Source organism: Bos javanicus, chromosome 14, assembly GCF_032452875.1.
Source record: "Bos javanicus breed banteng chromosome 14, ARS-OSU_banteng_1.0, whole genome shotgun sequence".
In the NCBI taxonomy this organism is placed as follows: domain Eukaryota; kingdom Metazoa; phylum Chordata; class Mammalia; order Artiodactyla; family Bovidae; genus Bos; species Bos javanicus.
This window is the reverse complement of record NC_083881.1, coordinates 748,674-1,293,113: the sequence shown is the minus strand read 5'-3', so window position 1 is coordinate 1,293,113 and position 544,440 is coordinate 748,674. Positions and strand designations below refer to the sequence as shown.

At 59.0% G+C, this 544,440-nt stretch overlaps 28 protein-coding genes and 3 long non-coding RNA genes across 92 annotated transcripts; 11 read left to right on the top strand and 20 right to left on the bottom strand.

Moving 5' to 3' along the window:
* Nucleotides 1-22,068: 22,068 nt before the first annotated feature.
* Nucleotides 22,069-25,757, bottom strand: LY6H (lymphocyte antigen 6 family member H). 3 transcript variants are annotated; one of them, XM_061438392.1, is made up of 4 exons: nucleotides 25,604-25,757; nucleotides 24,946-25,073; nucleotides 24,100-24,219; nucleotides 22,069-23,803 (listed from the first exon to the last, which is right to left on the bottom strand). In XM_061438392.1, coding segments are annotated over exons 1-4 (486 nt in total). In that variant the 5' UTR covers nucleotides 25,606-25,757; the 3' UTR covers nucleotides 22,069-23,567. The 3 variants fall into 3 exon arrangements, with proteins under 3 accessions (XP_061294376.1, XP_061294377.1, XP_061294378.1); XM_061438393.1 differs by having other exon boundaries at nucleotides 25,556-25,756; XM_061438394.1 differs by lacking the exon at nucleotides 25,604-25,757 and adding an exon at nucleotides 25,323-25,522.
* Nucleotides 25,758-36,121: 10,364 nt separating this feature from the next.
* Nucleotides 36,122-38,591, top strand: GPIHBP1 (glycosylphosphatidylinositol anchored high density lipoprotein binding protein 1). Of its 2 annotated transcripts, none has more exons than XM_061438302.1 (5): nucleotides 36,122-36,225; nucleotides 36,637-36,747; nucleotides 37,289-37,405; nucleotides 38,023-38,133; nucleotides 38,237-38,591. In XM_061438302.1, exons 2-5 carry the CDS (start codon nucleotides 36,696-36,698, stop codon nucleotides 38,470-38,472), a joined length of 516 nt encoding a protein of 171 aa, XP_061294286.1. In that variant the 5' UTR covers nucleotides 36,122-36,225; nucleotides 36,637-36,695; the 3' UTR covers nucleotides 38,473-38,591. The 2 variants fall into 2 exon arrangements, with proteins under 2 accessions (XP_061294286.1, XP_061294287.1); XM_061438303.1 differs by lacking the exon at nucleotides 36,122-36,225 and adding an exon at nucleotides 36,238-36,321.
* Nucleotides 38,592-48,536: 9,945 nt separating this feature from the next.
* ZFP41 (ZFP41 zinc finger protein) lies at nucleotides 48,537-52,518 on the top strand (the record flags this gene model as incomplete). The annotated part of the gene is given in 3 exon segments (XM_061439544.1): nucleotides 48,537-48,892; nucleotides 48,894-51,010; nucleotides 51,310-52,518. Coding segments are annotated over 2 exon segments (636 nt in total), but the record flags the coding sequence as incomplete, so codon positions are not given.
* Nucleotides 52,519-56,556: 4,038 nt separating this feature from the next.
* On the top strand, nucleotides 56,557-62,887 carry GLI4 (GLI family zinc finger 4). The gene is made up of 4 exons (XM_061438264.1): nucleotides 56,557-56,655; nucleotides 57,986-58,154; nucleotides 60,898-61,008; nucleotides 61,737-62,887. The coding sequence occupies exons 2-4, from the start codon at nucleotides 58,025-58,027 to the stop codon at nucleotides 62,657-62,659; spliced, it is 1,164 nt and encodes a 387-aa protein (XP_061294248.1). The 5' UTR covers nucleotides 56,557-56,655; nucleotides 57,986-58,024; the 3' UTR covers nucleotides 62,660-62,887.
* A 1,511-nt stretch (nucleotides 62,888-64,398) lies between these two features.
* LOC133260813 (zinc finger and BTB domain-containing protein 4-like) lies at nucleotides 64,399-77,426 on the top strand. Its single transcript, XM_061439543.1, has 9 exons — nucleotides 64,399-64,416; nucleotides 64,623-64,720; nucleotides 64,798-65,106; nucleotides 65,323-65,450; nucleotides 66,576-67,131; nucleotides 68,654-68,727; nucleotides 71,138-71,667; nucleotides 73,022-73,121; nucleotides 75,602-77,426. The coding sequence occupies exons 1-9, from the start codon at nucleotides 64,399-64,401 to the stop codon at nucleotides 76,672-76,674; spliced, it is 2,886 nt and encodes a 961-aa protein (XP_061295527.1). The 3' UTR covers nucleotides 76,675-77,426.
* A 5,504-nt stretch (nucleotides 77,427-82,930) lies between these two features.
* On the bottom strand, nucleotides 82,931-84,475 carry TOP1MT (DNA topoisomerase I mitochondrial). The gene is made up of 2 exons (XM_061438278.1): nucleotides 83,492-84,475; nucleotides 82,931-83,110 (listed from the first exon to the last, which is right to left on the bottom strand). Exons 1-2 carry the CDS (start codon nucleotides 83,941-83,943, stop codon nucleotides 83,011-83,013), a joined length of 552 nt encoding a protein of 183 aa, XP_061294262.1. The 5' UTR covers nucleotides 83,944-84,475; the 3' UTR covers nucleotides 82,931-83,010.
* A 680-nt stretch (nucleotides 84,476-85,155) lies between these two features.
* On the bottom strand, nucleotides 85,156-95,662 carry LOC133260148 (uncharacterized). Its single transcript, XR_009740670.1, has 4 exons — nucleotides 94,807-95,662; nucleotides 90,015-90,199; nucleotides 89,052-89,162; nucleotides 85,156-88,706 (listed from the first exon to the last, which is right to left on the bottom strand). It is a non-coding gene; the product is annotated as an uncharacterized LOC133260148 (long non-coding RNA).
* Nucleotides 95,663-117,422: 21,760 nt separating this feature from the next.
* RHPN1 (rhophilin Rho GTPase binding protein 1) lies at nucleotides 117,423-126,595 on the top strand. Of its 2 annotated transcripts, none has more exons than XM_061438133.1 (15): nucleotides 117,423-117,639; nucleotides 120,462-120,577; nucleotides 121,595-121,723; nucleotides 122,070-122,145; nucleotides 122,691-122,768; nucleotides 123,052-123,176; nucleotides 123,268-123,434; nucleotides 123,620-123,813; nucleotides 124,150-124,309; nucleotides 124,390-124,494; nucleotides 124,722-124,916; nucleotides 125,213-125,289; nucleotides 125,495-125,641; nucleotides 125,725-125,886; nucleotides 126,221-126,595. In XM_061438133.1, exons 1-15 carry the CDS (start codon nucleotides 117,559-117,561, stop codon nucleotides 126,389-126,391), a joined length of 1,983 nt encoding a protein of 660 aa, XP_061294117.1. In that variant the 5' UTR covers nucleotides 117,423-117,558; the 3' UTR covers nucleotides 126,392-126,595. The 2 variants fall into 2 exon arrangements, with proteins under 2 accessions (XP_061294117.1, XP_061294118.1); XM_061438134.1 differs by having other exon boundaries at nucleotides 117,424-117,639; nucleotides 124,153-124,309.
* A 32,886-nt stretch (nucleotides 126,596-159,481) lies between these two features.
* Nucleotides 159,482-168,547, bottom strand: MAFA (MAF bZIP transcription factor A). 4 transcript variants are annotated; one of them, XM_061438270.1, is made up of 4 exons: nucleotides 168,159-168,547; nucleotides 168,011-168,058; nucleotides 167,331-167,490; nucleotides 159,482-166,666 (listed from the first exon to the last, which is right to left on the bottom strand). In XM_061438270.1, exon 4 carries the CDS (start codon nucleotides 161,799-161,801, stop codon nucleotides 160,746-160,748), a length of 1,056 nt encoding a protein of 351 aa, XP_061294254.1. In that variant the 5' UTR covers nucleotides 161,802-166,666; nucleotides 167,331-167,490; nucleotides 168,011-168,058; nucleotides 168,159-168,547; the 3' UTR covers nucleotides 159,482-160,745. The 4 variants fall into 4 exon arrangements, with proteins under 4 accessions (XP_061294254.1, XP_061294256.1, XP_061294255.1 ...); XM_061438272.1 differs by having other exon boundaries at nucleotides 168,011-168,053; XM_061438271.1 differs by having other exon boundaries at nucleotides 168,011-168,547.
* Nucleotides 168,548-170,038: 1,491 nt separating this feature from the next.
* On the bottom strand, nucleotides 170,039-233,684 carry ZC3H3 (zinc finger CCCH-type containing 3). The gene is given in 14 exon segments (XM_061438090.1): nucleotides 170,039-170,160; nucleotides 171,515-171,689; nucleotides 171,692-171,775; nucleotides 171,778-171,868; nucleotides 172,391-172,575; nucleotides 179,987-180,118; nucleotides 181,845-181,914; nucleotides 182,015-182,176; nucleotides 182,251-182,293; nucleotides 186,426-186,610; nucleotides 207,732-207,885; nucleotides 229,138-229,334; nucleotides 230,368-231,703; nucleotides 233,475-233,684. Coding segments are annotated over 14 exon segments (2,934 nt in total). The 5' UTR covers nucleotides 233,563-233,684; the 3' UTR covers nucleotides 170,039-170,128.
* A 4,744-nt stretch (nucleotides 233,685-238,428) lies between these two features.
* On the top strand, nucleotides 238,429-246,675 carry GSDMD (gasdermin D). Of its 5 annotated transcripts, none has more exons than XM_061438237.1 (12): nucleotides 238,429-240,278; nucleotides 240,761-240,882; nucleotides 242,644-242,861; nucleotides 243,035-243,227; nucleotides 243,802-243,970; nucleotides 244,111-244,213; nucleotides 244,472-244,525; nucleotides 244,984-245,079; nucleotides 245,203-245,378; nucleotides 245,879-246,020; nucleotides 246,113-246,186; nucleotides 246,307-246,675. In XM_061438237.1, exons 3-12 carry the CDS (start codon nucleotides 242,648-242,650, stop codon nucleotides 246,544-246,546), a joined length of 1,461 nt encoding a protein of 486 aa, XP_061294221.1. In that variant the 5' UTR covers nucleotides 238,429-240,278; nucleotides 240,761-240,882; nucleotides 242,644-242,647; the 3' UTR covers nucleotides 246,547-246,675. The 5 variants fall into 5 exon arrangements, with proteins under 5 accessions (XP_061294221.1, XP_061294222.1, XP_061294220.1 ...); XM_061438238.1 differs by having other exon boundaries at nucleotides 240,732-240,882; XM_061438236.1 differs by lacking the exons at nucleotides 238,429-240,278; nucleotides 240,761-240,882 and adding an exon at nucleotides 240,889-241,648.
* A 3,026-nt stretch (nucleotides 246,676-249,701) lies between these two features.
* MROH6 (maestro heat like repeat family member 6) lies at nucleotides 249,702-256,628 on the bottom strand. Its single transcript, XM_061438107.1, has 14 exons — nucleotides 254,744-256,628; nucleotides 254,456-254,608; nucleotides 254,198-254,352; nucleotides 253,565-253,682; nucleotides 253,186-253,370; nucleotides 252,963-253,100; nucleotides 252,744-252,858; nucleotides 252,492-252,635; nucleotides 252,244-252,417; nucleotides 251,903-252,070; nucleotides 251,575-251,694; nucleotides 251,271-251,373; nucleotides 251,093-251,158; nucleotides 249,702-250,917 (listed from the first exon to the last, which is right to left on the bottom strand). Exons 1-14 carry the CDS (start codon nucleotides 254,990-254,992, stop codon nucleotides 250,670-250,672), a joined length of 2,136 nt encoding a protein of 711 aa, XP_061294091.1. The 5' UTR covers nucleotides 254,993-256,628; the 3' UTR covers nucleotides 249,702-250,669.
* Nucleotides 256,629-256,726: 98 nt separating this feature from the next.
* Nucleotides 256,727-259,960, bottom strand: NAPRT (nicotinate phosphoribosyltransferase). 2 transcript variants are annotated; one of them, XM_061438210.1, is made up of 13 exons: nucleotides 259,649-259,960; nucleotides 259,447-259,574; nucleotides 259,286-259,368; nucleotides 258,933-259,063; nucleotides 258,726-258,841; nucleotides 258,283-258,479; nucleotides 258,060-258,200; nucleotides 257,720-257,804; nucleotides 257,547-257,627; nucleotides 257,362-257,464; nucleotides 257,118-257,257; nucleotides 256,919-257,026; nucleotides 256,727-256,837 (listed from the first exon to the last, which is right to left on the bottom strand). In XM_061438210.1, the coding sequence occupies exons 1-13, from the start codon at nucleotides 259,872-259,874 to the stop codon at nucleotides 256,775-256,777; spliced, it is 1,602 nt and encodes a 533-aa protein (XP_061294194.1). In that variant the 5' UTR covers nucleotides 259,875-259,960; the 3' UTR covers nucleotides 256,727-256,774. The 2 variants fall into 2 exon arrangements, with proteins under 2 accessions (XP_061294194.1, XP_061294193.1); XM_061438209.1 differs by having other exon boundaries at nucleotides 257,118-257,272; nucleotides 259,649-259,955.
* Nucleotides 259,961-261,023: 1,063 nt separating this feature from the next.
* EEF1D (eukaryotic translation elongation factor 1 delta) lies at nucleotides 261,024-273,865 on the bottom strand. Of its 2 annotated transcripts, none has more exons than XM_061438132.1 (8): nucleotides 273,556-273,865; nucleotides 265,243-265,363; nucleotides 265,066-265,137; nucleotides 262,088-262,187; nucleotides 261,911-262,011; nucleotides 261,538-261,756; nucleotides 261,228-261,422; nucleotides 261,024-261,113 (listed from the first exon to the last, which is right to left on the bottom strand). In XM_061438132.1, the coding sequence occupies exons 2-8, from the start codon at nucleotides 265,357-265,359 to the stop codon at nucleotides 261,075-261,077; spliced, it is 843 nt and encodes a 280-aa protein (XP_061294116.1). In that variant the 5' UTR covers nucleotides 265,360-265,363; nucleotides 273,556-273,865; the 3' UTR covers nucleotides 261,024-261,074. The 2 variants fall into 2 exon arrangements, with proteins under 2 accessions (XP_061294116.1, XP_061294115.1); XM_061438131.1 differs by lacking the exon at nucleotides 273,556-273,865 and adding an exon at nucleotides 267,110-268,234.
* Nucleotides 269,841-270,463, top strand: LOC133260145 (uncharacterized). Its single transcript, XR_009740666.1, has 2 exons — nucleotides 269,841-270,104; nucleotides 270,294-270,463. It is a non-coding gene; the product is annotated as an uncharacterized LOC133260145 (long non-coding RNA).
* Nucleotides 273,866-273,971: 106 nt separating the features above from the next.
* Nucleotides 273,972-278,379, top strand: TIGD5 (tigger transposable element derived 5). The gene has a single exon (XM_061438150.1). The coding sequence runs from the start codon at nucleotides 274,074-274,076 to the stop codon at nucleotides 276,003-276,005; it is 1,932 nt and encodes a 643-aa protein (XP_061294134.1). The 5' UTR covers nucleotides 273,972-274,073; the 3' UTR covers nucleotides 276,006-278,379.
* Nucleotides 278,380-278,689: 310 nt separating this feature from the next.
* On the bottom strand, nucleotides 278,690-285,924 carry PYCR3 (pyrroline-5-carboxylate reductase 3). The gene is made up of 6 exons (XM_061438279.1): nucleotides 285,718-285,924; nucleotides 280,883-280,947; nucleotides 280,317-280,496; nucleotides 279,899-280,111; nucleotides 279,513-279,605; nucleotides 278,690-279,353 (listed from the first exon to the last, which is right to left on the bottom strand). Exons 1-6 carry the CDS (start codon nucleotides 285,812-285,814, stop codon nucleotides 279,075-279,077), a joined length of 927 nt encoding a protein of 308 aa, XP_061294263.1. The 5' UTR covers nucleotides 285,815-285,924; the 3' UTR covers nucleotides 278,690-279,074.
* A 2,373-nt stretch (nucleotides 285,925-288,297) lies between these two features.
* GFUS (GDP-L-fucose synthase) lies at nucleotides 288,298-295,360 on the bottom strand. Of its 3 annotated transcripts, none has more exons than XM_061438252.1 (11): nucleotides 293,076-295,360; nucleotides 292,009-292,165; nucleotides 291,557-291,671; nucleotides 290,382-290,510; nucleotides 290,230-290,303; nucleotides 289,908-290,041; nucleotides 289,741-289,805; nucleotides 289,375-289,441; nucleotides 289,148-289,227; nucleotides 288,841-288,940; nucleotides 288,298-288,626 (listed from the first exon to the last, which is right to left on the bottom strand). In XM_061438252.1, the coding sequence occupies exons 1-11, from the start codon at nucleotides 293,527-293,529 to the stop codon at nucleotides 288,571-288,573; spliced, it is 1,431 nt and encodes a 476-aa protein (XP_061294236.1). In that variant the 5' UTR covers nucleotides 293,530-295,360; the 3' UTR covers nucleotides 288,298-288,570. The 3 variants fall into 3 exon arrangements, with proteins under 3 accessions (XP_061294236.1, XP_061294237.1, XP_061294235.1); XM_061438253.1 differs by lacking the exon at nucleotides 293,076-295,360 and adding an exon at nucleotides 292,904-293,067; XM_061438251.1 differs by lacking the exon at nucleotides 290,382-290,510 and having other exon boundaries at nucleotides 293,076-293,182.
* On the bottom strand, nucleotides 295,215-300,757 carry LOC133260124 (zinc finger protein 485-like). 2 transcript variants are annotated; one of them, XM_061438268.1, is made up of 4 exons: nucleotides 300,330-300,757; nucleotides 299,836-299,962; nucleotides 299,341-299,454; nucleotides 295,215-297,906 (listed from the first exon to the last, which is right to left on the bottom strand). In XM_061438268.1, the coding sequence occupies exons 1-4, from the start codon at nucleotides 300,360-300,362 to the stop codon at nucleotides 297,167-297,169; spliced, it is 1,014 nt and encodes a 337-aa protein (XP_061294252.1). In that variant the 5' UTR covers nucleotides 300,363-300,757; the 3' UTR covers nucleotides 295,215-297,166. The 2 variants fall into 2 exon arrangements, with proteins under 2 accessions (XP_061294252.1, XP_061294251.1); XM_061438267.1 differs by lacking the exon at nucleotides 300,330-300,757 and having other exon boundaries at nucleotides 299,836-300,323.
* A 5,519-nt stretch (nucleotides 300,758-306,276) lies between these two features.
* Nucleotides 306,277-317,669, top strand: ZNF623 (zinc finger protein 623). The gene is made up of 2 exons (XM_061438230.1): nucleotides 306,277-307,261; nucleotides 313,821-317,669. The coding sequence occupies exon 2, from the start codon at nucleotides 313,909-313,911 to the stop codon at nucleotides 315,391-315,393; it is 1,485 nt and encodes a 494-aa protein (XP_061294214.1). The 5' UTR covers nucleotides 306,277-307,261; nucleotides 313,821-313,908; the 3' UTR covers nucleotides 315,394-317,669.
* CCDC166 (coiled-coil domain containing 166) lies at nucleotides 316,235-328,208 on the bottom strand. The gene is made up of 2 exons (XM_061438312.1): nucleotides 327,703-328,208; nucleotides 316,235-327,609 (listed from the first exon to the last, which is right to left on the bottom strand). The coding sequence occupies exons 1-2, from the start codon at nucleotides 328,141-328,143 to the stop codon at nucleotides 326,701-326,703; spliced, it is 1,350 nt and encodes a 449-aa protein (XP_061294296.1). The 5' UTR covers nucleotides 328,144-328,208; the 3' UTR covers nucleotides 316,235-326,700.
* Nucleotides 317,762-346,508, top strand: MAPK15 (mitogen-activated protein kinase 15). Of its 11 annotated transcripts, XM_061438142.1 has the most exons (14): nucleotides 335,521-340,875; nucleotides 342,083-342,181; nucleotides 342,437-342,466; nucleotides 342,571-342,661; nucleotides 343,116-343,246; nucleotides 343,358-343,521; nucleotides 343,719-343,858; nucleotides 344,549-344,606; nucleotides 344,951-345,088; nucleotides 345,189-345,294; nucleotides 345,398-345,557; nucleotides 345,648-345,766; nucleotides 345,857-345,985; nucleotides 346,080-346,508. In XM_061438142.1, the coding sequence occupies exons 1-14, from the start codon at nucleotides 340,696-340,698 to the stop codon at nucleotides 346,254-346,256; spliced, it is 1,722 nt and encodes a 573-aa protein (XP_061294126.1). In that variant the 5' UTR covers nucleotides 335,521-340,695; the 3' UTR covers nucleotides 346,257-346,508. The 11 variants fall into 11 exon arrangements, with proteins under 11 accessions (XP_061294124.1, XP_061294126.1, XP_061294125.1 ...); XM_061438141.1 differs by having other exon boundaries at nucleotides 345,398-345,766; XM_061438146.1 differs by lacking the exon at nucleotides 343,358-343,521 and having other exon boundaries at nucleotides 344,998-345,088; nucleotides 345,164-345,294; nucleotides 345,398-345,766.
* Nucleotides 333,034-335,536, bottom strand: LOC133260140 (uncharacterized). 5 transcript variants are annotated; one of them, XM_061438299.1, is made up of 6 exons: nucleotides 335,365-335,536; nucleotides 334,667-335,235; nucleotides 334,370-334,495; nucleotides 334,044-334,200; nucleotides 333,868-333,898; nucleotides 333,034-333,236 (listed from the first exon to the last, which is right to left on the bottom strand). In XM_061438299.1, the coding sequence occupies exons 2-5, from the start codon at nucleotides 334,911-334,913 to the stop codon at nucleotides 333,871-333,873; spliced, it is 558 nt and encodes a 185-aa protein (XP_061294283.1). In that variant the 5' UTR covers nucleotides 334,914-335,235; nucleotides 335,365-335,536; the 3' UTR covers nucleotides 333,034-333,236; nucleotides 333,868-333,870. The 5 variants fall into 5 exon arrangements, with proteins under 5 accessions (XP_061294283.1, XP_061294285.1, XP_061294281.1 ...); XM_061438301.1 differs by lacking the exon at nucleotides 334,044-334,200 and having other exon boundaries at nucleotides 334,667-334,712; nucleotides 335,122-335,235; XM_061438297.1 differs by having other exon boundaries at nucleotides 333,034-333,898.
* A 1,420-nt stretch (nucleotides 346,509-347,928) lies between the features above and the next one.
* On the bottom strand, nucleotides 347,929-357,506 carry FAM83H (family with sequence similarity 83 member H). Of its 4 annotated transcripts, XM_061438083.1 has the most exons (6): nucleotides 357,419-357,506; nucleotides 355,644-356,830; nucleotides 353,753-354,214; nucleotides 352,743-352,907; nucleotides 352,533-352,657; nucleotides 347,929-352,330 (listed from the first exon to the last, which is right to left on the bottom strand). In XM_061438083.1, exons 2-6 carry the CDS (start codon nucleotides 355,653-355,655, stop codon nucleotides 349,522-349,524), a joined length of 3,573 nt encoding a protein of 1,190 aa, XP_061294067.1. In that variant the 5' UTR covers nucleotides 355,656-356,830; nucleotides 357,419-357,506; the 3' UTR covers nucleotides 347,929-349,521. The 4 variants fall into 4 exon arrangements, with proteins under 4 accessions (XP_061294067.1, XP_061294068.1, XP_061294066.1 ...); XM_061438084.1 differs by lacking the exon at nucleotides 355,644-356,830 and having other exon boundaries at nucleotides 357,419-357,500; XM_061438082.1 differs by lacking the exon at nucleotides 357,419-357,506 and having other exon boundaries at nucleotides 355,644-357,132.
* Nucleotides 357,507-357,858: 352 nt separating this feature from the next.
* Nucleotides 357,859-380,316, top strand: IQANK1 (IQ motif and ankyrin repeat containing 1). Of its 6 annotated transcripts, XM_061438167.1 has the most exons (14): nucleotides 357,859-357,940; nucleotides 359,409-359,556; nucleotides 362,814-362,903; nucleotides 372,393-372,529; nucleotides 372,743-372,907; nucleotides 372,975-373,166; nucleotides 373,243-373,368; nucleotides 378,762-378,901; nucleotides 378,965-379,019; nucleotides 379,131-379,220; nucleotides 379,390-379,498; nucleotides 379,592-379,685; nucleotides 379,759-379,893; nucleotides 379,978-380,316. In XM_061438167.1, the coding sequence occupies exons 2-14, from the start codon at nucleotides 359,481-359,483 to the stop codon at nucleotides 380,279-380,281; spliced, it is 1,713 nt and encodes a 570-aa protein (XP_061294151.1). In that variant the 5' UTR covers nucleotides 357,859-357,940; nucleotides 359,409-359,480; the 3' UTR covers nucleotides 380,282-380,316. The 6 variants fall into 6 exon arrangements, with proteins under 6 accessions (XP_061294151.1, XP_061294150.1, XP_061294149.1 ...); XM_061438166.1 differs by having other exon boundaries at nucleotides 372,396-372,529; nucleotides 378,762-379,019; XM_061438165.1 differs by having other exon boundaries at nucleotides 378,762-379,019.
* Nucleotides 363,593-370,951, bottom strand: LOC133260149 (uncharacterized). The gene is made up of 2 exons (XR_009740671.1): nucleotides 370,009-370,951; nucleotides 363,593-366,302 (listed from the first exon to the last, which is right to left on the bottom strand). It is a non-coding gene; the product is annotated as an uncharacterized LOC133260149 (long non-coding RNA).
* A 225-nt stretch (nucleotides 380,317-380,541) lies between the features above and the next one.
* SCRIB (scribble planar cell polarity protein) lies at nucleotides 380,542-400,213 on the bottom strand. 8 transcript variants are annotated; one of them, XM_061438068.1, is made up of 37 exons: nucleotides 400,047-400,213; nucleotides 398,749-398,866; nucleotides 398,563-398,641; nucleotides 398,384-398,473; nucleotides 398,226-398,282; nucleotides 398,076-398,139; nucleotides 397,910-397,984; nucleotides 397,693-397,837; nucleotides 397,195-397,313; nucleotides 396,829-397,028; nucleotides 396,593-396,759; nucleotides 396,378-396,508; nucleotides 396,164-396,286; nucleotides 395,172-395,339; nucleotides 394,259-394,639; nucleotides 393,550-393,612; nucleotides 393,050-393,139; nucleotides 392,566-392,643; nucleotides 391,600-391,923; nucleotides 391,436-391,516; nucleotides 391,119-391,358; nucleotides 390,711-390,821; nucleotides 390,338-390,631; nucleotides 390,058-390,243; nucleotides 384,666-384,776; nucleotides 384,537-384,584; nucleotides 383,425-383,484; nucleotides 382,806-382,889; nucleotides 382,580-382,687; nucleotides 382,328-382,487; nucleotides 382,117-382,255; nucleotides 381,831-382,016; nucleotides 381,602-381,744; nucleotides 381,487-381,524; nucleotides 381,292-381,366; nucleotides 381,025-381,076; nucleotides 380,542-380,925 (listed from the first exon to the last, which is right to left on the bottom strand). In XM_061438068.1, the coding sequence occupies exons 1-37, from the start codon at nucleotides 400,203-400,205 to the stop codon at nucleotides 380,780-380,782; spliced, it is 4,893 nt and encodes a 1,630-aa protein (XP_061294052.1). In that variant the 5' UTR covers nucleotides 400,206-400,213; the 3' UTR covers nucleotides 380,542-380,779. The 8 variants fall into 8 exon arrangements, with proteins under 8 accessions (XP_061294052.1, XP_061294045.1, XP_061294046.1 ...); XM_061438061.1 differs by lacking the exon at nucleotides 382,806-382,889; XM_061438062.1 differs by lacking the exon at nucleotides 382,806-382,889 and having other exon boundaries at nucleotides 393,550-393,594.
* A 985-nt stretch (nucleotides 400,214-401,198) lies between these two features.
* PUF60 (poly(U) binding splicing factor 60) lies at nucleotides 401,199-413,618 on the bottom strand. Of its 7 annotated transcripts, none has more exons than XM_061438189.1 (12): nucleotides 413,395-413,618; nucleotides 408,685-408,780; nucleotides 406,390-406,485; nucleotides 406,189-406,278; nucleotides 405,285-405,335; nucleotides 403,168-403,329; nucleotides 403,005-403,097; nucleotides 402,686-402,899; nucleotides 402,406-402,596; nucleotides 402,137-402,272; nucleotides 401,713-401,948; nucleotides 401,199-401,634 (listed from the first exon to the last, which is right to left on the bottom strand). In XM_061438189.1, exons 1-12 carry the CDS (start codon nucleotides 413,416-413,418, stop codon nucleotides 401,335-401,337), a joined length of 1,689 nt encoding a protein of 562 aa, XP_061294173.1. In that variant the 5' UTR covers nucleotides 413,419-413,618; the 3' UTR covers nucleotides 401,199-401,334. The 7 variants fall into 7 exon arrangements, with proteins under 7 accessions (XP_061294173.1, XP_061294168.1, XP_061294171.1 ...); XM_061438184.1 differs by having other exon boundaries at nucleotides 408,685-408,777; nucleotides 413,395-413,519; XM_061438187.1 differs by lacking the exon at nucleotides 413,395-413,618 and adding an exon at nucleotides 410,059-413,078.
* Nucleotides 413,619-418,764: 5,146 nt separating this feature from the next.
* On the bottom strand, nucleotides 418,765-426,121 carry NRBP2 (nuclear receptor binding protein 2). 6 transcript variants are annotated; one of them, XM_061438154.1, is made up of 18 exons: nucleotides 425,683-426,121; nucleotides 425,089-425,211; nucleotides 424,921-425,022; nucleotides 424,732-424,821; nucleotides 424,539-424,579; nucleotides 424,342-424,436; nucleotides 424,172-424,195; nucleotides 424,018-424,101; nucleotides 423,891-423,946; nucleotides 423,701-423,796; nucleotides 422,608-422,740; nucleotides 422,390-422,492; nucleotides 422,239-422,289; nucleotides 422,021-422,177; nucleotides 421,061-421,110; nucleotides 420,883-420,946; nucleotides 420,724-420,779; nucleotides 418,765-420,632 (listed from the first exon to the last, which is right to left on the bottom strand). In XM_061438154.1, the coding sequence occupies exons 1-18, from the start codon at nucleotides 425,803-425,805 to the stop codon at nucleotides 420,314-420,316; spliced, it is 1,767 nt and encodes a 588-aa protein (XP_061294138.1). In that variant the 5' UTR covers nucleotides 425,806-426,121; the 3' UTR covers nucleotides 418,765-420,313. The 6 variants fall into 6 exon arrangements, with proteins under 6 accessions (XP_061294138.1, XP_061294139.1, XP_061294140.1 ...); XM_061438155.1 differs by having other exon boundaries at nucleotides 421,057-421,110; nucleotides 425,683-426,119; XM_061438156.1 differs by having other exon boundaries at nucleotides 421,057-421,110; nucleotides 422,021-422,156; nucleotides 425,683-426,119.
* Nucleotides 426,122-431,367: 5,246 nt separating this feature from the next.
* Nucleotides 431,368-449,422, bottom strand: EPPK1 (epiplakin 1). The gene is given in 6 exon segments (XM_061438029.1): nucleotides 431,368-432,857; nucleotides 432,860-433,035; nucleotides 433,038-435,896; nucleotides 435,899-435,962; nucleotides 435,965-445,061; nucleotides 449,336-449,422. Coding segments are annotated over 5 exon segments (13,458 nt in total). The 5' UTR covers nucleotides 445,028-445,061; nucleotides 449,336-449,422; the 3' UTR covers nucleotides 431,368-431,561.
* A 39,694-nt stretch (nucleotides 449,423-489,116) lies between these two features.
* On the bottom strand, nucleotides 489,117-542,642 carry PLEC (plectin). 6 transcript variants are annotated; one of them, XM_061438309.1, is made up of 32 exons: nucleotides 542,510-542,642; nucleotides 512,100-512,161; nucleotides 511,613-511,702; nucleotides 510,654-510,731; nucleotides 510,481-510,573; nucleotides 509,494-509,660; nucleotides 508,727-508,842; nucleotides 508,549-508,655; nucleotides 508,347-508,466; nucleotides 508,173-508,268; nucleotides 507,858-507,985; nucleotides 507,514-507,607; nucleotides 506,904-507,058; nucleotides 506,556-506,826; nucleotides 506,390-506,467; nucleotides 506,140-506,301; nucleotides 505,880-505,984; nucleotides 505,605-505,700; nucleotides 505,292-505,417; nucleotides 504,020-504,172; nucleotides 503,788-503,942; nucleotides 503,582-503,708; nucleotides 503,231-503,414; nucleotides 502,986-503,143; nucleotides 502,697-502,875; nucleotides 501,788-501,926; nucleotides 501,331-501,687; nucleotides 501,172-501,255; nucleotides 500,914-501,018; nucleotides 500,705-500,803; nucleotides 496,524-499,904; nucleotides 489,117-496,426 (listed from the first exon to the last, which is right to left on the bottom strand). In XM_061438309.1, the coding sequence occupies exons 1-32, from the start codon at nucleotides 542,580-542,582 to the stop codon at nucleotides 490,214-490,216; spliced, it is 13,551 nt and encodes a 4,516-aa protein (XP_061294293.1). In that variant the 5' UTR covers nucleotides 542,583-542,642; the 3' UTR covers nucleotides 489,117-490,213. The 6 variants fall into 6 exon arrangements, with proteins under 6 accessions (XP_061294293.1, XP_061294288.1, XP_061294294.1 ...); XM_061438304.1 differs by lacking the exon at nucleotides 542,510-542,642 and adding an exon at nucleotides 522,312-523,035; XM_061438310.1 differs by lacking the exon at nucleotides 542,510-542,642 and adding an exon at nucleotides 517,646-517,936.
* Nucleotides 542,643-544,440: the final 1,798 nt, after the last annotated feature.

Sequence of the window (544,440 nt, the reverse complement as noted above, 5' to 3'; positions counted from 1 at the left end):
GACACAGCTATAAAACCAAAATGAAATACATGGGGAAGCCACATGAGGACTCTGAACAGAAAGTAGTAGAAAGATTGGGAAATAAGACTTTGAAGTCCCCCTTTTCATCTCCTCTGGTTTTCTCTAGACTTGACCTATGACAAGACAGCCCATAGCCTTTTTTTTTTTATGCTTTTGAACTGTGGTGTTGGAGAAGACTCTTGAGAGTTCCTTGGACTGCAAAGAGATCCAACCAGTCCATTTTAAAGGAGATCAGCCCTGGATGTTCTTTGGAAGGAATGACGCTAAAGCTGAAACTCCAGTACTTTGGCCACCTCATGTGAAGAGTTGACTCATTGGAAAAGACTCTGATGCTGGGAGGGATTGGGGGCAGGAGGAGAAGGGGACGACAGAGGATGAGATGGCTGGATGGCATCACCGACTTGATGGACACGAGTTTGAGTGGACTCCGGGAGATGGTGATGGACAGGGAGGCCTGGCGTGCTGCGATTCATGGGGTCACGAGGAGTAGGACACGACTGAGCGACTGAACTGAACTGAATGAACACAGCTTGCAGGATCTAGTTCCCTGACCAGGGACTGAACCAGGCGCCAGCAGTGAAAGCACTGAGCCCTAACCACGAGACCGCCAGGGAATTCCCAAGACAGCCCACATCCCGAAAGTGAACACGGACAGAAGACGTGGCTCCCTCTTGGTCTAACTCATTGAGTGGGGAAAATTGCGACTTCAGCAGCCCACAACTCACCCGAAGCTCTTAGAGAAGGGAGCTGGCCTCTCCAGTCAGAGGATCTGTGACCCCAAGTCTCTGGGGTAAAACCCACTGACGTTTTTCTCTCGATCTTCCCCCCTCATGACCCCAAGTGTGGCTGCAGTGGTGGGAAGTAAGCAGCACTGTGGAATAATTAAGCTCCAGCTTTCTGACTAGATGACGGAAAAGCGGAACCACACAGAACTAGAAAATGCCAGAGGGACTGCAGGGGGTGAGCAGCCTGGGAGAGAATCCCGTAAAGATGTTTACGAAAAGATGGGCTTCCCAGGTGGCACTAGTGGTAAAGAACCCACCTGCCAATGCAGGAGATGCAGGTTCCATCCCTGGGCTGGGAAGATCCCCTAGAGGAGGAAAGGGCAACCCACTCCAATATTCTTGCTGGGGAAATTCCATGGACAGAGGAGCCTAGCAGGTACAGTCCGTAGGGTGGCAAAGAGTCAGACACAACCAAAATGTCTTTGCACTTAGCAGGCTCACTCCTGAGCAGAGCAGTCGGTGACAGAGGCTGCAGCTGCCGACACCCCTCCCAAGCTCTGAGCTCCCGTCAGGAGCCCACAGTGTGGACACGACCCTGAGGGAAGGTCTTGAGTGGTCCTTCCTTCCCACAGCCTGGGCATGGCTGTGGGGGTCCTGGGGTGTGTTTTAGGCACCAGACGGGGCTCTGTGTGTAAAAGAGTGAACACGTGTGTCAGAGAGCATGTGCGTGACTGTGACGGTGTGAGTGTGTATAACTACAGTGCAAGCGTCTGGCAGGTACCACCTTGGTTACAAGGGACCGAAGCCAACACCACCATGAACACAACCACACGTCCTCCACATAAACAAGCCCAAATGAATACACTTTCCACGAGACAGTTGGCCGTCACTCTTCGAAAGTGTCGAGGCCCTGAAAGAAATCAAGACTGAGGCCTGTTGCAAATCAAAGGGACCTCAGGAGGCCAGACAAGCGGGTGGGACCTGAGGCTGGGTGTGTGGTGGGTGGGAGAAGGGCAAGGGGGGCTCGGGCAGACTCAGGAAGGGTCTGTAAACCGGATCATTGCTGCGTGTCAGTATTAACTTTGCCATTTTGATCACTGTACTATGGTTATATGCAATGTTAAAATTTGGAATATCTGTGTAAAGGGTTGTATAGAATACTTCTATACTTGTTTGCACCTTTTATAAGCTTGAAATTATATTCAAATGAAAAGTTTAAGCTATGAGCCTCTCTTAACAGAATCCTAGTCTTGTACTGCTCTTTCATATAACTAGAGAAGGATATAGATTTTGCCCAAACTACCACCCTTCACTTTATCCAAAACATTTGATAAGTAGTATTTTCCTCATCTATTCTGGGTCTTTCAAAAAATATTTAAGGACTTCTCTGGTGATCCAGTGGTTAAGAATCTGCCTGCCAACGCAGCAGACACCGGTCTGATCCCTGCTCTGGGAAGATTCCACATGCCCTAGGGCGACTAAGCCCGTGCACTCTAGAGTCTGTGCTCCACAAGACAAGCCACCGCCATGAAAAAAACCCTTGCACCACAACAGGAGAGCAGGCCCCGCCCACCTCGATAGAAAGCCTGAGCGCAACGACAAAGAGCAAAGAAATACATTTTAAAACCCAGTCAATGTTAAAAATGTTAAAAAATATTTCAGATGTACTCTTCTAAAAAAAAAAAAAAAACTATGCTACTTTGAAATGCTTCTTTTTCATTTCTACATGTGAAAAAAATATTGTACTTATCTTTTTTGTTGTCGATTTCTCACTTAATTGCATCTAAGTCAGAGACTATAGCCCCGAGGTATGACGTAAAGAGGTTTGAGAAATGATAAAATCTGAACACTTTGAACAGATTCAAAGCACTGGAAGGTCTTGTTCAAGTCTTGGTTGCAGCACCTGAGTGCCAGGGGCGAGGGTGTTTAATTACTGCCACAGAAGGAGGGCCTGACGGAGCCGTGGGGCCATCTGTTCTATGGAGCGTGAATTTGATACAATGATCTGTTCTTTCTCACCCTGTCCCTTGGCCCGCACTCTCTTGGGCACCTGGGGTTCTCTGTGGACCTCCCCCACCTCTCTAGGGTGTGGAGCTCCCTCCCCACTCCAAGGGGTCAGTCACATCAGAGCTGACAGCTGAGTCTGCTGCTGGCCTGGGTGGGTGGACCCGAAGGCGGGAGACCCTGCCCCTCCCCCCACCCAGCTATGAGTCAGTGCCCCCACCGGGCCTCAGAGGCTGCATGTTTCAGGCCCCCAGGAAGCCTTCAGAGAACAGCTGGGGTGCTGAGAACAGGGCTGCTTCTCACTTGCATCAGGGTGAGGCTCAGGTGGGGTTCAGGTGAGAGCGCCTGGGGCGAGAACCCATGTCATCAGGACAGAGGATTAGAGAAGCCAGGAGGAGAGATGTATCTGGGCATCAAGGGTGTGCCCGGATCGGGGCTGAGGGAGACGGGGGCGGGGAGAGCAGGAACAGGAGGGGCCTGAGGCCAGGGGTCTGGGGGCAGCTCCTCTGCCTCCCCCCCTCACAGGCCTGGCTGACCGCGGGGTCCTCCTGAGCCTGTGGTGGGTCCCGGTATATGCACAGAGAGCTGACCAGCAGAAGTGGAAGGGGGCCTTCTGGGCCTCTTCAGGGTGGGTTCAGGGCTGTGTGCAAGAACCATGGAGAGGGGGGTAGTGACGCCAGCCTGCAGGTGTTGAGTGCTGAGTGTCTGACTCGGGTCCCAGGAGGCACTTGTGCTCAGGGTTGGGGGTCAGCTGGGGTGCTGGGAGCCTGTGGGCACCAAGGGTCTTCAGCGGGCAGTGGTGGGGTGGTCGGTCCCTGGGTGCACCTGAGTGGACAATGCCCCACTCCCACTCCTGTGGGCTCCCGTCAGGCCCTCTCCCCACCTCTGCTCTGAAAGGAGTGGCCCCAGGGAGCCCATGCGCTTGGAGAAGCTGGTCCTTGCTTCTGTCCTTCCCCTCATGTCTCACCTGTCCTTCCACTTCTACTCTCCTGGGGGGTGGGTGGGGGGTGACAGACCCCTGGGGTGAGCCCCGGAGCAGTCCCAGGCTGCCAGGAGCTGTGAGCCTTCAGGCTCCCGGAAGCCTGCCCTCACCTGCCCCATTTCTGGAGGAGGGGCCTGTGGGCCTCCTGTGGGTGTTCCAGGTTGTGCTCTAGCTGGAAAGCCTCTTTCTGAGGTTAAGTCTCTCCTACCCCACCCAGTAGGAACAGGGGCAGGGGGCGGCGGTGGGGGGTGCTGTTTGGTGATTTTGTCTCCATCTGTGGATTGTCAGAGGTACCCCTGCAAGCAGGCCCGGGCAAAGATGTCTAAATATCCCTGTCTGGTACTGGTGAAAACTGGGCTGAGCCCGCCCGGCCCCCTGCGGGTGCTGGGCAATCCCCTGCTCCCCTAAATTCTGCACCCCACCCCATGGCATGCTGGAGAACGGGGCTGTGGGGCCGCAAGGCTCACTCTCCGGGACCTGCTGAACCGGCGCGTCATCAGGAATGCCCTGTCTTCCGCGGCCCAGAGGCCTGGCTGGGGGCAGCCCTGTTCTTCGTCTCAGGTTCCGAAGAAGAGACGGTGATCCCCAGAGGCTCGTGGGCTCCTGGGCCAAGAGCGACCCTCAGAGCAGGAGCAGACCCCCAGAGAAACTTCAGCACGCCGGGGCCACCCGCTGCCCCGTGAGCCTGGGCAACTGCGGGCCTCTGCCCTGCAGGTGGGCTCCTGCTCAGCTGGGGGCCCGGCCTCCTCCAGGCCTGGCTTTGAGCGCCCTTTTTGCCTGCGCCCCGCTCCCAGCTCTGAGCGCCCTGCCCGCCCCCCGGCTTCACAGTTACGCAGGCTGAGCTGCCGCCCATGGAAGGTGCGGGGTGGGAGGCGGGAGGGGAGGCGGCTGGCGCCGGTTGGACCACAGGAAACGGGACCGCTGCACTTCCTTGTGCAGGAGCCAACACAGAGCTAGCGCCCTAGACGCCAAATCACAGCCTGCGTCCCTCACAGCAGAGGGGCGGGCTCCCTGTAACTCCACGTGGGCCGGTGAGGAGCCGGGGCTGGGTGTGGGCCGGGCCTCTAGACAGCATACTGGAGTCAGTTCGGTGAAGCCACGCCCCCTGCTGGCTATACTGCTGCTGCTGCTGCTGCTGCTGCTAAGTCACTTCAGTCGTGTCCGACTCTGCAACCCCATAGACGGCAGCCCACCAGGCTCCCCTGTCCCTGGGATTCTCTACGCAAGAACACTGGAGTGGGTTGCCATTTCCTTCTCCAATGCGTGAAAGTGAGAAGTGAAAGTGAAGTCGCTCAGTCAGGTCCGACTCTTAGCGACCCCATGGACTGCAGCCTACCAGGCTCTTCCGTCCATGGGATTTTCCAGGCAAGAGTACTGGGGTGGGGTGCCATTGCCTTCTCTGCTGGCTGGCTATGCTGGGGGCTGGCTATGTGCCTGGCTATGCTGGGGGCTGGCTCTGGGCAACAGTGGGGTCCTGGGACGCCCCCTCCTGTGATCTGGACTAAACTAGAAGTAACTCAGGAAGTACCTGGAGTTCAGTCCTTTGAGCCAGTGACCATGGACCTTTTCTGACCATGACATCTCCAGAAACATGGCATGTGAACACACACACATGTGCACACACATAGACTCACAGTCACATGAATACACACATATACACACACCTATACACATCCACACATATCCACGTTCACATGAACACACACACATACATAAATATACACTCACACGTATGTGCACATACACACATAAGCAAGATCATAGCACACACACACATACATGGAAAGGAAGTGTTAACAACCGATCCACCTTCCTCCCTCCCCTGGGGATGCCTTGGAGAAGGAGAAAAATTAGAAGAGAGGAAAAGGAAAACGCCAGGCAAACATCCTCATGAACTTGCTACTCAGAGCCTCAGAGCAAACAGACCACGGGGTGTCCTTACCTTGGCCTGGTCGACTTATAATAAATACATCTGGGTCTGAAGGGTCTGGCCCTGGGAAGCGTCAGATTCTCCCCTGAGATGACTGGCATCTGAGGGCAACGTTTGTTTCAGAGGAAACACCCAGTGTCGGTGGTGGCCTCGCACACCGCCGAGCGCTCCTCAACCTGGACCCCAGTGAGGGAGGCGTCGGGGGAGGCGCTCAGTCCCCCCGCTGCCCTGCCTCCTGAACTGCCTCCAGTCAGGGCTGTGATAGGATCGCTTTTGTCATGATGACTAGAAAGTGAAGAGCGAAAGGGTTAGTCGCTCAGTCGTGTCCAACTCTTTGCAATGCCATGGAATGTAGCCCACCAGGCTCCTCTGTCCATGGCATTCTCCAAGCAAGAATCCTCGAGTGGGTTGCCATGCCCTCCTCCAGGGGATCTTCGTGACCCAAGGATGGAACCCGCATCTTCTGTGTCTCCTGCATTGCAAGTGGATTCTTTACCACTGAGCCACCAGGAAAGCCCCTTGTTGACAAGAGAAGGGAGTGGGAAACCGAGGCCCTGGGAGCCAAGATGCCTGAACACACATCCTTGATAGAGAACAGCGGAGTCCTGAGGTAGCCATGGGGACCAGGTCCTACCAGAGTGGGAGACAGACCTGGACCCACGGAGCTGCCAGAGGACAGACAGAGGGACGTTAGGAAGCAGAGTTTATTCTCTGGCTGCTGTTAGTAGGTAAAATTAGCCCTTTAGACGAGCTGGGATAATGAGAAAGAGGTCCAACCAGTTTTCTACTCAACGGAAAGTCTTTTCTCTTGTGACCCATTAAACAGATGCCACTCTCTGGTAACTCAGTTAAGAACTGATTACTCAAAAACCCATGCTGTGGTGGACGGCCTTGCCAGGTAACCATGGAGTCCCACAGCTGTGTCATGTAAGAGCAGGCTGCTTTGGGGAGAAGTGGCGGCAGAAGAAGACCCCTTACCGCTTTAACAGCGGGAGGGTGGAGGGGCTATGTCAGTCCTCAGCCCCCTGCCATCCACTCGCCGCGGCCCAAAGCAGCAGCTGCCTTTTTGTGCCGCTTCTGGAGCCTGCTGGGTCCACTTCTGCCCTCTGAGTGGTCAAATACCTCGATTTGTTAGAGTTCCCTGACATTAAACTCCCCCTGTTGAGATAACCTGGGTGATTTCTGTCTCCCCACTGGCACCGGCCCAGCCACTAAACAGACGACTCATTGGGGTGTTTGAATTTAGGGGGAAAATCACTTTCCTCATCCAGGAATCATGTGATTTCTGGTTACAAAGCAGCCGGGGGAAAAATCTGAATGTGAAACCGGCCCTGAGCAGAACCAAACCTCAGGACTCTCAGGGGACACAGCCCGGCAGTGTTCTCAACAGACCACACCGCGTTCAGGTGATATTAGAGCGGCTGCGTCTAAGGCGGAAGAGGCCTTTGCTGAAACCATAACTGGGACTGGGACTCCACGGTTGCCTGAAGCGCTGGTTTGGAGCCCCTGGGAGACCCCTCCAGCTAGATTCCTACCCCCGGCAGAACCCTCGAGCTGGACCCCCCAGAGAGAGCCCTCTAGCTGAACCCTGGGGACCCTGACGTCATCCCTCACTACTTTGCCAGCAGCCACAGCTCAGTTGCTCAGTCACCCCACAGTCCGTGCGCCAGGGGTCTCCTGCATCAGAGACTGGGTAGATTGGACTGGGTGCTCTGCTTAATCCTCAGGGACTGAAATCAAGGTGTGGGCCAAGCTGGTCTATTCTCTGATGCCCAAGGGCCTCATCAGGTTGGTGACAGAACTCTTTATCTTGTGGGGCTTAGGCCCGCCTTCCCTTGTTGGGGCCACTTGAGACCCATTCCTTTTGGGTGCATCTGTCTCCCTGACTCCCCTTCTGCAGGGCTCATGAGGTTCAATGGACTCCCGCACACCTGTGCACCTTGGGGTGGGCACCATGTCTGCAAATCCCTTCAGGGCATGGAGCCCAGTGCTTGCTTGGGTCACTGGGACAGGAATCTAACTCAGACTCCTGCTGACTTATGCACTCTGCCTCACAGCATCACGTGGACCATCTGAGTGTGAAGGAAGCAGCGTGCCTTTGTCCCTTGATTCCTAGACCAGCTGGAGCTGTTCAGCGCACCATCCACGACTGCAGCTGCCATCTGCTTTCCCCCCGATGACCTGCGGAGATAGCACCAGCAGTGCTGGGGGCCGGGAACACTGAGCAGCCTGGCCCAGTTCTTGGTGGCTGGGCCTGCTGAGCCCCTGCTTGTTGTGGGGGGGCAGTGGCTGCCCCCCTGCAGTGTCAGAGCTTGGTTTCTCCCCTGGACATGCCCAGTGTGGATGGGAGGGCACTCGAAGCCTGGACAAGCCCCCCATCCCCACTCTCCCCACCACCTCAGGTGCACTGGGAGATCCACTGCAGCCTCCCACATGGCCAGGCTGCATGGGAGTCTGCAAAAAGTGCCCTTGGAGTCCACCCTCAGGGACACGCCACATGGACTCCCACACTCAGTGACAGAAACATGTGCACCAGCCTGGATGGGACCGGCCCCTCCCTGCCGCAAGTTCGGGGCTGTTAGGATTCGGTCTTGGGTTACTGAGTCAGGCAGAAGTAATGTTCCTGGAAGCTCAGCATCATGAAGAAAAGGACCTGCTGTCCATAGTAGGGACACCAGAGGGAGAGCCCTTCCAGGAGACTGGCCCCTGCTGGAAACTGGCTTGGGAGGCCAGTAAGGGCCAGGGAACGAGCTAGTCAAGAGGTCACGCTGCCAACAAACAAGAGGTCATGCTGCCAACAGCCGGGGGGTGGGGGGCACCTCCCCCTACCCAGGAGGGCTCTATGCATTCCCATCGCTGTATCACTGTGGCACCTGGTGCCTTTAGATGGCAATGGCGAGCAGCAATGGAGATGCAGACATGGAGAACAGGCTTATGGACAAGGGTCGGGGGGAGGAAGGAGAGGAGGGGATGAATGGAGAGAGTAGCATGGAAGCATAGACACTACCATCTGCAAGACAGACAGCCAGTGCGGATTTGCTGTGTGACTCAGGGAACTCGAACTGGGGGTCCTTAACAACTTAGAGGGGTGGGAAAGGGTGGGAGGTGGGAAGGAGGGTCAAGACAAAGGGGACATGGACACCTATGGCTAATTCATGTTGATGTATGGCAAAAATCAAACTAATATTTTAAAGCAATTATCTTTCAATTAACAATAAATAAAAAATTTTGTAAAGGTCAGTGGCCAGGCAGGGTTGGGTAGGGGTATTTGCTGGACATCACTGGTCAGTGTGGGCTCTGTTATTCTCTGATGACCTGAGAAGAATATATAAAGGAAAGCCTACTCTACCATTGCTGAACCAGCTGGGCTGAACATTCCTGCCTGCCGTGGGGAATCAAGCGAAGGGCCCAGGCTAGAAGGACCCTGTGCACACACAGCATCAGTGTGGAGGTTGGACCCTGTGCACAAACTGAGCATGAGTGCAGAGCTGGGACACTGTGCACACACACACCAATAGTGTGGAGCTGGGACCCTGTGCACACAGCATAGGTTGTGGACCTGGGACCCTGTGCACACACACAGCATCAGGCAGAGCTGGAACCCTGTCCACACACACACCATTAGTGCAGAGCTGGGACCCTATGCACACACACAGTATCAGTGCAGAGCTGGGACCCTGTGCGCACACACAGCATTAGTGTGGAGCTGAGACTCTATACACACACACAGCATCAGTGCTGAGCTGGGACCCTGTGCACACTCACAGCATCAATGTGGAACTGGGACCCTATACACACACACAGCGTCAGTGTAGAGCTGGGACCCTGTGCACACAATGAGCATAATTGCAGAGCTGGGACCCTGTGCACACACAGCATCAGTGTGAAGCATGGACTCTGTGCACACACAGCATCAGTGTGGAGCTGGGACCCTGTGCACACATACAGCATCAATGCAGAGCTGGAATCCTGTGCACACACATCATCAGAGCATAGCTGAGACCCCGTGCACACACAGTATCAGTGCAGAGCTGTGACTGTGCACACAGAGCATCAGTGCTGAGCTGGGGCTCTTCTCCACTAAACACGCTGTTTCTGTCTGGACATTTTGATCATCTTTGGGCTACTTTTAGGGCTTCCCGGATTGCTCTGTATTAAAGAATCCTCCTGCAATGCAGGAGACACAGGAGACAGGTTCGGACCCTGGGTCAAGAAGATCCCCGGTGGAGGAAATGGCAACCCACCCCAGTATTCTTGCCTGGAAAAAATCCCATGGACAGAGGAGCCTGGCGGCTATAGTCCATGGAGTCTCAGAGTTGGCAACTAATAAGAAAACCAAGCAGTCGGAAAGAAACTATCATTCAGCTGCTCAAAGTCCCAACCCAGGGGAGGCTCCAAGGACTAACAGAACCCTCCGCCCCAGTTCTTAAACCCAACATTTGAAGCAAATATTTCAAGGGACCCTCCTAGGTTCCAAGCATGGTGATGCCCATTAATCACAGAGGTCCTGTTCTATGGAGTCAGTGAGAACACAGAGTTGGCAAGTACACAACCGCTGTTTCCAGGGAAACACAGGGCCACCTTTCCACCAGCCCATCAACACATGAATATCTACAACATACATACCTGATTAGCGGTTAATTTTCAACATAGATACAGAACTCATACAGCTCAAAGACAAAAAACAAGTAATCCAGTTTTAAAATGGACAGAGGACAGATGGCTAACAGATCTGTGAAAAGACGCTCAGCATCACTAACCGTCAGGGAAATGCAAATCAAAACCACAATGAGATATCGCCTCTCACCTGTCAGAATCAGTTCAGTTCAGTTCAGTCACTCAGTCATGTCTGACTCTTTGCGACCCCATGGACTGCAGCACGCCAGGCCTCCCTGTCCATCACCAACTCCTGGAGTTTACTCAAACTCATCTCCATTGAGTTGGTGATGCCATCCAACCATCTCATCCTCTGTTGTCCCCTTCTCCTCCTGCCTTCAATCTTTCCCAGCATTAGGGTCTTTTCAAATGGGTCAGTTCTTCGCATCAGGTGGCCAAAGTATTGGAGTTTCAGCTTCAACATCAGTCCTTCCAATGAACACTCAGGACTGATCTCCTTTAGAATGGACTGGTTGGATCTCCTTGCAGTCCAAGGGACTCTCAAGAGTCTTCTCCAACACCACAGTTCAAGAGCATCAGTTCTTCGGCACTCAGCTTTCTTTATAGTCCAACTGTCACATCCATACGTAACTACTGGAAAAACCCTAGCCTTAACTCTTCGGACCTTTGTTGGCAAAGTAATGTCTCTGCTTTTTAACATGCTCTCTAGGTTGGCCATGATGTTCCTTCCAAGGAGTAAGTGTCTTTTAATTTCATGACTGCAGTCACCATCTGCAGTGATTTTGGAGCCCAAGAAAATAAGGTCTGTCACTGTTTCCCCATCTATGTGCCTTGAAGTGATGGGACAAGATGCCATGATCTTAGTTTCCTGAATGTTGAGCTTTAAGTCAACTTTTTCACTCTCCTCTTTCACTTTCATCAAGAGGCTCTTTAGTTCTTCTTCACTTTCTGCCATAAGGGTGGTGTCATCTGTATATCTGAGGTTATTGATATTTTTCCCTGCAATCTTGATTCCAGCTTGTGCTTCATCCAGCCCAGTGTTTCTCATGATGTACTTTGCATATAAGTTAAATAAGCAAAATAGCTATTGTCAAAAAGAGCAAATAACAAGTGTTGACTGAGATGCAGAGAAAATGGAACCCCTGTGCATTCTTGGTGGGAAATAACTTGGTGCAGCCACTGGGGAAAACAGTATGGAGTTTCCTCAAAAAATTAAAAATAGAACTACCATATGATACAGAAATTTCAAAGGAAACAAATATCTCTATATCAAAGAGATATCTGCACCCCACGTCCATAGCAGCGAGATTTACAATAGCCAAGTCATGGAAGCAACCTAGCATCTGTCAACAGACAAATAAATAGAAAAGATATGACAACATGGATGGACACTGAGGGCTTCGTGCAAAGGGAAATGTCAGGCAGAGAAAGACAAATACTGTATGATCCCACTTACATGTGGAGCCGAAAGCACCGAACTCATAGATACAGGGAACAGACTGGTGGCTGCCAGAGGCAGGTCATGGAAGGTGGAGGAATGGATGAAGGTAGCCCAAAGGTAGAAGCTTCTGGTTATAAGGTAAGGAATTCCTGGGTTACGACACGCAGCACAATGTCTGGAGTTAACATTGCATCATGTATTTGAAAGTTGCCAAGAAAGTACAGCTTAACATTTCTCAACATTAGGAAAAAATAATTTGTAACTATGTGAGGTGATGGATATTAACTAAACTTACCATGGTCACCAGTTCACAATGTATAGACATATCAAATCATTGTGTTATACACCATAAATTCAATGCTATCTGTCTGTCATATCTCAGTGAAACTGGGAAAAAAACATAGCCTTGATTTATGTGTGTTCCTGTTTAAAGACACCATATTTAACATGTAATGTTGATTCATGAGCCCTGAACTCATGGTCATCAGCACTGGGGCTCACACCTGAACAGCACACGTGTTCTCTGTGCGGCACACCCTTGCTTCTTATGCTCAGGACACTAGACGGCGCTTCAGTTCCATGCCTGGGGGCCGCTTTAAACGGCATGATCACCAACAAAAAGCACAAAAATCCCAAAGCAACCTGCCACCAGACAGACAGGAAACAAGGAAGCAGAGCCTCCTCTTTTCAGACTCAGTCAGAGACAGGCATGTTGATGACTCAAGTCTTCTACTGCTCTCCGTACATCTTCAAACATCTGAGGAAGCATGGCGGCTGTTGATTTGAGCTACAAACAGATGTTAGCTAGTAGGCAAATTCACAAATACAGGATCTGAGTAAGAGGATCAACTGTAAGTAAATCTCAATGGGCACGAACGGTGGTCTCTTGGTACCCAAAGAGCTTTTCATGAACACCAAGCACCAGGCACCAAAGGAGCTAAGAGGATTGCTGTTTGGAATAACCAAAATCTAACAAAAGGTTAGATTCATTGGAAGGACTGATGCTGAAGCTCAAACTCCAATTCTTTGGCCACCTGATGCGAAGAACTGACTCACTGGAAAAGACCCTGATGCTGGGAAAGATTGAAGGCAGGAGAAGAAGGGGATGACAGAGGATGAGACGGTTGGATGGCATCACCAGTTTGAACTCGATGGGCACGAGTTTGAGCAAGCTCCAGGAATTGGTGATGGACAGGGAGGCCTGGTATGCTGCAGTCCATGGGGTCACAAAGAGTCGGACATGACTGAACAACTGAACAGAACAAAAGGTTAGGAAGAAGTACCAAAATTAAAATCCTAATTTCTGATCATTTAATTTGCGGCCCTTCTTTCTGGTCTAGTCATAAGCCCGCGGTCTCATCAGCTGTCCCCAGCTGAGACTTATCCTGAATCAAGACATCCACCCATCGTTTTCATGTCCAGCTCCAAAGCACTTCTCCCTTCCTCCCCCAAGTCACCCCTGCCACCCCCGACCCCTGGTCAGCACCTGCTCTCATGGGCTCCCTGGGGCTCCCTCCACCGTGTTTGCCCCTCCACTGCACCCTTCCCTCCAGAGTCTGAGTGGGTTGGTCCAGGAGGGAGGCAGTGGGCTCTGTGTGAAGGCTGCTCTGTTGCATCACAGAAACATAAGGCAGCATAAAGCTCACTTAGCAGTTTCAACACCAGGGTGTCTCAAGGACACATTCCCTTCAGCCACCAAGTGCTTCAAGCCACAGAAACCTGAACTGTCTGCAGACCCCCGGAGCCCACGGCTGCTCCCAACAGCCACCTGCCACCCTGATGCCGGTCCTCCCGGTCCCCACAGGCAGGTGCACAGCCCCCAGGTTAGCAGGAGCAGCCTGATCCTAGGTGAGAAGCTGAGGGCTGCCTGGGAGTGCAAGGGACACAGCACAGAACGGGTGCACTGGGTCCCCAAAGGAACCTCAGAGTGCGACCTCATTTGGAAACAAGGTCTTTGCAGGGGCAATTAGGATAAGAATGGAGGTGAGACCATGCTGGCTGATAGAGAGAAGATGTGCATGCTAAGTCACTTCATTCATGTCCGACTCTTTTCAACCCCATGGACTATATAGCCCGACAGGCTCCTCTGTCTGTGGGATTCTCCAGGCAAGAAAACTGGAGTGGATTGCCGTGCCCTCCTCCAGGGGATCTTCCAACCCAAAGATCGAACCCATGTCTCCTGTGCCTCCTGCACTGCAGGCAGATTCTTTACCCACTGAGCCACCTGGGAAGCCCAGATAGATGATAGGTGATTGATAGATAATAGACAGATAAGTGACAGATAGATGATGATGATGGTAAATAGATAGAAAATAATGATGATAAAGATGGCTAGATATTTGATAGATGATATAAAGTGTTATTGTCTATAAAACAATGTTTTCTATCACATCTGAATAAAATAATGGTACAAAGGAATGTATGTGCGAGCATCAGCTTTCTGTGATATAGTGCCAACATGCATCCATGTTGGTTTGTGACACTCACTCATTCATAGCAGCTGCTGTATCATATCCCTTCCTGTGACCTGTGACCCCATCACACCTCGTCCACCCACTCTCCTGTGGGTGGGCATTTGGGCTGCTCCAGGATTTCTGCTCCTGTGAATGGTATGACCATACACATCCTCCTGGTACACACACTGACACTTCACTGCGTGATGTGCCAGAAGGAAATGGCTTGGCTATGGTAGGCAGAATATTCAGCTCCAAGAATACAACAGGCTGCGTTCCGCAGTGGCCATTCCAGAGTGTCTCCAACCTGCGAGGTATGAGAGGCCCAGGTGGTGTACGTGGGCTTCCTTGGGGCATTGTCAGACTGAGAGTCTGTTAATCTGAGGCTAGAACTCTGCATCTGAGACTCAAATCTGCCTGGCAACGGTGGAAGCAGGACCTCTGCCTGTATGCAGGTGCCTTGACACCCATGCATGTCTTTGAAGGTCTCAGGACTCTCCTTGGCCTAGTAAACCTCCACAAAGTAGAAACGGAACACTCGACTTGAGCAGGAGGGCTCTGCCAAAAGACTCCAGGGATTTGAGGCATGGTAACCATGGCGACTACTGCAGGGAACACTGGGGGACATTCACCAAACAACCACTTGATTTCTGATTAGCTAATCTCAGTCTCCTTCCCAGCTGTGCTCCCTCAGATGGACCAGCCCTCCCCCTGGGGCCTCCCCTGGATCAAGACCCCATGTCACCTCAGGAAGGCAATGTCTTTCTGTCCATCTTGAAGTCTGTCTGTCTTGTTGCCTACCTGGGCCACATGCTGCCCAGGGCCCTGTGCTCTGTGGGGAGGGAGCAGCGAGCCCTGGGCTTTCCTCTCAGCCCAGGGAGATCCAGGCAGTGGGTTGGTGGGCATGCTGACCCTGGGCTGCAGCCCAAGGAGGACTCGCTCCACCAGGTACAGCTGCTCCCCAGCGTGTTCAAGAAGCCCTCTTCTCATCATGTGTGATTCTTAACATATCTGACTACTACTCTTCATCCCTCACTCACTCATTTTTATTTTACTCATTCATTCAGCAAAATCGTGCGCGCTTGCCTGCTAAGTTGCTTCAGTCGTGCCCAACTCTTTGCAACCCTATGGACTGTAGCCCACCATGCTCCTCTGTCCATGGCTGGCTTTCAAAGTCAGTCCCAGCTGGTGGTGAGGAAGATCCAGACCCGCTCTAGGGCCCTCACCGCCCCCCTCCTCCCTTGGTCAGTTCATTGTGGCAGATCCTCTGCATGTCTTAGGGACAAATGCATAAACCAACAGAGAGAATGGATGAGTGAAGGGCTCTCGGAATGTATGAACTCTGCCATTGACTGCAGAGTTCGGCTGGTGGGAGTTGGGCTGGCTCCATCCTTCAGGCAGGAGAGACGACCACACTTGTCAGTGACAAAGGTCCAGGAAGGCCAGCCCTGGTGCTGGTTCCCCAGAGACGCTTGCTGGTGACATATCAAGGCATTGAGACAGGAGCGCACGGAGGGACAGCCTCCGCCTGCGTGAGCTGAGGCCCAGGGCAAGCTAGGGGCTAGGCTCAGTGTACCACAGGGGGTTAGGCGCAGTGCTCCATGGGAAGGAGCAGAGACCCCTCCCCACTGGAAAGACCGGCGGGCTACTCCTCAGGGCAACACGAGAGGTGTGAAAAGGCAGGGAGAAAAGGGCCCTGGTTTTGCATAAAGACACCCTGGGGACTTCCCTGGTGGCCCAATGGTCGAGGATCTGCACTTTCAATGCAGGGGACATGGAATCAATCCCTGGTGGAGGAACTAAGATCCCACATATCTCGAGGCAGCTGAGCCCTCACAGGCCAAGTACGGAGCCTGCGCTCTAGCGCCCACGTGCCCATGCACCACAGCAAGCCCACGCGCCTGAACGAAGACCCAACACAGCCCAAAAAAGGCACCTTGGGTGGACCCAGAGGAGCACAGGGCAGACAATTCTCGCCTGTGTCACTGACTGAATATATTAGCTATGGAGGAGCCCCTCACCTAATTCTCAGGACTTTGGGCCCAGTGCCCCATGCTGCCCCTCCGGGAAGGGTAAGAAAGCCCCTTGCACCCTCCGCAGGGGCAGGGCCCAGACTGTCTCACCTGTCTTACTCCCAGCTCTATCCCCGAGGCCTACAGCGTAGCACCTGGGTCCAAAAAAGTAGTGTAATGAATAAAAAAGCACATGAAACCTCAACTCGCCCTCCAAGCTCCTCTGGTGGGCACCCACAGCTTATCATGGGGTGAAGGTGGGGCAGATTCCTGGGGCACTTGACATCAGGATTTCTGGGCACAGGGCCTGAGCTTCTGTGTTGGAACCCTCACCTGAAGGAATCCTGCTGGAGTTTGAAAACTGGTGCACGGAGCACCAGGGGAGGCTTCTCGCATCCACCTTGCTTCCTTACCTGCCTGGGTGGTGGGGCTGGAGGCGAGGGGGCGGGCACTACTGTCCTCCCACCAGGAGAAGCAGGAAGAGCTGGGGGCTCTGCCCAGCTCAGCTCTATTCACCGATGCTTGCCAACACCTGATGCATGCAGAGCTGCACCGCCAGCTGTCCCGTGGGGCCCCAGGAGGGAGGAGGAGACAGGGGCACCCAGGTGGAGGTGTTGGAGGGCTTGGGGAGAAACAAGATCCCGACGGGATCAGAGGCTCCTCAGGGGGCTGGGAGCATAGGCGGGAAGGTGTACCAGGAAGTACACTGCCTAAGAGCCTGAAGTCTGGAAGGGGCTTGGACGGAAGAGAGGAGGGATCAGGCAAGCCTTGAGCCCTGAGGGAACTGAGGGGGCCGTTCACTGTCCCACACCCCCACACTTCCACCACCAGCATTCTGCCAGCAGGGACAGGAGGGCCGGAAGCCTGACTTCTAGGCTCAGCCCCTCCTCCACTTACAACTCTCCAGCGAGCTGAGTGTGTCCGCACCTCACAGACACAGAAGCCGGCTCAGAAGGGAAACAGAACTTGGCCAAAATCACACAGCAAGAAGGTGTCAGAAGAGACACCTGGGTCCAGGCATTTCCTGCAGATTCAGTGACATCAGCATCTTACCTCTTCCAGGTCTGCTTCCTAGGTGTCAAGTGGGCATAGGAAGACCTATACTTGGGCCGCTATCAAGTGCACGTGGGGAGGAGATGGACAGATGCTCTGAGGGACAGACCCAGCGGGCAGGGAGTGGGAGGGTGGCTCAGAGCACCGGCCACCCTGCAGCTCCCCTGGGCCAGCGCCAAAGACACCCCCCAGCCCCATCGAGAGGGCACTGGGAAAATGGACCCCCAGGAGCAGACTGCTCCGGAGCACGGGTGGTGGGAAATTGCCCGTCTGTTCCACGAGGCTGCCAAAATCCTGAGCTCACCTCCAACAAAGGTATCCCAAGGCAAAGTAGTCACCAGTCTCAATCATGACTCTGGTTCAACCATCACACAACACAACTGCTGGTGATTTGAAGCCAGCAGAGGTTTAAAAGGACACTATGCCGTGACCACTGGGGTTTGTTTGTGCCACAAGGACCATCAGGACATGGAACGAGAGAACCCACTGTATTAACTACCAATTAAATGAGGGAACACAAGGTGATAACAACAGATGGTGAAGGGTATTTCTTTTCAACTCATCAGACATTCCTAATAAAGAAATCTATTGAAATATGAGTAAATAAAGGTCTAAGCTGAATAAAGACAGATTATCAAATCCAAAAGCAAACATCAACTCAGGGTGCAACAGGGAAGATCTTCCATTAACACAGAGGCCCTGGATCACTGCCACTATTCAACTATGCTTTGCAGACCCCAGCTAATGCAATAGAAACCAAAATTAAATAAGCAAGGAAAATATTGGGAAAACACAGCCAAATAGTCTTCATTTGTAGATTATCTGATTGCATGTATGTATCATGCCTTGGAAGTTTAAGAGATTCTGATAATAGAATTTAGGGAGATATGCATTGGAAAGTAAGTCTCTTTCCCTTCCCCTGGTTGCCTGACACCCTCTGCACCAACTTGATAGTCCCTGTGTTGTGAACCCCACTTGTCTGTGGTCCAGAAGCCTCATTCTGCAGCCCCCAGCCCCTCAGGAGTCACTGCATGACCTCGGTTCTGTTGGGGGATGCCTCCAGACAACACCCACAGACAGCTCCACCAGGGCGAGGGGCAATTCCCAGCCCGCCCACTCTGCCGCCGAGAGAGGTTCCCCGCATCCCCCCAGCAGAGTCCCTGCTGAGGCCCCTCCAACCCAGGGGGACTCTGGCCGATACACTAGAGGGTGTGAGCACAGGCCAGCCTCAGGAGAATGAGGGGCAAACTTGAATCTGTAACAATTACTCTCTCAAGACCCATCTTACCAGGTGGTGGAAACCTACCTGTCTTGGCCCACCTTTCCCTGGGCTGTGCCCAGCGGGCATGGCGGACATGTTGGCTGCAGTGCCCCTCAGCTCGACCCGGCCTCACACAGCCACCAAGGCTCTCGGGCTGAATGAGTCTCGCATCTCTAGTCTGTGGGCCTCGCCTCCAGCACTCGCCCAGTTGGCAGGCGGGAGCTTGGTGTGGCCACCTGCTGCCCCCTCACCCGCCCATCTTGCTCCAAGGCCCCGCTCTCAGGAGCTTTTCTCTGTGACCCAGACCACCCTCCACTCCTTCCAAGCCCTTCCACTCAGGGGCACCACTGCCTCACCTTCGAGAGTTTCCCCCAGCGCCGAGCCTGGAAGTGTTTTGAGGGGCTTCTCCCTAAACTCGCTCGGTTTTGATATCTCTCTCTGAGAGGCCCGTGGCGCGGTGGGTGGAGGATTTGGGAAACATGGAGGCCAGCCTTCTGAGGGCTCCTGCGGATCCCTCAACCCCTTCCCTCATCATCCTGCTGGAGTGGGGGACTGGTGGGGGCTGAGTACTTCTGGAATAAACACCACGAAGAAAATGGAAAACATCACCTCACTACATGAAAAATGACCTTAAAGGAAAATGGAGGGAATCAAATCCCACTTCCAACACCCCAAAAACTACAGATTACTCAGCAGTAAATATATCAAGGAAAATACAAGAGCCACATGAAGAAAACGATGCACTTGTATGAAGGGACTGAATACACGGTGAGATACATGGAGTTTCTCAGCGGCAGGACTTCCAACAGTGAAGAATGCTCCCTTCCCCAGCTTCGAACCAAAATGAGCGAAAGTCCAGTCAAAACCCCCAGGAGGGTGTGGGACTAGACTCATCTGTAAGAACAAACTGTAAGAAGTGGCAAGAGTCGTTTAAAAGAAGAGAAGGCAGGCTCTTGCCTCACCAATTGTTGAAACTGGGCTGCAGTCAAGCAGCTTGATGGGACCCAAAGCGGGAGGAGGCCCCCAGGTGGGGAGGGGGTCCCCTGCCATTTGGGTGCAGCCCCGAAACACACACACGCATGTAGAAATGCACTCTGTTATCCACGCGGTGCTTAAGTCACCAGGGAAAGACGGCTTCTTCAAAAAATGGCATTGAGCAAAACGACATGTGTTTGGGGGGAGTCCCTGCCTCCTGCCACACTCTAAACTCCAGAACTAGATATCCGAATGTGGACGCCACATCTGTAACAATAGTACAAGAAAACACGGAGATTATTTTCCTCAGGAAAGGGTAGAAGATGTGTTCATAAAACCCGAAACCCAGAAACCATAAAACAGCAATTAGATCCGGCCACACGAAACTCGAGATACATACGTACAATGAAGACATCAAAAACAAAGATGCAAGGAAATATTTGCAAAACACACACCATGGCAAAGACTGTTTCCTTGACACACACACGAGTCTGACAAGTCACAGGAAAAGACAAAGTCTCAATAGTAGGAGGGGCTATTGCACAATCACAGAAGAAACACAGGGGCTGACAAACGCTTAGGACATCCAGCCTCACTGGTAACTTCTTTTCAGTATTTACTTACTTGGCTGAACCCAGTCTTAGCTGTGGCAGGTGGAATCTTTTTCGTTGTGGCATGCCAGCTCTTAATGTTGGATCTAACTCCCTGACCAAGGGTCAAAACCAGGCAGTGGCAGCGTGGAGTCTTAGCCACTGGGCCACCAGGGAAGTCCCACTAATGCCTTCTTAAGTGGTGCTCAGAGTAAGGTTCATAAAAGTCCTAAAGTTGAATAACACCTCTGTGAGGGACGCGGATGGAGTTGGTGTGACTGACTTAACGTGGCCCTTTCTGAGGCACGTATTTCATTGTTAGGTCGATGTCCTCTCCAGCTCAGCTGTCCTCGTCTCGGAATCAATGTGACAGAAATAATCGCCTGACCCCGTAAGGATACGGGGACTAGCCCAGTCATGGCAGTGCGTGCATGCTCAGTCACTTCAGTCGTGTCTAACTCTTTGCAACCCTATGGACTGTAGCCACCAGGCTCCTCTGTCCTTGGGATTCTCCAGGCAAGAATCCTGGAGTGGGTTGCCACGCCCTCCTCCAGGGGATCTTCCCAACCCAGGGATCAAACCAGCATCTCCTGCACTGAAAGTGGATTCTTTACCCACTGAGCCACCAGAGAACCCTGGTCACTGCAGTACTACTGGTGAAAACCACTGAGGGGACGGACCCCTGTGCCCTCCACAAGGGGAGGCCGAATGGGTCCTGGCTCGTTGGTCTAGGGGATACTCAGCCGCTGACACTGAAAGAGAAAGGTCCATCTAGACCTCCTGACCCAGGAAGGTGTCCTTGATGAACTGTCCAGAAGAGGAGTCCGTGGCACCCTGGCGAGAGACTCAATTCCTAGATAGGTTGATAAGAAGGCCAGGGTCCCCGAGAAGGAGAAGGGGATCTGGAGCCCTCGAGGAGAAAGGGGTCTGGGGCTCTCAAGGAGGAAGGGAGAACTTTTTTTTTTGCTTTGTTTAGTCATATAACAAAGTATCTTGCTCAAGGACATGTTTCTCCTTAACAAGAACCTTCTGACTAACCTTGCAATCTTAAGACTTATATTGTGGGAGTGGGTCTGGTAAGACCTTTCTATTGTTAGTTCTAATCTTGTTAATTTAAGATGTTTGTTGTGGGAGTGGATCTGGTGAAAGTATATAGTGTGTTAGTCACTCAGTTGTGTGACCCCATGGACTGTAGCCTGCGAGGCTCCTTGGTCCATGGAATTCTCCAGGCAAGAGTACTGGAGTGGGTTGCTATTTCCTTCTCCAAAAGTATATGAGGCCTTGATAAGACTAGTGAGTTTGGGCACTCTCCGTCCCCCTTCTGATGTCTATGTCAGAAGCTTTGTCTGTCCCTTTTTAAACTTTAATAAAACTCTGCTACACAAAAGCTCTTGAGTGATCAAGCCTGGTCTCTGGTCCTGAAGCTAAATCTTCTACTTCGGAAATCACAAATCCGACATCATTCACCATAAGCTATCACTGGCTGATCAACACGTGTGTGCGCGTGCCCCAGGGCCAAGCTGGCATACAGGCTGCAGGCTTCGATCCTTCCGAGAGCTCACAAAGGTGGGGGCTACTGAGAAGCCCTCAGAGGTCGGGGCACAAGCTCAGGTTCGGTTGCGTGGAAACAGGAGCTGAGATGTCGAGGCCAGGTTGTCTGGGCCGCAGTGCCCTCCTTCTAAGCCCCCTGTCTACTCGGAATTGCGCATCTTCAATAAAAGACTTGGGAGAACTTTACGCCCTTTTGTGTTTTAAACACTTGCCTCAAATAACAAATCCAGCAAAGACTAGGTAGAGGTTGGTTTGAACCCATGCCCCTGGGGTGGTCAGTCCACATCCTCCCAACAACTCCAGGCGTCCCATTGCTCCAGATCGCCTGGCTCCAGCTCCCAGCCTCCCCCAAATCCCCAAGGTTCTCTGCCTGCTTCCCCTGAGCCAGCCACGTCTGCCAGGTCACCGGCCAGCAGCACCCAGTCCCGAGGGTCCCAAAAGCAGCAGACGCACTCAGTGGGTAGCACACTTTACTAAGGTTTGGGGGAGGGGTACATCGCAGAGCAGCAGAGCAAACTTAAAACGGAGTGGGAGACATCCTCCGACAAGCCCCTCGGCCCTCTCCACCAGCGGGAAGTTGACACCGACCAGTATCCACCGACCCTACTCGCCCCCCGTTCACTCCCCCGGGACCTCCAGACCCCTCTCCGTCATGCTTGCAGAGAAGCCCAGGGAGGAAGGCCAGGGCCAGCCCTGGGGAGAGACCATTCATTCATCACTATCATTTATTCCAGGTGGTGCAGGACCCAGGAGTGGTCACGGGCTGGGTCAGCCACAGAGGGATGAGGAGGAACTGGCCAAGGACCAAACCCCAGAGAGCCTGGAGGGGCTGCGGAGCCTCACGTGGTGAGCCTGGGCCACGAGATAACTCACGTGGCCAAGGGGTGCAGAGGCCGGCTGGACTCAGGGGTGCAGGGACGAACAGAGGGCCCACTGCTGGAGCAGAAAAGGCCGGGGAAGCCGCACTCTCGGGTCACCCTCCAGGGGCCCTCCCTGCCTCCTCCCACCCGAAGCACCCTGTCCCTCTGTGCCATCCCGCAGACCCCGGTTCGGGGACTGGCCTTCCATACCCTACCTGCGGTGGCACCCGACTCAGCGTGGGGATGTGAGTGTGCCTAGTTCTGTGGCAGACTCCTGGCACGTGAGCCTGAAACGGCCCGACGGCTCTTGGGGAGTGGACCACCCGCAGCGGGAAAGGGCACGTGGAGACCTGCACACAGGGCCGTGTCTGCAAGTTCTCGTCTGCACACACACCTGGACCTGTGCGGCTTGCCTGAGCTGGGGCACACCGATTCAGGAGCTGCTGTGCCACCGATGTGTCAGCGTGGGCGCACGTGGGGAGCATGAGCGTGGTGTGGTGGGTAGTGTGCCCTCAGTGGGTATGGGTGTGGGTCTGGTGTGTCCATCTCCCTAGTGTGTGCATACACGGTTGCAAGGCCTCACACTCAGGCCCACTCTGTGACCTTGCTCAGCCCAGCACTCACCGCCCCTCAGGCTGTTCCCAAACCTTTCCAGGCCTACAGTCCCCTGGCAACCCCCAGAGGACCTGCGCCACCCTCCCTGCGCCTACTCACCTGCACTTTCTCTGCCAGGAACCCCTCCCTCCCCAAAATCTCCACCCAGGCTCAGACCCGGGTCTCCAGGCTCAGAAGTAATTTTATTTCTCTGCAGATATCCTCACAGCCAGGCTGTTGGGCTGAGCCCGGCTTCCCCTCAGGGACCCAGGGGCCCAGCCTCCTGCCGGACGCCTGGTCCCTGGAGATGTCCTGTGGCTGCAACTTGGAGCTGATGGGGAGACAGGGAGGTCTCACAGCTGGGGCGGGTGGGAGCCACAGGCTGCGGATCGGAGCCAAGGCTGCCCCCAGTGCCAGCCAGGCCAGGCTGGGGAGGGGGCAGCCATGGGCTCAGGTGTGGGGGGACAAGCTCGGAAGCCCTGCGGTGGGGAGGGGGCCTCAGGGTCCAGCCCAGAGGAGGGCGGGCCCCAGGCTGAGCAGGAGCCCCCCAGCCAGGGCCCAGGGGCTGCGCCCTGCCTGTGCCACCCCATTGCACAAATCCTTCTCACAGCAGTCCACGTCCACTTTCAAGATCCCAGAGTTAATGAAGCCCATCAGATAGTCTGAGAAAAAGTGCCGCTTCACAAAATCACAGGACGAGGCACACATCTTGTTCACGGAGTGATCCTTCCTGCCTGGGGATGAAGACAGGGAGCCTGGGATTGGAGCCCCACAAGCCTCTCGGCCTCGTGTCCAGGACCCAGCCCAGGGACCCTCCAGGTCAGCTCAGGACCCCAGAGCAACACAACTGAGGCTTCAACCCACCCATGCTGTCCCCCAGCTCCGCGGAAAGAGTCAGAGAGAGTCAGGTACCTGCTGACTGTCACACAGCAGGGCAGGGTCATGCCCCCAGACACACGCCATTGTCCGAGGCCAGAGGGATTCCGATGACACCACCGACCCCCACCCCCCAGCCTGGAGCCTGACTTACTGCTGCTGGGATCTGTGATCCAGACAGTGGCACACACCGTGTCTGATGGATGGCACTGCTTCGGGGTGCAGTGGCTGGAGTTGGTGGTCAGCGTGCAGTCCTGGCACCACAGGCCGTGAGCTGGGCAGGGCACGGGGACGAGAATGACTAGAGGAACTGGGGTTCGAGCCAGCCAGCCCCCTGCATCCTCCCCACCTGCCTCGTTGCAGGTCTTAGGAGAGCCGCGTGGCTGTAGGAGGCCAGGCACCCCCTGACCAGGAGTGACCAGGCCTAACTGGCACCTGGAGGACAGGCTGGGAAAAACCTGTTTGCCTTTGGGCAGGTTGGGGTGAGGGTGCTGCCGCTGGGACTCCGGAAGCCCCTCTGCACCCCCAGGCCCCACACATACGCACAGTGCACATGCACAGAGTCACACGCATCACACCTGTGGTGCCCTCCTGCACACCCCTCCCCGTGGCTCACATCCCCCAGAATCCAGTTGGTTCCATCGAGGAAGATCAGACAGGACTTGACGGGGAGCCAGAGGGGCTCTAAGAAGAGCGCATAGGGGAACTCCGGCACCAAGCCAAGGCATCCGCGGGGGGCCAGCCGCAGGACCAAGGCCCAGGAGGTAGAGCACCCCTGCCCTGGGAGCCAGGAGAGACCCACGTGGCTGTAGCCGGGGCAGCCCGAGCAGGGGGCTCACACTGCGAGGGCTGGGCTGGGGTCGCAGAGGTGTGGGAGGGGGTGTGGGCTTGATGGGCATCATAGGAGAATGGCCGCCCCACACCTGGTTCTCTCCGGAGCTGTCTCGCACAGACTCTCAGATGACCTGGACTCCCCCCCGCCAGCGGCCCCCAGACTTACCGGGGGACGAGCACAGCAGAGCGGCCAGCAGCACCAGGCCGAGGCCCTTCATGGCTGCAGGCAACATGCTCCAGGCGGGCCTCGGGAAGGCGCGGGGGCTGCGGGCGGGGGTCGTCTGGGACACCGGCCTGGCAGGGGGAAGCCTTGATCAGGAAGGAGACCAAGCCCCCGGCCCAGCTCGAAGGGCCCTCCCCTTTTCTGGCATCCTAAGGCAATCTCCCCCCTGGAATCCAGAGCCTGGGGTCGCCGGGGAGCTCCAAAGCCCCGCCCCCAGCCCATCAGCGAGAGCATCCACCATCGCTGCACCCACTCCAGGGAGAAGAGGCCTGCCCTCTCGCTGGGGGACAGCCCGAAATGCCCCCTTCTGGCGCTCGCACCTGTGGGATGAGGGGTGGGGAGGTGGGGGTGGTCGGGAGGCGCGTCTTGTCCCTGGGGAGCCGTAGGTGTGTCCGGAGAGGAAAGGGCATGACGAGGTGCGAGTGGACAGTACCTGCCGGCGGGGGAGGGGCGCGCGCTACCCCCATCCCCACCTCTGGGCCGGGGCCCGGGGGCCCGGGAACCCGGCGCTGAGCCTCCTCCCCTGTCTCCTCACGCGAGCCTTGGCTCTCACCGCGGGTCTAGGCGTGGAGCGCGGGCCTCGGGTCGGGGGCGCACTCACATCCCCGGGGTGCCGCGACTCCGGGCCTCCGGGCGGCGGGGGCGGCGCGGGGAGCAGTGCCCTTCGGTCTCCCTGCGGACGGGAACCCGGGTGCAGCCGTGTCTTTCGGGGAACGCAGCCGCAGACACGGACCCCGCGCGAGGGGCGGGGCAGAGCCGGGGCGGGGGCCGCGCGGGGGGCGGGGGCGGCTGGAGTCTCGCGGATGGGGGCGCCTGGGACTCAGGGCCCCGCAGGGTCACCGTCCCGGGCCGTCCTGGGCCCCCTGGCCAGCAGGCACCCCGCTGCCCCGCCCGCGCGAGCGCGCGCGCGCGCCCTCCCCGCTCCCGATCTCTTCACCCGTGCGCTCCCCCCACCTCCCCCTCCCCCAACCCAGGCGCTGGCAGGTCCCTTCCCCCTCAGCCTGAGATCCCCTTGGAATTTCTCGGAAGAACGTTTACTGCGAAAAGAAGCGAAAGGCACAAAGACGCAGAGAGGGAGGGAGGGAGCGAGCGCCGCAGGTACTAGCCCAGGCCCCTGTTCGCGGCCCTTGGGCCCTCCCTTCTCCGACCCCATCACGATCCCGATCCCGATGGTTCAAGGTTATTCTCCGCGCCGTCCCCCTCCCCCACCGCCTCCACGACGACCTCACGAGCAGCCGCAGACCCAGGGACTGCTGCCTCCAACCACACCCACACTCAGAGGGCAAGTCCCAAACCCTGGTCTTGGCATTCAAGGCCCTCTGCCGCCTGCTCTGGTCAGTTTCTCAGCTTTGTCTCTTGCCTTCTGCTCCCATCACGCCTGTCGCGCTGTGCTTTGCACCTGCTGTCCCTCGTGCTTGAGACCAGTCTCCGCCGGGCACTGCCGTCCGCTGGGCGAGGAGCAAGTGCTAAAGTCGTTCCTTCAGTCCCGCCCTCATCTGTCAGACAAATGTTTATGCAGACAGCCTGGGACCACACTCAGATGTGTGACTGCAGGCACGCCGCCTGCCCCCTGAGCCTCAGGTCCTTGTCTATAAAATGTAACCACGAAAGCGTGTGAGGGCTGCACCAAACCCACAGGGAGAGATATCACTGGGCACCCAGCCCAGGGCAAGTGCTAGCGAGAGGGCAGGCAAGCAGGGGACACCTGGGCAGACTGACAGGGGCTACTGAGTACACTGGATGAGAAGTAAAGAGAGAGGCCTGGGGTGTGGACAAAGCCTCTCTGGCGGAGCCCGTGATCCCGCAGGAGGAGGGTTTGCAAGCTCCAAGATAGAGAGAGCAGGAGTGTTTGGGGGAGGGCTGGGGGGATGGCTCAGGCCACAATATGGAAAAGGGTTAGATTTTGTCCCAAAACCTATGCAGCTGGGCAAAGGCTTGAGTCCAGGACATCCTTGTGAGAATTAACCCATGCATTTCAGATTTAACACAAGGCCTTCCCCAAGGGGTTGGGTGCAGGGCAGATATCCTGGGTGCCCTCCCACAAGACCGGCCTCTACACCTTTGGGTCAGTTGGATACTGACTCTGTCCGGGTATGCAGTGACTGTGGGATGGCACTTGGTGGCAGTCCCTGCTGATCACAGCCAACCTGCTCCTGGCTTGGGAATCTCTGCCAAAGTTCTGTCAGAGACTTGGTAGATCCCTGCCAGACCTAAGGCAAGGCCACCCACCCCCAGCACCTGGGACTGGTAGTGTGGGGGGAAGGCTCTAAGAGCCCCCAGGGACCCTGGGGGATGCTTGCCCTGGTGTATCTCCTTCCTTTTTCTTTTTTCCTTGCCATCCTATTTAGCTTGTGGGATCTTAGCTTCCCAACCAGGAATCAAACCCAGGCCCTTGGCAGTCAGAGTGAGAGTCTTAACCACTGTACGTCCAGGGAGTCATTCCCTCCCCACTGAGCATGGCTGGACTCACTTCTAGCTAAGAGGGGGTGAGACCAGCGGGATGTCACTTCTGAAATCAGATTATTGAGACCGTAGCTTCTGATGTGGGCTCTGCCTCCCGTCCTCTCTCAGATTACTCATCCTGCTGGCAGCCCTGTGCAGAGGCACCGAAGCCTGCCAACAATCACGCAAAGGACCACGGAAGTGGAACCCCCACAACCACTGGAGCACTGAGATGAGACCACAGCCCCAGCCAACAGCAGCTTCATGAGAGAATGTGAGCCCGAGGTCCAGCACTTGAGTTCCTGCCCCTTGGACACTTCAAGAGCATGAATGGTGTTGTTTTAAGCGCCTACGTTTGGGGGTAGTTTGTTATGCAACAAAAGATAGCAGGTGAGTAGGTTCTGGATTGAGTATGATGGGGGCAGATGCCAGATACCCAAAGAGTAATGCCCAAGGAGTCTGGGCCCCCACCTCCACCCACCCAGGGAATGCAGATCCAGGCCTGTTTGTTCCTCCGAGAGCAAAGACCCTGCTCTCCCCATGCTGGGCTTGGTTGCCAGGGAGACAGATATTCCTAAGCCGGTTTCCAAGCTACTCTGCCTTCCTCCCAATACACATGGGATGGGGTCACCCTATCAGGATTTTTGCAAACAAGAATAAAAATCAGTCATGATGGGCAGAAGAAAGGGCAGAGTGTCCATGTGTGGCCCTGGCCCTTGCAGTCTGGACAGCCCCTGCATGGAGCTGTCCTTAACCTTCCTCCTCTGCACCTGACCTGGCCCAGATGCCTAGATGCTGGTGCTGGGACCTGGCCCTGGCTGGAGACACTCTGACAAGTACCCACAGCCTGTGGGGTGACCATGTGGCAGTTGCCCAAGTCTCATGCTCTACTGAGGGTCGGGATGATTGGTGGCCAGCTGCCCCCACAGCACAGCCGCCTCAGGTAGTCAGAACCATGGACAGCGTCAGAGGTGGGGGATGGGGGAGTTCGCAGCTGGCTGCCTTGCCTCTAGAGTCTTGAAGCCAACAGAAGCAGAGCACTGGCCTCTGGGTCAGGCCCTGGCAGGAGAGGGGCAAGGCTGGAGTCATGCCTGAGCTGTGCTGCAGGGCTTCCTGCCTTGTATTTTGGGCTGACACCATCAGAATCTCTCCCAGCTGTCCAAGGTTGTGGGTCTGACTGTGGCCCCACCACCCTGCCTCATGGAGAGGGCCTGCCGAGGGTGGACAGGGACATTTATTCACACAGTGAAGACTTTAAGAAAGGCTGCTGAGCTCAAGGAGAAAGTCCTTGATCCTCAGGATCCCCAGAATAGTGGGGAACGGCCAACAAGGTAAGTGCTGGGCTGAATGGTGGCCCCCCAAATGATTCCCAGAATCTGTGAAGTTGACCCTGATTGGCAAATGGGACTTTAAGGATGAGATCAAGTTAAGGCTCTCGAGATGAGGCCATCCTAGATTTGACAGGCAGGGGCCAGATCCAGTGTCTGGTGTCCTTATAAGGTAGAGACACAGAGAGAGGCCACGTAATGGAGGCTGAGACCTCAGGGACACAGCCACATCCAGGGATGCTCGGAGCCCCCAGAGACTGGAAGGGGCAGGAAGGGTCCTCCCCTGGAGCCTGTTGGTTGTTTTAAGCCACAAGTTAGAGATTTGTTGAAGCAGCAGCAGGAAAGAGTACAGAGTGCAAGAGGTGCTGGAGAGAGGAAGGTGCCCCTCACCCAGCCCCAGCTGGCCACCCACCTGGAGAAGCTGGAAGGGCCTCCTGTGTTCTGAGGCCCCGGGGACACCACAGCCCCCCACCCCGCACCCAAGCTCCTCAGGCAGTGCGCAGGGCCCTGAACCACGGCTGCACAGCCTGCCTCAACGCCACCCCCTCCCCCAAGCTCAGGACCTGGGCAGTCCTGCCACCCCAGAGTCTCGACTTCCTCATCCACACGTGGGGAGAGGCACACCCCTCCCCAGAGAAGTGAGAGAGCTGGCCCCTCCCTCTCACATCCTAGACTCTGGGTCCCATGAGGACAACAGGGAGACGCCATCCAAGGTGGTCATTCCTTACCTGGGGTGATCACACTCACGTAGACTCTGGGCAGGCTTGGAGAAGAAGCAGAGCTGGGGCTTGGCCTAGGACCACCTGCCACACTCCACCCTGACACCATGGGCTCCCCCAGGCCCTCCTCCCCACTTCCCCAGAGGTCTAACCTCGCCCCTCTCCCACCACCTCCTTCCCCATCAAACTGCTGGCAAAAACCTTGTACCTAAAGTTCTGCCACACAGCTGCCGGGCGTGCAGGTGGGACGCCCCCGACGGGACACGGGCCGACTGCTCCTGCTGTGTGCCTGCTGTGTGCCGGAAGCAACCCCCGAAGACCCTCCCCCATGGCCCCGGGAGGGGCTCCTGCTCGGCCTGGGCCACTTCCAGGTTTCTCGCGGAGGCACGCCCCTGCCACCAAGTTTGACCCCTCATCCCAAGCTCATCAGCGTCTTCCCTTTCTTCCTGGAGCCTTAGGCCCAAGATTGCGCGGCAGGCGGGGCGGCGCGGTCCTGTGCAGACGTGAGGTTTTGCACAGTGTCAAGCCCCCTCCCAGCGCCCCCACCCAATCCCCCCTCTAGCACACAGCCCCTGCCTCGCCCACGTAACCTCTCCCCAGTTCAGGACACAAAGAGCTTCTTCATTCCTTTCTGCAGCTACAGAGAATCCCTGCATAATTACTTTCAGAGTTAACAAGTCTGCGAGGAAGACGGCTCCCTGCTGCGATGGAATTAAATGTCCTGCAGAAGGTGCCCCTCATGGGTGCATTATCCCAAGGGGGCGCTAGCAGCAAGGCTTGCAGCCTCAGGCGGGGTGGGCGTGGCCTGGCGGGGCGGGGCAGTGGGCGGAATTGGAGGTGGGCGGGACCAGCTCAGCCTCCGCCCAGGTCCGGGTGCGCCCTGGGAGTGCCGGCGTGCAGAAAACCAGGGATCAGCAGAGGTGTTAGAGGTCTCAGCTTCTAGCACGTGGAGCTGTCCCCACGGCGCCCTCCGAGAGCTGCACAAGGAAGGAGATGAGAGAAAATTTGGGTGGAAAATTAAGGCAAAGGGGTGTTTTCAGGGGCTTTTTATTTTCTTAATGAGAGACGCCTGAGTGTGTTTACCTGCAGGAAGAGAGGAACCAGTCCAAAAATTAAACGTGGTATCACCGTACAATCCAGCAATCACGCTTCTGGGCACAGACCCCAAGGAATTGGGAGCAGGGACTGAGAAAGATGTCAGCACACCCGTGGCCACTGCAGCATTATTCACAGTGCCTAAAACACGTTGGCACCCTAGGTGCCCTCGGAAGATAAAGGCTAATCATGATGCGGTGTATACATACACCAGAATATTATTCAGCCCTACAAGGCAGGGAAATTCTGACACATGCTACCACGTGGGTGAAACGTGAGGACATTAGGCAGGGGAGAGGGAAGGGGAGTGAGTGTTTAATGGAAGCAGAGTTTCGCTTTTGCAGAGGGAGGGTGGTGACAGCTATACAACGTGAATGTCCTTCATGGCACTGAGTTGTGCATTTAAAAATGGTTACATGGCAATTTGTTTCAGTGTTTATTTTTATTTATTTATTCACTCATTCGATGGCATCAGGTCTTAGTTGTGGCAGGCTGGATCTCTGATCTTCATTGCGGCGTGCAGGATTGCCGGTTATGGGCATGCAGGATCTTTTTTTTTTTTTTTTTCCGCTTGGCACACAGGGTCTTAGTTGCAGCATGCAAACTCTCAGCTGCAGCATGTGACATCTAGTTTCCTGAACAAGCACCAAACCCAAGCCCCCTGCATGGGGAGCATGGAGTCAGTGGAAGTGGCTACCAGTGGATGTCCCAACATGGCAAATTTTACATTATGTGTATTTTACCAATTAAAAATATGAGGGATGATCCACCTCCCAGAGTAATGGAAATAAAAGCAAAAATAAACAAATGGGACCTAATTAAACTTAAAAGCTTTTGCACAACGAAGGAAACTATAAGCAAGGTGAAAAGACAGCCTTCAGAATGGGAGAAAATAATAGCAAACGAAGCAACCGACAAAGAATTAATCTCAAAAATATATAAGCAGCTCATGCAGCTCAATCCCAGAAAAATAAACGACTCAATCAAAAAATGGGCCATAGAACTAAACAGACATTTCTCCAAAGAAGACATACAGATGGCTAACAAACCTATGAAAAGATGCTCAACATCACTCATTATCAGAGAAATGCAAATCAAAACCACAATGAGGTACCATCTCATGCCAGTCAGAATGGCTGCTATCAAAAAGTCTACAAATGCTGGAGAGGGTGAGGAGAAAAGGGAACCCTCTTACACTGTTGGTGGGAATGCAAACTAGTACAGCCACTATGGAGAACAGTGTGGAACTTCCTTAAAAAACTGGAAATAGAACTGCCATATGACCCAGCAATCCCACTGCTGGGCATAGACACCAAAGAAACAAGAATTGAAAGAGACATGTGTACCCCAGTGTTCATTGCAGCACTGTTTACAATAGCCAGGACATGGAAGCAACCTAGATGTCCATTGGCAGACGAATGGATAAGAAAGCTGTGGTACATACACACAATGGAATATTACTCAGCTATTAAAAAGAACTCTTTTGAATCAGTTCTAATGAGGTGGATGAAACTGGAGCCTATTATACAGAGTGAAGTAAGTCAGAAAGAAAAACACCAATACAGTATACTAACGCATATATATGGGATTTAGAAAGATGGTAACGATGACCCTATATGTGAGACAGCAAAAGAGACACAGATGTAAAGAACAGTCTTTTGGACTCTGTGGGAGAAGGCGAAGGTGGGATGATCTGAGAGAATAGCATTGAAACATGTATATTACTATCTGTGAAATAGATCACCAGTCCAGGTTCGATGCATGAGACAGGGTGCTCAGGGCCAGTGAACTGGGATGACCCTGAGAGATGGGATGGGGAGGGAGGTGGGAGGAGGGCTCAGGATGGGGAACACATATACACCCATGGCTGATTGACATCAACGTATGGCAGAAACCAGTACAATATTGTAAAGTAATTAGCCTCCAGTTAAAATAAATAAATTAACTTACAAAAAAACATGAGGGAAAATAAAGGAAGAAACAAGAGACAGAAGAGAGGGGAGCTGGAAGCACAGGAGAGCAGAAGAATGCCTGGGGCGGGGAAGCTGGAGTGCCGGGGAGGCCACAGCAGAGGAAGGGGCATCCAGAGGGTGGGTGACACTGGGCAGAGGGTGGGCAGGGCTCCAGTCTGGATGTTGCAACCTCGTGGCCCTTGCCCTGAGAGGCCTGGCTTCTCATAGAAACGTGGGGCAGGGAATCTGAAGGTGCAGGGGCAAGGGGCTCCACCACAGGCAGCCCTGAAGCAGGTACCGCACACTAGGGATCCCTGGTGGGGCTGGGGGGGGGCAATGGGAGGTGAGACTCTCCGGGCTCAGTGTGGATGGGCTGAATGTCCAAGGGTTAGAGAAAACTGACCTGGGGTGTGGACGTGTGGAGGCGGGAGGGGGCAGGATGAACAAATGGAGGGTGGGCGCCTGCAGTCAACAGGGGGCTCCTCCACCCCAGTGCGTCTCCTCACAGGGTCCTGAGGTATAGCAAGTGGGTCCCCTAAGACCGCCCGGAGCCTGCTCCCTCTGACCGGCCCACCCCTGCTCGCCTGTTTCTTGATAATGGATTTCAGGAGAGAGAGAGGCTTGGCCCCCATCAGAAACCCTGGGAGCTGCCTCTTTGGCCAGTCACTGTGGGGCCATCGGAAGCAGAGAGAGAATCCATAAGAGACATCTCGTGGCCCCTGCCTACCCAGGAAGAGGGTCTGGACTCTGATCTAGAAGGAAGGCAGTCTCTCTGCTCCCAGAGAGCGCAGGAAGGAGCCCAGAGCAGGGAGTGGGGCATGAGGGCCAGCGCATCTGCAGCCACATTTGCCCTAAAGGCCCCCCTCCCCCATGGCTGTGTGCTGCCAGCAGGGCAGATGCCTTTCCTGCCCCCAGGACCCCAGACCTCAGCCCCTCAGTTAGAAACACTGAACATCTTTTCCCTGGTCTGGGTCCGATTCACAGTGCTGACCCCAGAGGCCTGGGGAAGGGGCTCATAGCCCAGGACAGGTCCACACAGCTCCCCAGAGAGAGCAGGGCCCATGCCCACCCCCTCTACCAGGGCAGGAGTGGTGTGGATGGCCAGTGTGCCCTGTCCACAACTGGCACCAAGGTCTGATTCACTCAGCCAGAGGGAGGCCAGGACTGGCTGGGAGGGGACCCAGACCAGCAGTGCCCACAGGGCCATTCTCGGGAGCCTGCCCGACTGAGCAGGGCAGAGCAGGCAAGGCCAGGCCCACGTCAGGAATGGGTCTTTGGACTGGAAGCTGGGCCCCAGGCTGCCTGGGAAAAGCGCCTGTGCGCGTGGGCAAGGCTGAGGCAGAAAGCACTGACATCCAAGGGCAGAGGCTCTAAAGTGGGCCTCAGGCACCCACGGGGCCTCCAGCCCTCAGCCTTGGCCCTGGGAGTTTGAGGGAGGCATGACTCCACCCCAGGGGTCTTCAGGGAGGCCCTTGTCCCTGAAGCCTGGGGTCAGAGAGTGCCAGGAGGGGTCGATTTTGTGGCCAGAATGCTTGAAGACAGCTGGGTGGGGACGGAGCCAGCATATACTCACTCTGACCTGAGGACTAGGGGCCTCGACCACTCCTGTGGGGCCCCAGCCCTGGCCAGGCCTGGCCGTGACTGCGTCTGCGTAGGCAGGGTGAGCCCCCGTTGCCTCTCCTGGGATGGAAAGAGGGAGCGGGGCAGGGCTTGGGGGGAGGAGGGGGGAGGGGCACCCTAGGATGGGGGGTGGTGAGGAGAAGGCAGAGTTCAACCCTGGCAGTAATTCCTAGTCAGCAAAGTAGTGATGGTAACACTACACACCCCTAGAGTTGTTGAGAACCAACAAAATGGTATTTAATTGTAACTGGTGAATTAAATGATGCTATTTATTATTTGCATCTGGGCCAAGGAGGAGCTGGGCCTGTCTGGGGGGTCAGGCGGCAGGTGGAGACCCCTGCTCCCTAACACTTCTGGGAACCCCCATGGGGCCCTGCCTGGGAGCAGCTCTTGGGAGCCCAGGTCAGAGCACCTGCAGGAGGAAGGCAGTGTGCAGGGCCAGCACGCGGGGCGACCACGGACACAGGCCTGAGGAATGCAGAGGGCAGGTCCTGGGCCATGAGCACAGAGGATGACCCTAGCTGGAGAGAAATTTTGGTCTCCAGATGGGGCGGGCTGGGGACAGCCGACAATCAGAGACCAGAGGCCAGGCAGCTCCCCGCAGAAGCCGAGGCTGTTCAAGCAGCCCAGTGCCCACGGGGAGAGGACGTGCACTGGTTCAGAGGAGCGGGTGGGAGGATGATGCTTGGTGGCTGAGACTGCAGAGGAATGCCATCCCAGCCGGCCCTGGGGGCACTCTGCCGGGCACTGTCCTACATGCCAGCAGGCACTGGCTCTTGATGGCCATGACCGCTTTGAGAGCGCGGAAGCCCACAGAGTCAGAGGAAAGAGGCCTGGGCTCAAGCTCAGGTGGTTTCGCCCAAGAGCCAGCTCTCAATCTCTGCTCCAAGTGCTCCTGAGGATGTCCCACCCACAGGGAGATTCAGGCTGGGCAAGTTCAGGGAGAAGCCCCGGTGAACAACGGGGGCGGGCTCGCAGCCCTGACTCTAGGCCTCAGTCTAGCCTCCTGCCCTGCCCCACCTTTCGTTGGCCTCCAGGAAGGGTATCCTCAGTGCCCACCCTGCAGCCCACAGAGGAGGAAGTGGGCAGCCCCCTCCCACAGTGCAGCACTGGCAGGAAAAGGCAGGCTCCCAGCGGTCCCAGAGGCCGGCTCCGGAGGGCAGGGGGCTAACACGAGGGATGGAGAGAGAAGGAGGTATTGGTGGCGCAAGACCTCTCTGAGAGTGTGACACGTGCAGATGGGACTGTGGGGTAGTTAGACATTAGCTGCAGGGAGGTGACAGGCGAAAAGACAAGAGGGAGTGGATCAAGCTAAGCCCCAACCATCTGAGGACCACCCCCCGACCTCACCCAGAATGGGCAAAACTATGGTCTGGCAGTGGGCAGTTTACCCTGATAGAGAGACAGCACAGAGACACAAGAGAATGACCACGGCTGCCATGGCTGCCTGCGCCCAGACTAGACAGGCATACAACCCTAGTAAACCCAGCTCATTATACCAACATTAATAAAGTCTACAGGTGGTTTCGTGCTCCACTGGGTGGACTGTTCTTAGCAAATCTAGGGTAAGGGCGTGTGCAATAATGAACTTGTTAGAGAACTCGCGACAGGCAAGCCAAGAGCCATCACTCACCCACGATTGCACCACCTCCTCCCCCATCACTCCCTAACCCTAAGACCTGCCTCCTCAGCCAACAACTCCGTATCAACACCCTGAAGCCAGTGCGGAAGGGGCTGGTTTCTCCTCACAGAAACAGTCAGCTCTTCCTCTGAGAGTGTTTATCAATCCTTTATCTTCCTGTACTTAAGCAGGAAGCAGTAGTTTGCAAATATGTGCTTGCTATCACAAGGACTCAGACGTCTGGTCCAGTCTCCCGTTGACCTCCTGGGTTGAAGCTCTCTGTCTGACACATGGCACGCCACCCCGGGGCAGGACGGCCTCAGGACATCAGCGGGGACTGCGTTCCAGGGAGAAGGGGGGTGGGGGGAAGGCCCTGAGGCGCCCCGGAGGGCAGCGGCAGCCCACGCAGTGCTGCTGGGAGAGGGAGGCCTAGCAGGAGGACCACAGTTGGGTTTTACTCTGAAATGCTCTTAATAAGGCCCCTGGAGATGACGCAGCTGACTCGTGGTTGACGGTGCCGCTCAGCGGTCTGCAGCTGGAGGGTCCACGAGGCCAGGCTCCCATGGCTGCAGCCCGAACCTGGTCTCAGGGTCGAGACAAGGGGTGGGCGCTGGCCAGCCTGCACTGCAGGGCTGAGGCCGCAAGGCCAGGGCGGAACCGCTCAGGTGGACAGGACGGCCCACCGGCCGCCACAGTGACTTCCCCTCCCCCGCCACTGGAGCCAGGGAGGGAAATGACTGTCCCTGGCCCGGTGCCTGGCCTGGGGGCCAGCGTGAGGCCCATTGTTTGAGGCTGGAGCTGGGGGGCCCGGGGCCTTGGGAAGCCCCCGGCAAGGCCCTTTGTTCCACTTCCTACAGATTCAGAGCCCCGGTGAGGCCCTGGTGAGCAGACGCGGCAGAGGTGGCAGCCCCGTAGGATGAAGGCACTGGCGGCTGTCCTGCTGGCTCTGCTGTGGTGCCGGCAGCAAGGTGCGTGGGACGAGGGGTGGCCCTGCAGCAAGAGGGACCCCCAGTCCAGGCTGCAGACCCTCAGGGTCACCCAGCCCAGGGGCAAGACGTGGCTTGGGGAGGAGGACGGGTAGCACCTGCAGGCTGAGGCCAGAGGGAGGTGGGTTGGCTGTGCTGGGTCCCCACGGGTCCCCAAACCTCCAGCCCCGGCCCCAGCCAGACGCCAGGGCACGGGCGACCCTCCCCACTCAACGCCACCCGGTCTCAGCCTCTCAGGCTTCGGGGTGCCCGCCATCTGGGGGCCGGAGTAGGGGGCTGTGAAGGGCCAGCGCCCAACCCCTAGTGTTGTTGGCAAGGATGCCACCAGGCCGCACGCCAGTCAGGAGGTGGGGCTGGGGCTCGGAGACCCAGGCAGCGACCTCACCACCTTGGGAGGGCCAGGGAGGTCAGAGGGACTGGGAAGGGGGTGCTGGACCGAGGGGAGGGGGCGCGGCACTGGGCCCCAAGCCTGTGTCCTCTGTGCCTGGGTAGTGGAGGTTTACAGGTGTCCCTGCGCGGCCAGGGAGAGGGCGGGCGCAGGAGGACGAGGATGACGACCCGGACGCTGGGCGCGAAGGCTACGACGATGAGGACGAGGAGGAAGAGGAGGCCGGCGTGCCTGCGGGCAGCAGGGGCTCAGGTACCTGCCCACCCCGCCCCAGCATGGGGGCGCTCGGCTCTGTTTCTCAGCACTCGCATGGGTGCCTCGAGGCTGACAGTGAGGAACCCACAGGCAGAGGCCTCCGCTGCGAGGTCCATGCCCTCAAGGTGGGGGAAGGGGGAGGAGGGGCCCCTGGCACTCAGCACACCCTCATTTCTCACCCTGGCAGTGACCCCCAACTGCTGTCCGGAGGAGGGGGCTAGAGAAGGAGCCAGTCCTGGGAGGGGCAGTGGTGCTGGGGCAGAGAGGTTAAATAGGAGTTCACCAAGCAGACAGGGGCACAGCAGAGCCCCAGGGTGGAGAGACCGGCGACTCAAAGGCCCTGGGTGTGGAGTCCAGTTCAGAAGTACACAACTGTCCCGGTGAGGCAGGGCAGCGGGGGGCGAGGCGGGAGATAAGGGGGCCAGTCCTGATGTGGGGGCACAGAGGGCTCCAGCAGGGCAGGGTTTGAGGGGGTCAGCTGAGAGTGGGAGAGGCGGACCGGAATTGGGAAGAGACCTCCAAGGGGAAGAGGCTGGGAAGCGGCAGGCGTGGGTGAGCTGGGGGCGCTCTGGGGGCTGTGCCCCTTGCACAGCTGAGCCCACCCGGCCCCCCAGGGCCGCAGTGCTACACGTGCCAGTCCCTGCACAAGGGGGAGAGCTGCGAGCAGGTGCAGAGCTGCGTGCTCCCCGGGACATGCAAAGCCATCGTCTCCTCCTGGAACACTGGTGAGGGGCCACCCGGGGGTGGTGGGACGGCGTCACCCACGCCTGTGAGGGGCCCCATCCCTGCCGTGTCCCATCCCACCTGACCCGCTCTCTCCCCCCACAGAGTCAGGTCCCCAGACCACCTACTCGGGATGGTGTGCAGACACATGTCAAGCCATCAGCAGGACGGTGGATGGATCTCTGACGACCATATCCTGCTGCCAGTCCAGCCTGTGCAACACCCCACCCTGGCAAGACCCCCAGGGGAGGGGGGCAGGCGGCCCCCAGGGGAGCCCTGCGACTGTGGCCGCCACCGTCCTGCTCAGCCTCCTGGCCAGCCTTCAGGAGATGGGGCTCTGAGTGGGGCGCTCCCTCCTTGCGCCCAGCATGGCCTGCACCCTGGCTGGCCAGCACTCTGTCTGCTGTCTCCTGTCCCCTCCCCCAGACCATGGAGAATAAACTGGAAGCACCTGTGATGACCCTGCGGCACTGGTTCCTCAGCCACAGCAGCCCTTCCTCGGTTTCCCCTTCCAGCATCCTGGCCTCCTCTCCCTGCCTGTGCATGGAGGATGGCCAGCACGTGGGCCTTAAGTCCAGGCCTCAAGAGGCTCACAGGGTGGTTCCACACAACTCCCCGCCCCCAGCAGAGAAAACACTCACTGCATGCCAGCAGGGAGCCCACCCCAATTTGCTCCCCAACTTCTTGCCAAAAAAAAAACCTCCATCCATCCATGAGAGGGGAGGCCCTTGTAGGGAGGAGACTTGGGGAGGAAGATTTCCTTGGCCTACAGGAGGAAAGGCCCCCACCCAGGGCGGCTTGGGGTGAATGGAATTAATGAGGGGCTGGAAGACAAAGAGAAAAGAGAGGGAGGCAGGTGGTGTATGGCTCAGATGGGACTTTGCAGCCAAGCATTCAGCTTGGAGCGGGGACGGGGCGGAGGAGGGGGCAGTCAGGGAGAAGCGAGGGGGCAGGGCAGGAGCCCCACGGCTTCCCCAGCCTTTGCTCCAGCTGGACGGGTGTCGCTGGCTACTGGGCGCTCGGCCTCCGTGACTGGTTCCGGGACGGAGCCAAGTCCCGGAGTGGGAAAGAGAGGGCTGGGCTTCAGTTTCCCCGTCACAGTGGTATGGAACAAGGCACAGAGGGCCCTGGTGCCCACCAGCTGAATTCCCCCTGGGCTGGGAAGCCCAGCCCTCCATCTCGCCTGCCCCGCGTCCCTGCAGGCAGAGCAGCCTCCCACCGTATGTTTCCCCTTTCCTCACCAAGGGAAACCTCTTAGTAAGGAAACGCCACCATCCTGGCACACGACAGTCCACCCGACGGAGACGACACATCTGCCCAGGGTCACGCAGTTGGTGGTGGCAGGTCCGGGACCCAGCCTGGGGCTTCTGGTCAACAGCGGCCGCCTTCCCGGGAGGCCATAGGCCGGTGGACAGCGGAGCCAGGGCACCTGAGCCAGAGGTTGCAAGCAGCTGGATGGCGGCCGAGACCCAGCTGGATCCCCAGGCCGAGTCCAGTCTGAGGTGCCAGTGGACAGTCACAGCCAGGGCCTTGTCACAGGGCTCGGCGCTCAAGGCCAGTCCCTGGAAGGAGAAGCCAGAGGCCCCGGGAGGCTGTGTGGTCAGCCCCTCCTTCCCATCCGGCCCAGAAGCACCTCTGCGCCTTCCCAGGAGGCTGGCGGGGAACACATCCATCCGGATCAGAGGCCCTGCTCCCCATGGCTGCCGAAGCAAATGACCACAAACCACACACATGAGTTATCTTATGGTCCAGAGGTCAGAAGGAGCGGCAGGGCTGTGTCCGCCTTGGAGGCCAGGACAGTCCATTTTGTGTGTCAGCGCGCCTGGACTAAGGGATGCCCGTGCAGCTGGCAAAACGTTATTCCTGATGTTTCCGTGAGGGTGTTTCCAGAACACTCGACATGTGAATGGTGGGCCTGAGAAAGATCACTGCCCCAGGTGAGTGGGCATCACCCAGGCCATCCAAGGCCCAGACGGAACAAAAGGCAGGAAGGACCAGCTCCCTCTTCTGGAGCTGGGATGCCCATCCTCTGCTGCCTGCCAATGTTGGAACTCCTGCCTCTCGGGCCTTTAGGGCTCAGAGGGAACGACACCACCACGCCCCCACTCTCCTCCTTCCAGATAGTGGACTGGGGGCTTCTCGGCCTCCAAGACAGTGTGAACCAATTCCTCTGTGTGTGTCTGTGTCCTGACCTGCTCTGCTAATAAGGACACCAATCAGCGTGGGTTAGGGCTACTCTCATGACCTCACGTACCTTAGTTCAGTTCAGTCACTCAGTCGTGTCTGACTCTTTGTGACCCCATGGACCACAGCACACCAGGCCTCCCTGTCCATCACCAACTCCCGGAGTTCACTCAAACTCATGTCCATTGAGTCGGTGATGCCATCCAGCCATCTCATCCTCTGTCATCCCCTTCTCCTGCTTTCAATCTTTCCCAGCATCAGGGTCTTTTCAAATGAGTCAGTTCTTCACATCAGGTGGCCAAAGTATTGGTGTTTCAGCTTCAGCATCAGTCCTTCCAATGAATATTCAGGACTGATTTCCTTTAGGATGGACTGGTTGGATCTCCTTGCAGTCCAAGGGACTCAAGAGTCTTCTCCAACACCACAGTTCAAAAGAATCAATTCTTCGGCACTCAGCTGTCTTTATAGTCCAACTCTCCCATCCATACATGACTACTGGAAAAACCATAGCTTTGACTAGACAGACCTTTGTTGGCAAAGTAATGTTTCTGCTTTTTTAATATGCTGTCTAGGTTGGTCATAACTTTTCTTCCAAGGAGCAAGTGTCTTTTAATTTCATGGCTGTAGTCACCATCTGCAGTGATTTTGGAGCCCCCCAAAATAAACTCTGTCACTGTTTCCATTGTTTACCCATCTATTTGCCATGAAGAGATGGGATTGGATGCCATGATCTTAGTTTTCTGAATGTTGAATACCTAAATCACCTTTAAAAACCCCCATCTCCAAACACAGGCCCATCCTGAGGTCCTGATGTTAGGACTTCAGCTCATGAATCTCGGGGCACAGTTAAGCCCATCATAAGGGGCTAAGACAGGGCTCTGTTGGGGGCACAGAGCGTGGTTAATATCCTGAATTGAATTTAAAGGAAGTGTTTGCCAGGGTGGTGGAGATGGCGAGGAGGGGCAGGGGCCTGGCTTGGCCCAGGGGGACCTGCAGGCAGACAGGAGCTGGGATGGCTGGAGCTTGGTTCAAAAAGCCAAGACTCGACTTCTGAGCATCAGGCCCCATGTGTGGCCTTCACGTGCATGGCTGGTGGCCAGGCAGGGTCGCCCGCTCCTGCTGGCTCCCTCAGTACTCTGCCCATCTGGTCCTAAGGTTGCCTCTGTTCCCCACAAGCCCCGTAGCAACAGCAGCCAAGCTCAAAGCACCAGGTCCTTCCCACACATCTTCTTCATAAATGCAAACAGGCCTCTGCCGGCCTGCAAACCCCATCCCCTGGGCCTTCTCCACCCCCTCTCCAGCTGCTGCACCAACCCCACTGGAAACCACCCCCTGGGTTCCCCTCAGGTCCTGTGTCCCCACCCAGCCCTGGAGTTGGCAGCAAGCTCAGGGAGAATGCTGTATTCCCTTCTTTGCTGGGCTCACCTGAGTTACCAGCTGGACAAGGGGCTCGGGGGTCCTGTCCCAGCAGGCAGATCCCCCCCTGGTCACCCCACCCCACACCGGTTCCATTCATTTGGTGTTTTTCTCCGGACTTCCTCAGCACAGGAAACAGGTGGCCATGGTCACATTTCCTGTTCTTGTTCTCGACCACGAAAACTGGGTGAGGATGAAGCAGTGACTCCAAAGCAGGACATTCCTGAGGACAGAGATTCCCGGCCATCGGCCTTGGACAGACCGAGCGGCGCCCTCCAGGGACCGCCAGGGTTTGCAGAAGCTGATGGACTCAGGCACTGGTCAGAGGTGGGAGTTGAGCGAGGCTGCTGACTCTGTGGCACCCAGTCCCACCAGGAACTCTCCGGAACAGAGGGGAGTCAGAGCCTGGAAGGCATCTGGCCTGAGAGCAGGGGGGCGGGGACATGGGGATATGGAATGGCATTTCAGTATCAAGAATGCTGACCAGAGCAGAGCAAAACTGCCCTCACCTGTGGGACCAGGGTGGCTCTGGGTTCCCACAGGTGGAGAACTGGGGTGGGGGCTATACTGGAGTAACGTGGGAAAAGAAGCCCCTCGGGGTACCCCCTTACTCAGCTTCATAATCCTCTCAGAAAGAAAGCCAGGATACTTGGTGGAGGTGGAGGCAGGCGGGATCTCAGCCCCACAGAGCGGGTGTCCTGGAGAGGAGCAGTCCTGTGAAGTCCCAACCTCAGGACATCCTGGGCGAGAAACCCTTGAAGAAAGCGGCAGCTGCTGGGACACCCCCAGGGCCAGGCTGTGATCCACCAGCTGCAGACACAGCCCTCCTCCGCCCAGGGTGCACACATACCGAAGGACATGTGGGAATGCCTGGCTTCCCTTGCCCAGCCCTCTCCCCGTCCAGGCTCAGGTAATGCCCAAGGGATTTACCTCCTAGTAGGTCTGTAAGTGCATGAATATCAGGAAAGTTACATAATTGGAAAATGGATATAGTTACCACCCACCGCTTGCCATCAGCCGTAAGCCTGAGGGGGCGGATGTTAGCTTTCCTAAGTAAATTTGTGTGAAGCGTAGTAGAGGAAACACCCACAGTTCAGTAATCTGTGTCTCTAGGAAGAACCATCATAAAAGTTGCCCAACTTCTCCGGTCCAGTGCATGCCCGCAACACTCTGGATTTACCTCCGAGCCACAATAGCTCCAATTTCCTGAACTGCAATTCCTTGGGCTATTCCCAAAGAAACTTGCTTTTGCTGGTAAAAGACCTGGCTACCACTATATTATTGAACATAATATAGTAGCAACAAAGACTGTAGCAACAAAGAGGAAGCAGAGTTGAATTTGGTCTTGAGTATGTTGAGACTGCAGTACTTGAAGCTCCTGCAAGGATAAAGTGTAAGGGACAGATGCACAACAGGAGCCAGAGCCAGAGACACGTAAGAGAAGGCAGCATCTAGGGGCATCAGGGCCAAGTGCCCATTCACTGAATTGCTATAATGAGAGCCCCACCACCTGCCAGGCTACTGGAAGAACACATCAGGAAATAGAGAAAGCAAAGCAGCCCACCCCCAGAAGACTTCATTTTCTGGTGTGGGAAGGGAAGATGAACATAATAAACACAACAGGAAATTCCATAGCCTGTTGGAAAGCTGAAAGTGCTATGGAAAAAAAAAAAAAAGTAGGGAAGGGTGGGTACCAAGAAGTGGAGGAAGAGGCAGAATGCTGTGGTATTACAAAATGTGATCACCAACGGTGCCAGTGGTGTCCGGGACGTGCTCCTAACCAGTGAACTACAGCAGAGGTGATGGGAGGTTAGGTACCACGAGACTTCACCCCAGCAGACTGGGGCCAGAGGCTTTCTGCTGGCCCTGAAGGAGCACAGAGAGGGCCACGTGGCAGGGAACTGTGGGTGATCTGCAAGACCAAAGGTCAGCCTCCCAACAGCCCAGAAGAAGCTGGCCTTCAGTCACACAGCCACCAAGAAAAGAAGGCTGCCAACAGCCACACGAGTGTGGAAGCAGATCCTCACCTCACGCTGAGAACCCTGACTGCGGCCTTCGGAGGCTGAGCAGAGGACCAGCTAAGCCTCGCCTGGACTCCCGTCCCACGGTGATATAACAAACGGTGGATAGAAAAAGTGCTATAACCGTGATAGAGGAAACCGTGGCACAACAAAGGAACCCTGATACAACAAACAGGTACTGTTTTGAGCTGCTAAGCTTGTGATAACCAGAAAACTAACACACCCAGGGTGGTCAGAGGTCAGGGGTCCCCTCTAGGAGGTGAGCTCTCCGCAGGCGGTAAGTGGGAATGAGCCAAGCAGACAGCTGGGGACAAGTGTTCCAGGCAGAGGGAGTGGCCAGTGCGGCTGAACGGAGGCCACAGCAGGCCTGCTGCTTCTGTGGAACTCAAACAGGTGGCGGGGGTGGGGGGCACGAGTGAGGGAGGGGGTGCAGAGGGGAGCGAGGAGGGCTGGGGTGAGTGATGGGGGCAGGAGCGGAAGGGAGGGAGTGCGCAGGTCAGAGGGGCGAGACTGGGTGGGCGGCCGAGGTAAGGGGGCGTGTGCTGCGACGCGAGTGAGTGGGAGGAGCTCGGGTCGGGGGCGGAGTCACCCGTGGCGCACCACCGAGAGGCTGGGGCCTCGCCGCCTAGAACGGCAGCGGAAACGCCGGCCTGGGAGCAGGTTCTTCCTGCGGGTACCGAGTGTGGGCGAGGGGAGATAAACTGAAATGAGGGGAAACCAACTGCAAGGCCCGAGCCCTGAAGGGCGCACCACCGAGAGGCCCGCGACTTCACTTCCTAGAACGGCGCAGGAAGGGGCGGGGCCAGCGGCGGGCCTTTCCGGCCGGCGCAGAGGCGCGGCTGCTCGACTGAGAAGATTCCTGGTGCTCGTTGCTGGCACCTGGGGGTGCGGCTCGCCTTGGTGAGGACGCGTCCCTTCCAGCCCAGGGACCCTGCGAGGAGCGCACCCGCCCCCATCTCCATGCGGGAACTCACTGGGTCCCTCTGGCGTCGTGTGGACTCCCCACCCAGGGCATCGGCCACCGCGCTCTCGGCTCCCTGGTTCCGCGGGGACAAGGGCGAGGTGCGCAAGGACCAACTCCGTGCGAATCGAGGTGAAGGAGACCTCGGCCCTGCACCCGCGGCTGGCGAGGCTGTCAGGGCCCCTCTTCTCGGCTTCGACACCGCTGCGGGCCTTCTGACAGGCCCAGGGCCTGCACACTGCTTGGGTGCATGTTTGCCCTTGGATCTCAAAACCCACTCGTAATCCCATCTCTCACTGAGACCTTGGCTTCTGAGGGCGAATGAGGTTACCAGGGAGTCCTGCTGCAGCTAGATACCCAAAGTTTCATGTTACAGGCGGCCTGGCCCAGAGAGTGAAGGAGCTACACTGAAGTGACAGAGCACGTACCTTTAGGTCAGGGCTGTGGTCTGCTCTGGCAAGGTAGATTGCGTTTCCTGCGTGGCTATAGCAGTTACCAGGCCTACAGATCTGTGAAATGAGAAGACCAAAACAATGACCTCAGATCGGTTCCACTTCTAACAATTATTTTATTGCTTGGTGTGCACAGGACTTAGAGAAGTGAATATGTCCAGTCTCTGCCATTAAGCACCTGTTTGAGTTAGGCCGACATAATGATGATGTAGAATGTTTTGGGAGCAGCAGAATGTGCAGTCTCCAGCCAAGTAATTAGGGATTCCAGAATGAAAAAGGAGGATCCTTGCCCTCAGCTCATCAGGAGACTGCACGTCAGTGACAAGCCACGGATGGAGTGACAAGAACAGTCCTTGGAGCCCAGCCAGCAGATGTCAGGCTCAGTGGGTCCAAGGACCACTCCTCTCCATCGAGTGGGTCAGCATAGAGCCAAGGTGAGTTTACATCTGCCCTGGAGAGCCATGGGCTAGAGGGTTGATGGCACTTTCCTACTGGTCTTGGTTTTCATCTGTTTCCTACTGAAACTAGACCTCAGCTCAAACTGCAGCCTGGCTGACTGGGGCTCTGATCCTCTGCCTTAGTTCTACCTGCCTCCCCAGCAGAGATGCCCCCATATTTGTATGCTTCCCTCAGCCTAGATGACCTTCTGCCATCCTCAGTTCTGGCTCCCACCTAATGCTAAGAACACCCTCCTCCCAGAAGCAACTCCAAGAGAGCCTTCAGAGAGTGACACTGGCCTGAATCTGAGTCAAGTGTACGTAAACATTTTCATTTAGAAGAAACCAGACTCTCAAACTCTTGTCAAGATGGGAAAACTGTCCATTCATTTTATGTGTTGCCTCTGTGCACGGGAGAGTGGATGAAGACTTAGTATCTGCTTTGATTTAAAGGAAATGCAAAGGATTTATCCCTCAAAACATACTTCACTTGAAATGTTACCATCTAGAGCACCACATTTTGGGGTGAGACAGCTTGGCAGAATGTGGACCTCCCAGGAGATCAGGTGACCGCACAGGCCATGGGAGGTCTCTCAAGGGTGACTCAAGGACTCAGAACAGGATCTGCTTTCTTGGGAAAGTGCTTTCTCCTATCTTATGAAGACTTCTTTGGCCTGTGGTTAAAGAGCCTCAAGTTTGTCAAGCTTTATCCTAGAAGTCCATTTGTTAGCACTGAGGGAAGAGACAGGTTAAGGAAGCTCAGAAATAATACAGAAAAGGAATAGGTGAAGCTTCTTAACCAATGAAACATGAGCCATGCTGGTAATGCTTCTATAGGTACCTGGGCCTGATCTGTCACTGGGACTGACTGATTTCTGTTTGAATTTTGTGGTGATATTAGAATGCTTTTAGATGGAATTAGGGACAGAGACTGTCAAATTTTTTAGATAATGCACTCAAGAGCCTAGTGGATGGTTCCCTGGGGCTTTGGCCCTCAGTGGACAGTCAGCTCCAGTTAAGGCCACAAGGAGAATGAAAGCCTGGTAAGGAGACAGGGCATGAGGTCAGGGAGGCTTCTCTGAGAAGAACCCTCAGAGCAGAGCTCTTAGTGAGTGAGGGGCCAGCACCAGTTCTCAGGACCTGTTTGTGGGCAGCCAGGTGCTGAGGCAGGAAGGACTGGGAATGTGTGGTGAACCTAAGGGTGCTTGGGAAGGGGCAGGGCAGCAGTGTGAGGGGAACCACGGGGGATTTGGCAGGGATGTGATGGGATTCACTGGCTGATGGAGGACTCAGGAGGGCCAGGGTGAGGGTGGGAGTGAGTTTTATACAGGTGATGGGCAGTTAGAGGAAGCACAAGCTGGAATCAAGATTGCCAGGAGAAATAGCAATAACCTCATATATGCGGGTGATACCACCCTTATGGCAGAAAGTGAAGAACTAAAGAGCCTCTTGATGAAAGTGAAAGAGGAGAGTGAAAAAGTGGGCTTAAAGCTCAACACTCAGAAAACTAAGTTCATGGCATCTGATCCCATCCCTTCATGGCAAATAGATGGGGAAACAATGGCTGACTTTATTTTGGGGGGCTCCAAAATCACTGCAGATGGTGATTGCAGCCATGAAATTAAAAGACGCTTACTCCTTGGAAGGAAAGTTATGACCAACCTAGAGAGCATATTAAAAAGCAGAGACGTTACTTTGTCAACAAAGGTCCATCTAGTCAAGACTATGGTTTTTCCAGTGGTCATGTATAGATGTGAGAGTTGGACTATAAAGAAAGCTGAGCGCCAAAAATTGATGCTTTTGAACTGTAGTGTTGGAGAAGACTCTTGAGAGTCCCTTGGACTGCAAGGAGATCCAACTAGTCCATCCTAAAGGAGATCAGTCCTGGGTGTTCATTGAAAGGACTGAAACTCCAATACTTCGGCCACCTGATGTGAAGAGCTGACTCATTTGAAAAGACCCTTATGCTGGGAAAGATTGAGGGCAGAAGGAGAAGGGGACAACAGAGGATGAGATGGTTGGATGGCATCACCAACTCAATGGACATGGGTTTGGGTAGACTCCAGCAGTTGGTGATGGACAGGGAGGCCTGGTGTGCTGTGGTTCATGGAGTTGCAAACAGTTAGACACGACTGAGTGACTGAACTGAACTGAACTGATGGGCGATACCTTCTGTGAGAGTCGCACGTGGCTCTCATGGCCTGTAGCTCTAGAAGCACGTAGTCTGGTCCCAAATACAAGAAGTGGAGAAGGAGCAAATAAAGGGCAGGGAAACTCCACAATTGGGGGCCACACAGCAGTTATTGGTCCATGGTGCACATGAATCCTGCTGGATGCAGGTGTGGAGATGCCACCCCTGGCAGAGGAATAAGAATTCTTTGGTTAGGGACTTCCCTGGTGGTCCAGTGGCTACGATGCCACCTTCCCAATGCAGGGGGCCCGGGTTCAGTCCCTGCTTAGGGAGCTAGATCCTGCATGCCACAACTAAGACCTGGCAGAGCCAAAGAAATACATAAAAAATTCCTTGGTGACCAACTAAGTAAATGATGACATTTACCCAGATGAGGAAAACTGGGAAGAGTGAGATTGGGGTGGGGGTGTTCTAGGAAATCAATTCTTTGGTCATGTCCAGCCTGAAACTTACGAGATGTCCGGGTGGCATACACCAGCAAGAAAGGAAGAGGGCCATGTCTGCATGCCTCTGCCACCCTTTCCCTGCCCATCTGTCACTTTGTAACTCAGTTCCTCCCAGACATTCACTTAATCTAACAGTTCATGGTCTTGTTTCTCTCCAGCCTCAGAAGAGTTGCTGGCACTCTTCTGTTCCAGAACTTCAGTTCCAAGCTTGGAAAAATAAAGTCGTTTCTGAAGAAGTGAATTTACAAGGGAATTTGTAGGCTGGAGGATTTTGCCCCTGGCCATTCTCCTTGACCCTTGCCAGCTTCCAGGGGGCCTTCCTCTACCCTGGAAACAAGGATAGAGAAGCCCACAGGCAAGAAAAATAAGACCCGGACCCCAGAGGCAGAAGTGCATGTGCAGAAGGACACTGCCAAGGAAGAGAAGGCATCTGGGAAAGAACAGCCAAACCAGAGCCCCACTTTGGCCCAAAAGCACAGGAAGGAAGCCCGCCTCAGTCCTGAGAATGAGGAGCACATGTTTGAGGCCTTTGATGCTTCATTTAAAGATGACTTTGAAGGAGTTCCCATGTTTACTCCCTTCCAGAGGAAGAAGCCCTACGAATGTAGCGAATGTGGGCGCATCTTTAAGCACAAGACGGATCATGTTCGTCACCAGAGTCCACACTGGAGAGAAGCCCTTCCAGTGTGCCCAGTGCAGGAAGATATTCAGGCACAGCTCTGACGTGACAAAGCACTGGAGGATTCACCCCAGAGAAAAGCCCTTTAAATGTAGTGAGTGTGGCAAAGCCTTTAACTGCAGTTCCAATCTCCTGAAACATCAGAAAACCCATACTGGAGAGAAGCCATACAGATGTAAGGAGTGTGGAAAGACCTTTGCCTATAGCTCATGTCTCATTCGCCATCAGAAACATCACCCACGGAAGAAGCATTGAACGTGGGGAAGCCACCCACCAGACTTGGAACTTTGTGCCTGTGAGAACATCCTAGCAGGCCTGCCTGGGGGTCCTCTTCCTCTGGAGTCTGAGCGGGCTGGGGGGGTCCTGCCCTCACCAGAAGACCCACCCAAACCAGGTCAGCAAACACCCAAGCCATACAGAGAATCTCCAGGTTGAGACATCATGATAACAAGCATGCAAACTGCTGTCCAGAGGGCAGGCTTGGACCTGAGCACAGCCCAGCACCTCCCACTGCCGCCTCGCCTGTGGCACCCTTGCTGGCCTCAGCCCTTCCACCGGCTCCTTTGAAGACTGGTCTGCAGACCCTTTGCCCCCTGTGTCCCGAGTCCATCTCCATGAAGCCTGGCAGGAGGCCCGTGTCCCTGGGCTGGACAGCAGTGCTTCCGCAGTGAGCACTGGGAACCCCACTGTGCCCCCCACCTCGGCTGGCTGTGCCAGCAGTGATGTGCTTTGTCCCGTGCCTTCCCTCCTCTGCTGGAGCACCATTCCTTGACCTTGGCCCCCATCCCCAGGAACTGGACTCCCTGTGTGTCCTCCCGGCTCAACCACCATCCCAGCTGGGCAGCCTGGCTTTCCAGGTGGACCACTCGGGACATTAAATGCTGCCACCATGGGCGCTTCCTGCCCTGGCCATGTCGGCCCCAGGATGTTGATGGCAGCTTGGATCCAGCTTTTGCCTGCATTGCAGCTTTTCAGACACAAGACAGAAGGCCAGCTCTCCATTCAGGTGAGTTCCACTTCTCCCAGCCTGGCTCCCAGTTCTGTCCCACGTCCTGCACATCCATGTGCTTGCCTGCCTTTGGCTTCCCTCCAAGAGTGGTCTGGCTGGGCCTCCGTGCTCTCCTGGCTGCGAGTGTGGCTTGCCCCAGAATTTTGGCACAGTATAAGAGGGAGGAGGGGCCAGAGGGATGAGGGGCCTGTCATCCAGGAAGTAATACGGCTTTTTATCAGTAAAACGATGACACCTACATTTTCAGCTGTTTGGACCCAGAAAACTAATAATGACCCTGGTCTTGGGGCCTCCTCCATCAGAAGACAGGAGAGAGTGCTCCCAGTGCAAACGTCTCTCCAGGTTAAGACTCTTGTTCTTTCTAAAAGCTACAGCATTACAACAGCTCTACCTGCACAAGGCACCTCCATTGCACAGCTCAGTGGGCCCTCCTCCTGTACCAGCAGCCTGGCCCCAGGTGTGACCAGGCATAACCTGGCACTGTGATCCTGCTCACACAGTCCCAGATGTGATGTGGCAGAATTGTTCAAACAGGTGCCGGGAGGCTGGCTTAGGGAAAACACACCTGGGATCCTGGTGGGAAAGACTGCTGTAAAGGATGCTACTGGGACATTTGGCAAACCTTGGGTCTAGACTGTCCACCAGTCGGGGAGGGGGGACATCACGTCCAAGCTCCCTGATTTGATGGCCTGCAGCCATCTCAGACAATGTCTTTGTCATGAAAGATGTCCGCTGTGGTCTTCAGGGCCACAGAACAAGGTCACAGTGTCTGCAGTTTGTTCTCAAAAGGTGAGCAAAGAAGCAATAACAATACCCAGACACTGAGTGAGTGACCACACAGGCTGGCAAACCTTCTCTTAAGGGATGGGTAATAACTGTTCTTGGCTTTGTAGCCATAAGATCTCTGTCACAACTCAGCTTAGCCATGACATGCAACAGCAGTCAGAGCATGGAAACAAACAAGCACGACTCTGTGCCAATAAAGCTTTGTTTTACCAAAGCAGGCGGTGGGCCGGATTTGGCTGATTCTAGATGAAAGGATATGTGACGTGTCCTGGGGGTGTCTGCATCCACTTCAGTTTGGTTTGTTTTTTATTTATTATGGTTTATAATCATGATGAGTATATTGTTTATATATATATATAAAGTATTGTTGTATAACACGTATTAATACCATAGATAGAAATACATTACATGTACTGTAGAAAAATTAGCACTCTCTGTGTTAGTATGTCTCCCATGTTATTACCAATGGGAAACATTTTTTGTGGCTACCTAATGATCTGTTAAACAAAAAGCCGACTTAACCATTTCCTAACATGTAGGCTGTTTCTAGGTTAGGTCACTATATACAATGTGGTAAATATCTTTTCCACATTTAGGGCCAACGATGGGTTGCCAGAAATGGACTGATGGATGGAGATCATGCTGGCAAATACCTTCCTCCAGGTTGTGCCCCAGAAGTGCTCCAGCAGCTCACAGACAGCAGGTGAGTTTTAATGTCTCCAGTTTGTTAGAAGAGAAGAAACACTCTAATCTGATGTCTTTGATTTCCAGAGAGGAGGCAGATGCAAAGAGCATGGTCTGTCGAGCGAGGGTTGCTGACGCACCCTCGTGCCTTGGAGACGTGGGACCTCGGCTGGTCCTCATCTCCTTGTGCCTCCAGTCCCCAGAGGTGACATCGGGGCACTGACGGTGCTCAGCCTGGTCACTGCCTGTGTGTGACCTCAGTGCCACGCTGACCCCCAGTTTAGCCACTGTCAGCTCTAGTCACATGTTAGTGTTCTTAGTGGGGGGACATTGGCCCACAGGCATGAGAGGTGGCCGTGCAAGCAGACAGCCTTCAGTGCCTCTCCCAGGAAAACGAGAGAGACACGAGAAAACAATCACGCAGCCCATCTACAATCAGCCACCGGCTCTTCTGCTGCCTGGTGTTTGGTGCAAACTGATGGTCTCATTTCTCATTTCTTCTGAGTTAACCATTACGACACTACACCGCCTCCAAGCGCTGAACCCCACACCCTTCAGATATCAATCTTTTGATGGTTTTGTTGGCTATTGCTCTTCAAATGAAACTCAAATTCCAGAAAAAGAAAACCTTCTAAGTAACCTGAGTCAAAGAAAAAACCATAATGGAAGTTATAAAATACTTAACCTGAATGATAATGAAAATACAGCTTGCCGGAACCCATGCATCTGTGGTCAGTTAATCTACGACAAAGGAGGAAGACTGTACAATGAAGAAAAGACAGTCTCTTCAGTAAGTGGTGCTGGGAAAACTGGACTGCCACATGGAAATCAATGAAATTAGAACATTCTCTAACACCATACACAAAAATAAACTCAAAATGGATAAAAGACTGAAATGTAAGACCAGATAGTATAAACTCCTTAGAGGAAAACAGGCAGAACACTTTTTCACATAAACTTGCAACAGTATCTTTTTGGATCCACCTCCTAGAGTAATAAAAATAAAAACAAAAATAAACAGATGGAACCTAATCAAACAAAAGTTCTTGCACAACGAAAGGAAACCATAAAACAAAAAGACAAGCTACAGAATAGGAGAAAATATTTGCAAATGATTAAACTGACAAGGAATTAATGTCCAAAATATACCGACAGCTCATGTCGCTCAGTATCAAAAAAGACAACCCAATCAAAAAATGGCAGATCTAAATAGACATTTCTCCAAAGAAGACATACAGATGGCCAACAAACATATGAAAAGAAGCTCAACATCACTAATTATTAGAGAAATGCAAATTAAAACTACAGTGAGGTATCACCTCACACTGGGTCAGAATGGCCATCATCAGAAAGTGCAAATAATAAATGCTGGAGAGGGTGTGAAGCAAAGAGAGCTCTCCTACATTGCTGGTGGAAATGGAAACTGGTGCAGCCACTGTGGAGGACAGTATGCTGCTAAGTCACTTCAGTCGTGTCCGACTCTGTGTGACCCCATAGACGGTAGCCCACCAGGCTCCCCCATCCCTGGGATTCTCCAGGCAAGAACACTGGAGTGGGTTGCCATTTCCTTCTCCAGTGCGTGAAAGTGAAAAGTGAAAGTGAAGTCGCTCAGTCGTGTCCGACTCTTCAAGACCCCATGGACGGCAGCCTACCAGGCTCCTCTGCCCATGGGATTTTCCAGGCAAGAGTACTGGAATGGGGTGCCATTGCCTTCTCCGGGAGGACAGTATGGAGGTTCCTTAAAAAATTCAAATTAGAGATACCATATGATCCAGCAATCCCACTCCTGGGCATATATCTGGAGAAAACCATAATTCACTGAGCAGAGGAGTGGATAAGAAGCTGTGGCCCATTCACACAACAAAATACCATCCATCCATAGAAGGAGCTGAGCACCGCCCCCCGCTACAACATGGGTGAGATCCAGAAGCATTATGTTTAGTGTAGGGGCCAGGCACGGAAGGACAAACACTGTATGATTCCACTTATATGAGTTCCACTTCACTATGTGTATTCATATAAATGAATTGCCCTGGAGCGGGCACATGCATAGGAAGTGGAGTAGCAGTCACCAGGTTGGAGGAGGACCCTGAGGGTTTGGCAGGAACAGCTTCTGTGAGGTGGTGACACGTTCACAACACTGGGAATATTTAATGCCACTGAATTACTTACAATTGGTTAAAATAATAAATATTATGTACTTTTTTACCACAACAAAAAAAGTCTGTTGAATTTGATAGGCTAATAACAAGATGCAGCTTTCTAAAGCTGTCATCCATTTTAGCAACAAAAATGGCATTTTCTGGCAAGTGGAAGATGTGCTGACCCACTGACCCGGAAACATCACTTGCTGACACGCCGTAGCGGAACTCTGGGACACGGGCTAGAGAGACACCTACGGCAGTACTTACACTGAAGCGGGTAGACGTGCATCAGCGTCTGCGGGTCTCAGACACAGCACTGCGCAAAGACAGGAGAACACGCAGTGTGATTTCAGTCACTAGCTTGTGCAAAGCCAAGAAAACAGCATGTCGTTTGGACGTGCACATGGGGAGAAACAAGAGTCGCTCCCCAGCCACAGGGCTCGGTGTTTGGTGGCCTCTGCTTCCTGGGGTGGGTGGAAGCCGGGCAGGGTGTGGTCCACCCCCATAATTTCATCATAGCACATACACCCTAAGAAACAGTCATTTGTTTCCTCGCAATCCTGTTGCCAACCAGGGTGGGGTCCCCCGCGCTCCAGAGCAGCGTGGTCCTGTGACACCTTCCAAAGCTGAAACGGCAGAAAGCAAAGAGGCAGTTACCTCGTTAGAACACATCTCACTCAGAGTGCACGAGACAAATCAAGATGACGCCCCCAGACATGGTTAGCAGCCCTGGCACCTTACTGCTGAGCCTGGGTCCAAAGGAAGGAGCTTGGCGCGCCCGCTCTTAGCTGCCTTGGGAGCAGCTGCTGTAGAACAAAGGCTGAGCAAGCTTTTTTTTCACTTTTTGCCTTTATTTTATCAAAGCTAAAATCCTCTGGGTTTGTTGCAAACCAGGTACCAAAAAGCAAAGTGATGTAAAGCAAACTTTCAAAAAGCAGCGGGGACCTCTTTGCCTGGGAACAGAGCTGGGCCATGTCATCGCTTGATGCCTGCCCCACAGACCCTGTGATCGCTCCATCAGGGACCGGTTCTGACGTGCTCATCTGTCCTCCCCTCTGGGTCCTACCCACTTTGCCTTGTTAGAGCAGAGGTCCTCACGAGGGGTGATTTTGCCCTCAGAAGGGGATGCTGGCAATACCTGGGGACACTTTGGTTGTCACAGGCAAGGGGAGGAGTTCTGGCGGTTGGTGGGTGGGAGGCAGGGAAGCTGCTCAGAGCCCAGGATGCTGAGCGTGGGGACCCTCAACTCAGGAAGGGCTGAAGAGTCTCGAGGCCAGAGACAGAAAGTAAGAGCTGTCTGCTGGAGGTGTCAGAAGCTGGAGATCTGGAAGAGAGGCAGCCTTCAGCAGAAGCTTGTGCACTTGAGTGCAGAGAAGCCGATTCAGGCTGAGAGGCTGGCAGGGCCCAGGCGCCCCAGACCGTGGGGCAGAGGTGGGCAGGAAAATGGTGACTGGCTGAGAGTAATTAGATCCCCTCAGGTCTCCCCAGCCTTGTAGGAAACAGAAGCCTGCCTCCATCCCTCTGAAACAACGAGCAGGACAGAATGAAGAAGAGGACGGGTGAAAGTCCAGCCCACGGCCACTTCTGTCCACCATCAGGGAGGACACACTCGAGGGTGGTGTGCACACTCATCACCAGCCCCCCTTCCCCAGCCATCTCCCCATCTCTGGAAGCAGCCACCAGCCACACTCTAGCCAGAACCCCAAGGTGTCCTCACGCCCACATCCCAACCAGCAGCAGGTACGGTCAGTTCTGTCCCCCACACGCCCTCCCCCAGCCTCTCTCCACCTTGCCCATCTCTTCCTTCTCTCCTGCCTCCCCACTGCCCTGAACTGATCTTAAAGGCACTCTTCACTCCCTGCTCAAGACGGTTTGCTGGCTCCTGGTACAAGGAGAATGAAATCCAGGCTCCAAATTGACTTTAAGACCACTGTCCAGCTTGTTTTGGAGGCAGGGACCTGTCCTGTTCCACACTGTACCCCTGAGCCTGTGTCTCAGGACCTGGTACCAGGTCAGGCAGAGGAGGGCAGGGGGTAACCTTCCAGAACCTACAGGGCTGGGACTCACCTCGAGTCTGGGGCAGGAATCAGCTGCTCAGGCACCTTTTCTCCAGCTCCAAGTGTGCTTCAGCCTCTTTCTCAGTTCTCATCCTAGTCTCACCACCCACCAAGAAAGGTCCCTCCCCACACACTTGGTCCTTCACATGTCCCTGGTTATCCGGTTTCCCTGCTGCCATGGCAGCTACCTGGGACCAGATGTCCCCTCCTCCCTGATGAGATCCTCAGGCCTGGGGCTGTGGCTCCTCTCTTGCTGTCTTCTGTCCTGTACCTGCCCAGACTCAGAAGTAGTCATGGGGAAGTAATTCCGCTGGACATCCATCCCTGGTGGATAGGTTCCTGGAATCCTCCTCCAGCTGTTGCTTTTCCCAACGAGAGAGAGTGAGTCCACTTCTCTTTCTGGTTGTAAGATCTGGGCTGAGAAAGAGACTTAGTGAACATCAGGAAATTCAGGAAGAATTCCATGAAAAGGTTGTGGGAAAATTTGTAACACTCCTCAGGACCTAAAGTTTGGGAACACACTTCAATGGCAGGGTAGTTTAGGGGGCATTTGAGACACCCCAAAAAGAGAGGAGGACTGTCTTCAGCAAGTTCCCTAGCAAATGATGGCCGTCCATGCTAGGGAAGGAGATTCCCCCGAGGATGCTTTGGGTGGAACTTTTCTTCTTGCGGAGGGGAGCACTCCAGTGGCTGTAAGAACTGTGCTTGTAGAATATGTGTGAGCCATCCCTGCCAGGCGCGCGCTGCTCTGGAAGCGTGTGCAACCGGGGACCGAGAGCTCAGCAGACGAACCTGGGGCGACTGACCTCGACAGGCTGCGGGATCCTGTGATCAAAGGCCACAGATACTTGTGGGGCAGGTCCACCGGCCTCCGGCCGGCGCCGCACGGGTTAAGGAACTCCCCGCCCCCCGCGGCGCCCCGCCCACCGCCCCGCGAGGTCACCGAGGCAGTGGTCCTCCCAGCACCCAGAGCGTCCCGGAAGTGCGCGCGGCCGGGCGGGGCGGGACGCGGGTGCACTTCCGGCCGGCGCCGGGGCGGCCGCCTCCCGCTCGGAAGGTGAGTGGGTACCGGGCAGAGGTGGTGCAGGCTGCCGAGGCGCCTAGCCCCACTCGCGCTCGCGCGTCGTCCCCGCGAGCTGGGCCCGGCCCCTGCAGCCGCCACGACCTTGGCCTCGACCGGGGCTGGGGGCGCGGGTGGGGGCCGCAGCGGGCACACTGTCCCCGAACTGTCGCGGGTGCCCGTTTGCGGGGCGCCTCCCCACCCTCCCGGAACCCCAGGGACAGGAGCTGTGGCAACCACATTCTGCAGACGGGAAGGAGGCTCAGAGCCGCCTCTGGCCCGAGGTCGGTGGCAGGACGCAGCCCGGGCTGCCTGCTCTCTGCTGCCAGGCGCGCGGAGTTCGGGCCCTTTCCCGCGGGGCACAGGCTCCAAGCTGGGGAAGAGGGAGTAGACAGGGTTCGTCCCCGGGCCAGTGCCGTTTGTGTCCCCTCCGCCTTCAGCCTGTCACAGCAGCGTGGAGGTGGAGGGTTTGCGTCCATGTGTGACTGCCACCTCCCCTCAGACAGCCAGGATAGGGGTGGCCGTGCATTTGCCCGGCTAAGTCCCCCGGATATTAACTAAGTGATTTGATGGGTCTTAGCGGGGGTGAGAACCTGCACCCAGGTTCAGGACTGCAGCCCCACGTGTGGCAGTTTACCTAGCTGCCGGTGACCCTTGCCATCATTAGGGGCTGAGGTCTGGTGGGGGCTGACCCCGAGGAGCCCTGTGGCGGCTTCCTCCCCCACTCCTTGAAGCAGGTACCGTCTGCACCATTCCTGGATGTACGTTAACTTTGGCTTTTCCCCTGCCCCTTTTGCACCCCCAAATAAGACCTTCTACTTCATTAAAGTGTGAAAGAAAAACTCTCCCCTTGGTCGAAGCTGTTGTTGCAAACCAGATTAAAGGAGGGTGTTTTTGCCCGAGAGGAGACTGAGAGCACCGGGGTGTGCTGGGGCCAGGTCTGCAGCCTCTGAGGGCTCTGTGGAGGGTTTTCCTCTCTGGAAGAGTCTCCTGGAGAGTTAACCTGGAATGTTCATGCTCCAGCAGGCAGGGTTCAGTTTTTGTCTTCCCCAGAGCCAGCGGCCCCTAGCCGTGACAGGTTTTTCTGGAAGAACAGCCTGCTTCTCTCGCTGGGCAAGGCTTTGCGTTGGGAAAACATTCTGTTCTTGTAGGTGTGCTGGTGCTGTGCGCCTGGTGGAACTAACAGTTCCAGCACTCTGGGCCCCACAGTTTGCCTCTTGGAATTCCTTACCCAGGGAGGGAGGCTCCGCCTGTGGCTGATGGCCACCCCCTACCCCCGGCACATCCCTCTGACCCCTTCATCCTGCCATGGTTTTCATTTTCCCAGGTCCCCGGTGTGCACTCCTTCAGCAGGCCTTGGGGGAAGATGGCGGCCCTGGGGGACGGTCAGGAGCCCCCTCATGTCCTGTCCCCGGTCAGTTTCGAGTCACCCGGGACACCTGGAGCCCACCACCATGAAGCCCAACTTCACCTCCACCTCCACGGTCATCAACATGGTACTTGCCTCCCTGCACCATCACTGCGGGCAGGCAGCTTGCTGGGCACTGGGGCTCCTGCACCCTGGTACCTGGGTTGGGACTTGGGCAGTGGTGGTTGAGCTTTGGGCTGAGCTGTGTGAGCAGTAGCTCCCTAGGGGACAGTCCCCTGGACTGTGTTTGTTTAGGGCATCAGGGCTGCAGAAAAAGCAGCCTTGATGGCCAGGCCTGTGTGACAGAAGCAAGTCACTTTGTCTCTCTCTCCCAGCCATTGCTCCCATGCCAGGGAAATAGTGTCTAGAGATCTGGGCAAGCTGGTTTGGGTGGGGACCCCTGTGCGGATGGAGCCACCAACCTTGCTGCAGCCCCCAGCAGGATCTGGGGGTGTCCAGGTGTGGAAATAGCCAACAGCTGGTTGGGGAGGACGCCCCACCCCTGTGGCGTGTGGTGCCCCGGGGCCCTGCTCACACTCAGTCATCAGAGTCCAGGGCTTCCTTCCGTGCCCCACGTTCCACAGGAGGCCTGGCCTCACACCTCTCGCAGTGGAGGACACAGATGCTGGTGGCAGCTGGATGGGAGCCCAGATGTGTCCCATCACTCTCAGGGCAAGTCTGAGCCTGTGCCACTGTCCTGCAGAGCTGGCACTGTGCCCAGGGCCCACTCTGTGCCCAGGGTTCTCACTCTTGGCAGGTCCTGGCATTATAGCAGGTGATGTTATGGCAGCTGAGAAGGGCTGAGCAGCGGCTGGGCTGGGTGCCGGCTGTGCGCTTAGGGCTCTGTGTGGGGACAGAGGAGGCCGGGGGTGGGCACTGAGCACACGGGGACAGTGAGGCCCACGGAGGTCATGGGGGCAGCCTGACGTCGCACACAGCTGAGATAGCGGGCCAGTCGAGGACAAGCAGGAACTCCCAGCGTGCCCTGTGATGGGCCAGGCTAGGGCGTGTGCAGTGGGTGTGGAGCTTGGCGCTGCCCTCAAGGAGCCCAGACCCTGCCCCCTGGGCACACAGTGGTTTCAGGGCCCCCACGCTGCCCCTGGGGGCCTGCACTTCACCTCCAGCTCCTCATGTCACCCTCACACCAGCCTGGCGAGTAGGACCTCCTGTCGACACATCTCTGATGGGGACCTGGAAGCCCAGACCTGAGCCAGTGGAGACCAGCAGAATCCAGACCCCACAGCCTGGCTGAAGCGCTTGCCCTCGACGCCCCTGTGGGCCCAGCGCGCCACGGCTCCTCCCTGGGGCGGCAGACCAGCAGGACACAGGACTCGGGAGGGGCTGCCCTGAAGATAAGAAGGCTGGTCCCCAAGCCCCTGCAGAGCAGGGCTGCCCCTGACTTGATCTCGCCCAGCCATGGGCAGCACGGGCCCAGAGGCTGGTCTTGGGTGCTCTGAGCCATGTCCAGGTGCCCTGAGGTGCCTGAGGGTTGCCCGATAGGAGGGAGTGGGGCTTCACCCCTCCCCACTGCATCCAGGCTGTTTTCCAGGGCAGAGAGAACCCCTCAGACTTGTGAGCCTTTCCTCTGCTGCTGAGGCTTCACTCTTCAGGGGTCCACAGAGGCCTCTGCAGGAAAGCCCCAGCATCTCAGGAACCTGCCCAGGGCCCTCCAGCCAGCGAGGCCAGGACTTCTGGAGCCCCAGCCTCCTGATTCCCGGGTCCAAGTTGGTGAGATGGGCCAGAAAGAGAGTTCGGGAGATCCACCCTGGCAGGCCTGGGGTCCCTCAGACACAGCCAGGCCTGAGCCCAGTGACCCACCCCCCCACCTCAAGGACCATTTCTGAACCTGCAGCTGAGCAGAGTGCTGGACACCAGGCAGGACCAGAGGGTGTCCTTAGAAGGGGAGCCCTGGTCAACTCGAGGGGGCAGGGAGCAGCATGGGCCGAGGGGACGGGGCCTGGTCCCTGGCAGGGATGCTGGGTTGGGGGTGCAGGTGTGGGGCAGGGCTCAGCCCCTCTTCACTTGCAGCTCCCAGAGACTAAAGCGGAACCGCGCTGCACTGGGCTGGGTGGCGGGCCTGGCGCAGCCCCTCAGGGACTAGTGCCCTGCAGATGGGGGGCTGGACCCCTGGGGTCCGCAGGCTGGAGGAGGAAGGGGCCCCTGGCCAGGAGGCAGTCTTCCCAGAGGTGCTCCTGGCTGGCGCCTGAGACTGAATTCTAGGTACCCAGTGGCCAACCACCTCCCCCCCCCCGCCCCCCGCCCCCGACTGCTCCTCTCCTGCAAGTGTGTCCAGGCCCAACAACACACTTCTGGGCTGTTTTACGCAGAAAACTTTGAGCCAAAAAATCACCCACTGCCTTCCCCCTGGAGCACCGGCCACATCAGCACACTGTTCACTTGAGCCTCAGGCCTGGGGCCCTGGCCAGGGTCAACCAGGCCTGTCCCTGTTGCTAGTTGAGGGTAGCCTGTCTTCAGGCCAAGCTGTAAGCCTTCCATCACAACCACCCTGGAGGTGCCCAGCATAGGGGGACACAGCACTGAGCTCTGAGAGGCCGTGTCAGGATGTGGCCGTATGAGCAGGCTGTCCACCTAGCAGGCCGGGCCTGGCCAGCCCTGGACTTCACGTGGTTGAGTGACAGCGGGTGAAGGTTGAGTGACAGCAGCCCAGAGCAGCCAGCGCTCCAGGCCCAGCCCCTGCCTCCCCACTGCAGGGCAGCCATGTGGTGTCTCGGGCCCCTCACACACCCGTCTCTTGAACACTCCAACCCTTTGTGGCTCTCAGGAGCCTCCAGAGGAGGGGGAAATGAGCCCCAGCCCCCTGTGACCCCCAGGCTTCCCCAGCAGCAGCCCTGAGGTGCCCTCCCAGCCCCCACAGGAGCCGTCAGACCTGGACTTCCAAGAGGTGGCAGAGGTCCAGATCTGCAGAGACACCTGCTGGTCAGGTGAGTGAGCAGGCCGAACCAGGGCCCTGCCCGCAACACAGCTATCTGCAGCTGCTGCCCACCAGGCTCCTGGCTATGCCCACCACACAGCCAGGCCCCCAGGCCCTTCTTGTCCCTGGCTCGGAGCGCGCTTCCGTGCCCCACAGCCCGTCCCCACTGATGCCCATCCTGTTGCCTCCGCTGTCTTGACTGTGAGTGCTGCCCAGGCCCCTGTAGCCCCAGCCTGTCCAGGTAGTGTCTGCCCCAGCACCACTGGCACCCCAGGCCGGCACTTGGGGAGTTGTCCTGGCCCCCCTTTGCCCAGTGTACTTCCCCCCACCTCCTCTAGCCCCCTAAATCAAGCTCTGGCCACATCCCCTTCTCCCCAAGGCCTGGATCTGGCTTCACCCATCCAGGCGCTTAGCACCTCATTTCTCTGCTGCCCCACCCTACCCCACCTCTCCCCCAGAGAAGCCCTTGTGGTGTCTCCCCGGGGTCCCTGAAGCAGCTCGGGCCGCAGGGGCCTGGACAGGCGCCTCCTCGGAGAGGACGTGGCAGGCGCTGGCATCCCGGACCAGCAGCTTCGGGAGCAGGGGCTTTTCTGCTTGGCTCCGAGTTTGAACCTCCTGTCCGCCCCGCCCCCGAGCAACCCACGACGTCCCGTCCGCTCCCACCCTGGCGCAGGCACCCGGCATGGGACCGGGTCCAGTGAAGGACGGCCTCTGAGAGCCCTCCGCCTCTCGTTTCAGGTTCTGAGTCGGAGCCGGAGCAGGCCCCGTCGTCTCCCAGCCCGCACGGTCCTGAAGACGAGGTGCACCAGGCCGGAGGCGTGCTGAGGACCCTGCTGAGGAGCCTTCCCCGCAGACCCGGGGGTGGGGACCGCTTTGGGCAGGAGCCCAGCCTGGAGCGGTCAGCAGGCCAGACACCGAGGGCTGGGCCCCGTTCCCAGAAGAGAGACACCTGGCTCGGGTCGCAGGGGGCCTCCGGGACGGAGGGCAGCCCGGGACGCACGGCCGAGCTGGCGGGCGGCCTGAGCCGGGGCTCGGGACTCGGGACCCAGCAGGGCGGCCCACGGGGCGGGAAGCCGCACAGGTGCGAGGCCTGCGGCAAGAGCTTCAAGTACAACTCGCTCCTGCTGAAGCACCAGCGCATCCACACGGGCGAGAAGCCCTATGCCTGCCACGAGTGCGACAAGCGCTTCCGCGGCTGGTCGGGCTTCATCCAACACCACCGCATCCACACGGGCGAGAAGCCCTACGAGTGCGGCCAGTGCGGCCGCGCCTTCAGCCACAGCTCGCACTTCACACAGCACCTGCGCGTCCACAACGGGGAGAAGCCGTACGAGTGCGGCGAGTGCGGCCAGGCCTTCAGCCAGAGCTCCAACCTGGTGCGGCACCAGCGGCTGCACACGGGCGAGAAGCCGTATGCCTGCAGCCAGTGCGGCAAGGCCTTCATCTGGAGCTCGGTACTCATCGAGCACCAGCGCATCCACACGGGTGAGAAACCCTATGAGTGCCCCGACTGTGGCAAGGCCTTCCGCGGCCGCTCGCACTTCTTCCGGCACCTGCGGACCCACACGGGCGAGAAGCCCTTCGCCTGTGGCGCCTGCGGCAAGGCCTTCGGCCAGAGTTCCCAGCTCATCCAGCACCAGAGGGTCCACTACCGGGAGTAGAGAGCGCTGGGGACAGGCGGCATTCTCGTGAAGGGCTCCTGCCTGCGCGCCCTCCTGGTTGGCACAGCCAGCATCACATGCCCTGTTCTGAATAAATTCTTTGTACTTGATGGAGATGAGAGGAGGCCCAGGAGCTGACTTTATCACCATCTTGGGCTCTGCGCAGGGTGTGGTGCAGATTGCATGTGCATGTGGGTCAGTAAATAACAAAAATGGACCTAAACCTGGGGACTTCAGTTGGATACAGGGGGTTTTTATTTTTACACGAATAGAAGCAGTGTACCATGATGGCTATGAAAATCGACTGGAATTTAAAGCCCAACTCTACACTTAACTGTAAAGTTAGACAAGTTAATCTCCAAATTTTTCTAATTAGGAAAAAAAGATATTAGTTAGGGCTCTCCAGAGAAGCAGAGGCAGTTGGAGAGACGGGTAGGTTAGGAATCCACTTGCGAGGTTACGGAGGCTGAGACACCCCAAGACCTGCAGGGGGCTGCTGGAGACCCAGGAGCATCGATGGGGTAGCTCCAGTCTGCAAGCCAGCAGGCCCGGGACCCAGGAAAATTCAGTGTTTCAGTCCAAAGGCAGAATGAGACTGACACCCCAGTTCAACAGTCAGGCAGGAGTTCACTGTTCCTTGGCCTTTTTGTCCTATGCAGTCTCAGCTGACCGGCTGTGACCCATGCACGTGACGGTGAGGAACCCAAGCACTTTACTCAGTCTACTGACTCAGATGGCCATCTTGCCCAGAATAATGTTTGACCATATATCTGGACACCCTGTGGCTCAGTCCAGTTGACACATAAAATCAAACATCATTAGCAAGGATAAGATCATACTTGATGTTGTAGAGTTGGCCTCATTTCTCCTGGGATGAGAGAATGAGGCCTCATTCTCTCTGGGATGCAGACCAGAGCTCAAAGGAGCCCCAGACCTATTTGCTTCTATTTTACCCACTAGAGGGTAAGGGAAACATCCCAGAGAAGGGTTCTGCTGGGGTCTTAGGCCACTTGCTGTCCATCCCTGGGCTAGGGGCTCTAACCAGGGAGATGGGCTCAGAGATTGCCATTCAGCCTGATTCAAAGTCATACCCATGGCTGGTGGCAGGATGCTGGGATGAGCAGACAGAACCACAAGTTCCTCTGCCCACATTTTCAATACCGTTATTGTCCACGTGCTTATCTTTGTCAGTTGCAATGCATCATTCCATATGGGGCTACCTCAATATCTTCATAAGTCTGAACTGGACGAGGGGTTAGGCCAGACCCAGACTCCTGAGAAAGGAGCATCTCCAAGGCTGGGGTCAGAGCTTGCTGAAAAACAGATTCCCAGACCCCACATCAGGGAAGACAGATTCAGTAGATCCGGGGTGGGGCCAGGGAATCTGGATTTAGCTCCAACACCCCCAGTGATGTTGATAGTGTGCCAGGCTTGGGGGCCTATGGGCTCACCCAGCCCCTCAAAGCAGGTGTTTCTGCATGGGCGACGGTCCCAGCCCTACTCAGACACCATCTGGAAGGGGGCCCGGCACTTCTGGACTGCCTGGCTGAGGCCGGGGTCTGCCCTCCAGCACCAGCCCTCCCAGTCCTGCCCTCTGGGCCTGTCATAGCCTGGCTGTACTCAGTGGAGGAAGAGCCCTCAGGATTTGAAGGTGGTGGTCACGCTAGGGGCCGTCTCCTCGCCCCTGCAGTTTTTTCCTAAGTGCTGGGTTCCTTCAACTGGTCGCAGGGATCGTGGACATGCCTCAGCAGCGGACAGTAACGTTCTCACCTCAGACCAAGCCAGCACGTGCCATTCCTCCCCTGGGCCACCCCAACAACCCAGAATTCGCCTCCGCCTCCCACCCCCTCCACCAGAGTCTTCTGAGTCATGAGTCGGGTGGTGTCCCTTGCTTGCTTTCCAGAGTCTCTCCTACCGCGCTCAGGGCCTTACGCGCCGGGCCTCCTTGCCCTTTCCCTCCCAGGCTGTCTCTGCCTCACCGCCCGCTTCTCCGAGGTCCCACGGCCAGTTGCTATCCAGCACCTCGGACAGCTCCAGGGAAGCGCGCCGGTCCGAGCGTAGGTGCACCGCCCCGAGGCTCTCAGGCTCAGCCCAGTGGCTCCTGGGGTCTCCTCTCCACGGACTCCTGCCCCGGGCAGGCCCCCTGCGGGCCCCCCACCTCGAGCTTCCGAGAGCTCCGGGAAGTGCTCGCGGCGCCGGGCGGGACTTGCTGTGGGCGCGGCGTTCGCTCGCTTCCGGCTCCCGCAGCCGCGGGGAGGAGGCGGGGTGGCTCCGCGCTGCGGGTCCCTCGGCCCTGCGGCCCGGCTGGCGGTGGACGCGGTGTCACGGCCGGCCCCCTCGGGCCTTCCTCCCACAGTCCGCACGACCCCTGACCGCAGAGTTACGTCCGTGCGCCAAGAGGGCGTCCCCCGCCCGCTGGGCCCAGGGACCCGACGGCCGCAGGCCAGGTTCACAAATCATGCTTCTTCCACCTCATTTTCGGGAGTCCGCTGGAAGAGTTGACAATCCCGGGAAAGGCCGGGTTTCGCTTTGGAAGAAGTTCGTCTGGGAGTGTGCGGGCGGAGCTCGTGAAGTCCGGACCGCTGTGCCCCTGAGGGGAGCCCCCGGCCCCGGGCACGGCCCCATCCGCGCCGCTGGGGTGTGTTTCCCTGAGACCTCTCCAGGGATCAGCACGACGTCCTCGTCTCGCCGACGCCAGCGCTGTCACCCGCTGTGACCTCACCTGCCACTCCGTCTGCCAAGGGCACCAGGCCAGGCTCTCCTCTTCCGGAGGAGGGGACCCAGGGACACGGTACTCCCCTCTCGAGCCCCGGGCTGTGTCCCTTTGGCCACGGTCCTGACCTGGGCATCTGTTATTCAGTGTGCGGCCCAATTCCCTCCCCGCTGCCCTGCTGCCTCGCCCCAAGGATCAGCCAGATTCTGGGTCTCAGGGGAAACTGAAGGCTAGTCCTCAAAGAGGACAGGTTTTAACAGATTTTTTAAATTTTTGTTTTAATTTTAAAGGTTTATTTGAGCAAAAATCATTTGGAATCAAGCAGCTCCAGACCGGAAGTGGTTAGGAGGGCTCCCAGATTTCTTTTTTTTAACGACACTGCCGGTTGGGGGCGGGGGGGTGGGGGGGAGAGGGGGTGGAGACAGGTAGTGAGTTGGAGATCGACTTGTACACACTGTTATATTTGAAATGGATAAACAGCAAAGACCTACTGAATAGCACAGGGAATTCTGCTCAATGTTATGTGGCAGCCCAGATGGGAGGGGAGTTTGGGGGAAAGCTAATACATGTATATGTATGGCTAAGTCGCTTTGCTGTCCACCTGAAACTATCACATTGTTAATAGGCTATACCCCAATACAAAATAAAATGTTGAAAAACATTTTTTAAAAAGAAAGAAGATGAAAAAATAATAACATTTTGGGAGTTTGTTCCCTTCTCACACACTTCCTTTCCCTGACCTTGATCCCTGCGTAACCTCATCCAAGACACGGGGTTTAATTCCCTTGTTCCCTGAATTAAAGAGATGAAGCGCCTTCCCCAGGTCTCTGCATGCTCCGGTTCAGAGGCTGCTGTCATCTGCTGCCTCCCCTTCTGGCTTCAGCTCAGAGTGAGGAGGAGATTCCAGGGCAGGAAATCCCGGAAGAGGCAGAACCCCAGTGTGTCCAGGGGACAAATGCCTCAAGTCTCCGGTGGTGGGGCCAAGGACCTGCCGGACTGTGCAGAAGCCATCAGGGTTCGCAGCTGGCAGGGCTGCCACAAGAGACCTGCCCGCACCAGGCGATTCCTGGGGAGGAGAGGAACCAAGACCTTGAGATGGGAAGCAAAGCCAGCCTCACCGCCAGCCTGTGACCCGCCAGGGAGACCACACAAGAGAGAGGTTGGGCGCGGTGAGCCCGGCTGTTTGAGCCACTCCAAATCTAGCAGGCGTGGGGAGCCCCAGCCTGGGAACCAGCTCTCCACCAGCCTGTGGGACTCAAGGCCTCCCCGCACTGGCCAAGGCCTGGAGCGGCAGAAGCTTCCCGTTAGGGGAGAAGCCTCACCAGTGCGTGCAGGAGAGTTTTCGGATAGACATCGGACTAGAGGATCCACACTGGCAGGAAGCCATCTCGTGTAGCCAGCGCGGGAAAGCCTTTGTGCACAGCTCCCAGGTCACGCAGCCCCCGCGGTTCCACAGCAGAGAGAAGCCGGTTACGTGTCCGCGGTGCAGCCCTTCCTTCAGCCAGAGCTCCAGCCTCACTCAGCACCAGCGGGGCCACCCCGGGGAGAAGCCGTATGCCTGCCAGGAGTGCGCGGCGCCTTCAGCATTAGCGCCTTCCTCAGCGAGCATCCTCACCGGGGAAAAGCCCTCTGAGTGCAGCCGCACCTTCAGGGCCCTGTCGGACTTCTTCCGGCACCAGAGGGTCCACACTGCGGAGAAGTTTTTCGCTGTGCTAAGTGAGCAGGGCCTTCCTCTGAGCTCGCACCTGAGCCAGGGCAGGTAGGTTCATGACGCAGAGTGAACCAAGGCAGCCAGTGGGGGGGGGGGGTGGCGACAGGGGGGGGGGGCGTTGCACTGGGGCCTCTGCTGCACCGAGCTGACCCTGCACGGGAGGGCTCTGGGGACACTGCGGACGCCTGCGGTGCTTTGGTGCAGGCGTGCAGAGAGCAGCGCTCAGGCGCTCCCTGAAGCTGGCTCCGGCACCTGCACCCGGTTAAGACGCCTGTGCTGGCTCCCTCGCCCGCAGCCCTGCCGGGCCTTCACTGCCCCCTGGGCCGCCCGGTAACATTGCGAACAGAGTTCCACTGGCTCCCCCTGGCAAGCGGGACGGGAGGTTGCGGCAAGGTGGCAGCGCCCTTTCACTCGCCGGGAGATCTGACAAATATGCTGTTGAAACGAGCTCCGTGGTCCCCCTGATGGCAGCCCTGAGAAAGGCCTAAACCAGAGGTCGGGCAATGGGGAAGAGCACTGCAGTGCACACCCTTCAAGCGCCCAGTGGGCTTTGCATATGTGCGGACGACGAACTCTTTTCTTTACCCAAAATTTGCCGGCGCCGACGGTGCGGGGGGTGCGGAGGGGTGAGCCGCGAGGGGCGGGGACGCCGAATCGAACTCTAGCTGGAGCAACTCTTCACTGTATTTTGAGGTTTGTACTGTGTTTTCAGCCTCGTGGGTCCTTTTTGGTCATGGGGCTGGTCGAATAATGCAGGGCGTAGTCCCTGGCTTGGAGAACGTAGTTGAGAAGTGGGGCCCTGTCCGGACGGTCATGTTTTCAGATAAGGCCCCTTGTCTGTCTCTTGGTGTCTGGTGGGAATGAAGGTTCTGGTGTGGGAGATAGGATTTGCGTGGTTGGAGTATTTCTTTTGGGAACAGTGGTCCTCCAAAATATTGCAGGTTTTCCCTTAGGATGTGTCTTGAATGCTATTTCTAGTTTTTAGGTCATCCTATTGAGATGTTTTCGTTTTTACGTGTGCTTTATGATTTGTAAAATGTTACACGTAAATAGTGCAGTGCAGGATTGGGCATGTATTCAGTGTTTACTGATGCAGGAAATGCCTCAGACACAGGCTCCTGAGGATGGGCTGGTGGGAGACAGATGCAGGGAGCCCCGTTTGTTGGAGATTCTGGGAGAGTGTCCAGAGGGGCCCCCGGGGACAATGGGGAGTCCAGGGCTGGAAGAGTCGCGGGCTGCAGGTACTTTGGATCCCGGCAATGGTCCAGCTTCTGCCCTTTGGGCCACGTGGCTTATGTCTGTATTCTGCCCTCTGCCCTTGCATTCTGAAGCTGTTTCTGAGCCCAAAAAGACAACGTCTAGGCAGTTGGTGGGGCTTCAAACTACCTGTTCCCTCCCCTCCTGGCCTTTTTGCTGCCCAGCTGCCCATCAGAAAGCCTGTCCACTGTACTTGGCTCCTTCATCCCTCCCCCCGCACCATGGCAGGTCTGCAGGCTCCAGCACTCTGGGCAGTAAGAGGGAGCTGGAAAAGCCAGCAGGCTTCATTCACCTCTGTGTCCTGCACCTGCAGTGACCAGCAGCAGCGTTCCAGTAGTGCCTGTTCCACTGACTGGGCCCTGGAAGGCGGAAGGCGGCAGAGCAAAGGTGCTGACCAGGTTTCTGTCTCTCTCGGTTGTTAATGTCAGAAGAGGTGATGGACCCAGGGCAGGGCTCTCCAAGGAGAGTGTGGCTGAGGGCAGGCAGGAGAGGGATTTGCACTGTTCCCCAGGGGATGTGAGTGGAGGAATAGACTCATGTGTGGTTGGGGCCACAGGCCAGGCTGAGTTCAACTCTCCCTGCCTCGGGCTGGCCCAACCCTGGCAGCACTGAAGCCCCTCCACTCCTCTGGGCACTGGCCAGCTCTCTGGGGCCCAGAGCCTAGACATGGAAACCAGGTGGACCCCCTACCCACTCACAGAGCAAGTGACACTGGCTTGGGTAGCATGTGGGGTCAGGGGGTCGCTACTGGAACCCCAGGACTCTGGGTTTTCTGGTGGTCAGGGAGGTCTCTGTCCCCTGCCCACCTCTCATCTCTGCCGGCCCTTGTGGCATCCGGCTCCGACTGCTCAGGTCTGACATCATCTCAGCCCGGGCTGCAGAGGACACAGCCCTGTATCCCCACAGCTGCTGCACAAACCCTAGAGAGTCAGGTCACAGGCCCGTCCTGGGGAAGCTAGTGGTATTGGTTCCAGAATGATCTAAGAAAGAAAGGGCAGGGGCACGCCCCAGAAAGAAGGGGTCCCAAGCAGAAGCAAACAACAGGCCCCCTAGATGCACCCCTGATCCTGCTGGAGAAGAAAAGCCAGTGCACATCCCACGAGGAAGCCATCACTAGAGCCCGAATGAGAAAGCTCACTCTGGCACCTGGTTGTGGAAGCGACAGATACATGATGGGACCCCGTGGGGACGTCTGGAGGAGGATACCCTCCACCATCTGCGTCCTGGGACGTCAGCGTTGGCCTCTTTGGCGCCATCAGAAGGCAGACTCAGCGTGCAGTTTATGGTCTCCTTTGGGGCTTGCAGGGGAGACAGGCTTAATCCATTTCTACAAGCTCATCAACAAGCTCTGTTTGTCAGGACTTCACTTTTTTGATAAAACTTGACAAAGCACATTTTCCCTATTATATAAACAGAATACATTGTAGAGAATATGGGAAATGCAGAAAAGTAGAAAGAAATCACACTAGTTCACATCACATGGCAGAACCATACCTTTTAACTTTTTGTATCTATACAAATTCTTTTTTCCCAAAATCTTTTTAGGATGGATTGCATCCATTATGCCTCTTAGCTCCATAACCCTTTAGTGTGTGTTCCCTACACTCAGGGATGTTCTCTTACAGACCCACAGTGCAGGCACCAAGTCCGGGTAACTGGACACCAACACAACGCCCAGCCAAGTGGGGCCTCTCATCCTGTCCATGGTATATTCCCTTCAACCCAGCATCCAGCAGGGTCACATCTAGTCTCTGGTTGCCATGTGTCCTTAGGAATCTTCAGTGTGGAGCAGTTCCTCAGCCTTTCTTTTCTCCCCAGAGATGGTTTATTAGTTGCAGGGGAAACATGGTGTCCACAGTCAGAAAACCAGACAGGAGGGACCATGTGATCAAAATGATCTCTAGCCAGTGATGAGCTGGTGGACACCATGTCGCTACATGTGACACCCAGAGGACACATTGTTGCAGGATTCCAGCAGGAGAGGCATGATCTGTGTCCAGTGATGAGGGAGGGGAAGGGAATGGGCCAAAGCTCAGAGCGAGGCAGCAGCAAGCCGGGCAAGGTCAAGGACTGGTGACTGGTTTCACAGCTAGGGGAGCTGGAGGAAGAAGCACAACTGGAGAGGGGGTGAAGCCTGGGGGCCAGCGTTGGGCTGAGGGAGGGAAGGCCTGCTGTCAGCCGCCCACTGGGCCTGTGTGCTGAGTGGGCTGAGAGCGTGGGTGGCTGCCAGAACAGAGCAGAGGGGCAGTGCCAGGAGCCTGGGTAATTTCAAAGGCTCTGTGTGCTGTGGGGGGTCCCAAAAGGTGTTAGGATGGGGTTGCTGAGGAGCAATACAGGAGCATCTAAAGGAAAGTGCCTGGAGCATGGAGAGACAGCCCAGTGCCGCGCTGGGCACAGGACATTCGCCACCCAGGCCCAAACCCGTGTCTGAGGCTGACGCTGGAAAGGTTTCTTGGCCGGGGTTCAACACAAGACCCTGTGTTGATGCATTCTGCACACAGGCCCACCGCATAGCCTATGGGGTTCAGAGAACAACCGCCCTCCAGACCTGAATCCTGCCCACAGGCTCTTGAGCCCGCAGGGGAGACCCCAGTCCTGGCCAGCACCTCCCCTCAGCGTAGGAGAGACGCCAGGAACGGACCGGCCAGGCTGTGACCCGGCTCGTGCAACCAGAGGAAACCGTGAGATAGCAAAGCCCTCAAGTGTGTGGTCGCTGCGGACCAGCGGGGAGGGACCAGCCTGGGACACAGGGCAGGAGGGAGGAGGGGGTCCACCTGCCAGGACCAGCCGCCCTGAGACTCCGGCGTCCTGCCCTCCGGCGTCCTGCCCTCGGCGGATCTCCGTGGGGAGGGCGGCCCAGGGGTCTCTCCGCCTCTGCCTGCCTCTTCCCCCGGGCGCTCCCCGCTTTCTCCACGAGCGCCGGTCTCCTCCGTCGGTGCCTTCGCCCACTGCGCAGTCAGCAAGGTCGCCATCCCGAGTGACGACCCCGGCCTCGGGCCTGGACCCGGTGGAGGCCACGGGGCCGACGGGGAGGGCTCGCGCGGGAAGGGGAGGGCCCGGGAGGCCTCCCGGAGGTCTGCGGAGGGAAGCCCAGCAGGGGCGGGAGCGGTGAATGTGAAAGTGTACAGACAACCGCCGAGGGTCGTGCACGCGAGGCTAGGGAGCCCGGCCCGGACTCGCGCAGGCAGGTCAACGCCCCCCACGGCTCCAGCTGCTGCCCGCGTCCCCCAGGGCAGCCGAGTGCCGGTCCTCCGGCGCCTAGAGCGTCACCGGAACTGCCTCTGCCACCTGGGAGGGCGCTTCTTCCCGCGAGCGGAGGGGCTCCGGGTGAGTGCGGGCGAGCCTGGGGCTCGGCGGGGAGAGCGCGGGGTGCGGACGCCCGGCCGCGCAGGGGCAGGAGACCGAGACAGGCCCGGGGGGCCGGGCACCGGGATCCTTGTCTGTCCCCGGCTGTGCTTGTGAGAGGGCTCACGTCCCGGAGGAGACCGGAGGCGGCGGGCGGCTGTAACCTCGTCGGGGCCAGAGAGAGCCTCCCCCTCCCAGGGTGACGCCCCGGGACAGCCTCCTGCCCCAGGGTGACGCCCCGGGACAGCCTCGTCCGTCCCCTGAAGTGGACAGTCTGCCTGTAACGCCTTTGTAAATTGTTGAATTACCAGCAGTGCAGTGCGCCTTGTCCTTTCCCAATGCTGCATGAAGGTGCTTGTTTCCCTAATTGTCTCAGTGCTCCTAAGGGGCCACTGCTTTTAAGCCTTTGCTACTTTTAGACTGAAACATATTTTAAATTTCATTTTTAATTGCCTACCACGTGGAACAATGTGGGACCTGTGTTTAAAATATATATATATATTGGCTGCTTGTTTATTTTCTTGTCTGGTTACCTGCTCGTAACTTTTACTAGTTTTTCATGCTTTCTTATGTATATATAATGAGATATCTTGAGGCTACGAATCCTTATCTGTGTTGCAGGTATCTCTCCCGTTTGTTTGTTTGTTAATCTGTTTTTTATTCCAAATGTCCAGTGTTGTTAAGTCTGTTAGACTTCATCTTTGGTGTCACGCTTAGCAAAAGCATTCCTCAATTCAAAATTACACCATGCAGATCACTTTTTATTTTTTTGGTTTCATGTTTTTATATTCAGATCTTTTATCAAGAAAAAATTTAAATACAAAGAAATGTCTCCAGACATTTATGCATGTGTGCGTGCTAGGTCTCTTTGCAACCCCATGGACCATAGCCTGCCGGGTTCCTCTGTCCATGGGATTCTCCAGGCAAGAATACTGGAGTGGGTTGCCATGCCCTCCTCCAGAGGAACTTCTCCAAGGATGGAACATGCGTCTTTTATGTCTCCTACCCTGGCAGATGGGTTCTTTACTGCTAGCACCACCTGGAAAGCCAAGGACTGCTTAAAGGCGCTGCTTCGTCCCTCATGGATCTGAGACCACAGCAGGCAGCTGACAGGTGCTGCCTCATCGGTCTGGCTCCTCATCTGCTGGGAGGCTGGGGTGAGGGGAGCTAGCGTGGCCTCGACAGAGTTCCCACTAGTTTCTGGGGTGTCTGCTTATTCAGGACCTTGGTTTATAGTGAGGTGGCTCCTCCAGGGCAGGCTCTGAACCTCCCTTCACTGAAGGAGCTCTGACTTCCCCCCTGTCATTTTCTCCCTTTTCCTCTTTCTCCCTGGCAGGGGTCCCACTGTGGGCATTTCTGCAGGAAGCAGCAAACAGAGCCCGGCCTGGATCTCCAGACCACCACGGAGAGGGCTGCCCTGATGGACACATGCACAGGTGAGGGGTGGGGCGGCCCGGCCCAGAGGGCTGTCCTGGACTAAGGGGTGTGGGGACAGCTTAGGACTTGGAGCTTCCCCACCGACCCGCCTGGCGGCTGTGGAGATGTCACTGGACTCTGGCAGCTTCTGACACTCACAGTGCCCCACGTTCATGCCTTTGGGCTCCCTGCACCCCACCTCCTTTGCCTTCCAGGCCACTTTTTTCCCCATAATATTCGCTCGTTCAGCTGCACCGGGTCTTAGTTGTAGCACGCGCGATCTTTTAGTTGCTGTGTGTGAACTCTCAGTTGCGGCACGCGGAGTCTAGTTCCCTGACCAGGAGTCGAACCAGGCCCCCTGCATTGGGTGTGTGGAGTCTTTTCTCCTAGCCACACTCTGCAGCACGCTCTCTCTGGAACCCCAACCTGGATACCTCTGAGAACAAGAATTTTGTTTTTCAAATTGTAGTTGACTTACAATGTTGTTAGTTTCAGGTGTACAGCAGAGTGATTCACTTATATGTATATTCTTTCTCATGTTTTTTTCCATTATATGGTATTGTAAGATATTGAATATAATTCCATGTGTTATACAGGAGGACCTTGTTTATCATTGGGTTGCCCAAATAATTTGGGTTTTTGGTAAGATGTTACAGAAAAACTTGAATAAACTACTTGGCCAATCCCAGGTTTTTTTGTTTATATTGACTTCCTCTATTTTTTTTTTTACCAATATTTTATATGTAATAGTTTGTATCTGCTAATTCCAAACTCCTAATTTATGCCTACCCCCTTTGCTCCTTCTCCCTTTCCCCTTTGGTAATCATAAATTTGGTTTTGGTCTGTGAGTCTGTTTTGTAAATAAGTTCATTTGTATCAGTTTTTTGGATTCCACGTATAAGTGATATCATGTATCTGTCTCTGACTCACTTCCCCAGCAAGACAGCATCTAGGTCCATCAGGTGCGGCAGATGGTGTCATCTCCTGCTTTGTGGTTGAGCACTATCGCATTGTCTGTGTGCACCACACCTGTCACCTGTCGATGGACACTTAGGTCGTTTGCATGTCTTGATTGTGAACCCAGTGCTGCTGTGAACACTGGGTTGCGTGTATCCTTTTGAGTTTTCCCCAGATATATGTCAGAAGTGGGATTTCTGGATCATATGGTAATTCTGTTTTTGGTTTTAAAGGAACCTCCATACTGTTCTCCATAATGTCTGCACCGGTTTACATTCCCACCAACAGTGTATGAGCCCCTTTCTCTACCCCGTCTCCAGCATGTTATTTGTAAACTTTTTAGTGATGGTCATTTTGACCAGTGTAAGGTCTTTCCTGTTGTTTTGGTTTGTATTTCTCTAATAATTACCAGTGTTGAGCATCTTTTCATGTGCCTGTTGGGCATCTGTGTGTCTTCTTTGGAGAAATGTCTATTTAGGTCTTTGGCCCATTTTTTGATTGAGCTGGTTTTTTGTAAATGAGTTGGATGAGCTGTTTGTATATTTTGTAAGTCCTTGTCAGTCACAACACTTGCAAATATTTTCTCCCATTTCTGTAGCTTGTTTTGATTATGGTTTCCTTTGCTGTGCAGAAGTTTGCAAGTTTGATTAGGTCCCATTTGGTTTTGCTTTCATTTCTTCTGCTTTGGGAGACTGACGTAACGAAACATTGCTATGGTTTATGTCAGAATGTTTTGCCTGTGGTCTCCTCTAGGAGTTTTACGGTATCACATCTTATATCTAAGCCTTTAGGCCATTTTGAGTTTATTTTCGTGTATGGTGTTAGAGAATGTTCTACACTGCGCTGATTTGCGTGCAGCTGTCTCAGCACCACCCTTTGGGTGCTCTGGGATGGAGGCTTCTCTGCTGGAGGTGGCCTGTGGCTCTGGGGCATTGAGCAGCCTCCCTGGCTTTCCCCACTTGGTACCAGTGTGACCAAAAGTGGGGTCGAGCTGCTCACCACCTCAAAAGCCAATAGAGGCAAGGGTGACAGAAAGGAAAATTTGCTTTATTTTGGACGCCAGCAACCTTGAGTTGGGAGGTGGGGGCAGTCAAGGCCACAGTGTTGTCTCAGGGAGTCCAGGATCTGAGAAAGAGGCTGGATCCCAGCATGTGCCATCCGCACTGCTTACCCCTGCATCCCCGGACCTCTGCTTTGTTTCCTCCTGCTCTGCTGCCAACTGCTCTCTGGGCTCCAGTCCATATGGCCAAACCAGGGAGTTACCAGAGCCTGACTGAGGGTCTGTCCCCAGGCCTGAGACCGGGCAGACTGAGATTAGAGGCTTGGGCTTTTCTGGAGTCTCAGGAAAGGACACTGACCACCCTCCCCCGGTCCCTCATCCATCCTGAGACAACAGGGGTTAGAGGTGGAGAACTGGGCAAGATGAGGACAGGCAGGATAACAGGCTTGCTGTCAGCTCTGTCAGCACACAGCTCTCCAGCACCACCTCTGTGTCCTTAGCTGAGTTCTCTTCTGAGTTGTGTATCTCTGCCCTCTTTTCCAGCTTTCCAGGCATCGAAAGGAAGCCACCAGGCTTCCTGCTGTGCAGCTTCAGCAGCTGAGCACAGGGCTCAGAGTGCAGAGCTGATGCCTCGGCAGGTGGCCCTGAAAGAAGGGGGCCATGGAGAGGCCACGCCAGGACTGTTACAGGGTCCTTCCCAGACACTGGGGCTTCCGGACCCTTGTGGGAATGAGGAAGCTGCAGAGAGACCCAGAGGTTCCCCTCGGAGACATGAGGTTCATGAGGACAGAGTGTCCAGGTCAGAGGTCACTCTGAACACAGCGTCTGCAGTTGATGGGAGAGGCCCCTGGAAAGGGCGGCCTTACCGATGCAGCACCTGTGACAGGAGCTTCAAATGCTATTCAGATGTGGTGAAGCACCAGAGCATTCACTCTGGGGAGAAGCCCTACGAGTGCAGTGACTGCGGGAAAGCCTTCATCCACAGCTCCCATGTCGTCAGGCACCAGCGCATTCACAATGGGGAGAAGCCTTACCTCTGTAAGGAGTGTGGGAAAGCCTTCAGCCAGAGCTTCAACCTCATCAGACACCAGAGGATCCACACAGGAGAGAGGCCGTATGAATGTGCTGAGTGCGGCAAGTGCTTCAGTCAGAGGTCAGATGCTACGAAGCACCAGAGGATCCACACAGGGGAGCGGCTCTACGGGTGCAGCGAGTGCGGGAAAACCTTCATCCATAGCTCAAACGTCGTCCGGCACCGAAGGATCCACCACAGAGAGAACCCCTACGAATGCAGAGAGTGTGGGAAAGCCTTCAGCCAGAGCTCCAACCTCATTCAGCACCAGCGAGTCCACACGGGGGAGAAGCCCTATGCCTGCCAGGAGTGCGGGCGCGCCTTCAGCCGCAGCTCCTTCCTCAGTGAGCACCGGCGCATCCACACTGGGGAGAAGCCCTATGAGTGCGGCGAGTGCGGCCGCTCCTTCAGGGCCCTGTCGGGCTTCTTCCGGCACCAGAGGATCCACACTGGGGAGAAGCCCTTCCGCTGTGCGCAGTGTGGCAGGGCCTTCCGCCTGAGCTTTCACCTTATCCAGCACCAGCGAGTTCATGGCACAGAGTGAACCTGCTGTGGTGTGAACGTAGAGTAAAAGTTGAGTAAACAAGGCTGGAGGGTGGGTAGCACGCCCTTCAGTCTTTGCCAGCACCCCGAGGCTCGTGCGCTGTGCTCCGCGGGCCACAGGAAGACAACACTGTTTTGTGGTCTGTGAGCTGCCCGTGGACACCCGAAGTCTACCACTGCCTCCGGGAGCAGCGGAAAGGAAAGAGGCTAGGGAAGGAGACTTGATGCTGACATGTGCCTCTGAAGCTGCTGTACTTCATTTTCACAGCACTGGGGTTTCCTGGAATATACTTTACATGTGGTGCAATGCCCAGCTCTTAAGTGTTTGGTTATATAACAAATACAACCTGTTCTAACCTTTATGACTACCACACTATCAAGATGCTGACTATTTCCATCAACCCAGAAAGACTCCTCGGGCCCCTCATCCTTAAAAGCAACCAACAGTGTTGTTTTTTCACTATAGTTTTGCTTGTTCTGAAATGTTACGTAAATAGTGATATAATTTATATTCTTTATGTATTTTTCCCTGTGCTTAAGTTTTGAGGTTTATCCGTGCATCAGAAGTTTGTTTTTGTTTTTTTTGTGTTCACAGCACTTTTGAAAAGTGGTCACTGTTGATGATCTAATACCTCAGACGTCACGATACGGCAGCTTTACAGACACCTGTAAATGTTACTCGCCAGATAGGAAGGGAGAGGTGTCTTTGTTGGGGATGCTACTCTGAGTATCATAAAACTCTGCCATAACAAACTGAGTGAGGTCATGTTACTAAAAGCTGACTGTAATGTAACCTGGCCACAAGTCCTGGGGGTCCAGCTGCAGGACCCAAATCTGTAGTGGCCAGGCTGTGGTTTGTTGCCCCTTCAATAAACCCATGAAGTTCCCTTCATGGGAACTGTCTGCTCTAGATTAACTCCTGACTGAATTATGTGGGTCCTGTAGCTGGCTGGGATTTCCAAAACAGTGGTTCAACTCGAGGGCTTCTGTTGGTACCTGTTTGTTTTATGGTGTCCGCTCAGGTGACAGGGCTGTGGAGCCTGTAGGGGCAGAGGTGCTCTCAGAGTGGATTCAGTGGCTCCACAGCACTGGGTTGCCGGCTCCTGGGCCAAAGTGAGGTGGAAAGCCGAGCCTGGGACTCCCATGCAGAGCCAAGACCCGGGTTTGTGCTACCTCCCAGTTATAACAGCGCTCTAGAGGAAAGCTTGCCCTGCTTAGACTCTGGTGGCCCTGGATCATGAGGTCAAAGCAATGAATTTAAAGAAGTCACCAAGCACACAGGACAGCATCTCACTGACTGAGGGTTAGCAAAACCAGCAAAGAACAGATACAGACCACAAAGAACTGCAGATTATTGAAACTACCAGATAATGCAGGCGAGAGAACAGTTATGTGTGAATGTTTAAAGAAAATAAGACCTCTTCCTGCTAAAACCTGGAACAAGACAAGGATGCCCACTGTCACCATTTCTATTGTACATAGTACTGGAAGTCCTAGCCACAGCAGTCAGACAAGAAAAAGAAAACATATTGCAACTGGAAGATAAGAAGGAAAATTACCATTATATGCAGATGACGTGATACTGTATATGCAAAGCCCTGACGAGTCCACACAGAAACACTAGAACTGATAAAGTGAACAGAGTGACAGGATACAATGTTAACATACAGAAACCTGTTGCATTTCTTTACACTAACAATGAAATACTGGAAAGGTGTTCATGTACTGTTGACGCCTGGCTTGGAGAATTTTCAGCTTTACTTTGCTATTGTGTGAGATGAGGGCAATTGTGCGGTAGTTTGAGCCCCAGCAAGATGCTGGCAGGCGCTAGAGCAGTGGCTGCGCAGCTGGAGCGACTGTGAGGAGATACTCCACGTCCAAGGGCACAGGAGAAGCCCCAGCAAGATGGTAGGAGGGGCGAAATCGTGTCTAGAATCAAACCCCATACCCGCCAGAGACGCTCAGAAGGCTCAAACAAACCTTGTACACACCAGGACCCAGCGACCCCACAGAGACTGAGCCAGAACTGTTCGAGTGTCTCCTGAGGAGTTCTGGGTCAGCAGTGGGCTGCCGCGGGGGCAGGGGCTCTGGGTGCAGCATACCTGGGTGTGGCATAAGCCCTCTTGAAAGAGGTCCCCATTAACCCCACCATAGAGCCGCTGGAATTTACACAGGACTGGGGAAACAGACTCTTAGAGGGCACCGTCAGAACCTTCTGCACCAGGACCCAGGAGAAAGGAGCAGTGACCCCAAAGAGACTGACTCAGACTTGCCCATGAGTGTCCAGGAGTCTCCGGCGGAGGCGGGGGTCAGTAGTGGCCTGCTTCAGGGTTGGGGGCACTGAGTATAACTGTGTGCATGGGACCTTTTGAACGAGGTCGCCATTATCTTTCTTACCCCCACCATAGTTTGGCCTCAGGTCATATAACAGGGAGGGAACACAGGGCCAACCCATCAACAGAAAATCGGATTAAAGATTTACTGAGCATGGCCCCGCCCACCAAAACAAGACCCAGTTTCCCCCCTCAGTCAGTCTCTCCCATCAGGAAGTTTCCATTAAAGGAGAGAATGTTTAAATTGTTATCTATATCCTGGAAGTTCCAGCCATTCTCAAGACCCAGAATCATCACCTTCAATGTTTAAGCCCAAGTAGACAACAGCCAGGGGCTTGCCAGGTGGCGTGATGGTGAAGAGTGCACCTGCCAGCAGGAGATGTGGGTTCAATCCCTGGGTGGGAAGATCCCCTGGAGAAGGAAATGGCAACCCACTCCAGTATTCTTGCCTGAAGAATTCCATGGACAGAGGAGCCAGGCGAGGTACTGTCTGCCATGGGGTCGCAAAGAGTCAGACACGACTGAGTAGCTGAGCACGAAGACAATGGCCAGCATGTCGTGCCAGCCTGCAGCTGACACTGGAGGGCCCAACCACTTGGATGGGCTTCCACGACTTCCGGTCGCCCCATGCAACCATCACAGTAACGCGACTCTGCACTTTAAACAAGTTCACAGACTCAGGGAATGTAACAACATGAAGCAGAGTGAACAGAGAGAGACCCACACCTGGACACAAACACAATGAAAGCACAGACCAACAAGATGAAGACCTCGAGGAGCCAGAGAAAGACTCAGTCACACCATCAGCCCACTGCTCAGGACAACAAGAAGAGGCAGGAGACAGCGGGCCATGTCCTCAGAGCACTGAGAGAACACCTGTCCTAGAACTGGCTCCCAGCAGAACTACTTCTTTTAGATAAGGTGAAAACATGTATAAGGTGAGTAAAAACTCTGAGTTCATTATTAAGCAGTTTTCACTGGAAGGACTTCTAACTAAAGTTCCTACTAGAGAAAGAAGAACAATGATTTCCAAATGATGGCCTTCAATACCAGATGAATGGCTGATGTGACTGAAGAGCCACACTGTGTGAGGATGCACGCTGGGCCCTTCACAAGAGCACGGGGGCCAAAGGGACCCTCAGGCGCTAAAAGCCTCCTCTGTTGGGAAGAGCTGTAACACACTCCTCGAACACGACTGCAGTGACTTAGCAGCAGCAGCAGCAGAGTAGTTTAATGTAATTACTAAATATAAACAGTGTATATGTTTCCAATTGAAGAAAAAATGCAACTTAAAATCAATAAAAACTTACTATATCAACTGAAAAATAGAAGAAAGATCTGAAGATAAAACTGATTGATCAGAGCAAGATGGCAGAAACCACCCAAAAAGGTTCATAATCACAGTAAACCTGACAAGACCAACGTCCAGTTGAAACAGGAAGGTTGGTGGGAGGAGCCTGTAACCCAGAACAGCAGCACCTGTGAAGACAACATAGGCAGAGGCAGGGGTCCACCGAGGGGCCTCTGGAGGCGAGATGCCCACCCATTTGCTGTGTGAAATGCCGGAGGGGCTCTGGGGCTGGAGACAGCAGGTCTGCAGGGTTCTCACTGGAGAACAGGAACCATCTCGGACAAAAGACAAAAGTCCTGCCGTCAGCACCAACCTCACGGGCAACCGCACTCAGCTGCTCCAGAGGCCGCAAGGCCCCTGTGCTCAGAACACCTGCCTCGTCTCCACGGGTGGACGACCAGCACCAGTGACCGAGGAGGTTCTCAATGTGCATACAAATTCAAAGCAAAGAGAAGGGACCTTTTGCAAACGCAAAGGAAACAGAGAGTGCAAGATGTGTAGAAAAGGTGAGCAAAGTGGGAGTCAGTACTCCTAAGGAGATAAGCAAGGCTGCCCTGGAGGCCCAGTGGTGAGGACTCCACCGCAGGGGGCACAGGTTTGATTCCTGACCAGGGAACTAAGATCTTGCATCTCATGCAGTGCAGTCCCCACCAAAAGAGAACAGAATAGTATTTTTAAAGGGACAGTTTAAAAGAAAACAAATCTTAGAAACTACATATGGTAACCAAAATTAAAAACAAAGAAGATTGAGAGGTTGAGAGATAAAGTTGAGAAAATCTTTTTAAAGGAATAAAAAGACAAGGAGCTGGACAAGATAGAAAGATTATAACTAACAGGAGTCCTGGAGGCCGGGCTTCCCAGGTGGCCAGTGGTAAAGAATCTGCCATACGCAGAAGACGTGGGTTCAATCCCTGGGTCAAGAAGATCCCATGGAGAAGGAAATGGCAGCCCATTCCAGTGTTCTTGCCTGGAAAATTCCAGGGACAGAGGAGCCTGGCAAGCTACAGTCTGCCATGGGTTGCAAACGGTCAGACACGACTGAGTGACTGAGCATGCAGGAATGGGGACAGTAGGAGAAACCAAAACAGTGGGAATGAAGTTATCAGGGAAACAATCTTAACTTTTTCCTCAGAACCGAGAGACACGAAACACCAAGGCGATAGCAGCTCCCAGTGCCCGCCACAAGCAGCAAAGGAAGACACACGGAGGTTCCGAGTGGAGAGAAGACAGATCGGTGAGCAGACTGCACGGAGCCTCTGCAGTGCCTGGAGGCCAGGGACAGCCGTGCAGCGCTCCGACAGCCGCAACCGGAGGCGCTTCCCCACCTGCAGGCTCACACACGTAGTCGGGAGTCCAGGACGCGGCCACAGTGTCTCCCAACAGGCAGACTCATGCCCTTTTTTCCACTGCTGTTGATGAAGTTATTTGCAGGAGGCTACAAAAACAAGATCCCAGACATGGGGGCAGGGAGGGGAGATGGGAAGCGGGGGGAGGAGGGGTCCGGGGTTGGGGTCCAGGAGATGGAACTTATTAGGGCTTCCCTGAGAGCTTAGTTGGTAAAGAATCTGCCTGCAATGCAGGAGGCCCTGGTTCAATTCCTGGGCCGGGAAGATCACTAGAAAAGGGATAGGCTACCCACTCCAGGATTCTTGGGCTTCCCTGGTGGCTCACCTGGTAAAGAATCCGCCTGCAAAGTGGGAGACCTGGGTTCGATCCCTAGGTTGGGAAGATCCCCTGGAGAAGGGAAAGGCTGTCCACTCCAGTATTCTAGCCTGAAGAATTCCACGGACTGTATAGTCCACAGGGTTGCAAAGTCAGACACTACAGAGCGACTTTCACTTTTCAGGAGGCGGGAAGGGGGTGGGGGTAGCCCAGGAAATGGAAACCACTGCAGACAGAGGCCAGGGCAGGGAAAGCACCAGGGACAAGGAGGAGCTCCAGACCTGGAACTGAGTTCTCCCTCCAGCCTGCAGCCAGGATCCCTGCTTTCCTCCCACACAGGATGCCCCCGACAGCACCGGAAGCCCCAGCCACAGGCTCCTCTGAGCTTCAGTGGGCCTGGGTGCAGAGGAGGGGGCCTCTTGAGACAGAGACCTATGAGCTACAAAGAAAAGCACCTGCCCCACCTGGAATTGTAAGACGACCCGCCTGCAGCTCCCGGAGCCTCAGGCAGACAGCGGACCAGCCTTGGCAGGACGCCCCACAGGTCACGCACCCCTGGGCCCCACGGACCCAGATCTCCCCCGACTCTGCCGAGACCAGGCCCTGAGGGCACAGACTCCGTGCCTCCAGCTGTGGGGACCTCGGCTGCTCACTCAGGGGCACGTGGACCCACCCACCCACCAGGAAGAGACAGGCAGGGCCGGCACTCGGCCACCCTCCTGTCCATTCAGGTGAAGAGGTGCAGGGGATGGGGGGTGTCCCTACCCAGTGCTGGGACAGAGTGTGGGAGTGGGGGGGACAGGCCACACGTGGGACAGCCAGGCCAGGGGCACCTGCCAGGACAGGGGACGCTTCAGAGCAGAGGGCTGGGCATCCGCCACCTCCTGTGTGATGACGCAGAAAACACTTCATTGTACAAAACTCCCCAGTAGGCTTTAATGGTGAAAAAAACCCACAAAGTCAGTCCCAGCAAGGCAGGGGAGGTACTCCTTTAGAACTCAAAGTCTTCACCCACCATGTCAAGTGCCCAGGTGAGCTTCTCCCTCTGGGTCTTGTAGACCTTCTCCACAGGCACCTCAGACTTCTTACCCCTGCCCAGAGGAGAGGGGTTCTCGGGGGCCGGGTACAGAGGCCAGGGCGCCAGGCTACCTGACCTGCTTCTGGCACGGCCATCGGGGGCTGAGGGACGGGGGCCAGTGTCCCTGGGGCAGCCCAGGTGGCCTCCGAGCACGGCACCTGGGAAAAGCCCATGGGGCACACGGGCGACCCCGCCACCACACCCCTGTGGGTGGGGCAGCTCAGGGTCCTTCCACAGCCCAGAGCCCTCAGGCAGAGAGGACCAATGGCCAGGTTTGGCATCAGACACACAAGCCAGCCAGGTCCAGTCACAGGAAAGACCTGTGCTGACCCCAGGGCCCTGGGGACTGAACTGGGGCCACTCAGGGGTCCAGTCCCTCCTCCAGGTCACGCACCAGGTGACGCCAATCCGGGGGTCTAGGCAGATGAGCTCGGAGGTGCCCAGGGCCACCTGCTTACTCCCCTCCTTGTCTTTGGCCTGCGTGCTCACTCTCAGCAGCTGCTCCTCCAGCTTCTCCAGCAGCCGCCCCCTCTTCTCCAGGGAGCTAGTAGAAGCAGGAGGGGCCGGCCCCCGCGCTGGCATCGCCCCGCTCTGCTCAGGGCCCGGCAAGCCCAGTGTTGGGGGAGGGCTCGCTGTCCCCCACGGCCTTCCACCGTCTCCAGGGTGAGCTCCACGGGACCGGGACTCAGGGACGCCCACCCTCGGGACGGAGTGGGGACCCTCCATCCAGGCCTGACGGCACAGGAAGTGAAGTACGAAGCACACGGAAAAGGGGGCAGAGGACAGGATCAAGTGTCTGTGAGGCTCAGCGCTTACTCCCAGCACCTTAGAGAAAGGCTGATGCATCGAAGCAGGATGCAGCTCTCCACCCCACAGGCCCGTCCTGAGTCGTCCATGCGGTGCCCCGCAGATGGTGCAGGGCAGACACCCAACACCCACACGCACTTCAGCCCCGGGCCTTGTCCCAGGGACTCAGGCCCAATCCACCCGGACCCGTGCGGAAGGACCGTGTGTGGGGAACATCCCCACCAAGGCCCGGGCAGCCCCATCAGATGCTGCCGTGGGACCCAAGACAGCGCCTGTCCCAGGCTGTGGACGGGGTGGGCTGCAGGCCCAGACACGCTATGTGGCAGCTGCCAGAGGCCAAGAGGCAGCTGCTGATGCCACCGAGAGGGCTGGCAGGCGGGGGTAGGGGCGCCGGGTACACGAGTGTCATGGAAGACACGCAGTCCGCCAGCGGCTGCCCGAAGAGCCTCACTTTCCACTGAACAGAACACCCTCGGACCCAACGGCTGGCGTTCTCACTCGCACCCTGTGACTGCAAGCGCCCGTGCGCACCTGAGGACACCTTCGTGCTATAAAGCAGCCACGGTGGCAGGGAAAAAGAGGCGCCACCAGAAACGGGCGCAGACGGGAACCACGGGCAGCAGGGCCCAGCAGAGTGGGCCGGCTCTTGGGGGATACCACCAGGCTCCAACCCAACAGGGACACGGGCAAAGCCACCACCCAGTGATTTAAAACTGCCCACAAAGAATGGCCTGAGCCCAGAGGCCTTCACTGGTGAACTCTACCGAGTAGCTAAAGAAGAATTAACTCCAGCAACTCTTCACAAACGGTCACAGACGAACGGACAGCAGAGAAGGGACAACTTCCCAAGCCCCTCCAAGACTGGTGCCTCCCCAACACTGGGCCAGGGGCTGGGGGCTGTCTGAGGTGGCTGCACCTCAGAACCCTGTGAACGAGCCTCTGAAGGACAGGACCACGTGGCCTGGCGCTTCTCCCCTGCACTTCTGGGCTGCTGTACCTCTGGGCACAAGTGTAGTGTGTGCTAGATCACCAAGTATGACCAGAAAAGACAACCAGCGAACCGGGAAGGGAAGAGAAGGTTCAGCCCGACTCAGGTGGGCTGGGCCCTCCAGACACTCGCCTCTGGGACCTGCCGGCCCCTCGGGATGTGTGGTCAGCCCGTGCCTCCTGCAGCTCTGTCTTGGCCTCAGCCGCCTGCTGCTCCTTCGCCTCTATCTGCAGGGGAACAGGGGCCCGGTCAGGGCCACTCTTGCCCCACCTGGTCCACCCCAGAGACCAGCGTCCATAGCCTGTCGGCCCCACGCCCTGAAAGGGTGCCCATCTGCCCAGTCAGGGTGCCAGAGCACTGGCCCTGATCAGTTACTCTGTGGCCAGGGGACAGGGTGAGGCCAAGGTGCCCCAGACACACAGCCTTCTCCCCCAGACCCGGCCCCTGCTCCACTGACCTCCTTCCTGGACCAGAGGCCCTTCCACACCACTAGGCCGCACAGGCAGCATCTGGCCCCCTCACCCCGAGCCAGCTCTCCCCTACTGGCAGCCCTGAGTGTCCTGAGCACCTCCGAGGGCCACACAGCCCCAGGGAAGATGGGGGAATGCACGGCCACCCTCAGAGGCCCTCCGCGGTGCCCCCCGCACACCGGGGACTGAAGCATCTGCGTTGACTTCTCAAAGGTCTTAGGCGTTGTGCACTGACGGTTGCAGAGAAAGTCAACAGCCCGGTTTGCTCAGTTGTAAGACAGAAGTTTGGCAGCTACGCTGTCTTCAGCTGGAAAACGGGGGTCAGGAAGTAGCAGCCAGGACCACCCAAGTAAGCATGTGCCCAGGAAGCCCACCCCCCGTGAGGGCCTTGCAGGTGGGACTCAGGAGAAGGACCTGGGCCCAAGGCCTCACGGCAGGGGCCTCGCCAGACCCCACCTCCACGAGAGTTGGGATGAGGGGCCCAGAGAGGCCACAGCACTTGGACGGTGGGGCAGCAGGGGCGGAGGCAGCAGGAAGAGGGTTCCCACACCCCAGGGGGCCGTGCAGAGCTGGGGGTTGCCTCAAGCCTGACTCAGCAGGGGAGCGGATGGGAGACCGGGCAGGGGCCCGTGGGGGGCTCGGTCTGGGGCCCCTGACCCATTCCCTCAGGCTAAGCGAGCTACACTCCACCCCGGTCACTGACCACATGGCTCTCCTACCAGCCCAGCAGCCAGGCACCAGCACACGAGCAGGCGCCCTGTCCCCACACAGACAGCCGCTCTCCTCGGGGCAGCGCTTGCAGCTGCCCCTGCAGCATGACGCTGGTGTTGTAGGTCCGGAACACCCTGGCCGTCAGGCCATCCGTCGGGTCCTGCAGGTGCCTATTCAGGCTGGCAGTCTGAAGGTGGCGGGGAGGGTGGGGCTCAGCACGTGGCTTCCTTGGGGACAGTCTCACAGCGCTCCTCCCAGGCCCTGCCCCTGGCTCCTGGGTGGGACAGAACCGCCAGTGAGATGGAGGGCCCTCGGCCTTTGTGTGCAAGAGAAGGTGCCAGCCAGTGCTCACGCTCGCCCCCCTCGTCAGACCAGCCATTGGGTCACCCCGTCGGCACCGCTTACGGTCAGCCTGTCAAAGAGCTAGTCCCGGGGCCTTTGTTGTCCATGAACAGCTGCAGGTTCCTGTACACTTGCAGCGAAGGAAAGACGCTGTTACCGAGGTGCCCTCGTCCCCAGGCAGGAAGGAGCCTCCTGAGGATGAGCAGAGTCAAATGAGGGCCCCAGATGGACGTCTGCACGACGGGTCCCGGCTTCTCCTGGAGCAGGCAGAGCCATGTGGGGTCACATGCCGTGTGTCACAGCTGCCCTAGCCAGGCCGGCGCCACCCCCGTCCCCGCACGTCCACAGGCGGCCCCACATCCATAGTCACACTCGTCTGACGACGCAGGGCACCCAGGGACATCCACAGCCCCTTGGCCCCATCCCCTGCACCCTTGCTTCCCTCCCCGTCCTTCTGAGCGAGCGTGAATACCCTCCTCCTGTGTCTCCAGCCAGCCCCACACTGCGTGTGTCCCACGGGGCTGGACACCCGGCAGCAAGCTCCCGAGTGACCAGGACGGCCCACGTCCCCCAACCCGGTCAGTGCCTGAGCAGAGGGCCCAGCCCTCGCCCTCTGCCCCGTGTATATGCATGAAGGCACGGCCACCGGGAAGGGCCTCAACGCTCACAGCCTGACTCCAGCCTCCAGACCCATTTACAAGGAGGTTTCACCAGAGCAGCTCCGTGGAGACACGACAGCAGCGACGGCTTCTGTCACCGAGGCCCCAGTCCCCGGACAGCACTCCCTGTCCTCCCACTGATGCACGCCCGAGCTGACTTCAGATGCCCGGCACCCACTCCTGAGGGGGCGTTCCTCTGTCGCCTCAAGAGTCTCCCCAGATTCCCTGCTCTGTGCTCAGGCAGCCCGTCTGCACGTGAGGCGCGTGCAAAGTACAAGTGAGGCACGCGTGAGGCGCGCGGTCAGTGTCAGGTCTGCTCTTGCTGAGACGTGGGCCCACCCAGACAGAGGCTGATGCCGTACGGCTTGCCACTTCAGAAGGGGTGGGAATTCTGACTTCCCTTCAGACACGTGTGTACACCAGCAACTTACCACTCCCAGCTGGACCCATCGCTCCATCAGCAGGGGCATGGCGCTGAGCTCACAGGCTCAACCCCTGAACCCTGTCATTCACAGAGGGGACCCCGGAGACACTGCCAGTGACCACACCCAGCCACATGCCCAACAACCACAAGACGTTTCCCAGATGTGCTGGGAAAAGTGTGTGTGCTGGACTGAGCAGTGTCCCCTCAAAATTCACGTGCTTCTCAGAACCCCAGAACGTGAGGTTTTGGGAAACAGGGTCTCTGCAGGTGCACTTAGTTAAGACAAAGTCACAGTGGGGTGGGGTGGGGTGGGGTGGGCCCTAAACCCCCAGGGCCCCGTCCTCACGTAAGGAGACAGACGTGGTGATGACGGAGCAGACGCTGCAGTGACGCAGCCTTGAGTCCAGGTGGACGGGCACCTCCAGACACCAGGGGAGCCGGGAAGGACCCTGCGCAGAGCTGCAGAGGGCACATGGCCCTGCCAGCAGCCTACTCTTGACCCGGCCTCTCACACACCGCCCTCGCCCCCAGGACAGCAGCAGTGGCGGGCCCAATCCAGGCCGCAGGCCTTCCTGTGACTCTAGAGGCTCCGCTGGCTCAGCCGGGGCTGGCCTGCAAGGCAGACCCTGCCGCCAAGCCTGACCGGCCAGGCTAGCGGCCACTGGAGGAGAGCACCCAGACGGAGCAGCGAACTCACCCCGGCACACCACCCACCGCCCTCACCAGGCACTCACCAGCTTCTCCACCAGCACTCTGTTGTAGGAGCGGATCGAATCCTTCCCCAGGAAGTCAAACTCCACGACATCCGGGGAGCCGCTGGCCTCTGGGTACAGCTGGAAGTGCTCCACGCGGAGGCAGCAGCAGCCCCCAAGTCCGCCGCCCTCCTCCCCGTTCCCGGTCTGCAGCGCCAGCCGGGCGGACCCCCATCAGGGCATGGCGCATGTGCCCTTGGGGACACGCACAGACGGGCACACGCCCGCCCCTCCCCCGGCCCAGGGCACCGGCTCAGAACACAGAAGGCCCACTGTCCACCCCCGTCCATCTAACCCAGCCTTTGCCACCAACCAGAGCACCGTAAGGAACCCGGGGGAGGCTCAGGACCCCCCGCACCTTGTCGATGAAGTAAAGGACCATAGCGCGCTGTCTTGTCCTCATCTCTGGAGACATCCAGGCAGTCCGGTACTGGGAACAGATCTTGCCCACAGCCCCTTTCAAGCGCCAAGCCACCTCGTACTTCCCCCAGTCTCTCTCCCCCCAAAAAGGAGCAAGGAGCCCCCTTCAAACAGGGAACTGCTGACTCTCCTCCTGGGCCCCCTCTTAACCTGCTCCACTCAGGGCAGGCAAGCAGACTCCAAACTCAGTTAAAGACGGCGTAAACTTAAATTCCTTATTTTTTAAGACCAATGGCCACTGGACACACTGTGATTCCAAAACTGGCCAGTTAACACCTACGATCTCAGGGACTCCCTGCCTAAGTGGCCCGGCTAGGCCAGGGAAAGCAAGATCACACCCGGCGCACCTTCAGCTTGGAGCCGGGGTTCAGCGTGACGTACTTGATGAAGTTCTGCACGTTCTCCGTCCATGCTGCCAGCCACATGACTGTGCAGTCGCACCCGACCTCCTTCCACTGGGGGCGAGCTGGGGGCTCAGGTACTGTGGAGTCCCTGCAGAAGGAGAGTGACCCAAATCCAACGATCAGGACCCCGACACACCAGCCAGACGCCCTCTTCTCCAACGGCCGTGGGTACCGCCAGTGCTAAGTCCGTCTCAGAGCCATCTCGTTGCCCAAGCCGCTCCCTTGTGCCACCACCCCTGGCCCTCAGCTCCTGCCCATGACAGGCTCCTTCAGAGCTGCCCCGGGGGTGAACCCCATGTGTTGCGAGCCATGGCAGCTGCAAGGGTCACAGGTGGCCCTGCACGCCCGACAGGCCTGGGCTCCCAGGGTACACCTGCCGGCCCAGCTTGGCTGTGACCCCCGCAACGGAAGGACAGGAGCTCCTGCGTGCCTGTCACCACTTGAACCATGGAAAACCGTTCAAAGTACATAGATGTGTGCTCCCAGTGGGGTAAAATCTCAAGCGTGGGGCAGGGTGACGAGGGCTGGTTCAGCAAACAGCACCCAGCCTGCTGTGGACACATTCCTCTGCAGGGAAGGCGCCCTCCAGTCCACCCCACAGAGCCTGGAGTGACGGTGGGACACCCTGTGTCGGGCCCCTTCCCAGGTGAGAAAGTGAGAGTTGCTCAGTCCTGTCTGACTCTTTGTGACCCCATGGACTATTCAGTCCCTGGAATTCTCCAGGCTAGAATACTGGAGTGGGTAGCCTTTCTGTTCTCCAGGGGATCTTCCCAACCCAGGGACTGAATCCAGGTCTCCTGCTTTGCAGGCAGATTCTTTACTATCTGAGCCACCAGGGAAGCCCAAGAATCCTGGAGTGGGTAGCCTATCCCTTCTCCACTGGATCTTCCCAACCCAGGAATCAAACCAAGGGCTCCTGCATTGCAGGAGGATTCTTTACCAGCTGAGCCACCAGGGAAGCCCCCTCCCAGGTGAGGGGCGGGGCCATGGGCACCTGCTGCAGTTGATGACTACGTCCTCCGGTAGGACCCTCCTCTTCAGCCTCTCCATCTTGGGGTGGTCGCCCCGGCCTCGGACTGACCAGGGGCTCCGTCTTGAAACTGCCAATCTTCTCGCGGTGCCCATCTAAGATAGAGCAGCCAAACTCTTGCTGAAGTTTTTCCTCCTCTTCTTTGAGCTTCTGCATTAATAAAACACCATGTCGGCCTTAGTGGTGAAGAGACAGGACGCTTGCCACGTGAGCAGAACTAGTCAGAGCCCCTTCACCGCTGCAGCAGCCTGTGCAGCCCAGCGAGGAAGCAGGCCCAGCACAGGGCGCGGCCGTGACGGTCCGCTGTCACCACGAGTGGGAAGTACGGGCCCGCTGGTCCTTACGGCAGGGTCGCTGCTCCACGTGCTCCAGGTGGACACAGCACTTCTTAAATACGTCCAGGTTAGGGGCACATAACTCAAAATCAGCTGAGAATAACAGAGCGGAATCAAAGTCCCCTTCACCACTCTCTCTTGGGGCTCATCTAGAAAAATCCCTCAGGAGCAGTTTTTGTGAGAGATGGGGTCGTTTTCTGCACCACCAGCTGCCTCCCACACGAGACCCCAGAAGCCCAAGCCAGACTGAGCCCTGGGGCAGCCTGACCTGCTTCTCCTCCCTGGACAGGGCCTTCTGGGAAGCAGTCCTGTCCACAGAGTCTGTGGATCTCCGTGAAGTCACACCTGTCCAGGTGCTTGATGACCCTCCTCTCTTCTGCTGTCATTTCCTACACGAAACCATATAATCCCATCATCTAACGCAGGCAAGGGTCACACAGGCAGCGGGGACCCTCCCCCTCTGCGGTGGGGGTCCCACTCCACAGGGAATGGTGATGTCCCAGAAGCAGGAGGAACAGACACCAAGGCCACCCTGACCGGCAGCCTCTGCAACTGTCCCCCAAGAGAGCCCCTTCAGGTAGCTGCCCAGGCGTGTAGGCAGTGAGCTGAGGTGCCAGAGCTTCCTCCCAGTGGCCCTGAGTTGGGCCATGTGTCTGCATCCGAAGAAGGGTCCCCACCAGCTACCGTGTGGACTGCACGGCACTAACGGGCCCTTCACTCACTGTGAGTGTAGGCGGCCTGCCACCCCACAAGTGGTGGGAACACACACGTGCTTGGCAGCCCCTAATTCAGCCACACACACACACACACAGCCCGTGGCCCAGCCATCCCCTAGGCACCTGTGGAGAAGGGGGTGCACGGCCCCAGAGCGCCCTGTGAAGCACCCCGGTGCCCAGCAGCCAGAAAAGGCACACAAGTGGCCCCAGGGCCTGGCCTGGAGCAGCTGGAAGGGCCCGGGTGCAGAGTCCACAGGCAAAGCCAAGGCGGGCGCAGGTGTGCACAGACCCACCCAGCACCTCGTCTTCAAAGAGCTTCCCAGCGGGCAGGAAATGCCCCTCCGGGCCCCCCACAACCTCCCTCTCCCAAGCCTGGCTCTGCCTGCCCCTGCAGGGGCAGCAGAGAGGGGAAGGCGGGCCAGCGTCTGGTAGCCCGAGACCGTGGCCACGCAGGGCATACCTTCCGCCAGTCACTGAAGAAGTTGTTTTGGAAGACTTCTTTTGTATACTCACGATCCAACTTTTTCCCATAAAACGTAGCAACCTCCTCTGCTGCTAAGCTCACATTAAGGGCTTCCCTGCAGACGTGGGAAGATACGCGGATGCAGGGGGCTGGCCCTCACCCTGCTGCGCACAGCGTCCTGCCCTTTAAATCACTCTTTGTTACACACATTGTGCTGTATCAGGTTATACACTCGCCAAGACCACGGAGCTCTGATTTTTTAAATTCCGAAGCACACGCTCAATTTAAGAAGACGATCACACTTGAGCATCCTGGAGCACGTGCCAGGCCCCTGCAGAAGGCAGCCACAGGTGCTACATTTGTCCTGCTTTAATGATTTACTGAGAAGCGAAAAGCAGAGGAGAAAAGGAAAGATATAAGCATCTGAATGCAGAGTTCCAAAGAATAGCAAGGAGAGAAAAGAAAGCCTTCCTCAGTGATCAATGCAAAGAAATAGAGGAAAACAACAGAATGGGAAAGACTAGAGATCTCTTCAAGAAAATTAGAGATACCAAGGGAACATTTCATGCAAAGATGGTCTCTATAAAGGACAGAAATGGTATGGACCTAACAGAAGCAGAAGACATTAAGAAGAGGTGGCAAGGATACACAGGAGAACTACAAAAAAGAGCTTCACAACCCAGATAATCACAATGGTGTGATGACTCACCTAGAACCAGACATCCTGGAATGGGAAGGCAAGTGGGCCTTAGAAAGCATCACTACGAACAAAGCTAGTGGAGGTGATGGAATTCCAGTTGAGCTATTTCAAATCCTGAAAGATGATGCTGTGAAAGTGCTGCACTCAATATGCCAGCAAATTTGGAAAACTCAGCAGTGGCCACAGGACTGGAAAAGGTCAGTTTTCATTCCAATTCCAAAGAAAGGCAATGCCAAAGAATGCTCAAACTACCGCACAATTGCACTCATCTCACATGCTAGTAAAGTAATGCTCAAAATTCTCCAAGCCAGGCTTTAGCAATACGTGAACTGTGAATTTCCAGATGTTCAAGCTGGTTTTAGAAAAGGCAGAAGAACAAGAGATCAAATTGCCAACATCTGCTGGATCCTCAAAAAAGCAAGAGAGTTCCAGAAAAATATCTATTTCTGCTTTATTGACTATGCCAAAGCCTTTGACTGTGTGGATCACAATAAACTGTGGAAAATTCTGAAAGAGATGGGAATACCAGACCACCTGACCTGCCTCTTGAGAAACCTATATACAGGTCAGGAAGCAACAGTTAGAACTGGACATGGAACAACAGACTGGTTCCAAATAGGAAAAGGAGTACATCAAGGCTGTATATTGTCACCCTGCTTATTTAACTTATATGCAGAGTACATCATGAGAAACGCTGGGCTGGAAGAAGCACAAGCTGGAATCAAGATTGCTTGGAGAAATATCAATAACCTCAGATATGCAGATGACACCACCCTTATGGCAGAAAGTGAAGAGGAACTAAAAAGCCTCTTGATGAAGGAGAGAGAAAAAGCTGGCTTAAAGCTCAACATTCAGAAAACGAAGATCATGGCATCCGGTGCCATCTCTTCATGGCAAATAGATGGGGAAACAATGGAAACAGTGACAGACTTTATTTTGGGGGGCTCCAAAATCACTACAGATGGTGACTGCAGCCATGAAATTAAAAGACGCTTACTCCTTGGAAGGAAAGTTATGACCAACCTAGATAGCATATTGAAAAGCAGGGACATTACTTTGCCAACAAAGGTCCATCTAGTCAAGGCTGTGGTTTTTCCAGTGGTCATCTATGGACTGTGAAGAAAGCTGAGCGCCAAAGAATTGATGCTTTTGAACTGTGGTGTTGGAGAAGACTCTTGAGAGTCCCTTGGACTGCAAGGAGGTACAACCAGTCCATCCTAAAGGAGATCAGTCCTGGGTGTTCATTGGAAGGACTGATGCTAAAGCTGAAACTCCAGTACTTTGGCCACCTCATGCAAAGAATTGACTCATTGGGAAAGACCCTGATGCTGGGAGGGATGGGGGCAGGAGGAGAAGGGGACGACAGAGGATGAGATGGCTGGATGGCATCACCGACTCAATGGATGTGAGTCTGAGTGAACTCTGGCAGTTGGTGATGGACAGGGAGGCCTGGTGTGCTGTGATTCATGGGGTCGCAAAGAGTCGGACACGACTGAGCGACTGAACCGAATTGAATGATTTACTTTGCTGCTACGCTCACGTCGAAGTTTCCAGATCAACAACACCTGCAGTGTGAGGATGCACATCACCACTTAACAGAAGCAAAACTAAAGGCTCCAGAACAGACGTGTGATTAACTGTAGCAGCTGCGACCTTTAAACACCTTCCCGTTTGCCCAGTGACTTCCAACATTTTACTCTGAGCGCCGGCACTAGGGACAGCTCAGTGGAGAAGAGGGTCCAGCTCAGGAGCATGACGGCCGGTGCGGGGAGGGCCTTCACCACGGAGTTCTCTCTGCCGTTGTGCGTTTGAGAACTTTTATCACAGAACGTTGGAAAAATAAATACAAACACACATTAGTTTGATAGTAAGAAGGAGGCAGTCATGATAAAAGAACACAGTTCTTCCCCAAACTAGCTTCTGAAGAAAAGGTGAAGAAGACAGAACCAGGCCCAAGGGGCTCAGTTACTGCCCTGCTAGCATCCGCCTCCCCACAGCTGGGCCGCCCAGGTGCCTTTAAGGGGCAGAGCTGGTTCTGACAGCCATGGAACCTAGTCTAGCTCTGGAAAACAGATTCTAAACCGTAACCTACATCAACGGCGGCGTTGCAGGGGTCAAGGAAAAGAGGTGGCTGCGTGTGTGTACTGGCTGAGCGCCCCCCAGGGACAGGTTCCTGCAACCCAGCAGGAACCGGGGGGTCACCACGGGGTCACCAGGCCCCCAGGCAGGCAAGTGATGCAAGAGCCCCAGCGAAAGAGCAGAGGGCACCAGAGGCCTCCCTAGGGCGGCGCCTTGCAGGAGCCGGGAAAGCCTGCCAGCAACCAGGTGTGAACCACAGACTTGGAAGTGGCCTAGCCTGGCTCCAGGTACACGGGTCAGCCCGGACCCAGGTGGGAGAGCCACCGACAGAGCTGGCCTAGGTGGCCAGTTACCGGATGCTTAAGGCGGCCCTACCCACGGCCACTTGAGCCGCCGGGGCGGTCCTCACCGTCGTAGAAGGAACTCCCTCAGAAAGGGGCTCGTAGGGGGCCGCGAACCACGGCCCTCTGTGCTCCAGCTGCGTCCACTTCACGCCGCCCGGGCTCTTCTCCTCTTCCCTCCTGGAGGACACGCTAGAACGTTCCCACACTCACACTGCGCACAGGCCCTCCTCGCAGCCCCGTAGACCCCACCCCCGGCTGAATCAGGCGAGGGGCCAGGTCTCCCTGCTGGGGGCGGGGCGCCGGGATGGACCCTGCCCGGCCTCAGGCCACGCCCCTCTTTAAACAACCCACCGCATCTCCCAGGCCCAAAGGGAGGAGTCCCGGGGGACTCCTCCTACTTGCGCAACTACTTGTCCAACCTACTTGTCCAACCTGCTTGCGCAAAGTTGACAACCGCAACTCGAAGCTTTTTCTTGGAATGCATCTACTGAGGGTGCTCCAGCGAAAGGACCACTACAACCCTGCCAGGCTTCACACTCGGGCCTCACCCCTCTATTCCTCGGACGCTCCCTCCCCGCCCCCAGCAGGGCCCGAGCCCCCAGAGGCAGACTCTTTACTGGCTGCGGTGGGAATGTGCTGACAGCACTTGAGTCACAGCAGGGGCCACGTGGATTACACTCAGTGAGACTACCCTGGAAGCACTAGGTTAACAGAGCTCCAATAGGAGCTCCTGAGCGCAGCGCCATGCAGGCGTGAACCCACCCTGCTCTCTGGAAAGGTGGCATTTCATGCAGAGGAGAAGCCCACCGCCCTCGCTGTACTCCACACCCCCTCACAACTCAGCCCCCGTGTGACCACAGGGCCTCTGCCCACATCCCCCAGGAAAGAGCCCGGGAGCACCGCGGGCAGAAGGAAGCCTCAGCTCGGAGCACAACGGCCACTAGGGGGACTGATCGCACGTTCTGTGCCCACGATCAGAATGAATGGACTGAAGCTCCTGGAAACCAAGAAACTGGGAGTCCAGTGCGACGAGAGGCCCGTGTCAGAGCACACCCATCAGGTTCAAAACCACACTACGGTGCTGAGGCCACGCACAGCTACATGAGCAACAGATCTTACCAAAGCTGAACGGAGGAAGAAACCGCCAAATGGGGGCCCCCCGGGGAGCAGGGGTGAGAAGGGGGGGCTGCACCCCCCAGGCACGTCCGGAAACATCACGCGCTGCACCTGAGGCCTAAGGTCGCCTTCGGGGGAACCCAGGACCACGCGCGCCCTCCGCTGCGCTCCCGCCCCGCCCAGCAGCAGAGGTCAGGGGTCTGGGAGGAGCCGGGACGCGCCCTCCCTGCGCCTTCGCCCGTGGTCTTCGCTCACCTCACAGGCTCGGCGGCCGACCCTCTCTGCCAGGGCTGAAGGACTTGGGGGACGTCGGGACGCACCCTGCTCTTCAGGGGCCGTGTGCAAAAGCCCCGGCCCGCCCCCGCGGCGGAGCCGCGCCTGCCGAGCACAGGGCAGCCTGGCCCTGGGAGGCGTTCTTCCTCCGCAGGGCGTCTTCCCGGCCCCACGGCGGGCCCAGGGAGGGAAATGCGGCCCCCACGCGGTCCCTTGTCCCCGCCTTGCTCCTCCGCCCTGAGCTCTCGGGACAGCCTCCCGACGCCGCGGACAGGCCCCGGATTCAAGTCGTCCCGCCGACCCCTCCGTCCCCAGACCGTGGCCGACAGCCGCAGGATGCACATGCGGCCCCGCGACCCGCGCGCAGTTCCTCCCCATGGTGGCCTGGGAACAGCAAGGGGCCGCACTCATTAGGGGCTGCAGGAACACCCAGGGGCAGGGCTTCAGCGCGTGCCCAGCAGCTCCCGAGGGCTCCTGGTAGGTCCTCGGTAATCACACGCTCGCCTGCACACCGGGCCAGACATGGAGGAGGGGCACCTCCATGCTGTCGGAGGGCCCTACAGGTGAAGCTGGGTCAGGGCACCGTGCAAACACCAGCGCCACCTCCCAGGCGGCCCCGCGCGGCCCCACACTGCGGACCAGCCCCTCGCTGTCACCCCGTGCTCCTGAGCCCGCCCTCTTGTACCGCTGTCCCTGGATTTGACCCCGGCTCCCGCCCTGGGCAGGACGGTCCAGCGACAAGCCCTATGGGGCCGCCCGGTCCGGAGAGCTGCCAGCACAGGGCAGAGGTCCACCACTTGTCAACCGCGTCAACCTCCTGCATCTGTAAGATGGGGCTTAGGGACTGTGGGAGGTGGACACGCGCAGTTGTCAGCGTGCACCCAGAACACACGCAGCAGGCCCAGGCACGCCTGCCAGTGCCCCCGCCCAAGGGGCAGCCGGGCTTCCACAGAGACAAGCCTACCCCCACATCCCTAGTAACCCCACCCCTGCCACCAGTCCCTCAGTCCCCACGGACATCCAGTGGCTGAAGCACTGGTGCAGAGCTGCACAGCTGCAAGGGCTGGTTCTCAGCACCCAGGCGGCCATGGTGGGGGTCACCCCAATTTTGGAATGAGCCACGCACCGCTGACTGAACACGCACTAGGACAGCAGCAGCTGGTGCTCCTTAAGGCCACCTTCTGCCAGGTGTGCTTAGAGGCCTTGCATATTTCTCTTACGATCTTTCTAAAATCAAGTACATGTTGCACCTTCAGAATCCTGAAGCCACTGTGTTTTCAAATCCAGACTGCAATTCTGTAAATGGAAATGTGGCAAGACAAGAATTGTAAGAAATCTAAAAGGAAGCAGAAAAAACACCTGACAAAAAGTCCAACACCTTTTCATGATAAAAGTAAAAAAAAAAATTCAAGAAACTAGGTTGGAGGGAACCTCCACCTGAGAGCAGCCAGACACCCCACGGCTATGTGACACTCCAAGGTGCCTCGGCCCCAAGATCAGAACCAGACCTGCTATTCAACACAGTCCTGGAGGCTCTAGCCAGAGCACACACACAGGAAAGTGACTAAAATATATCAAAGTTTGAGAGGAAGAAGTAAACTGTCTTTATTTGCAGGTGGCAGGATCTTGTGTATAGAAAACCAATAAGATTCTACAAAAAAAAAGTTATTAGAGCTAGTAAGTTAATTCAACAAAGTTATGAGGTACAAGATCAATACACGAAAATCAATTTTCTTTCTTTATACCTGTAGTGAATAACTTAAGAAGAAAAGTACAAAACAACTCTATTTACAGTAGCACAAAGAAAGGAAAATGCCCAGAAGTAAATTTAACCAAATATGTAAAAGATTTGTACATTTTAAACTATAAAACATACTGAAAGAAATTAAAGAAGATGTAAGTAAACCAAAAGTCATCATATTTGTGGACCGGAAGACTTCATTTTGCTAAGATGTTAATATTCCCCAAAGTGATCCACAGATAAAACCTAATCCCCCATCAAAAGATTGGCTTCTTTGCAGAAATCGGCAACCAATCGTGCAATTCATGTAGAAATACAAGCTAACCAGAATAGCCAAAACAATCTTGAAAGAGAGGAACAAAGTTAGAGGACTTACATTCCAACTTAAAAACTTACAATAAATCATCAGTAATTAAGGCAGCATGGTGTTGGCATAAAAATAAACATACAGATCAATGCAGTAGAACTGAGAATCAAAAATAAACCCATACACCTGTGGCCAGTTGATCTTCCACAGAGTGCCAAGACCGTCCAGTAGGAAAAGAAGTCTTTTCAACAAGTGCTACTGAGCATGCAAAAGACAAAGGGGGACACAATCCTTGCAAGTTAAAATGGATTAAAGACCTAGAGCTAAAACGATAAAACCCTAAGGGGGAAAAAACAACAGGTTGTGAACCTTCATAACCCTGGATTAGTTAATGGTTTTTAAATGTATCAAAAGTACAAACAAACAGAGATAAGACAACTAAAGTGAACTCAAAATTTAAAAACTTCTGTGCCTCAAAGGACACCATCAATAATATAAGAAGAGAATCCACAGAAAGGGAGAAAAAGTTTGCAAATCATGTCACTGATGAGTCTAGTGTTCGGAATATGTAAAAAACTCTTACATCTAAACCGGAAAAAGATAAACAGCCCAGCTAAAATCAGAGGCAGAAACAACCAGATACTTCTCCAAAGAGACACCAATGGTCAGTAAGCATGAAGATGCTCAACATCCTTACCCAGCAGGGAAATGCAAAGCAAACACCCACCCAGGCCATAAGCCTTCACCTGTCCCTTCACAGTAGCAATTCCACAAACAGTAACCCTGTTTCCAATACAAGGGAAACAAGACTCAGAAAATCTTAACTTTCCCAGAATCACTCCGTTGGATGCAGCAGATACTCACCCCAAGACCAGCAGCCCCCTTCACAAGGCATGAAACTGCCCAGCAAAAATGTGACACAAGCCACACACGGATTTTAAATCGTTTAAAACCGATTTGATTTTTTGTAATATAGTTAATTTCAACCAAAATATCTTAAATATTGTCATTATAACATATAACGACTTCCCTGGTGGCTCAGACAGTAAAACATCTGCCTACAATGCGGGAGACCTGGGTTTGATCCCTGGGTGGGGAAGATCCTCTGGAGAAGGAAATGGCAACCCACTTCAGTACTCTTGCCTGGAAAATCCCATGGACGGAGGAGCCTGGTAGCTACAGCCCATGGGGTCGCAAAGAGTCGGACACAACTGAACGACTTCACACACACATAACGTATAATAAACATAAAAAAATAGTGAGTTCACATTCTTTTTCCTACTACTGAAATCACCACGTCTCCACTGGGGCCAGCTACATCCCGGATGCTCACAGCCATGTGCGGCGGGCGGCCACGGGTGGGACAGCTCAGGTAATGGCTGACAGTCCCACGTCTGCTCCTCTGCTCAGTGGCTGCGCGACCGTGAGCAAGTTACTCTACCTCTCTGTACCTTGGGGTCCTCATCTGAAAAGTGGAAATAGTACCTGCCTCATCAGGACTGGATAAAAGCAATGCAGACCCAGAACAAGCGCTTCATGGGGGCCGGTTCTCACCAGCATCACGTGAGACCTGCACATCAAAGCTCTCCGGTCCCCACTGCAGCATTCTGGGGTACCCACCACAGGCGCACAGCTGGCAGAAAAGGCGAGCGCTGACAGCGTGACCTCTTCCTCCGGCTCCCAAGAGCCTGAAAGAGGCCTGGAGGCGCTGGGGGAACTGGGGCTCCTGGGTCGTGACAGGTTGGGGGCGGTGACCGACGGCGGGGCGCGGGGCGGGGGTACCATCTCCACCTGCCTGCTCCTCCTCCACCTGCCTGCTCCTCCTCCCCCGCCCTGCGGTGGCTTCCCCGGGCCTGTTCTTGCTGCTGCCTCCACACGTGGTCGCCCAGAATGGTTCCTCCTCGCGGCCTCTGCGCTGCTCCAGACCGCGCCGACGCTTCTGTCGCTTCTGCTGCTGCACTTCCTCCCCCGGGGGGCGGTGTCCGCGCTCAGAGGCCCCCCCAGCTCTGCACTCCCGCGTCTCCCTTCCTCTCCTTCCGTGGCCCCTGCCCCACCTGTGTTCTCTTTCCTTCTTCTGTCTTTTCTGGAAACTACACTCTCTGATGCAGCCTCACTGCCAGCACCCCATCGTTTCATCCTCTTCTTTAACCTCTTCAGCCCCCGTCTTTCCCCGGCTTGATCTCACCCGGCAGCCCCTTGCTCCCCACCAACTCTACCCCACTGTCGGTATCGGCCAGCGTCCCCGCAGGGGACAGTCCTCTGGCCCCCGTCCGCTCGTCTGCCCGGCAGCACGTGGCGCCCGTGTCCCTGTCGCCCGCCGAGCCCACGCCCCACTGCTGCAGCCACCCCCACCCCCCACCCCCCCAACCCCCCGGCTCCTCGTTCCTCAAGCCCTTTCCACCTTTTCTCTTCCGATTTTCTTCCTTTATTTTCCTTCCATTTACTTTCTACCTTCGCCCCATCCTTTCCCCGCTTGTGTCCACTCGCTCCGCATCTCCCTCTTCCAGGGTGCGGGGCTGCAGGACCTTCTCATCCTGGCCGCTGGCCGTGCTCTGCAGAGCCCCGTCTTCAGAGGACACCCGGAGAGCACCAAGGGTCAACTTCCTCTCGCGCCCGGGGCTTTGTGGTCGCCTCAGAACCTTGTGCAAGAGAGAGCACACAGAGTGGGCCGCGCTGCCGGCCAGCGCCCTGCCCTTCCCCACAGGGCTGCCAGCAGAGGGCACCCCACCCAGGCCACGTCCCCGCTGCCCTTGAAGCAAGCTCAGCAGATGGCGTGTGTCTCAGCCCTGGTGGCCCTCGTCAGGAGTGGGCCCAGGGCAGCGCACGGCCCCATCCGCCAACCACGAGACCAGAGAGCACCCAGGCTCCACAGACTCATCTCATACACATTCCTATTAGCAAGGCGGACAAGTCAGACAGTGAGGTCATTCACTGTCTTCTACTTTCTGGCCACACTGCAGGAGACCACACACCACAGACGGAAGCTGTACCCCCTGAAGTGGAACCGCAGAGTCCTAACCACTGGACCTTCAGTGAAGTCCCCACTGTCTTCCTACACTTGCAAGACTGAACACCCAAGCACGATTACTTAGAAAGTTGATCATGATGTAACACCTGAAGATGTCACCTGGCCTTTTTTCCTGGACAGCTTTTCACGATATTTGTCTTCACTGGCTTGCTGATCTCTGCAGATCTAGAATACAAAACTAGACATAAATACATAGATCTGCTGCTCACTTAGAAAGCTCACCACTTTGAAAACAGTGGAAAGATTCAAAATAACAGGGAGTACAGAGTCTCCAGTCTTTTCAGTGGACTTTTCTCTGCTTTTCACAATGGGCTTGGAACTACAAGCATATTCACACCTGCAGGCGGGGGGCTGAATGAGCACGACGGCAGTCTGATACGGACAAGCCGCTGGAAGCCGTGACCACCCCTGGCACACCTCTGGCCAACAGGAGACCTGCTGGAGCTGCAGAGGGAGCAGCTGGCGGGCCGCCTTGCCCCTCACCGGGCCCACCTCTGCCCCGGTCAATACTGACTGCCAGGGAACCATCAGCTTAGAAGAGCGATCCTTCAAGAGTAACCTTTAGGCAGCACCTTCAGGAACAAAACCCAAACTAAACGGAGCGACTAGATATAATGGGCAGAGGCAGGGCGCCCCCTCGGCTGCCATGCAAACACCCCCCACAGAGCATGCCCTGTGGGGAACAGGGATAAGGCTGGGAGGTACGGCCGTCCCACTACCAGCTGACTGACCACCCAACTCAGCCCACACCCACGAGGATGGCTACTCCAGGAGACGGCGAAGGACAGGGGAGCCTGGCTTGTGGCAGTCCATGGGGCTGCACAGAGTCGGACACGATTTAGTGACTGAAGAACAACAAAAAGAATGGCTACTACAAAAAAGATGGAAAATGACGATCACTGGCAGGGACGCGGAGAACTCAAGCTCCTCGTGTGTTGCTGGTGGGATGTTAAACTGTGCGGTCACCTGGGAAACAGCGTGGCAGCTCCTGAGCCAGGCAAGCAACTCCCACGAGACCAGCAACTGTCCTCGAGGTGTTCAAAGCACTGCGTGTGAGGTCGCAGCAGCAGTATTCACAACAGCTCAGAGGTGGAAACAACCCGAAACACCCACCAGCAGATGACTGGATACTCAAGAGGCAGTATGTTCAAACGGAAAAATATTTTCAGCCATAAGAATGGAGTACTGATACACAGGCTACACTGTGGATGAATCTCGAAAATACATTAAATGAAAAAAGCCAGACACAAAAGGACCACTACAGTACGGCCCACTTGTACAAAATACTCGGAACAAGGAAGTCCGCAGAAACAAAGGCCGATTAGACGTGGTCCGGGGCTGGGCGAAGAGGGGAAGGAGTGGTGTGGGGTTTCCCTTGGAAGTGATGCAGAAATTCTGGAGTTAGTGCTGATGGTTGCCCAAGACTGTGAGTGTGCCAAGTGCCACTGGGTTGTACACTCTGAAATGGTTAAAATGAATTCTACCTTAAGAGTGTTATCACGATAAAAAGAAACACAATAGGGAAGTTTCTGAAATTTTCTGACGTTTTCCAGGAGAGAAAAAGGAAAGCTGGAAGAGAACACCAGGCACGGAAGAAGCCCTGCCTCTGCCCACAGCACGGGGCTGCGCCTTTATGTCTGCCCAGACAAGCAGGTCCCTAAAACTTCAGCAGCAGGTGGCCACTGGTAATGCTATACCGCAACGTGGACGTGCGTGGGCTGCAGAGCCTGCTCAGAGTGCGCCCAGGGCTCCCAGTGAGCCGGAGAGCCAGGGACACAGGCAGGGCAAGAGGGCAGGGGGCGCGAGGCAGCAACAGCAGCCAGAGAGGGAGCGGCCCACCCCCAGCCCAGCCCAGCACACCTGACAGGACCCAAGCCAGCTACTTCTGTACTTGGAGGCCAGGCGCTTCATTCCAAACTGGAAATACTATTAGAACAACAGAGCTCGAACTGCCTGATTTCAAAGCTTAGACTCCTTTCACCACGAACTGAAACGCAAATCCTGTCATCAGGCCACGCAGTTGTTCCCAGCACCAAAGTTTCCAAAAGCAAACCTACCCTGGTTTTTTCCATCAGGTTTTTTTTCTTGGTTTTACTGGACAAAGGGAGCTATTTACACTGCCCTCTGAGACAAGAAAGCGGCAGAAAAGAGGATGTAAAGAAAGGTCAGTGACAACTGTATGCCTAATGCCTTTTAAACTGTTTTTGGTTCTATTCTTTGAAACACAATTTGGTTACATTGATTGTTAGCTTGTTTACAATTATTTCTGATGAGATTCTTTATTTAAAAGGAAAACCCTGAAAAGGAGGACCAAGGGCGACTGAGAGGGCCAGTCTTCAGGTCTGTGGCCTGACATGTGGGCTCTCACAGAACAAGCAGGAGACTGCTTCCCTGCGGCAGCTCGTTACCAGTCACTCTGTGGTTCTACTGCATTCTCAACTTCTGCCCACGTGAAAGCGAAGACTGGATTAAAACCAGGGAGGGCAGGTCCCAAGTCCACGGCCAAGGCCAGACTCAGAGGTGACGTCACTGCCCCTCCCACCATATGCTCACCTGCACAGAGGAAAGGGACACAGAACAAAGCTTACCCAGTATCTTTGGAAACGGAGAAGGTATTTTCTTCTTTCAGGTACTGCTGTGAGTCATAAAAGACAGAGCTTTCCTGAGAACAATTTCATGTTGCAGTAAATGGTTAGAACTGTTAAAACATAAAAGCGACCACCACCAGTGTGTCCTACAGGTGGCCCCTGGAAAGACCAGACATGATCCTCAGGAAGTGAGCAAGTCAGATCCAGGCCTTTGAGACACCCCTGGCCAGCGACTTCCTCAGAACTCAGTAAGCAGGTGGCAGCCACGCCAAAGGGTTCTCAGGAGGAATAACCGACAACCCCCCACCAGGCCCGATCCCAAGGACCAGGCACAACGCAGAAGGCAGCCTTCTGAAATTAGAAATCAAGGTATTTCACAAGAACACGAAGTGCATATTTTAAAAACTATCAAGATGACATGGAAATGAAGAAAGGCTTGTGGGTTTAAAAAAAAAAAAGAATATAACTTACTGAAGACTGTAAGTTTAAAAATGGAACATTTAACAGCAAATGAACGATTCAAAACTGGTCTTTCCCACATCTCCTGATTTTTTGACTTGGCTCCTTCACTTTCTGTTTCTTTGGGTTTTCTAGGTTCATCTGGTCAGTATTCTCCCTATTCTTTTAATGAAAAAAAAAAATGTAATGTGAATCCCAAGGGAGGAAATGCAAAGCCAACACTGAAATGATGACTCCGGCTGGAAGAAACACAAACTTCACAAGAGAGTGACAGGCTTGCCCTTCTGTCTTCCTCCCCAGCCCGACAGTCTCCTTGCTTGGTACCACCTGGGCCTCGTGTGTGTGCACAGGCTGCTCCCATCCTATTTTCCGTTAGTCCAGGGATCAGGTCAGTTAGACTAGGCTGTTTCAAGAGCTGAGCCAGCTCATTAACAAAAATCACAATTCACTGAGCAAAGGCCACGTCTGCCCAGAAGCATTCAGTTACCTCCTGCTGCTGCTAAGTCGCTTCAGTCGTGTCCGACTCTGTGCGACCCCATAGATGGCAGCCCACCAGGCTCCCCCGTCCCTGGGATTCTCCAGGCAAGAACACTGGAGTGGGGTGCCATTTCCTTCTCCAATGCATGAAAGTGAAAATTGAAAGTGAAGTCGCTCAGTCGTGTCTGACTCTTAGCGACCTCCTGAGGGCAACCTTATCCTTCACCAAGAAAGGCTTCAAACCGGATACTGGACCGTCTCCCATCATGGCTTCTTTATCTGTAATTGTCTGTCTGCAACTGTAAGAAAACACAGTGGAGATGCCTCACAGAGGAGCCCAGGTGGGCAGCAGGTCAGTCGGTGAGGGGGTGAGCCTGGGCCCACGTGCAGGGGCAGCCTATTGTCCGTCATACCTGTGGCCGGTGGTCCCACTGGCCGCGTCTACCTCTAAAACACAGCAAGAGCTAAATCACGTCCACCCACAGCCAAGAGAAGAGCCAGGCCCTCTGCTCAGGACGCCTCTCTGAATCTCCCCCGGGACCGACAGGCACACCAGCAGGTGCTCGGTGTCCTGACGCCATTACCAGGGAAACGGTCTCTAGGCAGAGTTTCAGTTAACAAGTCCTGAGCGTTTCCCTGCGTTTTACGTGTCATTATCTTTATATTTTTAAACCTCACAATTGACCATCTTGAAGGCAAGCATAACTCCACTGGAAACAGCCCGTTTGCCAATTCTGCGTGAGTACTTACGGCCTTAGAGGCACCAGCCAAAAGGAAGAGGAAAAAAATGCTGTTAACTCGGGGTGTTTGTTACAAGATGAATGCCAGTAGGCAACAAAGACAAAGAAGGCAGCTGAGAACTCAGGAATGCGGCGGGTGGCTCCAGGACCTGGACGACCCGGGGCGAAGGCGGAGACTCGGGTCCAGGGCGCCCCCCTGCCCCAGAGGATGTGCCCCGAGCAGCAGCCCAGGGCCCATTCCGCTCGGGCTCAGGGCCCTGCAGGCTCGTGCACAGAAGGGGGACCAGAAGGAAAGTCCCCCTCCGGGCCCCACTTGCCACGTGCTCACTGGGCCAGGACAGTGGGGGCAACAAGGAGGTCTTCGCCCAAGTGTGTGTGAGTGTGAACACGTGTGTGTGAACGTGCGTGTGCACCTGCAGGCTGGGTTTGGGGAAGGACTGGTGGGTGTGGATGTGATGGTGCAGACACCGGGTTGGCGAGGTGCTGTCAGGTTAGGGAAGATAACCACCCCCTACCACTGCACTTAGAGCGTTGAATGGACCTCAGTGGGCAAGACAGCTTGTGGGGCAGGGAATCCTGCGGGCAACACTGTGCCTGGTCCCTTGGGAGACAGCGGTGAGGTCAGCCAGCTCAGGGTGATGAAGCTGGGGATGAGAGGAGTTGAGGATGGCACTCAGGGCTCCAGGTTTCATGTCTGTATGGGTGGGGTGTCCTGTGACCCTAAAACCCCATCACAGGTAAACCACCTAAAAACATACCTTAGGTGAAAACAGAGGAGGCCGTTACAAACATGCTCCTTATTTTACAATTTGGTTGTTGTTTTATAACTCCTGGTGCCTTTGTTTGACGTTATTAAAGATTCCATTTTCCTACTCTCTTAACAAATGGGCGTTAGGTAAATAGCTGTTTTCCTGCTTTGGTGAATAATGGCCAGACGGAAGTCTTCTGTCGTCTCTACTACCTCTCGCTGCCAGCCAAGTGTGTGCGGGGCAAGTTTTGCATAAAGATGGCATCTAATCTACAATTGCGCCTGGATTTGCTAGAGCCTCACGGAGGCTGAACTCATTTTATTCTGAACGCCACAGGAGCGATAACCAAAAAAGGATACCATGAAGGCGACATCTATCATATGCTTCTTAAAAAACCCCATTGTCAGCATCAGTGACAATGGCATTACCGCTCAGTCACTGAGATTAAAAATTAGTCATACGTGGAAAATAGAAACAGGTTTTCAGGGAGAAGGAAGCTTTGGTTCCACTGAATTATGCCCCTTTTTTGCTTGGTAAATAAATGATGCATATTTTCTGATGATATATATTTTCGAGGGAACCTACGTCTAGGTGGTCCAGGATTTGGCATAAGAGCCTTGTTGTCAGTTGACTGAGTGGGAGGCGGCAAACACATTTCATAAATTGTATCCCAGACAGCCTGACAACAGGGTGTTCAGTTGTGACGTCAGAGTTACCTCCACCCAGAAACTGAGTCTTTCTGGATCAGGTCGCAAAGGAATGAGTCTTTGGGATGAAGGGTGTTTTCCTTCTCCTAGGTGCCACAGTCTATCAGAGGCACAGTCCATGTGCAAAGCACACTCAGCTGCCCCCTCACCCATTTAAACCCTGGCTAAACCCAGGCGTCCGGGCAGCCACAAGCCAGCGGGGGCCCCCCTGCCAGGAATCCCCACTCCCTGTCCTTAGCTGTCCCCCTCCTCCCCTGCTGTGACCTCCAGCACCCCTCCCCGGCCCACTCTCAGCAAGGACCTTGCTTCCTATGTCACCAACACGCAGCAGCAGCCGGCAGGGAGCGTCTGCATCCCCCACCCACGTGCGCCCTGCCTGTGACCCGGGCTCTGCCTCCTCCTGTACCTGAGGCTGTACCTCCTGTACTTCCTCCTATGCCTGCAGCTCCCTCCGTTAAAGGCCAGCCAGCCCCTCAGCTCTCCCCGGACCCCACAGCCACGTGTCCCACCAGTTCTCTGCGCCCCCAGAGCAGAACTCCCCACATGTGCTCACTTCCTGTCCTCTGGCTCACTTTTGATTCTCTCAAAGAATCACACACACCCCCACACCCTGCTGACAGGCCCTGGCAAGGTCTCCAACGCCCTCCACCACCTTTCCTGGCCATGTCCCGTGGGCTGTCGGCGGCGTGGCACAAGGCCACGCTCATGGGCGCTCCTTGGAGCCCGCCCCTCCCGCCCCATCCCTCTGGGTGGCTTGTGGCCCAGCCCTGCTGCCCCAGCCGCTCCTCCTCTCCCTGGCGCTGCCATGAATGGCCGTGCCACCTGTCCATAACTGTCCCAGCACAGGCGGCCCTGCCTGCAGCCTGCCCCAACCTGGCCTCCACTCCTCCAGAGCACAAGGTGGTCCTTCGGCCACAGGATCCACCAAGAGGACTGTGGGGAGGCCTCAGCGGGGAAAGACCTGCAGGCACCTCCAGCCATCTGCCCGGGATCAGACCAGTAACCGCCGTGCTCTGGGAGTCCTCACCTTGCAGTGTTGTAAGGATGAAACCAGTTCCCCAGAGGGGCCAGAAAAATGTCTGTGGAGCCAGGCCACAATTCCAGACTACAAGGACCTTCCTTAGACCTCATCCTCCTAAAGAACCATTTCCCCAGAAGCACCTTCCTTGCTCAAAGAGACCTCTCCTTCCCACCCCACATGCACCACGTGTCCTGGAGGGAGAGAGCGCAGACGTGGCCAAGGACAGCGTGCTGGGCACTCGGGGGCCCGGGCCAGGTGCCCCAAAGAAGAAGACTTTTCAGGAGCTCTCTCTCTGCTCCCAAGAGACTTTTATAGGTGCCCTCTGCTCACTTTCCCCCCAAAAAAATGACTCTCAATTTGCCTTCAAATAAGAATAAATACGTGTGTCTGTTCCCTGAGCCTTTGACAGCCCTGAGCTGGCCCCAGGACTTGGGAAGGATTGATGGCCCCGCCTCACTGGGAAGCCGGGTGCATCTTTTACTAAAGGTGGTTTCCCAGTGATGAATGGCTTTCTCAGGAACACAAAATTGTTGATTGTATTTACAAACAATTCCTTTTTCACATCCCGTTGATTCTTCTCCAGCGTCAGTCCCTCGGTGACGCCCTCACAGTGATGCATCGGTGGCTATTACCACCATTGATTAAGGCTTCCTGTGGTCCTGCGGTGCCTGGTATGCCATTTGTCACAGACAAGTGGCTCGAACACAGCAGTATATCATGCTCCCTTCGGGCTTTACGGTTATTTATTCTTCAATTTATGTTGCGTACCCTCTAAGTAGAGGCACACACCAAAACTCCAAAATCTTAGCATGCCACAACAGTGAGCAAGTATGTGAGTAATGGAATTCTTTGCCAATCCTGGGCCTCCGGAGCCTGACTCCTCTGCCCCTCATTCTGAAAAAAATGCAAATGTAAATAAACAGTGTCAGCACCGTCCTAATTGAGACTTGGGACCAGAGAGAAAGTCAATGAAAGTGCCACAACTTTTCACCAAGTCACCTGACATTTAGCAACAAACTGAAAGCTCCCAGACCCAAATCCTGCAGTGCCTCATCAATCAAAGTAACCCGATCCAGACCAGATGGGAATTTTCTAGAATCAGCTGCTCTCTCTGGGTTTCTCTGTCCCACCTCCTCCTCCTAGTACATTTTTGGCTCCCTTGGGCATTCCCCATGGAGCAGGATGTGTGTGGAGAAGGTGCTGGATGCCGTGAGGGTCCTGGCTTTTTCAGCTGCATGGCCGCTGGGTCTTGGGCCAGCCGGTGACTCTCCAGATGGGCTCTCAGAACAGAGCCCAGCTTTCTTCCAATTCAAAGATGGTTCACACTGAAAGCCCATCTGGTTTGCATGTGCAAAGTACCGATCCGTGTAAAATTGTGAGCCAGAGCCCATCAGGACTTGTACTGCCATGGAGAAAAATTAATTTTCTCACAGTTCTGGAGGCAAAGTCCAAGATCGAGGAGCCAGCCAATTCAGCTCCTGTGAAGACTGACTCTCTTCCTGGTTTGCAGACGGCCACCTTCTCACTGTGTCCTCATGTGGCTGAGAAAGCAAACTCTGGTCTCTCTCTCTTGTTATTTTCTTTGGTCCCACCATACAGCTTGTGGAATCTTAGTTCCCCAACCAGGGACCAAACCTGGGCCCTTGGCAGTGAAAAGTGGAGAGTCCTAACTATGGGCCCGCCAGGGAACCCCCTGGTATCGCTCTTTTTATAAACACACTAATCGCATTGTGGGGTCCACACCCTCAGGTCAGTTCAGTTCAGTTGCTCAGTCACGTCTGACTCTTTGAAACACCGTAGACTGTAGCACACCAGGCTTCCCTGTCCATCACCAACTCCAGGAGCTTGCTCAAACTCATGGTCATCAAGTCAGTGATGTCATCCAAACATCTCATCCACAAACGTCGCCCCCCTTGTCCTCCTGCCTTCAATCTTTCCCAGCATCAGGGTCTTTTCCAATGTCAGTTCATTGCATCAGGTGGCCAAAGTATTGGAGTTTCAGCTTCAACATCAGTCCTTCCAATGAACACCCAGGACTGATCTCCTTTAGGATGGACTGGTTGGACCTCCTTGCAGTCCAAGGGACTCTCAAGAGTCTTCTCTAACACCACAGTTCAAAAGCATCAATTCTTTGGCACTCAGCTTTCTTTATGGTCCAACTCTCACATCCATACATGACTCCTGGAAAAACCATAGCTTTGACTAGACGACCTTTGTTGGCAAAGTAATGTCTCTGCTTTTCAATATGCTGTCTGGGTTGGTCATAGCTTTTCTTCCAAGGACCAAATGTCTTTTAAAAATTTCATGGCTGCAGTCACCATCTGCAGTGATTTTGGAGCCCCCAAAAATAAAGTCTGACACTGTTTCCATTGTTTACCCATCTATTTGCCATGAAGTGATGGGACCAGATGCCATGACCTTAGTTTTCTGAATGTTGAGCCTCAAGCCAACTTTTTCACTCTCCTCTTTCACTTTCATCAAGAAGCTCTTTAGTTCTTCACTTTCTGCCATAAGGGTGGTGTCATCTGCATATCTGAGGTTATTGATATCTCTCCCGGCAATCTTGATTCCAGCTTGTGCTTCATCCAGCCCAGCGTTTCTCATGAGGTACTCTGCATATAAGTTAAATAAGCAGGGTGACAACATATAGCTTTGATGTACATCTAATGCTAATCACTCCCACAGGCCCCACCTCCAAATCCTATCACTCTAGGATTACGGCTTCAACACAGGACTTTGGAAAGGGGGTAAAATTCAGCCCATAACATAGTTAGCTTAACATTAGCTACCTTACCAAATTATCTAATTAGTCCTAATAGAGGTTTTTTTGGTTAAATTTCTTGCACAGAGGATTCCGCCTTCTGGGGCTGACTGGCCGCCCCTCCCAGGTGGATTCTGTAACAACAGGGGCGGGGCAGGCAGACAACAGCAGGTTCTGACACTCAGCTGTGTGGGTAGAGCCCTGAAGGGCTTCCTGCCCTCTCCTTGGTAGCCGTGAGCCTCTGACCTTTGTAAGCCGTTCCATGTCTCTCCGTTTTCCACAGGCTGGGATCCTCTGAGGAGCGGGAAGGGAGGGGTGGGGGGTGGGCCGGGGAGGCGGGGGGGTGTCTGTTCTCAGATGGATTTGCTGCAGGACTGTTGAGTCTAGTGCCCCTTCTAGCAGTTTGTTCTAGACAGAATGTGGTCCACTGGAGAAGGGGATGGCAAACCACTTCAGTATCCTTGCCTTAAGAACCCCTTGAACAGTATGAAAAGGCAAAAAGATAGGACACTGAAAGATAAACTCCCCATGTCGGTAGGTGCCCATTATGCTACTGGAGATCAGTGGAGAAATAACTCCAGAAAGAATGAAGGGATGGAGCCAAAGCAAAAACAACACCCAGTTGTGGATGGGACTGGTGATAGAAGCAAGGTCCGATGCTGTAAAGAGCAATATTGCATAGGAACCTGGAATGTCAGGTCCACGAATCAAGGCAAATTGGAAGTGGTCAAACAAGAAATGGCAAGAGTGAACGTCGACATTCTAGGAATCAGCAAACTAAAATGGACTGGAATGGGTGAATTTAACTCAGATGACCATTATATCTACTACTGCAGGCAGGAATCCCTTAGAAGAAATGGAGTAGCCATCATGGTGAACAAAAGAGTCCGAAATACAGTACTTGGATGCAATCTCAAAAATGACAGAATGATCTCTGTTCGTTTCCAAGGCAAACCATTCAATATCACAGTAATCCAAGCCTATGCCCCAACCAGTAATGCTGAAGAAACTGAAGTTGAACGTTTCTATGAAGACCTACAAGACCTTCTAGAACTAACACCCAAAAAAGGTGTCCTTTTCATTATAGGGGACTGGAATGCAAAAGTAGGAAGTCAAGAAACACCTGGAGTAACAGGCAAATTTGGCCTTGGAGTACAGAATGAAGCAGGGCAAAGGCTAATAGAGTTTTGCCAAGAAAATGCACTGGTCATAGCAAACACCCTCTTCCAACAACACAAGAGAAGACCCTACACATGGACATCACCAGATGGTCGACACTGAAATCAGATTGATTATATTCTTTGCAGCCAAAGAAGGAGAAGCTCTATAGAGTCAGCAAAAAGAAGACCAGGAGCTGACTATGGCTCAGATCGTGAACTCCTTATTGCCAAATTCAGACTGAAATTGAAGAAAGTGGAGAAAACCACTAGACCATTCAGGTGTGACCTAAATCAAATCCCTTATGACTATACAGTGGAAGTGAGAAATAGATTTAAGGGACTAGATCTGATATAGAGAGTGCCTGATGAACTATGGACGGAGGTTCGTGACATTGTACAGGAGACAGGGATCAAGACCATCCCCAAGAAAAAGAAAGGCAAAAAAGCAAAACGGCTGTCTGGGGAGGCCTTACAAATAGCTGTGAAAAGAAGAGAAGCAAAAAGCAAAGGAGAAAAGGAAAGATATACCCATTTGAATGCAGAGTTCCAAAGAATAGCAAGGAGAGATAAGAAAGCCTTCCTCAGTGATCAATGCAAAGACATAGAGGAAAACAACAGAATGGGAAAGACTAGAGATCTCTTCAAGAAAATTAGAGATACCAAGGGAACATTTCATGCAAAGATGGGCTCAATAAAGGACAGAAATGGTAGGGACTTAACAGAAGCATTCTGAAAGAGATGGGCATACTAGACCACCTGACCTGCCTCTTGAGAAACCTATATACAGGTCAGGAAGCAACAGTTAGAACTGGACATGGAACAACAGACTAGTTCCAAATAGGAAAAGGAGTACATCAAGGCTGTATATTGTCACCCTGCTTATTTAACTTCTATGCAGAGTACATCATGAGAAACGCTGGGCTGGAAGAAGCACAAGCTGGAATCAAGATTGCCGGGAGAAATATCAATCACCTCAGATATGCAGATGACACCACCCTTATGGCAGAAAGTGAAAAGGAACTAAAAAGCCTCTTGATGAAAGTGAAAGTGGAGAGTGAAAAACTTCAGTTAAAGCTCAACATTCAGAAAACTAAGATTATGGCATCTGATCCCATCCCTTCATGGCAAATAGATGGGGAAACAGTGGCTGACTTTATTTTGGGGGCTCCAAAATCACTGCAGATGGTGATTGCAGCCATGAAATTAAAAGACGCTTACTCCTTGGAAGGAAAGTTATGACCAACCTAGATAGCATATTCAAAAGCAGAGACGTTACATTGTCAACAAAGGTCCATCTAGTCAAAGCTATGGTTTTTCCAGTGGTCACGTATGGACATGAGAGTTGGACTACAAAGAAAGCTGAGCACTGAAGAATTGATGCTTTTGAACTGTGGTGTTGGAGAAGACTCTTGAGAGTCCCTTGGACTGCAAGGAGATCCAACCAGTCCTTTCTAAAGGAGATCAGTCCTGGGTATTCATTGGAAGGACTGATGTTGAAGCTGAAACTCCAATACTTTGGCCACCTGACGCAAAGAGCTGACTCATTTGAAAAGACCCTGATGCTGGGAAAGATTGAGGGCAGGAGGAGAAGGGGACGATAGAGGATGAGATGGTTGGATGGCATCACCGACTCGATAGACATGGATCTGGGTGGGCTCTGGGAGTTGGTGATGGACAGGGAGGCCTGGCGTGCTGTGATTCATGGGGTCGCAAAGAGTCGGACACGACTGAGCGACTGAACTGAACATTGGTCTATCCTTGTTTTCCCCCTTTTCTGGGGTCAGCTTCGATCACATTTGGGAACAGAATCATCCATCTTCTCCAGACCAGTTTACCGTCATAATGTTTTCTCACGGTTTGTAGGATCTCCCTGTGTGTTGGTAATTGGTCTCTTTTCCTTTCTTGATGTGGTGTATTTGTGCTTTTGTGGGGATCCAAACCCATCCTTGGAGAAGGCAGTGGCACCCCACTCCAGTACTCTTGCCTGGAGAATCCCATGGACGGAGGAGCCTGGTAGGCTGTAGACCATGGGGTCGTGAAGAGTCAGACACGACTGAACGACTTCACTTTCCCTTTTCACTTTCGTGCATTGGAGAAGGAAATGGCAACCCACTCCAATGTTCTTGCCTGGAGGATCCCAGGGACGGGGGAGCCTGGTGGGCTGCCGTCTCTGGGGTCGCACAGAGTCGGACACAACTGAAGCGACTTAGCAGCAGCAAACCCATCCTGGTTGTACTGACAGGCAGAACCCCAGTTATTTTGGGACAGCACACAAGGACAGTGCATCGCAGCCTCCCACAGAGACACACAAGGCCATGTGACAACGTTCTGGGGGAACTGGGGGGACATCTTGTTTTCCTCCTGATGCTTCTTCCTCCCTGGAAACCGGAAATAAGCCCAGAGGAAGTAACCTCACCTCCACTGCGAGGCTCATGGTCTGTGGTGGACACCCCTGCAGATGCACCCTCTGCCACCACCCACCTGTGAATGGTGACCTGGGGAAAAATAATAAACATCTCACTCCCAGGGCTAAGCAATGCACCCAATCTTATGCAGTCAGAGGCAGAGCCTAGCCGATAAAAATCTACCCCCCCACCATCGGGCCCTTTGGGGATTAATCAACTTTTTTCCTTCAAACACTCAGTTTCTTTGCTATGTAACTGATGTCAGCTTTAAATGTTTTGCTATTTCCTCCTCCATTTTTTTAATTTGGTTAACTTATTTCACATATATATGATACCTATATAGTAATAAAGTCACGTAAAGTTACAGAATTTCCTTTTGTTCTATAAATTTTATATAATGTTATTTACTTTCTAGTTATTTTTTAGGTAACATGCAGTTTGTGTTCTTTCTTCTAATTCACGCCTTATTTAGAAGTATCTCTTCATTTCCAATAGTTTCCTTTTATTTTGGATGTTTTTTGTTGTCAATTACTAGACATCCATTCTTCAAAACACAAGCTTTGGGGTTACTTTGTTATAGAAGGTTTGGAGTTTTACCAGCCTCAGGTCTCTAAGACCTGCTGAACCAAGAAGGAACCTCCTCCGGCGCCCCACTGCCTCCCCAGGGGTGACCGCTTGTAACTCTGAGCTGCAGATTTGGTGTTGAATCCCACAGTTCCGAAGAACATGCATCTGCAACTAGAGGTTTTCATTTCTTTATTTATCTATTTATTTATTTTTGGCTATGCTGGGTCTCCGTTGCTTTGTCCAGGCTTTCTCTAGTTGTGCTCAGTTCAGTTCAGTCGCTCAGTCGTGTCCGACTCTTTCGACCCCATGAATTGCAGCATGCCAGGCCTCCCTGTCCATCACCAACTCCCGGAGTTCACTCAGACTCACGTCCATCGAGTCAGTGATGCCATCCAGCCATCTCATCCTCTGTCGTCCCCTTCTCCTCCTGCCCCCAATCCCTCCCAGCATCAGAGCCTTTTCCAATGAGTCAACTCTTCGCATGAGGTGGCCAAAGTACTGGAGTTTCAGCTTTAGCATCATTCCTTCCAAAGAAATCCCAGGGCTGATCTCCTTCAGAATGAACTGGTTGGATCTCCTTGCAGTCCAAGGGACTCTCAAGAGTCTTCTCCAACACCACAGTTCAAAAGCATCAATTCTTCAGCGCTCAGCCTTCTTCACAGTCCAACTCTCACATCCATACATGACCACAGGAAAAACCATAGCCTTGACTAGACGGACCTTTGTTGGCAAAGTAATGTCTCTGCTTTTGAATATGCTATCTAGGTTGGTCATAACTTTCCTTCCAAGGAGCAAGCGTCTTTTAATTTCATGGCTGCAGTCACCATCTGCAGTGATTTTGGAGCCAAAAAAATTAAGTCTGACACTATTTCCACTGTTTCCCCATCTATTTCCCATGAAGTGATGGGACCGGATGCCATGATCTTTGTTTTCTGAATGTTGTGCTAGTGGGGGTTATTCTTCCTTGCCGTACACATGTTTCTCCTTGAAGTGACTCTTCTTGTAATGGAACACAGGCTCTGGATCACGTGGGCTTCAGTAGTTGTGGTGCTTAGTTGCTTCATGGTATGTGGAATCTTCCCGGAACAGGGATCAAACCTGTGTCCTCCGCGTAGGCAGATGGGTTCCTATCCACTGCACCACCAGGGAAGTCCCGGACCACATGCTTCTGCATCTGGAACTCTGCTTTCTAACTGAGGCCTTATCTACTGACTTCCCCCTCAGCAGGATGAAGCTTCAGCTTCTCTCACCCACTTCTTAACCCTTCCCCTCTCCCCTCCTCCTAACAGAAACTCCTTATGGTGGTCCTATGGTCAAGCTGCCAGGACAACCTGAAAAACACAGCTAAGTCAGGTCATATCCTGTGTTACATTTTATTTTCCTCAGAGTTAACAATTACCTTATTTTGTTGTTACTACTGTTTCAGATGGCCAGGGTTGGCCAAGAAGCTTAGCTTACCGGATTTAGCTCTGGGGAAAGACAGGATCTGGCCTGGCCATCTGGGGAGGGGCCCAGGGCTCTGCACCGAGGCATGGCAGGGACCGTGGGGAGATGGTTACAATGGACAAGGCTGGAACTTTATCAGAACTTGATGAAGATTTGCTATGGCTACTGCTTATGCTCTGGTGTTCCTGCCCCTGCTCTTCAGTGAGGTGAGCCCCACATGAAATCTGAGTGCGTTCCAAAGTTGCCATAACTGCTGCTGCTAAGTCGCTTCAGTCGTGTCCGACTCTGTGTGACCCCATAGACGGCAGCCCACCAGGCTCCCCCGTCCCTGGGATTCTCCAGGCAAGAACACTGGAGTGGGTTGCCATTTCCTTCTCCAATGCATGGAAGTGAAAAGGGAAAGTGAAGTCGCTCAGTCGTGTCTGACTCTTCGCGACCCCATAGACTGCAGCCCACCAGGCTCCTCCATCCACGGGATTTTCCAGGCAAGAGTACTGGAGTAGGGTGCCATCACCTTCTCCCTGCCATAACTAGAGAAATTATGAAGGGCCTGGGGTAACCCTGCAGGGAGAGCAGGTTAGGGAGAGTTTGGTTCTGTAGGCAGGCCGGTCCCGGGAGGTAAGTCAGTTCTAGATGTAAGTGGTGCAAGTAAGATGATTCTGGAAGCAGGTTGCCAAGGGGGGTTCTGGAGTGTGGGCTCCAGAGGCGGGTTCCCGAGGAAGGTTCTGGAAGCGGGTTCTGGAAGTGTGACAATGGACGGCACCGCACTGGGGCCACCAGGCCAGAGCCTGGGTCCCCGAGTGGAGACAGAAAAGCGGACCTTAAAGGCTGCACGGGCGCTCGTGCCAGGAAAACCGTTAACAAGCCATTGCGGGTGTTTTCGGATTAGCCCTGAGGAGGCCCCGCCGCCCGGCGGTTAGAACCCCGGCTGCCCCTGGGCCCTGCGCTGCGCCTGTTTTTCCCTTTTCCGCCGGCCGGCGGTTGCCAGGGGCGACCGCATTCCCCGGGGGCTCCGCCGGCGCGAGTGGGCAGGGCCTGGCTTCGAGAACCACCTCCCTCACACTCTGGTTGGCCAGTGCTGCTGTCCGTCGGAGTCGCCGCGGCCGCCGATTGGGCAGCGGGAAGTTTCGCACGCTCAGCGGCCTGCGCCCCGCCCCTCCTGCCGGCGGCGGGGCCGCCACCCCCAGGAGAGGGCAGTGCCGGGTCCGAGCACCCGGGGTCCCTGCGCCGGCGACGGCCTCCAGGCGGGCGCGGCCCGAGCAGCGGGCGGCGATGGTCCCCGAAGACAGATCGGACGGCCCGGGAGCCGGCGAGGAGAGCGCCCGGCTGCAAGCGGCCGGCACCGTCCGCAAGGTGGGAGTGCCCGACGGCCGCGGGGCGCCGGGAGTTGGGTTCCCAGACCCGGCCGCTCCTGTTGCCCGCTGCCGCCGGCGAGCGCTGGGCTGCGGGATCGGCGCTGGTTTCTCCCGTCCGAGCGCGCCGCTGGACTCCGGGGCGAAACGTCGCGTATCGCACGCCCCTCAGAGGCAAGGTGGGCTTAACGCTGAGGAACTGGGGACCCGTGCGGAGCCAGAGCCCGGCCTCTGGGCTCCTGTCTAGTGCGTTTGGGGGACCCCTCCTGCGTCGACCGGAACAGGTGGGAGCGCAAGTGCAGCTCGTGGTTTTCTCTAACACTCCAGGACCCCCTTCTCTGGCAGGTGCTGGGTTCTGGTCAGTGACAGCCCGTGGCCTTCGTGTTTGTCCCTGGCATCCGTCATTCCTCCTGTCCTAGCTGTTCTCTCTCTCCTAGGGCTGTTCAGCTGTGCCCTGGCCACCCAGCTCTGTGTCTGATGGAACTTTTAGCAACAGGTGGCTGATGCACCGGGTACAGGAAATGGCTGGAGGATTTCCCAGCAGGGTGGTTTGTCCCTCCTCACTTCCCCGCACCTCTGCCCCCTCCTGAAACCCCTGATCCTGCGGGGCCTGTGGACTGTGGACTATTTCCAGGAGGACTGAAAAGCTGTACAAGGGAGGAGGGTGGAGACATTTGAGTCTGTGTCTGAGGAAGAGACGTGCTCTGGCTGCCTCACCTTGCAGCCTGGGAGCCTGGTCGTTCCCTGGGAGTCACTGAAAGGCTTCCCAGTGTTTATGCCAAGACTTGGGCATCCACATACACAAGAGTTTTCAGTCCGGTACCACCAAGCATAGCTGCACCTGCACCAGGGAGGGTGTGAGGCCTGGCCCCACCAACCATCTTCCAGTCTGTTACCAGACCTGCGCTGGCCTAGTTGCCTGCACACTTAGCCAGTTCTGGCCACTGCCCCTGCCATTTCCTCCTGGGCTTCTGGGGGACCCATTAGACCGGTGCTGCCAGGGCTGCAGCAGGGAGGGTGTGGGAGAGGCTCGCTGCTCTTCTCCATCAGGTGGGGGTTCTTCCACACATGCGCGAGCTGGCAGACCCCTTCACCCGGTGTGGAAATGGGGGTGAGCACCACCCATCACTGCACATTGGGCCACAGTTGCGCTTCCCACCAAGTCATGCAGCCAGCCTGTGTCCTAGAGGGCGCGCTGGGGTCACGAGGCCATGAGGGGTGCTGGCTGCAGGCCTCAGAGGGGACTATGGTCTCCTGCCTTCAAGCACATCTCTCCGGGGGCACTTGACATCGGACACCCGATGAGCTGTGTTGACAGACAGTCCCGCGGGGCTGGCAGCCTCTCCCCAGTACATGGAGCGCCCCTCCCCAGGCAGACAGCCTTGCTGCTCACTCAGAACCTTAGGCTGGAGCTGTGCAGTTGGACCTTCAGAGGGAGAGGAGTAGAGCTTTGGCTGTAGCATGCCCCCTGCTCCGGATTCTCAGGCCCCCTGGAAGGGAGACTGCCCGTGTCCTCTTCTCATTCCCTTCTGCACCAAGTGGGTACGGGAGGTACCATGGGGAAGAGGTGAAGGCCAGTGGGAAGACACTCAACCAGCAGAGCGGAGAGAGGAGAGCCGTGTTTTGTCTTCTTCCTGCCTGATACCACCTTGACACCAGCCCCCTTTCCATCTACAGACGAGGACCTGCCCAGAGTCCCCCAGCAGGCAGTTATCCAAGGTGGTTGCTCTCTCTCTCCCATTGTTTGATGGGGACAAGTTCCCTCTCCCCAGTTACCTCAGGCCCACTTGGAAGTCCCAGAAGAATGCTTCCTCCTGCAGGAAGTCTTCCCTGATTGATCTCTCCTGAGAACACTGGAATGTGGAGGAAATGTTGGGCCATAATCCAAGGTGCAATGTGCCATGAGTCTTGTTTGTGCAAGAGAGTAAGGCCTTCTTTAGGGTACCTCCTGCATGGGGCTGGGATAAGCTATAGCCCCCAGAAGGCGGGGACTGCTCTTTCTGTGGCAGTGCGGACATACTTCCTCAGATTTGTGCAAGACAGTGGCCACTGCAGAGAGGCTGCATTAGCCCTGCACGTCTGTGCCTTCAGGGTGGGGTCCTGGGAGGCACTGTGTCTTCTTCCCTGTTCTGTTCCAGGGCCAGGAGACCACTTGAGCCTGAGGACATGGTCCAGGGAAGAACATTCTGAGAAGTCCTTCCCAACTCTCAGGCTGGTAACCGACCAGGCCGGGAGGTCCCTAAATGGCCACAGCTGCACCAGTCCCACTGGGGCCCTGAAAGCCCCTCCCCTGACAGAGGAAACCTCTCACCCTCTCAACCTGCCGCAGGGGTCTCTGCCTGGGGCCCGTGTGCAGGGCAGAACCGCACTGAGACACCTCAGATGGGGCTGTCAGAAGGCCTGGCCTGCTGTCTGTGAGCGGAGTGACCCTTGGGGCCTGTGGTTTGGGCATTTGCCACAATAAGTGGCCAACTGGGATGGAGCCCGGCCACAGTGAGTGTGGTCCAGAGGAGACCCAGCACCCTGCAGGCAGGCTGCTCTCCATCAGCGCCCTGGCAGGAGCTGGCTGGGCATCCCCTCCACCTAAACGTGCGCAGTCTGGCGTTTGTGTGGGCGGGGCGGGTCGTGGGGGTTACAGAAGGAATTCAGAAGTGCAGGAGGATGCTGGGAGCAATTGGCCATCTCCCGGCGGGGCTCCAGCCGGGCTGCTGAGCCCCAGAGAGGCACCCTATGGGCCCAGCGTCTTCCCAGGGCAGTCCAGCCCTGTCCCCGCCCGCCATGTCCTTGCTGGCCTGGCCCCAGTGACCTGTGGCCTCTCTGCAGGGCTGTGACCTCTCGACAGATTCCCTGCATGGCCGCCTGCAGAGCCGCAGGGCCCGGATCCACCAGCAGATCGACAGGGAGCTGAGGATGCGGACAGGTGCCGAGAACCTGTACAGGTGGGCGCTGGCTGCCCAGGACACCCACCCAGGGCTGGACCCCCAGGCAAGCAGGGCCATGTTCCCAGAGTCCCCCGTGAGGCAGGCTCACCCGGGGCAGGGCAGCGACACGGCGGGTGCCTGGTGTTTTGGTCCACGTGTGAGTCCATGACCAGGCCTCCTGTTCAGGCTCCCGAGAGGCAGGGCTGGACTTCGCACCAGGGTCTGGGGTAGCCATGGTGCCAGCTGGGACGCTCACAGGTGACTCCAGCCCCCACCTCGGTGGCCCTCACTGGCAGGGTCAGCTCAGGGCCAGCCGGATTCTGTGCTAGGCTGGAGAGGATATCCCCACCCGGATGGACATAGCAGCTGCACTTTTTAGGCTGAGCTGTGGTAAGTGACAGGTATCCCAGGGTTGAGGACCTGAGAATGAGTCCTTGAGACAGGAATTCATCTCTACCTTGGAGCCTGTGCGCCCACACCTTCACACCCACCTGTTCTCCGGGTGCTGATCTGAGGCCCGGGGAGGGGGCCCTGCCTGCCCGAGCCACCACCAGTGAGCGCAAAGCCAGCTGCAGGCCAGGGCTCCGCCAGGCCCTCCTTTACCTTAGCAGCCCTGCCTCCCTGTCCACCCCATGCCTTCCTGGGCAGCCGCCGGTCCCTCTGGCAGGCACAGAGGGAGTCCAACCCCATCTCTCCAGGGAAGTTGCCTTCCAGTCTCCAGAGGACAGGCATGAGCCGTGTCCTGGGGGAGTGAGAGGTGGTGGGGGGACTCACACCCTGGAAGTTCTGGGTCCGAGCACATGTACTCGGGCCAGAGTCATGACACATGTACGGACAGGAAACCGCATGGCCCACAGGGAGCTTCAGAGAGGAGGGGGTCATCTGGTGGGCCCTGGACCCCACCACTGCCCCCCAGGGTGGCTGGGCCCCTTGGCACATCACTATGGAATGGGCTCCAGAGCTTGGGCTGCGATGAAGGCCTGGGGCATGGGTCCCCTGGCAGCACTAGGGCTTCACCTCAGCCTCCTCCTCTAGAGCCACCAGCAACGCCCGCGTCAGGGAGACTGTGGCCCTGGAACTGAGCGACGTCAACTCCAGCCTGCAGCTGCTGAAGGAGGAGCTGGCGGGGCTCGACAGCAGCGGGGACACGGGCCAGCCTGAGAGGTGTGTGTGTGAGTGTGTGCAAGGATGTGGACTGGCCCCAGAGGCGTGTGTGCATGCAAGTGTGTGTGGGGACATGGACTGGCCCCAAAGGCGTGTGTGCATGTGAGTGTGTGTGGGGACACGGACTGGCCCCAGAGGTGCGTGTATGTGTCAGCGTGAGGGAGAACACCACCAGCGCCTGTGTGTGCAGGGCCGGCATCCAGGCAGGGCCTGAGGGATGTGGCATGGCATTCCAGAATCGGGGGGAGTGCGTCCAGTGTAGCAGGCGTGGTAGTGGGTGACCCCAGGGCCACCGAGGACAGCGGAGTCCAGCGCTAGGGTCTGGACTCGTTGCTTCTGGTTCTAGCGAAGGCGTCACTGCCCCCATGATCCCCCTGGGGCTGAAGGAGACCAAGCCCCTGGACTGGGCGCCCCCCCTGAAGGTAAGTGGCAGCCTGGGCTTGGCTCTCAGGGGCTTCCTGGTCAGCAGTCTCACTGAGGTGAGGACTCAGAGGGAAGAAGGGTCTGACCCGGAGCCACCTGGCCTCCACAGCCAGAGGGGATTTTGATCGGGTGGGCTTTGCAGAACGCACCCTGGGACGGATGTTGGCAAAACTGGAAGTCCCAGGACAGCTGCCGGGTCCCTGACTCCTGCTCTGAGGGTTCTTCTGGCTGGGGGCTGCCCCCTCTAGTCAGAGCCTGTGCTGAGAAAACCCTCAGGTTCTGGGGGACCTTGTGGGGGCTCCCAAGCCCCTGCAGCCAGGCCAGCGGGAAGGTGCCTTATCCTCTGCCTCAGGAGTCTGCTGGCAGGTGGCAGGTAGTACTTGGCTCATGGGAGTTAATAAGGGTAAGGGGTTCCAGTAGAGACATCCCCGAGTCCCTGGGCCCCGCATCTGTGGTGGGGGTCCCCTCACTATGGGGCTTCAGCCATGTCGGGCTGGGAGGCTCCAGGGAAGTCCCACGCCCACCCTCCCCCCCACCACCTCAGGAGCTGATCTGCAGGCACTTTGGGGAGGATGGAGCTTCCTATGAGGCTGAGATCAGGGAGCTGGAGGACCTGCGGCAGGTGGGTGTCAGCACCCCCAGCCCCCATGTGAGAATGCTGGCCTTTGGGAATGGCTGCTCTGTGCCCGTGCCCACCCCGGGGACCCTGCCCCGCCTCCCGCCCCAGCGCCCTGCAGTCCCCTGGAGTGGCACGTGTGGGCCCCAGCAACTCCCGGGAGGGCACATGTGACTATGTTCACCCCCAGACCCTGGGGCGCCCCCTGGAGCTGTGACATCCCAGGGGCTGCCGCGTGTACCCTGGGGTGGGCGGGGGCGGTAGGACCCAGCTGACTTCCATCTGGCAGGCCACGCGGACCCCCAGCCGGAGCAAGGCCGGCCTGGAGCTGCTCACGGCCTATTACAACCAGCTCTGCTTCCTGGAGGCACGCTTTGTCACCCCTGCCCGGAGCCTCGGGCTGCTCTTCCACTGGTAGGGGCTGGGGTGGGCAGGAGCCCCGGGGTCGTTCCTGAGACCCCCAGCTTCTTGTGGGAACTCTTCCCAGCCTGACCCAACCCTGCAGGTACGACTCACTGACAGGGCTTCCAGCCCAGCAGCGGGCCCTGGCCTTCGAGAAGGGAAGCGTGCTGTTCAACATCGGTGCCCTGCACACCCAGATCGGGGCTCGTCAGAACCGCTCTTGCCCCGAGGGCATCGGCCGTGCCGTGGAGGCCTTTCAGAGGGCTGCCGGTGAGGCTGCCAGACCTCACAGCTGTGCCTTTGCAGTCCTTACTTTCAGGCTCGAGGGCCAGAGTCGGGGTAGGGGGGACAGGAGTGGTGGCCCGCTAGCCCGAGGGGCTCGGCACACACAGGCCCTCTGTGAGGGGCTTAGGGCGAGGGCTGGGCAGCCCCCCTGAGCCCCGTCTTCCCCGCAGGGGCCTTCAGCCTCCTGAGGGAGAACTTCTCCCATGCACCCAGCCCGGACATGAGCCCCGCCTCGCTCTCTATGCTGGAGCAGCTCATGCGCGCCCAGGCCCAGGAGTGTGTCTTCGAGGGCCTCTTGCTGCAGGCCCCCAGGGCCGCCCACGACTGCCTGGCCCAGCTGCGCCTTGCCCAGGAGGCGGCCCAGGTGAGGGTGGGGGGCGGCTGTCCCGGGGGACTGGCCAGGCTGCGGCTCTTCGGGTGCCCGCTGAGCTGAGGGGCGGGCCAGGGCCGGGAGGGGCGGCTGCGGCGTCTCTGGAAGCCAGCTGTCCTCGGGGGCACTGTTCAGGGTCCTGGGGCCCTGAGTCCCCACGTCTGGGGTGATGCCAATCAGGGCAGGGACTGGGGGCCCCGACCCCTGACCTCGTCTCGACGTGGGGCAGGGCCACTGGGAGTTTGGTGGAGGAGGGGCCCCAGGGTGGGCAGAGGCCGGGGCCCAGGCCACCGGGCTCGCGGCAGCCCCCTCCGTCCTCCCGTGTGCCAGCAGGTGGCGGCCGAGTACCGGCTGGTGCATCGGACCATGGCCCAGCCTCCCGTCCGGGGCTACGCGCCCTTCCCCTGGATCACCCTGGTGCACGTGAAGGCGGAGCACTTCCACGCCCTGGCCCACTACCATGCGGCCCTGGGCCTGTGTGACGGCGCCTGTGAGTGCCCCGCCCCGCGTGCCCACGTGCCGTGCTGCCAGGGGCCTGTGTGGAGGCTCACCGCCCTCTCTGACCTCCAGCGGTGGCCGAGTCGGAGCTCCCTGTCCTCGAGAAGGTGTTCCTGTCCTCGGCTGAGGCCCGGGGCCCGGCGCTGCCCCAGGAGCGCGAGGAACGCAGCAAGCTGGGTGAGGCCCTAGGCCCCTGCCGCTGTGAGCGCCCCACTCCAGCCGTCACTCCCCATGGGGCGCCAACAGTGCGGGGGGCTTCCTGGGCAGGGCAGGCACCCGTGGGAGGCAGCTCTTCCCTGGTGGACCCAGGATGAACGTGGAAGCCCTGACCTGCCCTCCTCCAGCTGCATGTGGGGTGGGGGCCTGGAGGGGCCCCAGCAGCATGAGACAGCTCGGTCCCACAGGCAAGGCCCACCTGAGGCGGGCCCTCCTGGGGCAGGAGGCGGCGCTGCAGCTGCACGCCGTGTGCCGGGCCCTGCGCCGGGAGGACCTGCTGCAGGCCGTGCTGGCCCAGGCACTGCAGCGCTCTCTGGCCAAGTACTCGGAGCTCGACCTGGAGGACGACTTCCACGAGGCCACCGAGGCCCCTGACATCCAGCGTGAGCACCGGGCCCCGGGGTGGGTGTGTCTTGGCCCCAGCGTGGGTGCCAGGCAGAGGCCCCTGCAATCAAGGTCCATGGGCCACACAGAGAGCCCTCAGAGCGAGCCGCTATGACAGCTCCTCGCTGCTCCGTGCCTGCCCCGTCCCCCCAGGGACGTCAGACGCCAAAGCCACCAGGCTCCTCCTGCTGGTGGTGCCCAGAGGGGCCGGAGTGCACGGCTGCACTTCGGGCCACCACCCTGGGACCCTGAGCCTTGGACTCAGCCCTGCCTCCCTTCACTTTCATCCTTTCAGCTAAGACGCAGCAGAGGCCAGAGGGCAGGACACCCAGCTTCTCCCGGGTGAAGGTAGCTGATATCTTCCACCGGCTGGTGAGCACCCTCCCAGGCCTCCGCCTCCTCAGCTCTTTCCTGGCACTCAGGCAGGTCCTCGAGGGGGGCCCCACCCTGCCCAGCCCCACTGCTGACCCACCAGTCTCTGTCACCAAATGGAGAGATGAGGGCAAGAGTGCTCCAGGCCGGGGGGCTCCTCCAAGTGCAGCAGCCCAGCCCGGCCTCTGACCTCTGACCCCCCCAGGGGCCCCTGTCCGTGTTCTCAGCCAAGAACCACTGGCGGCTGGTGGGGCCTGTTCACCTGTCTCGAGGAGAGGGAGGCTTCGGCTTCACGCTGCGGGGAGACTCGCCTGTTCTCATTGCTGCCGTCGTTCCAGGGGGCCGGGCTGCGGTGAGGCCCCCTCACCGGAGGGCAGGGAAGGTGGGACCACCCAGAGGTGGAGGGGTGCTGTGGGACTCCCCCGTCTGCCGCAGGAGGCTGGCCTGAAGGAGGGTGACTACATCGTGTCGGTGAACGGGCAACCGTGCAGGTGGTGGAAGCACGCGGAGGTGGTGGCCCAGCTGAAGGGCGTGGGTGACGAGGGCGTGAGCCTGCAGGTGGTCACGCTGCTGCCTGCTGCCGAGCTGCCCGTCTCGGTGAGCCCCAGGGCCTTGGGAGGGTCTCCCTAACTCCTTGTCCCGCCCCAGCCTTGGCCTTTGGCCAGGCCCCAAACACCCACAGATGCTACGAGGGTGCTGGGACGGTCCTCCACGAGGCCCAGCCTGCCCCTCAGCTGCTCCGGGCAGAAGCTGCCTCTGGAGCGCTGCCCCCCAGCAGGGCAAACCCATGGGGGCCCTGCCCCATGGCCATCCTCACATGGACCCCCCACCCCCTGAATCCCCACCATTTCGTCCCCTGGCGCTCACTAGCTGGCCACAAGCAGGCCAGGCCAGGGGAGCTGACCCACATCCATTTCCATGGTGAACACAGGGGGACCGCCGGCCAGCCCTTGGGGGGCTTCTGAGGAGCCAGAAGGAGTGTGGCCAGGAGACACCAGTGCCCTCACGAGGCAGCCCGAGGCCCAGGCCCCTCCTCGGCTGGAACCGCAAGGCCAACAGGGGCAAGACTGGAAGGAGGCTGTCCCCAGCCCCACAGCCCTGAGCTGCTTGCTGCCCTTATCCTCTGGGTTGCCCAGGGTGGTGGTGAGGGGCCGGCTCCCCCCACACAAGGGCCCCAGCGCAGACTCCAGCTGGCTGGGAGCGAGGACCCCTGTGCAGACCTTCCTGATCCAGGACCCAGGAGCTTCAGCCAGTCAGCTGCCCCACCCAGTGCCCAGAGCTGCCCATTAAAGACGATGTCTGATGAGATGTGTCTGAGCCAGTGCGGGGGGCCAGGTGCAGCACCCACACGAGATGTGTCACAGTTACTCTGAGCACTGAGTCCCACGTGCCAGGAGACTGTCTCTGAGCTGCCCTGTCCTCCTGTGTCCCAACTGCCCACTAGAGGGCAGCTGCCTGGGTGGAGGTGTCCATGGACTCCTCTCGGACGGGAAGGAGCTGTCACGGGAGAAGGGGGCAGGCTAGGGGGACGTGTGGCAGCGGCCCCTGCAGCTCAGATGCCCGCTGCCCCTGTGCTGGGCTCCTGAGGCCCCTGGCTGAGCTCTCCCGTCCCCTTCCTCCCAGCATGCCACCCCCTGTCCACACCCTCCCTCAGGACCACCGCCCCAAGCCCAGCTTCTCTTTGGCCCGCAGTGACCCCTGGTGAGCACCCCCCCACTGGTCCACCTGGTGCCCCACAGGCTGGAGAAGGACCAGCTTCCCTCCTGCCCCACCCCTCCCTCTACAAGCAGCCCAGGTGTCCACAGCATGGTCTCTCACCCGAATGGTGTCCCAGCAGAGCCCAACTACTGCCTGCCTTCTGCTGTCCCTCCGTGCAGAGCGGGACTCCCTCCCTGCTTCCGTACCTCCTGTCCCCTCTTCCGACCCCGTGTGCATCGAGGGCCTCTGACCCCAGCCCAGTTCCTGCAGTCCAGTCCTTTCCGGAGCTGCCTGCCTCACTGCAGGCCAGGCCCTACCCCCATGTCCCCTCCAGCCAAGCTCCGTACCCACCCCTGCCTTGTCTCCGCCCCCACCCCATCCCTCCAGGCTCTCCTCCCCCTGCCCCCGCCCCACAGTCAAGCCTGGGCGTCCGAGGCCGCTGCTCCGGCCTGAGGGGTGTCTATGGGGCCGTCTCAGCCTCCTTGCTCCCAGGCCTAGTACAGAGGGGTACCCCCAGCCCACCCTTGCTCCCTTGTACTTCTCCCCAGCCCCTTCGGCACCAAACTGGGCTTCTCGGACCGTAACCTTCAGGGACCACCCTCCCTCCCCAGCCACGCATACTGGGAAGAGCCCCAGAGACCACGACGGCCACACTGCCTCAGGCCCCGCGGTGGTGTGGCTCAGGGCCTGGCCCCAAAGGAAAGGGTGGAAGGTGGGAGAGGTTGCCGTCTGCAGTTCTCGCAGGGAATGGGGGGAGGGGGGGCAGTCCTGTGGCCACCAGGGGGCAGCCACAGCCCGCTCACGAGACTACAGGAGGCGGGGTCTCTGGGCCGTGCAGGGTTAGGGAAGGGCAGGCAGCAGACCCCGGAGAGAAGGAAGCTCCCGTGTTGACCAAGGTCCAGCCCCTCTCAGCACATCAGGCCTGTCTCCTCCGTGGGGTCCCCAAGCAGGAGCAGCCCTTAGGGACCTGGCCCCTGCTCTCTCCCACCTTCATCAGCATAACTGGGGCTGGGGGGGAGTGGGGGCTGTTGGCGGGGGTGAGTGTGTGAGGGTGGGTGAGTGGGTGTGATGAGGGTGCACAGTGTTCGGAGTGGGAGGGCAGAGCTCCCCCCAGCTGCCCGAGCCGGCGGACAGGACATCCAGGTGCGTCCCTCCTTGACCACCTGCCCCTCCCAGGAGAATGCCCCTCTCAGCAGAACCCGCCAAGGTCACCTCAGCTCGTATTAATTTGATTAATAAAACTGTGCATCAAGGAAGCCATTACACGCTAATCAGGGCCGACAGGACTGGCAGGTCCTGTCCAGAACTCAGCAGCATCCCCGCTCCAGCAGCCGACCTGGACCCAGGAGGGGCTGGAGCCGGGAGAGAGCCGCCACCTGCTTCTCCCCCAGGCTGGTGGGGAGGGCCCGTCCCAAGGCCCACACCCTCCCAGGCTTCCCAGGCAGCCTGGCTCCGGGCCCTCGGGCAAGCCAGGGCCTTTGCTCCCCTGGGTCAGGGGTGGCTGGGAATCGACCTCTCCAGGAAGCAAGGAAGTCTCTTTCCAGATGGGAAAGTAGGCGTTGAGCGAGGGGAACAAACCAGACGATGCCCCCAAGGAAGGTGGGGGCTCCGCCCGCGCCCTTCCAACATCCTGTGTCCACCCTCACCCAGCACCCCGGGGTGGCCCGGCCCATCTGGTCTCCCTGGCACCTCCCTGGTGTCCCCAGACGGCTGAACCAGCAGCTGGTGGAGTCCTGGGCTGGCTCCAGGAGGCCTCGGGGATGAGGTCATGGACACGACTCTGGGCCTGGCAAAGCCCCCAGTGGTCATCTGTGGGCCGACCCCCACCCAGAGGGCAATACTGCAGCCCCTTGGGGCCAGGACTCAGAACAAAAGGCTAGCCTGGCACCCAAAGGTGAGCATCACCACATGCCTGCCTCTCAGACAGCAGCCTGTGGTCATGTCAATGCATGGCCTGGCCTGGCCCAGGAGAGAAGCCCGTGGCTTCTCCAAGTGTGCTGGGGGCTGTCCAGGCTGTGCAGGCTGTGCCCCGAGAGCCCCCGGGTCCTCTACCCTGATGGGCTGGCTTGTGGGATCCACACACGAGTGGGTGTGTGTGTGAGGAGGCGTGTGCCTGCCTGACTGTCCACTCTGCTCTGACGTGTCCAGGGTGCGGTCTCTTCCTATCCACCTGCCCCCACCAGCCTCACTCTGCGCTTGGCCTGTTGTCTCTGCCTCCTCGATTCTGGTTTGGGATGTACTCAGCCTTCCTCAGACACGGCCATGTCTCAGGGCCCGGCGTTAGCCCCCACTCTCTGGTCCAGCCACATCACGGTTGTCGCTGTGCCCCAGAAGGGCTGTGGGCCACGGATGGGCACCACGCCCGCTCCTCCACACCAGCAGCAGCAGGACACTCCCCTGTCCCCGTGCCCAGCGCAGAGAGGGCCCATGGAGGACGTGGAGAGCAGGGGCTGGGGGAGGGGCTGGGCAGTGAGCACACGGATGTCTCCCGCGTGTGCTGTGCCCGCGACCGTGCCCCTTCCTCGGCCCGGCCCGGCAGGGACGTCTCACTTTCCAGGGCGGTCCTCCCCTGCGCGGGGAGGTCGAGGTGAGCGTGCGCTGCGATCATTTTGCTTTGCCAACAGAAAACCGCCGAGAGGGGAAAAGGCAAACTCCGTTTCGCTTGGGTCAGCAGTGAGCCATTACAGATTAATGCGCGGAGAGGCAGGCGGACGGACGGGAGCCCCAGGCGGAGGCAGCAGCGAGGGAGGGGGAGGGGCAGGGATCAGAGGTGGGGCCAGGCGGCGGACCACAGCAGGGCCAACGGCTTGGGGCCCTTCCTGGCTTCTCTCTCCCCGCCAGGTTCACTCTCCCTGGGCTCCTGCCTCAGCTTCCACCTGCCCCTGATCCCCCTAGAGGCAGGGCTGACCCAGGAGCCTCCAAAACAGGGCCCAGATCAGTGCCACACACCAGCCAGAATCCCGCTAACCGTGGCCACCTGGGGGTTTGCGCCCTTCACCCCACTGGACACTGGCCCCTGGGCTGAGCCACAGGAGGCAGCACTCAGGGATCCAGGGCCAGTCTGAGAGGTGCTGTCACCCAAGCTCACAGTCACCGGCGGCGCGGGCAGGACGGGCCAGGGCCCCGGGGATCCGGAAGTGGGGTGTGGGAGGCGCAAAGTGGGAGAAGCAGCACTTTCGCCACTGAGCTCCTGGTGGGGCTCGGCCCCCAAGGCCCTGAGGAGGAGGCTGGGGGTTACAGGGCTGCTGGTCATGGAGGCCGGGAGGTAGGGCTGGAGCGCTGGGGCATCCCGAGCCCAGGACGCAGGGGGTACAGTGTGTTGCCAGCACCCCAAGCTGGAGCCTTTGCTGGAGAGGCTGAACTTGCTGCCCGGCTGCAGGGGGCTCAGTGGTGGCCCCAGACATGCAGCCACCCAGAACTGTGACTGAGCCCCGGTTTAGGAAAAGGACCTTTGCTGGTGCGACCACTTAACGGTCTTGGGATAAGACCATCCTGACTACTGGGATGGGCCCTAAATCCACCAACTCGTTTTGCAGTAAGAGACAGAAGGGGCGAGGTCATGTGAGGACGGGCCAGTGACTGGAGTGGTGAGGCCGCTACCCAAGGACACCCGGAGACACCAGAAGGCGAAAGGGAGCACGAATGGTCCTCTCTGGCCTCCGAGCATGCACGGCCCTGCTGCTCTGCTAACCCTTCAGTCTCAGACTTTTGGCCTCCAGACCTGGGAGAGAACAAGTTTCTAGCACTTTAAGCCTCCAAGTTCATGGAAATACAATAAGCCAACCTTCCTCAAGGCCCCGAGTTTCTGGACCTCAGTTTATCCTTCCGTAGCGGACGTGACCCTACAGGGCTCAGGCGCTGGTTTAGAGTGGTGGGCTCAGCTCCATCGTTCATGAGAAACAACCCCCCACCCTGTTCGGGAAAGCCCGCCTCAACCCCAGATTCTGAAGCGTGTGGCTGGGGCACTCAGCCACAACGGCCTGAACACGTGCATTTCCAGACTTCCAGCCAGAGACTGACCAACTCAATGAGGCAGCCGCAGACACCCCCGACCCTGCCCCTCTCCCCGGGCCTCGGCGTCCTGGGGGTGCGGAGCCTTCTGTGCTGGCCCCCAGGGGCTGTGTGCCTTCGGGGTGTCTCACAATCTCTCAGATGGTCTGTGGGCTCAGCCCCAGGTGGACGGGAGGCTGTTTTAGCTATGGCCAGCAAGCTGAGGCCCCAGGACCATGGGGTGGCTCAGAGCCTGCGTGGAGCAGTGGCCGAGCCCCTGGCTGTGTGTGTTGGGGGGCTGAGGCCTGGGGGGCTCCCAGGCTTGGCCAGAAGCCCCACCCCACACACACACCCTGGCCAGGCAGCCTAGCAAGCTCTGCCCCACACCAGGGTCTGTGCATTCAGGCATCCTGTGGGCGGGTCCACCTCACCGAGCTCCTGTGGGGACGGTGCACCCAGGTGTGGTCACTGCAGGTGAACTTGGGAGTCCTCACTGGGGACGTCCGAGGAGTCGGAGTGCAGACCCGGCCCAGGGTCCGTGTGGCTCTAGCGGGGACACTCCCCCACTCACCCCCACGAACCTCCGTCTCCCAGCCCTGGGGGGTGAGGGCTTCCCCGGGCAGTGCACCCCCACCTGCAGAGTGTTGCTGGGCCTCCTCCACTTCCCTACCTGTGAGCTCAGAGCCCTGCTGCAGGGGGCCGGGGGCCAGCCTCGGTCCTGGAGGGGACACGCCCACTGGGACCCCTCTTCTCAGGAGGTCGATTGTATCAGCCGGGCCAGCACGTGCTCACACACACAGCCACCCCCTGCCAGGCCCTGAGGACCCCAGGCTGGGTCCAGGCCCACAGGGAGTGCAGGAAGACGCACCGGGCCTGGAGGGCGCGGTCACCCCGGAAATGCAGGAGGGCCCTCCTCACTCCAGGGACCCCCTCCAGGCTCCTGGGCTCTCACAGGCCTCTGCCACTTGCCGCCGCTCCCCTCCTCTCCTGCCAGGACCCGCCTTCGCTGCCGCCACCTGCCCCACTTGCCCCGCGGCTGGGCCAGCGCTCAGACCAGCAGCAGCTCCGCCTCTGTCTCACCAGCACCAAGGGCTCCGCTGGCCAGCACAGTGCCGCCTCCCCACCCGTCCCCATGGCCACCAGCACCTCACCCCCACTGTCACCAGCATCCACGTCAGCACCCCCCACGTGGCCTCCGTCAGCACCCCCGACCAGCAGCACCGTCACCTCCATGGCTTCATGCCCCCACTGGGGGAGGGCACGACCTCGGGGTTGCACCCTGCTCCCAGAAGGCCCCTGGAGGCCCGGACCCTGAGGACTAGGATTCGCAATTCCGGGGGGACATCTGTGAGGCCTTTGGAGCTGGGTGTGGTGGGGTGGGACTCCAGGAGGCAAGCAGGTCGGGGTAGGTCGGCTCAAGGAGACCCACTGGGCTTGGGCTGTCGGGGAATGAGGGGCGTGTCCCTGGAGGCTGGGCATGGTCTGGGGCTGGAGGGGAGGGCTGTGAGCAGGCCTGGGAGGGCTACCTGAAGCCTGGCAGAGGGTGGTTGGGCGGGAGGGGTTCGGGACAGCTTGGAGACCCCACAAGAAGATGCGAGGGGGAGAATCTCAAGGAGGAGGAGGGAGGGGAGCCCGGAGCACTGTCAGGGAGCAGAGAGAGGAGCGGCTGAGCCGGAGAAGAAGAGAGGGGTCAGCTCTTCCCCGCCCCCAGGCCAGCCCTGCTCAGACTGGGTGGCTGCATCTGCAGGCCTTGCAGACCCTGAGGTCTCTGGAGGATGGAACTGGGATGAGTCCAGGAGGGGCAGGGCCCTGCTGGTCAGCGGCACAGACCAGGCTGGGGGCGGCCCTTCCCAGGCCGGGGTAGGAAGAGAATGGACAGAGGCCTGGGCAGGCCGCGCCCGACGTCAGCCCTTGGGGGTCAGAGGTCTAGCCTCGCCTTGACCAGGAGGAAGGCCTCTGCGGGCCTCCCTTCTGGGAGCGGGCCTCCTGCCTCGCTGCCCCCTGTCTCTCACACACCGCCTCTGCTCCCTCCTCCGCAGCCTGGGGCCTGCGGGTGGGGGGGCGGTGCCTGAGGCCGATGCCCACCCAGGTAGGGGCCCCGCAGGGTGCCTCCCTGGGCCCAGGCCTAATGCAGTATTTACCGCCCCCAGGCTCCACGCTCCCCTCCCCCTCGGCCCCTGGACGGGTGAGCCAGACGTGCATTAAGACAAGAGTGACTTATCGAGCTGTCAGTGGGAGCGTTTTAAGACAGAATTATAGGGGAGAGGAAAAAGATTTTTACCAAATTAATGAAAAATCAATCTGGCCTCAAAAATCCATTAGCCTTCATAATGCGCCGGTTACAGGCGGAGCCGCACAATCCGATAGCAGCCGTTAAATACTGCAGCCCCCTCCCCCACTCATCACCCCTCGGTGCTTACTTCTGAGAATGACACCTGCCGCCCCGCCCCCCAGGCGTCCAGCCTCAGCCAGTCCAAGGCTCCCACCCAGAGCCCCTCGGAGGCCCGCACCCTGGACCACTGTCCAACTGAGCAGGCCCAAGTGTCCCCCAACAAGACCCAGGGCTCCCCGGGGACTGAGCGAGGTGGCAGTATGGTGAAGAGGGGGCAGACGGGATGGGGAGGCTGGCTGGGGGTGTGGGTGACGTCAGTGTCCACACAACTGGCCACACGGGCAGAAGGCAGGCTGTGGTGGGCCAGGGCTCAGCGCGTGTGGCCGTGAGGGTCAGTGTCACCCGCGACGCTGTTGCCGGCTGCTGAGACGGGCTGGTGCTGTGCGGGTGAGGAGGCCCCGCCAGCCCAGGCGCTGCGCTGTTGACCCCTGGGGTGGGCATGCTAGGCCCAGGAGGACAGGGTGGGCCCGCTCCTGGGAACTGCCTCCTACGGAGGCAGGTGGCGTGCCTGGACCTCCTCTCTCAGTGGGCTCTGTCACTGCATGGAGGCCACAGGGCCCAGGGCTTGGGGGCAGCAGGAGGCTTCTGGCTGACCCCAGACCCAGGTGTGACCAAGGGGCCTCCTTCCCCAGCAAGAGAAGGTGGCCAGTGGCGGGAGGTCTGCCATGCCCACCAGGGGCCTGCACTGGGCCAGGAGGCCAGACTGATTGACTTTCCATTAAATTGGCAAATCTCTCTCGATTTCTCCCCTCTCTCCTGGAACCCTGCCTTGAAACGCCGCTGGTCTGACAGCCGCATCCGTCAGCAGCCTGGTTCCCTCTGACCCTCCCAGGAGGCTCAGTCAGCACCCTCCTTTCACCATGTCCCTGGAGGGGTACCCTCAGGCCTGACCTCAGTCGGGCAGGACCCCCGGGAAAGCCCAGGGCCCAGAGGGCAACCCCCTCCCCTGGTCCTTTTCCTCGGGGGCCCCTGCCCAGGTGCTCTAGTGACGGCCACACCCCCCTGCCCCATGCTCCCCGTCTCTGCCCCCGCCCCACCCAGATCGTGTCTTACAGTCTTTGCTGGAGCCTCAACTCTGAGCTGTCACCCTCCTGCGTCCTCCTAGGGCTCTGCTTACCTCACTTGTTCACCATCCATTCATTCGCATGCTCTTGACCATCCTGGGGGCTCGCCCTGCCAGTCCCCGCTGCCCAGACGGGGCTCAGGCCTGGTCCCTGCCCCCGAGGCGTGAGTGGGGAGGCCAGGCAGGTGAGCAGAGGGCCCATGGGGTGGGGCAGGAGGCCAAGCTGGGGGGGACAGAGGGGTCTGGCCACCAGGAGGGTTTGGGGCAGAAGTGGTGCTGGCTGGGGCCTCTCAGTGGGTATGGAGAACGGCACGTGGTCAGCTGGGCAGGAGGAGCCCAGGGTGGGGGCAGCTGGAGAAACCCCTCGGGCCCTGCACCCACCCCTTTGCCCCTGGGGCTCGCTACTGGAATGGGTCACACTCAGGGGTCCTCCCACCATGGGGAGCCCCAGCCCAGGGGGGTGACCGCCCGGGGACCTGAGCAGAGGGGCGGCGGGCAGAACCAGTCCCCCAGCCCTGCGGCGCCCCAGCCCCTCACCCACCAGCTGGAGCCAGACAGTCAGATGGGCAGTGGCGGGCTGTGGTCTCGTGGATCAAATCCCAATTCATTAGCGGTGCAGGTCCGGGCGGGAGGGCTGGTGTGGGCAGGGGGCCGAGACCACGTCTGCGGTTTTCCAGGTGGCCTGGCCGCCTGGCTCCAGAGGCTCCCAGACCCCATCAAGCGAGCCTGCTCCCAATAATCAATCGGGGGTGGCGCTTGCCAACATGAATCCCTCAGACCGCGGGAGGCCCAAGGTGACTCGAGCCTGGCCTGGCCTCTGCGGGGTGCGTGGGGCGGCGAGGGCTGGGTACTCTGTCCTGCGGTTCCCTCTCTGTCTCGGGCGCCCTGGTCGGGGGGGCTCTGCTCCCTTTTTCGCCCCCTCCCCCACCTCCGGTCCCTTGGGTGCCACCTCCTGCTCTGGTTCTTGCGATCACACCCCTCCCTCGCCAGTGGGGCACCATCAGTTCTCAGGCCTGTGCCTTCTCATACCTGAGCAGGTCTGGGGGCCCAGGACCAGCCAATGCAGGAGGGGGCCAGGCCCCCCAGGTCACAGGGCCCTGCGGAACAGGCTGGCAGTGTGCCTGCTAGGGTTCAGAAGTCACAGCCGAGTTTCCACTTGGCCCAGTATCAGGAGTGTCTGGTACCCCCACCAGGGTCAGCCCACTGGCCAGGTCTCAGCTTTGCCCATTGGTATGATGCCAAGGTAGCCTCAAGGATGCCCCAGCCTCAAGGATGCCCCGGCCTCAGGGTGGGCCCAGCAGAGCGTGGTGGGCACGAGGCAGGCGGCGAGTCTGCACCTGCATGCCCCCCATAACCCTGCACCCAGCCACACCTCCCCAGGGCCCGGCCCAGCCAGCATCCTCTGATCAATGGCCAGGCAGGACCTGACATCCCCAAGCAGGGGCTGAATCTGCTGACCCAGGCCGGCCGGCCCCATCCTGTCCAATCAGTCGATAGCGGAACATCCCGTGCTGTGCTGCTCTCAGCACCCCAGGGACCCTTGGCCCTCAGAGACCCTCAGCAGGATGCCAGCCGGGACTACAGCCACAGCGGGCAGGTCCTGGGAGTTAGGTGGTTGGGTGGGCTGTCAGCTGCAGGCTCCTGGGCCTCTCCACCCCACCCGTCTCCCTGGTGGCCTCCAGGGCCCAACAGGGTGGCCCCCTCAAGCCACCTGGGGTTCTCTACCAGGCCTTGCCCCCAGGCCTCCTGCAGGGCTGACCTCCCACCTCTGAGGCATTGCCTTGTGGGGAGAAGAGCCTGACAAGAACTTAAACTCCCGCCAGGGCACTGGGAGGAATTCCTGGGCCAGACCACTCAGTTTAAAGAGCTTTCTTATTTTTAGCCGGACCACGTGGCATGTGGGACCGAAGATCCAACTCACGCCCCCTGCATTGGAAGAGTGGCGTCTCAACCACTGGGCCACCAGGGAAGTCCTAGAGGAGCTCCTAGGAGACACAACTGTCTCAGGGGTGGGGACCGTAGAAGGACGAGTCCCCGTCACCGAGCTGCTCACGACAGGGCCAGTGAGCGGCCCCCAGCACTCAGCTGGGGCCCTGCCTGCTCAGATGGCCGCCTCCTCTGTCCTCGAGATCAGGCCTGAGCTCCCCACACGGCTCGCACACCACGTCCTGCACTTGCGTGAGCAGCTCGCCCGTCAGGCGGAGCTTCCTGCCCTTAGAACAGGGGCTCCAGGAGGAGATTAGCCAGCCTGAGGGCAAGCCTGGATCATCAAGGGGCTGCCAGCCAGTGAGGACTGGGTCGCGGCTGGGGCCGTGGGGTGGTCGGTCAGAGGCTGTGTGGGGTGTGCAATCAGAGGCTGTGTGGGGTGGGCAACCTCAGACAGCAGCCCGGGGCCCCTCAACCAGCAGGACTGCTGCCTTCGGCCCTTTGATCCACAGTTCCCCGGGTGCCCTAGTGACCTTTTCACTGCAGCGCTGGCCCTCCAAGCCCTGGACCCCGACACAGGTGTTCAGGTTCGTGGGGCTGAGCCTGAGCTTCTGTTTTAGTGCCCAGAGAGGTTCCGAGACCTGTCCAGTGTCACACAGCATTTGGGCAGTCAGTGGACCTAGACACTCACCTCTGGGCCTGTTCAGGCAGCTGGTTAGGGTCTGACTGGGAGCCCCAAAGGGCAGGCCCACCTTCTGTCTGCCACCACACCCCCTGCCGTGGGCAACCCCCACCTCAGTGCAGAGTGGAGGCAGGAAGAGGCAAGGCAAGGCCCCTTTGCTCTCCGCCCTGGAGGGAGGCCACACCCAACGGCCCCCCGTGGCTGACTTGGCATGGGGACTTGGGTTTACCTGTTCTTGGAGCCGGAGTTTATGGATATTCCTGAAGCGGAAGGTCCATCAATTATCCTCGGAACATGGCCATTTCTCTACTGGGAGAACATGCAGTTTTCTACACCTCGGAAGAGACGCCGGGGTGGATCGATCGCTAAGCGAGTACCATCTAAATCCTCTTTGGGCTGGCGGCCTTGCAGGCAACTGGCCCCCTCCCCATGGGACCCCCGCACTGCCAGGTCAGCAGCCCCCGCCTCCCGCTGCTCACTCGACAGGGCAACAGCCATGACCCCTGACATGGCCAGTCTCAAGTGCCCCCCCTCCCTCAGCCTGAGGACCCCCACCTGTCCCGTGGACACAAGCCTGCGGGTGACACGGGGATCCAGTGAGGAGCACCTTGGGGGTCGGGTCTGCCCAGTCCCCGCCAGGGATCCAGGTGGTCTCATGCCTGGGGCAGCTGCCCGCCTGCCCTGCCCAGAAGAGGGTGGGTTAACTGCAGAGTTGAAAAACTCCAGTTCAGTTCAGTTGCTCAGTCGTGTCCGACTCTTTGCGACCGCATGGACTGCAGCACGCCAAGTCCATCACCAATGACCATCTAAAAGTTGGCCTTTTAGATGGCCTTTTCATCATGACTGCAGTAACCAGTGTCAACAAGAAAATGCCCGTCCCCCAGGAGACCCTCCTCTGCCCCCACCCCCAGCCCCGCTTCCTGCAGCCCCAGCATGGGTCTCAGCCTCCACCACGGGGACAGTGGGTAGTCTCCTGAGCCTGGGCCTGTCCTGGGGGAGCTGCACTCCCAGCCTGGCCTGGAACATCACCCGTCCCCCTCCTCCACCCCACTTGTATCCCCCAGGCTCCCTCGGCCACTGCCACCCCACCCAGGACATCCTCAGAGGAGGGCCTGCTGGGCCCAGGAATAGAAGGAAGAGGTGAGGCACACAGACCTCTTAGTACGGACTCTGTGGCCAGGTGCCGGGCGTGGGTGTTGAGGGCATGGGACATGGTGCACTTAGATTTTTTCAAATCACATTAAAATATATTTCACATAAATTTCTCCATCTGAGCCATTTTTACGAGCACAGTTCAGTGGCATTAAGCACATCTACCTTGTTGTACAATCTGTACCACCATCCGGCTCCAGAACTTTCTCACCTTCCCAAACCGAGACTCTCCCGGCCTAAAAGGCCACACAGGGCCAGAATGCCGCCCAGCGAGGGGCAGGCCTCACCCTGGGAGGGTGGGGAAAGCCACGGGGACCCCTTGGGTGGAGGCTTCAATGGAGGCGGGGCGGGGGAGGGGAGGCGGCACGGTAACTACAGACCTGCAGCAAACTGGTGTCTCCAGGTGGCCGGAGGCCCAGAGGGTTTTCACCCTCCCTGAAGCCCTCGGTTGGCCGGCCACAGCACTGAGCTCAGCATCCCCGTGTGAGGCTGGGAGGGGCCTCAGCACTCAGCTCCCACCCCCTCCTTCCCCCCAGGGCCACCGGAAGAGCTGTCAGAGACTGCGAGGCCTGTCCTGTGGGTCTTCAGACACCAGTTCCCAGCCCTGCCTGCCAGGCCGGAACTGCCCGGCCCTTGGGGGCACTGCGGGGGGCAGGGCCAGATCGGAAGCTCCCCCAGCCTCCTCGATAGTATTTGTCAAGGGGCCCATTAGCTGCTGACAGCCGCTTCCCCGGCTGCCCGTCTCAGGGCGGGGCCGCGGCCCCCAGACCCCCATCAATCACTGACCCTGGGGTCTGCAGCCCCCACTGCCTTGGCCTGGGCTGAGGGCCCTCAATAGGACTGTTCGTCCGGGAAGGACAGGGCAGCTTGTGCAGAGGCGGCAGCTCCCAAGCCTCTGCAGCATCTATGGCTGCCCCCGCCCCTCAGCCCTGTGCTGGCTGGTGGACAGAGCACATGCCCCGCCCTTGGGGAGCCAGGGTCAGGCTGGCCGCAACCCCACCCCTCATGGCCCACCCTCCACAGGGGGCCCGAGGCTGACCCTGCTGGGTTTCCAGGCCTGTTTTTGCCCATCACCCAGGCTAGAGGGTGCATGGGAGCTAGTCAGAGCCCAGGAGGGTGCAGCCACGGGTCCTGTTGGGCTGACAGGCCGGCGTGGACGCCGCGGGAGCAAAGAGCCACCGGAAACGTCTGGCCACTGGCTCCTCCTGTGGAGTCTGGGTGCGGGCCTGTGTGCAGGTGATGGCCTGGCCGGCCCAGCAGCTGCCTCCAGTTCGGGCCTGCCCGGCAGGCTGTGGTTTATTTATATGACGAGGTTTATTTATTTATAGGGCTCCCCCTGGGCGGTGCCCAGCCGTGGACTGGGAGCTCCAGGCGGCTGCAAGGCCCTGAGCCCCAAGTTCCTCAAGGCCCGGCTGCAGAGGGCCCACAGCAAAGCTGGCTGATGTCCATCCCCCACCAGGAAGCGGTCTTCGAGTGGGTGGGGAAGCAGGGGCCACAGGGTGAGGGTCACTGAGGGGTGCTGGGCCACGACAATGACAGCAGCTCTCCAGCGCCACGTTTCTGGAGCACCACGCCCTGACTGCTGGCAGCTGCTGGGTGCCCTCCCGGTCATGACTGCAGGAGGCTGGTGGAGATGAGTGGGCCTGGGGGTGGGGCGGCCTGGACCCTGCCGGGCCCTGCGGTCACAAGACTTCCCTCCTGCCTGTCCAGAGGCTCCCCTTCCCTCCAGAGTCTTCAGGTAAAGCACAGGACCCCACCAGCACACACACTTTACAGAGGCTATGAATACTCTTTGGTATAAGTATTTCCCAAATCAGGAAGGGATATACTTATACTCAAATGAAGTTGTTGATCTGAAATCTGACTATGGCCAGGCCTCTTGGGATTTTATTTGCTGAATCTGGCTGCCCTCCAAACACTGGACGGCAGCTGCCCAGACACCCTGAGGGGAGAAGCAGCCCCACCCTGCAGAAGGGCCGCAGAAGGGCCCCAGGGCTGCCGGGCCAGACCTGCCCTGCTTGCCTCCTCACATTTCAGCCTCCCATCTGCCCTGTGCCCGCCCCCTGCACCGTGCCTGGATTAATTTGGGAAGGATAATGTTTATATTAACCGTTCATTTATCGACGTCTGCTTGCTAGGTCAATAGCCAAATTTATTGTCTCACAAGATGGGCCTTATTGAGCCGTGTACGCCCCTCCCCCAGCCCTGGGTGGACAGACGCTGTTGATATGCAGATGGCTGACCTTGGGCCTGCCCATCTCTGCTGGGGGCTTAGGGTCTCCCGGGAGAGGCTGCGGAACCAGAGGAGAGCACCCCTAGACCCCACCGTCGTTGTGGCCCGTTCAGCAGTCAAACCTTCCCTCCTGGGCGGTAGTGGAACTGCCAACAGGCCACGGCTGGGACCCAGGCGGGGGGAGGTCAGAAGCTCAAGGAGATGGGGGACAAAGCCCACTGGGCACCTGCCGGGTGATGAGGAGGTGGGCAGGAGACGGCTGAAGGCCTCAGTGCACAGTCATGCGTGGCGGCTCGAGGCGGAGCCTGTGCGGTGGGGTGGGGCAGCCAGGGCAGGGAGGAAGCAGAGACGCCAGGGGTGCCTGAGAACTGGCCCCACCCTGACACCCCTGACACCCGAGTTACAGTGTCATGTAGACGGCTGGGTTGTGTAGACGACTGGTGAGGACCCCTGCATCAGCACGGAGGTCCTGTGCAGACTGGGGCGTGTGCAGGCCATGCCCACTGCTGGCTGAAGGGGAGACCAGGCCCCCAGAGGCCCTAAGCTTCCCCACATTCCAGGCTTGCCCCGGTCCCAGGGGTCAGGGTGGGCGCTTTTCCTCCTGTCTGTAGGGTCCTGTGGGGCTAGACGGGAGTCTTCCAGTCGGGGAAGCTGCCAGTGCCAGGGTCCTGAGGAGGAGTGGGCAACAGGCCGGGGCCAGGGGCCAGCAGGGGAGGCTGCCCAGGTCAGGGTCAGCAGGGGTGGGGTGAGTGGCAGGCGGTTCCGGTGTCTTCTTAAGGAAGACGTGAGAGAGGAGGGGTCTGGTGGCTGGTGGGGAGCAGAATTGTTGGGGAGCTGCTTCTGCTGGAGACCCACCCCGCCCTGAGCCCCTCCCAGGTCCCCCCTCCCCCAGCCCTGCGCTGTGATACCAAGGGCTCACTTGTGGGTGGCAGGTGGTCGGTGGGTCCGGGACAGCGTGGTGCTGACCAAGACGCCTCCCTGAGTTAGAGCCTCCGGGGGGACAGGGATGATCAGCTCGTCTGGGGAGCAGGGCCTAGAGGTGGGGAGAGACAGGGGCTGGGAGGATGTATGGGTCCCCTTGGGGCAGGTGGGCCCCAGCCCCTCAGAGACCCCAGCCCTCCATGCCTTCACGCCAGGCCCCACATCATTTTGCTTTCTTCTTCGATAGCTAGCTAGTTGCTACTGCTGCTGCTGCTGCTAAGTCGCATCAGTCCTGTCCGACTCTGTGCGACCCCATAGACGGCAGCCCACCAGAGTCCCCCGTCCCTGGGATTCTCCAGGCAAGAACATTGGAGTGGGTTGCCATTTCCTTCTCCAATGCATGAAAGTGAAAAGTGAAAGTGAAGTCACTCAGTCGTGTCCAACTCTTAGCGACCCCATGGACTGCAGCCTACCAGGCTCCTCCGTCCATGGGATTTTCCAGGCAAGAGTACTGGAGTGGATTGCCATTGCCTTCTCCGAGCTAGCTAGCTAGACAGGTGTAAATATAGAAATAAAATTAATACAGTTTGGAGGGAATTCAGTGGTTAGGAGTTAGGTGCTTTCCCTGCTGTGGTCTGTATTCAACCCCTGGATGGGAAACTAAGCTCTCACACACACAGAATTAATAGACCGCTTTTGAGCTTTTTTTTTTTTTTTTTTTTGGCTGCATCGCACAGCATGTAGGACCCTAGTTCCTCCACCAGGGATCAAGCCCGTGCCCTCTGCACGCAAGGCAGATTCTTAACCTCTGGACCACCAGGGAAGTCACTTTGAGCATTTTTATATTTATGGAAAAATGAGCAGGAAGTAGAGTTTCCATGTACCCCCTCATCCCTCCCCACCACACCCCTGGCAAACACGGATCCTTTCACTATCTCTGTAGTTTTGCCTTTTCCAAAACAGTCCTAGAGACTGAATCACACTGTATGTAATTAGATCAGCTCTCTCGTTTAGGGACACGCGTTTAGGGTCCCTCCATGTCTTTTCGTGGCTGACAGTTCTTTTCTTTCTTTCTTCCTTTTTTGTAGCCTTGAAGAAATCTCTCTGTCTTTTTTAAACCGAAGTGTAGTTGATTTACTATAGCAGGTTAGTTTTAGGTACGTGTAAGCAAAGTGATTGTTTTATATACATACACTTTTTCAGATTCATTTCCCTTATAGGAAATGAAGTACAGAATACCGAGCACAGTTCGCTGTGCTATACAGTAGGTCCTTGCAGTGTGTGTATGTTAATCTCAACCTCCTAATTTATCCCTACTCATTTCTTTTTCCATTAATACTCCATTGCCTGAACGGACCACAGCTTCCCCACTCACCTACTAGAGGACCGCTTGATTACTTTCAAGTTTGGGCAGTTATGAAGGTGCAGGTTCTGTGCAGATGCAAGTTTCCAGCTCATTTTGGGTAAAGACCAAGCAGCAGGATGCCTGGATGCTGTGGTAAGGGTATATTAATTTTGTGAGACACCACGAAGCTGCTTCTAAAGCGGTTGCACCACTCTGCACCACCCCCAGCAATGGATGGGGGGGCGCCATTGCTCCACACGAGTACCCATGGTCGGGTTTCCTCTTTATTTCCAAATAATCCATGAACGTGGCTCTCTTGATTTTCCAGCGTTAGTCCTCCTGGACAGCCTTCCTCCTCAGAACAGGGGGGTCTGCAGGCCCTTATCCTGCTCTGCCACGTCCTCAACAGTGCCAGCTGTGGTTACAGCGCTCTCTGGCAGGTCCTTACTGCGGCAGTGTAGACCTGTCCACAGGTAACACTGTGAGTCCCCCAGCTTCCTGGAGCCAGTTCCCCCAGCCAGGGCTCCGTGCCCCCGGCGACTCTCAGCAGTGTGACGCTCCCACGGCCTCCCGCAGGCCAATCCTGGACCTTCTGTCTGCAGGGCGTCCCTCGTCCCGTCCCGGGATGACCCTGCTGCTCCTGTGGCTGCCCCCTGGGCCTCTCTCCTGTGCCAGATTCCCTCCTCTGGGGACCCAGTCTTCCTCCTCACTGGTTTTCTCTCACAGCTGCTGTCTGCTCACTTCCCCAGGAAGTACCCTGAAGGCAAACCTCCGGGGACTCGGCACACCTTAAATTGTCCTGATTCTACACCCCACTGGGCAGCACAGCCAGCCCACACTCTGGCTGGAAGCCAGCTCTGGGGGACGCTCTGTCTTCTGGCTCCTCCCCTTCCAATTTCCTTCGTTGCCTGTGACCTGGGCCACCCCTGCCCTGGTCTCTTCGGATGTTCTCTTTGTCCTAGGGTTGGGGAGTTTCAGACTGATGTTTGGCCTCTTTCCACCAGATGTCATGGTCCAGGAGTGAGACATCTCATCGCCCACGAGCCCTGACGGGCAGCACGGGACCCCTGCAAGGATCCCACCTCTCAGGAGAGAAGAGGGTGCCCCCTCCCCATGCAGCCGTGCCCCCCGCCTGCCCCCACCATCTCGGCCGCCCAGGCAGGGCAGGGGCTGGGAACCCAATGTCCTGCTTGGCAAGGGGGAAGCTAGGGCAGGCTGGAGGCTGAGGAGATGCCCCCACGCCCGGGCTGAGGTCACCTTCCAATCTCAGCCAGCTGCATTATTCATGTCGCAGCGGAGTGACCTGAAACCCAAGCCCACAGCTCCAGTTCCCTCTGCAGAGCCCAGGGCCTGGCAGGAGGGCCAGGAGGACTGGCCCACTGAGGGGCACCATCACTGGCCACAGCAAGGATGAGGGCAGGGGTGGCTGTGGGTACTGCCCACAAGAACGTGCCCGGGCCCTGTCCTCCCCATTTCCTGGCCTCTCTGCCCTGGCTACAGGTCACCTCCATGTCACCTCCCCAGGAAGCCCTCTCCGACACTGTCCCTCTACCGTCCACAGCCCCTGTGCTCCAGCCATGTGAACCTGGCCCCTGTGAGTTCGGCCCCAAACCCTGAAGGCAAATTCTGGGCAGGTTCTTGGCCCCTTGGGGTCCCCAAGACTCCTAGTGCTGGGTGGGCACTGTGGCCACTTAACCACTCGGGGTCTGGGGCCCCTACAGGACCAAGCTTCTGGGGGACAGGAGCCTGTGGCCCTTCTCAGCCTTTCAGCACCTCCCTCCCACCAACACTTTGTGATAAATATTACATACTTCACTTTGGTCAAATAGATCTAATTAGGAAAACACTGAGCTGAATTTCATTGCTTTGAGAAAATAAAGCAAATGCAGGCCAGAAAGAAATTCTATTTATTTTAATAAAAATGCATCAGGCCTGGTGGTTTTTAAAAGAAGGCCACACCCTACAGCCCCTCCCAGGTCCCCACAGCAGCCATCTGCCTCTAGGGCAGGCATCCCACCCCCAACCGTCACTCTCAAACCCTCCAGAACCTTCCACAGTCTGAGCCCAGGGACCTCGCCCACTGTGCACGGCAGTCTCTGGGCTGCAGCACGCCCGTGCCTGTCCTTCAGTCTCCACCCTGCCTGCCCCATTCTCCCCGAGGACCACAGCACGGTCTCCTCCAGTGCCCGGAGCACCTGGCCCTCTGTGGATCTCCTCCCACCGCCCACCCCTGGTGGTGGCCACCCCCATCCCTGAGCCTGGCCCACCACACTCAGTACTGAGCCCACCCAGGGCAGCCAGGAGGCCAGGGAGCCCCCTTCGGAGCAGGGACCCAGTCGGCTGGCCTGGGCAGCCTCTCCCAGTGGCCCCTCACACACCTCCTGCCTCCATCCCAGGGCGGCTTCAATTATCCACAAGCCAGCCAGTTCCGGGGACCGCCACCTCCTTCCAGAAAGCCTTCCCAGTCCACCGCCCACCCCTTATCCCCAGGGGAGAGGGCAGTAGGCGAGGCCGCTCAGAGCAGACCTAGGCTCCAGGACTCCAGCCCTTGCTCTGCCCTGCCTGCTGCCTGCCCCCAGGAGCCATGACCTCCTCTTTGGTCTCCAGCGCCCCCCTCCCAACCCAACTGGGAGCCTCACAGGGGCTCACAGACTACAAGTCCGTGCTCAGACTGTGCTCAAGACAAGTGCTCAGCTGGCCACAAGAGTCAGGGGACCTGCCTCCCCTGGACCCTTAGAGACAGCCCACAGGGGCAAGGCCAGTGCCCTAGGACCCCCGCCCTGTCCTGTGCTTTGAGGCTGTGTGACCACCCCCGCCACCCCATACCCCCCATCCGCATCTGGGGGCAGCCAGCCTGGAAGCAGCTAAGATGGCCCACCATCCATGCCCTGAGGGTGGGTGCCCTTTTAGCTGGATCCTTGGTGTAGGGGTCCCCATGGGACAGCCCCCAGGAAAACAGGGGTGTTTTTCACCTTCTGACAAGGAGACAGGGTGCTGGGGGTGACAGTTCAGCTGGGCCTCAGAGAACTCTCTGTTGCTGTACCTCTTCTTCTGTCTTTAAACCTCTGTTTTCTCCCTCATCTTCGGATGTCCTGTGTGTGCGTGCTGTCTCTTCGGTCCTGTCTGACTCCTGGAGACCCCATGGACTGTGGCCCACGAGGTTCCTCTGTCCATGGGATTCTCCAGGCAAGAACACTGGAGTGGGTTGCCTTTTCCTTCTCCAGGGGGTCTTTCCGACCCACGGATCGAACCCAGGTCTCCCGCATTGCGGGCAGATTCTTTACCGTCTGAGCCACCAGGGATGTAGTGTTCATCACCTCAAATCATCATCGGGCCCCACGCCCTGCCACCCAGAGCAGGGGTGCGGAGCGAACAGCTCACCTGGGCCGCAGGGGCAGCCCGGGGCAGGTGCCATGACGCAGAGGCAGGCAGAGCCCGTGGGGGGATGCGAGGAGCAGGGAGAGCCTGCTGGAGAAGGCGAGGGACAGGGAGGGCTCGAGGGAGGGGTCCCGCGGGCTGGTCCCCGGCCGCCCTGGGAGCCCCGGCCGCGCGTGCGCACTGGCGGCCCGGCCGGGTGCTGCGCAGCTGCGACTTGACAGCTGCGCCCTCCTGCGCGTTCCCACCTCGCCGCGCCCGGGCGCGTCGGGACAGCCGCGGGCACCGGCGGTGGCAGCTCGGCGTGTCACCTCCCTTGCCACCCGCGCAGCGCAGCGGGCACGCGGGCCCTCCAGATGCGCGGGGCCCGGGGCGTCCTCGACGGAGGCGGGAGTCCGCCCGGAGCAGCGCCATCTGACGCCCCCTCCATCCATCCGCCCCACCCGGCGCGCCGCCATCTGTCTGCGGTGGAGCCGAACTAGGCCAGGGGCCAGGGCCGAGAGGGCGCCCCGGCCGCTGCCCACGGCCAGCCGTCCCCGGCCCCCCGGCTCGTCCCGGGTGACGCCCCTGAGGCTGGGGCGAAGCAGGGCAGGGAGGGTGTAGGAGCTGCAGTGCCCGAACCTCTGCGGAGCCGAAAGAGGAGGCCCTGGTACCCTCTTTCCCAGGACTCCGCTCTGGGGCCTCCTCGGGTTCAAGCACGCCTGCCTGCTGTAGTCCTCAGTGTGCCCCGGGTCCTGCAAGGCCCCCAAGCCCGCGTGCTGCCGGCTCCAGCTCTCCAAGCGCTCCCTCCAGGCTCCTCGGGTTGGACCCTGAGTGCCCTTCACCTCTAGTAAGCGACCTCCGACCTCCGCAGCCCGGGAGCCGCTAGGAGCCTGGGGGGACTTCGCCGCTGGTTCACTCTGCGTGGCCCCTACTCAGGACCGCTAGCGGGGTTCCCCTGGCCCCCGGGGCCATGCCGCCTCTCCTCGCCTTGGAACCCGGCTGAGCAGCAAAAAGCCACGAGGGGGGCCGGCCCCACTATCCCTAGAGGGAGGCTCCCCATCACCCTCCACTGTACTTACAGATGAGGCCGCAGAGGCTTCGAGGGGGTGTGGCCATCCTCTGGCCGTCCCACCCTCTGCACCTGCCCATTGGCTCCTTCAGGGAGAGGGCGGGTATGGTCCTCCTGCCTAGGGGCAGTGTGACGGGGAGCCCCCCAGGCCTGACAGTGCAGGGCAGGCACTGTGGGCTGGAGGAGGGCCGCAGGAGATCTCTCAGAGAGACCCGATCCTTGGGCTCCGCCCCCCACCTCCAGCCTTTCTTCTCCCCTCTCCCTGCCCCCTCCCCGTTTCATTTTTTTTTTCTTTTTTATCTTGTTTGGTTGTGCCAGGCCTTAGTTGCCCGCTGCAGGGTCTTTGATCGTCACCGCAGCGTGTGACCTCTTAGTTGGAGCATGTGGGCTCCAGTTCCCCAATCAGGGATCAAACTTAGGGCACCTGCATTGGGAGCTCAGAGTCTTATCACTAGACCACTGGGAAGTCCCTCTTCTGATTTCATCAATCTTCCTACTCCCCACCCCGGGTCCATTCAACCCGATGACCTTGTGGGGAAGTGGCCACTCAGAGGAGATGGGCTGCAATGGTGTGGGGGTCTAGCCAAAGTCACCTGCCTGTTAGGCCACTGGGTCCCGGTCCCTGTGGGTTTGTGGCTGCTTGGAGTGAGGGGAGAGCTGGAGGGCAGAGGAGCCCAGGGGTCACAGATGGGCCAGGACCCTAGAGAGGGCAAGGGCCTTGCCATGCGGTGTGGGCATGCTGCCCTCACGGCCAAGAGCTATGGTCAGGGCTGTGGACAGGAGCCTGAGGGCACGTGCTCCCTGGGAGAGCTGTCTCCAGAGAGAGGGACTCCCTGCCACTGGGCGAGCTCAAGTCCTTTGGGCAGGGGTGCTGAGGTGGAGAGTGGCAGGGGGGCAGATCTGTCCGTGGTGGTTGGAGAGGGACAAGAGAGGCCCAGGGCCAGGGCCAGACACAGGAGACGCAGGGAGCAGAGCGCTAAGGACAGGACCTGAAGACTAGGGCTGACCTGAGGGTGGGGCCGGCCTGGGAGAGCCAGAGAGCGGCCCAGCGGGGAAGAGCGCCCACTGCCAAGGTTGCCCTTCACCCTCCTCCAGGCTCAATCAAGCTGCTAATTAGCATCCTGACCACTCAATTAATTAGGCTGTTCGTGCTTAATTATGACAGAGTGCCCAGTGGGGGTGGGACAGCGTTATCAGCCTGGGCCCCCCAGGAGCTGAGGTTTATTGACCAGAAAAGACATATGAGGAGACCCTGGCAGCAGGGGGTTGCCGGGTGAGTGGAGGGGTAGGGGAGGCAGGCAGGAGCCCCTCAGCCCTGTGTGTGGGGGCAGCCCCATGTCCTTAGCCCAGTTCCCACCCAGGTCCCTGGGTGACCCTTTCCACACCTCTAGTCCCTGAGTTTCTACCTGATGTCATCTCAGGCAGGGCGGATGTGTGGCCTGGAGTTCCCAGAGTGGAGGCCACACCTATGCCCAGCCCTCTTCTCTTGGGGCTTGGAGCAGGTGTGTGCCCATGCCAGCCAGGTCACCTGGCATGCTCACACCCAATCCGTCTGCCAAGCTGTTCAGTTTATGATGGACCACCAACCACAGTGGCAAGGCTCCTGGCCCTCCCAGACAAGCCCAGCCTAGAGACTACTGTGCTGTGGGCAACAACCGTCAATTTGGCATTAGTTTTCTCAGAAATGACAAGAGGGTGTGTCTTATCTCCCAACTAGATGATCACGAATCTAGCAAGGTCCACAGTAGACACTGATGGTACATGATGCAGGGGTGATGGTGGTGGTGCTGCTGGTGGTGATGATGGTCATGGTCATGGTGGTGATATTGGTGATGGCGGCGATGGTGGTGATGGTCATCGTAGAGGTGATGGTGAGGTGAGGGGCCCTGCCTTGGGATGCTTCTTACAGGCTTGAGTGACACGTGTCTTGAACACAGCCTGGCAAGGCTGAAGGAAGGTGCCCTTGTCTAGGAAAAAGTGCAGGGTGTGGGCCCCAGGGACCTGGGCGGATGTTTGGTGGGCTCTGGGCTGCTTCTGGCTCCTGGCCTCACTGTCTGTGTGGGGAAACCCAGAGTAGACCTCCACCTGACCTTTAACCTCTGTCCCAGACGGCCTGTCCCAGGCACACAGTAAGGCCACACTATTGAGGACCCCAGTGCCCTCTACCCAGCTGGGCCTCGGAGGTGACGGGAACCCAGAGGGACAAGCATGAAAGAAAAGAGACTGGGGCGGGGTGGGGCCCAGGGCCTCTGAAGTGGGGCCGAGGGGCTGGAGGCAGCTCCCTAATGTGGGAGGCGAGGCCTGAGTCCACAGGGGTCTTCCCAGTACCCACCTGCAGTGACTGAGACTCCCCCACTGTGTGCCTGTGCCCCCAGGGAGTCCCTGCCGGAAGTGGCGTCTCAGCAGAGACATGGCAGGAGCAAGGAGTCCAGGCCAGACCCAGAGGGAGCCTGAAGCTTCCTGGGGAGGGAGAGAGGCACGCGGCCCTGTCCTGGCTCTGGTGGGGGTGCCCTGGGCCCCTGCGCTGGCCTGGGAGGAACTCCCATCAGCTCTGGGAAGCTGAGAGCCTAGCCTTCCCCAGAAGGCGAGGCCAAAGAGGACCCCTGTCCCAGGGGCCACGGACTGGAGGTCGGTCCCGGGAGAGGGTGGAGCTGACCCAGCTGAGAGGGCCAAGGACTGGTACCCCCCACCCTCGTGGCCCTGGTGGGCGCTGGGAGTCAGATACAATTACTCACTCCGTGCATCATAATTACCGCAAATAGCCCATTAAAGAGAAATTACCATCAATATGATATTAGCAGACAGCGGGGAAATGAAGAAAGAAAAGTGCTTATTCTCCCATTGTCCCCTTAATGGGGACACGGGCTGGAGAGGCAGTGCCACCCAGCTCACTGACCTGGCCCCCTCCTCACCGCCTTCAGGGGAAGGGCCTGCAGGCCCAGGGGCCATGACCTGGACTGGTGCAGCCCTCCACCCTGCCCCTCGCAAACCCAGCTCCGGGGGCCCCGGCCGACTCAGGCTGGCCTCCACTGGCCACCCAGCCGTCTGGCTGGGGCCTCCCACCCCAGGCTCTTGGGAAGAGCCCGGCAATAGGAGGGTTCTGAGCTCTGCCCGTCCTGGCTCAGCGTGGGAACACCCCTCAAGTCCCGGGAGCCCAGACTTCTGTTAGACATGGCGGCGGGGGTGCAGGTGTCACTTCCTGGAGTCTCCAAAATAACGGCCAGCGTGACAGAGAAGCAGAGAGAGAGATGGTCGGTGGGACCAAGAGCCGGAGAAAGGATGCCCCGCTGAGGGCACAGGAGGACCCTGCGGGCAGGCGGAGGGTCTGCTGGCAGAGCCTGTCCCGCGGTGGAGGTCTGCCTCGGAGGAAGCTGGCCGAGCGCGGGATCGGGGAGAGGGGGGCATGTGGCGAAAGCGGCTCTCTGTCCCCAGAGCACTCGGGGACCTGTCTTGGTGACTGATGGCCAGGAGGCTACCTGTACCCAGAAGGTACTTTCAGGACGAAGGACCCCGAAGTAGGACAGAGCAGAGAGCCGGGGGGTTGCCTGACCCTGCCCTGTGCCCCCCACCCCACCTGTGTGCCAGGCCCCCATCTGGACTGTCTCTGATGGTAGCAGGTGGAGCCCAAACTTCAGCCTTGAGGAGAGGGCACCACGGGTGGGGGTCTCAGGGAGCCCTCCCTGCTCAGCTGAGGGTGCAGATGGAGACAAGGGCCTCAGTACTTCTTAAACAACCCAGGCGAGCTGGAGTGGAGCGGGAGCCAGAGACCGGCTAGGGGGGCAACCATGCACAGGAAAGGTGGGCGCTCTAGGAAGGGGCGAGCCAGCGGAGGGGAGCCCTCACAGGGTCAGTCCATCTCTCCACCCCTTTTCCTGTTTCCCCTTCCAACAACTATTTTTTAAGCACATAGTCTGTGCCAGGCACTGTTGTAAGCTCTAGGAGACCAGTGGTGAAGTCACGCAGAGGCTGCCCTCCTGGAGCTGACACTGTGGTGAGGGGAGACAAGTGAGTGACCAAGTAAGGTGTATTAGAAGTGATAATAGCCGAGAGAGAAGCAAGGCTGGTTGAGGAGAGGGGAGCAATGGGGGCCCCAGTGGTGACACAGGCTTCTCGAATCTGCAAGTGCAAGATTGAGGAGGTTTCTGAAAAGAGGGGAGAAGGGGATAGAGGTGAGCAGGTTCTGATAGAAAAATAATAGTTTTGGAGTTGCCCCACGGCTTTTTGCAGCATCCACTTACCTGCCCACCCACCCACTTACCCACCCACCCATCATCCACCCACCCATCCAAAAACCCCCATCCATCTATCAACCATCCATCCAGCCACCATCCTCCTGTCTTCCCACCTGTCCTAGCCCTCTATCTTCCTAGTCATCCATCCAGTTTTCTGTCTGTCCATCCATCCATCCAGCTAGCCAGCCAGCTCATATGTATCAAGTGTCTCTTCACGCCACACGGCCAGTCCTGCCCAGGTTGCAGCTGCTACCCCATTAGTGGTCTGGACTGTGGGAGTAGGAGTCTCAGGGTCTGGATCTGGCCCCTGGATTGGGGGCCAATTGCCTGGGGTTGTAAGTCATGCTTTCCTGGATCATAATCTCAACATGACCCTAAATGCCCTGTCCATGCCTCAGAATTTCTGAATTCAGCTTAATTCAGCTTCCCAAACTCAGTAGTATTTGCTGAGTGATGGGGACGGGACTAGCCCCCAAGAATAACCCCTGGTGCACAAGTCTGGGCAAAGGCAGTGCAGGCACAGCCCCAGACTGGAGGTGGAGGAACTCTGAGGAGTCGGGGGCTGGGCAGCTGTGTGCCCCTCCTGCACTTCTTCCTTCCCTGCCCGCCTCCCACTGGGGCCAGGAGCCTGCCATGAGGCTCCTGCAGCTGGTGGCTTCCACAAATGTGGTCATAGTTTGCAACCCCTTTTGCAAACCCTGCCCCAGTGCACCTGGAGAGACATGTCCTGCTCCCCTCTGTACAGAGCCTCCTCTTCCAGGAAGCCTTCCCAGACTGACAGAGGACTTGCCTTCTCTCCTTTATCCCTCAAAAGGACCCTGGTGGACAGAGGTGTGCACAAGGGGAGCTCAGTGTCCTTTTCACCAACGAGGTGACTGAGCCCACAGAAGTCACTCCTCCTACTTCCAGCTGGTGAGGAGCAGACTGGGAACAGAATCAGGTCTGACGCTGGCCTTGGTGTGGGTGGGGTGGTGATTGGGTTCCGGGAGCCTGGGGAGCCAGCGGAGGTGTCTCCCCAACCAGACCGGGCCCCTAGGCTTGGCCTCTGCCCACCCAGACTCCCATGACCCAGTGCCCAGGCATGGGCAGCCCCACTCTGCTCCAGGGAAGGGGCCTTGCCAGGCTCCAGGTGGAACCCTCCACACCACCCTGTGCTTCCTGGACTCGTGAGGTGTCAGGGTGCTGGTGGTGTGTCTGCCAGCACCCACAAAGTGCCTGAGGGGCTGCCCTTCGGGGGCACCCAGGCCAGACTCCGACCCTGGCTCTCCTGGGGGGCTGGTGGGATGGAGGGACCAGCTCTGACCACTGTTGGGGTGGAGGCTCTGGGGCCAGAGTTACCCTCACCGAAGCCCCTCCTCCACTACAGCCCCATGGGGTGGGCCCCACCTCCGGCTCATGCCTGGCTGGGCACCCCTGCCCCTGGTGGCTCTTCGCCTCTCCCCTCCCAACCCCTCCCCCACCCTCCCACCCAACCCCTCCCCCACCCTCCCACCCAACCCCTCCCCACCCTCCACACCCCACCCCACCCCACCCCACCCCACCCCCACACCCTCCACACCCCTCCGCACACCTTCTCCCTGCCGCTGCCCCGCCCATTTTACTGTCCGCGGTGCTCACCTCACTCTGACTTACTCTATCATTTACTTAACTTGCTGACGGGCTTCTTCCTAATCGAGCAGAGCCCGCCCCCAACCCCCAGCGCAGCCCCTCCAGCGCACCAGCGCGGCCCCCCCGCCGTTCCCGAGCTGCGCTCACACCCGACCGCCCCGGAGTAACAGGTCCAGGCGCGGTGCTTCCACGCGTGTCCCGCGGCGACCCAGCCAGAACGTCTCACACACTGAGACACACATCTGGAAGTGCCACCTCGACACCCTCTGCCACTCACACCCGCAGTCACGTGTCCCAGCCTGGGAAGGAACGGCGGCCCTCCTCACCTCCGCAGTCAGCGCTGGAGGAAAGCCTCCTCCGGCCCAGGGATGCGGGTCAGGGACCATCCCCCACCACCCACCAGGGCCCCTCTGGCTCCTTCCCCAGCTCCACACTCTGGGGGTGCCCTGGAATGGGGAGGGGTCAGCTGTGTTGCGGCCCCAGCCAAGGGCAGTGGAACTGGGCTGATCTGCTGGCCACATGGCGGGACCTTCACTGCTCATGGTGGGGCGAAAAGCCCTCTGTCTACCGCCTGTGTCTGGGGTGGATGAGCAGGGGACCGTAGGGTTCAGCAAAGGGGACACTAGGAAAGGGTCAGAGTCAGCTGAGGCGACAAGAAGGAAGAGCCGCCTGAGAAAGGAATCAGAGAGCCCTAAGGCCCCAGAGCTGTGGTCAGACCCTCAGGAGCTGGGGGTGAGGGCACTGGGGAGCCACAGGCAGCTCCTGCCTGGAGCTGAAGAGGAGAGACCAGAAGCAGGAAGGAGAAGCTGGGGTCAGGCTCTGGGTGGGCCCTAACCTCAGCCGGTTGTTTCAAACCCCTGCTGTCTCAGGGGAGCAGAGGGCATCCTGCTCCTGCTGTGTCCTCAGGGCTCCCTGGGGCACCTGTGCCCTGCAGAGAGGGAGCCGTGAGGGGTCCCCACTGCTCCCCCAGGTCTGTAACTGAGGAAGAAGGGGCAGCAGGACCATCCTTAGCAGAGCAACTGGGCACCTGGGCATCATCAGCTGGCCTCTGGGTCCCTGCTGAGCCTCCTCCCCCATGCCCAGCCTCCACACCCAGCCCCTCATCTGCAGAACGGGCCATTGCCACCCCAGGACCATTCCCAGGAGGCCATCAGGAGATCTGGAGTCTGGTGCATACTGGACACTCCACGACATTCCTGGGCCCTCTCTGAGGACAGGGCGGGACAGAGGGCCATCAGAGGAGGGCTGTGGGAAAGAAGGGAGGCCGGTCCCCTGGAGGGCTGGGACCAGACTAGAGCAATGCTAGTGTCCAGGTGGAAGCCCAAGGGGCGGGGTGAGAGGAAAGGAGATGGAGTGGGATGGGATGGGGCTGAGGGCGGTGGTCTGGGAAGGCGGGGGCCTTTGAGCCTGGCATGGCTGATTGCAGCTGGCCTCAGCCCCCTTCATGGGGTGTCAGCCAGCAAGGATTCCAGAGTCAGGGAGGCCAGCGTGGAGGGCGTGGTGAGGCTCACGGGAGAGCAGGGCCAAGAGAGACAGGCGGAGGGCTGCTGCCGCGGGCAGCTGGAGCACCCCTCCCCCTTGGCTCCTGCCAGCACTGGGCTGACATCCCACACCCACCGCCTGCTTCTTTCAGCACCACCCCCTGACTTTTGGGGGGTCTCCCTGCAGGCCTCTCTACCCCCAACACTTGCCTCCTCTTGCGACCAACTCGGGGCCCAAAGAAAACCTGGTCTCTGTCGCCTGCTCTGTGACTTAGTCTGAGCGCCCTAGAAATGCAAGTCAGGCACCAGCATTTTAGCAGGGTTCTAGCCGAGTCGTGAGAATGTTCCGACCCGGTTCTCCTCCCTCGGCGAGGAAGCAGGGTCCACCTGGAAGCTTCCTTAAGGAGGGGGCCAGGGATGAAGAGCCGGGGAGGCCCCGCCCCCGCCCGGTGCCCCTGGCCGGCCCCCGGCTGGCCCCGCGCCGGCGGTCGCCGCCTCATCCTGTCCCCCGCCCCCGCCCCCAGCCTCCTTTCCTGCCGGGTCGCGGGTAATCGGCTGTGACAGCTCGAGCCCTCCGCAGCTGAGCGGTGTCACTGCGCATTAGCAGGCGCTGAGCCCGCCAACCGCAAATTACTCGTCGCTGCGGCGCCGGCGGCGACAGCCTCGTGAACAGCCCGGGGCACGTGTGCCGTGGGCTCGATCCGAGTGAGGGTGTCGGGGGGCGCGCCCCGCGGCCCCCTGTTCCCGGCCGTCCCCGCAGCCCACCCCTCCCAGCACGGCAGCCCCAGCCTTTCTGCCGCCCCCAGCCTTGCCAGCGCCCACCGCAGCCTGGCCCCCACCGCCGGTCCTCGCCCATCTCCACTGATCTGCTCCTTCGGAACTTGGTCCGTAGGGATGGGAACGCGCCTCCGCCTCCCGGGCCGGCATTCCTCCGCCGGCGACCAGGAGCCAGCGCCGGTGGCCTCCGCGCTTCTCCGCCCCGCACTTGCCCAGTTCAGGCCCTGGCTCCCCGGCCCTCCCTGGCTGGCCTCCAGCGAAGTGTCCTCTGGGCCCTCTGGGGGTGAGGGCTCCGGCTCTAAACTCTGCCCCATGGGGACGCTGCAGCCCGGGCCCGGCCCCCCACCCCTACCCGAGGGACCATCACCCTCCACTCCCTACGCAGCGCCCCTCCCGGAGGTCCTCTCAGGCAGCCCCACCCTCAAAGAGCTCCTCTCGCCTCACCCCACCCCTCCCGGCTACATTGTCCTCCCCCAGATCCCTGTGCCAGGAAAGTTCTATCCCAGGTCCTGGGGCCCCAGGTGTCAGCGGTGGGTCTCTGCTGCCTCCCCCCGCCCGGCGCCAGCCCCTACAGCTGGTCTGCACCACCGCCCCGGGCTGGAGGCGGTGGGCTCCCTGCTCCCAGGTCTGACCTCACCTCCAAGAATAGGCCTGGCAGGCAGTAGTGACTAGTGGATAGTTCCGAGTGGATGAATGAGTCCCCTCCCCTGGAGAAAAGGAGGCCTTCTTTTCCAGGCTGGCCCTTCTCCACTGGGGCTAGTGTCCCCCGGTGGCGAGGTGGGCTGGGCTTGTATCTGGGTGGGCGGGCAGGGCCAAAGCCGAGTTCCCAGCACCCTAACAGGGCCTCCCCAGCAAGTGGGTGGGGGTGACTCTGGCCTGGGGAACTGCTGACCCAGGGAGGGCCCAGGGAGGTGAGTGGGCTGGTCCTGTGCTCAGAGCCGCTGGCAGGGTGAGGTGCTCGGCAAGGGGACAGCTTTAGACTCCCGCAGGACTGACTGGTGGCCCTTCTCTGTCCCTCAACTGTCACCTCCAAGTGCTGGGGACGACACAGCCTGTCATCACTGTGGCCAGCTCAAACCTCCTGCTTGTCTGCTTCCTGGAGCAGCTAGAGGTGAGGAGACCCAGGCCCATGTGGCTGAATGTGCGCCCATCCTGGGGAGGGGGAGGTCAGGGAGGAGGACACCTTGGCCTTGGCTGACCCCACCCCAAGCAGCTATAAATAGGAGGCCAGGGAGGGGCCTGCAGACAGTCCCCTCCAGAGGGCAGGGCTGCTGTGGAAATGGAGAGGGGTGGGGAGGCTACAAATGGAATTGGGGTGCCCCCAGTATAGAGTCCCCTCTGGGTAGGGCCAGCAGCTGGGGAAGGGGGCCAGAGCCTCTCTCTTGGAATCCCAGCTCAGGGTTTTTGCTGGAGCCCTTAACCAGCTGCAGAGGGCGGGCAGCTGTGGCGTGTGTGAATGTGTGTTTGGGGTATAGGGACCCCTGCACCAGTGGAGGGGGAGGCCCAGCCGGGTGCTCTGCATATGGGGCGGGGCCTGAAATGCTGCCGCCCCCAGAGGCTGGGGTAGGCTGGGGTGGGGTACTGGTGACCAGTTCTCAGCTCAGGCAACCTCCCTGGGCTGGGAGCTGGGGCTGTCAGGACAGGTAGCCCTGGGGATCCCAGCGGGCAGGGAGGGACTCCCTGAGGTGGGGCAGCCTAGGGGAGCTGTGTGCGGGCCACAGGTGTGCAGCTGTCTACGTGTGGATCGTATGTGTCACGTGTGTAATGAGTTGACACATGTTGTGTCCAGCGTGTTTGTGTGAGTGTGCCTCCCTGTCCTCTCCAGGGTCGCACTCTTGGCCCCCAGGCCTCAGGAGGGCGACTCTGGCCCCTGGGAACACTGCCTGCATGCCGCCCTCCAGGCTGTCCCAGATCTGCTCTAACGTCCCAGGCCCCCCAGAATCGTCGCCCCTCCTTTCCTCCAGGCGCTCAGCTGTCTCTCCCTGCTCCGGGCAGGGCTGTCATCTTGGTCTGGCCTCCGGTCTCCAGTGGACAAGGCAGAGTTGGGATTCACACTGAATGAAGTCACAAAGGAGTGAAAAACGAATCCCCCCAGAGGCAGGGGCAGGGTGGGGGGTCGGGGGTGGGCCCAAGGCTTCGAGGTGCAGCTTCTGTCTGCAGGATGGTTCAGGGAGCCTCTTCCCAGAGTGTAGAGCGTGGCGGTGTGAGCTGGCATCGCTGCCCGCCCGAGGCGCTGGGTTAGGCTGAGCTGGGAGGCGAGGGGCCACCACGGCCCCTGAACATCCAGTGGGCATGACAGCCCAGAGACCTGGGCGTGCAGTGCAGCCTGGACGGGCAGCGCCCTCCACCCCAGTCTGGGGCCCTCCCTGCCCCGCCAGGTCCCTCTCAGCCTGGTCCAGGTGGCTCCAGGGTCTCGGTGCAGTCACTGCCCCTCACACCTACAGGACACGAGTTGCATCACAGGCACACACGTGGGCACAGACACCCCGAGCACTGAGCTCGCCCAAGGTCCCCAGGTGTGGTGAGGCGGTGGCCCTCCACCAGGTACCTCCCTCCTGGGCCCCCACGGGCTGCAGCAATCCTTCCGGTGAGGGCAGAGTTTCAGCCCCCAGCACCTATGGGGGCGGCGCCCTGCTAGAAGGGGACGCCCGGAGGGGGCACGTGGGGGCCTCTGGTCTACTCTCCACAGGCTGCCTGCTTTCCTGCAGGAGGTCTGCTGCTGCTAAGTTGCTTCAGTCGCGTCCGACTCTGTGTGACCCCATAGACCGCAGCCCACCAGGCTCCGCATCCCTGGGATTCTCCAGGCAAGAACACTGGAGTGGGTTGCCATTGTCTGCATCCTCTCAAAAGCTTTCGGGAAAAGATTTGTCTCTAAACTCACACATGAGTGCTCCTCCTGTCTCTCCGAATAATTTCCAGGTCTTGTAGGTTCATTTGCCTTCTCCATTTTATCTTAGAGGGATAACTGGAGGAAAGAAGGGGGTGGGGAGGAAGGAAAGGGAAGGAGAGAGGAAAAGGAAACAGAAGAGGAAAGTGAAACCAGCCCGGCTCAGCGGCCCGAGCAGGAGCCCAAGCTGCGCTTTGCGGTGGGGGTGACCCCTTTCCCAGGCCTCCCCAAGCCCCCACGCTGGATCCAGGCCCCGAGAACTGGGCTCTGGGAGGCCTGGGGTGCTGGAGGGAGCCTGGCTCCCTCCCCCTAAAGAATACTGTCAGGCCCGAAGCCCTCAACCTGCTTTCTCTGCCAGGAGGACTCCCCAGTGGTTCCTTAGGTGACAGCGGTGAGAACTAAGGTGCCCTCACCCACACCAGCCAGCGGCCGGCCCTCCCAAGCACGCAGACTCTGGGCTCCTCCTTGGCCAGGCCGGCAGGAACCCTCCTGGTGCCCCCTGGCCATGCTGCAGCCTCCCCAGCTACCCTTAATTCATCCCCATCCCTGCATTTCTGCTTCTCTCTGCAGCAGCAGTTTTGCTCACTGAGAGAAGCCTGCTCCCTCCCGGGCGGTTGGGGTGCTCAACCTGTGTTTGGGGATTTTGCTCCATTCCTCCCGGAGACCCAGCCTCCTGGTTCTAAGTTTCATTCTAAAGCAAAGAGGGAGGGGGTGGCCCTCGGTTTTGCTCTGTCTCTTGGATTGAGACTCTGAGACCAACTCAGGTGATGTCCTCTCGGGAACCGCAGCTCTCCCAGCCCAGAGGAGGAGCTGGTGCCCCCAGACAGAATAGTGGGGTGCTCTGCCGAGGCCGGCGGGGGGCTCCAAACATGCAAACCACAGGGTTCACCAGACCCTGCCCCAATCCCAGTGTGAACCGAGGTACTGGCCAAGCATCCTGCGCTGACCCCAGGACCCTGCGCTGACTCCAGCCCCCCAGGGCGAAGTTTCCAGGGTGCTGCCCTGCCCGTTGCTCCCGCAGTCCAGGCCTTGGTCCTGCAGGTGGGAGACCGCAGGCTCAGAAGAGCTGAGGACAGCGCTTGCCCTGCCCAGGACACATCGTGCTACCAAGGGTGGCCTTTAGCCCGGGGTTGCGTTGGGCTGTCGTGGGGGTCGGGGCCTCACTGTGCGGCCTCCTCCCCACGGGGCAGCTCGGGGGCAGGTTCCTACCGGTCGGGCCCTGGCAGCAGCCTTTTTAAACAACTCCGGCCACTCCCCGCTTCAATGGGGGTGGGTCACCTGGAGCTAAGGCAGGGCTTAGTTTGGGAAACTCCTTTTCTTTCTATTCAGGAAGAAATATGGCAGAAACGAAAACCACAGAAAAACCAGCCAGGCTCCAATAACTTTTGGATCTAAATGAATTTATTTTGTGTGTGTGTGTTTTTCTTTCCTCAGTTTCGTAGCAAATGAAAAAAGAACCCAACGAAATCCCACAGCACAACAAAACTTGCAAGGAGTTGGTATCTCCCGGGCCCCCCACGAGCAGGCGTGGAAGGAGCCCAGGCCGGGGTGCAGGGTGCAGTCAGGGGCTGGGGGCTTAAAGGGGCCAGAACTCGGCCTTCCCTCCCTCTTCTGGCCACTCCAAAAGTGATCAGGTTGTTTAAAAAAGAATCCACAAACAAAACGAAACACATTTTAAATTAAAATAAAATTATACACTTTCTCCACCGGACTCCATGCCAGGAGATTCAGGCGAAACCTCCTCTTAAAAAATTTTTTTTTTCTGCTAGAAATACTGTGCATTACTTTTTTTTTTTTTTCCACTTCTCTTGAGGGTTAAAATAAGATATACTTCCCCAGGAGCCATAAATACGATCTGGTGCATAGAGAAATAGCAGCACGGAAGTCCCGGCCAGCTCCCACCCCCCTCCCCCCACCCCGGAGTACAGTAGGGCAGCAGGACTGAACACAGCATAGATAATGCTCCTCCACGTCAATCTCTAGGGGACGCCAGTGGCAGGGTAGGGGGCAGGCGGGCAAGCGGGCAGGCAGGGGCCAGGACCCTCCGAGCGAGCGACACATGCTGGGACACACGGACATCCGAGGGCAACCCCGGCGGGAAGAAGGGAGCTTCTCCGGGGTTTCCTTTTCTGATCACCGAGCAAAATAAATATAAATACTTCGAAAATAAGTACCGCTTCGAAAAGGAGTACAAAAGGCCTGGGTAGGGAGGCCAAAAGAAAGGAGACCAAGGGTGCAGGGCGGCGCCGGCTGCCCGTGGCGGTCCGGGTGAGGTCGGGCGCACAACCGCGCTCCACGTATGTACAAGCGGACGCCAGGAAGGACTTCGACCCGGTCCAGCTTCCTGGGAGTCGCCGTGCTCCGAGCAGAGGAATTGGAACAGCGTCGGGATGGCGACCCGGGAAGGTGCGCAAGCCGGGAGAGAGGAGACCGTGCCGAGGGACGGGCCTCTGTCCGGCGCCTGCAGACAAGGCGCGCGGGGCCGGCCCGGCCGGAGGCGGTGGCACTCACGCGGGGGCCGGCGCGCTGGGGAGGCTCGGCGCGGCCGTGCGTCCTCGCCCTGAGCTGCGGAGTCCAAGTCCAGGCCCCCGGCCGCCCGCGCGAGCCTCTACTCGGCGGTGGCGCGGGCTCTGGGCCCCGCGCTCACAGGAAGAAGTCGGGCGCGCCCTTGGCCCCGCCGGGCCCGGCCTGCGGCGGCGAGGACTCCCGCGGGAAGCCGGCCCCGCCCGCGCCCCCGGGGCCGCCCCGGCCGGCCAGCTTCTCGTATTTCTCCTTGTACAGGTCCCGCTCCTTGGCCAGGCGCCCCACCTCCAGCTTCAGCTGCTCCACCTGGCTCTGGAGCTGGCACTTCTCGCTCTCCAGAATGTGCCGCTGCTGCACCCGCTTGAAGCGGCACGACTGCGCGTAGCCGCGGTTCTTAAGCGTGCGCCGCTTCTGCTTCAGCCGGATGACCTCCTCCTTGCTGAAGCCGCGGAGCTGCCTGTTCAGCTCGCGCACGGACATGGACACCAGCTGGTCGTCGGAGAAGCGCTCCTCCAAGCGCACGTGGTGGGTTGTGCCGCCGCCGCCGTGGCCCGCGCCGCCGTGGTGGTGGTGGTGATGGTGGTGGGGCGCGTGGTGGTGGTGGTGGGCGGCGTGGTGGGTGCCGTGGTGGTGGCCAGCGCCCATGTCGTCCGCGCCGCCGCCGCCCGCGAAGCCCTGGCCCCGGAAGGCCTCGTAGGCCGCAGCGGCCGCTGGGTGGTGCGCGCCGTGGTGCCCAGCGTGGTGGCCGCTTCCGATGAGCGCCTCCACCGCGTCCTCGGGCGTCAGGTTGAGGGCCTCGGGGTTAAGGTGGTGCTGATAGCCACTCATCCAGTACAGATCCTCCAGCGCCGGCTTCCCCGAGGCGCCCCCGACGGCGCCGGGGCCCCCACTCGCCTGCCCCGGGGTGGCCCCGGCCTGCGCCGCGCCGCCGCCGCCCCCCGCGCCGCCGCTGGTGCCGGGGCTGGGCGCGCAGAAGCTGGGCGAAGAGGGCACGGAGGAACACGGCGTGCTGAGCGGCGTCGAGGACAGCGAGCCGGGTGGCAGTCGGTGGCAAAAGCGCTCGGCCTCGGGCGGCTCCTTCTTCACCTCGAACTTCATCAGGTCGAAATCGTTCACGTACTCGATGGCCAGCGGGCTGCTGGGCAGCTCGGCGCCCATCGCCAGCTCCGTGGCCATCGCCTGGGGGGCCCCGCCGCCTCGCCCGGCTGAGCCCCGACGGGAGGCGGGGCCGGGGGGGGCGAGCCGCGGGCCTGTCCCCCCCCTTCGCTTCCCACGGGCGGTGGGTCCGGGCAGCGAGAGGCGCGGGCTCCGAGCCGAAGCGCGAAGGGAAAAGTTTCACTCGGCCAACTCTGGGGTGGCCAATGGGGACGCCGCCAGTAGGGCCTCTCGCGCAACCCTGGGTCGCTCCCCAGCGGATGCAGGCCGTCCGCGGTCCCCTGTACACCACCCCCCCCCCCCCACCCCGCTCCGCCAGCGGCCCGGCGATGGCCGGGCGGGCGGCGGTGCAGCCACCGCCTCGGGCTACTCGGGTTCCCCGCGCTCCGCCCGCGAACGGCCGGCCCCGCCTCTACCGCCAAGCTCCGCGCCGCGCGCTCCCCTTTATAGGGCCGGGCGCCTGGGCCCGCCTCTCTGGGAGGAGTACGCGCCTCCGGGCCAATAAGAGCCCCAGACCCGTCGCCTAATTTGCATATCCCCATGGCAACCAGGAGCCCAGCTGTCAGTCTCCTGCAGGGAACAGCTGTGGGAAGGGGTGGTGACCCGCTGCCCGGGAGAGGAGGGGCAGGGCCCTCTGGTGGCCACCTCGGGGGGCTGCACGGGAAGGGCCTGGGGAGCTGGGGGCGCGCGGGCGGCGCGGGGCCTTGCCTGCGGCCTCCGATGCCTCGCGTCCTCCACGGAGTGGCCAGAGCTTCGGGGATCCGGGCGAGGGGTGCTCCTTGGTGACCTCGTCCCCCCGCCGCCGGCTGACCGTGACCCCGCAGCCCCTTCCCAAGATTTTTTCCGTCGGTCCATCGGGGAGCCTGCGTTCAGCCTGCTAGCGTAGTGGCGCCGGGACATTCCGGCCTCTCGACACGGGTGACGCTGCGCGGCCTGGCCGGGCGCTGCGCGGGAGCGCTGGTTATTTTTAGCTTCGCGGTTCAGGCGGGTTCAGGAATTTAGTCAACAAAGTTGTTGGCACCTCGGTGCGGCGGGATTCACCGCCGGGCGCCCGGTGCCCCCGCTATGCGGTGCAGGTGCAGAGGGAGTCGCGCGCGGAGCAGCGAAGGTGGGGTCAGGGACCGGAGCGTGGGGGCCGGAGCCTGCGCGGCTGGTGGGACTTGAGGCTCAGGGGCTGGACCGACCCGGCACGGGCGGGGCGCGGGGGCTGTCCCAAGGCCGGAGGGCTGCCAGGCCTACACCACGTTAGGAATCGGCCCCCAGCTGCCCATCCGCCGAGATCTGGCCTCCTGGCGGAGAATGGGGCTCAGAGCTAGGTGCGGGCGGGGATGGGGGTCGGGCGCAGGTGGGAGGCCTCCAACGCGAGAAGCCTTAAGAGCCGGACTAGGGGACCAGAGGTGGCCGGTTACCCAGGGCTTGGTGACTGGGTAGTAATCTGTAGAGCCGCGGGTGTGCCCAGAGCAGGGGCCTTCTAGGGTCAACTGAGATGGGGCCATGACCCAGAGAGCCCTCCCCCCATTCTCTATACTATCATATGACTTCTACAGTTTAACTCATTCTTAAATGCAACCAACCATCTGTGCACAGAAGGAAAAGTCTGGAGGGACTACGGGCAGGACGTCACCAGGGGCAGCCTAGCCACGTGCTGGGGGCATTTATCTATCAGGGCTTCTACCTGGTTCCTCACAAGTGTCTAGTATTTTGTAAGAAGAAAACTGTCGCAATGCCAAGTGAAACCTCACTTTTTAATGTACATGGGGGTGACCCCGCTCCTCTCTCCTCTCCCCTCCCACAGGGATGAACCCAGCCTGGGTGCTCAGGGACATGTGTTGCCAGGTTAGGGGGCTCCCTTTAAAGCCCTCTTGAAAGAGATGGGAATACCAGACCACCTGACCTGCCTCCAGAAAACCTGTATGCAGGTCAGGAAGCAACAGTTAGAACTGGACAGGGAACAACAGACTGGTTCCAAATAGGAAAAGGAGTACGTCAAGGCTGTATATTGTCACCCTGCTGATTTAACTTATATGCAGAGTACATCATGAGAAACGCTGGGCTGGATGAAGCACAAGCTGGAATCAAGATTGCCGGGAGAGATATCAATAACCTCAGATATGCAGATGATACCACCCTTATGGCAGAGAGTGAAGAGGAACTAAAGAGCCTCCTGATGAAAGTGAAAGTGGAGAGTGAAAAGGTTGACTTAGAGCTCAACATTCAGAAAATGAAGATCATGGCATCCAGTCCCATCACATCATGGCAAATAGATGGGGAAACATTGGAAACAGTGGCTGACTTTATTTTTCTGGGCTCCAAAATCACTGTGGATGGTGACTGCAGCCATGAAATTAAAAGACGCTTGCTCCTTGGAAGGAAAGTTACAAACAACCTAGACAGCATATTAAAAAGCAGAGACATTACTTTGTCAAAAAAGGTCCGTCTAGTCAAAGCTATGGTTTTTCCAATGTTGTGTATGGATGTGAGAGTTGGATTATAAAGAAAGCTGAGCGCCGAAGAATTCATGCTTTTGAACTGTGGTGTTGGAGAAGACTCTTGAGATCCCTTGGACTGCAAGGAGATCCAGTCCATCCTAAAGATCAGTCCTAGGTGTTCATTGGAAGGACTGATGTTGAAGCTGAAACTCCAATACTTTGGCCACCTGATGTGAAGAGCTGACTCATTTGAAAAGACTCTGATGCTGGGAAAGATTGAGAGTAGGAGAAGGGGACGACAGAGGATGAGATGGTTGGATGGCATCACTGACTCAATGGACATGGATTTGGGGTGGACTCCGGGAGTTGGTGATGGACAGGGAGGCCTGGCGTGCTGCAGTTCATGGGGTCACAGAGTCGGACACGACTGAGCAACTGAACTGAAATGAACTGAAAGCACTTGGCGTTCAGAGGGAAGCCACAGCTCAGAGGGGAGACGCTGCGTGGCAAGCTGGTGGTCCATATGCCCGTCTGAGATGGAGCGAGCCCTTGCACTGGCCACCTGGCCTCTGCTCCTCATGGCATGGCTTCAGCCAGGCCACTGGACCAGGCAAGAGTGTGGTTCCAAGCTCGGGAAGGTGCTGGGTGGAGCCAGGCTGGTGCAGGTGGGGGTCCTCCTCACAGCTCCTGGCCCCAGGCCAAGGGCCACCGACTGCAGCCATTGCCGAGCTCTGCGGCATCCCCAGTCCCACCCAGTCACCACGCCTTGTCCTGAGAGGTGCAGTAAGGCTGCTAAAGCCAGGGAGGCCTTGCAGAACAGCCCCTCCCTATCCCAAACCTCCTCGAGGCCTGCGCTCAGCCACACTAAGTCAGGGACACCTGCCCACATCTGGCCCCAAAATGTGGTGCTCAAGGGTGCTGGGCCAGAGCCAGCCAGCCCCTTGCCCAGTCACACTCACAGGCCTTTCATTGTCTGTCCCCAGGGAAGAGGGACCCAGTGCAGGGCCGGCTGCAAAGACTGCACTCAGAACTGGGAACAGACACAAGGGCCTTCGGGCAACCTGGAACCAAGCAAGGCACCCATGTCCCCAACTGCCTTGGGCCCTCGGTAAGTTCTCCAGTCCTGGGCTTGATCTCAGGTCAGACTGGCTTCCCAGAAGGTGTCTGGGCCTGCAGGCCTGGGCTAAGCTCTCGGGAGCAGGAGCCCTGGAAGGTGGAGGGGCCCTGAGTCTGCTCCCTGGCTTCTCGTGGTGGCAGCTGAGCCCTCCTCTGTCCTGAGTCACTGCCAGGGGGCTGGGAAAGGGGCTGAGCGCCCCTGTACACAGACCCCAACCCCCCGGCGCCCCACACTACAGGTGAGACGGGCTCTTCCCAGCCCAGGGAAAGTCTGCCCCTTCTTGACTTTGGTTGTGGGCTTCAGGCTCGCTCCTTTCTCTTCAGAAACCTCCTCTTCGCCACTTGCTGGCCTGGGACCCGGCAAGTTCAAGGAGGGGCTGTCAGCTGGGTCTCAGAGGCAGAGGCCACGAGAGCCCAGAGCTACCTCCTCTCTGCCATGAAAGGCTCGCAGGCCCCAGAGACGGCACTCAGGAGTGCTGCAGGCCCAGCCGTGGCTCCCTCGACCAGCAGTGGAGCCGGCAGAGGATGCGCCAATTCCATGTGGCCCAGAAAAGGCTCCCTTTCTTCCTCGCCCTCTGGGGACCTCCCTGCCCGCCCAGCAAACAACCAGCGCTTGGAGCCAGAGAGCCACAGGGACCGTGTGGAGGCTCCTCAGTAAATACACGCACGTGTCTTTACTGAGCAGTTCTGTGTGCCAGGCAGCCTGTCCAGGGGCAGCTTCCAGCACCTTCCGCCAGGGAGGTGGCCCAGGGGTCCCTGGTAGGAAACAGGCACTCGTGGGCTCTGCAGTGGACAGGTTGTCCTGGGTGCAGCTGGACCATGGCGGCTGGGAGGACTTGAAGGCTGAGGGACTGGTGGCCGGCAGACGATGGGGCCGTAGCCGGACCAGTATCCGCACACGGTGGCTGACTGATTGGGCTTCCTCACAGCGTGGCGGCTGGTTCTCAGCGTGAGCGTCCAAGGGAGTCAGGCAGATATGCTTGGCATTTTCGTGAGGGGTGGCAGTGCTCATATCCAAGGGGCACAGACACCATCCCCCATGGAGTATGTAGGAAAAACTACACAGTCACAGCATCTCTGGAAAATACAATCTACCCGAGAACGGGTGAGAGAGCAGAAAATAAACCATAAAATAGAAAGTGAGCTACACAGCACGTCTGTGCAGGAGATCAGCATAAGTCCAGCGCCTGCAGGCAGTGTTGTCATCCAGAGTCCTGTGGGGCTACCGTCTCAAGGTCGTGGCGAGGGCGGGTCAGGTGGGGGGCGGCACTGTTGTCTGAAGGCTTCTCTGGGGAAGATGCTCCCAAGCTCTCTCAGACTGTCGGGACCATTTCTTGGCATCTGAGGAGCCAAGACCCCAGGCTCAGGGGGTTGGAGGCCGCCCTGGCTTCCCACGCCTGATGACTGCCCTAGCGAATCCCCAGGCAGATGGAGGGGGCCCTACAGAATGGGAGACGGGAAAGGCCGAGGGGCCTGGCCTGATGTGGGGTGGGGATTAGTCTGGGGGGGCGGCCCCTCTGGGGACCCTGGAACCACCCTCGGGCAGCACAGTGCCAAGGTCCCAGCTCAGTGCCCTAGACTCTAGACAAGTCCAGCTGCAGGGTGCGCACACCATCACAGCACTGCGCTGCAGGGTCTGCCCAGGCCCAGCGGTCACCCAGCCGCCCAGCCTCATGGGAGTCACAAGACGAGGCCACAGTAGTCCCTGTTGGGAACGGAGGCCCCGCTCTCCAGGCGGGGCTTAGAGGCGCTACACAAGCTCAGGCCCAGCTCTAGACCCGGCAGCCCCGCTGTCCCACCAGGGGCTCCTTCCTGGGCTCAGACAGTGAGGGGTGGGTGCCTTCCCCACCCACCACGGTCAGTCAGGCTGCAGAGGAGCCGGGAGAGGCAGGCCCCTCCCTGAGACCCACACGGGGGCACTTTCGGGCCCCCACGTCAGATGCCTCCCCCGAGCCCCGCAGCCCAGATCCCGAGGCCCTGCTGGCCACACGACCTCGGGGCTCACCTGAGGGCCCACCCTGCCCACGGGAGGGGTGCTTCACGGTCACGGTGCGAGCCCCGCAGCCCTCACAGGAGGCTCCCTGTCCTTGGGGCCATCACCTGAGAGGCTGCACCAGGGCGAAGGGCAGTCCACGGGGCCACAGGCCTGGGGTGGCAGCAGGTACCTGTGAAGGGGACAAAGGGGCAGGGCCTGCCTGGACTCCACGGCCCTTACGCAGTCGGGGCTGGTGGGGACGACGGGCCCTTCCTCCCGGGGGCCCAGCTGATCTGCCCTTAGCACAGGGAGCCCACAGTGACGGTGACCCCCTCCCCTGCTGGGAGCAGGGAGTCTGACCAGGCTGAGCCGGAGGCTGACTGGTCCTCAGGGGGTCACGGGGTGTGGGCCCGCAGGGCAGGGGCCCAGGAGCACAGGCAGCTGTGGGCAGGGCTACCCCCGTGCTCTGGGGCGCCCAGCCCTTCCTAAGCCTTCCCTGCGGCCCGCAGCTGTCAGGCCGGCTGCCTCAGGGTCGTGGGCTGAGCCGTGAGCGGGGCCCGGGCACAGGAAGTACACCTGAGGAGGTGGGGCGGCCGGGGAGGCCCTGGAGAACAGCGCTGGTCCCAGCCAGGTGCTGGGTGCCCAACAGGAGGGGCCCAGCACCCACTGGTCTGTCGGGAGCGCCTCGCGTAATGGAAACACCTGCCCACCTCCTGTCCAGCTGGTGTCTGTCTCACAGTCTGGGGTCCCCTCCTTTACTATGGAGGGAAGAGCAGGGAGGTCAATCGGATGGGAGAAACAAACACCCGAGTCTCCCTCGGTCTCCCGTCTCTCCAGGCGGGGGAGGGAGACTCGAACCTCGGTCCTCCCGTTGTCAGAGGTCCTTCTGTCCCTCTGTGGTGGAGCTGACCGTGGGCATCAAGGACAGCCTAGGCAGGAAGTGGGGGAGGCCTCGGTGGCCCCCAGGCTGCACCCCGGTGCCTGCTCCTCCTGCCAGCCTAGGCCAGGAGGAGGAGCTGGGCAAGGGGCTCAGCCCTGGCCCAGGGCACCCGGCCAGGCAGGCTGCTGCCCCTGCTCTGCAGGTTCCTCACTGTCAGCACTCAGCTCCCTGCTGGGCTGTGGGCCCGTTCTTCGCAGTCAGGTCTGAGTCCAGTGTCCAGCAGCCTGCTGAACTAGCACAGATCAGGCCCCAGAGACAGGGCTCGGGGCCCCGGGTGGAGGTGCCAGCGATCGGCACAGGACAGCGGGAGCCCTGCTCTGCTGGACAGCGGGCCCCCGCACGCTGAGGCCGGGAGCCCAGCTCTGCTGGACAGCGGGCCCCTGCATGCTGAGGCCGGGACCCCTGCCCTGCTGGACAGCGGGCCCCCGCACGCTGAGGCCGGGACCCCTGCCCTGCTGGACAGCGGGCCCCTGCACGCTGAGGCCAGGTGGGCCCCTCTCCACGGCCCCGCCTGGCTCTCGTCATCTGTGGGACCTCGCCTCGTCTGGAGCCAGGGAGGGCCAAGGGGCCTTCTTCGGTCAGAGGGACCCTCAAGGAGGCAGTGTGTTCAGAGGCCTGGGCTGCCCCTGTCAGCCAGAGTTGGACAGCGCTCTTCCCACTGGGGCCGGAAGAAGCAGCGGGACGACGAGCAGCCACACAGGCGACTCCCCTGTGGTCAACTGCAGGAGTCGTGTGGGGCTGTGGGCAGGGGAGCCCGAGGGCGCCCCGCCTACAGGGTGGTTTGTGGCACAGGTCCCTGCTGCAGCCGACTGACTGGCGGGGATGGAGGCAGGCGGGGGCAGGGGCACCCTAGGAGTGTGGCTGCAGGCAGGTGCTCGAAGGGAGCACACCTCACTTGCCTGGGGGTGAGGGGCAGATACCCTGAGCGGCCCGGCTCCACTCCAGGCCTTGGCAGTGGGGGGCTACCAGCCAGGGCTGCATCCTGTCAGGGCCCCGGGCTGAGGTCATCACTCTCAGCCAGCTTGCCCAGGTGCCCTGGGACTGGAGACAGCTCAGGGGGCGATGAGCTGTCCCCTCTGTCCGGCAGCCCTGGCCTGTCCCTGGCCCTACTCTGGCCCAGCTGCTCTCCTGAGAGGCCCGGGGAAGGGGCTCTGGAGGAGAGATCTGCTTGGGGGAGGCCCTCTGGCCCCAGCCTGTTGCCTCCAGTCCCCAGGGCCTGCCCAGGCCTCTCCCAACCATAAAGCACACTGGCCTGGCCATGGGGGACAGGCGGCCTCAGCCCTGAGCCACCCTGGGGTGGCAGGGAAGGGGCCCACATCCCTACTCAGAGGCCGGGCCAGGTGGGCAGGTTGGGGGGGCCCTGGAGGAGGCTCTGGGGCGTACCCCTCACCTTCCCCTCAACCTCAGGCCTCCAGGTCCCCCCGGAGGTCCCCTCCTCCCTGGGGGAGGCTCTGGGACCCCTGGGCCCTGTGCATCCACCTGCGCTGTGCTCAGCAGGCCAGGCAGCAGCAGCAACGGTCGGGACAGCCAAGCAGACACAGGACAGAACCTTTATTGCTGAACACAAAGTACCCGCCAGGGAGGCCCGCCCGGCAGTCTCAGGAGGCCTGTGGGAGGACAGGGCAGACATCGCACGGGGGAGCCCTGCCAGGCACCTCTCAGGGCAAGGCTGAAGGCCCAGGGGTGGGGAAGTGGTGGAGCCCAGCCTGAGGGGGGCCAGGTGTGGGCACTGATCACACAGGGCTGAAAGCCAGGCGGGCAGGGGGACAGCCCTGCCACCCCTGGGGGCACTCCGTGGCAGGCGGCCCCTCATCCGGGGCGGTGGCGGGCGGAGCCTCCTTCCTCTTGGGATGGGGCTGAGGTAGGCGCGGGCTGGCCCCCTGGACCCTCACAGACGCGGCTTGATGTGCAGCGACTTCCCTGTTCCAAGAAGGCCAAAGGTCAGGCACAGGAGGGCTCCCTCAAGGCCTCTGGGTCAGGGGTTGCTCGAAACTGGGAGGGGCTGGGACACCACCCAATGGCCCGGGGTCCCGCGTGGAGCAGGTCCAGGCCTGGCCATGGGCAGTGGGCTGCCCCACGGGAGCCCCGCAGCCTGCAGCTGAGCCCTGAGCACCGGGTGCCGGTGGCTCGCACACACCGCTCAGGCTCACGCAGGGACAGGTGTCTGGCGCTGCCAGACGGCGCCTTCCACACGGAAACCCAGGGTGTGTGCGAGCAGCTGCTGGGGGCCCCGAGGCCCCAGGGACCAGCCAGGGCTGTTGGGCTGGGGTGGGAGAGGCTGCCGCCCTGGGCCCCACCCCCACTGGGCACCCCGGTGCCTCTCCTCACCAAGGACACTCCTGGTGGCCTCATAGGCCGGCAAACCAGCCCACAGGCCAGCACTGTCCACGTGCCCCCTGCAAGCTCGCAACTCCTCCTGGGATCCCACTGCAGGGCCGAGGACCCCAGTCACCTGCTCAGCCAGCCATAGCCCCGGGCCCCTCAGGCCCCCAGGAAGCCGGCAAGGCCTGAGCAGGGAAGGACGGTTGCTGGGCTCCGTCTGTGGAGGTCGACAGTCACCACTTCCCCGCCCCTGCTTCCTCTGATTCTAGGGCTGGTTGCAGGGTTTCTCATCGTAATTAAAAACAAAAATTAAAACACTGGTGGCTTGGGGCTATCTGCTCCTTCCTCCCGCCCTCAGGGTGTCCTGCCCACGGAGGGCCTGGCCGCAGCTTGGCGCCCCTGGCTCGGGGGCTGAGCAGGCAGCGTGCGAGCTCGCTCAGCAGAGCTGGGAGAAGAGGCTGCGGCAAGCATCTCCCATTAACGTTACGACCGTGAAATATGACAATAAAATGATAGCCGTATGGTCGCAAATTTGCAGCCCGCCGAGCTGCGTGGGGTTTATCGTCACTCAAACGCGCAGAGAGCTGTAAAATGTTTACAGAAAGGGTCGTTTGCAGCCATAAAATCCTCTTTTCTCTCCTAAACAAGGCTGAGTGGAGCCATTTACCAAGCCCCAAATGTTCATCGGGGGAGAGGAAACATCTGTTCTCTCCAGGAGTGTGCGGTGATCTTCCAGAACAAATTAACAGAAATGGGTGCTTTCTAATTAAATCAGCCCTCGGCTGGGCGGTCTGTGAGCGGTGCTCTGCGCCCGCACCTCGCGCCCACCCTGTGGGCCTGCAGGCGCGCACCTGCCATGCCAGAGACCGTGCCGCCGGCTCCCTGGGACCAGCAGGCCCCCCAGGCTGACCCACAGGCCTGAGGTGCGCGCCGCCAGAGCTGGGCTGCCTACCTGAGTCCTTGGAGGAGGCGCTCCTGGGGGCCTGGGCCCTGGGCTGGCCTCCAGGGCTGGGCGAGGACTGCAGGGCGATGAAGGAGGGCAGCTTGGAGAGGCCGCTGGAGCCAGCTCCCGCTGAGGCCTCAGCAGCCTGCAGACACAGCTCCTCTGGCTCCAAGGACAGGGAGGCGGAGGGGGGCAGGGAGAGGAGGGGGAGGGGGAAGAGGAGGAGGAGGGGGAGGGGGAGGAGGGGAGGGGGAGGCCGCAGCTAACACCCGTGGGGAGGAGGGGGGTGAGGTCGAGCCAGCAGCCATGGAGCTGGGGGGGCTGGACATCCGTCTGGCGGGGCGCAGGGCGGCCGAGGGCTTCCTGTAGGAACGGGAGGGGAGCGGGGTGTGAGGCGGGCGGCGTGGGGCAGGCGGGGTCCAGAGGGTGCTGGCCCACCATCTGTACACCATCCGTCCACCCCCCACCCATCCCTGCCCAGCAGCTATCAGGCACTGCCACGCAGGTCAAGGCGGGCCTGTGGGCCGAGGACAGACTGGTGACACTTAAGGGCCTCCAGCAGCTGCACGCTGATGCTGTCCTCACCTCCTGGAGCCTTCCCCGTCCACACGGGTTCCCACACGCGCAGGCAGGGGAGCACACCGTGGGGCCCAGCCATGAGCGTCGCTTAGGACCTCCCCTGCCCCTGGAGATTGGGGTGGGTCAGGGATGCTCTCTGCTCGTCCAGCCTGAGGACCGGGGGTGGGGCACCTCTGGAGGTCACTTCACCAACTTTGGACAGAGGTTTTTTGGGGGGTGTGAAGCCCCCAGAGCTGGGCGGGGATGCAGGGCTCCCTCCTGCCCCCACCCCAAGCTTACACATGCCGCACCCACAGTCCCCGTCACCTGGGCCCGTGGCTGGTAGAAGCCCTGCTCCTGGGGGGCGTGTTGCCAGGCTCCGGGGCTGTGGGGGTGGCTGCTCGCCGGCCCAGGCGCTTCGGGTTGCGGTGGAGCAGCTGGCACTGGGCACCGCGGGGGCACACGCCCCGGCGGGAGAAGTCGGGGCACAGCAGCGTGTGCTTCTTCTTGCACTGCGGGAGGAGGGCACAGCTGGGTGAGCCGGTGGAGACCGCAGCACCACGCAGGGGGCCCACCTGCTTCGCCCAGTGGGGCTCACGCGGAAGGGTTCCTGTTGGGGGTCTGAGGTCCTCAGGCCAGAGAGGCCCCAGGGCGCTCACCCCTACCCATCTCAAAGATAGGAAGGGTCAGTCTGAGGGTCAAGGGCACTTCCCTGGTTGTACCAGCACCACCCAGCCTGGCCCTGGGCCTGGACTGAGACTGGGGTGCGGATTCCCAGGGAGCTACCTCCTCCTCCTGACTGCAGCCCACCTGTCCTGGCAGAGGACCAGGGTGGGGGGCACCCCACGGAGGGTGCACTGTCAGGCAGGTCGGGGCAACAGATGGCCTCAGCTCTGCCCACCAGGCCCACAGGGAGCACAGAGCCTGGACCCAAGGCCCGCCTCTCCATGGCCCCCCTGCCCCCAGGCAGGAACTGTAGCCCTACCGTGTGCCTGCTTCTTGCCTGGTCCTCCTAGAGGAAGGGGCCTATTCTCCCACCCCCAAGAGCTGGCTCAGTGGGCCCCACCCAGGAGGAGGAAGCCACCCTCATGCTGACCAGGTGACAGGTGACATGCTAGAAAGAGACCCAGATGGAAACCCCTGCAAGCAGAGCCCCAAAACCACCCCGTGTGCACTCAGTCAGCTCCATTGTGTCTGACTCTGTGCGAGCCCATGGACTGTAGCCCGCCAGGCTCCTCTGTCCATGGGATCTCCAGGCAAGAACACCCAGAGTCAAGTTTAAAACCAGCCCTGGTGCCTGAGCAGCTCGAGGGTGCCCCCTGGCACAGCCACTGGAAGTGTCATGGCAACAGCCTTGAGACCACTTCCTTCTGGACCCGTCACCCCCACTGGGCACGTGTCCTCAGAGCCCCAGATGTCAGCCTGGCTCCCAGCACGCGGGACAAGGCTGGCCGAGGACCCCACGGAGCCTGTGCCCATCCTGTGAGCAGGATCTGGGCACTGACCCCATTCTTGTTCCCACACCTGGCCCTCACTTGCCACCCAGGAACTAGAGGCCCTTCACACTGGTGCCCGGGGCTGGTGTGAAGACAGGCAGGTAGCACCCCTGCACCTGGACGGCTACCCCTCCCTGTGCTGGGGAGACCCAGCCCTGCTCCCCAACGCCTGCTCCCCCAGCCCCAGAGTCAAGGGCCCTCTGCCCTGAATCCCAGTGGTCCCCTCGGTGGTATATGCTGCAGCGGGCTCTCCTGGGCAGGCAGAGGGATGGGCAGGCCCTCTGTGTGGAGAGCCCACCCTGGGCTGGGTGCAGAGAGGTGGCCGGGGGGTGCTGTCTCTGTGCCGTCCCATGGTGGCCATGAGCCCCGCCGCTGCTCTGAGCCCAGGCGGCTCAACAGGAGCAACACACGGGAGGCGGGACCTGGCACAGAGGGACCCGGTAAAAGGCAGCACCTCGGTTTCCTCTCGGACTGCACGCTGACATCTGTGAGCCACTGGGTCACGTACACTCGTTCCAGCTGTTTCTGTCTCACTTTCTTACAGCGGCACTAGAAACTGTGAAATCCCACATGCAGCTCACATCCGGTTGACTGTGGGACTAGAGATGGCTGGTCTGAACTGACCGTCCTCCCAGAGCAACCCAAATCTAGGCTCAAATGTAAAGAACCTTCTGAAATCATCCAAGAACTCCTGAGCAGGTGAAATGATGGAGGAACGTCTACTGGGTGCAGGGCTGGTCTCAGACCTCAGCCCCCGCCATCCTTAGTGCAAGGCTGCCGAGGAAAAAGCAAACCCCACACCCCTGCCCCTGCCCCATGTGCCCCGCAGAGCTGGAAGTAAGGAAAATTCCTGGGATTATAGACTGCCAGGCTCCTCTGTTCATGGAATTCCCCGGCAAGAAAACTGGAGTGGATTGCCATTTCCTTCTCCAGTGTATCTTCCCGACACAAGGATCGAACCCGGGTCTCTTGCATTACAGGCAGATGCTTTACCATCTGAGCTACTAGGGAAGCCTGGAAATAAAGAAAGTTAGTGCTAAATAATGCGTCAGTCAGTCAAGAAGCAACAGAAACTAGGTGATATTTAAAACCAAATGACAACACTAAAACAACTCATCAAAGTTGATGGACTGGAGCTAAAGGAGCGCTTGGAGCAAAGCCCTCAGCCTCGGAGTCTTACATTAGCAAAGACGAAACACCTCAAAGTCAGAGGAAAACAGAAAAACAAAGAAAGCAGAGAGAAGGACATAGAGAGAAAAGGAACATATAAACAATATTAGGAATGACAGAAGTGCCGTTAACTGCTGGTGCTGCAGAAGGGGACACAATGAACAAATTTTATGCCAATAAATTTGAAAACACAGACAAAATCTACAAATTCTAGAAAAACTGCCAAAATCTGACATTAAATCTGAATGAATATAGACCATAAAGGAATTTGAATCAGTAGTTAAACAAGGCAAGCGCCAGCCCAGGGTTTCACGGTGGTTCTACCAGCTATTCAAGAATGCACTACCCAACCTCCCATGAACCAGCCCACAGAAGAGGACAGCAGAGAACACTCAGCTCAGTCTATGCAGCCAGAGGGGTCTTAAACCTGGAACCTGACCGCAGTGAGATGATCAAACAACCTTTAGGCCAATTGCATGAACAATGACTCACATTCTACACAAATCATAAATAAACTGAAATGTGTAAAAAATGAGTCCTGAAATGTGTAAAAAGACCATGTTAGGACCAAGCTGAGTTTATCTCAGGAATGCAAGGTTAGTTTAACGTTAGAAAACCAGGGAATAGAAATCAGCACATTAGCAACCTAAGAGAAAGGAACCATGTGATCACCTTGAGAGGCAAGAAAGAAGAGCATCATGGAAGTCAGAATCAACAAAAGTTTAGCAGATTAGCAATAGAAGGGAGCTTCCTTAGCTTAATACAGAACCTTCACGAAACCATCATCATCATTCACCAAGGGGTGCAGCTGGAAGCCCACAGCTATGAGTTACTATCTTACTGGGCTTATAGGCAGGGCAGAAAAAGAAACTCAAAGGAAGAAAATACGGTCATTATTTGCAAAAGATATGATTGTTTATGTAGAAAAACCCAAAAGACTAAGTCCCATGGATGAATTATTACAATTACTAATATAATTTAGCAAGACTGCTGGAAACAAAATCAGTATTAAAAATCATATGTCCGTTACCAATGAACAGTAAGAAAATAACATTTAAAAACAAGCTTTTTATAATAATAATAAATGTGAGAGAAATAAACTTAACAGAGATAAGACAAGCAAGAATTTTATCAAATGACATCAAAGGCGAGTCTGTGTCACTAGAGACAGCGCATTGATCATACATAGGAGATTCACTGTAGAGACCGGTGAGACCAGTTCTCACCAAACTAAGGCACAGATTCAAGTCAACCCGAATCCAAATTCCAACTCTAAAAACCTTACCTGGCATTTAAAATACATTTCTGGAAGGATAAAGGGGCAAGAACAGCTAAAATAACCACAAGGAAGAAAAAAGTGAAGAAATCTGCTTCCTTGTTATGACTTATCCCAAAGCTCAAATAACCGACAAAGGTCCCTGTAGTCAAAGCTGTGGTTTTTCCAGGAGTCATGTATGGATGTGAGAGTTGGACCACGAGGCTGAGTACTGAAGAACTGATGCTTTTGAACTGTGGTGCTGGAAAAGACTCTTGAGAGTCCCTTGGGCTGCAGGGCGATCAAACCAATCAATAATAAAGAAAATCAAGCCTGAATATTCACTGGAAGGACTCATGTTGAAACTGAAGCCCCAGTACTTAGGCCACCTGATGCCAAGAGCCAACTCATTGGAAAAGGCCCTGATGCTGGGAAAGACTGAAGGCAGGAGGAGAAGGAGGTGACAGAGGATGAGTTGGCTGGATGGCATCACTGACTCAACGCACATCAGTTTGAACAAGCTCCAGGAGATAGTGATGGACAGGGAAGCCTGGCATGCTGTAGTCCATGGGGTCGCGAAGAGTCAGACACGCCTGAGCTACTGAACAACAACAACCTGGGACTGTTAAATGAGACCCGGACTAGTGTAACAGCCAGGAGACCAGGTAAGACCCGGACGAGTGTAACAGCCAGGAGCCCAGGTAAGACCCGGACTAGTGTAACAGCCAGGAGCCCAGGCAAGACCCGGACTAGTGTAACAGCCAGGAGCCCAGGCAAGACCCGGACTAGTGTAACAGCCAGGAGCCCAGGCAAGACCCGGACGAGTGTAACAGCCAAGAGCCCAGGTAAGACCCGGACGAGTGTAACAGCCAAGAGCCCAGGTAAGACCCGGACTAGTGTAACAGCCAGGAGCCCAGGTAAGACCCGGACGAGTGTAACAGCCAGGAGCCCAGGTAAGACCCGGACGAGTGTAACAGCCAGGAGCCCAGGTAAGACCCGGACGAGTGTAACAGCCAGGAGCCCAGGCAAGACCCGGACGAGTGTAACAGCCAGGAGCCCAGGCAAGACCCGGACGAGTGTAACAGCCAGGAGCCCAGGTAAGACCCGGACGAGTGTAACAGCCAGGAGCCCAGGTAAGACCCGGACTAGTGTAACAGCCAGGAGCCCAGGTAAGACCCGGACGAGTGTAACAGCCAGGAGCCCAGGTAAGACCTGGACGAGTGTAACAGCCAGGAGCCCAGGTAAGACCCGGACGAGTGTAACAGCCAAGAGCCCAGGCTGCAGTCGGCACTGACTGCACACCAGGAGCTGCTGGCATGCGAACAGGGCATGTGGTGGGCTGACTGTAAAGTTACACGCAGATTTCTTACTGTGTTGGGGGGGGGTGGTATTCAAGGGTCAGCTGTATAGTACAGAGATTGAATCAGTAATCATAAAACCTCCCAATCAAGAAAAGCCCGAGACTAGATGGTTTCAACAGGTGAATCCTACTAAACATGTAAAGAATTAACACCTATTCTTTTCAAATTCCTCCAAAAACACAGAAGATGAGAGAATACTTCCTAACACACAACAGCCAAAACAATCTACCAGGCTAGCCTTACCTTGGTTCCAAAAGCATACAGAGATACTACAAGAAAAGGAAATTACAGATCAATATTATTATGGATACAGATGTCAAAATCCTCAACAAAATACTACAAAACTGGACTAGTGGCATATTAAAAAGATTATAGACTATGATCCAGTGGGATTTATTCTCAGAATGCAAAGATGGTTCAACATCCAAAAATCAATCAGTATATTTGTGATTGATCGATGTGGTCAGTATGTCTGATTGACTAGCTTAATAGAATGAAGGGGAAAAAACCCACATGATTATCTCAACTGATACAAAAAAGATTTGGGCAAATAGCTATAAGATTCCACCTATGTTAAATACCTAGAATAGGCACATTCATGGAGACAAAATGTTGATTTGTGGCTGTCAGGAGGTGGTGAGGAGGGGAACGGGGAGTCATTGCCAACTGTTTAGAGATTCTGTTTGGGGCGATGAAAAAGTTTTGGAAACATAGTGGTGGTTGTATGATATTGTCAATATAATTAATACCACTGAACTATACACTTAAAAATGGCAAATTCTGCTAAAATTAAAAAATTAAAAATGTAATGCACCAAAACCCACAGTATTGTGCACTTAAATGGGTGATTTGTATGGGATATGAGTTCTATCTCAGTAAAGCTGTGAAGATTAGAAAAGACTCTGATGCTGGGAAAAACTAAAGGCAGGGGGAGAAGGGGATGACGACAGAGGATGAGATGGTTGGATGGCATCACCGACTCGATGGACGTGAGTTTGAGTAAGCTCCGGGAGCTGGTGATGGACAGGGAAGCCTGGCATGCTGCATTCCACGGGGTCGCAAAAAGTCAGACACGATTCAGCGACTGAACTGAACGGATACAGAGACACTGTCTGTGACTTCCAAGAAAGACGTCCAGAGGACAAGGCGCTTCTGTGCGTCAGGAGGCGGCGGGGGTGGGCCGCTGACACGGTGGAGGACAGAGGGAGAAGGAAGTCGTGGAGAGCGGGCCAGGCACCATAAGGGCAGGGGAGTCGCTGTCGCTACAGAGGTGGCTGCAGATGATACCCACGCTCGGGTCTGCTCTGCGCCAGGAGGGGCTGGAGGCGCGGTGCTCCAGGCCCAGGCAGGGCTGGACCTCCGGCCAGAAAGCACCCTGGGGATGTGTGAGCAGCGCGAGTCTGGTGGGCGTGCCGGGCGACAGCGCCATAGACACCCGAGCAGGCTGGCCAGGGCGGAGGGCAGTGCTGGAACACCCGCCCTCGGTGTCTCCCCGACACGCGTGTGGATTCAACAGCAAGCCATCAGGGGAGCCCACCACCAGCACCAGGAGTGGCGGAGCAAGCATGAGGCGGTCGCTGTGACATCCGGCGGCTCACGGAGGCTGGCCGTGTCCCCGAGTATCCTGAGAGTCCGGAGGGACAAACTGAGGAGATGAGAGAGGCTGACCAGTGAGCCCCAGACCCAGGAGCAGCACGTGGCCCTGAAAAGGTGAAGGACACGGATCTACTCCAGCTTAAATCATTCACAAGAAAAGGGGACATGTGTCTTTAACAAGCCAGCGCTTTATGAAGCAAGGTTAACAATTCCACTTGATTCAGTGGAATATTATAAACTCTCTGGGGCCCATCTGAGGACTTCCACTTCAGGAGCAAGGTGACGACTCAGCACTTTTTATATTATTTAGAGAATAAAATTAACCCTTGCCGGCCCAGGCTGCTGCCTCCGCCCCTGCCGGATCCGGCCTGCTCAGCGCTTTTCCCATCTATAATTACAAGCCGCTATCCATCATGTGGCAGCCACGCAGCGCCCACACGCTGAAACACACGCAGTAAGCACTTCCACTAATAGAAGCAGAACTTAAATATCGCCTTGATATTTTCATTTACATTGGAATCTTTTACAATAATCGCCCACAGCCTCCATGGGGGTCCTGCGCCCCCACCTCACCCCACCTGGGCTGCTCTGGAGTCACCAGCCGGGCCCCACCTCTGCAGGAGGGGCCTCCGCGGGGGGCCCCAGAGTGCTGTGCACAGGCCAGCAGGGGAGCGGCTGTGCTCCCATCGTGCTCCCCACAGGGTGAAGCCCAGCCCGGAATAGGGAGCTGGCCTGCAGAGACACGCGCTCCCCGGGCTCAGGGCCAGCCCTGCTCCCCCAGGGCAGCCCACAAGCCCTGAGGCAGGGTGGTCACTCACGAGCATCTGCGGACGAGGCAGCGGGCTTTGCTGAGGCCCCTGGGCTGGTGAGGAGGCTCCCTCTAGGGCACCGGGACCCGCTGCCCAGGGGGCCCACCCCGGCCCACAGGGGTGTCAGCTGTCAGCTGTCGATGGGCAGGTGGGGAGGACAGGCCCGCAAAGCAGGGTGGGCCTGGCCCCCGGGCCAGCTCCTCACCCCCAGTGCCCCTCCACCCCATGCCCCTTACCTTGGCACCCAGAGGGCAGTAGCCTTTCAGGAAGTCGGTGCAGACCTCCGCCTTGCGGGACACGTACACATGGCTGTAGGGGCAGCTGCTGTTGCTGCAGATACCCTTCAGGAAGTAGGAGCAGACAGGCATCTGCAGGGTGGGAGGCAGTGAGGCCCAGGGCAGCGCCCCCAGCCTCCCTCCTTGCCCCACCTCACAGGCAGGGGCACCAGGACCCGAGGGGCCCACCCTGGGCTCCATCACCAGGCGTGAGCCACAGAGAGACTGGCCCACCCCAAAGTGAGACCCCCAGCCTCCCCAGGGGCGACGCCGCTCAGGCCTGCGATCACGTGAGGACAGAGATGGGGACTCAGCCAGCAGGACAGCTCAGGCCCAGATGTGCTGTCCCCAAGTCCGCCACCTGCCCCGAGCCTGCCTGGTCTGGGCTGCGGGACTTTCGGGGCGGGGGGAGGCGGGGGGGCGCGGCCTGGAGGCGCCGGCACCTAGAAAAGCAGGGCAGGGGAGAAGGGGGGCAGCGTGCGGGTGCCCCAGCAGGGTGACGGCCTACAGGACCTGACACCCAGCAGGCTTTCCAGCTGCCCGGCACGTGGGCACCGGCAGCGTCTGTGAGCTGGAGACCTGACTCGGAGCAGCCCTTGCAGGGGCTCTGCTGGCACTGACTGTGGGTGGGCACCGTAGGGGCCTGGCAGAGGGCAGGCCGGCCCAGGGAGACCTGGTGGGGGACACAGGTGGGCAGCAGGGAAGCGAGGCCTGAGGGCCAGTGGAGGCGGAGAGGGGAGGTTGTGTCTCTTGCCCACACCAACCTCTGCACTTGGGGCCCTTGGGGTGAGCCCTGCCCCCTGCAGGCCAGCCTCCTAGGGGGGAACCCTGCCAGGAGCTCACACAGCTGTGGCCCTGCAGGTCTCACGCCGCCTGCCTATCCCAGGCTCTCCCTGCGCTGTCAGCCCTGCCTGCCCTGTCCATGTGGTGCCCACTGCACCCACCGAGCGCTCTCCTGCCTCCAGAGGACACACGGGGGGCTTTACTTTTCTGGCAGGAGGTGGGGGTGTGTGTGGGGGGGTTGGAGAGTGGGGGGTATGACTAGCCGAGGAGGGAAGGAGGGAGGAAGCAGAGAAACAAAGGGTGATTTAGCGAGGAGAGTTTATTTTTAATTGTCTTTTAACTGCAGCGCAGAGGGGAGCGGCCGGCCTGGGGCTGGCGGAGCTGCGGCTGCAGACAATTCCCTTAATGTGCGTTTTGATACAGGGCCCAAATTAGCGCTAATAAAAAGGGATAATAAAGCCAACTCTTGCACCAAACGGAACTCCTCCTAGCTGTCAGCGCCGCTATCAAGAGGAAACTGCATTCTCATTTCAATTAACCTTGTTTGCACCCACCACGTCCACACAAATAACAATAACATTAATTCAGGGCGCTGGTGCGGGGCGTCCGCCTCAGACAGCTCAGAGCCTGCGCCGGCTCCAAAGCCGGAGCTAATGAACCCGAAACTCGACGTGAATTTCCAAATTGCTCACAACAGAGTTTCGAAGCTCTATTAGGGAGAAAATGCTGATTCTTCCCAAGTTCCTCAAGGGGAAAAGCTGTAGCAGCAGCAGCGCCTCCCCGGGCCCGCAGCGACCCCCCCTTGGGGCCGGCAGGACACCCGCAGCCAGCAGGGACCCCTGACCTCAGCTGCCCAGCCGCCTGCGCTGGGGGAAGCCCAGCTGTGCGCCTCCCTCTCCCACGGCCGGCCCCCCCTGGCGCACTTGGGAGGGGCGCTGGGCGTGTAGGGGATGGCAGAGGGGCCCAGGCGGGCCGAGCAGGGTGGAGGGGGGCAGCCTTGGGGCTGCTCCGGCCCGCAGGCACGGGGGAAGCTCACCTTCTCCTTGGAGACGTGGTGGGAGAAGGGGCAGGTCCCGTCCGTCTTCTTGCAGGTGCCCCGGACAAACCTGCGCACACAGGGCGGGTCTGAGGGGCGGGAGCCCAGGGCAGCCGTGGCCCCCCGCCACCCCCCACCGCCCCGCACCCGCCTGGGGGTGGGGGACGCACCTGGTGCACACAGCCACCTTCTCGGGGTCGTGGACGTAGGGGCAGCGCTCGCCGCGGTTGCACCGGCCGAAGCGGTTGTAGTACATGCAGTACTCCTCCTTCCGCCGCCGCCGCCGCTGCCGCGCCTGCCGCACGATGGCCAGGCTGCGCTGCACGGCCCGGCTGGGGGCAGGGAGAGAGCCGTGAGCCCCTGCAGGCAGGGAGGCCGGGGAGCCCCCCAACCCCGAGGCACATACCTGGCCAGGGAGCGGCTGCAGCTGCTGGCAGGGTCCAAGCGGCCTGTGGGAGGAGGGGCTGGGTCACGCCAGGCCCACCGCCCGCCCGGGGCTCTGCCCTCCCCCTGCTCACCAGCCAGGCCACCCGGGCCAGGGCAGGGCGGAAGCCAAGGGGATCCGGCAGAGGCCACCCTGGTGTCTGGCCAGTGGTCCTGCCTCAGAGCGGGTGGTCACAGGAACGGGGTGGCGGGGCCTCCCTGCTACCTCCCTCTGCTTGGAGCAGAGCCCAGGGACGTGGGACCTGAGTAGGGTCTGGGAATGCCACTCGGTTTTGCAGCAGCTAAGAACGGCTTGTTTAAAGCACTGTAAAACAGAAGCTGAGAAGTATATGGCCGCAAATGCTGAAATCCTCCACAAATGCTGAAACCCACCAGAAGATGGGTGTCCCCTGCCTGGAAACCAGACTCCCAGATGGCCTGAGGAGCAGGCTGCGGGCTGGCCTGCCTCACGCGGCTCCAAGGCCCTGGCAGGCACCCAGCTCCTAAAACTGTGTTGGTATCCTGTAAGACACTCCTCAAAACCCCAAGTGTGCAGACCAAGCAGGGCCTCTCTGAGGTCACTGACTGTGGCCCGAAGGGGAGTCTGTGGTGACAGGAAGGCAGGTGGACACATAGCCAGGCTCGCCTGCAGAGGGGGCGTCCAGCCTGACACGCAGCTCCCGCCTGCCATTTACATACCCGGGCAGTCCCCAGGACCGAGGCAGGCAGGCAGGGTGAGAGCCGCTCGGGACAGCCACAGTTCCTCAACACACACGTGACCCTCCCCAGACCAGATCAAGTTTCCCACAGGCAGCTGCTGAAATGGAGTCGCAGCAGGAGGCACAACTGACATCACTCAGAAATTCTAGGGACCTGAGGCGATGACAAAGCATTCCTGGTTTAAAAAGGGACGTCCCCAAGATGCCTGGCCTGGAGGCGGCCGTGGGGCAGATGGCCCCCTCGCCACCTGGAGGGCCCTGCCCCTGGCTTGCTGCAGGGCGCCCAACGCCACCCCAGGCATGTGCCGGCCTAGCCCTCTGGGCAGCGCCTGCATTGCCGCGCTGGGGCGCTCCTCCGAGCCCCAGTCTCCTCCAGGGGAACTCCTGGGAGGGAGGCTGCTCCTGCAGGGGTCCAGGCCCGGGGGACCGAGTTACAGGGTTGAATGGGGGGGCACGACACGGAAAGGAGAGGGGGGCCCAGAGCTGGGAGGCTGGGGGCGAGGGGTCTTGGGGCGGCTCCAGGCTGTACTGGAATCTGGTTTCCAGGCAGGGGACACCCATCGTCCAGTGGCAGGGGAGGTCAGTCCAGACGGCACGTGGTGGCCCCCGCCTGCTAGCCTGAGGGTGACAGTGCAATCTGATAGCGGTCAGTGAGCGCGGCTTCCCGGCCTCAGCCAGGCTGCCAGTGACCCTGGGGCAGCATCTACCCCCCAGGGATGTTGTCGTCAGTCTGCCGTCAGAACAGCCCCAGGTCTGGCCTCTGGGGGGTGCTTAGGTTTAGTTCTCTTTCCACTGTGGCTCTTAAAAAATGCCAGTGTAGGCCTTGGTAGGAATTTTTACAGGAACAGGAGGAGGCACCTTTTCAAATGCTTTGCAGTGTTAAAAAATGCACATAAAATAGCTGGCTTGAGAGGCGCTAAAAAGTTCAGCTGAAAACCCTGGCAACTTCGAAGCAGGAGGGCTGAGCCTTCTGGAGAACTTGCACTTCCTAGGGGTCTTCCCAAAATAGCGCAGCAAGGCCGCCCCACCCCCTCCCGCCCAGGCAGGGGCTCACCCCCCAGTTGAGGACCCTGGGGTCTGAGGGCACAGAGGGGCAAGCACCGCCAGCTCCCACAGCCCGCGCCTGGCCACGCTGCCCTGGAACGTGCCACCCTGGGGAAGAGGCGTCCAGGAGCGGCAGAGGCCGTGGGGCAGGGCCTTGGATGCACAAGGGTAGACTGACCACCCGGGGGACCCTCTCTCATGTGCAGCTCTGCGTGACCCTGCAGCACCCAGGGAGGAGGCGACAGGTCACAGGTTACAGGTGAGGCGCAGAGACCCCCCCTGCTTGCCCAGGGCCCGCAGCGGCAGGCTGGCGGCAGAGAAACTGCTCCCCACAGCCTACGCCTGGGGCCTGGGGCTCAGAACAAGCCTGGGAGCCAGTCCTGCAGCACAGGCTGAGTAAGGGGGCTGGGGCAGGGAGACTCGGGGTCTGCTCTACTGCAGGGCATTGAAGGCACTTAGGCTGACCCATCCGGGCCGAAGCCTATAGGGAGGGGGCCCAGGGCTGGGTCCTGCAGGCAGGCAGACTGAGACCAGGAGGAAGTGCTTGGTTTCGGTCCTGGGGAAGTGAGGTGTGCCTACTAGAAGGCCCTGCCCCTGGAGCTGAGAGACGGGCAGGGCACGGCTCTTCCCCACAAAGCCTGGGATGGTGGGCACCCTGACGGGCTGAGGCTGTGCTGAGAGGCCTGCAGCCAGGAGGTAGGGTGGAGCCCCCGCGCCCCCCAAGGAGGGCTGCACTTTCTTGCTGAAGTCACAGTTCTGTTGACACCAGAGGAGAAAATTTATTTCTTTAATTATTACTCATCTAAGTGAGCTGCTAGCCTATGGGCATTCCCACAGCTGGGAGCAATCTACTCTCCTTACAGCCAGGAGCTGGCCACCGGGCGGGGGTCCAGGTGGCTGGTGCTGTCTGGCCGGCCTTGTGTCCCCGGGACAGGCTGCCCTGTGGTCTGTGCACCAAACCCCACCTCCCTGCCCCCGCGTGGAGGTGGGGGGCTGCCCCAGCCAACTGGTCAGCAGGGCATGGTCAGCGGAGGCCCGCAGGGGCAGGTGGGAAGGGAGGCGGCCTCTGTTCTCACCATAGGCCCAGTGGCTGGGGGGCCAGGGAAGAAGGGTGGGAAGGCCAGGATCCCCCCGCAGCTCTGCAGGGGAGGCAGGTTGTGCGGAGCTCAGCACTCAGCGTGGAGACCCCCAGAAAGAAGTGTGGCTACTCCTCCAGCTGCTGCCAGCCTAGGCGGAGGGGCCCCCAGGGGAGGGGGGATGTACCCCCACCCCCTGAAGGTAGGCCCCCGCCTGCCCTGACCACACCCCAAGGCAGCAGCGCCTCAGACTCAGGCCCTGCACCCGGCGAATGGCCCTGACAGGACCGCTGGACTATGAGGGGGCAAACCTGCGTCTTCCTCCCGCCGGCGGGCGCCCTGGGGCACGGAGCAGCCCAGGTCACGGGGCCCCCACAGCCCACCAGTCCATTCAGGATCAGCCTCACGTGCAGCCTGGGATTCTGTCAAGAGTCAGGACAGCCCCCAGCGCCCAGACCGAGGGGGCAGAGAGCAAGGCCCACAGAGAGGCCTGGTCGCTCCACGGCCCTCGTGGGGTCGTGTGGAAGGGCCCCGGGCACACCGCCTGGCTGAGCCCTGTGCGGACCCCAGGTTTGGGGAGGACAGAGGGGAGCTCTGAGACATCCAGAGCTGTATGTGGGGCCCACAGATCACATGTGCCAGCAAGGGCGTCAGAGGCGGGCCTGCACCTGTGGCTCCACCAGGCAGAGGGCGGGGGGCAGGGTGCGTGGGGGAGCAGAGCCCTGGGCCCCATCCCCCTGCGCCTGTCCTGGCAGAGAGGAAGTTCTGGGGAGTCCTCCACTGTCTCTTGCGCCAGCTGGCCCTGCGCCCCACCTACTTCCTGAGCTGGGCTCTTCTCCCTTCTGCCCTTCTGGGGTGGTCAGGCTAAGGACTGGGGGTAGCTGGGCCTGTGCAATCCCCACAGCCCCTGCAAACCCCACCTTTTTTTTGACAGAAAAGGAAAGGAGTAAAATTGGACTGAAACCAAAATACTTTTCTAGTTAATTTGTACAATAAGCGAATCTGAAGCATTTCCTTCTCCGCGGCCTGTCTCCCCGGGCTGCGGGGGTGCCTGTGGGGGTGGCGGCGCCTCGGGACACAGTTGGGAGGCGTCGCCAATGCCATCAGGCACGGTGGCCCCAGGTGTTCACTCGCTGGGTCGTGTTTACCATACCTGGCTCATCTCCTTTGTCCAGGAGCAAAATATGGAAAATCGGAGGAGGCTTAGCCAAGCGCGAGGCGGGTGCAGCCAGGGTGCCCCGGGGGCCTTCCTGCCGCTGCTGCCTTGGCGGGGGCAGTTCCAGGATGCCAGGGCGCCCTCGCAAGAGCAGGGGCCTCACCTGTGCGCAGCAGGGGCCTGCCACCTCCATCCCCGCCGAGCCGGCTGCAGGTCTTGGAGAGCTTGTTGGCTGACACCTTGTAGAGGACGCCCCCGATGCAGCGGTAGCCTTTGCTCCGCCATCGAGGGGAGCCGGTCTGGGCTCTCCCACCCGTGGCCGGACGCAGGGTGTTCAGAGCCAGGGACCTGCAGAGACAGGAAGGACCGTCAGCTCAGCCCTGGGGTGGTCAGAAGATCTCTGTCCCCCACCATCCGCAGGCCCAGGAGGTGGCACCGTTAACCCCACCTCTGAGCTGGGGTGCCTTTGTTGGGGGAAAGCCCTCAGTGCCAGCACTAAGGCGGCCCCGAGGGTCACCGGTATCCGGGATGCCTCCTGGACACCACCCCTGGTGCGCCCTGGCTCTGGGACGGCCGTGCTGTGCGGTCAGCAAGGGCCTCTGCCCGCCCTCCGCTCCTCCGCATGGAGCGCCTGGCATCGCGACCAGGAAGGAACAGCCTCACGGACCCCCAACCCAGGGAAGCTATCTGGGGGCAAAACTGGAGTCCCTCAAAGTCAAGGGCTGGTAAAGGCCTGGGCTGCCTGTGGGGTCACCTGAGTGCAGGCCCAGGCCAATCCAAGGGCAGACGGGTCAGAAGTCCCCTACAGACCCCCTGGCCACAGCAGACAGGGGCCACACCCCCCAACTCAGGTCCCACAGAGGTGGGCCTGCAGCTGCCCTGGTGGCTGCTCCTTGAGCTGCCACGGGAGGGGCTCAGGACCCCAGAGCAACTTGGCCTTGACCTTCCGCGTGTCTTAGCAGACACCTACTTATGCAAATTGAGCGCAGTTCTCTCTTAGCTCAGGGCACATCTGGGCTGCTGGCAGAGCTGGGCAGGGGAGTGCCCGTCTGACAGCGTCACCTCTGCCGCAGCGGGGTGGGGTGTGAGGAGGGCAGCTGCCGGCAGGCAAGGCCACCAGCCGCAGCTCCGGGCCGTCCGGGAGTCCTGGGCTCCCCAGCACCTCCTGCTGAGGCTCCCATGCCCTGAAGCCCCTTCCCCAGGAGCCTACAAACCCCAGCTCCACTGGGGTGGCAGAACACTCTCCTTTGGCAAACCAGGGACCACACGGTGGGGAGGCCCCGACCTGGGTCTGGAGTGCAGAGCAGGCCCCACAGGTGGCCCACCACTGGCCTGGCTCCCCACCTGCGGGCTGCGGGCTGCGCTGAGCAGCCGGGCACGCCGGGACCTGAAGCTGCAGCCTCAGGCGGGAAGCGCCGAGCAGGCCTCCCGAAAGCGCTTGACCCAGTGTCCCTTAATTAGAATTCAGGTTCACAAACACCAGTCTTGGAGGGAGTGACCCCAACAAGGGTCCTTGGCAGCCCTGCCCACCCTGGCTGTGCCAGAGGGACTCCGCTGCCCACTCCCTGGCCCAGCCGAGCGCTGGGGAGATAGCCAGACCCCAGGCCCTCCCCAGACCCCGGGACCCAGGTCTCCCACCTTGGGCTCGGGGCATCTGCATGCCCAGTGGGCGCCTGACGTGTCTCCTGGGCTCCTCCAAGGCGGGGAGGGGCTGAGGAGGGGTGGGGCTGGGGGTCCCACCCTCACTGAAGAAGCCCGTCAGCCTTGGGAGCTCTGGAGCCCCTGTAGGCATCCTGGACACTGCTCAAAGGCTCAGCCTGGCCTGAGTCCCGACCCTCACGGTGAGTGGAGCCCAGCCAGTGGTCACCACAGCCCCCAGCTCAAGGCTGAGAGGTGCCCGCAGCCCCAGCCCTGCACTGCCCGGAGCCCTCAGGGGCCTCCTGCCCACAAGGCAGCTGCCCTTCCATCAACGTGCCCTGGGCCAGGGGCAGCATGGGGGGTCACCATCAGGGCACCACCCCCAGCGCCCCCGCAACAGGCTGTGCTCCCAGACGCCAGGACGCACTCGCCGGAACACGGCCCTCAGCCGTCCTCGCCTCGCTGGGGCACCCCTCCCCCACCTTCCCTCCGTCCACAGTGCTGGCCCCCATGAAATGAGAGACACAGGCTGCACGATGCCCCTGAGACAGTGGGGGGAGGAAGCAGAGCCACGGAGACCTGAGACCAGCCCTCCAGGGGGTGAGGAAGTGCCCCCTACTTGGCCACACACTCCGGGCTAAGGCTGGACAGGATACCACCCCCAGAGGCAGCCACGCAGGCGAAGCTATGGATCCCAGCAGCACACGGCGGCCCAGCCCTGGCAGGCCCAGCGGGTGGAGGCTGGAGGGCCTGGGAATGACTATTCTTATGGATGAGCGTGACCAACCAACCTGGCCCCTTTTTCCAGAGAGAAGACCTGCTCCTGGGCTCTGCCGCGGGCCTCGGGGCAGGGCCGGGGCGCAGCAGGCTTCCTCTCCGTGTTCACAGCCCATGTGCACACCTGGGCCCGAGGACCCACGTGCCCGGGTGCAGGGCTGCGGCAGGGCTGGAGCCTGGGAGCCAGGCTGGAAGGAGCCGCGTCCCCAGATGGCACCCTGGGGCCACCGGGGGGAGGTGGGCGCCCCCAAGAACTCGGGGAGGGCCCTGCACCCATGAGCCTCGGCCCAGCTGGCAGCCGCGCGGCCCTCTCTGCCTGCCCTCACCCACTGGGCCCGCTGACTCTGGGCCTGCGGCCAGCAGACACCGGGGCAGGCGGGGGCTGGAACACTGGGCTGGGGGTGCTCACCCCAAACGCCTCGTAGCCTTTCACTGCTGTGGGTGTCACGGCACTCCAGTAAATTGTTACCCTAATGGAGAGGACAGCCTTTGGAAACGAGCTGTATTGAGAAGAGGGGATAAAATTAATGAGATAATAGCAGGGCCAAGGACCCGGGGAGCGCTCCTGCCCTCGCGGCAAGGGCCTGTAATTCCTTTTCTACAACAGGAGCCTCAGACCTAAAGCCTTCTCCCATCCGTCCGGCAGGCCCATGCCGCCAGGAAATTTCATTAACGCTGGAAAATAGGAAAGGTATTAAGCGTGGATAATGAAGGCCAGGGAGGGAACCGTGCCTTAAGATAGTCCTCTTTCTCGCCTTTGTAATGGGAGGCATGAACTTTCCCTTCAAATCCATTTCTAATCCATTTGAAATACTACAGCAAATTATCTTTCCTTCAGCCCGAAAGCGGCCAGCCAATTTACTCCGAATAGAAGTGACAATGCCCCAGGATTTATCACCATAACCTTGACTACACTGGGGTGAGGGCTGGGCTTCTCCTGGGCGCCCCCCCGGGGGGCCACAAAGGACAGGGTGGGGGGAGATAACATTTTAAATGAAGAGAGCTGGTAATGGGGAGAAAGACACACACACCACAAAAGTAGGTTTAAAAAGAGAAGCGATCCACATGTCCACTGCCCAGGGAGCAGCTGAAATGTTCCAGGCCCGAGGCTGTCCAGGAGCTCCCAGGGGCTCTGCCCTCCAAGGCCCCCTCAGCTGCTGTGCCCAGGAAGCAAGAGGACAGTCCCAGGGAAGCAGGACCCTGAGAGCCAGGACATCAGTCTGGGCAGGACAGGAAGGCTCTCCCAAGAGCCGGGATGACTGTGGTATGTCCTCTGCTGGGTCTGCAGGCCCCCCCACCAAGCAGTGCCGAGCCCACCCTGCAGGGCAACCCCCCCCCCCCCAGCAGCGCCGAGCCCACTCTGCCAGAGTCCCCCTGGGCTCCCTGCACGCTCCCTGGCCACTGCCCAAGCAGGTTGGTGCAGGCCCAGTAATGCGTGCAGGGCGCCTGTCGCAGTCTACTTCTCGAGCTGCACGGCTGAGATGGGCCCACCCAGGCATCCTTGCTAGTGGCCTGGCAGCCTGGGGCACAGGTGTGCACCCAAAGAACCGCAGGCAGACGGGCTCCCAAAAACGCGTGCACACGTAGCTCGCCCGCCCACTGACAGGACCTGATGCACAGTGAGTGCACCCCAGGCCCTGGGCTGGCGACAGGCAGCCTGTGGGGCTGTGTCGCCTGAAGGCGCAGAGTGGCTCCCTCTGAGCGTGCAGGGAGGTGAGGGGCAGAAAGCCGGCCTGGCCCTGGAGACTCTGGAAGCGGCCCCAGCCTCCAGGATGCCCAGGGCAGGACAAGCTCTGTCCTGGAGCTGTGCCTACCTCCGGCCTTGACACATATACTGCCTTGGCTGCCACTGCCCGGCCAGGACCGCAGGAGCACACGGGAGCTGAAGGAGCCCGGCTCCAGCAAACCCAGTGCTGAGGATGCCATGGCCTCTCAGCACCCAGTCCTAAGGCAGCCTGGCAAGGGTGAGTCCTGTGCACCCAGAGAGGGTGGGGAGCCCCTGGGGACAGGGCCAGGGCCAGGCCAAGGGGCCCACACCTGGACAGGGAGCTGCTGGTGGAACTAAGGGCTGCTTTCGCACAGGAAGGCCTCTCAGCACAGAGGGGTCTTGCTGGCACGTTCTTCCCAGTACCCACAGTCTGCGTCCCCTGCCTCCTCCTGGAGACCCCAGTCACCGAGGACCCTGCCTCCCTGAGCCGGCCTCCTCTCTCACCCCAAAGGCAGTCTGGGGCCCTGCCTTCACTGCCGCTCCCTGGCGGGGTCCCCGCGGCACCGTCCCGTCAGTTCCTCTCCCGTCACCCCGCCCCCGCTGGCAGCACTCCCTGCTCTGCTGTGGGGCCCACCACTGCCCCACCACCTGCTGATCACCCTTGCGCAGGGCCTGTGCACGTGCTGGGCCTCTGCCGTCACCTGAGTCCTGCCCTGAGCCCAAGCTCGGATGTCGGGGCCTTGGGAAGCCTCCCCTGACCCTATACAGGGCCCAGTCACACCTGGGAGCAAGCACCTGGGACAGGGCTGTGCTGGCGAGTGGGGCTCCAGGGACTCGTGCAGGGTGAGCGCACACCAGGAGGGAGGCTTGGGGACCACCAGAGTCTCCCACCCTGGGGTCTGCCAGGGGGCCAGTAAGAGAAATGTGGGGCGGCCTCGGTGGGCGGGAGCTGGGACGTGTGGGCACCCACACCAGGAGAGGCCTTTGGTTCAGCGTGGCGGGCCAGGAGGTGGGCAGCCTGCAGGGAGCAGAGAAAACAAGCGGGGAAGCAGTTTTCAGGACGTGGAGTGGGTTCCACACAGCTTGAGCAAGCGAGGAGTGCGCCGTCAGCAGAAGGGTGCCGCGCGGCCGCGCAGCGAATCCCAAGTAGGTCAGGTTTGGCGCCGCCACCGTGACGGCTGCAAACTGCTTAAGCGGGCTTTCCGCGGAAACGCTGACGCCCGGCGCCCCACAGGCTGGGCCGGCCGGCACACAGGCAGCCAGTCCCACAGGTGCTGACGGAACATGCTGGGGACAAGGGCCCAGGTGGGGTGGCGGGGCAGGAGGGCCAGGAACTCAGTGGACAGACGGATGGACGGTGCGGGTCTCAGGGCGATTGGGGCCATCTGGCCTTCTAAGACCCTCCTCCCGAGTGTGCCCACCTGCCCGCCGAGCTCTGGCCACCTTGCGGCAGGGCCGAGGTGATGGCTGGGCTTCCCAGGACGCACCTGGTCACAGTGGCTGGGGGCTGCGGCCTGGGTGGGAGCTGAGGCCTGAGGACCCTGGTGGGTCACAGCAAGGACGGCCCCGAGAGGGCTGGTGGGCCAGGGCGCAGACTGAGCGCTGGGGGGGGAACTGGGTGTGGGGGTGCGGGACACACCTGAGGGCCCTGCTCCTTCCCCAGGGACCGCAGCCCCGTCTCTCCCCAGCCCCGAGCAGAAGTGACTCGGGGGTGCCCTGGCCAGCGACACTGGAGGTGGGGGGCACTAACTGCCCCCAGCATGAGCGCGGCGGCTGCCTAAGAAGCGGGGCTGTTTTATGAGCTCTCATCTATTCAATCGGTGCTGCGATCAATGGATGCATTACAAGCTTTCCCTTTAAGAGCCTAATAAACAACAAGATAGAAAGTAAAATTCTCCATAAAATGACACTTTTAAAAATCCATTTTAGCTGAAGACATCGGTGTTTTGCGTGTTAGCTACAAAAAGCAGGTATCACTGGGCCTTAGTGGCCCCCTCCGAGTGCAGAGCTCAGCGTGCTGGGCACAGGCCCGGGGTCCAGGGTCGGCCAGCTCAGCTGCCCCGATCCTTGCTCCCCGGTGTCATCCTACAGGCTGGGCTGTCGCTCAGGCCCTGGGCCTGACACTGGCGAGGGTGGGGAGGGCCTGGCCCCGCCGCAGCCGCCCCTCCACTGCCACCCCTCCACCGCCCCTCACTCCGGGCATCCTTCTCTCTCTCTGGCCCACCAACACCCCAGCCCCAGCCCGCTGTGCATGTGAAGTCCAGTCCGCCCATCCCTGTCCTCTCCCAACACGGGCAAGAGGGGAGGGAAGGAAGCTGGGGTAGCAGAACCTGCGCCCCGAGTCCTCTGGGAGGAACTCAGGAAGTCGAGGCCCCACCTGGCTCACTGGCTCCTAGAGAACACCCCGGGGGGCACCTCCTGGGGCTCCCTCCTCCACTGTGGGCCTGCCCGTCAGCCCCGCTGCCCACACAGCCCCCTCACCACAACCCCTCCTCTGTGCCCTGGTGTCTGTGGCTCAAACCCCATCACCAGGGGCGTGGGGGCCAACCCAGAGTGCACCCCACTACCACACCCCCAAGAGCCCGGCAGCTGCCGCCAGTTGCTGTCCTCTCGGCAGGACAGGTCTCGCCGAGGCCCCGATCAAAAGCCTGGCTGCCTGGCCTCTGGCAGCAGAGGGCTGCACGCCTTCGCAAGGCCTCGCGTCACATCCTGCCTGGTGATCTCGCTTGGGGTCTCTGCCCTCACCCTCCTTGGAAGCGCTGCTGGCCGGCACTCGGCTCTCCGCACACTAGAGCCAGCCCTTCCCAGGACTCCACTCATAGCCTGTCCCTCACTGAGCCCCGCGCAGGGTGGGAGGGCGCTGGCCCTGGACCCCACGCTGTCTCTCCAGCTCCCCCTGCCACCACGCAGGCCCGTCACCGGCCCTAGGACCTAGGGCCACTGTCCGCCTCGCTCGAGCCTCCCTGTCCCTGCAGCTGCAGCCCCTCTTCACCTCTGGATCTCACAGCAGTTGCCCGTGCCCCTCTGGGGAGCCCTAGGACACTCACGCTTGCATGCATGTCATGAAGGGGCCCCAGTACCTGGACATGGCCGAGCTGAGAGACACTGGAGGGCGGCCCAAGCCAGGGACACGTGACATAGTGGAAACATCACAACACCCCCAGACGCCACAAGCCCCGGCCATCAGGGACCCTCATGTCATGGCTACCTAAAGATACTCGGGAAGAGGGGAGATGGTGGGGGCAGGCGACCCGCCCCATAGGCCCCAGCAGGAGGGCTCCTCTCAGAATCGTGTGAGCACAGCACAGCTCCTGGGAGAAGCCGTGGTGGGCGTGCAGACCCCAGGGACAAGCCCCTGAGCTCAGCATAAAAGCTCCTGCAGGTCAGAGGGTGAGCAGGGAGCCAACTACAAGTGAAGCACGCCCATCGAAGCCGCCAGGCCACCAGTGGGACCAGCTAGACCACCAGGAAAAACTGAACAAGCACTGCAGGCAATGCTGTGGCAGGTGTCCACTGGGAAAGGCCAAAACTGAGCCAGTGTTCCTATGGCTGACCTGAGGAATACAGAGGCCCAACAGGCAGGGGTGGTAAGGACACACAGCCCAGCAAGAGCACAGACTCTGGCTCTGCACTTCTAGGGGTGGGGTGGGGGTAGGCTCAGTAAACGTTTTGCTGTAAGGAGACCAAGGAATCTTGACCCCCCACCTCAGACCACAAGTAAAAGTTAACTTATAAGGGATCACAGACTTAATATAATATTAACACTGAAATAGCCAAGCTTCTAGAAGAAAATGTGGCCTTGGCAAATATTTCTCAAACAGGACACTCATAAAAGAAGACTGATGAACCAGACAGCGCTGATGGCAAGCGCCGCACTGTGAGAAGACCGCTGACACAGGAATGTAGCCGTAATATGTAAAGAGTGCTAGCAAATCAATAAAAGACCCACTAAGACAAATGTGGGTGAAAGACTGCACAGGGCACTGCACACTGCCTCGTGTGTGCAGCTTCCTCCCCAGCTACCCGCCACCTGGCATCTGCCTGCCCACCAAGGCTCCAGCTCCACGGTGGGGGGAGGGGGCACCCCTTGTCACTCGGCAGCATGCCCCACAGGACAGAGCAGCGGAGACAAGTAGCCCCCAGACGACCACTAAGGGCACAGCAAGAGCAGCGTGGGCACACCTGGGGAGGAGCAGGACAAGCTGGCTGAGGCTGCTGTAGATCACCCCATCTCCCCACAGTCCCGGAGGCCGGCAGCCCGGATCAAGGCGCCTGCAGAGGAGCAGGACAAGCTGGCTCAGGCTGTTGTAGATCACCCCGTCTCCCCACAGTCCCGGAGGCCGGCAGCCCAGATCAAGGCGCCTGTAGAGGAGCAGGACAAGCTGGCTCGGGCTGCTGTAGATCACCCCGTCTCCCCACAGTCCCGGAGGCCGGCAGCCCAGATCAAGGCGCCTGCAGAGGGCCTCCGGGCGCTCACAAGGCCTCTCCCCAGGGTGACTGGAGAGCAGGCCCTGTCATCTCTTCCTCCTCAAATAAAGACACCAATTCTATCAGATGAGGGCCCCACCCTAATGACCTCATTCAGCCTTAATCATCTCTCACCTCCAAAAAGCCACACTGGGATTCAGACTTCAGTCTATGAGTCTGTTTGGATAACAAATGGTAAGCAAAAGGAATTACACAAAACAGCACCTATTATACGAACCTACTTATATGAAGTTCAAGAGTTTTGAGACAGAGTTTTTCCAGACATAGGAGAGGGACCACAGGGTAGGTGGGGACGCGTGGGGGGAGCACCCTGAAGGGGGTAGGTAACGTCAGGGGGTAGGTAACGGGCACACCCTGTGGTAGGTACACAAGATAAAAATCCACAGAACTGACCACTGAAAACACAAACAAACCACACGTTTTGGCTACGGAAATTGAAGGTCTGTTCAGAAGACCAAGTTCAGGAACAAGATTTTATATAATAAAGATGACATTTTTAAAGAATGGGAAAAAGCCTGAATGTTTAATAAATGTTCCAAAGACAACCAGATAAGCGTTAAACAAAATTAAATTTGACCTTTAATCCCACACCAAGTCTCCAAATAAATTCCAGGTAGATTACAGTTTTAACTGTAATCTAGAAAGTGCAGCACCAGAAGAGAATAACCGAGCTCATGAATCACGGGACAAGGAGAGCGGTTCTAAGCAAATCAGTGTGTTATACCAAGTCTTAAGAGACCGACAGATCTAAGAACACAGAAAACGTAAAAGTTCCATTAAAAATCCTCACAAACAAAACAAAAGGCAAAACAGAAATTGAGGAAAAATGTGTAGTCTGCCAAAAGGGTGCCCCACCCCCAAATATTTAGATTCCTGAAAACCCATAAGAAACAGGCTAGAGGCAAATGAACAGTGCACAAAAAAAACGCTGAACTTAACAAAGAGCATGAACACAATTGACATTAAAGGAGTTCCCTGGTGGGTCTAGCGGTCTGGCTCTTTCACCACCGTGGCGGGTGTTCCTGCTGGGGGAACTGTGATCCCACAGGCCACGTGGTGTGGCAGCAAGGAAAACCCACCAAAGTCTGAATGAACACTGGATCGCAATCTCTTCTAGAGCACAGGCAAAGTTTCTGGCAGGGGCAGCTAACACCTGGACGGACAGAAGACGCACAGCAGCGCGGCAGAATGTGCGCCCCCGACTCTCCCTACAGCCCAGGGGCCGAGGCCCGACCTGGACGGGCCAACCTCAGCGAGGCGGACAGAAGGCCGCTGCCGAGCAGAACAGCCCTCTGCTGCGGCACAAGTGCAGACTAGGGCAGCCGTCGGGGAGACCGGCCTCGCGGCTACAGTCCAGTATCCATCACCCGAGGAGGCTGCGGTTCAGGCTGCATCCACCTCCACCGCCAGCCCCAGCCCCGGGAGGCCTCCGGAAGGCTTCCCGGGGAGGCAGAACCCTGGGCGAAGCTTTCTGCGGGAGCGGGAGGTGGCGGCAGTGCAGTCCGCGCAGGGTCTCACACGGCAGAGTCCTTGCCAGCACCTGGGGCACCTAACGGCGGATGACCGTCCAGGTGCAAAGCACTCGGCCCCCACGACCCCCACTAGGGCGAGGGGCGGGCTGTGGGGAGCCCTGGAGGGTAGGGGGCGAAGCCCACCCTTCCAGGACCCGAGCCCAGCAAGGTGGGGCGCTGCAGCCGGCAGGCCTCGCCCCAAAGCAAACCCCGCCCCAGACACGCCCACTGGGCCCCTACCAGGCAGGCGGGCGGGGCCGGGAGCAGCCACACCCCCCGCCCCACCCCACCCCCAGAGGAGCTCTGCCGAGGGACAGAGCCCCGGCCATAATTTATGCTCCCCCGCCTATGCTTTATGGCTTTCTTAATTCGGCTCCTGCTACTATTAATGTAGTTAATGCTGAGATTATATCTATTTTCTGGCGTCAGGCGGTGATTTATTCAAGCCATTTTTCCGGTGGAGGCTCCCACGCTGTTAAATCAAGCGCCTTGCCAATTAAGTGCTGACTTGGGAAGTGGACGCAATCTTAACAGACATCTAACCGCAAATTAAACCGGGGCTCCTTACTCTGGGGAGTGGGCGGGGCAGCCACAGAAACCTTGCTGACTTCGAGGAAAGTCAGAGAAAAAGAAACCGGCTCGCTCGCCGGCTGCCCTGACTCCAGGAGGCAGGCTGCCCGTCAGGCTCGCAGCAGCTGGGGTCAGGGACCCTCCTGCAGGGAGCGCAGGTGGGTGGGGGAGGGCAGCAGTCGCTGGACCTGTCCCAACACACAGAGACTCTGCACCCTCAGCCCCTCCCACCTGGAGCAAGCGCTGATGGGTGTCTGGCTCAGCAGATGCTGGGTGGAGCCCTAAATGGCAAGGGGTGGCTGAGGGGTTACCAAAGACCCCCCTCTGAGGACCCGCAGGGCACATGGTGGTGGGGGCGGGCAAGCACAGGAGGGGAGAGGGAGGTTAACTGGAGCTCTGGCAGGGGGAGCACGTGCGCAGCCCACCCGAGGGTGCCTGTGCCCGCTGGGAGGTGCCTGCCCAGAGCGCCTGAGAGCCACATGTGGGACCTTGGGGACAGGTAGGAGCCAGGTGGCCTGAGGCCCAGCAGGGCCTTTAGGGCATGGTCCGCAGCACGGTGAGCCCCCACACCCCACAGCCAACGCAGGGAGCCCATTTTCCTGTTCAGGGGAACCCCTAGAACAGCGCCTTCCCTCACCCATCTCCAGAGGCCCTGGCCCGGCCCTGAGAGGGGAACTGTGTTTCGGGGTACGACCAAGCTGGAGGTTGATATATGCAAAGAGTTAAATGTGGTATTGATTATCTGAACACTGCTTTACTACCACCTCTAAAACCAAGATAAAAGTGGTGTTTAAAACGATGTTTGATTGTGTAAGGCACCCAGGAACCGCTGGGTGACAAGGACATTTTATTTCTTGCTGTCAGGAGCAGTATTTTCAGCTTCCCTGCTCCTCATCCCCAGGGACCCCTGGGGGCACCGACACAGACACACAAGGGCCTGGTGCAAGGTGTGGCTGGGGCCTGGGCACAGCTAGGGAAGCCCCGCGGGGCTCCACGGGGAGGGCCTCGAGGGACCCTGCCAGCGTCCTGACAGTCCCGCTGCCTGCAGAGCAAAGCTTCCCTCGGGCAGACGCAGGGGCTCCCTCTAGGTTTACTCTGAAGCACTCTGGCCTGTGCACCAGTGTCTCCGTGAGGCGTGTCGCCAAGCACGTGGGGCGGCCACACAGTGGCCAGTCACACGGGGCCCTGCAGGGCTGGCCTGGGTGACGCGTCACCTGCCTGACTCTTTTCTAATGCTGGTCTGAAGGCTGCCGGGCAGGCCCTGGACACTTGAGCCAGCTCCCGAAAAGCAGTGACACCAGCTGCACGTCCGTGATTGAGACGCAGTGCGCTGTGAATGGCCTGGGTCCACGCGGTGGGGGGTGGGTGGGCACAATCGAGACGCAGTGTGCTGTGGATGGCCTGGGTCCACGCGGTGGGGGGTGGGTGGGCACAATCGAGACGCAGTGCGCTGTGGATGGCCTGGGTCCACGCGGTGGGGGGTGGGTGGGCACAATCGAGATGCAGTGCGCTGTGGATGGCCTGGATCCACGCGGGGTGGGGGCCAGGCGGGGGGTTCGTGTGCGGCAAGAACCAGAGTGGCCTGGGGCAGCGCTGCCCCACCAGGCTGTGCAAGGGAGGCTCGAGAGTCACTGCAGAGGGGCCAGGGACGTGGGCAGCCTCCTCGCCTCCCTGCTCCGGGCACCCGCACGCAGCCAAGGTGCCAGGGGGCAGGACAGAGGGAGGGGTGCACATGTCCGTGCATGGAGAAAAGGGACAGAAAGCGAGAAAGCCACCGACGTGAGGAGGCAGCGACAGAAAAGCAGGACAGAGAGACTGAAGAAAGACGGCCAAAGACTAGAGGGCCCGTGAGTCACACACAGACGAGAGACCAGCAGGGCAGGCGGGCAACCGGGGGGCTGCGGATGGCAGAGACCGTCCCACAGGGGCCTGTGGCAGAGCCTGGGTGGGGGGCAGAACACGGGCCACCCCAGGGACTGCCATGCCCGACCAGCCCTCCACGGCAGCTCCTGCCAACTGGCATGGCCTCAGGGACACTGGCCCAGGGAGACGCCCTGGCCCACGGGCTCCTGGCCAGCTCGCGGTGGGCCTGGAGAGGGAAGGGCCCAGCGCCGTGTGCCAGCAGCTCCAGTCTGAGATGCAGAAAAGGGGAGTCCGGTGCGTGCCACTTCCCACACTGTCCACAGATGGAACCCAGGTGCCATCTGTCATGAAATCTAGCCACAAACACTGTGGCGACAATGCCCGTGACCCGGGCCCACACCAGGAGCCCCACAGCCAAGGACGAAGGGGGCACGGAGCTGCCTCAGGGATGACTGTCACAGCGCTGTGTGGACGCCGAGGAGGGTGGACCAGAGGCTTGGACGGAGCCCCACACAGGCGCCTGCACGCCCATCAGTGTCTGCCTAGAGCTGGCCAAGGAGGACAGCCCAGCTTCGCCCCTGCCCAGGGGCCGCATGGCACCGGTGGCCCCGCCGAGCACATCCTCTCCTCGGTGCTGGGCCCCGGCAGTGCTGGCCGTTGCCCCCGACCTCACACAGCCCACCCTGGAGCTGCCTATGCTGGGGAGGATGGAGACAGACCGGGCCCAGATGACCAGCTGGTCTGAAGCCAGGGCAGCCCTGGGCGGGGGCTCCACGTGCCAGCCCAACCAGGGTGGCACGCTGACAGAGCGCGGACAGAAGAGGGAAGACGGCGGCCGTCCTGGGCCCCTGAGGGTCCTGTGTCCCAGGCCTGGCCTGCCAGCCAGAGACTGGGCTCTAACAAGGCCAAGCAAGGCCCCTCTGGAGCAGGTTCTGGAGGGAGAGCGGGCACCCCAAGGTGCCCCAGCCCCTGTGCACACAGGGGCAGCTGTGGCCTGGCAAGGCTGGCCTCCCTCACCTCCCCGAAACTACCAAGGGGGCGAGGAGCCAAGGCCCCAGGCCCTCCCAAATCCGACCAAGGAGGCAGGCAGGCTTCAGGCCTCAGGGCTGCTGACAGCCGAAAGGCCTGCTAGACTCAGAGAAATGAATAAACCACCTAGGCTCGCTCTGAAGCGACTTCCAAATTAAGAGTTGCATCCTTGCTGTCAGGCCCCCGCCAGCAGTTTCCGTGGCACCTCCCGTGCAGAAACGCACCTCAGACCATCTATTAGAATGATGGAGGCAAAGGGACCCACAACTGCACTCCTTCCTTAATGAGCAGCCGAAGGGATCGGTAAGCATAATTTCAGAGGCCAGTAATATTTTATATAATCGCCAAGCGGTTTAAATTGAAAACCCCCAACTGAATCAATATTTACTGCATTGAAACGAAATGAATAGTAATAAGTCACTAAGCTCTCTGTCCTGTTTCATAAAATAAAAAATTATAAAAATGAGCACAGGCACGGGGAGGCCATCACATTAACTTTTACAGCACTCAGGGAGCCGTAACCGCCTGTTCTCATAAAATAAAATCCTAAAAAACCTGCCAGAGGAGACCTGCTTCAGCATCATGCAGGGAGGCAGGCGGGTGGGAGGCAGGAGAGGAGGGGATGGGGTCACCCCAGGGCCCGCCCTGACCCCTGCCAGTCCCACCAAGTCCCCAAGAAGGCCCAGAGAAGGCACCCCAACCCCTCCGAAGCTCAGCACCAAGAGCTCTGGTCTCGCAACCCCTCCGCGCCCCTGCCGTCACCTGCAGGCTGAACTTCCTGCTCTGATTTCTTTCCTCTCTCTTCAAATCCCACCTCGCGTGCTCTCAGCGGCTCCCGCGGGCGCAGGGGAGTCTGTTCTCAGAGCACACAGCCGTCTGTGGCGAGGGCGGAGGCCAGGCTCCAGTACAAAGGCGCTGAGAGAATCAGGCAATGCCGCAGAGCACCGCCAGGCCAGGCAAGAGCCCCTGGGGAGGGGTATGCGACCTCACGCTGAACGGGGGCCAAGGCTGGTGGAACAAGCCCCCAGCGGGCCGAGAGCCCTGGTGGACCCACCCCAGGCTCCAAGGCGGGAAAAGCTGGACACAGAGCCCTACACAAGTGGATGGGTCCCGTGACTCAGGAGCAGAAGACAAACCAGCCATTAAAAACGGACACGGGCCATGAGCACGAAAGACACAGGGGACAGGAAGAGCCTCCAGCATCTGTGCCTAAGTGTCCAACGCCCCTGGTGACCAGGAGACTGCAGGTTAAAGCACCAGAGAGCCACACACGTTGAGAGCACGCCGTGATGAGAACCCAGGAAGGCCTGCGAGAAGGAAGCACACACCCCTGCCCAGACCCCTCGACACGCTCCCATCCCCCGTCAGCACTGTTGAGAGACCCCCCACGGCTGAGAACCGCCAGGAGCTACTGGGCTCCCAGGAGTCAGGCCTGCAGAGAGAAAGTGCCAGGTGAGCCTGGAAGCTTCTGCTGTGTGGGTGAAGTAGGCTCAGTGAGGGGCGGTGCCACGTGGAGGGAGCCGGGGCAGCCCTGAGGGGCCTCCACAGACCAGAGCGGCAGCAAATGGACGGTTAGAACGGAGCAAACGGTAACAGCTCACAGTCTGTCAAGTGAGGACCTCGAGTGCACGTGAGGAGGACATACAGGGTGGTGGGGAGGAGGGGCGGCAGCTCCCTGCAGGACCCCCGGGGCAGGAGGCCCAGCAGGGACAGGCCGCTCACACGGCCGGGCACAACCAACACCCCGAGGGACCTACAGCGCTCCTGCCGAAGGGCGAGCTGCGTCTCCTCGTGCATGGTGTTGTCTCTGGAGCCCTGGTCAAGGGCGCCCAGGCTCACGTCCCCACAGAGGAGCAGAGGGGATGGCGCAGCAGATGCAGCGGGGTGCACAGAATCGGGGTGCCCAGGCAAAGAACACACTGTGGTTCCACGCACCATTATTGCAACTCTTCTGTGCCTCTGTGTAGGTGAGAATAAAGTTATCCAAAACACCACGTGCTAGAAACCGACTAGGAAAGGGACCAAGTGAGACCAGGAGCCCACGGCAACTGCCGCCGCCCTGCCCTGCCCACTGGCCCAGCCCCTCCCTGCCTCCTGACACACCCCTCTCCCCGGCAGCCCCTGGCTCACAGCTCCCCTGGGGTGGACGGGGAGTCAGCCACAACAGGGTACTGTCCCCAACATGCTGACATAAAGCGGCCACTCAGAGCACAAGCCACAGAGCAGGGCTGCAGCCGACAGTGAGTCTCAGAGCTGTGCCTGGCCCCCTCCACTCAGCAGAGGCAGGCCTGGCAGAGACCTCGGTGGCAGTCACGCCTGGGGGGGCCCGGGGGGGCCCAACACAGTCTGTCCGCCACTGAGCCACAGCTTCCAGACAAGCAGGGGCCTGACACAGGGCAGGCCTCCACGAGCACCTGGGGACTGAGTGGACGAGAGAAAGACAAGGATTGGCTCTTCTTCCAGAGACCCAGGGGCAGCAAGGTGTCACCAGAGCCACCTGCCTGGGGACTGGACCCTGTGCCTGCTCTGCTTGGCCAGGCCTGAGCTGCGGCACTGACGATCCAGGAGAGAAAACGCTCAGCCAAGGGTCACGTGCAAACACCCGCGATCTCCGGCCCAAGTGGAAGGCCTGTCTCCAGAGGGAGCAGCCCGTGGGGGCCGCGGCAGGCCCTGAAGAGTGTGGGGGCCCCTCCTGTCCCACTCAAACGCCCTGAGGAAGTGCTCTTACCTGGCGTCTCACACACCAGGTGAGGGGGCAGAGCATGCCTCTGACATGGAACCAGGACCGCCTCGACGGCCCGCTGCCCGCGGAGCCACCAGCCCCGCCCCCGCCCCCATCATTCTCCTGCTTGAAACGGACACGTGCCTTTGTAGCAGGACCAGTTCAAAACTGCATTCCACCCTCACGGCCCCTTCAGAGCCCCTTCGGGAGCTGCCTGAGTGGCGCCCTGCCCAGGGCTCTCCTCCGCTGTCCGAAAGGCTGCTCACTGGCAGCAGAGCAGCCAGAGGCACAGCTGGGTGGAGCCAGGCTCTGCCCCAGGGCAGGCGGGCACCCCCAGGACCACAGCACAAGGCACCCCGTGTGTGACCCAGGGCTGCACACAGTAGTCTCCTGGGGAGGGGGCCACCTGGAGGAAAGCTGCAGCCCCCGCAGGTGCAGCAGCAGGCCGATCCCACCCCCAGCACCTCCCGCGGCCACTGCCCTCTGAGCAGACACCCGGGGCTACATCCCTGCCCTGGGAAGAGCCCCCGCCATGTGGCCCTCACCGACCCCACGGCCCCTGCCCAGAGAAGCCTTCTCTGGGCCCACGACCTCCGTCAGCCTGGATGAGTCTCAGTGCTTCCTAGCACTCGCCCCACGGTAGCGTCCGCTTCACTCTCTGTTGACTTCTGACCAGAGAACTTGCCCGGCACAGGATGGCTGCCTGTGGGTACCCTCGGTGGGGGGGTCCCTGCTGCCCAGCCCAGGGCACCCTGTGAACCCCACCTGGGCTGAGCTGGGAGGGCCTCTGCACACCCCCAGGATGGCCCCCTGGAGTCGGGGTAGGGCTCGGGGGGGGGGGGGCACTGCCCCCCGCCCCCTGACCTCCTCCAAGTGCCACATACCCTTCAGGGCAGGGTCGGGGGCTGTGGGGACCCTAGTCCCACTGCCCTCAGAGGACACCCCTGCTCTGACTCAAGGCTGTGTCCCCCCCAAACTCCCATGTTGAAGCCCTAGCCCCAGTGTGACACTGTTTGGAGACGGGGCGTTTGGGGGGTGATGAGGGTGAGATGGGGCTTCCCTGGCGGCTCAGACAGTAAAGCCTGAAATGCGGGAGACCTGGGTCGATCCCTGGGTCGCGAAGATCCCCTGGAGGAGGGTGCAGCGACCCACTCCAGTGTTCTTGCCTGGAGCATCTCGAGGACAGAGGAGCCTGGTGGGCTACAGCCATGGGGTCGGAGTCAGCCACGACTGAGGCGACCTAGCACACACGCACGCACGAGAGTGAGGCGAGGTCATCAGGGCAGGCCCATGACAGGATTAGTGTTCTTGTGAGGCCTGAGCTCCTGTCTCCCTCACAGGCGAGGACACAGCAGGCAGGCGGCTGTGTGCCATAGGAGGAGGGGTGGCCCTGGCCGGCTCCCTGACCTCAGACGTCCAGCTCCAGACCGAACAGTAAACATCTGTGTGAGCCGCCCTGCATGCAGCGTTTGCTTGCAGCAGCCCGGGCCACCCAGCACCCTGGTAAGGCAGGTCGGGGGAGGCTGGGTGGGGCGAGGGGGCCGCCTGCCCCCAAGAAGGGCGGGTGAGGGGACTGTGGCTCCCCATCCTCACGACGACGAGTGTCACTTTGGAGAAGCGCGTTAGAGCCTTCAAAGTCACAGCCCAAACCTCGTCAACCATCTGAGATTACTTAAGATTTACGGCACAGACACAAAAATAAAATAAAAGAGAGCAGCACGGCGGGCGGCAGGCCCGGTGACAGCACCATTTGTAGTCAGGCCAGCGCGGCCTGCAGACGCGGCTGCTTAAGCACAGCGGCTTCTGTTTATTCCGCGCTTTCCCATCAGATGAATTCGGAGAGAAAACAAGTGACAGGCCGTTTGGGGACATGAGTCACAGCCGAGCTTCAGTTCAGACTCATGAACTTGCTGGAAGCCAGCGAGGGCATGGCAAATCCACAAATCTTAGAATAAAAAAATTAAGCCCTCTCTCAGCGTGAGCCTCAGCTCCAGGGCGCACTCCGTGAGCCCCTCTGGAGCAAGCACCAGCCTGGGCCCGCGGGGCCTGTCGCCATGGCCCCCACAGCCAGGTGGCCCCCAAGTGGGGCGTCTGCCGGCCTAGACAGCAGCACGGAACAGCGCCGAGGGTAACTCGGGCCGGCGTTGTTCCCAGGAGGGGCAGACGCCACTGTGTCCCGCCTGCTTGGGCCTCCGCACACTCTCCTGACCAGGGCAGCCAGGGGCTTTCTATGGGATGACGGACACATGTCTAGGGAGCCTGGTGGGCGGTGTCCGGGTCGGGGGAGAGTGTGTCCAGGGGCTTCCCACCTTCCATCTGCCCCAATGGGATGAGGGCTGACCGGCAGACGGACCTGATGGGCTAACGGCCCTACTTCCAGCGGACTTTCCTCTCGGGTGTTTCTGGAGTCAGAGCCTCACCACAGCAGCACCAGAACCTCCTCCACCTCCAGAGCAGACAACAGGGCTGGGCAGGGACCCCAGCCTCCTGCTGCGAATGTGGGCCACCAAGTGGGCCTCAGCCCCCAGCACGTGAGGCCAAAACTGACCGGAGGCTCAGAGTAGGCAGGTTTCCATCTAAATCAGGGGGCAAAACACAAAGCCACCTCGTGAGGCAGACATGCGCCCTGGCGCACGGGACAGCGCTAACAGTGTGGCCACGCCGGCACGTGGGTCAGGCCACAGTGAGGCTCACGGGCCTCTGGGGGGCAGAAGCCAAGGATCCCGCCATCTCTGTCACTTCCCGGACACCAGAAGCCAGGCCTGGGGACACCCATCCTGCTGGCTCCCGCAGGGCAGGGGTCGGGCAGAGGGGCTGCTGCCCCCCAAGGATGAGCGGGTGGGGTGAGAGCAGGCTGCAGCGTTTGGAGGCCATGTGCCCTCCTGAGACCTCAGGACGGCAGGGCCTGCCAGCCAGCCCACCACTGGTGTCCTCTCTCCCTGGGGCACCAATCAGGAGCCCAAGAAAAGCCCTTGGTCCCTGGGCTCAGCCTGGCACCTGGTGGACAGCCATGCTTTGTGGTCACTCAGCAGCCAGGAGCCCATCCTGGCCTCAGCCCAGTCGCCAGCACAACTCTTCCTTCTGCCAGGGAGAGCTGGGGAAGCTGCCGCTGCGGGACAGAGGTCAGGGTCAAGGCCAGCGGGCCCTGGGGCCTCTACACCGCCTGCCGGCCACACAGAGGCAGCCCCAACGCTGAGGGACAGAAGGAGCAGCGTGGGCAGGCATCAAGGTAGCCGCCGGCTCCGGGGACAGGCTCATCCTGCTGCCTTGACAAGCTGAGCCGGGCGTGAGCAGCTGACGTCGGGCCGGGCAGTGGCAGGCCTCAACTCTGCCGAGGAGGAGGCCCCGCCAGGGCACAGGTGACCTTGGGCACAAGAACCCACCCACTGGCAGCCACACTTCCCGGGCCTCCCGGCCACTCAGCTCCCCCACCCCCAGGCCACATTCGGGGGCCTCCCAGGCACCTGGCGAGGGTCAGACAGGCCTTCAGGGAGGCAGCCCCCGAGCAGGCTCCACACCGGCCCTCAGCTAACACATGTCTTGGCCGCACCTCCGCACTGGGCTGCTGAGAGCTAGAGGAGCTGCAGCCACCGAGCATGGCCAGGGCTGCGGGGCCAGCAACGCAGGCACCTGGCAGGGCTCCTGGGCGGCGACCCAGCCTCCACACCAGGCCCCCAGCCTCCCCACCGGGCCTGGACCACTGTCACAGGGACACGGAGCTTGAGGCAGGCAGCGGCCGAGAGGGGCTGGCGGCCAGGCTGGGTGGGCCTGTCCCAGCAGCCTTGCTGTGCACCCAACCCAAGTGTGGACGCCACCACCTGCCCATGCAGCAGCCCCGCAGGTCCCAAGCTGAAGGGGAGGCACAGCCCAGGCCCTGCTGCTGACCGGGCCGTCCTCCGCTTGAGGGGCTGGACACTTAGCTGAAACCAAGGCGGCAGCTGCCTCGGGGGTGCACCTAGCCACCTCCCCCCTCAGGACCTCTGCCCCTTAAGCCTGGCGCTCATTTCTGATCAGTGACCTCATCACAGCCTGGCACACTCAGCACTCAATACTGGCCCAGCTGGATCCACACCTGGGCTCCCGTGGCCCCAGGAGCCAGGAGGAGAGGCCCGTTGGCGCCTCCTGACAAAGGTCACGCAGCCCCAGCAGAGGCGGGGCCAGGCCTGGGCTGCCGAGGCAGCCGGACGCCGACTGCAGGAGGGGAAGGCAGGAGCAGGAATCAATAAATCTGAACCTCATTCATGATGATCTGGGGCTCTTATTAAGTAAATTAATTTAAGTTAATTTAGCTCGATCATGACTCCCGATCACAGTGATTTAGTGAGGGGGAAATTGCATTAGGAAAGGCCATGCTCACCAGATAGGAGAACGGAAGAAAATTAGACCCACTTAGCACTGTGAATTAATATGGAAATAGCAGGTGTAAATTTAACCTTATCGAGAGAGTGAAAATTATCTTCATAAATTTGTAGAAATAGCCCCCAAGATGCTTATAAATCTATTTAAAACAAAAATATTACAAAAAGTGCAGTAAAATTAATTTAAAATATACTTCCAGCTATCGCCTCCAGAAAAGTCAGCAGCAGGGCCAAGTTTCGTGTGGCCTAGCGGGAGGGAGGAGGGTGGTGGGCACTGCTGACCGCCTGGGCAGGCTGACCTCTTGGCACACCTACCCCGGGCCAGGAGGTCCTCAGCTCCTCTCCCACGGCCGCTCAGCTTGCACACGCCCTCAGCCAGAGGCCGCCCGGAGCCAGGCCATAGCCCTCGAGAGCAGGAGGCCCCTGGGGCTGGCAGGTGGAGCGGGCTGCAGCCTCGCCTCCCGCCCCTGACGATCGCCATAGGACAGAGAGCTGGCCCAGCCTCTCTCACTAGAAGCTTCTCCCTGAGGGACACCCAGTGTGGTGTGGCCTCAACGGTCCGGGCCATAGCTGCTCCCAGAGCAGCTCCAGCAGCTTGCTGATAACAGGACAGGGAGCGTGAGTCTGCACAAGTGTGTGGCACACACGGGTTGGCTACATGACTTGTGCAGAAATTGCTGGGTAAAAAAATTAGCGCATTCCCCTGTCAACAACTACAGACCAAGCACTTGCGGCGGTGCGCTCGGGCCCTGAGGCCCTCTGGCCTGCCCCGCCCTCTGGAGCCCACCAGGCGCAGGCCTCTTACCTGGACAGGGAGAGCCGCCGCGCCCGCCAGGAGGGCAGGGCTGGGGGGCCGGGGGTGGTGCTAAGAGGCGAGGTTGGAGTCTTCTTGACGATGCGGTAGCGCGTCCTGATCACTTTGCTGGTGGGAGGGGGCCGCTGGCCATGCAGGCTGGAGGCTGCAGGGAGACCCAGACACAGGGGTCAGGGGAGGCGGGGGAGCTGCCCACTGCTCCATCAGCCCTGCCCACATCCGCCCCGCTCTGGGGAGCCCAGCAGCTCCTGCAGCCAGAGCCGGCGGCAGGGCAGGCCCAACTCCCGTGGGTACTGAGGAGGGGCCGCAGGTGGGCCGCGGAGGCTGGGGTACAAGGCACTCACCTCCCTCTCTGGCCACCCTCACCCGCCCCCTGCATCCACGCAGATTTATGTCCTTAATCACTTCCGTTTCTATAACATTTTGCAGAGTGATATACACCATAGCTTTCCTCCTTGCTGAAGGTTTCATGCAATTAACAGGGATCTGTTTTGCCCCAGTTCCCTCAACTTGATAGCCAGCAATTTCTCCATGGCTTCAAGGAACGCATCTAATTGCCCGCCTTTCGTTAACGCATAGCTCTAACTGCCCAGATAATTAAAGCTAACACAGCGCTCCCGCCCCTCGTGGCCCAGCTAGCACCCAGGCCCTCAGGCCAGGCTGCTCAGGCCCAGGCTCCCAAGGGCGCCTCTCCTGGGCCCCACTTCCACATGCCTGCCCGCAGCCCAGGGCTCTGCCTAGAAGGGGGCCACAACCACCACCCCTGCAGCGGGCAGCTTCTGGGCAGCACAGCCAGGGCGGATGGACACACGGGGGGTGGCCAGGAAAATGCACTGGTCTCACCACCAGAAATCCGGCACAAGGAAGGGCAAGGATCAGCTACCCCTCAGCTGAAGGCTGCCTGGGCCCGGCATGGCCCAGGAGAGGGGGCGGCCCCACAGGGCCCCACGTGCCTTGCTGCTTTACGCCAGTCCCGGCGGTGCCCAGCCACCCCACTGTCCAGCGGCACAAACCAGTGCGTCCTGACCCGAACCTGCTCCCCTGGGCCAAGGACACATCTTCCCAGCACCTGCAAACCCCACAGGAAGCAGTTACTGCTCTGAAAATGGTGACGGTAACACTACCTAAAAACCATCTCTCAGAACTGGGAACACAACAGCCCACCAAGCCACAGCCAGGCCCTCCCCTGTCAGCAATCAGCACCTCGGCCTGGACCTCCTCTCCAGGCCCACCCGGCCCGGCAGGTGGTGGGGTGAGGGCTTGCCCGGGGGCAGTCAGGACCAGCCCACCCAGCGAAGTGACCGCACCTGCATGGCCACTGGAACGGGCACTGTGCCTCCCTGTCCAGATGCTGGAAGGGCCCCGCCTTCCCACGTGAGACGGCCAGGACGCGGCTCGGACGGATTCCAGGCCCTCCTAGCAGCCTCCACAACAGAGGAAAGTGCAGGTTCCAAGCACCCAGCCGGGTCAGGTTAGGTGTGGGCCCCAAGGCCCAGGGAATACTGAGAGCGGGGGACGCCTCTGCTCCCCGGACTGATGGCAGGGACCCACAACCACTGCCCACCAAGGGGGTCCACAGAAGTCGGGGCAAGGCTGGGCCAGCACCCCACCCCACCTGTCTCCATCTGTCTGTCTCCTCGCAAGGGCGGAAGCTCAGGAGGGGTCACAAGAGAACGAGGGGAGCTCAGCAAAAGTACAGGCTCACCTGGGGGCCCGGTCCTGGAAAGTGACCGAGTGGGCGGGTCTGCAGCCTCGGGCAGCCCCACACCACACACAGCCCAGCATAACCTGGGCATCAATAAATAAATGTTTGTTGAATTGAATTTTCAAGGTCTTACAAGCAAGGAGAGACCAACGAAAATCAATAATAGCTTGTTCCAACTATGAGCTCAGGAACATGAGAATTCCTCTAAGTTATCACCAAGCCCCACGCTGACCTCATGGCCTCCAAACCCACCCCAGCTCCCTGCTTACAGAGACTCTGCACCTGGACAGACCCCTGCCTGTCCCCTCCAGCGGGGCCGCCCACTCTCTGCCCCATTCTGACCCCCACAGCAGCCACCACCCACCAGCCGGGGCTGTGACACACACCGCAGAACCCAGGGGTGCCCTGCTCTGTGGCCCGGGGCATGGTTGTGTGGGGTGGGAAGGGGCACTGGGCAGTGAGCAGGCCCCCGCCCCAGCCTGGCTGCTTCCATCCCACGCTCCGCCCCCTCACCCAGATGCACGCCCCCTTCTCCCATCCCCTCCCTGCTCCACCAGGCGCCACCTCCTTCAGGAAGCCCCCAGTCCCCAAAGCCCAAGGGACTGGACTCCACATTCTGCAAAGTGCCTCTTGAGACACAGCCTCTGGGCCTGGCCCTAACTCCCCCCTACAAACAGCACTGATATTCACATCTCTTCACAATGCAGCCCTACTGTGAGAGCAACTTCATCATCAATTTACTGCATTTTCCTTATTGGTGCCCCGTTACCACTTCCAAAAATACACAAATAAAGTAGACCCTCCCTCTTAGACTCACTGTCACTCTCCAGACATCTCCCCTGTCACACCTCCGCCCTCCAGATCTAAGAGGCAGGGGGAGAGTGAGCATAGAGCACAGCCTGGCCCTGCAGACCCTTCCGCTCTCCCATGGGCAGCACAGGACCCCCACAGTGTGCTGCGGCCCCCTGCCTGGCCTTGAAGATCCCCCTGCTCTTCCATAGGCAGCATGCCCCGCCCCCACAGTGTGCTGTGGACCCTGGCCTGGCCCTGCAGATCCTCCTGCTCTTCCATGGCAGCACAGGACCCCCACAGTGTGCTGCGGCCCCCTGCCTGGCCTTGAAGATCCCCCTGCTCTTCCACAGGCAGCATGCCCCGCCTCCACAGTGTGCTGCGGCCCCTGCCTGGCACTGCAGATCCTCCCGCTCTCCCATGGGCAGCATGGGACCCCCACAGTGTGCTGCGGCCCCTGCCTGGCCCTGCAGATCCTCCCACTCTCTCACGGGCAGCATGGGCCTAGGGGTGGACGCGCCCCAGAGAGGACCGTCCAGGGCGCCCCTGTCCAGGGCACGAGCTCAGCAAGGTGGACAGACAGGTGGCGTGCCACCCTCGTCCTAGGGGTGGTAGGACTGGGGGCTCCTAACACCGCACACGGCACACGGGGGCCAGAAGCTGGGGTGGGAGGCCCGGTAGCCCTGAAGCCTGTGTGCAGGCGGAGCGGCGGGTGTGGTCTCCAGGAGGCAGCATGCTCCTCACGCGGGCAGGGCCGCCTGAGCCCAGCCCAGCACAGCCCTGCCAAGCAGCAGGCTCTCCCCTTCCTCCTGGCTGGCTGAGGTCTGTGTAGATAATCATGTTATTTAGATACGATGTTGGTTTAATTCCCTTCATTACAGACTCCCAGGGCTGTAATTTTTTTCTCCGCATGATGTATTCCCCGTGGCACATTTCACTCAAATCAAACCCTTCGCGCCTTTATTGCCAACGACGCCCGGGCGCCACGTTATCAGGCCCACACACACAGCCCTCTCCGCCCCGCTGTGCAGAGGTCACTTCTAATGACTAATCGATCTCATTAGCTTCCCTAATTAAAAACTTTACTACCGCAGTGGAAGACAAACTACAAAAAAACTGCTGGCATCATATCTGAATGGGTATGAGCCCATCCATCAGCTGGGCTCTGGCCCTGCGCGCCCAGCTCGCGGCTGGGGTGGCGGGGGGTTGCTGCCAGGGAGGCCAGCCGCGGGGCCCGGCCGTCTGGGAGCGGGGGAGCACCAGCCCTCACGGTGGCCGTCCGGCAGCACCGTCTGCAGCAGCCCGGCCTCTGGCTGACCCCGGCCCCCACCCCACCTCAACGAGCACCACAGACAGCAGAGCCACTGGACGGAGGGCAGGCCCTCGCTCTGTCGCTGCGGACTAGGGTTGAGAGGGAGTTCAGGTTTTTATGGAACTTCAAAGGGCGAGAACTAGGAGGAAACGAGCTGATTTCACGACTGTTTAACGACTGAAGAGGAGCTGGAACCGGAGCTCCTCTGAGCAGAGGCTGCCTGGGGCTGCTGACGGGAGCAGGAGGCGACGGGAGGAGCCCCCGACAGCCCACTGGCCAGTCAGCTCCGGACATCCCGACGAGGCAGGGTGGGCGCCGTCAGGAAAGGCGGGGCGGGGGCGGCAAGGCTGATCTGGGACCTTGAGGAGCGTGGACTAGAGGCCTGTCCCCAGACTCGCCCTGACTGGGCCGTGGACCCCGCGGCCCATCGTGCACAAGCTTCCAGGTCCACACGGGCACTGGGGCCTCTGGAGTGGGCAGACTGAGCAACAGGCCGAGGAGGAGACCCGAGACAGCAGACAATCACGCTGGGCTTCCCATGCGCTCCAAGGGTGCCACCCCGCCCCTGAGGCCAGCAGAGCGAGGGGACAGCTCAGCGCCACCGGGGAAGGCCGAGCCCGGGAGCACGGCTGCCTCCAGCCCTCCCGCCCGGCGGGGTGCAGAACAGGACAGCTGGGCCACAGCCACCGCCTGGCGGCCAGCCGGGGGATTCGCCAGAACCAGACGCACGAGGCGCCTGGGCAGGGCACAGCCTGAGGACCGAGAACTCCATCCGCCTGTCAGGCACCCCAGAAACCAAGCTCTGCTCCTGAAGGGGGCCCCAGGCCCCACCAGCGAACAGAGTGGGTGGGGTCAGTTGAGCGCCTGGCCTCCCAGGGTCTTGCAGCGTGGCCGCTGGGAAGCGAGCGGGCGGGCTGTGGGGTGAGCCTCCTGCCAGCCTGGGTGTCCCGTGCCAAGTCCTGTGACTCAAAGCCCCCCCGTCACCGAACCTGCTCTTCCTCAGCAGCTGCCCCGACACTTCCTCACACCCCCAACTCCGCGTTAAGACAGACGAGAGGCCACGTCACAGCTCAGGCTTTCAGGAGCCCCGGGAGCTGTCCTCCACTACCAGTAATGTGGGTCCCACTGGCTGGTCGCCTCACCAGCAGCCTGCACTGCACCCCGCTCCCCAAGGCTGCTCGAGGCCCCCACATCGGGGGATGTCTCCACCTGACTGGGGCCGCGGGCAGCAACAACCGAAGCAGCTTCCGAGCACCCAAACCCACTCCTCCTGGGTTCTGAGATCTGAAAGAAAGAGTTTTCAAGCCCACAGTTCCCAAGAGGGATCCCCCATGATGCCTCTTCCTAGGGTGCCCCCCAGACCACCCCCAGCCTCCATGAGAATAGGCCCCTCCAGCTAACTGCCTGCTTAGGAATCACAAGGCAGGGAGCTCAGGGAGTGCGCCCACAATGACACCGCTGGCCAGGGGGCTCTAGACAGAGGGGATGGCATGGCCATGGCCCCTGGGACAGTGGGAAGCAGGGAGGGCTGCAGGCAGGCAGAGAGTTGGGCCCGCCCTGTGCTGCCTCAAGGCTGGTGGAAGGCTCACACCTAGTCAGCAGAAAAGAGGCCGCCAGACTGCCAACGACGGGCCTGTCGTCTCTGTACACCACCTTGTCTGAACATCAGCCTGTCTGAGCTGTTCTGTTGGTGACGCCTATGGTCCTGGAGACGGTGAAACCACAACAGTATCAGGAGGACTGAGGAGGGGCGCACAGTCCCCAAGGGCCACCAGGAGAAGCTCCACCGCCTGCAGGAAGCAGGGGGACGGCTGCGTGCCCAGAAGTGCTCCCAGAGGGGTGCTCCCAGCAGATGCCAGGGGCAGGGCAGCTCCCACACTGGCCCCACGCGCCCTGCGGAAGGGCTGGGACCTAAAGCAGAGCTGGCGAGATGCTGCCTGCAGAGGCGGATGGAAGCAGGCGTCATGGCAGGAGGCTGGGCCCCTCACCCCGCCCAGACAGCAGTTCTCAGGGGAAGACCCAGGGAAGGCTGGCCCTGGCCAGCTCAGGGGGTGCCTTGTCAAGAGAAGTGCGGACCCTCTTCCCTCCACCCCCTCCACAGAGGATCCACAGTGCCCACCGTGCAGCAGAGCCGCCAGGTACGTCAGCCCTAAGGACGAGGGAAGGAAAGGGAAGGAAAATGACCGGCCCATTGCCCCGCAGGAAGGGACCCAGGCTGGGCCCGTCTGGCACCAGGCCCAGGGGCCTCTGCGTAGGAGTCTCTCAGGATGGACAAAAGAGGAGCTCAACTCTCTGACATCAGCCTAGAAGACACACGGCTCCAACCCATAAAGACAGCCAGAAACACACTGCAACCTGCCCCTGCACCACACCTCCCCGGCACCCCAGATCTCCACCTCGCCCTGCAGGCTCCCTGCGCCCCCAGACCTGTGTCTCACTCCTCCCCGGGAGAGCGCTCACGTGGCACCACCCTGGGCCCACTGCACTCAGTGCCCTGCAGCCAGCGGCCGCAGCCGGTCCCAGCCCAGAACCTGCAGGTGCAGGGTGTGTGTGGTGACCGGGCCTGGCCCTCCTGCGCCCGCCACAGGACAGGCTAGGCCTCAGGACAAACCGCGACGGCGAGGGCCTTCTCCTGGAGGAGGCAGACGCCCCGCCCCCGCACTCGCTCAGTGGGAGCTGCCAGGGACCGCAGCCCCCCGCGCTCTAACAAGCTTCAAACGAGGGATGACGGGGATCGCAAAGTATGAATTTTTATGAGTCTAATAAATCACTCCACTTTTCCTGTGCCTGATGGCTGCCGGCACTTCAAACGGACAAGCCCTGCCGCAGTCAGCGGCTTGGCCGCGTCCCCACAGGCGGCCACACTGGGGCGGGGCGGGAGGTGGGGACGGGGCCGCCGAGGCCCCTCCTGGCTCCCATGGCACCCAGCTCTGCCCCCAGGGCCAGCCCTCCTGCAGGCCCCAGGAACGGCTCGGGCAGCCTGCGGAGAGGCTTTGCCAGACTCTGACATGCAGAGGACCCACCCCTGCCTTCCAGACCAGAGTCCGCACAGGGGACCCTGGGGAGAGGGGTGGATGCGTGGACACGTGGTCGCTCACACACGCGCTTGCTCACACGCAGGCACAGGGGGCCCTGGGGAGAGGGGTGGACGCGTGGACACGTGCTCGCTCACACACGTGCTCACTCACACGCAGGCCGCGGGCACACGTCAGCAAGGGGGAGGGACGCCTGCCTGTGAGAGGGGAGAGGCGGGCCTGGGTCTTGCCCTGAGAGGCTTCCTGTCTTCTGCTCCAGGGACCAGCCTTGGCGAACAACTACCATCACCAAGTCACAGCGACAGCCTGACTGGGCCGCACGTCACCTGGCGGCTGTCAGCACCAGAGGAGCGTGGGCAGCGGGGAGGTGACAGACAGCCCTGTCGCCGCCCGGCCCTGCGCGCCGCCGTCTCACGTTACCTGGTGTTTAATGACGACACCGTCAGCCAGAGACGCACAGCGCCAGGACTGTCAGGGCCCTATTAGAGGGAAGATTGAGACCCTACTCTTCTCAAACTCACTCAAGCAACACAAGCCGCCAGTTCCTGTAATTATCGTGCACGAGCCATCGATCGCACGACGACACCGCCCCGTCTGTGTGAAATGGGGGTAGTCTGCTCCCTGACAGTCGCTGTACATTACAGGTGGTGGGTCTCCCACCCCTTTAGGTGTCACTCTAAAGGATGGAGGAGGGGAAGGGAGCACCTCCTAGCCCCCGCCCCACCTGCAGGCCCTGGGCACAGGGGACAGGGAGCCCGAGCACATCCCAGGGAGGCATGCCCCAGAAGGCGGAAGAGACAGCATGGCGTGTGGCTGGGGATCCGGGGCAGGGGCAAACTCAGGGAGCAGGGCCCACAGGTGCAAGAGACGGCCACACCCCAAAGCTGGGAGCCCCAAGCAAAGGCAGGGAAGGCAGGATCCAGGCCAGGCAGACAGCCCACCCTCCCTCCACTCCCCCAGAGACAGGGCCAGGCCCGAGCGGGCGGAGGGCAGGGTTCAGACATGGCTGGGCTCCCCCCAGTGGAGACCAGGCGGCCCCCGCCCGGGCTGAACCAGGCTGTGCTGGGCTGACATGCCTGCGTGCAGAGGTCCAAGGCCTGACTGCCCAGGGGACCAGGGGCTGGCCAACACCTGGCCCCACACTGGGTCTGTGAGCACATGGTCTCCATCCTCACAGGACGGTGGTCCTTTCTCACACCTGTGTCCGTCCATTTGGGAGCTTGGCCCAGGCAAGCCAGGAGGACAGGGAGATGGCCTGGGGGGGAATCCGCCCCCTACCAGGCTGAGACCCCAGAAGGCCAGAGCCCTAGGGAGCAACAGGGGCTCCCAGGTCCACCAAAGGAGTGGAGGGGCCTTGTCCACACCCCACTGACAGCACCAGGGCCCCCAACAAGCCAGGTCAGCTGAGGGGACAAAGCCGATCCTGGGAGGTGACGGCCCACCCTCCCTTGGCAGTTTCTGCTGAGGTTTCTGGTGGCAGGAAAGTGCCCACCAGTCCCAGGTGGACAGAGGCCCACATTCCAAGCGTGAGCGATGGGGGAAGCAGTGCAGAACACGCCTGCCCTCCCCACGGGGCTGGCCCAGACACTAACTGCAGCGCCACGGGACAGGCGCCAATCAATGTGTCCGCCTCCACCCTCCTCACCCTCAAGACCCCATCCTCACCCACGGCGGGGGGGGGGTGCCCAGCAGACACGGGGTGTGCCCCTAGATATGTGACACACACTGGGCTTCAGTCGTCCCCAGGAACCCCAGTCCCACTACATGACCCAGAGCCGGTGGCCCACGCAAGGACAGTGCTCCTCCTGGCCACAGCCTGGCCCCTCGGGCGCCCAGCCCAGCTTCCTCAGAGTTGGGGCCAGAGACAGACACTTCTGAGAGAGCCTGGAAATAACCTCGCTATAAAAAGCAGTGACCACGGAGAGAAAACCACATGTGCCCTCACAAGTGCCAGGCTACCCGGATTCTCCTGGCCACTCACCTGTCCTATGCGGTGGCCAGAGGGGCAGAGCTGCAGCCCAGGGGCAGCGAGCAGGCCTGAGGGCACCTGGGTGCAGAGCAGATCTGGCCTCACTCAGCCCTGGAGCCAGCCTGCCCGGCCGAGAGGCTGGAGACGGGTCGCCGTGGCGGAGGCGGGAAGGCAGCAGAGCCGCTGGGGCTCATGGGCCAGAGGAGGCCCACTGCCATGTGCCGCCCTGCCAACCGTGGAGGCAGTGGGAGGGTAGCACAGGCTGGCCAAGAAGGGGACCAGAGGCCCCCCACCCTCAGCTCTCAGCCCTCAGGGAGGAGCCTGGGCCTGGGCCCCTGCAGGGTCCTCCGGCCCAGCAGCCCTGCTCAGGGACAGCTCCCAGGCTCCACCCGCAGAAAGCAGGCTGCTGGGGCCAGGGTAAGGCTGGGGGCGGCTGTAGCTCCACACACCTCTGAAGACAGGGCCTTGGGCCTCTGTGGCTGGCAAGGGGGGAGGAGGGGTGAGAGGGGGCCAGCCAGGCAGAGGCCTTCCAATCTCAGAGTGGTGGGCGCCCCAGGCCAGTCTGCCTGAGGCTGATGGACTCTCCAGAATAGGGCGCCACCTGACGTGAGGCTCAGCCCTGCTGTCTGGAGCCCAGAGAAACTCGGCAGATGAAGAGAGGAGGCAAAGGTGCCGGGAGGGAGGGAAGGCTGCCCCTCACTGCTGACGCCCAGGTCACAGCGCCCGCCAGCACCACACTCTGCAGGGGCACTCGGGGTGCCCGAGTTCAGGAGGGCAGGTCCTGAGGGCGAGCCTGCCCCCATTCCAACATTCCAGACTCCACACGGGTGCAGATGAGCAGAGACGGGAACACGTGGTGCTGGTGACTCGCTGCACAGCGTGGCTTCAGCAAGGCTCACCCCAGACATGCTGGGAGCCGAGGGCCCGGCCTGCTCCTCCCCACCCTCCCGCCGTCCTCCCCAGACTCCATGGCAGTGCCGGGGCCGGGAGTTTGGGTCTGCTTGCAGGGCCAGGGTCTGCCTTCCGTCTCCTGCACATGGTGAGGTACGCTGTCTCTCCCTCGACACCGCAGGCCCTACGGCCCACCCCACAGACCTCCGCCGCCAGCAACGATCAGGACCAGGCAGCTGAGCCGCTGCTGGTGTGCAGGGAGCAAGCGGCTCTGAAGGCACCCGCACCGCGGGATGGCCGGACAGACGGGCTCAGCCACACCGCCCCGAGCACGCACTGCCTCACAGGACACCCCCTGCTGGGTGGCGAAGCCATTTGCTGCCAGCCACCAAGGCCTACCCTTGCCCAGCACTTGGAGCAGTGGCCACTGTCACACCCAGCGCCATGGAGAGCATGCTCCGTACAGGCCGCCGCCGACGCGCAAAGGCAGTCAGGAGGACAGCGGCCAGAGCCCGGGGGTCTGCACAGCCTGGAGCACACCGTGAGGAGAAAACAGCTCCGAACTGGCTCAGAAAGTGCCGCGCTCCGGAGGAGGACAGCAAGCAACCCGCAAGTGCGGGGGGCTGCGCCCTGCCCCAGGCCCACGGCACCCAGAGGCCCTGTCTGGACCTCCAGAGGCCCTGCTGGACGTGCGGCTCTCCAGGGAAGAGCGGTTGGGGCCAGGCTGATGGCCCAGGCCCTGGGCCCCCAGACTCTCAGACTCTCCTCAGCCAGGCGGGCAGGAGCACCAGGAGGAGCACCACGCCCCCAGGCCCCCGTCACCCAAAACCAACGCAGGGGAAGGGAGTGAGCATACCACAAACCAGAGCCGGCCCAGCCCCACCCCGTGGACGCCCGGGAGCACGCTGGCTCCCTCAGCGCACCTGGGGGGGCCCCCGTACAGCTGCAGCAGGTGAGGACAGGCCCCCAGAGACTCTGGCCCAGAACCCCCGGGGCTTGTCCGAGCACAGTACCTGAGGGTCAGCTGCCAGGGGGGCACAGGAGGTGGGAGGACAGCAGCTCACTCCCACGCATGCAACCCCACAGGAGGGACCTGCCACCGCCCAGAGCTGGACCCTGTCCTGACACCGCCAGGACCGCCAGTGGCGGGACTGCAGACTCCTGAGGACTGCTGGGCGCGAGATGCCAGGGGCCAGGCCTGGGAGAAGACACGGAGGCAGAGCAACAAGCACCTGCGCGTCTCACGGTCAGAAGCTGATGGGTTTGCAGTCGTTGTGCGCAATTACAGACTTTCTTTGCAAATCCCATCAATTCTATGCGTTAGGACCAAACCTATGAACCGGAAGGATTCCCGGGAACACTGAGGGGCCCGGGCCACACAGGTGATGCTCAAGTGGCACCGGAGGGCCCCGAGGACACTGGCGCCCACCCAAGGTCACGTGGTCTGCGCAGATGCTCCGAAAGCGGAAAAGGCACAGTCCCCCTGCAGAGGAATACCGGGCCCCGCCTTCCCAGGACAGCTGAGGCCTCAGCCCGTGTCCCTCCAGCGGGAGAGTAACCCGTGGGACGCCAGAGCGTGGGAAGCAGAGGGTCTCAGCTCAGACCCGGGGGAGGCCTGCGCTTGGGGCCTGTCCTGAGCGGGCTCCATTTGTGCTGATACGGCCCCACGAGGGCACAGGGCTGGGGTGGGTAGCAGCAGCACAGTCCTGGGGGCTCCAAGCAAGCACACCAGCGCCCACCGCCCGCCAGCTCTGGGGTGGCAGTGCCTTCTGCCCAGGACCCCTTCCGCCACCCCACGGGAAGAGACAGGGCCTCGGGCACACAGAGCTGGGGTCCGCGTGGCACCAGGTCCTGCTCCTCCCCACATGAGCTACAGGAGCAAGCTGCCCAGAAGCCTGAGCCCCACTGGCCCAGCCCCCAGGCCCTGTGGAGCAGAGACCCCCACCCTCCCCTGGTAAGTGCCAGCAGAGGCCTCGCCACACTTGGGCGGCCCAGAGGAGTGTGTGCTGAGGCGCTCAGCTCTCAGCCAGACCAAAACTGATGAAAACCATCAAGCGGCGATTCACCTAAGCATGATAAATAAAACGCAAGGGAAGCACACTGTCATACACCTGCTGAAAACCAGAGATGGAGAAAGCTCTGCAGCCAGAGGGCGACAGCAGACCCCGCAGGAGAGCAGGGCCAGCCGGCAACAGCCAGGTCTCCCCCTGGAGCCCCACAGGCTCCCACGCAAAATCGCTCTCCAGAGAGGAAGACTTCAGATAACCGTCCACGGAGAGCAACAGCCCCCAGCACAGCTGCAACATCACAGGAAATCTTAAGAGGTGTTTCTCCGCGGAAGGCAAGGAAGGAGTGAAAAGAAATGGGAGAATAAATACGTAGCTGAGTCTGGGTCAAGGATGACCATATACAACGTTTTTTACGGTCTAAAACACATGGAGAATCAAAATCACGGTACTTCCAGCATGTCTGATGGAAGAGAAGAAAAAAGGGGGAGGGTGCTCTGAGCTTCTTATGCTGTCCAGGGAAGGGTCAGACTGCAATTTCCAAGACCTGGTAACAGACTCAAAAACGTACAATGTTACTGAAAGAAAAATAAAAGGAGATACAATAAGCTAACGGAGAAAAGAATGGAATTTAAACATACATCCAAAAGAAGAAAAAAACGAAAAGAAATACATAACAGGTACAACAAAGAAAAAGCACCTAGTAAGACTAGATTTAAACCCAAATACACCCAAACTGCGGTTTATTGTGACAGATGAAATCTTTTCTTACAAAACAATTTCAGGCTGCACTTTTTTAAAAGGAACTATTTGCTGGATACAAAAAAAAAAAAAAAAATCTAACCATAATACAAAACAGCTTTTTTTGGATTATTTACTTACAAAAGTAAACATGTTTGCATACATCATGCACCAACATTTGCAGGGTATGTATGTGTGTGTGTTAGTTGCTTAGTCGTGTCTGACTCTGCAACCCCATAGACTGTAGCCCACCAGGCCCCTCCATCCATGGGATTCTCCAGGGAAGAACACTGGAGTGGGTTGCCATCTCCCTCTCCAAAAGGAACTATAGAAACAAAGAAAGTGAAGTCGCTCAGTCGTGTCCAACTCTTTGAGACCCCATGGACTGTAGTCTACCAGGCTCCTCCATCCATGGAGTTTTCCAGGCAAGAGTTCTGGAGTGGGGTGCCATTTCTTTCTCCATGTATGTATGTACACTAGTGTATACGTACACATTTTGCGACATTAACTAAAAGAAAACCGGCCTACATATACCTACTTTAGAGAAAGCAGACTTTAAGGCAAAAAGCTGGAGATTAAAAAAAAAACAAACATATTTCATAACAGTAAAGATTCATTCCAGCAGGGAGATGTAACAATTCTAAGTGCTTTGCACACAGTAAAATAACCTTAAAATAAATACTAATGCAAAAGCGACAACTGGGAACACGAGCACACTCACAGGCACAGTGCAAACTCCACACTCTCTCGGACAGTGGAAAAACACAAGTCTTCCCTGCCCCTCAAAATTGGGAAGTTTACCACAGGTTTGAACAACACCATGAATACAACTCTCCTTACAGCCCCGAACTCACCAAGTGGAGTCATTCTTTCTAAGCACACACAAGAGCTTTACCAAAGTGGACCCTAAACCCTCCCAGTGAAGGTGGGGAGTGGTCATTTTACAAAGAACCTCAAAAGCCTCAGAGATTTAGAAATGAAGCAGTCCCTTCTGAATAACCCTGGATCAAAGAAAAATTACAACAAAAATTAGAAAAAGTTTTAGAGGAACACAAAAATAGTTAACTTGCAGACCCTAAGGCTATGCTCAGGGGGAAGTTTATAACCTTACATCTGCATATTTCAGAAAAGAGAGGCTGAAGGCAAATGTCCAGCCATCTGACCCTGGTGTGCTGCGTCCAAGCTCAGCGCAATGGCCCGTCCGGGTAGCTCTGACAGCAGTCCCCGCCCAGGCTTCTGCCTCCACTGCTGGCACTGTCAGAGCCGGCCAGGGACACCTCCAGCCAGGCCCACCGTCAAGGCAGCAAGAGAGGCAGCGTGGCCTCGTGGCCCGGCACCTGCTCCCTGCCTTCGCAGCACAGCGTGGAGGCAGCAGCCTGGGTCAGATTCAACCAGGCCGCACCCCTCCTGGCACCCTTCCCCGTGAAAACACACGGGGTCACGAGAGTCAGGAACAGCGCTCCCCAGGAAAGGCGTCTGCCACGGTCTACCTGAGACACCATCTGGGCCCAAGCTCAGCTCCCCAGCCCACTGCCCCCAGCTCCACACTGAGAGGGGCAGGAGAGCAGCTCCAGCCCAGAGCCTGGCTCTGAGTCTCAGAGGGAGGGTCCATTGCATCACTGCCGGTGCTGCACAGGGCCCGGCCAGGGTGTGCAGGGGGGTCTGGGGGTGTTGTGTGGAGGAGTCCGGGGCAGGCTCCTGGACTGGGAGCCGTGGTGGTCTCTCCTGCTCCTCCCACTAAAGCTGGACTAAGGGCAGGACTACTCCAAGCTCAGCGACTATCCCTTTCCTGAGGCCGGCTCCACAAGGTCCACCCTGGGGACACCCCCACCACGGCCTAGGGGGGTCTCCCTCCCCTTCACAGCTGGCCCTGGCAGGAAAGAAATCTGCCCAGAGGGCTCAGGCTGACGCGGCCCTGCTTCCCAGGTAGCTCCCAGCACCAATCCCTGACTAGGTCCCTGAGCCACAGCCAGGTGGGGCCGTCCCAGCACACCATCCGCATTCGTCAAGACGCCTGGGGACCCTGCCCACAAGCCGCCAGGGCCGCAGCCGCAAGGGAACACCTCCCCTCCTTCCCAGGCAGGAGCGGATCCCCGGGCTTCAGCTGGAGTCATGGCTGCGCCCCGGCTCCTGGAGCTCACAGCACCCAGGGAGGCCAGCGCCTGCCGAGCAGCACACGGCACTGCGTGCACGTGCACGCACTCCGCGCCAGCTCTGCCCAAATAATTAACTAGCGCCGCCAGGGCAGATATAAACCGGAAGCCTCCGACTCGCCTGATAGTTTACGCAAGGCTCAGGATTGCTGCGACTGCCTTCCACAGGGCCCGCTTCAGCGTTTTCCTTTTCCCTTAGGGAAGCAGAGCTCTGGATGGAACTGCTCTCGCGCCCTTTGCAGTGTCTGCGGCAGTAAAATTGACAACCCGTCTGCACCCCAGTGGGAAAGGCTGGATCGCAGATTACTCTAAGGTGGGAAAATCCAGCAGCCAGCCAGTCTAGCATCCACCAAACCTGCCCTCAGCACCTGACCGCCCCGTCCCCTCAACCGGCACAGAAATGCCCAGGATGCGGGGACAGAGCAAGGCCTGGTCAGCACCAGCCTGGAGGCTCAGGGCCGGGGCTTTCCGCGCCTCGAGGAGGCCCCAGGACCAGGGCGCAGGCCAGCACGGGGACGCCTCAGGAGGCCCTCAGGCCTGTGTGCCCTCTGTGCCACGGCAAGCCTGCCTCCTGGCCCTCCCAAAGCGCCGCCAGAGGGCACTAGTGATGAAAACGCTACTGACGAGCGTGAAGGCCCAGGGCAGGCTTCGCTCTGCCCCTCTGACCACTGACCACGGCCCGGAGGCCAGCGAGGCCAGGCATGGGGCTGTCCGGCGCCAAGCAGCGGGTTCCGGGCTGCCTCCGAGAGCCATGCTGCGGGGCCACTACCTGGCTCACTGCCTGCCCCTGCCCGCTGGGCACACCTGGTCAGAGGCAGGGGGTGGGGGTGGGGCGGGGCCCTGTCGGGAGGGGCGCGGGCCTGGTGAGAAGGGAGGGGCAGGGAGGGGGCAGGGAGGGTGTGGAGAGGGGCAGCGCAGGCAGAGTGGTCAGAGCAGGGCTGCTGCACACCTAGAACTTTGGGGCCACGGAGGAGGTTAAGTGAGGATGGCTTTGAGCACACAGCGGGCGGGCGGAGGGCTCCCTGTAGGTGTCCACCCCAAGTCCCTGAGCTGGTGCTGCTCAAGGAGAGCCCTGCAGAGGGCCCTCAACAAACTGAGCCCCAAGGGCTGGTTTTGGCACCCAGGCAGCTGAGGGCCTGCTTTGACCTCCACTGGCACAGGAGGGCACCCCAGGGACCTGGGAACAGCCCCAAGGTGGGCCCTTCAAGCCCAAATGATGGAACAGCAGGGGAGGCAGCCCCAGGATGTCCCCTCAGTCTGCCCGCAGAGGGTCCATCAGGGGGCTGTGCGCCTCAGGGACCCCTGGTCCGCACAGGCCCCTGTTCTGGGCTGGGGGAGGGCAGAAACAGTCACCGGGGCCTTGGTGAGGAGCCCAGGCACCGGCAGGGAAGGGCAGCCGGGGCAGGGGCCCATGGGGGGCTTACACGGGAGAGACTCCCTGACAGCTTCCTGGACAAACTCGGACACAGGGATTGGGGCTGCAAGGTGAAGACTGGGCAAGGCCCCCCCACCCTGCCTTCTCTGCTGGTGACCGAGGATGCGTGCCCGCCCCACTGCACTCACAAACAGGTGACGGCAGACCTTCCAGACCATGTGGCTGGCACAGCAGACTGAGGGATGTGTGGGGAGCACCCGCCACGAGCCTGGCAAGCTCTCGGCCAGAGGCAGGCGCTGCGTGAGGCCAGCAGGCCTGAGGGAAGGCCCCGCGGCCCTCAGACCCACACCTGGCTCCCCCCAGGAAACCTGGGCGCTTCCTGTCAAACATGGCCTGCGTGCACAGCCCCACCACATCCGGGGCTCCGGCAGCAGGGCTCTGGACAGGCGGGCGAGCGGTGGGGGCTATGGCCATGTGCCCCCTGTCCTGGGCAGGTGAGGCAGAGGAGGCCCCGCCCCAGCAAGCCCCAGGAGATGAGGACGCCACTGCCCATGCAGTCGCCTGAGGCTTTTCCTTGGCCCAAGAAGCAAACACTTGCTGCTCCCAGGAAGCCCCCTTGCAGGACAGGGCAGGAAGCCAGCCTGGAGCCAAGTGGCAAGCGCAGTGCGGGCTCCCGTGGCGCCCACTGCACCCTTTCTGCACACAAGGAGTCAGGGTCCGCGGTACACATGGAGCCTGTCACCTCAGGGCACCTGAGTCACAGTGCTGGGCCCAGTGTGGTGGGGAGGGGAACCCCAGAGCGGGCCCTGAAGCCCCAGGTGCTGGAGAGCGCCCGGCCTCAACACACTCCCTAGAAGCTCTCTACTAAAGGTTCTCTTCTCTGCAGCCTTCTCTGGGGTCTGTCTGCCCTGGGGCAATCAACTGAGGTCTCTGGCAACCAAGGTGCAGGTACTCCCCAGGGAGCATGGGGGGGGTGTCACATGGTGACCCCCAGGGACCACCTGCCCCTCCCCCAGCCAGAGTTGGACTTTAGGCCCAGGGACTAGGGGGAGGGTCAGGGGGAGGGTCGGAGGGCTTGGCCAGGAGCCAGGAAAGCAGGGGAGAGGCAGGGAAGGGAAAGAAAGTAAGAGGCGGAGTCAGGCTGAACCTCCAGCTCAGTCCCCAGGCGCAGTGTCCACGCGCCTGCTGAACAATGCAGTTTTGAATTCAATTAAAGCGATTATCTGTTGTGCCAAATAAATTGTGTACAGCATACATCCTGCGGCACTTTACACCTCCGGGCTCATTATTCCCTAACTGTTTCCTCCTGTTTATGCGCTCTCAAATTAAATTGCTGATAATATGCGCCAAAATAAAAAATGAGCGCACCTTGTCCCAAGAAAATTGATTCTCCCTTTTCCTGAGCCGGCGATTGCCAGGTTTTATATACTCTGTTCCTGGTGATCATTAGTAATTCAATTTTCTTTTTATTAGCCCTCTTATCTGCTGAGCAATATAGTGGCAGAGCTGACCTCTTTCGCACGGGTAAATGTTTAAAATCTTTTCCCTGATTAATTTTGCCAGTTAAGAAAAAGAGGAGAAATGGCCCGGCTCTTAGCCATCACAATGAATAAAGCTTAATGTTGATTGTGATGGAATTTCTAATGCCAGGGAAATTGATTGAACGCGGCAATTACACTGCAATAGTAACTCAAGGGAGATGGGATCGCTTTCTTCTGGCCGCAGCCTTTTGGTTATTTAAAACAATCCAATTTGCAAGGATAATTATGTATTAGTGTTTTATCTGCCACTTGAAATGAACAGGGGAGTTTCGATACTAGCCCAGCATTAGCAGGTTATTGCTGCAAATTACTTGATATCTGCTTTCTTTCACATAAAGAGAAAATTAGGCAATCAATTACCAGAAAAAGGTGGACGAGGAATAAGAAGGGTGAGAGCGCCCTCTTCTGGCCGCCGGGCTGCACAGCAGGCCTGGAGGGGACCCCATGGCTCTCCCTCCCCCTCTTCAGCCCACAGCCGGGCAGGCACAGGCTGAGAGAGGAGGGCTGCACCTGGCACTAAGGTCTGTGTGGGGAAACAGAGCAGAGAAGCTGCAGACAAGCAGATGAAGGGGCCGCCCCTGTGGCGATATAGACACATGGACACACACAGCTGCTCAGGCCCGCCAATGGGGCCAGGAGGGGCTCACCTGTGCACCCCAAGTACCCACAACGTTAGATAAAAGCCCAAGTCCCGCACAGAGCTGAAAGGGAGGGAGCCGGGAGGGGTGGGGAGCCGGGGAAATGCTGCCCCTCAGCCCTGCCCTCACCCCAGGCCTCAGCCCTGCCCCCACCCCTACCTTCACCCCTGCCCAGTCTCTACACAAGCCTCTCCCATGAGCTCCCTGCCATCAAGTCTCGGGGTAAGGACCCCTGCCCTGGGCCTGGAGGTCAATCCTCTCCCACAGGCCCACCCTAGCTCCTGCCCCTCCGGCCCCAGTCACTCCTCAGGCCCGGACACGGCCGCCTTGTGTCCCCAAGCATGCTCCCATAGGACCCTTGAGCCTCCACCGTCCCTCAGCGGCTTCCGAACCGGACCCCCTTTCCTTACTGTGGCACGGCGCCCCTTCCCACCCTCCAGGCCCACCTGCCTCTGGCCTGAGCCTCTCCCGCCCTCTGGGATGCTGCGCAGGACAGGTCTCCACTCCAGGACTTGCTGAGCTCTGCCCTACAGCTCCTACGCAACCTCGCCTGCACAGGTGTGTCCCCTCCCTCTCGCCTCTCCTCACACAGGTAGGTTCAGGGCTCAGAGGGAGCTCCTCAGAGACGCCCCAGACTGCCTGCCTGGCTAAAGCTGCCCCCCACCCCCTGTAGCTCTTGAGACACCACCGCGGATTTCCTTTTCTGCAGAGTGCTTCTGCCGCCTGAAGGCAAATTTTTCGACCTATTTACAAGCACCCAAGGAGCTTTCTGCATTCACCATCCACCGACACGCCCCGGCCTTGGCACATTCGGACCACGGGAACCAGCGCACAGCCCAGCACAGAGGTGTGGTACATGGAAGGCTGAGGGGTGGAGGACACGTGGGGGGAGGAAGAGTGGCCGAGCCAGCAGAAGCCTTCTCCAAGCCCCCCAAGAGGAGCCTCTTCCCAGCTCCCCCTCCATGTCCCCTGCAGAGCATGGTCACCGCATGTCTACAAGCTGATCTGTCCGCCTCTGAGTGGGGACAGCGCAAGGCGCAGGGGTCCGCACCCCACACCCTGTGGTGCCCACGGCCTTGCTCCCCCCTCCCTCGGAGCAGCAGAGCACCCTGCCAGCAGGAACAGCCTCCACTGTCCCCAGCCTGCACCCCAGTCTGCCTGAGGCCTAAAACGGGACCACGCGGTTCCCAAGTGCAGGTACAACTCCAGGGAAGACACATGCCACCTCCCCCTTGTGGCCTGGCACCAGACCCGTGGCCCTGTCAACCCCTCACCCTGTTCACCCTGCAACAGGGTGAGCATCCTAGAGCGTCTCCAGCCCACGGCCCTGGGACACTACCCACAGGCCCCTGTCCTGCTCTCTAGCTCCCCGGCAGCCCCTTGGCCCATGGCGGCTACAGCACGGCCGCAGCCAGGCTGTTCCCAGGCCTGGGGCAGTCCTCACCCCGACCCCCAAGCCACCAGAGCCCACCAGCTTGGAGCAGGGAGAGTGGGCCCCCAGGACTCTACATGGACAGTCCACAGTGCTAACCTCCCCGCCATCTGGAGAGCGCTCCCAGTCCACGGCACAGAATGACCTCTTTGACCGCATGGTGCTCCTTCCACAGGGTCCCAGGACACAGGATGGCAACTGTCTGCCTTGGGCCCGTCGGCCCGCAGCCCAGGCTCCATGGGGCAGGGGCAGCACAGGGCTGGCAGGGACACAGTCGAGGCCAGCGTTGGTCCTTGCATCAGGACCCAGCATTCTGGGCAGCAGAAAGACCGCCAAGAGGCCCAGGGCCCTGTCTGCCGCGACCGTGCCACCCTCAACGCCTGCCCAGCAGCCGCTCCACACACACACTGGCTTCCACGGGAGCCCAGCACCCGGCAGACACCCACCAGCTCCCTCAAGGGCTCTGCTGGCAGGAGCACAGCGCCCCTGCTGGGACACCCCCCCAACCCCCTCCTGCCATGTCCATCATTCAAGACCCTCTGAAACACCACCTCCATGCGGGACCCCTCCTGGACACCGCACTCCCTGCTGGTAGCCGGTTACTATGGAAACGCCCCAGCACCTGGGCAGCTCACATGCAGGCCCTGGAAGGGCAGGAGGGAACACCCCTGCCTCAGGGTTCCGGGACCCCCAGCTCCAGGGCAGCCCGCCTCCCACTCCCGGCCCTGAGCACCACCCCCTTGCAGCGCCTTACCTGTGGGGGCAGCTCCGCCTGCAGCTTCTCTGCCGACAGAGACAACATTGTGACCAAGAGCACCGGATAGGGACCGTGCAGCCCCGCAGATGCCCAGCCTCCAGAAAGCACCCCGGTCCCTCTCCCGGCTGCCCCAAGAGCCCCCAGCTGGCCTCAGGCTCCCGGTGGGCTCCCCAGCCCCTGCCAGCCTCTTAAAACATGAGGCTTCTCCACTTGTTCTCTCCAGTCAGTCCCGCAGCCAAGGCCCAACCCCCAACCCATTCCCCTGGCAGCCCCCAGGGGCTGCTGACAGGCTCCCTCTGCTGCCACCAGGGTGAAATCCATGCTTGCCGGAACCCAGGGACATGCAGCCAAAGGAGACTGGGTGGGAGGGAGGCTGGAGCCCTCTCCGCCCAGCACGGGCCTCCGCCCGGGCCCCCAGGGCCCACGCTCTCTGGCCGGCTCTGTGCAGGTGCTGCATGCCGTCCCGGACCCCAGCTGGGCCCTGAGCACTAAGGCAGCACAGTCCCTGGAACACAAGCCCCGGCAGCAGCGCCCAGGACCAGATCCCTGGTGTGTCCGTGGGGAAGCCACGGCTGCTCCAAGGAGACACCCAGGACCAGCCCCCCCGGAGCACTGCCATCGCCACAGTGGGGGGTGCCAGGGACTCACTGAGAGAGCAGAGAGACCCCTCCCAGGCCCGCTCAGGCCTTGAGAGGAGGCAGCAGCCCGCAGGGAGGGCAGCGAGGACAGGAGGGAGGGGCCCTGGACGGCACCAGCCAGGCCACCACCCCCTTCAGGGCTGTCTGCCTACCGCCCTCTCATCCCCTTCCCACCTCTGCCAAGAAGACGCGGCCATGCAGGCATGGAGGGATGTCCTGAAGAGGCCGCACGTGCCTGTCTGGCAGCCTCTCCATGGCCCCGAGCGCAGCGCACAGCACCGCAGCCCAGGCTGCCCACTGCCCGCCAGGCCGAACAGCTCTTGGGCCAGGGCCTGACAGTACAAGGTGGATGGAGACCGTGGGTCCCAGCGGGGAACAGAGCCAGCGCAGGCCCAGGGAACCCTTCCCAGCGTACCTTCCTTGGAGGGGACGTAGGCGCGGCCAGGAGGCAGGCAGCACGGCCGGGGCTTGGTGACCGGCATCAGCCCCTTGTTGGGTGTCTTCTTCGTAACGGGGCTGCTCTTTCCCCGGAGGGCCTGCTTTCGCCGCAGGCTGAACTGACTCTTAGCCATGGCAGCAGGTGGGGGGCTGCTCTTCTTGTCCGCAGGAAGGCTGCAGAGATAGAGCAGGTAGCTCTAGCAGGTACCCTCCCCGCCTCGCCCACCCATATCCCAGAACCAAGAGACCAGCCCTGGCAGGCAGCCAAGCCCCAGTGGGGTCTGGCCCCCCCACTTCGCTTTCCCACCTGATCCACCTCAGCGGCTCCCTGCCCATCCATCCCCCTACCCTACCCCACCCGGCTCCCAGCCGCAGCCCTGGAGGACCCCAGAGCCAGGGCAGGTGGAGGGCGGAGAAGCACAGCCCTTGACCCCCACCAGGTATTTCCACGACCATCTTCTGCACCTCCCCGGCCAGATGAGATGAGCCCCCACGTGGAACTGGGGGAGAGCAGAGGAGGCAGGCGTCGTCCCAAGGAGGGGCCGCCACCAGCCCCATGGCTCCCCTCCCCAAACTCGCCGACACAGAGGCCGCTAGAGAGAAAAGGCCAAGGAGAGCACGGAGCTCAGCGGCCCAGACGGCGCCTGTCCGGGGAGCAGGGCCCCAGGGCAAGGTCAGCGGTGGGAAGGGCCTGAGTGGGACTCCCTGACAGATGGCATGTGTCGCCACGCCTGATGACAGAGGCATCTGGCAGCTTCCACAATTAAGTCCCTGACCCTGAAGCCCTGGGCCACAGTGCCATCTTCCAGTCTCCTCTGGACCCAAGTGGGTAGAGGGCAGGGAAGCTGACATGCCTTCAGCGAGGGAGGAAGTCCCTGTCACCTGGCTGCCTTTCTCCTGCAAAGACCCTGCCCCTGGCCTGGGCACAAAGCTGTCCATCCACCATCCCGCAGGCCCAGAATGGAAGCCACCCCAGCAGCCTCTGGTCTCTCGCCAACAAGGGAAAGGGAGGGCTTGCTGGCACCACCTCCGCCCGTCCTCTCCCCATTAACTGAAAGGACAGCGGTAACTGCGGCCTCATTCCTGCCAGACATGCTGATGCACCACAGGCAAAGCTCCGTCCTCAGGCCCCATCAGGGGCGATGCTTCCTCCCTGCCTCCCACACCCCTGCCCAGACAAGACCCAGGGAGGGGCAGGGGCCCGCACCTGGCACTGCCCCGCCTCCGGATGATCTTGGTGCGGCTCTTCACTTTGTAAGCTGAGAGTGGAGTCTCACTGAAGACAGGCTGCAAGCTGCTGGGTTCCACTGCCCGTCTGTCCGCTGGGGGGGACCTAGACGGGATGGGGGAGAGCTGGGAGGCACGGTCCTTGCTGCCAACCTCTGACTGCCAACGGAAGGAGGAGGCCGAGGAGGCCGAGGGGCTGGAGGCCTTCCACTTGTACTTGCTGGGGGAGGCCCCAGGCACGGCAGACACAGCAGGCCTCCTGGGCTTGGCATCTGGGTCGGCTTTGAGCTGAGGCTTCTCTGTTCGTTCCGCTGCAGCAAAGGGGGCCTTGCACACGTTCTCCGCCGCCGCCCTGGGACTGAGGGCCCGCCGAGAGGCCCGAGGACTCTTCGCCGAGGCAGCCACCCACTTGTAGTTGTTTTTCTGAAACTTGTTGGTTCGACAGGACACCAGCACCGAGGGCTCCCTGGTCTGCCTGGGTCCAACAGCAGGTCTAGCTGGGCCTACCACCAGGCTAGAGGCAGCGGATGGGCCTGAGAGGCCGGTGTTCGCGCTCCCGTCCCCACGGAGCTGTGTAACAGAGCTGGCCACAGAGTGCGAGCCCGCCTTCCGGCCTAGGGCCATGCCGCCTCGCTGGGGCAGGCTGGAGGGCAGGAAGCGGGCCCTGACCGCAACTGCACTCTCACTGACCGTCCGCCGGGGCTCCAAGGGGTTCTCACTCACGCTGCTCACTGACTTCACCACCCGGGGCTTGCCAGCCTCCTTCTGGCAAACCAGAAGGGGGTCCTCCGCACTGCAGCCCCCCTTGGCTCTTCCTTGCCTCGAGGGCTGCCGCTGTGCACCAGAGGACTCACCCTCACCTTCCTGAGGCCTGTGGTCATTCCAGGGGGGGTCCTCGTATTCTTCCAAGGAGGTCCGCAGGACCCCCGCAGTGCTGGCCGAGCCCGGCTTGGATGGTGGTTTGATCTTGATGACCATGTTCTGGTCTGGACTGAGCTGCACCTGCCTCTCCAGGATGTACTCCTGCGGTTCAGGACCCTGGCTGCTCCCAGCCCTGAGCGGCGGCTGCGCGGCACCATCACCGGGCGGGTCCGAGGAGCCCAAGGGCCGATTCACGAGGGAGTATTTCTTGCGCCACGCAGGCCCATGGTTCAGGGAGAAGCCCCTCCGGCTCGGACGAGGGTAGCGAGCACTGAAGGTCCTGCTGCTGTTGTAAGTGGGCGGCTGCCACTGGGAAGTGGTGGAGGTGCCCAGGGCGGCGGAGGTACCTGGGGCAGAGGCACTGCCGTGGAGGCTTTTGTAGTCATCAATCAGACCTGAGGAGGCAGGAGCATAGACTCTGTCAACCGAAGGGTGAGGAAAATCAGGGAGAAACCCCTGGAGGAGCATCAGCTGACCAGACACCCTGTAGACCCCACTGGATCCTGCCAAGTCCCAGTACAGGAGGGGCAGCCCCAGGGCCTGAGAACCACTGACAGTCAGCCTAAATCCCCTAGGCCGATCTTTCCCATGAGCCTCTTCCCATCGATCCTACTTCAATCCTATTTCTGGCTGCTTATCCTTAAAATGCACTCCTGTGACATAATATCCCCTGTTCAGCAGGGATATTATGCTGGGTTCCCAATCCTCTGAGGCGAAGTGTCACCCAGCACGAAGAGACCAGCAGGGCCCATGCTGCAGCACCTCAAGAGACACACGGAAGGCCTCCGGCTAGCCCACAGACACAAAGGGGCAGGGCTGCACCTTCAGGACCTCCCTGCCTGGCACACACAACAGCGAGTGTAAGACAACTGACGCCCCGGGTACTCCACACGTGACAAGAATGTCACATCATCCTCCCACAAGAAGAGAAGAGGCCTAACATTTGGAGTTTCAGTGCAGGAGACCACCAGGTGAAGCCCCTGGACAGCGTGGCTGTGCAGGCAGACACAGGCCTCAGCTGGAACCACCCAAGCTGTCACAACTCAGCCAACAAGCCCTCCAGTCACAGCACTCCCCCACCATATGTCCCACCTCCAGGCCCAAAGAGAGTCACGTCCAGACCTGGTGACACCTCAGGGCAGGTATGATGGAGGGCCAGAAGTGGCTGGTAGATGGGCTCAGCCCAACTGAACTCTTCCCAATAATACACACTTCCCAAGTTCTTAAATCTTCTCTTTGTGGGAATAACCTTTAAAATGATTAAAAAAAAAAAAAATACAGCACGCCATCTCTCATGACTCAGTAGTAAAGAATCCATCTGCCAATGCAGGAGACACAAGAGATGCAGGTTCAATCCTTGGGTCCAGAAGACCCCCTGGAGAAGGAAACGGCAGCCCATTTCCTTCAAAGCGCTGGCAGACTGCAGTCCACATGTGCTCAGTCGCCTCAGTGACCGCCAAGCTCCTCTGTCCATGGGGCTCTCCAGGCAAGAATACTGGAGTGGGTTGCCATGCCCTCCGCCAAGGGATCTTCCCTATTCAGGGATCGAACCTGCGTCTCCTGTGCCTCCTGCACCGCAGGCGGGTTCTTCACCGCCAGAGGGATGGGTCAGCCCCGGGCTATAGTCACTGAGGTCGCAAAAGAGTCAGACACGACTTAACGATTGAACAACAACATGCCGTCTGAGGTCTAAAAATGGAAAAGTTTGGAAAAACCTGAAGACCGGGGATTCTGGGCCAGGAATATCAAGGAGAATGTGACTGTAAGGAGGGACAAAGGCATCAGAACCGGGCGTCTGGGGAAGAAATACACACCCCTGGCCCCCGAGCAAGGGAGCGCGCCGGCGGGGCCGAGGCCGCGCACGCCCGCGGCGGCGGGGAGGGTCGCTTCCCGCCGGTTACTAAGCGACCCGCCCCGCCGCCAGCTGCCGCAGCACCGGTAACGCCCGCACCCGCCGCGGAAACCCGAGCTGGGATGAGCTGGGCCGGCTGGGAACGCCCCTTCAGGGTCCCCAGGACCCGGCCCGACCCCACCCACCTCCCCACCGACCGGACCCCCGCCTCCGACCCGTGGGCGGGAGCGGCCCCCTTCGGGGAGGCGGGCAGGGGACCGCTGTGAAGCGAGGGGGAGGAAGGGGACGCGCGACCCGGGCCCGGAGCGACCCACCCTGCAGGAGGCGGATCTGCCGCCGTAATTGCTCCTTTTCCTCCATCTCCGGAGTCCGCGATGCCCGGCCAGGCCCCCGCGACGTCATCGCCGGGCGACCGTTTTACTGCGGGCGGGGCGGAGCGCTGGGAGGCACCGCGACTGCGCACTGCGGCTGGGCCCAGGCATCCGCCGGCCGGAAATGGGGCCTCGGGAGTCGTGCGCCCCCGCCCTGGCTGCGCCTGGAGGGGCGGGGTCACGCACGCGCAATGCTGGGGGCGGAGGCCACGTCACTATGGAGCGCCGGGAAGTCCTCTCTCGGCCCTGCGGAGGGGACCCTGCGGCGTAAAGTCCGCGCCTTGAGGAGTTTTGGCCGGGTTCTTCGCCGAGAGCGTTCGTTCCCTGTGGGCCCGGGACGAGGGGCAGAGCCGGGGACTCCATGCTATCCACGGCGCGGGTCCTTCCGCGTCGAGCTAGAGGGGGGTTCTGCGGAAGTGAGCCGGCGCGGCGAGGGCCCGTGCGGCTCTGTTGTTGGCGGCCCGGTACAGGGGAAGGGACGTCCGGGATAGGAGAGGCACTGCAGGGACGCGTTAAACCTCTGAAAGGGTGAAAGACTGTGCCGTTTCGGTAGAAACAAGTATGAAAACAGGTGTGTACGTCCCTGTATACAGCTAGGGGGTGTAAAATGATATGGCCGCTGTGGTAAACTACTGTTTCCTCAAAAAGTTAAAAATAGATGCTTTGAGCCAGCAGTCAGATAGTTCGGGGTATATACCCTGAAGAAGTGAGAACAGGGACTCGAACATACTCTTGCGCCAACGTTGAGCGAAGCATTATTTGCCATAACAAAATGTAGAAATATCCCAAGTGCCCATGAGGGTGAATTGGTAATTGGTGTGTATCTGTACGATGGAATAGGATTTAGTCCTGAAAAGGAATGTAGGACTGGTGCGTGATACAGCGTAAACGAATCTCAAAAACAGTAAATAAGCCAGCCACAAAAGGACAAATATGGTAAGATCTCACTTGCATGACATGTTGAATAGGCACATTTATAGAAACAAAGTGCATCATAAGTTAGGGAGGGTTGAGGGGAGGAGAGACGGGGAATTAATGCTTTTTGGCTAGAGAGTTTATGTTTGCAGTGATGAGAAAGTGTTGGAAACATATAGTGGTGATGGTTGCACAACCTTATGAATCTACTTAATCCACCGAATTGGACACTTCAAAATGATTATATGAGGACTCCCTTGATGGGCCAGTGCCTGAGACTCCGAGCTTCCGATGCAGGGTGCCCAGCTGCGGTCTCCGGTCAGGGCACTAGATCCTGTATGCCACAACTAAAGATCCCACATGCCACAACTAAGACCTGGTGCAGCCAAATAAAATTTAAAATAATTGTATGACAACTTATATACCATATATATTTTGTTGTTCAGTCGCTAAGTTGTCTCCAACACTAGGACCCCATGGGCTGCAGCACGCCAGGCTTCCCATCCTTCAGTATCTCCCAGAGTTTGCTCAGGTTCATGTCTGTTGAATTGATGATGCCATCCAACCATCCCATCCTCTGTAGCCCCCTTCTCCTCCTGCCTTCAGTCTTTCCCAGCATCAGGGTCTTTTCCAATGAGTCAGCTCTTCGCATCAGGTGGCTAAAGTATTAGCTTCAGCATCCGTCCTTCCAGTGAATATTCAAGGTTGATTTCCTTTAGGGTTGACTGATTTGATATCCTTGCACTGCAAGGAACTCTGAAGAGTCTTCATCACCACAATTCAAAAGCGTCAATGGCTGCTGCTGTTAGTATATATTTTACCACAATAATAAGCGGACACAGTGTCTGCAGCAGACCTGAACAATAGGAAATGTTAAAGGAGATTCTTCTAAGTGAGGGGGAATGATACAATATGGAAACATCTTTATGTAGAAAGAGAACAGGAAACAGTATTAATAACATTTTAAAAATTTTTTATTTTCTCCAAAAGACAGTCACAGCAAAAATAATAAAAACGTGTTGTGGGTTTGTAACGTAATTAGAGGTAAACCATGCCAACAGTGATGCAAGGGGCCACACGCACTGTGTCCCCTGCAGGTGAGGACGCAACCCCCGGCCTGCCTCCTAGGCCAGCGCCTGAGCCCGCCCCAGGGTGTTAGTGTTACTCTGCTTAACTCGCAGCAGTGAGCACCCTGGAGTTTCTTAGCGGTGGCGGCTCCAGGCTGGGAATACCAGGCAATAGAATGGCCCCTGCACTCAGGCTGTGGGACAGGGTGAGCTACGGGTCATGCTGAGCACTGTGTGAGACCCTTAGGCCTTGGCAAAACTGAGAGCAGGGTATGGGAGTTCCCAGAGAATGAAATGGGATTTCCCACCAGGGATCGTGAAAAGCACTTCTTTGGGCTGGTGCTGTCTGGGCTCTTGAGAATCCTGCAGCCATCACCTCCTGAATGTGCCAGGACTGGCCTGTGGGAGGACTGGCAGCACATGCCCACTTAACACCATGGACCCTCATGACAGCCTGCTGTCTGCCATCAGTTGCTAGCTAGCCACAAATTTGATAAACCCAGGTGATGCCACGTGGAGCAGAGATAAGCCTAAATGTCAGGATTTAGGGCATCTCATAATTTTGGGCTTTGCTGGTAGCTCAGCTGGTAAAAGGAATCTGCCTGCAATGCAGGAGACTTGGGTTCTATCCCTAGGTTGGGAAGATCCCCTGAAGAAGGAAAAGGCTACCCACTCCAGTATTCTGGCCAGGAGAGTTCCATAGACTGTATATAGTCCATGGGTGGCAAAAACTCAGACAGGACAGCAACTTTCACATAATTTTGACCAAACCAGTGGATGTTTACCTCACTAAGTTCTGGGGTGATTTATTAGTACAAAGTGATGGATTCATTGAACCTATTGTCTTCTGTGCCCAACAAGCTCTCTGCTCCTGGACTTCAGTCCAAGAGTAGCAGAGGGGAGAACCCAGCCCCTTGCCAAGAGGAGGCGAGGTTTGTGGATTTGTCTCCTGGAGTTGTGAAACTAAATAGGATGTAAGTGCTGTCACAATTATCTGGCTAAACTTAAAACACTTTGATGCCCATCAAGCTGGCAAAGATTAGTCTTGAAAAAAAAAACCATTCTGCCCTCAGTGTTTGGGGGTGAAAGGGAAGAGACTTCACCATTCAGTTTTTTTAGGATGTTCGCATAGCCTTTCTGAAGAGCAGTTTGCAATATGTGCCAAGACTGAATACCTTTTAAGGAATTTCACTTTTCGGAGTCCTCCCAAAGGAAATAAGGAAACACGTGCAAGGCCTTCTGAACAAAAATATCAGGTGCTGGGGGAGGGATAAATTAGGAGTTTGAGATTAGCAGATACAAACTAATATAGATTAGTTTGTGTATTCAATTTCTTATATTCAGTAAGAAACTATATTCGATTTCTTACAATAAACCATAATGGAAAAGAGTATGAAAATGTATATGTATATGAATCACTTTGCTATACACCAGAAACTAACATAACATTGTAAATCAACTGTACTTAAAAAGTTCAAAAATTAAGTGCTGAGCTCCTTACATGGAACAAAAATAAAAAAATAAGGCTTCTCTGGCGACTCAGGTGGTAAAGAATCCACCTGCAATGCAGGAGACCTGGGTTCAGTCTCTGTGTCAGGAAGATCCCCTGGAGAAGGAAATGGCAACCCACTGCAGTATCCTTGCCTGGAGAACCACACACAGAGGAGCCTGGCAGGTTACAGTCCATGGAATCACTGTTGGACATGACTGAGTGACTAACCACAGGCCCTCATAGGAACAGGTGTTGACTGGCTGGGAGCACTACCCCCTATGGATGCCCCCTTGCCTTCCGTCCAAGTAGGGAGGAGCAGGAAGTGACTGTACAAGAGACCAACCATTGAGGACTCTGTGGGTTCCCCCATCCCAGCCGCTAACCCCCACTCCACCCTCCACCCTCACTGCAAAGCATGATCCTCAGAGCCAGATCCTTTGGGAAGAAAAGTTGACTAGTTGCTGTTTCCTAGATGGCAGCATTTCCATGAGGCTCTCAGGGGCCATGGAGGATGGATGGTTGGACATCACCACAGTGTCCCACATGCCCTAGTCCTGGACAAGCCCGGACAGGGAACTTGCCAGGTGCAAAAGACACCCCGCCCCAGCCAAGCGATGCCTGGAGGCCAGCAGTCAGAGGCTCCTCCTGCTAGGGCAGAGTGAAGTGAGGCTCAGAGCAGTAGAGCCCCGTACACTGCAGGATCTCTCGGGGCTGGGCGGGGCTCTGTGCCGCTTCCTTAGCCCCTCCCGGCAGAAAATCCAGGGAGCTAGGCAGGCATCAGGGCCGTGCGGGAGCCGGGCAGGGCGACGGGAACCGCTCGTCACCCACCTCGGCCCGGAGACCGGCTGTGAGCCCCCGCTCACATCCTGCCGCACCCTTTCCTGATTCTGCCCGGCCTTCCTGCGGCCTCCGCCCCTCCTGACTCCGGAGCTCCCCAGGGCCCGAGGCCGCCCCGTCGCCCAGCGATCCGCTGAGCGTGGACCGCGGGCCTGCTGGACAGGCGCTGCTGCCCGGCGGTCCGAGCCACCGCTGAGGGCCCGGGCCAGCAAGGGGGGCGGGGGCGGCGAGCGGGAGGCGGCCCCGCGGGGACTCGACCCCGGAGGAAAGGACCCCTGGACTTTGGTGCGCTCCGCACCCCTCGGCCCCGCAGCGCCGCGCTCGTTCCCTCCGGACCGCCGCTTGCCCGCGCGGGTTCCAGAGCCGGAGGCGTGGGGCAGCAGCCGACATCGCGGCGACCCGGGAACCACCGTGTCACTGGGTGGAGGGCCCAGGGTGGAGCCGCTGCCTGCCGCCCCCACGCCCCTACCCCGTCCCGCGCTGAGGCCCCGCAACCCTGACCCGACGTGCCCTGAATGCGAATGGTCCAGGGCTGGGTGGGCCCGCTGGGGCGGGAGCGCGGGTGGGTTCCTGGGGACCACTGCTCTTCCCCTCGCCCCACGCCGTCGCCTGCCCGTCTCTCGGTTCGGTCCCTGCTGTCGCAGCCTGGACACCACCCTCCCTCAGCCCGCTCCCCCATCTCTGAGGGGGTCCCAGCCGCTGCATCCTACGCCGGTCCTGGTTATATCCTGGTCTTAGGACCTGCTCTGTTCCTCCCAGGGGCTGGCCATTTCCAGGACAGGGACCGGCCCCCACTGCCCAGCTCCTTGCAGGGTCTGGCCGGGTGCCCGCCCCACTCTGGGTGGTAGAGGCCTGCGACTGCAGTGAGGTTCTTCCTTCCAGCTCTTTCGGAGGTACCACAGCCTCCCTGCATGCAGCCCAGAGCCCCTCCCGGCCCTGGTCACAGTACTCCATCAGGCACGGTGTCCTCCCTGGCTCTGGACCCCAGGGCCTGCCCGGAGCTTGCCCAGGGAGGCCTCCACACCCCAATGTCGCCTGATGTTACCCCAGACTTCCTGGGGCTCCCTAGGCCCGCGATGGGGGAGAGTGGTGCAGGGCCAGCCCCTCCCACCTTCCTTCTGCGGCTTCTCCAGTGGATTCACTTCCTGCCCTTTCAGGCTGACCTCTGCCTTCAGGAGCCTAGTGACACCACCACTCACCAGCGCAGTGCCTCTTGTGTAGGCTGTTGCTAAAGAACTGAACCCCGGACTTCCCTGGCCCTCCAGCAGTTAAGATTCCTCTCTTCCACTGCAGGGGCACTGGTTCCATGATCCCTAATCAGGTCAGGGAACTAAGATTCCCTGTGAACATGCAGCAACAACACCCTTCCATGGTTCATTCAGCTCCAGGTCACTGCCTGAGGCAGGGGGGCACAGTGCAGCACGACACCCCCCGTTACCATGGCCACTGCGGCCACCGCACTGCTCCTCCGTGTGGACAGCACCTGCCTCCACCGGTCCACCCACGTGGCGGCAAGGCCTTCTAGAAAAATAAACCTGGGGGCCAGTCATGCCTCAGCCAGAAGCCCACAGTAGCTTCACCCCCATACTGAAGAGGCTGCTACCCCCACCCTTGGCCTGGAACCTGACCAACTGGAGAGGTGGAAGTTAGGGGCCACTAGGAGGCTACACAGCTTTCCAGAAGCTTTGCTGTGGGAACAGGGAGAAGCAGGAGAATGCCCGGTGGGCCCAGCACACACCATACAGAATGCAGGACTGCACATAGGAGCACACACACACAGACCCAGGTACAAGCACGTAACACGCAAAACACAGCCGTACGAATACACACGCGTTCGTGCGCAGACCTACATCACGCACGGATGCCCGTACTTATGGACATGTGCATACATGTGCATATGCTTACATTACATACACACGGGAACACGGACATGCACTCAGCCTCCTGGAGCATCCTGCCACCACCAGCCGGATGCCCTGATTGTATTGGCAAACGGGCTCCAGTGACTGGGTCGGGTGTGGGAGCCCCACACTGTGCTGGGTGGGGACCCACGGCCCCAGAGCCCTCAGCCAGCAGAGTTCACTGGCCTGCACTCTAGTCCCCTGATGTGGAGAGAGAAACGGCCTCAGAGACCCCAGTGAGGCACTGAAGCCACCCTGTTCCCCACCCCACCCCCTCCGATGGACAGTGCCTGCCTGTGTCTACCCAGGGTTCACAGCGGCTCCAAACTTCTGCTTTCACAAGATTGCTTCCCTTCTGTTTGAATCAGCATTTCCACTTATTTGCAGCTGCAGCGTTCCAAAACAGACAACCCCTGCACTGGCATCGGGGCTGATGCCAGCAGCTCTACCTGGCGGGGCCCTCGTCCAGTCCACTTCAGATCCCTCATCTGCAGGAGCACGCAGTGCCGGATGCTGACACGCAGCCACCCCTCGAGTGAGTGTGCACAGCAGAGCCCGTGGGCTGAGTCTCGGGCCAGCCAGCCAGCAGGGGCCCTGGCGTGAGCTCCAGAGGGTCAGGAGACCTAGAGGCAGGATGTGGTGGTGGAGCAGTGGAGAAGTGGGGTGTGGGGCTCCTGGGCGCCTTGCCCCGGACACAATCCACACATGGCCCTGGAAGGAAGGACATTGAGAGCCTGCACCAGGCCTGGATGTCGTCACTTGGCTTCAGGTTTTCACAGTAACAGCTTTGAATGTTACTGTGGTATGTGAGATACAATTCACAAACCATACAATTCACCCATTAAAAGTGTAAAACTCTGGGGGTTTACCATATCCAGACTCGGGCAACCACCAGCACAACCAATCTGAGATCATTCCCGTCACCCCAAAGACACTGTGTCACATCCCCCACCCCTGGGAGCTCTAACTCTGCTTTCTGTCCCTGCAGACCTGCCTGTTCTCCTTTCATATGCCTAGATCCTGAGCGCTGTCTCCTGCGGGCCTGACTCCTTGTCTTGGCGTAACGCTCTGAGGTCCATCTACGCTGTGCTGTGTGTCAGAACTTCCTCTGCGTGGCTGAACACCGACGGCTCCATTGGGTGTGTTGACCACGTTTTGTTTGTTCATGCTTCTGTAGGTGGACGTTTTCCACAGATGGACATTTGCAGTGCGTTTTGGCTGTTAAGAATAACGTTCTGAGAGCATTCACGTGCAGGTTTCTGCATGAACACGTTTTCATTTCTCTAGAATGCACTCCTAGCCGTGGAATGGACGAGCCTGTGGTAGTTCTCTGTTTAACTTTTTGAGGAACTGCCAGACTGTTTTCCATGGGCGCCTGCACCCTTTTACAAGCCCAGTGCTGTGTGCTGCCAGATTCCCCCAGGTCTTCTCCCACACTTGTTACTCCTCCTTTTATGTTACAGTTAACTATGCGTGTGAGGCGGCCTCTAACCTTGCTTTGATTTGCATTTCCCTGACGCTAACGACCTGAGCCTCTTCTTCCGAGCTCACTGGCCATTCGTACACTTTCCCTGAAGAAATGTTTTTTCAGACCGTTTGCCCTGGCCTGTGGTTTTAGGAGAGAAGGATCAAAGAAGCTCTGCGCGGTTGGAGGCTACGGGGGTGGGGTGAGAGTCCCCGCCCCTGCACCCCTACTCCCAGCCGGCTGCGGGGCGGGTTCACCAGGGGCGTTTCCGGCTCCTCTCAGCGCCTCCGGCTGCCCCGCGGAGGTTTCACTTTTGGGTCTGGGAACCTTCAGGCTGTGTGCGTGCTGGGCAACTCCGGGGCAGAGGCTTCCAATCCTGGCCCGCGGGGCAGCCCGGCTTCGGCTTCGTGGGCACAGGCACACGACAGTCACGGTCACTGGTGAGCTGCTCCCACCCACGCCCTGCGCCCCTGCGCCTCGCAGGGGGCTGCCTGCCCTGGCTCCCACGTGGGGCCCTTGCTTCTTCTGGCGGGGGGTGGGGGGTCGGGGGGGAGGCCAGCACCTCTGGGTGGAGACCAGGTCCTGTCACCTTCCTTGGGCTTCCCCAAGCCCCCCAGGACTCCCCGCATCCCAGACCAGCTGGGGAAGCCCCAGGCCTCTGGGAAGGGGGCTCCCTCCGAAGTCTGACTGGTTTGGGCTTAGCTCCAGGCAGGCACCTCCAGGTGCCCCTGGGCCCACTCTGGGATCTCAGGCCAGTGCCAAGGCTTAGGGGCTTCCCACAGCCAGACGTCCTGGGTCCTGAGTCAGGCCCACAATGGCTCCTGACCCCTGAAGACAGACGAGTGACTCACAGAGCTCTGGGCACTGAGGAAGCCCTGGAGGACAGGCCTCGGGGCTGGGGATGCTTGGGCCGGGCCTTGCCTGGGCCTTCGCACCAACTGCCCAGGAGGCAATGGCTTCTGCCTGCTCCCTGCTCTCTGAACACCTCGGCCAGGAAGGCAGCTGCTAAGGCAAACAGAGCCCCAGCCTCACCCTGCCCTTTCTCGGGGGCTACTTTTCATGAGCAGCCCGAAGCCTTGTTGAAGTAGCAAAGTGATGGAGGGCTTGGTGGGCGGCCAGGGATGCCCCCTCCCCGACAAGCGCTGAGTCCCAGGGCTTTCTTGGGCTTCCTGTGGACACTCTGGTCACAGGACAGATGGTGTGCATGGCTGGCCCGAGTCCCACGGAAGGCTACGAGTGACATCCAGCCTGGAGGCGCTTGGGGACCCTTGCAGAGATGGACAGTGGGTGACAGGGTGCACTTGGAGGCCAGCATCCCAGGCCTGGCCAGGCAGGACTGCCTCGGAGACACCCGAGCGGGTGCCTCTCCACTCTTCCCCTCCCCTGCCCTCTTCCAGCCCTGAGGGTGGAAGGCCTGACCAGCTGCCCTCCTCAGGAGCATGGCCTCGGCCTTTGAGAAGGTGGTCAGGAGCGTCGTCCGGGAGCTGGACCACAAGGACCTCACCCCTGTGGACAGCCTTTGGAGCTCCACCAGCTTCCAGCCCTACAGCCTTTTGAGCAGGAAGCCCTTGAGTTCACGATTCTGGAGACCGCGCTACAAGTGTGTCAACTTGTCCATCAGGGACATCCTGGAGCCCGATGCGCCGGAGCCAGGTACCTGACTGGTACTGAGTCCAAGTCATGGGTGGGCGGGGGGTGGGCCAGCCGGCTCCCGCTCGGGCCCCTGGGCTCTGTCTCCAGCGGGCAGGCGCTTTCCAGAGGCCCCCTCCACCAGGCAGGACAGGCAGCAGCTGGCAGGCAGGGCCTCAGCTGTGCTCTCGCTCCAGCGCTGGAGTGTGGCCGCACCTTCCAGTTCCATGATGCGATGGACGGGCAGCTGCAGGGCAGCGTGAAGCTGGAAGCCCCAGGACAGGGCAGGCTCTCAGGCGGGGCCGCGGTGTCCGGCAGCTCCAGCGCCTCGATGGACCTGTGCACTCTGAGAGTGACCCCCAACACCTGGGAAGCCATGCACCACGAGAGGTGAGCCCCAGGGCTGCGGGCCCACTGACCCTGGGCAGCTGACCCTGGTCAGGTCCTCGAGGCCACAGCAGTCACAGGGTGTCTGTGCAGGCTGAGGGATGTCCCAGAGTCAGGGGCCGTGCAGAGACCAGTGGCTGGGAAGGAGGCTGCCGAGGTCCTGGGGGCCTGCATCCTGCAGGTCGGGGGGCCAGGGGTCAGACTGAGCTCTGCGGCAAAGAGGCTGGGGTGGAACACATACAGGGACCCTGGTGAGAAGGACGGTTAGCTCAGCACACAGACGTGAGATCTGAACCCAGGGAGTGGAAAGAGACAGCAGACAGGTGAGCAGCCAGCCTCAGGGTGGGCCCCTCCAGAGGCCCGCAGGCTTCCCCATCCCTTCTTCCTGCCCCCCGTCTGCCCACAGGCACTGGAGCACCCAGGGGATGGGGCGATAGGGGTCCCGTGCCGGGGCATCCACGTCACCCCATCCATGGCCACAGACACTGAGGTCCAGGGAAGGGAAAGTCATCCCAGGGCAGGGGGAGCGGAGGGCAAGGCGCACCCTGCACACTTCCCACTGGCCCACTCACTGCAGGCGCCTGCGGCAGCCTGAGCCCAAAACCCTGCAGCAGCTGCGGAGTCGGGGGGATGACGTGTTTGTAGTGACCGAGGTGCTGCAGACACAGAAGGAGGTGGAGGTCACCCGAACGCACAAGCAGGAGGGCTCAGGCCAGTTTGCACTTCCGGGAGCCTTCTGCTTACAGGTGGGTGGCGAGGGCCCTGCAGTGGGCACAGCGGGGGAGGCAGGAGGGCAGTGTCCCCACGCAGACCCCCACCACCAGCACCTGGCTGCCCCTGGCCCCACCACCCGGAACCCAGTCCTGAGCCCACATCCGTCCCTCAGGGCAAAGGCGAGGGCCACCTGAGCCAGAAGAAGACGGTCACCATCCCCTCGGGCAGCACCCTTGCATTTCGGGCGGCCCAGCTGGTTATTGGCTCTGACTGGGGTGAGCCAGGGTCCAGGTGACTTCTGGGGCCCAGGCTCCATCGCAGAGGTGGGGAGGCCTGGAAGAGTCACCGGCTGCCTGGAGGTGCTGGGGACATCTGGTGACATGACTGTGGGCTGGGGTGGCCGAGAGCCCCTTGTTCAGGCAGGTGGGAGGTCGGGGCACAAAGTGGGGCTGCACAGGGAGCCCAGTGGGCCAGGGAGATTCCAGGTGTTCCGCCAACCTGCCTCCCTCATCTCTGCCCCTCCTGGCTTCCAGACATCCTCCTCTTCCCAGACAAGAAGCAAAGGACCTTCCTGTCGCTGCAGGCAGGTGAGGCCCATGCACCTGGGAAGTGGGACAGGCTGATAAGGAGAGCCCAGAACAGCACATCTGGGAGACATACACACACACACGTGCATGCACACATGCACACACTAATGCAATGCACACATACACCCATGTAAACACATGCACACTTACGCATATACACACATGCAACACACACTTGTGTGTACAAATGCACACACTCACACATATACACACATGTAATACACGTGCACACACACACTGTCGTGCACATACACATGAGCAACACACACACACTCGTGAAAACGCGCACACACACACACGGGTAGCATGGCGACAGGCTGGCACCAGGCGGGTTTGACCTTGCTCCTTGCCCCAGGCTGCCAGGACTGGGATGACAAGCTGTGAGGGCCCAGGGGAGGCCTCAGCCCTCTCTGGCTCGGGCCCCCACTCCCAGCACTGACTAGCCCTGCCTTGCCCAGGCCGCAGGCCCTCCAGCAGTGCAGACAGCCATCCACATTCGTGCTTCAGCTTAGCCTCCATAAGGGCCCTCTCTGACTACTTCCACTTCCAGCCGGGTCAGTACCTTCTGGGCCACCCTGGGGCCCCTGCTCCCCCTTTGCCCCCAGCATCTGCGCTCCCTTACCAGGGCTCCATGGGGCCACGTGGGCACCTGGGCAATTGCAGACCTGTCCCCATAGATGGGTCCACGGAGCACTGGCTGGCGACCACTGACGACTACCAGGGCCTGCGGGCAGAAGTGAAGGCCTGGGCCATGGGCCTGGAGGGCTTGTCCAAGGGGCTATGTGGGCAGCTGCTGGGTGGCCTGGGGCAGGTGCTGCGGGACGAGCCGGCTCTGCAAGCCCTGGAGGACTCGGTGAGTGAGCTGGGCTGTGCGTGCGGGGTGTTAGAGGGTGGGGTAGCACGAGAGCTGAGTGGGGCGGTGGAGCAGGTGCCTGCCCGCCCTGTTCACCCCCACTCCCCCGGGTGACCCCACCTGTAACAGGTGCCTGTCCCACCCTACTCACCCCCACTCCCCCAGACGCCCCCACCTGGAGCAGGGCCTGCCCGCCCTGCTCACCTCTGCTCCCCCAGACGCCCCCACCTGAAGCAGGTGCCTGTCCCGCTCTGCTCACCCCTGCTCCCTCAGGCGCCACCACCTGGAGCAGGGCCTGCCCGCCCTGCTCACCCCTGCTCCCCCAGGCACCCCCACCTGGAGCAGGTGCCTGTCCCGCCCTGCTCACCCCCACTCCCCTGGGGGCCCCCACCTGGAGCAGGTGCCTGTCCGCCCTGCTCACTCCCAGTCCCCCGGGCACCCCCACCTGGAGCAGGGCCTGTCCCACCCTGCTCACCCCCACTCCCCTGGGGTGCCTCCAGCTGGAGCAAGGCCTGTGCGGCGGGCCGGTGGAGCCTCGGGACGGCCCGGTGGGCGCCATCCTTGAGTCCCTGGTGCTGCCCTCTGGACAGCTGGAAACAGAGCTCGCAGGCCCCGTCTTCTATCTGCTGCAAGTGCTAGCAGGTAAGGGGCTCGGGGCGGGGCAGGGAAAAGGCAAGGACGCGAGCTCCTCTGGCTAGCCCCTGGAAGCCCTTTCACCCGAGATCTCTCCGCAGTGCTGAGTGAAGCCCAGCACGTACTGCTGGCTGAGGTGCTGGAGACGGGGGCCCTGTCAGGGACATTTTGGCTGGTGAGAAGGCCTGGGTGTAGGGGAGGGGTGGGCCGGTGTGGGGCCCGGTGCCTCGCAATGGGGTGGCGTGGGAGGGTGCCCAATGCCGGGCCCTCTGACCGCTCCCACCCTGTCTGCCAGGTGGAGAGCCTTGTGGAGCAAAGCAGCCCGTGGCAGGAGCACCGGGCTGTGTCCCTGCCGCCCGAGCGCCTGGGCGACAGCTGGGGCTCAGAGGCACCCGGCTGGGCTCTGCTGGAGGCATGCGGCTTGGAGCCCCAGGTGGGCACCCCCCAAGTGTGCTGGGAGCCTGGGGCCCGCGGCTGTGCATGCGCACTTTATGCCTGCCTGGCGCTGCTGCTCAGGCTGAGCCAGCTCTGCTAGTCTGTGGCCCGCCCGCTGCAGGCACAGCTCGCACCCACCGGCTGCCAGGAGCCACACCCAGCTGTGTGGGCGGCTCTCCACAAGACCTGGGGGGGGTGGGGACAGCCAATAAATGTGACAGATGACAAACAGGGAAAATGACGCATGAGCTTTTGAGGAGCCCTCTATCAGGGGTCGGGGGCCCAGGGGGGGATGCCCACACAGGACGGGGAGGGACCTGGGGGCTAGGAGCAGGCAGGCCCAGGGGCCTTCCCTGTGCTGGACCCAGCCACTCCGGAGCGACCGGCCACGTGGCCAGGCTCCTCCCTGCCCCTGCCCCCGCAACAGCAGGCTGGCCTGGAAGAACAGGGCATGGCGATGCCAACCCCCAGGACTGTTCTCTGTCCACCTCAGGGAGCCTGAGAGCATTCTGACGTTCTGATGCAGGCAGCGGGCCGTCCTCCCTCTGCAGAGCTGCAAGGGGGCAAGAACAGGGCGCTAACAGACAGAGAGCTCTGCACTCCTGGGGCTGCATGGGGGCCTGGGGGAAATGACCCGAACCAGAGAAACTGGGCTTTGGGGTGTGTCTCATCCAAATTCATTCACTCAAAGGTAGGAGTCTGTCGAGAGGAGAGGAGACCTCCCTGTCCTGAGCCGTGGTCCCTGGGCCTCGCCAGGCACAGAGAGGGGGTGACTGACTCAGCCAGGCAGTTACTCTCACCGTGGAGTTGTCACAGCCAGGAGAAACTTGCCTCTCCCTATGGGAGCCGGTCTGCTCTCCTCCACTTGGTGGAAGGCAAGGAAAGCCACGTTCCCTTCCTGTCCGGCTCGCCGCTGCCCTGCAGCCCCAGGACTGGCTAAACATACGGAATGGAGAATCCCTGGTCGTCTGGTGGTTAAGTACTCGGCACTTCCACCGCTGGGGCCCGGGATTGATTCCTGCTTGGAGAACAAAGATCCCACAAGCAACATGGCCCAAAAAAATAAAAATAAAGAGAAGAGGTGGTCGGCCCAGCTGTGGTTGGGACATTAACCCCTGAGAAAACTGAGGATCGAGGTTGACAGTAAAATTAATATTAAAAGAGTGCTCCCTAAACATCCCAGATCCCAGTACAGAAATGCCTAGCAATTGTTCCCTCACCCAGGGCAAGGGAGAAGTTGGACACCTCCCAGGCCTGTTTGTGTTCCCCGGAGCCCAAGCTCCTCCTTTGGGAACCTTGCTAGGGCACTGAAAGGCACCACCAAGGCAGACAGGACTGGAGCAGCGCAGGTCTTAGAAAGCAGCAAGTGAGCAGGCCACCGGCGCTGCTTCTGGGGCCCCGAGACGCTCCCTGCAAGATCAGGTGGTGAACTGGGTCTGCTGAGCCCCACCCAGGCGCCCTTTGGAGGGTCTCACTGTTGGCCCTCAGGCTCCAGGGTCGCCAGTGCCCGGAGCTCTCCAGTGACAGCTCATTTGAGAGCATCTAAGCATCAAGATCAAGGCGTGGGGTGGGGGGGCTGCTCTGTGTAAAGCAGCGCACCCTGACCCTAGACCCTGGGGGGAGGTGAGCACTCTGTGAGCGGCTCTGCTGGGCCTGGTCACCTAGATGCCTACCAACCATTACAGCACTCACCCAGGAGCGGGGCTCACCAGGAAGCAGGGCTACGGTTTCGCCGCCCCGACTGGAGCCTCCCTGGGGACTGCAGCAGAGAAATCCCTGAGAAGCATCCCACTCCCAGGACAAAGCAGCAAGCAGGGTGTCTGGCGGGGCCCCAGCTACAGGGCAAGGGATGCCCTCACGGGGTCGGGGCGGGGGGGCAGGTTCACTCCAGATGGCCTGCGGAGTGGAGGGGAGTGGGTCCCAGGCCAGAGAGGCCCAGGCCCTGCGGGGAGGCATGGAAGAGGCGGGGAGCTGCCTGCCGAGCCCCCCATGAGGCTGGGCCCCACTTCCCAGCAAGCCTCGCTGGGGGCTTTGCCCCTCGCCTGTGCAGCCACACTGGTTGGACAGGCTCGTGCCTGGTGGGGACAGTGGGCCTCAGACGTTCCCCCAGCTTCTGGCTCCAGGCTGCAAGACCCTGAGGCACCTGACCATCAGGCAGTTGGGGGGGTGTCCTCCTGCCACCCTGCCGGCAGCAGTGGAGGGGCCATAGGACTGGGACCTGGCGCCTCTCTTATGGGGTTGGGCTGGAGACCCCTGAGGACATTCTCACCAGCCTCCCTTCCTTCTGCCTCCTGGGCTCTGACGGCTTCCTGGCCTCCCCAGTGCGTCCCCAGATGTTTCTCGTAGTTTAATCCAATTTTGGCATTCCCCTTGGAGAATTGTGAACTAATACCCCAAACTATGTCCCTGGCTTCTCACGGACGAGTGCCCTTGGCCGGGGCCTCCCCTGCCCTCAGAATGACCAATGAGGAGACCCCGGCCCCTCCCTGCTGACCTCTGACTCTGCTCAGGGACTCTGTGGGCAGCACAGCTTCTCAGTCAGGGCAAAGCGTGCCTGACTCCACCCAGGGCTGGCCCAACCCCCAGCCACACGCTCAGTTCAGTTCAGTTCAGTTGCTCAGTTGTGTCTGACACTTTGCAACTCCATGGACTGCAGCACGCCAGGCCTCCCTGTCCATCACCAACTTCCAGAGCTTACTCAAACTCATGTCCATTGAGTTGGTGATGCCATCTAACCATCTCATCCTGTCATCCCCCTCTCCTCCCGCCTTCAGTCTTTCCCAGCATCAGAGTCTTTTTGCATCAGGTGGCCAAAGTATTGGGGTTTCAGCTTCAACATCAGTCCTTCCAATGAATTCAGGACTGATTTCCTTTAGGATGGACTGGTTGGACTTCCTTGCAACCCAAGGGACTCTCAAGAGTCTTCTCCAACACCACAGTTCAAAAGCATCAATTCTTTGGCACTCAGTTTTCTTTATAGTCCAACTCTCATATCCATACATGACCACTGGAAAAACCATAGCCTTGACTAGACGGACCTTTGTTGGCAGCCACACGCTGCCTTCTCTGTAATCTTAGTCCAAGCCCGATCTTGGACCAGGCGCAGCTCATCAAAGCCCAGCCTTGGCCCAGAGAGACACCGAACCCCTAGGATCTGTGTTTTTATTTTGGCTGCGCAGTGCGGCATGTGGGATCTTAGTTCCCTAACCAGGGATTGAACCTGTGCTCCCTGCATTGGGAGTGTAGAGGCTTAACTGCTGGACCACCAGGGCCGTCCGGCTATCTTTATTTCAAATGCTTTCCACTGTGGTGGGCAGGAGCCCAGCCTCCAAGAGGCTGTGTGAGTGGAGGCCTCCTTCTCTGAGAAGGCAGCTTTGGGGGCCCAGAAAGGGCAAGAGGACACCTCAAGGTGGGCATTCCAGGTGGCAGAAGCCACTCATCCCGGATCTGGAGAGCCTGGGTCACTGCTTCGGAGCATTCCTGAGGGACCTCTTCCCTTACCCGGCCCTGAGCAGGTGCTGGGATGTGGGTGCGACAGCTCAGCCTGGTGAGGGGCAGATGCTGGCACCCCACACCTGAGCCCGCAGGTATCATCTCAGACCTGTGGTGTCCAGTGGGAAGTCGGGGGCCGCCTCCAGAGAAGACCCCAGGACTCTGAGACGGTGAGCTAGAGGGGAGGGGCAGGAACGGGGCCAGGCTGCTGGGCAGTGAGTGTGGATAGGCGGACAGATGGATGCTTCTTGAGCAGTGAGGGTGTGGCTGGAAACCTCAGAACCTGCCAGCCAGCAAGTGGCCAGCAGAGGCAGCCTTTCACAGGGATGGCTCCCAGGGCGGCACCCACTTCCGTGTCCCCACCCGGCCTGGGCCCAGAAGGCCAGGCGCCATCCAGGCAGGGCACATGCCAGGGGGCTGGGAGAGGCACAGGCCTGCTGGGGGACAGACAGATCGACAGGTAGACGAGGCATGAAGCTGAGGGAGAAGGTGCTGCGTCAGAAACTCGTGGTCCATCTAGTCACAGGGCTCTCGGGGTGGGGGGTCTTTGTGTGCAGCAGACCTTGCAGAGCCCCGCTGGGGTGGGGGACAGGCACTGGTGCCCAGCACTACGCCTAGGGTGCCCCTCAAGGCAGACCTCTTCTGCAGATCTGCCTCCCAGCCAAGACAGGCCACAGAGCGGGGAGCCTGAGTCAGCACCGTGGCCCCCATTGGAGGGCCGGCCGGTCAGCTCAGCCTGGACCTGAGCAGCCCCAGCGGCCGGGGTGGCTGCGGTGCTGGAACGGGCTGTCGGCGTAGACGGGTGGGGGCCGGGCCGGCCGAGGGCGGGGCCGGCCGGGGCAGGGGAGGTGCCGGAGGCCCCAGAGGCTCCAGCCGCAGGGCTGGGGCTGGGCGCGGGCCAGCAGCGCCACCTGCTGGCCAGACACGCGTGCTGCCGCCGCCACAGCTGGTTCAGGGTCGCTCCGCAGCCGCCCCAAGTCTGCGGGGACAGGGCGGTTCGTGTGGCGGATGGTGGGGCGGCGGGGGGCGGGGGGGGGGCGGGACTCGCGGGCTGTCCCCCATCCATCCCAGTCCCCCACCCATCCACTCTGCCCTGGCAGCCACCACCTCTCTGGAACCCTGCGGAACCCCACGAGGGTGAGTTGGGCTCTCACCCTGGAACAGAGAGTCCAGCAGGTCCTGGTTGACGTGGCTGGGGCTGGAGTGATGAACCAGGAAGCCTGGACCAAAGCGAAGCCCTGAGTGCTGGCCCCGTGCCCACAGCAGTGAGGGGCTGGCCCAGCACCCAGAGCCCTGGGTGCAGGGAGCAGCATGACACCAGGCCTGCCTCACCTGTGAGCAGGGCGGCCGCCCGGCGCAGGGGGCCCTGAGGGCTCCGCAGGTAACCCTGGGTCTGGCTCAGAAAGCTGGGCACGTGACTCGGGTACCACTGGACCTGGGGACAGAAGGGCTCGTGGGGCAGGAGGGCCAGCTCTGCGTGGAGTGGAGGCCTCAGAGGTGAGGCCAGGCTTCACCGTGCTACCACCTTGACTGGAAGGGTGAGGAGTCTCAGTCTGGGGGGGAGTGGCCCTGGTGTATACTGGACCAAGTGGGCAGCCGACCGCACCCCGTCATTCTCACCGTCCCCCCAACTGACCATGCGGTGGCAGATGCGGCTTAGGGCCTCAGGGCTGTCGTAGTGGGCCACCGTGACCATCTCCTCCAGCAGGCCCCAGTGCAGGGCCTGGTCACAGCGGGCCAGGGTCCATTCTGAGCTCTGGAACGGGGAGGGAGCGAGGTTAGAGGTGCAAAAGGAAAGCGGCAAGAAAGGACCTGGGAGGCAGGAGGTGGCCAGGGTGAGGGGCGGAGGGGTCCTGCTTGCCCAAGCCTCCTGCAGTCTTCAAGGACGTCCCTGACACGCGCTCTCTGGAGAGGCGGCTGTGGTGGGGAAGGGTGGAGTGGTCAGGACAGTGTCGGGGGCTGACCTCAGCGGTGTCTGGGCTGGGGTCGTGCAGGCGCAACAGCAGCGGAACAAGACTCTGCAGCACCAGCTTCCGCAGGGGGCGACGGAGCCCCACCCGGAGCCCGCCCCGGCCGCGCCGCACCAGCGTCCCGAGCAGCCCGACTGCGGAGGCGCGGACCGAGTCCCGGGTCTGCAACAGGAGGGCGCGATCAGGACCCGGCAGGGAGAGGGCGTCCGAAGGGCTGCAGTCTGCGGGAGTGCCCTGGGGGCCCCAGCGGGGCCTGGTCGGGTAACGGGGGTTGGGGGGGGCGGGGGCCGGCAGGGCCATGGGAAAGACAGCCGAAGGGAGCGGGCGGGGCTCACGTCGTCCAGGAGTGGCGGGAGGCGTGGCCGCAGCTCCGCGCTCAGGAGCCGCACCGGTGCCCGCGGCTGCAACAGGACCCTCCGCAGCGACCCCAGCGCGGCGTCCACGAGCCTCGGGTCACCCTCGCCCAGCGCGCCCAGGAGCGCGGGCAGCAGCGTGGTCACGTGGCGCACCTGCGAGGGGGGGACAGGGACTCGTGGGAGGCCCCTCGCCCAGCCCACCCCGCCCCGCCCCGCCCCTCCCTCACCTTCCCATGGTTCAGCGCCAGGTGGCCGAGGCCCAGCAGGCCCAGCCAGCGCACGGTGGGCTCAGGGTCGCCCTGCCAGGCGCGGAGCCGCTCCAGGATCACCTCCTCCCGCAGGAGCCGCGCGGTGGGCCGGCTCTGCAACAGCTGGGCAGGGGACACAGGGTCAGCGCGCTGGCTTTCCGCGCAGGCCAGGGCCGCTTAGGGGCCAAGCTCACTGTCACCCCTCCCCACCCGTCCTGGAAGCGGGCTCACCCCGGTGAAGAAGGCCATGGCCGTCAGGCGCTGTGCGTCGTCTGTGCTGCGCAGCCGCGGTAGCAAGTCAGCGAACAGGCCTCGTAGGTGGTGGTCGGCGTGGGCCACCAGGGCACTGCGACGGGGCCAAACGGAAGCTCTCCCTCAAGAAGCCGCCCGCCCCCCCTACCCCACCGACCACCCCCATGCCCCTGCTTCTCTCACACCCCCGCCGCACACCTGGCCAGCAGCAGGACCCCCTCCAGGTGGGTGCCAGCTCCCACCAGTCTCCTCCAGCCTCCAGCCTGCTCCATGCACGTAACCACCATGCGGCCTCCGTCCCCAGTGAGCAGGGCCTTCAAGGCCTCCACGGTGCAGCTGGAGACGGGTGCAGCGGCGAGTGGGCGGTGAGGGCCAGGAGGGCACTGGGCCAGCCCTCACAGCCGGGTGTGCACCCCCTCACCTGGCATGACTGTGCGGTGGCCCTCGGTGAGATGGGACCCACACCTTGGGTGTGTCGGGGGAGTGTGCGTCCCGTGCCAGTTCGTGGAGCTGAGTGACCAGCACCAGGAGAAGGTTCGGGTAGAAGCCTCGGGTGGCACCCACGCAGCCGGACACAGACAGCATCTCCCCAAGGGCGCGAGTGGCCTGTGGAACCAGGGGTTCATTTAGGCTCAGACACGGCAGACAGGGAGAGGACAAGACCTCCACGCTCGAAGGACGTTATGGATGGGTGTGACTACGGTGAGTGCCTGCTGCCCCTGAGCCCCTGTAACCAGACTCTCCTGGCCTCTTGGGCCAGGGCTGGGGTGTCCCCTGGCAAGCTGGACAGAGCCACCTACCGCCAGAGCCTCCAGCTGGGATCCGGCTGAGCCCTTTAGCGCCCAGAGCAGCTGCACCAGCACCTGTCCATTCACACGCTGGTTCCGGCTCAGGCTGCGCCAGAGCTCAGCGGCCACCCTGGGGGCACGGGGCATGTGAGACAGGGTTCGGGACTGGGGTGAGGAGAGCCCCCAAGTCGGGGAGGCAGCCACTAGGACTCCAGCAGGAGGAGGGAGGGTTAACTACCCCCCACCCCACCCTGGCAATCCCTGAGGAACAAGATGAGTGGCATCTGTGCAGATCACATGGGACCCCAACGGGCCAGCAACAAACTGGCATCATGAACAGTCACCATGGGGAATAAAACCAGAGATAACGTTCCCTGGGGGCAGACTAACCACAGCCAGGGGCATTGGGGGTGCAGAAGCCACCTGGCTTGCTCAGGCGGGCACCCCCAGACGGGGAGAGAGAAAGCCAGGCTGCAGCCAGGAACCAGCAGAGGACCTGAGGTGGGAGGGGCAGCGGGAGGAAGAGAGGGAGGAGGGGAGGGGGAAGGCTCCCTCCTCGGCCCGCCCTGGGCCAGACTCCACGGCCAAGCCGGAAGGGGGAAGGAAGCCGTGGGGCCCCTGACGCATCGGGGCGAGGCAGGTTACCGGTCCGGGGCCGGTGAGCAGCGCAGCAGTGCGAACACCACGTCCCGGGAGTGCTCCAGAGCCAGGGAGCTCAGCACCCGCAGCGCCGCCCGCCGGGGCCGCCCCTCCGCCAGATGGGGCACCTGCGCCAGCAGCCCCCGCACGAGCCCATGCACCTGGGGGCGGCAGTCAGGTCTCTGTGAGCCCTGCCCGCGCCAAGCAGGCGCAGCTCACCACCCGCAGCCTTGGAGGGGCCCGTGGGGAGGGGCATGGGCTCACCTGGTCCTCCAGCCTGTGCCCCTGCGCCTCCAGGGCTGAGGACAGGGTGAGTGCTGTTGCCTGGGTTCCCACAAAGCCAGCCTCTTCCAGGCAGGCGGCGGTGTACACGGCCAGGTCTGCTAGGGCCCCCTCCTCCCAGGAGCTCCGGGGAGTCTGGGAGTGGGACGGGGAGCATGTGGAGCCCCCTTACCTCTCTCACGGTCTTCCTCCCTCCACAGAGCCTTTCTGTCATCTCCCAGCCCCCTCCCTCGTTACCTCCCCTGACCCCCAGGCAGCCCTCCTGCTTACCTGCTGGGGCCCCTCGGGAGCTGGCTCCTGGGGAGGGGGCGGGGAGGGGGGCTCACCGCCAGCCGTGGGGGTGGTGGCTGCCCTCCCAGGCTCCTCCACTGCAGGTTCAAGCTCAGGCTGGGGCTGAGGGCCTGGGGCAGGGGGTCCCATTGGCTGCCCCCGGCTGGCCCGGATCCCTTCGGCCAGGGCTGTCAGGGTCAGGGCCCCCACAGGGGCCCCGCGGGCCGGGCCCCACACACCCCCAGCCATGGCCGCGGCACACGCCGAGCTTGTAGCACCTGTCGCTGGTCCTCCCAGGAAGTCGTGCCCAGGCCTGACCTAGAAGCAGGCCCCAGGCAGGCGGGACCAGGGACAGGCGTGGTGGCGTGTGCGCGCGCGCGCGCGTGTGTGTGGGGGTGTGGGGGTGGAGGTGGGGAGCCATACAGAGGTGTTTCCAGGTGTGGTACCTGCCAGGGGCTTTGGGAAGGCCCTCCTGCCCAGGCTGCCTGCAGCCTGAGTGTCTGGGGTCTGGTTCTGCCCACCGGGCCCTAGGAAAGGGCCAAGCAAGGTCCCTGGGGGACAGAGGATCTGCCGGGGCAGGGAGTATAAGGGGATGGTGGCAGGGAGGCGAGCCCTTGACCTGACCTCCAACCCCACTGGGCAGGGAATCCTGGCAAGTGTGCACAGCTCTGAGGGTCTGGCCCAGCCCTGAGCTAAGGCCTCGCCTGACTCAGCCCTGAAAGGCAGTCGAGTCCCATGCTGGGCCTGGGGCTGGGGTTGGGCTGTCCTCTCTGTGTTCCCACCCGACCGGACCTCCGGGAAGGGGACGGTCGGAGAGCTGCCGCCCGCTCTGAACTCAGAGCAGCCCTGGGGGAGCCAGCAGAAGAGGAGTTGCCCAGTGCCTCTGGTGCCCTCAGTCCTGGCACCAGAGTGCAAAGCTCAGAAGTGGTGACATGAGGGGGCCTTGGGCCTGGGTGTGTTCTGTTGTGTGTGTGCTGGCAGGGGTGTGTGTATCTCTCTCCAAGCCCCCCTCTCCCCAGGAGGCCTGACCGGGCCTTTGTCCCAAATCCCCACTGTCACCCTCACCCAGCAACACCGTGGCCACTGCCCAGCCTGGGCTGGGGGAGCCAGAAGAGCTGGTCCTGCCAAATACCTGGGCAGGCGGGAGAGCCCCAGGGCCGTCCCCTGGACAGTCAGCGTTCCCCCGCGCCCTTGCTGGTTCCTCGAGCTGCCCACCACCTGGACAAGAGGCCGAGGCCTTGGCCCCCGTGTCCCGGAGAGCCTCGACCCTCTCTCCTGGAGCAGACGTGGGTGGAGACCTGACAAGCCTGCTGCACAGAGGTGGGGCAGCCAGGACTTGCCGGGTGCCCAGGGCGGGCCCCTGCTCCCTAACTTCCTCCTTGGCTCTGGTCAGGCAGGCCCCACGGCTCCAAGCCTTTCCTGGCACTTTGGGGGCAGCAGCTGGGTCCCCACGACCGAGGCCTGGTCCACACTGTGACACACCAGAGCCAAGAGGGAGCCAGATGGGCGGGGCCCAGGGGCACAGGGGCCCGTGGAGCCTGGCAGCAGCAGAGTTAGGGGACACCCAGGCCTCCCCTTGGGGAGGTGGAGGTATCCCAGAGAGCCTTCCCAGGGGGAATCCCAGAGCCCCTCCAGTTGGCGCTTCAACCCCACCCTGTGGCTCCCGCCTCCAGCCTCATGGAGAGGTCTCCCAGCCACTCCCCCAGCTCTTAGTTGAGCACAAGGACTGCCCCCCTTTCCCTATAGCCCTGCCCTGCCCCGATCTGCCCTTAGAGTCCAGCTCCTCAAGCCTCGGACACCCTCCCACAAGCCTTAGCTGACCTCAGACCTCAGCATGGGGCTGCCTCCTGAACCCTGGCCAGCCTGGGGTCTCCCCTGGGAGAATAAACCCTCTCACTAATTCCTGACTCCAGTCCACCCCAGGAAGCCCTGAGGGTCCAGCGAGTGGCAGACTAGATGAAGAAATGACACATGACAAGTGGGGACAGTGAATGACTCATGTTAATTTCAGGCAGCTCCCAGCACAGGTTGTCAGAGGGCTCCTCTGGCACTCAGTCTGTCCACCAGGGCCTGGAGCTTCTCAGACAGTGCGACCTGCAGCAGGGAGACACGGGAGTGATGGGGCCATGGGGGCAGACAGCACAGGCCAGGTTGAGGGCGGGGCCCCGCGCACACCTGGTACAGTGCCGGCTGCTCCAGCCGCCTGTGGGCGGGGCTCAGACGGTGCAGGGACTGCTGGGCAAAGGCTCTGGATTCAGCCAGAGATGGCAGCGGCTCACACAGCTGTTGGGAGGTGGGAAGAGGCTCAAGGACAGATATCAGAGCTTGGTCTGGGTTGAAGGTGCAGATTTGGGGGGTAGGTAGGGGTGGTCACCTGTCCCTGTTGGACCCAGAGTCGCAGCAGTGGCTCCACGTGGGCCGGCCTCACAGTACAGGACTCCCGGGCCCCTCGAGGCCACACTCTCAGCTCCTGGCCAGCCTGGGGAGGTGGCTCCTCTGCCAACTGCAGCACATCTAACAGCAGAGATCCTGTGTGTGTGTGCACGTGAGGGGCGCCAAGAATAACGTGAGGGGCCTGGGGCTCGGAACTGAACTGAGGAGGGTGGAGGGGGCCTCACCATCAGAGCCCAGGAGCCGGAAGGCAGCCTTGCTCCCAGGCAATGTCTGCTTCTCGGGGTCCTCGGTCAGCTTCATCCGCGGCTGGCCTCCCACAGACACCAGCTGCGGGGACAGGGTGCTGGGCTAGCTGGACCTTTTTCCCGGACCCCTGGTCCACCCCCAGCCCACTTGCACTGTGCCCCACCTTGTAGACACAGCCCAGGGAAGGCTGGCGAGGGCAGGTGACCACGCTAGTGCCGATGCCAATGACGTTCACCTCACTGCCCTGGAAGGTGAGTGGGTGGGCACTGAGCTCGGCCAGCACATGCAGGCCCAGGGCCCCCACGCCACCCTCTGGCCTGCCCCTGCCCCGCCCACCTTCTGGGCTAGTCGGGCCAGCTCTTCCTCGTCAATGTTGTTGCTGACAGCGATGGGTACCGACTGCAGCCAGGGCACCCCGAACCTGTAGTGGGGGCAGCTCCTCAGATGTTCCTGACTCCCGTGGCTCCCCCTCACCTGTCCAGCCGCCCTCTAACATCTGCTGGTCTGGCTCAAGCCTTCGTGCCTACAGGCCCCTGAGTGAGCCCAGCCCAGCCTCCTCGCCCACTGCAGCATTGCGACTTGGGTAGCATCAGAGAGCCTCCCTCCCGCTTCCCCTCTCAATACCCCTGAGCTGGAGGGGGTCTCTCAGCAGACAAAGCCCCTCCCAGGGACTCACTGGGCTGCCGCTGTCCGGAAGACCCCGCGGATCTCCCGAGCCTGCTGAAGCAGATCGCCACTGTCCAGCCTCACACCCACTGCCTGGTAGCCCAGCTCCTGCAGGGCCAGGGCTACAGCCAGGAAGTTGGGGAGCCCGCTCCTGGGGACAGGGACAGGAGGGTCAGCATGGGGGGTCTGCAGCTTCTCTGCTGAGACTATCCCGGGGGATGGCCGGGCCTCACCTCCGCACACTGTAGGTGTCCAGCAGGCCCTGGAAGGCCCGGGGAAAGGCCAGGGCATAGGCCACAAAGGCTGCCCGCTCTCCCCGATGCGGCTCTTGCACACCCAGCCCCAGGTGGCCACACACACGCTCCAGCCACATCTCCACACTGGCAGCCAGATCCACCTGGGAGCCCTGACCAGCCGCTGGAGCCAACATCTATGGAGAGGGGTAAAGGACGGAAGACCCAGAGTGTGGTGGTGGGGGGGCGGCTGGCTTGCACCAGTAGACAGTCTGAGCACCCGTCTGCCAGCGCCACACTGAGACACCAGCCCAGGGTGGCTTGGGTGGGCCAGGCGTGGTACCTGCCTGAGGGCTGAGCAGGGGCTGGCGTCTCCTTCTGGGGAAGGGATCGCCCTGGGGGTCTGCCCTCTGTAATGCAGCTAGGGGGACAGGGGTACTGACCGGGTCAGGGGGCACCTCACTGCCTGAAAAGGAAGTGACAAAGGAGTGCGCCAGGGTCCCAGCCACCGGCACGCCCCGTAGCTGTCCTGCGAGCACGTTGCTGCTGGCATCGAAGCCTGGATCAGGGTAAAGTTGGGGTACTTCAGACATTGAAGGAGGGAGGTCTCGGGGCTAGACTCCTCCTTCCTTCCGTCTCCTGGCCCTCACCGCCCAGGTAGCTGTAGGTAGAAGCAGTAAGACCCCCGTCGGGGCCCTGAGCACGCCGAAGACCCATCTCCAGCAGCCGCTTGTCGGGCCCTGCGATCAGGCGAAGGCGCGCGGCATTTGTGGCGATGAGGCTGTGGGAGCAGGGGAGTAGGGTACCGGAGTGACGGTCAGGAAGCTACTCTGCCAGGTCTCTCTGGAGACCCTGCGAAGAGGGAGCGGGTGCGGGCCAGCGCTCCACCCCCACCCCGCCCCCACGGGGCCACGCCCCACAGGCCCGCCGGGAAGGCCCCTCCCACTCGCAGGATCCGGCCTTCGGCCTCGGGCCCCACCCCGGACCCCACCCCGGGCCCCACCTGGCGTAGCTGACCAGGCAGAGGAGCGGCGTCTCCAGCAGCTGCACCACCAGGAGCGGCCCGGACACCTGCAGTAGCGGAACCTGCGGGGCGGGCTGTCACTCGGTGCCGCCCTGCCCCGTTCGCCGCCCCCCGCCACCACATCCCAACCCCGCACTCACGCCGGGGAAGGCGAGGGAGCCCTCGGGCAGGGCCCGCACCGTCACACCAGAGCAGTCGAGTGCACGAAGGTGGTCAAAGAACGCGGGGTCTGTGTCTGGGGGCAGCGCCGAAGCCAGGAACTGCACATCTAGGGGCGACAGAGGCCGTGGCGGGCAGGGGCTCGGGGGCGCGCGGGCGGGGGCTCGCCGGGCCGGGGCCTACCTGCGTCCCGCAGGCGGAAGGCACGCAGGAAACGCACGCAGTCGCGCAGTCCCGCGGCCAAGGCGAAGGCTCCGCCGAACGGGCACTGGCGGAAGAAGAGCTCGAACTCGGCCTGGTCCTGCGCGCGGCCGGCGCGCCAATAGCCCAGCGCCATGGTGGCTTGGTACAGGTCGGTGAGCAGCGGCCGCGCCGCCGCGCGCCCCTCGGGGTCCTGCTCCGCCGCCATCGCCCTGGACTCTGGCCGCCCCGCCTGCCCGTTTGACGTCCGCGCTCGCCAGGGCCCGCCCCGTCAGCGGGTTGGAGCTGGAAAGTTGGGACACCGGGGCGCGACCGCCTCTCCTGGCAACCAGAACCCACGGGGCGGGCCGCCGGCCTCCAGACGCTGGGGAGCTGTTCCTTCAGCTGGACGCGGCTCGAGCTGGGGCGTCTGCTCGCCCTGGTCAGCCCCGTGGGGCACGGTCTGTCTTGTCCCCTGCCGCCCGCGGTTCCATGCAGCGTACCGACGGTAAAAGAGGGCAATGCAAACTCCACATCCCCTCCCGCCCAGAGCCACTGCGGGCGTGGGCAGGGCAGCTCAGGGCCACCACCACACCGCGGCAAGCCCACAGTCCTGGGAGGAACGTGGTGCCAACCCAAGTAAGGGGCTGCTTGTCTACCAGCTGGCACAGAAGGCTCTCCAGTCCTGCATTCTAAGCCCCACAGGAATCCTAAGGGGCCTTGGAGGCCTCAACAACTCACTCTTCCTCACCAGTCACACCGGATCCGGGGAGGAACCACTAGTGACACAATCCTGCCCAGACCGGAGAGTAAGGCGGCCAGGGGTGGGCCAGGCGCGCAGCTCCATGGGGGAGTGTGTCCTGGGGCCTGTCAGGGCCCAGGTCTCTCTCCAGTGTGTGTGTGTGTGTGGTGGATGCCCTTCCAGAGCTGGAGGGAGAGGGACAGGGTTAAGGGAAGAAACCCCACCTCCTTCCTAGACATGGACAGATGCGCGCAGCGTTTCCCACAGGTGACTGCACAGGGTTTCCCACAGGTGAAACGAGCACAAGGTCACAAGAGCAGGGCCAGGACGGCCACTGGGACCTCTTCCCTGGATGGTTCCAGGCTGGCACTTTCATACCCATGGGGATAACTCAAAAAGAGGACGCAGAGTGGAGATGATGGGGGACCAGGTATCCCCCCCCAGCGGAGGAGACAATGCATGTGTTAGGGCTCGACCTGGGCATGGCACTTGCAACTGAGAGCTAAGTGAGAAGGGGATGGGAGGGGCAGGTAGAGGGGTGGGCCCACATGGCCACACCAGGGACACAGGCCCAGCACGCTCCCTGAATGCACCCACCCACAGGGCCCAGACCAGGACAGACAAGAGCCAGAGAGCTGGAATCTCAGTCTTTATTGGCTGCAAGGCCACACAGGCTCAGGCCAGGGCTCAGATCTTGTTGAAAGCAGCAATGTCGACGCTCTGCACCTGCAGGGAGGGAGGCTGGTGGTCACACAGGGCCTTGTTTCCCAAAGTCCCACACGCCTGGCCAGGGGTTCACGTGGGACACCCCTGCACCCCCGAGTGCACCCCCTCACTCACGTGCTCCTCGAACTTGGTGATCTCCTCTTCCAGCTGGTCTGTCCCCACCTTGTCATCCTCCACCACACACTGGATCTGCAGTTTGCGGATGCCGTAGCCCACAGGCACCAGCTTGGAGCTCCCCCAGACCAACCCGTCCAGCTGGACGGAGCGCACACAAGCCTCCAGTTGGGCCATGTCCGTCTCGTCATCCCACTGAGGCGAGAGGGAAGGAGCACAGGCCGAGTTTACACTTGCCCTGCCCGTCGCTGACCCCTCCAGAGCCCCAGGCATGGGGAGGGTAGGGGAAGGTCAGATGTGAGCCACTCACAGGCTTCACATCCAGGAGGATGGAGGACTTGGCCACCAGGGCAGGCTTCTTGGCCTTCTTCTCTGCGTACTGCCGCAGCCTCTCCTCCCGCAGCCGGGTAGCCTCCTTGTCCTCCTCCTCGTCGCTACCGAACAGGTCAATGTCGTCATCCTCATCATCCTCCGTGGCAGTGGCCGCCTTCCTGCTGGATGGCTCCACTTGGCGCATGGGAGACACGTGCTGCCGTGGTGGGGGGAGCGTGTGTGGAGGCTGAGACCCCCGAAGGCAGGACCCCAGGCCCCTGCCCCTCACTCTGCTGCCTGGGCCAGCCTGCAGAGGGCCCCCCTGCTCCTCAGCGCCAGGCCGGGGGTCCCTGGTGCGGGTGGGCCCTCACCTGGGTCTGTGGAGTGGTGGCCCGGTGGGCAGGCGAGCTCTTCTCCAGGGCGCTCAGCCGTGCCTCCAGCTTGGAGACAGCCTGCTGCAGATCCTGCACCACTGTGGGGGTACAGGGATGCTGGTTGGACGGTGAGGCCCAGGGAGGGACCCCCACCCCATCAGCCCAGGGCCTCACCCCCTCGCAGGCTCTGGTTCTCCACTTCCAGGCTGGCAATCCGGGTGACCAGCTCACTGTGATCTCCACTGGGCCCGCTAGAGGCCCCGGGGCCTGAGCTCTGCAAGGCAGAAGGAGGCGGGGCTCACAGCTTTGCCTGCCCCTTGGGGTCTCCCGTTCACAGCTGTGCTGAAGCAGAGCCCCGAGCTCAACCTAGGGGGAAGCCATGCGAGCTCCAGGCCAAGGTGGCACCACAGCCAAGTGGGAACTCAGCCCAGGAAGCCAGGGGCTCGGGCAGCCCCAACACAGAGGCAGCGAAGAGCTGCTGCTGCCTGTGGGGGTGGAGGGAGGAGGCCAAAGCCTCACAGCTCCAGGGGCGGCCAGACCCAGGGCAGGGGAACCAGGTAGCACAGCCTTGAGCAGGGGACAGCAGGGGAGGGCCCGCTGTGGGTGGGAGGACAAACAGGCGGTGCAGGAGCAGCAGCCCGGCCCTGCCTCCCCAGGCCACACGGCTGCCCGCCTTGCAAAGCTCCAGTGATACAGCGACCCAGCCCAGCTGCCGGCCTGCTGCGCTCCTCCCTGAAGGGGAGCCCCTGTCATCTATCCCAGGTGGCACTGCCCAGGGACCTCACCCACAGGGCGCCTTGGCTCAAGCCAGAGCTAAACACCAGGAGCCAGCATGCGGTCATGTGCACCCTGCACCCCAATGGAACGGCTCCCAGGACAGGTGCCTGGTCGTTTTCAGATGGCTGCTGCCTGCCTCCAGCATCCAGTCACGAGAAACCTGGGGCACTGGGCCTGCCCACCAAGCACCATTTGGAAGCCACATGATTCCTCCATGCCCTGCACACCCCCAGAGGCTGACAGACGCTGGCTCCCTGTTCCAGGGCCAGCGGGCAGTGTTGGGTTGACGCCATGTCCCATGGGCCATCACTCCCACCACACAGAGAACCACCAGCAGAGCTGGCCAGTGGAGCCTGGTGACGGGAAGGGGCCGCGACCAGCCCCCGGACGCCCCCTCCCCTCGTGTCAGCCCAAGAATCCACCCCAACCACCCCCACCTTCCTACTCTAGTCAGTGGCTGGCTGCCCCGGCCCCCATGGCTGACCACCCTCAGCACATCTCCGCCTCCGGCTCGCATCCCAGCTCGCTCAGCCATTCCCACGAGGAGGGTCCACAGGCCCCCTGGCTTGGGGACGTGATCCAGAACTACTTGCTCCTCGGAAGCCCACCTCCCTCCAGGGCTCCACAATGACCAGGCCAGGTCCTCCCTCCTGGAGGATCCGCGCCCACAAAGCGGATCACACAGGTCCTGGAGCCTCGAGGCAGCTGCAGCCTCAAACCTTTGCCCTGCTGTGCCTGCCGCCCGGCCCTGAGAACCTCCCAACACAGCCCTGGCGACAACACTGATGGGTCCCCAGGGTGCGGGTTCCGGGCCATAAGGACACCACCGCTCAGCGCAGACCAAGCAATAGGCCACCTTACGGCCTCCAGGCCCCAGGCCTAGCCTCCCACCCTGACCGAGGAGGAAGCCATGGGCTCAGTGAGGCGGCCATTCCACGACGGTGGGGTGCGGGCAGTGCCACCCGAGATTCTGCACCTGGAAGTCTGTGTCCCTGCCAGCAGCCTGGCTGGCACCAGCAGCCCCCAGGAACCTCTGGAGCCCTGGTGTGTGCTGGGCCTGTCTGCTCCAACCCAAGCCCAGTGCTGGGCCGGCACCCTTTCCGGGCGGCTGGAGGCCCCACCACAGGGTTTCAGGGTGGGGGACACTGTCAACAGTGGGGTCCTCACAGGGGTGATCAGTTGCAACGGGATCATGAGAGGGGTCCCAACCCAGTGACTGGTGTCCTTGCCAACAGAGATTTGTTCACAGAAAGAAGATGGAAAGACACAAGAAGAAGACAGCCACCAACACTCTGAGGCCTCTCCTGAGAGCCTCAGAAGGAACCCACCCCATCCACACCTTCCACTCCGACTGACCCTCCAGGTCGTCAAAACAAGTTTGTGTTGTTTCGGTCACCTGGTGCGTGATGCTTTGTCATTACAGAGCCAGCTCGAAGTCCCCTGACCCTGTGAAAAGTGACCCCAGGGCAGAGGGTCTGAGGAGCTGGACGGGCAGGCTACCCTGGATTTTCCCAGTTGGCCCGATGTCGTCACAAAGGGCCCCATCAGGGAAAGGCAGGAGAGATGGAAAGAAACGAGATGGAAACGGGTGTCAGAGTCCCGACACCGCTGGCTGGAAACCACAGGCCAAGGCATGTGGGCAGCTTCTCAAAGCTAGAAAAGGCAGGAAGGTGGGTTCTCTCCTGGAGTCTCCAGGAGCAGCACAGCTCTGTGGACAGTGAGGCGGAGGCCGGACACTACCCTGCGGCCCCGAGCGGGCGAGCAGCAGGATTGCCATCCCCGAGGGCCGTGCCCCAGCCAGGCTAGGGACAGAGCTGGATGGGGCTGTGCCCCGCTCTTGACCTCAGGTGGGCCGGGAGGCCACGCTGGGCTGCAGGCCCCTCTCTGGGCCTCCAATCAAGATGGTAGCTTCACACCCTGTGAAAGCTTCACGCTGGGAAAGACTGAAGGCGGGAGAAGGGGACGACAGAGGATGAGATGGTTGGATGGCATCACTGACTCAATGGACATGAGCTCGAGCAAGCTCCGGGAGATGGTGAAGGACAGGGAGGCCTGGCGTGCTGCAGTCCACAGGGTCGCAAAGAGCCGGACACCACTGAGTGCCTGAACGACCATGACGACACCGTGACCCACCCCTCCGGGGACAGCCACAGCTGACAGGAAGGAGGAAGCAGGGCAGGAGTCAGGACGCAGGCAGCCGCAGGCCTGGGGCGGCAGGAGCAGCCACCGCAAGGCGGGCAGCGCCGGGTGACCGCCAGCTCCGTGAGGCCGTGGGCGGTGCGGTGGGCAGCCCTGCACGCCTCACCCCAAGGTGCCCTGAAGGCCATGCTGGGGGAAATGCCAGACAGGCCGCCTGGTGTGAGGGCAGTACTCACTCCAGCCAGAGACTTCTGGATGTTTTCTCTGGCTCGCGCGATGTCACGGAGGATCACACTGGCTCCATTCTCCTGCAGACAGTGCAGAGAGAACCTGTCTGTCGTTTTTCAATTAAAATTTTTTCTACAAATAAGCAAACCTCAGCTACCCCAAAGCCCAAGTGCAGCAGCCCCTACCTGGCGTGAGGAGCCAGCTACGGGCCCATTCATCTGCTCATAGAACTTCCTTTCTGCATCATCGTATTTGAACTTGTCAAACCAGATCTTCTCATGCATGAGGAAGTTTGTGGCCATTTTTCTGTTGAAGAGAAGAGAGACTAAGACCCACCGGGAGGAGAGGCTGCCCGTGCCAAGGCCCTAGGACCTGCCCGCACGCGTGCCCTTCCAACGGCCTGGACCCCAAGGGAGCAGGGCAAGCTGTCCAGTCCTGGGTGGCAAGGGCTCCAGGTCCCAGAACAGGACACCAGAGGTTCTCAGTGTGGGCCACAACGAGCCTGGGACCCCTCTAACCCCAAGCCTGCTGTATGGACTCCTTTCAGGGCTAAGGCCAGTCGTCTCCAGGCCAGTCCCTAAGACCAGCGACTCTCAAAGCATGGCCAGGGACCTCTGGGGGTCACCAAGGTCCTCCCCTTGCCCACCATGTATCTGTTCAAGGCTGGATTGGTCAGACAATACACACCCACACACTGAATGCACAGCAGGTTTAGGAATCCAGCTGTCTCCTATTAAGCCACACACAAGATTTGCAAAAATACAAAATAAGGCCAACCTACTTCACTGAATATTTGTTACAGAAAAACTGTTTCTCACATGAGTGTCAGCAATGTGTAACGAGATTCTTATCTGTCCACTAGTAAGTAACGCATTTAACTACTACAGTGGGACAACCAAGAGAGAGAACAAACTCTAACACCCCGAGACCAGTAAGTGTGAGTCCGGCTGCTCCAGGTGGGCCTGTGAGCCGGATCCAGCGCGTTCAAGGCTGCAGCCGGCAGCTTCTCCACCACTCGGCAGGGCAGGGGAACCGCCAGACCTGGGCCACGGCCCAGACTCCATAAGCAAAGTCCGCTGCTCAGGGCTGCCCGTCCCTCAGCGAGTGCACAGAACAGGACCCGATCCTGCCAACACTCTTTGCTGCAGATCCCTGGCCACCACCAGACCTCGGTGACGCGAGGGGTGGGACCCTGAGACCCCCCCAACCCTCCCCGAGAGGCACGGTGAAGACTGTTTTAGACCCACACCTTGCCTCCAGCCTTCTGGGGAACATCTGACCACAACAGACCCCACACCAAGACCAAGACCCTATCAAACCAGCATGTCCACGCCCTCTGAGGGGCAGAGGGGCTCCTGCCAGAGTCTGGGGTCCAAGGAGGTCTCTCCACATACCCGTTGGCCCTCTGCACCCCAGGCCCTCTCCCTACTGTTGCGCCTCCAGGCTGCCTGGGGTCCACCTGTCTCTGCCCACGTGCCTAAGCCCCGCAGGCTAGCAGACCCCTTCCTCGGCCGGGCCCTGGCCCCCAGAGATCAGCTGGCACTGCACAAAATCATTCTGGGGCCAGACCCCTGGATCCACAGGCAGGAGGCAAGTCGGCCTTGTCCAGTGGGTGTCTTTCAGACTCAGGCGGAGCACCAGAGACGCCCACCTCATCTCAGGTGGCTTCAGATGAGGGAGGCGGGGAGACGGCAGAAGGGGTGGGGGGCTGAGCCCAGTGGGGCTCAGAGACGAGGACCCACCATTGCACGCCCCCGCCCCCACCTGTGACTGTCAGGGAGGACTCTGCAAGCTGCCCGGCCAGAGGGGAAACACCGCACAGGCCACATTTGGGCCCACCCCAACCCCGTGGGGGTGACCAGGATGTAGTGGCCCCCAGGCGGAGCCCAGAGGCGGCAGTGCCCAGGGCAGAGCCCTATCCCTGGACAGCCGCTTGGGTAGCCCACTTGGCCGGGCCGGCAGTCTTGGGATGAGCCCTGCCAGGGTGGGAGCAGGGAGGGGTTGCATGCTGGCCTGGGAAGCCCAGGCGCCCAGCCGGCACGCTTCTCCTACTTGGGTCTCAGGCTGGACATGGATGGGCCCAGCCGGGCACCGGGTCGGTGAGCCAAGGACGCAGCTTCGAGACGCCAGGCCATGCGCAGGGCCTCGGCCGCGTGGTGGCGGCACTCCGCGCTGTCGTAGGTGGGCTTGCTGAGCCAGGGGGCCTCGGCATCCTTGTGTAGGAAGTACCAGTAGGGCAGGGCACAGGGGGCCTCCCCGTCGGCCCGCCGCGGCCCGGGCCGCTTGCTTCCCGCAGCGTTACGGCCCCTCCGGTCTCTGCGGCCCCGCCGGGCACCCTCCACCTGGCTGGCTCGCTCCTGCAGGCGCACCTTCCCGGGGGGATGGCCATCAAACAGGGCCTCGTAGAAGCCCCTCTCGGCTGCATCGTAGCGGGGTTTCTCCAGCCACACCTCCCGCACCAGCGCCTGCAGGCTGCCCAGTGGCGGCTGGCCATTGGCTGGTGGACCAGGCTGGCGGACAAGGTGCAGATCGAGGGCGGCCGCCCACTGGCCCGTGTCAGGAGCCCCCGGTGCACCACTCCCCTCTGTGGCCAGCAGCAGGGCCTGAGACCACTCCACAAATGCCCGCTCAGCCTGGTCGAAGGACGACTTGTTGACCCAGATGCCCCAGGTCACGTGGTGGCAGGCCACCTGGCTCCCGTGGGTGCAGGGGGCCCCAGGTGCCAGGGCAGGATGCTGAGCTGCCTGGGCGGCCGCGTCAGCTAGCCTCTGGCGGTACAAGTTCTCCGCCTGGTCGAAAAGCGGCTTGTCCAGCCAGACATGGTCGGCCGAGAGGCCCACGAGGGCCAGGTCCGCCTGGCCGAGCCAGCCCTTTGGGGAGCGCTTCCTCTTTTTCTGCAGTGGCTTCTTCCCGTCGAGGTTGTTCCCGGGCTCGTTCCCGCCGCCGCTGTCTGCCTCTGCCTCGTCCTCCTGACCTGGCCCGTTCACGGCCAGCGTCTCGGCCAGGAGCTGCTGGGCGGCGGCTCTCGTGGCCTCGTGCTCATAGAACCTCCGCTCGGCTTCCCCATACTTCTGCTTGTCCTCCCAGACGGTCTCCAGGGCGCAGGAGGACTTCAAGCTCCTCATCTTGCGTGCAGCATTAAAAAGCAAGCACAAGAGGGCAGTTGCAACATGGCCCCTCCCGGTCGGCCCTCCCTGCTTGGCCTCCCAAATGGGGTGCCCTGGGGCAGCATGCACAAGGAGCTCGGAAGGCATTCAACACGCATGTGCAGGGCCATGGCCGGGGGTGGGGTGGGGTGGGCACGTGTGCGTGTGTATTGTCCTAACTGCAAAACTTGTCTCATCCAACAAGTACCCAGGCTGTCTCCAAGAGGTCCAGTGAACACTTTCCAAACCTCTTTGGTAACGGAAACCTTTCCTGTGAACCCCAAAAATGGCCACCAGGTAAAACACAGGACACGCTCAGCTAATCTGACTTTGACGTCGACAGCAAATAATCTTGAGAATAAGTCTGTCCCATGTAACTGTTGAGACTCCCACTGAAAAGTGAGTTGCTGTTCATCTGAAATTTTAACTGGACGTCCTGTGCTTTCACTAGGCCTGGCCAAACCCCCTAAGGTACCAGGGCTTCTGTTCTACGGAAATGACTTGGTGGTCTCTGAAGTTGGCCCCGCACGGAAACCCCGCCTGACCTGAGTCCCCCACCCGCATGGCCACACTGCCATCCTGAGCAGGCCGTGTTCCAAAGGGGAACTGGAAGATCGGGGACAAAGGGCAGCCAGGAGCAGAGGGTGAGAGCTCACCCCCGTGGAGGCCAAATCTGGGGACACAGCAGGGAATCACTATCTAAAAGGGAAGGTACCCAGTGGCCAGGCAGAACCTGGTCACCCCGTCTCCAGAGCAATGGGCAATCAGCCCCACCATGGGTGCACTTTGAGGGGCCGCCCAGGAACCTGAGTCCTGTCCCTGCGCTTCAGCACCTTTTGGTTAAGGGGCTCTGTCACCAGAACACTGGGAGGCGGACTTGGGGCTCCGCACCTCCCGCCATGGCCTCTGCACAAGCTGCTGCTGCAGCCCGATCCTGCTGCTGGCGTGGGGTCCCCTGTTCTGCTCTGGGGCATCAGGTTCCACAAAGACTGGACCCTGCCCAGGCAGCCCAGAATGCTAAAGCACCCTCCACAACCAGAAGCAGCCCCGCCCAGGAAGCCGGCCTGCTCTTGGGATGCACCAGGGGCCCCAAGCCCACACCAGACCGGCCAGTTCTCGAGTGGGGCTGGACTGGCCAAGGTCTCCATGCCCCTCAGATCCTACTCTGAACCCTGTGCTGGAAGCAGAGGCACCAGGCCAACTGGGCCAGGGGCTGGGCAGCTGTCCCCCAGAATGTCCCATGTCCCCTGCCATCACCGTGTGGTCTGTGGAGCCCTCACCCAGGATGAGGCCCCAGGGGGAGACTGTCACATCGCCCTGATGGCACACCCTCCCTGCCACTCCCTGCAGCGTCTATAGCCCTTTCCTAACACCACCCCCCGCAACCAAAACCCGATTCCAATTACCCTGCAATGCACAGGCTAAGTCCCGACCTGCCCAGAACTTCAGGGAGACCCCTGTACTCTGAGGGGTGGGGGCCCCAGGCTTAGAGGGGTCCCTGGCTGCCCCCTCGAGCCTCCCCCAGGGCGGCAGCGGCACTTACCGAGGCCAGGATGACGGCAGAGGCAGTGCTGGGGGGCAGAGCCGGGTGCCCAGGGGGCAGGGGCATTGTGACATCACCCACTGTCCCCAGGGGCTGCAGGCCTACCAGGCTGGGCCTGTCTGCCCCCCCCTACAGACCCTCACACAGAAGCCTTGCCCACCAGGCTGAAGCCCTGCCTGAACCTAGCAGCCTAGACACATAGCTCCTCACATCAGGCCAGGCTCCACCTGGAGCCCTCTGAGCCACTGCTCCGGGCAAGGGAGCCATTTTTGAACATGTCCGAGGGCCAGGCTGGCCAGGTTGGTGGTGGCGCCCTGCCCTCCCACAGGTGGAGGAACGCAGGCTGATCCCTCCTCGGGTACCCCCTACTGCTCGGGCTGGGGCTGGCTCGGCCTGGGACAGAGCAGAGGCTACCCCCAGGCCCAGCCTCCACTCCAGATGAGGTCAGGGGCCCTGGAGGTGTCAGGATGCAGCAGGCATGGGGGCTGGGCTGCGGTGCCCAGGCGCCTGGGGCAGGAGGGTACTTACTTTCCCTTTGGTCTCCTAGGACAGCATGAAGAGAAAGCAGCAAGGTTAGAGGTGGTCTGACAGGGTGGCCCGAGCAGGCTGGGGGCCTTTGCTGAAGCTGCTTGGTGAGGCGGCGTGGAGGCAAGTTTGGAGGAGAAAGACAGCCAGAGCTCACCCCCAAATCCCTGTTCAGTTCAGTTCAGTCACTCAGTCGTGTCCTACTCTTTGCGACCTCATGGACCGCAGTGTTCAGTTCAGTCACTCAGTCGTGTCCTACTCTTTGCGACCTCATGGACCGCAGTGCGCCAGGCCTTCCTGTCCATCACCAACTCCCGGAGTTTACCCAAACTCATGTCTGTTGAGTCGGTGATGCCATCCAGTCATCTCATCCTCTGTCGTCCCCTTCTCTTCCCGCCTCCAACCCGCCCAAATCCCAGGGGGCGGCCAAGTCCATGCTTGGGGGCAGCGCTGCTCCATCGTCACTCAAAATGGGCTGGTCCTGGGGTTCCTGGGCCTGGAGCCCCCACCGCACCAAGGCCCCAGCTGGGCTCTGCCCTGAGCCCACCTGGGTGTGAGCCAGCACCTCCAGTACCCCACTGTCCATGGGGAGCGGGGTGGGGATCCCCCACTCCACAGGGTCCAGGCCTCTGGACCAAGTGCAAGGTGACAAGGACCCCACCGAAGGGCCCTACATGGGCACTCAGGCCCAGGGCCCATGCCGGACAGGGCCTCTCCCTCGGGGCCACTGTTGGGGCAGGGGCAAAAGCCCAGGTGGGCAGGGTGCCACTGTCCCCGCAGGCTTCTCGGGGACAAAAGGATGGATGGGGCGCCCGGCCCTGAGCCGGCAAGGGGCGGCAGCCCAGGAGCCAAGGACCCGGCCAGCCCTGCCCCCAGGCCCCTGCCATCCCCCCAGGTCATGCCATGCTGTGGCCAGCACTAGAGCACCAACATGAGGTCAGCAGCACATGGGGTACACCAGGAACCTCAGGGGGCGTGCCACAAGGCTCTGGGAGGAGGAACCACATGGGCCAGCCACCCCGGCAAGGCCGACCACACGGTGCGGGCCAGCTGGTCAAGCCGGTGTCTGGACAGGGATGCTGGAGGGCGGGGCGCCAGGGTATCTCATGACAGTTGGACTGCTGACTCGCCTGCAGGGCCAAGGGCAGGCTGCTGGCCACTGAGGCCGGTCGAGACCTCTTGCACGAGAGGGGCTGCGAGGGCTGCCAGGCCCCGGGGTCAAGGCAGTGAAGCAGCTCACCCCTGCCCCGCAGCCCAGGCCCAGGGAGTGAGTACCCCGGCTCTGCCCAGCGGACCGTCTCCAAAGCAGGGCCAGGCTGGGGCTCCGCCCAGCGGGAGGGCGTTCCTGCAGTGCCAGAGGGACCCTGTAGCGGCCCCGCCCAGAACACTCTGGCCGCAGGGTCCTGAAGGTGAGGACACCACGGTGGGGGGCCCACAAGCCCCTGGATGAAAGGAGGTTTCCAGGTAACCCAGGGCTCACACGGCCCCATCGCAGCCACACACAGAGGGGCTCCCAGGTCATCCACCTGGGGGTCAAAGCGCTCCGCCCACCTTCCACAGGAAGTGGGAATCGGAGTGAGGTGTGTGCAAACAGGGCCCTTGGCTGGTATGGCCTGACGGAGAGCTGCCGAACAGAGCACGCTGTGTGTACAGGGTCCAGGAGGGAGGGTGAGGGCAGCTATGCCCCGGGGCAACTGCACGGCCATGATGCCCCCTGCCCTTCCCTAGGGGTGACTGCCACAGCCCCAAGTCCCTCCTCAGATGCTTTCCCACCTGACTCCTGGACAGTCCAGGGGGGGATGCCTGCACCCCAAGACTCAGGCCCCATGCTATGGCTGTCCACGGCACCCCTCCCTGGCCAGCGCCCTGTCTACACTGCAATGCCACAGCCATGGTGCTATTTCTGCCCTGTCTCTGGTGCCCCGTCAATCCATCCTGGCCGCCGGGTCCTGTGCCCCTCCCCCGGGGCGGCTCCAGCAGCATGCACCAGGCACCCGTGACCCCTCACACAGCTGGGGAGCTGGAGGTGGGAGACACATCCCAGGTTAGTGGGTGAGGGCCTGGGACTCCACGTCTCACTTTGACACCAGTCCTTCACACAAATGTCACACTGCTGTCCACCTTGAAATCACACGTCATCTTAAAACATGGGCACAGGACCAGAGCTCACTTCTTGCCTGCAGCCCCTGGAAACCTGACACCAGGGCACACTGGAGATAAGCTGTGCTGAGCCCTGCGGCCTCACCCAGCTCCCTAGGACAGAGATCAGGGTCAAGCCCTGCAAGGGGCTCTGCCAGGGGATAGCACGAACCCACCCAGGCTCCAGTGAAGCCCACAGCGGCCGCGCTCCAAGGTGAGGAGCTGGAGGGGACCCCCGGCGCTGGCCCAGGACTGACCTTCCTGAGGCGCTGGCCCAGGGCACCTGCTCCTTGGAGTCTGTGTGTCACCCCTTCTCAGCAGACACCTGCGTCTGGAGCTGGGGAGAGTGGTCTCAGGAAGGACGCAGTCATCGCGAGCTCAGCCCACTTACTGGCTGAGGCCTCTCAGAGGAGCTGGGAGTGTCAGAGCTGCTGCTGAAACAAGACCCGGGGCCTCCCGGGCCCCAGGCCCGGCCCACTCCTTCACTCTCCAGGGTCAACTTGCTCTCCTGACGGACTAGGACCACCCACACAAACGGCTTTCTTGCTCTCGGAGGCACTTTGCTCTGCAAACCTGAGGAGGCCTCCAACGGGTCCCCATCCTACTTGGCTCCAGTACAAGCCTCTCCCTTCTTCGTTCCAGCGACACTGCCCACTGCCTGGACCACCTTATCCAAACCTAGCCCCTTCACCACGCTCAGGGAACGCGCTGTTTCAGTCACCCAGCAATCACGTCCTTACGCTTCCCCGCGTCCGTGTACTGTCCAGGCTCTGAGACAGCTTGACGGAGCTTGGGCCCGCGCCTGGCCCCCAGGCCCAGAGCCAGCGTGCATCAGTCAGCTGCTCAACAAACGCGGACAAACGGGAAGCTACAGGCCTGGGCCACAGCTGGGCAAACATCCATGTCACCCACCGAGGCGGGGGGCAGAGCGGCCCCGGCATCCCCGCCGCCGCCCTCCCGCCCGGGCAGCCGCAGAGGTCCGGCGGGCACGTGGCCCGCGCGCCCCGCCCCTCCGCGCGGCCTCCAGCCCGAAGCAGGCCTCGCGCCGCGCACTCCGCGGCACTGCGGCCCGGTCCCCGCCAGCGCAGCGCGGGCCGCCCCTCCCCTGGGCCCGGGGGCCATGCGGCACGAGCCGCGGTACTCACACGCCAGCCAAGGACGCGGCGACCAACGAGGAAGGATCAGCGGCGTGCGACGGCAGAGGAAAGGGAGGGCCACGCGGTCCGCGCACGGGAAGTGAAGCGGCGGGCTCTACCACGCGCCAGGGCGCAGGGGACACAGCCCGCGCGCACACCCTGCCGCGCGGCCCAGGCCCATCGCGCGACGCTCCCCGTGGGAGCGAGGGCAGAAGCGAGTGGGAGATCCCCGCGGAGCTCTCCCTTTCCGGGAGGAGCTGGAGCAAACCACTGGGCACGGCGCTGGCCCCGGCCCCCTCCCCCCGCCCCCCTCCGCCGCAGCTCGGGTGGACTAGGCGGGCGGGGGCCAGTGACGCGCGGCGCGGGGCGGGGACGGGGGCCCAGCGCGCTTGCGCGCGCCCCGCGGGCGAGACAAAGGGGAGGGCCCGGCCGGCCCCGCCCCCGGCGCCCGCCCAGCGCGGCCGGGCCGGCGGGCGTATGGCTCCGGCTCCCGCGCCCCCGCTGTCGTCGCGGTCGCCGCAGCAGCCATGTACTCTGCGGGACCCCCGGCCGTCCCGGCCCCGCGCCGCTGTCGCCGACCCCCGCCCGGACGCCCCATGCAACCGCCGCGGCCTCCCGCTCCCGCCCCGGTCCCCGCCGCGCGGCCGCCGCCCCCCGCGCCCGGGCCGCGGCCCCGCGTCGCCGTGAAGATGGCCTTCCGCAAGGCCTACTCCATCAAGGATAAGCTGCAGGCCATCGAGCGCGTCAAGGGCGGCGAGAGGCAGGCCAGCGTCTGCCGCGACTTCGGCGTGCCGGGCGGCACGCTGCGCGGCTGGCTCAAGGACGAGCCCAAGCTGCGCTGGTTCCTGGAGCAGCTGGGCGGCGAGGTGGGCACGCAGCGCAAGAAGATGCGGCTGGCCAACGAGGAGGAGATCGACCGCGCCGTCTACTCGTGGTTCCTGGCGCTGCGCCAGCACGGCGTGCCGCTGTCTGGGCCACTCATCCAGGCGCAGGCCGAGGCCTTCGCGCGCCAGATCTACGGGCCCGAATGCACCTTCAAGGCCAGCCACGGCTGGTTCTGGCGCTGGCAGAAGCGCCACGGCATCTCTAGCCAGCGCATCTACGGCGAGGCCGAGCCCGTGGCCTCCGGCCCCGCGCCTGGCCCGCCCGTCAAGCAGGAGCCCGCGCAGCCCACCCGCGCCGGGCCCCTGCCCGACCGCGCCGCGAGTACCCCGGCCCCCGCCGAGGGCGGCTACGGCGACGAGCAGATCTACAACGCCAACGTCACGGGCCTCTACTGGAAGCTGCTCCCAGAGCAGGCTGCGCCTGTGGGTGCGGGGGGCTGCGGCCGCCGCTGGCGGGGCGACAGAGTGACGGTCCTGCTGGCCGCTAACCTCACCGGCAGCCACAAGCTGAAGCCGCTGGTCATCGGGCAGCTGCCAGACCCACCAAGCCTGCGCCACCACAACCAGGACAAGTTCCCTGCCTCCTACCGCTACAGCCCCGACGCCTGGCTCAGCCGGCCGCTGCTGCGCGGCTGGTTCTTCGAGGAGTTCGTCCCCGGTGTCAGGCGCTACCTGCGCCGCAGCTGCCTGCAGCAGAAGGCCGTGCTGCTGGTGGCCCACCCGCCCTGCCCCAGCTCTGAGGCCAGGATGTCTGCCCTGGAGGAGAGCGAGGAGACCCGCAGGAGGTGCCGGCCCGAGCCCACCGGTCCCCCGGAGGAGCTGCAGACCCCCGACGGGGCTGTGCGGGTGCTGTTCCTGTGCAGGGGCAGCGGCCGGGCGCACATACCCGCCCCCCTGGAGCAGGGGGTGGTGGCCGCATTTAAGCAGCTGTACAAGCGGGAGCTGCTGCGGCTAGCCGTGTCCTGCGCCGGGGGGTCCCCGCTGGACTTCATGCGCAGCTTCATGCTCAAGGACATGCTGTACCTGGCCGGCCTCTCCTGGGACCTGGTGCAGGCGGGCAGCATTGAGCGCTGCTGGCTGCTGGGCTTGCGGGCTGCCTTCGAGCCCCGGCCGGTGGAGGAGCGCGCCGGGCAGCCTGCTGGCCAGGCCGAGGAGGCCGCGGAGCACAGCACGGTGCTCAGCGACCTCACGCACCTGGCAGCCTTGGCCTACAAACGCCTGGCTCCTGAGGAGGTGGCCGAGTGGCTGCACCTGGACGATGATGGGGGCCTGCCGGACGGTGGCAGAGAGGACTGGGGCCCCAGCCGGCCTCCCGTGCTGGTCCCTGGGGGCCCCCTGCTCCCTGCCAGCCTACCCTCAGCGGTGGCAGGAGGAGCAGAGGAGGAGGAGGAAGAGGCCATCCCCACTGCTGGGGAGGCCGTTCGGGGTCTGGAGACAGCGCTGCGGTGGCTGGAGACCCAGGACCCCCGGGAGGTGGGGCCGCTGAAGCTGGTGCAGCTGCGCTCGCTCATCAGCACAGCCCGGAGGCTGGGGGGCATCGGGCCCTCACCCATGGTTCCCGATGACGGGCTGTGAGCAAGCCCGCCCCTGCAGCCCCCAGTGGCCTTCCTCCTGAGGCACTTGGAGTAGGGGACAGACAGAGACCCCGTCTTGCCTTGCCTCCCCTAGGGTGGCCCACCTCCAAGGCTCAGAGGTTGACAGGGATCCCGGCCTGGCCCGAGGGAGCCCTGTTGGTGAAGGGCCAGCCCCTCATGGCACCCTGTTTGGTGCGGGGGTAGCTGGAGGAGAGGCCGCAGCCGCCCCTCCTCTTCAGCCAGGCTCCCTCCCACGCAGACCTGGCACACGCCACAGCGCTTAGCAGAGCGTGTTCTCTCTCTGGCCCCCATGGGGCTTCCCCCAGCCACGTTCCTGTCCCCCCAGACCCGTGGCCCAGCACTTGCCCTGGACAAGGGCCCGGCGTCCGGTCCCCATGGACCACAGCCCTGTGGTCGTCCCAGCGGGAAGCACACCACTCATCTTTGGTGCGTTAACTCTGTTTTTTCCAGGTACTCTTCAGGCACCCAGGGCAGATGCTCGGGGGGCTGGGAAAGAAGGATGGGGCTTTGAGGTTCTGGGTGCAGCCAGGGTTGTAGGTTTCTGTCCACGTGTTTTTTATCTTCCTTAAGGAAATGCTATTCTAAACAGCTCTCTTATTGCGTGGGGTTGACGAGCACTAGACCTGGGCCCCTGCCCCACACCCCACCAGCCTCAGGACGCGGAGCCATGCCGTCTTCTCGGAGCAGCCCTGCAGCACCGCCAGCCACTCCAAGACAACCCTCAGTGCCTTAGCTCCCCTCCGAGGCTGCCCCGCTTCTGGCACTGCCAGGGGTGTAGCCAAGGAGCCGCTTCCCACAGGCCGTGAATTAGGCTTCTGGGTGGCACAGCTTGAAAGGAGGTGGCGAGGGCTCCGTGTGACCCTCCAGCTCCCACACTGTTCTGCTGCTCCACTCAGCTCTAGATTCAGGACCCTGTTGGGGACCTGAGACTGAGACACCCAGGTCTCCCAGGGGCTGCCCGGCAGAGATGCCCAGAGCCCCAGGGAGGGCTGGATTTGAGGCGCTGCTGCCTGCCTCGGTGCTCTGCACTTCTCTTCACCTGCCCCCGCCTCCCGGTGGTCCTGGGCTGTGGAAGCTATACCCAGGTGATGTGTTTGTGGGAGGGAAGGGCCGTGCATGGTGGCAGGGCCACGGGGGTGCCCCCAGAGCGAGGACGTCAGCTCTTCCTTGGAACCACCTCTAGTCAAAACACCCACACATGTACGTGTATGTGTCAGACGTGAAAGCTGATGGATGGTGTGGAGGATTCCAGGCGAGAAGGGAGGCGTGGACACCAGCCCTGGCCAAAGCCTCCACCTCACCTGCTGCCCTTGCTCCACTAGCAGCTGCGGCAGGCCTGCACCTGGCCCGCGCCTCTGGCCTCAGGATGTCTTGCGTGTCACACCACCAGGGGCCCAGGCGAGCGTGCCGTTTCACCATGGCCCGGCTGCGGGACCTCTGTCCTGCAGGGCCCTGCAAGGGGCGGACCTGGAGCCCGGGTGGGTGCCGGGCCAGGTGGTCTCTGGTGGTGTCCTCGGTGCCACCCCTCTCGCCAGGTTCCCAGTCTCACCTCTGATCCTCTGTCCCCAGGGTCTGGGTAGGGGGGCTGCGGTTGATGTTGAGAACTGGGTGTCAGGACAGAGCCTCCTGCCTCGTCCCCTCTGGGGCACTGAGGCTGCACCCCAGAAGGCAGTTCTGGCCAGTGCCCAGCCCCAGATGGCAGCACGAGAACGAGGCACAGCGCAGGCTGGTCTGGGCCTTGAAGAGCCAGGGCCCTGTTGAGGGTGGGGCTGGGGACACCTCACGCGAGGGTCTCTGAAGTCCTCCTCCCTAGAGTGCAGGCCCAGCTCCCAGGGCTCAGCTCTGTGAACTGTGGGGAGAACGGCCAAAGTGCCTTGCTGTGGTTACTGCTGGGCCCATGGCATCTCAGCTGCCAGGCTCTCCGCTCCTGTTCACCATCATCTGCTGAAACCTTAAGGCTGCGAGGGTCACAACTTTCAAGCCAGCAGCCTCAGGGCTGGCCTGGCAGGCTCAGCGGTGGGCAGGAAGTGCTGCCCGTGGCTTCTGCTGATACCAGCCCACCAGGGGGGTCAGGAGAGCGAACTCACCCATGTGAGGCCAGACTTGCCTGAGGGGCCACACACCGGGTAACAAGCCCCCAGGTGACAGCCGTACCACGGATGGAGTCCTGGAGCCTGCAGTGAGGAAGGGGCCTTGCCAGTGCGGGGTTAGCCCCGAGCCTGTGGGCCCGAGAGCAGGTCAGGATCTTGGGGGCAGGAGGGCTGGAGTGGGCTATGGGGTGCTTGCTCTGTCAAGGGGTCTTTTCACAGCCAGCCTCACTTTATAATAAAGGCCGAATATGCCCACTTCACACAGGCTCTGTCCCAGTCTTACTTTTGTAACTGCATCCAGCACGTGGCTCCAGAAGCCCATCTGAGAAGCAGGGAGGAACAGCAGTGGCCCCACAGGTGCCTCATGCAGACTGGCCACCTCAGGGCAGGGCTCCATCCAGCCTGGGCCCAGGGACTTTGTTGGCAGACACATTGCTGAGGGGGGGTGATGGGAAACGGAGGGGAGCCCCGTCTGCACCACCTGCTCAAGTCTGAGCCCAGGGCCTTGCTGATGGCCCTCCAGGCACGGGGATTTCATTTTATCTACCTCCAGTGAAACATTGATCACTCCATGTTATAGGACAGCATCTTTATTTCCATTTTAAAGGTTAAAAAAAAAAGGTGAAGAAATGGACTCTGGCTGACCCTTCTAACTAGTACAAGGGCTGGGGTCAGACAAGCAGTGCCTAGCTGAGGGCCAGTGGGACACTGAGGCTGGAACTTAGGGAGGGGCTTGAGGCCAGGCGGCAGAGTGCAGGCGGCCGGTGGTCCATCAGCCCTGTACACAGACGCCCCACAGCTGGCAGGTGGCAGGAAGGGGCCCCAGCACTTGGGCCTGTGTGGGATGGGGCGGTCCCCCAACAAAGGCGCCACGTTTCTGGCTTTCCTGGCTTGTTGGTCCCTTCACGGACATGTTCAGAACCAAATCCTGCAGAGGCCAGGCCACAGGAGCTTAGGGTCTAGGAACGGGCCACACTGCTGTGTTCCCTGTGGGCCAGGGCCCCTTCTCCCTGCAGGGCTGGCAGGACAGAGGGGACCTGAGCCACCACGGGGGAGGGGTTCCTGCTGAGCTCCCTGGCCCGGCAGGTGGCAGCCTCCACAGCGCTCATGGCAGTGGCCCGCAGCCCGCCTTGCTCCAGCACATGGAGCCCGTAGATGGTAGTGCCGCCCGGCGTGCACACGTCAGTCCGCAGCTGAGCTGGGTGCTGCCCCTTCTGCAGAAGCACTTTGGCCGTCCCCTGGATAGAGGTATTGGGATTAAGGGGGAAGGGGCGGTGCTGGCAGCCCGTCTGCAGCTCACCCCCCCAGCACCCCGTCTCAGCTCAGGCCGGCTGGCCGCCTCCCCATGCTGACCCTCCCCTTCCACGCACTCCCCAGGCCGTGCAGCAGGGTCTCACCAGCAGGGTCTGGGCAGCAATGCGGTGGGCCAGGCCACTGGGCATGCCCATTTTGATGGCACCTTCGGCCAAGGCCTCGGAGAAGGCACACACCTGTAGCAGTGGGGGTGGGACGGGAGTCAAAGCTAGCCCTCCCTGGGACTCGGCACCCAGCCTGGAGAAGGCTGGGCACCTTTAGAACAAGGCCCAGGGCACCAGCCACCAGAGCCAAGGCCAGAGCCCAGTGGTCTGCCAAGAGGCCGGCCTCAAAGGCCCAGGAAGGCACTGACGGGGGGTGGGCACACAGGGGCAGCTGAGGACCACAGGCGGATCCCTGGGGGCAGGGGCTATTGTGGGGGCTTGGAAAGGCCCCACTTTGTGGAGGGAGGGCTGTCCACCACACTCACAAAGGCTACGCCGCTGCCGCTGAGGCCGGTATGGACGTCCACCTGGGCCTCAGGCACCTCCTCGCACTGCCCACAGGCCTCCAGCAGGGACCGCAGGAGCTGGGCCTCATAGCTCCCAGCGCAGCAGCCCCGCGCCATCACCATGGCACCCTCCTGGACGATGCAGGGCAGGTTGGGTGAGACCCTGAGCACCCGAGCCATCGGGGGCAGCAGCTGCCAGAGAGAGGCTGCGGTCAGTGAGGCCTCTGCCAGCCAGCGGAGAGACTCTGATCCCCAACCCACACATGCTGGCTTCCGGAAGGGCCAGGCCTTGGCTGCAGCCAGTCTGGGATGGCCGGGGTGGGAAGTCGAGTCTGGTCAGCAGAGCCCAGCTTGGGATCAGCATCTCAGCCCCACCGCACCCTCAAGGGCCGCTCACCTTCTCCAGGGTGCTTAGGGACACCCCGGCGGCCACAGACACCAAGATGTGCTCAGCAGTGACGGCAGGAGCCACCTCCACCAGCACAGCCGGCAGGATGTGGGGTTTGGTGGCGAAGAAGACGAGGGAGCAGCTATGCAGCACCTCCAGGTTGGAGTGGGTGGTCTGGCAGCCCATGGCCTGCAGCAGGGATGCCAGAGCCAGGCTTGTCAGTGGGCATCCTCCAGACTGCAGCCCCGCTGCCGGCCCCCGCTGTGGACGGCTCTACTCCCAGTGGCCAGACCACCCGTCCCTGCTCAGGACCCGACCTCAGGTGGGCCCTGACGACAGCACGGCCTCAAGCCCTCTGAGCCCGTGAGTGCCCATGACGTTCCTGCCCACCCAGCACGCACACCCCTTTACCCAACCCTGGCGCTCCACAACCTTGACATTCCTTCTGGCCTTTGACCTCCCCTTCCCCAGTCCAGGCCATCTCAAAACTTTAACCAAGTAATCAGCACTTCCCTGGCCCCAAGGAGCGTCTGACGGCCAAGAGCCAAGAGCCACCTGGGAGCTGCCCGGCTCACCCGGAAACGGCAGAGGTTCCTGTCGGAGGGCGCGCTGGCCAGCACGTGCTCAGCTTCCACTTTTCCTGGATGGAAAGGCAAAGAAGAGCCCGGGTGTCAGTGAGGAAGGCGGGGCGGTGGAGTGACCCAGCCAGGTCTGCAAGTCTCTGAGGCTCAGCCACACCTGGGCCATCCAGAGCCTCTCGAGGAAGCCAGGAGCTCAGCGGGGCAGCTCCACTCGGCCGAGACCAGACCAGACCACCAGCCTCACTTGATTCTACCCGGCAGTCATCACCACCTACCTGCTGCCGCCGCCGAGTCCAGACGCGTTGCTGGACACAGGGACCAGGAATTTGCGTTGTCTTGTGAGGACACGGATCCCAGGGACTGCTGCCTCTGGGAATGTTAAGGCTGGGGAGGGGGCATGGTGGGTACAGAGGCCCAGGAAGGGAGGGTGCGGGGTGAGGGTGAACCCTGGGAAGAGGGTGTGTTTATGGGTGTGTTTGTGCTGGGACATCCAAGCAGAGAATGCCTGGTTGGCAGAATACTCTACAGGTCAGATTTCTACAAGGTCTAACAAGAAGGCAGAAATGCACCCCACAACCTGGACAGATGGTGGCAGCCACCATGCGTTGCCTGCACTGTGTCAACACGAACTCTATGGAGCTGGGGGTAGCAGGTAACACTCCAAGTTTTACAAGTAAACAACTGAGGCCTGCAATAAACTGCTTTCTGATGATTTTCATCTCTCTAGACCTTGACATACCGCTAAAGGCAAAAAGCTAGTCCATAATCACCACATAAAGGTCCTAAATACTGTGGAGCACAATCAGGACAGCACCACCATTCCTGCTGTAGTTCATTTCAGTAGCTCAGTCACGTCCGACTCTGCAACCCCATGGACTGCAGCAGGCCAGGCCTCCCTGTCCATCACCAACTCCCGGACCTTGCTCAAACTCATGTCCATCGAGTCGGTGATGCCATCCAACCATCTCATCTTCTGTCGTCCCCTTCTCCTCCTGCCTTCAATCTTTCCCAGCATCAGGGTCTTTTCCAAGGAGGTTCTTCACATCAGGTGGCCAAAGTATTGCAGTTTCAGCTTCAGCATCAGTCCTTCTAATGAATATTCAGGACTAATTTCCTTTAGGATGGACAGGTTAGATCTCCTTGCAGTCCAAGGGACTCTGAAGAGTCTTCTCCAAAACCACAGTTCAAAAGCATCCATTCTTTGGTGCTCAACTTTCTTTATAGTCCAACTCTCACATCCATATATGACTACTGGAAAAACCATAGCTTTGACTAGATCGACCTTTTTTGGGAAAGTAATGTCTCTGTGTTTTAATATGCTGTCTAGGTTGGTCATAACTTTTCTTCCAAGGAGTAAGCGTCTTTTAATTTCATGGCTGCGGTCACCATCTGCTGTGATTTTAGAGCCCAAAAAAATAAAGTCTGTCATTGTTTCCATTGTTTCCCCATCCTTTTGCCATGAAGTGATGGGACCAGATGCCATGATCTTCTCAACCAATGATTTTGCCTGCCCCCAACAGTGGCAGGGTCTGGAGACATTTTGGCTCTCACATCTGGGGATGTTACTGACCTCTCATGGGGAGAAGCCATGGAAGGGAGCTAAACACCCTACAATGTGAAGGATAGAGGATGATCTGGCTCCGAATGTGCAGTGCCGGATACCAGGAGTGCCGCTGGCAAACAAATCAAAAGAGTCGTAGGCTCAGAGCGGTCAGGCAACTCGACAGAGGCACAAGATCTCACTCTAAGCTAGGACTGTCCAAGAGAAACATCGCTCAACCCATACATGTCACTTTACAACTTCTAGTAATCATATTAAACAATCAGGAAATAACAAATTTAATTATAATACATTTTATTTAAACTAAGGTAGCCAAAATGTATCCTTCCAACAGGTAATCAATATTAAAAATTACTAAGATTATTTTCTGTTTGTGTGCTGAATCTTCCAAACTTGGCGCATATGTTATTTTATGCACTCAGAGTGGAATACCAGAGCACCTGACCTGCCTCCTGAGAAATCTGTATGCAGGTGAAGAAGCAACAGTTAAAACTGGACATGGAAAAAAAAGGGAAAAAAAAAAAAACAAAAAAAACTGGACATGGAACAACAGACTGGTTCCAAATAGGAAAAGGAGCACGTCAAGGCTGTATATTGTTACCCTGCTTATTTAACTTATATGCAGAGTACATCATGAGAAACACTGGGCTGGAAGAAGCACAAGCTGGAATCAAGATTGCCGGGAGAAATACCAATAACCTCAGATATGCAGATGACACCACTTTTAGAGCAAAAAGCAAAGAAGAACTAAAAAACCTCTTGATGAAAGTGAAAGAGGAGAGTGAAAAAGTTGGCTTAAAACTCAACATTCAGAAAACTAAGATCATGGCATCTGGTCCCATCACATCATGGCAAATAGATGGAGAAACAATGGAAACAGTGACAAACTTTGTTTTCTTGGGTTCCAAAATCACTGCATATGGTGACTGCAGCCATAAAATTAAAAGACATTTGTTATTTGAAAGAAAAGCTATGACCAACCTAGACAACATATTAAAAAGCAGAGACATTACTTTCCCAACAAAGGTCCATCTAGTCAAAGCTATGGTTTTTCCAGTAGTCATGTATGGATGTGAGGGTCGGACTAAAAAGAAAGCTGAGAGCCCAAAAAGTGATGTTTTCAAACTGTGGTGTTGGAGAAGACTCTTGAGAGTCGTCTGGACTGCAAGGAGATCAAACCAGTCCATCCTAAAGGAAATCAGTCCCGAATATTCATTGGAAGGACTGATGCTGAGGCTGAAACTCCAATATTTTGGCCACCTGATATGAAGAACTGACTCAATGGAAAAGACCCTGACACTGGGAAAGATTGAAGGTGGGAGAAGGGGATGACAGAGGGTGAGATGGTGGGATGGCATCACCGACTCGATGGACATGAGTTTGAGCAAGGTCCAGGAGTTGGTGACGGACAGGGAAGCCTGGTTTGCTGCAGTCCATGGGGTTGCAAAGAGTCAGACACAACTGAACTGATGCGCTCACAGTTCAGTTCAGTTCAGTTCAGTAGCTCAGTCGTGTCCGACTCTTTGTGACCCCATGAATCGCAGCACACTAGGCCTCCCTGTCCATCACCAACTCCCGGAGTTCACCCAAACTCACGTGCATCGATTCAGTGATGCCATCCAGCCATGTCATCCTCTGTCATCCCCTTCTCCTCCTTCCCTCAATCCCTCCCAGCATAAGGGTCTTTTCCAATGAGTCAACTCTTTGCATGAGGTGGCCAAAGTATTGGAGTTTCAGCCTCAGCATCAGTCCTTCCAATGAACACCCAGGACTGGTCTCCTTTAGGATGGACTGGTTGGATCTCCTTGCAGTCCAAGGGACTCTCAAGAGTTTTCTCCAGCACCACAGTTCAAAAGCATCAATTCTTCGGTGCTCAGCTTTCTTCACAGTTCAACTCTCACATCCATAAATGACCACTGGAAAAACCATAGCCTTGACTAGATGGACCTTTGTTGGCAAAGTAGTGTCTCTGCTTTTGAATATGCTATCTAGGTTACGTTCCTTCCAAGGAGTGTCTTCTAATTTCCTGGCTGCAATCACCATCTGCAGTGATTCTGGAGCCCAAAAAAATAAAGTCTGTCACTGTTTCCATTGTTTCTCCATCTATTTCCCATGAAGTGATGGGACCAGATGCCATGATCTTAGTTTTCTGAATGCTGAGCTTTAAGCCAACTTTTTCACTCTCCTCTTTCACTTTCATCAAGAGGCTTTGTAGTTCCTCTTCACTTTCTGCCATAAGGGTGGTGTCATCTGCATATCTGAGGTTATTGATATTTCTCCCGGCAATCTTGATTCCAGCTTGTGCTTCTTCCAGCCCAGCGTTTCTCATGATGTACTTTGCATATAAATTAAATAAGCAGGGTGACAATATACAACCTTGACGTACTCCTTTTCCTATTTGGAACCAGTCTGTTGTTCCATGTCCAGTTCTAACTCTTTCATATAGATTTCTCAAGAGGCAGGTAAGGTGGTCTGGTATTCCCATCTCTAAGAATTTTCCACAGTTTATTGTGATCCACACAGTCAAAGGCTTTGGCATAGTCAACAAAGCAGAAATAGATGTTTTTCTGGAACTCTCTTGCTTTTTCCATGATCCAGCGGATATTGGCAATTTGATCTCTGGTTCCTCTGCCTTTCGTAAAACCAGCTTGAACATCTGGAAGTTCACGGTTCACATACTGCTGAAGCCTGGCTTGGAGAATTTTGAGCATTACTTTACTAGCGTGTGAGATGAGTGCAATTGTGTGGTAGTTTGGGCATTCTTTGGCATTGCCTTTTTTGGAAACTGGAATGAAAACTGACCTTTTCCAGTCCTGTGGCCACTGCCGAGTTTTCCAAATTTGCTGGCATATTGAGTGCAGCACTTTCACAGAGTCCTCTTTCAGGATTTGAAATAACTCAACTGGAATTCCATCACCTCCACTAGCTTTGTTCCTAGTGATGCTTTCTAACAGCGCATCCCAATTCCGACCTCCTCGCGGTTACCGTGCGGACGGCTGGCTCTGAGCCTCTCCACTATATCCCCTCCAGCCGCGCTCCCAGAGGAAAGAGAGTCCGGAAAGGCAGAGTCCGCGAGCCCTTCCGGCCCACGCCCGCTGGCGAGCTCCACCCTGGGGCCCCTGCGTCTAGGGCGCCGCGCTGCACTGGGATCCGCGGCGCAGGTGGGCACGGGACAGGTAAGCCCGGCCCTCCCACCTCAGGCCGGTCTCGGACGCCCGCTGGCCCCGAGCCCGGGGTCCCCAAGCGCCCTACGCCCGTGGCGTCCCACCTGCTTGGATGAGGCCCTGGGCGATGGCCTCCGCCATGCGGCCCGCGCCCACGAAGCCCACTCGCCTCCAGCCGGACTCCTCCGCCGCCGCCGCCATCACGCCGCTGCGCCGCGCCCCGCCCCACCCCCGCACTCAGCGGCGCCAATGGGCTGCGAGGGCCTCACCTGCGCTCGTCCACTGGCTGCGGAGACCTCACGCTCCGCCCTCGCCCGGGGTTTCCGTGAGGGAGGCGGGGCGTCGCGAGGGGCGGGGCGGGACGCCGCGCAAAGCCTCTGATACACAGGCCGGCTGCTGTACCTGAGTGCTCCACTGGTGTGTGAATTTCGCAAGTAGCAACTTGAGAGGGTCCATTTACAAGCGAAGGGTCGGAAAGGGTGGAGGCTGCTGTGGGATGGGGTCCCTCGCGGGGCCAATGGGAAAGCACTGATGGACACACCGGCCAGCAGAGCTTCCAGAAAGGGGCGGCTGAGCAGATTCTGATGAAACTCCTGGCAGCCAGAATCTGGACTTCCGCTTAGTACTGGCACAGATCAGGAGCTATCGAGAGGGATTCTGCCGGCCTCTGGCCGGTTTCTGGGTGGGAACAGCGCGTGCTGGTTCTGTTTGGAGCCTGTGAGCAGTCGGGTGTGGAGGACAGGGCTGCCTATTCCGGGCTTGTGGTCAGCTTTTCCCCAAGTTGTAGTGGGTCCGAGTGACAGCATAAAATTGACGCAGCCAGTGAAACGTGGGAGCAGCGGTCTGTGGCTTTGCTGTTAAAGAAGCTCCTCAGGCCAGCCTGGGTTTTGGTTTCTGAGAGCCTCTCAGGGAGCTATGTGTAGGTCCCCAGGAGAGAACTGACCTCTCTAGTTGGTTCTAAGGAAGAGTGTGTGTGGCTAGAGACAGGAAGCACATTTGAGACTGAGAGGGGGAGGGTGGGTGTGGGGTGTGCTTGTAATTTGATTGACCTAGGAAAAATAAGCTAAGACTGCAGTTTTTAAGATTGCATTTTAAAAACGTTTTGTTATTTTCTTTAAACTCTCCTTTAGCACGTTCTAAATTCTTCAGTGGGCTTACCAGATGGCTCAGTGGAAAGAATCTTCCTACAACACAGGAGATGCAGGTTCAATCCCAGGGTTGGCAAGATACCCTGGAGGAGGAAATGGCAACCCACTCCAGTATTCTTGCCTGGGAAATCCCATGGATAGAGGAGCCTCGCGGGCTCCATGGGGTCACAAAAAGAGTGAGACATGACTTAGCAACTAAAAAGTTCTTCAACAGTGAGAGTCCCTCACTTACTCAACACTGTCCCTTCAGTGAGAAGCCCCTGCTCTGGTGCTGGGAATGAAGCCCTCACAGCAGCAGAATGGACAGCCAAAGCCCTACCTGCAGACCTGCCCCTCTATGATACACACACCCCGCAAGGGACAGCTCAGGACATGCAACCACTGTTAGTGTCCTCCCAGGCACGTCCGGGCCTTTCTGCTCCTGCCCCCTTTCTCACTGGGCTGATCCAAGATCCATCTCAGGTGCCCATCTCCCTTAACCAGCAGACCCTTCATTAACAAATGGTTGGCACCCGGGAGATACACCATGAAGGCGGACCTGGTCCTGGAGCCCTGAGTCCTGTGGGTGAGGGAGGGGAGGAACTTCTGGAGAAGCAGGCCGGTGGGGTGGGCCTCAGAGAGGAATAACCATCTGGACAGAGACCTAGAAGGTAGGGAGGCACTGACACTATTGGGGAGAGTAATGGGGTGGTGACAAACGCAAGGTGTGCTCAGCCGGATGGGGCACAGAGGTCGGGACTGTGCCTAGCACGGGGGGGGCAGCCAATGCTGCCCAGATACACAGAAGATGTCATGACTGTGTGGGCACACCAGTCACTGGTCCGCACTCATGAAGAGGGGATCTGAGAAGAGGGGGATCCCAGAGCCAGGGAAGGTGCCTGGGTCCTGAGGGAGGCAGTCCCGCTCCAGCCTGGAGGCTGGGCACCCACAGCACTGCCTGAACGGCCAGGGTGCCAGTGGGTCAACCCATCTAGATCTTCCTGTTGAGGAAGGTGCCACTCACCTCCCTGCCTGCCAGGCCCACTCCTGCATGACACCTGTCACTGTCCTCGGGAGAAGGACAGGCTGGGCCCCAGCACCGAAGCTGCCACATGAGGGCTAGGGAGCTGATGGGCCAGGTCAGGCTCCTCTCTGCTGGGGCCCCAGGGGAGCCTGAACCAGCAGACTGACACTCCTCTCAGATCCCTCTGTGCCCGCCTGGCCTATCCAAACCCAGACCTGGCCTCTTTCCCCAAAATCCTAGGAGGAAGCGGGGGAGACATGGGGAGTCTGGTTACCCAGGCCCACATGTGGCCGTGTGGAGAGGCTGGCTCTGGCCACCACACTGGGACCACTGCAGGTGCCCGGCACTTTGTCCCCACCAGCTGACAGCCCACCCTCTCCTGCCACCCGCCCACTCACCACTTCTCTGTGACTCCACCCACTGCCACCCTTCTGCCCCAGGGACAGTTGGTCACCATGGCCCAGCAGCTCTTGGGGGCTGGCCGGGCTCAGGAGGCAGTGCTGGGGTGGGGACGGGGGTGGCTGGCGCACAGGCCTGTGAAAATGCTCTTTATTGGCTCCCAGGGATTGGAAGCGGACACTCAGGGATGGAGTTGGGGAGCAGAGTGCTGGGCTTGGCTTCCCTGACGTGGACAGAGGCCCCACCAGACAGTCACTGAGGCCTGCCTCGGCAGACGGAGTGGAGCAGAGGCCAGCATCAGGAGGGCAGGCGGTGCCCCCGGCTCCTGGCAGGTTCTGAGAGTGGCTGCTGCTGGGCGCTGCCGGCCAGGCGCTGGGGAGGAGGTGGACCAGCTCCGGCCACAGGCTTCACTTCCGGGCCTGCTCGTAGTTGTCGGTAAACCAGGCACAGGTCTCCTTCACAGCTACAAAAGCGGGCAGATGAGGGCCAGGGCGGTCCTGACCTCCCCGGAAGGAGGATGGGGACCCAGGGAGTCCTGCCTCTGCGGTGAGGGCACGGAGGCCAAACCCGCGGAGCGTTCCCCCCAACTGGCACTGGGGAAGCTGAGGCCCGGGCAGGGGCAGTGGTGGCCCCCAGGAGAGGCCAGAAGGCCCTGAGGAACAGGGTGGGAGGCTCACCCTGCTTGAAGGGCGTGAACCGGAAGTCGGGCAGGTAGGCCCGCAGCTTGGCATTACTGGCCGTCTTCTTAAACTGCCCATCTGACTTGGTTGTATCAAACTGGGCACCTGGTCAAGGCCTCAGCACAAGGGGAAGCCCCGCTGCCCCCCACCTGCCCTTGAGCCTGGCCCAGCTTTCCCAGGAAGAGCCTCCAGGGCAGAGCAGCAGTGCCTCCATCCCCCGGCCGCCAGGGTGAGCGCCATGGGGGCACCAGGGCACAGTCCTGCAGGGAGGCCCGAGGCACGCCAGCCTCCAACCAAAGGATACGGTGACCTCCCCGTGGAAGTCCATGGCCTCCACCACGGCCTCAGCTGCCTCCTGGACGGACACCTCGTCCTCCTCGCCCACTGTGGGGAGCCAGGGGCCAAAGGCGAGGTCAGGCCCCCGCTGCCCGGCCCCCAGAAGCCCCCTCCCTGCTCGGCGGCTCCGGGGACAGACAGGGTCCCGCCCAGCTGGTCGGGGTGGGGGTGGGGGTGGAGCTGCTGGGCGCCCACCTGACAGGATGATGGGCTCCACCTCATCGTACTCCCGCAGGGCCCAGATAAAGAGCCGGGCCAGGTCCTGCCGGTCAGACGTCCGGGGTCAGAGGCCACCAGTGACAGCCCACAGGCCCATGTCCCCTCTCCAGCCCAGATCCCTCCCTTTGGGCAGTGGCCGGCCAGCTGTGCCCCAACTCCCTCCAGATGAGCTCAGAGCTACCCCAGTGACTCTCTCAGGGACAGGAACCTACAGGGCCCCAGCGAGGATGGGGGCAGCCTGGACCCCCACCCTTTCCCAGGCTCCCTCCCGCCTGCCCACGGCCAGCTCAGCGGCCCCGGGAGATGTTCTAGGGGACAGCCGTGCCCCTCTGCGGCACCAACCAGTGAGTAGATGAACTGCCTCCGGGGCCTCCCCGTGCCCCACACCGTCAAGGCTGAGCCGCTGCCTGTGGGTCAGGAGGGCAAGTGTCAGAGGGGCTGTGGCAGCATCAGCCGTCCCCTCTCCCCGGGCTGCGCCCCAGGGGCCCCCGTGGGCAGCGGGCACTCACTCTTGGCCAGGTGCACCTTGTGGATGAGGCCAGGCAGTACGTGGCCGTCCTCGATACTGAAGTTGTCGTGGGGCCCGAAGACGTTGGTGGGGATGACAGCGGTGAAGGTGCAGCCGTGTTGCTGGAAGTAGGCCCTGTGGCGGCACAGCGTCCCCTCTGGCCCTCACCCTGGGGCCACTGGTCCGCCCCACCCCGAGTCCCACACCCCAGCCAAGGTCTGGGAACCCTGCCGGGCCGCCCCCTGGGCCCACCCACCGTGGGGCACCCGGGCCCCCTTCCCCAGCCTTGACTGGCCTCCGCCCAGGGGGCACAGGAGGAGGACCTGTTCTGCACGTCGATCATCCTCTTGGCATAAGAGTAGCCAAAATTGCTGCTGTGCGGCGGCCCGTTGTGAATCTGGGGGAGCAGAGGACCCGCTGCTTCTCAGCCCCGCCCCCAGGCCAGGCCCCACCCTGCCCAGGCTCCTCCCCTCACCATGGTCTCATCGATAGGGTAGGTGGTCTTGTCTGGGAAGATGCAGGTGGACAGGCAGGAGACCACCTTGCGCACGCCCACCTCGAAGGCCGAGTGTAGCACATTATCATTGATGTGTATGTTTTTCCTCTGCGGGGTGGAGGGGGTGGGGGCGGTGGGAAGCAGGGATCAGGCCCCTCCAGGCACGGTCCAAAGCCTCACCTGCTCCTCCAGGGACTGAAGTGGGACGCACCCTGGAGGCTGCATCTGAGCCTGAGTTCCAACTGCTCCCAGGGCCCACCCCCAGGACTAAAGGACGATCTAGGCCTGCCTCCCCTGAGGCTGCGGGAGGACCTCGGAGGAGAGGGCTACACCCCAAGCTCAGGGCTGAGCCCCACCCTCTGGGGCTGCTGAGGTGGTGCAGGAGCCCAGGGGGCCCAATCTGGCCCTGAGGCAGGAAGGGAAGATGGGGCCCTTCCACACCCCCAACCCAGGAGCTCACCCCTGGCTCTACTGCTCAGTAGCAGTGAAGCCTTGGCCAGCCACATCCCTCCTAGGGCCTCACTTCCCTCTCTGAGAACATGACCTGGCCGGGGCATTTGGGTGGTCTGGGGAGAGGGGAGAGGTGGTGGTCAGGCAGCCTCCTGGGAAGGCTGTCACTGAAACGAGGAGGACAGACCCCCGTGCAGAATCTGGTCTAAGCTTCCACCATCCCAGGCCCAAAGCAGGGCTGAACCACACCAAGGCCAGTGGCAGAGACAGGGACAGCCCTCAGGGGCAAAGCCTGGCAGGGGCAGGGCCCTGGGAGAGCCCAGCTTACACCTCAGCAGCCCAGGGTGCACCCCAGGCTCAGTGCAGCTGGACCTCCTGGGAGCAGGGGCATCTGGAGGCCCAGGAGGCAGGAAGCAGGTAGGGCAGGGTCACACGGCAAATGCTGGCTTCTCTCAGCTCACCCAAACCCCATTTACCTCTTGGGCTTTCCCTATTGGGCCAAATGTCCCCCAGCCTACCTGTGTGCCCCTCTGCCTACAGCCCAAGTGTAGGGCACTGGGGGCCCTCAGGGCTGCCCCCCCGGCTGGGCCAAGCCCTGACCCTCAGGAGCTTCGTGAGGCCAGAACAAGAACTTGGGAAGCTGGCCAAAAAGTCCCCAAAATCCAGGATCCTGGCTCCCAGTGCTCACTGGGGCTCTCCCTTACCCAGAAGTCCAAATTGTATTTGATATTCCGGAACAGGCCCCCCACCATTGCAGCAAGATGGATGACGTGTGTGGGCTGGACCTGTTGAAACAGCGCTCGGGTCTGTGCAGCATCCCTGTGGGGAAGCCAGGCCATCAGGGGCTGCTTGGAAGCCCAAGGGAACGAGCGTCTTGGCTCAAGGCACTGGGGGCAGGAGCCAGGCAGGGTCAAAGGTGGGAGGGGCTGCCAAAAGGGAAAGTGGCCAGGCCAGGCCCTGGCAGGTAGGAGAGTGTGGGCTTCCAGGAAGAGAAAGGAGGAAGTTTGCCCAGGAGCAAAGCTGTGCACACCCCGGCCAGGCCAGCCACCTGGCAGGGAGGGCCCGGATGCGAGGCCCCGCCAGGGACAGGGCTGGCCCGGAGCACTCAGTCTGGAGAGGGCACAGTAGGGGGTGCTCCAGGGATGGGCGGACTCACGTGAGATCGGCATCCTTGGAGGAGACAAACACCCAGTCCTCTCCGGGCAGCCTGGCCCCATCTTCTACCACCTTCTGGATGGCTCTGCCCACCAGCCCTGAGCCCCCAGTCACTAGGATCCGCCTGGTCCCCCGAGGATCACCCATGGTGGCTACACCTGTAGGGCCAAATGGTGTGAGGCTGAGGCCATTGCTCCCATCCCACAGAACCCCACTCCCCTGAGCTGCCCCAGCCCAGGGTCACTGCCCCTAGCACTGGGGCACAGTATGAGGTCACTAGGCCAGGGAGACTGCCTGCTGGGGACCAGGCAGACCCAGCTAGCCTGAGCCATCCGCTCCCCTCAGCTCTGTTCCCCAGGGAGCCCTGTGCCTACCACTCAGCCCAGAGAACCAGGCTCTGCCCTGTGGGCCCAACCCTGACCCCCACTGGGCCAAGAAAGAGAATATTTGGCTCCTCTCTGGCTCACAAGAAGGGAGGCAGCCAACTTTGGGTCTGGGGCTTTCTGGCCAAAGTCCATATGCTACTGACTGCGGGAAGGGGCGGCGGCTGTGTTTGCAGCCCAGTGCCCACTCCAGCTAGCTTTGGAAAGCTTGGTTCCTTCTGGGCAGGCAGAGCTTCTGGCTACCTGGAGAAATGGACAGGCTTCAGGGTGCCACCACCTCGTAGGAACCTATCCTGGGGGCTGGAAATCTGCTCGGGCAGCTACCGGAGGACTTTGAACTCCCCGATGCAGAGCCCGACGGGCAGCCCGGACCAGAGGGGGCCCTTCCCGGACATTCTGCTGCTCCTGATGGCACGGGCAGTGTAGCAGCAGGCCCTGGGGTAGACGCTACCGCGGCCGGGCCCCTCCCACGTTTCCCCAGGCGCTTCCCAAGCCCTCCACCCCTGGACCCACCTCTGAGCCCATTCGCACAGTGCAGTTGGGCCCCCTTCCGTGCTTCCTGGTCCCTCCCACGCCCCCAGTTCCCGGCACCCTTCAGACATTTCTGATTGTCACGGGGCACCCAAGGTCCAGGACCCAGATCGCCATGCCACAGCGCCCCTAGCCTTCTTACCCACCTGCCCACCTGCCCGCAGAGCCGCTTCCGGCGCCGGCTGAGTGCCCAGCCACGCGCCGGGGCCAGGTGGAGTGGGCAGGACCAGGTCGGCCCTCCCGCGGCACTCTGGGAAGTGGAGTCCTCGAGGGCCGCCCCGGGAGCTGCTGGGACATGAAGTCCAGGGCCGCGCAGTAGCCTGGGAAATGTAGTTCCCGTCGGCTCCGCCTCCCCTAGGCCGATCACTGCTAGCCCCTAACCCAGACGGTGCCGGCGTTGGGGCGGTGGGAGAGGACGCGAGGCTGCGCATCTCCGAAAGCCCGCAGGCTCTGGACCGAGGAGTAGCAGCAGGGCCAAAGAATATTCTAAAAACGGAGGAGCTGCAGCTGCTCGGTGCTTTCCTAGGGTAAAAACTGCATTTGTGAGAAGCAACTGCAACAGTTACTGTATTCAGGACACTATATAAAATATACTTTAATAAATACATTAAAAAGACAAACACATTTCACGAGATTATTAATAGCAGGAGATAGCTTGGGGGCCACTGTTGTAGTTCAGGTAATAAGGACTCAGAAGTTTACTGACTGAAGCAACATCAAGTTGGAAGAATTAAGAGCATTCCTGCTTCATTGGCTAGGCAAGCTAAGGGAGGAAGTTAGGTACAAGGCCTGGTGTGATGGTTGGTGTCAAACTGGTTATGTGTCAACTTGGCGAGGCTGTAGCATGCAGTGATTCACACACAAATCTAGATGCTGCCAGTGAAGATACTTCATAGACAGTAGCATCTTAGATCAGGTGACTTGAAGAAAACTAGACTTTCCTTGATAATGTGGGTCTCATTCATTCAGGAGGCTTCCCAGGTGGCATAGTGGTAAAGAATCCACCTGCCAATTTAGGAGGCACAGCTTTGATTCCTGAGTCGGGAAGATCCCCTAGAGCAGGAAATGGCAACCCACTCCAGTATTCTTGCATAGGAAATCTCACGGACAGAGGAGCCTGGTAGGCTACAGTCCAGGGGGTCGCAAAGAGCCGGACACAACTGAGTGAGCACATCCATTCAGTTGAGAAGCCTTAAGAGCAAAATTGAAGTTTCACTGAAGGAGAAGACATTCTACTTCAAGACTGGAGAATTCCTGCCTAAGAGTTCTAGCCTGCCAGCCTGTCCTACAGACTTCAGACTTGCCAGCCCCACAATCATGTAAGTCAGTCCTTCAAAATACATCTATATCTACCTATCTATATATACATATATGTATTTGTTATATACAGTTTGCGTTTCTGTCTAGGGCACTGTAAGTATGGTGAATAGAGTTTTCATCAATGGAAGTATAGAGCTGGAATAAAAGCAACTGTAAACTAAATCCAGCAGCATAGTAAAAGGATTATACACATGATTAAGTGGGATTTATTTCTGCAATGCAAGGGATGGTTAAATTAAAAAAAAATAATCAAATACACCACATTCATAGAACAAAGAAAAAAATGATCTCAGCTGAGGCAGATAAAGCATTTGATAAAGTCTAACACCCTTTCATGATAAGAACACTCAACAAACCAGGAACAGAAGAGAACTTCCTCAACTTAATCAAGGGCATTTATGAAAAATCCACAGCTAACATCACACTCCTTTAACATCCCAAAAGAAATCATTCCTGAATATTCATTGGAAGGACTGATGCTGAAACTCCAATACTTTGGCCACCTGATGCAAAGAACCAACTCATTGGAAAAGACCCTGATGCTGGGAAAGACTGAAGTCAGGAGGAGAAGGGGATGACAGAGGATGAGATGGTTGGATGGCATGACCAACTCGATGGACATAAGTTTGAGCAGGCTCTGGGAGATGGTGAAGTACAGGGAAGCCTGATGTGCTGCAGTCCATGGGGTCGCAAAGAATTGGACACAACTGAACGACTGAAGAACCACGTCATACTTAATGAATGAAAACTAAAAGCTTTCCCCTTAAAAGGTAAGAAATTAAACAAGAATGTTCACTTTTGCCACTTCTGCTCAAAATTATACTGGAAGTTCTGGCCTGAGTGACTGGGCAAGAAAAAGAAAAACAAAGCACCCAGACTGGCAGCCCCACTGTGACTTCCTACAACGGATCCTGGGAAGTGCTGCAAACAGAAGCGGAGGCACTTTTACAGAAAGAAAGGGATGGACTCAGGATGGGCTGAAACAAGATATGTTCATTACAATCCACCCCTTGACGACTCAATATCCACATCAGTACATTTTCTCAAAAAGCAGTTTCAAAGCTTCCATTCATCCATTCCAACATGTAATTATTACATAGCTCTGAAGCTGGTCCCTCCTCCCCGCCAAAGGAACATCATCAGAGTCTCTTCATTAATGTGTCCTGTTTCATCCAGAGTTTCTGAGCCATGTCTTCTTGATCTCTGACAAGACTCCATCATATTTTTTGCATCTAATGAACCTAATTTGAATTTAACTATTGCTATCACACCCTAGGAAGAAAGAGGTAAAGGGAAAAGAAAGAAAATAAGCTTTAGAATTTGACTCTAGGACTTCCCTGGCAGCCCAGTGGTTAAGACTCTGGACTTCCACTACAGGGGGCTCAGGGAACTAAGATCCTACACTCCCCGAGGCACAGTCAAATAAATAAAATATGGTGACACATAAAGGAAATAAATATGGAAAGAGCTGCAGTCTTTGTTAATTAAAGTCTGGGGCAAGCTTATTTTTTTCCTGTTGGTGATCTTCTTTTTCCTGTTTGTGGTCCAGTCATTTCATGAAACTTCATGTTCTGTTTTTTCTTTCGCTCATGATCAGGTCTTTCAGTGTCAAGACCAGGCACTCCTTTAGTTCAGGAAGGTTTTCTTCTGCTACAGCTTTGAATCTAGATGGTCTGGGTGAAACGCTGTGGGTTAACACCCAAATCCCCCTTTTTCATTGTCCGTTAACCAGGTTCCTTTGAGTCAAAATAAAACTTCTGGTTATATTTTTCTCTATTTTATTTTGGCTGCACTGCACATAATGTGGGATCTTAGTTCCCTGACCAGGGATCAAACCCATACCCCCTACAATGGAAGCCTGCAGTCTTAACCACTAGACTGTCATGGAAGTCCCATGTTTTACTTTATGTTTATATAGCTGTACATTTCCTCAAATGATCATGTATTGCTTCTGTAATTAAGTTATTTAATCTGCCTACAGGAAAATGGCTGGGCACATTTAGTTTCACTAGACATGTGACACTCAGCCTCTAAACAGTGAAAGGAATGCCAAGAGTTCAGTGGATGGTCACAAAGGCACGGCCTTCCCCTGCCCGCCCCCTGATGCGTGGGCAGTGCTTGCCAACTAACCTCCCTATAGATATCCTGTGTTTCGTGACCACTGGCTTCTTTTATATCTGTTTTCTCTATTTCCACCATGTGTTTTAAGTTTTTAATGTTATTATTGTATAGAAAACATTCATACTATGCAAACATATTCTCTATGGAAGAACTGGCTGGAAAAAAGAACAGTCCAAGCGACATGCACGCTCTTAATGTTTCATATGGCCTGACTCAAGCAGAGCTGGCATGCAGGAAGGTGAAGCTGAGCCAGCAAACCCACAGGGCCAACAGCAAGGGCTGAGCTGCCCAAAATGGAACACTCACATCCTGCTCAACAAATCAGCATCTGAAAACAACCAGCCAGGACCAAACGATGACCAGAGTTACATGATCTTCTCCTGGTGTTCAGGGCTGCTGTGTGATGGAAGATTGATTATCCAAAAGTTCGGTAGCCCATCTGGATTTCAAAGGCATTTAGAACCCACCTATGATGCAAATAAACCAAAGACCTACATTTTAAATTTCAGAAATAAAATCTGGATGCACCTGAAAATAGTAACTTTCAAAGCATCAATTTGTCCACAGACGTCTCACAGCTACACTGAATCCAGCAGGCTGCCAGGTCGTGGTGGCTGGGGCAGGCAGGCCTGGGCTACCCCTTGTTGTGGGAAGGACCTGAAATGCACACGTCAATCTCCGGTGGAGAAACAATCCAGTCCCTCGTGCTGGTCTCGCTCTGCGCGGTGCCACGTGCTGAGGACATCCTTCTGGGGCCCTCCTTGCAGCAGCAGCCAGCCCTAAGCTCCCCCTGCCAGCGGCTACTTAGCTTACAGAGATCCACGCCGCCTGGCTGCACAGGTGCGATTTCTGATGAGTCCGAAAGCTGGACTTCCAGATGAAGCTCTTCCCGCACTTTGAGCACCGGAACGGCCTCTCTCGGGTGTGGATCCGCTGGTGCTGGGCGAGGAGAGTGCTGTAACTGAAGGGCTTCCCGCACCACTGGCACCCGAAAGGCTTCTCGCCGCTGTGGACGCGCTGGTGGCGGTGCAGCGTGGAGAGACGTGTGAAGGCACGGCCGCACTGCCCGCAGGTGTGCGGCTTCTGGCCAGCGTGTGCGCTGCGGTGCTGTGCCAGGTGCGAGCGCTGGCTGAACGCGCGGCCGCACTCCCCGCACGCGTGCGGCTTCTCGCCGCTGTGCGTGGCCCGGTGTCTCACCAGACGCGAGAAGTATCGGAAGGTCTTGGCGCACGTTTCGCACCTGTGGGCTGCCTGCCCTTTAGCGTTTGTCTCGCGGCTACAGAAAAGCTCGGGTCCCCATTTACCGCCTTTCTGGGCCCCTTCTCCTTTGGAGATGGTCCAAAAGGTTCCATGTGATGGTCTCTCCTGGATAAGGAAGTTCTCCAGGCTCCCTAGCCTGCCCTCCTGCAGAGCGGCTTCTTTGCAGACTGCTTTTGGAGGCTCACCCCTGAAGAAGCTTCCAGATGCTCCTCCTGGAGGCTCTGCAGCTGGAGTCATTTTCACCCTTGCAGTCACATGTTTACACAAAGACCCCTGGGTGGAATCTGAAAGAGAAAGGGCCCACGTGTTACCCTGTTTGAGAAGGTCCACCTGGGCCCCTACTCTGTGCCTGCAAGTATCAACCACCTGCTGGCCCTCTCCACGAGGTGTCTCACGGGTGAGTCCAGGCTCACTGGCTGTGCGCATGTGCCCACCTCCTTCATGGACCTTCCCCTCACATGTCCCAACTTTTTCTTGCCAGCTTTTTCTAGTTGAAGTCTGTAGCTGACGCTACAAGCACCGTACACCAAGCCCCCGCCTCCCTGGCATTCCTGCCCTGCTGCAGCAGACAGCTCTGAGAGCTCCGCCTGCCAGCATCCTCTGGGACAGGCATGCCTCTGTCTTAGCCGAGGTCTGCACTTCCAGCCCAGGCTGCAGACAGGTACCACCCCAGGGGCAGGGACCAAGGATAAGTGTCCCCCTCCCTTGCTCTGATGGACAATCCCAGATGCCTCCTGCAGCCTCTCAGTGGTCATGGTCCTGGAGCTGTGGTGCTCCACACGCTGGCAGTGGCAGCTCTGTACTGACTTCTCTCCTCTCTCTCTTCCTGCTTTCTCTTGCCTGCTTCCAGAAATTACTGCCTGCCAAATACATATCTATACCTGAAACTCTAAGGCTCTACACTCAGGAAACCCAAAGGACTAGAACTGACCCTCAGGAAAGGTTTCTGGGATGATGCCCTAACTGCTCAGACGTCCACAGGCGTCCAGTGCGGGGATGAGGTGTCAGAGTTGGACTGCAGGACACCCAGTGCGTGTGCAGAGAGGTGAAGAACTGGGTGGTATGAGGAGCTCCCTATATTTGGTGTCAGAAGTGATGCTGTGAGAACAGACGTTCCTGTTTAAGGGTAGGTGGGCAGACACTTCCAGATCGTGCCAAGGTCACCAGGGGCCACTGCTACCCGTGGCCAGCAGCAGTTCTGGGAGGCGGGATGTCTGGCTTGACAGATGTTAAGTGTTCTGGATCTCAAACTTATGCCAAGGGCATTATTTGGAACCTGAGACCCACGATGCTGAGAACCAGCCCCAATTTTCACAACTTGAGCCAAGAGCCTCCCCCCAGCTCTGGCTGGTTTGGTTGGGTTTTCAGTTCCTTGTAACTGAGGGTTCTGATAACTCATCCCATGGGGCTGTTGGGGGAGAAAGTGAGGTACAATTTGTTAAGCATCTGGCATGGTGCTGGACTCCCAGAAAATTGTCCTCAATCTTCAATGAAGGGGAAGGGCAACAATCACAGTCTTTACCCCTTCACCGCTAACTGGCTGCCTGTTTTCAATTGATGGGTGTCCATGTGCCTGGGTAAGGACACCAAGGGACAAGCCAACGAAAGTGCACTTTATGACTGTGTGACTGTCCTTCTATCCGGCTGTTCACAACACTGGCTGTGTATGGTGAGTGCAAATACTGAACAACTGGAGGCCTGTGGCTCCCCTCACTCACCCATGCCGGCATTTCCCGCAGTCTCTGCTTCCTGGGCCCCCAGCAGGTCTGAGCCCCAGGGCTCCCTTCCTTGCTCCAGTTGGGAGATGAGATCTGGCTTGGATTCTGGAACTCCTGCCCGAGAGAAGAGAGGAAATGGGTGAAGTGCTAGGGCATGCTTGGCTTCCCACTCCAGAGGCAGTCTGGGACTCGGGGGTTAGCTGGCCCTACCATGCAGGCTCTGAAACATGGAGTCTCCCCAGGAGGTTGAGGTGGGTGGGGAGCAGGGCAGGGATAAGGACTCAACAGAGGCCCGCCTCTGTGAGAGACGAGGACACCTCTAGTCTCCAGGCAGCCCCGGGGACGGGTCCAGAGACCCCACCTGTCACCTGGGAGCAGAATGTCCCACCTCTGGTCCCAGAGTCACAACCAGCCTGGCCCCTCCGAGATCCCACCTTAGCTCTGAGGGGGGCTGGGGGTGGGGAGGAGGGAAGGGCTGCGGCTGAATCACCTCACCCAGAGAGACCAGGTTCCTGTAAGTCTCCAGCATCACGTCTCTATACAGGGTCCTCTGCCCAGCATCCAGACGCGCCCCTTCTTCCTGGGTGAAGTGCACAGCCACGTCCCCAAAAGTCAGGAGGCCCTGAAACAACACTGGTTCTGCCCATGGAGTCAGCACATCAGGATTCAAGGCAGAGGAGGCAGATGGCTCACCAGCAGGCATGTGGGACCCCTGGACTCCATCTCAAGGTACCCTGCTTGCCAGGGAACCCGTAATGACAACCGTCAACCCAACCTATCCATACCCCAATCTGCTCAGTACCGCCTTTCCTGATGAGTGTCCCGCAGCCTCCGGAACGCCCTGGGGAACAACGCGGAGCGGCAAGGGAAGCCCCTGTGAGGCCCCGTCCTGGAGAGGACCTGGGACTCAGGGTCCCAAGTGAAGCGGGCTCCGAGGAAAGATCTTCTGGGAGGCAAGGAGCCCAGGTCCCGGGGGCAGGAGCGCTCACCTGGGGCCAGGCGGCCGGGGGGCTGCCCGCCATGCCGGCTCCCCGTTCCCCCGCGGCGAGGGCAGCGGCGGCGGCAGGGCGGCCTGCAGACAGGAGAGAAGGCTGGGGACGGCGGCGGGCCCGGGGCTCCGGACCCAGCCCCAGCCCTGCAGCGGCTCCAGCTCGCAGGCCGGCCGGGACAGGGGCCTCGCGAGGACGCAGAGGCTCTGCGTTAAGGTGAGCACCCGGGCGCGCTGGTCAACCATAATAGAGCAGGGTAGCTGGGTGGGCGTCGCACAGGCAGACGGGAGAAGCCGGCTCAAGCCCTGTCCCGCCCGCCTGCGGCGAGGCTATAACTCCAGGTCCGCTCCGCACTCCAAAGCTCCCCGAAGCTCCCCGCTCGGCCCCGCCCCGCTTTGTCTCCACAGGCTCCGCCCCCTGCGTCCCTCTGCCCCGCCCCACGCCCCGCCTCCTCGGGCTCCGGCCGTGGGACACCTGCGACGCTTGCTGAACGCAGAGATCACGGGCTGTTGCCACTGAAGTTCTAGTTCCGTGGGTCTGAATGTACTTCGGAGTCAACTTGAGTAAGCTTTCCTGGAGACTCTATGGAGAGCAGACTTTAGCACCCTCCCGTTCCTAGGACGGTCCGCACCTTCTCCACTGCCTGGCCGATGCCGGAGGGCCTGCTAGTCACACGCGCACGTCTGCCTCCCAGGATCTGGGCTTGGCGCTGGCACAACTCTGTCAAGAAAGAAGGGAGGGAGGGAGGAAAAGAAAAGAAAGAAAAAGTAAAAGAAAGAGGCACCTGGTCCGGATACCAGGAAGGTTTGTGGTTGTGACCAGCCGGTGTTGGAAAAGTCCTGCTTCCAGGTACAAGGAGGTTTGGAGCAGCGGACGTGCTGCTCAGGTGAGAGGAGACAGTTGACTGACTATATCCTTCGCAGGCAGTTGGTCCAGCATAAGGAAGCGCAGCTAGTAGTAGCGAGGACGATCGTTACTCTTGATTCTTCTATGGCAATCACGCTGCAGGACGGGATAGATCCCACCCCAGATTTGATTGCAATGTGGACTTACGGTGCCACACACACACCAAGAAGGTAGCAAAACATTTACTACTTACATTAGGAGGCTTTTCTGGGGGCAGCAAGGCAGCCCGCTGAAAATGGCTTGAAAAAGCAGGCAAAGGAGACTGGATTGGGGTTTGATGGTGGTCAAAGGGTAAGCCAGGGTATTCCCACCTGTAGGCAGGGACTTGGAGGGAGCACCCGGGCCTTCTCATCCGCTTGTCCAGATGTGGGGCAAAGGGAAGAGTGAGAGGTTAGGCTTAAAAGCCTCAACACTGAAAGGAATGCAGACTGTCACATCTTCCTGCTGCAGGCTGTGGCTTCAGAGCTCCTCACACACCCCATAGCATTCACAGCGTTTGCACACTTTGCACTATCAAGTGATTCACATTCCTTTCAACCGTGTATATTTATCAATCTAGACATTGGTTGCCTGTACTGGTTTTTTATCATGGCAATTAGATGGACATTGAACCTCGAACTGCAAATATTTTATTTTTATAAGCATATGTAATGACAATTGTATTTTCAAAAAGTTAAATTTCAGCATTTCAGCTTTAAAATTCAAGAGCACCATAGATTGGTTAGAAAACCAGTCTATGGTGAAAATACTGAGAGAAGTGTTGTGTCTCTAAGAGTCCGGGGGCAGGGGGGAGGCATTGGCTATGCAGAGCCTTGAAATTTTTCTGGGGTGATGGTGACACTCCTTATCTATATACAGGGTTGAGTAACACAAGTGTCTGCATATGTCAAAGTCAAAATTCATACAAGGGTACATGTAAGACATGTATTTCACTGTCTAAGTTTTACCTAAAATATGTCTCCTGTAAACATTTTAAAGTCTAGTTGGTGATTTGCATGCTGAATTAGGAATGGACTGTACTAATATCTGCAACTTACTTTGAAACGCACCAAAAAATAAGATGAATGAGTAGACAGAATAGATATGCAGCTGAATAAATACATGATAAAGAAAGATAGCAAAACAGTAATTTGTTGTTGTTGTTCAGTCACTAAATCACATCTAACTCTTGACCCCATAGACTGCAGCACGCCAGGCTTTTCTGTCCTTCACTGTCTCCTGGAGTTTGCTCGAACTCATGTCCACTGAGTCGTTGATGCCATCCAACCACCTCATCCTCTGTCTCCCCCTTCTCCTCCTGCCTTCAATCTTTCCCAGCATCAGGGTGTTTTCCAGTGACTCAACTCTTATCATCAGGTGGCCAACATAATGGAGCTTCAGCTTCAACATCAGTTCTTCCAATGAATATTCAGGGAATAAACACATGATAAAGAAATATAGCAAAACAGTAATAGTAGAAACTAAATACTGTGTATATGAAGGCTCGCTGTACAATTTTTTTTCAAATGTATTTTTAAAAATAGTCATGATATTGGCATTTTTCATTTATCAAGTTTTATTTTACAACTTTATACTCATTAACTATAACTAATGTTTTGGTTTTTTAACTTCAGCTTTTTATTTTGAAATAATTTAAATTCACAGGAAGTTGCAAAATACTACAGAGAGGTCCCATGTTCTCTTCACTCAGTGTTTCCCAATAAAACATCTTATGTTATCAAAACCAGGAAATGGATGATGGTATTAATTCATGTACAGACCTTACCTGATTTCATCAGTCTTGCATGCACTCTTTATTTTGGGAGTTAGTTCAGTCACTCAGTCATGTCCCACTCTTTGCAACCCCATGGACTGCAGCACAGCAGGCCTCCCTGTCCATCACCAACTCCCGGAGTTCACTCAAACTCATGTCCATTGAGTTGGTGATACCATCCAACCATCTCATCATTTGTCGTCCCCTTCTCCTCCCGTCTTCAATCTTTCCCAGCATCAGGGTCTTTTCAAATGAATCAGTTCTTCTCACCAGGTGGCCAAAGAATTGCAGTTTCAGCTTCAGCATCAGTCCTTCCAATGAATATTCAGGACTGATTTCCTTTAGGATGGACTAGTTGGATCTCCTTACTGTCCAAGGGACTCTCAAGAATCTTCTCCAACACCACAGTTCAAAAGCATCAATTCTTTGGCGCTCAGCTTTCTTTATAGTCCAATTCTCATATCCATACATGACCACTGGAAAAACCATAGCCTTGACTAGACAAACAATTTTTGGCAAAGTAATGTCTCTGCTTTTTAATATGCTGTCTAGGTTGGTCATAACTTTTCTTCCAAGGAGTAAGCATCTTTTAATTTCATGGCTGCAGTCACCATCTGCAGTGATTTTGGAGCCTCCCAAAATAAACTCTATCACTGTTTCCACTGTTTCCCCATCTATTTGCCATGAATTGATGGGACCAGATGCCATGATCTTAGTTTTCTGAATGTTGAACTTTAAGCCAACTTTTTCACTCTCCTCTTTCACTTTGATCAAGAGACTCTAGTTCTTTTTCAGTTTCTGCCATAAGGATGGTGTCATTTGTGTATCTGAGGTTATTGATATTTCTCCCCGCAATCTTGGGAGTAGGGGTATATTTTTTGAAATTCTGTAACACCTGCGGAGTCTTGTAACCACCACCACAATCAGGACACAGCATTGCTCCATGGTGACAAAGAAATGCCTGTGTGCTACTTCTGTATAGTCACATCACCCTAGGACTGTAACTCCTGGAGATCACCCTGGGTCTCTATCACTACGGTGTCATCACATTTTAAGATCGGCTTTACCATTCAGGATAATGCCCTGTAATTTCTCCATGTGGCACTAGAATTGAGTTCATTTTGGTTGCAGACTTTTCTCCCCCCATGAGGCTGGACCTGGGTTTGTTTGTTCATTCAACTGTTGAAGGACATTTGGCAGTTGTGAATAAAGCTGCTATAAATATTTATATGCAGACCTTACTGTGAACATACTTTTTTTTTTTTTTTTTTTGTAGGATAGATACTCAGTAATGCAACTGCTGGGTCATGTGACAAGTTTATGTTTAACTTTGCAAGAAACTACCTAATTCTTTTCCAGAGTTCTTTTTTATATTCCCACCAGCACGGCAGGAGTGATGCACTCCTTTACCCGAATTTAGTGGTGTCACTATTTTTATTTAATTTTAGCCATTCTGAGAGATGCATTCTGATAGATATCCCATTATGAATTTAATTTGCATTTTCCCTTATCACTAAAGATGTTGAATATCTTTTCATGTGCTTTTTTTTGTTATCTGTATATTGTTTTTTGTTGATGTTTCTGTTTAAATCTTTTATCCATGTTCTATTTAAAATTTTCATTTTCTTACGGTTTAGTGAATTCCTCATATATTCCAGATCCAAATTCTTTGTCAGATATGTGATTTGCAGATATTTCCTCCCAGTCTGCAGCTTGTCATTTCATCCCTTTAACAGAATTTTTTGAAGACCACAAGATCTGTGGGTTGCAGGGCAAATTGAGCAGTGGAGGCACTCAGGTATGAAAACAGGTAAAGTAACTAATGGGTCAAATCTTTCTTGCTTTTCTTCCTGTTCCAATCTATAACTCCAGGAATACTCAGGAACCAGTGCAGTACTTGCAATAGTAGCTGAGGAACATTTTGTAGTATTGATTCATACTTCTCTTGAATTTGTATGTATGTAAGTCTAGATGAAACATTCATTTGACTTAAGGAAATGACTGGGAAAAAAAAACAATCTTACCATTTTAGGCATTGATTTTAAAAATTACCAAGGGCAAGTAGATACTACTGGCACTGACATGATTAGAGAAGTTAAAGTTGTGTAGGAGCCAGAATTTTGGCCAAAAATTTAGAAGCATTTTTTGTGTTTTGTATCACATTACTCGGAGACCTGACCTCAATTGTGATCACAAAGACATTCTCTGGAACAATTAAAAGATCATATGCAAGACTTTCTGGATCTACCCAAAGATGAAACATCTTGGGAAAACTTATCACATTTGACCTTGTAGCTGCCCTTGGACTTGTGATGGGGATGCTAAGCACTTTAAAGAAAGTAGATTAGGTTAGATTCTAGAAGAATCAGAAAGTGAAAGTGAAGTCGCTCAGTCATGTCCAACTCTTTGTAACCCCATGTAATGTAGCCTACCAGGATCCTCAGTCCATGGGATTTTCCAGGCAAGAATACTGGAGTGGGTTGCCATTTGCTTCCCCAGGGGATCTTCCTGACACAGGGATCAAACCCAGGTCTCCCACATTGTAGGCAGACGCTTTACCGTCTGAGCTTCCAGGAAGAATCAGAAGAGTTAAGCAAAACAGAGCATGATTCTCAAATAGAGAGCAAATCTTGGTCCTAAGGAGAAAATGAAATCTGTCTGAACTTTGCACCACTAACAGGTGTTTGAGAGGGACTGTTGTTCATTAATATTGACAAAAGTTTAACAAAAACAATTCCAAGGTTAACTGTTTTACATTTTTTTAACAATTGATGAGCCAACACGGATATATTATTAAGAACTGAAATCTCCATCGAGTTGCTTTTGCACTTTGGCTAAAAGTCCACTGGATATATTGGTGTGGATCTGTGCCTGGTTCTTTATTCTGCTCCAGAGACCTAGGTATCTGTTCCCTCACCAATGCCACACTGTCATGATTACAGAAGCAGTATTATAGATCTTAATATTAGGTGGTAGTCCTCCCATTTTATTCTTCAAGAATGCTTTAAGCTATTCTAGGGCATAGCCTGTACATATACACTTTAGAATAAGCTTATCTATGTCTACTAAAAATCTTTCTGGAATTTTGATAGGAATTGCATTAGACCTTTAGATTAACTTATGGAAAATTAACATTTCTACTATGTTGAGTCTTCCAATCCATGAACATATTTATTTAACTCTTCTTTGATCTCTTTCACCAGCATCTTTTAATTTGCAGCATACACATCTTGTCCATGTTTTGTTAAGAGACAATCCTCTCAGGCCTCCATAAAAGAACCCCCTCCCTCCTCCAAGAAGCTTTCCCTGTTGTGCAGAGGGGTGTGTGTAGAGGGAGCGGTGTGTTGGGGTGGGGGGGGGGGGGACTGGTCAGCAGCAGTTCCTCAGGGCCCAGTGCCCCTCTTTGGCACGGCTTATTGTTGTAATGACTCCCTTGCTTGCTCCTGGCATCTCACTCCGCTTGTGAACGCTGCTGTTCCCAAACTCCAGTTGATGGTTAATTGGATGCCTGCTGTTCCACCCGGGAGGTGGGGGGGGAGGGGGGGGTGGGATAGATGGCATTTCCCACGACTGCCCCCAGAGGCCACCCTTGCGCCCACAGGACCAACAGCATAGCGGGGGCAGGAGCGTGGCCCTAGAGGCGATCGGCCTGGCCACTCACTAGCTGTGTGACCTCAAGTGACCTGGCTTCTCCAGCTTTAGTCCCTGGGCTGTAAAAGGACTAAGTCAGAGGGCACTTCTCATGGCTGAAGAGGGAAGGGAAGACGCGGGAAGTCTCGGGAATCGCTGCCCGCTGCGGGAAGCAGAAAGCCCTCGGCGGCCGCGCCACGCCAGACCTCGACTCTCAGAGGAGCGGCGCTCTGACCAAGCCCGAGGGTGGAGGGCGGGCGCACGCTCTGGGGCCCCGCAGCGATGGGCGCAGGGAGCTCCGCCTGCCGACATTTTTAACGTCGGGATTTACAGCTAACTGGAAGCCAATTAACTCTTGGGGGATAGGCGGCGCTCAGGGCTGCGGGGACGCGGGAGGTGAAGTCTCGCCAGGCCCTCGACTTGGGTCCCTGCCAGCTGCACCCGGCCGGAAGTGCGCACCACAGAGAGGCAGGCCGGCCCCGGAGCGCCTAGAGCGGCACCGGAAGCTCTCCGGGCGGGCCCTCGGGCCGATTTCCGGCCGCGGCGTGCGGGCTCCTGTGCAGGCTTTGTCGGCCGGTCTGCGGGGCGGACGCCTGGTAGTCCGCGTGCGGGGTGCCGGCGTCCTCTCGCCGTTGGGCGCCGGGTGAGTGGCGCGTTCCAGGACCCGAGCGGGGCGGCAGGGTCCTCTGGTCGGGTGGACGAGAGGGCTCAGCGCGGTCGGCCCCGCACGGGGGTCCCGGAGCCTCGGGTTCGGTGAGCCCGGCTCCCAGCAGCCGTCACGGCCGCCCCCGCCGGACTGCAGTCCAGCCCGGGGACGCAGCTTCTCTCCCCAGGGAACGTCGTGCGGGTAAATTCCACTCTCTTGGTTCCTTTCCCTGGCTCCAGGGGCCACACACCCCAGGCATAGAGCCCCCAGCTTAGGCGTCTGTGTCGTGGCTCTGGGGTGGCCTGGGGGTAGGTGAGGGGCACGGTGCGGGTAGTGCCGCTCTTTTGTTGCAAGCCAGCCGGCCTCTGCCTGGAGCCCGAGGGAGCTCTACAGATGATGCTGGGAGAGTGACCGGCGCCTCGAGCCTGCCTGTGCTGGAGGAGGTGCAGAGCTGGCACCGCTGCCCTGGCCGGGTAGAGGTGAAGAAGAGAATCCCCTCCAGATGATGGGCGGCGCCGTTCTTTTCTCGAGTCGTATCAGTCCTGGAGGCCGTGTCTGCTGGTGCCTTGGACGTCTTACCCCTCATGCAGTGGCTGCATCGTAGTCATGTGAGCCTCCGGGCCTGAGTAGCATGCCTCTCTGTGTTCCCAGGAGTGTTAGCTGGAGGCCCGTTTGAATTCGGGCAGTTTGTCTGTAGAGCTCATGCTCTTAATCAGGCCGCAGTGCCCTCTCTGGAGCACGTCTTTCCCCTGAGCTCCAGTCCCAGGGAATGACAGGACTTGGTCCTGTCCACGGAGGTGGGACTTTCGTTAGATGTAACAATAACGGTATCTTAATAATGGCAATAGCTACAGCATCACTCATGTGGAAGATACCAGAGAAATGGGGCGGGGCGGGGCGAGGTTGCTATGTCTTTTCACAAGCTTGACTTCCTAGCTCCAGTGTCTCCTGGAGAGATGGGGATGGATTTTTCCTGCAAAGGCCTTAGGGATGGTAAGGCTTGCAAGGCGGAGCTGAAAAAGCCCAGACCGCGTTCACAAGCTGGTAATGGAAGAGGTGCTCAGAGAAGCAGCTGACCCAGAACAGGGCAGGGCCTTAAAGCAGTTCAGGGAGCTGTCAGGCACGTCCAGTGCTGCCTTGGGTTGTGGAATATGACCGATGAAAGGACACTGAACTGCTCAGGAAAGGAGAAGACCATTGCCATCTGGGCAGAGCCCTGGGAGCAAAACTCAGATGGATGTGGGGTGGTGGGGGAAGGAGACCGCAGCTAGCAGCTGGCTCAGCTGTAAACCAGTCACCTCCCCGAACCTCATGGATGATAGTGTGGCGAACACAGGAAATAAGAAAAGCACGTGCCGGGCACTCGGTCCCCGCCGTGGCTGTGGTCGCACGAGTGCAGGTTGGTGACATTGGTGGCCTTGGGGCCGCGCAGGGGTGCAGATTCTCCTGCAGCTCCAGTCCGTGTCTTCCTTGGGTGCCCTTTTACTATCCTTTTCCTGCTGCTCCCAAGGGTGGAGCTCTGCACACCTGCCTGCTTCCTTTGTTTAGACTGTAAGCGGCAGACAGCCACGCTGGTAACTTGCAAGCCCAAGGCTTATAACACCCCTTTACTAGTGCGCATGTGCAAACAGCTTCCCGCCCCTGCAGTGGGCACTGCCCACTCTGGCGGCTCATAGGCTTCACTCCCAGCTCTGAGGCTCGCCCCATCTCAACATCAACAATGTTGTGTTATATTTTGTCCAGCAAGTTCTAACAGAAGGGAGGGCTATGTTAGCCCCAGACATTATGGAACCAGCAGTCTGATATATTTTTACTTCGTTTGCTTATTTCATTCAGGTTTCTTTAAATGAAAAAGTATCAATTTAACTTTATTTGAATTCACAGGGGAAAAAAGGCGTTAAGGAGAAACTGAAAGATTGCTGATATTCAGATAAATGTTTCTTCAAAGCAAGGTATATTTAATTTTTAAAACTTCCTGAAAAGTTAAAGTTATGAAAATCACGAAAAGGCACACATTTTAAAGCTATATTCTTATAAATAGACGCAAGCCTGTTTTCAGGTGGTATAACAGTCCTTTTAAACAACAACAAAAAATCAGGAAATATCACCTCCAAAACAAAAAACTGAATATACTCCCTTTTTTTGGATTAAAAAAAATAAGATTTAAAATATAAGCTTACTTTTAGAATACCAATCCCACCCAGCTGCTCTAAGCAACATCACACCTGGGGAGGGAAAAACATCTTTGAGAATGGACTCTGGAGGCAGACAGGCCTGACTCTAAACCTAAGCTTTGCCACTGACTGGCTTGGCAATCTTGGGTAATTGACTTTCTCAGCCTCTGTAAAATAGAGTAAATAATCAAGGTCATGGCTGCCTCACAAGGTTTGGAGCTGTGCCTGGGACTTTGCAGGCCAGTTCAGCGGTGCCTGGTTGGGGTTGAGGGTCGCTCATCCATAGCACCCCTCCTGTCCTCCCACATCTGCACCAGTGAGGCCCATGAAGAGCGGAAGTCCAGCTCGCTACTTGTGCAAGCCTTGGTTGGAGTGATGCTGGACCTCTAGGCCAAGTGCCGGTTAGGCTGTGTCCTGCCTGCCCACAGGAGGCGCTGGATCGCCTCAGCCTCTCCACAGCACTGCACTTCTGGCCCAGAGCAGCAGGACCTGCGCCCCAGTGGAACAGGCTGCGTGCTATGTGCCTAGTTATTCTCCCAGACCTTTCATTCGGCTAACTCCTTCCCCCAGTCTGGGGAAGGGAGGTGGGCTGAGTACTTCAGGGAATGTCGTTCTTCATGACACCAGAGGCACCTCCGGCATCTGAAGCGTAGTGGGGCCTCGGAGCGCCAGGTCCCCGTGTGAATGAACTTGAAGGATACGGGGATGTGTTAGAAGTCGGGGGAGGGTGTACAGATGGACAGGTATATGTGACCCCGTGTTTGTACCTACAGATGGCGTGCGTGGAAATAAATGTGTCGTTTTTGTTTAAGCAGAAGCCTGGATGAATGTATAAACTGAACAGCTTGCAGTGGTCTCTGGAATTGTTGGGGATTATCCTTGTTTTTGTTTACCACTTGAAGGTTCTTACAGTGTGGGTCTTATGTCTGTAATTGCTCAGAATGGACAGTATAAAAGTGAAGTAAAATAGGATATAAGACTGAGGAGTGTGGTCCTCATTTCATAATACATTGGTGCAGGAAAAAACACTAAAGGAAAACATCAATGTGTAATCTGAGTACTGGGATTAAGAATAATTTTATTTTTAGTCAAAGTTTTTCTCAACTAGCATAGTTTACCCTTATGCCTTGAAAAAATAACTAAAATAATTTCTGTAAGCAGGAGAAAGATTTAAATCAAGTTAGTGGGCCTTTAACTCCGAAGAACAGTGTCAGTGAATGTCACCGGGCAGTGGTCAGAAATGCTGTGTCACAGGGCGCCCAAGAGGGCCACTGCTCCAGGAAGCTGGGTTGCAAACCTCACATGGAGAGAAACACTTCGAGTAGACGTGCAGCTTCTCACTCTTACTGTCAGCTGTTGGTTCAGTGTCTTCATCATCACAGGGAGTGTTGCATCTGAATAGTCAGCATTATTTAAGCGTGGGTTCCTCTTGCTGTAAGGGAGATTCAAAACTAGTGTTCCCAACAGGAAACTTGGTTTCTGGTATCCCATCTCAGAGGCATGGGGAGGGTCCTGCCCCCCAGGAGCCTGCAGTGTGGCCTCATACATGTCCCGCGGGCTGGGTGAGAGGGTGGCGTGCTGGAATAAGTCACAGGTCACCCCCGACATTAGGGGACTTCAGGAAATGTGGTGGTTCACTGCTGGCTCTGTGTCCACTGAAATTTCTGGAGGGATTTCTGTCACTCAAAGCAGGGACACTGGGCAGCCTCATGTCTGCCGTAGCTGACCAGCTGGCCCTCTGACCCCCAAGCTAGGCTGTGCTCAGTTGCTGCCTCCAGGTGGAGCCAGGATCCCTGGCCTGTGGCCTTCTGTCGGCACCAGTGCGTGTCCACACGGCCACAGTCTAAACTTGACAGGTTCCGGCCTCCCCAGAGGCTGCCTCCTCCCCCAGCAAGAGCAGTTGACCACGTGAATGTGTCCATTCAGGAAGGGGAGGAGCCTTGAACGCAGGCAGTCACTGGTCCACAGCATCAGCAGTTCCCGGGAGTCTCCAAGGGTGGCCTGAGCTGTAGCCACTGAAACGAAGGAGTCCCAGGGCTCAGCGGGAATGAGGACCTCTGTCGGCCAGAAGACAAGCACAGGACCGTGCCCAGCCCTGAGCTGCCAGCCCCTTGAGGTGGAGGGCAGAATCGTGGAAAGGACACGGCGTTCTGTTCACGCGGTGAAGGCTGCCTGAGCTGAGGTCCATGCAACACAGGCGGCCTCCCTGGCGTGGTGCTCAGCGTCAGCAGACATCTGGGGGAGGGGGGGTCTTGACGATGCTCAAATTAGTGTGGAAGGTTCTACAACCTTAGAAATATGCTAAGAAGCACTGAATTGTGTGCTTTAAAATGGTGGATTTTATGATGTGTGAATTCTAGCTCTATAAAAAGTGGGTGCCTATTGAATAAACAGCAGACACAAAACAACCATATGATTCCATTGAAGTGAAATTGAAAACTGCAGAATTATAATGAGACCGTTCCCCTTAGAGGGGGGCCTCCGGGTGACGGGAATGGTATGGTTAGAAAGGCGAGCAGAGGAGTCCAGGGAGACTGTGCACTAGATGCGAGCTGTTGGCTCGAGAAGGAAAGCAGCCTGTTGGGAGGAACCTGGGGAGCCCTCCTGCCCCCAGCAACTCCCCACCACCTAGCTCTGTCCTCAGGGGCACATCCTTGCCCTTGGGGATTTGGGGGCATCTCTGTGGGGCTGCATAGCAGTTGGACTGCTTCCAGTGGTGCAGATTTGGGGTGAGAAGTGGTCCTGTGGGGTCATCTTGGGCAGAGCTCCCAGGAACTGGGGTCAGCTGAGGAGGGAGCACTTGGGGAAGCACCTGTGAGCAAGGTGGGATGGGGTAGCAGGGAGCTGGACGACCCTTCAGAGTTGCCCCCCATGGAGACCAGGGCACTCTGGGCTCTGTCATGGGCCAGGCCCCTGCTGGGGTGTGGCAGGCAGGGTTCTGCGCTCCTCCTGACACGAGGGAGGACTCTTTCGGTCATTTGACATGACCACAGGGAACCACGTTCTGCCAACAACCTGAGTGAGGTGGAGACAAAGTTTTCCCAAGCTTCTAGAGCTTTCCTGAGCCTGGCTGACACTGTGTGCAACCCTTTGCAGGGGATCACTCAGGCCAGGATGGTCTCCAACCTGCTGCCCTGTGAGATGGCAGATGGGTTGTAGCAGTGGAAAGCTGGCAGTAGAGAGGGCATCCCCTTGGCAAATTCCTGCTGAAGGAGAAATTTTCTGCTGGGGCAAGAATTCCAGAGCTGAAGGCACGTCCCAGAAATGGTGCGAGGTTCCCTAAGCACAGGCTTTTTTCCATGGCAGACACACCTGAGCAGCATGGCCCCCCTGTACTCGCAATCACCATCTTCTTCCTAAAGACCATCCGTGACTCGAATTTCCCACCATGGCCAGCTTTGTCTGGGTCTGAACTCTGCGGAAGTAGGATCAGAAAGTAGGATCAGGAAGTAGGAAGTAGCTCGGTATCACCCCGGGAGGTCCACCTGTGCTCTGGTGCAGGGTTGCCCTCCTTGCTGGAGGACACCTCAGTTGGCCCTCTCTTCTGCTGATGGATGTTCTGGTAACTGCATGGTGCTGTGGTGACCATTCCCACCCCAGACTCTGCTGCTGGGCGGGCGCAGGGTGCACAGGTGGACGCGTTTACCTCGGATTCCATGGAGGACATTTAACCCAGTACAGAGGGTGGGTGAGGTGTGGGCGCCAACACTGGTAGTGTGGTAAATGTGGGAGAAAGTGGGTGTCCTCATCTCATTGCTTCTGTTTTCTCATTGGAAGAAGCCACAAGGCCATCATCCCTGGGGTGGGGAGTGCTGTTGGACTCTTGAGAGGAGAAGCCAGGAGATGGTCTCACGGGGGAGTTAGCCAGGTGTGGGAGCTGCTGGCAGCCCCCAGGGCCCGTCGGGCAGGTGGTTACCAACGTGAGAGCTCTGGCAGCAGGAACAGAGACACCCATCAGGAAGCAGGCTGAGCTTTGCCCCGAGGGCACATGTGGTGGAGGAAGGAGAGGGCAGGGGAGCGGGGTTAACAGGCCAGAGCTCGTGTGAGTCTCACCCATCCAGCGTCTCAGCTGGGCAGAACGCGGCTGAGTGGGGGTTGGAGCAGTCTTTCTGTGTTTCTTAGGAAACATGTCTTGACTTTGAGTGGAGTCCAGACCCATCCCTGCCCATCAGCTCATCTGTCCCCTGAAACTGGTGTTGGGTGGTGGAGCCCCCTACACCAGTGGAGAGGCCAGCGGGCTGAGCCAAGCCCTGTGCTGAGTGGGGCTGTGGGCAGGGGGCACGTCTCTCTGCTGCTCCAGGTGCACAATTCACCCCATCTGCTCCAGCAGATTCCCATCTCGTAATGAAGGGGAAAGATGATCTTACTCTTATTTATTTCAGATGCTGACTGGTGACCAGAAGGGGACTCGGAGCCTGGGTTTCTGGGCGTGGGAATCTGCAGAAGGCAGTGTCTGAAGCCCTCCCAGTGATGGAGCTCACTGCCCCCACGTCTGGGAGGGGCCCTGACCCCAGACTCGGGAGGCTTTTAGGAAACCTGGATGCACAGAGCCTGCGGAGCTGCACCTCACAGGAAGGGGGTTTCCAGCAGGTGACGGTCACCCACTGGAAGATCCAAACGGCAGAGGCAGCACAGGCGGGGAGTAAGTCTGAGGGGAGCCCTCTCCTGAGCACAGACCTCCTCCTGCTTCAGAGAGAGTTGATCGAGGGGGAGGCCCCCCAGCACGAGGCCTGTGGCAGCTTCCCGTTCAACCCGGGCCTGGCCAGACATCAAGCTTCTCATGCTGGGGAGAAAGCTCACAGGTGTGACGAGTGCGGGAAAGGCTTCAGCCAGAGCTCCCACCTGGTGGAGCATCAGCATGCTCATGGTGGGGAGAGGCTGTACGTGTGTAACGCGTGTGGCAAGGACTTCGTTCTCTACACGGATCTCCTGGAGCATCAGAAAGTACACACGGGAGAAAGGCCCTTCAAGTGCGCTCAGTGTGGGAAGGCATTCTGTCACAGCTCAGACCTGATCCGCCACCAGCGGGTCCACACCCGCGAGAGGCCCTTTGAGTGCAAGGAGTGCGGGAAGGGCTTCAGCCAGAGCTCATTGCTCATCCGGCACCAGAGGATCCACACAGGGGAGCGGCCGTACGAGTGCAACGAGTGCGGCAAGGCCTTCATCCGGAGCTCCAGCCTCATCCGGCACTTCCAGGTCCACACGGAGGTGAGGCAGTACGAGTGCCAGGACTGTGGCAAGGCCTTCCGCCACCGCTCAGACCTCATCGAGCACCAGAGGATCCACACTGGGGAGCGGCCCTTCGAGTGCAACGAGTGCGGCAAGGCCTTCATCCGGAGCTCGAAGCTCATCCAGCACCAGCGCATTCACACCGGGGAGCGGCCATACGTCTGCAACGAGTGTGGGAAGCGCTTCAGCCAGACGTCCAACTTCACGCAGCACCAGAGGATCCACACCGGGGAGAAGCTCTATGAGTGCAACGAGTGTGGGAAGGCCTTCTTCCTGAGTTCCTACCTTATTCGACACCAGAAGATCCACACCGGGGAGAGGGTGTACGAGTGCAAGGAGTGTGGGAAAGCCTTTCTCCAGAAAGCACACCTCACCGAGCACCAGAAGATCCACTCTGGGGACAGGCCCTTCGAGTGCAAGGACTGCGGGAAAGCCTTTATTCAGAGCTCCAAGCTCCTCTTGCACCAGATTATTCACACTGGAGAGAAACCCTACGTGTGCAGTTATTGTGGGAAAGGCTTCATTCAGAGGTCAAACTTCCTTCAGCACCAGAAGATCCACACTGAAGAGAAACTCTACGAGTGTAGTCAGTATGGGAAAGAGTTCACCCCACCCCCAGACTTTAAAAGCAGTCAAGAGGCTCCCCAGGAGGGCCTTCCCTTGAGTCAGACAGCCGTTCACTTCGGGGAGACGTGTGGAGGCCTGGGGGGGCACACAGACTTCTAATTATCCTCTGGCTCACTTAGTGATGCTGGAAACAGTGGCAGGGGCCCTGACTCATGAGGCTTTGGAGGAGTCAGCATTTTCCAGGGTCATGGATGGGCAGGGCTGCCACCTCTCACTTGGTCGCAGTGGGGCCTGCTGTCCTCCGTTGGGAGAACCTGCTTGCAGAAGAGCCACACAATTGGACAGCTGACATGGAGCTGGACCAGTTATGGGAGAGCTGTGGGTGTGGGAGGGAGGAGCTTGGCCTCAGGCGAAGATTCTATTCCACTGCACAATAACAATTCACCCTTGAGTTAAATCCCTTTTAAAGCAGAGTTATGTATCTAATTGTATAACTTTAAAAGAGTGTTCCTCAGCCATTTTTGATCTGTCAGAAAGGCAAGCTAGAGAAAGATACTTTCTTACCTAAAACCACAACTTGGTTCTCTGTGGTCCTTAGGAAAAATTCCGAACTCCCCGCCCTGCATCCAAAGGCTTTCTGGAGGTTCATCTGCCCCCAGTTCACTCCAGGTCACAGAGGTAGCACCAACTGCTAGACATGCCCCCTCATCCGGGCGCTCCTGCCTCCCAGCCAAGGACCAAGTGCTCCCTCTCATCTGGCTCATGACCTGTCATGAGTCAAGACCCATCCCAAGCTGCGTGTTGGGCTCAGCCCGCTACCCCTCTGCTGCTTCTGATCCTCGGTAGCCATTTGCCTCTTATTACTGTGCTTGCTCTGATTGTTGTCTGTGCTGTCTCATTGTTAAGGACTGTGAGTGTATCTCACTGATTTGTGTGTCCCTGGAATCTGGAGCAGGGCAATAAAAAGCACAGCCAAGTGTGCACTTGGCACTTCTCTTGCTTTGTCCTCTCTACACTGTTATTTAAAACATTAAAAAAAATTTTTTTTTTTTTGGTCATTGCTTTTTTGTTTTGTGACAGTGTAGTCTGCTGGTCTACTGGAAATACCTCCTCTTGGCCCTGCTGACGTCTCTGTTCATAATGCCTTCGACACTTGCAGGCAGTAGCCAGAGTGAGACTGGCCTCTTGTATGTTTTGCCTCCAGAGTTTGTCTGTGAATGACTGTCCGCTCACTTGGGGGGCTGCAGGGGGGTGGGGGGCGCTCATCTTCACCTAGTATTCTGTGTATCTCTAATTCATTCAGAGGGCACACAGTCCTGATACACTTCATGACTTTCTTCTGTCCTAATAATTCCATGATTGAGCCCAACTTCTTCCCCCTCTCCCTGTTCTCCAGCTCACTTCGTCACTGATTTGAAAATGTATTGATCAAAGGACCAGTGCTAAATACTTGGAAACCAGGGTGAATAAGACACCATCTGTCCTGAAGTGATCCATAGTCTGATGGGGCAGGCAAAAAGGTCATGGCAGGCTGAGTTCAGTGTTGGAGTTGAAGTATGTTTCCAATTGTGCAGGGGTGTAGGTCAGGAGGCAGCTAGTTTGGTGTGGAGATGTAAGGCGGCTTCAAGGAGGAGGTGACAGTGAACTGGACAAGTAGACACTTGTCACCTAGAGAAGAGGGTGGTCTGGGAGGGACTCTGGAGAAACAGGAGGCCTGGAGGATCCCTCTCTGATCTACAGCAGGTGAGTTATATCACACAGTGGATAACTGTCTAGCAGAACTGTTAGTTGTTGCATCTGAATTTCTTTTATCTGAACATGAACCGGTTTTGAAATGCTGTCAGAATGTACTGCCCATGAGGGCATATCTTGAGTTCCTAAATTCCAGCAACTCTAGAAGTCTTGAGTGAGTAGCATATAGTACTCCATTGTTGGAAAACTCACCCGTAACAGATGTTTCAAATGGTATAGAAACATACTACCAGACCATTTAAACCAACTTTGTTTGAGGTCTAGTTGCCATATAGTAACACACCCATTTTAAGTGTACAGAATTTTGGCAAATCCATATACATGTGTAACCATCATCACAAGAAAAACACTTCTGTCACCCAAAAAATGTTCCATTTTGCCCTTTCCCAGGTCCCACTCCAGGCCCAAGTAAACACTTTGTTAGTATGTATTCATTCTGCCTGTTGCAGGACTTCACATAAATGGATTCATATGGCATGTAATCCTGTGTGTCTGACTTCTTCCTCTTTGCCATGTTTTAAAGACTAAACCAAGTAGCTCTGTATTTCCAGAGCTGTTTGTCAGTAGTGTTCCATTGTATGGGTGAAGGTGAACATCATTTATTATTCATCTGTTGGTAGAAATTTGGGTTTCCAGTTTTGGCTGTTATGAATAAAACAGTTATCAGCATTTGTGTAAAAGTATTTGGACTTGCCTCTTTATTTCACTTGAGTAAATGTCTAGGAACTTAATTGCTGGATTATAAGATACAAGAGTTTTAATTTTATAAGAAATTACCAAAAAGTTCTTCATCATGGTTATGGCCTTTCTTGCCACTGTCAGGGTTCAACTGGTCCACATCCTTATCAACATGTAGTATGGTGACACTTCTAAAATCTAATCCACTCCAGTGACATATATGGGTCTCTCTATGCTTCTAATTTGTATTTGCCTACTGAATGATGGGACTCCCCAGGTGGCTCAGCAGTAGTGAATCTGCTTGCCAGTGCAGGAGCCACTGGATACATCCCTGGGTTCAATCCCTGGGATCCCTGGAGGAGGAAATGGCAACCCACTCCATTACTCTTGCTGGGAGAATCCCATGGACAGAAGAGTCAAGCAAGTTACAGTCCATGGGGTTGCAAAGAGTCTAACACGACTGAGCATGCACGTGCACGCTGAGTGATGATATGGAGAATCCGTGTCATCTTTTGCCCATTTTAAAATTGGGTGGTTTGTCTTATCTACTTAAAAGGATTTTGGCAAAAAATAAAAGAAAAAAAGGCAAAATGGTTGAGGAGGCCTTACAAATAATAAAGGAAGAGAAGTGAAAGGCAAAGGAGAGAAGGAAAGATATATCCATCTGAATGCAGAGTTCCAAAGAACAGCAAAAGGATATAAGTCTTCCTTTGTGATCAATGCAAACAAATAGAGGAAAACAATAGACTGGGAGAAACTAGAGGTCTCTTCGGGAAAATTAGATTCCAAGGGAACGTTTCATGCAAAGATGGACACAATACAGGACAACCGGTATGGACCTAACAGAAGCAGAACATACTAAGAAGAGGTGGCAAGAATACACAGAACTATACAAAAAAAGACCTTAAAGACCAAAAAAGACCAGATAACCATGATGGTGTGATCACTCACCTAGAGCCAGACATCCTGGAATGCAAAGTCAAGTGGGCCTTAGAAAGCATCACTATGAAAAAAGCTAGTGGAGGTGATGGAATTCCAGCTGAACTATTTCATATCCTAAAAGATGATGCTGTGAAAGTGCTGTGCTCAATAGGCCAGCAAATTTGGAAAACGCAGCAGTGGCCACAGGACTGCAAAAGGTCAGTTTTCATTCCAATCCCAAAGAAAGGCAGTGTCAAAGAATGTTCAAACTACTGCACAACTGCACTCATCTCACACACTAGCAAAGTAATGCTCAAAATTCTCCAACCCAGGCTTCAACAGTACGTGAAAAGAGACCTTCCACATGTTCAAGCTGGATTTAGAAAAGGAAGAGGAAACATCAAATTGCCATCATCGTTGGATCACTGAAAAGGCAAGAGAGTTCCAGAAAAACATCTGCTTTATTTACTACACTAAAGCCTTTGACTGTGTGGATCACAACAAACTGTGGGAAATTCTTCAGGAGATGGGAATATCTGCATACAGATTTCTCAGAAGGCAGGTAAGGTGGTCTGGTGACCATCTTACCTGCGTTCCGAGAAATCTGTATGCAGGTTAAGAAGCAGCAGTTAGAACCAGACATGGAACAATGGACTGGTTCCAAACTGGGGAAGGAGTACATCCAGGCTGTATCTTGTCACCCTGCTTACTTAACTTCTATGCAGACTACATCACCCAAAATGCCGGGCTGGATGAAGCACAAGCTGGGATGAAGATTGCCAGGAGGAATATTAATAACCTCAGATATGCAAATGACACCACTCTTGTGGTAGAAAGCGAAGAGGAACTGAAAAGCCTCTTGGTGAAAGTTAAAGAAGAGAGTGAAAAAGTTGGCTTAAAACTCAAGATTCAGGAAACTAAGATCATGCCATCTGGTCCCATCACTTCATGGCAAATAGATGGGAAACAATGGAAACAATGACAGACATTGTTTTGGGGGGGCTCCAAAATAACTGCAGATGGTGACTGCAGCCACAAAATTAAAAGACGCTTGCTCCTTGGAAGAAAAGTTATGGCCAACCTGGAAAGCAGAACCATTACTTTTGCTGACAAAGGTGCACCTAGTCAAAGCTGTGAGTTTTCCAGTAGTCATGTATGGATGTGAGAGTTGGACCATAAAAAAAGCCGAGCACAAAAAATTGATGCTTCTGAACTGTGGTGTTGGAGAAGACTCTTGAGAGTCCCTTGGTCAGCAAGGAGATCCAACCAGTCAATGGTAAAGGAAATCAGTCCTGAATATTAATTGGAAGGACTGATGCTGAAGCTCCAATACTTTGACCACCAAATGCGAGGAATTAACCATTAGAAAAGACCCTGATGCTGGGAAAAATTGAAGGCAGGAGAAGGGGACGACAGAGGAAGAGATGGTTGGATGGCATCACTGACTTGATGGACATGAGTTTGAGCAAGCTCTGGGAGTTGGTGACAGGGAAGCCTGGCATCCATGGGTTCGCAGAGTCGGACACGACCGAGCAACTGAAGTGAAGGATATTGGCGGCTCCTCTGGTGGCCCAGTAGTTGAGAATTCATCTGCCAATGCAAGGGACGTGGAGTCAATCCTTGGTCTAAGAAGATCCCACGTGCTATGAGGCAGCTGAGCCTGGCCCTGGAGCCCGTAACTACAGAAGTCAGCTGTACCCTAGAGCCTGTGCTTTGCAACTGGAGAAGCCATGGCAATGAGAAGCCTGCTCACAGCTAGAGGGTAGCCCCCAACTCTCCTCAAATACAGAAAGCCTCCCAGCAAGGAAGACTCACTACAGCCAAAAATAAACACACACACACACACACACACAAAGGTGGAATTTCAGGTAATTAGTTTTAGACCTTTCTTCTTTTCTGATGTATATATTTAAACCCAGAAACATCCCTCTAAACATCGCTCTAGCTGCATTCCGCAGATTTTGACGTGCCGTGTTTCTATTATTCTCGCAGCCCTGGACGGTGGAGAGGATCCGGCCGGCTCCGGACAACACCGCCACCAAGACAAACTCCTAGAGGGGCGGAAGCGCCGCTTCCGGCGGCGGGACAAGCACTTCCGCTGGGACGTGTGCGTCATGGCCGCTCCCGTCTGGCCTACCTTGTGGAGGTCCCAGGTGGGTTTTCCTGCGGGTACTCGCCGGTCGGTTAAGGTGCGGCCGCCGGGCTGACGCTCCCCAGGGCGCTGGCCCCGACCCTCATCAGGCCCGAGCCTGTTTCCGCTTCCTGCTGCGCGCTCCTTGGGCGGCCGCGTCCGTGTTTTGGGCAGCCTCTACTTCTGTAAATTCAACCTGGACCGCCCCGGTGGGAGCTGCTGTGCCCCGCTGCCTGCTTAGTACCAAAAAATACCCTCGCTCAGGACAGCTTCGCAGGTGGGAGCCGCGTGCTCCTGCCTAGTCCATCGGCCGAGATGACTGGCGCTCTAACTCAGGAATCGCCTTGAGTTTTGCCCTCTCTGTTTCCACCCTCCATGTCTCCGCCCGGGCCCCCATTCATCCCTCCACTCGACCATCTCAGTGGCCAGTGGTCGTCTCCTTGTCTTCCCTTATCCCGTCCTGCCCTGCTGCCGTACGATTTGCTCACCGCAGGGAGAATCTTTCTGAAGTGTAGCCATCACAAAAGGCCCTGTCTTTCCTGTAAAACCATGGGATCTTTCTAAAGGTTAGGAAAAGATTCTTCAGTTTTTTTTCTTCTGTAAGCATTATAGTTTCATTTTTCACATTTTGGTCCAACATCGATCTTGAATTATTTTGGGGTATGGTATGAATTACATTGATGCCCTTGTCATAAAACACACTTTACTGGGGGATTCCCTGGCAGTCAGGTGGTTAAGCTTCCACTGTTTCACTGCCGAAGATCCGGGTTCATTCCTTAATTCAGAGAACTAAGATCCCGCAAGCTGCCTGGCACTACCAAAAACAAGCGAACCAACCCACCTAATTGTATGGGTGAGTCTATTTCTGCACTCTGTGCTGTTGCATTGATCTATATATGTCTGTGCCAGTACTACACTGTCTTAATTACTGTAGTTAGTCTTAGAATCAAGGGGAGTGTAAGTCTTCCAACTTTGTTCTTCAAGATGGGTTGTTCGATGTCGTTTGCTTTTCCATGTAAATGTTATTACCATCCTGTTGATTGCTGCAAAACAAAACCAAAAAAAAAAACACCCCTGCTATGGTTTTACTTGGAGTGGTGTTGAATTTCTAGATCAGTTTAGGGAGAATTGATAATACCCATAAGCAGGGGACATCGCTCCATTTGTTTCCATCTTAAAGTTTGTAGTTTTGGGAGTAGATGATTTGTTAAATATATTCCTACGTCGAATGTGTGTTTTTTTTTCCCCAAACCAACTAACTGAATTGTGACACACTCTTATCTGGAGATGATGTCAGATACCACAGGTTACGGGTTCAGTCCCAGAAGGCTGCCTCTCTCCCCACACTTGAGATGCCAAACTTAAGTCCAGGTTGCCACTTGTGCTTCTGACTGGCTCTGGATCTGGAGGTTACCACAGCAAAGGCTGTGGGTTTGATTAGTTTGCTAGAATGGTTCACAGAACTCAGAGAAACATTTAACTCACTGGATCATGGCTTATGATCAAAGGATAAGGATCAGAATAGCCCTATGGAAGACACATAGGGAAAGTATGGGGAAACAGCCCAGAGCTTCCATGGTCTCTCCAAACACTCTACTCTCCTGAATCACCATGTGTTCATCAGCCTGGAATTTCTTGAACCCTTCCAGCGCTGGAGTCCCTCACTCCAGGGACTGGAGAAAAAACCAACCTTGTGTTCTTGGGATAAACTCCACTTGGACACGATACAGAGTTCTTTTAGTAAATGGCTGTACTGGGCTTCCTAATGTTTTGTTAAGGACTTCTGTGTCTGCTTATGAAAAAGTATTTTTGTATGTTTCTTGTGATGTCTTTATCAGGTCAAGGCTTTGCTGGCTTCATAACACAAGCTGGAAAGGGTTTGCTTTCCCTTGATCTACAGGCTTCTAAGACTGGTGTATTCTTCCTTGAGGGTTTGGTAGAGTTCATTAGTGAATCAGCTCAGTCTGGTATTTTTTCTGTGACAAGGTTTCTTCTTTTGTCGGTTCATAAAATTATGTTTATAAGGGAATTTGTCCATTTCATCTGAGTTGCTGAACTTTTTGGCACAGAGTTGGTCAGAGCAGAAGTAACACTACTCTTCACATCTGTAGAATCTGTAGTGTGACCTCATTCTTTCATCCCATGTGTGGGGAACTAGGCATCTTCCTCCTGCTGGCCTTTTTCTCAAGGTGTCTTGGAACTGTGCTTTCCTGCATCATCAGGAATAGCTCGATGAATATCTGAAGCAGGTCTCCCTGCTTCACCTGGGAAAGACACAAGGACTCACTGTGGCCAGAGACTTTGGGGTCCTGAGGAGGGTGATTCTGAACAGATCTGGGAGCAAAAGTTGGATCTGAGCAGACCAGGTCTGCATGGTTTTGGGGGAGCTTGTGGCTTATTCTCAAGACTTGGTGAAGGATAATGAAGCCCTGATGGAAGAATCTGATTTGGGGGGAAATACCCAAGAATATCCATGTGTGCAGTGCTGCGGGGGTGTGGGCTGTCTGTCCTGGTCCCATCTCCTGGGGAGGCATCAGGGTGGGGTCTGATCCCCAATCATCCAGTCAGGTATCTGGCTAAGCTGTTGGCTTTCAGCCATAAATGGATGGTCTTGGCCACCATTTGGTGGTAGCCTGTGGCTTGCTCTCTGGAATGTCTGAGTCTTTTGTATGGCAGAGGGGACATAGGACACCCAGTGGTTTCCTTAATGATGCTGGCACCCACCCCACTCCTAAATTCCCTTCCATTGTGGAGCAGGCATGAGTCACTGGGGAGGGAGAACTAAAATCCTGTTATCAGCAGGTTCTAAGTCATGAGGGTGTGATGGATATCTAAAGCATTCCAAGGGTTGGGAGGACAGTCAAGATATCTCCATGAATTATGAGTTTAAATGTGCATTAACACTTCTCAGGTGACCACTAAATGAGAAGAGTGTGACTGTCACACAAGCAGAGAAACAAATGAAATCAGAGTGAGGAGGGTTCAGCTGAAACACAAAGGGAGAAATACAGAAAGTATACAATTAACTGATAAGAAAGAATACTTCTGTTAACACTGCAAGTAAACCAATGTAAAACCAATATTTTTACATTGGTTTACTGAACTTAAAAGACTGAGACCGTCAGACTGTATTTTAAAATACAAGAATGAGAGGGATGCGGGTTCAGTCCCTGGTTGGGAAGTTGAGGTCCCACATGCTGAGGGGCAGCTGAGCCCGTGCACACAACTAAGGCCGGATGCAGTCAGAAACAGATAAGTAAGTAAATATCAAAAATAATAAGATACAAGAACCACACATACTGATTCTAGGGACACATCTAAAATATAAAACTGACACTGATAGAAAGGGGGTGCAAGACAACTCCCCCCAAAAGCTGGAGCCCACATATTACTGTCAGGCTGTGGGCAGCAGTGAGCACTGCAGACTGATGACAGAGCCAACGCACAGAGAACAGCCTGTAGTTCTACACGCGTATGCAACTCATAATTGCCTCAACACATAAAATAACAAAGCAGAACTACAAAGAAGTAGACAAGTGCCTACTCAGAGCCGTCTCTCAGGGAGCTGCTTCACGGAAACCAGCGGGCTAGAGGTCCTGAGGACCCGAGGTGTCCAGGCGGGAGGGTAGTGAAGTGTCAGTGCTGGGAAGAGAACTGTGGACTACGCTGCTGTCCGTTAGCTTCCTGGTTACCAAAACACTCTATTGATTTAACACCACAAATTAAAGCAAAGGCTTGAGCAAGGTCCACAAGTCCCATTTAATGCAAATGTGTCTTAAGTCTCTGTTGTTGTTTAGTCACAAAGTTGTGCCTGACTCTTTGCTACCCTATGGACTGTAACCCGCCAGGCTCCTCTGTCCATGGGATTTCCCAGGCAAGAATACTGGAGTGGGTTGCATTTCCTTCTTCAGGGGATCTTCCAACCCAGGAATTGAACCTGTGTCTCCTTCATCTCTTGCATTGGCAAGCAGGTTCTTTACCACTGAGCCACCAGAGAAGCCCTGAGTCTCTGTTACTTGTTAACAATTTCCCCTCTATACTTTAAAAAAATTCTTTGCTATGCATTTTTGGCAAAAAAAGGAGAGTCATTTTTGGCAAAAAAAAAAAAAAAGTTGTCCTATAGAGGATTTGAATGACTGCATCCCTACTTTGCCTTTTAACACATTCCTCTGGCCCCTGTATTTTGTATCCTGGTAGTTACAACTAGAAGCTGGATTATATGAATGTTGTTTCTAACGCTGTATAGGTTGCTTGGTGTGGATGCTACTGTTTCATACCAGAATGCACTTCATATCTCACTCTTAGTAAAGTCAGGGTCACTCATGGATTCAGGGATCAGCTAGACTCACTTATCCTCATCAAATTCCACCCATAGACTTTAGCAACCATCCTGATTGAGTATTTTTTCTACACCTATATTAAGTGGAGTGCTGTATGTAATTTTCCTTCACCAACAATTTGTTTATCCTGACAGTCAGGTCATATGGGAAAGGCAGACTGGATGTGTGATTCTTTGTTTACCAAATTTTATTATTTATTCACTTGGCCCCTCCACACAGCTTGTGGGATCCTAGTCCCCAGTCCAGGGATTGAACTCAGGTTTCCTGCAGTGATAGCAGAGTCCTAACCACTGGACCATCAGGGAATTTGCAATTTAGCAATTTTTAGAATGCTAGATTATTGCATTTTAAGTTCATGTATTTTATGTATTTGATGTGTTTCGATTCAGTACCTCCTTTTTGATGCTGAAATTGTTGCGTTTTTGGCCAATCAGAACCCTTCACTTTGCTACTCCGACCTTCTGACAGGTCTCTCTCTGGGAGCAACTTTGTTGCCATGGACTCAATTTGTTTTACTTCCTTTCCCAAATCTATAAAGAGCCCCTTTAAAATTGAAATCAGTTCTGAGAACTTGACAGTCCCGGATTTCAAACAAACTTTTCCCAGAGAATTTGTGTTTGCTGCTGCCAGGCACCTCTGAGGATTTTCAACCTGGAACCAGAATATTTAACTAAATTTCCAACGGCGACGTCGGGGTGCGGGGGTGGAGCCCAGATTGAAAGCTGCAGTCTGAACTCCTTTCTCCAAAGGGCCCAGGTCCGCTGGTAACGGTGACACGTCCACCTGTGGAGACCCGGGAGACCCTCGGGGTCTCCACGCCCAGGAGCCCTCTGGCCGCTCTCGCTGTAGCCACCTTGCGGGTCCGTTCTTCCAACCCCGTGAAACCTCGCTCTGCGCTTGGCATGAAAGGGGTGCGTGGGGCCTGGTCTCCCCCACACTTATCTCCCTGATACAGCCTTGAGGAACGCAAACCACACGTGATGGACACTGTACTAACTGGCCTCCACGCACTGGGTCTGACAGCGAAATCAAAATTAAAAATTATCCCCGGAATTCCCCAGTGATTAGGACTGGGCGCTGCCGGGGCCCAGGTTCAATATTCAATCGCTGGTCAGAAAACTGAGATTCCAAAAGCCACCCAGCAGGACAAGAAACAAAAAACTCAGTAGGTTAAACATAAAAACTCCTGTGACTCCCTTTGGCGCCGGAACAAAGCCCAGCCCTTTCGATGGCTCCTGAGGGCCTGGGACCCTCCACCAGCGCCTCCCCGTCCTGCCAGACTCCCTCCATGCTCTCATACTACCTGTCCACGCCCCCGATGTCCATGTCTGCCACCAGACTATCAGCCCTGTGGGCAAGACGGTGGCGTGGTCGTCTCCCTCTGCCCCTGCCAATGCAATCAGCTGTGGAGTCCCGGCAGACACACAAGGCAGAGAAGGACCAGCCTTGCAGGTTGGAAACTGGAAGCCATAATGAGTGGCCGCTGCACTGGCCGGAAACGCTGGACAGCGAAGCAGGCGGTGCCAGAGCAGAGAGTGGTGGAGGGAGTCACGCCTTTATTCATAATCCATTCACCAAACCCGCCTCCTGGACAGCCCCTTTCCCCGCCACCTTCTGGCCTCACTAGCCTTCCTTGAGGTAGGTTCAGGCTCTCCCGGAGGCGGCTTCATCTGCAGCATCACGGTCGCCGTCTCCTTCGACTGGGAGAGGATAAGAGCTCGACCTGGGGACGAGCTTCCCAGAGAGGATGGTGTTCTGTGAGGCGGCACGCAGTGAGGACCGCGAAGAGAATTGAGAGTCCGTTGTCAAGGACGCGACCCCGGAGCCCGGGCCGGATGGGGTCAGGGATGGGACTCGGGAGCCTGGGCGCGACACGGACAAGGACTGGACCCTGGAGCCCACGTGGGATGGGACTCGTAAACTGGCCTTCGAAGGGGCCAGAGACAGGACCCTCGTGCCAACACGCGACGGGACCAGTGACGGGACCCTGGGAACTGAGACCTTTGAGGGCAGGGACGGGGTCCAAGAATCCGCGCGGCATAAGACCTGAGACGGGTTGTGGGAGGCTGGGACTGATGGGACCCGGAAGGTCGCGTTCGACGGGGTCTTGGAGGGAAAAGACTCGGGATCAGAAGCGGCCGGCGTTGGTTCCCAAAGCGGCGGGCCCTCGGGGCCTCGGCGCAGCCAGCCGTGCACGCGCGCCAGGTCCCGCGTGTCCTCATGCTCGCGCCGCAGCTGCTCGCGCTGCTCCAGCAACTGGCGCCGCGTGTCCTGCAGCACCTGGGCCCGGCGGAGCAGCCGCAGCAGCTCCTGCCGCAGGCGACCATTGTCCACTCTGATGGCCTGGGTGTGCGCCAAGAGCGCGCGCGCCGCCTCCCGCTCCGCGCGCCGCGCCAGCGACTGCACGCGCTGGCGCGCCTCACGCTCAAACGCTGCCTTGTCCTCCAGGAAGCGCCGCTTCACGCGGTGGAGCAGCTGCGTGTGCTCCACACGCATATGCAGCAGCTCGCGCTCCAGCGCCCGGATCCGGGCCAGCTGCTCCAGTTGCAGCTCCTGCGGCCGGTGCGCGGGTCAGCGCCTGTCCGTGGCGCGCACCCACCTCGCCCGGCACCCGCCCAGCCCGCCCGCAGGCGCGCGCGCACTGGCCTTGTAGGGCTGCAGCTCCTGCACCTGCTGCGCCATCTGCGCCGCGCGCGCCTCCATCTCCAGCAGCTGCGCGCGCACCCCGTCCTCACGCCCGCGGTAGATTGACGCCAGCTCTGCGCGCTGCCAGTGGATCTGCGACAGGCTCACGCGGTTCTGCTCTTCCAGCCTAACGATGGCGTTGGCACAGCGCTGCGCGCGCGTGCTCGCGTAGCTCGCGTAGAGCCGGTTCTCCTCGCGCAGGCGTGGCGCCTCGCTGTCCAGGAAGTCGTTCTCCTGCAGCACTTGGTCGACACGCTGCTTACAAGCCTCCAGTTCCTCAGAGAGCAACTTGTGCTCGCGCTGCAGGTACTGAGCGCGCTCCGACAGCGGTGGCTCGGTGCCCTCTCCCGCCGCGCCCCCCCGGCGCCCGGCGCCCGGCCCACGCTTCTTCTTGGGCGCCATGGGTCGGGGCCCCCAGCCCGCTCCTCTAACTCAGCCCTGCCCCACCCCAAGCCCGAATGTTCTGGCGAGGTTGGACGCGTATCAGCGTCACGGAGCTGCGGGAGGCAGAATCAGGAGTTTGGGGTCAATCAGGGGTCAGGGTATTGTTGCCAACCTTTACTAGTGGGCTCCTTCCGGACCTTGGCTGACAGTCGGGGTTCGTCCACCTTTAGTAGTGTTGTCCCTCAGCCGGAACGGTCTCCATGGAAACAGAACTTAGTCGCCCTCCCCAACTCCAGTCCTGTTGCTTGCGCAGCGCCCCCTCCCCCGCCACCTCCCCGCTTTCTCCATTCCCCCCAACTCCCTCACTCGAAGTCGGTGCGTGATGGCCCGTGTGCCTGCCCTGCAGAGATCGGAGTCCAGACGGGCAGGACTTCGGCTTTCCCCGGAGGACCACACTGGGCTTGCTTCTGAATCTAGCAGACCCAGCAGCAGCCGGAGTGGACTCCACTCTCCACGTCCAGACGACCCTTTTGCAGCCCCTGTGCCAGTGGCCGCCATATGAGGAGAGGTTTCGCCAATTTCTTGGCCTCCCCCACCGCACCCTGCCGCACACGAAATCTCTGTATATCTTGTCAGTACAGAACGCTTCTTCACAACTTTTCATCACTCCGAGACCCAGTTTTCCTCGAAGCACTTCGTGATTCCTTCCTTCTCTCTGGAGCCCTCTAGGAGTTAGGACTGCTGGGAAGGCCAACCCCATACGGATGCCATCCCCTGGTCAGGAGAGCTTTTCTCTGGGATTTCCTCTCCTCAGCAGGCCCATGAGGCATCTGTTCAGCTCAACCACTGACCTGCGCTTGGTCTTCTCAGCCGGCCAGAGTGGCTGGACAGGCCTCCCATCCTGTCTGATGCTTTTGACAAGTAACTTAAATCTCTACCCATTCTGCCCTGCCTTCACATCGTTGGGTTTCTGTCCTGGTATGTCCACATAGGCTGCCATAGGGACAGGTTCAAGAACTGATGACTTGTAATATTGTGAGGAGCACAGTTTAGGAAACCACATGTGTAGGAAGGCTTGCCTCCAACAAGCCTTAGGAGATTGACTTCAGAGCCCAGCACTTTGCTCCAATGGCTGGACTTGCTCTAGTTAGTTACACGTGCACCAAAGGTGGGGCAGAGCTTCTTAAAATTAGGAACACACTTAAAGCATTGTCCTCCTTATAAAAATGTATTTTATAAGTTAAAGTGACAAACTTTTAACAATGCAGAATTTCCATTATCTTCATGTTAAAAAAATTTAAATAAATACTGACTCATAAACTCCTAAAACAGCATCTGAGTGTTGGCCTTGAATGATCTGGGCTTCTTACAGAAAACTGAGGAAAGCCTAAGTAGAACAGGGCAAGAATCAGCCATGACCGTGCAGTGGGGGCTTCACCAGGCCCATTTGGTACCCCTTCTCCTCCAAGCCTGGCATTCCTAACCAGGGTCTCTCTGCCTCCAGAGGCAGCCAACAACGCTCTACACCGCATCACCCTGGGGCCTGCCTGGGGCCACTGTCACCATTTGACTGATGGCAAAACAGATTCCTGATCATATGGACCAAACCTTGTCTAACTCAATGAAACTGTGAGCCATGCTGTGTACGGCCACCCAAGACAGACAGGTCATGGTGGAGAGTTCTGACAAAACATGGTCCACTGGAGAAGGGAATGGCAAACGACTTCAGTATTCTTGCCTTGAGAACCTCATGAACAGTAATGAAAAGGCAAAATGATAAAACACTGAAAGATGAACTCCCTAGGTTGGCAGGTATGCTACTGGAGAAGAGTGGAGAAATAACTCCAGAAAGAAGAGATGGAGCCAAAAAGAAAACAATGCCCAGTTGTGGATGGAAGTAAAGTCCAATGCTGTAAAGAGCAATATTACATAGGAACCTGGAATGTTAGGTCCATGAATCAAGGTAAATTGGAAGTGGTCAAACAGGAGATGGCAAGAGTGAAGATTGACATTTTAGGAATCAGTGAACTAAAATGGACTGGAATGGGTGAATTTAACTCAGATGACCATTATATCTACTACTGTGGACAGGAATCCCTTAGAAGAAATGAAGTAGCCCTCATAGTCAACAAAGGAGTCCAAAATGCAGTACTTGGGTGCAATCTCAAAAATGACAGAATGGTCTTTGTTCGTGTGCAAACCATTCAGTATCACAGCAATCCAAGTCTATGCCCCAACCAGTAATGCTGAAGAAGCTGAAGTTGAACAGTTCTATGAAGACCTACAAGCCCTTCTAGAACTAATACCCAAAAAAGATGTCCTTTTCATCATAGGGGACTGGAATGCAAAAGTAGGAACTAAAGAGATACCTGGAGTAACAGGCAAGTTTTGCCTTGGAGTACAGAATGAAGCAGGACAAAGGCTAACAGTTTTGCCAAGAGAACACACTGGTCATAGCAAACACCCTCTTCCAACAACAGAAGAGACAACTCTACAGATGGATATAACCAGATGGTCAATACTGAAATCAGATTGCTTGTATTCTTTGCAGCCAAAGAAGGAGAAGCTCTATACAGTCAGCAAAAACAAGAACGGGAGCTGACTGTGGCTCAGATCATGAACTCCTTATTGCTAAATTCAGACTTAAATTGAACAAAGTTGGGAAAACCACTAGACCATTCAGGTATGACCTAAATCAAATCCCTTACAATTATACAGTGGAAGTGACAAATAGATTCAAGGGATTAGATCTGATAGTGTCTGAAGAACTATGGATGGAGGTTCGTGACATTGTACAGGAGGCAGTGATCAAGACCATCCCCAAGAAAAAGAAATGCATAAAGGCAAAATGGTTGTCTGAGGAAGATTTATAAATAGCTGAGAAAAGAAGAGAAGTGAAAGGCAAAGGAGAAAAGGAAAGATATATCCATCTGAATGCAGACTTCCAAAGAATAGCATGGAGAGATAAGAAAGCCTTCCTCAGTGATCAATGCAAAGAAATAGAGGAAAACAATAGAATGGGAAAGACTAGAGATTTCTTCAAGAAAATTAGAGATATCAAGGGAACATTTCATGCAAAGATGGAAACAACAAAGGACAGAAATGGTATGGACCTAACAGAAGCAGAAGATATTAAGAAGAGGTGGCAAGAATACACAGAAGAACTGTACAAAAAAAGAGCTTCATGACCCAGATAATCACGATGATGTGATCACTGACCTAGAGCCAGACATCCTGGAATTCAAAGTCAAGTGGGCCTTAGGAAGCATCGCCCTGAACAAAGCTAGTGGAAGTGATGGAATGCCAGTTGAGCTATTTCAAATATGCAGAGATGATGCTGTGAAAGTGCTGCACTCAATATGCCAGCAAATTTGGAAAACTCAGCAGTGGCCACAGGACTGGAAAAGGTCAGTTTTCATTCCAATCCCAAAGAAAGGCACTGCCAAAGAATTTTCAAACTACCACACACTTGCAGTCATCTCACATGCTAGCAAAGTAATGCTCAGAATTCTCCAAGCCAGGCTTCAGCAGTACATGAAAAGAGACCTTCCACATGTTCAAGCTGGAATTTGAAAAGGCAGAGGAAACAGAGATCAAATTGCCAACGTCTGTTGGATCATTGAAAAAGCAAAAGGGTTCCAGAAAAACATCTACTTCTGCTTTATTGACTAAGCCAAAGCCCTTGACTGTGTGGATCACAACAAACTGTGGAAAATTCTTCAAGAGATGGGAATACCAGACCACCTTACCTGCCTCCTGAGAAATCTGTATGCAGGTCAAGAAGCAGCAGTTAGAACTGGACATGGAACAACAGACTGGTTCCAAATAGGGGAAGGAGTATGTCAGGGCTGTATATTGTCACCCGGCTTATTTAACTTCTATGCAGAGTGCATCATGCAAAATTCCGGGCTGCATGAAGCACAAGCTGGAATCAAGATTGCTGGGAGAAATATCAATAACCTCAGATATGCAGATAACACCACCCTTATGGCAGAAAGCGAGGAAGAACTAAAGAACCTCTTGGTGAAGGTGAAAGAGGAGAGTGAAGAAGCTGGCTTAATACTCAACATTCAGAAAACTAAGATCATGGCATCCAGCCCCATCACTTCATGGCAAATAAATGGGGAAACAATTAAAACAGTGACAGGCTTTATCTTTGGGGCTCCAAAATCACTGCAGATGATGACTGCAGCCATGAAATTAAAAGACGCTTACTACTTGGAAGAAAAGCTATGACCAATCTAGACAGGATATTAAAAAGCAGAGACACCACTTGGCCGACAAAGGCCTGTATAGTCAAGGGTATGGTTTTTCAGTCATGTATGGATGTGAGTGTTGAATAAATAAAGAAAAAAAAGTTGAATAAATAAAGAAAGCTGAATGCAAAGAATTGATGCATTTAAACTGTGGTGTTGGAGAAGACTCGAGAGTCCCTTGGACTGCAAGGAGATCCAATCAGTCCATCCTAAAGGAGATCAGTCCTGAATATTCATTGGAAGGACTGATGCTGAAGCTGAAACTCCAGTACCCTGGCCATCTGATGCGAAGAATTGACTCATTGGAAAAGACCCTGATGCTGGGAAAGATTGAAGACAGGAGAAGGGGATAACAGAGGATGCATGGTTGGATGGCATCACCAACTCGATGGACATGAGTTTGAGTAAGCTCCGGGAGTTGGTAATGGACAAGGAAGCCTGGCGTGCTGCAGTCCATGGGGTCACCAAAAGTCGGACACGACTGAGCAAGTGAACTGAACTGAACTGAACCGAACCAGACTGCGAGGTGAGCACCTGCTCTGAAGACCGGGCTGGGCGGGTCCTCCGCGGTCTCAGATCCCTTGCCCTCCCAGGCCACGCCGCACCGTCCCCCCTCCCGGGCTCCTGCCCCGCACACATCTGCGCGGGAGTGTCTAGAAAGACCTTGGCCTTTTAATTTCTGTTTCGAAGTGAGGCACCCGATGAGCAGAGGTTTTTAAAGTCGTCCGGGCCTCGCAGGTTTCTCGGCGATTTGTCCTCGCGTTACAGCTCATAAACGCCTCTTTACCGAAGAGGGGTGGCGAGCGTTTCCTCTTGCTGGTTCTCTGGGTTCCTGGAGACTTCTTCTCCCAGGCGCTGCAATTCCCGATGACGCAATCCCGAGGGCCTCGAAGGCGGAGCCCCAGGGAAGTCCCCCCACCCGCCCCCATGGCCCGACTCCAGCCCCTGACCCGGTCCTGCGGCGATCACGGGCAAAGCCCGCCCAATTCGGGATCGGCTCCCTCCCTGCTCCGCCCCACCCGCCCGGTCCGCCCCCTCCCAGCCGGAAGCGTCCACCTCGGCGCTCGCAGCTGAGCCGGCCGCCCGGCCGACTCTGACCCGCGGCAATTAGGGTCAGAATCGTCTCCTTGGCTTCCTCGGGCTCGCTCCGCGCCGAAGGCCACGGGGCCTGTGGGTGTTCACGGGAGCGGCCGCTCTCCCGGGGAAGAGGGGCATGCCGGGCCTGGAGGCGGGCTGAGACGCCCCCACTGCAGACCTCAGGGGCTTTCTCTAATTGTGCTGAGAAAGGGGTGACTAGTGTCCAGGTCCCCCCGCCGCCCACTGGAAACGGAACTCACCTCCAAGGGCCCAGATTCAAAGCCAAGTGTTACTCCTGATCCATCTCCCCACCCTTGGGGTCTTCCACCCTCCCTTCGTGATGGCATGGGGTCTCTGTCCTTCCAGGGGCCAAGACCCAGGCTGGGGAGTGTCTGGAGGGGTCACTCACCTCTTAACCGGGACCCTGAGCTGGAAAGACACTGGAAGGAAGGGGCACTGGCAGTCTGCTCAACTTCTCCCAAGGCCACCCCCCTACCTCCTTCCCGGTGGGCTCGAGCCTGCCCTGGACCCTGAGCCGCAGCACAGTGTCCCATCCGGCTCTTTTCGCTGAGCCCCTGCCCCTACCTGGCCAGGCCACCAGAGGGCACACCTTCCCGCCCTGGCTTGCTGTTCCTTCTGCCTTGGAGCCCTCCCTCCTGGCTCTGGAGACTTGGGGTGAGCGCCCCTTCTCTGGAGTACCAACGGGCTTGGGCTGTGTGTCTGACCCGCGGGTAAGCACTTCCTGCTCCCATGTCACAGATGGAAAAACAGGCACAGAGTGAGGACTCCTGAAAGCACTGGGTCTGTGACTTGGGCCTTAGTGGGCTCTTCCCACTGTGTGCACTGCCTCTCTGGCAGAGGTCAGACAAAGGGGGCCTGGCAGGAGGGATGCCCCAGCCCCACCCTGGTACCTTGTCCCTTGATCAGAAGCACAGCACTGATGGCGATCACCATGGTGAAGGGGAGGATGGGCAGGACCATGAGAGAGGTCCAGGAGAGCCTGTCTATCCAGTGCATCCTCTGGCTGAGGTCAAGCCCTGGAGACCCCGGACCTGGCTGTTCTCTCATCCTGGGCAGGCCCCCAAGTCTGTCATCTTCCCTAGATCCCCGTTTGGGGCTGCCTGCCGCCCTGCCCTGTCCCACCCTCAACCTGAGCTGGCCCTGGACTGGCCACCTTCCTCAAGCGGCCTTCCCCGACAGCCAAGTACCTTGGAACCGGTGCCAGACCCACACCAGGCTCATGGTCAGCCTCAGCTGGAAAGACAAGATCCAGGCCACGATGTGAGTCAGCTCCCACAGCCGTGGCCGCCCGTGAAGGAAGTGCCCTCCCCAGACATACAGGCCGTGAGGGACACACAGCTGTGAGGGACAACGCTGCACGTCACCCAATTCCCAGGAGCCACACGGGCGGGAGCCGGCAGGAGCCCTGGCTGCGCACATGTGCATACGGAGCATGCGAGGGTGGGTCAGGGCCCTGTGGCAATGCTGCTGTGGTGACCCAGGGCCCTGGCCTGCTCAGGGTCAGTGGGTCACAGCTTTGGGAAGAGGCCTCGTTGGAGCCCAGGGCCTGTGGCTTGGTCCTTGGTCCCCCGAGTGGCCAGGCCAGGGGGCTCGGGGTATGATCCAGGTTGGTCTGTGCGCCCCGCCAGGGGTGCTCACCTACCTCTGTTTGTGAGGAAGGGAATGACAAACAGAAGGATGCCCAGAGTCCAGAGCCCTGCGCATGCTCCGATGGCAATGCCAGCACCCACCTCCACAGGCTGGTTCAGAGACACCCCTGAGAGACAGTCAGGAGGGGCGTCCCCTGTTTGAGTCTGGACACATGATCTAGAGACAAGTCCATCTACAACCCAAAGGCGCCCTCCTAGGAGAGGCCCAGGCAGCTGCCTGGGGTGACCTGGGGTACGTGGGTCCATAGCCCTCGCTGGGAGCGGGAGAGGAGAGCCCAGTTTGGAGCCCCAGGTGCTGGGGAGCACAGCAGGTCCTCTTGCTGCAGGCTCAGAGCTGCTCTGGGGACAGGATGGGCAGTGGGCTCCACCGTAATGTAGGTGGGGACGCAGCTGATATCTACTCAGACTTGGACACTGAGGGGCAGGAAGGGTGGGGCCCCGAACCTGGACTGTGACTCACAGGGAAGGGTGGGGCCCACGTGGACTGTGACACTGTGCCGCCGGGAAGGGCTCCCGTGAGTCTGGTCTCCAGGGTGTTAGGGAGGCTGGTGACCATGAAGCAGGAACTTCAGGCCAAATCATCTCAACCTGGGGGTTTGACCTGCCATGTGCTCACTCCCCCCAAGTGTGGGTTTCCTGGATGAGGCCCTCCAAACTGCACGTGATTTCCCCATGGGTCAGTTAAAAGTTCAATGCACGGTCCACTTTTTCTTGAATGCATAATAAATACCCTAAATCAATAATGCACTCAGAACAAACCTGAAGCTACAATTGCATGCAATAAAACTGTCAACTGACACTTGATGAGAAAATAAAAACTTGTTGACAAAATTTATATCTGCAAGGATATTTAAACAAGGGGAAAATGGACTGGGTGGAAATAACTGCCCCAAGAGAAAACACGTAATAGCAGATTTAAAAAGAGCAAGTGGATGAGTCAAATGACCACTGAAAAACTGATTTAATAATTAAGTGAATGTAATGAAGTTCATGCTGCAGAATTCTTTTTTGCTGAAATTCACTGATTTGGGGCTGCTTCTGCTTAATGGCCGTGTTCTTGCTGGGAGAATGGCAGGGCTGAGACTGCCTTTGGTGCGGGTTCCGAGGAGGAGGCAGGGAGAAGAGGGGCTGGGCTGCCGGCCATGGGCCAGCGGTGCCCACTGCCCTCCGCAGCTGTGTGGGGCTGCTCCACGCCCCACCCCTGGTCCTGCCTTGTTGGTGAGTTCACTAGGCTCCTGCATCCACTTGCTGCTCCTGCTGCCCATCGCTGGGGAGCGCCTGGCTGTGCCTCCTGCCCGGCTCACGGCCCCGCTCCCCACCTCAGACCCTCCGCAGTGAATCCAGCTCTCATCCCTTTCAGCCTATCCAAGTGGTTGTCAGTCCTTCTTTTCCTTCTCTTCTCTGTCCTTGTAGGCATAGAGCTTTTCGCTTTGTTTATTACTGGTTATATCTGGGGAATATTCCCACTCATTCAGTGAATTTTTAATTTCATCTAAGTTATCAAGTATCTTGGTGGGAGGTTGTTGACAATAAACCCTTATTTTCTGGTCAATGCTTGAAGGGTTTGGTAGGAGTATAGTCTTTCATTCCTGATACTAGTAATTCCTCTTTTAGTTCTTGAATTGCATCTTTATTTTCTATGGTCTGTATCAGTTTTCTTGATTATAAGATGTCAATAATATGAAACCATTTTAAATATAATAGAACATTTAATTGCATACATTTCCCATCAGTGCCCAAGTCATTTAATGATTTATGTCATCCATTTCCATTGGCAGGGGGCTTTTCCACTAAAGGCCCCTGTGGTTTCCTGAGACCATGTTTCTCACCAGATTCAGTTCATTTCCAGCCTGAAGAGTTACCATGTCTGTGTGGCAGCCCTGTCCTTACTCTTCTAATTTTTTAGCACTGAGTTCTGCTTTAACCATAGCCAGCTTCTCATTCAAAAACTATTGTATATGCTTTCTGTGTGTTATTCAATCAGTAGTGTCTGACTCTCTGACCCAAGAGACTGTAGCCTGCCAGGCTCTTCTCTGCCCATGGGATTCTCCAGGCAAGGATACTGGAGTGGGTTGCCATTTTCTTCTCCAGGGGATCTTCCTGACCCAGGAATCGAACCTGAGTCTCCTGCACTGCAGGCATATTCTTTACCATTTGAGCCTCCAGGGAAACCCATGCTTTCTATATGCTGGACTTTTAGGGATTGGTTCAAGAACTCTAGATTGGCTTTTTTCCCCTTTGAGTACATTAATGACGTCATTCCTTTTTCTTCTGGCTTGAATTTTTTTTCTGATAAAAACTCTGAAGTCATGCTTATTTTTTTGTTCCTCTGCACGTAAATTTCTTTGGTTATTTTAAAAATTGTTTCTTTATCACTGCTTTTCAGCAATTTAGTTATGACTTCTTTGTGTTTTTCCTAGTTGGGTTTCATTTAATTTCCTGAATCTGTGAATATATCATTTTTTCTTTAAATTTGCAAAAATTTCAGCCATTACTTTCTCAAACATACGTATTGCACGCCCCTTTTGGTTGACACTATCCCACAAGTCATTACTCTTTTTTTTCCCCTCTGTGGTTTCAGTTTGGGTAGCTGTGTCTTTGAATTCACTGATCATTTTTTTTCTACTTATTCATATTTTCTATATATCCAGGAGCATGAATAGCTTTTTAAAAGTGCATCCATACTCAGTCATGTCCAACTCTTTTCTGACCCCATGGACTGTAGCCTGACAGACTCTTCTGTCCATGGAATTCTCCAAGTAAGAATACTGGAGTGGGTTGCCATTCCTTTTTCCAGGGGATCTTCCCAACCCAGGGATCGAACCCAGATCTCCTGCATTACAGGCAGGTTCTTTACCAACTGAGCCATCAGGGAAGCCCTTCTGTGTTTATCGAGTTACATATTCTGAGTATTTCCTTCAAGTGAAAATCATTAAATATGTGACCTTTTGTATCTGACTTATTTCACTTAGCACTGTGTTTCCACATTGTAGCATATATCATTACTTAAATCCTTTTTATGGATGAATTATATTCCATTGTCTGTATAGATATACTTTTCTTTAACCATTCATCAGTTGACAGATATTTGGGTTGTTTCTACCTTTTGGTTTTTGTGACTAGGCTGTTGCAAAAACTCATGTACAAGTATTTGTTTGAATATCTGTCTTCATTTATCTTGGATATATACTCAGAGGTTTCTCAGGGGGTGCAATGGTGAAGAATCTGCCTGCCAATGCAGGAGATGCAAGAGATGTTGGTTCAATCCCTGGGTCAGGAAGAGCCCCTGCAGTAGGAAATGGCAACCCACTCTGGTGTTCTTGCCTGGAAAATTCCACGGATAGAGGAGCCTGGCAAGCTAGGAATTGGACACGACTGAGCGACTGAGCAACTGAGCATGCACGCACACACTTATACCCAGAAGTGGAACTGCTGGATCATATGGGAATTCTATCTTTAACTTATTGAGGAATTGCCAAACAGTTTTCCACAGTAACCGCACTGTTTTACATCCCACCAGCACCTTATGAGAGTTCTGATTTTTCTCCATCCTTGGCAAGACTTCTTTTGTTTCATTTTGCAGTCATCCTAGTGGGCAAGCGTGACCCCACGTGTCATGACTGCGTTTCCCTGATACTTAATGACGTCAAGTGTCTTTTCCTATGCTGCTGGCCATTGGTACGTTTTCTTTGAAGATGGGTCTATTCAAGTCTTTGTCCATAGTTTTCTGGTTTGGTTTGGTTTAAATTTTATTTACCTGTCTTTGACTGTGCTGGGTCTTCATTGCTGCATGAGGGCTTTCTCCAGTTGCAGACAGCAGGGGCTACTCTCTAGCTGCAGTACTGGCTTCTCACTGCAGTGGCTTCTTCTGCTGTGGAGCACTTCAGCACTTGCGGTTCCTGGGCTCCCTGAGCTCAGGCTCACTAGTTGTAGCACTCAGACTTGGTTGCTCCAAGGCATGTGGGATCTTCCCAGACCAGGGATCAAACCCATGTCTCCTGCGTTTGCAGGGAGATTCTTTACCACCAAGCCACCAGGGAAGCCCTTGTCCATAATTTTAATTGGGTAAGTCTAATAACTATTTATTGGGTGCTGGATATTGTGAATTTTATGCTACTGAGTATTGTTTTGTTCCTGTTTCCCTTTAAAGAGTATTGACATCCTTGGCAGCCTGTTAAACTAAACAGCCTGTGTCATCTTGTTCCCTTTGAGGCTTGCTCTCCACAGTCATGATGGGTGCGGAACAGCCTTTAGTCGAGAGCTAGTTCAGTCGCTTCACTGAGGCCATGACCCGCCTGGGGTTTCTCCTGAATGTTCTGATGTCCACCCTGGCTGCTCAGCATTAAAGGTGTCCTCTGCCTATATGAAATCTGGACTGTTCAGCTTACCCCCCCACCCCCCACCCCTCTTGTTCTGTGCTTGGACTCTTGGAAATTTCTCCATCTTTGCCCTGATGTGGTGCTCAGCAAGAGAACTAAGAGGCCCTCATCTGGTGTGTTTTGCTGAGAGCACAGTCCTGCGGTGCTGGTTGTCCTAACTCTTCATCAGTGAAGAGCATGGACAGTCCAGTCACTCCCTCACGACCAGAATAAAAGTCTCTCATCTCTTGTTTGTTTCTTTTTCTCATGTTTATCCCCTCCCCCCTCCAACTTTATACTGAGATACAGCTGAAGTATAATAAACTGCGCATATTTGAAGTGTACAGTTTCAACTGTCTTAACATATGTGTTAAATGTCTGAAACCATCACCAGGCTTGAACATTTCTATCACCTCCTAAAGTTTTCTTGTACCACTTGCAAGGCATCTCTCCCTCCACTCTACCACAAGGCTATCTGTAGGTGGCATTCTCTAGAATTTCTGTAGGTGATCTGTAGTTGGCATTCTCTAGAATTTCGTACAGATGGCACCAGATCTGTAGGTGATCTGTAGTTGGCATTCTCTAGAATTTCGTACAGATGGCACCAGAAGATCTGGCTTCTTTAATCAGCATCATGATTTTGAGCTTCAGCCATGTCGTGTGTATCAACAGCTGTCCTTTTCTGTTTTTCTGCGTAATATTCCACTGTGTGGTTATACCACTTTTTGTTTATTCCTGTTTCAAATGCTGGAAGCAACATTCGAGTTGTTTACAGTTTGGGGCTGTTACAAATAAAGCTATGTACGTGGGTGTGTAACTCGACGCATGTTTTTATTTCTCTTGGGTGACTACCACCGGAAGATGCCCGAGTCACGCTAAATTTAAGTTAAACGTTTTAAGAAACGACCAAATATTTTCCCAAAGTGGCTGTAGCGTTTTACACGTTGGGGATGCCACGGCCCCCGCCCCCAAATACCTCCGGAGAGGAGGGCTGCGAGTCACACGTTACCCTTTGGTACCGCCTTAGCAAGCCCGGAAGAAGGCAGAGAGGGAGGCCCGGCCGTGGGCACCGCACGTACAGAGGCCCGGGGTGGGCAGAAGGCTCCTTGGGCGCAGGTGCGGCGAGGGGGCGCAGAGGGCAACCTTCTCGGGCTCGGCCCGGCGGGCCCCGAGGCGGGGCTGCGGGGAGGGGCTCCTCGGCGGCCCCGGATGGGGCGGGGTTTGGACGGCAGACGGCGCTCCGCCGGTTCTCAAGGCAACCGGGTTCAACAGTTGGAGCCCCGAGGTTGTCTGGAGGCTTCCTGCTTCCCGCTTGCCGACATGTGCACCGCCGAGGTGGACCGTCACGTCGCCCAGCGATACCTGCTCAAGCGGCGGCTCGGGAAGGGGGTGAGCTCGAGAGGCGCCCGGGCGTCCGCGGGACCTGCAGGACGTGGGTAGGGCCGTCCACGCTGCAGGGACTCCTGCGCTGGGGTCCTGCGTCCTCCATGAGCTGCAGGTGTACCCCGTTTCCGACAACAGGGCGCCCTACTCACAGGGAACTTGTCCCCTGGCTCTGAGAAGCAGCTGAGAGCTGGGCCCCCCAAGGTCTCAGGTCTGATCCTAGAGCCCCCCGGCCCCCGCTGTCCCCACCACCGCCTCAGGCTCCCGGCTGCCTCTCCCAGTGCCCATAGTGCGACACAGGCGCCGAGGGCAGGCAGACGCCTGCCCAAGAAGGGCCTGAGCCAGTGAGCGGGGTGGGCATGGAGTGCTGGCCAGAGCCCCGTGAGAGCCCGAGTGCATTTGTGACTGTGGGCGTGGGAGAGCAGATCGGACTGTGTGAGAGTACATGTGTCTGTGTGAGAGTACATGTGTCACGGTGAATCACAGGGTGTGTGCAAGTGTGAGACACGGAGCAGAGAGAGTTGCAGATAGTGTGAGCAGTCATGCAGAAGCCCTGGGGCAAGGACATGCTGAGCTGGTGGGAGGGAGCAGAGCTGATGTAACTGGACAGGAGACTAGGGGGACGGTCTGGGAACATGGGGATTTGGGGAACTGCAAGGACTTCAGCTCCTGCTGTGAGTGACACGGGGAGAGGAGCAGCCTTTGGTACCACTTTACAAGGCCAGGCTGCCCGCTCGGCTGAGGATGCTCTGTGGGAGTGGGTGGGGGAGAGAATTTAAGAGGTCAGGGCAGTGATAGGGCTGGAGGTGGGAGAGGCTCGGACCAGGATGGAGGGGCAGAGGGGAGAGGAAGTCTTCAGATTCTGATGAATTCTGGAGTTGGAGCCAACAGGATCTGCGGACAGGCTGGATGGGGTACCCGAGAGTGGGATCAGGATGCCTGCAAAGGTGAAAGTCTGTCAGAGAAGGGACCCACCCAGAAACTCCCTCCCGTTCCACAGTCAGGACCTGCTACCCCACATCCCCCTGGGGCCTCCCCAGAGGCCCCCTCTCTTGCCTCTAACCCCCATTGCTTCCCATCAGCCTCCTCTGAAGGCCTGCAACTTTGGGGGCTTCCCCTCTCTGGAAGCAGAGTGGGAAGGAGGAGGCTCGTGTCTGCAGGAGGCACCCTGGCGGGGCTCTGTGCCCTGCAGGCTGACCACCGTCCTCCTCAGGCCTATGGCATTGTGTGGAAGGCGGTGGATCGGAGGACTGGCGAGGTCGTGGCCATCAAGAAAATCTTTGATGCCTTCAAGGATAAGACAGATGCCCAGGTAAGTGAGTAGGGAAGCGAGCAGTGTGGGAAAGGATGAGGCAGGGCTGGGGGGTGGCCCCCCGCGGCCTTGTGTCGGAAAGGTACAACTGGGAACCCAATCACAGCAGGTTTCTGCAATTTTCAGAGCACCGCCCCCTGCAAACCCAGGGTCCAGCAGGCGTGCGGGCACTGAGCGTCTGTCCTTTCGCATCCTCTCCGGACAGGGCCTTTCTTCTTCCTCCACACCCACACTCATGTTTCTGTCTCCTTCCAGAGGACGTTCCGGGAAATCATGCTTCTCCAGGTGAGTGGCCAGGCCATCTACCTGCTGCTCCAGGTGCTGTTTCTCCAAAGAAGGGGAAGCCTGGCCCCTGGCCCCCAGGGCACAGCCCCCTGCTCTTTCCCCAGGAATTTGGGGACCATCCCAACATCGTCCGCCTCCTGGATGTGATCCCGGCAGAGAACGACAGGGACATTTACCTGGTGTTTGAGTCTATGGGTGAGTGAAGCCTCCCGCAGACCCCAGTCCCCCTTTGTCCAGGCCCAGGACCGCCCCTGCCCGCCCAGTGTTTCCCGCAGTGGCCAGTGCGCTCAGCGTGAGCAGAGTCCCTTGGAGCTGGAGAGTGTCAGCCCCCAAGGCCTGGTGGCGAATACCTTGACCCCCGCCTCTGTGAGGTTTTGCAGCTATGTGTCCTTTTTTCCTGCTCATTTGATAAAACAAAGGGAGCATGAAATAAAGTATAAAAACAATTCCACAAACTTTGTTTGCTGTGCTGACAAAGACGGTGGGCAGGCTTGAGAGGCGGGCAGGGGCTCCCGGGCAGTGCTTGTGCCCAGCATGTGCCGGCGAGGCCTGGGTCTGTGGGGGCTTAGGAGTCCCCGTGGGGGTGCAGAGTGGGCTCGCCTGGCCCACCCTCCCCAGTCCCGCCAGACTGACCCGCAGGCCTCCCCAGATACCGACCTGAATGCTGTCATCTGCAAGGGCACGCTGCTAAAGGACACCCACAAACGCTACATCTTCTACCAGCTGCTGCGGGCCACCAAGTTCATTCACTCAGGGCGGGTCATCCACCGGGACCAGAAGGTACTACCCACACCTGTCTGCTGAGCTCCACTGCCCAGCCAGTGCTCCAGCAGTGCACCAGGTCCTCGAGCCCCAGCCCGGTCAGCCCACAGCCTGCCTCTACACCCCCAGCCATCCAATGTTCTCCTGGATGCCAGCTGTTTGGTGAAGCTCTGTGACTTTGGCCTGGCTCGCCCCCTCAGTGGCCTCCCTGAGGTCCCCGAGGGGCATGCCCTGACGGAGTATGTGGCCACGAGATGGTACCGGGCTCCAGAGGTGTTGCTGTCTTCCAGCTGGTAACAGCAAGCAACCTGCCCTCATCCCGCCCCACCTCCCCCTGCAAGGTCAGGGCCCCCGCGCCCCCCTGCCCAGCCAGGGCCCTTGGCCTTCTTGTCCCTCGAGTCCCAGAACCCACTCGTAGTCCCTCCTCCCACCTGCGCCTCGGCCTCTGGAGTGCCCCCTCCAGCTCCACACCCACCCACCCCCACACCAGGTACACCCCTGGGGTGGACATGTGGAGTCTGGGCTGCATTCTGGGGGAGATGCTGCGGGGGCGGCCCTTGTTCCCTGGCACGTCCACCCTCCACCAGCTGGAGCTCATCCTGGAGGCCATCCCGCCACCATCCAAGGAGGGTGAGTGTGTGGGCAGGCAGCTGCTGGCACACAGCTGTGGGGGGATGGATCAGGACTGCATGGGAGGACAGCGGGGAGGGGATGGGGCTGGGAAAGGCAGGGAGGTGGGATGAGCAGGGTCCAGAGGCCTTGGCAAGCCTGGAGGGGGCAAGCTGTGCAGGGTGGGCCCAGGGGAGGGCTGCTGGGGGTTTCTGCCAGGGACACGGGGCCCACGAGGGTCAGGCAGTGCCCATCAAGGGTCCAGCGGGGGCAGGGAACAGCACGAGCTCTGTGGAGGGGCGACAGGCAGCTCCACACTGTGCTGCCAGGGGCCGGACACGGTGCTAGCGAAGCGATGGGTGGAGGCGGCTTGAGGGGCAGCCCGCAGTGGTCCCTCCTCCCTGGGGGGCGGCGGTGTGAGGGCAGCGTGGGGAGCCCTGTTCTCTCCCCAGTCTGCTCTGGTGGAGGGGGCAAGGCGCTCCCCATGGAGGTGGGGGGTACATGCGTGCATGCGAGAGCACGCGGCATGTGGAGGAGGCAGGCGTGTGAGGACAGGTGCACGTGTGGGCACACTAGGGGTGGTGTGCGACCTGGTTTCGGGGTTTGAGCCAGAGGCCAAGGCCCTGCAGAGGAGGTTGCTGCACAGGCCGGAAGCAGTGGCCGCCCACCTTCCTGACTCCTGAGTACACTGCCTTCTGCCCTTGCTCCCAGACCTCCTGGCGCTCGGCTCTGGCTGCAACATCTCAGTTCTGCAGCACCTGGGGTCCCGGTGAGTGCGGGGGCTTCAGGGGGCCCCAGCGTGCTCCCTGCAGCCTTCAGGGCCAGCGAGTGTCAGCTCCGTGGGCCCTGCCCTCCTGACCACAGTCCTGAACTGGGTAACTGTTGGTCAGCCTGAAATGAGGAGACCCCATGGTGGGCCCCGCTGGCTCTGGGAGAGCGGCAGGAGCCACCCCAGGCCTCAGAGATCAGGGGCCTGACGACCTTCCTCGGCGCCCGAGGGTGATGCAGGGGGCAGGAAACTGGGGGACGGGTGGAAGTTGAAACCCTAGCAAGGAGCATAGATGTGGACGGGGGGCCAGACCCTGGAAACCCTGACGAGCTGGCCTCCCGCAGGCCCAGGCAGACTCTAGATGCCCTCCTGCCCCCCGACACCCCTCCAGATGCCCTGGACCTCCTCTCGAGACTCCTGGTGTTTGCCCCGCACAAGCGGCTCAGCGCAGCCCAGGCCCTGCAGCACCCCTACGTGCAGAGGTAGCGGCTGGGGGTGGCGGTGGGCTGCAAAGCTCCGAGCAGCTCTCCCGAGGCAGCCCGGCCCCACCACCCCAGCACCCGCCTGGCTGGCTCCCCGCAGGTTCCACTGCCCGGCCCGTGAGTGGACACTGGGGGGGGACGTGCGGCTCCCGGTGCAGGAAGGAGCCCAGCTCTCAGCCGCCGAGTATCGCCGCCGCCTCCATCAGGTGCTCCGAGACGCCACCCGCGTCATTCGGGCCCCAGGCCTCCTCTGCGCAGCGACCCCGCCCCCACTCCCACCGCCCTCTGAGCGCCCTTCCGCTCTCGCAGATGATCTTGGAGCGCAGGGGCCACGGCCGCCTCTCGAAGGAGACGGGCCTGGGGGGCGGCCCCCCGACCCCCGAGCCGGAGGCCCAGCTGCCCTCGGGCTCGCCCGCGTTGAACTCCGGACGCCGGCCTCGGAATAACCCCGGCCTCGGCCCCGTGCACGGTGCGTGGTCTGGTGGCCGATGTGTGGGGCCACCAACCGCCAGCAGCGCCGGACTCCTGACCCCGGGGGTTTGGTCTCCCGACCCCACAGACGCCCCCGGCGGAGCCCAGGACCCTCCCAGGCAGAACTCAGCCCCCCTGCACCAGCCTCCGCCCCCAGGAGGTCCTGGGAGAGGGGCGGGGCCCGGCGGGGCGACGTCATCCTCGTGGGTAGGTCGTGGTGGGGGCGCGGCAGGGCAGGACCGCTCCCGCTGCTTCTTTACGAGGGCGCTGGTGACGCTGCCACTCGCTCCTCCCCAGGTGAAGCCCGGCGTGAGGGAGGCGGCGCCCTCCTTGACCTCGCAGGCCGCCGCCCAGGTGGCCGTCCGGGCACTGATCCGGAGTGACCGGAACCCGGGCCGCGGTGCGAACGCGCCCGGCGCGCCACGGGTGAGCCCATGCGCCCCGCTCCCCGCCCCCCGCCCCCTTCCTTCCCTTCCGCTGGGCGCTCCCTCCACGGTCCTCGATGCTGGTCTCTGTGCAGGTTCCTCCTCGATCTCCCGGGGCGGCCCGGCCCGGTCGGAGGATGTTCGGGGCCTCGGCCGCACAGGGGGCCCAGGGAGCCGCGCGGGCCACGCTGGGGGGCTACTCCCAAGCCTACGGGACCGTCTGCCTCTCGGCGCTGGGCTGCCTGCCCCTCCTCCCGGGACCTCGCGCCTGAGCCGCCCTGCGGGTCTTCAAGCGGACCTCCCCGGCGCCCAGCCCCGCGCCTCTCCCCCAGTCCTTAGGTTGCCCCTCCTCCGGCAAGTTCCGGGGCCCAAGCCCCTGGTGCTCTCCACCTAGCGTTTCCCCAGAGCACCCTCTCCTGGCCACATTTGAGTCCCAGAGCTTGTCTGGGCCTCTCTGGGGGACTCGCTGAGGTTCACACCCCAACCTCCATCACTTCCTCCAATAAAGTTCTATCTGTCCCCCACCCGCCTGCCTATCTGTCATCCTCAGCCAGGGTCTGCCAGCGAGGCTGCACCAAACCTCTTCCCTTCTGGAGGACAGAGCCCTTGAGACGCCTCCAGGGTGCCATATGCTGTCATCTGGGCTCCTGTCTGCTCATGTCCAGCGCTTTCTCTCTAGCTTAAGGCTGCCTGGGGGTTGCCTTGGGGTCACCTCTGTCTACAGCATCCAGGGCCTGCCTGGTGCCTGAGCACCTCAGGTCCCAGCTGGGGGTGCTGCAGGAATGAGGCGGTCCCCACGGTGGTCCTGCCGGCGAGGGTCCTGTTCAGTGCATCTGTTGCTGGGCTGCAAGCCACTGTGTGACCACACTTGTGGCCCTGAGCCACAGCAGGAAAGGGGAGAACATGGGACAGTGCCCCTGACTGCAGTCAGTCACGCCCCACCAACACGGTGACAGGTGCTCGGTTTGTCTCTAGACCTCGGCTGGGGAAGGAGAGAGCAGCTGTGAACGTCTTGTGGGGCTCAAGGCTTCCTCCTCTGGTATTATGAGGCAAAGCGCCCAGTGTGAGCCCAGACTGGGGGTGTGGGACTGAGGAGTGGCAGGGTCCCAGCTGGCGCTGAGGTACCTCCTGGTTCCATGCACACCTCACACTGCACCCACCCTGGGCAGTGGTCAGGACACAGGGAGTCCACTTTCCGGTGTCTGGTTGGAGATGTTCCTGGCCCAAGGGCTTTTCAGCCAGGAGCAGGCAGCTCCGCCCTACTGTGGGAGACATCAGTTGCTGCAGAGGAGGGCGAGGTATGGATCAAGGAGAGCTGGGCAGGGGGTGACCCAGACCTGGCAGCTACCGGAGAGACTCAGAAAGCAGAACAGGGCTTGGGGAAGGCCAGGGACGGGCCGTGGTTCTGGCTTGGAGGTGAGTTAGTCATGAGATGGGGCTGCCTGAAGGGGCAGCTTTTTGCATTTTTAGAGCCTGAGGTATATATAGCTCAAGCAATGAATACGGGGGACCGATAGGGCTGGGGAATGAATGCCACTGTCCGGAAAGGGGCAGGGCACCCCAGAAGTCCAGCCCTGAGTGCAGAGGTGCTGCTGCAAGACTGGAGGGTCTGGGAGGCCCAGACAACTAGACAAATGGCTGCTTGGCACCCTGGCCAAGGGCAGCCCCAGGTTGATGGCAACTTCGAGACGAGGTTAGGAAGTGTCTGCTGGGCTTGGCAACCAGGGGTGTGCCAATTGGCTGTGCCTACAGAGGGCCGGTGAAGTGAGGCCTGTCACAGTAAGTGGCTGAGGGGTGGAAGAGGTTTGTGGTGGTTAGAAGATGCGGGTAGAGGTGGTGGCAGTATAGATGGGGAGGGGTCTTTAGTCCACCCCACAGGGATGGATGGTGGTGTCGAGAGAGAAACCTGAGACATTAATAGGGCTAAAGGCTGCAAAATATAACTGGGTGGTGGTATCTATATGTATTTGGGAACATGGCAGAATATTTCACGTGTTGTTTTTTTATTAACACCAAAATGTGCAGAATCACATTGAGGTGAGGTCTTATTGAGCATGATGTGAAGGACGCAGACAGGAGGGTCCGAGGGCCTTGGGACTCTCCCTGGGCAGAACCTCCACTTTCTGCGAGGGCTGTCCGTCAGTGACAGGCCCAGCCCGGTCTGCTCAGAACAGCTGCACACCAGGCCAGGCCAAACCAAACGTGTCAGCAAGCACATCGAGGACCAGAGACGCTCTGGCTCATCCAGCTCCCTAGCAGCCTTTTCCATTCGAACCAAAGTCTCTGCTGTCACCCCACCTGGGCAGTGGCTTTGGTGACGAGACCGTGGGCCACCAGGGTGCAGGGGCTCAGTCAGGACTGAGGCCATACCCGGCAGTCCCCAAAGAGCAATTAGGGTTTCTTATACTTAAAAAAAAACTATTTAAAAAGAAATAGCACAAACACCAATTTAAGAATACCAGCACCTATGGTGAGGGCAGAGGCGGCTTTTGAAGCATTTGGTGCCAAAATGAATCATTCCAGATCAGTTACTATCTGGAGATGAAAAAAAAAAAAAGATACAAGAAAGCTACATGGGGAACCTCGGACAGATTTTTGGGGGGCTGGTGACAAAGGGGAAAGGATGCACAAGAGGGTGGAGTCTGGGTCTGCTGGGCACCTGCAGGGCAAGGACCACTTAGATGAGGGACTGAGGTGCAGAGGTCCCACGTCAGGGGCACCGAGACCCCTCAGAGCAGTGTGCCGGGGCTCAGGGGCCATCGCACACCGTCCTCTGCCCTCACAGAACAAGGCTCCACATCCAGCCCCTTTCTGAGGTGTGACTGCGGATGCACCTGTGAACATGCCATCTGTCAGGAATGCTTCGTGAGGCCAGGGCCTCCCATCATCCATTGGGCTTGTTGTGCCACAAAGCCAGGGGTTCTCACCCTTGCAGGGTGCTGGCCGGGGCCTGCAGGAGTGGCGGCCACACCTGGTTCAGTTCTCACCAGGGCAGCCCCTCCCCCGCTGAAGGGTCGGGGACCAGGGAAGGGGCCAGGAGGGAGGGAAGGAGGGATGCGCTGGGGAAAGGGCAGGAAGTGAGCCCTAAGACCTCAAACACGGGTGTGGAAACAGGCCCTGAGAAGACGGGAGGCCTAGAGAGGAGTGGACTGCCAGGCAGTGGACAAGGGCAGCCCAGCCAGGCCACGAGCAGAGGGGACCCCTGAGACACGGAAGCCCTGAGACACACGGACCCCAGAGTATGGGGGCCTAAGGCACAGAGAGGTGGGGGAGACAGATGCCTCAGAAGGGGAAGCTAAGGGTCCAGAGGCGGAGGTGTGCAGGCCCAGAGCTGGGGTGGTAAGTCAGTGGGCAGCTGGGGCTGAAGCTCTAAGGGAGGAGAGACCCAGGGGCACGAGGCCAGGAGGGCCGCCTGCTGAGCCTCAGGTGGAGCAGACTCTGGCTGGCTCAGCTGGGTCCCTGGGCTTTGGCTGAGGGCCAAGTGTTCTGCCCAACGGTGATGCAGGCACCTCGGCCTAGGCTGGAAGGCCAGGTAACTCACTTCTTGCTTTTGAATGTACCCAGGATCTTGGGCATGAACTTGCCCACCTTGCTGTCCCTGGCGTCCTCCTCGGCAGGGCCCTCCGCGGCCCCGAGAGCCCCTGGCTCCTCCTTTTTGCAGAAGACCTCAAAGCGGCTGTAGACGCGCTTCTCTTTGCGCATGCTCTCCATGCGGCGCAGGAGCCGGTCGCGTTCCTCTGCGCCGGCAGGCAGCGTGCGGCTCAGCCGGCCTTGGGTCCCCAGGCTGTCCGAGCGGAAGATGGCCGAGCATTTGTCCTTGTCGGACATGTCAGGCGCCAGGCCGCCGGCCACTGGCGAGTGACCCAGCTCTGGGCTGCTGTGGGCCGGGGTTGGGCCCAGGGCGGGGACTCCACGATGCTTCTGGCCGTGGGCGCTGATCTGCTCCAGGATGGCTTTCGTGTCGTCCCGCAGGTTGCTGCTGTACAAGGCATTGGCTGTGGCTGAAGCCACGCGTGCCCGCGGGCCCCGCTCCTCTGCAGCCGCCTCGGTGCTGTCAACCCGGCCTAGGGACGGCCACTGGGGGCTCTCAGGCTGCCCGTTCTCCTGCGGCGTTGGAAAGCTGCCTTCATCATCTGCCCGCCGCTCACCCTTGGGGCTCATCAGCTGCCGCAGTCGCGCAGAGCCTTTGCGCAGGACCTCCATGGGGCCACCAACTGCCTCCTCTGTGGGCCCGGCCTTCGGAGACTCCCCGGAGAAGGGAAGGGTGAGGCTGCCCCTGCGCTCAGGCACAGGGGGCACAGGGCTGCCCCTGCGCTCTGGAACAGGAGGCACCGGGCTACCCCTGCGCTCAGGGTAGGCAGAAGTGGGGCTCCCCTTCTGCTCAGTAAATCCAGCGGTGGGGCTGCCTCTGCGGGTGGGAAACCCAGGAGTGGGGCTCCCCTTGCGCTCCGGGTAGGCTAAGGTGGGGCTCCCTTTTGGCTCAGACTGCTGCCCCCCAGGCCCCTCTGGTGGGGGGCTGTCCCGCCCTTGCGGGGAGGTGGAGTGGCCCTGGGTGGACAGGAAGCGGGAGGGCAGCCGGTCCGTGCCACTGCTGCCCCGGCCCAGCGTGTCCAGCAGCTGGGTGGCGGCCAGAGTGGCAGCTCCCGGTTGTCGCTCTGCCTCCTGGTGCAGCTGCTGTGCAAAGGACTCACGCAGGTCCAGCAGGCAGCTCTCCAGGCTGCGGCGCTCGCTCCCACTGCCGCCACCGGGCGCAGACACCTCCTCCTTCCACGCCTGGGACACGACAGCCTTACTATGGCTGGCGGCTGTGACCGCTGTCCCCACGCCGCCAGGGTCTCGAGAGGGGCCCTTGTACTTCTCCAGGAGCTCAGCCACCTTGGTGGAGGCAGCAGAGCGCACGGCTTCATTGCCGGGCCCCAGCATCTCGCTGACCGTCTGCTCCTTGTGCAGCAGCTGCACCTTCTCCGTGGAGGCCCCAGTGGGTCCGCCCGTGCCCTCGCCCTGCGATGCGCTAAAGATGAGCGAGGAGCGCAGCCGGGAGCTGCGCTGGATCAGCGGGTTCAGGCGTGAGCGGAAAGAGTCCTGCTTGGCCAGGCCCACCTCCTCCGGGCCCTCGCGCTCTGGGCCGTCGCCGCCACCGCTGCCAGAGCCCGGAGCTGGGCCTTTGCCTGGGAAGGGCGCGGGCACACGGAAGGCCGAGGGAAGTAGGTCCCCAGCAGTCGCCCGACCCCCAGAAACCAGCACGTCATCGTCATAGGCTTCCGTCTCCATGGGTGTGGGCAGGCCCTCGTCGCCAGCGTCCTCGCTGTGACAGCCGCTCAGGTAGGAGGTGAGGCGCCAGTGCCGCAGGCCGGCCCGCCCCTCAGGCCCACCCCTGTGCTCCGGCTCCGGCTCGGGCGCCATCTCTGGGCCTAGCCTCGTCATCGCTTGGCAAGGGAAGCGCTGGCCCAGGTTGGGGCGAGGGGCCCCGCCGGGTTCCAGACCGCGAGGTCCGGGCCCGAAGGCGGGGTCCGAGCCATGGCGCACCTCCCGTGAGGCACTGGATGGCACGTAGTCCAGCCGCTGGTGTCCGTCCAGGCCGAGCTCTGGAAATCGTGGCCCGGTGCCCAGCATGAATTCGTCGTGGTCTGGGAAGCCAGGGCGGCCGGCCCGCAGCTTCTCGAACAGGCCTTGTGGGCGCGTTGGCGCGAGCTGCGGGTCCCACTGGTAGTGCTGTTGGTAGAGCTGGTCGCGGTGGAAGTGGCTGGTCTGGAAGCGGAGGTCATCGCCGTGGCTGAGGAACGTCTGCCGTGATACCTGCCGCGCGGCCGCGAGATTCTCCACTGCGCCCGCACCGTCGGCGGCCGCATAGCTGTACCTCTTGAAGGCGTCCATCTCTAGGTGCCGTGCCTGAAAGAAGCCCCGCGGGCCCGAGAGCTCCCCGCCTGGCCCGGCCTCTGCGTCCAGCCGTCGTGAGAGCGGCCGCAGCCCCGTGTGCGGCTCCAGGGCGCCCCCGGGCATCCGCGAAGACTCCTCTCGGCGAAAGGCCGACAGGAAGTGGCGGTCGGGGTCGAGGAAGGAGGGGAAGCCCAGGCCTTCTTCCCGAGGTGGTGGGAACAGGAGGTGAGCGCGTTTGGGGAAGGAGAAGGGGGTGGGAGCCCCGGGCATCTGGCTGCCCATGAGCGGCCCAGCCCCTGCGTATGGAGCTAGGGCATAGGTGTCCATGCGAGCCAGCGCCCCGGCCGAGGGTACCAGCGGTTCGGACTGTGCGAAGAGAATGCGGAATTCCTCATCGAAGCTGGAGACCAGCTCGCCCTGGAACACGTGCGCCAGACTCCGGTGGATCTTCTCGAAGGACCACATAAAGCTGGGAGGGGAGTGGGGCCAGTCAGAGGGAGGGGCGAGACCAGCGCGGGGGTGGGGGTGGGGTGGGGGCGGGGGCACGGTTGGGAGAGGGGCGGACAACGGGGCTGGGGAAGGGGCGTGGCCGAGCGCGTTAGGGTTAGGGCGCTACAGAACGGTTTCTGGAGAGGAGGCCCTCGAATGGGGAGGCAAGGGGCTAGGCGCACCTGTAGCTCCCACTCATCACCACGGCACAATCCACCAGGAGGAACTTCTCCTTTACGTGGCCCTTGAAGGACTTCCCAGTGCGGCAGTAGTAGGTGGGGCCCGCCACAGTGCGCACGCGCAGGAACTGGGGCGGGAGAGGCGTTAAGGTTCTGCAGAGGGGCCTCACCGCGCCCCTTCGGGTCATCCCCTCCCGCCCTCCGGCCACTCACGTCCACGTGGTGCAGGTTGACTCGGCACTTGTCGGCCATGTCCAGGAAGTGTTGTGCATTCATCTCGTCTAGGAGGATATAGACTGGGACGCGGCGCGCAGCAGCCTCCAGCACTTCACTGAGAAGATCCACATCGGTGAACATGTCCATCACCACGGCCACCACCTGCAGGGGGTGAAGCAGGGACAGAGGCCCGAACCCTCTGCTGTCCCCACCATTCTCTAGCCATACCTTCATGCCCTCCCCACCCCCTGGGAGCAGGGACAGATTATCGCTGAATGCCCACAATAGCTACTAGCCCATCGCAGGGGAGGAGGGCCCCGTCATGGAACAGGGGTCAGAAGGAGCCCGTCATTAGAGATGTGGGGTTACTGATGGCCCATGATGGAGCCCTAGGCAGGCACAGGGCCTGCAGCCTATTGAGGGAGGGCTGTCCTTCAGCTCTAGGGGGGTGTTCAGCTCAGGGCAGAGCCCTGGATGGGGGAGGGGGCAAGGCAAAGCCCCAGGCTCCATTCCTGCACCTGGGAAGGAGTTGCCATCTGGGGAGGAGGGGCGAAGGGGCAGAGGGCAGAGACGGGTCTTTACATCTGAGCTGCTGCCATAGGTCTGTGGTTTAATAGGCTCCCTTTGCTATTTGCCAACTGCTTGGTGTTGGGGGTTAGGTCAAGGGCAGGACTAGAGAATTTTCTGAACATTAAGTCCAGGCAAGGAGGGGCCCCAACCATCAGAACCCCTTTGCTTCTGGGCACCAGCCATGACCCTGGGTAGGCAAACCTGTGCAGTCTGCAGCTTGTGATAACCAAACCGCTGACGACCCTGGAAGAAGTCTGCCAGGGAGCCCTCATTGCGGCTTGAGGGCTGGAGAAGCTTGACCAGCCAGTCCTGGCCCCACCCTTGCCCCCTAAACTGGCATGCTTGTATTTCTCCTTCACCCTCATACTCCTACTCGTGCTTCAATGACCAGTGCAGGCTGCCCTTCCCCACTGCCCACGGAGCCTGGGACCGCACACCTGCTGGGCAGAGCGGATCATCCTTCGAGCCTCATCCTTGATGCTGGGGCTGTCAGGTGGCGGTGGCTGAACCAGTGTGGTGACTTCAGTGCCCTGGAAGCCAAAGGTCAGGGGCCACCCCAGGTCGAGTTCAGGCACTGCCTGGTCGGAGTTCACAGGCCAGTAAGTACCGGAGGAGCCATCGAAGTCCAAATTGGGGGGGCTGCCGTCGGGGGGCTCGGGGGCAACATGCTGTGGCGGCCGCAGGTGGCGGCTCACGTGCTCCAGCTCCTCGGGGCACAGGAAGGCGGGTGCCCCCTCCGATGCAAGGAAGCGGCTGTATGCCTCTGGCCCGCCCTCAGCCAGCGCGTCCACGGCCAGGCGGTAGTACTCTTTGTAGTGCGGGGGCAGGTACCCGGGTGCCAGTGGGTTGTCCCCCTGGGAGGAGCTCTGGGAGCGACGGGCCATGTTGGGGCCAGGGACCTGGGGGAAGGGCAGGGAGATGCCTTACAGGGGGAGGGGCTCTGGGCCCACCCCTCCACATACATGTGGACACATCATAGCAGCGGCTGTCAGTGACCCTGGGTGGGCTATGGAGGTCAGCCCGCTCCTGGAGGTCTTCCAGGGCACTCCCAGACTCTGGCATGCCCCCTAGTTGGTGGAACATCAGAACACATGCCCGTTGTCTCTTGTGGCTCTCGCGGTGGGGCTGGCCCTCCTCTCACCAGGGGCCAGGAGGCACCCTGGGCCCCAGGTTCCAGGCAGGGGTTCTGGCTCCACATGGGCCTGACTCAGGGCTACCTTATGGCCTCTGTGGCCCAAGGCACTTCTGCTTTGTGGACTCCTTCCTCCATTAAAAAAAATGATATGACAGTTGTTATAAAGAAAATATAATATAGACTGTATTAATATATTTACTTTTTTCTTCTGATTTTATGACATGAATGCATTTTTATGGCCCCAGGCACTGTGCATACTGGACAAGCTGGGGCACTGCCTGTGTCTCTGCCCCTAGAGCCGGAGGACCCTGGACCACTGTCTGTGGCCTGTTCCCTCCACTGTACAATGCAGCTGTCTCAGCAAGAAAGAATGCAATTTGTGATTTGCAGCGACATAGATGGACTTGAAGGGCTTATACTAGGTGAAATAAGTCAGAGAAAACCAAATACTGTATAATATCATATATGTGGAATCTAGAAAAAAAATACAACAAAAAAGAAACAGACTCATGCATATAGGGAACAAACCAGTGGTTACCAGTGTATGTGGGGGAGCAGGAGGTGCAAAGTACTTAGTGTAAGACAAGCTCAAGGATGTACTGGACAATGTGGGAATACAGCCAATATTTTGTAGTAACTGTAAATGGAGTGTTCCCTTTAAAAATTTAATTAAAAGCTTTTTTGAGTGCAGCTGTCAGGGTTGACCAGATAGCACACACAGCCCAAGGCGACCTCAGTGCACAGAGCCTGGCCACCCCGGACCCGTGCTGCAGGGCCTCACAAGCAGCCCCACAACCCACCTGCCGACCTCGGAGCCCTCTGCCCCGTCCACCATACCATCCTAGACACCTCCCTAGGCTGCACCCCTGGCACACCCCTCCGCCTCCCCAGGCCTGAACTTCACATCCTGGCAGGAGCTTAGAGGCCTGTCCCTGCCAAGCCGGGACAGTGGGGCAGCAGTAACCTTCCAAGTTCCTGGTCACTGCTCACTTGTCCTCAGCTCCAGGTGAGCCTCTCCACCTTCACTGCTCCCCCTTCACACCATCAGCCACGCCCCACTGGCTCCACTCCAGCCCACCTGCCTCCAAAGGGCCTGCATGGGAGCCTGGCCTGGGGGAACACGGGTCCTGGAAGGCCAGGTGGGGGTTTTTATTTGGCTCCTAGGACCCATCTCCCTAGGACCCCTGAAATACCTGGATGCTCATCTCCCTAATCTGGAAGGAGGGTCGCAGGAAGCTGATCCTGTCTGGCTTGTGGCTTCCTGAATGTGGGCCGACAGGCAGAGTGCCCCCAGCCCCTGTAGGTGCAGCTGGACATCGCTGACTGGACGGCGTCAGTGGCCCACTGGAGACAGTTGGGGGGCTCAGGATGACTTGGGGAGTCTTTCCTGTCTGCCCTCCTGGGAGAAGTGGCGTGGAGGTGGGGGTGGGGGACGCCCCCGTGTGTATTCAGTCACACCCAGCAGAGAGGCTACTTGGTCTGATTGAGGAAAACCTGCTGTGCCTAAGAGGGGGCACCGCCCACTGGCGTATCTGGGTACAAATGGGGTGGCCATGCGTCCTCACAGTACCAGGACCAGATGCAGGCTGACCACATGAGGGTACGTAGTGTGGGCCTGTTTGCACCAGGGTCCTGACCCTGTGTGTGACCACAGGGTGTGTGTTATCTTGAAATGTATCTGACTGGGGAGGGGGTGCTATCCAGCTGACAACCCTTGAGGGTGCTGCTTGCCACGTCGGGGAGACATACTGGAAGGGACCTCCTTCCCTCCTCCTTCACTGGGGAAAGGAATCAACTCCAAGTATCCAGGCTGCATGCAGAGGGGGTGGGGGATCCGAGGGTGGGGATTGGCCCGTCCTGAGGGAGTGTGAAGGGGGCCCTGCCCAGTTGCATGAAGCCACACGCAGGCCCCTGACCACCTTAGGCCTCTGCCTGTCTCCTTTCACAGGTCCACATGCCCCTGACCTGTGGGCCCGGCAGTGGCCACTCCCAGCTATGGGATCCCCAACAGCTGCCTCTCCACCTATGCCTACCAACGCTGGCCTGAAGGGAGGGAAGGGCGCTTATCCCACCCAGGCTGATGACTCAGCAGGAATCCCGCTCTTTGGCTGCTGACCTCTGACCTCAGGCAGAGCCGACAAAGTCTCCAGGCAGGGCCCTCAGGGCTCTAGTGGGCTCCAGAACCTGGGACCTCCAACGGAAGTCTTTCCCGCGGGCAGGCCTGGGGTTTTATCCGGAGGGACGGATCTGGGGCACAAGGTGGGCGGGCCCTGTGCCAGGCAGGCAGGGGCTTTAGGCCGCAGGAGGAGGACGGGCCTGGGATTCCCGCAGAGGCGGCTCCTGGTCTGGAAGTGGGTGAGCTGCAGCTTTCCAGTGCACACTGCAGGGCCAAAGGGGGTGACTGAACTCCGGGAAGTTACGCTGCATGGGCCAAGAGTCCCGTCCACCCATCCAGTCCAGGGACTTGGGCGCCAGGGAACCGTGCGCCCCACGGAGGGAACCATACAGAGCTCTGGTCACGCGGGCCACCCCCAGTCCACGGCGGCCTAGAAGGTGCACCCCCAGGAAGGGTCTAGGCCAGGCCCGGCACGCTCTCCAGACTCCAGCGAGGCCACGAGGGTAGGAGCAAGGCGGGGCGGCCTGGGCTGTCTCGATCTGGGCCCGGGGCCCCTTCCCACTCGCTTCTCTCGGGCCGGCGTCGAGCGAGGGCGCCCGCGATCGCACCAGCACACGCGGCCGTGGCGCCCCCTCGGCCCCAACTCCGGCAGACCCTGCCCGACCCCCTCGCGCGCGGCCGCGCTCCCACCGCCTCGCTCTGGGTCGCGCCGACGCAGCCCAGGTGCGGGCGGGTTGGCCGCCCAGGTGAGGCCGCGCCGGGGGGGCCCGACTGTGCCGACCCCGCCCCACCCCGCCGCGGCCTCCCTCTCCGCGCGCCCCGCCCGGCCGGAGCCCGAGGAGGGGGCCCTACCTGGCCAGGTGCGCGGGGTCTCGGGACAAGGGCAGCAGGAGCCGACCGCCGCCCAGCGGCTTCGCGGTCCGGTCGGTCCGGCAGCCACTCCCTGCCGCGGCCCGCCCGCCGCGCGGCCTGATTCACGCGCCCGCCCCCGCCCCGCCCGCCGCCCCTGCCGCCTGCCTGCCCGGGCAGCACCTGGGGGCGGGGCGGCCCCACCCGCGGCGCGCCCGAATTCCTCCGCCGCCCGCCCGCCGCCGCCGCTCCCGGGACCCTCGCCTAACCCCCCACGGCGGAACGGCCCGGGACCCCAGCCCGGGACCCCGGGAGACCGCTGAGGCCCCGACTTCCGGGGCCCCGCGTCCCCAGGCGCCCATCTGTTCGCCGAAGGCTCGAGGGCCCTAAGCCTGACCCTTGACCCTCGCCCCGGAAGTCGGGGTGACTCGGAAGTTCCGGCTAGTCGCTAGGAAACGGGCCAGCCCGACGCGGGGGGCGGTGCTTCTGGCTTTGCCTACGAGTTGGGGGAGGCAGGTGAAGCAGGTGAGACCTTGAGGGCTGCGCCGAGCCCTGGGCAGGGCAGGGCCTGGGGGCCTGTGAGCACAGAGTGCCCCCCACCACACAGGGACAGCCCCACCCCCGCACACTCTGATGCCCACAGGTATCCGGGACCCTACACGCGTATAGGAGACCCACTGCACACCGGGGACACTTCCCCACGCCAGTCCCCTCCCCGCACTGGCACACCCACACACATGTAGCATACACCTGTGGACAGGAACTGTACAGGCATATAGGGACCTGCACACACAAAGGACTCCACACACACACACACACACACACACACACACACACACACTGACCCCCACTTACATGGGACCCCCGCTCCCGATGCACATAGAAACCCAGGTCCATATAGGACCCCACAAGCACATGGAGGCCTGCACCTGCTGTACTCAGGCGCACGCCCGCGTCCACACGTACAGGACGCTCTGCTGCACAGACTCTGCACACAAGCAGGGCCATCCGCCACAGAACCCTGCAACATACAGGCACCTATGTGAGCACCCAGAGTCCCTCAGAAAACGGGGGCCCTGCAAGTCCCTGAGCCCCGCACACTCCCGCCACACTTATGTGCATGCACGCATACACACTCACACTCCCTTCCTTAGCTGCCCCAGCCCCCCAGCCTCCCCCACAAACACTTCAGATTCCTCCTCAGAACCCCAGTTCCCCATCAGACCTTCTGTGAGGGGCCCTTATACGACACAGGCCCCGCCCAGCCCTCGACCATCTGCCCAAGCCCATGGCAGCACCTGCCGCTGCCCTCCCACCTCAAGCTCTGTCCCTCCCCTGCCATAGTGCCCATCCATTTCAGCCAGTCTCCGGTCACCTTGTCCCAACTTTCAGGGTCATTCCCAGTTGCATTTGCTCCTTCCCCAAACTCTCAGTGACATCCACGGTGGGAACACAGGTGTGCGCTCAGGCAGCACCTAGGCAGCAGTGCTTCGGGGGAGGGGGGCAGCAACACAGCCTGGGGCAGGGGAGGCCCCCCTGGGGAAATGTATCTGGGGGTCAGCCGAGTGGGCCAGGGAGAGGGGTGTTGCTCCCGGCCCCGACAACACCTCCTGCCAAGGCCAAGACGAGAGAGGGGTGGGGTGTGGGGGGAGGGCTGGGGGCAGCAGGGGCACAGAGGCTTCTGCAAGGCCAGGTCGGCTCAGGCTGCTGTTTAAAACGAAGCTGGCTCAGCCTAGTGGTCTGCAGCCAGGAGATGGGTACCAGACATCAATCCTGGGGTAAGGATGGGTGAGCCAGGCTGAGGGGGCAGGGACGTGAGGGCAAGGGGGACAAGCTGTGGCCAGATGTTCTTGCCAAGTGTTCCCACCCAAGCTACTGGGCATGCACACGCCAAGAACCAGGGGCAGGCGGGCGGGCAAGGAAGCCGGCAGGAAGCTGCATTTGGGGGTGATCCTGTGTTCCCCAGTTCGGCACCTGCTGTCTGTTCCTGCAGGTCCATGTGATGCTGTCCCCACTGCCTCTGCCACTCTGAGCACACCCTCCGACCTTCCCCTCACCCAGGAGAATGAGCAGTAAGAAAGGGGGACCCAGAGCTGCGCCAGGGAAGTCCTTCCCCAGAGCCAAGCCACGGGCCCCTGCCGGTGAGTGTGACCCCTCTGACCTCCAGCCTGGCTCAGACTCTGACTTGGGACACCTGCTGTGCAGCAGCCCAGGAAGACCCTTCCCTGAGACAGAGGAGTCAGAGCTCAGATGTCCCTTCAAGATTCTGACCCTGGGACTGTACCCCTGGGGTTGGGGTCCCGAGGACAGTGTTCAGAGCATAACTTTAGGACATGTGGAGACAGGCAGCAGGCCTGTGGGGACTGAATATAGGTTCTGAAACATGAGGGCTTGAACCCACGCTGGGGACTCCGAGACAGTGCGCAGTCCCCTCTGGCTCTCTGCACCACCTAGGCCATGCTGTGCTGTTCCTTGTCTGCTGCTCCCTCAGGCCATGCTCTCTTTAGCCACTTCCAAGCTGAAAGATGACAGCTTGCCCTTGGCTCAGTCCCGCCATGGGCTAGGAAGTGCATCTCCTCCCATGTCCACCCTGACCCACGGTCGCTCTTCTCTGAGTCCCATTTTTTCTGTCACAGCACTCATCTGAGTTCTTTGCTAGGCTGCCAACACCTTCTAGGCTGCGGCTAGGGGTCCTCCCTGTACACACGCCTGTACTGGGGTCTAGGCTCAGTAGGGGAGCCCCACACCCTGTTCCCCAGCTTCAGCCCCCCTGCTTGAGCGGGCCTGGATCCCAGAGGCCTCCCAGATCCCCAGACCTGGCGGGATGGTGGTGCCCACTCTTCCACGCCAAGCTGGGTTGGATCCTAGCTCCCTAAAATAGCCCCAGCTGCGTCTGAGGCGGCAGCGCTCCTGGAATGAGGATGATGGCTCAGGTGGCTTCCGCCATCTCATCTCAAGCCCTGGGAACAGGCTCTGCAATAAACAGGAGGCCGGGCAGGTGGCCAGGAAGCTGTGTCGGGCGGGGGAGGGGATGCTGGTCCTGCCTGCTGACTGTCCAACTGGGCTCGGGACCCGGCCCTCACCCTACATGTCCCAAACGCTGTGCTGGACAGTTTCTGCCCCGGCCCACCTGGCCAGGATGCCTGGGTGCTCTGCAGAGACACCTCTGCCTCAGTTTCCCTGAACAGCCCCCTCCTGGGCTCCCTCTGCCTTCTAGCATCGGGCCAGCCCGGGAGGGCTTCCTGTCGAGTGGTCCTTGCAGTGCCCCGTGCAGTGGGCACCAGCCTCACTTTGGGCCACAGATTTGCCGCGGGTTGTTGCCATGGTCGCCACACCCCTGAGATGGTCAGCCTCCTCCACCCCAGTCCCCTCCAGGCCTTACCGGGTCTTGGGTCTGCAGCGCCTCAAGGCCCTCGCTGCGGAGCTGCTCCAAGGCCAGGGCTAGCTCCAGCCCCTCCACGCGCACCCAGGCCTGCTGCTCCTGGAGCTGCTGCAGCCAGAGCTGCTCCTCCTGCCACAGCCGCATGTGCAGCTGGGCCTGCCGACGCCGGTCCTCCAGCAGCAGCTGCTCCTGGGCCAGGCACAGCTCGACCTCGTGGAGCCTCAGCAGTTCCGGGCCCAGGCCTGGCACCAGGCCTCCCACCCCGTAGCCCTCCATGTCCGCAGCGGGCACAAGCACCAGCTCGGACCCCACGGCAGCGGCCTGCTCCGGCCTCTCGGCTTCCTGTGGCCGCTCTGGTCTGGCCACCTTGGGGTGCCCCTGGGGAGCCAGCTTGCTGCTGGTCACGTGCCCTGTGGGGGCCACCCCCGCCTCGTCCCCCAGGCACCCTGGGGCGGGGGGCGGGGGCCTGGCCTCAGGGCCCTGCTGCCCAGTGGCCTTCTGTGCCCTGCCCGCCCTCCTGGGCCGGGGTTTGCGAGCTCTACTTCGTTTGCCAGACATGCCCCCGATCTGGTGCCTGTTTTACCAGGTGTCTGCTCCTCGGGGGCCCCGGCTTATCGGCTGGCCGGCCTCAGTCAGGCGGGCCCAGGGGGCTCCCCTGAGAGGCCACGGTGGGCCCTCCGCTCCTGCGGCCCCTCGTGTCTGCCCTTCCCTGGGCTGGCACCCCGGCTGAGGCACTGGCCCGGGCTCTGTCTGTGGGCCTCACAGACCCACTCCGCGGGCTGGGCCGCGCCAGGGAGTTTATAGGGACTTGGCGGCGCGGTGGCTCACCCGGCGCGAGGCTGACTAACGCGCTGACACGGCGCAGGGCTGCTGGGGCACAGGCCTCTTCGGCCAGACTGGGAGGGAGACTGAGAGAAACTGGAGGAGGCGACTCGGCAGCCAGACTGCGGGCTGTGTGTCGGGACGCGTCTGGTCCTGCCCTGGGCGGGCACCGGTGCCCCCCCACCCTGTCCCACCCCGTCCTCCCCTGCTCCCGGGAAACTCCAGCTGCAGCCCACGGGGCTCGGAGCTGCGTCCCGGGCCGCACCAACCATCCAGGCAGGGTGCTCACTGGTTGCAGATTGCTCTAACCCAGCTGCCACAGGAGCCCCTGGCCCCAGCCCAGAGCCAGTATGGTTGGAGAAAACCACCTGGTGGTTGGGGGAGCTGCGGGGGTGGGGTGGGGTGGGTTCTGTGCAGTTGATGGACCCACTGCCCCCTCTGGGGGAGACTTCCGCTGGGGGCCAGGGGCTGGGGGGGGGTGCGGGGCGGGTGCCAGGGACTTGGGGGAAGAGGCTGGAAGTTGGAAGGCCCAGATGGCATTTAGTGGACTGACATGGGGCAGTAAGGAAGAGGCCGGCCTGTCCTGAGCTGAGCCAGGACTCTTGAGGACGTCCTGATTGGGGGTTCGGCGGTTCTGCCCACAGGGGCCAGCCTTTGGATCCCTGGGGACGGCTGTGGGGGAGGCGCGCAGGGCCAGCCTGCCTAGCGGCGTCCCCCCCGCTTCCTGGTGGGAGGGGGCCCCACGCACGGCTCCTCCCCGTCATTTCCCCAGCCCGGGGGCCGCTGACTCACACCCACGCCCAGGGCCCCATCCCAGCCGGCTCCGTCACACTGGCTGAACTGGTTGGCCCGGCCCAGCCCCGCCGGCTGCACCCCTCTCGCTCAGCCCTTGCCCCAGAGGCCTCGCGGTAGGTAGACGGAGGCACAGAGCGGGAGTAGCGTCGGGGCACGGGAAGTGGCACCGGGCGGGTGCAGTGTTAGGGGAGGGGTAGGGCGGGCGGCGAGTCCTGCGGCGGCTTCGCCACACCTGGGCTCCGGGCCTGGAGCTCGGCCCACGTACGGGCGGGCCTGCTCGCCGGCGCCCCCTTGCGGCCGTGGCCCGGCCCTGGTCGCCTCGCGAGGAGGCTGCGGGCGGCAGCTCTTCCGGGCCGAGCTCGCGCCCACTCCTACCCCACTGACCGCCCCCTCCCCTAGGGAAACCCGGAGAGAGCCGCCAGCCGCAGAGGGAGACCGGCCCACAGGCCATGGGGCGCGCGACCCCGGAGCGCCCGGAGGCCCCTGCAGGTGAGAACCCACGCTCCCCAGTGCGCTCACGGGCCGGGGGCTGGACACTGGGCCGTCTCCGTGTGTACACGCCCCGCGAACGCGTGTGCTGGAGCGCGCCTGCGGAGCGGCCTCGCGGGGCCCCTCTCCCGTACGCCTGCAACTCCAGCGGGACCCCCTCCGCCCTGGCAGAGCGTCCCTGGGGTCGGGGTGTGCGCTCTCAGTCCCAGGCCTGAGTCATGGTCTCTTGGCAGCGGCCTCCGGAGCAGAATCTGTAGGAAAAGTTCCCTCCTGCGGCCCAGACCCGCATTCAGGCGCACCTACCCCCCGGGTGTCCTCAATCTCTGCGGCACTTCCAGGTTTCACACCGTCAAGGCCCTCGCGTGTCTGCCCTGGCTCTGCTCCCTGGTGAGCCTGTGTTCACGCTGCTGCCCGCTGCCAGCTCCGTGCCCCCACATCCCCTCTCGCCCCGCCAGCTGACTCTGGCTCTGAACTGGCCCCTCCATTCCCCTCTGTGTCGCAGCCACCAGTAGCCAGTCTCTCCTGCAAGTGTGGTCCTCCCCAGGTGGCTCTGGCCTCACCCCCAGATAGACTTCCAGCACTGCCAGTCACCTTGGTTTCCCCCCGGACCCCGAAAGGGCCAGGGTGAGGAGCCTGACCTTGTCCTGAGGACAGGGCCGGACCCCAGAAGGCTTGCAGAATCCTGACTGTCGGTTTTATAGAAGTTTTAATGCCCAACCTATGTATTGGGAGAATGTCCAGTAGCAGCAGATGGGGCCTGGAGAGCAGCAGAAATGAGAGGCAGTGGAGGACAGGCAGGCTGGGCCCCGGGAGCCCTGCCCGGGTGGCGCCGCCCCTATGTTCTCCCTGCTGCTCCGCCAAGGGCTGTCGCCAGGGCTTGTGTCCTGATGTCACTTTCTCAAGATCCAGGCGCCTGGTGAGAAGCCCAGTCTGCCCTTAGGTCCTGCTCCCGTTGTCAGGCCCTGGAGGGACCGGTGTCTGCCCCCTCCTTGTGGGTTTCTGTAGTGGCAAGTGGGCTCCTACTGAATTTTCCAGAACGGAAACCAGCCTCACAAGGTCAGGGTCTCGAGCCTTCAACAGGTCGGTCCACCCTTGTCTGTGGACCTGGAGTAACACAAGACCTGCCGTTGCTTCGCCTCTTTCTGCAGGAGGCGGGTCCCCCACTTAGGCAGGGTGGGTGCCAGGACCACGGACGTGTTACTGGTCTGCAGGCGCGGCCTCGACCCAGAGGACAGACGCAACTGCAGAGCCTAGACTTCAGCCTGTACAATCGGGGTCCCCTCACGGTGGAGGTGTCACGCAGGACTGCTTCGCTCGGGGCTGGGCGGCCAGAAGTGCACGCACCCCCAACCCCTACCTTCTCCTGCGGCCATGCTCATGTGTCTGGGAGCCTCGGCTCCCTGCAGTGGGTACCCTTCCAGCGTATTCACACTCTGGTCTGTTCCAAGAAGCCCCCCTGCCCCAGAGAGGATCTGTCCTCCTCTCACCACCCACATTTCTGACAATCTGTCCAAATTGTCAGCTTGAGTGCATGAGTTGATGTCAAAACAGTTACCTGGCAGGTCAGTAGCCGGCCTAGATCAGCCTTGACGAGAGGGGCTTGTGCTGCCAGTCGGCCCGCACACCTTTCTCAGGCCTGCCCGCCGTCATTCCAGACTTGTTCACTTCAGGCTCCCGATGCTGGCTAAGCCCTTCCCGTTGTCCTGGAGTCGTCTACCTGCACACCGCAGGCCACTCTCCCCACCATGAACCGGGTACCCCTGGGAGATTCTCTCCTCCGCTGGGGCCTCCCGAGAGGAGCTGTGAGGCGGCAGCGGGCAGTCTGAGGGGCGCCTCCGTGTGGACTGAGCTCTGTGGATCGAGCCGGAGTCCCCTGTCCACCTCCAGGATCGATGTTGCGCGGCAGAGAGGAGCGCATCGGGATGTGTTCCTTTCTGTTGTGAAGGACTGCTGTGTGTGCCCAGCGCCACAAGTCCCAGAGCTAGGACCCCGGCTCAGGGTGGGGACTCAGGCTGCTTGTCCTCTAGAGCCCTGGCTGGACTCCAGGCTCCACCAGGGCCCTCCCCATCCCAGAGCTGTTATCCAGATCCAGAACCATGTTCTCAGGGGAGGCACAGCCTTGCTCTGGAGCCTGAAGTCTGTGCTGCGGCTCTCCCACTGGGTCCCCCCGGCCTCCTCCTCCCCACGAGTATACACCTTCAGCTTGTCAGACCTGCCGGCCAGCCAGCCTGGCAGCACACGCCTCCACCAGAACCCCTGGGCTTGACTGTTAGCCTCCCGGACCTCCCAGGACACGGGTGGGATGCTATTCCCAGAGACAGCACCAGCTGCACTGAAGTCCTGAGAGGCCTGCCAAGCTCTGGGCCTCTTGACGGAAGGAGGTCCGAGGCATGACAGCTTAGCTCTTACCTTTAAGGTATCCTGGCACGTCCCAGATCTGCAAGCTCTAAACTCCTCATTAGTGTGGGTTAGTCTCCCATCCTCTGGATCTGCCTGGATCCGTGAGTTGTTGCGATGACGTGGGTTTCTGTGCTAGTTCCCTGTAGCTACTGTAACAACAGTTAATGTACTTTTAGTGTCTCAACAGCACAGATTTACTGTCTTGCAGTTCTGTGGGTGAGAAGGCTGACCTGGGCCTCACTGGACTAAAATCAAGCTGCTTCCTGCAGGCTCTAGAGGAGGATCTGTCCTTTGTCCTCTTGAGCTCCTGCAGGCGCCCGCATTCCTTGGCTCAGGGCTGCTCCCTCCCTGTCCACATCAGCAGCCTCTTCCCAAGTCCCAGCTCCTCTGCGTTTTCTCCTGCGCCTACTCCGATGACCCCGGCTGGCTTCCTGTCTTCAGGTCAGCTGACAGCGGCCCTAGTTCTGCCTTCAGTCTTTACGGCCTTTGCCATGTAACACAGCATGTTCACAGACTCCCGGGAACAAGACAGGGGCGTCGGCAGGGGCTGCCATCTTGCCTGCCGAGAATAACATGGTCCTGAGACAGGGCAGAGAGGGCCTGCTGCTTGGCGTGGATGGGAGAGCACCACGGGCCAGACGCCGCCACACGCCAGGTGCCCGAAGCCCAGGGTGGCCCTGCTTGGCCCGCCGTCTGTACGCATTGCCTTCATCCATCTTCTCCCTCCATTGTTTCTTGCAGAGGCCAGACAGGTGAATTTAGCGGAGACGTGATGGGCACCGCCACACCTGATTTCCTCAGGTCTTTGGGTTTTTAATTTAGGCTTTATTCTTTGAGAGCAGCATTGAGGGGAACGCAGGAGATTCCCATAGACGCCCAGCCCGCCACACATGCACGGCCTCTCCCGTTATCAGCACCCCCACTCACACTGCTGACAGCTGACGAGCCTCACGGACACACCACGGTTCACATTAGGGTCTGCTTTCGGTGTTGTATATCCTGTGGGTTTGGACAAATGTTAATGACACGTACACATCATTGTGCCATCACACGGAGGATTTTCACTGCCCTAGAATTCCCCCCTGTTCTGTCTGTTCCTCATACCCACTTCTATCCCTCACCACCACCAGTCTTGTTATTGTCTCCATAGTTTTCCCTTTTCCAGGACGTCAGATACTTGGAATCATACAGTATTATAGCCTTCTCGGATTGTTTTTTTCACTGAGTAATATGCATTTAAGTTCAGTTCAGTTCAGTTGCTCAGGGGTGTCCGACTCTTTGCGACCCCATGGACTGCAGCACGCCAGGCCTCCCTGTCCATCACCAACTCCTGGAGTTTACCCAAACTCATGTCCATTGAGTCGGTGATGCCATCCAACCATCTCATCCTCTGTCGTCCCCTTCTCCTCCCACCTTCAATCTTTCCCAGCATCAGGGTCTTTTCACATGAGTCAGTTCTTCACATGAGGTGGCCAAAGTATTGGAGTTTCAGCTTCAGCATCAGTTCTTCCAGTGAATACTCAGGATTGATTTCCTTTAGGATGGACTGGTTGGATTGCCTTGCAGTCCAAGGGACTCTCAAGAGTCTTCTTCAAAACTAGAGTTCAAATGCATCAATTCTTTGGCGCTCAGCTTTCTTTATTAGTCCAACTCTCACATCCATACATGACTACTGGAAAACCCATAGCTTTGACTAGACGGACCTTTGTTGGCAAAGTAATGTCTCTGCTTTTTAATATGCTATCTAGGTTGGTCATAACTTTCCTTCCAAGGAGCAAGTGTCTTTTAATTTCATGCCTGCAGTCACCATCTGCAGTGATTTTGGAGCCCCCAAAATAAACTGTCACTGTTTCCATTGTTTCCCCATCTATTTGCCAGGAGGTGATGAGACCAGATGCCATGATCTTGGTTTTCTGAATGTTGAGTTTTGAGCCAACTTTTTCTTATGCCATTATCTTCATTACCTCCACCATAGTTTGGTCTCAGGTCAAATAACAGGGAGGGAACACAGCCTCGCCCATTAACAGGAAATTGGATTAAAGATTTACTGAGCATGGCCCCGCCCATCAGAACAAGACCCAGATTCCCCTTCAGTCAGTCTCTCCCATCAGGAAGCTTCCATAAGCCTCTTATCCATCTGATCACATGGACCACAGCCTTGTCTAACCAAGACGGACGGGTCATGGCGGAGAGTTCTAACAAAACCTGGTCCACTGGAGAAGGGAATGGCAAACCACTTCAGTATTCTTGCCTTAAAAACCCCATGAACAGTATGAATATGCATTTAAGGTTCCTCCATAAGTGCATATTACTGAGTGAAGGAACCGGGGTCCTCACTCCAGGACTTGTGGCGTCAGGCGCACAGCGGTTCTTCAGGACAGAAAGGAGCACATCCGGCCGCACTCCTCTGTGCCGCACGAGGGCGTTCCTGTGGGTAGAGGGGGCTGCAGCTCTCCACCCACCGCGCTGAGTCGCTCAGTCCGCAGGGAGGCACCTCGTGTTTTTCTGTGTCTTGAGAGCTCACTTCCTTTTAGGGCTCCATTGTCTGGATGAACCACAGTGTAGTTACCCACTCACCTACTGAAGGACATCATGCTTGCGTCTACGTTTTAGCAATTATAATAAATCTGTAAACATCCACGTGCAGGATTTGATGTGAGCATAAGATTTCAATTCCTTTCGGTAAATACGAGGGAGCACAGTTATTAAATTATTAGAGTATGTTCACTTTTAATGGCACCCCACTCCAGTACTCTTGCCTGGAAAATCCCATGGATGGAGGAGCCTGGTGGGCTGCAGTCCATGGGGTTTGCGAAGAGTCGGACACGTCTGAGCGACTTCACTTTCACTCTCACTTTCATACCTTGGAGAAGGAAATGGCAACCCACTCCAGTGTTCTTGCCTGGAGAATCCCAGGGATGGGGGAGCCTGGTGGGCTGTCGTCTGTGGGGTCGCACAGAGTCGGACATGACTGGAGTGACTTAGCAGCAGCAGCAGTTTTATAAGAAAGTGCCTAACTGTCTTCCAAAGCAGCTGCAGCGTCCTGCGTGCCCACCGGCACTGACCGCGGGTTCCCTTGCTCCGCACCCTCGCCAGCACCTGGTGTCAGAGTGTCCGCCTTCTGGTTCCTCTTCCAGGCCTGCAGAGGTATCTCACTCTTGTTTCACTTTGCATTTCCTGCTGACAGGTGATGTGGAACATCTGTCACATGCTTTCTGTGCCAACAGTATAGGTTCTTTGCTGAGGTGTCTGTTCAGTTCTTTGGCCCATTTTAAAATCAGGTTGTTTTCTTACTGTTAGGTCTTAAGAGTTCTTTGTATATTTCAGATTACAGTCCTTTATCAGATATGTCTTTTGCAAACATTTCTCCCAGACTGTGTTTAGTAGAGAAGAAAATTTTCATTTTAGTCAAGTCCAGCTTATCAGTTGTTTCATTAATTGTGCTTCTGGTGTTGTACCTAAAAAGTCATTGCAAGGTCTTCTGGGTTTTCTCCTCTGTTACCTTCTAGAAATCAGTTTTGTGGGGTTTTTCGTTTGTTTGGTTTGATTGTAAGACATATGGGATCTCAGTAACCCAGCCCAGGATTGAACCCGGGTTGCGTCAGTGAAAGCCCAGAATCCTAACCACTAGGCCACCAGGGAATGCTCCAGTTTTGTTTCATATTCAGGTCTGTGATCCATCTTGAGTTGATTTCCATGAAGGGTGTAAGATCTGTGTCCAGATTCACTTTCTTGCACATGGACGTCCAGGTGTTCCAGCAGCATCTATTAAAGAGACCACCTTGGCTTCACCCATTGCCTTTGCCCCTTTGTCAAAGGTCAGCTGACTGTATTTATAGGGGTCTCTCATGTCTTTGGTGCTGGTATTAGTCTCTTCATTTCCTCCAGGAAATTGTTCTATTTTGTTCACGGTCCTGGTGGGAACGGGGAGTTTCTCAAGCTTCCCTCTGGCTCTTGCTACGGTAACAGCCCTGCTGGTCAAGAAGCCAGTGTGAGCATTCTGCCAGCAGCCAAGTGTCCCTGTCCCAGAGGGACCTGGGAATGGACTGGGGCCACAGCGCCGCCTGTCCCTCAGCCTTCGCTCTGAAGACAGGACCGTGATGATGTGACAATGCACCCCCCGCCCCTCCAGGCAGCAGTGTCAGTTCAGATATCACGTCTGTGGGCCTCCAAAAGTCTCTATTCTCGTTTCTCCAGGGCATCGTTGACCCTGACAGAGGCCACCAACTCCTCCGGGGCGGGCAAGGGAATGCCAGCCTGGGGAGAGCACTTGGAGAGGCTTTGCAGGGCCTCCAAGGGTATCTGGCATTCTCTCACAGCAGCTGTGAGTCTTTGACCTTGGCTTTTGTCTGGAAACTGGGTTAAAGACTGGTGGCTGATGTCAGATTTCGGGTGGATGGAGCCTGCCCTGCCTCTCGCCCTGGGGTCTCTGCGTCCTGACTGTCCCCCTGACTGCTGCCTATGTCGATAGCATCCTGGCCCCACATCTCACTGCTGCTGCTCAGCCTCTTTGGTTCTGGGCTCCCATCTCCCATTGACCTGAGGACAGCCCACTGGCCTCCCAGCCCAGCCTGCCGATGGTGAGGTCACGGGTGTTTCTCACTGTTTGATGCAGGGCTGTCCTCTGAACCCTCCCAGGGGGCCTCACAGGGGGAGGCTTAAACAAGCACTGTTGGGCCGCCGTGGGCCTCTTCCCGGAGCCCACCTGCACGTCCCTGCTTCATCTGCTCAGCCCCTGACGCTCCTTACTGGCCTGGGTGCGGCAAAGGGGTCTTCGGGCGAGGTCATCGTGATTCAGAAAGACCGCTCTCCGCGGGCAAGGCGGAAGGAGGCGTCCTGGCGCGCGTGGCCGGCTGCGGGAGCCGGCAGGTGTGGCCGCTGCCCGGCAGCGCCGGAGCAGAGGGATGTCGAGCAGGCAGGCGGGCGGCGCTGCGCTGCCGCCGCCTCCCGCGCCCCCTGCTGGCGAGATAAACGGAGCGGCGGCGGGGCCCGCACCACTGGGTGTCCAGGCCCGGGGCTGTGGCCTCCACACACGCCGCCCCCGCACGCCTGTGTGCTCCCTCCGCGCAGTGCGGGCGGTCGTCCGCTCTGCCTGCCGGCAGGTCCTTCGGCCTTGGAAGCGGCCGTGTCTCAGCTCGTGGTCTCTGTGAGTCAGGAATGCAGGCACAGCTCAGCCAGTGTCTCCTGGGCATAAGCCCCACTTTGACCAGTGGACACGGCAGTGTTTGGGGGACCTGGAAACTGGTTCAGAACCAGAGCTTAGTCCCCAGTGTCTGCCTGCTGTCCTTCCTCCAGGGCCTGGTCACCCTAGTCAGTGGACCGGGGCCTCTGGGAGGCTGGGAGGCAGATCTCTGCACACCGAGGTGGGTCTTGGGCCGTGTCCTGAAGGGACGCAGGCTTCCCTTTCAGCCACAGGTGCGAATTTGATTCACTGTGATTCCTGCGCTTCTCACCCGGGTTACTGGCATCTCATGTCTCTCCCATGGCTAGGGAGCTGGGTGCCAGGTTAAGGACAAAAACATGACCAAGTGTACTGCGTGCTTGTGTCGCTAGGGTCTGTTTCCTGGCACCTTCTGGTACCTGTCAGAGTGCAGTCAGGAATAATAATTTTTTTTTTTAGTTTTTAAATTTTATTTTTAAAATATTTATTTATTTGGCTGTGCTCATTTGCTGACTTCTACATTTGATGTCGCTATAAAATGTCCCAGGAGAGCATAGTTGGATTTATTTCCTACTTGGGTGCTCAAATAACGTTTTCCTGAAGGGCCAGCAACTTAAATAGGACATATCCGATGCCAGCTGTTCTGCTCCCTGGTGTATTCTTTGTCCTTTTTGTCTTAAGATTCATTTCAGAAATTTTTGTGTGTTTTGTCTCTAAATACTTTCCCCATCACTAGACTCCACATTCCAGAGACACTAATTCATTGTCCTCAGTCTGTGCCCTCACCTGCATGCCCCACTCTGCACCACACGGGCTTCGTTTCCTGCTGCTCTTGCTGTAGTTGTTGGCCTGCAGAACTGAGAATTTAAAAAAAAAAAAAAAAGAACTGAGAATTGTCTTCCATCTTTTCTGTGATGACTCTATTATCTGCCTCCTGGTTCTGTTTTTTTCCTCTTGTCTTTGATCCCTTGAATTTCTGTTTTTATTAAGCTCCTCCCCAGCTTGCGGTGCCTGTGGAGAGCAGGCTCTTCTGCTTGTTTTCCCCCAGTCTCCTGAATGCCGCATCGTCTGGGGGCACGTGTGCACCTTCTCCCTGCCCTTTCCTTCACGCTGAGCTTGGCAGCTGGGTCTGTTGCTCCTCTGCTCTGACTCTTAGTTCTTGCTTAACCAAGAACACAGGTTGAGCAGTTACTCTCAGGACTCACCGGTTCTATTACTGGACTGTTGCAAAGCCCTGTGCAGTGTGACTGTCATCACCCCATTTAGAGAAAGGGATCCTGAGGTGCAGAGAGGTTAGGCGGTCACACATCACAGGGTCAGAGAGTGGCAGGTGGGTGTGAATGCCGCTTCTAGTTCTAGCGCTGGGACCCTCCACTGTGGCCGAGTGTGCTGCCGGGCTCCAGGCTGAGTGCAGGGCCAACGGATCACAGCTCCCAGGGGCTCCCTCTTCTGAGCTCCAGTGCACTTGTGTTTGAGATCACCCACTTCAGCCCTGTCGGCCCTGGCTCTGGGTACGGCTGCCTGAATTTGGAGGGGGTCCTTCTGGCTTTCAGAGGGAGGGCGTCTTTGAGGATCAACAGTGGCTTCTCGGTCTTGCTTGGGTTTCCCACCACCATCTCCACATGTCTTCCCAAGCTGCGGGCTCAGAAGGTGTTTGCAGGGTCGCAGCTGTCTGGGATGGGGAAGGGCAGGCTTGGTGCCAGAGATCTGGCTCAGCCTCATTTGCTCTCTGCCGCTGGGTTACTCTGGTTTGGTCGTGTTTGTGTATTTTAGAACATTTTTGATCCTTTGGTCTGGTCGGGAGGGATTTCGCCTACTCCACTCGCCTTGTTAACCTGGAGCTCTGGCACACCTGGTGTTGGCCCCGCAGCCGCGAAGATCGCAGCGTGGAGAGAAATCCTGGGATCCATAAGCCCTCTCCCCACTAGCAGGGCCAACCGCGGAGGACCGAGCAGCCACCATCATCCAGTGTGCCTTCCGGAAACTCCTGGCGAGAAAGGAGCTGGCCCGCCGTCAGCAGGAGCACCAGGACTACCAGGAGCTGATGGAGAAGCTGCAGAGGGAGGTGAGATCAGGTGGGGCTTGGGGCGCGGACACAGGGCCGGGGGCGGGAACTGTAGGGCTAGGGGCGGGAACACCGGGCCGGGGGCGGGAACTGTAGGTCTGGGGGCGGGGACGTAGGGCCGGAGGCGGGGACACAGGGCCGGGGGCGGACACTGTAGGGCTAGTGCGGGGTGGGATGCAGGGCTGAGCTGTAACCCGACTGGATCTCCCGCAGGCCTTCGTGGCCCAGGTTCGGCGCGAGCAGGAGGCGGCCCGGCGGCGGCAGGAGGAAGCGGCTGCGGCCGAGCGGCGGCGGCAGGAGGAGCGGCTGCGCGGGGCGCGCCTGCTGGAGGCGGCCTTCGACGGGAACCTGGGCGAGATCCAGGCGGTCCTGCGGGAGGTGGGCGGCGGGGCGGCGGGGCGGAGGGTCCTGAGCTTGGGGCGCCGCTGACCCCCGCCTGGCGCAGGTGGACGAGCTGCTGACCCGTGAGGGCGTGGGTTGCGACGCGGCGGGAACGGCGCGGCGGCTGCAGCGGCGCTTGGCCCTGGTGGATTTTGAGGACAGCGGCGGGAACACGCCACTGTCCGAGGCGGCGGCGGGCGGGCAGTCCCTGGCCATTCAGCTGCTGGCCGAGCAGGGCGCCAGTCCCAACAGCAAGGTGGGCACCGGGGCCCGCGAGGGCTGGCGGTCGCGCCTCGACGTGGCGGGCCCTGCTCAGCCAGCGTGTCCCACAGGGCGCCTTCGGCCGGACCCCGCTCTACCGAGCGGCCTTTGGGGGCCACCTGGAAGCCGTGGAGGTGCTTCTGAAGCTCGGAGCTGACCCCCGGGTATATGCGGACGACGGGAGCACCCCCGAGCAGGTGCGCGAAGGAGGGCAGAGCTCCCGCGGGACGCTCGCTCCCCCTCTCCCAAAGCTGTCAGGAGCCTGGTGGCTCTCCAGGCTGGGTCCTGACCTTCCTGGACCCAGCAGGCCCTCTCCCTACGGAAGTCCTCGCTGTGAGCCTTCCCGGGAACGCGCCATCAAGACCACAGCTCCCGGCTTCCGTGGGCCTCCTCTGGCCAGGGTTCTTCTCTTCCGCCTGGACCCTCAGTCCGCCTTAGAAGTACTGTCTCCAAGGAAGGTGGGGAAACAGCAAGGCTCCTGGGGCAGCGCCCGGGCCCAGGGGTTGAGGGCAGCATTTGGCCTGCCCATCTGGACCCTCACCCTCAGAATTTCCCCGTTTCTGAGAAAATTGATCCCTAAGCCCCTTCCCCAGGTGCCTCGGCCTGGCAGCTCCTCCCTGGCATCTGGAAACAGCACCAATGGGCCTTTTCCCAGGCCCTCGGCTGGAGACCGAGGGGGCCTGGATTTCTCCCGGGCCCTGGAGGCCTGGTCGGATAGGTGGCCCAGGACCTCTGGGAACAGCTGTGCAAATGGGTCAGCCAGTGCCACCACCTTCTTTAAGAGAGTCTGAGTTGAGTCTCAAGCCTCGCCCCGCCCCCGAGTCGCAAGCCCTGCCCCCGGTCCTGCTCCAGGGTTGCCCTTTGTACTTTCCTCTGCTTTTCTCTGCTCTTCTTTGAAAAGCAACAGAACAGGTTTTAAAAGACCAGTAGAGCCTTTGGCTTCAAACTACTGCTTCCATGCTAGATGAAGGAACAATAGGCCAGGAGGACGGAAGGGCCTGGCCACAGCCTCAGGGTGGCTGGAGTGAGGAGCGCACCGGGAGGCCCACCCCTCAGATGCTGGTGCCCTGGTGGGCCGGGGCTGAGGGGTGTTGAGGAGGATGTGGAACCCACTGGTGCCTGAGTTTGGGGGAGGGGTGCAGGGGGCACTGAGAGGAGCAGCACACAGCTAGGCAGGGGGGAGCAGGAGTCCTCTGGCTGTGGGGGGAACAGGGACAGTCTCTTTAAGAGGTGGTGCTGGAGCAATTGGACGTCCACAGGCAAAGGAATGAACCTCGACCTAAGCCTTGCACCCTATAAAAAGACTAACTCAAAGTGGATTATGGATTTAAATGCAAAACGTAAACTCTAAAACGTATAGAGGAGCACAAGAGAAAATCTTTGGGAAAGATTTCTTAGACAAAAAGCACAGTCAGTCTATAAAAGAAAAATACCCCAAGAAATTGAGCTTCATCAAAATGTAAAACTTTTGCTCTGCTGAAGCCCCTGTTAAGTGGATGAAAAGACAAGACAGAGAAGGAGAAAAATCCTTGCAGACCACACGTCTGACCAAGGACCCGTATTTACAATATTTAGACAGCTCTCAAAACTCAACGGTAAGTCATGCAATCCAGTGGCTGTATGTGTGGACGTAACTGATTGCTTTCGCTGTATACCTGAAACTAGCACAGCACTGTAAGTCAACTGTGCTCCAATACAATTTTTCATAGAGATCCAGAGGTGTGTAGGGCACCTTTGGGGATCCAGGGAATATGAGGTGTCTCCTGCTTGTGAGGAAATGCCTCAAGGCTGGGGACAGAACACCTGTCAGGACGGGAGGAGGGAGTGCCTAGCCTGTCGCCACCAGCCTGGGCAGGAGCTCTCACAGCCCTTGCAGCACTGGGTGGGGCACTTGGAAGGACCTTGCCTCAGTAGTGAGGATCAACGCGGCTCTGGTACAGCCTCGACAATCTCAAGGCAAGACCCAAAGGATAAAACTTCCCAGGTAATTTAACTGTATGCCAAAATTCAAGAACGTGTATGGAGATACAAAATATACAGCTCCTAACAAGACAAAATGCACATTGTCTGGCACCAATGAAAGATTACCGGGCATACAAAAATGCAGAAAAATATGACCATGAGAAAACTTGACCAGTCAAGACAAATGAACTGACGTGGGTCACAGTTAGTGTAAAAGACTTGTAAACAGCTATTGTAACTGTATTCCAGATGCTCAAAAAATTGAATAGAGAATGGAAGACATAAAAAGCTTAAATTCTAGAGGTAAAAAAGACAGTGTCTGCAATGAGAAACAAAAAGCTATAGGTGAGATTAATGTCAACTTAGAACAGAGCTAAAGGTTGGTGAATTTGAGGCTCACAAGAGAGAAACTGCTACAAGTACAAACACTCAGAAGAGCAATTCTTCCAAATGATGAGCATGCACGAGCTGTGGGACAGTTTCAGGAGGCCTACTGTGTATGTAATTAGTCTTCAAAGGAGAGAAGAAACAGATAAACATATATACTTGAAGAAATAATAACCTTAGGGTTTCCAAATTTGATGAAAGGTATAAACCGTATTCCTCAAATCTCAATAAACAAGAAACAGGGAGAAAAATCAGGCTAAGGCACAATGTGATAACATTTCTCAAGGCTAGTGCTAAAGAGAAATCTTATAAACAGCCAGAGGAAAAAAGGCATAGACAGGAAAACAAAGATAAGGATTATGGCAGACTTCTTGTTGGAAAGAGTGGAAGTGAGGAGAGAGTGGGGCAGCGTCTTTAATGGCACTGAAGAAGGAAACAAATCTTGTCAACCTTCAATGCTATGCTCAGTGCAAATATCTTTCGTAACTGAAGGCAAAGTAAAGACATACCTTTGCAGACACGCAAAAGCTGGAAGACTCAATCACCAGTGGACTCACACTATAAGAAACATTAAAGGAAGACGTACCAATAGAAGGGATGCCAGATGGAAATACGGATCCACTCAAAAGTGAGGAACGCTAGAAAGGGTAACTATGTAGGTAAATATATGAGATATTGCCTTATTGTTTAAACTTACTGAGAAGGTAGTTGAAACAAAAAATAATGGCACGTGTCCTGTGGTTTTATAACACATGGAGGTACACATACTGAAAACTGCACAAAGTATAGTTGTTTGCTTCAACTGTGTGACACAAAGATAAAGGTTGGCAAGGGGAAATGAAACATACTGTGGGAGGTTTTTGTATGTAAAGTGGTACAATATCATTTAAAGGCAGTCTGTCATAAGTTAGAGGTATACGTATGCTGGAAGCCCTAAAGCAACTACTAAATATCAATAGAGTTATAGTGTAAAAAAAGAGGAAAAGGAAGATCATACTAGAACCAGGAGAAAACAATAGCAAAGGGTAATTTGAAACTCAGCCATATCAATAGCTTCATTAAGTGTAGAAGGTCAAAAGACCCCAATTAAAAGGCAGACTGTCTTTTGGATTAAAAAAACATCCAACTAGAGTGACTTGCTGGTGGTCCAGTGGTCGAGAATCCACCTTCCAATGCAGGGGACGCAGGTTAGATCCCTCGTCAGGGAGCCGAGATCCCACGTGCAGAGGAGCAGCTCAGTCGGGCACCGCAGCTGCCGACCCTGCTTCAGCGCCTGTGAGCCACAGCCGGAGATGGCTGCATCGCAACAGAGGGCTCCGTGCCAGGCTAACGACCCGGTACAGCCCAATGAGTACATGTTTCTTGAAAATTCAACAGTATTCTGCCATAAGAAACAAACTTTAAAGACACAAATAGAAAATTAAAAGGACAGGACAAATGTGCTGGGATAACACTAAGAAAGCTGAAATGAATATATTAACATCAGAAAAAGTAGACTTAACAGAAAATATTACTGGGGAGAAAATAATCATTTCATAAGCACAAAGGATTCATCAAGAGGACAAAAGAATCCTGAATGTTTTTTGCAGCTGTACATGAAGCAAAAACAGAGAAGTACAAGAACTAAATCCACAATCACAGTAGCAGATTTCGGCATCCCTACCTCAGCAACCGGTGAATCAAGTAGAGAAGTCAGTGATGTGGTGGTTTAGTCTCTAAGTTGTGCTCGACTCTTGTGACCCTGTGGACTGTAGCCCGCCAGGTTCCTCTGTCCATGGGGTTTTCCAGGCAAGAATGCTGGAGTGGGTTGCCATTTCCTTCTCCAGGGGATCTTCCGAACCCAGGGATTGAACCTGGGTGTCCCACACTGCAGGCGGATTCTTTACCGACTGAGCCACGAGGGAAGCCGCCAGTAATGCTGTAGAACTGAGTGACCTCAGCCACTAGCTGTGCCTCTGTCCGCCATCCCTTCATCCCTCATCTGTCCATCTGTCCTTGTTTTCATAAATTTATCCACTCAACCCAATCTTTTTTCCCTGAAGTGGATTTACTCTTTCATCAATTCACACCTTTTCTCATTAGCTTATGAGTCATTTATTAATAAACTTGCTGGTCTGGCTACTTGCTACTGTATCTGTTTCACCCTTCCTACCACGGTAAGCCATCCTCATTTATTCATGTATTTAACTACTATCAATTCACACAGCTATCTATCCATCCATTCACACACCCACTTATGCTGTTTACTTGAGAGAAGTAAATTTTGAGGGAAAATTTTTTTTTAATTCTCTTTAAAAATTTTTATTAGGCTGCACTGGGGTTTAGTTGTGGCGTGTGGGATCTAGTTCTCTGACCAGGGATTCATCCTGCAATGAGAGCACCGAGTCTTAGCTGCTGGGCCAGCAGGCATATTCCATACTTGAGAGGAAATTTTGAGAAAGCAGGGACTGTGCTTTTGGTTGTCACATGAAAGGCATTCACAAGTTGTATTGAATGATTGGATTGGATTCATCTATCCATTTGTTCAACCACCTTCTTATCTAAGTTATTCATCCATTAAATCCCTTCATCTATTAATTTTTATGTATCAATTCATTATTTCATCCATTCATTCAATTAACCCAAGAATCCTTCATTCTTTTGTCATTTAATTCATTAACTTACTCATCTGCTCCATCTGTCCATTTCTCTCATCCCTGATTTTGCACATCTTTGAACTTTCTTTTTGAATACAAACCACATACTGAACATTGTACAAATCAAAGTTGTGTGGCTCGATTAAACCCGGATTAACCTCCTGAGTCCAGAAATGAAATGCTGCCAGGCCCCTGTGCCCCATGCTGAGAAGCCTGCCTCCTACCACCGTTCCTCACTCTGGAGCAGGAGTGGAGGGGCCTGGGATGGGTGCGGACAAGGGCCGTGTCCTACAGATGGAGGTCTGCGAGGGGACAGCAAAGGCTGCAGCCAGGGACCCTGCAGTGGGGGCTGGTGGGTGGGGTGTGGAGGAGGAGGGCAGGTGGGGGGATGCGGAGCCTGAGGTTTCGGGAGGGAGGCCGTGGGGACCCTCCAGCGCCCAGCTTCACGGGTGCTGATCACGATGGTCAAGGCTCCGGGCACCTCCCTGGCCCACCGTCAGGGCCGCCTTTCTGCCCCGGGGTATCCTGTCTGAAGTGGGACTGTAGCACCTCCCCAGGTGAAGAACAGGCGGCCCGAGCTCTTGACCAGTGGCTTCTGTCGCTAGGTGGCCTCGCTGGACACTGTGGTCAGGGTGCTGCAGTCGTGGGACCTGAGCCTCACAGACGCCATGCTCCGGAACATGGAGGCGGAGCAGGAACGCCGGGCCCAGGAGGCGGCGCGGCACAAGGAGGCAGAGGCCCAACGGTGCGGCGGGTGGGAGGCGGGGGGCTGGCCCGGGGCTGCTCTGACCACCCCCCTCCACCGCAGCATGAACCTCAAAGTACAGCAGCTGGCCAAGGAGCAGCAGCAATGTCACCAACAGGTGAGCCGCCTGCCCCCGGAGGGGAGGGCGGGCGGGCGGAGAGCTGGGAGCGCGGAGGCGCCCTGTGGACCCCCAACCTGGTCTGGAGGCCGGCTCGCCCCCTTCCCATAGCTGCAGCAGGCCTACTGCGAGCTCAACCGGAGGATCGCGGAGCACAAGTGCGAGCGGAGGGGCGTAGGCCTGGCTGAGCTCACGCTGCAGGTTGGCTTCTCCCCCTTGGACCTGGGGAGCCCCACCCCTGGGCTGTCAGCTTCCAGCAGCCACCTCTTGGGGCGGGCGCCCCCTCTTCCTTAGGGGTCCCAGCTGTGCACGGCAGGTAGGTGTTGGTGTCCAGCCTTGCCCTGAGCAGAGCGTGGGGGCCCCCCTCCAGGCCATCAAGGATGCAGAGGAGCAAGTGGACAGGCTCCAGCAGGAGGCCCAGAAGGCGGAGGAGGCGCTGGCCCTGGCCAGGCTGGAGCTGCGGGAGCAGACCGAGGAGGGTGGGTGGGGCTGGGCTGGGGCTGGAGGCGGGAGGGTCCCCGGTGGGTATCTGGGCCGCCCCTCCCATCGGCCCCACATTTACACCCCCACAGCGGAGGAGGAGGTGCCCGGGCTAAAGTGCCAGGTCAGCGAGCTCCACGACGTGCTGATGAAGGACGTGGGTGACCGCATCCGCGCAGACGGCAGGTCAGTGGTCCCGGCAGGCCAGGGGTGGGCTGGGGGTTCTAGCAGATGGCAGTGACCTGGAGGCCACCCCCAGGTGGCCTCTTGTCATCGACCCTTCGGGCCAGGCGGCCACATTCCTGCGCTATCAGGACACCAACTACGTGGACGCCGTGAACCCCGACCACCTGAGGCCGGAGAGGATCCGGCTGGCGCTGCTGGGGGCACTCAGGTGAGGTGGGCGGAGGGCAGGCGCCCGGACGCCACACCACTCTCGCCGCAGCCCTCACTGCCACAGCCTACGCCGTCCCCGCAGGTTCGGGAAGCCCCTGGTGTTTGACCTGCGCGAGGTGGATCTGTTCCCGGCCGTGCAGCAGCAGCTGGAGGCGGTGCAGCCAGGCCTGGCGCAGGAGCTGCTGGGCCGCGGGCTGCTGGAGCAGGAGAGGTACCTGTCGCTGCTGCGGCCGACCGATGGGCCCGAGTACAGCCCCAACCAGTTCCAGGAGGCGCGCCTGCAGCACTTCCGCCTCTTCTTCGTCACCAAGGTTCGGTGGCCCCCGGCCGAGCAGCTGCAGGTCCTGCTGCCTGTGCGCGTGCAGCTGCCGGGCGGGGGCCTCTAGCAACCCGCCCCAATAAAGGGCCCGACCCCAGGTGACATGTGCGTGCAGTGTGCCTCCTCTGTGTGCGCGTACCATGCAGGGGAGCGGGCCTTGGGGTGGTGAAGGCAGTCCCCCAGCCCCCCTCCTACTGGGGGGCAGCCCAGGCTGGGTGAGCCACCTGAAGTCCTCGGAGTCCCTGCACCCGCTGCCCCCAGATTGGGAGGGACAGAGGGGTGCACATTCGTGTGCCAGCAGGTGGACAGAGTAAGACAGACAAGATGTAAAACGTAGTCAATTTTATTCTCCTTAAACCACAAAATAGAGTCTTTGGTTGTACAAACATCACTAGTTACAGTCTCGCCAAGAGGTCCCGGCTGGGGAGGGGGCGGTTAGTCAGTGGCCAGAACTCCTCAGGGGACCTCTTTAAAACGCTACCGGCCGGGTTAAAAGACTCGGGGCAAGGGTGGTGTTGGCGCTGGCAGGGCCCCCACCCCAAGTCGGGGGAGGCACCCTGCCCCTCTAAGAGGGCACTGGGCCCAGGCCTCGGCGCCCTGGCCGCACGGCCCGGCGGCTGCTGCACAAGGCCACCTCCTCGGGACCCGTGGAGCTTGGAGAGGGCCTGCCCAGAAGCACCATGGCCACCTCTCCGTCCTCCTCTGGCAGACCTGTGGGCAGGGGCAGGGAGCGAGTGAGCAGATGGGCCTGGCACCCTGGACCGCGGGGGCAGGGGCGGGGGCGGGCCCGGCCCTGGCCTGCCAACTCACCTGGGCTCGGAGGTGGTTCCAAGGACCTCAGCTCCTCAGCGAAATCTGGGGACTGTGACGGGGAGAAGGGCTGGTCAGGGACTACCCAGACCTGCCTGAAGCCCCCAACAGGAGCCTGGGTGAGTCCCTGTAGAGCCCTGGCTGGGGGGCGGGGGCGGGGGCGGGACAGGGAGGGTATGGAGCAGGGGACAGGCTGGGAGACAGGCTGAGCGGAAAGCGGCAGGAGCCGGTCAGGGTGTCCTGCAGAAGGGCCGGAGGGCCCGGTACCTGCATGTCATAGACAGGTCTGGAAGAGGGGAGGGCGGCAAACACCCTGTAGTCAAACTTCCTCCCAGACAAGGCCTTGAAAGGACAGCGTGAGGAGAGAGGCAGAGAGCGTAAGAAGAAGAGAGGGAGGGAGTCCGGATCCCTGCCCCGCCAAGGGAGGAAGGCAGGGGAGGGCGGCAGCTGCTGGCTCCTCACCAAGCGTCCCGGGGAGGTGCCGGTCTGGGGGCCGAGGTCTGGAGGAACAAGAAGGGGGCGTCGGGAGAGGTCCGCGCCGCAGGCCGGGCTCCCGCCTCCCGCCCGACGTACAGACCTTCCAAGGGGGTGGGTGATGGAGTAGGTGCCGGCGAGGGGGCCTCGGCCAGGCGCTCCAGGGGCCCCCGCTTGCTTCGGCCCTCCTGGGACTTGCTGAGGACCATCTGTGCGCGGAGGGCATCCTGCTCCAGGGACTTCATCCTGTGGGAGGGCGGAGGCACGGGCAGCGTGGGGCGCGGGCAGCGGAGGGCAGGGCGCGGGCAGCAGAGGGCGGGGCAGGGCCTCACCTGGCCGCCCTCCAGAGCGCCCGCTTCTCCGCCTCCAAGGCTCGGCGCTCCGCGGGGGACAAGGCCCGCTCTGGGGCCGGCAGCTCGGGGCTCTGCACGCGAAGCCGCTCCTGGTGGCGCCTCTCGGCCTTGGCAGTCCGCACTGGGGCACCGCCTCCCTGCGGCGGGGGAGACGCGGGACCGAGCCTGGGCCGGGCGACAGGACAGGAGGGCCCGGTGGAGGGGCGCTGGGCACGGGCGGAGGGGCACCGGGGGCAGGGGCTGGGGCGGCCCTCCCCCGCCTCACCCTTCTGCCATGGGGCCCTGGCCGGCCCAGGGTGGTTCCTCCTCGGGCTCCTCGTCCTCGGGAGCATCGGCTTCTGGGAGCCCCGTGTTGGCCGCCGCCTCGCGCAGCATCTGCGCCCTCTTCTGCTGCAGCTTGCGGGCTACGGGGCGCGGCGGGTCAGGCCACGAGCCGGCGCCCCCCGCCCTCCCCCACCCCCGCGCCGCCTGCTCACCCTCCTCCTCCTGCATCTTCCGCAGGTCGTCAGCGCCCACCAGCGACACGCGCTTAGGGGGGCCCTCGGCCTGGGGCACCCGAACCTCCAGCTCGAAGTACTTCTGCCGCTCGCGGAAGGACAGCTGCTCCGGCGAGGCCGTGGGCCCGAGCATGGGGTGCTGGGGGAAGCGTGCCCTCAGACCCGGCCCCTTGGGTGTCACACCCTCGCAGGCGCACGCAGCGGGGCACCTGAGGGCTGCCCACCACCTACCTGGGCAGGGGTGTCCAGGGGCGGGTGCAGGCCGGGCACAGCCGCGAACGTCCTATAGGCCTGCTTCACGTTGGCTGGCAGCTCGGCAGGGGAGGGCGGGGAGGGGGGCTGGGGACCGGGCGCAGTGAGCTGAGCAGGGACAGCTGTCCCTGCAGCACCGCCCACCCTGCCACCAGCTGTCCTTGCTAACTGCCGCCACCCCTGCCCCCCAGGTCAGGGCACTCACGGGCTGGGGACCACCTCTGCCCCTGGGGGCCGGGGAGCCCCTTGGCCAGGCCTGAACCAGTGGCTGGATCACCCCAGGCTTTGTCTGCAAAGGGGTTCAGGTGGGGGGTGTGAGGGACGGGGTGGGGGGAGAGAGATGGCGCCGAGGTGGGCGGCTGGGTGCCCAGGAAGCGAGGCCAGCACTCACCCATCTGCTGTCTGTCAGGAAGGGGCAGAGGCTGGGCGCTGGGCTCCAAGCCGGCACTTCAGTGTCTGCCCCAACCCTGCCACCAGGCCTGGCCCTCCCCATGCAGCAGAACCAGGGAGCCTCTGCAGGCAGGTGGGGGGCTTGGGGCAGGGTGGAGTGGCCCCCAGGAACTCCCAGACATGAAGACAGATGGGGACAAAACTGCCAGGCACTGGGGAAGGCCACCCTGACCCCCAGCCCCCTCTGCCCAGGAGGCCACAAGGAGCCCCCCAGCTGTGATACCAGCCAGCTGGGCCAGGAAGGGGCCTGCAGGCCATCCCCCTGTGGGATGGCAGCTGGGGAAGGTGTAAGCCCTGGCACCCTCCCCGGAGGAGCGGACTCTGCACACAGCACCACACAGCACCCCTCTGCAGCACCCCCACCGTGTACTCACCTGCTGGTGGCTAGGGGAGCAGGGGGCTTCAGCCATCTCTCCACTTGCCGCAGGCAGCACCTGGAAGAGCCGAGTGGTGGGTGTGGGAAGGGTCAGGCAGGGCTGAGGGCCCCCGAGGAGGAGGTGGGGGGTTGCCTGCCTCAGTAGCACAAAGGCTGGTCCTCAACACCCTGACCTGAGCAGCCCTGAGACATCTGAGATGGATGGGCTGGGCTGGGCTGGACTTCTCCTGGGTGGGGCGGCCACCCTCCCTATGAGCCTCAGAGGCCGGTCAGCCAGGGAGGCCCGCCCCCTGCGAGCCACCCCCAAGCTGTGCCCCTTTCTGATGGAGGACACTGGGCCCCCTCCCCTCTTGGGGGCTTCCTACTCTTGCCTATGTGGGGCTGAACACAAAGCCCCTGAACAGGCTCACTCAGCCCCCAGCCAGCACAGCCTCCTCACCAGCCCTGCGGGGTCTCCCAGCAGCAGCTGGTGCTGGGCAGCCCGCCCTCCAGGGAAGGGGTGAGAACCACAGGCCTCCGCCCAGGGCCCTGCCCCCACTGCAGCACTGGCCCTCCTCCCACCGTGCTCCACCGGTGGCTCCTGGGCCCACACAGCCCTCTGCTCTGCCTTGAGTTCTGCCTCTGGGAGGTGGGGGGGTAGGCGGCAGCGGGTGCATCACGGCTGGGCTCAGGAGTGGAAGAGGACAGACGCGTGCCAGGGTGGGGGTTGGCGCTCCAGCTCGGGCACCCCAGCCAGTCCCTGTCATGCATGAGGGCCCTTTGAGGGCCTCAGCCCTCTCCCTGGGGGCAGGATCCTGGCAGAGCTCTGTCCTGCAGGGCTTCAGGTGAAGGGAAGGAAGACAGGGGTAGGACTGACAGACAAGTGGGCAGAGGCCAGGACAGGGGTGTGATAACCAGGGACTGACCCTCTGCACGCTGCCGGCGCCAGGGGTGGCGGCCAGGGCTCGGCAGGCTGGCTTCAGGCTCTCTGGGCTCTGCCCCTGGGGGGCAGAGTGGACACAGGGCTGCCAGGGCTGTGCCCGCCAGAGTGCGGGGTGGGCGGCCAGGCCTAGGGACTCTGGGCTGTGGGGAGGAGCCTGCCATGTGGGGCAGGAGGACCTGGGTACTCACCATGGCCTCTGGGCCCCATAGTGGGATCTGTCCGGGCAGCTCCTTCTCCTGTGAGCAGAGGAGACAGTGGTCGGGGCTGACGGCCTCAGGCTCCCAGCCCAGGGGCTGCTGGCTGTGGGCGGCTCTGACCTTGCCGGGGCCCTCGGGGCTCAGCTCCCGGTCGATGGAGGAGATGCTTTCCAGGCTGTTCCGGCGGCCAAGGCCGCCCGCGAAGGGGTTGGCGATGATGCCTGGGGACACCTGCAGGGGAGGGGCAGAGTGGCCACACCCGAGGCAGCCGCTGGGGTGGGCTCTGCGTGCTTAGGACCACGGCACCATCGCATCTGTGCCCAGGGCACCCACACCACACTCCCGAGGACACGGCGATGCAGAGTACCGGGCGAGAGAGGTCAGCCGTGGACATGCACCCCGGAGCACAGAACTGACAAGGTGGTGGGGCGACAGTGAAGTGCCCATGGCACAGAGAGCAACTGAGGCCAAAGTCCCAGCGGAAGGAGGCTGACAGATTCCTGACGTCAGAAAAGGCCGTTTAAAGGAGGAAGAGTTGACTGTGGTGTTGACCGGAGTGATGACAGCACACGTGAACATGCGCTTCTGCAGCGTAAGTGACTATCAGGGCGTGAAAGGCGCCCGCTCACAGGCACAGCCCAGCCCCCGAGCGGCCTGAGACCCTGAGACCTGACAGCCGGGAGCTGCCTGGCGCCCGCATCCCGGCTCCCGTCTAGCCCTGTCCGCTAAGGGAGCCAGTGCTCCCTGGAGAAAGAAGGCAGGGAGAGTGTGAGGGGACCCAGGCTTCCTGCTGTGCCAGAAAGGAGCTGCCTGAGGGAGGTGGGTGATGTGAACAGGGCCCCGGGCCAGCCAGAAGCCCTCTCATCAGCTCCGTCTGGATGGCTGGAGCACCAGATACCAACAGCAGCTGTGACAACTCTCACCACGAGATAAAACGGAAAATCTGTGCTAAGGAAGGCGCCGCCCAGAGCAATGGGGAGGGCGCACGACTGCCCCGAGGCTGAGGAGGAGCCCGAGGAGGAGCGGGCTGCTGCACCCCCCAAGCGCCTGCCAGTTTCCGGGGGAAAGCATCACCTGGTGGGGTGACCCAGAGACGCCCCCGTGCAGGCACCACCACCCGTGGGTCTGGTGGGAGGCCCTCCAAGACAGTGTGAGCTCGGTGATAACCCTGCCAAAATGCAGCCACTGCAGCTCGTCCTGAGGAGGCAATGGACAGACCCCCAGTGAGTGCCATCCATGCCATGATGGCCTGTGCCCGCCTGAAGTTCCAGGTCAGGCTGGGAGACAACCAGATGTCCACATGCCTTGTGGCTCTAAAGGTTGCCTTGGGCCATTGGTGGGAGGCACGCAGGGCCTCTGAGTGAGAGGTCCTGTCTATTGTTCTTGACACTTTTCTTCAACTCTAAAACCGTCACTACTTTATCTGCTTGCTTGTATCTTTCAAAACAGAAATAACAGGAGAAACTACACTAATGCAGACGCTGGCCTGCGGGTCACCGAGAGGGGATTCAGACTCCTGGAGGGCTGTGTTCACAGCTGGCAAAGGTTTAGCATGAGCAGCCGGTTTGTCCTCCCGGCCTCAGGGTCTTTGCTCCCCAACTGCAGACTGACCTCACGACACAGCAGTAAGCGCGCCGTGTCCCACCCACCGGACTGCCGGGGAACTCCCAGGAAACTCCACTTTTAAAGTCATCTTTAAGAACTGAAAACGAGTTCTGGGCTTCCCCGGTGGCCCAGTGGTTAAGAATTCACCTACCAATGCAGGGGACACAGGCTCGCTCCCTGCTCCAGGAAGATCCCACATGCCGCAGAGCAGCTAAGCCCATGAACCACCAACTACCGAGCCCGGGGTCTGGGGTCTGTGCTTCCCAACGAGAGAAGCCGCCTCACTGAGAAGTCAGTGCGCAGCAACGAGACCAGCACAGCCGAAAAGAAAACTCAGACAAAAATAAGCCTAACTGTGTGACAAGCTGGCAGGACAATGCAGAGAATCATTTCCCAGGGACTTAACGTAGCATTGTGACTGCACCTCCTAGTGGATAAATCCTAAGGACACAAAGAAATGTCAAAATGCTATTAAGAAATGCTAGTGATAACACTGATATGGCTTTTTGAAATCAATACTTATAATATTACTTAATTTAATAAAATGACTTTTAAGATGAGAAAAAGAGACACAAATATAAAGTCAAAAGAATCAAAGCCTGCTGTCCTTAAGCATGGGTTGAAAGTAACAACCTCACGGATTTTTTCCGCCTAGAAACCTACCTCCCGAGGACCCGTGTGCTGCAGAGGCCCAGGAGCGGGGCCACGAGACCAGCCAGGGATGGTCTGAGCCCCGCGCCAGGGCTGCGGCAGGAGACACGGGGACGCCTGGGTGCACCATCAGGCTGGTGTGTCACCGGCTTGTCACCGCGGTGCCCACGCAGGCACCCTGCCTCACAAGGACCACAAAGACCAGAAAGCAGTCACCATGGGGGCTTCCAGGGCAGCCACTTGTTATTTAAAAATCAACCAATGAAAGAATCAGAGTGTTTACCACACATCTCCTGTACAAAATCTTATTTTAGGATAAAAAGCAGCTGATAAAATTTCTTTACAGAAAGGTCATTAGAATGACTGAAAACACTAGATGAGGAAGGAGTAACTGAGGCAGTCTTCCTTCGATCAGTAATCAAGGAAACACGGAAAAGAAAGGCGGTCTGGATCAAAATCCAAAAGGTGGTTTTTCTGAGAAGGCTGCTAAAATATACAAAACTTTGGTGAGTGTGATGGGGAGGAAGAGACGGCAGAAATCAGATCAAGACGGTGATGGGACCCCAGAAACAGAGGGGAGGAGAAAGAACGTTCTGGACCTTGCCCCAAACATGCTGAGCACCAGTCAGCAAGCTCTTGGAAGCGCACAGCGGCCCCCAAAGCGCTGCCACCAGCTGGCCACCAGGCCTGCCTGCCTGTGCAGGGCCCTGGGGCAGAGGCCGGCACAGCAAGGACAGGCAGGTCCTGATGCCAGCCTGCCCCCTGCCATGCAGAGGTTGGGGAGGACGCCAGGGCACAGCTCATGCAAAGACACACTTGCAGAATCCAAAGTTCGGAGAGATGGCTGTGAACCCTAATTCCTACAGGGGTTGAACGGGTCACCACAGAGGAAGCAGGTGGGCTGAGGGTAAGAGAAATGGGGCTGGGTGGATGACCGGTGTCCTGACGGATACATGTCACCCCTTTTTCTTTCAAGCACCAAGCTAGCTGGAGGAAACCGGTGGGCTGCACCTCACCGTACTTGGCACAGGGCTGTAAAAGCCATCAATAAAAGGACTCCAGAAAACTCAGCACTCTTTCAGAGAAAATTCTTACAGGTTATAAATGGAAACAGCTATCCAAGTTTAAAAGAATGTTATATAAACTACCTCCTCCAAGTCGGCACAAGGCAAGGTCACTGTCCACCATCACCAGGTTCCCGGGGGGATGGAGGAGCCTGACTTCCCAGGAAAAGGGGACCCGCAGCCACCACCTGGGCCTCAGGGCTTCCTCCAGGAGACGCAACAAAGTCACTGCTGAGAATCAACAAAGATGCAAGAGCAACCTAGGAATGTGCCTGGAGAAACCTTATTCACACAGTCACAGAGCTCAAAGTTAACCCCCAGCTCCCAACCAACTTACAGAACTGGCAGGTCCATTTGGAAGAGAAAACTCATGAAAATAGACTAAAACTTGTCAAAAGGAGAAAAAACAGTGGGTGATTTCACCAGTTAGGTCTCCTGAAACATACTCTAAAGTGGCTACACAGAAGTTAGCAGCTCAAGAACACGGCCGGCTCCCAGGACCACGGGATGTGGATCCAACCTACAAGGAAGTCCGATCTCCCCCGATCAGTGGGAAAGTGATGGACAGTCCAGTGCATTCCACTGGGACGGAAGATCCACTTGCTTGAGAAGCAATTCCAGTGGATTGTAGTGCTCTGTTTTCTAAAAAACAGCTTTGACAATCTTGCCCCAGAGAGGGTTTTCATCGTCAAAACTCAAATCCAGACATTATGAGAAAGGTTAGACAATGTCACTCACAGTCTCCATGTTTCTATAACCCCAGAGAGGCCGTTGTGAAGGAGCAAAAGACAAAGCCCACTCACGCCCTATGCAAAAAGACAGAAGCTTATAACACAAAAGACGAACTGCGAGTTAGGTGAGTCACACGTCAAAGGAGGCCAGGTCCATGGAGACAAGCCTGAGGCTGGGCAGGGGTGGGAGATGGGGCAAGCCTGCGGCCTCAGGCCCAACACCCTTTCTTCCAGGGTGCTGTCCTGCAGAAATGCCCCCAAAAGCATCAAGACGGGTTCTGAGCACTCTGGTTGGAAACACAGCACAGACAAAGCAACCCAGGGAGAGATGGGCAGACAGTCAGAGGAGCCCAGCAAAGCCTCCGTAAAGCTGGGGAGATGCCTGCTCTGCTCTTCGCCCTGGAGTGAATTTACTCTGTTTGTACTGAAACCTTAAAAATAAGTACATGTACTGACCGAAACATGTAAGGTCTCACTTTAAATGAGAAAGCAGAAGACACAGCCCTCTCTGGAAAATGTGAGCAAGGTTCCTCACCAGAAACAACAGGTTCCTGCAGGGACACAGGGATGTGGGCACAGAGACCAGCACAGGGGCCCCCAGAACCCAGGGAATGGGGTCCCAGTCCAGCACCCAGGGAGGAGAAACAAGGACAAACGCACCACCCTTCCCAGTTCAGGAGACGATGCACAGAACGAGGTGGACCCCGCCTCGGCAGTGCAGGGACAGGCAGTAGGCTGCCGTCCCAGAGACCCACTGTAGCCCCATCCCCAGAAAGGAGGCCCTCGGGGAGCTGGCAGCCGCTGCGGGGAATGAGCCCCTGGAGGCGGGGGCTGGGGGCTGATGCAGGAGAAGCGGCCCCCCTGGGCTGATGCTGGAAGCCCGGGGACAGCGGCAGCATAAGACAGCAGGGCCCCCCGAGAGGGCACAGCCAGGCTGGTGCAGGACACGGGCCGGGCTGGACACCAGGCCTCTGCAGCCCAGTCCCGGGCCTGGCAGCCAACACTTCCTCCAGGGGCTGCAACGGAGAACCACTGGGTCCCCACATGCCCGCCCAGGTGTCTGCGTGGGGACACAGGTCTGGGCCCTGAGCTCCCTGCTAAGGGGCTGCCAGAAGGCAGGCCGGCACCAGGCCAGCGTGGCAGGGCCCGGGGGTTTGCAGGCGGGCTGTGTCCTGCTCTGGGCCGTCCTGCCCTGGCTTGGCGGCCCCAGGGCACAAATGCTGCTTGCCCGGTTCAACCTTTTCTTTGAAGACACAACCAGGCCTTCTGTACACACTCTCTGTCCCGCCAGGGCCGCGAGTGGGGCCGAAACGAGGACCTGGCACCTGCACCGCATGGCTCCCCCAGGTCTGACTCACAACGGCCAAGCGCGTCCTGGCCCCGGCGCACCAGGACCCTCCCGGCCACACTGGGGGCGGGACGCAGTCCCCGTGGCCGAGCGCCGGCCAGGGGGGCACTGACCTCAGGGGTGGCAGCGCTGGTGTCGAAGCCATCGCAGACCAGGACAGTCAGGGTGTCGCCCACACTGCGCAGCAGCTGCACAGCCTCTCCATGCGTCAGGCCCAGCAGGCTCTGCTGGTTCACCTCCAGCAGCCGCAGTCCCACCCGCAAACGGCCATCTCGCCCAGCTGCTCCCGTGGGGCTCACCTGCGGGGAGACAGCTGTGCTCAGGACCAGCCCCGGACCTGGGCCCCTCCCTGCCTGAGAAGTCCACGGGGCAGGCGGGCGAGTGGGAGCTCACCTTGGAGATGAAGATGCCCTCATCGGTGGGGTCGCAGGGGTTCCCGGCGTGGCCCTTGGCGCCCCCACGTATGCTGATGCCCAGCCTCTCCCCGGGGGCCTTCTGGATGCAGAGCTCCCGCATGCCCGGGGGCGGCGGGTCCCTCCGCACGAGCAGCACCAGCTCCAGGCAGGGCCGGAGCAGGGCGCTGACTGCTTCCTGGTGCGTGGCCTCCCGCACATCCTGCCCATTCACTGCCAGGATGCGGTCCCCGACCCGCAGGCCACTGCGTGCAGCCAGGCCCCGCGGGAGCACCTGTGGAGGGAAGGCCGGGAACTGTGGGCAGGGGGCCGGGCCTCCCTGCACCCCGCGGCGCCCACGGGGCCTGCTCTACCTTGGAAATGAACACGCCGGGCTCCTGGACACCGAATGGGTGGCTGGAGTGGTCGGAGCCCCCAACGATGCTGAGCCCCAAGGGGCCCCCCGCTCTGGGCAGACAGATTTCCTAGGAACATGGAGGAACAGGAAGGGTGGCTGGAACAAGCCGAACATTACAGGATGGCTTCCCAAGCCCAGGGGTGTGTGAGACCAGGGAGCTCCGCCACAGGGAGGCCGCGTGATGGTGCAGAGAAGACTGCAGGAGGAGGAAGCCCCTACGGAACGACGCCCTGTGTCCTGGAGCCTGAGAGGACAGGACCGAGGCCCTTGTTCTCCCACGAGCGGGGCCGACAGCCACACCTAGAGCTGTGTGGCTGTGGAGACAGGGGCTGGTTGGTGGGCAGGGCCAGGGCAGCGGTCTCACCTCCACTGGGTACGGCCCCTCCAGGGCAGCGGCCAGCAGACTAGGGGGCAGCCTCAGAGGCCCAGGCTCCCCTGGGGTGGCAGGGGCAGCAGTGGGGGGCGGGGGGGAGTGAGGGGGAGGGCTGGGGGCGAGGGGCCCCCCAGCCTCCCGCTCTAGCAGCAGGGCGATGGTGGGGGACGCGGCGGTCAGCAGGGAGACGGCGTGGTCGTGTCTGGCCTCGGTCATGTCCACCCCATTGATCTGCAAGAGCACAGCCCGTCAGACGGCCCCAGGGAGAGGGGTGCATGGGTGCTAGGCAGGCCCACCGCCGCACTCACGGAAAGGACGCGGTCGCCGACCTGCAGGGTGCCTGCCCGGTGGGCAGCACCCCCCTCAGCGATGCGGGAGATGAAGATGCCCTGCAGCGGGGGAGGGCGAGTGGGTGTCCGCACGCTGGCCAGGCCTGCCCCCCACCCCGCCCCACCCCCGGCCCCAGACTTACCCCGTCACCGGCCCGATAGGGCGTGGAGCCTTTCCCGCCTGCGATGCTGAAACCCAGCCCCTTCTCACTACGCACGAGACAGGCCACGTGGCGCTGGCGGGGTGGCCCAGGTGGCTCGGGCGGGAGCAGAGGCAGGCGCAGGCCGCCTCCTCGCCGCTCCCGCGGGCTGTAGTCGTCCTCGGGCCGCAGGGCTGTGACGGTGACTGCATTCTCAGGCTCCACCATGCGCTCCCGCCACAGCCGCATGTGCACAGTGGCACCCGCCCCGCGCAGTGCCTCCACGGCCTGCTGGTGCTCCGCGTCCTGCAGGGCCACGCCGTTCACCTGCCGCACGGCACTTGTCAGCCTGCCCTCTGCAGGCGGGCCGGCCAAGTGGGCACAAGCCACAGCGTGCCAGGGGCTGCTGCCCTGCTCCCTGTGAGTACCAGCTACCTATCTGGGCAACACAGGGCTAGGAGGCCCACTGTCGAGGAAGCAGGCGATGCCCCTGCTAGTCCACAGTGCCCAGTCCTGGTGCCCCTGCCCCACACACCTGGTCCTTATCTGAGCAGTCCTGGGGAGGATGCCAGGGGTTCTGCGCATCTGGCCCTGCCCTGCGCTCTCTGAGCTGCTGGGACACAGCAGCCCCTCTGTTGAGTGAGTGCAGGGTTACTTCCTCCTGCCCCCATCCCCCAGAGCAGACTGCCCTCTGACCACCCGACAGGCACGTGGGCTCCAATGCTCCCTGACATGGCCAGGAGGCCCCACCCCACAGGCCTCCTGCCCAGACGCGGGTTTCTGCCTTGGGCTGTCCTCCAGTCTACCCGGAGCTCTAGCTTATGAGCTCCATGCCTCACAGGGGTCCCATACTTGGGGCTCTCAGGAGGAGCTGGGCACCCTCTTCCTGGAGGGGAGGGAGCCCACCACCAGACATGGGACTGAGAGGTCCCAAGAGTGTGCACCTCACACGGTTGTCAGGGAGCTCACCTCGAGGAGCTTGTCACCTACTCGGACCCCAGCCCGAGCCGCAGGGCCCTCCTCAGACACCCGGGAGATGAAAATACCCTGCAAGACAGACAGAGACAAGTCCAAGAACATCGGTGGATGCCCTTCCAGAGAGGGGCCCTCAGCAGCTGTGCGAGGCCCAGAAGCCCCCCAGTCAGGGCTGCAAAGACGCCCCAGGGTGCAGGAAAGGCAGAAGTGGGCCTGCAGTGGTCAGACAGCCTGGGTGTGGGCTGCTCTGGGGTCCCAGGCGTCAGGGAGTGAGAGTGCAGGTCAGTCCTGGGAAGTTCGATCCACACACAACACAAGAGGCGCCGGTGAAAGGGAGGTGAGGCTGAAAGAGACGGCGGGCAGACCAGCAGCCCTGACCGTCTTCTACGACGCTGCCCCCCACAACCCCGGCCTCTAGGACCTCGTGTGCTGCAGGAGCAGGGCCTGCGGGCAGCACAGGGTGGGGGCGGCTCCTCACCTCGTCGTCTCCCTTGTAGGGCGTGGATCCCTTGCCACCCGCAATGCTGATGCCCAGGCCCCCTGTCTGCCGCACGATGGTCAGCGTCAGCTGGAAACAGAACAGACGTGCCGTGTCCAGGGAAGGCTGAGGGGCCGGGGCCTGGTCCCCTCCGGCCACCAGCCACCTCTCCCAGGACCAGCTTGGGCCACAGAGGAGCTGATGAGGTGGGGGCTGCCAGGCTCCAGGGAGCGCAGCCAGAGGGAGTGCTCGCCTGTGGGTGATGGGGGCCTTCCAGGGCTGGAGCTGCTGCAGGAGCGGGGCACACCCTGCACCTCCTCCAAGATCGGCCACCCCTGCCTGGAGGCCAATGCCCTGTGGGTCTAGCGGGCGCCCCAGGCCCTGGCTCTGAGTTTGGGGAGGAGGCCTGAGCAGCAGCGGGAAGGAGATGGAGAGCCCGCAGCCCGAGAGCAAGGCCCGCGAAGCCTGGGGCAAGAGCGCAGTGGCAAGCGAGTACAGACCTCTTCCTCCTCAATGCGAGCGGGCTCTATCAGCAGGTTATTGGCCTGGTCAAACGACACCCCCTGTTAGGACAGGACCAGCAAGGACATGCAGGTCAGCTGCCGCCCGGCCCCGCCACCTCCTTGCCCAGCCCCGCTATGAGCAAGAAAGAGAGAGAAGACCACACCAAGCTCCCACAGCCTGAGCGCCTGGCCCTTCGTGCCTGGGTCTGGTGCTGCCCCCAGGCAGGGGGTCCTGTAGGGTCTGGAGGCCTGGCTGCTACTGCCGACCTGCCAAATGGGCAGGCTGAGCTGGTGCCAGGTGGGCCTAGGCCTAGCTGTGCCAGCTCTAACTGTCCAGGCCCTCTCAGCAGCCACAGCACCAGGCTGTCTGTGCTCAGCACAGAACCACAGATATGTCAGACATGGGGCTGCTGCGGGGCGGGTCATCCCATGGAGAAGACAGGGACCCGTGAGAGCCAGCCCTCCAAAGGCTAGGGCAGGCAGAGGGGCCTGGGCATAGGCGGGGACTGCCAGGGGCTTGGGATGGGGCTACAGGGCCAGCACGGAGCTTGCAACTGAGTCTGCACCCAGCCTGCAAAGGAGAGTGGGGAGCTGGGGACAGGCACCTCCCGTGCCAGCTGCCTCGAGAGTTGCCTGGGACCCTTGCCGGTGTGGACCAGGGGGCCTGGCCAGTTGGATTTGGGCTGGCGTGTGGGGCCAGACCCACCTTGACAGAGGGCGCAGAGGCCACCGCCTTCTCCTCCTCTGCTGCTGCTGCCGCCTCCCCCTCCTCTTCCTCCTCAGCTTCGTCTTCCTCCTCCTCCTCCTCCTCCGCTCGCGGAGCCCAGGACATGTGGGGGCCATTGTGCCAGCCCCCAGTCCCCACTGGGCCCTCATTGTCTGGCGGTGTCCCCTGCAGGAGGGCCACCACGGCCTCGGGCTGGGGCAGCTTGGAGATCTTGAAGTGCTTCTTGTAGTGGGGCGTGTCCTTGCGGATGAGCCTTTGTCTGCCCCCCGGCAGGGGCCAGGGTGCCTCTGGCTGGCCCTCCTCGCTCTCGCCGTCCTCCCTGGGCAGGAGCAGCGTGTCCTCCGCGAAGCGCACAGTGGGCTGTGAGAGCTAAGCGTGAGGACTAGGCCAGCCCACCCCTGAGCGCAGGGCCCAAGGCAGCAGACAGGTGCTAAGAGGGCCCGCTGCTCAAAGAACAGGGACAAGTGACGAGCCAGTGAGGGGCACAGAGCAGTCAGCGGGAAGAGCAGGCTCGGGGGCTGGGAGGCTCTGCCCACTGTGCTCTCAGCAGCCTGAGGAGGGGCCCCAGCAGGACCACGAGGAAGGCCCTGGTGTCTGGGAATGTTCCAGAGGGGAATGTGCGGTAAGCGCGGGCGGGCAGGGCCCAGGCTGAGCCGGCCTTGAAGTGAAGACCCTCGTCCCCCAGCCCTCCCCCTGGCCTGGGGCAGCCTGACTCCTGCTGGGCCCCACACAGGAAGAGTGCACCTGGGGGCTGGGCCCCACACAGGAAGAGTGCACCTGGGGGCCCACCTGAAAAAGCCGACTGGTGCTGCCTGCACACGAGCTTGGGAAGGAGGCGGGGTGGGAGCTGGCAGGCCCGCCCCGGAGCAAGTGCCCCCAAGGCCAGTCTCACCTCCTCGTAGGTCTCCTCCATGACCTCTTCCTGGGTGGCTGGCATGGGTTCCTGCTGGCTCAGCCCCTCCTCCTCGGCCAGCGGGCCCTCAGGCTCGCCCTGGGAGGCTGTGCCGGCAGACAGGTGCGAGTCTGCACTCAGGCCAGACTCAGTGCTCAGCCTCTTCTCCTGTGGCAGGGGAAGGCAATGGGTTGGGCTGCCCCCGGAGGATCCCACATTGCAGGATGTACCCCAGGGCTCGCTGCTGCCTGACCACAAAGCCTTGGGAGCTTCCCCTCTAGCTGCCCCCATCCTGCAGGAAGTCTGTGCTCATCCTCTGGGGTGCCCGCTGTCCCACCACTAGGGAAGCCGCACTTCCAGCTCCAAAAGGTGTGGATACACAAAGCCACCCTTCTGTGGTTCAAACCCTCAAGGTTCATTCCAAACAAATCACAAGGGCAGGGGCTGACGAGTCCCCGAGCAAATGCCAGCTCAAGGACGGGTAGGTGCCCCCGACCAGCACGAGCATGCCTCCTGGACCAGTGAGGGCAGCTTCCCGTGGGTGGCTGTGCACCACAGACATAGGTCCCGCCACGTAGCCCCAGGCACCAGACACCCTGCTGTACCCGGGGGTCCTGAGCGAGCGGAGCTGGGCCTGCCTGATTCTGAACAGCACCCCTCATGGAAGTTGACAGTGCAGGTGCCCTTGAGACGTGCCAGCCCATAGGCCCACTGCTCCAGCCACTCCTGGCTCCTCACGGGCAGCTGCCCCACATCCATGCCACATGGCTCTTGTGTCTGCCTAGCGGCCCTCGGTGGAGGCAGCCTGCTCTACAGAAGGCACACGCACTTGTCCCTGAGTTTCCCAACCAGCACCACCGCCTGGCTCCTCTCCCGGTGGGTTCCCCATGCCCACGCGGGCCGGAAGCCCTGCACCCAGCCCAGGGCTCCCGCAGGAAGGCCTGTAAGGCGGGCGGTTGTCCCTCCCATGGCCTCCAGGTCCCCACAAGCACCTCCTCGGAGGGCGAGGGTGGCGCAGGGTCAGGCCTGCAGGAGGTGGCTTCGCTCCGGCGCTCCACACCCCTCTTCATCACCTTGAGCTCGCTGGGGTGTGGCGTAGCCCGACGCTGCAGGCCCTGCAGTGGGCACAGGGGTGAGGGGCAGGTGGGGCAGGGGTCAGGCGGGGGCGGGGAGGCGGGAGCCCCCGGGGACCCCACCCCGCCATACCCGTTTCTCGGCAGCGGCTTCCTCCGGGTCGTCGTCGCCGGCGGGGGCCTCCAGGAACTGGATGACGCTGACACGGCTGAGCGGGGCGTCTCCCCAGCTTTCCGAAGGGCTGCTCTGCAGCTCAGGGTCCTCTGTGGAAGCGCTTGTCAGGGGGAACGCCGCCCCGCCCCAGGCCCCGCCCCGCCCCGCCCCAGGCCCCGCCCCCAGCGACCTACCAAGACTGGGCAGGGGCTGCTGTGGCAGCAGGTAGCAGGTGAGCACCTTCTCGCCCGTTTGGGCATCATCCTCGGTCTGGAACCGAAGCATGGGCTGCGCCTGGTTCTCCGCTAGCCACAAGGCCTTCAGGTTGAGGTGCGTGAGTGCAAACGGCAGACTCTGCAGGCTGGGGGCGGGGGCACGGTCAGCTCGGGGAGAGCCAGGCCCGGTGCCGCGGGATGGGGGCAGCACTCACCGGTTGCCGGCCACATCCAGCACGTGTAGCTCAGCCGTGTGGGCGAGCTCTGGCGGCAGGACGGCCAGGCGGTTGTCCCTCAAAGAGAGGACACTGAGTGCCACGCAGCCCCCAATCTCAGGCGGCAGTGCCTCTAGGTGGTTCCGGTCCACGTTGAGGTTGGTCAGCTTGGTCAGTTTCCCCAAGGAGTGGGGCAGGGCCTGGCCGGGAGGAGTGAGGATCAGAAACCATCAGGAGCCCGAGGGTGCAGTCTCTGCCCTTGCTCTGGCCCCGATGAAGCAGATGTCTGGCTCCTGCCACTCTGCACGCCTCCAGGTGCTCCCCCATCCTCCCTGCCTCCCACACTAACTCTGAAACCAGCCCCACCGTCAGCAGGTTCTCAGTGAGGATCAGCTCCGACAGGTTCTCACAGTCCCCGATGGCTTCTGTCACCTCGCACAGGCGATTCTGGTCCACCTTCAAGATGGACAACTGCTTCAGCTGACCTGGCGTTGGGAAGATGCAGCAACAGGCTCAGTGGGGCCGGGAGCCTTGGACACTCAAGAGACTGAAGCAGCTTGTGCTGGCGCAAGGACTCCTGCCTCGTGCACTGTGAGACCGCTGAGACCTCAGCCTCCCTCCAGACGCGCGCTCACTGCCCCAACCTGCTGCCAACCTGAGCAAGCCCAGCGGCTCCCAGGTCCCCAGGCCCTCATTGTGCCCTCACGAGCTCACCACCAGCACTCACCACCGCACACTGCCTCAGCTCCTCAGGTGTGAGCACGAGTCGTGCCACTGTGGCCCAACGCCTCCCCTTCTCAGGGACAGGTCCCAGGCCCCCGCTCGGCCCAGGTTCACACTAGCCATGCCCCTCCCGGCACTGACCAATGCCGTCTGGAAGCCGCTGCAGCAGGTTCTGTGAGAGCAGCAGGTCAGTGAGCAGCACCAGTCCCCCAAGCTCCGAGGGCAGCTCCTCCAGCCGGTTCTCAGACACATCCAGGCACACCAGGCGCCGCAGATTCCCAAGCTCCTGGGGGGTGGGTGCAGAGGGTCAGGGGGAGGGACAGGTCCAAGTGGGGGTGGCAGCCACACCCTCACTCACCGGGGGCAGGGCTGATAGCTGGTTCCGGTCCAGCCACAGCTCCCGCAGGTTGGGCAGGGCCCCCAGGGTGTCAGGCTGCAAGAAGAGGCAGGGACAGGGTGATGGCCAAGGCTCACTTGCCCTGCCTGGCCCCGCCCCACCCATGACAGCCCCACCCTCTCCACACCAGCACTTCCAGATCATTGCCTCCCAAATCCAGCTGTTCCAGCTTGACCAGGAAAGACAGGGACCTGCAGAAGAAACAGAGCAAGGTCTGTCGTGGCCAAATGGCCCATGGTCCCTGGGGCTAGCTGCTGGCAGGGGCGAGCTCACTCACGCAGGCAGGGACTTGAGCAGATTCTCCCGGAGCTCCAGGGTCACCAGGTTGGCGAGGCTGAACGAGACCAGGACAGAGTGTGAGAGGAGGCAGGATGGTGGGGAGTAGTGCAGGAATAGGGCTCGGCTGAGCCCCCCACCCCGCAGGAAGGCACTCACTTGCCCACGTCCCCAGGCAGTGCCTGCAGGGACACATCATTCAGCGCCAGGTGAGCCAGACTGCGTAGCTGAGTGAAGCCTTCGGGGAGCCTAAGGAGAGAAGAGGGTCCTCAGATGCCCAGGCCAGGGCTTCAGAACCCCCACGGCCCATGCCCAGCCCTGCTATGGCCACCACCCACCTGGACAAGGGGTTCCCACTGAAGTCAGCAATCTCCAGAGCTTTGCAGAACTTGATGCTCTCGGGGATCTCAGGGATGTCTGTGAGGAGAAAGGGGTCACCACGGAGAGATGCCCACAGCCTCCAGGAGCTCAAAGCCCTTCCTGCCACCCTCAGATGCCACCCCATGCCTGCCCCAGCTCCACACCGTTCCGGGACACATCCAGCTCCACCAGCTGCATGAAGTTGGCCACCTCCGGAGGCAACCGCTGGATCTCGTTGTCGCTCAAGCCCAGCTTGCGCAGGTTCAGTAGCCTAAAGAAGGGCTGTGGGCAGGGGGTAGGGTCAGAGTGACAGGCCCTGTAGTGAGGGCCCCTCCCTGCTCCAGGCCACACAGGAACCCTGGGTCCTGTCCTATCACCCTGGTCTGAAGTAAGAAAAGCAACGAGATAAAAACATACACACACAGCTTCTCGAGCTTCTGACTCCTTGACTTTTGACACCTGGTCCCTTTGTGTTACCTCAGAGACACCCCTCTCCGCACCTCCCCCTGCAACATGCAACATTGCCAGCTGACCTACCTTACACGCTCAAGTCTTAGTCTTAACTGAGAAATCACTTCTTTTCTCTGACCTGACAAGTCTCTGTTTCTCGCCTTCTGTGTTCCCTCACGGCTCTACCTACCACCTGAATCACCTCTTCGACCCACCCAGCCGGTGGGCCCTCCAAAGCCTGCAGTAGTTTCTGTGACTGTACCCCAGCAACTAGCCCAGCCTGAGACACTGACAAGAATTTGGAAACTACCAAAAAAAATATAGCGAAAACAGCAGGGGCCACAGATCCGTGTAAGAGGCCCTGGTCCAAGTTCTGGAGTGAAGCCACACCCTCTGTGGCATGCAGCCCCCAGGCATTGGGCCACTTGGCACCCCATCTCCAAGAAGGAAATCCTTTTGTGACCTGCTTCCTTTAACCTTCTCTCCCAAGTGGCCTTAGAAGGAAAGCAAGCTGACGGGAAGAAACAAGGCAATGAGAGGTAGACGGAACACAGGCTGGTTAGGGACAGGCACCATAAGAAGGCTCCCTCTGACCCCGCCCCAGCACCCTGGAGGAAGACAGCAGTCAGGACAGAGGCTGGGCTCCCCCTCCAGAGTAGTCCAGCAAGTTCGTATCCATCAGCCAAGCCGGTTAACCTTCCACCCCGATCTACCTCAAGCCCATCCACCTTCCCCCGCGGCTTTCCATCTGTAGCTCCTCCTCTAGGCTGTGACCATCCCCACCCCCAGGCAGGCACCTGATGACCGATGCCACCTGGTGCCAGCGCCGGCGGTGGGTGAGGAGGGTGGGGCTGGCCAGGGTGGGGCTCTGGCCAGTAAGAACCAGCAGGGCCGGCTGGACGCTGCGGTGTCCCGCGCAGGCCAGGGCCGGCTGAGAGCTCGGAGGAGCAGACGGTCGCATGCAGACTGACCCTGCCGACCTGGAACGAGGGCTGGGACGGCGGCCACTCACCTTGGGGAGCTCGCGCAGCTGGTTGGCGTCGAGGAGCAGCTCCTCCAGGCTGCGGCTGTACCGATAGATTTCCTCGGGCACGGCCTGCAGCGAGCAGTGCCGCTTGTCCACCGACTCCACGTGCCGGTTGCAGCGCCAGAGCGGGATGCACTTGAGCATGGTGCGGGCGGGCGCGGGATCCGGCGGCGGGCGGGGGGCGGGGCTCGGCCCGCATGAGCGCCGGACCGGGGGAGAGGCAGGGGGCGGCCCGGGGCGGCGGTGGCGGCGGCGCGCAGGGCCGGGCCCGCGCTCGGAACGCTCGGACCGCGGCGGCCTGGGTGGGGGGCGCGGCCCGGCCGGCGCTCAGACTCTCAGGACGCGGCGGCGGCCCGGCATCCCGCCTGGCCCACTTGACCCGGTCCGTCCGCTCGCCCGCCGCCTGTGCCGCAGTCGGAGCCGCCACCGCTGCCCGCCGGACTGCCCCGCCGACAACCGCCGGTCGCCGCGTAGCCCGCCGGGAAGCCGAGGCCCGCCCTCGCCGCCCCGAACTGCAACCCCCACAAGGCCCTGCGGCGCCGGTGCCTCCGAGGACCCGTAGCGGCCCCGCGAACAGCCTGTCGGGAAGCTCGAGTCGCCCCCTGGCGCAAGGAATGACGGGAGCTGAAGTCCGCTCAAAGCCTGCCCTCCCTACCGCCAGCGCCCTAACCAGAGGCTCGAGGTTTCCTGCCTTCCCTCCAGCACCGCCCTGCACCTCCCTACCCCCGACCCGTCCCCGCCTTAGCCTCACGACCCAGAGATCCCGCCTGCCGCCCCTCCCACGGCGACGTGGCTCCCTGAGGGCAGGGCGACAGGCCCAGGCTGTGCTTGTATTTATTTGCCCGGTGGACTGCGTGTGTCCTAGGACTTCGGAGACTCTGGGTCAGCCTTCTTGCAACACTACCTGAGCATGTGACAGTAGAGCCCCGCACAGCAGGAAGGCCACCCCCAAGGTTCACCGCCACCCCGTGCGGGCACCAAAGAACCAAGCAACTCCTGCTGACCCCGCAAATGCCTTCCTTGCGGTATTCAGGTCTCTGACCGACAAGGCTCGCTGCCTCTGCGCTGCCTGGGTGCTCGCCCTGCCCCGCACCCGCACCCCCGCCCCGGGAGCCAATAAGCACAAGACTACTGTCAGACAGGGACAGTCAGGGCCAGCAGCACCTGCACCTTTATCCACAGGCTGGGTGGCCGGGCCGAGATACCATTGAATCACTCTATAAAACCCAGAGCAAACAAGGAGAAAGTGCGAGTCCGGGGAACGGGGCCGAGGTCATGCAGAGAGGTCACTGTTATCAAAACGCTCCTGGTCATACACTTCAGCCACCACCTTGCGGCCAGCAAACCAGCGCCCATTGAGGGCCTGGATGGCCTTGTGAGTCTCAGAGGCTACGGAAAACTCCACAAAAATCTTGACAATGATCTCCGCGTCCTCTTCCTCGCCCTGCTTCTCTTGGTAGATGATGACACGGTTGACAGCACCAAACTTGCCACACTCCTCAGTCACCTCCCCTTCCAGGTCATCGTCGATGTCCTTGGGGTCCACCATGTTACGCAGAACCATCACTGTGGACTGTGGGGGGGACAGCTGAGAGCTGTGGCTGGCTGGACCGCCCCGCCCTGCCCTGCCCCACCGGCCCCGGTGGCCCACCTCCTGCTTGCGGAGGAGCTTCTGCATCACCATGTGGCGGGCGCTGCTTCCTGAGATGCTCATGTGCTCCTGCTCACTCAGCATCTCCGGCCGCTCCGACTCGGGAAACAGCTCCTCCTCCTCCTTCTCCTTCTTAGGCTCCAGGAGACCAAGTGTCGGAGGGCTGGCCAGGATGGGATTCACCACACCAACAGAGGGGATGGTGACCGGAATGGGAGGCCGAGCCGGTGTCACACCTGCAGCAAACCCACAGAGTCAGCAGTCACTCCCCCCACCTCCCTCCATTCCCAGGAAGGAGCATGGCTGAACTGCCCTGGGGCGCAGGGGGCCCAGGGGGCGAAGAAGCTCGTTAAGGACAGCTGAAGGCATCAGGCCCAGAAGAGCAGCAGTGGAAGAAGGGAAACCTTGACCCACCCAGGCTCACCTGTGATGACTCCTGGGGCCTGGGCAGCCATGACGGCCTGGGGTAGAGCCCCCAGGGGCTGGGCCAGAGTCAGTGCAGGGGACACCAGTCCAGGAGTGGCTAGGGTACCCAGTACTGCTGCTCCAGCCACTGCTTCCTGCAACCAAGAAGGCCACCATGCTTAGTTCTGGATCTGGGTGCCTCCACTCAAGACCATCAAAGGGCCAGTCCCCACAGGACCAGTGGTCCCAGTGCCCACTACTGAACCACACAATGGCACCAATCCTTACCTGAGCTGTAATCTTGGCTGTGGCTGCAGCTGCGGCCACGGCAGCAGCCGGCGGGAGGCCTCCAGGTGTGGCCGGTGTAAGCAGGGGCATAGGGGGTGTGACAGCCTTGCCCACCCGCAAGTACTGGCCCCCCAGGTCAAAAAGGTTCATGGAAGACACAGCATCCTGGGACGATTGGGCTTTCTCATATTCTGCAGAGCAGGAGCGCAGTGAGGGCCAGCCTTGGGCCTGGGGTGTGGGGAGAGGGGGCTTCACCCCACCCCCACCTTCCCAAACTCACCAATGAAGCCATAGCCCTTGTGTTTGCCAGTCGTGGGGTCCCGAGCCAGCGTGCAGGATTTGATCTTGCCAAAGGCCTCAAACACACTCTTGATGTCATCATCCGAGAGGTCCTGGTGCACGGAAGCCACGTAGATGCGGTTGAAGGCTCGCGCCTCCTCGGCCAGCTGGTCTATGATGGGCTGAGCCTGCCCTATGTTGCTGGGTCTGCCCACCTGGGGTAGAGACAGGAGACAAAGAGCCCCCAGTCAGTCTAGGCTGGCTGTCTGGACACAGAACACGCTGCACACTGGCCCCAAGGTCCCCTCCCCAGCCCTCACCTTGATGTTCCTGCCTCCCAGCATCACGGAATTCATCTGCTCCAAGGCCAGCTGGGCGGCTTCTGGGACCTCATACTCCACGAACGCAAAGCCCTGGACATAGGAACGTGCAGTTAGGCCAGGAGAGCGCAGGGCTGGGGCGAGGTGGCAGACGGACCCTCACCTTGTGCTTCATGGTGACGGAGTCCCAGGACATGTCGATGCTCTTGATAGGCCCAAAGGGGGCGAACGCCTGGCGGATGGTGTCCTCCCCTAGCTCGTAGTAGATGGAGCCCACGTAGACCCGGCACATGATGGCCAGTGCCCGCTGCCGCTGAGCCGCCATCTGGAGCAGGAACAAGGGGAGACAGAGCCACTGGCCTGTGAGGGGTGGCGAGACGCTGGGCAGCCCCTTCCCCTCCTGGCCCACCCCTCCCCCTCCTGCTCCGCTGTGGGGAGGGCTCCCCACGCGGTGGTGTGGTGCAGGATCCGCCCCTGCAGTCAGGGTGGCAGGGGTCAGCAAGACCCCAGCCCAGGAAGGAAAGTCAGGCCTGAAGGCAGGAAACAAACACACCCTGGCCCACCCAGGTCCCGGGCAGACTGACAGCACAGCTGACAGCTGGTCGGAAGGCAGGGCTGCAAGCCCTCCACTCTGGGGCCGGGCACCTGGGCGGGCTGGGAGGTCCTCTCAGGGTCCTGGCCATGCACTCAGATAGAGAGGGAAGGGGGAGCCGCCAGGCTGCAGGGACGCTGGTGTGAGGCAAGAGAGGGGGCAAAGACGGGGCAGCTACTGCCCAGAAGAGACCCCAGGGAGGAGGTAAGGAGCCCAGTCAGGGACTCCCCAGAGAGAAGACTGGCAGCACCGCTCGCGCAGCCCCAGCGCCTTGAACCCTCATAGAAAGGGCTGCTGGTCCCTGGGAGCCTCACGAGGGAGCGGAGCCACCGAGAGGAGACGCCCCGGGGTCCGTGCGGGCGGGCGCCACCGCCTCCATGCTGGGGCCCCCAGTCGCTCGAGGAGACACTCCCACCCGGCCACCTCAGATGACAGGCCTCACGGGCAGTGCCCCAGAGCCACTTGCCATGGGGCACTGGGGGGAGACCACAGGCCCAGGGCAGGCCAAGGAAATGGGCCCTGGCTCCAGCCCCTCAGCGGGGGACCCCCACACCCTCCTGAGATTCCCCATAACCAGAGGCCAGCTTCTTTTTTCAGATATGCCAACTGGTCTAGGCCAACTGCCAACTGGCCAGGCCCCCACATCCTGCCAAGAGGAGCCTAAAAATAAGGCTCATGGCCCCCAGACAGGACCCCCTCCTCAAACTGCTCCCAACAAAGAGGCCACAGGCTTCCTGTCGAGATCAAGGACTGTCCCCCCCAACACTTATGTCCCCTCTTGCGCCAGTTGCCCCAGATGTGAGACCAGCTGCCCCTGGGGTCAAAGTTCTCCAGGATAGGAGCATGTCTCCTCTTCAGTGTGGGCTCCCCAACAGTGGGGGTGCCCAGAGCCCCCTGCCTGACCTGCTCCCACAGACAGACGCTCCCTAGAGAGGACACGGGGTCTGTCTGGCCCGAGGACAGGACCACGTGTCCCCTGTGAGAACTCAGGCTCAGGGATGGCCCCTGGGAAGGCCATGTTTCCCCCTCAGACTTCCAGGGGGGCCTGGCCTCCTCCTCAGCCTGCCTCTGGGGGCGGGAGGGGCATCTCCTCCCCACATTCCTCTGCTGACAGCAGCCGGGGCCACAGCCACCACCTGCTCCCTGCCCGCCTGGACTCCGCCCCTTGCTGACAGCCAGGGTGCGGCCCAATCCTGCTCCTTCCCTCTCTCCTTCACGTGGGTCCCCCCAGCCCCCACCCCCCCCCCCCCGTCCCCCCTCCAGGGTTTGATGGGGCCGTGAGTTAAGACCCTTCTCTCCTCGGGCGCCTGACCCCAGCCAGGAGCCCGAGCAGCCTGGTGCCCGGCGGAGCTGGAGGCCTGGTGGCACACCCGATGTGTGCAGGCGGCACGGGTGCGGGGGGCCTGGCGCGGGCAGCTGCCCTCCTGGCCGGCTGCCCTCCGCAGTTACCTGGCCGGTTAGTTTTAAGGCGGGCCCTCAGAGCAGATGCAGGCCTCCCCAGGGGTGGTCCCGGGGTGGGTGCCCCCCACACCACTGGCCCCGCCACGCCTGGCGCTCTGCTGCGCGCGTCCTGAGCTGGCGGGCAGGGCCGGCCACGGGGAGCAAGGTCCCCAGCACATGGGCGCACTGCCCCCCTCTAGCCCTGACTAAGGACATGAGCCCCGGAAGAAGTGAGCATGTCTATTGACCGATTGCAAAGGTGAGAGAGGATCTCCAAAGCCCATTGTCACTGCTGCCATCTGAAAGACAGTAAAGACAGAGTTCAGTCTGTTGGAGCCGAGCAGTCTCCGCTCTCGTCACACCTCACGCAGACAGCGGCAAGGCCCGGAGTCCCCGCCCTGCCAGGAGGCCCGCCTGCCTTCCCACACTGCCGGGCATCTGGCCGGCCACCGGCACCTGCCCAGGGGGGCCTCAGAGCCCCAGGTGCCCCGCCCCGCAGCCTGGCCGGCAGGGGCAAGAAGGAAGGGGGAGGAGCAGGAGGAGGAGGAGGAGGGGGAGGGAGGGGAGGAGCGGACGGAGCACAGTCAAGAGCCAGGCACCCCTGGCAGCGTGAACGTTTTGCGGGCTGGGTGGGGTGCAGGAGGCTCGAGGCCCAGGCCTGTCGGCTTCACCCTGTCCTCTTCCCCCATGGCCACGGCTGCCTCTGGCCATAAGCCTAGAGCAGGGCCCTGGGGAGGCGTCCCCAGCCTGTCCTCTCAATCCTGGGCCCCGAGCCGCTGGACTGGACTCACTGCAGGGGCGGGGGCCTGACCGCTTTTATCCGAGGCCGTGGGGGTGGGGAGAAACGCCCCTCGGGGCTACACCATCAGCCTCGCAGCTGGGCACATGGTGGGGGTGACCCAAGGCCACAATCTGAAGTCCGAGAAGAGGAGCCTACTGGGGAAGGGCAGGGGCGCAGGGCTACAGAAGAGGGTTGGCAGGGGCCGTGGGCTCTCAATAGGTGGGTAGGGCTGGGCCACTTGTGCCTTAGGGAGGAACCCGGGGGTCCCAAGGAGTCCTTGAGAAACGGAGCACCACAACACCTCGCGGGGATGGCCGCAGGCACGAGAGTAGGAGAGCGGCGGCGGGGTGGCGGGCGGGAGGGTGGCTCACCTGCAGGTTGGTAAGCTGCTGCTGCTGGTGGGCGATGGTCTGTTTCACCAGCACGCTCTTGATGCTCTGCTCCATGGCGTACTTCTTGGCCTGTGAGAGAAGGCAGTGAGGAGCACTGGGGGGCCCGCCTGTGGGGAGATGGGCCTTCCTCCGCCCCCGAAGGCATCCCCTGCCGCGGAGCCCCAGGAGGGACGCGCTCACCTTCTGGAGGGCCTCCTGCTGCTCGGGCGTCAAGGGAGGCAGTCCCAGCTTCGCGGCTGTGCCCTGCCCGTTCTCCATCTTGATGGAGTCTGTCCCCTGCAGACGGGAGCAGGGAGATGGCTGAGAGCAAGTCCCCGACGGCCCTCCCATGGCCCCAGGCCCACCCCGCCCTCTGCCCGACCACTGCGCGTGGCCTGCAGCTCAGCCCGTCCCCAGGGACAGACTGTCTCCCGCCTGGGGCGGACATGGGTCCAACAGCCCAGTGGCTGTCCCAGACCTGTCTCCTCCAGGAGACACTGGTAAGACACACACCAAAACAGACAGGCACGTTGGGGCCCTTGGCCCACCCAGAGCAGCTGCAGGACCCAGGCCCCTCTGGAGTCACCAAGACAAGCAATGAGCAGTCAGAGGAGCCCAGCCCTCATGGCAAGCGCGACCCCAGAACCTCAGGCTCAAGTTGCATAGGAGAGCTGGCTGGCACTGGCCTCCCAGACAAGAGGAGGGCCAGGACTCTGAATGTTCTGGGATGCCCCGCTCTTGGGCTGCCTGGCACCCAGGCCCCCAACATCATCTCACAGCCACAGACTCGGCTTCCCTGCTCAGGACCAGTTCTAGGGACCACTCAAAAGAGCAAGTCTGGGAGGCGCCACCCTCCCAGCACAGCTGCAGGCAGTGCCCCACCCCCAGCCCTGCACACCATCTGGAGACCTGGACTCGCTCTCCCAGCCCGCCTCACCAAACTTCTCCCTGGGCCATGCTTAGCGCCCTGGCAAGAGAAGCCAGAAACAGGCCCACCGTAAGGGAGCAGAAACGGACACCCGCCAACACGCTGGGCGAGTACAGGAACGAGGAGATGCTCTGACGTGGCAGGCCCAGCCCGCTGCGGGCCAGGGCGGGTGCTACGAGGAGTACGGGTATGCCCTCTGCTGAAAGGCATTTCTAAGCTGCTGGCAGGGGAAGGACACAGCCGCGGGAGTGGCAGGAGCGTGTGTGCGGGGGCTCGGAGCACACCTGCCCAGTCACCAGGCGCTGGGTGGCTAGCAACCGTCCGGACTGGGGATTCTCCAACCCCAGCATGAAGCCTCGGGAGGACAGCAGGGACGAGAGGCAGGCCCCCAGCACAGGAGTGACGGGCAACCACAGAGAGAGGCACAAAGGCGGCAGGAAGGGGCTGGCAACCCAGACCCCAAGAAGCACCCTCCTGACCAGCTGCAGTGCTAGGTTTCTAGCACAGGGTCAAAGGGCGGGAAGCCCTGGCAGCCCCTCCTCTGGCAGTGCAGTGTGGCTCCTGCATGGCGGTCCTCTTGGCCTGCCCGCAGGCCCAGAGCCCAGTTCTCCTCAGTGGGAAAAGAGGACAAGGGCCTGGGCCACGGCTCCAGAGCAGGCCGTCACCATGGTGATCAATGCCAGCCCCTCTCAGCCCCTCAGAAACTTCTCAATCTCCTCTTTGTCTTGAGAAACAAAAAGCCCTTCTCCTACCAACCAATGGCTGGCTACATAGCCAGCCAGGATCAGGAAGGGCTGGCTAGAGGGACACCCTGGCCCCCCTGCCCATCAGCTTCAGCCCCCATAGCTTCCCAGGATCCAGGCTGCATACCACAGCCCTCCCCAGGCAAGCTGGGCACCCGGCCCCAACAGCCCACAGGCCACTCTGCTGAGAGGCCCTGCCCAGTCCTCTGGAGGCAGGCACTGCCATGCAGAAGCATAAAGAACCTTCTTATCCGAAGACAGCAAGGTCCAGCCCTCCACCCCGACCCCACGGGTCTGGCGATCAGCACTGGCTGAGACCCTCCAGGCCAACCCTGAAGTCGAGGCCCCAGACCTGCGCTCTGACCTGCAGAGGGGTTGGCGTTCATGTTTTACTTAGAGATCTGAAGGGAAACTCTATTTCTGGCTCTTAACACCACCCTGCACATTCTGAATGACACGTCCACCCTATTGTATGACACCAGCAGTGAAAGGCACGCACCGCCCGAGGTTCGGGCCCACCTGACCACAGCCACCATCTGCCCGGGATGTGAAGACATGTGAGGCGAGGACGCCAAGTGGATGCAGAGAGGAGGCGGCTGGAGCCAGGAGGGAGGCTGGGTGGCAAGGGGGCAGGGCAGGGTCTCTGCCCAGAAGGCAGAGTCCCCGGGGCTCCTCCCGCTCCCACCCCCCAGCCAGGTCTCTCTGGGGCCAGGGACGCGCAGGCAGGCAGGCGGGCGGGCGGGCAGGCAGGCAGGCAGGCGGGCGGGCGGGCAGGCAGGCGGGCGGGCGGGCGGGCCTGAGGGCAAGAACGCTTAAGGGCAGTACCTGTGGAGGTTTCCATTTGTCTCCCGCTGCCACCACTGCCGCCGCCGCCGCCGCCGCTGCCGGCTCGGACCCCCCTCCTTGCTGGCCATTGACCTGCTGCAGGCAGGAAGGAGACGGTGTGACAACATTCGCAGACCCAGCCGCCCGGGCCCTCGCTTGTCTTCCCTGGTTAAGAGCTGGACTCTGCGAGGACCAGCAAGGAGCCAGTCAGAGCTCTGACCTGGCCCCGGGGCTTCCTGCAGCTGCCCCTCCACGCCTCACCCTGCCCGCTCCGCTCCTCCAGCACACCTGCCGCTGCCCAGGGCCCAGGCCCAAAGGGCTGGCCAGGAAAAACCAGAGCAGAGGCTGGGGCAGCCCCAGGCTGGCAGTAAGTCCTCAGAAAGAGACAGTGTGGCGAGCTGAGCTGTGCTCCTGCACCCCGCTCAACAAAAGGCACTCGCTCCTGGGTCAAGAGCAGCCCTCTGGCCACACAGGAAAAGATGACCGGGACCACAGGTGGCCCTCTCCCCTTGAGGCGGACAGAGGCACCTCGCTAGCAGCCTGCACACACGCTGGGCCAGCCCACACCTCAGGCTCAGTTCCAAGGCCCCTCCTGAAGATGGCTCTGACTGGCAGGCCGGGCAGCGGGGCTGCCTCTGTAGGCTCCCCTATGCCTCCACCCCCTGCACACTGTTCAGGGCTGTCTAACTCAGGGCAGGTGAGAGTTTGGCCACATCTCGAGGAGCCAAAGAGCACTTGGTGTGAAGCCAGCCCAATGGCAGAAGGTGGGCAACACCATGGAAGTCAGGGTCTTGGTGGAAGGCCCCTGAGACTCCCCACCACCTCACAAGTCACAGAGCAGGAACCCACGCCCAATTCAAGCGTAAGACCCACACACATCTAGGACGATAGCCTAGGGCGAGAGCCCTGCCCATCCTCAAGGCACCAAGCACAAAGCCAAAGAAACGCTGGGCTGACCTGGCCAGAGCGTGTCTTAGGCGCTCCAGCCTCAAAGGGAAGACAGCAGCACAAGCCTGACTGCACTAGAGATGTGACCGGTGGGTGTGGAAGCTGTGGCCCACCCAGCGCTGCTCCTTCCCTGGAACCCCTCTGAAACTGGATCACTGCTGTGAGCCATGAAACCATGCTCCAGTGAGAGACAAAGGAAAGGGGGGCCCTTCTGATAGAGGTGCTACCCAGTGGGTGCTTGGCATCTGGGGAGAGGGTCTGGCTTTGCTCCAAGTGCCCTGGCAGCCCCCAGAACACACCAGAGCAGAGGCTGCCTTGCAAAACCCCAACAAGAGGTAACTTCAGGTCTGGGCATGTAATCCAACCTCTTGACCCCTGTGAATTAGATCAACTTGAAGGCACATGTATAGATGATTTCCTACTCACCCAAATAAGTGCAGCAGCCAACAGGAACTAGGACAGTGCTGAGACCAGAGATGGCTCAGAAGAGGCTCAGTCCACCCAGGACTCACAAAGGACAGCCGACCCCAGGGAATTCACAGCAGAAACAACGTCCCCAGTCCCACAGAGCCTAGGGCTCTTTTCTAAGCAGATGCTAAGAAAGCTTAGAGGAAACTGCCCTTCATCATTACAGCTAGTCTTACGCTATCCTCCAGCCGTGACTACAGCAGGCCACAGTCACAAAGCACCCCAGCAGCAGGCAGCAGTGCCTCGAGGGGTGCAAACTCCCTCTGGTGGGTGTGTGTGGGGTGGGGGAGCGTGTGTGCAGTGCGGGCGTGTACACGGTGTGTGTGGTGGGGTGGGATGCAGTGCAGCCCCAAGATTCTGGGGCCCAAACCCCTGCACCGCCACTAATCAATACCCCAGGGCAAAAGAATCATTTCCATTAGAAAACCAGAAAAATCAAGTAATTACTTAACACCTCCAGGCTTCAGGCTCGTTAGGCCTGTCTCCTGGGGCAGGCAGGAAGATTCAGGGAGTGGCCAACTCTGGCCAACTCCATATACAATACGTAAGGCAATTCCTGCACATGGCCAGCGATCCACAGGTTTCAGTGATTTTTTTTTTTTTGTATTATTACAACATCCAGAGTCAAGTCCCCACAGTAGGACTCGTGCAGGACACTGCCTCCCATCTGGTCAGTACCCTTCACGTGGCGCCCTGCTATCCACAGTGTGGGCAAGTTCTGTGCGGGGCACTGTGGATGCACGAAAAGCAAGACAACAGACATGCTAGCCAACCCCGACATGAGGTTATTTCTGTAGCACAAGCCCTAAGGAGAAAACCAAGCACAGGGTTGGAGAGAGGGAGTGTGAGGGCCCCAAGGCCACAGCAGCAGAGACAGCTTCTCGGTGAGGTGACAGGCAGGCTGGGACCCACAGGAGAAAAACAAGCACCTTCACCTCTGGGAAGGTGAGGGAGTCCAGTGCTTTTGCCAGATGGAACTCCTAGGACAATGGTCCCAAGTAGGAGTGAGCCCAGGTGTCAGAGGAAGGGCCCGTGGCCTGTTTCTGCAGTGACCAGGCGGAAGGCACACAAAAGTTAGAAGAGGCTCTTCTGTATCTTCCTGGGTTCTTCGCCCCGAGATCACTGTCCGCCAAGTCCAGCGCCACTCACCCCACCTCCCGCAAGAGCCAAAGCCACAGCTTAGGGCAGCAAACCAGCACTCCTCAGCAGGCACAAACCAGAAGACGGAGAAGAAGCTTTTGCTATGCCCCTGCAGCACTGCAGGGAACCAGTGCCTCTTCTAGAAACCTATTCATTCGAAAGGTTAGAGGAGGAATGTGTTAGGCCACAGACTGGACCTCATTCCCACAAGCTGATAAGGTAAGTCTGGGCCTTTACAGTTTGTATATGCATGTTAACATACATTCATTAAACTTCTGTGGAGAAGGAAATGGCAACCCACTCCAGTATTCTTGCCTAGAGAATCCTGTGGACAGAGCCCAGAGGGCTGCTGTCCATAGGGTCGCACAGAGTCGGACATGACTGAAGCAACTTAGCATGCATGCGTGCAGTGGAGAAAGAAATGGCAACCCATTCCAGTATTCTTGTCTGGAGAATCCCAGGAACAGAGGAGCCTGGTGGGCTGCCGTCTATGGGGTCCCACAGAATCAGACACGACTAAAGTGACTTAGCAGCAGCAGCATCAACCTCCTGAAGAGGATTCAGATGGGCAGTGAAGACCCTTGTTGAAAAGCCCAGCTTCCAAGGTTCAGACCCAGTGCACACACCCACCCCCACTGTGACACCACCAGGTCTGGCCCTGTGCCACAGCTGAGCTGGGCGCCCCTGAGCAAGGCTGGGGTGTAGTGCTGATGCAGGTCTGGGGGTGCTCGGGGACACGAGGCCTCCACTCTCACTGGTCTCTGCTCCTTCTACACCTCCCCAGGAGTTTTGGTCCTTGTCTTCAAGCCTCCCTCTCCATCATCTTAAAACTCTGGTGACTTAGACAGTCACCCAGGCCTCCACCTTCACCTCTCTTCTCTCTAATGCCCCTGTCACAAAGGTGGTTGCTCCTGTGGCTTCAGCAGGAAGCAGGATATGGCACAAAGAAATCAGTGAAGTTAGCCAGATCTGAGAATCACACAGCGGGGCCCCCCTCATAGCCTGGGGCCGCTTTCTCACTGGGAGTCAGCTTTGCCCCAGTGAGGCAGGTTCGCCCCTTCTGTGGCCATCAGAGCCTGAGGGAGGCAGCCTAAGTACGCCCGCTGACCCTCAGATCTCCCCCATCAGTCCAACCTCCAGCCACACGCTTCTCACATAAACCCCATCCATTAGACTGAGCTGGGGAGGGGTAGGTAAATAAAGGGATGAAGTTCCCTGTGAGGGTCCGTGAGGGGACTCAGTGGCACAAGTCTGGGAGGAGGAAGAGTGAAGAGAGACTTCCCCAAGGAAGTGCTGTGTGAGAAGAGGCTGTCCATCTCTGCTTAGCGCTCCATGTGGCTGAGCACTAAGCAAGGCAGGAGAGATGCCTGCACGCGCCCTAACACCTCAGGCACCTTGAGTGGAAACTGGTCTCCAGGGCCCAGCAGACGGCGGAACAGGGCAAGACTGTCTTTCGTTCCCTACTGCTCCCCCAGGCCCTCGCATAGCGCTTGGGACAATGTGACTGCTCAGGATACGTGCAACGAGAGATGTAATGAGAGGCCTCGTCTTCCCTTCCTGAGTAGGGGTTGCAGGACGGAATCCCTGCTGGCTGGAGACCTCTTCTCCGCTGGACATCAGCAGAGAGCCCATTCACAGCTGTGTACTCAAGAAGCGAAGGCCTCCCTCTTCACCAGGCCCGATCCCGTCCTACAGGCCCGCCCTGTGGCCCCTACACGCTGGAGGGGGAGACGCCACGGTTCCACGGTGCTCCGCCTTCAAGTCGGGGATACAGGCTCACAACGTGGGCAGAGGGGAACGACTACCGTCTGGCCCCGCCCGACCGCACCACGAAGAGACCCGGCTCGCCACACGGCACGGGCCCCCCTCACCCCCCCGTCAATCCCAGCCGCACCGCAGGTCACAGCCGCGCCAGGTGCTCCCGCGCCGGCTGCCGGAAGTTGCAGTCTGCGGGCCGGAAGCTGCGGCCGCAGGCCGGCCCCCCTCCCCTCGCGCCCGCCCCGCCCCCGCCTCGCGCGACCGAAGGCCGTAGAAGCTCGTGCGGGGCTCCGGAGCGGCCGCTACGTCCCCGAGAGACCCTCGGCGCCCTGGCCGGGCCAACAATCTGCTCCCGCGGTCTGAGCGGCGGCCCGCGGTCACGGGGGTCTCACTTACTAGCGCTATGGTCGCCGTCGCCATCTTGTTCCCGTCGCGGCCGCCGCGCGCGCCACACGCTTCGGTTCCTTCCGCGGTCTCGCGCGATCTAGGCGCCGGCGGAGGCGCTCTCAAGAGAACGGAACTCTCGCGATTAAAGGCCCTTTCCCCAGCGACGTGGAAGGAAAAAGGAACGCGCTTCCGGTGCGGGGAGGAACAGTTAACGCTCCGGGAAGGGCGCGCGGAAGGGGCGGGGGCGCGCGCGGCCGCCCCGCCTCCGCCCGCCGCTAGCACCGCCCTCCGCCGGCCTGTTAGCGTCCTAGGTCGCCCCTCCCCTCGCCTCTCGCGGCCTCTTTCCCTTCGCTGCTCGGTTTCTCTGTCTCTTTTGCAGGAAAACCCTGAGGCCGGGCACAGACGGCCGGATTCTCTCTAGAGCTGCGGTTGAAAACTGCGACCAAGAATCGCCTTTTTTCGGACTCAGATTTCGAAATGCCTCTTTGCATCGTATCTCTGAATGCGCCTACCAATGCATGGTGTGTTCCCTGTTATGGTCCCATTTTCTCTTTCCAAAACTGATAGCGTCCTAGAGCCACCGACGTAACAGTCTGTGGAACTGCAACCCAAGAGACAGGCTTCCTAACCAATCCCCTGGGAAGGGTATGCACTCAGTCCTCTTAGTTCTGAACTATAAAGTTCCAGGTGTCCATCCCTGGCGTTGAGCTGCCCTGGACGTTTATTGCATGCCACACCCAGTCCCAAGACCCTCACTCAGTGAAGCTCAGGCCCTGACGTTGTCAGCTTAGCAACTTTAGCCTGCCTGAGGTAGCAAAGTGTCTTCCCCAAGGAGGCAGGTCTCCTCTCAACCCTGGGAGATTTAATGTGAAATACAGACACTCTGTTTAAACACGACAATATTTTACTCATTTACCTTTCCTCTAAAATGATAAGAAAGAGTGCTTCGTTCAGTCACGTCCAACTCTTGGACCCTATGGACTGTAGTCCACCAGGCTCCTGTGTCCATGGGATTCTTAAGGCAAGCATACTGGAGTGGGTTGCCATTTCCTACTCCAGGGGATCTTCCCAACCCAGGTATCGAACTCATATCTCGTGTCTCCTGCATTAGCAGGCAGATTCTTTACCCCTAGCACCACCTGGGAAGGTTGCACCACCTTTATAAAGCCAGAAACCCCCAAAGACAAAGAAGTGGAATGTTGTGGAGCTGGAGGAAGGTGGACAACAGGGGCTGCTTTAGCATCCTGGAGGTTGAGGTCCAAGAGATGGTTCATGTGAGTGCAGTCATGACAAGGAAGAGATAAGAGCTCCGGCCCTACTGGCAGCGACTGAGAGGTGAGCTCCAGCAGAGGCACACTTGGAGGGCCTGCCTGTTCTGAAAGTGGGGGAATACATGAGATTCCTGCCTTTCTGCCACCTCCAACCCTGGCTCCCCAATCATGTGTCACTCACAATCCTCAGAGAGAAGAGCCTGTCTGCAGGATCTCCCAACACACACACACACACACACACACACACAATAGACTGGCCGTTGAGAGGTGGGCAGGAGAATGGCCTGGCTCCATCCTTGGCCTCAAAGCACCACAAGGCAATAAGCGCCAACCACTAAGATTCAATGTGACTGGGCAACCCAGGAACACCAGACACCTGAGGGAGAGGAAAACTGGAAAAGGAAAAGGGACTCAGAAGGAATAGAGCCAATAGAGCAGGCCAGAGAGGAAAGAAAAAGGAAAAGCTAAAACCATATCCTTAGAGATATAGGATGTTGCATCAAAGTACATGAACAGATGCTGTAAAAAAAAAAAAAAAACATTCAGCCAGTGATAAAGCAGTTACAAATGAAAAATATGAGAGGAAAAGGAAGAGTTAAACAGAGAAGTTGCAAGATAAAGTTGAAATCTTCCAGAACGTATAACAATGAAACCATATAGCTAGAAAACAGACAATGGAGTACTGTCACACTCGTCAGCACTCTGCAGTACTAGAGCCAGCGGGTGCCTCAGAGGCCTCCACGATAGGGTGGGCTGGGGCTGGAAGAGGGGGCAAAAGCAGCACTCCCTGGTGCAGCTCTGCCTGTGAAATCTGGCATCGCTGCATTCAGAGTGCTAGTGTGCTGGGCACTGTTCTCGTTCCTTTTCACAGTTAACTTGTGCAAGCTCATGACCACCCCCATGCAATCTGAACCACTGTCTCAGAAGCAGCTGAGTGGCTCCAGAGCCTCTGCCCCTAACCTCTCAGAAAATAAGTCCAACATCTAAGTAAGCATTCCAGAAAAGGAAAGGGGAGAAATCAAAACAGCAAAGAAAACTTCTTAGAACTGAAGGGTTGGGATCTCTGGACAACAGATGAAAGGGAAAGTCATATTGAGTTCTTACTGCAGAGCACAGAGAACTATCAACGTATTCAATATCAAGTGATAAACCATAGTGAAAGAGAATACAGAAGGAAAAAAAAAACACTTTGCTGTAAAGGAGTAATTAACACAACATTATAAACTGCTATACTTCAATAAAAAATAATAATGGAAGAAAAGTGAGAGAAGGTCTACATCAGAACCTCAGATATGCAGATGACACCACCCTTATGGCAGAAAGTGAAGAGGAATTAAAGAGCCTCTCAATTGAAGGTGAAAGATGAGAGTGAAAAAGCTGGCTTAAAACTCAACGTTCAAATAACTAAGATCATGGCATCCGGTCCCATCACTTCATGGTAAATAGATGGGGAAACAACGGAAACAGTGACAGACTATTTTCTTGGGCTCCACAATCACTCTGGACTGGATGATGACTGCAGCCGTGAAATTAAAAGACGGTTGCTCCTTGGAAGGAAAGCAGTGACAAACCTAGACAGCGTATTAAAAAGCAGAGACATTACTTTGCCTGCAAAGGTCCATATAGTCAAAGCTATGGTTTTTCCAGTAGTCATGTACTGATCTGAGAGCTGGACAATGAAAAAGGCTGAGTGCCAAAGAACTGATGCCTTTGAACTGTGGTGCTGAAGAAGACTCTTGAGTCCCTCGGGCAGCAAGGAGATCAAACCAGTCAATCCTAAAGGAAATCAGTCCTGAATATTCATTGGAGAGACTGATGCTGAAGCCGAAGCTCCAATACTTTGGCCACCTGATCCAAAGAGCCGACTCATTTGAAAAGACCCTGATGGTGGGAAAGATTGAAGGCAGAAGGAGAAGGGGATGACAGAGGATGAGATGATTGGAGGGCATCAGTGACTCGATGGGCACGAGTCTGAGCAAACTGGGAGATGGTGATGGACAGGGAGGCCTGGCATGCTGCAGTCCATGGGGTCACAAAGAGTCGGACAAGACTGAGTGACTGAACAACAACATCAGGACACATCGTTGATCCTGCCGGGGACCAGCCCCGGCTGATCCAGGGTATTCGAAGGAGAGACGGCATAGGCGAGGATCAGGATACAATAGCTTCAATTAGATATTAATTAAAGATATAAAGAGTAATAGAATAAGGATAGCTCAGTAGGAAAATTCAGTGGAGAAAAGAGGCTGAGTAGCTTGGTTTACGCGGGAGACCAATAAAACTTCAAGACAAGAAGTTTGCACCACTTACGTAGGCCTCAGGCGTCCTTCCGTTCTCCCGAAGGAGAGGAGACACTGAGGCCTCCCCGGTCGGACCTTAGAAGCCCAGGCATAATTAGTAAGCATGGTGGGTTCCGCGCTCCAGATGTAGACTCAGCCAGAGTGAGAGAGAGAGCGACATGGGGAGACCAGTATTTCGAGAAACTGATCCCAATTCTTTATTTTCCAGAGTCTGTTTTTATACACTAAGATGTTATACAAAAGTCACGTGGGGACAGCAGTCCTGACTTTTATTAAAGTCAGGTGCTTCACACAAATGTATACAGAGGTCTTAGGGGTGTTACATCATCTTCTGGCCAGGGGGGCCTGCTGACAATTTACGACCCTCTCCTTGTGACAGCGGTCAGTCAATCAGGACACTTATTTCTCCAGGGCTGATTATTCTCAAAACAGACGCCACCCAAGTAAAGTTACATTCCTACAGGGTGAGGGTGTAGTGGGTTTTAGTTAAGGAAAGAATTTACTTAGCCTAAGGTCTAACGTGATTAATATCAAAGGTTAATACTTATTTCTTCTATATATTCATTAATGTGTGTAAGGGCAGGGGATGTGGAGACTTAGCAACAAACATTGGCTCAACAAATGAAAAACCCTTCACCAATACAATTTCTAATCAGCCCATTATACTTATACTAATAGTTTTCTAACTTTTCTAAGGAACCTGTTTTTAGAAGGTTTAAAGCATCTCGTGCCTCTCACGGTTGGGAGGCTGTGAGCAATCACATGTGGCCGGACGAGCCTGTCAGGCAGGCTAGAGAACCTTCAGAGGAGTTTGTAGGTTAAAACACTCTTGTCACACCCAAGAGTTTTTATTGACTGGAGCTCTAGGTTAACTCCTTCTCCGAAAGAGGTGGTGGGGGACAGCCCCCCGTAAAGTCAGAGGTGTAGGTAAGAGCACAAAGTAGTAAAGTAGGCAGGCTCTGGTTATGGGGGTAGACGCTCGAGGATTTCCAGGGGGACTCCTGAGGCTCGATCCCGCCTTTGCGTATGTCGAGCCTCCTTCCTCGTGACCTTTGCCATGGGCGGAGTACCTCACTCTGGCCCCCAACAGTTGATAATTTCCAAAGCATTCAGGTAAAGAAAAGATCCAGAGAGAAGACATCGCAAAGGTCAGAACTCAGAAAGGCATGGGAATTCTTGGGACTAGAAGCCCAACTTTGTACCTAGTTACACGAACAAGCAGATGTGAATGTAGTGACGGCAAGCTGCAGACTCCGTAAATGAATCAAGGAGGAGGAAATCATGGGCTCCAGCGGAGAGAAAGGAGGTGCTCCAGGACACTGCTGAAGTCGTAGCCCATGCTCACAGCCAGGGCAGGTGGCAGGGTGAGGGGTCCAGGAAGAGATGGAAATAGCACTTATGCAACAAATCCCAAGTTTGAGAGGAGGTTCACACTTCTGCAGGAGAATCTAGGGAGGAATTAATGACATGTATGGAAAACTAAGCCCCCCAAAAGGCAATGATTAACTGCAGGAAAAACAAAAAGTTGTGCAAGGAAGCAAATATTTTCCTAGGACACCTCATTCTCTGCTGAGACCTGTGGGAGTGAAGCTGTAATAGTGCCCATCACATTGAGATGGCGCTGTGTCAAGGGATGAGGCCAGTGGCCTCCCTTCCCCCCAGAGGACACCCGCATGTGACACATAATGTAGAAAAACCGATGAAAAGCAGCGAACGCGTGTGTGCGTGTCCTTGTGAAACATGCATTTTAAATGCCTGAAGAAACAGCTAAGAGAGTTGAATTTGCAAAGAATCAGAGTTAGACAGTGTATTTATCAGTTATTTATTATTGACCTAAAAAAATTCCACTTTGAAAATAATAGGTATGTCACTTTGAAGAGATAAAAGTTAAAATGAAAACCTCAACAGACATGAAATGGAGCAGTGCTAGTACTGATCCTTTTGAGTTCAGTTTAATCTCTGGCACAATCGGTTATGCACTGGATACTCCCAACTGTTTCAGACGATGCAGAATCAGACAGCTTGGCATCAGGATTTCCAAGTAGATGTGTAAGTTATTTTAAAGCGTAACTTTAAACTGAAAGGTGTTAGGACTTGAATAATTTTGTAGAGTACTGGAACATTTAAAATAACTTGAGATTCACCATATTTTTACATGGAATGTATCTGACATGTCTTGGTAAGGGGTGTTGGTTTGGGGTTTTGGTTGGGGTGATGTGGCAGGTGGGATGACAAAGATCTCCATGTCCTAACCCCCAGAACCTGGGAATATTATTTACTTGGTGAAAACTATTTTGCACATATGGTTAAGATTAAGGACCATGAGATGGGAGATTATCCCGGATTATCCAGGTGGACCCAACCTAACCACACGAAGCTTTCCTGGCTGCAGAAAACCAGACACACAGTTCAGGAGAAAGACTCAATGCGATGTTTCTGGCTTTGAAGATGGAGGAAGGGGCCATTAGCCAAGGGATCTGGCAGCCTCCAGAAGCTGAGGATGGCCTTCAGTTTAAGCAAGCATGGGAATGGGAACCTTGGCCCCATCACTGCAAGGAACTGAATTCCTGCCCGGTGCCCTGCGTGCTCCTGACACCTGAAGGCTAACAACCTGAAGGAGTAGGAAACGGTTTCTCCCCAAGAACCTCCAGAAAGGAGTGACAAAACCTTGTTGTTAGTCTGATGAGATCTGCGCCAGATTTCTGACCTACAGAACTAATATATGTGTTGGTTTAAGCCACTGAGTTTGTGGTAAAAACCTACAGCAACAACAGAGAACTAATACAGTGGTAGGCTTTTCTTGTTTGACATTTCAAACACTTAGAAACCTGAATGTGCTAAATTTATACATGCGGTTTTAAATGTTCAAGAGTGATTAACTACATTTGCAAATGGAGGGGGCGCTGATATCCCCAGGACCCAGGGAGGTAGCACGAGTAGGGGGGAGCTGGGGAGGAGCAGGGAGGGCATCTGACATGGACCACTCCGGCCAGGGGACGTGGACAGAGAACAGCTCTTTGTGGGGGCTGCAGGAGCCAGAGAGGGGCCCGGAAGTGGGTCTGCCCTGGACGGGGGGCAGGGGGCAAGAGCCATATGAGCTTCCGGGTCATGGCCACGCCCCTCGCCCAGCACGGTGCCCGACACTTGCAGCTGCTTTACCATCAGTTTAAGGTGGTGGCTCCTCGTGTGAGTCAGTGGCCCCAACTTGCAATGGAGCGTTTGCCTGGGTGCACAGCTGTCCAGGGCTGACCTCCACCCCTCAGCCCCCAGCACTATGCGTGGTTCCCCGTGCGGCAGCCCCTTCGTGACCACACGGCCAGGAAATTGTGGAAGCTGGCTGCACGGGACATCCTGCTCCTAAGGACACGCAGCAGCTAACCAGTGCCCCAGCACCAGCTCCCTTACCACTGGTGGGCCCGACCCCGCCACCCTCAGCCCCACCCCAGGGCTGCGGGAGCTATGCGAGGGGAGGTTCTCACTAGCAGGCACACAGGCAGACAGGGACCCTGGTTCCCCACCCAACTGCAGGGGCCAATGCCAAGCTTCCCCAGGGAGCCAAGAGGTTGGCTTCCAGGGGGCTTGGGGCCCTGAGGTGTGCGAATCAAGGTCACGGCTGAGCTCCACGGTACTTGAGGAAGGTGCTGTCCAGGAAGGCGGCCAGCTTCGGCCGATCGTCCTGCAGGACGGGAGGGAGGCATGGGGGATGGAGGGGCGCGGCCCACCCTGCCGCCCTCCCAGGCTGGCCGCACCCAGCCCGCACACCTCACCTCGTGGACGAAGCCGTAGTGCACCAGCTCGGCGGCCAGGTCTTGGGCACTGTCGGCTGCGGCGGGGGAAGCCAGGGCATGAGACCTGCAGCGCTGCCTGCCCACCCCCGCCCCCACCCGGGGTTCCCCCCCCACCTCCACCCCCACCCCTCAGCCTACTTGGGAGCAGGTCGTAGGTGAGCTGCCGATGAAGCCGGTCCTCCAGCACCAGGAGCAGAGTGAGCTGAGGAGGTGGAGGCAGGAGGGTGTGGTGGGCTCGGGTTGGCTCGGTCCCTCTCCTCCCGCATCGGCATCTCTGCCGGCAGCAGCCCCCCACCCCCACCCCAAGCTCACGTGCCAGCGCGCCTGGTCCTCGCTCCTTTCCAGGTTACACTGCATCTGGATCACCTGCGGGGAAGACACAGGCCAAGGTCACTCAAAGGCCAGACCTCAACCTCTGGCAGCAAGCTCAAATGCTGCCTCAAAGGGCCAGGCACGGGTAATAAAGACCAGAGATGGGGAAAATCTCTAAGGGCAAACTAGAAAGCACATCTCACTGCTAGGAGCCTGCCAAAACTTTCAGAGGGGTAGATACTGAAGCTGGAGGATGCTTTAGGATGGTTTCACAGGTGGAGAGAACACCTGGACAAGCTGTGGGAAGGGTAGGAAGAGCAAGATCCTCTGGGACAGGACAGCAGAAGCCCAGGATGCCAGTAAGACCAGGCCTCAGAGTGGGGGGCTGAGGACCTCCGACTGTGCCCCCTATCCAGAACAAGAATTCTGGCTGCATTGTGGAGGGAAGCCAGCAGCAGGCGACCAGGCAAGGGGCTGGTGCAGCATCTCGGTGGGGAACAAAGGAAGCCCAGATCAGGGCAGTAACCACAGAGACACACCCAAGGCCGAAGCCACGGCCTCTGGAAACCGGTGGGTGTGGACATGGAGAGGGAGAGGGGCTGAGGCTGCCCAGGAGTCCCCTGGCCAGGGGGGAGCCTTGCAGGAGGGGCCAGGGGAATCTCAGGGCCTAGGGGCCTTGGAGGAGACACGAGGGCACAGATGTCAGGGAATCCGCAGGCCAAGGAGGTGGGTCAGAACCGTGTGTGGGGCAAGGGCCTGCAGGAGCCTTTCCTTGCAGAGCCTCTGGGAGAGGGGTCTCTCAGCTTGCACTACTGTCCCCCCCCCGCCTAGGTTCCACAGAGTGATCAGGCAGGACTTGGCCTCCAGCAGCCGGGAGGAGAGCTGGCCTGGCAGACTTGAAGCCCCTGGTAAGGGAGCCTGTCTGGGCAGTGGTCAGGTCTGTGCAGCAGGGGTGGAAGCTTACCTTTCTGGTCTCTGAGTCAAAAGGCTCTGGTGTTGGGGTCTTGGCCTTCGGGGCTTCTTCGGTGGGTGGGGCCAGCACACGGGGCAGCCCCAGGGGCCGGGCAGCAGCAAAGTTCATCAGCGGGTAGATCCCATTCCTAGGGACACGATGCAGGGTGCTGCCAGCTGGGGGTTCAGGCCCGACAGTTGCCCCCTCCCCAGGCTCACTCCAGCCCTCACCTGACGTCCTCCAGGAACTTGTCAAGCTCTAAGCAGGAGACTTCTGAGTACCTGGCGTGGGTGTAAGAAGAACGTGAGGATGGCTGGCCTGGCCAGTGGGGCTGGGCTGGCCAGGAGGAGCAGGGAGGCCTCTGGGCTGCAGGTCACTCACCGCCACTGCAGCGGGGGCCAGGGGGGCCGGGGGATCTCCGCCAAGACTGCGTGCGGGTCCATCGCCTTGGTCTTTTCCTCTACCACATTCTCAGGCATGAGGTCTATGGGCCGCGGGAGCACACAGGCGGCGGGCCCTGAAGCATGGGGTCCTGCCGGGCCTCCTTCTGCAGCCTGACCCCAGGCCCTGGCCCACCCCCAGGCCGACCTGCCCCTCACACTGGTGCTGGATGAAGCAGTGGGCAGCCAGGAGCTTCAGCGAGTGCACCTCGAACAGCACACGGTGGAAGAGGAGGTTGTGGGCAGAGGGCCGGCGGGCAGGGTCCCGGGCTAGGCAGGAGAGGATGAACTCCTGCGGAGAGGGGGCAGAAGTGGGTGTAGCCTCTCTGCTCTGGCCCTAAGCCTCTGGGAGCCTTCATGCAGCTTCCGGCACAGGGAGAGGCATCCTGTTAGCCGCCAGGCCAGGACCTGGGTCTTCAAACAGGACAGTGGAGTCTTCCCGGGGCCCAGAGCTGCCTTTGTTTTCCTTCCAGTAGGCACCCCCGCCCCAGTTTCTGAGGGGGGCTGGCACTGTCATCCCCAAGTGACAGATGAAGACTGCACACTGAGGATAGACACCAGCCCCTGCCTTGGAGCCCAGGCCTGGGCAGAGTGCTGGCAGATCAGCCTGGGCCCCTGAACTCGGAGCAGCCCAGCCTGAGCCCACCTGCCTGCCCTACTTCTGGTGCTGCAAGTCAGGACTGGCTCTGCAGATGGCCTTGAGGGGTGCCTCCCTTGCCCCACATCCAGGCCCTCACTGCCTCTGGGTCCATCCTGGCTCCATGTCTGTCTCAGTCCCACCCAGGCCCCACCAGTCCCAGAGGCCATGGGTTAAGCCAGGTAGTCGCTGAAGTCTGGCCACAGAGGTTGTGGCTGCAGCTTCTGAGCATATGCCGTCTGCACCCACCCACCTTGCCCCCTGGGATCCTCTCAGCCAGTCTCCTGAAAGCTTACAGGCAGGGCCGTGGAGTTGGGCAGACCTAGACATACACTGGCTCCACCATTCACGCTAAAGGCTCTCTGAACCTGTTTCTTTATAAAACTGGCATGAACACTGCACCCACACTTAAAGCATATCTCTGTGCTCAGGACGTTCCCTCATGCCATCAGGTCCGCCCCGCAACACACCTGCCTGGTAAGGCCCGCCTTGCAGGGGAAGGGCTGGTGCAGCAGCCTGGCTCTGACTGCACCATCTGCAGGCCTGCCTGAGGCCCCGCACTGCCCAGCCTGGAACACTGACAGCCAACTCACAGGGGCAGGGCGAGCTGCTTACCCGCATGTTGGGGTCGCTCAGCGAGTGCCTGGCACGAGTGATGGCCTCCTCTGTGACCCGGGTGTCCCCATTGGCCTGGATCTCCAGCACAGCCATCTGGGGGGCAGGGCAAGGTCAGGCAGGGGGAAGGGACGGGTGGGGTTGGGGGAGCTAGCTGGGAGGAGGGCCCCAGGCTACACTGGGTTAGTACCTCTAGTGCGCACATCCCAAAGGAGAAGATGTCCACGGCAGTGCCATCAGCAACCTCTGAAAGGGGAGAGCGGGTCAGGACGGGTAAGGCGGATGCAGGGGGCAGGGTGGGGGCCTCCTGGATTCACCTCCATACTCTGGCGGGAAGAAGTGCAGGTTCCGAGGTTCCTCCCGCTCAACACGGATGGGACTTCGAAGATCGTCGGGGAGCGCTACGGGAAAGCAGGGGGTGAGCAGACCGGGCCTCTCCATGGCCCCCCATCCCCCAGAGTCCCCACGCACCGTTGGAGAAGATCCGGTGCCACACTGAGCCGGTCCCCACGGGGAGAAAGAGCAGGTGTCAACGTGACAGGGCGCGCAGCGTCATCAGCCCTGTGTTCCCAACAGGTCCCGCCCGGCCCAGCCTCCCCACCACCCTCTCCTCCTCGCCGCCCCCTCCTCCCCGCCAGCACCGGAGCCAATCTTGATGAGGCCGTTGTGCTGGATGAAGATGGTGTCGCTGGTCAGGTTCCCATGGATGATTGGGGGGCTGCAGGCGTGCAGAAAGCTGGGAGAAGGGGAGAGCCGGTGGAGCTGGGTCAGGGGTGCCAGGAGGCAGGGTGGATGGGGGAGATCGCAGGCAGGTGTTCAGGCAAGCCCAGGCCCTCACCTGAGTGCAGACAGGATCTGTGTGCACCAGCGCTTCCAGGCCTGGTGGTGGATGGACTCCATGAGGTGGGCTCCAAAAGGCAGCTGGGCCTGGGCCGCCTGGCCCAGCCCTGCCCCGTGCCCCTCACTGTCTCTGTCCCCAACAGCATCCGGACCCCAGCCTGGCCCTGACCCACACCAGCCCACTTGCATACCCTGGCATTCATGGCCTTGTGGTTCTTCTTGGTCTTTTTGAGGAATTGCTTGAGGCTGCCTGACGACACATACTCTGTGATGAAGATGACCTGCGAGGCGGCAAACTCACGGGCTCCACCAACAGTGGGTGCCCACAGCCACCCCACCCACTGGTGCCCCACCACCCCATAGCCTGCCCAGGGGCTTACCCGCGCTCGGGACTCTGAGGCGTCCAGCCAGTACTTATGCAGCTTGACAATATTGGGGTGGTCTACCAGGGCCAGCTGCTCAAACATGGTCTGGATCTTCTCCTGGGAAGGGGGGTGCAGTCACCAGGATGATGGGGGTGGGATGGGGGGTGGGGCAGCGGGCCTTACCTCGTGGACCAAGAAGGCCTTCCTGTCAGCAAAGTGCAACTCGTTCCACACCACCTCCACCCCCTCCTCAGTGTCCATGGCCAGGAATGTGCTCTGGACCCCCGGCATGTTTCCCTGATTCACCTGGGGGTGGGGGTGGGGATGGAGGTGGGGGGGCATGAGTGAAGTGTCGGGGGAGGCTCAGTCCCCAGTCACATCCTATCCACCAGCGGGAGGGTGTGAGGCAGGCACTGGTGTTCCAGGGAGAAGCTGGGGACCCAGGAGCAGAGGTGTGGTATCCTGGGGCTGGGCTGTGGGGATTTGGGGCATGCTTCGGGTTTTTTTGAGGATGGTTCCCAGGAGGCTAACAGGTGATCTCAGAGGCATGGGGAGGTGGTCTCGAGAGACTGGCCCTTAAGAAAGAGGGGGTTTCTCACCAGGGCGTGGGGGCCAGGCTAAAGCAGTACGAGCGCGCATCGAGAAGGAGGCCGCCTGCGCGAGGGTTCGGGCAGGTTCCCGGCCTCCTGGCTCCCCCAGAGTGCGCACGGCCCCGCGTGGCCCCAGGGCCCCTCCACCCGAGGTGGGCGGCGCCCCGCTCCGCCCCGCTGTGCCCACCTGCTCCCGCCGCTTCTGCCAGCGGCCGCACGGGCTCTCTTCCAGAATGTCGCTCTCGTCCTCACTCTCGTCCTCCCGTTCCCGCTCCCGGCCCCGCCTCGGCACCAGCTCCGGGGCCGCCATGGCTCGGCCGGTTCAGGCCACCGCCCTGCGCGCGATCCGCCGCCCAGCGCCGCCGCCGCTCTCCGCCCGTCCTGGCCCCGCGCCCAGACGCCCAGCTGGAAGCGGAGCTGCCGCCACCACCCCCTCGAGCCCCCACCCTGGTTCTGGGAATTGGGAGGCGCGGGCACGCGGCCGGCCCGGGGGTGGAGCCCGCCTGCCCCGCCGGAGCCGCCTCCCCGGGCCGGAGCCGAAGCGGAGGCTCCACGCACAAGGCAGAGAGCCCTCGCGGAACCCCGCGGAAGCCCCACCTGTCCCAGCCCTGTGCCCCACCGCATGGAACCCCGCCCCGCCCGATGCCCCGCCCCACGCCCCGCCACACCCACGAAGGCCCCGCCCACTGCACCTAAGGCCTCGCCCGCCAGCCCACAGCCCCGCCCCTCCAGAGGCCCCGCCCGCCTGGGTCCCAGCCAGGCTTCTGCTGGGACGCGCAGCTCTCGGCTGTCCAGGGACCAGCCTTAGCCCGGCGACCCGGGCGCGGGGGTTTCCGTGGCGGCCTGAGGCCAGGTCCGTCGGAACCTCCCCGAACGCGCGCTGGCCTGCGCTCACTGGCCCTGCCCAGCTCTGGAAGCCGCTCGTACTTCCTGCACCGCTTCCGCGCCACACTCCGTCAAGCACATCGGGAAACCTGGCATGGTCCCCAGGCTCCCGCCTTGGAGTGAAGCCAGCGTGGAGCAGGTCGAGGGGCAGCCCGCGTAGCCCGGGGTTGCACCACGAGGGTCTGAGGTCAGGCCACAGAGAAGCGTCCGTCCCTCCTCCCTTAAGGAACACGTCTCTCTTAAGGAGACAGAAGAATACCCAAGAGGTAGACTGTAATTGAGTTCAGTTCAGTTCAATTCAGTCAGTCGCTCAGTCATATCCGACTCTTTGCGACCCCATGATTTGCAGCAGACCAGGCCTCCCTGTCCATCACAAACTCCCGGAGTTTACTCAAACTCACGCCTGTAATTAGTGACCCCCAGTACTTTCCTGGGCTTCCCTGGTGGCTCAGAGGGTAAAGCGTCTGCCTGCAATGCGGGAGACCCGGTTTGATCCCTGGGTTGGGAAGATCACCTGGAGAAGGAAATGGCAACCCACTCTGGTACTCTGGAAAATCCCATGGAGAAGCCTGGTAGGCTACAGTCCACAGGGTCACAAAAAATCAGACATGACCCAGCGAATTCACTTCACTTTCACTACTTTCCTACTATCTCCTTCCTCTCACCTGCTGGGTTCCCACTCACCCTTCACTTTCTCTTTCTGGGGAGAAAGGCTGTGGACACAGGTACCCACTGTCTCTCAACCCTGAGCTCCAGCGTCTCCAGCTCGGTCCAAAGGCCTTCAGCCCTGCTGGTTTCGGAGTCGCCTACTACACTTCGCTCCCCCACCTTCTGCACAGACTTAACTCCACTGCTGTCATCCTGATGGGACAAGCAAAGCTCCCACGTTCCACACTCCACTCACCCAAGGTGATCCTGAGAAAATACCACTCACTGCTCAGAACTCTCTGTGAAAATGGAGGAACCAGGAAGACTTGACCCAATGCCACCTGTGCCAACCAGACACTCTGTGATCAATGTCTGAAGCTCCAGGATCATCCAAGACTTAGACCTAAATCCATGGGAAGCAGAGACCATGCTGGATACAGCTGTATGTCACCTTAGGTTATCAATGCTTATTGTCCTTGTTTAATATCTTATATTTATAATAAGGAGAGAGAATTTTGTGGAGGAACTTTCAAAAAGTTGAAATCAAAGAAGAGAGCTTTGTTGACATACAAACAATTCCTTGTAAACTGTAAAAGCCATGGAGTGGAGTGGAGTACATGCATGTTCAGTCGTGTTCGACTCAGTGGCCCTAGAGACTGTTGCCTGTGAGGCTTCTCTGTCCATGGAATTCTCCAGGTAAGAATACTGCAGGGGGTTGCCAGTTGCTCCTACAGGGAATCTTCCAACCCCAGAGCCTGAACCTGCAGCTTCTGCATTGGCAGGCAGATTCTTTACCACTGAGCAACCTGGGAAGCCGTTGTAAAGGCCATCAGTTCAGTTCAGTTCAGTAGCTCAGTCGTGTCCAACTCTGTGGCCCCATGGACCACAGCATGCCAAGCCTCCCTATCCATCACCAACTACTGGAGTCTACTCAAACGCATGTCCATTGAGTTGGTAATGCCATCCAACCATCTCATCCTCTGTTGTCCCCTTCTCCTGCCTTCAATCTTTCCCAGGATCAGGGTCTTTTCAACTGAGTCAGCTCTTTGCATCAGGTGGCCAAAGTATTGGAGCCTCAGCTAGTTTGATCTCCTTGCAGTCCAAGGGACTCTCAAGAGTCTTCTCCAACATCACAGTTCAAAAGCATCAATTCTTCGGCACTCAGCTTTCTTTATATTCCAACTCTCACATCCATACATGACCACTGGAAAAAGCATAGTCTTGGCAAGACAGACCTATGTTGACAAACTAATGTTTCTGCTTTTTAACATGCTGTCTAGGTTGGTCATAACTTTTCTTCCAAGGAGTAAGCGTCTTTTAATTTCATGGCTGCAGTCATCATCTGCAGTGATTTTGGAGCCCTAAAAAATAAAGTCAGCCACCGTTTCCACATCTATTTGCCATGAAATGATGGGACGGGCTACCATGTTCTTAGTTTTTTGAATGTTGAGCTTTAAGCCAACTTTTTCACTCTCCTCTTTCACTTTCATCAAAAGGCTTTTTAGTTCTTCTTCACTTTCTGCCATAAGCGTGGTGTCACCTTCATATCTGAGGTTATTAATATTTCTCCCGGCAATCTTAATTCCAGCTTGTGCCTCATCCAGCCCAGCGTTTCACATGTTGTACTCTGCACATAAGTTAAATATGCATGGTGACAATATATACAGTCTTGACATACTCCTTTTCCTATTTGGAACCAGTCTGTTGTTCCATGTCCAGTTCTAACTGTTGCTTCCATACCTGCATACAGGTTTCTCAAGAGGCAGGTCAGGTGGTCTGGTATTCCCATCTCTTTCAGAATTTTCCACAGTTTATTGTGATCCACACAGTCAGAGGCTTTGTCGTGGTCATTAAGCAAAAATAGATGTTTTTCTGGAACTCTTTTGCCTTTCCCATGATCCAGTGGATGTTAGCAATTTGATCTCTGGTTCCTCTGCCTTTTCTAAAACCAGCTTGAACATCTGGAAGTTCACGGTTCACATATTGCTGAAGACTGGCTTGGAGAAATTTTGAGGATTACTTTACTAACATGTGAGATGAGTGCAATTGTGCGGTAGTTTGAGCATTCTTTGGCATTGCCTTTCTTTGGGATTGGAATGAAAACTGACCTTTTCCAGTCCCGTGGCCACTGCTGAGTTTTCCAAATTTGCTGGCATATTGAGTGCAGCATTTTCACAGCATCATCTTTGAGGATTTGAAACAGCTCAGCTGGAATTCCGTCACCTCCACTAGCTTTGTTTGCAGTGATGCTTCCTAAGGTCCACTTGACTTCACATTCCAGACGTCAGGATTTAGGTGAGGGATCACACCATCATGATTATCTGGGTCATGAAGATCTGTTTTGTACAGTTCTGTGTTCAAATTGCCAACATCCGCTGGATCATGGAAAAAGCAAGAGAGTTCCAGAAAAATATCTATTTCTGCTTTATTGACTATGCCAAAGCCTTTGACTGTGTGGATCACAATCAACTGTGGAAAATTCTGAAAGAGATGGGAACACCAGACCACCTGAGGCCTGCCTCTTGAGAAATCTGTATGCAGGTCACGAAGCAACAGTTAGAACTGGACATGGAACAACAGACTGGTTCCAAATAGGAAAAGGAGTACGTCAAGGCTGTATATTGTCACCCTGCTTATTTAACTTCTATGCAGAGTACATCATGAGAAACGTTGGACTGGAAGAAACACAAGCTGGAATCAAGATTGCTGGGAGAAATATCAATAACCTCAGATATGCAGATGACACCACCCTTATGGCAGAAAGTGAAAAAGAACTAAAAAGCCTCTTGGTGAAAGTGAAAGTGGAGAGTGAAAAAGTTGGCTTAAAGCTCAACATTCAGAAAACTAAGATCATGGCATCTGGTCCCATCACTTCATGGGAAACAGATGGGGAAACAGTGGAAACAGTGTCAGACTTTCTTTTTTGGGCTCCAAAATCACCGCAGATGGTGACTGCAGCCATGAAATTAAAAGACGCTTACTCCTTGGAAGGAAAGTTATGACCAACCTAGATAGCATATTCAAAAGCAGAGACATTACTTTGCCAACAAAATTTGTCTAGTCAAGGCTATGGTTTTTCCTGTGGTCATGTATGGATGTGAGAGTTGGACTGTGAAGAAGGCTGAGTGCCGAAGAATTGATGCTTTTGAACTGTGGTGCTGGAGAAGACTCTTGAGAGTCCCTTGGACTGCAAGGAGATCCAACCAGTCCATTCTGAAGGAGATCAGCCCTGGGATTTCTTTGGAAGGAATGATGCTAAAGAGGAAACGCCAGTACTTTGGCCACCTCATGCGAAGAGTTGACTCATTGGAAAAGACTCTGATGCTGGGAGGGATTGGGGGCAGGAGGAGAAGGGGACGACAGAGGATGAGATGGCTGGATGGCATCACTGACTGGATGGATGTGAGTCTGAGTGAACTCCGGGAGTTGGTGATGGACAGGGAGGCCTGGCGTGCTTGGATTCATGGGGTTGCAAAGAGTCGGACACGACTGAGCGACTGAACAGAACTGAACTGAACTGTTTATTCTTACCACTTCTTAATATCTTCTGCTTCTGTTAGGTCCATACCCTTTCCGTCCTTTATTGAGCCCATCATTGCAAGAAATGTTCCCTTGGTAGCTCCAATTTTCTTGAAATCTCTAGTCTCTCCCGTTCTATTGTTTTCCCCTATTTCTTTGCACTGATCACTGAGGAAGGAAGTGATCATGGATCACTGTAAAGGCCACACCATCAAACAAATTTGATGAGGAGAACGCACAGGGGTCAGGCTAACAGGGACAGTGGCATCAAGTGACAGAATGAGCCCAGCCTCTGCAAAGCACAGCATTACCATGGAAAACCAGGGCAGGAGGACAGCAAACTGAGAGCCACGAGCATTCACTAAAGCAAGAAATTGAAGAAAAATGATTTAGTCAAACCAGAAAATAAAAAAAAATCAACATGAAGAAGCCATTTAGATGAAATGGGATTTTAACGAATCATGCGTAGCCTCTACTGTGGTAAAAAGTGAAAGTGAAGTCGCTCAGTCGTGTGAGCTCTTTGCAACCTCGAGGACTATAGACTAACAGGCTTCTCCAACCATGGGATTTTCCAGGTAAGAGTATCAAATTGGTTGCCATTTCCTTCTTCAGGGGATCTTCCCCATCTAGGGATTGAACCTGGGTCTTCCACATTACAGAGAGACATTTTTACCATATGAGCCACCAGGGAATCCCCATCTACCACGATAAATACAGGTAAAAAGGAGAGAACCCTTGATTCGAAATAAGCTAGATTCTATACAGATTTCACAGAAGAAATTTCAAAGATCGGTAAATTAAAAACTGAACAGAAAAAATAGACGATGAAGGTTATCACTTTAATGGAAATAGACAAATATAAGAGATTACAATCAAAACAAGGTGAAACACAGGAACGTAATTAACATGAAAATAAAATATAATGAATTGAGATATCACGAGAAAAATTTAAAAACAAATTGTAATCAATAATTAAACAGAAGAAAAAAAATTTCTCCGGACGATGAATAATCATTATACACTGAGAGAAAGAAATAAGAGCCCCGTTTCAGGGTCACGAGTAGCCCTTTGGAGCAGCTGCACGTACGTGAGGTTCTCGTGGGTGTTGGGGTCGAAGAAGCCCTTGGTGTCGTCGCTGGGGTCCTCCAGCACGCGGTTCATCTCCTCGTCGAAGTAGCCGCGCTGGTAGGCCACGTCCACGGGCACGCGGTGGCTGTGCACGGGGTCGATGACGCCGCCCGTGGCGATCTGGGCCTCCAGCAGGCGGATGCCGTGCTCGCGCACGATGAGGTCCTTCTTCATGGCCTGGAAGAGGGAGATCTGCTGCCCGGTGTAGGGGTCGGTGTAGCCGGTGACCGCGCGCTCGGCCGACAGCAGCTTCTCCTGGAGCTCGCCGCCCACCACGCCCGCGGCCACCGCCTCCTCCACGGACAGCTTCTGGTTGCGCACGGGGTCGATGACGAAGCCCGTGGCCGCCTGCGCCTCCAGCAGCACCAGGGCCGTGCCCGGCCGCAGGAAGCCCTTCCACATGGCCTGGTAGATGCTCATCTTCTCCTGGCGCCCGGGCTCGTCCTTGGCGGGGACCAGCACGCCCGCGATGCAGCTGGTGCCTTCCAGGTAGCGCTTCACCGAGTCCATCTCCGTCACCTCCTGCAGGGTCTTGGTGCCCTGGGCCAGGTCCCGCAGGGTCTCGGGGCCCAGGATCCCGGACGTGTGCAGCTCGGAGGCCGACACCTGGCGCCTCAGGCCCCGGAAGGACACCTTGCTCAGCCGCTCCTCCGTCTCCTCGATGAGCTGGGTGAGGACGGCGACCAGGGCGGGCAGGGCCAGGGCGCCGGCCGCGTGCTGGGCCAGCAGCTCGTCCCGCCGGGCCTGGCTCAGGTAGGAGGAGAAGAGGACCTCCCACACGGAGACGCGCCGGCCCTGGAACCGCCCGACGCGCACCTCCATGGTGGCGGCGCGCAGGGCCTGCTCCTGCAGGGCCCTGGCGGCGTCCTCGGCGTCCTGGGCGGAGGAGGGTCCGGCGTCGGCCCCCTCGCCCGGCCCCTGGGGCCCGGGCTCCCGCTGCCCGGAGGCTCCGCCCCCTTGGGAGGGGGCCGCCTCAGCCTCCTCGATGATGGTGGTCAGCCTGCGGGTCAGGGCGGGCAGGCCCAGCGTCCCCGCCCCGAACTCGGCCAGCAGCTGCTCCCGCGTGGCGGCGCTCACGTAGCCGGAGGCCAGCACGTCCCACACGGGCACCGCGGGCCCCCGCAGGCGGCCCACCCGGACCTCCATGGTGGCGGCACGCAGCGCCCCCCGAGGGTCCGGGGCGCCGGGCGCGCGGCCTCGGCCTCGGCCTCGGCCTCGGCCAGCAGCGAGACGAGGGCGGCGCCCACCTCCTGCGCGGTCAGCGAGCCCGCCCGGTACCGGCGCAGCAGGTCCTGCCGCTGACTCTCGGACACCTCGCGGTAGAAGAGGAGCTCCCACACGGAGACGCGCTGGCCCCGCGGGGGCCGGCGCCCAGCGTCACGCGGGTGTCGCGCAGGGCGGCGCGCAGCTCCTCGCCCAGCTGGTGGAGGGCGGAGCCCCGGCCGGCCAGCTGCAGCATGTAGAGCCCCGTGTCGGGGTCGCGCACGCAGCGCCGCAGCAGCTGCACGTACGTGAGGTTCTCGTGGGTGTTGGGGTCGAAGAAGCCCTTGGTGTCGTCGCTGGGGTCCTCCAGCACGCGGTTCATCTCCTCGTCGAAGTAGCCGCGCTGGTAGGCCACGTCCACGGGCACGCGGTGGCTGTGCACGGGGTCGATGACGCCGCCCGTGGCGATCTGGGCCTCCAGCAGGCGGATGCCGTGCTCCCGCACGATGAGGTCCTTCTTCATGGCCTGGAAGAGGGAGATCTGCTGCCCGGTGTAGGGGTCGGTGTAGCCGGTGACCGCGCGCTCGGCCGACAGCAGCTTCTCCTGGAGCTCGCCGCCCACCACGCCCGCGGCCACCGCCTCCTCCACGGACAGCTTCTGGTTGCGCACGGGGTCGATGACGAAGCCCGTGGCCGCCTGCGCCTCCAGCAGCACCAGGGCCGTGCCCGGCCGCAGGACGCCCTTCCACATGGCCTGGTAGATGCTCATCTTCTCCTGGCGCCCGGGCTCGTCCTTGGCGGGGACCAGCACGCCCGCGATGCAGCTGGTGCCTTCCAGGTAGCGCTTCACCGAGTCCATCTCCGTCACCTCCTGCAGGGTCTTGGTGCCCTGGGCCAGGTCCCGCAGGGTCTCGGGGCCCAGGATCCCGGACGTGTGCAGCTCGGAGGCCGACACCTGGCGCCTCAGGCCCCGGAAGGACACCTTGCTCAGCCGCTCCTCCGTCTCCTCGATGAGCTGGGTGAGGACGGCGACCAGGGCGGGCAGGGCCAGGGCGCCGGCCGCGTGCTGGGCCAGCAGCTCGTCCCGCCGGGCCTGGCTCAGGTAGGAGGAGAAGAGGACCTCCCACACGGAGACGCGCCGGCCCTGGAACCGCCCGACGCGCACCTCCATGGTGGCGGCGCGCAGGGCCTGCTCCTGCAGGGCCCTGGCGGCGTCCTCGGCGTCCTGGGCGGAGGAGGGTCCGGCGTCGGCCCCCTCGCCCGGCCCCTGGGGCCCGGGCTCCCGCTGCCCGGAGGCTCCGCCCCCTTGGGAGGGGGCCGCCTCAGCCTCCTCGATGATGGTGGTCAGCCTGCGGGTCAGGGCGGGCAGGCCCAGCGTCCCCGCCCCGAACTCGGCCAGCAGCTGCTCCCGCGTGGCGGCGCTCACGTAGCCGGAGGCCAGCACGTCCCACACGGGCACCGCGGGCCCCCGCAGGCGGCCCACCCGGACCTCCATGGTGGCGGCACGCAGCGCCCCCCGAGGGTCCGGGGCGCCGGGGCGCGCGGCCTCGGCCTCGGCCTCGGCCTCGGCCAGCAGCGAGACGAGGGCGGCGCCCACCTCCTGCGCGGTCAGCGAGCCCGCCCGGTACCGGCGCAGCAGGTCCTGCCGCTGACTCTCGGACACCTCGCGGTAGAAGAGGAGCTCCCACACGGAGACGCGCTGGCCCCGCGGGGGGCCGGCGCCCAGCGTCACGCGGGTGTCGCGCAGGGCGGCGCGCAGCTCCTCGCCCAGCTGGTGGAGGGCGGAGCCCCGGCCGGCCAGCTGCAGCATGTAGAGCCCCGTGTCGGGGTCGCGCACGCAGCGCCGCAGCAGCTGCACGTACGTGAGGTTCTCGTGGGTGTTGGGGTCGAAGAAGCCCTTGGTGTCGTCGCTGGGGTCCTCCAGCACGCGGTTCATCTCCTCGTCGAAGTAGCCGCGCTGGTAGGCCACGTCCACGGGCACGCGGTGGCTGTGCACGGGGTCGATGACGCCGCCCGTGGCGATCTGGGCCTCCAGCAGGCGGATGCCGTGCTCGCGCACGATGAGGTCCTTCTTCATGGCCTGGAAGAGGGAGATCTGCTGCCCGGTGTAGGGGTCGGTGTAGCCGGTGACCGCGCGCTCGGCCGACAGCAGCTTCTCCTGGAGCTCGCCGCCCACCACGCCCGCGGCCACCGCCTCCTCCACGGACAGCTTCTGGTTGCGCACGGGGTCGATGACGAAGCCCGTGGCCGCCTGCGCCTCCAGCAGCACCAGGGCCGTGCCCGGCCGCAGGACGCCCTTCCACATGGCCTGGTAGATGCTCATCTTCTCCTGGCGCCCGGGCTCGTCCTTGGCGGGGACCAGCACGCCCGCGATGCAGCTGGTGCCCTCCAGGTAGCGCTTCACCGAGTCCATCTCCGTCACCTCCTGCAGGGTCTTGGTGCCCTGGGCCAGGTCCCGCAGGGTCTCGGGGCCCAGGATCCCGGACGTGTGCAGCTCGGAGGCCGACACCTGGTGCCTCAGGCCCCGGAAGGACACCTTGCTCAGCCGCTCCTCCGTCTCCTCGATGAGCTGGGTGAGGACGGCGACCAGGGCGGGCAGGGCCAGGGCGCCGGCCGCGTGCTGGGCCAGCAGCTCGTCCCGCCGGGCCTGGCTCAGGTAGGAGGAGAAGAGGACCTCCCACACGGAGACGCGCCGGCCCTGGAACCGCCCGACGCGCACCTCCATGGTGGCGGCGCGCAGGGCCTGCTCCTGCAGGGCCCTGGCGGCGTCCTCGGCGTCCTGGGCGGAGGAGGGTCCGGCGTCGGCCCCCTCGCCCGGCCCCTGGGGCCCGGGCTCCCGCTGCCCGGAGGCTCCGCCCCCTTGGGAGGGGGCCGCCTCAGCCTCCTCGATGATGGTGGTCAGCCTGCGGGTCAGGGCGGGCAGGCCCAGCGTCCCCGCCCCGAACTCGGCCAGCAGCTGCTCCCGCGTGGCGGCGCTCACGTAGCCGGAGGCCAGCACGTCCCACACGGGCACCGCGGGCCCCGCAGGCGGCCCACCCGGACCTCCATGGTGGCGGCACGCAGCGCCCCCGAGGGTCCGGGGCGCCGGGGCGCGCGGCCTCGGCCTCGGCCTCGGCCTCGGCCAGCAGCGAGACGAGGGTGGCGCCCACCTCCTGCGCGGTCAGCGAGCCCGCCCGGTACCGGCGCAGCAGGTCCTGCCGCTGACTCTCGGACACCTCGCGGTAGAAGAGGAGCTCCCACACGGAGACGCGCTGGCCCCGCGGGGGGCCGGCGCCCAGCGTCACGCGGGTGTCGCGCAGGGCGGCGCGCAGCTCCTCGCCCAGCTGGTGGAGGGCGGAGCCCCGGCCGGCCAGCTGCAGCATGTAGAGCCCCGTGTCGGGGTCGCGCACGCAGCGCCGCAGCAGCTGCACGTACGTGAGGTTCTCGTGGGTGTTGGGGTCGAAGAAGCCCTTGGTGTCGTCGCTGGGGTCCTCCAGCACGCGGTTCATCTCCTCGTCGAAGTAGCCGCGCTGGTAGGCCACGTCCACGGGCACGCGGTGGCTGTGCACGGGGTCGATGACGCCGCCCGTGGCGATCTGGGCCTCCAGCAGGCGGATGCCGTGCTCGCGCACGATGAGGTCCTTCTTCATGGCCTGGAAGAGGGAGATCTGCTGCCCGGTGTAGGGGTCGGTGTAGCCGGTGACCGCGCGCTCGGCCGACAGCAGCTTCTCCTGGAGCTCGCCGCCCACCACGCCCGCGGCCACCGCCTCCTCCACGGACAGCTTCTGGTTGCGCACGGGGTCGATGACGAAGCCCGTGGCCGCCTGCGCCTCCAGCAGCACCAGGGCCGTGCCCGGCCGCAGGACGCCCTTCCACATGGCCTGGTAGATGCTCATCTTCTCCTGGCGCCCGGGCTCGTCCTTGGCGGGGACCAGCACGCCCGCGATGCAGCTGGTGCCCTCCAGGTAGCGCTTCACCGAGTCCATCTCCGTCACCTCCTGCAGGGTCTTGGTGCCCTGGGCCAGGTCCCGCAGGGTCTCGGGGCCCAGGATCCCGGACGTGTGCAGCTCGGAGGCCGACACCTGGCGCCTCAGGCCCCGGAAGGACACCTTGCTCAGCCGCTCCTCCGTCTCCTCGATGAGCTGGGTGAGGACGGCGACCAGGGCGGGCAGGGCCAGGGCGCCGGCCGCGTGCTGGGCCAGCAGCTCGTCCCGCCGGGCCTGGCTCAGGTAGGAGGAGAAGAGGACCTCCCACACGGAGACGCGCCGGCCCTGGAACCGCCCGACGCGCACCTCCATGGTGGCGGCGCGCAGGGCCTGCTCCTGCAGGGCCCTGGCGGCGTCCTCGGCGTCCTGGGCGGAGGAGGGTCCGGCGTCGGCCCCCTCGCCCGGCCCCTGGGGCCCGGGCTCCCGCTGCCCGGAGGCTCCGCCCCCTTGGGAGGGGGCCGCCTCAGCCTCCTCGATGATGGTGGTCAGCCTGCGGGTCAGGGCGGGCAGGCCCAGCGTCCCCGCCCCGAACTCGGCCAGCAGCTGCTCCCGCGTGGCGGCGCTCACGTAGCCAGAGGCCAGCACGTCCCACACGGGCACCGCGGGCCCCCGCAGGCGGCCCACCCGGACCTCCATGGTGGCGGCACGCAGCGCCCCCCGAGGGTCCGGGGCGCCGGGGCGCGCGGCCTCGGCCTCGGCCTCGGCCTCGGCCAGCAGCGAGACGAGGGCGGCGCCCACCTCCTGCGCGGTCAGCGAGCCCGCCCGGTACCGGCGCAGCAGGTCCTGCCGCTGACTCTCGGACACCTCGCGGTAGAAGAGGAGCTCCCACACGGAGACGCGCTGGCCCCGCGGGGGGCCGGCGCCCAGCGTCACGCGGGTGTCGCGCAGGGCGGCGCGCAGCTCCTCGCCCAGCTGGTGGAGGGCGGAGCCCCGGCCGGCCAGCTGCAGCATGTAGAGCCCCGTGTCGGGGTCGCGCACGCAGCGCCGCAGCAGCTGCACGTACGTGAGGTTCTCGTGGGTGTTGGGGTCGAAGAAGCCCTTGGTGTCGTCGCTGGGGTCCTCCAGCACGCGGTTCATCTCCTCGTCGAAGTAGCCGCGCTGGTAGGCCACGTCCACGGGCACGCGGTGGCTGTGCACGGGGTCGATGACGCCGCCCGTGGCGATCTGGGCCTCCAGCAGGCGGATGCCGTGCTCGCGCACGATGAGGTCCTTCTTCATGGCCTGGAAGAGGGAGATCTGCTGCCCGGTGTAGGGGTCGGTGTAGCCGGTGACCGCGCGCTCGGCCGACAGCAGCTTCTCCTGGAGCTCGCCGCCCACCACGCCCGCGGCCACCGCCTCCTCCACGGACAGCTTCTGGTTGCGCACGGGGTCGATGACGAAGCCCGTGGCCGCCTGCGCCTCCAGCAGCACCAGGGCCGTGCCCGGCCGCAGGACGCCCTTCCACATGGCCTGGTAGATGCTCATCTTCTCCTGGCGCCCGGGCTCGTCCTTGGCGGGGACCAGCACGCCCGCGATGCATCCGGTGCCCTCTAGGTAGCGCCTCACTGCCTCAGTCTTTGTGATGGCATCTACAGAGGCCTGCCCGGACTCCAGGGCCTGTAGGGTCTCCTTCGTGATGATGGATGAAGTCAGCAGTTCAGAGGCTGTGATCTGTTTCCTGATTCCTCTGAACCATAGCCGTTTAGTATTCTTTTCCTTTTCACTGATTATCTCAAAGATCACTTTTACCACCTTTTCTAATGCATGTGCTGTGTCTGTCTTGTATTTTCGTACTAACTCCAGTTTTTTGTTCTCCGTCACGTATTCAGAGTTCAGCAATTCCCAGACTGACGGCCTCTGTCCTTTAAACCGCCCCACTCTGACGTCTACCCGCTCAGCCTCAAGCGCTCGTCTGGTGTCCTCATCGATGAACTGTGATTCCAGTTCATGCTCGAGCACTGGGAACAGAGCCCAGCCCGTCTTCTCATCTCGGCGGCTCCTCTCCTGCAGTTCCTGGTAAGTCACCTTCTCCTGAGTGTTGGGATCCACAAACCGTTTATTCATGCACTTCTGCTCTGCCACCAGTGGGTATGTGTCCTGGTCCAGACATCCGCGTCTGTAGGCAGCATCCAGTGGAAGCCGGTGGTGGTGCTGGGGGTCCACGATGCCCCCCGTGGCCATCTGCACCTCGAGCAGTCTGAGTGCCAACTCCCGTTTCACCAGCTTCCTCTGCATTGCCTGGAACAAGGACATGGTGTGTCCTGTGTCCGGGTCTGTGTATCCCCTGGCGGCCTTCTCAGCATTTAGGAGTCTCTCCTGCAGTTCCTCACCCACCAGGCCAGCGGCCACAGCCTCATCCACGGAGAGCCTCTTGTGGCTGTGGGGGTCCAGCAGGAACCCTGTGGCTGCCTGAGCCTCCAGCAGCTGGGCTGCAAATCCCATGGGGATGAGCCCTTTCCTGCTGGCCTCGTAGAAGCTCAGCACCTCACGGGTGGAGGGCGTGGTTAGCCCTGCAATGCAGCCGCTGCCTTCCAAGTAGACCTTTACGTGTGGCAGGCGGCGGAGGTCCTGTCCCCCGGTTCCCTCGTGTAGCGCATCCAGTGTCTTCTTATCAATGATTCCTGAGTTGAACAGCTCTGCAGCTGTCACCTCTCCTCCAATGGCTGCCAGCCTGATGTCCTTGTTTCGCTGTTCTGTTTCTTCGACCGTTGTGGTGATGACCTTCAGCAGCTGCTCTAAGCTGACATCCCTGGCTTTGTACCCCTGGACAAGCTCTTTCTTCCTTTCCTCTGTGAAGTACGGCGAGGACAGCAGGTCCCAGAAGGAGACCACCTGCTGGGCAAACATGCCCACGTGCATTTTGGTAGTTTTTGACCGCAGGGCTTGCCTTGTGGCTTCATCGATGTACACATAGGTTTCTCCTTTCTTTACGACTTGCAGCATGTAGAGCCCTGTCTCGGGGTCCTCCACGCAGCGCTCCAGCAGCTGCATGTACGTGAGGTTCTCGTGCGTGTTGGGGTCGAAGAAGCCCTTGGTGTCATCACTGGGGTCCTCCAGCACGCGGTTCATCTCCTCGTCGAAGTAGCCACGCTGGTAGGCCACGTCCACGGGCACGCGGTGGCTGTGCACGGGATCGATGATGCCGCCCGTGGCGATCTGGGCCTCCAGCAGGCGGATGCCGTGCTCGCGCACTATGAGGTCCTTCTTCATGGCCTGGAAGAGGGAGATCTGTTCCCCGGTATAGGGGTCGGTGTAGCCGGTGACCGCACGCTCAGCTGACAGCAGCTTCTGGTAGGTTTCCCTGCCAAACATCCCTGCCGCAAATGCCTCCTGCACAGTCAGCTTCCGGTTCTCCACAGGGTCAATGAGGAAGCCAGTGGCCGCCTGTGCCTCCAGCAGCACCAGGGCCGTGCCCGGCCGCAGGACGTTTCTTCTCAGAGCTTCTGAGATGCTCATCTTCTCCCTGGTGTCCTGGATGAGGACCCCAGCGATGAAGCTGCCCCCTTCCAAGTACCGCCGCACACGGTCCATCTCTGCCACCTCCTGCACAGTCTTCTTCCCTTGACTCAGCTCATCCAGCGTCTTCCTGTCGATCAGCTGGGACCTGAACAGGTCGTTGGCTGACAGCTGCTTCCGGAGACCCCTGAAAGTGGCCTGTGAGGGCTGCCTTTCTGAGGCCTCAACCAGGGTGGTGACTGCAGTGACCACCTGCCGCAGGGCCGTGGCCCTCCCAGACTGGCAGAGTGCTGCCAGCTCCCGCCGCTTGCGGAGCCCTACATACTCTGAATGCAGCAGGTCCCAGAGTGAGATGTTGAGCCCTCTGAACCTCCCTGCCCCAACTGGCACCTTCATGGCCCTCAGGGCCACTGCTGTGTGGTCATCCACCTCTAGCACCATGTCCTGGGAGAGTGGCAGCAGCCACAAGCCAGTGTCGGCGTCCAGGACACAGCGCTCCTTGAGCTGTCCGTAGGTCACCTTGTCCTGTGTGCCAGGGTCGAAGAAGAATTTGCTGTCTTCATCCATTGAGGTTAGCATCCTGCTTGTCTGCTCATCCAGGAGGCCGAGCCTGCAGGCTGCCGCCTGGGGCAGGTGCACCCTGTGGACAGGGTCCACCACACCCCCTGTGGCCAGCTGCGCCTGCAGGAGCGGGAGGCCCTCGCTCCAAGGCACGAGCCTCTTTTCCACTGCCTGCCACAGTGAGAGGGAGCCTCCCGAGCAGGGGTCCGTGTACCCAGCCACTGCCTTCTCAACCAGCTGGAGCCGCTCACTCAGAGCCCCAGCCACCAGGCCAGCCTTGACTGCCTCCTCCACCGACAGTCTCTGGTTGGTCAAAGGATCCACAAGAGAGCCAGACGCCACCTGGGCCTCCAGTAGTCTCTGCCCCAGGCCAGCAGGCAGGAGGCCATCCCTCACAGCCTGGGCGATGCTCACTTTGGCCCCTGAGGGCTGCAGCAGCACCCCGGCCACACAGCCCGTGCCCCATAGGCAGGCCCGCACCGTTGGCTGCTCAGCGACCTCGGCAGGTGATTGCATGCCCCGTGCCAGTGCCTCCAGGGTCTCCCGGGTGATGACTCCAGCGTCCAGCAGCCAGACGGCGGGCACCCCACCGCAGGGGCCGGGCAGCATGACGCAGGCCCCTGCCAGGAGCTCCGCCTCCTGCACCTGCCTCCGCACAGCCGCCTGCAGCTGCTGTGTCGTGGTCCTCCCCTCCCTGAAGTCCTCCAGGAAGCCCCTCCGCTGCTCCTCAGTGAAGTGGCAGGACTCCAGCAGCTCCCAGAGAGATGTGCCATCCTCAGCCCCCTGCGTGGCCTTCAGGGTCTCCTGCACCTGCTCATCTGTGGGGACAACAGGGGCACTTTCTGGCAGGGGCAAGAAGTGAAGGCCAGAGGCCTCGTCTTTTACACACTGCTCCAGAAGCTGGGCATAGCTGATGTGTCCCTGGCCGTCAGGTGTGGGGAAGGTCTTTGAGTCAGACAAGGCCAACACCATCTCCTGGTCGATGTAGCCACGCTGCAAGGCCACGAGCATGGGGAGGTGGTGATGCCCGGTGGGGTCTATGACCCCGCCCGTGGCCACCTGGGCCTCCAAGAGGCGGATGGCCTGCTCCATGGGGACAAGGCCCTTCTTCATGGCCTGGAACAGGGACAGCAGCTTTCCAGAGAAAGGGTCTGGGAAGCCCTTGACAGCACACTCAGCCCAGGTCAGCCTGCTGTAGAGCTCTGGCCCCACAAGCCCCCTGCACACAGCCTCATCCAAGGACATGGTCTCCAGACTGTGGGGGTCGGTCATGGTCCCCGTGGCTGCCTGGGCCTCCAGCAGGGCCAGGGCCACTCCTGGCCCCAGCAGCTTGTGCTTCATGGCCTGGTAGAGGCTGAGCCGCCGGGTGGAGGGCTGCAGGAGCACGCCACCCACAGTGCCCGAGCCGCACAGGAACCTGCGGATGCTCTCCGTGCAGAGCAGGGCCTCAGCGCTGAGCGTTCCCGCCAGCACGCAGTCCAGGACCTCCTGGTCTATGACGCCAGCCTCCCGGAGCTGGCAGGCAGTCACCCGGCCCCGCAGCATGGGGAGGGCGACGTCTGCCCGGCTTTCCACCTCCCTCTCCAGCAGCTTTGAAACCTCCTCCAGGGACACCTGGTGCCGCCGGAAGCTCTGTAGCAGCCACCGCCGGCGTGCCTCGCTGACATACTCTGAGTTGACCAACTCCCACGCGGACACTCTCTGTCCCCGGAACCGCCCGTGCTGCACCGACAGCAGCAGGCTCCGGAAGGCCTGCTGGGTGGCCTCATCTGCCAGCAGGGTCCGCGCACTTGTAAGTGGCAGCAGATAGAGCCCCGTGTTGGGGTCACGCACACAGCGCTCCAGCAGCTGCATATACGTGAGGTTCTCATGCGTGTTGGGGTCGAAGAAGCCCTTGGTGTCGTCACTGGGGTCGGCCAAGATCAGGTTCAGCGCCTCGTCGAAGTAGCCGCGCTGGTAGGCCACGTCCACGGGCACGCGGTGGCTGTGCACGGGGTCAATGACGCCGCCCGTGGCGATCTGGGCCTCCAGCAGGCGGATGCCGTGCTCGCGCACGATGAGGTCCTTCTTCATGGCCTGGAAGAGGGAGATCTGCTGCCCGGTGTAGGGGTCGGTGTAGCCGGTGACTGCACGCTCAGCCGACAGCAGCTTGGCAAACACCTCGGGCCCGATGATGCCAGCCCTCAGCGCCTCCTCCACCGAGTATCTCCTGTTCTCTTTGGGATCAATGATGAAGCCAGTGGCTGCCTGCGCCTCCAGGAGGATGAGCGCCATGCCCGGCCTGAGCAGCCCCTTCCTGTAAGCCTCGTGGATGCTGAGAGGCTCCTGGGACCCAGGCAGCAGCAAGCCAGCGATGCAGCCAGTGCCTTGCAAGTACCTCTGCACCGAGTCCAGGTTGGCCACGTCCTGGGCTGTGGTCTGGCCACGTTCTAGCTGTTCATAAACATCCTGGCCGATGATCTCCGCTCTCAGCAGCTCTCCCGGAGTCACAGGGACCCTGAGCCCAGCAAAGGTGGTTCTGGCGGTGGCTGCAGCCTGCTCGTGGGTGGCCCTCAGCACAGCCGCCAGCTCCTCCACTGAGAGGGCCCCGTCCCTGTGCTGCTGGGTCAGTGTCACCCTCTGCTCCATGGGGACTGCCTTGGAGAAGAGCAGCTCCCAGAGCGACACAGGCCGGCCCTGGAACCTGCCCACAGAGACAGTGGCCGTAGCAGCACTCAAGACCTGCCGGGTGCTGTGCTCGATGAACGGGGGTCCCCGGGGCTCCTCCCCAGGGCTCCCCACTGAGATGGGCAGGAACGCCAGCCCCGTCTCCAGGTCAGTGATGCAGCGGGCCAGCAGCTGCCCATAGCTGAGGCTCTCGTGCGTGCCGGGATCCAAGAAGCTGGCAGCCCTCGAGAGGTGCTCCTGAGTCTCTTTGTCCAGGCAGCCGAGGCGCAGGGCAGCCTCTACGGGCAGCCGGAGCCGGCGGGCAGGACACACTAGCCCGCCTGTGGCCAGCTGGGCATCCAGGAGTCTGAGTGCCAGAGGCCGGTCCACCAACTCCTTCTTCATGGCCTGGAAAAGGGGAACTCGGGTGCCGCTGAAGGGGTCATGGTAGCCCGTCACTGCCTGCTCTGCCACCTGGAGCTGCCTGTGCAGCTCCGGGCCGACCAGGCCTGCCCGAACCGCCTCGTCCACCCGCAGCTGCCGGCCAGTGGCTGGGTCCACCAGGGTGCAGGTGGCAGCCTGAGCCTCCAGGAGCAGAAGCATGGCACCTGTGGGAAGCAGATGCTCGGCCGCGGCCTGGAAGAAGCTCTTCTTGTGCCCTGCGGGCAGCAAGACGACCCCAGCCACACTGCCAGTGCCCTGCAGGTAACGCCGCACCTCGGCACGTGCACCCACATCTGGCACCACCAGCCGGCCCTCCCGCAGGCCTCGGGCCGTCTCCTCGTCCAAGACCCCCACCTCCAGCAGCTCGGCCAAGCTCACAGCCCCACCCAGGGTATGGAACGTGATCCTGAGGGGCAGCAGGGCCAGCCCCGTGCCGGGCGCCTGCACACACCTGCCCAGCAACTCCCGGTAGGGCAGCTGCTCCAGTGTGTTAGGGTCCAGGAAGCCCGGGGCGCTTGAGCCGGGCCCCAGTTCCGACAGCCCATGCCATGTCTCCTGGTCCAGGAGACCCTGCTGGCAGGCCAGCTCAGGGGCCACACGCACCCCACGGATGGGGTCCACCACGCCCCCAGTGGCCAGCTGGGCCTCCAGCCAATTCCACCCCAGCGCCCTGTCTACCACCTCCTTCCCGATGGCCTGGAAAAGGGCCAGCTTCTGGCCCCCATAGGGATCAGGGTACCCAGTGGCTGCACGCTCAGCAGCCAGCAGCTTCTCCTTGAGCTCCAGGCCCACTAGGCCCTGCTGCAGGGCCTCAGACACAGGGAGCAGCTGGCCCTGCGTGGGGTCCACCAGGCCCCCTGTGGCTGCCTGGGCCTCCAGCAGAGCCAGCCCAAGCCCAGAGGGCAGGAGACCCTGCTTCATGGCAGCATAGAGACCCTGGGCCCGGCCCGAGGCCTCCACCCACACCCCAGCGATGCTCCTGGCCTGGGGTGCAGATGGGGCACCAGCTCCCAGCGCGGCCTTCATGGTCTTGGAGACAGCAGTCGGCCCGGTGCCACCGGTGACTAGGAGGTCGAGAGGAGAGGTGTGGCCATTCATCGTGCAGAACTCAGCGAGGACCCACTTCTGCTCCCTGCAGGGTGGAGAGCCTCCATTAGGGGCCCTGGGATGGCCCAGGCAGGTGGGAGGTCCACCCCGCACCCTAGACCTACCTCCGGTGCCACCAGCCCTTCTGAGGGAGGTAGGGCAGCCTCCAGTTTCACCCCTTCCTCTCGCCCTGGGGTCCCAGGAGGGGCTACAGGAGCACTAGGACCCCAGCGTAGCCTGGGGGTGTCGCGGGCTCCACCTTGTCCTACAGGCCACCCTCTGGCCACACCCTCATTCCGCTCCCCCGGGGGTCCGGTATAGTGGCTTGGCCTCCCCCTCGGCCTCCAGACTCCTCCCGTCTCCTCCAGGGCCCGCCCCCGCCCTACCGCCCCCTAAGCAGGCTCCACTGCCTGTGCTCTTACCACCTCCCTGCCTGGCAACCCCTCCACAGCCTCCCCACCTCGACCCCCTGCTGCTCGGGCCTCTGCTCCCTCCTGGCTCACCACTGGGCTTCCCAGCCAGATCCCCATCCTCTGATCTGCCCTGGTCTCCCGCCTCAGCCTGCCAGCGTCCCCTGGCCCACGGCCGCTCTGTGCCCATGCCTTGCCTCAGCAGCCCAGGAGGACCCAGAGCTCACGCCGGGGTGCTGGTGCCATGGGTGGGGCCAGGCTCGGGTCTCCCGGCCCTGTTGGCCCCTGGTCCGCTGCTTGGCGCCCTGCACCCCCACAGCCATCCCCCTCGGCCGACAGCTGTGGGCCCGGCCCCCAGAGCGTCAGTGACCGGTGCCGACCCTTCTGCCCCACCACAACCACACACCTCCCTCCTCCACCCCCTGGCGGGTTACCTCTCCCCAGCAGGCACGTCCAAGACCTAACCAAGACCTAATCCCCAGCACCCGTGACTGTGACCTTATTTGGAAACGGGATCTTTGTAGATGTGATGGTGTTATAGGTTAGGGCACAGTTACACTGCAGGGAGGCCTTAATCCCAACACGACAGTGTCCTCACGGGAGACAGATGTGGGGAGGATGCCCCGTGAGGGAGGCAGATGGGCCACGCAGCTTCAGGCCCCAGAAACAGCAAGCGCTGACGCGCGAATCCCAGACCCTGGCACCCTGACTGTGGGAGAGTAATCTGTGGTTTGAAGCCGCCCAGCCGCCCGGGGGCCAGTCCACACCTACGTTCCAAAGAACCACACCCTCAGTCCTGGGCCTGGTTACACCCATCCTCACCTCCTGACCAGCTGCCCAAAGCCCCTCACACCCTGGCCCACTCTGCAGGTGAGCTCGCTCAGGTGACCTCGGCTCCAGCCACCACACCAGACAGATGCATTTCAGATTCGACCTACCCGACCTCTGGGTCACCAGGCGTGGGGCCCCTCCTCCCTGGTGACATTTCCCCATTCACCCTGACCACAGCTAGAGCCCAGCCCGTCCAGCACCTCCTGAACACTGTGCCCAGTGGACTCACAAGGAGCCTCAAGCTCTGCGGTACCCCAGCGCCACTGCCTAGGAGCAGCTCCCCCGCCCCAGCCCTGCAGAGCTTGCACCCTAAGCTCTGCTCAGCCCCTCGTGCCCCACAGCTGGGCCCACCCCGGGGCAAAATCCTGTCCCCTCCTTCCCTGCCTAGATGCTAGGCCCAGCCCCCAGCGGCACAGCACCTGGTCTGCTGCCCTGAGTCTGAGTTTGTGCCAGGCCCAGGCAGACACGGAGGCCTGGCCTGGATCCTTGCTCCCTCGGCCGCTGCCACTGGCTAGTGTCCAAGAAGCACCGCCGAGGTCCAGCTCTCCTGAGGCAAGCAGGCCACGGAGGGCGGGTGCTCGGGGCGCAGTATCAGGCCTTCGAGAAGACGGGACAAAGGCCTCCGGTGCAGGCAGAGGAGAGTGGTTAAGATCCAGGCTTTAGGAAAGGTTATTAAGGGCTTCGAGTGACTGGGAGAACCCCGGGTCTCCACAGGCAGGGCCAGCTGAGGGGGCTCTGTGGTGATGGGCTCCGAAGGCTCCGAGCCGCCCCAGCTCACAGGCCGGGTGCCACACAGGTCCAGGAACTAGCGATGTGCAAGAAGGGGGACCCCCCCAGCAGGGGAGTGGACCTCGCCACGGGAGGAGGGGCTGTAAGGCAGTGCTGGGCCCCAGTGCTGCAGGGGGCTCCTCCTGGCCCATCTGGCAGCAAAGGCCATGGCCAGAGAGGGAGACTCAGGGACAAGGGTGAGGGTGGGCAAGGGGAGCAGGAATGGGTCAGCGAGAGAAGACCGTGTGCCCCATGCCCCTGGCCCAACCCACAGCAGCAGCATGACAGGCTCAGGGATCAGCCTCAGGATCGGTCTCAGGCCGGGATCGGTCCTCCATCTCCTACACGACTTCCCAGGACGAGGAGTATGGCGCCTGGGAAGCGGGGTTCAAGGACATGGTGTGACGACAGTGCCCTCATCTCTTTCCCAGCACCGAGGGCCAGCCTGTCCCCCTGCCCCCGGCCTCCTCGCCTCCCGCCCCAGGAGCCCCCTGAAGCTGATCCCTGAGCCTGTCATGCTGCCGGGAGCCCTGCTGCCCGCCTGCCCAGGGTCCTGCCCGCTCCTCCCGTACCGTGTGCCTCGCCCCGGGGCTGGCTTCAGACAGTGTGCACTAGCCAGAGGGGCCCAGGAAACAGGGCTACAGGCGGCCAGAGCCGTGCCTGTCAGCTGCCGTCTGGCAGGGACCAGGGTGGGAGAGAAGGGGGCACCTCACCACCCGCAAACGGGGGAGGGTTTCTGGGCCATGGGGTCAGGGGCAGCCGGGTGGGCCCTGCGGGCGGTGCTGTTGGGGGAGCATCAGCACCCAGAAAGGAGGCCCAGAGGAGCAAGGGGACCTCAGAGCACAGGGGCGGCTCTGGGAGGGAGGGGGCTGCGGCCTGCTGGCCACGGGGCCAGTCAGGCAGCTGGGTTAACTGCAGCTGGGCCAAGGCCTGCTTGGCCATCAATGACCTTGGGGCTGGTTCGAGCCCCCGGGTCCCTGATCAGGCAGGACGTGAGGAGTGGCCTGGGAGTGGGGGCCTGGAGTCTGAAGTGGGGACCTTGGGGAAGCAGCTGGACAGAGGGGTCCAGAGCTCAAGAGAGACAGATCTGGGTGCGTGAGGGGTGTCCGGGGCCTCAGGCAGACCAGTCTCAGGTGTCCTGGGGTGGTGGCCACCAGAGAAGTGGTGGCAGAAGGCATGGGTGGTCTTGCAGCTGGGGGAGGGGTTGATAGTGTCCCAGCACTGGAGCGGGAATCTGAGAGAAGGACCCCTTCTGGGGCTTCCTGGGCAGGCCCCTTTCAGGGGGCCCCAGGGGACAAGAAGTGAGAGGACAATTCCTGAGGAGGGTGGGGCCACGTCCCTGAGGGTGGTGCCCGCCCCCTAGGGCAGCACACCAGTCTGGGCTAGGGTCGCAGACAGGCTCGCTGGCTGTCCTCCTGAACCTGGGAAGGTTTAGTTGTTCAGTCATGTCTGACTCTTTTGCGACCCCGTGGACTGTAGCCCACCAGGCTCCTCTGTCCAGGGGATTCTCCAGGCAAGAATACTGGAGTGGGTTGCCTTTTCCTTCTCCAGAACCTGATAAGAGAACCAAATGGCCAGGTGCCCTGGGCTGGCACAGGGAGGCAGTAACCTTGGCCTTTGGCCTGCACAGGCAGCAGAGCCCGCCCACGTGCACTGGGTGCAGGGAGCAGAAATCAGTGGTCAGACGGAAGCCTGGAAGGGAGGCGAGGCGCACCCCCCACCCCTGCCTCCTGAGGGCCTGGGGCTGGCCCCACGCAGGGGTCCCTGTGCCCACTCTCCCCAATGGCAAGGAGCTCCCTCCAAGGGTAAGTGCTGGCTTCCCTCACCCAGCACCGGGCCAGAAGCCCGTCCACCCTGTCAGTTTGTCCACCGGACTGCAGAGCGCCCTGGGCCCTCGGACTGACTGGCTCCAGCGGCAAACGCCCCCCGCCCTGCAAGGCAGGGGCCGGGCAGGAGGAACCGGACCTGCAGGGTCCCACCCAGGCGCGCACCAGTCCGGCCCCGGAAACCGCGGGACAGGCGAGACCCCTGCCCGGCGGGCCAAGTCTCCCACACCCATGCCGGAAACCTCAGCCTTCCCACCTGCGCCCCGAGCGCAGGGGCGGGGAGCGGGGGGCCGACCGGCGGGACCCTACCACCCCCCACCCCGCCCAGCTCCCCGCCCACCAGGGCTAGTTGGGAGGGAGCCGGGCCTCAGCGCTCCGCTCTCCCGGATCCTGACCTCTTGGCCACCTCCAGGCGCATCGCGCCCCTACCCCAGCCCCTACAGGCCGGGGCGAGAGCCCCCCAAGGCGTGTGAGTGTAGGCCCACCTGCCCGGACGGCGCCGCAGTGTTCCGCTCGCAGTCCCTCAGCTCGCCGCGGTGCCCGCGCCGGGCGCCTCCCGCTTTAAACCCACGCAGGCCCCGCCCCCGGCTGCCCCGCCCTGGTCTGGGGGTGGCGGGGGGCACGCGGGGCTGCCCTCGGGCGGGGGCGCCCTTAGGGCGTGACCCGGGCCTGGAGTCCCGCGCGGTGCTGGCCGACGCCCCACGGGCGCTCCCACCCGCCGCAGCCTGAGGGCGCCCTCGGTGGGGAGGGGGCGGCTGCCGCGCAGCCCCTTTCGACCCCTCCCCTGGAGTCACGGGGAAGGAACGCAGCGGCAGCAGCGAGCAGGGTGCGCCGCCCGGACGGCCTTTGAATGGCGTTTGCAAGGGAAATGCGGCCCCGCCGGCCGTGCGGGCGGTTTCGCTTCACAAACGTGACTTCGTTGCCAGCGGTGGGCCCTGCGGCCAGCGCCCTCCGGTCCGCGTCCTCCTGCGCGCCAGGTCCTGCGCCCCGCCCTGGGGCCCTCCTCCCGCGCCGCTGCGGAGAACCGGGGCCGCCCCAGGGGGTCTGCCTCCGTGACTGAGTGGCTTCCCCTCGACCAAGGAAGGGATGAGGTCTGTGTGGCCAGCGGGTTTCCAGTCTGTCCGGAACTGATGGCCAGGCCTTGCCCCGTGGGTCCAGCCCCCAGCCTGGGCTCGGAGCAGCTGTCCCTGTCCCAGCACACACCCCTGGGGCAGGGGCTCCGGGAGGTGTAAAGGATGGAGGCCCAGAGCCTGGCGGGCACAACTCCCAGGACAGGAACCAGTCATGGAGCTTGCGGCCGGTTCTCCCCTTTGCTGCCCAGAGGTCCCCGATGGATGGGATGGAGTAAAGCCCCGTGACCTGTCCTCTTCTGTCCTTTGTCTCTCTCCTGCCCCAGCCGCTCTTGACCGGATACTCATCCAGGGCCACCCAGCTGTCTCCAGCATGGACCACGAAGGCACATTGGGACACTGGCAGGGTGGGGGCCAGGCTTCCAGGGTGGAGGGTGCCGGGCGGCTCCCCGGTCTCTACCCTCACTGCCGGCCCAGCCCCTCACTCACACCTGCTTGCTCAGGCTTCCTGGACCCTGCGCTGACCTTTGGCCACCTGTGTCCTGGTCCCAGTCGTCCTTCCGCTGGCTGTGTTATGTGGTTGCCCCTGGCCGCTGAGAAGGCCTGACCCGGCCTCCCCAGTGAGCTCCAACTGGGCCCCGTCCCCTAGGATGTGTCAGGCCAGCTGCCTTCATCTCCGGGCCTGCTCACTGGACTCCAGGACCCTGTCCACAGTGTCCTCTGGGAAGTGAGCCCAAGCTGGCCTGTGGCCAGACCTTCCTGGGGCCCACCATCGCAGGCCACCTTGCTGCCAGGCCAGAAAGCCCAAGAGCGGGCCAGCTCCTCGCTGTGGGCAGGAGGGTGAGGCTGCCCGGCTTGGGTCTCTCCCTGTGCCCCAGGGGTGGAGGGTAGGGGCAGGCTGCATGTGGTCACCCCGCCCAGCCTCGCCCACTGGTCTTTGTCCCTCTGGCTCCTCTCCCTCTGGGGGCCTCCAGTTCAAATCTTCCCAGGACCCTCCTGGGGCAGGCCCAGGTCCCTGTCCTGCTCCTGAAGCCCTCGGGCTGCCTCTGATCAGGGCCCCTCAGAGCCAGTGCCTTCCATGGAGCTGTGGTCCAGGGTTTCAGCCCTGTAGCCCCCAGACCTAGGCTTGCCGACACAGCATGGAGGGACCTCGGGGAACTGAGGTGGGGTGGGCGTGTCGGGAGGCCAAGGAGGTGGCCCCGGGCCCAATCCCGTCCCTGACACCCAGAGCCTCTCAAGAGGTGTGCCCAGCCCCACAGCCCCCACGCCTTCCCAGAGCAGCTGCAGGTCAGAGGGCATGGATCACAGAGTGTCACCACGCTGTGCTGACCCCAGTCCACTCTAGGAGGTCGCCATGAAGGCCACAGTCCTGGCCTCAGGTCCCCTCTGGCACCTCCCCGAAGTGTGCAGCTCCCATGGGGAGCCTTGTTGTCAGAGCAGTCACGTGACCTGCCGGCCTCTGAGACGCCCACTGCCCTGTCCCCCTGGTACCTGCCCCCGTCCTGTGCTGGACGCTGGCTCCTCATCAGCAAGGGGGCGTGACACAGTCTGGCCCAGGTGGCAGCACTGTGCCCGGTGCTCAGCACAGGGAAGGAAGGGCCAGCAGGGGTCATGCCTATCATGGGTCGCATTGCGTCCCCCTGAATTCATATATTGAAGTCCTAACCCTGAGCCCCCCTTATTGGGAATTACCAACACTGCAGATGAGGTTAGTTAGATGAGGCGTGCTGGAGTCGGATGGGCCCTTAGGGTCCCTGTAGGAGCACAAATTAGGACACACAGACACACACACACATGTATATACACATGTGCATGCGCACACACCCAGAGGTGATGTGAACACACAGGAGAAGACACTCCGGGAATGGAGAGGAGCCTGGAGCGGACTCGTACTCACAGCCCTGAGACTCTGCTCTAGTCCCGGCCTCCAGAGCTGGGAGTCAGTAGGTTCTCTGTTTAAGCCGCCGGCCAGTGAAGCTGGGTCCTGGCTACCAGTGCAAACAGAGACAGTTCGTAGTCTGAGAACTCAGCCAGGTAGAGCAAGTGAAGAAAGGGCTCTGGGATTTCAGGGCAGGAGGAAAACCTTGAAGCTACCTTGGGCAAGCCCTAGTTTCTCCCCTCTTCAGTATCGGTGGGGAGTGGGTGGTGGTGAAGGAAGGCAGAGCCAGGGCGGGGAACCCACTCTGGATGCCCAGGCTGGGCTGTGAGGTTGCGTTAGCCTAGGAGAGACACCCAACCTACACTTGACAGCTAGATGTCCTCATGCTACTGCTAAGTCACTTGGTCGTGTTCAACTGTTTGGGACCCCGTGGACTCCAGCCTGCCAGGCTCCTCTGTCCATGGGATTCTCCAGGCAAGAATACTGGAGTGGGTAGCCATGCCGTCCTCCAGGGGATCTTCCCGACTCAGGGATTGAACCCACATCTCTTGCCTCTTATATCTCCTGCATTGACAGGATTTTTTTTTATTTTTCACCACTAGCCCCTCCCTGGGAAGCCCAGATGTCTTTATGTTTTGTTCCACATGTGTTTTTTCTCTGTAATAACTGCGTACACAGAAGTCATAAACAGCAACACTGTGGTCTCCATCAGGAGCTCTGCTGGACAGAGGAGGGATGCTGTGCCCAGATTGCTGGGGCCTCTCTGTGCGCTCCCCCCTCCCCAACGCAGTTCAGAGGTTGGACAGTGCTGTGCCCAGAGGCACTGTCCTTGGCTGGCCAGACGTACCCAGGGGTGGCCTGCCTGTGCCCCTGGCCAGGACCCCAGTGGGAGAGCAGGGAAGGCTTGTCACAGGGACTTGGGGTTGTGCGGCGGGTGGGAGCCCCATCTAGACACGGCCACAGAAACCTCTGCGGTCAACCTGCTACCAGCTTTCCTGTCCGGCTGCATCTCTTCAGAGCAAGCCTCCTCTGGACAGCCCTCCTCCCTGGCAGACGGTGCCCCAGCCTGGCAGGAGCCCCCAAGTTGTCCAGCTTCCCTGGGGTCGCCCTCTCCTCCCATAGGACACCTTGGCCAGCCCCCATCCTCCCAGCCCCTGAGGCCCCTGCAAAGCTTGGGCCCCACAGACCACAGGTCACAGCCCTCCTCACTGGTTGCCAGCTCCACCAGCCAGAGCTGCCTCATGTGGCCTTGGGCGTGGGGTCCTGCTCCCGACCTCTGACCAGCAGCCCCAGAGGTGCCACCTCTGCCTGGAACACAGACCAGAAGAGGCAGGACCACCCTAACATATGGGCTTGGGCACGCACCCTGCCTTCCTCTGGGCACCTGGGCACCCACCCCACCCCTAGCCCGCCTGCAGGGCCCTCGCCAGGCCATCCGCCCTGGCCACAGTCCTCTCACCCACGCCCACCAAGTCCTGTGTCCCCCACCCCGTCCACCCTGGGCCCTGGGCCCACACACACCCTATGAACACATGCCCACCGAGTCCTGTGCCGCCCACCCTGGGCTCACCCTGGCGGGCACCGCAGAGCCCTCAGGCCCCAGCTGGTCCCCCACGGCTCAGCCAGAAACCTCTCGCCTGGTCAGCAGCACTGGGTGTGCACCGAGGGCCTCCCTGAGACTCTGAGGGCCACCGGGTTGAGCCCCCACCTGGGGACTGAGAGGGCGCTCCCCCCACCCACGCCCCCGTGGCCTCGCCGGGCCTCCATCCATGGGATTGGAGGCTCCTGAGCCTCACCTCCACCTGCAGAGCCCGCTCCTCACCTGCCACCTGGGTCTACGGGCCATCGCTGTAGGCCGGGGCACAGTGCAAGTCTCAGGAGGCCCGGGGGTCCCACAGTGCCCCCCTCTGCCCAGCCCGCAGACCTGAACGTCCTGCTCCCCCAGCCAGGTGGCTCGGGTGCCGGGGGTCCCTGTGAGGCCTGCGGCTCTCCCCACTGTCCAGCCAGCTGCAGGCAGCATCCAGGGGCTCAGGGATGCCAGGGATGGGAACACATTTTGTCCCAGCTCTAGGCGCCAGGGATGTGGGTGACCTCTACCCTACCCGGGCCACCACCCCCGCACCAGGGCCCACCCCACAGACCCCATCACCTTTGTCCCCTCCAAGGCCTGGGGCCTCCACCAGGCCCGGGAGGCCCCTGGAGGAAGGGCTCCTCACCCCCACGGTGGCCCAGGCTTAAGCAGGGGTTTCACAGGGACAGGTCTACAGGAGGGTACTGAGGGCAGCTCTGCTGTGGCGAGGCTGGGGGCCCGCGACAGGGTGGGGCCTGGAGGTTCACCCCACCCTTTCCCCGCCCCTGCGTGGGAGGCCAGGGCCCGGGTCGCGCCTGAGGGCCCCTCGGGGGTTACTGCCGGCAGCTCCTGCAGCCCCATGGCCCCACGCGTACCTGCCCCGTTTGCCCTCTGGCCCCGCGGAGCCAGCAACGGTCCCAGCTGTCCTGCCAGCCACCTGTTGCCCGGGAAATGGGAGGCAGACCTCAGCCGTGCGGGGTGGGGGCCGGGGAAGGGGCTGCACCCTGCAGCTGCACCCCGCCCCCCTCGGTCCCCTGCACAGTGGAGGGGTCGAGGGGCTGTCAGTACCCACCCAGGCTGTGTGGGGTGAGGGGGGCTGCTGCTGGAGATGGTGCCAAGCCTGCCCTGGGGGTCGGTATAAACAAGGGAGGGCAGGGCACATGCTTCGGGGAGCCCCTCTCCGGTGGGGTCGGCAAGCCGCCCCTGCATTCTCCCCGCCCCCACCCCCGCAGAGGCCCCTCCTGCCCCAGACCCTGGACCCTGAGCGGCATCTTCCCCCCACCTCATGGGCCCCCCCTCCGCCTCTGGTCCCCCACCCCCAGGGCCTGGACCCCGCCCCCCATGGCTCCCCACACCCAACACTGGTGGATCTTGCTTCCTGGAACCACACACCTTGGCCACACCCGGACTGGGGGCAGGAGCCCCGCCTCCGGCCTGGAAACCCTGCACGGGATGACGCCTGGCAGAGGGGCCCAGGGTCCTGCAGGTTCACAGTTTTCTAACATGCATTGCGGTGGGTGGTCCGGTGGGCACCGCATTCCTTCATTCACTTGCTGGTCCTTCTCCCCAGCACTGGCCTCTACTAAGGGGTGGACACTGTGTCTAGCAGACATACCAGGACTTTCCCATGTCCATGCCGCGCTGGGCTTTGATCTCCCAGAAACACGTTCCCTGGGGAGGAGGTGCCAGAAGTCAGGTCTGCAAAGGAGGGGACCCAGGCTTCGGGGAGCCCAGGGGTGCAATCAGGCCCTGCCTGTGCCCCCTGGCCTGCTCTTGCCCAAGCCTGTTTTTTCCACGGGGTTTGTGCTGCTGTTGCCCTGGGAACTTTCCAATAGAGAATGTTGGGTGGGGTGGGCAGGCAGGCCAGGGCAGGCTGATGGATGTGCCGTGAGCGGACAGTGCCAGGCGTCTCCCGGGAGGGGCTCGTCTACCCCACACTCAGCACAGCCCACCCTGCAGGCCCGGGCCACGTCTCAGCCTTGGGAGCTGGAAGGGTGTTCCCGCCTGCCCTGAAGCTGGCAGGGTGTCCTCGCAGGGCCCAGGGGTCCCCAGCTGCCCACCTGGTCTCTAGGTCTCACTCCGTTCGCCTCACCCTTCCCCGGGCCCCCACAGGGAGCGGGTGAGTGCCTAGGTCCAGATGTGTCCCCCAGCAGCCTCTGGTCCAGCTGGCCGGGATGTCATGTCAGAGTTGGGAGGCTGAGGGGCCCGGGAAGACCTCAGAGCAGATTTGGGGAAACCTCCAGCTTTTCCCACGGGGTGCCTAGGGCCGAGGTCCTGGTCTGACACGCGCTCCTGCTGCCAGACCAGCAGCCGCCGCCAAGTGGCCAGAGGTGGCCTCACCCGCCCTCCGTTGTGTGCTCCCAACACACAGCGGCCGAGCGATGTGGGCGATCGGGACGACGGCAGTGTCAGAGGCCCCGGCCCAGGCGCCCCTACACTGGGCATCCACCCAGCCGACTCGGCTTCCTGGAGCTCACGGCCATGCATGCCTGCTATCTGTCCATCCTGGGGCTCCTTCTCAGTGCCATGCTGGGCCTTTGCTCCCCTCCACCATACATACACACACACTTTGCAAACACTGAGGCCCCTGCCCACCCAACCTGGCCCCCAGAGAGGGGTGGGGTCCCAGGAGGGGCAGGGAGAGGACCCTGTGGCCTCACCGAGGCCTCACTCTCCAAGATGGGGCTGAGCCAGAGGGCAGGTGCCAACCGAGCTAGACTTGGCCTTCAGACTAGCCTGGTCATGCTGGGCCTCGCAGCGGAGCTCCAGCCATCGTCAGGGTGGACCGAACCAGTGAACATTCTGCGTCGTGTCCCGAGTTGCAACGGGCCCAAGTCAGGCTGGGCTTGGCCCGAGGTGGGCCTGGTCAGAGCGCCGTAGACAGGCTAGCTTTGGCAGGGTAGCACCCGGGGTGGCTGGGTACCTGGAGAGGGCGGTGAGCAAGGAGGGTCAGGAGGGACCAGGGCCGGGGCCCTTGCCTCCACCTGGTCTGGGCTGAGGGCCGGGGTTCAGGGCGCGGGACATCGTCCCTCTGGTGCCCAAGGCCCTTCCCACTCTGGAGGCTCTGAGCCCCTGCAGGTGGGCTGGGATGAGGGTAGGGGGGCCTCCCTTGGGGGAACTGACTGAGGCAGAGGCCTGTCTGCCACCTTCCTGATTTTCAGGGCCCGTATAGTGAAAGAAGAGGCTTCTCCTGGTCAGATACAAAGATTTACCCAGGAGAAGGCATAGCTGGAGTCCTGGTCTGTCCCTGTCCAGTACGTGTGTGTGTCGTGTGCTCGGCAGCCCTGAGGCCCGAGGGAGGGCAGCCATGTGCCAGGCGTGTGCCAGGGGGCCCCCGAGCCCAGAGCCGGTCTGGGAAGAGGCCCTGTAGCCCCTGGAGTGACAAGCAGAGCTTGTCTCTGTGGGTCACCAGAAACAGTGAACTGGGGGGCGGTCTCCACTGGGCCAGGGCTGGGCCCCTCTCTCCCAACCTGTTCTCGGGCCCCCTGGCTGCCCCGGAGGGAAAAGCAGGGAGAAGGAAGCCGCTTGCTTCTTCCCTGGAACCTGAGTCACTCGGGTGTGGAACAGCTTCCAGAAGCTTTGGCCGGCCTCCGGCCTCACTCCCGTGCAGCCCTCTTGAGTCAGTCGGACCCTGTCCGCCGTCTATGCCCTTGGCCCAGCATTACACTACATGGCCCATTTGCCCCCTGCTGGGCGGGGCTGATCGCCTGCGCCCCCAGGGAAGTGGCCCGTGTGTCTCAGGCCACACTGAAAGCCCGTTCCCTATACCAGTTTCTCATCCACGGACTTTGCTTGGGTGGCCGTGACATAACACTTCAGAAGGTGCTTTCGGTGAAAAGAGGACGTGCCAGCCTGTGTGCAGAGCGGCTGGGGCAGCAGGCCTTCAGGTGCAGCTTGATCCAGGTGTCAGTCTGCTGCACACGCTCTCTCCCTTTCTCAGCTTTACTTCCCACTCTTTGGCTCTGCTCTCGGGGCGTATATGGCCCAGGTGGCCGCCTGGGTTCACGTCTCAGAGCAGGGGAAAGAAACCCAGTTCTCTCTCTCCTGGAAGCTCCAGAGAGTCACACTGGCTTCACTGACTGTCACTGGCTTACCCGTTATTATGAGTTGACTTGTGCCCCCTCAGAAAGGTACGTTGAAACCCTAGCCCAGTACCTGCAGATCTGACCTTATTTGGAACTGGGTTTTTGCAGTCGATATGATCAAGATGAGGTCATCAGGGTGGGCCGCAGTCCAACCGCCTAAAGCACAGGTGAGGGAGCCACATGGAGAGGCCACGTGAGGGGCAGACACCCGGGACGCAGCGGCTGGGACTGCAGCTGCGCCCCTGCAGGCGGGGAGCGAGCCAGCCGCTGCAAGAGGCCAGGAAGGGATCAGAGGTCCAGACAGAGGTGGCCCTGCTGACCCCACGGCTTCCGGCCCCAGCCTCCAGGACTGGGAGTCCTTCCCGGTTACTCCCAGCAGCCTGCTTTGTGGGCCTTTGTTTCGGCTGCCCCAAGGGAGCCGGTCCATCCCGAGTCAGCATACCGGATGCCCGGCCAGAAGGTGGGAGGGGGGCGGCCCCCAGCAGGGGACAGGAGTGCACTGACCTGTGAGCAGGAGGCTGACCCAGACGTGGGCAGGACCCCGAGGGCGGAGCCGTGGAAGGGGCGCCGCGTCTCGAGTCTGGGGGTGGGGCTCAAGGTTACAGACGAGGTCACAGGCCAAAACTGTTACACGTCTCACACACCTATTTTGTGGCTCAAGTCTTACCGGTTAGACAACTACAGTTACAAAACTTCAGAGGCTTCTTCAGGCTTCGGAGAGCAGAGGACACCACTAGAGAGTCCAAATCCACATTTGTGTGATTGGACAGTGAGGCCAGCAGGCCCCTGGCACGTCCATGTGCCTCCAGGGAGCCCTGCTGCCCTGTGTCGGGGCTAGTCTCCACCAGGCTCCCACAGGCGGCCCTCTGCCTTGCTCTCTGAATCCCCCCGCCTTCTCCTTCCCCCGTGGCCTGGCACCTGCTGCCCTTTGTGTGCCCACATGCCCCTCGTTACCCTCCCTCCACCCTCTGGAAGGGGCCAGCAGGGGGCCACTGCCCACCACCTCAGCCTCGTGACACAGGACTCCCATGAGGCCTGCGTGGCCAGACCCTGGGGTCCCGTGACCCCCTGGGCTTGAGACAGGAGGGGAGACCGCCCGCTGGAGGCGGGACATGAGCCGCCCTTCATCCCAAGAAAATGCCAAGCGCTTGGGGGCCTTTCCTGGGGTCCAGAGCGCTGCCTGCTGAGATGATTTCAAACCGAGGTGCCCATGTCACGGCCAAGCAGGAGCCGCACCGGCCCCCTGCAGGGGCCCAGCAGTGGCCCCCAGAGGCACAGCCAAGGCACAGCTCGGCATCACAGTCCCTGAAGCGGGCGCTGCCCTTGGGGACGGGGTGGGTCTCAAGCCCGTAGCCCTGGTGCCCGAACTGCTGCGGCCCCAGCTTGGGGAGCGGGGGTCTGTGCAGGCAGAGGTGGCAGCACCCGGGCCCTCTCTGCCTCGCTCTGCACCCTGGCCCCAGAGGCTCCCCCCACATGCAGTGGGCGTCCGGCCCGGCCAGGGCTGCCAGATGGCCCTGGTGACTCCAGGCTCCACGTGCCGGTGGACCAGCAGGCACTCTGTCCAGCCGTCGACCTGACCGCCACAAAGAGTTTGGGGCGCCACTCAGAGGCCTTGGGTGTTTAGCAGTGACCCAGGCCCCCCGTGCGTGCACAGCCAGCTCACCCGTCCCCAGGTCCAGGCCTGAACCCTGGGCAGCGAGCGGCCAGCAGACGGGAGGTGGAAGGAGGAGGAGTCTCGGGGCCAGCTGGGGCCTCTCGAGGGCCTTTCTCTTTCTCTGGAAATCACAGCAGCCCCGGCCCAGCTCTGGTCTTGAGTGGGCAGTGGGCAGCCTGCATGTGGGGAGCGAGTGGACCTGAGCCAGCGAGCGGCCTCTTCCCACGGACCTCACCATGAGGGGTCTCCTGGCCACTGGGGATGCACATGGCCCATGCGCACAGACATGTAAGTCCTGGGGGTCGGCGGGAGTCCACCTGCTGCCCCCAGCTCTGGCGAGCCCTGGGCAGACCTCGCTGCCCCTGAGTGCCCTGCAGGAAGCACCTAGCACCCTGGCCATCCCTGGGCCGCACCCTCTGGGCCTCTGCCCCGCCCCCACTGTCTCTCTTGGTTTCTCTTCCTGACAGACTGCTCTCACCCAGATCCCCGCCTCGGACTCTCTTCCCAGAAGCCCAGCCCAGGGCCCAGGTCTCCTCCTCACGTGGACACACATGTGGACACACATGGCAGCCAGTGCGACACAGCCGTTCTCGAGGAAGAGCCTGTCGCTTTCTTTTTGTGTGTGTGTGTGTGTAATAAAGCTTTATTAAAGTATAAAGGAGATAGAGAAAGCTTCTGACATAGGCATCAGAATGGGGTAGAAAGAGTACCCCGAGCCTGTCGCTTTCATAGCAGTTTGGTCAAAGTCTGTCCCCTCCATTGGGAGGCTCCATTATCCAGCACTGCGTCCCCAGAACCCACCAGGGTTCCCCGTGTGGAGGAGGGAGCCCCGACTCCCTCCAGCCCTGCATGATGTCACTCTCAGCTCCCACTCTCAGTGGATGGGCTTGGATGTCAGCTCCCCCGGAACCTGGAGGATCTGGTCCCAGACAAGCAAAAGCACGAGGCTGGAGGCCCCTCGGCTGCAAGGAGGCCCTGTTGTGTCCCTGCCTGTCCCCTCCGGGGCCACCATGGTCTCCGCCCCAGCTTCGTTCCCCTATCTCTACAACTCAGCATCCTTACCTCCCACCCTGTTATCCTCCCAACCAATTATTTTTGCTTCCAGGGAGGGTGCAGTGTGGCCTCGGGGGACACAGGGTGCAGGGTAGCAGGGCTCCCTCCCTCCCAAGGGGGTTGCCTGCCTCCCAGGACCTGGGCTGGATCAGCAGGCTCCGCTGGTACTGAGCAAGGGGCGGGGATGCTTCAGGCAGTGATGGATCAGACCTCTCCTCCCATTGAGGTCAAAGCTAATGAAGAAACGAGACAGGCACGTGGGGTCAAGACACCAGCTTCCAGCCACGAAACTGAGGCCGTGGCTTCATTCGGTTCCTGTCACCTCCCTGAGCCCCAGCCCGACCTCAGCCCCACCCCTCCCGCACTGTGCTGGACAGGAGGACACACATGTGTCCAGAGGCCACCCAGGCTGGTCTCCCCAGCTCCCATGGGTTGCCCACCCTCTCTCAGGTGGGCTGGCTGGAGTGCTGAGTGACCACAAAAGGGAGAGCCTACCTCTCGGGGGCTGAGTAGGGGGCAGCATGTGGAATTCTGAGACAGTGGGCAGGAGAATGGTGACAGCCCCCAAAGGGACTCACCAAACTCGTGTCTCATAGGTTCGCCTGCTAGTACAGCAGTTTATACACAGTAAGGGCTTATCCTCTCCCCTTCCCCAGAGGTCAGGCCATGGGGGCCATTGGAGGCTGGCGCACAGCTCCTCAAAGGCCCCAGGTCCATCTCTGTTTCTGATCTGCCATTCTTAGCCTTAGCTTCCATCCTCACGGACAGAGAAAAGGCTGCAGGGGCTGCAGCTGTCACATCTACACGCCAAGGAGGAAGAGGAGGAAGGCCAAGGGGCAAAAGGCAATCTCTTTTCTCTCCCGGGTGTGAAGTGGAATAGCTCAAAGGGCGACTTGGCCGTCCTGAGCGAGGTCTCAGGTGCACTCAGCTGTGAGCCTCGCTGACACACCTGCAGTCTCCAGCAACTTCACTCAGGGTTATTCAGTGCCAGGGCTTCCCAGGCGGTGCTAGTGGTAAAGAACTCGCCTGCCCATGCAGGAGACATGGATGTGGGGTTCGATCCCTAGGTCAGGAAGATCCCCTGGAGGAGGGCATGGCAACCCACTCCAGTAATCTTGCCTGGAGAATCCCATGGACAGAGGAGCCTGGCGGGCTACAGTCCATGAGGCTGCAAAGAGTTTGACACAACTGAATGACTGAGCCTGCACGCATGCATTGCGTGCCGCCTGGCTGGCAGGGCAGGAGGTGTGGGGTGATTCCAACATCATCAGGGCTGATGAAGAGGCCGCCATCTATCCATGCTGCCAAATACCAGGCAGCCGTGGGAAAGGCTTGGTGACGCCGTGTGGGCTGCAGGACCAGGAGGAGAAGGGCAGAGCAGCTGATGGGCCTGCTTTCTTTATGGGAAAGGGGCGTTGGCGCTTCCTGGGACAGATGCAATAAACCATCACAGACGGTGCCTGAAACAACAGAGATCTGTTCTCACAGGTCTGGGGCCAGAGTCCAAAATCAGGGTGGGGGCAGGGGTATGCCTCTTCCGGAGGCTCTTGTTGGGGAGTCCCTTCCGGCCCGCCAGCTCTGGGGGCTCTGGCCACCTCTCCATGCCACCTCTTTGCGGTGGGTCCCCCAGGAGCTCATCTGCATGAGGTAGGCCTGTACCCCCAAAGCCCCTCCTCTCTGGCAGACGGGGTCTCCATGGCAGTCAGAGAGCAGGAGGGGCGGGGCTGGGTACAGTGCAGACCTGACATCTTCGCACTCCCCGCTCTCCTCCTATAACTGAAGAGGGTGTGGGGCAGGAGGGGGCTGAGGGCTGGCCAAGTTAGGGGAGGGGCAGGTATTAAGGAGGAAATGAACACAGGTATAAACCTGAGTGGCCAAGATCAGATAACAAATACAACGTGTTCCCTTTAAAAGCAGCCATAGAAAGCTTGGTTTATCCAATAGGAAACAGAAAAGGGGAAAAAAAAGAAAAATAAAAACAAGACATCCCTGGTGACTCAGTGGTAAATAATACGCCCGCCAATGCAGGAGACACGGGTTCAATCCCTTATCCAGTAAGATCCCACAGGCCTCAGAGCAACTAAGCCCGTGCACCACAACTACCGAGCCTGTGCTAGAATCTGGGAGCCAAACTACTGGAGCCAGAGTGCCCTAGAGTCCGTGCTCTGCAGCGGTGAGATCCCACCACAGCGAGAAGCCCACACGTCGCAACTAGAGACTAGCCCCCGCTCACTGCAGCCAGAGAGAAGCCGGAGCAGCAACAAAGCCACAACATGGCCAAAAATAAATAATTACTCAAAAAAATGTTTTAAGAAAGCGGAGTAAATAGAATACATGGAAAAAGGTGGTAGAAATCAGTCCAAGTGTGGCAGCAAATGGCAACCCACTCCAGTATTCTTGCTTGGAAAATCCCACAGAGAGAGAAGCCTGGTGGCCATAGTCCACAGGGCCGCAGAGTCGGACACGGCTGAGCACACAGCAGCGGGTGCGTGATGGCATGGGCTAAACTCACCAGTGAGAAGAGACGCTTAGGCTGGGTTTGGAAAAAGAACCAATAAGACCCAACAGTGTGCTGTCAGCAGTGGGCAACGTTGGAACAGGAGCATGTGAACTGAAGGGAAGCGGTCCTGGCCTCTGACTGAGGGGAGCACAGACAAGGTCATGAGGAGATGGGGGCGTTGTGTGTCCCGGCTCAAACACAGCCCCCAGCAGCCCTCAATCTATAAAGCAACACAGGGGCAAACAGACCTACCAGCAGCACGCCCCGGCAGACACCATGAGCTCAGAGTCACGGAAAGTGGACAGACAGACAGAAGATGCAGCATAACTGTGGCCTCACTTGCCAGATGCCCAGACGCTATAGGTGCGCGCACCCACAGATGGAGCACATGCGCCTCCTGAGCCCACAGCAGACGTCTTTGCCCCCTTATCTCCAAGGAGGTTTTAGAACATCCCAGATGGTCAGTGGCACCCAGGTGGTCCTCTGACCAAAAAGAAATGAAATTAATTCATTATCACTCAGCTAATTAGCCAACCTCCAGCAACAAAATCCCCTGGATCAGGGACGCCCCCACCCCCACCCCATGCCCGTCTTCACTGGCCGGATGTCCCCGGCCTGCATGTCAGGTGGGCACACGCTGCCCCCAGGGACCACCCCACCTGGTAGCCCAAGCGGTCAGTGGTGGCCGGGTCACCCCTTCCCTCCCCCAGCAGCTGGGACCTGGTGCAGCTGGGTCTCCAGCAGGTGGACGAAGTCTCGGGTCTCCTAGGCAGTGGCCGGGCAGCCAGCATGCCCACTCCTGGATGGATGTTCTGTGTTAGAAAAACAAGCTTCAGTCTTATTGAAGCCACTACCCCTTGGTCTCCTTGTAGGATCAGCCTGCTCTGTGCCCTAAGCAGACATACCATCTGGTGAGAAGCTAAACAGGTCACCCAAGAACCTTCAGACTCAAAGGGAGATTCCGGAGCACAAACTGCCGCGGGCACTGATGGTGGAATAGCACACAGACGTCGCAGGGCACAGCTGAAGCAGGCTTTTGAAGGAACCGTACAGTTTTAAAGACACTAATCAGGAAATAAGTTTCAAAACAAAAGTAGTTCAGAATTAAACTCAAGAAACTGGCAAAAGAAGTTTGGAGCAAACCGAAGACACACAAAATAAATAAAAGAAGAAAATCAACCAAACAAAAGGTTAAATCAGTAACAGACAACAAAGCCAATATTGTTTTTTGGGAAAGATTAGTAAGATAAAGAGATTTTTGGCAAGAATCATCAAAAAAGAAGAGAGAGAAGATGTAAATAAAAATGAGAATAACAGTGAAAAGGGAAAAGCTACAGCTCTCAACATGATCTCTACAAAGTCAAGGCATTTCACACCCAAACACGACAGCCACGTTGTGAGAGACAAAATGCCAAAGCTGAACTTTCAATACATAAAATGGTGGCTAAAGTGCTTTCCGCCTCAAAAGATCCCAAACTTTTGCAAACTGAACTTTCAAAACGCATTTTTTTTTTTTTACTAACTCATGATTTTTCTTCAAGAAAAAAGGAAAAAGAGAAAATCTACCAAGCTCATGTTACGAAGCTAATGAATCATCCATCTGAAAATAGAGAAGTGCAACGCAGGACCCGAGAGTGCCGGCCCCTGCCAGGTGTGGCTGTGGCTTCCTTCCCGCGGTGCCTGGGTGCACATGCAGGGGCGATGATTATTCGACGACCTTGAACGCTCCCGCTCTTCAGGCGTGACACAGGCATGTGAGTGTCACTGCGTGAAACAGCCCCTGTCCTCGATAGACAGGATGTGGGCAAAGGATGGAGTCAGAGGCCACAGGCTACCACAACTTGCTAACTGCGGAAGCGGGAGGCTGAAGGGTGTCCTTTATTCTCCCTCGTCTACTATTCCCCACTATAAAATGTTTTTAAATAAAGCTAATTGGTTTCTTCCGGAGAAGGCAATGGCACCGCATTCGGGTCCTCTTGCCTGGAAAATTCCAGGGATGGAGGAGCCTGGTAGGCTGCAGTCCATGGGGTCGCTAGGAGTCGGACACAACTGAGGGACTTCACTTCCACTTTTCACTTTCATGCATTGGAGAAGGAAATGGCAACCCACTCCAGTGTTCTTGCCTGGAGAATCCCAGGGACGGGGGAGCCTGGTGGGCTGCTGTCTGTGGGGTTGCACAGAGTCAGACACGACTGAAGTGACTTAGCAGCAGCAGCAGCAATTGGTCTCTTCGGGGCTTCCCTGGTGGCTCAGTGGTAGAGAATCCACCTGCTCATACTGGAGATGCAGGTTCAATCCCTGGGTTGGGAAGATTCCCTGGAGAAGGGAATGGCAAACCACTCCAGTATTCTTGCCTGGGAAATCCCATGGATAGAGGAGCCTGGCGGGCTCAGTCATGAAGTTTCAAAGAGTCGGATACAACCGAGAGACTAAACGACAGCAACATTTGGCTTCTACCCATCTTATTCCAGGGAAACCCACATGCCTGCACTGTGCCCACGGATCTTTCCTAGACAGACATGAAGATTTGCCAAGTTGGTTCTCCCTTTCTTGACTTATTTATGAAGACTTTGGTCCCATCCAGGGCCTTTAGTCTCTTCCTTGAGCCATTTTGTGACTTATAGGATTTAGCAGGTGCCAGCTTAATCCTCCAGGGATTTAACCCTGGCATGTGGTGCAGCCCCTGTGTAATCCTTGACTTAAGGCGGAGATCTAACAGGCTCCCGTCACTCAGCTTGCTTCGGGCTGAGCAGCAGCTGTCTCTTCCCTGACGTGACACTCGGGCTCCCTGCCCTCATCCTACCTGCAAATCACCCCATTCTTGTCTAAGCATCCCTCTCGCAAAACACAACGCACATATCACACAATTCACTCCTTAAAAGTATACAGCTCAGGGTGGCTTTTTAGCATATCACAAGGTTGAGCATATCACCACCATTTAATTCCAACATATTTCATCATTCCCTGGAGAAACCGCACATGTTTCCACAGTCCTCCAAGACTCTGGACATCATTGATCTACACGCTGTGGAAATAGTTCTCTATGGATTTGCCTCCCTGGACATTCCATGTCGGTGGGATCACAGAATACGTGGTCTTGTGACCAGCTTCTTACCTGCTGTAATGTTTTCTAGGTTCATTCATGTGGTATCATGTGTCAGGATTTCATTCTTTTTTATGGCTGAATAAAGGACAGAAACGGTATGGACCTAACAGAAGCAGAAGATATTAAGAAGAGGTGGCAAGAATACACAGAAGAACTGTACAAAAAAGATCTTCACGACCCAGATAATCACGATGGTGTGATCACTCACCTAGAGCCAGACATCCTGGAATGTGAAGTCAAGTGGGCCTTAGAAAGCATCACTATGAACAAAGCTAGTGGAGGTGATGGAATTCCAGTTGAGCTATTTCAAATCCTGAAAGATGATGCTGTGGAAGTACTGCACTCAATATGCCAGCAAATTTGGAAAACTCAGCAGTGGCCACAGGACTGGAAAAGGTCAGTTTTCATTCCAATCCTAAAGAAAGGCAATGCCAAAAAATGCTCAAACTACCGCACAATTGCACTCATCTCACATGCTAGTAAACTAATGCTCAAAATTCTCCAAGCCAGGCTTCAGCAATACGTGAACTGTGAACTTCCAGATGTTCAATCTGGTTTTATAAAAGGCAGAGGAACCAGAGATCAAATTGCCAACATCCGCTGGATCATGGAAAAAGCAAGAAAGTTCCAGAAAAAACATCTATTTCTATTTTATTGACTATGCCAAAGCCTTTGACTGTGTGAATCACAATCAACTGTGGAAAATTCTGAAAGAGATGGGAATACCAGACCACCTGATCTGCCTCTTGAGAAACCTATATGCAGGTAAGGAAGCAACAGTTAGAGCTGGACATGGAACAACAGACTGATTCACAAATAGGAAAAGGAATACGTCAAGGCTGTATATTGTCATCCTGCTTATTTAACTTCTATGCAGAGTACATCATGAGAAACTCTGGACTGGAAGAAACACAAGCTGGAATCAAGACTGCAGGGAGAAATATCAATAACCTTAGATATGCAGATGACACCACCCTTATGGCAGAAAGTGAAGAGGAACTAAAAAGCCTCTTGATGAAAGTGAAAGTGGAGAGTGAAAAAGTTGGCTTAAAGCTCAACATTCAGAAAACTAAGATCATGGCATCTGGTCCCATCACTTCATGGCAAACAGATGGGGAAACAGTGAAAACAGTGTTAGACTTTATTTTGGGGGGCTCCAAAATCACTGCAGAGGGTGATTGCAGCCATGAAATTAAAAGACGCTTACTCCTTGGAAGGAAAGTTATGACCAACCTGGATAGCATATTGAAAAGCAGAGACATTACTTTGCCAACATAGGTCCGTCTAGTCAAGGCTATGGTATTTCCAGTGGTCATGTATGGATGTGAGAGTTGGACTGTGAAGAAAGCTGAGCACTGAAGAATTGATGCTTTTGAACTGTGGTGTTGGAGAAGACTCTTGAGAGTCCCTTGGACTGCAGGGAGATCCAACCAGTCCATCCTAAAGGAGATCAGTCCTGGGTGTTCATTGGAAGGACTGATGCTGAAGCTGAAACTCCAATACTTAGGCCACCTCATGCGAAGAGTTGACTCATTGGGAAAGACCCTGATGCTGGGAGGGATTAGGGGCAGGAGGAGAAGGGGACGACAGAGGATGAGATGGCTGGATGGCATCACCGATTCTATGGACATGAGTTTGGGTAAACTTTGGGAGTTGGTGATGGACAGGGAGGCCTCGCGTGCTGCAATTCGTGGTGTCACAGAGTCAGACACGACTGAGCGACTGAACTGAACTGAATGTTTCATTGTATTGCTAGACCACATCTTCTTTACCCATTCATTACTTGATGAACTTTCAAGTTGTTTTCATTTTTAACTATTATGAATAAGGCTGCTGCAAACATTAGTGTATAAGTTTTTGTACAGACATATGTATGTAACTCTCTTGAAATGATTCCTTCATACTACCTGGGAGTGGAATTGCTGGGTCGTGTGGTAACTCTATGCTGAACTTTTTGAGAAATTGTCAGACTATTTTCCACAGTAGCCGTTCCATTTCACATTCCTACAATGAACGAGGCTCCAATTTTTCCGCATCCTTGCCAACTCTTGTTATTTTTTGTTTTCTGTTTAGATATTTATTTATTTGCCTGCATTGGGTGTTAGTTGTGGCGTTCGGGATCTTTGTAGCGGAACGCAGACTCAGTAGCTGCTCCTAGGCATGTAGGATCTTAATTCCCTGAGCAGGGATCGAACCTGCATCCCCTGCATTGGCAGTAAGGTTCTCCACCTGCCCCCCCACCAGCGAAGTCCCATAATAAGTTTTTAAGTTTTCGTAGTAAAATTTTAAAATGGATAAGTGTGAGTTCTCCAATTTTGTGGTTTTTCAATAATGTTTTGGCTATTCTGGGTCTCTTGTAATTCTACATAAACTTTAAGATCAGCTTGTTCAGTTTTTCAAAAAAGGCTGTTGGGATGCTGACATAGACTGCACTGTCTGTGGAGTTAACTCAGGGAGTGATGACATTTGATGAAAGCTTCCCATCTGGGAACACAATGATTTTCCATTTATTTAGATCTTCTCTAATTTCTTTCAATAATATTTTATAGTTCTCAGTATATAAGTGTTGCACTTTTCGATTAAATTTATTCCCATGTAACTTATTCTTTTTAATGCGATCGTTTATAGAATTGTTTTCTTAATTTCATTTTTAGATTGTTCATTGTTAGTATGAAATATACCTGACTTTTGTTTATTGATCTTACATTCTATAATCTTGCTGAACTCACTTAGTAAATCTAGTAGATTTCTGGTGAATTTTTTAGGGTTTTCTGTACTTAAGAGCATGTCATCTGCAAATAAAGATGGTTACACGTCCTCTTTTCCAATTAGGATGCCTTTGGCTTTTCCTTGCCTAACTGCCTGGCTGGGGCCTCCAGCAGCACTGAAGAGAAGTGGTGAAGTGGCCATCCTTGCCCGCCTGATCCCAGTGGGAAAGCTGTTGGCCTCTCACCATGAAGTGTTATGTCAACTGTGGGTCCCTCTTGGAGATGCTTTATCAGGTGGAGAACATTCCCATCTGGTTGGTTGAGTGTTTTTGTCCTGAATGGAGGTCAGGTTTCTTCTCATGCTTTTGTTGCCTCTACTGGTGATCATATGGCTTTCTTTCCCTTACTTATTTAGCGTGACTTGTAACACAGATTAAGTTGCACGCGTTGAACAAATCTTACATTCCTGGCATAAATCCCACTTACTCACCGTATAATCCTTTTTATGTGCTGGGGGATTCAGTTTGCTGGTTATGGCATGCAGGCTCAGGTGCCCCGAGGCATGTGGGACCTTAGTTCCCTGACCAGGGATTGAAAGGCAAATTGCCCTGCATTGGAAGGCAGAGTCTTAACCACTGGGCCACCAGGGGAGCCCTAGAGATGCGACTCTTGCTGAGGACCCCAGGTACGCGGTGAGTCACTTTCATTGCTCCTTTGAAGACTCTGCGTTTGCCCTTCAACAGTTGAGTTAATATGTATACAGGTTTGAATCTCTTTAGATTTATCCCACTGGGAGATTGTTGAGCTTCTTGGGTGTGTAGATTAATGTCTGTTAAAAATCAAATTTGGGACATTTTGGTGATTCCTTCATATCTTCCTTCTTCCCCTTCTCTCACTTCTCTCCTGGGACTCTTATTCCAGGTATCTTGGAGTCTTAGCTGTGCCTTGCAGGTCTCTTTAGCTCTGTTCATTTTTAAAATTTTTTCTGTTTCTTATACTGGATCATCTCAACTGACCTGTCTGCAAGGTCAGTGATTCTTCCGCCTGCTCAAATGTGCTGTTGAGCGCTTTGAGTGAGTTTTTTATTCCTGTGATTATACTTTTCAACTCCATAATTTCTATTTGATTCCTTAATTTTTTTATTGTGTTAAAATATGCATAATGTGAACTTTGCCACTGTAGCCATGTTTAAATGTACAGCTCAGTGGCATTCAGTATGCTCACGTTGCTGTGGAACCACTCCCGTCTCCAGGATGTTTGTTTTATCATCTGTGCTGAAACTCTGCGCCCATCAGACGCTAACTCCTCATGCTCCCTTCCTGCAGCCCCTGGTTCCCACTGCTCTACGCTCTGCCTCTGTGAATAACCATCCTGGGGACCTCGTCTAAGTGGAATCATACCATGCTTGTCTCTTCAGTTCAGTTCAGTCGCTCAGTTGTGTCCGACTCTTTGTGACTCCATGGACTGCAGCACGTCAGGCTTCCCTGTCCATTACCAGCTCCTGGAGCTTGCTCAAACTCATGTCCATCAAGTTGGTGATGCCATCCAGCCATCTCATCCTCTGCCGTCCCCTTCTCCTCCTGCCTTCAATATTTCCCAGCATCAGGGTCTTTTCCAATGAGTCAATTCTTCGCATCAGGGGGCCAACGTATTGGAGCTTCAGCTTCAGCATCAGTCCTTCCAGTGAATATTCAGGACTGATTTCCTTTAGGATGGACTAGTTGGATCTCCTTGCAGTCCAAGGGACTCTCAAGAATCTTCTCCAACACCACAGTTCAAAAGCATCAATTCTTCGGGACTCAGCTTTTTTCACAGTCTAACTATCACATCCATACATGACTACTGGAAAAACCGTAGCTTTGAAGAGATGGACGTTTGTTGGCAAAGTAATGTCTCTGCTTTTTAATGTGCTGTCTAGGTTGGTCATAGCTTTTCTTCCAAAGAGCAAGCGTCTTTTAGTTTCATGGTTTGTCCTCTTGTGTCTGCTTATTTCTCACAGCATGGTGACTTGAAGCTTCATCCATGCTGTATCATACATCAGGATTTCACTCTTTGTGAAGGCTGAATAATATTCCACCCTGTGTATGCACCCAGTGGTGCTTACCATCTCATGTGTGCATGGATGCTTGTCCTCACTCATGTTGCATGGCTGGGGGTTGCTGGGGCTCTGCCTGCCCTCTTCACTTCAGGAGCTGGGCTGATGAGATGACCAGTCTTGGATATCTCTGGTCTTTCTGGCTTAAGGAAAGAGAACTCTGGAAGGTCTTATACAGCAGCTAAATGCTCTGGTGTGAAGAGGCCACGTGGCACATCCCCTCACACCCCGTTGGCCAACACTGGTCACACGGTCCCGCTGACCACGAGAGGCGGCAGTGTGGCCCTCTGTGCGCTGGCCGGCGCAGAGCTGGCACGAGTGAGCACACAGCCCTCCCTCCTGCGTTCACAGCCGCCGCACCTCCCTACCCCACCTTAGTCACTCGGTCTTTCGGTTCATCCAGTTAGTAATGAGCAGTCGCCTTGGCACTGAACACTCCTTCTTCATAAGTGATCTGGCGTCATGTTATGAAACTTTCCTATGGTTTCTGCCAAGTGAAAACTGTCCGCCTTATCCCTTATCTTGTGTGTGTAGTCGTCCAGATGCTCCTCTGCCGCACCCAAAGCCGCACCTGCTGCAGACCCAGGGATCCCCTCCCCAGTAACACAGCCACCCTTGAACAGCTCCGGTTTTAATACCTAGACCCCACAGAAGTTCTCGTTCTAGCAATATTTACACAGGAACATTTTCTATGAATAGCACCCTGAATTGATAAAAGAACTTAAACAGAATGCCATGCGGGGAATGTTGATGAAATCTCAGACATGATGGCTAGATGATCGCCATCCTGCCAGGGTGTCATGCAAAGCTCAGGGGTCAACACCTGCCTGTGTGGACGGTGGGTGAGCTGGGGCCATGAAAGGCTGCTCCCTGCAGACAGGTGTGTTCACATCCGTGTTCATCCCCGTGTTTGGGAAGCGTTTCACTTACACGTATGTGTACTTACTGGCTTTTAGTTACATTATAATTTTTCCCATGTAGACTTCCAGCTGATATCTTCATGGAGAATGTCTAATTCTTGAGAATCGTCTCTTGCCATTAAATGGAAGAGGCCTGCATCTGAGCAGTCAATCACAGTACATGGCCTAAAGTTTTCATATGGTGTCTGTTCTGTAGCATAGATTGTTACCTTTTCCAAACTCTAAAATCTTTCCATGCTCACTGTTATTACTGCTATGCAGACCACATTTTCATGTTTACTACGATTATGGATGAACACTTTGTCCCCATCCACACTCATCAGTTGATTTTTTTTTTCCTGTGCAAAGAGGTTGAAGCAAAAGCAAAATACATAAACTTCTGAGCATCATATATCACAAGGTACCCAGGCTCCATATTTTTAAAAATGTCACCATTTGGAAGAATATGTATTAATAAGTTTCCAAATGCGTTGCACCTGTGGCTGCTGTATTTGAGGACAGGATTCAGGCCACAGTCCCGTGTTTAACATCCCCGGTGGGTGATTTCCTCCAGGATGCGCACTGCTCAGTTCTCTGGCCGAGTGGCGCCCGCTGTTGAAGTGTGGCTGGTTCCAGACGTCGGAGCACCGGCCCTTCGGCAACTGGAGCGTGTCCTCCTCAGGAGCCAGTTAGCATGGAGCCTACCAGACCGGACACCACGCTGCCCTCCTGTCAGGGGCTGGAATAAATCCCACACTTTTGTGTCACTGAATCACTGGGCTGTACACCTGAAACTGACACAGCATTATAAATCAACTACATTTCCATTAAAAAAATTTTAAGTAATAGAGCATGGTAATTTAAAGATTAAAAGAAAGCAAGCTGGAGTAAGAGACTGTTAGAAGGAGGCGCTGTGCTGCCACCTGCTGAAAACTCTACTAGTAATCAGTTCAGTTCAGTCTCTGTCGCGTCTGACTCTTTGTGACCCCGTGAATCGCAGCACGCCAGGCCTCCCTGTCCATCACCAACCCCCGGAGCTTACTCAAACTCATGTCCATCGAGTCAGTGATGTCATCCAGCCATCTCATCCTCTGATGTCCCCTTCTCCTCCCACCTTCAATCTTTCCCAGCTTCAGGGTCTTTCCCAAGGAGTCAGCTCTTCACATGAGGTAGCCAAGGTATTGGAGTTTCAGCTTCAGCATCAGTCCTTCTGATGAATATTCAGGACTGATCTCCTTTAGGATGGACTGGTTGGATCTCCTTGCAGTCCAAGGGACTCTCAAGAATCTTTTCCAACACCACAGTTCAAAAGCATCAATTCTTCAGCACTCAACTTTCTCTGTAGTCCAACTCTCACATCCATACATGACCACTGGAAAAATCATAGCTTTGACTAGACGGACCTTTGTTGACAAAGTACTGTCTCTGTTTTTTAATATGCTGTCTAGGTTGGTCATAGCTTTTCTTCCAAGGAGCAAGCGTCTTTTAATTTCACGCTTGCAGTCACCATCTGCAGTGATTTTGGAGCCAAAAAAGTCTGTCACTGTTGCCACTGTTTCCCCATCTGTTTGCCATGAAGTGATGGGACCAGATGCCATGATCTTAGTTTTTTGAATGTTGAGCTTTAACCCAACGTTTTCACTTTCCTCTTTCACTTTCAAGAGGCTCTTTAGTTCTTTTTCACTTTGTGTCATAAGTGTGGTGTCATCTGCATATCTGAGGTTACTGATATTTCTCCCGGCAATCTTGATTCCAGCTTGTGCTTCATCCAGTCCAGAATGTCTCATGTTGTACTCTGTATATAAGTTAAATAAGCAGGGTGACAATATACAACCTTGATGTACTTCTTTCCCCATTTGGAACCAGTCTATTGTTCCATGTCCAGTTCTAACTGTTACATCTTGACCTGCATGCAGATTTCTCAGGAGGCAGGTCAGGTGGTGTGGTATTCCCATCAGAAGAATTTCTGATGGGAATTTCCCACAGTTTATTGTTATCCACACAGTGAAAAGCTTTGGCATAGTCAATAACGCAGAAGTAGATGTTTTTCTGGAACTCTCTAGCTTTTTTGATAATCTGCCGGATGTTGGCAATTTGATCTGTGGTTCCTCTGCCTTTTCTAAATTCAGCTTGAACATCTGGAAGTTCATGGTTCACGTACTGTTGAAGCCCGGCTTGGAGAATTTTGAGCATTACTTTGCTAGCATGTGAGATGAGTGCAACTGTGCAGCAGTTTGAGCATTCTTTGGCACAGCCTTATCTAACTCAATGGAACTATGAGCCATGTTGTTTAGGGGCACCCAAGACAGATGGGTCCTGGTGGAGAGTTCAGACAAAACGTGGTCCTCTGGAGAAGGAAATGACAAACCACTTCAGTATTCTTGCCTTGAGAACCCCATGAATGGTATGAAAAGGCAAAAAGATAAGACGCTGAAGATGAACTCTCCAGGTCGGCAGGTGCCCAATACACTACTGGAGATCAGTGGAGAAATAACTGCAGAAAGAATGAAGAGATGGACCCAAAGCAAAAACAACACCCAGTTGTGCATGTGACTGGTGATGGGAGTAAAGTCGATGCTGTAAAGAACAATATTGCGTAGGAACCTGAAAAGTTAGGTCCATGAATCAAGGCAAATTGGAAGTGGTCAAACAGGATATAGCAAGAGTGAACATTGACAATTTAGGAATCAGTGAACTAAAATGGACAGGAATGGGTGAATTTAACTCAGATGACCATTATATCTACTACTGTGGGGAAGAATTCCTTGAAAGAAATGGAGGAGCCCTCATAGTCGACAAAAGAGTCCAAAATGCAGTACTTGGGTGCAATCTCAAAAATTACAGAATGATCTCTGTTCGTTTTCAAGGCAAACAATTCAATAGGGTTTCAATACTACAATTCATAAATACTACAATTCATAAATACTACAATTCATAAATACTACAATTCATAAATACTACAATTCAATACTACAATTACTGTAGTAATCCGAGTCTATGTCCCAACCAGTAATGCTGAAGAAGCTGAAGTTGAACGGTTCTATGAAGACCTACAAGACCTTCTAGAACTAACACCCCAAAAAAGAAGTCCTTTTCATTATAGGGGACTGGAATGCAAAACTAGGTAGTCAAGAGATACCCGGAGTAACAGGCAAATTTGGCCTTGGAGTACAAAGGCTAATAGAGTTCTGCCAAGAGAACGCACTGGTCATAGCGAACACCCTCTCCCAACAACACAAGAGAAGACTCTACACATGGACATCACCAGATGGCCGATACTGAAATCAGCGTGATTATATTCTTTGCAGCCAAAAATGGAGAAGCTCTATACAGTCAGCAAAAACAAGACCGGGAGCTGACTGTGGCTCAGATTATGAACTCCTTATTGCCAAAATCAGACTTAAATTGAAGAAAGTAGGGAAAACCACAAGACCATTCAGGTATGACCTAAATCAAATCCCTTACGATTATACAGTGGAAGTGACAAATAGATTCAAGGGATTAGATCTGATAGACAGCATGCCTGAAGAACTATGGGCGGAGGTTCACAACATTGTACAGGAGGATGTTATCAAAACCATCCACGAGAAAAAGAAATGCAAAAAGGAAAAATGGTTGTCTGAGGAGAGCTTACAAATAGCTGAGAAAAGAAGAAAAGTGAAAGGCAAAGAAGAAATGGAAAGATATACCCATCTGAATGCAGAGTTCCAAAGAATAGCAAGGAGACATAAGAAAGCCTTCCTCAGTGATCAGTGCAAAGCAAGAGAGGAAAACCACAGAATGGGAAAGACTAGAGATCTCTTCAAGAAAATTAGAGCTACCAAGGGAATATTTAATGCAAAGGTGGGCACAATAAAGAACAGAAATGGTATGGACCTAACAGAAGCAGAAGATATTTAGAAGAGGTGGCAAGAATACACAGAAGAACTGTACAAAAAATATCTTCACGACCCAGATAACCACGATGGAGTGATCACTCACCTAGAGCCAGACATCCTGGAATGTGAAGTCAAATGGGCCTTAGGAAGCATCACTACAAACAAAGCCAGTGGAGGTGATGGAATTCCAGTTGAGCTATCAAATCCTGAAAGATGATGCTGTGAAAGTACTGCACTCAATATGCCAGCAAATTTGGAAAACTCAGCAGTGGCGACAGGACTGGAAAAGGTCAGTTTTCATTCCAATCCCAAAGAAAGGCAATGCCAAAGAATGCTCAAAATTCTCCTAATAAACACCCACGTAGCCATCAATTGCGGGAGATGACTGAATAGTTACAGTGAAAATGAGTTGCAATCGTCTGCATCAAAAAGGTGACCACCCTGCCTCCTTAGAGAAGAGGCTCTCGTGGTTGCTCAAGGAACCCCAGAGATCTCCCCACTCCTGCTGCCTGGCCTGGACCAACCCTGAAGATAGAGTTGATCCCAGAGGACCAGCCGGAGTGGCCCCTCCACCCTGGTGTAGCCGTGGCCACACTCTATTCTCAGGACCCTGGAGGTGGTGGAGAGTGGGAAGCGCCAGCCTAGAGAAGGGGTGGAGGGCAAACCCATCTCCACCGTCTGCATCCAGCGGCCTCAGGTGAGGCCAGGATGAGGAGGGGAGCCGCTCTGAGCCCCCACCCTTATCCCCTTGGCTGTCGTTCCTCAGGTGAGGCTGTCCCTGAGGGAGCAGGCAGTGAGACTCTGACCCCTCAGCACACTGCCCCCTGCAGGGCTCGGCCGGATGTGGGGAGGTGAGTCCTTGTATGTTGATTCTGTATCCCGATGTTATGACATTGAGAGCCAAAGAATTGATGCTTTCGAACTGTGGTGTTGGAGAAGACTCCTGAGAGTTCCTTGGACTGCAAGGAGATCCAACCAGTCCATCCTAAAGGAAATCAGTCCTGAATATTCACTGGAAGGACTGATGCTGAAGCTGAAACTCCAATACTTTGGCCACCTGATGCGAAGAACTGACTCATTGGAAAAGACCCTGATTCTGGGAAAGATTGATGGCTGGAGGAGAAGGGGACAACAGAGGATGAGATGGTTGGATGGCATCAGCGACTCAATGGAGATGAGTTTGAGTGAGCTCCGGGAGTTAGTGATGGACCGAGAGGCCTGGCGTGCTGCAGTCCATGGGGTCACAGAGAGTTGGACACGACTGAGTGACTGAACAAGAACAACTGGCTACCTCTACATCTTCTTTGTAGAAATGTCTGTTCAGAAATGTCTGTTCAGATCCTTTGTCCATTACCGAACTGGGTTGTTTGTTTTGTTCCTGTTAAGTTTTAGGAGTTCTCTACATGTTCTAAATTATAATCATTTCTCAGGTATGTGGCTTGCAAAGATCCTCTTCCATTCTCTGGTTGCCTTTTTAGTCTGCCAATAGTGTCTTTGGATTAACAAAATTTTTAAATTTTCATGAAGTCTCGTTTCCCTTGTTTTTTTCTTTTGTTGCCTATACCTTTGGTGTCATACCTAAGAAGTCATTGCCAAATCCAAAGTTGTGCATCTTTTTCATTCTGTGTTTAACAGGTTTTTTAAAAATACATATTGATTGATTTGGCTGCACCAGGTCTCAGCAGCAGCACGCGGGATCTAGTTCCCTGGCCAGGGGTCAAACCCAGGCCCTCTGCACTGGGAGTGTTGACTCTTAGCCACTGGACCACTAGAGAAGACTTGATAGTATTAGGTCTTAAAATTAAATCTTTGACCCACTCTGAGTTGAGTTTTGTATACAGTATGAGAGCATTGCACTTCCTTCCTGCACAGGCACACCCTGTCTTCTTAGGACCCTTCGTTGACAAGACAGTCCGCTCCTCACTGAATAGGGCTGTGTGAGGCTACCTCTGGCCTGGGCTCCCCCTGCCCCAGGTCAGGCCCTCTGCCAGCAGTGCGTGGGGTCCCCAAAGGGCTCAGCCTGGAGGACAGACTCAGCTCCAAGCGGGGGATGGCTCAGCCCTGAAGGTGGGGCCCCCAAGGGTGCCAGCGCCCTGGCTACGTCTGGGCACACCTCAAGCCATTCCTAGACCAACTGGAGCCCAGCAGTCTGGCCAGGCCAGGCCTGCCAGCTGCACGAGTATGATGCCTGCTGGGCTTCCAGAACTGCTGGGCGCCCGCCTGCTCCCTGGCTGGGGTCCACTGTCTCGACAATGAAATCTGTGATATTATGCAGTCACCCGGGGACCTTGAAAAACCAGTTGAATCAACAGCAGACAAACCCCCTTAGAAACAGGGGAAAAGAAACTGGTTCTGCAGTCAGGGTGGGTGAAGGTCACACAGAATGTCCCCGATGTATCAGTAAACAAAGGATGTGGCAGCAACAGCTGGCAGCTGGCAGCCACCCCCGCCCCACGAAGCAGCCTGCGGGGACCCAGGTGAGCAAGCAGAGAACGCTGGGCCCAGGTAGCTGAGGTGCAGATCAAAGGAATGGATTCAGTGAGCCCCGCCGCTCGCATCTTCCCACACATAGAAAGAAACCTGAGTCGTCTGGTTTTCTTTAATGAACAGTATCTTTTGATGTTCTGACTGCCAGGTCTGTGTTGCAATAAGTGCTATAAATCCTGTCTCCTCCCTCACCTCGCCGCAACTGTCCCTCAGAGCCGCCCGAGAGGCTGTCTTCTGTCTGCCAAATAACACACGTTCTCAGGGGTCCCGGGCCTGGATCTGTGGGGTTGCCTCTTTGTGAAGGACCCCTTTGTCAGAGGCGCCTCCTCTGCCCTCCTTCTGGCCAGGACTCTGTACTTCCATTCTTTTAAGGATCTCTCTTCCATTTGTAACATGATTATTTAACCAAGTCCAGAATGAACCAAGATCCACACCCTTGTGGATTAACACATGTTAAGCCAGGTCTGCTTCCATTTTACACGTTGGCTTAAAGCTCAACATTCAGAAAACGAAGATCATGGCATCTGGTCCCATCACTTTATGGGAAATAGATGGGGAAACAGTGGAAACAGTGTCAGACTTTCTTTTTTTGGGGCTCCAAAATCACTGCAGATGGTGACTGCAGCCATGAAATTAAAAGACGCTTACTTCTTGAAAGGAAAGTTATGACCAACCTAGATAGCATATTCAAAAGCAGAGACATTACTTTGCCAACAAAGGTTCGTCTAGTCAAGGCTATGGTTTTTCCTGTGGTCGTGTATGGATGTGAGAATTGGACTGTGAAGAAGGCTGAGCGCCAAAGAATTGATGCTTTTGAACTGTGGTGTTGGAGACTCTTGAGAGTCCCTTGGACTGCAAGGAGATCCAACCAGTCCATTCTGAAGGAGAGCAGCCCTGGGATTTCTTTGGAAGGAAAGATGCTGAAGCTGAAACTCCAGTACTTTGGCCACCTCATGCGAAGAGTTGACTCATTGGAAAAGACTCTGATGCTGGGAGGGATTGGGGGCAGGAGAAGAAGGGGACGACAGAGGATGAGATGGCTGGATGGCATCACTGACTCGATGGACGTGAGTCTGGGTGAACTCCGGGTGTTGGTGATGGACAGGGAGGCCTGGCGTGCTGTGATTCATGGGGTTGCAAAGAGTTGGACACAACTGAGCTACTGAACTGAACTGAACTGATGTCTGATATTTTAAACTTGCTTTTTCTCTCTCATTTTAACCTCTGCTTATTCCAATACAGCAGACAAACACAGAATGTCCCCATGTATCAGTAAACAAAGGTGAAAATCTCACCCGCTGGAAGTAACTTGGGTTACATGGTGTGAAATGCAATTCACACTTTATGGCAGGAAAAGAAAAAGTTAAACAAGAAGTCTCTCCCTCAGGGTGCATCATGTATCTGCGTTACACACCCACCAAAACTCCGCCAGCAGGAGAAATACCTGCTTAACCACAAAGAGCAACATTCTCTGGCAGGAAGGAGACAACTCCCTAAAAGATAACATTCCTCCTTGAGCCTGTAATGGGTCACGTGACTCACCAGGATGTGCTGAGACCTGGGTTAGGGAAACTGTGAATAATACGTCTGAGGTGCAGCCCTCTGCTCATACACAACAACTTACACAGCCTGTGTCTCGACTTCTAACCAGGAAGCAGTTCCCAGAGTTTTCTGACATGCTCTTTCTAGCTTATAATCCTCACATTCGGCTCACATAAAAGTTTCCATTTCTTTCTCAGATTGACTGTTTAATTTTTCGTTGATAGTGGCTTTCTTCCAACTGTACTCTCCATCCAAGAATGAGGCACAGTGGCCACGTCTCCTTGGGCCTGTGTGAGAGTCTCCCTGCAGAGACCTATTAGTGAAAATGCCGGGTAACAGGGGTTGTTGACATGTACGTTTTGACTGTCAGCTGCCCGTGCCCCCAAGTGTCCTCTAGCCCGAGGCAGCCAATGAGCCCCTTCCCATTGCTCTGAGTTATGTGTGTTTCCAGAACTTTGTGTAAATGGGATCAAACAGCATGTGCTTTCTTGTCGTCCAGCTCTCGTTCAGCCTAAGTGTCCTGAGAGTCAGCGATGGCACTGCAGGTATCAGCAGTGAACTTCTTTCTTCGCTGCGCTGTTCTCCAGCGCACAGTCCAGTGTGTTTACCCACCAACGTGTGGATGAACATCTGGTTACCCTACGGTTTGGGGCCATTACCAGTAAGGCTGCTCTGAATATCCAAGTCTCTGCACGGACACGCTTCCTGCTGGGTGAATATGTCGGACCGCGATAGGTGCTGGAATATTCTGGTTGAAGGGACGTTCCAAAGCGGTGAAGAATCCACCTTCCCCCCCAGCTTCATATTAGAGCCCCATCGGCCTGGCCTCTCCACCAGCACTTGCTTTGTTTCGGGTTTTCTAGTGGGTGTGTGATGTTCTGTCGTCACAGGTTTAATTCGTATTCCCTGACGACAGGTGAAGTCAAGCATCTTTCCATGTGCTGTTCACCATTGCTACATCTTCATCCCTGAAGTGGCTGTTCAAAGCTTCTGCCCATTTTCAGGCTGGGTTGGCTTCCTTTTATGGAGTGTTGAGAGTTCTTTGTATTGATACATTCAGGATGCAAGTTCTTTATCAGAGATGTGACTTATGAGTATCATTTCCCAGTCTGTGGCTTTTTATTTTTGGCCGCGCCGCTTTGGCTTGCCTTGCGGGATCTTAGTTCCAACCAGGGATCAAACCCAGGCCCTTGGCAGTGAAACTGGGGGTTCCTAACCACTGAACTGCCCCGGAATTCCCATAAATTCTTAATGTTGATGAAGTCTAACTTTTCAATTTTGTCCTGTATTGGCCATCTTTTGGTGTTATGTCTAAGAACCCTTTGCTTAACCGAAAGCTCGCAAAGATTTTTATCATATATCTCCTTTTAGATTTTTGTAGTTTTAGATCCCAGTTATGATCCATTCTGAGTTCATTTTTGTAACAGTGTGAGATTCGTCTTCTGCATGTAGACATCCAGTGGCTCCAGCATCATTTGATGGAAGATTATCCTTGCTCCACTGACTGATTTTTGTGATTTGTACTTCAAATCATATGACAATACATGCCCAGAAGATTCTATTTCTGGGCTTTATTGATGTATGTTGACATCAGGTTCCACACTGTCTCAATTACTATACCTTTACAGTAAGGAGGGCTTCCTGGTAGCTCAACTGGTAAAGAATCTGCCTGCAATGCAGGAGACCCCAGTTTGATTCCTGGGTTGGGAACATCCGTTGGAGAAGGGATAGGTTACCCACTTTGGTATTCTTGGGCTTCCCTGGTGGCTCAGATGGTAAAGAACCCTCCTGCAGTATGGGAGATGGGTTCGATCCCTGTGGGGCCTGGAGAATTCCACGGACTATTCCATGGGGTCACAAAGAGTTGGACACAACCGAGTCCTTTCATTCTTCACAGTAAGTCTTAAAGTCAGAGGCTACAAGTATTTCAAATTTGCTTGTCCTTTTCAAGCTTGTCTTGGCCACTCTTGCCCGTGCATTCTCATATGAATTTTAGGATTAGCCTGTCAACTTCTTTGAAAAACAAAACAAAAAAAAAACTGCTGGAATTGAGATGTGTTGCACTGACTCTGCGGTCTGGATCAGAAGGAAGTATCTCAGCAGTATAGTTTTCCCATCTGTGCACAGGGTCTGTCTCTCCACAGATGAGTTTTTCAATTTCTCTCAGAAATGTTTTGTAGGTATTTTTTGGTTTTGTTTTGCCTCTTGGCATGTGGGGCTTACCTATTCTGGACATTTCTCATAAATGGCCTCATATTATAGGTGGGCTTTTATCACTGGCTTCTGTAACGTAGCATAATATTTTCAAGGCTCATCCTTGGGGTGGCACATATTAGTGCCCCGTTTTTATTTTAGCCACTGTGCAGATTCACTACCTTTTATTTCTCCATCATCATCTGACGGACACTTGGCATGCTTCTGCTTTTTGGCTTCTGTGAGCACCTGTGTACGAGTTTCTGTGTGGACACACCTCACTTTTCATGGATAGATGTGTAGGAGGGGTATTGCTGGGTCACATGGTGACTTTATGTTTGACTTTTGGGAAACTGACAGAAGCTGCTGATTCTCAAAGCTGCAGTAGTACTTTACGTTTTCACCGACAATGTCTGAGAGTCCCAATTTCCCCACAGCCTCTCCTGTGGTCTGTCTTTTCTGTCACAGCCATTGTACTGCCTGGGAAGTGGTATCTCACTGTAGTTTCAATTTGCATCTCTCTGGCTGATGGCTGATGACATTAAGCACCTTTTCATATGCTTTTCAGACACATGCAGACCTTCTCTGGAGAAATATGTGTTGAGCTCCTTTGCCCATTTTAAAATTGGACTTTTGTGTTTTTATTATTGAGTTGTAGGTATTCTTTATGAATTCAAGATCCTCCTCAGATTATCAGATCAGATCAGGTCAGTCGCTCAGGTTTCCAGTCTCTTCACATCCTTCAGTTCAGTTCAGTTCAGTTGCTCAGTCGTGTCTGACTCTTTTCGACCCCATGAATCGCAGCACGCCAGGCCTCCCTGTCCATCAGCAACTCCCAGAGTTCACTCAGACTCACGTCCATTGAGTCAGTGATGCCATCCAGCCATCTCATCCTCTGCCGTCCCCTTCTCCTCCTGCCCCCAATCCCTCCCAGCATCAGAGTCTTTTCCAATGAGTCAACTCTTCGCATGAGGTGGCCAAAGTACTGGAGTTTCAGCTTTAGCATCATTCCTTCCAAAGAAATCCCAGGGCTGATCTCCTTCAGAATGGACTGGTTGGATCTCCTTGCAGTCCAAGGGACTCTCAAGAGTCTTCTCCAACACCACAGTTCAAAAGCATCAATTCTTCGGCGCTCATCCTTCTTCACAGTCCAACTCTCACATCCATACATGACCACAGGAAAAACCATAGCCTTGACTAGATGAACCTTTGTTGGCAAAGTAATGTCTCTGCTTTTGAATATGCTGTCTAGGTTGGTCATAACTTTCCTTCCAAGGAGTAAGCGTCTTTTAATTTCAGGGCTGCAGTCACCATCTGCAGTGATTCTGGAGCCCAAAAAAGAAAGTCTGACACTGTTTCCAATGTTTCCCCATCTATTTCCCATGAAGTGATGGGACTGGATGCCATGATCTTCGTTTTCTGAATGTTGAGCTTTAAGCCAACTTTTTCGCTCTCCACTTTCACTTTCATCAAGAGGCTTTTGAGTTCCTCTTCACTTTCTGCCATAAGGGTGGTGTCATCTGCATATCTGAGGTTATTGATATTTCTCCCGGCAATCTTGATTCCAGCTTGTGTTTCTTCCAGTCCAGAGTTTCTCATGATGTACTCTGCATATAAGTTAAATAAACAGGGTGACAATATACATTCTTGATGAATTCCTTTTCCTATTTGGAACCAGTCTGTTGTTCCATGTCCAGTTCTAACTGATATCTAAATATTTTCTCCACATTATGGATTTTCTTTTCATTTTCTCGATGATATCCTTTGATATATAAAAGTATTAAATTTCCATAGAGTTAAATCTATCTGTGGTTTCCATTAGTCGTTTGTGCTTGGTGTTGTATCAAAACCTGACTGCCTAGGGCATTTCCCTGGCCATCTGGTGTTAAGACCCTGCATACGTACTGCAGGGGGCTTGGGTTTGATTCCTGTTTGGAGAACTAAGATCCAGCATGCAGCAGGGCCAAAAGACAAGCCAACAAAATTATTGTCTAATCTAAGGTCATGAATATTTACATTTTCTTGTAAAACACGTTTGGTATTTGATCCATTCTGAGTTAATTTATGTGTACACTGTGAGGCAGGGGTCTAGTCACTCCTCTGCAGATGGATATCCAGTTTTCCTAGCGCCATTTGTTGAAAAGACTGTTCTTTTTCCTACTGAAAAGAACAGCATCCTTGTAAAAAATCAGTGGACCATGATTACAACCATAGCACTAAGGTAATATGTGCTTATTTTTGGACTCTCTGTTCTCTTTTATCCAACTATATGTCCGTCCTCATGCCAATATCGCATTGCTTTGGTTACTGTAGCTTTGAGGTAAATTTGAAAGGGAAGTGTGATCTCTCCAGTTTTGTTCATTTTTTCAAGATTGCGCTGAGTATTCTGAATTCCTTAATATACGCATGAATTTTAGGATTGATCTGTCAATTTCTGAAAGAATCTAGGTGGAATTTTTATCGAGATTGAATTTGCAGATCAATTTGAGTACTGTTGTCTGGACAATATCAAATCTTCCAATCCATGAACATGAGATGTCTTTCTATTTATTTAGTTCTTTAATTTTTTTTAACAGTGCTTTGTAATTTTCAGAATATAAATTTTTCATGACTTTTGCTAAATTTATTCCCAAGTTTACTCTTTCTGATACTATTTAAATGGAATTCTTTTCTTAATTTTCAGATTATTATAAATGTATATAAATATAATTGGCTTTTGTATATTGAGCTGTATCTCACAAACTTGCTGAACTCGTCCCTTGGCTTTCATAGTTTTTTAGTAGATTCCTTAAGATTTTCTATATAGAAGAGCATGTCATCTGCAAATAGAGTCTTACTGCTTTCTTCCCAATCTTGCTTTTGTTTCATTTTTGCTTTATTATCCAGGCTAGATACAATGCTGAATAGAAGTGGAAAAGGGGGACATTGTTATTCACCTTATTTCTTTTTTGTTGTTGTTATTCACCTTATTTCTTAAGTGGTAAAACGTGGCATAAATTTAGCCCTGTGCTTCTCAAGCATCAGTGTGGGGAATACATAACCAGTCCTCAAAACTGCCTCAAAGAAAGTTTGCAAACTGTCAAAGCCAAGAGGGGCTTAAGGCGATATGATGACTAAATATAATGTGGTGTCCAGGATAGGTCCTGTAACAGGAGAAAGTTGTGTGAAAAATAAGAAAATCTGAATAGAATACAAATTTTAAATGATAATAACATATTGGCTCACTAATTGTGACACATTTATCATGTTACTAGATGTTAAAACTGAGTGTGGAATATATGAGAACTTTCTGTATTATCACTGTTTTTCTGTACATCTTGAACTATATTCTGAAAGCTAATTTTAAATGGCGTTCAAGTGCATGTTTGTTAAAAAGCAGACTGTGACCCAGTGGACCTGCGGCAGGCCCCCAGAGCCACATTTCCAGAGGATCCAGAATGCATGGCCCGCACTTTAAGCAGATTCCCCCTTTTGCTAATGAGTTTAAACATCATCACTTTGTAGGTAATCTCTGTTTTACTCTGGGCTGCTTTCAAATTTTTCCTCAGGGAATTCCCTGGTGGTCCAGTGATTAGGACTCGACGCTTTCATTATCATGACCTCGCTTTCAATCCCTGATCAGGTAACTAAGATCCTGCAAGCCACATGGTATGGCTAAAAATAATAATAAAAAATTTCTTTGTCTTTAGTTCTCTATAATTGTGTTATTGTATTTTGATACAAATATGTCACTTGCCATGATTGAATTTTATTGTGCTTCTTTAATATAATGATTCATGTTTTTCGTCAATTTGGAAAATAATTATCAGCTTTTATTTCTTCAAAAATTATCTCCATATGTGTTTTGAAATCTTCTTCTAGAACTACAGTTAGACCAGTGTAGAATATTTTGTTATAAGCTGTCTGCTATCCTTTTTCTCATTGCCCTTACCTGGGATGAATTCTGAGTCATTCATTCAGATTTATCTTCTAATTTAACATCCTTCAACTTATGTCTAATCCGCTGTTGAATGAATCCATTGAGTTTTAAATGTTTTATGTTTCATTCCCAGTGAGTGACAGTCTCTCTGTTGTGTCCGACTCTTTGCGACCCCATGGACTATACAGTCCGTGGAATTCTCCAGGCCAGAATACTGGAGTGAGTAGCTGTTCCCTTCTCCAGGGGATCTTCCTAACCCAGGGATCGAACCCAGGTCTCCGGCATTGCAGGCGGATTCTTTACCAGCTGAGCTACCAGGGAAGCCCTTCATTCCTAGTACTTCATCTAAATTAATTTACAATCTTCTCCTTTACAATCAATAAGTCTCACTTATAAATTCTCTCTCACTTAATAGTCATTTTCAACACACTTACTATCAATATATATTCTTTATTGAATAATTCCAATGTCCTAAGGCTTTTGGGTTCTAATTCTGCTTTTGCTTATGCTGATTTGTTCATAATGGCTTGTTTTCACTTGTCTTACGATTTTGAATTGTGAGATGGTGTTTCAAAGACTGGGTTTTATCTGTGGGAATTCTGCAAGACATTGGAGGCAAGACGCCCAGAGAAGGTTGTGTTCACTCATGCCAGGCACAGACACAGCCAATCTGGGGCCAGGGACTTAATGTTTCTCCGCGTGGGTTTCCCCAGAAAGCACAAGACGAAGACCTGAAGTTACGAATGTGCAGCGGACAGTTTTCCTGATCCAAGGAGGTTCCCCCGCCAGCATCTGCCATGGTGGGGTGTGCCCAGAGATGTGCTCGCTAAGCAGAGCCACGGAGAGGCGGGGGTCACGCAGCGCCAGCCTGTGCAGCCCAGGGCGTGCCCCACTCCTGAGGGTCTGCTGGGACCGAGGCTTGGGCTGGGTAAGCTCAGCAGACTCCTTGGGGCAGTGTCGCCCCCACGCTGGAGTGTGGCTTCATTGCTCACCTGAGGATTCAGGTGCCTGAGGTCTCAGCGGAAGAGTTACTGGCAGAGGGTTTTCCTTGGGATCTGGATCTGTTGGAGCAGGTGCAGCCGGGGATCCACTCAGGGCCTGTTTAGGGGTGGGCATGCCGATCCCCAGCTGCCAAGGACTCGCACCAGCCTGTTCAGCGAGAGCTGTCCCACTTGAGGTGCCCACCCCAGGACAGCCCACAGACCATGGCTGGGAGGCAGGGGAGATCAGCCCAGACCACCTGTGGCTGGAGAAACAGCTTTCTGAGGCCTGGGACCCCAGGACCAGGCCACTAGAGGCTTTGCAGAGACCTCACCTTCACCCAGTGGCTCTCCCGGATTCTTTCCTCACACCCTCCCTGGGAGCCCCCCACCCTACCAGGGGCACCTGGATCGCCGTCTCGGGCTCTGCGTCTCAGAACTGACCTAAGACAGCTGGTGTCAGATGTGGTCTCAGGAAGCACCCTCCGCAGCAGAGCCTGGAGCTGCAACGCCCACCCACTCATCTCCTGTGGGGGGTGGACGCTGGCAGTCCTGGCACCTGGGGTGGATGGCGCTCAGGCTGCATGCAGGGTTGGGGAGCGCACAGATATGGTGGGCGCGGGTCAGGGTTAAGTCCTGCCCTGTGCCACCCTTAAAAGAACACGGGCAGCAAGGTTGTGACTCGGGGTCGCTGGAGAGGCCCAGGGGAGCCTTGGCTTGGAAGCGAGGATGGAGCACATGCGGTCTCCCCAGGGCCAGTCCTAGGACACTCCCAAGGCTGGTGGGTCTGCACAGCTGACGGCCCCCGACAGACACACCGACACAAAGCCGGCGGCTGACTGAAGGCCTGGGGTGAGCGAGGTGGACACCAGCTCAGGCTCACGCAGAGCCAGGGGGCGACACGGGCAGGTGGCCCATACCCTCGTGCCCCCCACTACCGCTAGACGACAGTCTTGCAGGGGGCCCCTGCGACTAGACTGGAGGAGGAGGAAGCCTGGCCTGGCCCACCATGGCGGGCGTGGTGTGCTGGGCTGACAGCAGTGAAGGAAAGCCCGGGCCGGAGCCTTGGCCCTGCGCTGTGTGCTCTCCCCACCCCATTCCCCCTGTCCCCCGAGAGGAGAGGAGAGTGGCTCCTGGGCAGCACGGACTGGCTGGCGGGTCAGGTCCTGAGGGGAGCAGGAGTGGACAAGGTGTGGGTGGACACAGGGGTGAGATCACGCCAGTGTCTGCCAGGAGCACCGTGCAGAGCAGCCACTGGGCCACCCGACCCATGCGGCTTGGCTGTGGGCTCCCATTGAGGTGGCCCCATGCAGGCTGGTGAGGTGCCCCTCCCAGCCGGGCCCAACCCCTCTCACTGTGCACAGCAGTCTCCCAGCAAGACCCCGGAGGCAACAGCAACCAGAGACCAGCTAGCAACAAGGGGCAGATGGCCACTTCAGGTTGCTGCCCTGTCTCTTGGTCGCCCCCAGGTCCCTTGAAATATCCCTTCGAACCTCAGAGCCACTCCATCAAGGGGGGCTGAACGGATCCAGGGCCACACGATGCCAGGCCCTCTGGAAGCTGCTGGCCTGGCATGGCTGACCCCGTGGGATGGCATGTGGGCAGGACCTTGAGCCAAGGACCCCAAGAGGGGAGGCTGAGACGGCCCACCCCCCACAGGCCCGGGACCCGCTGGGGCGCGTGCTGCTTGTCCCTGCAACCTGTCAGTGAGACCCTCGTGGTCCTGGTCAGCAGGGGAAGACATGGCTGTCCGGGGCAGGGTGGGGGCTCCCTCAACTCACGGCCTCAGTGGCCACCCAGTACAGCAGCTGTTTGTCATGAGAGGCCAGCCGGCCCAGTGGGCACTGTCCTGGCTGGGAGACCCCTGGCCAACACACAGAAGAAGGGTTGATGCCCTGGGCAGGCTCAATTTGCAGTTTTAACTGCAAGTGGGCAAGAGAGGAGAGCCCAAGGGCGTGGGACCAGGACTCACCCCTGGGGATGAGGGACTGGCCCTCCCCAGGCAGAGTAGGGAGACAGCTCAGGCAGGAAGGACCTCAGCGGGGCTGTGGCTGACCCATTCACCCTCCTCTTTAAAGTTCTCCCAGAACGAATCCTGGAGAAGTTGGAATCAACTGAACGTGATGAACAGGGGCATGGAAGGGAGGCCGTGGTGGAGATGCTGACGCTGTGCCCACCGACCACCACCTGTGTTCACGACTGCCCCCTTCTCTGGACGGCTGCTGCTGCTGCTAAGTCGCTTCAGTCATGTCCAACTCTGCAATCCCACAGACGGCAGCCCACCAGGCTCCCCGTCCCTGGGATTCTCCAGGCAAGAGTACGGGAGTGAGTTGCCATCGTCTTCTCTGCTCTGGACGGCTACCCTTGGCCAAACCGGACCATGTACCCAGGGGGCAGTGACCGACTGAAGGGCCTCACCTTAGGTGTAAGTGCCCGTCACAGACCCAGCCTGGGTGCTGCGCAGGCAGACCCCAGCTGGCCGGGCCTCCACCTCCTCTGTGCTCTGGGTCCCTCAGCCTGGGGCACTCTTTGAGTGCGTGGCCTCCGGCCAGCGTCTTCACCCAGGCCAAGCTCAGAGCCTGGGGCTGCAGCACCCTTACCCAACACACAACTGAGCTCTGGACAAGAAGGGACACAGGACCACAGGGTGGTTGGAATTGCTTTTATTGGGGCGAGCGCGGCAGGCCCGCCATGGTCAGGTTAGTGTTCTGCCCTCGGAGGCAGCCGAAGCCGAGCGCTTCCACCCGCCACCTCCCTGGGTTAGTGGAACATGCAAAGCTCAGTCAGAGGGTGGAGGTGGGGGTGGAGCCGCCAGGGCCCGGGGTGATGGAGCAGGAGCGGGTGGCACCGGCGGGGTGGCCTGGTTGGCACGGACCGCCTCGGCCGCGTCCCGGGCCCACTCGGGGGCTGAGGCTCCCTGGGAGAGGCAGGCAGTCAGCACCCGGGGGAGGGGTGCCCCACAGGCCTTGGGGGGCGCTGGGCCCACAGCGGGCAGAAACCTACAGGGGACCCGTTGTACCTGGCTGGCACGCCTGAGAGCTGGGCAGTGGCGAGCCTTTCACCAGGAGGATCTGTCTCCCACCCCAGGTCTGGGTCCTTGGGGCCTGGGGTGCGAAGGGGGACACAGAAGGCACTTACTAGGGAGCTGAGGCTGGAAGGCTGAAGCCAGAGGCCTGGGGTCTGGGGGGCCTGGCCTGGGCCAGCTGGGTCTGCTCGGGGACCTCACCCTCCCATGGGGAAGGGGCTTCCTGAGCAGCCGAGGAGAGGAGGGGACCAGGACTCGCTGCCGCCCACGCAGAGCGAGCGGGTCAGTCCTGGAGACAGAGGCGCTGGTCCCGACGGCCCTGCTGCTAGGGGCTGCGTCCGCTGCCCAGGCAGGTCGGGCTGGGGGTTGGGTGGGGCTGGTCTACAGGGCTGGGGGAAGCTCGCCCAGACGGAACCCCTCGGGGAGATGGGAGGGCTGAGTTGGGGGCCCACCTCTGGACCCTCCAAGGCACCTGGCTGTGGTGAGTGGCAGGTAAAGAGGAGCAGGGAGACCCGGGGGGTGGAGTGGTCAGTGGGGCTGGACTGGCCCCGTCCCCGGGAACAGGCTGTCTGGACAGCAGGTATATATTAATATGTTAGTCTAGTCTTTTTGGTTAAACTTTAGGCACCGCTTGGGAGGAAGACACCTTTCAATGTTAAAGAGACCCCAGCGCCTGGGCGGGAGGCCACATGCAGAGCAGGAGGCAGGGAGCAGGAGGGGTCAGGCTGCCGTGGACTCAGGGCCCCCCAGGGAGGACGTGGGCCCCGAGGCGTAGCGGCGGCCATAGCCTGAGGAGGAGTAGGACGAGGAGGAGAAGGTCATGGAGAAGCCTGAGCCCGTGGCATCGAAGCTGCCGCGACGGGAGCCAGCCCGGGAGCCGGTGCGCGAGCCGGAGCGTGAGCCGGTGGTGGAGCCGGAGCCGCTGACGCTGTAGGGGCTGTAGTAGCCCTTGCTGGACTGGGCGGCGGCCTCCAGCAGCCGCAGCCCCGTGCCCTCCTCCACCATGCTGCGGTCCAGTGCATCCTTGTAGGAGATCTTGAGCTTGGTCTTGGGGCAGGTGAGGTACTTGGAGTACGCGCTGACGTCACGCAGCTTCTGGGCGGTGCGGGCATCCACCGTGCCGCGCTGCAGGGCCTCGTCCAGGGGCACGCGGCCTGGCGTGTCGGGCTCAATCAGGCCGCCCGTCAGGTACTGCACCTCCAGGAAGCGCTGCCCTGCCTCGTAGTAGAGCCAGCCCTTCTTCAGGGCCTGGGCGGCCGACATCTTGGTCTTGGTGCGCGGGTCCTCGAAGCCGCAGAAGGCCTTCTGGGCCAGGTTGATGCGATCCACCATGATCTTGTCCACCAGGCCCTTGTTGACGGCTTCGGTGACGGGGAAGCGTTCCCCAGTGTTGGGGTCGATGATGCCCCCAGTGCAGGCCTGCGCCTCCAGCAGCCGCTGGCCGGTGATGTTGTCCACCAGGTTGCGGTGCATGGCCTCCGTGATGGACACCTTCTCCAGGGTCTCGGTATCCAGGATGCCGGCCACAGGGCCTGTCTCCTCCGTGGGGTCGGACCAGGAGGCCAGCTGGGTCCTGGAGACGGCCGGGCTGATGGGGTAGGAGGATGACGACCCCACGGAGGACGAGCGCGAGCGGAAGCCACCGGCATTGCCTGAGAGCATGTCCGCGAACTCGGTGATGGACAGCGTGCCGGCACGGTACTGGTCCAGCGCCGAGCGGTCAATGAGGCTCTTGGCAATGGCCTCATCAATGTCATACTGGCGGCCTGAGCGGCGGTCGATGATCATGGACTTGACCACGCCATCTGAGGATGAGATGGTGATCTCCTCCCACTCACACTCCTGCTCCGACAGCTCCAGGTAGGTCTGGTGGTCGATGAGGCCCTTGCGGTAGGCCTCGTACACGGACATCTCCTTGCCCGTCTCAGGGTCCACAATGACCACACGCCGCTTACGCACTGAGGACTTGGAGGACGTCTTCCGCTCCCTCTTCTTCTCCTTCAGGGGCAGGAGCCGCAGCCCCGTCTGGGGGTCGGTGACACAGCGCTCCATCAGCTGCAGGTAAGTGAGGTTCTCCTCCGTGTTGGGGTCGAAGAAGCCCTTGGTGTCATCTGAGGGGTCGGTGAGGATCTCATTCATCTCTTCGTCGAAGAGGCCGCGCTGGTAGGCCACGTCCACGGGTAGGCGGTGGCTCTCCTCGGGGTCAATGATGCCGCCTGTGGCGATCTGGGCCTCCAGCAGGCGGATGCCGTGGTCCTTGAGGATGAGGCCCTTCTTCATGGCCTGGAAGAGGGAGATGAGCTTCCCGGAGTAGGGGTCCTTGTAGCCTGTGACGGCGCGCTCAGCTGACAGCAGTTTGTCCTTGAACTCGGGGCCCACGATGCCCATGCGCACGGCCTCCTCCACGGTCAGCTTGAGCCCCTTGATGGGGTCGATGACATAGCCGGTGGCCGCCTGCGCCTCCAGGAGCTCGAAGGCCGTGCCAGGCCGAATGATGCCCTTCTTCATGGCCTGGTACACCGACAGCCGCTCCTTGGTGGCATCGACGAGGACGCCAGCAATGCTGCTGGTACCCTCGAGGAACTTCTGCAGATTCTTGGAGACCTCCTCGATGGAGGTCAGGCCCTCCTGCAGCCGCTGCGCCGTGGCCTCATCCATGACGTGCGAGCGTACCAGCTCCTCCACCGTGATCTGCTTGCGCAGGCCACGGAAGGTCAGCTTGCGGGCGTCTGAGAGCGGCAGGAGGAACAGGCCGCTGGCTTCATCGCGGCGGCAGCGCCGCAGCAGCTGTGTGTAGCTGAGGCGCTCGTCCGTGGAGGGGTCTATGTAGCTGCGCACCTCACTGGGCTCTGAAAGCTGGTCGTGTGTGTCCTTGTTGAGGTAGCCACGCTGGTAGGCCACCTCCAGCGGGAGGTGGAAGCCCAGGCGTGGGTCCACGATGCCGCCCGTGGCCAGCTGAGCATCCAGCAGCCGCAGGGCCTCCTCGGCGGGGATCAGGTCCTTTTTCATGGCCTGGAAGAGCGAGATGGTCTGCTCCGTGTAAGGGTCACGGTAGCCGGTCACGGCCCGCTCGGCCGACAGCAGCCGGTCATGCAGCTCGGGGCCCACCAGGCCCTTCCGTACGGCTTCATCTACGGTCAGCCGGTCGCCCTTCACCGGGTCCAGCAGGAAGCCCGTGGCTGCCTGCGCCTCCAGCAGCAGGCGGGCCACCTCGGCGCTCAGCAGCCCCTTCTTGAGGGCCTGGTAGATGGTGAGGGTCTGCCTGGAGCCGGGCAGGTAGACGCCAGCTACACAGCCCGTGCCGTAGAGGTAGCGCCAGGCAGACTCGGCCTCCAGCACCTCGCGGAGGCTCCTGGTGCCCTCCCGGAGCAGGCTATAGGACTCGCGAGAGATGACCCGGGCCTCGTGCAGGTCCTCAGCTGTGAGGCGGCGGCGCACGTAGTCGTAGGACGCCAGGTTCTGCTGGCGCACGATCTCGGTCTTCTCGATGATCTCAATGATGATGATGATCATGCGCTCCTTGGTCACCCGGCCAGCCTGGAAGTCGGCCATCAGCTGGGCCCGCTGCTCCTCGGGGATCAGGTCGGACTGCATCACCTCCCACAGGGACATGGTGGAGCCCCCGTGGCTGCCGCCCCCGGGGATGTCGATCTGCGTCTCCTCGAAGGCCCTCCGTGTCTCCTCCTCAGTGTACACCCGCGTGGTCTCCACCACCTCCGCCTTCTCCGGCCCTTTCAGTGGCAGCAGCCGCAAGCCCGTCTCGGGGTCCTCCACGCAGCGCTCCAGCAGCTGCCTGTACGTGAGGTTCTCACGGGTGTTCGGGTCGAAGAAGCCCTTGGTGTCGTCGCTGGGGTCCTCCAGCACGCGGTTCATCTCCTTGTCGAAGTAGCCGCGCTGGTAGGCCACGTCCACGGGCACACGATGGCTGTGCACGGGGTCGATGATGCCGCCCGTGGCGATCTGGGCCTCCAGCAGGCGGATGCCGTGCTCTCTGACGACCAGGCCCTTCTTCATGGCCTGGAAGAGAGAGATGGTGCTGCCCGAGTAGGGGTCCTTGAACCCAGTCACAGCCTTCTCGGCCGACAGCAGCTTCTCATGCAGCTCGGGGCCCACGACACCGGCCTTCACAGCCTCGTGGACATACAGGCGCTGGTTTCTCACAGGGTCCACTAGGAAGCCCGTGGCCGCCTGTGCCTCAAGCAGGAGGATGGCAGTGCTGGGCCTGAGCAGGCCCCGTCGCATGGCCTCGTAGATGGTCACCTTCTCCTTGGACTCCTCCAGGTAGATGCCAGCCAGGCAACCACTGCCTTGGAGGAGGGTCCGCACTGAGTCCAGCTCTGACAAGTCCTTGACTGATGTCTTGCCGTCCTTGAGCTGCTCAAACTGGGAGCTGCTGAGGATGCCGGAGGCCAGGAGCTCGCTGGCCGGCACTGGGGCACGGAGACCGCTGAAGGAGAGCCTCTCACGCCGCGTGGTCTCCACCTCCTCCACTATGGTGATGATGATCTTGATGATCTTCTCCACGGTGACCTTGCCCGTGCGGAACTGCCGCAGCAGCTCCTGTCTCTGCTCGGCTGTGAAGTACTCGGAGTTGATGAGCTCCCAGATGGTCACTGCCCGGCCCTGGAAGCTGCCCACAGGGACCTCGACAGTGGCCTTCTGGAAGGCCTCGCGGGCCTGGACCTCAGAGTAGAGCTCCTGCTGCCGGGCCCGGGCTGCCTCCTCTGAGAGCGGCAGCAGACTCAGGCCTGTCAGTGGGTCGGGGCGGCACTGTTGCTGGAGCTGGCTGTAGGTGGCCGGCTCCCAAGTACGGGGGTTGTAGTAGGTCTTGGCGTCATCTCTGGGCGCTGTGAGGGCGCTGCTGGTTTCCTTATCCAGGTAGCCGCGGGCACAGGCAACATCCAGGGGCAGACGGTGGCTCTTGCTGGGGTCCACGATGCCCCCCGTGGACAGCTGGGCGTCCAGTAGACGCAGGCCCTGCTCCCTGGGAATGAGGCCCTTCTTCAGGGCCTGGAACAGGGACACGCTCTGCCCTGAGTAGGGGTCCTTGTAGCCGGTCACAGCCTTCTCGGCCGATAGCAGCTTCTCATGCAGCTCAGGGCCCACCAGACCGGCGCGCACCGCCTCGTCCACAGTCAGCCGTGCGCTGGTGGCAGGGTCGATGACATGCCCGGTGCCAGCCTGGGCCTCGAGCAGGGCGACGGCTGCCTCTGGCTGCAGCAGCTCTTTCTTCAGAGCCTCATAAATGCTTAGTTTCTGCCTCGCCTCCTCAAGCCACACGCCTGCAATGACACCCGAGCCCCGCAGGGCCCGCCGCACAGCTTCCACCTCAGCCACCTCCTGCACGGAGCGCTCGCCCAGCTGCAGCTGGCGGAAGAGGTCCCAGTCGATGACCCCACTCTCAAGCAGCTCGGCAGCAGGGACCAGGGCACGCAGGCCCTGGAAGCAGAGCTGGCCCTTCTGCTCGTGCTCCTCGATGACGGTGATGACGATCTTGATGATCTTCTCCACGGTGACCTTGCCTGTGCGGAACTGCCGCAGGAGGTCCCGCCGCTGCTCGGCCGTGAAGTACTCGGAGTTGATGAGCTCCCAGATGGTCACCGTTTTGCCCTGGAACTTGCCGAATGGCGCCGACACAGTGGCCTTCTCAAACACATCCCGGGCCTCCGAGTCAGTGTAGACCAGCTCACCACCCTTGGCAGCCTGATCTGTGAGCGGCAGCAGCCGCAGGCCTGTCTCGGGGTCCTCCACGCAGCGCTCCAGCAGCTGCAGGTAAGTGAGGTTCTCATGCGTGTTGGGGTCGAAGAAGCCCTTGGTGTCGTCGCTGGGGTCCTGCAGCACACGGTTCATCTCCTCGTCAAAGTAGCCGCGCTGGTAGGCCACGTCCACGGGCACGCGGTGGCTGTGCACGGGGTCGATGACGCCGCCCGTGGCGATCTGGGCCTCCAGCAGGCGGATGCCGTGCTCGCGCACGATGAGGTCCTTCTTCATGGCCTGGAAGAGGGAGATCTGCTCCCCGGTGTACGGGTCCTTGTAGCCAGTGACCGCGCGCTCGGCCGACAGCAGCTTGTGGTGCAGCTCAGGGCCCACGACACCCTCCTTCACAGCTTCGTTGACGGTCAGCCGCCTGTTCCGCACTGGGTCCAGGAGAAAGCCTGAGGCTGCCTGGGCCTCAAGCAGGATGAGAGCGGTGCCCGGGCTCAGCAGCTGCCTCCTCAGGGCGGCGTAGATGGTCAGCTTCTCATTGGCAGGCTTCAGTAGCAGCCCCGCGATGCTGCTGTGGCCCTGCAGGTAGCGGCGCACGTCCTCCCGCTGCATGAGCTCAGCCACCGTCGTGTGGCCCTGCACCAGCCGCTGCACCTCCTCTGTGCTCAGGATGCCCGCCTCTTGCAGCTGCTGGGCCGGCACCTTCTGCCGCAGGCCCTCGAAGGCATGCTCTGGCTCTGCAGCTGGGCCGTCGGTCGCATCCTGGCCGTTGGGGAGGGCTCTGGTGGCCGCTGCCTGAGCAGCGGTGATCTCCTCGGAGTGGGCCAGTGCGGCCCGATGCTCCTCCTCCAGGTGCTCCAGCCGCTCACGCAGCCGGCGGTTTTCCTCCGCCAGCAGCTGCTCCTGCTGCTGCCGTTGCTGCTCCAGGAGCTGCAGCTCCTCCTGCTTGCGCCGCACACCCTCCTCAGCCTCACGCTGCCGCCGCCGCGCCTCCTCCATGCTGGCCAGCAGCTGCTGCTTCTCCTGCTGCATCTGCTGCTGCTGTCGCTGCTGCTCCTCCCGCAACTTCTGTGCCTTGGCCACCTCGTCCTGGAAGAGCCTCTCCAGCTTGGCCTTCTCCTCCTCAATGAAGCGCTCCCGCTGCAGCAGGCTGTCCTTCTCGGAGAGAAAGCTCTGCTGCAAGGCCTGCGTCTCCTGCAGCAGTTGCTCCTGCTGCACCGTCTGCATCTGTCAAGGGGATAGGGGGCGGTCAGGGACACCCGGCCAGGCGCACCTTTCCCAGAACAGACCCCACCCCAGGTCCCTACCCTCCGCCGCAAGATACCTCCTCAGACTTGAGCTGCAACAGCTCAGCCTCCTTCTTGAGCTTGTCCTTCTCGCGCTCGAGCTCCGCAATGGCCTCCCTCAGGCGATCGGCATCCCGGTCGCTCTGCTGCCGCTGTGTCTCCAGCGTCTGCACCAGCGTCACCTTCTCCTGCGTGGCGAGCTCTGTGCGGTGCAGCTTTGCGCTAATCTCCTCCGCCTGCTTCCGGAAGCGCTGGGCGTCCTCCTCCGCGCGAGCCTGGGCCCGGCTCATCTCAGCCACACGCAGCCTGAGCCGCTCGGCCTCCGCGCTCATTTCCAGCTGCCGCTGCCGCTCAGTCTCCAGGGTCCGCTGGAAGCCTTGCGTCTCCTGTGCCAGCTGCTGGGCCATCTGCTCCTTGTCCTCCTGCAGCCGGCGGGCCTGCTCCTGGGCCAGCTCCTTCTGCTGCTGCAGCAGCTCCGCCTCGGCCTTGAGCCGCGTGGCCTCCTGTACTGCCTGCATCTTCTCCTTGAGCATCTTCTCCGCCAGGGCCCGCTGCTGAGCCAGGTCCTCCTCCGCCAGCTGACGAAGCCGTGCCGCCTCCTGAGCCGCCACACTCAGCCGCGCGGCCTCCTCCGCCACCTGCTTCATCTTCTCGGCCTCCTCCTGCAGGAGGCGCTGCGTGTTGTCCTTGTCGCGCAGAATAAGGGCGCGGTTCTCCGCCTCGATGCGAGCCTTGAGCTTGCCGAGCTCCTCCATCTGGACGCGCACGGAGAATAGCTCCTCCTCTACCTGGCTGCGCTGGCGGGCGGCCTCGGTCACCTCCGCCTTCAGCCGCTGCAGCTCCTGGTCCAGGATGCTTTTCTGGTGGTCCGTCTCCTCCAGCTTCAACCGCAGTGCCGTCAGCTCCTGCTCCACCTGGGCCTTCTGCCGCAGTGTCTGCTCCGCAAATTTCTTGTGTTTCTCCATCTCTGCATCGGCTGCCTGCTTCTGCCGCAGGGCCGCCTGCTCTGCCTGCGCCCGCCGCGCCGCCTCTTGTTCAGCTTCCTTGCGCAGCTTCTCTGCGGCGGCCTGCGCCTGAGCCTGGGCCTGAGCCTGCTCCTCCGCCGCCTGCTTCAGCCGCTCCGCCTCCTCCACGCGCTGTCGGGACTGCGCCGCCTCGCCCTCGGCCCGCTCGCGCGCCTCCTCTGCCTCCTCCGCCGCACGCCGGGCAGCCTCGGCCTCGCCACGGAGCCTCTCCAGCATGCTCTGCTCTTGCTGGAGGGTCTGCTGCAGCTCCTGCTCCTTCTGCTGCACTGCAAAGGCATGCGCCTTCTCTTCCGCCTGCAGCCGCTTCTGGGCAGCCTCCTGCGCCAGCTGCAGCTGCCGCGCAGACTCTTGCTCCGCGCGCTCGCGCAGGCGCCGCGCTTCCTCCACCTTGGCCTTGAGCCGCTCCACCTCCTCCAGCGCAGCCTTCCGCTGCCGCGCAGCCTCCTCCTCAGCTGCCAGACTCTTCTGCACACGCTCCTCGGCCTCCCGGCGCCGCCGCTCCTCCTCTGCGGCCAGCTGCCGCTGCCGCGCCGCCTCCTGCTCCGCCTGCTCCTTGCTGCGCAGCGTGTCCTCTGCGTTGCCGCGGATGCGCCCCAGCTCCAATTCCAGCTCCGCCTTGCCGGCGGCTGCCTTCTCGAAGCTTGCCTTAAGGGCCAGGATCTCCTCCTCCACCTGCCGCCGCTGCCGCAGAGTGTCCTCCACCAGCCCCTTCTGCCGCTCCAGTTCGCTCTCAGATGCCTTACGCAGCTGTGCCAGCCGCTCCTCGATGTCGGCCTTGTGCTGGGCTGCCTGCTCCTCCAGCCTCCGCCGCTGGAAGGCTTCGTCTTCCGCCAGCCGCCGCAGGCGCTCGTTCTCGGCTTCTTTCTCCTTAAGTGCGATCTCTGCCTCCGTCTTGAGCCGCGTGGCCTCGCTGATGGCAGCCAGCTTCTCGGACAGCACCCGCTCAGCCTCTGCCCGCTGCCGCGCCGCATCCTCCTCCGCCAGCTGCCGCTGCCGCTTGGCCTCCTCCGCCAGCGCGCGCAGGCGGGCAGCCTCCTCTGCCAGCTCGCGGAAGCGCCCGGCCTCGGCTTCCAGCCTCTGCTTGGACTTCTCGCTGCTGGAGCGCGATTCCTCCTCGGCCCGCGCCTTGCTGGCCAGCAGCACCTCCATCTCAGCCCGCACCTTGGCCAGCTCAGCCTCCAGCTCCTGGCGCTTCTGCGTGGCGGCAGCCGCCTCGCTCTGTAGCCGAGCCAGCTCCTCCTCCAGCAGCTGCCGCTGCTGCTCACCCTGTTCTGTCTCGGCGCGCAGCCGGATCAGCTCCTGCTCGGCGGCCAGGCGCTGCTGCGCAGTGCCCTCCGCCAGCTGCCGCTGCCTCTCCAGCTCCTGCTCCGCCAGCTCGCGCTGCCGCACTGCCTGCTCCTCTGCCTTGCCACGCCGCCGCGCCTCCCGCTCTGCCGCCTCCTTCTGCTTCTCCGCCTCGGCCTGCGCCAGGCTCTTCTGCTGTGCCACCTCCTCTGCCTGCAGCCGCAGCCTCAGCGCCTCATTGGCCTTCAGCTGCCAGCGCTCCAACTCACGCTCGGCCTCTTCGCGGGCACGCTCGGCCTCCGCCTGCTGCTGCTCCCGGCGTGTGGCCTCTTCACGAAGCTGCACCACGGTCACGTGCTCTTCCTCGAGGGTGCGCTCCAGCTGCGCTGTCTTCTCAGCAAATGAGGCGTGCTTGCTCTGCAGCTCCGCCTGGGCACTGCGCTGTGCTGTCTCCAGCGCCACCTGCACCTGGCGTGCCCGCTCTGCCTCTGCCTGCCGCAGGCGCCGCTCTGCCTCCTCGGCCTGCAGACGTAACTCCTCTAGCGCCTGCAGGGCCCGCTGCTTCTCCCTTGCCGCCTCGGCCTCCGCCTTCACACGCAGGCCCAGCTCAGCCTCAGCCTGCCGCTTGCGCTGGGTTTCGTCTTGCACCTGCCGCCGCAGGCGTTCTGCTTCCTCCTGGGCCTGCCGCTTCTGTGCCTCAGCCTCCTCTGCCCGCGCCCGCAGCGCCTGCAGCTCGCCCTCCGCCCCGCCGCGCTGGCGCTCCGTGGTCTCCAGCTGCAGGCGCACCACTCGGATCTCCTCCTCGATGCGCAGCCGGCTGCGCTCGGCTGCCTCCACCTGCCGGGCCTTCGCCTGGATCTCCGCCTCCGAGCTCTGCCGCAGCTGCTGCAGCTCCTCCTGGATGCTGCGCTTCTGCTGCTGCGCATCCACCGCGACCTCCTCCCGGCGTGCCACCTCCTCCTGCATGCGCCGCTGCAGCTCCTGGGCCTCGCGCTCCGCCTGCGCCTTCGCCTGGGCATGGGCCTCAGCCAGCTGCCGCTGCTTCTCCAGTGCAGCCTCCACCTCAGCCAGCCGCTCCCGCTCCTCCGCTCGCTGCTGCTCGGCCAGCCTCTGCGGCCGTGGCAGAGAGAGGGAGAGAACCAGAGACAGCGGTGAGCACACCGCGGCTGCTCCTGGGACGCGATTCAGTGCCACCACAGCTCAGCGCGGTGCAGGGGTTGGGGGAGGACACAGGTCATGACCTGGCTGAGGGGAATCACGTGCACCCTCCCCGGGGCACTCGGGGCAGTGAGCGCAGCCTGGCCCCACAGTGCTCACCAGCCTGGGGAAGGAGACCCAAGCGTCCTCCCCTCTTCCCGCAGACAGGCGATGGAGACAGACAAACGGAGGGAGAGAGAGAGAGAGAGAGCAAAGCAAGAGGTTTGCAGGATCCAGGAACCATGACTACCGCACAGCCCTGCCTGAGCGCTGCTGATGCCCGTGGCCTGCTCTGGCCCCTCCCAACCCGGCAGGGCAGGTGGCCAGCATGGGCATCATGTAGACCCGACAGTCTGCAGTTCAGCTCAGGGAAGAGGCTGCAGGTAGGCCAGACAGAGGGCTCACCTCGGGGGGTGGTAGGAGACAGACGGGCCAGTGCCCTGCCTCGCCGTGACGCCCCTCCCGGTCCCCACAACCAAACAAGCCCAAGTCTTTGCAGAGCAGGCGGCCAAGTGAAAAGGCCAATGCAGAACCCCGAGAAGGGACACACAGAGCCAGAGGTGGCCTGGGGCACACAACAGCCACCACGGGGAGAGCCGTGCAGTGCCAGGCCGTGGGGGGTGGGCCGTGCTGTGCCAGGTGCGCTCGGACGCGTCCCAGGGGCCACATCTGGGGGTGACGGCGGGACGGCCTCCCCACCCTGGCAGCCCTACCTCCTCCTCCTCCATGCGCCGCAGGGTCTCACTGATGAACCTGATGTACTGGCTGGTGAGCGTGCTCAACTCACTGTAGCGAGTCCGCAGGTCCACGTACTGGGGGCAGAGGGACGCCCACAGTCAGCCCTGCCCCTGCCCAGAGCCCACCAGGCCCTGCGTGGCTTTGGCTCCGCCCACCCACCAGCCCCACCGCCCCTCAGCCTCACCTCCTGGATGACGCTCTCGGACCCCGACTGGACCTTGGGCTTCTTGGCCGGCGAGGCCACTGGCTCCAGCTGTGCCTTGTACGTGACCAGCTGAAGCTCGTAGTCCTGCAGAGACACACCAATGCCTGCCAGCTCTGCCCGCCCCACCCCGCCCCTGAAACTGCCTGCAGGCTTTGCCCAGCGTGGCCTTGGCGGGGGGGCCCTCAGAGGTCGCCCCCACTGCCTTGTTCCCCGGGCCCCGAGGCCACAGAGCCTCACCTTGATGGCGTTGATGTACTGCTTCGCGAACCTCTGGCACTCCTCTACCTTTTCAGCATGGCGTTCAATCTCTTCCAGCAGGGCCTGGGGCGTCAGGGTGGTCAGCGATCACGGGGCACACCCACGCCCACCCCTCCCGCCCGCCCGGCCCGGGCCCACCTTCTCCTGCCGCAGCTGCTCGCGCACGGCCTGGCTGTCGGCCAGCGGCACGGCCTGGATCTGCTCCTGCCGCCGCCTGGCGTCCTGCAGCCAGGCGCCCAGCGGGTCTGCGCTCTCCCGGTAGTAGCGCAGCTGGCGGCCCAGCTGCTCGAGCTCACGCTGCCGCACGTCGGTCTGGGCCAGCACGGCCTGCCAGCGCTCCAGCAGTTGGGTGACCCGCTCACGCCAGCGCTCCACCTCCACGTCCCGCTCGCCGTGCCGCTGCTGCAGCCGCTCGCCCACCTCCTGTGCCCCCCGCAGCTCATCCCGCAGGGCATCGAACACAGGCTGCTGTGCCTCCGCCTGGGCCCGCAGCTTCTGTTGGACCAGAGCAGAGGAGCCGTTTCAGCCTGAGGCCCCGGCTGCCACCCCTGATACCATCAGGCCCTGGCAGTGGGGCGCGAGCTGGCGGCAGTACCTTCATTGCAGCCTTGGTGGCCTCAAGCTCTGGGAGGGCAGCGGGCACAGCCTGGGCCTCCTTGAGCTGCTCCTCGTGGGCCTTGAGTGCCTCCTCAGCCCCCTGCGTGCTCCGGATCACCAGGCTGATAGTCTTGAGCCTAGGGGAGGGCAGGGCCTCATGAAGACAGGCTGAGTGAGAGGCTGAGGACCAAGGTCAGGTCCTGGAGGGAGGCTCATGGGGGACTGAGCGTGGGGGGTTCCCACAAAGCTTCTGAAAATGATCTACAAGCCACGTGAATGTATATACCAAAATGAACAGTGGGGGAAAAGGTGCCCATGTCTGGGAGTGAGGGCGGGGAGGAAGGAGGGGTCCTGGGGAGGACTCCACATTCCCTGGGGGCACCGGGCGGGGGGCGGGGAAGGGCCTGTTGGGGAGAGGGCCCTCTCAGCAACCTGGGTCTCTGCTGTGTCACCCATGGCCCACCTGACCCCACATTCCACCAAGAAGCTCCTCCCCTGAGGTTGCCAGTGCCCCCCAAGCTGGGTTCTGACCCTCGCTGGACACGCCCCCCTCCCCAGCACTCCTCACCCCCTTAGGCTCCCCATGCGCCCGCCCCTTGCCTCTGCACACACGCCTTCCACATCTTGGTGACCACCCCCCGACCTCCCGGTATCCTGTGGGCGGGGGTGCTAGTCCTCCTCCCACAACTGCTCTCGCCCCTTGGCCGGTCCTCGGGAAGCCAGCCACAGGCACGCCAGGACAGAACCCTTCTGGCCACCCCGCGACACCCTGGCCAGATCTGCACCAGCTATCCCTCAGCGGACCCTCCTCGTGGCTGCATCGCCCGGCCCATCAGCCTGTCCGCACCCTCCCGCTCTGCTCAAGACCCCTCGGTCTCCGCCCCCGGCCGCTGACAGGCACACTCACTTCTCCAGGTAAATGGCGGAGAGGCTGCGGACCTGCTCCAACTTGCCCAGGGTCAGCTCCAGCTCTGAGCGCAGGGTGGGGGCCGCAGGGGATGGCTCGGGCAGGGCCAGGACCTTCTCGGCCTCAGCAGAGAGCCGGGCGACCCCCTTGCCCAGCCCCTCCACCTCCGCCTGTGCTTTCTGAGGAGACAGAGCAGGGGGCAAGCTGAGCCTACGAACCCGACAGGCAGCACCCTTGGGAGCCGGGGGCGGGGTACGGTACGGTGGGGGGAGGAGGGGCCGGGGCCTGCCTGCTGCTCAGCAATGCGCTGGGCGCACTCCCGCGCGGGCTCCTTGTCTAGCGGCAGCCGCAGGCGGTGCACCGTGCGTGTCTCGCAGGCCTCCAGCTGCAGCCGGATGTCTTTGAGCTCTGAGATGCAGCGCTGACAGCGTGACTCCTCCTGCTCGCCTGGGGAACACATCCAGTTCGCACGCCGCCCAACCGCGGGCAGCCCCCCACAAGCGTCCCACCACCCCCCGCGCTGCCCACACCTACCCTGCTCCAGGCTCTGCAGCAGCTGCTGGTAGTGGCGGCTGCAGGAGCCATACTCGCGCTCGGCCTGCAGCCGGTCCTCAGGCCCGAAGCCGCCGGCATCCTGGCTGTCCCGCAGGAAGGCCTGGTAGTGCAGCTCCAGGCTGCGGAGGGCCTGGCGCTGCTCCTCAGGCTTCAGCGTGCGGAACTGTGGGCGCGTGGGCGGGGGTGAGCATAGCTGCGGGGAGACCCACACCCCATCCGCCGGGAGCGCTCAGCGGGGCCACCATACCACGACCAGGGACCAGAGGATGAGCGTAGACGCGGAGAGGCCCCACACCCCACTAGCCTTGAGCACCCGCAGGGCCACCGTACCGTGACCAGGGACCAGGAGCGGATGAGCTGCACGTCACGGCTGAGGCTCTGCCACGCCAGAAGGCTCTTCATGTCCGTGTGCAGCTGATGCCACAACGTGACCAAGGCCTGGTGCTGGGCCTCCAGCCTGGCGGGCAGGGCACAGTCAGAGGTGTCCAGGCAGCTGCCCTACCACCCAGCCGGCCGCCCCGCCCAGGACCACGCACCTGGCCACAGCCTCCAGGGCCTCCTGGTTTGGCGGGGGCACGAGGAAGCACACGGAGGGCACGGCAGCCTCGCTGCCGGAGCCGCTGAGCACTTTCCAGTGGAACGGCTGTGCGGGGCCCAGCATCTGGCACTCATCGCCCTTGTGCACCGTCGCCTGCAGCAGCCAGAGCCGTCAGCGTGTGGCCACGCCCAGCCCCCTCCGAGGCCCCGCCCGCCCGGCCAGGCCCTCACCTCCACCTGCTTGTAGTCGCAAACGGCCAGCAGCGGCACGCGGCCCCGTGTGGGCTGGGCGGGGTTGCGGGGCGTGAGCTGTACGATGGCCTTGGCCCGCTTGGCCAGGCCTGAGAGGTGCCCCCTGTACTCGTTCAGCTGGTCCTTCTCATCCTGCGGGGGTGGGGCGGGGGTGGGGGGGTTCCGAGACCCTCTGTGAGGACCCCCCGTGCCTGCCCCAGGAAATGCATACATGTCCCCCGCTGCCCCACAATGCCCTGAGACCAGGGGTTCCTTCCCACGGTCCCTGGAATGTGGCGGGGCTGGGCGCTCGCCAGGACAGGCCCCTGGGCTTCCACTGACACCCTCCTCCCTGGGCAGGACCAAGTGCCCCTCCCCACCCCCACCACAGCTGTATCGTTCGGGAAGGGTGCCATGTCATCCTCTCCCTCTCCCCTCTGCCCTCCCCGGTGCTTGTGGAAGGTGCACACCTCCTCCAGTTCAGCCCCTCTGAGGGACCAAGGACCACCCTAGGCTGTGGGTCAGAGTCCAGTGGAAGCTGCCTGGACAGCTTCCAGGGTCGGCTGGACCTGCAGTACGCCAAGCTGCTGGTGAGTGGGGGCCAGGCGGGAAGTGGGTGCGGGGAGGGGTCCCGGGAGGAGGCGGCAACTGACACAGCCCCCGCCCGCCTGCCTGCAGAACTCCTCCAAGGCCCGCCTCCGGTCCCTGGAGAGCTTGCATGGCTTCGTGGCGGCCCAACACAGGAACCCTGGCCAGCAGGGCCCCCAGCCCCTCTCCTGTGTCTCGCCCGGCCTGAGCGCCATGCTTGGCCACCTCTGTGTCCACCTCAGCCCCACCTGCCCCAGACTGTCCAGCTCGGGATGCCGGTGGGCCTCCTACAGCATGGGACTGACAGTGAGGCGGCTGACTCAGGCCCCTACTCGCTTCCGCAGCCCCAAGGTCAGCTCTCGTACTGGCTCTGGGCAGCCACCTACTCTCACGCCAGGCCCCTGCCACTAAGCTCTCATCCACCCCCACTGTGCATCCTGCTATGCTGACATCCCCCCATCCAACTTCCCCTGACCTCTGCTGGTGCCTCCAGTCGCCACCCTCTGCCTCCAGAGGGACCTTCCCCGAGCATCAGCCCGGACAGCAGGCCTGCCGCCACCCGTGCCGTCCCCAGCCCTGGACTGCCCGCAGCTGTGGCTGCCCTCTAGCCCCAGCGGCCGCGTCCCCAGGCCTCCGCGTCTGCCCCCACCCGCTGCACAGCACTGGGCCGGCCCAGCGGCTCACCTGGGCGTCCTGCAGCAGGTCCTCCAGCCGCGTGACGGTGATGGAGCGGTCGCAGGTGTACTTTCTGTGCAGAGTCTCCTGCAGCTTCCGCAGCTGCTCCTCGGCCTCCCGCACGTCTGAGAAGAACTGGGGCAGCAGCAGAGGGTCAGAGCCCCCAGCCCCAGCTGCCCCAGTGTAGGCCGAGGGACCAGGCCAAAGCCTGGGGACAGCACTGACTAAGGTCAGTGAGACAGTGCACGGACCCAGTGCACACCTGCAGCCCGGCAGAGAGGCCCCTGCAGTGGGCTAGGCATGGGGGGAGCCCAGGCCTCACCTGGAAATAGGCGGTGTTCTCCTTCAGGTGAGCCTCGATGCAACAGCACAGCTGCAACATCCAGCTCCACTGAGTCTGCAGGGCTGCCTGGAAGGACTGCCACACGGCACGCGGCCCATCAGGCCCCGCCTGCCTCCTGGGCTGCGGTGCCCCAGCCCCCCGCCCCACCAACCGGGGCCCTCCAGCCCCGCCCCCACCAGGGGGGACCAGGTGGGTCCCCAGCCCTGCCCCTCCCCCCAGGGGCGCCTGGAGGGGTCCCTGCAGGCCCCTCTCACCTCCACTGTGGGCCGGGCAGGGTGGTCTTCCCGGAGCAGGCGGTCCCCAGTGCTCTGGATCTCTTTGATTTTCTTTTCTTTCAGCTCCAGCTCACGCATCAGGGCCTGACAGGGGCAGGGGCCTCAGGGGCAGTGCCAAGGCAGCACTGGGGACCCTGGCTCCCACAGAGTGCTCCCGGGGCCTGGGCTGGCCCAGCCACCCACGGAAGACCCCCACCTCACCGAGGGATCCCAGCCACCACCGAGGGGCCCCGCCTCACCGAGTAGGCCTCCTTCTTGGCGGCCATGTTGCTGTTGCGCTCACTCCAGTCGAAGCCCACCTCCTCCTCCTCCTTCTCGCTCAGCCACATGAGCTCCTTGGTGGCGGCCGCCACGAAGCCATGCAAGCTCTCCAGGGACCGGAGGCGGGCCTTGGAGGAGTTCTGCAGGCAGGCGGGCGGGGGCTGTGTCAGTTGCCGCCTCCTCCCGGGACCCCTCCCCGCACCCACTTCCCGCCTGGCCCCCACTCACTAGCAGCTTGGCGTACTGCAGGTCCAGCCGACCCAGGCAGTCCCGGTAGGCACCCCGGGTGGCGGGGGACAGCTGGCCCTGAGGGAGACCAGCAGGGTGAGGCCTGTGGCGGCCAGGACCTGCCCACCCCTGCCGTCCACCACCCTCACACCTGCTGCCCGCTTACCTCGTCCGTGCGGGCCCGCTCGATCTTGGCCCGGAACTCCTCGACGGACTGGTGCAGGCCACGGTGGCTGCCCAGCTGCGCCTCCACACTGGGCAGGTCCACACCCCACTCAGCACCGTCCAACCGGCGCTGGTTCTCCTCCACCCAAGCCAGCAGGTCCTGCAGGTAGCGCAGAGTGGAGTCCTCGAGCTCAGGGTGCCGTGGCGTGCCCCGCAGACGCAAGTTGTACTCGGTACGGATGGCCACCAGACGCTCGTGCAGGCGGTACACCCTGTGGGCAGGGCAGCGGTCAGGGGGGGGTCGCAGAACAGGGCTGCCCACCACAGGCCCTGGAGGGGCGCGTCCCACCTGCGGTACATCTGCTCGCCCTGAGGGTGCCGCCCATCCTTGAGGGCCTGCACATCATTGAACAGTAGCCGGATCATGCCGTCAGCCTTGTCCAGGTCCCGCTCCACCTCGCCCGCCCGCTGCGGTGCCTTGCCTGCGGCCAGCAGCCGGACGTCCTGCAAGGCAATCGCCCTGACTCAGAGTCTGGCCACCCTGCACCCCCGCCTCCAGGCCCAGCCTGTCCTTTCCCTTTCCTCCCCAGCCAGCACTGTACGTGTCTCTAAGGCTTCTGGCCAAACCCCCAGGCCCAGTTCTCTGTGGGGACCGGGATCAAGTGCAAAAGCCTCCACTGGGTCCCAGAGCCAAGTGCTTCTCAGCCTTGTCGCCCATCACCCACCCGAAGAAAGTCCTCCCTGAGAGAGCCCCAGCCCAGGACCCGCGGTCTGGGTCCCCTCCTGCCACATCCAGCCAGCAGGCGGCTCAGGGCAGGCCTGGTGCCCAGGAGCTGGCTCTGCCCAATCTAGCAGTCAGAGATGGCCCCACGCCAGGAGGCAGGAGCAGCGGCTGCAGGGCGTGGCGGGCTTGGGGCTCCTCCCTCCGTCCAGCCCCCCTGCCCAGGCCCAGCCCTCACCGACTGCAGCAGGGCGTCGGCCTGGTTCAGCTGCTCCTCACACAGCCCGGCCTCCATCTGCAGCTTGCTCACGATGCGCTGAAGACGCTCCAGTCTGCGGTTGAGAGCAAGCACGGCCCCCCCTCTGTGAGTGGCAACCGCCAGCCAGGCTTCCCGCCTCGGAGCACAGCTCCCTCCTGCTCTGGGCCTCCCTGCCGGCCTGCAGCCCACAGCTGAGCTGGCCCCAGTGTGGGTTTCCCAGCCCAGGGGTGGGGGTTTCCTCCCCAGGCAGTGACTCACCCTCGGGTGGCTTCCTTGCCTGCAGGGCCCCACCCGCCGCCCCGCCTGCCCGCCTGCCCGCCCACCTCTCAAACTCGCTGCGGAGCTGCTTCTCCCGCTCCAGGATGGCCACGTGCAGCTTGCCCCACTCCTTCTCCACATCCAGTGGGTGGTAGCCAGGGGGCACCTTGAGCTGGCCTGCTTGCACCGCTCCCTGTGGGCAAGGCCAAGCTCAGGCCAAGGCCAGCAAGCATGGGAGTGCCAAGCCACCCAAGCCCCGGGCCCACCCACCCTGAACCAGCCCTGGCCCCAGGTTAATGAGGAGGCAGGCCAAGCCTGCTGGATGGGCCCCCAGGCTCCAGGCTCCTGGGCGGCTTCCCTTATCTCCAGGTCCCCCTCACCTCCAAGGACTGGTAGATGCCCTTCGACCGGTTCTTGTCCGCCTCCTTGGCTGGAAGCTCCGTCTCCTTAAACTTCAAGAACTGGCACCACAGGATCTGGGGAAAGGGGGGTGTCAGTAGCCAAACCTGGGTGCCCACAGTGGACACAGGACCCCGCAGAGCAGGGAAACCCACCTCGATCTCCTCGAAGCTGGAGGGGAAGCGGCGTTCCTCGAAGGCGGCCGTGTGTGCCCGGATCCACTGCAGCAGCAGCAGCACCAACTCACGGTACTCCTGCCAGCGCAGCTGTAGCTCCTGGTGGGAAGGGGACAGGCGTGAGGGGCTGCCAGGGGCCCACTCATACCCCGCCCACCTGGCCCTGCCGGCTGGAACTCACGTTAGCCTTCACCCCATCCTGCACATCCGGCACACGGGGCATGGCATCGTACAGGGACGAGACGTAGGTGATGATGGACTTCTCGTCGGGCTGAGGGACGTCCACGTCTGCAAGGGAAGGGGTCAGAGGGGCGCCAGCCGGGGGGAGCGGGGAGGGAGGAGGGGGCAGGGGCACATACCCTCGGGGTCCAGGAGACGTGTAACCCCCAGGTCCCGCTCTGCTACAGAGAAAGCCTGGTCCAGGTTCTCCAGGTTGGTCTGACGATACACCTTGTTCATGTCAATGAGCATGGGCCTGGGGGCAAAGGGGCAGGTGGGGCAGGCAGGCAGGGACACGGGAGCAGCGAGGCCCCCTGGGAAGGTCAGCAAGCAGAGAGACCCTCTGCAGATTCCCGGGACACAGAGCCCCCAGCCCACACTCGCCCTGAGAAGCAACCCCCACATGGCACTGAGTCCCGCCCACACAGGCGGCCCGTGTGCAGGCCCCGCCCCCAGGTGCAGGCCCCGCCCTCAGGAGCTCCTGGGGCCTGCGGGGTGCTGGGCCCCAGGGTGGGGTGCTTGTCTGGGCTCCCTGCAGTTACCCTGTCCACCAGGCCCTGGGGTCCTGGGTGGAGGCTGAGGTTCCCCCAAGAACTGACCCCATTCAGGCCTCTTCTGGGGGCATCAGTGTGGGGCCAGTGCTCATGGCTGTGAAAACCAGTAGCCCTGAGGTCCTCTGGCCTCGAAGAAACCGGGAAGGGCAGGGAGGCGGCGGGAAGGGTGTGGGCGGGAAGGGTGTGGGCCGGGCCGGGCCTCCTGGGGAGGCAGCTGGCAGCAGAGCCCATCTCCCCAGGCAGCGGCTCCCCGTGCGCAGCACACGCCTTCTCGCAGTCCCCTTCGCCCCAGCATGTCTGCAGTCGCCCGGCCGAGGGACTCGGGCACCGCCCCGCCCCGCCTGGCGGCCTACTTGTGCCGGTGGATGATGGCGTTGAAGAGGCGGCCGTCGCGCCAGCTGGAGGTGAAGTTGTCGCAGCGCAGGCCCTGGTAGCCCTCCACCATGCGCTGGGACCACAGCAGCAGCTTCTCCTTGGCCGTCATGTCCTCCGACTGCCCGCTCACCTGGATGTCTGAGATCTGCCCGCACAGGGGGCAGGAGGCGGGGCTCAGGCGCAGCCCTGTCAGCATACACGAGCCACCGGCCAGCAGAGGCCAAGCGTGTCCTGCCCACGTCAAGGAGCCGCTGGGACCCACCACCCCTCAGCGTCACGAGCCCACGCTACCCCAGGCAGCAGCTGCCACAATGTGGGTGCCCTGCGCTCCCTCAGCCCAGGTACACCTTGCACCCACCAAGGCAGGATCAGAGTTGGTGGAGGGTGTGTGCAAGGGGCTCACCCAGAAGCCCCAGGCCTAGAGAAGGCTGTCATGAGGTGTGTGTGTGTGGCGGGGCAGCAGGGGCGGTGGTCAGGGCCTCTCTGGCTGCAGGCCAGGGTTGGGTCCTGGGACTGGGCACATGTGGCTGCAGCCTGGGCCTGGCCCTGCACTCAGTCCAATCCTTTGGGCCCAAGTCTGCCAGCTTGTCTGTTCTCAGTTATCTGTCTGTCGGTCTGCCTGCCTGTATGACTCAGCTGCCGTGCCAGCCTGGCTCTGCCTGCCCAGCTTTCAGATTTGCGGCTTCCTGTGCGGCTGGGCAGGCAGTGGGTGAGTCAGCCCGAGCAGCGGGTGCCTCTCCAGAACCTTCCCTGTGGCGGGAGGCCACACAGAGCAGAGAACGCGTGCCTCTGCAGGGAGAGCCAGGGCCAGAGGGCGAAGGATAGGCAGGCCTTGAAGAGGCCCAGGCCTTCAGGCCATGGAGTTAGCATAGGGCGGCAGCGCAGGCTGACAGGAAGGCCCCAGGTGCCAGGCCCACCCCGCAGACTCTGGAGGCAGCAGAGGGTCAAGTGGGCGGCTGCGCTACCTGGAAGTGCAGGATGATAGTCCAGATCAGGCCGAGGGTCAGCTTGGGGTTGCCGTCGGCAATGTCATCGTTCCTGATGTTCACCAGCTTCACCTGAGAGCAAGCAGGCCTCGGTCACACTCATGAGCCAGCCGGAGAAGGGGCCGGGGCCTGTGGCCAGGTGGGCACCTCACCTGGCGGTGACGGAGGTAGTCCAGGGCGATCTGCACGTTCTGCAGCTTGTGGAAGCGCATCCTCCCCTTCTCCCGCGGCTGCAAGGGTAGCACGCCGGTCAGCCAGTCAGCACCCCTGAGCCCCCGCGGCATCCACGACCCTTACCCCGGGTCACCCACCCCAGCTGGGAGGGAGGGCACGCCGGTCAGCACCCCTGAGCCCCCGCGGCATCCACGACCCTTACCCCGGGTCACCCACCCCAGCTGGGAGGGAGGGCACGCCGGTCAGCACCCCTGAGCCCCCGCGGCATCCACGACCCTTACCCCGGGTCACCCACCCCAACTGGGAGGGGGGCCACTGGCCCAGCAAGGGTTTGGGAAGTCCAAGGCCAGGCTGCGGGAAGGAAGGAGGGGGCGGGGAGGACACAATAGCCAGGAAGCCACCAGCAGAGGGTAGTGGTCTGGGGGAGGGGTCCTCCTGCCCAGCGGTGGCAGCCCCTGTGGGTTTCCGGCCCCGGACAGTGTGGCAGGTGGGCTGCTGGGCAGCTCGAAGCAGGGCCATCTGCCCACCCCAGCGCCATCAGCCGGGTGAGCCGGGCTCCTGGAGCCCACGTGCTGCCATGGCCAGCGGGCACATCCACTCACCAGGCGCGAGCTCCTGATTACGTCCCGCTCTCTTGGCTGCCCGGCCAGAGCAGGGCAAAGGGTAAAGGGCAGAGGTCAAAGTTCAGAGTCCAAGCAGCAGAGAAACCAAAGCAGAGCAGAGCATGAGGTTACAGTGTCAAGGCTTGAGCACGGTGGGCGGCGGGGCCGTGTGCCCAGGCACAGGGGTCAGGCGGCTCCCAGGCCAGGATGCACACTGACCAGGAGGCACAGGGGGCTGAGGCCAGGCCGGACACAGAGTTGGGGGGGGCGGTCACTGGTGAGACGCTAGGAGGGAAGGCAGGCAGGGTCGCAGAGGGGCGGGCAGACACACGTACCAGGCTGTCCCCAGAGAGCACCTCCAAGAGGGAGATGAGGTTGTGGCCATCACGGAGGTCTTCATACAGGTCACTGATGTGCCTCTGAGCCTGCACGGACAGAGCGCGGGGCTGGTCCAGAAGGCTCAAGGCAAGGGGCCCACAGAAGACGCCCGCCCCCAAGGAGGCACCTACCTCTGCCCTCCAGTGCTAGAGAGACCAGGAGAGACCAGGAGGAGGAGGAGGAGGAGGAAAGAGACAGGAGATGAGCGAGCCAGGGGAGGAAGCAGACAGAAAGGACAGGTTCAGAGGTGGGAGGTGGGCCCCCGGGGCAGAAAGGGGGGCCCGCACACGTGGACGCAGAGGGGGCTCCAGCCCTTGTTTGGGACGGACGGCCAGGGCATCCTCCTCCACCCCGCGACCCTGCACACACACACACACGCACACACACACACACACAGGCACTCCTGCACACATGCTCACAACCGTGTGTGCGCATACCACCAACCTTGATGAGGTGCTTATTGACCCACTTGGTGAAGGTTTTCTTCTGCACACGGTCCCGCTCATCTGGGAGAGACAAGGCCAGGTTACCTGGGCCTGGGAGAAGCCCCGCAAGCCCCAGGAGGTGACCGCCATGCAGACACAGTGGCGGTGCCACTGAAGAGGGCCTCAGAATCACACTGCCCCCGCCCAACAAGGCCCCGGACAGTCCTGGATGGAAGCCGGGGGCCGGGCCCGCGGGTGCCCACTGCTGGGTCTCCCAAGATGGGAGGTTCTGGAGCTACAGCCACACCTGGAGGCACAGCACACAAGTCCTGGCCTGCCCCACCCCCACACAGGCTGCCTCGGCCTGAGCAGGCCTGGACCCAGACTGGGCAGGGCTGGGCGAGGGGAGCCTCTGTCCCCCCGCAGGATGGCGGGCCTTTCCCAGGGCATGGAGAGCCCTCCACCCCCCACTACCCAAGGCCCAGAGGCCCCCGCCAGCCTCTCTGTGTTGGGCATGGTTGGCTGGCCCCCCAGCAACTCTGCACCTGGGCCAACGCTGGTATTAGAGTCTGTCCCCTAAATTCAGAGCCTCACAGTCTGGGCCCCACCCCACCCAATGCCAGGCTTCCTGCGGCAGGAACTGGGCCCTTCCTGTCCCGCGCCTGCCCCGCCCTGCGGTGCAGAGTCCCGCTACCTTTCTTGCCCTCTGAGGCCCTGAGAACGGCCAGGTAGAGGTTGTCCTCCGAGCTGGTCCTCTTGTGACCCAGGCCCTCGGGCTCGGGCACCCGCAGCCGCTGCTGAGACATGGTGCCGCCCTGCCCCTTCAGCACTCTGGCCCACCCCAAGTGCTGCACTCGCGGCCGCGGGGTACTCCACGGCAGAGGTGCTCGGCACGGGCACAGCGCACTCGCTCGGTGGGCTCTGCTCACTCAGCTCCGCTGGAGCCCAGTGCGGGCCACTCCCTGCCCACAGAACTCCCTAGCCGCTGTCCCCGCCCCCGGAGCCCCACCCCAGCCTGCACACCCCCAGAGAAGGAGTGTCCCAGCGGGAAGCAGGAAGGCAGCCCCTCCCCCATGGCCACACCTACAGCCGGGCAGAAACAGGAAACCCAGGGGTTTCCTTACCCACCCTGCCCGCAGCAGCCCCTCAAGGAACCCGGGTGCCAGGGGACCTGCACCTCACGGCACACAGACAAGTGTCGGGTTACAGGGAACCGCACACCGTGCCCAGGGCCACTCCAAAGGGGGCCCCTCAGGGAGGGGTGCCTGAGTGCCACTGGGCCAGGGAGCCCAAGGTCACGCGTCTTGGGGGGGGCACCAGCTCAGACTTGACCCAGGGCCGCCCCATGCGTGCCCAAACTGCCGGGCGGAGGGGCTCTAAGGAGGGACCCCCAAGGGGAGTGACACCTGGCTTGGGGGCGGGGCCGGCTGCCTTCCCTGGAAGCCCTCCGAAATCACCCCTCAGAGACCCAAACACCCTACACCCTCCCACCTATACCCCTGGCTCCAGGGCCACCAGGCTCCAGTGAGGGCTGGACCCCTCCCAAGCGCCCACCAAGCCTGTCCTGGAGCAGTGCCCCCATCCGAAGGCAGAGTGCTCCGAGGGGCAGGAGGGGGCGCATAGCTGAGCGCTGACTCACCAGGCAGGACCGCCCAGCCCTGAGCTGCAGAACTCTGCCCTGAGTCAGGGAGGGGGGCCGCAGGTCAGAGGGGAGCACCCTAAGGGGGCCAGCCAGTGAGTCAGGGGAGGGGAGAGGGCGAAGGCAGGATGACTCACAGGCAAGAAAGCCGCACCTAGGGCACTGGGGGCAGCCTGGGTGGGGGGCTGTTTGCAGGCGGGCGGGGCGCACGGATATCAGCCACTCAGGTTGTAAAGGTGGTAGGACAAAGGGCACAGGGTGCCGCCCGGCTCCCTCTCATCTTGTACACCGCAGCCCTGGCCGCGCACTGCCCAACTGCCCAGCCACTGCAGGAAAGAATGCATCGCCCTGACCACAGAATTTTCCAGTCGGAGACTTGGCTTGATGCGATCCAGCTGGGAGCTGCTGCCCCACCCACATGGCGCCTCCGGCCTCCTTTCCAGGAAAGGCTCACCCCACCCAGCCGCTGCCCTTCTCTGGCCACGCGGGGGCGCCCACACCCCAGGGGGTAGGGGACCCCCCCCCCACCCCGGACCAGGTGGAGCTGACTACCCCCACACCTACCCCAGGGGCCCTGCGGCAGGTCACCTCGCTCCCCTACTCTGGACAGACCCCCCCCCCTTCTACGCAGGGCCCGGAGAGGCCCCACACATGAGCCCTTCACCCCACAGAGCTGCTCCAGGATCCCACATCAGACCCCACGCCGGCCAGAGCCCCAGTGTAGGGTCACCAAGGATGGCTCACACCCACTGCCAGGCATCCCAGCCGGGCGTCCAAGCTGGGGGAGTCCCCACCCCCCCAAGCCCCTCTCCAGCGTCTTCTCTGTCACTCAAGGGCTCCAAGGATATTGGCTTGCTATCCAGGACAGGGTTCCACCTCCACCTCCCAAGCCCAGCTCCCTCTCCCCACCATGCCCTGCTGCCTCCAGACTCCCCTCCGGGATCTCAGAGAGTGTCCTCTCAGGTGCTCCCTGCGGCCCTGCCGGCCAGTCCCTCATCCTTGGCTGTAGGATGCGCCCTTCCCCGTCCATCCTATCCGTCATCCTATTCAGGCCCTCAAGTCAAGAGACCACCCACCCCTCCCCTGCCGGCCCAGCCGCGCCGCCCGCGCCAGGCTGCTGCACATCTCGGCTGGCCCTCCCCAGCACTGCGGCTCCTGCCCTGTCCACCAGGCCAGTATCCCCCAGAGCTGCCCGCGGCCCTCTGAAGGGTAGCGTTGCGCCCTTTCACAGATTTGGAAACTAAGGCAAGAATCTAGTTAGTGGGGCCGCTCCCGGGATAAGAAGCCTGGAGACAAGGGAGCCGACGCCGAGAGCGCGGGGCGGTGCAGAGACTGCAACCCCGGCCCGATCCCTCCCACCCCACACCTCCCGCGGGCAGACTGCCGACAGCCCGGTGCCCGGAACCCGCGGCCCCGGCCTGCCAGCCAGCCCCGCTCCCCACCCTCTACTCCGGAGGGAACTCGGAGGCAAAGGGAACTCCACTCCGCCTTCCTCCCCAGGTGTTTCCGCACCGAGCCTGGGGGCGGGGCTGCGCCTGGGCCGGGGCTGCGCCTGGGCCGGGCACCGCCCCCCCGGCCCCCGCGGCCTTCCCGGGCGCTCACGGAGACGGGTGCCCCCTCCGGCACCACCGCCCCTCCAGCCACACCCACCTACGCAGCACAGCTGCCTGTAGAGGTAGCCCCTGCGCGCCTGCTCGCAGCCCCCATCCAGCCAGCACGGTCGTTCCAGCACGACCTCCTTCTGCGCGGCGAAAGAGACGCCCGCCCCCCGTATGCCGGGCGCAGCCATGAGCCCGGCGCCCTGCGGACAGCAAACAGGACGGCGCGTCGGCTCCCGGCCCACGCGCGAGGCCGCCGGCTCCGCGTGCCACACCCTCCCCCGCCGGGCCGGACGCTGAGAGCCTGCCCCCGGCGGGCGCCCCGCCCCACAGAGACCTGGAAGCCGCGCCCCCGCTTGGAGGGAGAGGACCCGGCTGGGCCTGGGGGCAGCAGGGGAGGCTGCGGCCCCAGGATAGAGGCTGGGAACTGCCCGAGCCTGGCGTTCCCGGGACGAGCTCCAGCTCCCGCAGGATTCGCGGGAAAGCCCAGGTGTGCGGAGCAGGGGGCTGAGAACTGAGCAGAAGCACCGAAAAGGGGCGCCAAGGGCAGCAGGACCAGGGAGCGGCCGAAGGGGAGCTCCGTGCCCACGTGGGCACAGGAGACAAAAGCTGAGGGAGGGAGGGCCAAACCGAGGCGGGGAGCGGTGATCTGAGCGTTTTATTGAACCGTTTTGTTGAACGTCCCCGCAGCTGAGTCACCAGGCCCTCCCCAGCCCCCAAAGCCACGCCTAGGAGCCCCATCCGGACTTAGACCTCGGCCAGGCTCCCGCAGAGTAGGCCCACCAGGGGCGGCCCTGGCCACCCCCACCCAGTGCAAGCCTCCCCGCCTCAGGCTATGGCCCGGGCAGCCCGGCAGGTCCCGGGGAGGCGGGGGTGGGGGGGTGGGGGGGGCGTCCCTCTGGCCGGAACCCCAGTCCCCTGCTCATTCACTGGAGTGGAGGCAGGCTCCACCCAGTCCTGGGCCGGGCGCCACTGCCGAGGGCTATAGCCTCGAGCGGGTGACCTCGAGCCGGGGGAAGGCAGGGTAAGCCCGGCCGCCAGTCCCCGAGGCGTTACTGGGCCCTGGTCAAGGGCGCTCAGGCACCTGTCCAGCTCCCGCAGCCCCACCTCCTGCGGCGGCCCCGCCTCAGTCCACGGGACGCCTGCACCTGCCCGCTGCGGTTTCTGTGTTGCCAGTCACCTGTGCTCGCCCCATACGGGCTGCTAGGGAGGGGCCTCCCTCCCGGACGGAAAGCCCCTGCCCCTTGCCGCCCCCTCCCCAGCTGCCCAGACCTCCCGCAGCCCTCCCTTCACGCCCTGCCCGGCAGCGGGCTCCAGGCTGACGGAGGCAGAGTCCCGGCCCTGCCCAGACAAGCAGGCGGGGTCTTCAGCACAGGGTGCGGGGCCGGGGGGTCCACACCTTGTCTGGCCAAGTGCCCGCGCGAGCCTCCAGGACAGGAAGGGGCGGGCATAGGGAAATTTAGGGGCGGGAGGGAGGCGGCCCCTCGCCCGCCCCGCCCTCAGCCCCCTGGCCGGGTGGCGGCAATAAACAGCAGCCCCGGGAGTGGCCACCAGCGGCCTTACCTTGCTCATCCTGCACCCGCGGGCGCCCCCTGCGCCAGTGCCACACGGCGGCCAGGGTGACGACGTGGCCCACGACCACGAGGGAAGGAAACAGGCTGCCCGAGGGCTCCATGGCTCTGGAGGCGCCGGCCTGAGCGCTGGCAGGCGCAGCCGCCCTTCGGAAGGGCTACTCGAAGCCGGGCAGCCCCCCTTCCTTCCCCGAGGAAGCTGAGGACGGCTGGGGGTGCCCGGGACCAGGGACCGCCCCCTGCGGGACCGCCCGACCACTGTCGGCCTCCGCCGCCGCACCAACTGCTCTCCCGGCCGCGCCTCCCTCCCGCTCCGGCTACTCGCGCTCCCCACCCACCCCACCTCCCACGGAGGCGCCGCTCCGCGGGCCCTGCGCCGCTCGCACGCTCAAGGTTAGCGGAGCCTTAACCCCTGCTCACCCGCGGCCACACCCGCCAGGAGGAGGGGCCTGCAGGGACGCCTGGCTGAGCGCAGCCCCCCCACCCCCAGCCCAGCCCGGGCCCTCGCGGCCTCACACGGGCCTCCCCCGCCCCCACAGCGGGTGACCGTGACGCCCAGCACCCCATTCTGCCTCCAAGGGTGCCCCTGGGGACAGCTGCCAGCGCCCCGGTCCTCGCTGGCCTCCAGGCTCGCAGCGGACCCAACCGTTGTCAAAGACAGGGAAACCCGACGCCCCCCACCCCTCCGCGGACAGCAGACAGGGAGGGGGTGGGCCCCTGCAGCGCCCGCTGGGCTCTCAGAGGCAGCCCCACCTACCCGGCACAATCTTCATTGGGGACAGCGGCGGGGCCCACGGGTCCGACAGCGAGTGGGTGTGGGTGCTGGGAGGGTCACAGGCCCCTCGGAGGCGGCAGCAAGCGCGGCGGTGCGTGGAGGAGGGCACGGCGCTGCTGCTGTCAGCAGAGCTGTGTCCGTGGGGGAGGGGGTGGGCAGGGGGCCCGCGGATATAAATATCCCAGGAGGGCAGGCCAGGCCCGTCATCTGTCCCGACTTAGAACATGACGTGCGGAGCCAGGGCACCGGCGCCAGGCCCGCTCCCACGGTGAGTCCAACAGGGGAAGCCTTGGGTGTCGGGGCCCACCTGGGAGCAGGGTGGCCCTCGGGCCTGGGGGCTCCCGTCCCTGTTGAAAGGCCTGCAGCTCCCACCCTGCCCACCCCGCGGGCCATGGACGACAGTGGGGGAGCACTGGGAAAGGCCACCCTGGCAAGCACCACCACCCCCGCCCCCGGCAGGTCACCAAACAACACCTGGCCCAGACGGACGGGCGGGACGGCCTCCCAAGGTCAGGTCTCAGGCCAGATCGGGCCGGGCCTCCCCCGCAACCCAGGATGCCCAGGTGCTGGCCCCAGGCCCACACAGACCCTGGAAGCCGGTGGGGGGGGGCGGGGCTCTGACGTCCCCAGGGCCAAGGTGCGCTCAGGAAACAGCAGGTGGAGGTCGCGGTCCCACCCCCTCCTCCCTGTCAAGTCTGACCCTCTGAGAACCCCATGGAGGAAGCCCGCAGGGGCCATTCTAGTCTGACCCTCTGAGAACTCCAAGGAGTAAGCCCTGCGCATCACCGCACCACACAGTTGAGGAAACTGAGGCACAGAACCGGCGAGGAACACCCCAGCCACCCAAGGCCGTGACATCAGCCCTGGTCGACTGCCTGGAGCGTGTGGGCAGCCGGCAGCAGAGCACAGCAAACCATACTAGGCCTCTGGCTGCCAGGGAAGGGGTACCCCGGCCCACGTGGGGAGGCCAGGGGCAACGGGGTGGGGGTGGAGGGCCAGGCCCACCCAAGCCTCCTGCCCATCAACCCCATGCTTCAGAAACAATTCTGAAGGAAACCGGCCTGCAGGGGCCAGCTCTGAAGGCCAGGGCTGGGCTCCACCTCGGAGGACTCCATGCTCCAACACCAGGGGGAACCAGCTCCTGGAGGCATGGAAGTCTGGGGCAAGGCCTGGCGCCCCGAGACACGTCCATCCCGCCCCAGACACACCACAGGCAGCATCTCTAGACAGAGCTATGCTCATCCGGAATCTGCGGTCCTGCCCCTGCAGGGCCCCAGCCACAGGCTGGTGGGGAAAGCAGAGCCCCAGCTGGAGGCCTGGACCCCTCCCTTCTGAAGACCTGCACCCTGGCCTGACCCTGGCCCAGCCCTGCCCTACCTTGGCCCAGCTGAATCAGCTCCTCCATGCTGTACCTGTCCATAGCTGCCGACCATGAGCCTGGCTGCTCTGGAGCGGCAGAGAGGAGAGGAAGGGAAGGCAGGAAGGAGGGAAAGGGTGGGAGGCAAAGGGAGGGCTCTCCAGAGCCGAGGCCTCTCCACCCAGCTCTGGGAGCCTGGCTCCTCCTCACGGCCACCCCTTAGTCAGCGAGCCGGGCAGAGTGAAGCCCAGTGGACCGACGGGTCGGACCAGCCCGCCTGCAATCCCTGAGCCCTCAGGTGTGGCTGGAGGGCCCTCCTCTGCCTGCCGGCCCAGCCCACCCACCCAGCAGCCTCCCCACCCAGCACTGGCCCCAGAAGTCTGCACCACCCCAGCCCCTCCTAGACCCATCCCCTGCCTCATCCTCCAGGCCTTCAGCCTTGACAAAGGGACATCTCCTAGCTAAGTACCAACCTCTGCACTTTTTCTGCGCTGTTGGACTGCCCAACCACCGCGAGACCTGGTAAAAGACAAACCTAATCGTACCGTAACCTGCTTAGAAAACCCGCCAGAGTTCTACGGGTCTCCCCGCAGACAACCGGACACAAAACTGGAGACTAATGGAGGGCTGGCAGGGGCGCCACGTGCTGTGAAAGGGAGCAGCAGGGCTCTGCGCCTGCGGACAAGCCCATGGGACAGTCAGGTGCGTGGCGTGGCCAGGAGCAGCCAGCCTTGCAGGGCACCTGCACCCGCAGCATAGAGGCTGCTGGAGCACAGGGGTGAGCGTGTTCGGACGGCACCTCTTCTCTACTGAAGTTCCAGTTCTTTCTGAGTTTTGAGCCAGGCTCATTGAGAAATGAAATTCATGTATGAAACCCACTCCCCCTGGGTCCATCTTTCCAGTAACCCCAGAGGAACCCTGTCGGTCCTTCTGGCAGCTCCCTGAGTGCCGTCCTCCTTGGTCAGGGCTCAGCTCAGGGCGTCTCTCACAGGGGCCCTCCAGGACCACTCGCTCTTCACCCAGCCCATCCATCCCACATGCTGGGGGCTTCCGGCCAGGAACTCAGCCTGGGACTGACTGGTAAGTGGCGGAACAAGCAAGTGGACACCTTCCCACATGGATGAGCAGACCACCATGGCACAGGGGAAGGGGTCTGTGGCTCCCTGGCTGGGGTTGGCCGGGCAGAGGCGGTCCACCTGAGCAAGGCCACTGTGACGAGCGTGGCAGCTGGGCCCACGTGCTGACCTGCCCTTCTGCAGACGGACCAGAGGGGCGATGCTGTGAGCAAGTGAGGGGTCTGTGGCACATCGCTGGATAACTTTTAAAGTATTTATTTCTTCATTTAATTTGGCCGTGCCAGGTCTCCGTTGGGGCCTGTCAGACCTAGTTTCCTGACCAGGGACTGAAAGTAGCCTCTGCTTTGGGAGCGCAGAGTCACAGCCACTTTTGGGAGCGCAGAGTCACAGCCACTGGACCGCCAGGGAAGCTGCACTTGATAATGTTTAAAACTCTGAGAAGTCGACAGTTCCCAATGTCATCAGAACCTTCCTAGCCAAGCCATCAGGACCCCTACAGACCTGGCCAAAGCCCTGTGCCCCACCCAGCACCCGAGGTGCCCTGGGCGTCCTCTTGTGCCCAGGGTGGTGCTCAGATCCCGCTCAGCCTGGGGGACCGCGGGGAAGGGGGAGCCCACGCCCTCCGGCCCTGACTCAGCCTGGAGCTGGAACTCATTTCCTGTTGGAAACTCTGAGCTGCCACCGGCGGCGGCTGCTGCGGCCGGGAAGGGAAGACTGAGTCACCCGCTCAGGGCTGGGGGCGCCCCCCCCTGCTCGCTGAGCCACACCCAGTCCCCCCTCCTGGCCCACAGCCAACTGCCCGCCCAGCCGCTCAGCCCAGCGCCAGCCCAGCCAAGCCACAGAAAAGGAAGGAAGGAGAGAAAAGGAGGGGGTCCATGCTCCCCACACCCACGACCCAGGAAGGGGGAGGGTCTGCTCTGCCAGCCAGATTGGGGCAGGGGCCCCATCAAGGCGATGGTCAGGGAGGAGGCCGGGTGGAGACCGTCTATCAGGTGCTGTCAGAGCTGACCGCTGCCCAGCCCAGCACTACTGTCTCTGGTGGGGGACACGGTCACCTTACTGACAGGTGCGGGAGAGGCCACGTGGTGAGCCTCGCCACCCACAACCTCCCTGACCCCCCCAGATGGGCTCCCACGCCTGGGCCCTAGTTAGTGGGTCCAGGCCCGACCTGGGCCTGGGCCTGGGTCCCCTGACCCCCCACTCATCCACCTGGCAAACTCCTGTCCACCCTGCTAGCCTCACCCCAGGCCCCCACCCACCCCCAGAGACCACATTCCTCCCCAGCTGGAGAGACATGGAGTCCACCCTGTGCTGGGAATCTGCTGCCCCCACTCAACACGGAGGCTGGTGAGCTCAGAAGCACAGGTGTGAGCCTGAGCTGCCCGCTACCCTCTGCCCACCTGGGTGGTGCAGCACAGGTCCTTAGGGACAGGGGGCTGCCACAGTGCAGGGCACAGCACAAGGTGCCGGCCCCTGGGACAACAGGACCCAGTCCATCCTCTGGGACCCAGGTCTCCCTGGGATGGATCTGCCTAGACCCCAGGCAGAGCCCTGCACTGCCGCGGCCACGGGTCTGCTCTTCCTGTCCCGGCCCAGGGCTGCCTGCTAGGCTGTCACCCACCCCAGGCTGACCAAGCACCCAGCCACCATATCACATCTGTGCCACACAACAGGGGGGCAGATGTCACCCCCAGTGGACAAACCCATGGCTCAGAAAGACCAGGCAGTCATCTCCACTTGGAGAGTGGCTGTACCCTGTCCCATCCCAGCACCCCCTCTGCACGCCCCCACCCCCTGCAGAGAGAGCCTGGAGCAGACAAATCCCTGGGGCAGGGAGGGGGCAGGCAGGGCACAGGACGAGGGTGATGCTGGCGAGAGGGCCCAGGGTGCCGGCCAGGGCTGTGCCGACAGCTGGTCCTGCCAGTCCAAGAACCGCGAGCCCCACCCCCAGCCCCAGGGTGTGCCTGGCTATGGGTGGCAGTAACCCACGGGCTCCTCCTTGGCCTACCCACCCCAAGATCCTCAAGCCAGGAGGAGGAGCCCTGGCGTCCACTGGCAAGAGTGCCCTGGCAGAGAGAGCGCCGCCTGCTGGCAGGAGCAGAGCTTTTGCACACCTGCTGCCCACCCCGAACACCAGGCCCAGGCCCCGCACCCCCACCCACCAGGCCCAGGCCCCCACACCCCTGCCCTCCAGCTGGGGGCAGGGTGCAGCTACCTGTGGGTGGGGCAGGCTCCAGCCCCTGCCTCGCCAGGGTCCCTGGGGTGGTGGCAGGCACCACAGGGGGCTCTGGTGCCCCCTCCTCAGGCTCCTTCCGGCGGTAGACGCACCGCTCCTCTCGGGCAGGGTCCTCGGTGGGTGGCGGCCCCCGCTTGGGCGGGCAGCCCAGGGGACCCTGCACGGCCTGCACATGGGGGGTGCGGCGCGCAGGCATCACCATGGCCACGGGGCGGCGCACACGCTGCAGAGAGGCAGGCACGATCTCCGGGGGCAGGTGCAGGTACTGGCGCAGGTGGGCAATGCCCTCGTTGGTCAGGTACCAGTAAAAGTGGCGCCAGGCGAAGGTCTCCCGCACCAGGCCCCGCGCCCTCAGGGAGGCCATGGCGCGCATGACCTGGAGGTTGGTGACTCCGGGCACGTGAGGGTGCAGGCTGCGGGGCCGCCGGTCCTTCTTGGCCACCATCACGCCCTCTCGGAAAAGCACCTCATAAATGGCCCGCAGCTGGTCCAGCGGCATGAACATGCCGGCCACCATGGCTGCGGGAGTCGGTGAACCAAGGGCACGGGCGGGGCCCAGAGAAGAGGCCAGGAGACGCCCTGCACACAGCGCGCAAACGGGCCCCGGGGCAGGCAGGCTGCGGCGCGGAGCGCTGAGTTCGAGGGCGCGGGCTCCGGGCTTGCAGCTCGCGGCGCCAGGCTCCCTGGCTCCGTGCAATTCCTGCCGGCACTGCGGCCTGCCCACCGCCTGCGAGAGCCTCTCGCCCGCCCGCCCTTCAGGACGCCCAGGCCGGCCCCCTCTGACTCAGCAGCAAGGGCGGCCCCTCCCACCCTCGGCCAACAGGGCCCCTCGCAGGGTGGGGGGGCACCTTGCGGAGGGGCCACCCTCAAGGCAGGCCCCCTCCCGAAGAGCCGGCCAGCGGCTCCACGTCAGTAATTACATCAGTTTCTAAACACTTCCTTCAAGGTTCTAAGACTAGTGGGAGGGCGGGCCAGCGGGAGCAGCCATGGACCCAGAGTCCAAAGGGTGGCAGAGGGAAGCGGAAGGAGAGAGAGCAGGAGGGTCCTCAGGCCCCGGTGTGGTCTCAGGGCCTCAGGAGTCACAAGGATCTGAACAGGGTGCTGCCCGTCCCGGCAGGGGGCGCTCCAGGTCTAAGGGAGGAGGGGTGAAGTCTTGGGGGGCAGAGAGGAGGTGCTGAGGGTTCCGGGGTCTGAGGAGGGAGGAGGAGAGCTGGGGTCTGGGGGTCAGGGGTGTGGGGGCATGGCAGGGGCAGCTGCTACAGCACACGGACAGGCAGGCTGCAGGCCCCACTGGCTGCTGTCCGTCAGACAGGGAAGGGACAGAGCCCCCACCGCCAAAATCAGACCTAGACACTGGCGGCCCTTTTTAACACTTGCCATGCTGGTTCAGATCAAGGGTGGGCCAGGAGCATAGAGTCAGCTCCGAGTCCAGAGGACTCCGAACAGGGCACCGGGTGGGGGGCTCGGAGAGGGGCCTCCATCCCCCACTGCCCCAGGCCAGCTGTCAGAGGCCAGAAGCTCTCAGCTGCTACAGGGAATCAAAGTCACCAAGTCCGCCCCCCCCCCCCCCAGCTCCCCTCACCACCCAGAGCCTCCTGTGAGCCAGCTGGACAGATGCATGGGAGCCCAGCTACATGACGGTCTGGGGGCCCCAGTGATGGGGGGCAGGCAGCGGGGAAGGGACCGTATGCTCCACGTGAGGACCCTGGATCCTGGCCTGGCCACACCCAGCGGTCCCCCCCAGGCTCTAGGGGCTGAGGCTCCAACCGCAGACACGCCGCGCCTCCCCATCCTGCCCGATACCCCAACTCTCCCACCTGGGGCTGCCCCCTCCACCAAGCAGACACACCCATTCCCACCAAGCACGGGCAACCCGGGAACTGATTAGACATAAGGCGGAGGTGGGGGGATCCTGAGGTGGGAGGCTCCGGCTGGCAGGCGGCAAACAGGCGGCGCATGGGGGCGGGGTTCTGAGGCCGTTGCCATGGCACTGCAGAACCGCTCCCCACACACACACACACACACGCGCGCGCGCGCGCGCGCGCGCCCTCGGAGTTGTGGCAGAGGAAACTGCAGGCACAGCCAACTGTGCCCACAGCCCTGCCCGCCGGCTCTCTTAGGCTCTCCCTCCGCCGGCGGGCAGGGGCCCAGCGCGGCCGGACTCCGGCTCAGGGAGGGCGAGGCGCCGGCTGGGAGGACGCGGGGGTGGGCAGCTGCCGCGCCCTCTCTGCCGAGCGGCGCCCGCGCGCCCTGCGGGCCACCAGGACTTGTGGCTTGCAGAACCAACACGAGCTGTGGGTTCAGGCCAGCACTCAAGCCAGCGGCCCGGCCTGGCCCTGCGCTCGCGGAAGGCCACTCCTGGCCTGTCCCTCAGCCCTCCCTGAGGCCACCGGCGCTCCCCCTGCCCACCCCACAGCCCCACGCTGACTTCCTCTCCTTCCCAGCCACCCCGTACACTCAACGCACATTTTCTTAGTTTGATTCTCCGGTCTAACCCCCTCAACCCACAAGTCCCCCACCAAACCAACCCCAAAGCATCCCCCCTTCCAAAACTATTTCAAGCCGCACTCAAGGCCCCCAGACCAAGGAATCTCCTCCAACACAGCCCTGCTCTGGCCTCAGCCCCGTCACCCCCACCCTTGCCGTCCCCGGCAGGAGAGGGCAGCAATTCGCGACGCTGAAGAAAGGGGGCGGGGCGCGAAGGGGCGTCCCCCTCCCGCCCACCAGCCCGGCCTCGCAGGCTGAGCGGAGGAGCACGGAGGGACCTGGGGCAGGATGTTCCCGGCCTGGCCCGCGCGGCGGCTGCGGCACACCTCCCTCGGCCCTACTCCCAGCGCACCCCCCGCGTCCCCGAGGTCCCAGGGCTGGGAGAACGCCCCTTTCTGCCCATCCCCCACACTGCGGGAACCGCAGCCGCTGATTCAGCAAAGGGAGGGCCCGGGCGGGCAGACAGGGCGGCCCCCTCCACCCCACTCCAGGCCTCTCCGGGTCTCCAGGGCAACCAGTCGGCGCCATTGGGCAGCCCCCAGGCCCCCCCATCCCAGAACAAAGAACCGCAGTGTGGACTTGCCCGGGGCCAGCCCGCCTGGCGCCTCCCCCTAGTGATCCCCCAGGCCCGGCCGGGTCCCCTCGGACGCTGGGGGCAGGCCGACGAGCTGGGCGGGGACTCGACAGAGTGCTGGAGGAGAAAGTGCCGACCCGACCGCCAGCAGAGGCCAGCTCCCGCCTCAGCCCCGCCCCCGCCGCCGCCGCAGCAGCCGCCCCGCCCCCCGACACACTGCAGGGCTGCGGGGCTGCGGGGCTGCGGGGCTGCGGCTGGAGCCCTCCTAGCCAGCCTCGGGAGGACCTCGCACCAGGTGCAGCCCCAGTGGGGCATGGGCCGGGCCTCCTGGGGCTCCAGCTCCCCACTCCCAAAGCTGCCCCCAGAGCTGCAGACTCCGACCACTGCTCTGTGGGGACTGCATCCAGGCAGAGGTCACAGCTTGGTCCACAAGCCCCATCCCCTGTCTCGGCCCCCGGCCTCGGCCCGCACCTTTGAGGGAGCTGATCTCTTGCTGGATGGCTCGCGAGGGGTCCATGTCTCCTCTGGGGCTGAGGGCGGCGCGGCCGCCGCCACGCAGAGTCCAGCCCCGCACTGCACTGCCCAGGCCAGAGCCGCAGCCTGGGGGAGGAGCCGGGAGGCGCGGGGCGGGGCTTTCCAGCCGGGGTGGAGCCTCGGCTAATCAATGCGCAGGGCCTGGGCACCGGCGCTTGCTCCCATCAGACGCAGGCGTCACCCCTCCAGCCTCTAGCTCTCGATCGCCTGACCCCGCTGACCCCAGCCAGACTGCCAGGCCAGCAAGCTGGATCCAGGCGCGCCTGGCAGGCCCAGCCCCCACACACAGTCCCCGACCCTCACCGCTGGCCACCCTCGGAGTGCCCTCCTAGTCGCCCCTGCACGTGGCTTTCCTGACCTCGAAATCATGGCCACTCACTCCTTGACGGAGAGGCCCGACAGTCTGGACCTCCTGGCGATCTCCCCAGCCAGCGCCCCGGGTGAGGCCCGAAGGTGGGTCCCACTGGGCAGAGGCAGGGCCCTTCATCATGGCTCACTTCCCCACCTGCCAAGCTCTCCCCTTATCCCTCCGCTGGGGCCCTCCTCCACCCACATGCTCCTCTGGGTCACCTCAGCCTGTTGGGTGACATGACCCCCCAAATGGCAGCCAGCCCCCACCTCCCCACTGTGAAGTCCCCAACGGGCTTGTCTCAGGGTGCTCCTGTCTCCCAGCTCTGGAGGCGCCACCACCCACCACCCAGCAGCTCCGGCCAGCACCCTGGGGTCATCCCGCGGTGGGTCAGCCCCGCGGGTCCTGGTGGCTCCACCGTCTGGTCTGTCCATCTGCCACCAACTGTCTGGGTCCCAGCACATCTCGCGGGGTCCCCACCACCAGCCCTACTGCTGACAGGATCAGCCTCCTGGACACCGAGCATCACTGCCGGTGCCCTGGGGAGAATGTCCCCCCTGGCACTGCCCAATGGGATGAGCTCGGCCTCATTCATGGTGCCACGGGCACACTGCTTCAAGGTCAGCCCCAGGCTATGCCTCCTACTCCACCCTGGTCCTCTGTGCGGGGCTGTGGGGCACAGGCACCCTGGTCTCCCACAGGCCTACACCCCAGTCTTCCCTCCGTCCTTACCCAAGGCTCCTCCCTAGGGGCCCACACCCACCCCAGGTGGGCTGCCACCTTCAGGCACCCACCCTTCCTGCTGCAGGCCCACTGACTGTTGGGTCTGGACTGGGGGGCACGTGATGACACCACAGGGGTGAAGCCAGCAGCACCCACAGGTACAGGCTAATGAGCAAAGAAGCAGCTCACACCCCCATGGTCCATGGGACGTGAGCTGAGCTCCTCCACCACAGCCAGGCCCCCTCCTTCCCAGCCCCTCTGTCTGGGACAAAGTGCCCCCCGAGTCTCCTGAGACCCTGGCAGGTATGGCCCCGGGCCAGAGGCAAGGGGGACCCCACCCCCACACACCCCGCCTGCCAACCAGACCATCCCACTGTTCCCAAGGCCCTCCTTGCCCTCAAGTCCCTGTTCCCCACCAGCGCTCCCCAGCTTCACGCTGCACCCACCCCGGGACAGCCTGCCCTGCAGCAGCTCACTAGTGATTGGTTGGCAGGTGATAGCCACAGACGGCTTCTACGTAGGGTTCCCCTGTAATCACACAGGGCACTCTATTAACAGGTTTACCTCATTAACAGATTAAAGGAGAAAACCTATGTATCAATCTCAAAATTTCTGACAACTCATAAAAACTCACTGGGATTTCTGATTTTTACAAAGTGGCCCAATAAACTGGGAAAGGAGGTCCAGGGGTCCCTCAGGGTCTGAGGGGAACTGGTGCCAGAACCCCAGCCAATACTCAAATCCTTGGATGCTCAAGTCCCTTCTAAAAACTGAAGTAGTATTTGCATATAGGCTAATACAGTGCAAGTGTTACAGAAATAGTGTCAGTCCCTTCAGTCGTGTTCAGCTCCTTGTAACCCCATGGACTAGCCTGCCAGGCTCCTCTGTCCATGGGATTTCCCAAGCAAGAATGCTGAAGTGGGTTGCCATTTCCTCCTCCAGAGGATCTTCCCGAGCCAGGGACCAAACCTTGGTCTGCTGCACTGCGTGCGGATTCTTTACTGTCTGAGCCAGAACCACTGGGAGCACACAGATAACTGTGACTACAATGTAAATCCTATGTAAAGAGCACCCACAGCAAACTCAAGTTTTACTTTTTGAACCTTAAATCACTAAAGTCCTCAGTGGCCGAACCATGGGTGGGGAAGGCCAGCTGTTAACAGGAGACCAGACTTCCATCTGAGTCTGAAGGTGACACTACGCCAGAGGCCTCCCCTGTGGGAAGTACTGGAAGCTGGAGCAGCTGGGCGATAAGACTCAGCATGGTGGCTGGGATGTCCCCAAAGCCACACGGCCAGAGGCCAGAGCGAGCCTCTAGGCTCAGCTGCTGGCGAGGTGGATCCAGGCCCGTGAGGGGGAAAGGAAACCGTATACACGCCACTCTGACCACAGAGCAATGAGAAGTGTCCTTTGCCTCCTCAGCACCTAAACCAGCACCGTCGACCACCCATCAGAACCAACAAGGTGCTCACTAGAACAGCCGGCTTGCAACATCCTTCTAAAGACTGGAGAGATTTCTTATAGGCTAACAATGGTGAGTTACAAAAAGAGAGTGGGAGAAACCCTGCATTCGCAGTGCATGATATAAACTTCTCTGGCACGGATTGATAAAAATCCGTCAGGACTTAAATTCAGAAAGTCCCAAAAGCACAAAGAAAGACCCAGACCCACGTGCAGACTCATGTTCCCAGTGCAGGGGTCTGACCCTACAGGACCACTGCGCCCGAGCTAGAGCTGTGTTCCTGACAGGCATGCCTGCCCCACACGCCAACTCTGTTAATAATTGCCTTGTTTACCCACTCACGTGATTTCATATCAGATCAGCGAGGTGCTGCTGTTTGTCTGAAGCCCTGACTCGGGGTGCAAGGTAGGTGGGGGGAGCGAGCCCTCTCGGGCACTGCAGAACCTGGCAGACAACCTTTTGTGTGTTAGTCGCTCAGTCGTGTCTGACTCTGCGACTCCATGGACTGTAGCCCGCCAGGCTCCTCTCTCCATGGAATTTTCCAGGCGAGAATACTGGAGGGGGTTACTATTTCCTACTCCAGAGCAGACACCTTAGGACCTTGTAAAAATATTGTGTTTGAATAGGAATTATTCCCCAGACACAGGGAAAAGTGGTCCCATCTCACCCCCTCCCTGCCCTGCACACGGTATGCAACTCACAGTCAGGACTGGCTTCCTCTTCAAATCTCTGAAATTTCTTTATGGGGAAAAATCAGGTAAATACAAACATGATTCTTGGTTTTCCCCCTTTGCCTGCACTGTCGGGAGGTCCCCCGCGGCAGGCCTGCACCCACCCTCCCTCAGGCACTGCCCTCATCCTCTGCTCTTTCACGCACTGCGGTTTTTAGGCCTGATAGACACTTTCACTGGCCTGGTTCCCACCGTTTCACCAATACAATCCAGAAACCGGGGTTCTGGAATTTTGCCAATCTGATAGGTGAAAAACAAAAACAAAAACAAAACAGCACCATGGTGCAGTTGGAGCTTAAATCTTGCTGGTTTGACCCAGAAATTCCATTTCTAACAACAGCCATAGACACACACGATCCAGCGACACAGCTCTTCTATGCAGCAGTTTCCAACAGCAAAAAAGCTGAACTAGACCAAACCTACTGTTCCATGGGAGGAGATCCGTTTCAATAGGATGCGGTCCTGAGTGGGAAGCTGCCCAAGGACACAACAGTGAGGCGGTGCTGAGACCAGCAGATGGCATGTGGGCCTGAGCCCAGGCATGCTCCTCTGCCGACCGCTGACACGCCACGGCGGTGCGGGACCCACTCCCCTTGCCCGAGACACGCCTCGTGTGCGTTCTGTCCCTTAGTACACCTGCCGCCGACCAAAGACACAAAGACATAAATAACACAAAATAAAGAGGATATGGTTACCATGCAAATCATGAACTAATGTCACAGAAGGATCGTATTTGTTGTAACATTAAGTAAAAAGGGGTCGGAATACCTTCTTAAATAAATGTGACTATGCTATATATCCGGAGAAGGCAATGGCACCCCACTCCAGTACTCTTGCCTGGAAAATCCCATGGACGGAGGAGCCTGGTGGGCTGCAGTCCATGGGGTCGAGAAGAGTCGGACACGACTGAGCGACTTCACTTTCACTTTCCACTTTCATGCATTGGAGAAGGAAATGGCAACCCACTCCAGTGTTCTTGCCTGGAGAATCCCAGGGACGGGGGAGCCTGGTGGGCTGCTGTCTGTGGGGTCGCACAGAGTCGGACACGACTGAAGCGACTTAGCAGCAGCAGCAACAGCATGCTATACATCATGTTAATGTGCATTTCTCCCTTTTTGTTTTTCTGCTAGTAACATATTACTTGCTGTTTATCTGTATTTTAGACTATGGAAATGAAGTTAGACAAAAAGCAAATTGGAGCAATTTTCTTATTCGCGTTAAAAATGGGTTGTAAAGCAGAGGAGACCACATCAACAACACATTTGGCCTGGGAACTGCTAATCAATGTACAGTGCAGTGGTGGTTCAAGAAGTTTTGCAATGGAGATGAGAGCCTTGAAGATGAGGAGCGTAGTGGCCAGCCATCGGAGGTTGACAACGACAACAACCAACTGAGAGCCATCATCGAAGCTGATCCTCTTACAACTACAGGAGAAGTTGCCAAAGAACTTAATGTCGACCTTTCTAAGGTCGTTCGGCATTTGAAGCAAATTGGAAAGGTGAAAAACCTGAATGAGCGGGTGTCTCACGAGCTGACTTAACACGCATGAGCTGATCGCAAATCAAAAAAGTCCTCATTTTGAAACATTGTCTTCTCTTATTCTATGAAACAACAACAAACTATTTCTTGATCAGATTGTGACAAGTGACAAAAAGTGGATTTTATATGACAACCGGCAATGACCAGCTCAGTGGTTGGCCTAGGAAGAAGCTCCAAAGCACTTTCCAAAGCCAAACTTGCACCAGAAAAAGCTCATGGTAGAGATTGGTGGTCTTCTACCCGTCTGCTCTACTACAGCTTTCTGAATCTCGGCAGAACCATTACTGAGAAGTATGCTCAGCAAATCGATGAGATGCCCTGAAAACTGCAACGCCCGTAGCCAGCACTACTCAACAAAGAGGGCCCAAGTCTTCTCCGTGACAACACCCAACTGCACATCACACAACGAACCAAGCTTCAAAAGTTGAATTAATTGGGCTACAAAGTTTTGCCTCGTCCTCTGTATTCACCTAACCTCTCACCAACCAACTACCACTTCTTCAAGCATCTTGACAACTTTTTGCAGGGAAAATGCTTCCACTGCCAGAAGGAAGCAGAAAATGCTTTCCAAGAGTTCACTGAATCCCAAAGCATGGATTTTTACACTATAGGAATACACTTATTTCTTGTTGGCAAGAATGTGTTGATGTTAATGGTTCCTATTTCGATTAATAAAGATGTGCTTGATCTTAGTTATAATGCTTTAAAATTCAGAGTCCAAAACCGCAATTATGTTTGCACCTAAATACTTCACAATATTAGATTACAAAGTTACACATAAACTAAGTTATAACTATAAAATACTGTGCACGTTTTTCTTAAAAACAAGCATAAAACATAAAGCTGCAGAGGTTTTACAGAACACCAGTAAACCACTGCAGGCAACCTGGAGGGACGGCGCTGACCAGCAGCCCCAGAAGGTGTGCTCACATCGAGACGCCTGGTGCCCGTGTCTGTGACCTTAAGTGGAAATTGGGTCCTTGCAGATGTGATTAAGTTCAGGATATCAGGACGAGACCACCCTGGCGTATCTGGGTGGGACCTAAACCTAATGGCAGTGCCCTTATAAGAGGCAGAAGAGAGATCCCCAGAGGACAGGCCCGTGAAGAAGGGGCAAGGACGCTGCCACAGGGCACGCCGCAGCCACCAGACTCTGGAAGAGGCAGAGGCAGGCAGGGTCTTCCCGGGAGCCTCCAGAGAAGCCAATGCCATGACCACACCTTGACTTTGGCCTTCTGGCCTCCAGAGGGGAGAGGAACTTTCTGCTGTTCCGGACCACCCACTTGTGGTCATCTGTTATGGCAGACATGGGAAACTAATGAAGATATTTTTACCGGGAGTGACAATTGTCTAAAAGCGTGGTGCTGCCTTTGGAACTGGGTAACAGACGGGGCTTGAGAACTTGAGGAGCCTGGAAGAAAAAGCCTAGACTGCCTTGAGCACAAATCACTGGAAGCTGGAGGAAAGGTGATCCTTATTAAACACAGCAAAAAACTTGGCTGAACTAAGTTCCAGAGTCAGGTGCAAAATAGAACTTGCAAGAGACAAACTTGGATCTTTAGCTAAGGAGGTTTCCAAGCCAAGTATGGGAGGTGTGACCTGGCTTTTACCTGTTCCTTACAGGAAAGTGCAGGAGGAAAGACGCCAATCGTGGAAGGAACTGTGAAACAGGAAGAGAGCCAGGGCTGGTGACCTGGGAACTTCATGCCCATCCAGGTTCAGGAGAGGCAGCTGCGGGGAGACTCACTGTGAGGAGAGAGAGCCAACGACGTGACTGGACAGTCATCCTCTGAAAAGAGCTGATGTCTGACTAGCAGATCCAACCATCTTAGCACAAGCTGGGCTCAGAGAGGGGCCTCCTGGGAAGGAGGAGCCTCCTCCCTGATGGCATGGGTCCCTGTGACATACACGGGAGACCCACACGGTCAAAAAGGGTGCTGTATCAGCAGAAACACTGCCAGCTTGGATGGAAGAGGATGAAGGAAAGATGTTGGAATTCAGGGGTTCTGCAGGCAGGCTGGTGGGCTGCTGTCTATGGGTTCACACAGAGTCGGACACGACTGAAGTGACTTAGCAGCAGCAGCAGGCAGGAAATGGGGCAACAAAGCAGCTACTCAGCTTCAAACATACACTGCCCATCACGGGAAAAATCGTGACTTCCTTGGTTGTCCCGTGTCTAAGACTCCGAGCTCTCAACGCAGAGAACACAGGTTCGACCCCTGGTCGGGGAACTAGATCCCACATACTGCAGCTAAGAGCCACAGCAGCCTAATAAATAAATAGAATTTTTTTTAAAGCAAAAGATGACTCCAAGGGCAGAGCCTTGTGCCCAGAGATAGAGGCCAGCAGAGAAGAAGGTACAGAGAGCAAAGCATCAAGCCCCAGATGGGTGTTCTCAGGCCTTCAGCCGTTTTGGAACTTGCCCTGCTGGGTTTCAGGCTTGCTGGGGACTGGTGACCCCTTTATCTTTTCTTCCTCCCTTTGGGAGTGGAGCTGTCTACTCTATGCCTCTCCAACATTGTATTTTGGAAATATACAACTCGATTTCTAGCTCACAGGTCCACAAATTGAGATGGGTTTCACCCCAGCGTAGACTGTATGCAGAATCTTACCTATACCTGATACAGACAACTTAGATGAGACGTGGGGCTTTGGATGAGATTTAGGTCAGCTTTTGGACTGAGTGTTGTGGCTGTAAGACTTTTGGGGATGCTGGGAGAGGCAAATGTCTTTTGCACATGACAGACACGAATTTTCGAAGGCAGGTGGCAGTGCACTGAAGTGGCTCCAAAAACAGACAGAAGCCGGGAAAGTCACTTTTGGAAGCAGGGTCTTTGCAGTTGTAACTTAGTTAAGATTCTTGAGATGAGATCATCCTAGACTATCAGGAAGACCTAAATCCAGTCTTAAGTGTCTTTACAAGAGACAAAAGAGAAGATGCAAGGGAGGCCGTGCTGAAGATGAAGGCGACACTGCAGTGATGCAGCCACTGGAAGATGGGGGCGCCAGAAATGTAACCCGCCCCAAAGCTTCTGGGGGCACTCGGCCCTGCCGAACTGTGAGAGAAAACTTCTGTTGTTTTAAGCCACCCAGACTGTGGCGATTTGTTACGGCAGCCACAGGAACCCAAAGAGGGGGGTGGAAGCCCCAGCTACGCCTTCCCCACTCCACGGCCCCCAGCCCCCATGCTGCCCCCGGCCCACCTGACCACCAGCCTGCCCAAGATCTCCCAGCCTCCAAGGTCCTTCCAGGCCCTTCCTCCCTGCAGCACAGGCCCTGGATGCACCCCACCCGAGGATGCATATGGGTAGCAGATGCCCCCTCCTCCTTTCTGGCCCGAGGGCAGAAAAGGAACAGTCCCTGCCAAGCGCTGACCATCCAGCTGGGAAGACCCTTCCCCAGCTAATCCATGACCCAAGCTCCCCCGGAGGAGGGGGGAGGAAGAAAAGGGGAGCAAGCCCTGCTGGCTCATCTACACCAGGGGCCAAATTAAAAATACAATCATTTTTTAAAATATTTCTTCATTTACTTGGCTGCATCAGGTCTCAGTGGCAGCACTTGGGATCTTTGTTGTGGTGGATGGGCTTGTGGGGTCCTAGCTCCCCAACCAGGGATCAAACTCGAGTCCCCAGCATTAGAAGGCAGACTCTTAATCACTGGACCAACCACCAAGGAAGTCCCAAAATATAATCACTTTTAATGATAGGCCCAAACAATTGCACTCATCTCACACGCTAGTAAAGTAATGCTCAAAATTCTCCAAACCAGGCTTCAGCAATACGTGAACCATGAACTTCGAGATGTTCAAGCTGGTTTTAGAAAAGGCAGAGGAACCACAGATCAAATTGCCAGCATCCGCTGGATCATGGAAAAAGCAAGAGTTCCAGAAAAACATCAATTCTGCTTTATTGACTATGCCAAAGCCTTTGACTGTGTGGATCACAATAAACTGTGGAAAATTCTGTGGGAATACCAGACCACCTGACCTGCCTCTTGAGAAATCTGTACACAGGTCAGGAAGCAACAGTTAAAACTGGACATGGAACAACAGACTGTTTCCAAATAGGAAAAGGAGTATGTCAAGGCTGTATATTGTCACCCTGCTTATTTAACTTATCTGCAAAGTACATCATGAGAAATGCTGGGCTGGAGGAAGTACAAGCTGAAATCAAGATTGCTGGGAGAAATATCAATAACCTCAAATATGCAGATGACACCACCTTTATGGCAGAAAGTGAAGAGGAACTCAAAAGCCTCTTGATGAAAGTGAAAGTGGAGAGTGAAAAAGTTGGCTTAAAGCTCAACATTCAGAAAACTAAGATCATGGCATCTGGTCCCATCACTTCATGGCAAATAGATGGGGAAACCGTGGAAACAGTGGCTGACTTTATTTTTCTGGGCTCCAAAATCACTGCAGAGGGTGATTGCAGCCATGAAATTAAAAGACGCTTACCCCTTGGAAGGAAAGTTATGACCAACCTAGACAGCATATTAAAAAGCAGAGACATTATTTTGTCCACAAAGGTCCGTCTAGTCAAGGCTATGGTTTTCCAGTAGTCATGTATGGATGTGAGAGTTGGACTATAAAGAAAGTTGAGCGCTGAAGAATTGATGCTTTTGAACTGTGGTGTTGGAGAAGACTCTTGAGAGTCCCTTGGACTGCAAGAGATCCAACCAGTCCATCCTAAAGCAGATCAGTCCTGGGTGTTCATTGGAAGGACTGATGCTGAAGCTGAAACTCCAATACTTTGGCCACCTGATGCGAAGAGCTGACTCATTTGAAAAGACCCTGATGCTGGGAAGGATTGAGGGCAGGAGGAGAAGGTGATGACAGAGGATGAGATGGGTGGATGGCATCACCGACTCAATGGACATGGGTTTGGGTGGACTCCAGCAGCTGGTGATGGACAGGGAGGCCTGGTGTGCTGTGGTTCATGGGGTCTCAAAGAGTCAGACACGACTGAGTGACTGAACTGAACTGAAATGTCCAAATGTAAAGGGACCAGATGAATAAGGTGAGGTACTTCCACGTAATGGAATGCTTAGTACTGTATCCATTAAGAAGCATGAGGGTGCCAAGACCATTCAGTGGGGGAAGAAGAATTTTTTCAGTGAATGGTGCTGGGACAACTGGATATCCACAAGCAGAAGAGTAAAGTTGGGGGACTTCCCTGGAGGTCCGGTGGTTGGGACTCAGTGCTCTCACTGCAGGGGCCCTGGCTTTGATCCCTGGTTTGGGAACAAAGAATCAGCAAACTGTGTGGCAAAAAAAAAAAGGAATAAAGTTGGACCACTACCTCATGCCATATTCAAAAAATCAAAATAGATAAAAGAACAAAATGTAAGAGCAAAAACTATAAAACTCTTGGAAGAAAACATACATATAAATCTTCATAACTTTGGAATAGGCCAGTTTCTTAGACATGACACCAAAAGCATAGCAACCAAGAAAAAGACACATTGGACTCATCGTTAAAATCTCTTGTGCTTCAAAGAACATCATCAGAAAAGTAAAAGACAACCCATAGAATCAGAGACTATTTTTGCAAATCCTCTATCTGATAAGGGACTTATATCTAGAATACATGAAGAACACTAACAACTCAATAATAAAAAGAAAAAAAACCAAGGTAAACACAGATAAAGTCTCTGAACGGACACTTCTCAAAAGAAGACACAGAAATAACCAATATGCAGAAGAAAAGATGCTCAACATCATCAGGAAATGCAAATCAAAATCAAGAGAAACCACTTCACACCCACTAGGATTGAATGGCTATAATCAAAAGTGAAGTCGTTCAGTGATGTCCAACTCTTTGCGACCCCATGGACTGTAGCCTACCAGGCTCCTCCATCCATGGAATTTCCCAGGAAAGAATACTGGAGTGGGTTGCCATTTCCTTTTCCAGAGGATCTTCCCCACCCAGGGATCAAACCGGGGTCTCCCACATTACAGGCAGACGCTTTACCGTCTGAGCCACCAGGGGAGCCCTAACAGCAGATAATAAGTGCTGGTATGACCTAAATCAAATCCCTTATGATTATACAGTGGAAGTGAGAAATAGATTTAAGGGCCTAGATCTGCTAGAGTGCCTGATGAACTATGGACTGAGGTTCGTGACATTGTACAGGAGACAGGGATCAAGACCATCCCCATGGAAAAGAAATGCAAAAAAGCAAAATGGCTGTCTGGGGAGGCCTTACAAATAGCTGTGAAAAGAAGAGAAGCAAAAAGCAAAGGAGAAAAGGAAAGATATAAGCATCTGAATGCAGAGTTCCAAAGAATAGCAATAAGAGATAAGAAAGCCTTCTTCAGCAATCAATGCAAAGAAATACAGGAAAACAACAGAATGGGAAAGACTAGAGATCTCTTCAAGAAAATTAAAGATACCAAGAGAACATTTCATGCAAAGATGGGCTCGATAAAGGACAGAAATGGGTATGGACCTAACAGAAGCAGAAGATATTAAGAAGAGATGGCAAGAATACACAGAAGAACTGTACAAAAAAGATCTTCATGACCCAGATGATCACAATGGTGTGATCACTGACCTAGAGCCAGACATCCTGGAATGTGAAGTCAAGTGGGCCTTAGAAAGCATCACTACGAACAAAGCTAGTGGAGGTGATGGAATTCCAGTTGAGCTCTTTCAAATCCTGAAAGATGATGCTGTGAAAGTGCTGCACTCAATATGCCAGCAAATTTGGAAAACTCAGCAGTGGCCACAGGACTGGAAAAGGTCAGTTTTCATTCCAATCCCAAAGAAAGGCAATGCCAAAGAATGCTCAAACTACTGCACAATTGCAGTCATCTCACACGCTAGTAAAGTAATGCTCAAAATTCTCCAAGCCAGGCTTCAGCAATATGTGAACCATGAACTTCCTGACGTTCAAGCTGGTTTTAGAAAAGGCAGAGGAACCAGAGATCAAATTGCCAGCATCTGCTGGATCATGGAAAAAGCAAGAGAGTTCCAGAAAAACATCTATTTCTGCTTTATTGACTATGCCAAAGCCTTTCACTGTGTGGATCACAATAAACTGTGGAAAATTCTGAAAGAGATGGAAATACCAGACCACCTGATCTGCCTCTTGAGAAATTTGTATGCAGGTCAGGAAGCAACAGTTAGAACTGGACATGGAACAACAGACTGTTTCCAAATAGGGAAAGGAGTACGTCAAGGCTGTATATTGTCACCCTGCTTATTTAACTTATCTGCAGAGTACATCATGAGAAACGCTGGACTGGAAGAAACATAAGCTGAAATCAAGATTGCCGGGAGAAATATCAATAACCTCAAATATGCAGATGACACCACCCTTATGGCAGAAAGTGAAGAGGAACTCAAAAGCCTCTTGATGAAAGTGAAAGTGGAGAGTGAAAAAGTTGGCTTAAAGCTCAACATTCAGAAAACGAAGATCATGGCATCAGGTCCCATCACTTCATGGGAAATAGATGGGGAAACAGTGGAAACAGTGTCAGACTTTATTTTGGGGGGCTCCAAAATCACTGCAGATGGTGACTGCGGCCATGAAATTAAAAGACGCTTACTCCATGGAAGGAAAGTTATGAACAACCTAGATAGCATATTCAAAAGCAGAGACATTACTTTGCCAACAAAGGTTCGTCTAGTCAAGGCTATGGTATTTCCAGTAGTCATGTATGGATGTGAGAGTTGGACTGTGAAGAAGGCTGAGTGCCGAAGAATTGATGCTTTTGAACTGTGGTGTTGGAGAAGACTCTTGAGAGTCCCTTGGACTGCAAGGAGATCCAACCAGTCCATTCTGAAGGAGATCAGCCCTGGGATTTCTTTGGAAGGAATGATGCTAAAGCTGAAAGTCCAGTACTTTGGCCACCTCATGCGAAGAGTTGACTCATTGGAAAAGACTCTGATGCTGGGAGGGATTGGGGGCAGGAGGAGAAGGGGACGACAGAGGATGAGATGGCTGGATAGCATCACTGATTCGATGGATGTGAGTCTCAGTGAAGTCCCGGAGTTGGTGATGGACAGGGATGCCTGGCGTGCTGCGATTCATGGGGTCGCAAAGAGTCAGACACGACTGAGCGACTGAACTGAACTGAACTGAAGGATGTGAAGAGACTGGAAACCTAACACACTGCTCATGGGATCACAGAACAGTGCAGCTGCTTTGCAAAGCAATCTGGCAGTCCTTCAAACAGTTAAGTATAGAATTAACACATGTTCCAGCAATTCCACTCCTTGGTATATACCCAAGAGAGATGAGCGCATACATCTACACAAAAACCGGCAGACAAGTGTTCACAGCAGCATATTCATAATAGCCAAAGGTGGAAACAGCCCCCAAACCCATCCCCCGAGGCAGAGGTAAACCAAGTGTAGTGTATCCATACCACGGAACATCATACACCACAAAAAGGAACGAAGAACCACGCACTATGACACGGAAGAAATATTCCACCACACGAAAGAAACCAGACACAAAGCTGGATGATTCCATTAATATGAAATGTCCTACACATGCAAATCCGCAGAGACCTAAAGTGGATCAGTGTTGGCCAGGGGCCGGGGACTGTAAATGTTCTGAAATCAATGGTGCGAACGACTTCACAAGTCTATTAATTCGCTAAAACCACTGAATTCTCTCTCTGTTTCTCTCTCTCTCTCACTCACACACACACTATGGTCACCCCAGCCAGTGAGACTAGGGACCCAAAGTGTGACTTTCGCCTTTTTTCTTTATATTCTCATAGTGCTTTTCTGTCTGTTTTTAGCTTTTGACCATAAACAGACCAAAAGCCCTCTTCAATGAGTCCCAGATAACTGCCAGACCTCAATCCTGTCCACTGAGTTCTGGCCACCAAAGATGACACCCTATGCCATCACCCGCTCACCCTGCAAGCGCCCTGAGTCCTGGCTGAGAGCCTGGGGCTGGTGCCAGGGACACAGGTAACCGAGTCCAGGATGGGACAGGGTGGGACACGTGACGGGATGCCTATCCCGTCAGGGCTGAACAGGGAGGTGAGGGAATCCCACCAGCCGGGCAAACGTCCTGCAGATTCGAGGACACTCCCCACACCACTGCCACCGCCTCCCAGCCCCACCCTGCTGTGCCTCCAGCAGACCCCCTACCCCAGCCCTGCCTGGAGGACCTGCCCCCACAAACACCCCCGAGGACATTGCTCACCTCTGCTCTCCCCACTCCACGTCTGTGCCCCCTCCAGGACCACCGCAGCAGCTTGGTGGGCACCCTCCAGCCCCCCTCCCCCGATCCACACTGAGGCTCCCAGCCCCGAGACACAGCCTTGAACTCTCTACAGGCTGCCCAGACCCTCCTGGCTGGACCGCCTACTCCCTGTCCTGGACTCTGTGTCCCATCTTCCTGGACAGGCCTCTGGACCCATGTGCAAAGGGCCGCCACGGGGCTTTGGGGGGCTCTTTCACCATATACCTTCCCCCCACAGCCTGGCCTGCATCACCCGAACTCCCCCTCCCTGCCCTCCCACAGAGACCACAGGCCTCTGCAGCCTCCCTCAGCCCCGCCTGGCTCTCCAGCCCTGTGGGGATCTGCCCTGGAGCCAGGGGCCAGCAGACAGGAAGTGGAGAAGGCCCTGGGAGGAGTAGGACCCTGCGGGGAGTGTGGGGGATTTCCAGGGGAGTGACACGTCCAGTGTGGACAGTGAGGTCCAGTGTGGACAGGGAGGTGCCCCAGGGTCCGGGGAGGGCACGAAGGTCACAGCAGAGGCTGGATTCTGGAGGCAGATGGGGAGGGTGCGTCCAAGAGGGCAAACAGGGCAAGGGTGGGGGCGGGGCGAATGCCAGAGGGGACGAGGCCAGGAGGCGGCGCCAGGCCCTCCCCGGCCAGTGAGTGAGCAGAAGCGGGTGTGCAGAGCTGGGCAGGGGTCCCTGAGGGCTGAGCCTGCTAGTGCTCACTGCGGCCCGGGGAGGGGAACCCCTGCCTCCTTCCTGCCTCTAGGCCAGCAGGCCTCACCTCTCTTCCCCGCAGGGGGCAGCAGTCCTCGCGGGGGGGGGCGGGGGCAGATGGGCCAGGGCCTCAGGCTTCCGTGGGTCCGAGGGGCTCACAGCCGTCAGGCCCGCAGCCCACAGCCTGGCCTCTTCTGCCTCCTTGAGACCGTCCCCGGGCCTTGGCCGTGGCCCTGACCAGCCTGGGCCCAGCCCAGCCCCCTACCCGTTCCCATGGCTCAAGCCAGGAGCTGAGGGACTCGGGTCCTCCAGAAGCCTTCCCTACCCCAACCAGCAGCCCCCACACCTGCTTCCCCAGTTCGCCACTCTCAGCCGCCCCAGGCCTGTGCCGCAATCAGAGCTGAGCCACGGCACTGGCCACCTCAGGCAGGCACCCTGCACCCGAGGGCAGCAACCAGGCCAGCGGGGAGGGGCATGGCCAAGTCAGCTCCACACCAGTCCTAGAAGCCCACAGGGTCCTGTCAGGCCTCGCTCCTGAGAGGTGGGCACCACCCCAGGGAGCAGAGGGCCAGGGCTTCTCAGGCTGGGACACTCCAGCCTGATGCCCTGACGGGCTCTGAAGTCACACGGGAAGATGCTGGACAGAGCGCTGTTCGTTCTGTGCGACGTCCCCACTTCATTCAGAGTGGCCAGTTCATGAACAGTTCCATCCTGGGGCCTGCCAGGAGGACTGCGGCCCAGGTGGGCGGCTGCTCCCTGCCCTGGATGTGTCCAGATGGACGCCCCTGGGTCAGGCCAGCCCGCCCAAGACACACCTTCCCTCCCTGCAGGCTCAGGAGCTCACAGTCACAGCAGTGTCTCCAGCCCAAGCGACTGGTCACAGAGGCAAGCAGGTCGGCCACAGTGCTAGTGGGAGAAGCACGCAGCACGTCCACCCGGCCAGGGCCTGGAGAGCCATGAGTGGACGACCGCCCGGCAGAGATGAGCCTAGGGCCGGGTGAAATCTCCCCTGCCTGGGTGAGGTCAGTGGGTGGACAGCGGCTGCCCAGGGCTCCAGGCAAGGTCCCAGCAGGACCTCTCTCCCTGAACTGCCCTTGGGGGCAGAGCCAGCATAACCAGCCGTGTGGGGCTGGGACCTGCTCTGGCTGAGCGTTGCCCAGAGCCCCACCTCGACCCTTGCTGAGCCTCTGCGGGCCAGGGGCCAGGGCTGCGCCCATGCCTGCTCAGAGCTCACGCCCCAGGCAGCTGGGCTGCGGGCAGCGGACAGCAGGGAGGCCTGGACAGACCTAGGGGCCCCTGGCGGGTGGAGCAGGGGCAGGGGTCTGCCAAAGCCCCCGAGTGGGCTCCTATGGAGAGGAAGAGGGGGCTGATCCGACTTCCCCAGCCCACAGCTTCTCCCCAGCAGACAGTAAAGGGGCGTCACAGGGTCCCTGCCAAAGCTGGGCGGCAGCCTAGGTGCTGACCAATTTGGGGAGGTGAGGAAAGACAGCAGCTATGTGACCCACTGCCAGACAGAGGCGGCCACCCGCGCTTCTGGGGGACGCGCCCAACCGAGGGGTAGGGGACAGCTCAGACTGACCCACGTGTCTGCTGTGCACGGACGCCGGACACAGGACACTGGCCAGGGCGGCCCACTCCACCCGCCCGCGCCGCACCATGCCCTATTAAGGGCATGACCACCGGGCTCCGCCGAGCGCGCTGCCGGCGGCCGCGCCGGTCGAGTGAGGCTGGGGGGTTGGCCAGGGGTCTGGGCTCTGATCGGGACGACCCCCGCAGACGAGGTGTCAGACGCCGGACTGCCCGGCCGGAGGACCTGTCAGGGCCGGCCAGTCGGCCGGCAGGCAGCCCGCAGGGTGGGCGGGGACCGCGGCCGTACCTTTGTACTTCTCGCGCACCTCCTCGTAGGCCTGGATGAAGTCCTGCTCGTCGGGCGGCGGCGGGGCGGCCATGGCGGCGGCGGGCGCTGGACGCTCTGGGCGCTGCGGCGCAGAGCGGGCTTCCAGTCCCCGGCGGCCACTCGGCCCCTGCGGCCGCGCGCGCCGCTTAAAGGAGCCGCCCCCGCCCCGCCCCGCACCCAGGATGCCCCACGGGCGGGCGGGGCCCCGGGGAGCGGCGGCCGCGCGCCCCGGCCCCTCCCGGCGTCGGAGGCTCCTAAGTCTCCGCCCCGCACTCCTCCCGGCCGGCGCACACCCCCTTCCCGCCCCCGACCCGGTCGCCGGCCCAACGACGTCCCGAAATCTGCGCGCCCGGCCCGGCAGGGGCCCCCTTCCTCGCTGGCTGCCAGACCCAGCGAGCTCACCTGGCCGCCCCCGGCGCGCCCACCCGCTTCCGCCTCCGCCGCCGCTACCGAGAGCTTTCCCTTGCAACCTGGGAGACGGAGTGTTTTCGGTATGAAATTCTTACGCTAAAAAGAAAATTTTTAAATTACGAATAAAAGGGCTGAAATCGGAAATGTACAGAAGAAAATATGATGTTTTTAAAAGACAATGTCTTTGCCACCCATCAGATTGGCAAGCCCCATCTCCCAGGGCTGAGAAACGCCCTCCCCCGGAACGCCCCGGCAGCGTTCCTCCAGCTGGAAACGCTGCGCACCCCGTGTCCAGAAGCCCGCGGCTTCCAGGGCTCGCGGGACGGCACGGAGGGATGGGGTGGGGGCGCTGTCAGCGCCGGGGTCCGAGCTGCGGTAGCACGTTCAGGATTCACCTTCCCCTGGGTGAAAGAGGGCCTCGTTCCTTCGCATCCAGATGTGACATGTGAAAAAGACCGCGGACCAGCCGCGTCCACAAGGCCCCGGGCAGCGGCACCCTCCAGCTCCCCGCACCCCCACAAGCTATCCCTGTGCTCCCACCCACAACGTCCCTCGCTGCCGCCTGCACCGTCCCGCCCAGCACTGGGCTTCCTGGCCTCTTCCCACCCACGTCGGCCCACCCTCCAGGCCTCCTGCAGGGGCGCCGCCCGCCGCGCCCCCGCCCCCCACCCCCATCATCATTCTGTCCTGCCCACGGGGCTGACCTGGAGACCCCCAGCTGGCTCCTCCCTTCGCAGCACATCCCGCCCCTCGCCTCTAGCCCTAGGTCACCTACTTCCCAGAGGGCGCAGCCGCTGTCTGCTGCCAGCCCACACGGTCAGGGTCCTTGCCCCGGACCTTCCCCTTCCTCCTCCAGGATGGCAGCTCCTGGAGGCCAGGCAGGATCTTGGCTCAGGGAGGGGCTGGGACTCCACCAACCAGGTGGTCCCTCCTGTCCTGCCCCTACATGCTTCTACTCCCTGGGAGGCGGCTCTGCCCCAGCAACCTAAGGAAGTGTCACCATCACTGGGGCCTGACGGCTCGTCCTGAGAGCGGCAAGGCGCCCTCCGCAAGCTCCACCTCCGGCCTCGTGCAGCTGACCGGGCGCGGCCAGCAGGTGGCGCTGTGCTGCCCGCAGTCACTCGGGACCGAGAGGCCCGCTCCGCCCTGCAAACCGCCCCCAGACCTCTCCTCCGACACCTGAAGCCCCGCACAGAACACACAGCAGGGGCTCAGCCAACGGGCAAGAGCTGATGAACCGGACAGGCCGAGTTCCTGAGCGTTACCTGCAATGCGGATGACTGCTCTTTCGGCAGGGTCCAAGACACTCCCATTTCCTCCGGGGCCACCTCCACCTCGCCGGCTCCGCTGGGTTTTCTCCAGGTTCCAGGGCAGCGTGTCCCCAGGGCTGGGCGAGCCACTGCCCCCGTTGGAGCCATCCTCAACCACTGCCCGAACCTCCTGGTCCTCGCCCGACATGGCCTCCTGGAGAGAAAGCAGGAGGGGATCACACCTCTGTG

Coding starts and splice junctions, on each gene's coding strand:
- LY6H (XM_061438392.1), bottom strand. Junction 24,220..24,945: donor TCTGCTGTGCTCGTCCCCCG/GTAAGTCTGGGG, acceptor TGCCCTGCCCAG/CTCACGGCCTGTGGTGCCAG. Junction 23,804..24,099: donor GATCACAGATCCCAGCAGCA/GTAAGTCAGGCT, acceptor CTTCATCCCCAG/GCAGGAAGGATCACTCCGTG.
- GPIHBP1 (XM_061438302.1), top strand. CDS start 36,696: ATGAAGGCACTGGCGGCTGTCCTGCTGGCTCTGCTGTGGTGCCGGCAG. Junction 37,406..38,022: donor TGCGGGCAGCAGGGGCTCAG/GTACCTGCCCAC, acceptor CCGGCCCCCCAG/GGCCGCAGTGCTACACGTGC. Junction 38,134..38,236: donor CGTCTCCTCCTGGAACACTG/GTGAGGGGCCAC, acceptor CTCCCCCCACAG/AGTCAGGTCCCCAGACCACC.
- GLI4 (XM_061438264.1), top strand. CDS start 58,025: ATGGCGGCCCTGGGGGACGGTCAGGAGCCCCCTCATGTCCTGTCCCCG. Junction 58,155..60,897: donor CCTCCACGGTCATCAACATG/GTACTTGCCTCC, acceptor TGTGACCCCCAG/GCTTCCCCAGCAGCAGCCCT. Junction 61,009..61,736: donor CAGAGACACCTGCTGGTCAG/GTGAGTGAGCAG, acceptor CTCTCGTTTCAG/GTTCTGAGTCGGAGCCGGAG.
- LOC133260813 (XM_061439543.1), top strand. Junction 65,451..66,575: donor GGAGGGGACCCAGGGACACG/GTACTCCCCTCT, acceptor CTCCAAATCTAG/CAGGCGTGGGGAGCCCCAGC. Junction 68,728..71,137: donor CGGAAGGCGGCAGAGCAAAG/GTGCTGACCAGG, acceptor AGCCGCCCTGAG/ACTCCGGCGTCCTGCCCTCC.
- TOP1MT (XM_061438278.1), bottom strand. CDS start 83,943: ATGCATCAGCCTTTCTCTAAGGTGCTGGGAGTAAGCGCTGAGCCTCAC. Junction 83,111..83,491: donor CCCCGGATTGGCGTCACCTG/GTGCGTGACCTG, acceptor TCCTCTGGGCAG/GGGTAAGAAGTCTGAGGTGC.
- RHPN1 (XM_061438133.1), top strand. CDS start 117,559: ATGGTCCCCGAAGACAGATCGGACGGCCCGGGAGCCGGCGAGGAGAGC. Junction 121,724..122,069: donor GACACGGGCCAGCCTGAGAG/GTGTGTGTGTGA, acceptor TTCTGGTTCTAG/CGAAGGCGTCACTGCCCCCA. Junction 122,769..123,051: donor AGCTGGAGGACCTGCGGCAG/GTGGGTGTCAGC, acceptor TCCATCTGGCAG/GCCACGCGGACCCCCAGCCG.
- MAFA (XM_061438271.1), bottom strand. CDS start 161,801: ATGGCCACGGAGCTGGCGATGGGCGCCGAGCTGCCCAGCAGCCCGCTG.
- GSDMD (XM_061438237.1), top strand. CDS start 242,648: ATGGCCTCGGCCTTTGAGAAGGTGGTCAGGAGCGTCGTCCGGGAGCTG. Junction 244,526..244,983: donor CTTCCTGTCGCTGCAGGCAG/GTGAGGCCCATG, acceptor TGCCTTGCCCAG/GCCGCAGGCCCTCCAGCAGT. Junction 245,379..245,878: donor TGCAAGCCCTGGAGGACTCG/GTGAGTGAGCTG, acceptor GGGTGCCTCCAG/CTGGAGCAAGGCCTGTGCGG.
- MROH6 (XM_061438107.1), bottom strand. CDS start 254,992: ATGGCTGGGGGTGTGTGGGGCCCGGCCCGCGGGGCCCCTGTGGGGGCC. Junction 252,418..252,491: donor TGGCGCTGAACCATGGGAAG/GTGAGGGAGGGG, acceptor CCCCCCTCGCAG/GTGCGCCACGTGACCACGCT. Junction 251,374..251,574: donor GCCGCATCTGCCACCGCATG/GTCAGTTGGGGG, acceptor TTCTGTCCCCAG/GTCCAGTGGTACCCGAGTCA.
- NAPRT (XM_061438209.1), bottom strand. CDS start 259,874: ATGGCGGCGGAGCAGGACCCCGAGGGGCGCGCGGCGGCGCGGCCGCTG. Junction 258,842..258,932: donor TACCTACAGCTACCTGGGCG/GTGAGGGCCAGG, acceptor ACCCTGATCCAG/GCTTCGATGCCAGCAGCAAC. Junction 257,628..257,719: donor TGGCCCGACTAGCCCAGAAG/GTGGGCGGGGCA, acceptor CTCACCTTCCAG/GGCAGTGAGGTGAACGTCAT.
- EEF1D (XM_061438131.1), bottom strand. CDS start 268,182: ATGAGGAGCTTGAAGTCCTCCTGCGCCCTGGAGACCGTCTGGGAGGAC. Junction 265,138..265,242: donor TAGCTGGCTCCTCACGCCAG/GTAGGGGCTGCT, acceptor CACTGTCTGCAG/GAGAATGGAGCCAGTGTGAT. Junction 261,423..261,537: donor TCCTCCTGGATGTGAAGCCT/GTGAGTGGCTCA, acceptor CTCTCGCCTCAG/TGGGATGACGAGACGGACAT.
- TIGD5 (XM_061438150.1), top strand. CDS start 274,074: ATGTACTCTGCGGGACCCCCGGCCGTCCCGGCCCCGCGCCGCTGTCGC.
- PYCR3 (XM_061438279.1), bottom strand. CDS start 285,814: ATGGCGGCGGCGGCGGAGGAGTCCGGCTGGAGGCGAGTGGGCTTCGTG. Junction 280,948..285,717: donor CCAGGGCCTCATCCAAGCAG/GTGGGACGCCAC, acceptor CTTTCCATCCAG/GAAAAGTGGAAGCTGAGCAC. Junction 280,497..280,882: donor GGAACCTCTGCCGTTTCCGG/GTGAGCCGGGCA, acceptor TCCCTGCTGCAG/GCCATGGGCTGCCAGACCAC.
- GFUS (XM_061438252.1), bottom strand. CDS start 293,529: ATGTATTTATTAAAGTATATTTTATATAGTGTCCTGAATACAGTAACT. Junction 292,166..293,075: donor GGAAGCGGCTCTGCGGGCAG/GTGGGCAGGTGG, acceptor TTGGCCCTACAG/GTGTAGCCACCATGGGTGAT. Junction 291,672..292,008: donor TCCAAGGATGCCGATCTCAC/GTGAGTCCGCCC, acceptor GCTTCCCCACAG/GGATGCTGCACAGACCCGAG.
- LOC133260124 (XM_061438267.1), bottom strand. CDS start 300,043: ATGCCTGCTGGTGAGCCATCTGCCTCCTCTGCCTTGAATCCTGATGTG. Junction 299,455..299,835: donor CAGGAACCTGGTCTCTCTGG/GTGAGGTGATTC, acceptor TCTCTCGGGCAG/GAGTTCCAGAATCCAAGCCA. Junction 297,907..299,340: donor TGCGGGAAATGCCGGCATGG/GTGAGTGAGGGG, acceptor TTTCTCTTTCAG/ATTCCACCCAGGGGTCTTTG.
- ZNF623 (XM_061438230.1), top strand. CDS start 313,909: ATGGAGCTCACTGCCCCCACGTCTGGGAGGGGCCCTGACCCCAGACTC.
- CCDC166 (XM_061438312.1), bottom strand. CDS start 328,143: ATGGCGCCCAAGAAGAAGCGTGGGCCGGGCGCCGGGCGCCGGGGGGGC. Junction 327,610..327,702: donor AGGAGCTGCAGCCCTACAAG/GCCAGTGCGCGC, acceptor CACCGGCCGCAG/GAGCTGCAACTGGAGCAGCT.
- LOC133260140 (XM_061438296.1), bottom strand. CDS start 334,913: ATGCTCCGTATGCACATGTGCGCAGCCAGGGCTCCTGCCGGCTCCCGC. Junction 333,899..334,369: donor GCTTCTGATCAAGGGACAAG/GTACCAGGGTGG, acceptor CCTTCCTTCCAG/TGTCTTTCCAGCTCAGGGTC. Junction 333,237..333,867: donor CTCAGGGTCCCGGTTAAGAG/GTGAGTGACCCC, acceptor CGGGAATTGCAG/CGCCTGGGAGAAGAAGTCTC.
- MAPK15 (XM_061438135.1), top strand. CDS start 340,696: ATGGGGCGGGGTTTGGACGGCAGACGGCGCTCCGCCGGTTCTCAAGGC. Junction 340,876..342,082: donor AGCGGCGGCTCGGGAAGGGG/GTGAGCTCGAGA, acceptor CGTCCTCCTCAG/GCCTATGGCATTGTGTGGAA. Junction 344,607..344,997: donor CTGCAGCACCTGGGGTCCCG/GTGAGTGCGGGG, acceptor ACACCCCTCCAG/ATGCCCTGGACCTCCTCTCG.
- FAM83H (XM_061438083.1), bottom strand. Junction 352,908..353,752: donor TGATCCGCTCTGCCCAGCAG/GTGTGCGGTCCC, acceptor CACCCCCTGCAG/GTGGTGGCCGTGGTGATGGA. Junction 352,331..352,532: donor GTGATGAGTGGGAGCTACAG/GTGCGCCTAGCC, acceptor CTCCCCTCCCAG/CTTTATGTGGTCCTTCGAGA.
- IQANK1 (XM_061438165.1), top strand. CDS start 359,481: ATGAGCAGTAAGAAAGGGGGACCCAGAGCTGCGCCAGGGAAGTCCTTC. Junction 362,904..372,392: donor GCGCCCGGAGGCCCCTGCAG/GTGAGAACCCAC, acceptor TCTCCCCACTAG/CAGGGCCAACCGCGGAGGAC. Junction 379,894..379,977: donor GCGCTGCTGGGGGCACTCAG/GTGAGGTGGGCG, acceptor CCGTCCCCGCAG/GTTCGGGAAGCCCCTGGTGT.
- SCRIB (XM_061438068.1), bottom strand. CDS start 400,205: ATGCTCAAGTGCATCCCGCTCTGGCGCTGCAACCGGCACGTGGAGTCG. Junction 398,867..400,046: donor AGCTGCGCGAGCTCCCCAAG/GTGAGTGGCCGC, acceptor CCCTGCCCACAG/CCCTTCTTTAGGCTACTGAA. Junction 396,760..396,828: donor CTGGATGTGGCCGGCAACCG/GTGAGTGCTGCC, acceptor CCCCGCCCCCAG/CCTGCAGAGTCTGCCGTTTG.
- PUF60 (XM_061438189.1), bottom strand. CDS start 413,418: ATGGCGACGGCGACCATAGCGCTA. Junction 405,336..406,188: donor AGCAGCTTACCAACCTGCAG/GTGAGCCACCCT, acceptor ACTGTCTTTCAG/ATGGCAGCAGTGACAATGGG. Junction 403,330..405,284: donor CTCTCTCACCTTTGCAATCG/GTCAATAGACAT, acceptor TTCCTGCTCCAG/ATGGCGGCTCAGCGGCAGCG.
- NRBP2 (XM_061438151.1), bottom strand. CDS start 425,805: ATGGCGGCCCCGGAGCTGGTGCCGAGGCGGGGCCGGGAGCGGGAACGG. Junction 422,493..422,607: donor CTGCTTCATCCAGCACCAGT/GTGAGGGGCAGG, acceptor CGCGGCCCATAG/ACCTCATGCCTGAGAATGTG. Junction 420,633..420,723: donor ACTACGGCTTCGTCCACGAG/GTGAGGTGTGCG, acceptor CCCGTCCTGCAG/GACGATCGGCCGAAGCTGGC.
- PLEC (XM_061438304.1), bottom strand. CDS start 522,849: ATGGTGGCCGGCATGTTCATGCCGCTGGACCAGCTGCGGGCCATTTAT. Junction 507,986..508,172: donor GCATCTACCAGTCCTTGGAG/GTGAGGGGGACC, acceptor CCTTGCCCACAG/GGAGCGGTGCAAGCAGGCCA. Junction 503,415..503,581: donor GCTCCTGGTCCCTGGTCACG/GTACGGTGGCCC, acceptor ACGCGCCCACAG/TTCCGCACGCTGAAGCCTGA.